The sequence below is a fragment of the Schistocerca gregaria genome, chromosome 1 (assembly GCF_023897955.1).
Source record: "Schistocerca gregaria isolate iqSchGreg1 chromosome 1, iqSchGreg1.2, whole genome shotgun sequence".
Taxonomy (NCBI): Eukaryota; Metazoa; Arthropoda; class Insecta; order Orthoptera; family Acrididae; genus Schistocerca; species Schistocerca gregaria.
The window spans coordinates 795,094,141-795,670,856 of record NC_064920.1 but is presented as its reverse complement, the minus strand read 5'-3'; the positions used below and the strand labels follow the sequence as shown (position 1 = coordinate 795,670,856).

General features: G+C 42.3%; 1 pseudogene; it reads right to left on the bottom strand.

Moving 5' to 3' along the window:
- Nucleotides 1-567,491: 567,491 nt before the first annotated feature.
- LOC126288622 (5S ribosomal RNA) lies at nucleotides 567,492-567,609 on the bottom strand (annotated as a pseudogene).
- Between the last annotated feature and the right edge of the window lie 9,107 nt (nucleotides 567,610-576,716).

Genomic DNA, 576,716 nt, shown 5'->3' with positions numbered 1-576,716 from the left:
ATGGGATCTGGATAAACTAAAAGAACCAGAGGTTGTACGGAGTTTCAAGGAGAGCATAAAGGAGCAATTGACAGGAATGGGGGAAAGAAATACAATAGAAGAAGAATGGGTAGCTCTGAGGGATGAAGTCGTGAAGGCAGCAGAGGATAAAGTAGGTAAAAATACGAGGGCTGCTAGAAATCCTTGGGTAACAGAAGAAATATTGAATTTAATTGATGAAAGGAGAAAATATAAAAATGCAGTAAATGAAGCAGGCAGAAAGGAATCCAAACGTCTCAAAAATGACATCGACAGGAAGTGCAAAATGGCTAAGCAGGGATGGCTAGAGGACAAATGTAAGGATGTAGAATCTTATGTCACTAGGGGTAAGATAGATACTGCCTACAGGAAAATTAAAGAGACCGTTGGAGAGAAGAGAACCACGTGTATGAATATCAAGAGCTCAGATGGCAATCCAGTTCTAAGCAAAGAAGGGAAGGCAGAAATGTGGAAACAGTATATAGAAGGTTTATACAAGGGCGATGTACTTGAGGACAATATGATGGAAATGGAAGAGGATGTAGATGAAGACAAAATGGGAGATAAGATACTGCGTGAAGAGTTTGACAGAGCACTGAAAGACCTGAGTCGAAACAAGGACCCCGGAGTAGACAACATTCCATTAGAACTACTGACGGCCTTGGGAGAGCCAGTCATGACAAAACTCTACCAGCTGGTGAGCAAGATGTATGAGACAGGCGAAATACCCTCAGACTACTAGAAGAATATAATAATTCCAATCCAAAAGAAAGCAGATGCTGACAGATGTGAAAATTACCGAACTATCAGTTTAATTTGTCACAGCTGCAAAGTACTAATGCGAATTCTTTACAGACGAATGGAAAAACTGGTAGATGCGGACCTCGGGGAGGATCAGTTTGGATTCCGTAGAAATTTTGGAACACGTGAGGCGATACTAACCTTACGACTTATCTTAGAGCCGGCCGGGGTGGTCTCGCGGTTCTAGGCGCGCAGTCCGGAACCGTTCGACTGCGACGGTCGCAGGTTCGAATCCTGTCTCGGGCATGGATGTGAGTGATGTCCTTAGGTTAGTTAGGTTTATGTAGTTCTAAGTTCTAGGGGACTAATGACCACAGCAGTTAAGTCCCATAGTGCTCAGAGCCATTTGAACCATTTGAACTTATCTTAGAAGAAAGATTAAGAAAAGGCAAACCTACGTTTCTAGCATTTGTAGAGTTAGAGAAAGCTATTGACAATGTTGACTGGAATACTCTCTTTCAAATTCTGAAGGTGGCAGGGGTAAAATACAGGGAGCGAAAGGCTATTTACAATTTGAACAGAAACCAGATGGCAGTCATAAGAGTCGAGGGGCATGAAAGGGAACCAGTGGTTGGGAAAGGAGTGAAACGGGGTTGTAGCCTCTCCCCGATGTTATTCAATCTGTATATTGAGCAAGCAGTAAAGGAAACAAAAGAAAAATTTGAAGTAGGTATTAAAATTAATGGAGAAGAAGTAAAAACTTTTAGGTTCGCCGATGACATTGTAATTCTGTCAGAGACGGCAAAGGACTTGGAAGAGCAGTTGAACGGAATGGACAGTGTCTGGAAAGGAGGATATAAGATGAACTTCAACAAAAGCAAAGCGAGGATAATGGAAAGGAGTCAAATTAAATCGGGTGATGCTGAGGGAATTAGATTAGGAAATGAGACACTTCAAGTGGTAAAAGAGTTTTGCTATTTAGGAAGTAAAATAACTGATGATGGTCGAAGTAGAGAGGATATAAAATGTAGACTGACAATGGCAAGGAAAGCGTTTCTGAAGAAGAGAAAGTTGTTAACATCGAATATATACTCCTGGAAATGGAAAAAAGAACACATTGACACCGGTGTGTCAGACCCCCCATACTCGCTCTGGACACTGCGAGAGGGCTGTACAAGCAATGATCACACGCACGGCACAGCGGACACACCAGGAACCGCGGTGTTGGCCGTCGAATGGCGCTAGCTGCGCAGCATTTGTGCACCGCCGCCGTCAGTGTCAGCCAGTTTGCCGTGGCATACGGAGCTCCATTGCCGTCTTTAACACTGGTAGCATGCCGCGACAACAAGGACGTGAACCGTATGTGCAGTTGACGGACTTTGACCGAGGGCTTATAGTGGGCATGCGGGAGGCCGGGTGGACATACCGCCGAATTGCTCAGCACGTGGGGCGTGAGGTCTCCACAGTACATCGATGTTGTCGCCAGTGGTCGGCGGAAGGTGCACGTGCCCGTCGACCTGGGACTGGACCGCAGCGACGCACGGATGCACGCCAAGGCCGTAGGATCCTATTCAGTGCCTTAGGGGACCGCACCGCCACTTCCCAGCAAATTAGGGACACTGTTGCTCCTGGGGTATCGGCGAGGACCATTCGCAACCGTCTCCATGAAGCTGGGCTACGGTCCCGCACACCGTTAGGCCGTCTTCCGCTCACGCCCCAACATCGTGGAGCCCGCCTCCAGTGGTTTCGCGACAGGCGTGAATGGAGGGACGAATGGAGACGTGTCGTCTTCAGCGATGAGAGTCGCTTCAGCCTTGGTGCCAATGATGGTCGTATGCGTGTTTGGCGCCGTACAGGTGAGCGCCACAATCAGGACTGCATACGACCGAGGCACACAGGGCCAACACCTGGCATCATGGTGTGGGGAGCGATCTCCTACACTGGCCGTACACCTCTGGTGATCGTCGAGGGGACACTGAATAGTGCACGGTACATCCAAACCGTCATCGAACCCATCGTTCTACCATTCCTAGACCGGCAAGGGAACTTCTGTTCAAACAGGACAATGCACGTGCGCATGTATCCCGTGCCACCCAACGTGCTCTAGAAGGTGTAAGTCAACTACCCTGGCCAGCAAGATCTCCGGATCTGTCCCCCACTGAGCATGTTTGGGACTGGATGAAGCGTCGTCTCACGCGTTCTGCACGTCCAGCACGAACGCTGGTCCAGCTGAGGAGCAGGTGGAAATGGCATGGCAAGCCGTTCCACAGGACTACATCCAGTATCTCTACGATCGTCTCCATGGGACAATAGCAGCGTGCATTGCTGCGAAAGGCGGATATACACTGTACTAGTGCCGACATTGTGCATACTCTGTTGCCTGTGTCTATGTGCCTGTGGTTCTGTCAGTGTGATCATGTGATGTATCTGACCCCAGGAATGTGTCAATAAAGTTTCCCCTTCCTGGGACAAAGAATTCACGGTGTTATTATTTCAATTTCGAGGACTGTAGATATATGTATCAGGAAGTCGTTTCTGAAAGTATTTGTTTGGAGTGTAGCCATGTATGGAAGTGAAACATGGACGATAACTAGTTTGGACAAGAAGAGAATAGAAGGTTTCGAAATGTGGTGCTACAGAAGAATGCTGAAGATAAGGTGGGTAGACCACGTAACTAGTGAGGAGGTATTGAATAGGATTGGGGAGAAGAGAAGTTTGTATCACAACTTGACTAGAAGAAGGGATCGGTTGGTAGGAGATGCTTTGAGGCATCAAGGGATCACAAATTTAGCATTGGAGGGCAGCGTGGAGGGTAAAAATCGTAGATGGAGACCACGAGATAAATACACTAAGCAGATTCAGAAGGATGTAGGTTGCAGTAGGTACTGGGGGGTCAAGAAGCTTGGACAGGATAGAGTAGCATGGAGAGCTGCATCAAACCAGACTCAGGACTGAAGACAACAACAACAACAAATTTTAGGAATGCAGAACGTATTCGCGCCAATACTGTATCTTCTACCTTCCACAAATATGAAATTCGTCGACAGAAAATGTTTCGACTCCGGTGTGTATAATTTACGTCTTACAGAGCTCCACTTCACGAATAGTTTGCTTCCTCTGAAGTGGCTGTGGACGAAGTGCATTCTACTGAAAGAGAAATACGTCAGATAACCACCGGATTTTGACGTCAAGCATATAATATCTTTCTTAAGCCGAGAAAGTTTCACATTACTCTCTCCAGATATCCAAAATTTTCGTCAGCGAATGTGAAAGTGCCAAACAGATAAATGATTGGTAAACAAGTACTGGACTGTGCTTTTTTAGCTGTTTACGCAAGCAAAATAAATATTATATCAATGTAATCAGTGCGAGTTTCCAAATGAAGAATAAAATGTTGACAAACCTAAGTGCAAATTACACGACTTTGACGTTTATGTTTGTGATCTTTATGTGCAGATAGTCTCGGATTTATACCGACTGTGCGAGTGGAACGGGATCCAATCGAAGAAAGTTGCTGAACAGACGGACTTTAGTTTTAAGAAACGATTCATGTGTGATAGAATGACGGGTTTGCTACTAACAAAACGTTAAACTGTCACTGCACATATATTTATTTTCTAAGAACTGTGATTACACTGTGCACGGTATAAAAACTCCTCGTATGGAATAACGCGCAGAGCACTAACTTGCTAGGCAGGTAGGTACGTTAAATTCGTATCTAATTTGCTCAAGTTAATACTGGTCCACTATGTCATTGGAATTAATATGGTTTTCCATACTTGTCTAGATGAATTTCGAGATGCTTCACCACCTCGACCCCAGAAACACAAGCACACAAAAAAGCAATGTAAACTGTTGACAGACAAATGAAGCGCAGACCTACCTTCCATGAGGATAATTTGTGACTGCAGCGACAATCAGTTGATAGAACAGGAAACAATTATAAAAACTCCGATAAATCTTTACTTATCTTCAACATATTTTGCTATTACAGGACGAACCAAGTCACATTCTACAGTGAGATTTAATAACTACAGACGTATATGAGTAAAGAGAATCAGTTCCATTCATAGTAACAGTTCACCTTTTTTTTACAATTGTGTCATATATATCGTACCAGAATTATAAAAACATGAAAATAGAAAGTACATCTACATCCATACTCCGCAAGCCACCTGACGGTGTGTGGCGGAGGGTACCCTGAGTACCTCTATCGGTTCTCCCTTCTATTCCAGTCTCGTATTGTACGTGGAAAGAAGGATTGTCGGTATGCTTCTGTGTGGGCTCTAATCTCTCTGATTTTATCCTCATGGTCTCTTCGCGAGATATACGTAGGAGGTAGCAATATACTGCTTGTCTTATGCATGATTGTGAAAAATGTCGGGCGTTATCGTAGGTGGGGAACAGTTACAATTTAGATGCGCTTTCAGAAAAATTTAAAATGGCCAAAAAACTTTCAAGAGCACTGTGCAATAACTGATTCAGGCAAGAAATCTTTCCAAGGAATACCTTGCCATTACCTCGACAATATACTGTTATTATTTACAAATGTTGTACAGCGAAATTACGATTTTTTAAATTAAACTACTCCAATTTACTTCTAGCAAGTTATGGGTACAAAACATATTTATGCTTAGTTTCTACCTACTGAAGCACTTCCGTGTTTCGTTACTATTTAATCAGAAATAAACTTAAGGGCTTATATTCATCATCGAATGTGAAACCTCAGATTTTAGAGAACAATTTTAAATTGCTGGACACGATTCTTGGTCTTGCTAAATTGGCAGTCGCAAAAAGTTAAGCCTAAATCTAACGTCCGTATTATTTACTTGAATCAATAAAGAATCAGAAATTTCTTTTGTAAATCTGTCACTCATAGATAAAGTCTTGACCCGAGAATGTTCCATGTAACAGATCACCCAGCAGAGTTAAGAGAGGAAAATAATTGCTAACAGTAGCGCGAAACTCGCCCTCCGCGCTACGTACCGAAAGTTGTTCATTCTTCATATGGAACGATTTCCAGTCAGTGTTACTTTTGCGCACAAGTATTGTATTCACAGGCCAAAAACCGACCCCTGCGAATTACGGAGAGCCCAGATTGCTTTTATCGCAGACCTTACTCTTGGAGAGAAATGGGGCCACCGCCTGCGGTCAGCAGGAGTTGCGATGGATGTGTAGGTCCTTTACTCGAGATTCCGCCACGACTGACGCGAACTGAGTTCGGCAACAGCGCGTTTGTCCGTCACGTCCGTGGAGGGGAAACAAAAGGCAGCAAGTCTGAGGGTTTACTGGTCACAAGCCGGACGTGACCGGCGTCGCGATGTCAGAATCTCCGCATCAAGACGAGCCAGTAGCTATCGCAAATAGTCTAAAATACGGTCGGCGCCTGCAGCAAGTTTAAGCTACTGCGGCACAAGGAGCGCTTGGAATATTTAAACTCGTTCAAGGACGTTTATCTGATGTAGCATAAGTGAACTAGAGAGTTCGCAGTTCTTGAAGGAAACCTTTCGGCAACTATAGAACAGTGGTGAATGTCGCTTGTAAATCTGTACTATAATCACTTGTATATGTAAAAATAATGCATCCCCATTCTCAATGTGGGGAAAACTCACCATCAGGTAAACTAGACCAATGTCTAAGGAGAGTTCCTCATTATAATTGGCTTCAATGTGAGCATATCCATGGCACCCATAACTAGCTGGACGATCCGCTTCTCAAGACGCAGAAAGGCAAGAGTACCACCTCTAAAATAACTGCGATTAGTTAATCGCTACAGAGTTCCCAAATGCCTTAGCGTTGATAACATCTCTACCCAAAATTCCTATAAAGCAAGAGAACTTCGTATTGTGCAAGCGTAATTAATTTCTGTTAACAATGAAATACAAATGAAACGACGGTCGGACACCTCAGGTAAATGTTCAGCTGAAGAGAGAACACCGATATTGGGCCTGCCTTCTGTGTAACTACAGCTACACCCATACACCCACGTTAGAGATCAGTGGATCAATTAGATCGAACTTTCCTTCTAAAATTACAAATGACGTTAATTTAAATGGAAACACAGATTGTTCCTTTTATTATTTCAATTAAAAATCACTTACGCTACATATCGTAAGTCTCTTCCCAAATGTCTGATTGTCTTGATTGCTTCATTCATTATCTTGTATTTTCCTTTTTTAAATTATTAGTTTGCTCGCTCAAATTGAGTTAAGTAAAATTTTACTTCTTCATGCTGTAGCACGTGATTTGTAGGTATGACATACATTCTTTTATTCAGACATCTTTCTCGCATTTCGCAGACGCATTAAAATCTGAAAATCTAGAAAAGACAAAGATGAACAGTTACTGCTAAATACATAGTTATACAAATATAAAAAAATACAAATACAAGAAAAATGAAAATAAAACAGTTGCCTCGTTACAGAAGTAACAATCCACTGCGTGATCACGCAGACATTGCGGTCACTTAAGACAAAACAAAACAAAAAAGGCTCAAATGGCTCTGAGCACTATGGGACTTAGCATCTGAGGTCATCAGTCCCCTAGACTTAGAACTACTTAAACCTAACTAACCTAAGGACATCACACACATCCATGCCCGAGGCAGGATTCGAACCTGTGGCCGTAGCGGTCGCGCGGTTCCAGACTGTAGCGCCCGCCACCCCGGCCAGCCACTTAAAATCACGTCACTCCTAGTCACAGGTCGTACCTTAAAAATGGAACAAATATGTACCTTGACGGTACATACTCACATCGTGAGAACTATAACACTCTTTATTTTTCATATGTGCAGTCTGCAAAATGTTGACTATCTCGCTGAGGAAAAAGTAATTGACTAGATATAAACTCACTTTACTATTATAAAATTACGCGTTTCAAACATTGCCATCATCAGATATCATAGAACATGATATTTTACACAGATACAAAGGTTACTTGCAGTATTAGTAAAGATCATATGCAGACTTCATGTTGCAGCTGTGTCATTTTTCAATGTTTGTAAGATATGGCCAATTGTAAAATTGTAAATTTGTGGTAAGGTCTTATGGAAATGGTCATCGGTCGCTAAGCTTACACACTACGTAATGTAACTTAAACTAACATACGCTATAGGCAACACACACAACCATACCCGGGGGATGACTCGGGGTGGTCAATTACGATTTCGAGCCGGAATGAAATTTCCGCTGTGCGGGGAGTGTACGCTCTTATTAAAGTTCCTGGCAAATTGAAACTTTGTGGTCGGCTGAAATTCGAACTCGGGACCTTCGCCGTTCACAGGCAAGTGCTCTGCCAGCCGAGCTACCTTAGCACGACTGACGGCCTCTTGTCACAGCTTTACTTCAGCTAGTACCTCGTGCCCGACCTTTCAAATTTCACAGAAGTTCTGCTACGAAATTGCGGGTCTAGGACTCCTGTAAGAAAGGATACTCCGAAAACATGGCTTAGTAACAGCCTGGAGGATGTTTTCAGAAGAAAATTTTCAATCTGCAGTAGAGTGTACGCTAATATGAAACTTCCTGTCAGATGAAAACTGCGTGCGAAAGACAAAGGTCCCGGTTCGAGAAAAAAAAGGGGGGTACCGGAACAGTCGGCTAAAAAAACAAAACACGTATATTATTTCATTACAGTAATTAGTGAACTGATAAAATTAAAATTTAAAGTGTTAACAGACAAAGGAATCACGCATGAGCAAAAATAAAATGTTTTGGAAGATTTCATGACGCCTTCAGCTGCCACTCTTTTTATTTCATGTACGATTGTACAATATCAGCCTTAGGCCACTTTCGGGTATTATATAGCGTGGAGTCATAGGAGCAACGACATACATGGCATGGAACGTGCAGGCGAGTCGGAAATGCGCCGTCATCTCTTCAGCGGCATGGAAACTGCGTAATAATAACAACCAACTTCTTACGAGGAGCTACAACAGATTATCCAGCGAACACACTGGCCACAACACATAATCAGGAAACCAATTCTTAAAGAAATGTATATAAAATATAAGTAAAATTTAGAAATTTTATATTTCCTCTTAAATTTCTATTCCAGACTACAATACTTATCAGGACCTCCAAACTTCTTCTTCCGTGATAGCACAAACACTCAAGAATCAGAAAATTTTGTTGCAATCCCTTTTTGGAGTGGTGAATTGATCTCCGTAAAGATAGAAACAAGAATCATACGAAAAATAATAGGTCTAAGTAGGAACAGAGCTGTCTAATGGTTCATATGGCTCTGAACACTATGGGACTTAACATCTGAGGTCATCAGTCCCCCAAAACTTACAACTACTTAAACCTAACCAACGTAAGGACATCACATACATCCATTCCAAAGGCAGGATTCAAACCTGCAACCGTAGCAGCAGCGCTATGCCGGATTGAAGCGCCTCGAACCACTCGGCCACAGCTGCCTGCCAACAGAGCTGTCAATTATGTTTCAAGACCACATAAGGAAACACACTCATTCTATCACCAAATAACAGATGAGATCGAGAAAAGGCTCTATGGACATCTAGGGAAAAACAGACATAGGCAATAGTGGAATAGGTAAGACAAGAAATGACTTAGAAGAAATGCTAACTTAACAGGAGACCATACTCAACAGAGACTAATTCAAACAAGGCGCCAAAAAATTCAAAGATTTTCAGGGCTCTAAAAGAAAGAGAAAACTAACAGGTCTCGAATGGTCAGATAAGAGGAAAACAGTTCATTCTAGAAAACGAAAGTGTTTTGGAGTAACATGAAGGAAAAGAGAAAGTAATAGTCACCTTGCAATGGTTCTTTTTCGGCCTCTAACCAAATAAATAAATGTTTCCGTTCACTTTCCTCATTTAAGATCCGGTTCGCGTGTCGTTTTACACAACTGAAGATCAGTAGTTCCTCTAGCTAGTAAGAAATCTTCCTTTAGATTCATTGTGAACAGTTTGTATGTTTCTGGTTGTATTTTCCTCACGGACTAAAATCAAGGTAATTATCACTTCATGTCATTTATTTTCCGCAAGCATCTGGCAGTCAGGGACTTTATCGGTTTCATTCCAAATCCCTCACCCTTTCCATTCTAAGAGAATGTAGGGACGCGTCCATTTAAGGGTAGATAATTGAAATTTTGTTGCTGTAATCATTTGCCGACTTGCATATGGAAGAAATTGCGCTCCTTGGCTCCTGATGGAAATTCACTCTTGGAATATTAACGTCAAACCTTACAGCATCGTGATTTATATGACGCCGTTAAACTGTAAAAAAATTACTCATTTGTTGTCATCTTCGCTCAGATGATGTAATGGAACTCTTTTCGTGACACACACACACACACACACACACACACACACACACACACACGCCACTCTACAATACGGGCGCACACACACGAGCACGGAAATACACACACAGCATAGATGTGACGCAAAGAACGACACTGATCATCGAAAGTTGTTAAGAGCTGTGAAAATATTCCTCTGATTCTCCATCGTAGTGAAAATAGTCAACATACATTCAGACTTGGAGGATTTGTAGAACAGTGCACAAGAAATATTTTACTAAGCTTTTGCAGAGGTGGTGTTCCTGTAGTCGTAGAGAATGATGTGCATGTGAGACCAAAGGACGCAACGTTACTATAACAATGCTTTCAGACTGATAAGTACAATTTCTCTCATGGAAATGTTTTTGCCACACTATTAATTTAGCTGTACATGTCTTCCTGCTCTAACAGTGATGAGTGTGTAAAAACTGTGAATCAATTACAGTTGTATGCAGCGCCTAGCAGGCACTCGACGATACGGTGTTACTACACCACCGAAAATCGTTGACGGACCATACAGCTTCGTCCACATTGTTGGCAGAGTACTGGGGAACTACAATTCGTGTGGGCTAGTCTGCGTCAGGGGCTACAAAATGTTTTGTGGATTGGAGAAATCACCCTCAGGCCATTGCGCCGGCCCACTGTCCAGAAACCACAAATTTTGTAGTGGACAATAAGAGTCAATTGGCATGGCAAGTAGTGGTGACAGATGGCAACTCGCGGAGTGAGAGACAATTGTGAGTATGTTGGCATCTTCCAGAGCCTGGCCGATTGGGCGAGGCGCGCAGGTAAGCTGATGGCTGATCATTGCATGCAGTGTTTGTCCCGAAGCTGGAGAAGGTGCGCTTGGCTGAAGAGTACAGTCCATACAGTGGCTGCTAGAATGGTTGAAATAAAATATGAGTATAATATATTCAAAGAAGCTGCGTTACAGATTCTACAGACAAGAGCTCATCCCAGGTTCCAATATGGTTCTGGCATAAATATTAAGAAACCTAAATTTTTTAAATCATAATAAATTATGGAACTACTAGCAACTGAACGACTGGAGCAATATGATCATATGAAGCATAAAATGAACACTGGTAGTGCCACAACACATCACAGCAAGGTACTTTTCAAATGAGGAAAGTGAATAAAGAATTACAAATGAAGATTAAGAATTACATTACTAAATGTATGTTATGCAAACCCAGGTTATGTTAGAGATGTGTATACAGCTGATAATTGTTATTCTAATTGCGTAAATGCGTAGCTGAGAAAATGTTTAGGTCGGATGATGAACTAATCCTAGAGCGAAATCCATCTTCTTTAATAAAATACACTAATACAGCTGTGTATTTCAGAATGCAGTTGTTAAAGTGCTTCATTACAGTTGTAAAACGCCACCGACACAAAACTACACTAAAAATTAAAGATTAGTTTATTAAACTGATATGTAAATGGGGCAATACCATAATACCTCCAAAGTTACACGTAATATCAAAGCAGTATGTATTTCCCAGATCCTCATCTGATCTCTGTTATGGATGAGGACACACAATTTACTGTTTCATATTTATTTAGAATATTAAGTAAGTTTCATCACGTTGTAATACCTGATGTAGGCATACTTAATGAGCATCGTAAATAGCTTGCTTAATAGTGTGTCACTTTTTTAATCTGAGGTTATAAAATGCCCACAACGATTTTCATAGTTTTATAATGTATTATATTTATGTGCTATTCGCTTTCAATTAGAATGGTGGTCATATTAAGGTGTATGACTTGTATTCACTAGTGTTCGACATCAGAGTAAATACACTCCTGGAAATTCAAATAAGAACACCGTGAATTCATTGTCCCAGGAAGGGGAAACTTTATTGACACATTCCTGGGGTCAGATACATCACATGATCACACTGACAGAACCACAGGCACATAGACACAGGCAACAGAGCATGCACAATGTCGGCACTAGTACAGTGTATATCCACCTTTCGCAGCAATGCACGCTGCTATTCTCCCATGCAGACGATAGTAGAGATGCTGGATGTAGTCCTGTGAAACGGCTTGCCATGCCATTTCCACCTGGCGCCTCAGTTGGACCAGCGTTCGTGCTGGACGTGCAGAACGCGTGAGACGACGCTTCATCCAGTCCCAAACATGCTCAATGGGGGACAGATCCGGAGATCTTGCTGGCCAGGGTAGTTGACTTACACCTTCTAGAGCACGTTGGGTGGCACGGGATACATGCGGACGTGCATTGTCCTGTTGGAACAGCAAGTTCCCTTGCCGGTCTAGGAATGGTAGAACGATGGGTTCAATGACGGTTTGGATGTACTGTGCACTATTCAGTGTCCCCTCGACGATCACCAGAGGTGTACGGCCAGTGTAGGAGATCGCTCCCCACACCATGATGCCGGGTGTTGGCCCTGTGTGCCTTGGTCGTATGCAGTCCTGATGGTGGCGCTCACCTGCACGGCGCCAAACACGCATACGGCCATCATTGGCACCAAGGCAGAAGCGACTCTCATCGCTGAAGACGACACGTCTCCATTCGTCCCTCCATTCACGCCTGTCGCGACACCACTGGAGGCGGGATGCACGATGTTGGGGCGTGAGCGGAAGACGGCCTAACGGTGTGCGGGACCGTCATGGAGACGGTTGCGAATGGTCCTCGCCGATACCCCAGGAGCAACAGTGTCCCTAATTTGCTGGGAAGTGGCGGTGCGGTGCCCTACGGCACTGCGTAGAATCCTACGGTCTTGGCGTGCATCCGTGCGTCGCTGCGGTTCGGTCCCAGGTCGACGGGCACGTGCACCTTCCGCCGACCACTGGCGACAACATCGATGTACTGTGGAAACCTCACGCCCCACGTGTTGAGCAATTCGGCCGTACGTCCACCCGGCCTCCCGCATGCCCACTATACGCCCTCGCTCAAAGTCCGTCAACTGCACATACGGTTCACGTCCACGCTGTCGTGGCATGCTACCAGTGTTAAAGACTGCGATGGAGCTCCGTATGCCACGGCAAACTGGCTGACACTGATGGCGGCGGTGCACAAATGCTGCGCAGCTATCGCCATTCGACGGCCAACACAGCGATTCCTGGTGTGTCCGCTGTGCCGTGCGTGTGATCATTGCTTGTACAGCCCTCTCGCAGTGTCCGGAGCAAGTATGGTGGGTCTGACACACCGGTGTCAATGTGTTCTTTTTTCCATTTCCAGGAGTGTAGTTAAGGCCGAGCTGCAGGGCGTGTGTGTTCTTCGGATGGAATCTTTGTGCATTGTTTTATCATTGTTGGCTGTTCTTTCGTGTGTGGTGTGTGGTGTGTGTACGTGCGCAGCAGACGAGCAGTCACATGGGTTATGGACTAACTTTTCGTCTGACTTGGAACAATATTGTGAACGCAAGTTAAGTCAACTTTTTGTTGGACTTAGAATAATTAAGAGGGGACGGGTTAAATACTTCGTTTTCGTGGAACTTGGATTACGTGACTGTGTTTTTTGTTCAGTGATGCTACCTAACTACGCAAACTATCATTTTGCTTACAAGATTTCAGGCAGTTGTGAACTCTCAGCATTTGTTGCAATTGTTGACTTGCCCTTTACACTTCGTGCGGGGTGGCCTGAGGCGCCTTGCCACAGTTCGTACAGCTTCCCCGGTCGGAGGTTAGAGTCCTCCCTCGGGTATGTGTGTGTGTGTGTGTGTTGTCACTATCATAAATTAGATTTAGTTAGATTAAAGCCTAAGGACCGACGACCTCAGCAGTTTCGTCCCATAGGATCTTACCACAAATTTTACCCTCACAATACAAATGGGGTGAGGGGTACTTTATGTCCACCTTTTCGCAGTATTGTAATCTATCACTTACCTTATATTTTAAAATTCAGAAAAAATTATTGTTTTTAATTAATTATTCTACCAGATTCCATATATGTTTTAAATTTTGCAGTTAAACGTAACGCAAAATTTAAGTCTTTGTAGTAGACTTCACTTTTGCCAGTGAATGTCGTGTTCAGTGTTTTCAAGTTCATTGCTTTACTTACACATCATTATCTCTTTAATAAGTACGCTGAGAGCAAAAGCTAACAGCAATAACGAAATTTCCATTTTCCAACACTTTTTTTTGGTAGCGGTCATAATGTCGGTAGTACACGCTACTGAAAGTTCGTTGACACTGCTAAGAGCGTACTAAAAGGTACTGGACTCTACTTATACATCAGTTTAAGACGTATGTTGTTGATGTAAATCAATAACAATTAATGAATTTTTTGTAGGGTGGACATATAGTTGTATTATCGCAAGCGCTCTGTCATGCGTGTCATGGAAAAGAATTAGGTATCCTGGGATTAAAGCTCGTTACCTCAGTTTTTATTCGGGACACCGAACGTTGGTTTACGATGAGATGGATTGTGGAAACCTGGTCTTTCGGTTTTTGAATGTTTTGCTGTAGATTTTCGTTAATTACTGAACTTGGTTCACATGTATTGCTTAGTCGATGCTCTGACCGTAATACGTACATTAATTATTGTTTAATTATTATCCTACTATTTATGTGATGTCACCAGTCTGATATGTGTGAATATTATTTAAAAAAGGGTATTTGTTTGGTTTATAATATAGCACCTGGTATATTCAAGATTACTAATCCTATAACATACATCCGACCGTTTTATTTATTTATGTACATTATTCGTTGACTTGTCTGTTCAATTAAAACAGTTAAGGATTAATTATGTATTAAATATATGGGCTTTAAAGCGACGGAGTACGACCTATCCCCGTAATGCTAGCGAAACAAGCAAATAAATTAGACAGTCCCTTGATTACATCGACATCGGCATATAAAGCAGTTGACGCGCTCGTAATGTTTACGAACGAACTGCGCCTCAGTCCTGGCGTGTTAGATACTTCCAAGTGATGGTAATCTGGCAGTCTGTAATATTTGAGCGGAGGAATGCAAAGTGCGTTAATTTTTAGTAATATGTGCGACAAGCCATCTCGACTGGAACATATGGAAGACGATTTAAACAACAAACGTAATATACGAGAAAGTAGGGGAGACTTACATCTGTTGCAGGAGACGAGTTGTGATGAGGTCACAGGTGGAGAGGGACGCTGTCTACCCGTGGGCCGTCTGCTAACAGATCTACTACTTCTCTCAAAGTCCATACTGCGAATCTGCATCAGGCATTGATTACCTCATACCAGCTCCTAACACTGAAGCGTCCTCCTCTCTACCACGAGAGGCGAAGAAGGGCGTGATTCTTTGTTCTCCTGCTCCTCCACCATGTGAACCCTCCAAAACTGTCATTATTGGCCAATGCGAGATCAAGCACTTTATTCCTCCAATCTGAGGACTACCAACCGTTTTATTTGGGAAGGTTTGACCTAACTTTCAGAACACTGTGAGAGTGGACCCATCACAATTCCTCGCTCCAAAAATTTGCGGGTACCGCCCTATGGCAAATCATTGCACGCAAAGATTGTGAGCGCTGACATATCAAAAGTCATCCCATCAATTTTCTACAACTTTGTCTTCTTAATGTTCACGTGAGGGGTCCGGCGGCCCGGTGGGACGAGACAAAAGACTCACCATGTTTCGGCACCCTATCGCTTGTTCGCAGTGCTCAGATATTATCTTACAGAACATAGTTTTGTGCATGAGTTGCCTTGTTGCTTCTGAGAACACTCTGTATTCACATTCGCCACTGCGGCGAGGGCTGGAGTATTTCACTGAACTTAGCATACAAGCGTTTCAGCCCCGAGCGTTGCTAATCCTGTCAAAGATGCACACCGCTCTCTGCCACAGTGAATGAGACAGAAGTGGCTGGTCCCAGGAATTAGGAAGGCCGGTGATTACCCCTCCCACCCCAACCCCCCCCCCCTCCCCCCTTCACCGCCCACGGCCCACCCACCATCGCGAGCAGCTGGTCCCTCACCTCTCCCGCTGAAGTGAAGCTTTCACTTCCTGCTAACTAGCAGAGGGATGGATTCGACACGCATTTTAGAATTAAAAGAAATTAAAGAAAATCTTCTACATTTGCACTCACTCCCGACTACAATAGCACTCACTTGCATATAAATCAGAAATTATCGATCAGTTATATCTACCATATTAAGTACGCTGAGTGGAAAGTAATGAAACTTGAGATCGACCACAATCTGACGCATTTCATACCTATGAACACTACTGAACTGTGCCAAGGATGTTCGTATACAGGCATGTCAAAGTACGGTAAACTGAAATAAATCTTAAATTTAGGTGTGACCACGTCCCCAACGTATTCTAGAAGGTTCGGTGCGATGGGAAGTGTGGAAATGTGCATTACGTCTTGATTTTCTTTATTATTTTTGAACCTTCGGGACTGGTCACATATTCTGTCATTCGTTGGCAGGTACAATTCTAAGTTTACAAACATGTTTGAGCAAAGTACCAATGCAGCCACGTCCCTGGTGCTGGATTCCCAAAAGTCGCAACTATGGGACACATACTCAAGACCAGTGAGGGAACAAAACCTCACGAATTTGCCCTGGCTCACATTAATGAAAACTAGCGATGGCTTTGTCAATTAAACACTCAATTCTCACTCTCTCACTCATATCAGAACATAGCATTAACGGGAAACATCATCAAAACTTGTACGTATAATTTCACACCTTTACATCAACGACGCAGTTGGATGTCGAAATTAGTGGAAAGTGCACAAACAGATGTAAGATATCCAATAATCGTCACATTAGAAGAAAAGACACTAAATTATCCAAAGTCATTCTCAGAAGGCGACGACAAAAATTTCTGAGTTAACTTTAAGAAGAGCAATGGAGGGACTCATATAAAACGTAAAGATCTTTAAATGGTTCAAATGTCACTGAGCACTATGGGACATAACATCTGTGGTCATCAGTCCCCTAGAACGTAGAACTACTTAAACCTAACTAACCTAAGGACATGACACACATCTATGCCCATGGCAGGATTCGAACCTACGGTCGTAGCAGTCGCGCGGATCCTGACTGAGCGCCTAGAACCGCTAGACCACCGCGGCCGGCAGTAAAGATCTTTAATTTAGATATTGCACACAATACAGTAAGGCACCTAATCAGCGTCCGTAACTTGAGGATAAACCGTACTGTTGTTAAAACTACAAAATAACATTCAGAATTTTTCTAGTCAATAGAGAAGTAACGTCAACATGATTAAAACGAAATTCGCCTTGTAACACTTGCTAAGCGACCATATGTTGAGAAAATAACGATCTTTCAAGACAGGTAAAGTAGAATACTAAGCTTAATTAGATTACAGACAACAACAACACATTACATAACGAATACAAAATTGACACCATATAAACGTATCGGAGGTCTATGCGGAAGGAATTACATAAAGATCATATGGCGTCGCTATGTTCAAACGGCACTGTACTCAACATAGGCACTTGGCGGGTTGCAGAGGCCGGACAATTCGTTCGGCGGAAGGACGCATGGCCTCTTCTGTCAATGACTGCATCCGCTGCCTCTCAAAGCAAGCAAGGTCATATCCATCAACCACTACGCGATCCTCTCAGATGCGGCCCTCTACTTTTCATGTAGTTTGACATGTCACAGGCTACCTCAGGAACAAGAATGGAAGCTCCTCTTCCATTGCACCCACCTCCATTCATGAGGTATTGCATATTTTACTCCACCAACGGCTCACCGAACTGTTGGGTCTGACAACTGAATATAGACCAGGTAGCCACGGAATATCATGATAAAGGGGTTTAGAACAGCACAGGGCCTCAACGTGGCGCCTTTTTCAGGAAGCAGAGTGTTATTTGGGAGAGGAGACGCCTGTTGTGGTGTTACTTCGAAGAATAAATTAAGAATAGCCTTCGTTTGCACCAAATTGCGTTGGCAGAGGATAGTTATGGTTTCTTACACTGAGGCGAAAGGTGAGTTGAGCATTGTCCTCAGTCATGTCTTATTCCACTGAACAAATGGTAGAAGGTGTATATTACTGTTGAGAAATGGACATATACTATTGTGCATGCTGCACCAAATTCACCTGACGAATATTGGCTGGGTGACCAGTCGCCTGCCACCAGCACTGAATCACCTAGCTTGTCTATGACACGTGGCGTAGCGGCACTGGCTCTCGACGACCACAGACACTTACTATGTAGGATCATCAGGCGCTAAAAAGCTGCCAATGAGTGATATAGAAGCTGGCTGGTTCTGAACAACCGCAGTCGGTCACCTGCATAGGATCAGCGAACACTGTGACAGCCAGCTGGCACTTGACATAGAGCCTAGCAGTCCTGGATGGCCGCACCTAGGAATGTCACCATCTGACATAATCGATTTCAGGTCACACTTGGAGAATGAGTCATCGCTGACCGCTGGCACAAAGCCCACACATCTGATCGCCTCAGCACGCTCCTGCTTGTCACCAAGTGCCGCCACTGCATGTCCCAAAGTCGGGAGATTCTCACTGACCTCCTGACCGATTACATCAGCTTCACATATATTTTACAGAACTCTCAGTAAGCGTTTCTTACACACTGGTATTACAATATTACTTCATACAACTTAACAGATTAATACAACGAAGTCCACGTCTACACTGACATGAGTAAACCCACATCCAAGATCGATGGATTCACCAGTTTAGACGCCGAATGAACTCAATGCCGGCTCAGTGGCAGTCAGCAAAGCTGGCTTTACATCTCGGGTAAGACGTACTGGAAATATGATTAATGGCATCTTTGTGAGTTGACTGCTGTTTCACTAAGGGACTCCCTTGTTGGATGGGCAGCAGCGTAACACAGTAGACATTTCTGCCTTCCCGCCTTTCGCATCATATGGGGTGCGCTGTTACCACAATCTGGAAAAATTATGTTTATTTAACTTCGTGGTCGCTTTCCCTTCCTGTCACCACAATCGTCAGATAACTCAAGAGAGTGGCATCTGTCTGCGAATACGTGAACTTGCTTATGAGTGTTGTGATAGTTTAACCGTTTATGTATCGTGTTTTAGCCAACGGCCTTGCGGCAGTGGTAACACGGGTTCCCGTCAGATCACCGTAGTTACGCGCTGTCGGGCTGTGCAAGCACTTGGATGCTGTTGGCAAGCATGGTGCACTCAGCCCTTGTGAGGCAAACTGAGGAGCTACGTCACTGAGAAGTAGCGGCTCCGGTCTTGTAAACTCACATGCGCCGGGAGAGCTGTGTGCTGACCACGTACCCCTCCATATCCGCATCCAGTGACGTCTGTGGGCTGAAGATGATACGATGGCCGGTCGGTACCGCTGGGCCTTCCAAGACCTGTTCGGGCGGAATTATCGTGTTTTCAGAGTCTGAGAATCAGTGCAATAATTGCCTAAAAAGTTGAAAGAACCATCTGAAAGCAACACGCAGATTGGCTAGAGTATCAGACATTGGTCATTAATCTGCCTCGTATATTTGGTCCAGGTTTCACATATGTATTAGTTTAGCAAACCAGCTTACTGTGCATTAATCATCATCAAAATAAAATGAACATATCTACCAAAATTAGTACTAGAATGGATCATATTCAGACACAGACATACTACGACAATCTCAATTCCAGTATATTATGACCTCTGATTAACCCTTTGTTTAAACAGGGGCAAAACTCGATCTCCTTTCCGAGATTGACACCTACCAGCGGCTGGGGAAGGAATGAATCATACTTTTTCTGCTATCTGTCCTACCTTATTTTCTTCTCAACATCTTAACACTTAGTGGGATTCTCGTAACTCTTAAAAGGCATGTTCAGTTGTTGGCATCGCATTTTCACACAATGCCGCTCTCGTCTCTGAAGGCATCTGTGAAATGTTTCAGACACCTCCAGATGACCTCTTAAAACTTGACCAGACCATACAGTTCACTGCAGCAGTGCGAGTAGACTTCACTTTTAAGATGTTCCGAAGAAGAAAAATCCAGACGAATGAGGTGAGGTGATCTTTAAGGATAGGATACAGGACCTTCTTGGTCTGTGCACTCACCTTCCGGTGGAACATCTTCAAACAATCCTAGGAGATTACGCCGAAGAAACTGAAATCCTTGTCCACCAAGTTTCCTTGGAGGACGATGTGATCCAGTGAGACGTAGTAGCCCTCTACACACTTTCAACAGGAAAGGCTACTGATATGTCGATCTTGAATGACGTGAGAGTTCACATCAAATTTGAACCCAATTAGATGGGAAATTAATCGAAACGATTACATTTAAAGTACATTTGTGCTAACTAGCACATAATTTCAAACTGAAATACATACATTTTCAGTTACCTCGGAAACGTCTTTTAGCTAACCAATTTGTACTACAACGTCTTTGTCTCTGCTATAATACACTTTCACCATGTCAGCGTTCACTATTAATTATGAAACAGCTTGTATATTTCTTAACTCACAATCTAACTTAGCCGCAGCAACATGGAGTATAAAGGGGAATACAGCAATAAATAAATAACACTATCAAAATAGCAGTTGGTATTGTACGATAACGTGAGTTGTCTGGTCCTTCGTGTGGTTATTTGAGACTAATCTGTGTCCCTCGTATTACGATGTCGTGCCAGATTTGAAACAAGTGGTCTAAATTTAATTGCTACCGAAAGTAGAACTGAATCATAATTTTTAACTGTTATAACACGTATAACAGTTTGTGGAAAGTCAATGGATTCCACTTCTAATGATCTTTCGAAAGCAGAGACTGGTTCAGAATTTCCACAAATGGCCCGATACTGTACTATACGTTTCGCCATAAAATGTTGTACAGAAGTATGCGATACGATACACAGAACTGTAGTTTCTGGGGATCGATGTTAGAGGCGACAAGAAAGCCCCAAACTTGTCAGGGTAAGTAATCGCATAAATACTAGATTGTGCAGACAAGTAATACCTCCAATGTTTTATGTGCCTACTTTTAGAGCTTTAAAAATGAACCAAACGTTATTAACATTCCACATTTTTGTCCTTCATTTTTGTGTATTTATTTCTTATCATAGTCTCTATAGCACGAAAACATTTCTCCCAATAACAGATCTGTCTGGTAATATCGTTTGAGTTTCTTGATGGAGGCACAATCTCATCTGTGCTTGGACGGCTTCATCACTATCCTCGAAGCTGTTCTCTAAGTTTTGGAAACAGCTGAAAATTGGATGGGCTCAAGTATGGATTGTACGGAGGATGCTCGATAATAGCGAACTCTAGGCCTCGGATCATTGCAGATGTCGCAGCGTTCGTGTGTGACCTGGCATTTAATATGGTAGGGAGCAGGTGAAGTGAGTGGTAAGTTACGGAACACGTTAAATAAAAAAGTAATTAAACACCATTTATTAACACATTATGTAAAGTACACTTAGCGCAAAACTACGCAGGGTAAACTGAGATGGAAAACTTAAAACATGTGCCTGTATCCATATTGAAATCTTTAAAGCAGTTATTATAGAACTGTAGAAACACATCCCTGAGGCATCAAGTGTGCAAATACATCTTTATACGCAGCCGGTTTCGTTAAATAACAATCTCCAAATACTTTCAAAATCTGTACTTAAGGAATTTACTTTATTTACTACCGATTCATCAAGAACATTAACACATTTAATCACACTATGTGAGCGTGGAAGTAGTTTCCCGTAGGTACCTGATGAAAACAAGTTAAATTTTCTTCAATAAATGGAAATTTTATACCTAGAAGCCCCTTTTTTTTAAAAAAAGGATTTAAAATTATAATCAGAAAGCACCCTGTAAATATGAAGTTACAATTTATTCAGAGGAATATATATATATATATATATATATATATATATATATATATATATATATATATATTTGACAGTATGAGCTTTCGGGCTGAGAACCCCACCACTGCCTTTAAACACGGCCGTAGTCACGACCGCCCACAACAACCTCTTAAAGACTCCACTGGTGCCAATCTTCAACAAACCAGATTACCTTAAACTAAAAATTTTAACAACTCATACAAACACATAACGTATGCACCCCGTAAGAGGTATGGAAATGGTACAAAACACTCACATTAAAAATTATTTCTCACCGAAAGTGCAACTTGTTTTTAAAAGAACTCTTACTTTGGAAGGGTGGGAACTTTATGTACTAAAATGAGCATTTAAACAAAAACCCGTGAAATGCAATCTTACATATAATATGCCAAAATGCTCTACATTACACATATACCACCTCTTAAGATGATAGGCAAAATAGAAACATACTTCAGGAATTCGACCTTTACACCTTAAGCAATATATTCGTTAACATCGAATCCGAGAAACATGACAGAGGCAACGATTAACATACGGCAGACCGACCGACAGACAGACACTAACTGCCTAACAAGTGCGGACCGGAGACAAACGAGCAAGCTGGGGACGAGAAACTGACCAAGAAAACAAGCAGAATTTAACAAGTCAATGAAACAATACATTAAGAATCACTTAACAATAAACTGCGATGTCTGGCGAAGACCTGGCGCAGCACCCCCAAAACGGTCTCCCAAACCGTCCGCTGCCAGCTGCTTCAACGGACGCAGGAAGGCGCGCCGATCTCCTGTCTCACGGCAACGCAGCTCGTAGCGGCCAGACTGATGTTGTGGGTTGACTCCTGTTGCTCTCGTGTCGGCCGTGAAGCCACTACCCCTCGCTGTACTGCGCGGGAAACTGGACTCACGTGGCGACGTCACGTGCGCCGACGCTCAAGACGGACAAGTCATTCGATGTCCCAGTGCATGACCGACCAACCGATCGATCCAAGCGCCAATGGCCATTGCCTGAACAAACTCGAGCAGACTAGCGGCCTAACACATACTAGCACTCTAGTCAGACACTGACTGACCCGGCTGACCAACTGACCAGACTCGCCCCGCCTCACCAACTACCACTGACGCACTCATGCCTCCCCTTAAATGCACGTGAACAGGCAACCTTTCCCCTTTCCAGCAGAGGGAGACACCAAAGCTGCGATTGCCACAGCGGCGCCACCGCCAGTAGTGGAGGGCGACTGCTTCACACAAGGCGCTGCGGCGCTCTCTTCAAAACAGCAATTTTTTCCACGGCTCACACAGTACTGTGCTTTCAGTAATTTTGTTTCATCTGTATTTATGGAGCAACGGTCCTTAATTCAAGCCTCAGATCCACAACAGATTTGTTTTGGTTTAGGTCATGTGAGTTTATGGAGCAACGATCGCTAATTATAACCTGAATCCTCAACAGACCGCGCAGTTCCCAGTCTCGGCTGCCGCCATCGGCACAGCTCAGCCGAACATAAACATCATTTGGCAAGGTATCCGACCTGCGGTCACGCACCGTCTCAGCGGAGTACACTCACAGTGTACCTCCCATCGAACATCAGCTGCCCTCACACACTATTCACGGCCAGGTCGCCAATTTTCTTCCCTGGGGTACTCGGTGTCGTGTCGTCATTACAGTCGCGAAAGTCGCCTCAAATACGGTGTCGTATCGTCGTCCATTTTTGTGTGGCTGCATAAGCACGAACTGAAAGACAGCAGACTCAAATAATAAAAGAAAAAACAGAGAAAGCTGCCCTCACTCTGCCCGAACAGCCAAACTTAAAATCTCCTTTTTCCGCCAACTGTCTTGACCTCTTGCGGCAGGCCATCCGCAACAGATATGCCACCTTGACGCTAAATCACTAACCTCCAAAGACATCGATACAGCTGGCGCACGGCACAGTACTGTCATAACGAAGGAGAGGGTTCTCCATGTGTTGACGAACTCTTCGAATTCGGGCTTACAGTCATCTCACGCACCCATGTGATTGCGTTACACAACGCCCCGTTACACTAGAATTCGGAGCCCTCTAACAGCAGAGGGCTCCAGCTGGCGTCAGCTAAATGGCAAAGTCGACTGACAAATATTCATGACATGTAATAGGTCAGCTGATACTCAGAACAGCATATGCATTACGCTTTAGTATGTTTATACGTTTCAAAGATGATGACCATTCAAATTTCACGCCAGTCTCATATGACTGATGCTACTAGCGCCACTACGAAGTTGCAAATCTGGTTCGCTTTAAAAACATGCTGTGAGCATTAGTTCAGACTGAGAGTGATGAGTTTATGTTATTCAATAATGCCTTCCAGGCTGCGCTGTTATCAGCACCTGGCGGACTTTAAGCGAGGTCGTGTAATAGGGCTACAAGCAGCTGTATGTTCCTCCCGCGATATTGCAATCCTGGCAGGGATACAGCTACTGCATGTGACTGCTGGCAGCGGTGGTCACACGAATGTACGCTCGCACTAGCGAGAAGTAAATGCATCCTGCTTGGTGTATTGCTTTGGCACATCGTACTGCATCTGTAGCAGCAATCTGAGTAGAGTTGGCACCACAGTGACACCACAAATGGAGCAAGATGCACTGTAACGTGCGTACCACAGCCCCCAAACAACCGCTATTTGCGACTTCAGTGGTGTCAAGCGAGAGCTCATTGGAGGTCAGGTTGGAAATCTGTTGTGTTTTCTGAGGAAAGCGGGTTCTGCCTTGGTGCCAGTGATGGCCGTTTGTTGGTAAGGGGACCTGTAACCAAACTCTCTGCGTGTTAGGCATAGGCCTACTGGACTTATACCTGCAGTTATAGTCTAGAGTGCGATTTCATATGAGAGCAGGACCACTCTCGTCCCAGGCACCATGACTGACAGTTTCTACGTCAGTCTGGTGTTCGACCCATTGTGCTGCCGTTCTGACGCTTAAACCGGTTATTAATTTACAAACATTTCAAATTTGGAATGCCTTATCTCTCACTTACACTAACCTGTGCTCTAGCAATGACAATCACTTAAATACCTAGACAAATATCATTACTCTACATTAACTGCTTTTTGATGCTGCTTCTCTGCGACGTGCGTGGGCGAACGTGACATTAACGTGGCGTGACAAAACTTACACTACTGACCATTAAAATTGATACACCACGAATATGACGTGCTACAGACGCGAATTTTAAACGACAGGAAGAAGATGCTGTGGTGTGCAAAAGATGAGCTTTTCAGAACATTCACACAAGGTTGGCGCCGGTGGCGACACCTACAACGTGTTGACATGGGGAAAGTTTCCAACCGATTACTCATACACAAATAGCTGTTGACCGGCGTTGCCTGGTGAAACGTTGTTGTGATGCCTTGTGTAAGGAGGAGAAATGCGTACCATCTCGTTTCCGACTTTGACAAAAATCGGATTGTAGAGTATCGCGATTGCGGTTTATCGAATCGCGACATTGCTGCTCGCGTTGGTCGAGATCCAATAACTGTTAGCACCATATGGAATCAGTGGATTCAGGAGGGTAATACCGAACGCTGTGCTGGATCCCAACGGCCTCGTATCACTAGCAGTAAAGATGACAGGCATCTTATGCGCATGGCTGTAACGGATCGTGCAGCCACGTCTCAATCCCTGAGTCAACAGATGGGGATATTTGCAAGATAAAAACCATCTGTACGAGCAGTTCGACGGAATTTGCAGCAGCATGCACTATCAGCTCGGAGACCATGGCTGCGGTTACCCTTGCGCTGCATCACAGATGTGAGCGCCTGCGATGGTGTACTCAACGACGAACATGGGTGCACAAATCGCAAAACGTCATTTTTTCGGATTAATCCAGGTCTTGTTTGCAGCATCATCATGGTCGCATCCGTGTTTGGCGACATCGCGTTTAAACGCACATTGGAAGCGTATATTCGTTATCGCCATACTGGCGTATCACCCGGCATGATGGTTTGGGGTGCCTTGGTTACACGTCACGGTCACCTCTCGTTTGCATTCGCGGAACTTTGACCAGTGGATGTTGCCCTTCATTCAATCCCTGCGAAACCCTGCATTTCAACTGGATCATGCACGACCGCATGTTACACGTCCTGTATGGGCTTTTCTGGATACAGAAAATGTTCGACTGCTACCCTGGCGAGCACATTCTCGAAATCTCTCACCAACTGAAAACGTTCTGTCAATGGTGGCCGAGCAACTGGCTCGTCACAATAGACCAGTCACTACTCTGGATACCGTGGTATCGTTTGTAGCTGCATGGGCAGCTGTACCTGCACACGGCATCCAAGCACTGTTTGACTCAATGTCCAGGTGTACCAAGGCCGTTATTACGGCCAGAGGTGGTTCGTCTGGGTAGTGATTTATCAGGATCTCTGCACCCAAACTGCGTGAAAATGTAATCCCATGTCAGTTCTATTATAATATATGTGTCCAATGAATACCTGTCTATCATCTGAATTTCATAGAAAGAGATTTTCACTCTGCAGCGGAGTGTGCGCTGATACGAAACATTCCTGGCAGATTAAAACTGTGTGCCCGACCGAGACTCGAACTCGGGACCTTTGCTTTTCGCGGGCAAGTGCTCTCCCAACTGAGCTACCGAAGCACGACTCACGTCCGGTACTCACAGCTTTACTTCTGCCAGTATCCGTCTCCTACCTTCCAAACTTTACAGAAGCTCTTATGCGAAACTTGCAGAACTAGCACTCCTGAAAGAAAGGATATTGCGGAGACATGGCTTAGCCACAGCCTGGGGGATGTTTCTAGAATGAGATTTTCACTCTGCAGCGGAGTGTGCGCTGATATGAAACTTTCCTGGCAGATTAAAACTGTGTGCCCGACCGAGACACGAACTCGGGACTCACAGTTTGGAAGGTAGGAGACGGATACTGGCAGAAGTAAAAACGTACCGGACGTGAGTCGTGCTTCGGTAGCTCAGTTGGTAGTCGCCTTTCGGCACGCTAGCGGCACGGACGTCTTGTTTACGTCCTCGCCGCGCAGCTCGCTCGCGGAGTTGTTTACGTGATTCTGCCGTCTTAGCGCGCTATATTTCATTCGACAGAGAATGGCTTATGCCCACCGAAAATCGACACTGAAGATTAGCTTTGCACCTGAATATGCCCGACCAAAAGCACTGGAAATCGAACAGTTTATCAGAGATGAAGTCAAGATTGACTGCAACGATCTTGTTGGCATCCACCTTTCTATAGTGAGCAGTGTGGTATACGTGAAATTGGTCAACGAAGACATATGTGAAAAAATTCTAGATGCAACTCGAAGTGGTCTTAAGTTCCGTCACTCTGATGGACACATCGGTGACGTAACTGTGGAACATGCGGGACTTGGACTGCGCACGATACGTGTTTTTGAACTCCCTTTCGAGGTGCCTTCAGAGGTAGTGGTATCTGCATTCCATCCATATGGAAAAGTGATTAGCCACACAGCTGAGAAGTGGGTTCAGTTCACTACATACCCGGTTCTCAATGGAGTACGGCAGATCCGCATAGAACTAACCAAACATGTGCCGTCCTACTTATATATTGGTGGCTGCCGTGCAATTATTATTTATGATGGACAGCCGAAGACATGCTCGGGATGTGGCAAAGAAGGACACCTCCGTTCCAGCTGTATGCAGCGCAGAATCACACAGTTACCGCCTGGGGACCTGCCGGCCACGACCGCTCCGACGTCGCTACCGCTGACGTTTGTCGAAGCTCTCCATAGCGACCCCCGACCGCGAACACCACTGGCTCCTACTACTGATACATCATCGTCTCCGGTACTGCCTCAGGCTGTTGCGGACGGACCGACGCCCTTGCCTCCTCCTCCCGACGTGTGCAGTGGTGAGCAATCTCAAGGACAGGGGATGGCCCTTGACTCCATGATTGTGCCTACCGATGCTTTTGTGCCTGAACATCCGGATCCCCAGGCGTCTTCGGACACTGAAGATCACGTGCGCAAGCAACGGTCGCCGAAGAGACGTCGGAAACGGCGGATCGCCCCGTCTGACACCTGCAGGACGCAGTCTCAAGACGATGAAGATCAAAATTATCAAGTTGTTCCCCCGAAGGACGAATCTGTGGTGGAAGCACCAACTTGCACTCCGTCGGACGTACAACCATCCTTGCATGCACCAGGCGCTGTACCTATGGACGTTGAACAACAGCTGAGCCAGGACAACTCTTTCACCACCGACGTGACACTGCCTTCGGACTCTGCTGGTACTCCACTGGACGCACACCATCCACGCACCCTTGCGTGGTCTGACGATGTAGCCGACGAAACACCAACTAGTGAGACAGCCGCGAATGCCGCTGCTCCAGCCCACGACTCCTAATCGACAGGGTTACAGGATGGGGATGTGCAGCCTACTGGGACAACATTCTTGTTCGCTGCTGCTCTTCGTGCCTCCATGAGCGTCCCTGTAGTCCCAATTCTACGACAAGCTTACAGGATTGGCTCCATCAATGTCAACACCATTGGCACCCCTGTCCAACTACAATTGCTCCGTGATATGTTGAGGGCGTCGGACCTAGATGTTGCCCTTTTGCAGGAAGTTCGCCTGGCGACGTTTCCTAATGTCTATGGCTATGTTTCCTACCTCACGCCGTGTGCCGACGGTGGCAGTGGGACAGCTATTCTTTTAAAGGAAGGCATTGATGTAGATGACGTGATTTACCTACCATCGGCTAGGGGTCTTGCTGTGACTTTCCACGGTGTTCGAGTCATCAATGTTTACCCTCCCTCGGGCACGGCCAAGCGACGGGAGCGGTCGCGATTCTATTCAGAACAGATCGCTCCTTTGTTTGTCGGACGCTACGACCATATTGTTCTTGGCGGCGACTTCAATTGTGTGTTATCCCAAAAGGACCAACATCCCCATTTCACCACATGCCAGGAACTCAAGCTGCTTGTGCATGAACTGAAACTCACCGATACTTGGGACCGAGTGCATGGCGATCGGCCTGGGTATACGTACGTCACCAGCCATTCAGCAAGTCGTCTTGATCGTGTCTACGTGTCCCCAGGACTCGTAACTGCCACGCTTGACGCTGAGTTATGGCCTACCGCCTTTTCCGACCATATCGCCTACATTTGCACTGTTTCGCTCCAGAGGCAGAAGGTGTGGCGCGGTCGAGGCCTGTGGAAGCTGAATGTGGCCTATCTCAAGGATCCGGAATGTAGGCAGGTCGTAGAGACGACGTGGAACAACTGTGTGAGACGCCTTCCAGCGTATCCTTCAACACTTCGGTGGTGGATCGACTGCGCCAAGCCTGCTTTACGTCGTTCTATGATGAATTACGGTCGCGATAAAATGTTATGGCACCGACATACCATGGAATACTATTTCACAATTCTCCGGGAACTCTCAAACCTTGCCCCCTCAGTTCAACGACAGGTTGAAATTCAACGTATTAAGGCGAAGATAATTTCTCTTATGCGTCACCGCCTTGAAGGCACAGTAGTACGCGCAAGATGTCACGAATGTGTACCAGGAGAGCTCCCGTCCATGCATCATGTTATCCGAGAGAAGCAGCGGTGTCGTAGAAAGTTGATCAACGCCCTCGACATGCCAGATGGTCGTCGATTGACGTCCCAGAATGACATCGTAAGAGCCTTTGTGGATCACTACAACGAGTTCTATGCAGCAGAGGACCGGAACGTGGCGGTAATGTCTGATGTCCTCCGTTCCTTGACAGATACCCTGGACGAGTCTGCTGCGGAGATTCTCACGGCGACAATTACGGCTGATGACGTCGCCGATGCTCTTCATAAGGGTGCGGCAAACAAAGCCCCAGGTCCAGATGGGTTCCCGCTGGAGTTTTACCACACATTTCATGACATCATGGGCTCACGCTGGACTGCGATGTATGAAGAACTGATGAACCCTGACTTTCCTCTCCCACCCGAATTCGTAGAAGGCTTGCTTATCCCGGTCCCCAAGCCATCGGGAGATCGAGGAGTGGAACATTATCGGCCGCTGACCATGTTAAATTGTGACTTCAAGATTTTTACCCGGATTCTTGGCGCTCGCATTAGGCGCGTCGTCCCTCAAGTTATCTCTCTGGATCAAACGTGCTTTGGAGGTGATAGTAACATTCAGACGGCACTCAGCGATTACCGTGACGTTATAGCCCTGACCATGACCTGTCGCAGTCGTGGTGCCTTAGTGACAGTGGACTTCGACCACGCCTTTGATAGAGTGAGTCATGACTTTCTCGAAAACGTACTCCCACGGATGGCCTTTCCCCACAGGTTTATACACCTCGTCTTGCGGCTTCTCCGAGGTGCCACGTCGCGGGTGCTGGTCAATGGCCGTGTGGCGGGCCCTATTAACGTCATGCGGTCGGTCCGTCAAGGATGTCCGCTGTCGATGCCGCTTTTCGCCATTGCTCTTGAGCCACTATTACACGGTTTGAGGAGCCGGTTGACAGGCATAACAATGAGAGGGACTTCTTTCATCTGCCGCGCCTATGCAGATGACTTGGTGTTCTTGGTTCTATCGGAGGATGAAGTGCGAGAGGCACTGGCGTGGATCAACCAGTACGGGGCTGCTGCGGGCAGCCGTGTGAACCTGACGAAATCTAGTGCTATGTCCGTCGGTAGAGGCCTTCCAGCTGAGAGTGTGGCACCATTGCCATTAGTGGACAAGCTCAAATGTTTGGGGATCACCTTCACGCGTGATATACAGCACACGATCTCATTTAACTACAAACGCCTGCTTCAAGCTATCCGCACGAACGTTCGTTGCAACCTCCTGAGAGCATTGGACATGTTACAAAGGGTGGATTTTGTTAACACTCATCTAGTCTCGCGACTACCCCATTTAGCACAGATTTTACCGATGCCAAAGGCAATGGCACACAGACTTCAGGCGGCGTTCGGCTACTTTGTTAGCGCGGGTCTTATCTTCAAAGTCCGCTATGACACGCTGACACTTCCTCCTCGAGATGGCGGCCTCGGCCTTGTCAACGTCCGAGCGAGAGCAGCTGCCCTTTATGTAAGTACGATGGTTAAATCGTGGATCCGCCGCCGAAACGGATTATCGGGAAGCCTGATTGATGAAGTGGCCCCTCCCTCTCGAGTGGCACCCGTTGCAGTAGCCCATATTTCTTCCCCTCTCTCACATATCCGGACCTTTTTCATCGAATACAGTTATGTCCATGCCGACTTGCCTAGTACCAGACCCCCTATGGCACGTGATGTTTACCGAATCATGATGAGAAATCACACTCGGAATGTTGTGGAAAGGCGATATCCTACGATCGCATGGCCCGTGGTATGGCGTTCTGTACACCATATATACCTAGACACGAGCGCACGTGCGACCTGGTATTTGGTCGTTAATGGAAAATACATGACACAACTTCGTCTACATGCCATAAAAATGACAGATTCGCCGCTGTGTCCTCGCTGTCAAACGCTTGATACGGACGAACATCGACTGATGTGTGGATCTTCTGCAGAGGTGTGGCAGCTGATTCAGAAGATGCTTGCCTTTCTTCTACGTACGGCTCCCCATGCCATTACACCGAAATCTCTTCTGTTCCCAGATGAGACATACTTCCCAAGTACGAAGACCAACGCTGTGATCTGGATAAAAGGTCTCTCGATCTCTTATTTGTTCCATGAAGGTGATAAGAGTGTTCTTGATTTTTGGACATTCCTGCAAGATCGCTTTACTTTTCTCATGCACCATCCGCGATACCGTCAGTACTATGCCAACTTTTTGGGTAGTGCCTTCTTCGATCCCCCCTGCAGCTGGGGTGTCCCAGGTATGAGAAGATGACTTCAATGAGAGTGTGTAATACCAGGACTCAGTCCCATGTACCGGAAAATGCAATTTCTTCGTGAAGACGTGCCTGGAACATGCCTGACTGCCTTGGGATTCGGTGTGCGTCTACCCACAAGTTGGCGGGACGCGGATGCTGCTTTGTCTGTTCTGCCAGGAGGGCGTTTTCTTTAATTCCTATAATTCCCTTTCTATTTTATATGTTACTGATGGTAATTCCACATATTTTTTTTTTTCGCCTGGAGGGCGTCCTAATAAAAAAAAAAAAAAAAAAGTTGGTAGAGCACTTGCCCGCGAAAAGCAAAGGTCCCGAGTTCGAGTCTCGGTCGGGCACATAGTTTTAATCTGCCAGGAAAGTTTCATCTGAATTGCATCTTGGTGTAGCAATTTTAATGGCCAGTAGTGTATATTCTATATAAGAAAGGGAGCATTCAAAATGCCTAACTGCGAAGCAGAAGTTGGTGCTCGTGTTCATCGAACCCGCGTTTTTGAAGTTGGCGGCCTGTGCAGTAGTTACGAGTACTGGCGAGTGCGCGGTCCAATTACGGGGGACGACTGGCCCTTTCAGGTGACTAATGGCGCTCCACCAACTCTGATGAACGAGCAGCGCCCGGCCCGCCTGGCCGGGATTTAACTCCGGTGCGCGCCACACATTGACACGCGGCCGGCGTCATTCCGCGTCGTGCATGACGCCCATGCAGACTTGTTTGCCGTTTGTTACTTGTCAGCAAGTTAACGAGGCCCTTGTATAGGTGACGGTCGCTCAGCCGTCGTCAGCGGCGACATGTATCGCACTGGCACGACGAGGGAAATACATCACGGCGAGACCTTTCGCGTCGGAGAGGAACGGTACATTAATGGCTAGGAAAAATGTTTGTCTTGATATTGTCAAGAAAATAGACTCCCATTAGTATGTTTGGCAAATCGTGACAATGTGAACACAGTAACACAGCATGGTATCTTTTAATATTGTACTTGACCTAATATTTTCAGTACTTTAGTTCTTCTCCGTACTCCAGTTATAAATACAGTGTTATTTGTACAGTTGTGTGATACGAATAATTTTTAGTACTACAGAAAGTTACTAAAAACTATGTTATGCAGATCGTGCCCTATGTACTCCTTCATCACTCAACTACTTATGTACTTTTTCTTCCACCTTTATTTTATCGCACGTGCTATTAGTGTTAGACGACTCCGGCTTCTCGTAAATCAGGTCTGTTTTACTTCTTCGCTTTGCAGAATATTCATGTTTTCCAAAACACTGAAATTCGTAGCATATACCCACCGAGAAAGGCACTGACGCCCCGCTTCCGGGATTATGTGGGATGAGCCCGGCCCCGATCGAATCTGCCTCGCCGATTAACGATGAGGGCTGGTGAGCCAGCCAGCCTGGTGTCGGTTATATGCTATTTCTCAAAGCCACGTAGGTGAATACCAGACTGATACGCAATCCCTCCATGAAATACAATTTTTGACAAACATTCAAAAAACGTTCTAGCCTTTGAACTTGGGATTTACCGTAATTCGGATATTGGGGTACACAGATACCATCGCAGGTGATGGATGTGGGTGGCTGGGCCGGCCGGAGTGGCAGCGCGGTTCTGGGCGCTACAGTCTGCAACCGAGGGACCGCTAAGCTCGCAGGTTCGAATCCTGCCTCGGGCATGAATGTGTGTTACGTCCTTAGGTTAGTTAGGTTTAATTAATTCTAAGTTCTAAGCGACTGATCACCTCAGAAGTTAAGTCGCATAGTGCTCAGAGCCATTTTCTTTGAGTGGCTGGGATGAGGATGGGGAGGGGAGTGGGGGATTGACAATTGTGGGTATTACCAGCAAGTGTCACTAACATCAGAAAAACACACATCACAATGCGACCCTGCACAAACAAGGGAAAGGGAAGGAAGGAGAGAAAGAAATTCTTTGCCAATAAAACATTAAAATTCCGCACGAAGATTTTCAGGGAAATCGTCATTCATCTCACAATCAGGATATCTCACTAGGATATCTCATATAGTTGCCTTAATATGTCTTGTTGAACTTACTATTCGTATATGTTATGGGTTGCTCTTTTTTGTAGCTCATTTTATTTTACTACAGCTTCATAACGTCCATAAATTATCGTTTTTATATAAACATTCCAATTACTTAATTCGACAGAGAAACTTATTGCATCTTGTTTTTGTTTGCATTTGTCTTGATTCGACTGCTACGGTCACAGGTTCGAACCATGGATGTGTGTAATGTCCTTAGGTAAGTTAGATTTAAGTAGTTCTAAGTTCTAGGCGACTGATGACCACAGACGTTAAGTCCCATAGTGCTCAGAGCCATTTTTTTGTCTTCATTCTAACTACTTTTTTTCTATTTTGTTCTTTCTCCAGAAGGTCTCACTGCTGTTGCTTAAACAGCGAAGAAATGTGAAAGAAAACTCCGTAACAATAAGAAAAATGCAGGGCAAAATAATAATTGCAGGCCGCCTAGCCCTTCAAACTGGCTGTGGCGAAGAGACACAAGACCTGTTCGAAGGAATGAACAGCACGTTTAGTACAGAACACGGCTTAAGGGAAGCGCAGCTCAGGCAGAAGCGATGAAGAGTAGTAGAAAAGAATAACGACTTGAATAACGTGCTTGGAACACATCAGAAATAGATTTGCAGTAGCGACAAGAGCTTCCCTCATGATAAGAGCTCTACTAGTATGAGATGTGGAAATTAGAATGAGGAAGAAGTTTCTAAACGCATTCGTGTGGAGCACAGCAATGTTTGGAGGTGAAATTCAGACCAAGGGGAGAAACAAACTGGAAGGATGTGAAGTATGGTGCTATCGAGCAGTATTAAATGTTAAGTTGGTAAACCAAATATGAACCGAAAAACAACTGAAAACAGGCGAGGAAGAGCAAACCTATAGTCGTCCCGTATCAAAAGACTGGATCGTTTGAGATTCACTTGCTGGGGGAACCGTGAATGGTTAACGCAACTCTAGAAGGAGCAACAGGATGGAAAATGTGGGAGCATACAAAGACTGCAGTATCCCAAAATAGATATACGGTATGTCAGCTGTGTGTGTATTTGCTAATGGTTAGTGTTAGTTACGTAAAGATGAAGAGACCGGCACGAGATAAAAAAGAAAAAAGATGAAGGACTACATGAAACCAGTCAAAAGATGCCCACGTAAATAAACTGTTCGGACAGTAGACGCCCCTCTTCAGCTTTGACTAACAATATCGCAAACAACAACGAACGGCTTTGGATGTGCTCTGTGGACAATATTAGTGATTTAAAAACATCCTCCACTTCTGTTAGGGTACCTTTGGCACGTGAAATATTTTTGCCTGTTTCCTCTTTCATTTCTAAATTTACCCGTGAATCACATGAACTCTCAGGGAAGCTATAGCGCCGATGTTTATTTTCTTCACTATAACTAAATCAGTTGCTAGATTCAGAAGAGCTGTCAGTAGAGTGTTTACCCTATTGAGTCTTATACTTACTCGAACTCTATGAATCCCGAACTGCGTTGTGGTTCATACTCACAGTGTTGTTCTTTGTTATCGTCTATGACTTATGATTGGTTCATTTCGTTGTACCTGCTTATTGTTTTGCCTCGTCAAAATCAAATGTTTTTCTACGTGCTTGGATATGAGTGTAGTTAGTAACTTGTACTTTGAAGAATGGACTCCGATCTTACAGAGTAGAAAAATTAATTTGAGGTTACACCACAAACACCCAGTCATAATATCTTGCTTATGTATCAGTGTTATACTTTAACGCATCAAACAAATAGACTGCAAGGAAGTGCCAGATTTATACAACAGCAATATGTGAACAAAGAGAAGCACATTAGCACACCATAGAGCAGAAATATCTTTGCACAGAATTTTGTGTTATCACATACATTGCTACCGTTGTCAGGTAATCTCGGGAGGACGTATGTTTCTCCGTAATGCGCCCTGTAAATATTGAATTTTATTAGATTGCCAGTACAGCCAGATTCTCGTCACTTAGTACAGGTGTTCTGTAGATTCCGTAAAAAATTGCATTTGATACCTGGAACAAACTCTTAGCTTTCAAGAATAAAGGGACGGGCGTTTTGATTTTTTGCGACGTGTTACACCTCAGATGTACCTAATTTTTTATTTCTGTCATATCTACAGCTAGTTTTGGGTTTTCAACGGCACTTTATCCTATTCAGGAGTCTGTAGAAATATTTTTTCTGTGATGGAATTGCAAAAAAGCTTAGAATGGAGTCAGCGTCTTAGAAAGTGTTCGAAAAACACCGAATTTGCCGCACATTGTAGACAATAGACCCAGCTTCTTCATTGGTAGTGTTTCTCAATTTTTTGTTGTATTTTTGTCTCTTACACATGATGGCACATACGTTTTCCTACTGCTTGACGTACATATTTAGCTCAGTCTATGTACAAGCTCCCACTAATTGATAGAATAAGTAACAAAAGTCAAGCTCCAACTAATTGATAGAATAAGTAACAAAAGTGAAAATCAAATATTTCACTCTCCAGCGGACTTATACAGATGCGAGCTTGCACACACACACACACACACACACACACACACAGAGAGAGAGAGAGAGAGAGAGAGAGAGAGAGAGAGAGAGAGAGGGAGAGAGAGAGAGAGAGAGAGAGAGAGAGAACAGAAGAGAGAGAGTTGGAGAGAGAATTGTAACAGCGTGAAGGTAAATTGACAATATGATATAGATGAAGAACTTAGATATGTTATGTGCTATAATTTTGTGGTTGTTAATCAACGCTCTTGAGCACAATAAGCAGAAGGCAAAACCCAACGAAGTTGCAGAATGTGTACTAAGATGCTGATACTGCATGTTTGTGTGTTGTTTGTCTCCTTTCTGTTTCCCATTATTATGACACACATTTCATCTATTTATTTCCTACTAACTTACCTGCCAAATAGACTGTACGACTGTGGATATCAGTGTTGTAATAAAAGCAAACAAATGATCACTACCAGTATTTAAGGTACATGATAGTATCAGAACTACAGTCCATATTTCCATATCTCTTTTCACGAAGCAATTACAACGTATTTAGCTTCAAATACTTCTCTGTACTGTAAAAAAACGCTTATGGAGATATACCATTATTTTGCACGTTGTGCGAAACGTCCTTTCAGACAGTAGTGAAACATTCGCTTTTGCATGAAACACAGAACAGGTTCTTTGCGCTACAGACCACCATCTGGTGTGAATATTCCGGTTTCAAACAAACAAGCTCACCACACATGATGAAGGTGTGAGCTATCAGAAAAGTATCGGCAGGAAAAATGTCTATCTCCGACACAGAACATTTTCAAGTTCTGGATTTCAACTGCCTCTCACGTGTGTGAACACATAAGCAGGAATTCGCTATAACAAATGACTGCAGTAGATGGCACATTTTGTACTCACAACAAGAGATTTAAAGCATTAATCTAAAAAGCAACGAAAACAGCACAGGACTTCAAAGTATTCATACAACGCATTGTTGTTTTCCTCTAGTGTATCTCTCTTGCCGCCCGTAGCAAGACCAGTAATTCACCACTGCAGTTACAAGCTTCGAAGCTCTACAGAAATCATGAAGGCCAATTCACATTTGCCATAATATAACGTCACTTTCAGGTCAGCGTGTATTGACGCTGTCAGTGATAGGACCGCCACAGTGTGCTAAATTTTCCACGCGGCCCGTGTGCCGGCCAAGCTGCGACCTGTCCTTCGGCTTTGCTCGGTTCTTCTCGGAAGTACCCGGAACAGTGTGACATTTCATTTAGCATTATGGGACGGCATTTTTCGGTCGGTGAAACTCTCTGAGTTAGGCAGAATCGCTATGTCAGCGTTGTTTACCCTTTGCTATTCTTACGTGTTATGGAGGACGATCACTGATCCATTGGATGTTTACATAAAAACAAGCAGACAAGCGATCTATCGTCTAGTCCTTTAAAACGAATCGGAATGACACAAGAGAAGGATGAGTCATCTCAGTTCGCATAACCGACAGGTACTTGTTATTTGCTACGAAACGACATTACAATACTATGAAGAAAGGATTTGAAGATTTAGTTGACAGTGAAAGAACAAAAAATTACAACGATCGACAAGCGAGTTTTATTGTTCTGCACATCAAGAAGCACACTGTGCTAAATTTACAGGCATGGAGCACTTGAAGAAATTCGAGGTACAAATAGTACTATTTCTGAAGTCGCACCATTTATACCAATTTCAGTTGGAACAAATTTCAATGGAAATGAACGAAGAATATGGAGATTTCATATGTTACTGCAAAAGTACGTTGGTTAAGTCAAGGGGCGTGCCTGGGACGATTTTTGGATTTAAATGTCGCTACTGTTAAATTGATGAACGAAAATGGAGTGCAGAAACGAAAATTAGAACATCGTGAATGTGCTGTAGACTTCACATTTAAAGTGGACTTGACTGTGCACTTCCCACAGTAAAATATTGCGAGGTAACTTGATTTGGTGGAGATGCATTTAAAAAGAAAATGGCGTTGTCAAAGGGATACATTCCCACAAAGAAAATCCAGTTCCCTAAGCTAACTGGTGTTTTAAAGACAGCGGGAGGTCTGAAGATTCCAGTGTGCCCTTGCAAGAATTGCAACGACAGTTGTATAAACCCTTCGACGACACTGTCAATCTCACATCTGTTTTAGACAGCGAAGGTCTTTCCAGTTGAAAATGCTCCTGTGAATGTGCAAATGTAACTGATTGACCTGAAAACTGTCCAGGATGTTTACATTGCTTTTTTAAGGTAGATTTTCCAAGTCTCCATAATCGGCTTACAAAGGTACTACAGTATTTCAATCGAAGTATTTTCGTGAAGACACTTTTTTATTATGAAACTAAATAAGTAAAGATTACTTGGAAACTTGATGCCGAATCTCTGTAATATTGACTGCGTCTGACCGTATGATCAGCTTGTACCAGATAAAAATTATATTATGCCTTCAGCCTCTCAAGAAAATTAATTAATGCTGAAAACTTGTTATGTTTGTGATGTTGTTCAGAAATGTGAAGTATAAAACCAAACCGTATGCAATACGACAGTACTGCAATGTAACAGCGGCATGTTCTCAGTGTTCCCCCCAAACCCGTCCTCGTGCTAGGACAGCGCGGCTTGGCGGGGGGAAAATGTGAAGCGATTCTGAGCGCTTTGGCACTTTGGCCCGACAAGGTTCGCAAGTCAAAATCTTCGCCACTCCTGGTCCATAAAGTCACGGTACTATCACGACATGTCCTGTCAGTTAACTCTATCCCAATGCCGCACAGTGAAAGTGGGGTTTTGAGACACCTCGAATGATACAAGCAGAGTACAGGAACAAACCACGACATAGTTTATTAATGGACAAAGGAGGCTTCATAACTTATGTTCTTGATACGTTATGGTAGTTAAGGTGCTGAGAAATGGAAGAACATTTAAGAGCAACGACATTCATTTTCGAGGGAAATTTATACTCACTAAAACACATCAAAGAATAGCTATAAAGTAATGGCTGGATCCTTTTTGATTTCTCTATTATGTTTTTCCTACATAACGTATACCATAATAACCAATTGTATTTTCTTCCTTTATTCCTTTGCACTTAAAATGTTATTTCATGAATATTGCTTCGTCAACTTATATTATTTGTATACATTGTGGATGTCAGCTCTGTTGTGTTCTTGTAAAAACTAAATAGTTTTTCGCCTTCATATATTTGACCTCGTTTGTGTTCGAACAATTAATGGGAAAATAGTTAAGTCGACTAATGGAACATTTCCACTTTGACACGATAACAAAGTAAAAATTAAGAAGAGAGAAAAGCATGAAATCCACTATACATCGGTGAGTACGGTGAAAAACGGATTAACTTACGACATTACCTGACGATGATACCATCAAAACTTTCTTCCAGAAAAACCTTGACATGATGTGACACATGCGTGACAGCCTATGTTCCTTGTGCATTGACCGTAAATAGTTAGCGTCGTCCCGAAATCACTTAACAATTCCACCTTTATGTTGACAAGCACATTCTCATTACCGAGATACTTCTACTCACTGGACGAATTTACGTTTGTTCTTCTTCCACATAGACTGTATCAGAGATTGCAGAAGTCATCCCAAACACGCTCTCCATGAATAAATCATCTCCGGTGTCAACAAAATATTCGATAAGTGGAGTGTCCACGATTAATGTGATTTTCACCTCTCACCTAAATAACCATTTTCAGGAAACAAAACTTATACTAGCGACATTGTTTAGCTTCTTATTCATCAACTGGGATCCAATAGGGAATTCAATTTTTCTTTATTTTCTTTATTACTCCTACATATTGTACCTTCGTTGCCATTTTCTTTCTTCTGCGCATGTCTCCGAATTTCTCTTGAGCTGACCAACTTGTCTGTGTTAAGCACACACATACATATAAAAGTACTTATTTGAGCACTTTGATACCGAATTTTAATTCTGAATGTCTGGAAATTCACTTAGTGTTATAAATGTATATGTTTAAACAGCATGTTCTTTTAATTTGATTGATTCTTACGTCTATAGCAGATTTTTCTAATCTATTTTTTGCAGTCTTTGCCCAACTGACTTAAATTAGCTAACCCATTCTATTTTACCTATTTATGTCTCTTCACATTTTGGTATATTTATGTGCTTGCATGAAATTAGGCTCTTTCCACTGAAATTTTCAGACAAGTTCTATTTACTATTGTTTGTTAACATGTAAGTAATTACTTTCCTACGAATGATGTCTCAATTTCGTAATTTTCTGGTTCCGAATACCAGATCCTTATATTCGTTTTTTCGAAAACACAAATAGTGAAGGTGAAAACTCAGCCCTATTATACAGTCTTCATTTCAAATAGCTAAGATCTTCCACACGTTTCTACGCATTGTGTGTATTCCTTTCCTCGTTTTTATGTTTGTTTTCATCTTTTCAAATATTAGTGGAATTATTGGATCGCCATAGCTGTCACGGTGAAAGTATGACCACTGCAATGGAGCGAGAACATTGTTAAACAATATGTTACACCTTGTTAGCGAACGAGTAAAGCAGCAGTTTATTTTATTTCTCTACTTTTACTCAACTAGTGTTTTCAGAAAATTACTGGCCTCACCTACTCTCTCTTATCTCCCAGAAGTGCTTAAAGTTTGTCATGTTATCCTGGAAAATTTTGGAATGTTCTTCAGAGCCCATGACAAATTAGTAAAGATATCAATGACAAAATTCCATAATTTCATCACTGATTTCATTTTAGGAAACAAGGTCAAGTGTGCGGTCTAGGGATCAGTGTCGCTCAAAGAGGACAGATATCTGATGTATGCTATAAAAGACAAATTTGAGCTGATAGGCCCGTTGTCAATAGGCTGGGTGTTTTTTTCCAAATATTCTCGTGCAACTCCTTCAAAACGCTTTTATTGCAGTGATGTGAGACTAGCTGGCTTTGAACACAAAATGTTGAAATTCCCTATTGTACTCAAGTAAAGCTTTTTTTTTTCTTTCCCGGTGGTGAGATGATCTCTGACAGTGCAGAATATTACTGTTTTTGTATTCAACACTGATATATAATCTTATTGCCTTACGACAAAGACTTTTTTCGTGTTTTATTTGGTACATAATTTACTTCATGTGTTTTCACAGAAGTATTGAAAATATACGAAAGACACTTTAAGTTCCATTCACTATCATGATGATTTATCTGCTCAATCTGAATAGATTTTTAATTCAATTAGTGTAAAATGAATGTTACTTTATTAGAATTTTTTAATTATTGAAACTGAAACTGAAGCCAAAATCATAAATGTATCGCACCAAAGTGTTTAATGTTCTAGAGTGAAAATAAAAATAGAGAACGGGATTGTTCCTCAAAATGGAAAAGATATAGGTTTTCCACTCTAAAATGAAACGTTTTATATTAAAAAAACATCTTTTGTGCCATCAAATATTCAACTATCATATTTCCTTTATCTGGGCTCAGCGAGTCCTTCAATCTGCAATAGTTGTCTACGACTATGCGTATTGTTTTTCCCTCCAGGTAATTTCTGCAGTATCTTTCTACTGATTTCTTAGATGAAGGTCATGTTTCAGTATCATTTTTTTTGGTCATCAGTCTACTTACTGGTTTGATGCGGCCCGCCACGAATTCCTTTCCTGTGCTAACCTCTTCATCTCAGCGTAGCACTTGCAACCTACGTCCTCAATTATTTGCTGGACGTAATCCAGTCTCTGACTTCCTCTACAGTTTTTGCCCTCTACAGCTCTCTCTAGTACCATGGAAGTCATTCCCTCTTGTCTTAGCAGATGTCCTAACATCCTGTCCCTTCTCCTTATCAGTGTTTTCCACATATTCCTTTCCTCTCCGATTCTGCGTAGAACCTTCTCATTCCTTACCTTATCAGTCCACCTAATTTTCAACATTCGTCTATAGCAACACATCTCAAATGCTTCGACTCTCTTCTGTTCCGGTTTTCCCACAGTCCATGTTTCACTACCATACAATGCTGTATTCCAGACGTACATCCTCAGAAATTTCTTCCTCAAATTAAGGCCGGTCTTTGATATTACTAGACTTCTCTTGGCCAGAAATACCTTTTTTGAAATAGCGAGTCTGCTTTTGATGTCTTCCTTGCTCCGTCCGTCATTGGTTATTTTACTGCCTAGGTAGCAGAATTCCTTAACTTCATTGACTTCGTGACCATCAATCCTGATGTTAAGTTTCTCGTTGTTCTCATTTCTACTACTTCTCATTGCCTTCGTCTTTCTCCGTTTTACTCTCAAACCATACTGTGTACTCATTAGACTGTTCATTCCATTCAGCAGATCATTTAATTCTTTTCACTTTCACTCAGGATAGCAATGTCATCAGCGAATCGTATCATTGATATCCTTTGACCTTGTATTTCAATTCCACTCCTGAACTTTTGTTTTATTTCCATCATTGCTTCCTCGATGTACAGATTGAAGATTAGGGGCGAAAGGCTACAGCCTTGTCTTACACCCTTCTTAATACGAGCACTTCGTTTTTGATCGTCCACTCCTATTATTCCTTCTTCGTTGTTGTACATATTGTATATGACCCGTCTCTCCCTATAGTTTACCCCTACTTATTTCAGTACCTCGAACAGCTTGCATAATTTTATATTGTCGAACGCTTTTTCCAGGTCGACAAATCGTTTGAACGTGTCGTGATTTTTCTTTAGCCTTGCTTCCATTATTAGCCGTAACGTCAGAATTGCCCCTCTCGTGCCTTTACTTTTCCTAAAGCCAAACAGGTCGTCACATAGCGCATTCTCAATTTTCTATTCCATTCTTCTGTTTATTATTCTTGTAAGCAGCTTCGATGCATGAGCTGTTAAACTGATTGTGTGATTATTCTCGCACTTGTCAGCTCTTGCGCGTCTTCAGAATTGTGTGTATGATGCTTTTTCGAAAGTCAGATGGCATGTCTCCAGATTCTAATACTGGATCTTCAATCTCTTCTAAATTGACTCCTGTTTCTTCTTCTATCACATCACACAAATCTTCACCCTCATAGAGGCTTTCAATGTATTCTTTCCACCTATCTGCTCTCTCCTCTGCATTTAATAGTGGAATTCCCGTTGCACTCTTAATGTTACCACCGTTGCTTTTAATGTCACCAAAGGTTGTTTTTACTTTCCTGTATGCTGAGTCTGTCCTTCCGACAATCATATCTTTTTCGATGTCTTCACATTTTTCCTGCAGCCATTTCGTCTTAGCTTCCCTGCACTTCCTATTTATTTCACTCCACAGGGACTTGTATTTCTGTAATCCTGATTTTCCCGGAACATGTTTGTACTTCCTCCTTTCATCAATCAACAGAAGTATTTCTTCTGTTACCCATGGTTTCTTCGCAGCTACCTTCTTTGTACCTATGTTTTCCTTCCCAACTTCTGTGATGGCGCATTTTAGAGACGTCCATTGCTCTTCAACTGTGTTGCCTACTGCGCTATTCCTTATTGCTGTTTCTATAGCGGTAGAGAACTTCAAACGTATCTCGTCATTCCTTAGAACTTCCGTATCCCACTTCTTAGCGTAATGATTTTTCCTGATTAATGTCTTGAACTTCAGCCTACTCTTCATCACTACTATATTGTGATCTGAGTCTATATCTGCTCCTGGGTACGTCTTACACTCCAGTATCTGATTTCGGAATCTCTGTCTGACCGTTATGCAATCTAATTGAAATCTTCCCGTATCTCCCGGCCTTTTCCAAGTATACCTCCTCCTCTTGTGATTCTTGAACAGGGTATTCGCTATTACTAGCTGAAACTTGTTACAGAACTCAATTAGTCTTTCTCCTCTTTCATTCCTTGTCCCAAGGCCATATTCTCCTGTAAAGTTTTCTTCTACTCCTTCCCCTACAACTGCATTCCAGTCGCCCATGACTATTAGATTTTCGTCCCCCTTTACCCGTTCAATATCCTGATACACTTTCTCTATCTGTTCATCTTCAGCTTGCGACGTCGGCATGTATACCTGAACTATCGTTGTCGGTGTTGTCCTGCTGTCGATTCTGATTAGAACAACCCGGTCACTGAACTGTTCACAGTAACACACCCTCTGCCCTACCTTCCTACTCATAACGAATCCTACACCTGTTATACCATTTTCTGCTGCTGTTGATATTACCCGATACTAATCTGACCAGAAATCCTTGTCTTCCTTCCACTTCATTTCACTGACCCCTACTATATCTAGATTGAGCCTTTGCATTTCCCTTTTCAGAATTTCTAGCTTCCCTACCACGTTCAAGCTTCTGACATTCCATGCCCCGACTCGTAGAACATTATCCTTTCGTTGATTATTCAATCTTTTTCTCATGGTAACCTCCCCCTTGGCAGTCCCCTCCCGGAGATCCGAATGGGGGACTATTCCGGAATCTTTTGCCAATGGAGAGATCATCATGACACTTCTTCAACTACAGGCCACATGTCCTGTGGATACACGTTACGTGCCTTAATGCAGTGGTTTCCATTGCCTTCTGAATCCTCATGTCGTTGGTCATTGCTGATTCTTCCGCCTTTAAGGGCAATTTCCCATCACTAGGACAAGAGAGTGCCCTGAACCTCTATCCGCTCCTCCGCCCTCTTTGACAAGGCCGTTGGCAGAATGAGGCTGACTTCTTATGCCGGAAGTCTTCGGCCGCCAATGCTGATTATTTATCAAAATTTAGGCAGTGGCGGGTATCGAACCCGGGGCCGAAGACGTTTTGATTATGAATCAAAGACGCTACCCCTTCTTTATATTGATCATCAGTCCCTTTTCTTCGTTTTTTTGTTTGTTTTTTTAACCCCCTTTTTTGTTTTTTTATTTTCTTTTTTCTCTTTTCGGTTTTTTTGTTTTTACCCCCTTTTTTTAGACGCTACCCCTTTCTTATTTTTATTTTTTTAACCACTTTTTTTAAATTTCCCTTAAAAAGCCCCTTAGGAAAATGGAACTAAAGAAACCCCAAAGTGCCACCGCGACTCTTCATCATATAACAAAAAAATCTGATCCACTTCAGGCGTTGGCTCCTGAGTAAACCCACCCCAGAGAGCTGCCTATATATCAGTGGAAATATGGGAAATCAAGGTTAGGGCTATCCTTTGCCACTTTTTTTTTGTTACATGATTACATTTAGGGAACGTGTACAAATGAGAATTCTAGTAACTAAGTGTTACAAGTAAGTGTTACAACAACAAAGATGCCATAAAAGAGTAATCCAGAAATAAAAACATAAATCACTGATGTAATTCCAACTAAAAGGTTCTTCAATAATGTAACTGGTTCCACTTGGAGCCTCATCATCGTTATCTGATGTCTCCAATTGCGCCTTTGAAGGGCATCTGCAACGGAGGCATTCAGCTTCGCTAGTGCCTCAAGGAAAACAGCATCCTTGCAGCAGCTTGTCTCTCCCTTCACACATGACTGACAAGGCAGAACGTTCAGCCGTTTATGTGACTCGGCACAGAACATTAACCGCAGCTTGGCACTCCCCAGCTGAGTGGGGGGTTAACGAAAACGCTGCGTAAATAATTTGCGAAGAGCGTACGGTATTTCGGTGTGTATTCGAGGGCATTGTGAGCATTTTGCAGGAACCACCAGTAATCAAGCTGCTCTTTCTCTCCGTCGCTAAAGATGTAGGCGACGGTAAGTCCTTTGAACCATGTAAGCGCATGATATTTTGCAGTCGGAAAGTAAGTTCCATCGGGACAGAGTAGGGTCTGGGGGTCAATCATATCAGGTGTGACCCGGAGGTAACAAGCCAATATGTTCTGTGTTAGTCGCCAAACTCCGGACGATGATGCGCAAGTAAAACGATGTTCATCAGTATCCAAAAGGTGACAATCTGGGCAATAAGGGGAGTCTGCCAGTCTAATAGTGTGAAGTCGCTGTAGTGTGGCATATTTTTTGTTGGCGATCTGATACACTTCGAACGCACCGTGGAAGACAGAAAGTTGTGGTGTATCGTTTTCCACACTCTTGACCAGTGAACCGTAGGGTACTTGTTTTCCACCACGTTATGGGAAACAACACGCAGAAGGTTGGTATAAAAATCTTTCGCCTTTGGTGGACGCGTGTTGGAGAGGTTCGAGCTGACATAGCTGTAATCAAGAATGAAGGTCGACATATGGGAGAGCTGTGGTGCGACGTGCGCAACCGACACCGGCGGGACGTTAGAGACTGGCATCAGACCCTGTAGTAAACGACCCGTGAGAGAGGTATATTGACTTTTCCATCGTTTCCTCATGTTGCTCATGTTGCACTGGGAGCATAAGAGCGTCGTATCGTACTTTAAAGATATGACGTGCGGAAACGTAGTAACTGAAGGCCGCCTGAAGCCGGCGACCTATCTGCATCGGTAGTGGGAGGACTTGTGCCACGTGGTTGAGTTTTGATGCCACGTAGAGGTTCAGGTATTCAACACGTTGTAGCTGATTCAAGTCCCGGAGCAGGTTCTGTCGCACTATTGTGCGTATGGTCTGTAATAACCGTCGGTAGTTTGCTGCAGCTATTTTACGTACATCTTTCTTGAACGTGATTCCCAAATATCGCAGATCAGAAACTGGTGGGTGGGGAGCGAGGGCTTCCGGTCCGAGACCACGCCCAATATCCAACGCCATCGACTTGTTGATGTTCAGAAGACTGCCTGCGGCCTGTCCTTATCGCTCAATCCAGGTTAGTACGCTTTGAACTTCGTCACTGGAACGAACCAGCAGTAGCAGATCGTCAGCGTATGTCCTATAGCGAAAGGTGACGTCCCACAGCGTGATGCCAGATAGGCGGCGGTTAAGGCCCCCTAGGAGTGGCTCGAGTGCGATGGCATAAAGGTAGGTAGAAAGGGGACAACCTTGTCGTAGAGACCTCTTAATGGGTACTGGTCCTACCGTCCTTCCATTGACCTGGACGTGTGAGCTGGCTGCGGTCCAAAGACGCCGCAGGGTGTCGATGAGGCCCAGGGGAAATCCCAAACAGTCCATCACTCGTAGGTGGAAGTTGTGGTGCACTCTATCAAAGGCGCGGTTGAAATCTACGGAGACGATCGCCGCTCTCAGACGGCACGCAGAAGCCATCGCTATCAAGTCCCTGCAGTCACCGGTGGCCATGTGTATGTTGGCTTCTCCCCCCTGCGACGTCTGTTCAGGAGCGAGGATCATCGGCAAAGTCGTCTCAATACGGCTCGCCATAGTTCTGGTGAAAATCTTGTAATCGGCGTTCAACATTGTAAGCGGCCGATAGTCGTTAATCGATAGCCCTCCACCTGGCTTGTGTACCGGTATGAGAAGACCTTCTACAAACGCTGGCGGCACAACACACTCTGGAGACATAAGTTTGCGGAACATTATAACCCAGCGAGGCATCATGATGTCACGGGAAGTCCGGTATAATTCGATGGGCAATCCATCAGGTCCAGGAGACTTATTGGCCCCACCTTTGTCCACGGCGTCGTCGACTTCTCCGAGTGAGATTTCTTGTGTTAGTGCATTCACGGTAGCCTCGTCGATAGTACGTGTTACCTGCTGTAACACTTCAGCAGTGGCCTCGTCATCGACGATTCTTTCCTTGTAAAGATGACGAAAATTATCCTCCACCGCTTTTACTATGGTTGCTTGGGTCGTACATAAGCGACCGTCGTGTGTCCTGAGTTGTGTGATTAAATGTTGGCGTCGTCGGCGCTTATCCGCCACAACGTGGTGCATAGTGGGTTCCTCTGCAAACGTTCGGTCGTGCCGTCGCGAGCAGACGACTGCACCTTCTAGTCGGCGCTTCGTCCATGATAGTATGTGAGCCTTGATTCTGCTTTGATCATGTTGTCTCTCCGGGGAAGGGGGTAAGGCGTCGAGGTCCCTGAGTGCCGCGTAGTAAAAATCGAGGGTCTGTCGATGCCACGCAGTCACGTCCTTGCCATATTGCATAAGTGTCCAACGGATTATTGGTTTGGCACAGAGGAGCCACCACTCCAGGGTCGAGGTGTATCGAGGGTGGCGGCGTTCACAGTCAGTCCACGTTGCTGCAACTTGCCGACGGCAATCCAGGTTCTGGAGATGAGTATGTTGAGCTCCCAAAAGCCATTGCTGCGCCAGACTTGTTGGGGGCGTAGGTGTATAGTGCTGATATAGGCACTGTGATCAGAATAGGCTTGAGGCTATAGTTCGGCGTCCACCACACCTTGTGTGAGATCTTGTGACACATATATGCGGTCGTCGGCTGGCCGAATGACTGGTAAGATGAGTGTGTCCAGAGCGGTTACCGTGGACTTTTTCTCACGTGTCGCACAAGTGAAGCTCTTGCATCATCGCACCCAGTTCCGGACAAGGCATGTAATGTGGGATTTGGTCCTTGGGGTGACGTACGCAATTAAAATCGCCGGCGAAGACGCTGTGGTCGTATCGTCCAAGGAAAAGGGGAGCGACGTCTGTGGAGTAGAATCTGGCACGGTCGTGACGTCTTATGGTACCCGACGCCTGGTAAACATTAATGAATCGGGTGTTGAGTGCCGTAAATGCTATTCCTCGCGCGGAGGGAAGAAACGTGACGTCGGTAACTTCAATACCTTCACGCACTAATATTGCCACTCCGGTATCTGCAGGGCTACCGGGCATCACATGCGTGGTGTACCCGTAAAAGTGCGGGAGTGCAGTCGTTTTCACTTCTTGTAAGAAAGCAAAGTCAACCCCCATGGCTCGTATGGTTTCTTTCAAAAGTTGGATCTTGACAGGAGAACTGATCATGTTGATATTCATTGTCGCCAGGCGGTAAGCCTGGCAACGAGTTGTTTGTGTGAGGTTATCCATGGTGAAGGTGGAGAGAAGCGAACATCGGAAGTGATGTCACCCCCCGCCGAACGCGGTCCTCCTTGTGCTGCTTATGCTGCATGATCCGGCGGCGCCTCAGCTGGCCGCGGGTCGGAATCTTGTGTCTCGACATCCTCGGCCCACGAAGCGGGCGCGGATGTCTGTTCATGGTCCATAGCCTCGGAATGTTTGGTAGTAAGGGACCGGGCGACTTCGCTGCCTGCACTGGTACCTTCCCGCTGCTCACTGTTTCTGTCAATGGGCTGATGGTCGAAAGCTGCATGTTTTTCTGTCTATTCTGCAAGGTTGGAGTCAGTGGAAACAGCCTCAGCTTCGCGGCTGGCTTCTTGAGTGGTCAGTTGTTCTTCCCCGGCCGAATGCGAACCGCTGTGTTCCGACAAGGTCCGACGACGCCGCTTTCGGCGTTTCGGTGATCGCTGTTTCCGTACGTGGCCTTCATTGTCAGAAAACGGCACTGACTCACGCTCCGCCGGAACAAACGCTTCGGTCGGTACAATAAGGGATCAATTGCCACCTTACTGGCGTCAATGTCTGTCGCGTTCGGTAGCTCCAGAGTCGTAGTACTATTTTCCACCACTGGCCAGGTCGGCGGATCATCCAGGTTTTTGTCCGTGGAAAGTGATTCTTATACGGCTGAAGCGGTCGGCCGTAGAATAGTCTTCGTCGTTGGTGGTGCAACGTCCTTCGGTGGGAGTTGTGTGATCCGACACTGGAGGCACTCGGAACGAAGGTGACCTTCCTTACCGCATCCGGAACACGTCTGCGGTTGGCCGTCATAAATAACTATGGCCCGGCATCCACCTATCTGTAGATAGGATGGCACGTGCCGCTGGAGATCTATGCGCACTTGGCGTACTCCATTGAGTACTGGATACGTCTTAAACTGGGTCCATTTTTCAGCCACGTGTTCGTGTACCGTGCCGTAGGGGCGGAGCGCCGCTACAACTTCTGCTGCCGGGAGTTGATATGGAAGTTCGAAGATGCGTATAGTCCGCAGTCCCATTGCGGCATGGCCGACCTCGACGTTGCCAACATAGCCATCTGCGTGGCAGAAGCGGAGTTCTCGTTTCATCTCTCGAAGCACCTCGTCGCAAGTAGTTTCGTTTATGAGCTTTACATAGACCGTGCTACTGACGATCGAAAAGTGAATGCCGACAATGTCGGCAGCCGGGATCTTGGCTTTCTCTTTTAAAAAACGTTCGACTTCGAGCGCCTTTGGTCCGGTAAAGTCGTTCCGAAATGTGAATTTCAAGGTTGATCTGTATTGGTTTGCCGTGGTCTTGTAGCGCTACGGCGTCACGTTAGTGTCGGCCGAAGAAAGTAAACAAGGCGCGCGGGCACTCTCTGTCAGTGGAGAGAACGCACTGCACGTCTGCTTCGCTCGGCTGTGAGAGCCGCACTAAATTTAGGCAGTGGCGGGGATCAAACACGGGATCGAAGACGTTTTGATTATATCCCCTAGACCACGGGTACTAATCTTCAGTATCACTGAGTTACATTAATGCTTGATATAAACACATGGAATAGTAACGGAAAACGCAAGCTAACTGAGAATTCATCCATTGCGATCTGCTTCCAATACTGCATACGCAGGTACTGCAGTGCAATATTTGTCGTGCCCAAAGCATACCTAAGTTCTCAGCCTTATGCCAGTTGCCGAAGGCATGTAAAAGTGTTGAGTCTCATTAGGACAATCAGGAGATAAAGAATAGTTTATGTATTACGACAAAATAATGACGTGTCAGACTCTAGTCGGCAACCTTACACCGCTAAAGGACGGTCAAACCCGTATAGTTGGTAAAAGCAGGGTGGAGCAGCAAACATAGCTGTTAAGTCACTCATTGTTAAGTACCGTGTGGTTCGTTACCGAGTCCTGTAAACTCTCTAATTGTATTTAACGCAGTCTTCTTATCACTAAGGGAGTGTTCAAATTGACCTGTGAATCAGATTGTTCATGTGAGCATAAGATGATTAGACAACGGTACCCTATTAAAGAAACTATTTCAGCATTCAAGCTGATTATTTGGAGAAAACTAGTCTGTTTTGAATATTCAATGGAAGCAACAGTATAGATAAACCGTTATAAGAAGATTCAAAGCAAAACAAAAATAATTTTGTTATTTTCATTTGGCTGAACGCATCCACATATGTTCACATTTGTACCTATGAGCCATGGATAGATATATTTACAGAACATTGTTTATATATTGCAGAAGTGCAGTTCGTTAATCCAGTGCTTCTCTGTCTCGCGGAGCACCTGATACGTTTAGTGCCAGTGTTAGAGTTAGTACGACACTCTCGGTTTCAGACGCAGAAACCACTGCACTTGGCACTGTTTCGGGCACAAGACTTGTAAAGCGCTGTTAATTATACGGACTGAGCTACTTGCGATAAAGCCACCCCGTAGATAGCGGGGCTCGCATTTCACGGACAAAGCCACGGCGCAGCGGGCTTTACATTCCAGAGAACACACCACACCGTCCTCACAAGTTATCTCGCCTTCTGCATTAAATACCAGTGGCCTAAAGTAGCCAACAAAGGCGACTCCGGGATTACACTGAACGCTTCTGGTTTCCGAAGGACATTTTTTACCGATTTTCTCCCTAATTGTTCTTAGCGCAGTGGCAGGAAGTCAGTTTTATCTTCTTTGTTACTTTGCTAGACTCACATACTTTCCTGTCAGTTTATTAACCTGTCTGCCTACATTTGTAGAGACCTGCATTCCCATCTTTACTCAAATCCTTCCGTCTCTCATTATTTCGGTGTCGATGGGACGTTAAACTCGAATCGTACTTCCTTTCTTTCTTCCTTCTAACACTCATTTTTCCGTATCCTCCCATGTATGTTTCCCGACATACAGAAGATGGATTCCTTACAGAAGATAGATAACGCATCGAAATCTCCTTAGAACTCGGTTAATTGACTGAAAATCTTCTTAGGCCTCAGTTAGTTGACCAACATGTCTATACCACATACGTCGTTATTGTCATATATCCTCTGGAGGCATCCCCTTTGCCGCCACTGTTTTCTGCCTCATGTAATCCGACCCAGTCCCTTGGCGCAGTGAAAGATTTCCTGACACTCGTTTTATTTCTGGTTGTTCATTTACTTCGTTCACTGTAGCCAAGACGCTAAGTACACTACTGACCATTAATATTGCTACACCAAGAAGAAATGCAGATGATAAACGGATATTCATTGGATAAATATATTATACTAGAACTGACATGTGATTACATTTACACGCAATTTCGCTGCATATATACTGAGAAATCTGTTCCCAGAACAACCACCTCTGGCCGTAATAACGGCCATGATACGCCTGGGAATTGAGTCAGAGCTTGGATGGCGTGTACTGATACAGCTGCCCATGCAGATTCAACACGATACCACATTTCATCAAGAGTAGTGACCGGCGTATTGTTACGAGCCAGTTGCTCGGCCACCATTGACCAGACGTTTTCAATTGGTGAGATATCTGGAGAATGTGCTGACCAGGGCAGCATTCGAACATTTTCTGTATCCAAAAAGGCCCTTACAGGAACTGCAACATGCAGTCGTGCATTATCCTGCTGAAGTGTAGGGTTTCGCAGGGATCGAATGAAGGGTAAAGCGACGGATCGTAACACATCTGAAATGTATCGTCCACTGTTCAAAGTGCTGTCAGTGCGAACAAGAGGTGACCTAGACGTGTAACCAATGGCACCCCATACGACCACGCCGTGTGATGCGCCAGTATGGCAATGACGAATACATGCTTCCAATGTGCGTTTAACCGCGATATCGCCAAACACGGATGCGACCATGATGATGCTGCAAACAGGACCTGGATTAATCCGAAAAAATGACGTTTTGCGATTTGTGCACCCGGGTTCGCCGATGAGTACACCATCGCAGGCGCTCCTATCTGTGATGCAGCGTCAAGGGTAACCGCAGCCGTGGGCTCCGAGCTGATAGTTCATGCTGCTGCAAACGTCGTCGAACTGTTCGTGCAGATGGTTGTTGTCTTGCAAACGTCCCCATCTTTGGACTCAGGAATCGAGACGTGGCTGCACGATCCGTTACAGCCATGCGGATAAGAGGCCTGTCATCTCGGCTGCTAGTGATACGAGGCCGCTGGGATCCAGCACGTCGTTACGTATTACCCTCCTAAACCCACTGATTCCATATGGTGCTAACAGTTACTGGATCTCGACCAACGCGAGCAGCAATGTCGCGATACGATAAACCGCAATCGCGATAGTCTACAATCCGATTTTTATCAAAGTCGGAAACGTGATGGTGCGCGTTTCTCCTTCTTACACGAGGCATCACAATAACGTTTCACCAGGCAACGCCGGTCAACTGCTGTTTGTGTATGAGAAATCAGATGGAAACTTTCCCCATGTCAGCACGTTGTAGGTGTCGCCACCGGCGCCAACATTGTGTGAATTCTCTGAAAAGCTAGTCATTTGCATATGACAGCATTTTCTTCCTGTCGGTTAAATTTCGCGTCTGTAGCATGGCATCTTCGTGGTGTAGCAATTTTAATGTCCAGTAGTGTACTTTAACCAACTAACTATTCTGACTTCTTCATTTGAGACTTTCTCTATGGATATTCATCTATCTCAGGTACAGCACTGATCTATTTTTGAATTTATACTTTGGAACCTTTAGTTAGCTTAAAAGGAAAAGTTCTCTTACTATTTCGGATCGCGGGATCCTTCGGAATTCGTTCTTAAGCCCATGTCTCCAAAGCATTTTCCTAATAAAGTCACGCTGTGTTGCAACATCAACAATACCTTTTTTTACTGGATACGTGATTGCCGTTAATTTCATTTTGTTATTCTAGGATATTGCTGGTGGTTTCATAAACTTGGGCTTGTTGTCGCATCCATTCTGACGTGGCACAGTTCGCACACTATGATTTTAAGCAAAAGACTGTATTACCTGTATTTCCTTGAATTTATTATAATCTACAAGTGCCAGATGATGGTTTCTGGCGGGTACCGTAATAAATATTTTTTAAGAGTAGCTTACGGTAACGTGATAAATCTTATTTCTAATATAGTTAATTCGTCACTCTTCATGCAGCCATCTAACCAGTGGGAGGTGGTGGAACATAAGGTTGTTATTTAATCAATCCAGAAGATGGTGAAGTATAGTATTAAGTCAAGATTTACACGCTTACGGAACACGACCTAAACAGAAATTAGCTTATTGTTGACGGAGTGAAACTGAACAAATGTGTTCGTTTAGTGACGGACGAGGATTGCGCCGCTCAATAGAATCACCATTATTCTGTGGATTAAACACAGATTGTTATTTTTCATTATTTATTTTATCTAAAAATATTCAGAGAAAGGTACCTGCGTACTTCGCACAACGCATTCGTTTACGCAAATGGGTCGTTACTGTGATTTGGTCGTGACTCTACCCGCTTTTCTTAACCTAAATTTAATCACCGTCCTTAACGGTCTGGTCGTTGATAGGTTATTAACTCTAATCATGCTTCAGTTATTCCTCATAACAGCGACGGCCCCCAAAGTAAAGCTTACCCGACTAACGACAGTTTAACTGCGCTGTGGCAATCAGATTGAAAGTTCTGGGTTTGGCAAATGCCTAGAGAGTGTTACTAGCCATCGTGTGTAGTGCCAAGGTGTGTGTGTGTGTGTGTGTGTGTGTGTGTGTGTGTGTGTGTGGTTTGTGTGCGTGTGTGTGTGTGTATTCCGTGGTAAGGTAGTGACCCGCTTATTGTGTTTAATGAAAGGCTAAATGTGGAAAGATATGAAGACATTTAAATCTTACAGTGTTGTGTGATGCCAATAGGAAAAGGTTGGAGATGATGAGTATCATCGTGACTGTGCACCCTGTCCTAAACCACCGTCTGTGACGCAATTTTTATGGACAATAACACCCGTAAAATAGAATGGCATGTCCGTAGACCCGATCTGAATCCAATGGAATATTCTTGAGATGAGTTAGAACGTCGACTTTGCTCCAGATCGTCGTATACATAACTATCTTCTCAGGTTTCGGTGTCTTGAGGAAGAATGGGCTGCCACTTCTCCACAGACATTTAGATTTTCAACCAGCAGAGTTGTAACCGTCGTAAAAACGAAGAGTGGACACTCCCCATATTAATGGTCAGGTGCAGGTGTTAGATAGTTTTGACCAGGTGGGGTACGCCTGCAGTAATTTGCGGATATTACCGAAGACCAGTGTTGAACTGCCAAAAGGCGAGCTGCACCCACATGTTCAAGAGCAGTGTTCTATAAGGATGAGACATGAGTCGTGTTGTAACGTGGATATGATTCGAAATTTCATCTGCTAATAAAACAAAATAAGTTTCTCGTCTTTGATATTTTTCTTATTTCGTAACCCGATTCGTAACAGCGCTTATACTTAAATGTGGACCGTAGTATGGAAATGTTAGAGAATATTAGGTTATTTTATATGTGTCAGAGAGAAGTCTGTGACAGCATCTTTGGTTGTTTTGTTAGGTCAGAATGAGCGCGCTCGGCACTTCAGTACTAGCTTTGATTTCGAGTGGGTGTGAGAGTCATATGAAAAAGCACCTCAATGTCTAAGCCTGTTCACGTCACATTAGCTTAAACGTTCTGTAAGGCGCACGCAGGGAATTTAATTCAGAACTGAATTATAGAGCTAATCATGCAAAATTCTGACTCCTCGAGGTTAGCTACTGTTACGTAGAGCAGTATCGCACACCTCTCCCATTGCAATAGAATACTTAGTCTGTCAGTTAATGAAATATTTGAAAACCATATGCTGGTTTTGTTTTGAAGGAAAACGATCTAAATTATTCCGTAACAATATTTCAGTCAGTCAGTCACTAAGTCTTTTGGTTCAATATGACAATCAAAAACAGTTTAAATCATTATAATTTCAAGGAAAGTGCTGTTACAGTAATTTAAATGTGGCAATAACGGCACACTAAACCTATATTTATTAAATCAAAAATAAAGTTTGTACAAATCTTGTTGTGCATAGACCGCAGTTCTCAGTATACAATTGTAGCACGATGATTGATTTCGGTTGTTTCCTACCACTATGTTCAGATACAGGGAGTATCAAAAATGACCGGTTTATTTGAAACGGCAATAAAAACTAAACGAGCAGCGATAGAAATACACCGTTTGTTGCAATATGCTTGGGACAACAGTACATTTTCAGGCGGACAAACTTTCGAAATTACAGTAGTTACAATTTTCAACAACAGATGGCGCTGCAAGTGATGTGAAAGATATAGAAGACAACGCAGTCTGTCGGTGCGCCATTCTGTACGTCGTCTTTCTGCTGTAAGCGTGTGCTGTTCACAACGTGCAAGTGTGCTGTGGACAACATGGTTTATTCCTTAGAACAGAGGATTTTTCTGGTGTTGGAATTCCACCGCCTAGAACACAGTGTTGTTGCAACAAGCCGAAGTTTTCAACGGAGGTTTAATGTAACCAAAGGATCGATAAGCGATACAATAAAGGATCTGTTTGAAAAATTTCAAAGGACTAGGAACGTGACGGATGAACGTGCTGGAAAGGTAGGGCGACCGCGTACGGGAACCACAGAGGGCAACGCGCAGCTAGTGCAGCAGGTGATCCAACAGCGGCCTCGGGTTTCCGTTCGCCATTTTGCAGCTGCGGTCCAAATGACGCTAACGTGCACGTATCGTCTCATGCGCCAGAATTTACACCTCTATCCATATAAAATTCAAACGCGGCAACCCCTCAGCGCCGCTACCATTGCTGGACGAGAGGTATTCGCTAACGATATAGTGCAGAGGATTGATGACGGCGATATGCATGTGGGCAGCATTTGGTTTACTGACGAAGCTTATTTTTACCTGGACGGCTTCGTCAATAAAAAGAACTGGTGCATATGGGGAACCGAAAAGCCCCATGTTGCAGTCCCATCGTCCCTGGTCTGGGCCGTCATTTCTTCCAAAGGAATCATTGGCCCATTTTTCAGATCCGAAACGATTCCTGCATCACGCTATCTGGGCATTCTTAGTGAATTTGTGGCAGTACAAACTGCCTTAGACGACACTGCGAACTCCTCGTGGTTTATGCAAGATGGTGCCCGGCCACATCGCACGGCCGACGTCTTTAATTTCCTGAATGAATATTTCGATGATCGTGTGATTGCTTTGGGCTATCCGAAACATACAGGAGGCGGCGTGGATTGGCCTTCCTATTCGCCAGACATGAACCACTGTGACCTCTTTCTGTGGGACATTTGAAAGACCTGGTGTACCGCCAGAATCAAGAAACAATTGAACAGCTGAAGCAGTACATCTCATCTGCATGTGAAGCCATTCCGCCAGACACGTTGCCATATTATTGCTACGCATGGTGGATATGTGGAAAATATCGTACTATAGAGTTTCCCAGACCGCAGCGCCATCTGTTGTTGACAATTGTAACTACGGTAATTTCGAAAGTTTGTCTGCCTGAAAATGTACTGTTGTCCCAAGCATATTGCAACGAACGGTGTATTTCTATCGCTGCTCGTTTAGTTTGTATTGCCGTTTCAAATATACCGGTCATTTTTTAAACACCCTGTAGTCCCAATCGTAAAAAAGCGGAGAAATCGTCAATAACTGCATTCGTGTAATGAAATGTGTTTGTAGTGCGGACCAGCAAGACTGTGGCAGTACGGAATTAAAAACGTCATCATGACCCAGGCTCGTCGTCTCCTCCCTGACGATGTCAGGCGTGACTAAAGGCATACTTTTTCAAACTTTTTGTTTTGTGATTGGTTTTGTGAAACTTTTTGTTGTTTGCTTGGTGTTTCGTACTTTGACTTTGCAAGTGCTTTGAGTAACGATTACTTTTTTTTTATGGGATGCATATAGTTAGAAATTATTTTATAAATTATTTAGTATAGTACAATCCAATGAACCTTATTTGTGAAGATTATTAGTTTGCAGTATAGCTTCATAACAGAGAGAGAGCGCACCATTTGGGTATTTCCAGAACGATTATTTTATTCTTTTTCAAAATTACAACGTTTGATTTTCTTTAATAATTTGAATCATTGTTATTATGCCTCTCCTGTTTAGTAGAGTGATTCTATTCTTTTAATAACGAGCTATTGAGTTAGTACACGTTTGTTCAATTGATTTTGTAAGGCGATTCTGACAAATCGCTTAGCGACTTTGCTTGAGTACTGTTACTATTTCGTGACAAATGCCTGTGTGCGCTTGGTGCACTCACTGCGAGTGGAAAATCTTCGATTTCTCGCGAAAAGCGGTGTGTCTGAAAACCTCGGCGTGCTGCAAGATCGTCAAAAAAGCTTTTCACCGTGTCTCAATAGCAGCGAACGACAGCCCCTTGGTTGGGAGCCAGTTAATTCGGAAACTGGTATTTCTTTTTCTTCTTTCATCGTGGTCTACTCCATAGACCTGTTCCGTCTTCCAAGTATCGAGCTATCTTTTTCTATAGATCTTGTATCTAAAGGTTTAAAATTTAGGGCTTGTTTTGGTAATCTTTTCTCAGGTATTCTTTGTAGATGGTCTAGCCAGTTTCGTCGATTAGGCTTCACCTCTTCATTTATAGCATCTTTTCGAAGTTCTGCTCTCATACCTTCCTTTCTTAGCTTGTATAATCTTGCACAGCCCTTAACACCTCTTATAAATTTCGTTTCAGCCGCTTGGATTCTACTTTCCTGCTTTTTAATTGTCGTCCAGATTTCGCTTCTAAATAGCAGTTTGGATGTGGCAATTGCGTTATAGAAGACGATATTTGTGTCTTTTCTAACTTCATTTCTCAATTTTCTATTGAGAGTTCCGCATATCATTTCATATTTCTGCAGTTTGCCGTCAACGTCGAGTTCACTCTGGTGGCTTATAATATTTCGAGGGTAACTGAAATGAAGTGACTAATTTAGTCATTGGATTTGTTTCCAGTTCTCAGCGGTTTTCTCCCTCCGAAGCCATCACATTTGTTTTTGGAATGGAAATTTTCACGTTATATTCTTTAGAAATCTGGCTCGGTCTACAGATGGATCTTTGTAACGATGTTCCTATTTCCCGTACAACTTCAATGACGGCTGCGAAAAGCATCGTGTTATAAAAGACGTTATGTGATAATCTCAAGCCCGGATCAATTTGTTGTTACCGTATTTCAATCATTTCGTGAATGTATGTATTGAAGCGTGTGGGCCATATACTACACCCTTGTCGAACCCCTTGGTTTAACGGTGTATCTTCTGATACAGCATGGTCTGCCTTTATTCTTATTTTTGCACTTTTATGTAGGCTTTCTATCGCTTTATTATTTACTGAGGATATCCATTCCTGTTTCATGACATTTTCCATTGTACACGATAGAATGCTGTGAAGCTAATCCGCTTGCTACAGGCTCAATATCGCTGGCCGCCAGTGCTTTCCGCAGAGGGTGCTTGAGGTTGTAATTTGCCTCTCTGTCCACATCGAAGAGGCGCCTGCTACAGCGCCTATAGGCGCTCCCCCTCCCCCCCCACCCCACCACTCCCCAAAATTACTGAGTACTAAATCCAAAGTAATGCTCTTGCCATCAGACGTTATACAGACGGTGCTGACCTATGGAGAGCAACTGTTCGAAACCATCATAATGACGATTTCTGCAAGGATTGAGGTGAAAATGTTTGCTACTTTCCCTGTTTTTAAGTAGAAAAGGGAACATATTCGTTCGTCAGGCTGACAGGCGCATTCAGTCTGTCCTCCAAGCGAAGCTTATAAACTGAGATAGTTGAGGAGAGTACTTGGACTTAGGTTAGAAGGCCTCGGGAAAGTGCGGGATGGGCTGCAATATCAAAGGGTGCTTGGCAATTACAGGACGTGCTTGGATCAAGGAACAGTCGGAATTATAGTTGTAAATTGTTGTAGCTGCGCTGGAAAAGTCCCTGAGCTTCAAGCGCTAATAGAAAGCACAGAAGCTGATATCGTTATAGGTACAGAAAGCTGGCTAAAGCCTGAAATAAGTTCTGCAGAAATTTTTACGAAGTCTCAGACGGTGTTCAGGAAAGATAGATTAGGCAGAAATGGTGGTGGAGTGTTTGTGTCTGTCAGTAGTGGTTTATCTTGTAGTGAAGTCGAAGTAGATACTCCGTGCGCATTGATGTGGGTGGAGGTTATGCTTAACAGCCGAATTAAGTTAATAATTGGCTCCTTCTACCGACCCCCAGACTCCGATGATACAGTTGCGGAACAGTTCAGAGAAAGTTTGAGTCTCGTAACAAATAAATACCCCACTCATACGGTTACAGTTGGTGGGGACTTCAACCTACCCTCGGTATGTTGGCAAAAATACTTGTTCAAAACCGGTGGTAGGCAGAAAACGTCTTCCGAGATTGTCCTAAATGCATTCTCCGAAAATTATTTCGAGCAGTTAGTCCACGAACCCACGCGAATTGTAAATGGTTGCGAAAACACACTTGACCTCTAGGCCACAAACAATCCAGAGCTGATAGAGAGCATCATGACTGATACAGGGATTAGTGATCACAAGGTCATTGTAGCTAGGCTCAAAACCATTTCTTCCAAATCCATCAGAAACAAACGCAAAATAATTTTATTTAAAAAAGCGCATAAAGTGCCACTAGAAGCCTTCCTAAAAGACAATTTCCATTCCTTCCGAACTGACTATGCGAATATAGACGAGATATGGCTCAAATTCAGAGATATAGTAGCAACAGCAATTGAGAGATTCATACCTCATAAATTGGTAAGAGATGGAACGGATCCCCCGTGGTACACAAAAAAGGTCCGAACGCTGTTGCAGAGGCAACGGAAAAAGCATGCGAAGTTCAGAAGAACTCGAAATCCCGAAGATGGGCTAAAATTTACAGACGCGCGAAATCTGGCACGTACTTCGATGCGAGATGCCTTTAATAGGTTCCACAACGAAACATTGTCTCGAAATTTGGTAGAAAATCCGAAGAAATTCTGGTCGTATGTAAGCGGCAAGACGCAGTCAATACCTTCGCTGCGCAGTGCCGATGGTACTGTTATCGACGACTGTGCCGCTAAAGCGGAGTTATTGAACGCAGTTTTCCGAAATTCCTTCACCAGGGAAGACGAATGGAATATTCCAGAATTTGAAAGACGAACATCTGCTAGCATGAGTTTCTTAGAAGTAGATACCTTAGGGGTTGCGAAGCAACTCAAATCGCTTGATACGGGCAAGTCTTCAGGTCCAGATTGTATACCGATTAGGTTCCTTTCAGATTATGCTGATACTATAGCTTCCTACTTAGCACTCATATACAACCGCTCGCTCACCGATAGATCTGTACCTACAGATTGGAAAATTGCGCAGGTCGCACCAGTGTTCAAGAAGGGTAGTAGGAGTAATCCATTTAACTACAGACCTATATCATTGACGTCGGTTTGCAGTAGGGTTTTGGAGCATATACTATACTCAAACATTATGAACCACCTCGAAGGGAACGATCTATTGACACGTAATCAGCATGGCTTCAGAAAACATCGCTCTTGTACAACGCAGCTAGCTCTTTATTCGCACGAAGTAATGGCCGCTATCGACAGGGGATCTCAAGTTGATTCCGTATTTCTAGATTTCCGGAAAGCTTTTGACACCGTTCCTCACAAGCGACTTCTAATCAAGTTGTGGAGCTATGGGGTATCGTCTCAGTTGTGCGACTGGATTCGTGATTTCCTGTCAGGAAGGTCGCAGTTCGTAGTAATAGACGGCAAATCATCGAGTAAAACTGAAGTGATATCAGGTGTTCCCCAGGAAAGCGTCCTGGGACCTCTACTGTTCCTGATCTATATAAATGACCTGGGTGACAATCTGAGCAGTTCTCTTAGACTGTTCGCAGATGATGCTGTAATTTACCGTCTAGTAAGGTCATCCGAAGACCAGTATCAGCTGCAAAGCGATTTAGAAAAGATTGCTGTATGGTGTGTCAGGTGGCAGTTGACGCTAAATAACGAAAAGTGTGAGATGATCCATATGAGTTCCAAAAGAACTCCGTTGGAATTCGATTACTCGATAAATAGTACAATTCTCAAGGCTGTCAATTCAACTAACTACCTGGGTGTTAAAATTACGAACAACTTCAGTTGGAAGGACCACGTAGATAATATTGTCGGGAAGGCGAGCCAATGGTTGCGTTTCATTGGCAGGACACTTAGCAGATGCAACAAGTCCACTAAAGAGACAGCTTACACTACACTCGTTCGTCCTCTGTTAGAATATTGCTGCGCGGTGTGGGATCCTTACCAGGTGGGATTGACGGAGGACATCGAAAGGGTGCAAAAAAGGGCAGCTCGTTTTGTATTATCGCGTTATAGGGGAGAGAGTGTGGCAGATATGATACACGAGTTGGGATGGAAGTCATTACAGCATACACGTTTGTCGTCGCGGCGAGACCTTTTTACGAAATTTCAGTCACCAACTTTCTCTTCCGAATGCGAAAATATTTTGTTGAGCCCAACCTACATAGGTAGGAATGATCATCAAAATAAAATAAGAAAAATCAGAGCTCGAACAGAAAGGTTTAGGTGTTCGTTTTTCCCGCTCGCTGTTCGGGAGTGGAATAGTAGAGAGATAGTATGATTGTGGTTCGATGAACCCTCTGCCAAGCACTTAAATGTGAATTGCAGAGTAGTCATGTAGATGAGAGAATTTACTTCGCGACTCTCGTCTGCTGCTGATTGGCGTCTTCTTGTTGTACTTTAAAAATAATAGCTTCGCTCAGGCAGTTACGTAATCCATCTTCTGAGAGCTCGCATTTAACTCACCTGGTTGTGCATCTTCAATGCTAAATAATCTGTGTCAAATATTCCTCTATAAATTTTGTTTTGCGAGATGTGGAAGTCTTATTAATTTTTGCTTCCTGTAGTCTTCTAATTAAACACGAGTCCCACGGAGAACACAGTGATTCGATTTTAGCGTACTACAGTTTTCAGAACTTAGATCTGTATTGTTCGTTCTCAATTGTTCGTTTGATTAGATTAAATAAAAGCTCTCGATCTGACTTACTTTTAGAAATCACTAATGTGCTGCTGCTTTCTTAAATTGTAAATACAGCCAGCTGCATTTCTAGGACGTTTGTTTTATTGTTCATTGTGACCAGAGTCCTTTACCATCGTGTAGTGGCCGATCAGTATTGTTAAAAATATAAGACACCCAGAGATGGTGATGAGTGCCAAGTGCGCACATGATTTATAGCAGGAGTTGGTGGTGCAAAAGCAATTGAAATCTTACAAGTTTGTTAAGTATGTTCCTATTCACGCTATTTGTATCATGAGTCCCACGTGGGAAAATTTAATATATCTCACATTTATTTTCCGAAGGTACTGAAACAGCTTATTACACCCAGATATATGTCTTCTTATATGAGGCATCTGATTTTCAAGTTACTGTTAAGTATGTTCCTATTCACGCTATTTGTATCATGAGTCCCACGTGGGAAAATTTTATATATCTCACATTTATTTTCCGAAGGTACTGAAACAGCTCATTACACCCAGATATATGTCTTTTTACATGAGGCATCTGATTTTCAAGTTACTGTTCTGATGATCAGATGATTAATGAGCACAGTTTGGCCGTTTGGACAGCGACCGAATTAAGAATTATTTCACTATTCTGCTATGGGTTACCAAAATTTTCGAGCTGCTTTCCGTTGCCCTTAATGTGTATGCTTTGCACTACTTTATAACGACCAAAGACATAGGAAGAAATTGGAATTAGTTACTTGTGAAAGCAACTTTTTGTATACTTTCTCAGTTAATCCGTTAATACTTTGGAGGCGGTTGGCTCAATTTTCTGGCACAACTAAGCTCACGCCATCACGATCATTTGTGTAGCCTATTACACAGTGTGCAGATTAGTGTCTTGTGATGGCGCTGTGCTTAAGAGTATTGAGCACACAGGGCGAGGTTGCAGGTTAGAATCCTGGTTCGACACACAGTTTTTAATTTTCTAAGATGTTTGAAATATCGGTCGCATTATAGAAACATTGGGAATAATTATCGTCCTTTATATTTCACAGCGAATGGAAAAAGTAGCGGTGCGAAGTTGAAAACTTCTTGTCCGGTAATCGACTTTTAAGGTTTCCATGCTTTCCCTAGATCATTTCTGAGTGCCAGGATAGATGTTTGAAAATACACTGGTAGATTTCCTTTAGTATAAGTGGTGAAACAGAGCATGAAGTAGATTATCTACTTCAGCTACGTTTATTTTTACTAATGATGATCCTTTGGCTTCCCTAATGAATACAGGTAGAAATTGTGGCGTTAGTTTACATTTTGTGCCCCTAATTTTTTTTAACTTCGTAGGTCCAACTGCAATAGACCTAGTGGATACATTTTGCGATCTATAAACAACACTTGCTACTTTTCGCGTGAAATTGTCGAGAAGACGCAGTTTGTTAAAGTATATTACTTATTTAGTAGGCTCCAGCACCTCATAACGGTTCATCGGCGCTGCGGGTTGTCTGATCCCGTTTCCAATTAATGTGAGTGGTGCTGCGGCTGGTGGACTTTGGCATCGGTTGTGTGTCTCTTGCGGGTCTCAGAGAGAGCAGAGGGATCAGCAGGAAACGCTTTCCTCTGATGAGCACACATACGCCACCACAGATCTCCTGTACGATTCACGGGTCGTGATTTTACACGCCTTAATGTTTAATTGGAAATTAGTCAAATGAAACATTCTCTACGTCCTACTTCGCAGGGTGATTCAGATCACAGCCAACAGTCGTTTAGAGGCTGATTGAGTTGTCAGCTGTTTACTTATGGGGATGATGGGTAAGTATTAGCCTGTTGTTAAGTAATTAACTTTGTCTCTTGCGCAGGCTATCGCTGTGACTGTATTTCAATGAGGATACCGATACACCAGTACAGGTGCTTTGTAATGTGTAGGGTGATTTTGCTGAGTGCTTAAAAACTGCAGGATGTAATCCCTGTGAGAATAAGTAACAATTAATGCCGTATGGACATACGGCCGGTAAAGTGCTCCTAGACATGTACAAAAAAAATGGTTCAAATGGCTCTGAGCACTATGGGACTTGACTTCTGAGGTCATCAGTCATCAGTCCCCTAGAGCTTAGAACTAATTAAACCTAACTAACCTAAGGACATCACACACATCCATGTCCGAGGCAGGATTCGAACCTGCGACCGTAGCGGTCGCGCGGTTCCAGACTGTAGCGCCTAGAACCGCTCGGCCACCCCTACCGGCAATGCATGTACACTTGACAGCAAAATAAGTCGGTCACTGACGAATACAAGCAACATAACGTAGCTGTGTTGCAGGTCCTCTAAATACCAAAACCTCGTGGGGTACAGTCGTTTGACTACACACAATGGGTACTGCAAGAGACAACTAGAGAGCAAAGGTCTTTATCGCAGTCAGTCTAAGGGTCAACTAATATCGTCATACAAAACATATAAGAAATCACGTTCTTAGCGATGAGACACCTCATAATACTCATAAAATAACATTAATTACAACAAGTGACGTTCCAAAAGTTCTGAGTGAAAGTTTAATTTTACACATATCGTACAGTAATCCTTAGTCAAAATTAAATACTTGGGACAATATATGGAGTTACAAAGCTGTACGGCAATTGGAAAAGTTTTTCGCTCTCGAAATGCTTTCCATCCACGTGCTGAACGTCGCTCAGCGGCGAGTGGCTCTGGAAACTGGATATTGGACGAACCAGTAAAAAAACGCGATTAACGGCAACAAGCACTCTATGGAAATCTCAACATTAACAGCGAATCACCAGTAATATCATTGTTTTCGTAACACATCAACAGCTACGTGTACACAAATTTGTGCTTTAAATGACATGACCAACGTCGTAGTTCTGAACCTGGATTCAAACCCAGCACCTATAGCCATTGCTAACTAAGCTAAGCTTTGTTTGTGCCTTATTGAGCCCCGATCACTAGGCATAAAGAGTCGTGAAGTATAGACGTTTGCACCAGTATCAGATATCAATTCAGATCCTGAAAAAAAATGACGAAAATGTTTGTACTGAACTGGAAATCCTGTCATAACAGTTACCTTCCTGGGAGCCACCCCAAACGACGTTTAATAAGGTGTCATTCATAAGGAACGAGGTATGCTTATGTTTAAAATTGAAATGCCATTATATAAAGCTTGTGACAAGAATACGAACCCAGCACCTAATCTGATTGTAAACGAAGTACGTAAAATCAGAAGTTAAATATCAAATGTTTTAACCGACAGCGAGATTTCGGAACCTTAAATGACGATGGAATTGTTTTTGCCTGACTGGGATTTGAACCTAGCATCTGGAGCTGTCGTTTTCTAGCCAGGAACAGACGATAAATAGCTATTATTGGTTATCCAGTGGGGAAATGTGCGCATGTGTATATAGACATCAGGCGAAGAAAACTTCTGTGCTGAATGGAATTCAAACCCTGCACACGTGGACATGAAAACACTATAACTATCAAATTCTTTTCCAATAATAGCTTTTAGTGACATGTTTGTACTTTCAATGACGTAATGGAAAATACTCCGCTGGCTAGAAGTTGAATCCACAACATATCGCCGGCCGTGGTGGAAGAGCGGTTCTAGGCGCTTCAGTCTGGAACCGCGCGATCGCTACGGCCGCAGGCTCGAATCCTGCCTCGGGCATGGATGTGTGTGATGTCCTTAGGTTAGGTTGGTTTAAGTAGTTTTAAGTTCCAGGGGACTGATGACTTTACGTGTTAAGTCCTATAGTGCTCAGAGCCATTTGAGCCACAACATATCGTCGTTGGTGATCACAACGAACACAACTTCAAACCCGAATCCTTTTTCGCCAGTAGGATGGAGAGGAATATTTGAACTTGAAAAGATGTAACGAAACGTTTGATCTTATAATGTTGTGGTTAAAACCTCATCACGTGGCTGTGAGTTGCAACGAACACGTTACAGCTGACAACGCACGAAGAGACGTAGAAAATGCAACTGTTTTTCACTAGTAGTTCGGAGTGCACATGCTAGCGCTGGAAATGAAATAATTTTGTGCTGATCAGAATTCGAAACAAGGTAGATGCCCTTCGAGGAGGCCTAGAAGAGGTTTCTCTCTTGGGGAACACAATGAAATCGGATTCGAATCCCAGTCCAGCACCACAATTTTCAAAGTCTCAGTTTCAAATAAAGATAGAGGCTTGTGAACTTACATGGCCATTGGTTCATTAAATGAAATACGTTTTCTAGTTTACGACGGCTTGCTGGTGACAGAGTCTCTGCCTTCCGGGGTTTCTCCATCTGTCACTGTTCAAACGAATGCCGCTCTGCCCCAGTCAGCAGCGAAGGGATGTTATCTTTACTGGGGTTATTGAACTACGGAGCTTACTGGCGTTCTGCACTTGGCGTTACTAGTGAAGGAGAGTTACTTATGTGTGTTAAAAATCTACACGTGACGTGAGATGTGAACCTACACGTTTTACACATCAATACAAGATTAATCCACCAGAGCACAGAATCCCCTGCCAAGCTCCCAATGAGGAAAAATGACGAAAGAGAAGACTTAACAAAACATTTTAGGGACTCTAACATTTTATCCAGAATCTTTCATACTTCTTATCATACGTCTTGGCATAGACTGTATAAGGAGGCGGACGTAACAGCCTGAAGAAGAAACTTCCTACCAGGCTTCCAGGACGCATTCCCAAAGAGCGTCCTCAGTAGTTGGTTGGTTTCGTGGCCAGTTCTCTGTTAATGTTCTGGCGACCTGAGCCCACATGTTTTCCATGGGGTTCATATCAGTCACCCGTGGCGGCCAGTCCATGACGTTGACGCCAATCGTGGAGAGCCGTCGCTGAACAAATGCACACTTGTGAGTCGGAGAATGGTCTTCTTGCAACGTGATGTCCCCTTCTGCGTACGACATTCGCTCTGACGGAGGCATCACACTTTCCAATGTGTTGGCATACTGCACACTGTCCAGAGTTCCTTCTACCCTGTGAAGAATTCCCACCCCTCTCGCAGAATTCCAACCCCAGCAGGTAACAGATAGCAGGCCACTTCTCGTCATGGTTACATATTCGCGTCGATGGCGAGTCCCTTACGGCCTGTAAACGATTCGTGGACGGTCGTTACTGGTGGAAAACACCTTTTCATCAGTGAAAATAACGTTGTCCCACGACGCCCTCAGATGGAGCTCCGCAAATGCTAGCCGTTGTGTTCGCTGAGCTCTTGTTTCTCGGCAGACCGTCGTGCCTGTAGTCCAGCGTCCCTCGGCCTTCGGCGAATCGTGTCACTGGAGCCGGGGAAGTTGGTCTCCCGCCGCAACTGCTTTGCGTTCAGAAAGGGATTTTCTCTGCTCCTAGACACTAGGTTCCTGTGTTCCTGCTGTGAGATCACTCTCTTCCTGCCTGAGCCAGGAGCCCTGTTGGTGGTGCCTCTATCAAGGCCATCTGGTTGCAGTGGTATGTGGTACGCCATACCGTCTGCCAGCTTCTCTGATGGAACATACTCCTTCCTCAATGAGAGCGACGACTCTACCTTTGCCAGCCGGAGTGGCCGAGCCGTTCTAGGCGCTTCAGCCTGGAACCGCGCGACCGCTACGGTCGCAGGTTCGAATCCTTCCTCGGGCATGGATGTGTGTGATGTCCTTAGGTTAGTTAGGTTTTAAGTAGTTCTAAGTTCTAGGGGACTGATGACCTAAGATGTTAAGTCTTGTAGTGCTCAGAGCCATTTGAATCATTAGAACCTAGCGATATACGCCTCTACATCCTTACATTTGTCCTCTAGTCATCCCTGCTAAGCCAAACCCCGCACACGTGGTCATGAAAACACTATAACTATCAAATTCTTTTCCAATAATAGCTTTTAGTGACGTGTTTGTACTTTCAGTGACGTGTTGGAAAATACTCTGCTGGCTAGAAGTTGAATCCACAACATATCGCCGGCCGTGGTGGCAGAGCGGTTCTAGGCGCTTCAGCCTGGAACCGCGTTACCGCTACGGTCGCAGGTTCGAATCCTTCCTCGGTCATGGATGTGTGTGATGTTCTTAGGTTAGTTAGGTTTTAAGTAGTTCTAAGTTCTAGGGGACTGATGACCTCAGATGTTAAGTCCCATAGTGCTCAGAGTCATTTGAACCATTTTTTGACTCTACATCGCATAGACCTCTCCCAGTGAGCCATTACGGCAGATAGCCTGATGTATATATATATTTTTCTTTATTGTTATTTTATACCTATACATAGGTAGGCCAGCAGCGGCGTAACTAAGCCGCTCTTTGGCCACAGACATGAACATAGTACAAGCAGTAGGAGATACAAAGAGACATGGAGGTTAAAAAACAGTAGACAAACAGAGTAAAATAACAGAAGCCGTTCACTGTGGAGCAGTCAAGTTAAAAGTGATTCACACAGCACATAACGGAGAGATACAAAGTAGCATACGTGAACGATGGAGCACAGAACAAGAGACACGGATGCACTAACGAGACGACAAAACACATAAGCACTGCGGCGACAATCTCCGGCGGTTGGTGATGCACTTGTCACACGAGTAAGGCTGGGGACCTGCCAGAGGGAAGGGGCGAGGGTAGGAGGGAATGGGGGAGGGTTTGATGCCAATGGGGAGAGGATGGGAGAGGGAGGGGTGGTGTGTGGAAGCCCAGGGAGAGGGGGAGGGGAGGGAAGGAGTGAGGGAGAGAAGGGAGAGAGGGTGCCCACAGGATAAGGAGAGGAGAGGGAAGGAAAGGCTCAAAGTTGGTAGGAGGGGTAGATGGAGGGGAGGAGGGCATCATCCTTGAGGGGGAGTTGGCGGAAGCCACCTTGGGAGAGGGTGTGGAGAGTGTGAAGATGGAGAGCAGGTGGGATACAGGAGTACAGGCGCGGCAGTGGGTTGGGGTGGGAGAGGATGGGAGAGACAAGCGGGTGGGGAGGATCAAGCTTGCGGGAGGTGTAGAGGATCCGTATGCGTTCGAGGAAGAAGAGGAGGTGTGGGAAGGGGATGAGGTCATAGAGGATCCGCGTGGGGGAAGGGAGGCGGATGCGATAGGCGAGGCGGAGTGCATGGCGTTCAAGGATTTGAAGGGATTGATAAAAGGTAGGAGGGGCGGAGATCCAGGCGGGATAGGCATAACAAAGGATAGGACTCTGATGTATATTTCTGCTTGCCGCTCTTATACTGATTCCAGGAGAGGAGGTAAACATATTTACGTCAAACGGAGTGGCAGAGGCAGAGGCATGCTGCGCAGCCCTGCTGGCTCGTCCCGGGCTGTTGGCCCAACAACGCCACGGCGAGCTCGCTCACTTCCGTTTCGCCTCGGCCAGCCTGGCTGGCCCGTAGCTCGCGAGCCGCGGCTAGTACAGACCCGGGCCGCAAGGCCACGATCATTTCTTGAAAGATCAAAAGTTACACCTATCCTACCCAAATCTGTAGTATAAACTAACGCAGCTACAGCTATTATGCTATGGCATGCGCAGGCACACCTACAGTTGACGATTCACTCAAGTATTTGACGAACAATATGTTCAAAAATACATTGATTCTAAACATTGCTAGCACAAAATATTTCACCTAGCTAGCAATAAAATTACACAGGAAACTATTCTTTCTTATAAGCGCTCTGCATTAGATGTAGCATTAAGAAAACGTGTATTCAACCACAACAACTAAGCGGAATGTAAAAGTAAACAGGTTTGGCGGCAGCTTCTCCAAATAATAGTATACACGTAGTATACAATACACGTTTTGTGCACTTGTAACATGTACTCAGTATCTCTGGAACATCTCAATGATATAAGACTACTAGAGAACATTGCTCTTTATGGCAGTCAATCCACTTATAAATTAACACCATGATATCGAAGATATTAGGCAACACGTTACTAGGAATGAGAAAGCCCTTAAGGTTTGCAGCTAAAAATGCTACTCCTAACTACTACTGAATAAGAATTTGATTATTAACGTGTCTTCATAACCATGCTTGCGACTCTCAGTCAGCATAGACGTTTTCGTCGACTTATTTCTAGTTAAACTAAAACGTCCCCTTAGAAATATTAATGAATTACTGTCCTGCTAAACCCCTTCCGTTATTGGCTTTTCAAGCAGCTGAGCAAAACTGAACGTACTCATATATTACTCTCTTTACTTATTCTGATCAACACTAAACTGACACACAATATTTTTAGCGCAACGCAGTCTCACTTTCAATAATACATACAAAAGAATGGCCCTGACTGACAATAACCTATACCTTTCTTTAATCACTTACAAAAATCTTTGTTACTCCAACTACTGCAATACAGAGAGCGTCAATACTGCCAGCTAAATAAAAGATTCTAACTACTTAAGGCACTAACTACTGATAGGCATAGTTAGCAAATGAAAGATTTTGATAGAGAACAAAGAATCTATTTACTTTAATAATGTTCCAAAGTCATCATATCATGATACCCAATATTACAAATTAACTCTTTCTGATGGACACATGTCCAGATCGTCCGCTCTCAAGATTCTGCCATCTCTCTCTCCACATCCACCACTGCTGGCGGCTCACCTTCAACTGCGCAACGCTACGCGCTGTTGACATCCAACTGCCCAACACTACAATGGCGAGTATTCCAACAATGCCAACCAGCCACAGTCTGCACGCAGAACAGCCAACATAAAAGCCTAAACAGCCTACTTACAAAACGTGCGCACATCTCGCTAATGGTGGACCAACACTGGGCATTTCGCGCCTGTCCCTGGTTAGACAACGACGGCGGTAGGCGCCGTGTTCGAATCCCGGCAGGCAATACAACTTCAGTCGTCATTTAAGGTTCCAGCCGCACTGCTGGTGGCAAACTGTGATATCTACATTCTGATTTTACGTACTTATTCAACAATCTGATTTGGGCTGGGTTCCCATCCTTGTCACCAGCATTACATGATTGCGTTTCAATTTTAAACATGTACATCCTTTCCAGAATGAGAATTTCCACTCTGCACCGGAGTGTGCGCTGATATGAAACTTCCTGGCAGATTAAAACTGTGTGCCCGACCGAGACTCGAACTTGAGACCTTTGCCTTTCTCGGGCAAGTGCTCTACCTGCGCAGGAGAGCTTCTGTAAAGTTTGGAAGGTAGGAGACGAGATACTGGCAGAAGTAAAGCTGTGCGTACCGGGCGTGAGCCGTGCTTTGGTAGCTCAGATGTTAGAGCACTTGCCCGCCACAGGCAAAGGTCTCTAGTGCGAGTCTCGGTCGGGCACACAGCTTTAATCTGCCAGGAAGTTTCATGTAGATCCTTTGTTCCTTGACAATACAACAATATACAACGTCTTTCGAGGTTAATTACCAAGAAGGTAATTGTCATGTTAGGGTGGCTGCTTTTGTACAGATATTATCGTCATTTACGTGCAAGTTGAGAAATGATAACTGATACTCATGCAAACGTCAATATCTGCCGAGTGATCGAGTCTCGATAAGGCACAAAGCTTTGCTTGGTTAACAATGGCTTTACGTTCAGGGTTTGCATCCGGATCCAGAACGAAGACGTTGGTCATGTCTTTTAAAGTACAACTTTGCCTACAAGTAACTATTGATGAGTAATGTGAACAATGATATTACTTGTGATTCGCTGTTAATGTTGGGACTTACGTAGAGTGCTTGCCGCCGTTAATCACGTTTTCTTTTAACTGCTTAGTATTACGTAAAGCGGATGCGAAACCACTCAGAACGTTGAACGACTTTCAGCATGTGTTGAGTAAACCTTTTAGACAGCTAAGAAATTGTTTCCAATTGCCATACAACTTTATTAATCCATATACTGTCTCAAATATTTAATTGTTCCTAAGTATTAATGAACGATTTATGTGACAAAATTAGTTGTCCCATAGTTTAGTTTACAAATGTTAAGGACTGTCTGATGTCTTCTGTACTATCGTGGTGTTACTTAACATTTGGACGGACTGTCATAAAGACCGGTGTTCTCTAGTAGTCTCTAGCGGTACCCATTGTGTATCTTACAACGATTGTACTGTGGAGGATTGCGATGATGTGCAACACAGATATGCTGTGTTGGTTGCATACATTCTGGTGCAGCCTACACGTTGGAATTTAGGCGTGACCTACTTTTTTTTTGCTGTCGAGCGTACATCCACTTGAAGGTGGGCATATAAGATCGATGATCCCGGTATCAGTACGATGAAGATAACCCTCCAGCATGATGTAAGCCAGACGAGCGTGCGTAACATTTGCCATGACAACTGCAACCGTCGGTATCACTTACAACGCGTGCACGCCTTGTTACACGGTGGCTTGCTTCCGCTGTTGATTCGTCATACAAGTCACTATGGTGCTGGGAGACATGTCACCCACCCTATTCAAAGATGGGTTTAACTTTTCGAGGGACAGTATCGTCATCCTTCACGATACCTATCTGTGAGGTACAGAGAATCCCCATGGTATGATGGTAGCTAACCACCAACACTGAATCTGTGTGGACAGGTATTATTTACGATTGCTTCGTGGGACCAGTTCTGCCCCCACAATGTCTCACAGGCGAGCCACATCATGTACTTCCTGCGGCTGACGATGTTTCGTTTGCGGAAATCGTGCCTTTGGTAATACGGCGATGAGTAATTTCGCTACTGCCTGATGGTACTCCAGGTCTCTGATATCTTCAATATAGACCTGAAATACTACTACAGATATAACAATGTGCACTTACCAGGTGTGATCTTTGAAATGCTTTCAATCTACACTGTTCAAGATCTTTTACTTCCACTTCAAATTGGGTGTACCTCCTTTGGAACGCATATCCTGTCGTATGTCCATGTGAAGTTTTTCTTCCGTAGTGTCTAGGGGATCATTTCCTGCTGTTTGTTCCGTTTAGCCAAATCACTCTGTATATAAAAACATCCAGCAAAAATGCCTGAAAAATCTGTGAATAGAGCTCGAATTAAAACGCGTATGTAATAACCTTTTAATAGCCTTTTAGGTCTGTGGTTTTCTTAGACCGAACATTCTCGTAGTTCGAGCTACGTCAATTCTTTTACTGTATCCTAAGTTGCTTCAAAGTTTTTAACTCTTATAATCTGGAATCAAAATAACTGAAGATAAGATAACCATTGCGGATATAAAAATCAGACAGGTAATTTGAAAGCAGCGTTTCTGAGGAAGAAAAATATTTTGACATTTAATATAAATTTCAGCTCTGGATAGCCGTTTATAAAGGTATTGGTCTTTCGAATGTAAGTGCAAAAGAAGAATGCTGAGGAATACATGACAGAATCGGATGACTAATGAATTGGTACAGAGATGTCGTCAATCTGGTAATGGAAGGAAGCATGTCAATTGGGAAGATGGGGGCAGGCGTGGGGGTGGGGGGTTCCGAGAGGAAAGAGCAGTAAGCAGGTTCAAATAGATGTAAGTTTCAGCAGTCAATAGACACATACTGATAGACTAATCTGGAGGCCTACATGTTTGGAGTGAAGACTGCTCAGTAAAACGAACTGGCTCCACTTCCGTGTTACGTCGGACCCGTTCATGACGTCACTTGCCCACAATACACGCAATGTTAAAAAAAAGAAAATGTCCTATATTCGTACACAAATAATCAAACGTATAAAGGTCGATTAATTTATCGGCAATAACCAACAGCATGACGTTTCTATTATCTGACTTTAGTCTACGAGGTTATTTGGAGCCAGTGGTTCGAGTTTGTTGTTAGTGTGACCACATTTTTGGTAATCATATTTGTTCCAACAAGTACATGTCCTTTGAGACGAAGATCTAAACTATGTCTAAGAATGGGAACATCCCCAATAGCGGTAACAGTCTTCATACGGTCGATAAAAATATATCTCGACGTCACTTCGTTTCGGAACACAAGTTGAGGTCACAAACGACGGGGTTAAAGCCGAAGTGATGTAAGTCACGTTTTTAAAATTATTGACTTCAGTGCTGCAATACAATTTTGAAATATAGATCTGTTAAATGGAAGAATGGTGTAACTCACAGTTTTGTTCTCACCCCCATAGATGGCGTTAGTAGTTTCAGTTGTGAATGAAACGGCCGCTTTGTTTACAGGCGTTGCGGTGCAAGTCTGAATTACGCCATTATTCCTTTAAGTGCTTCTAAAGTGTGCTTTCGTACTGTGTAGTTTACGTGTTTTGGTGAAGATGGATCCTCAATTTGATGAAGACACAAGTAGTGAACCCAGTATACTGCAAAATGCAGGATCTAGTGATGATTATGATCCTCCAGAGAATGAAATGTTTGGTTCTTCAGGTAAGTTTAACTTACGTAGTCTATCATTTGGCCAATTACGTTAGTAACACATTATCATGTCTTTGAAGTTTAACAATGACTGGCCTATAAACGTAATTTCACTGAAAATAATAGCTAACGTGGTGCGCGAGCTAAACGAAGTAGCATCATTTCTGCAATTCGTAAAAATAATAACAGTCTTGATACACAACCTCAAAAAGTCGTAGCATAGCATTCGGAAAATAATTATGCGTGTTTGGTTCCTCAAAAGACGTTCTCAAACATATATTGTAACTGCAGATTAAAATGTATAGATAAGATATCAGAAGTGGCACGCAGAAGTTCATTCGAAACATTTTGGAACATAGGTTCTTTTTCCTGTCAGAATGCTTTTCTACGTGGGTTAATTAAGCAAATAAGTCCTCAACACAGGCGTCCTAGAGACGGGTCAAGATTGTCAAAGTCAACCATCAGTCAGTTTTATATTCAAGTTGATGGAACTAGTGTTAAAGTATACAAAAAGTATTTCCTTCAAACATTCCAAATATCAGATGGGCAGATGACCAGAGCTGTACAAAAGTTGAAAATGGGAGAGCAACCAGGATCGGACAAACGAGGAAGTGGGATACCCGTGAACAAAATCTCTGATGAAAGAATGGATATTGTCCGGAAGCATATTTCATCATTCCCCTCATACCAGTCTCATTATACAAGAGCTCAAAATCCAAACAGAAAATATTTATCACCTGACGTTAATGTACGTCATATGTATAACTAATACAGAGAATACTTCAAAGAGGAGAAAATCTCACCTGTTAAAGAGTCCATTTATCGCAGATGTTTCAGTCATGACTTCAACTTGCACTTTCATGCTCCACCTAAAGATACCTGTGTGAAGTGTGACAAGTACAAAATACGGATGTCCCCTTTAGAAGATGCAATAGAAAGAAAGAACGTGGAAGAACAACACAAAATTCATCTTCGAAAGGCGGAGGCTGCTAGAACATCCATGAAATTAGATAAAGAAAAGCCACTGAAAGATAAATTGTATTATGCCTTCACTTTTGACTTGCAGAAAGCTCTACCATTCCCCAAACTGACCACTTCTGTGGCCTATTATAAAAGAAGCATCTATTTATACAATCTTGGCTGTCATGAGCTGTCAACTGATATTGGCTTTATGTACACATGGGATGAGACAATGGCATCACGTGGGTCACAAGAAATAGGTCCTTGTGTTACAAAACATATTACTACAAGAGCTTCAGCTTCAAAACATGTTGTTATGTATAGTGGCACTTGTACGGGGCAATATAGGAATTTGAAATTTGCCTTGTGTCTCATGAAATTCCTTCACACCATTGTTAACGTCAACATTATGGACCATACAATTATGGTTAGTGGCCACTCCTATCTCCCTAATGATTCAGATTTTGGATCTATAGAGTCCTATGCAAGAGGTAAAACAGTTTAATTTCCTGCTGATTGGTGCTCCGTAATCGCAATATCAAGGAGAAAGAAAGTTTTTATTGTTATGTAAATGTCACGTGAAGACTTCATGTCCACGAAGAATCTTGAACAAGCTATTACAAGGAGAAAACAAAATGTCGCTAAAAAACCAGTGTCGTGGCTTAATATGCATTGGATTCGTTTACTGAAGAACGAACCTTTTATGCTCTATTACAAGGAGACTCTTAATGAGGATTTTCCATTCTCCGCTCTATGTCTAAAGCCAGCCAAACCAGGAAGGCCAGTTTCACTTGGACGTATTGCTATGGAAAACCTATACCGTAGACCAAGACCTGTAACCAAGGAAAAGAGAAGGGACATGCTAGACTTCTACCATACATTCCACCCATCAACCATGCTTTCTTCCAGGGACTTACAACAGCTGAAGCAACAGTAGATGATGCACGCCCGCTGGATGCTGTTGATACTGAACGTGACTGAACATTGTCAGAGCTAAGAAAGGATATTTCGTTGCACTGCCCTTAGTTATTTCTGAAATATATCATTTGTCATTAAAAATACCTTTTGTTTTTATTTAAATTTACTGCAAATACACGATTGGTTAAAGGCAAAATGGTGTAAGTCATTTCGGCCCTTCAAAAGACACAAAATTTTGTATTACACCGTTTTCAACTATGACACCTTACTGTGATGTAAAACACAAAAAAGCAGTATTGATCTGTTGTGGAATTTATTATAATGCTTCTCACAGAACCTCGTGTTTCTCAAAATGCATGAAACATTACTTACACCACTTTGGCTTTAACCACCTCAAACATTGATAAGACATAACTGTATGACCATTGCACATCGCGAGGCTGGATGCCGCCTCGTGGCGTTGAGGGCACTTGACGTGGGAACAGAGCCTGTGAAGGAGTATCTCGAAAACGGAAAATCTGGTCGAATATTAGGGTGCAACTGTCGTGAGCATCTACGGAAAGAGGTAGAAGAACAGTGAAACTGCCACTAGGTGCTAAATGATTGGACGTCCACTACTCTTCACAAACTTGTGACTAGAAGGCCTGTCTGCTCTGTAAAGTTGGACAGATGGTGATATGTGGCATCTCTGCAGAAAGAGTACAATGCTGTGTTTCAGGCACACCGCTCATCGTCCATTGCTGAACATGGAGGTCTGCAGCAGACCACCCCACGTGTTCGCAAGTTGACCCAACGACATCGTCAGTTGCGATTGCAGTGGGCAAGGGAACGTCGGGATTCGACCGTCGGCCAATGGAAACGTGTCGGCTCTTCGTGTGAAGCACAGCTTTGATACACTACGTCGATGGTTATGTCCACAAGTGCAGTCATCGAGGTAAAAGGCGTCTCGAAAAGTGCAACGAACCACGCATGGCGTCCGGTGGGAGCTGAATTATGTTACAGGGGACATTCTCCTACGCTTTCATTGGGTCTGTGGCAGTAATCGAAGACACGCAGACAGATGCGAATCACCTGCACATCTTCATCCTTGTTGATGCCTATCCCGGCAATGATGCCATCTTTCTGCCCGTGTCTCGGTGGAAGAATCTTGCTACAGTGGCTTGAGGAGCATTGTAGTGAACTCACGTTGACGTCTCGGCGACCAAAGTCACGTGACATAAGTGCTACGGAACCCATCTGGGCCCGTTATTTACACGAACACATGACCTGTGCGTAGACATCCAATACCACAAACATACCAACAAACTATTCGATCCGTCATAAGCAGAATCAGTGATGTGTTTCGTTCCAAGGATGGAAAATAAGCTTTTAAGTAGATGGTCATAATGTTTTGGCTCACTAGCGTACTTTACATCTTACAAGAACGTGACCGTGGTAGCAGTAATTGATCATTTAGGATTCACCACAGCAAATTCTCGTACACTGCTTAATGAAATTCGTCAGGTCTGATAGAGGGATTTCATTCGGTACGATTCGTTTACACATATTACAACATTTTCCCAGGTAGTATAAATTCTTTCGTAAACCATGTTTCTTCTCAAACGTGATTATTATAGAAACAGTTCTCCGCTAAACTCGAGTTCTCAGAACACTGCAGGTTGACAGCAGTTTCCTTTCTTCCTTCATAATAATTCCACTATGCGTAGTTCTAAACATTCATGGTGGTGTGTGTTTGTACTATATCGTGTCTCCCTACCACTTTCGCGCAACGACGCTCTGAGCGTGTTTTTTAGGGATTTGACTAGTTTGAACCTGGGACCTGTAGCTGGTAACGAGACGCCAGACCACACATGACATGTAGAATTCTGAAGAGTTCAGTGAGACTAGCGATGATATAACCAAATACTAAATGATCTCAGCGTCAGCTCCACTGCACTCCCTGTAAAAGAATCTTAATACAAACTAAATTTAGTGGAAGGGGTTCAAGGCTTTCCTATTTTTAGTTAGCTGGTAAAATAACGTCGAAAAAGCAGTTACGTTTACCATTGGAAATTCTATTCTACTCACAAAACATTGTTCATGAATTGCGCTATTGATGAAAGGAAGTGTTTTAATACAGGATGGTAAAAACCAACTACGTTCAACAAAAATGTGAATCAATATTCCCTGAATGGATTTCCAAGTTCTACAATGGATCGAAGGAGGACCTATGCCATATCACATCTATAATCTAGGTTTACATTAAGTTTCACAAAAGAGAAAAACTATCAAAATGGTCTACAGTGACCCTCAATTATCTTTAATAACTTATCTAACTTGTCGTAAATTACAGTGGCTGATGTGGCTTCTCAATAACTATATGACAGAAAAATCATAGCGTTTCAGATTTTTTCTTCAAGTGGCAAATGTGAACACCATGAGCTTTAATTGACGATCGACACTAGTATTACGCAAAAAAGGGGTGTAACAGATGAGACTTCTGCAGTTCTGAGTGAAGCCTTATGAGCTCAAAAATGCGGCATCGCGTGCGTTCATTACCTTGTCGGTGTTAGGCAGCTTCAGGGGGGCAGCGGCCGGCGCACAGCTCCGCTAACCTCGCCATCTCGGAAGCAACTCTCTCCTAACTTCTCCTTACTACATTTACCGAAGTTGGTTTAAAAAAACTATCTGGCTGTGTTTTCATCTGACCAATCAGCGTCTCAATGTTAACCTTAAGCTCCGCCTACAAATATTCTGTCTATCCAATGAAAATCGTTATACTTTTCGTGGTGGGGCAATGTTTTTAAAGTTTGCAACGTAACAGAGACGCTAAAAAGTCTCACGCTAAAACCTGCAGCTGGTGTGGTCCTTTTAGCGTTATTGTAAGATCTATACTGTTCTTCCGGAGGGCTCTATCTTTTAACATGGGCTGCGGGGTGGTCCTTTACGTAGAGAGACGCGAAAAAGTCTCAAGCTAAAACGTGCAGGTGGTGTAGTCTTAGCGGTAGGCTGGCGACGTGGGTGTCCAGTCCGTCCCTTATCGCAGGGCCGTCTAGCTTAACATGGTTCTTCTCTCGGCTTCTGTTCTCGTTTCTCCCCTCGGAACTGCGTCGGCCTCACGGTGGGAAGGTACGACATGCGTTTAGGCAATCTTGTGTCAGTTTGTGGTACTCCAATTGCTCACTCGTTACTCGCATTACTTTGGTTAATTTAATGTCACGATTTATTCGGAGCTATGTGACATACTACTGGATTTGCTTATCATATAAGGGTTTTCATGGAAGGTGTTGGATTTGCCTGACACGTTACATAGTGTTTGCCGGAATAAGCCGTATTCTTCTGATTCCATAAGCAAAACTCGGAACGATCTCTGCGATATATCGAAAGAGCTGCCTTACAATCATTAGATAGACATTATATCTGATTTTTCTTGAGGCAGAGTTATGTGTAAGACCTGGCATCGTGAGGTGAGAATCACGCAGCAATCTATTTCATTTATTATAAATCGTAATGGTCTTGGACGCAATATAGTGTAATAACAGCGCGATATGATAACAGAGCCTGCGAACAATATTATAATAATAAATTTTTAATAGCTACATCTATATTTTCTATAAATATGACACGAAAGGCAAAGAATGCGCATACACTATTATGTTTATCACTTGCAGACTTCGTCACTTGGCGACATGTAGGTGATCTTAACGTTAATTTATCACTTCGTTCTCAGCAGATGACTAGCGCCGAAGCTGAACATGTGTATTTCGAGCATATGTGGTGACGCTGAGGGTAAACAGTTCCAATAATATGATGAGGACGGCATGTTTTACTAAAGAGTCAGTGCACGAAAGAACTCTGTGCGGAACTGTGGTCGTTTTGAAGTACTGGACGTGGTTTGGATGCCAGAGACATTTCATAAATTACAGCCCTTGCAAGATTGTAAATTAGTATCCGTTTGTATTTTTACAGTCGTGTTACAGTAGTATGATCCATGTTTATTACTCTTATTTTCATCCTCATCCAATGACAACCGATTAATTCATCTTTGCAATACGGTTTTCTTTCGAATATGTGTGACAAGTTAGACGATTCTCGAATCTACCCCAAAACCTTCAGTGAAACATGTTCGTGCACTGAGTTATTTGACCACGTACCAAAATTGCAGTTTGCCGTAAAGTCATCTTCTTAATTTTCAGACAATTTAAATCCTTTTACACTGTGCTCTGGCCTAGCATCCTTCATCACCTAGCCTCTGCATGTTTCTTTGGTGAAGTATTTCTGCACTTTACCAGAGTATTTGTGATCATTATTTACACCAAATAGAGTTTCGCGTTGAAAACTGAAGGCGGACACCCAGTCGTTGCGCAGTAGTAAGTCTCTGAATATCGAAGGAAAGGGAGGGATGGGGCGCGACCATCCAAAATGGCAATATGATGACGAAAGGTTAATACTCCGATCAGAAGGATGGATTACCACGTGTTGTGGCACACTCCTTTACTAGGCATTTCGTTAGGCTGTTTGGAATTGACATGTTACTTAAAAACTGTACTTGAGTGCATATCCTCCCTCTGACCCACTGACGGCCAAGTACTGGCGACGATCAACTCTCCTACATACCAGTGTGTTAGTGCCACAGCTACGCATTCATTTTCTTAGTCTGTTGGATAGGGAAAAAATGGCCTCTTATAGCTTACAGCGTGGTTTCGGCGTTCGATTTGAGGGCTATTCAGCAGCTTGTCATTTCATTCGGTTATCGACACAATAAAGTAGTCATTTGACCTCATTAAACCGAGCTGCTGCTTTTGAGTACCTTCCTACTAAGTAAATACGGACAAAATCGATATCTCATTGTATTTAACAGTGCGTTTTCTTTACAGAGAGTGTTAATAATTCATTTCACCTGAAGATGATAATGCATGATACATGACATTGGCTTCAAATAATTGGTGTGCTAAGTTGTAGTTCCTGGAACCGATGTAAATATTTCTGATTGCCTTCCAGAAAGTAGAAATAATCAGCTTTGTTGACTCATGATATCAGAGTGCAATGTTTTTGAAGTTAGTAACAAAGTCTAATGCTGGCTCACAATGAGGGTCTTGCTCTTGACGTAACACTTCCACATCTTTTAATGGAATTTTTTCTGTTACTTAAGTGACAATATCATGGTCTTAACAACTGACCATCTCTGTAAATTATCCTACCGGATGAACAGCATGTCTTCTGTAGCTGAGAGGTTAATTTGTAGGCTGCATTGCTGGAGATTCCACAAGCTGATAATTATCCACATCCAAGTTGAAAACAAATACACAGGCCATCGTATCTAACAGAAACTGTAATTTCGAGGTATTAAGATCAACATTAACATTGTGGGTGCATTCTTTCCGTGGTAATGCATTGTAAATGTCTGTGATTCTAGGTCGGCTTTGGTAGTGGAAGCCAAACAAGTCGCTTTAGAAGGAAAGAAACTACTTGGTCCATGCGTCTTAACGCAAATTCCACATAAATGAATAACGTAACGGATGCATCATACTAGATCTTATCGCTCAGAAGGTGGATTGGAATTCTATTTCCATTGTTGTGACTGGTGCTGTGACGTATCGAGTGATGAGTAAGACACAAATCTCGTGTTCTTTGATGAACACAGGGCTGACGTTCACATTAAATTCAACAGCCATCGGTGGTAGCGCACAAAAGTTTTCCTGAGCAGTTGCGACACTCAATTCCTTTCTAATGACGGCATACTCAACTTAGAACCCTAAACTTGTAACTCATGATCCAGATGTGAGCCAATCATCAATGCATGTTGGATGAAGTCCGTTAGCGACTGCTTACACCCCTATAGATAACTGTGAACCCGCTTTCTGAATGCAAGAAATTCCACATCTACTATAGTGTACGGCTGAATGCAGGTATTTTCTAAGGGGCTGCGCGGTTAGAGGCACCATGTCACTGACTGCGCGACCCCTCCCGTCGTTAGTTCGAGTCCTCCCTCGGGCATGGGTGTGTGTATTGTTCTTAGCATAAGTTAGTTTAAGTAGTATGTAAGTCTAAGGACCGATGACCTCAGCGGTTTGGTCCCTTAGAAATTCACACACACAACGATTTTTCTAACGTTAAACAAATGTCTTCTTGCAAAATACCAATAGGTCCTGCTTGGGATTGAGTCTCCAAAGCATACGGTAGAAGGTCTGAAAGTGGTGGTTCAAATGACTCCCAGACACCTCTTGCTTCATGAAATATCGGTAAATGCAATAGGTTGTTGGTTGTCTGTTGTCATAGAGTAGTGATTGACTATTGCTGTCTGCGTACCAAAGGCACTCGCAATTACTTCTCTGATTACTGTCGCAAATTTTCCTGAGCTGTGTCTGTAATTTCTGATTTTACTATCAAAGTTTCCAAAGTTCTTGCCTGTAAGCAGGTACACATGTTTCGCACTTTTCACTTGGGAAACCACGTCGCCATTTCTGTGTTGACTGTAACAGAAATTTTATGATAGACTTCAGTGGTTTTGTGGACCAGTCTTTACATTTCAGTTAAGTACAAAAAACTTCAACTGCTCTGTGGTCTTAGACCAGGGCACAAGGTGAAGAGTTAAAGGGTTGAGGATATTCAAGTCTTTGCCAAAAGATTCACAGTGTGCAATAATCTTTGCATTTACTGAAGCCTGGGTGCTTGGCGTCAGATGAGCAAACGAGTAACCACGTCAGCTAACAGCTCTGCACAACGGTGGTGAGGACCACCGTTGCTGTCCCCTTCATTCAGGAGATGTCACTAGCAGCGTTATCCATCATACAACAAGCAAGAAATAGTTTTTGTGGGCTAGTGACTGTCTCCATGGTCACTCGATTGTAATCACACATAAATAATATTACTTGTGTTATATCAAACTGTTTCTTAGGACCGAAATCTCAAATATCTCAACTTTGGAAATTTTATCTCACGATTCTGTAAAACAATGCCGGAGTTTTGGGAAGTTTTAATTATTCTTATATCTCTAAAAACTTCCGTTATGCCATGTTAAACAGCGTATGTTGGTAACTACTTTACAGATGAACTTCAGCTGAGGTATGATCAGTATTGTGAGCTCTAAGTCTATAGCTTCACATACAGGTTGATTCAGCTGCCCCTACGTATGGGTTTTATGCAACCTGCAACGCCTCCAAATACCAAGAGCAAGATTTTCGTATTCCCTCACTCTCTAGGCACCAACTATTAGACACAGAAAAAATGAACAGGACCTTTTTTGTAGGAAATTTAATGTAGCTGAATTTTTACTGAGTTACATTTTCTCTAGAGGCCACAGTTTTAAAATTATTCTATAAAAACGTACAAAAGTGACATACAAATGCGTTTTTCTAGAATAACTTGAAGCCGTCGCCTCCAATGATAACGTGTTCCAGTACAAAATTCAACTATATTAAATTTCCTACAAAAAGGTCCTGTTCATTATTTTCTCTAGGACAAATAGTTTGCACACCTCGCATGTGACTTTTGAAGGCGTTGTGTGTTGCATTAACCCCATAGGTTGGGCAGCTGAGTCACCCTGCACACCCACACACTGCAAACTCCTGTTCCATGCACATATGCAGTGCAGTACCAAAGACTGCTTAAATGCTTGTGTGCCCGCTGTAATTAGTACTAGACTTCGCTCTTCCCATGGCTGTGATACATAGGCGGCTACAGTATTATGTATTCACAGATTCCTCACCTAATATTGGTTCTTGAAAGTAACTGAGACTTCACGGGATAGCTAATGTACATCATTAACTGCCTACCAGTTGAGGTTTTTTCCGCACTTCCGGGATGTTTCCCCATGGGTCAGACAAATTTGTGACCATTCGTGTTGTCTTTCTTTGAATGATGATGATGATGATAATGGGTTATCACTCTCTGATAAGTTTATAAGGAATGTTAAGTGACTGTAGGACCATTCCTGGAGTTGCAGAGTTTTCCACATTGTTGACACACGTTATTCTGGAGGCGAATGGCTGCAAAGCGTTATTTATCTTCAGGAATTGACGTTGCGTTCCCAAATACTGCGACACTATACTGGACGGTTAAGTGCAGTAGTTGTCGAGTTATCGGTTTCAGTAGGACACCACGCGGCTGCTACGGTCGAAGGTTCGAATCCTGCCTCGGGCATGCATGTTTGATATGTCCTTAGTTTAGGTGTAAGAAGTTGTAAGTTTAGGGGACTGGTGACTTCAGATGTTAAGTCCCAAAGTGCTTAGAGCCATTTGAACTATCAGTTTGACATCTTTAGATGTTGAATGAAATTAAAATGAAATCCAGACCATAAGCTGCTTACAGGCGTTGATACGTATCAACGAGGACAGTTGAAAATGCGTGCCCAGACCGTGACTCGAACCCGGGATCTCCTGCTTACATGGCAGACACACTATCGGAGTGAGTCATCGTGGAAACAGAGCATAATGCGACTTTAGGTACTTATTCTGGCACTTTCCCAGTTCGACGCACATTTCCAACTTACTGTCCACAAAATACATTTGTAGTGTCCGTGCTCACTATACTCATTACTTGCGATAGTCAATCTATCGAGACAAGTAACAGTTTGAGTATTGTGAATGCACTGGCTGAAGAAGATCATTGGCCGGTAATCCTCATCTATATGAAAATCAGGTACCATTAGTGGAAAATTTGTGCTCCGACAGAAACTGGAACATTGCTCAAACTCTTACGTGAATCGGTAGATTGACTGCCGCGAGTAATGAGTGTAGTAGGCAGGTGCACTACAAATGTAGTGTCTGGATAGTAAGTTGGACATGTGCGTCTCATGGGGTGCGCGCCAGAGATAAGTCCCTGCAGTTGCCCTATCCTCTGTATCTTCAATGACCCAGTCGGCTACAGCGTGCGCCATATAAGTAGGAGTTCCTGGGTTCGAGTCCCGATCAGGGCACAAATTTTCAACTGCCCCTGTTAATATTTATCAACGCCTGTAAGCAGCTTATGATCTGGATTTCACTGTAATTTTATTCTTCGAGAACTACAAGGTCACCAGTGTTATCTGTTCTTCCACACCATTTCCATATATCTTTCCATGATGTGCTTTAATAAATCTTTGCTGCATTTCTGTGGTCTTCCTAGGTCCCTTTGACCATACTTTATCTGGGAATACATAATTTGTTTTGGTTTACGGGACTGAACAATGTGACCATTTGACGGAGCTGATGCTTGATGATGGTAGTAGAGTTCGCTTCTTACAGAAGTTAGTGTGCTGATTTTTCTCTCTAACTCTTAGGATCATTCTCAGGCAGCTCTGACGGTACATTTCCAGACATCGTATGTGCCTTCTGTAAGTAGTCCATGCTTCGCACTCAGATGTGCGACATGGTATAACAGTGGCTAGGGATACATAGGGTTTAAATGGTGATGTTATGATTATCAAAGACGACCGAAAGCTGTTTTGGCATGTTTTAGGTGACGTTATATATCAGAATCAATATTTGAATTTTTCGAAAAATGGCTGTCAAGTCATGGGAAGTGTTCTCTGTTCTGCATGACATTGCCTTGGACTGTGATTCTTGAAGGTATGGCGACAGCGTTGGGTGCAGGTTGATATAGGATCTGCGTCTTCTGGATGTCAAGGTTTGTTAAAATGCTCGAATATGTTTCATCAAACACATTTAGGATAGATTGGTAAGAATGACATTATCATCTGTATAACGGAGTTCAATGATGTTTGTAGCCGATATTTTTGTCTTGACCCGTAATCTACTGAGATTGAACATGCCACCATCGCTCTTGTATTCTACTTTTTTGCCCTTTGGCGGCTTTCTGTCGACATGATGAAATATAGTTCTAACGAACATTGAAAACAAAGAGCGAGTTATCCCACAACCTTGCTTCACGTGCGTCGCGATTTCGAAATTCTCTTCAGCGCTATTGTTGACAAGTACCATGCCATTCATATTATAGTGCAGCAGTCTAACGATATAGTTATTCTAACGTCTTCTTGTAGTCCTACTCTGAACGAGTCCCATGCATTTGGAGGGCGGCAACAGCATTTTTCAGCCTTCTTTGTGGGCTGCATTCTCCGGTATCTCCACTTCTTTCAGTCACTACTGCGCCTGTGTGATCATTCAGTGTCATATCTCTTCAAATTGGTACTTGCACATACTTGTAACAGTTGACTGATTCCAATTTTTATTCATATGTAGTATATGTGTGTGAAATCTTATGAGACTTAACTGCTAAGGTCATCAGTCTTTAAGCTTACACACTACTTAACCTAAATTATCCTAAGGAAAACACGCAAACCCATGCCCGAGGGAGGACTCGAACCTCCGCCGGGATCAGCCGCACAGTCTATGACTGCAGTGCCCGAGAACGCTCGGTTAATCCCGTGCGGCTGTTCAAATGTGTGTGAAATCTTATGGGACTTAATTGCCAAGGACATCAATCCTAGGGTTACACACTGCTTAACTAAATTATCCTGAGGACAAAGAGACACACCCATGCCCGAGGGAGGACTCAAACCTCCACCGGGACCAGCCGCACAGTCCATGAGTGCAGCGCCTGAGCCGTTCGGCTAATCCCGCGCACGTGTAGTATAATCATACGGTAATACGTTTTTGCGTTTTGTAAGGTTTAAAATTTTTCCATTCTGGACATCTACGGAAAATGGATAACTTTGCACCTTTGACCACTTTGGAATCTTTTCAATTACTGACCGTATATTTTCGCATGTGAAAAAGCTTGAGGTCACCTATTTAGACTGCCAAGTTATTAATGTACAATCCTCTTCTTTGAGCACGGTTGATGTTAGTCCTTCGATTAACCGCCACCCAAATTAAGATGCAGCTACACAATTTAACGGCTTAAAAAATCAGTTCAGTAACCGGCAGGAGAAGCTGTGAGTGCTAGGTGATTTTATACGATGATGGTGGGCCTCCACGACAGTTTACCTGCAGGTTACCTAGAAAAACCTTCGGTGAATCGCTGCGCCCTGCCGGGGAAACTTGGAGCGGTGGCTGGTGGTGCGTGAGATGAGCTCGGTGAATCGCCCTGCAGGCAGATTAAGTTTATCTGTGCGACGCAGGATGGCTGGGGAATCGAACGGCGCCGAGGTACTGCACGCTTCCGTGGCTTCTGGGGCTTCGGCTGAAGCCAGCAGAAACCTTTCTGAAAAGAGATCGGTGCTAGGCTTCCCAACTTGGAAGGGTCTTTACTTACAGTGAATTTGGTCGCAGAGTAGTGACTCTGTTTGACAAATACTATTCTGGAGAAAACATTTATTTATTACGTGTCAAGTATCCTGACGGGACTTCAGTAGTTCTCGATTATGTGAGATAGCGTAGTGATCAAGGCGCTGGTCTAACATTAGGAAGGAGCACGTTATAACTTCAGTCGGACCATCTGTAAGAGGGTTTCGTTCTATATCGTTTAAATTAAATCTGCAAGTTGTTTTTCAACCTTCATAGGCCCCACATAATTGGTTTCTGCTCATTTCCTTGAGGTAGTAGTGCCTAAACAATTAAAAATTATCGTTTATAAGGGCCAGTTTCCCTATATTTACGTACTGACATCTCAAAACTAAAACGTAGGCACATAATACATTCCATTGATTGTGTATGGACCAAACAATGGGCGCATGAAACCAACAATGAATTTGAAAACCGCACCTACCGGCTACTACTAAGTGCGTGCTCTTGTTATAACCTGCCTATTTCTTGGATCTATCGGTCGATTTACAGGAATCTCACTAAGCTTCTTTGTTCAGAGCTGGAAGCAAGATCTGTCTATCCGACGTGTTTTCCGCTATCTCGTAAGACAATCGAGAGAATCTATGTGATGTACACGGTGACAGCGGCCCGGTAATTTGACTGTTAAGAGATTAACTTATGATGCGTAATTAACTATGTGGATGTTCAATTAAGACCACGTTGAGAATACAGGTGACGGGGGACCTCAGCTCGTGATCAGTGCAGCTGCCAAATTCGAAATTTTGACAGCTAAGCTTACTTTAATACTCTGTATTGTCATAACAGAAGATCGTATTACTCACTCTTTTGGGGGCCCTCAAAGGGATTAGAAAAGGGATGCGCAAGTGGGGTTCGTCGAGTGATTATCCATTACAAGGTTCAGTAATTACGAGACTGATTTACTATCTAACATACTTGAACACAGTCCTTCTAGTGGCACACAGTCTCGTGAAACCGCAAACCCAAATGACATCTCCTATGCTAAAATATGTCTGTTCATTACCCATCTCTCTATTGTAACAATGATATATGATGTATAAAATCTAATTTTCAATCTGTTTTACGGGGATCTGAGGGTTGACAAAGATACTAGTGTGATTGCTTGTACGAATCGTTCACATCAGACGCATGCAGACGTTCATCTAATCGATGCTAAATAATTGAATGTTTGATGGAACCTCGAGAGCACGGAGTACAACTCGGATGGTTGGCCTTCGTGGACTGTCAGAATCCACCACCAACGCATATCAAGGTAAATAATGTAAAAATTGTTAACTGGAGGAAATCTTCCACATGTGACCGCCTTAATTAGGGATCAGAAAGTTAGGGGACAGCTTCAGACGAAGATACACTTGGTGGCCTTCTTGACAAAAACCCACCAGTTTTACAAAACATCGAGCACTGCAAAATAATTCACAAAAACTGGGCGTACTTCTATTAGTTTATTCCTGAGGAAAACGATCTATGCATTAAACACGATGACAAAATGATATCTTTAAAATAAAACTCACCTGGTAGCTTGATGGTTAAAAATAAATCAGTTTACGAAAATTCAAGAAGCGCAGAGTGATTCACTAAATATAGAATTCAGGAGGAAACGATTAGTGCATTAAACACCGTCTTGAAATTATATCTTTGAACCAAAACACGTGTGATGGGCTAACGGCCAACATTCAGTCAATTTACGCAAATAGAAGTCGCTAAAAATTTGGAGAAAATAAATTGCAAGACCTAGCTTTAATAGGCATTTTCACTACCCAAAATGTAACTCTCTCAATTGCAGTGCACTCTGAACCAGAATTATTCTTATTCCAATAGCTGATGGGCAAGATGGCCAACGAAAAGGAGCATTAGTTAAATCTATATCTAGTTGTGTTCCTGAATTCATCCTTTTGGGTAACACTGATATGTTTGGAATGTGGTGGAGAGTTAGCAAATAAACTTCGTACTCTCCGAATTGTGTCTATCACGTCGAATTCACCTTACTTCTCAGAACCCTTGTCCACTAAACAAAGCACTCAGACCAACGTATGGCACACGAACTACTAATTAAAAGCTCAGTTTTCGTGCACAAAGTCAAACAGTATAGTTTTCTTATTCACCTCATATTAGCATTAGCCATTAGCGTATACGAATTGTAATTGAAATTGGTAAAGTCTGTTCATCCATGAGGTAACCTTTGTCTTTCTTACGTCTGATTTTATGTGTTAATATGGCAGATATACGCCGCAGTACAATTTTAAAAATAAATCTTACCTGTTGACTGAATAATATGGATCCCTTAAGTCATTTCAGTTACATTCCGGTGCTTCGGCTACGTATGAATGCTTCAGCGTTTTCATATTTTAGCCCCATCATTTTTAATTCAATTTGTACTTCATAGTATATATGATTATAGCTATCAGCTGCAGTAAAGGCCACTTGTAGAAAACGTTAACGTTTCAACCACTTACTGCAGTATTTGAAAACAGAAGCGCTAATGTCACGTGACTACTTTCAGTGTAACTGCGGGAACTACAGCTTCATCCTGAGTGTCAGCTTTACAATTTAATTAATTAAATTTACCTAGCATAAGCATTAAGCAGTATTGTGCTAGTCGATTATTACTATAGCTTCTACGATTTGTTACCTTTTTTATTAAGGTGTACTCTTACTCGTTCCATGTTCCTGGAACTCGTTCTTCTTAATATGGTCTTCTGAACATGATGACTGAATCAACGAATTACTTATTCAGTTAACAAAAAAGTGTTAGTCAACAATACTGGGAAGCAAACAAATTGCATAAACATAAACACGAATGGCCAACTGCAACGAAAGTGGTTGAAGACATTATGTGATATAAAGAATTTACCTCTGTCATGTTTCCCGCCCATTTACACAGCTATTCTAAAACTTCCTTTATACAGCAGGGTGCAAAGTGTTTGGGACAAACATCAAGACATGGTGGAGAACTTCATGGGGAACAATTTGTATTAGAGGCAAAATATTCACAGGAGCTGGCTCTGTCATACGGACAATTGCTCTTAGGGTAGAGGCCAACACCGTAGGGGATGTACGAAGGTATGTAGGCAGTCCACAATAATCTTCACATGGTCCACAGCTCTCATGTTCCCGTTGATTACTACCAAAGGTCCCTTGGAATCCGTGGTGGCCGGCCGGTGTGGCCATGCGGTTCTACGCGCTTCATTCTAGGGGACTGATGACCACAGATGTTAAGTCCCATAGTGCTCAGAGCCATTTGAACCAATCCGTGGTGAATATCCGCCTAGCTTAATACTGCCTCTTCCAGCCAGCGACTGTGGCATGGTACATGTATCCAGCAGACGTTCGTCTTGATGACACCGTAGCCAGACGCAACTTCAATGCCCACTGAAATTGTAATTGACGATCTCGTTGGCTCATCATAACAACGCGTAAGGCGTCGTCTGCTGCGCAGTCCTTTTCATAAACGTGCGCTGAACAGGGTGCTTAGAAACTACTGAGCGTGCACAGCAAAGGACTATGTCATTAAACCCGCCAGACTTCAACCAGATACCGATGCTGAGTGATCAGCTACATGGTAACCGGAGCACATCAGCCCCGTAGGCCCTGACCAGCGGAATCGAGTTCAGTTCAGTGGCAAAGAGTGCACCTTTCTTTCGTGGGTCCGGTCCTCTGACCTTTATGTGGTGGTGCAGCTAGATGGTTTTACCATATCAAACACTCCAACACCCAGTTCAGACCCAGATTGTCGCCTATACCGCTTTAGGGAGCCACCAGATCTCCGGCCGTCACGTTATATTATGTCGACGTCCAATACATCATTGGCTCCAGAATGCGGTAGGAGACGAGGCACTGGCAGAAGCAAAGCTGTGAAGACGGGGCGTGAGTCGTGCTTGGGTAGCAGAGTTGGTAGAGCACTTGTCCGCAAAAGGCAAAGGTCGCGAGTTCGAGTTTTGGTCCGGCACACAGTTTTAATCTGCCAGGAAGTTTCACATCATCGACTATTTGAGGCTTCACCGCCCTTTCAGTCTCTTTCTACAGATGACCACGACAGTATATAGGAACTGCAAACCAACTTCTTGGTTTCCTAAATGCTTGTTCAAGCATAACGCCGTTATGCTTACTACCTGAGCCCCCACCTTACTCTGTTACTCGCTCCTGTGAACAAGAACGTGTATGCAGATCTTGGTGCCTGTCGCGTCCATCTAGAAAAGATAACCTGAAGATGCCTAAATAAGATGAAACGCCTCGTTGAAAAATAAAAAAAGAACTGAAATTGCTACTAAGACTGTTTTTAACCAATACTGTTAAGTACTTGTTTGCTGTATACCACATATGGATTGGAAGAATTTCTAACTAGTTCTACGTCTAGGGGACTGATGACCTCAGACTTTAAGTCCCATAGTGCTTAGAGCAATTTGAACCATTTTTCTATGGAGCTGATGACCTCAGATATTAAGTCCCATAGTGGTTAGAGCTATTTCATCCCTTTTTCAGGGTCAGAACCGTGCTCCAGAGGGGATGAGAAACATTATAGGAAACCCACATTGAGGTCTCAGAGACCATATTCGCCTGATGGAAATCCTGTGGACCCATCTGGGTCTCTATCGGGCGCCATCACCGTATAAGCTAATCAAAGGTCCGTTACTTACGCGTCTTACATAACCTGTGCGAGGTCATTTTATCCCACGTAGCCCCAAAAACCTACCAACGAACTGTCGGATCCCTGATACGCAGGTCAGTGGAGTATTTCGTTCAAAAGGCGGACAAATAAGCTTTTAAGCTGGTGGACATATTATTTTAGCTCATCAGTGTATTTGAATACAGACAGACAAACAGGTGATTAGCGTATCTACTTCTTTATGCTACTTGTACAACTACTTTTCGACACAGCGGTGATTTAAATATATGTAGTAAAGTGCTTCGGTTTTGGCACGAAATGTTTCAGCTAAACGTAGTATAATATGGCGTCGACAGACACAAACTAGGCAAACTTCGAAGCTTAATTTCTACTGCTGTTAACTTTCTACCAAAGATGCAGCTATGTAATAAATGATACATGATTAATAATTAAGGTGCATTGATTTGGTTTACTCCTATGCAAAATATTCTATTTCTGTAGCATAACGATGGTGATGAAATTTAAAGCAATACAGTAAAACCCTTCAATGTTGTCAGCTGAGGAATGGGTAATAAAAGCAGAAGTATTTACTCACTCAGTTTCATATATAATACATTTTCAATAACTCTAGAGTGTTACGTACCATTACGTAATTTGGTTTCACAGGACCAATGACTGAACTGACTATAGTAAGTTTCTTGTATATGATCCAAACGTATGTTTCTTGTGTATGTTCCAAATATTTGACCCTTTCATTTCCTCCAGGTGCGCAGTCCTTGGAACTGCAATAAAAATATGAATCCGACTTGACGACAAGCCTAGTGTTTATTTCGAGGTACTCCCGACGACACTTAATATTTTGACGCAGAATGGCGTATTTAGTATCCTTCACACTTTTTTGGATCCGACTTGACGACAATCCTAGTGTACCTTTCGAGGTTCTCCCGACGACATTTAATCCTTTGACGCAGAATGGCGTATTTAGTATCCTTCACAAGTTTCACTGTGCTTATCATACCGCACTGCAGACAGTCTTTCCTGCGTTGCATATAGAAGATGTAAAATATCAATGTTAAGCAAACGAGCAGTGAAACTATCACGCTGAGATCATAAACTAAAATCGCACAGAAGCTTCGTCAGGAACTTCCCATTTTAAGTCCCAAAGCAAACAAGCTTCAATATCATTTGTGGGAAAAAATATGAAGTCCTGAACTGTAGTATGAGTTGATTCTAAAAGGAATTCCGAGAACCACTTGATTGAAGAACTGCCAATTTCGATAAAGAAACTAAAAATCACAAAAAAAATAGAATTTGTTAACATTGTACATCACTAGTAACAGTTGATTACGATTTTGTTGGCTAATTTGCAGATTCATTGACTCGAGACACCAGAGTTTCAAGACAGCTTTATTGAACTAGCAACACTGGTGTAAAAATAAAACAGACTCTCTTGGCGCAGGAATAGAAAAGAAACAAATAAAATAACAAGGCGGGAACAATTTAGATATCATGTCCTTTCAATTTTTACATGTATGACATTAATGAAGAATAAAGTCTTCAGATCAGGATTTTAGACTCGAAGACCAAATCCTTCAATGCATTTACCATTCTTGGGTGCAGCAAGAGGTTTGATTAACACATTGCCACCCATAACATACATTGACAATAAATGAGCCTTATTGGGCTGAATAATACTTATCAATCGCCCTTACCTTGTGCATTTCGGAGAATATATTTAAGTAATAGTTAAACTATTACGTTACACCGTGTATACGATATATGCTGTGTCGTTTTATTGTTTCATTATCATTCTACTAAATTAATTGTATTGTATTGCATCTGTTGTTCTCTGTCTAGTAAAGACTTAATTTCTGGGTCCTAAAACAGCCATTTTAAGACCAGCAGATTGTAATTATTCACCATCAAAAATGATTCGAAAAATCCTTACAGCCGCAACCCTTCTGGTGAGAACTGATGAGTTTTCTACATATTAATTTGGTAATTAGAAATTACCTGATCACTCATCATCTATGATTTTTACTTCAAGCATTTGTGAATGGAAGTCCAGTGGAATCGTTATCTGCTCATGGTAGTACCCACCGTGACCTGTAATTTCGGATCGAGTTTTAAATTATACTATTTGCTTAAATAAAAATTTAATTATTTTTTTTACTGCGGACCATCAGCTGAAAACGATCGCTACGTATAGCGCTACTGCGTACGTTCCACCAGTATTTGATAATTTTGTGTGAAATATTTAAACTCAGTATTATTAATCACTACTTGATTCGCTAAGATAAACATATTCAAAACAAATAATAATTATTATTATTATAACAACTTCAATATTGAAATCTCACAAACGTGATCGAGGGAAATGTAACAAAATTCTTATCGCGAACGACCATTGGATCAAACACTTTGTCCTCCGTCGCGTGATATTGCAGTTTCAGTAGATTCTCTCGAAAGGCGTAACGTACAAAACGAAACTTTATATGAAAGTGTTTTATCTTTTACTCGAACATAGTATATCAGCTAATTACAGGCCGATGTACTTCTTTCTCTTTACGATAAGAGAACTAATTTCGGAAGTTTATACCAACATAAGGAAAGGACTCTGCTTCTTCAGTCCCTTCCCTCAGAGAGGGTTCATTAATAACTCTGTGACAGCATGTATATTAAATAGTGATCGATGTCACATTTAATTTAACATCTCGTATCTAACTTGTTTATGTGTTTCATGACGAAATATCTCAATGAAAATGGAACGAATTATAGGTGAAAGCCTATGTTCATGTTAATGTGTTTCTTGTCACCGAAGATTTTTCTGACGAGACGTGTTGCGAGAACAAGGAAAATAGCATACATACGCTTGCCATGTCGCATGCAAGGATATTGACAAAGTTTCCTAAATACCTTTACATATACAGGGCGTCCCACGAGGAATGGCTAACATTCAGATATTTGACAAGAACGATCATTGGAAGAAAAAAAAAATCTAGTAAACACAGGTTCTTAAATGCACATCTTAAGATATATGAGAACTACTTCCTAATCTTCGGTTCTGTGTACTTTAGTTGAACAAGTGACCGTACGTCTTAAGATGTGAACTGTGCCCATGTTTACCATCTTTTCTTGCTTTGGTCCAAATTACCTCCTCACAAAATGCGGAATGCAAAGTGTCGGCAGTGTAGAGGTTCGTTTCACATTACAGAAGATGAAATGCTCATAGCCTCTAACGTATGTACTTTAGAGTCGATGTTTACTCGACTTTTCTGCTCCCAACGGTTGTTCCTGTCATATCCCTGAATACTGACCGTTCTTCCTGGGACACCTGTGCAGGTCTCTGAGTACATCAAGGTTTGAATAGGTTATCATATCCACACTACAAGCAGAATCACGATAGATGAAGTGTTCCTTATCTGTTCGCCAATAACTACTGAAGGCACTAATTACTGATAAGCATAGTTAGCAAATGAAAGATTTTAATAGAGAACAAACAATGTATTTATCTTAATAGTCATAATATATATATATATATATATATATATATATATATCAGTTCGAGACACCAATTCTTACAAATTTCAAAACTCCGCCATCTCTCTACCCACGTCCACCACTGCTGGCGGCTCACCTCCAACTGCGCAACGCTATGCGCTGTTAGCATCCAGCTGCCACTGCCCAACATTACAATGGCAGACAACAATGCAAACCAGCCACAGACTGCACACGGCACAGCCAGTGATTTTTTCATACAGAGCGCTATGTGGCGTTACCAATAAGAAAACCTAAACAGCCTACTTACATAGCCCCCATGCTCCCCACAAGAAAAAATTACAAATTGTTTTGGGCAGTGGCCAATACAGATTTGAAACATTTTTTTCATAATTATGATTACAATAGCAAAGAAATCAAATGCACACACTTATTGATACAATGTTGGTCAAAAGCTAAAATTTCTCACAGTCCATATAGACAGTCCTGATCATTCATCACAGAATAGTAGTCTTTTTCTCAAAGACTAAGCAATATAAGAAAATGCACACAGAAGTAGTGGATTTCCATGCAGTCTTGAAGAAGTAGTGTTGTCCTTCCAACGGAAAGACAGTGCTGACTCTTGACATGCAGACAGGTAATGGACCACAACAGAGCAAACCCACAGCAGAGTCAGTCGAAGTTTTGAAGAGTATTGGTAGGTAGGTCAACACAGAGTAGACCCATTGTAGTCCTGGTAGAGATTACGGTATTGGTGGGCCATCAGAGGTGCAGACCCACTGCAGTCCTTGTAGAAATATTGGTATTGGGGAGTCATCAAAGGTGTACACCCACTTCAGTCCTTGTAGAGATAGCCAGCAGCCATCTGTTTGACTGTGCAGGCGCACAATCACCATTGAAGAGTCTTGCGGATAATATAGCAAGTCCATAACCCACCACTTGTCCACTCACAAAGTTTTTGGAATTGTCCTTAGAACCAGCAATGCTGTTAACCAGTCCCTTGTTGAATTATCAATACACCTGCAAACACTGTCAGTCCTTACTTCTCACATATTGTCCATATACTATGACCAACAGAAACGTGTGCAGTGAAATGTAATTTACCAGTTACTTAATTTGATGTACTGGTGTCAATTACCATTTTATAACATAAGAATACAATAACAAAGGTACAAAACACATCATTAAAGAACATAACAATACAGATACCATTTACAGTAATACAGGCTTTACAAAAGAATCGAAAAAACAAATACATCATTGTTACAAAAATTACGACATAAGTACATACATAAAAAAACCAGAATAACTTTTGAAACATCAACTTCACACATGAGCATTAAAACAAAACAGAATATATAATGTGTAAACATCTTTACAAAGTAAATAACATGTTATTAATGCAAATTATATTTGAGGATAACAGTATTCCTCATCATAGTGAATGTAGCTTAGTATTAGAAGAGAAAAAATTCTGTGAACAGTACACAGAGACAGGAAGAAAAGCAAATACACAAGGGTACACAAACACATAGTGGGATAACACAAAGAAAGGACAGGGTTTGTTTTACTGCAGTATTTTGCAAACAAAACTTTCTTTACTTCTCGGAGATCTCCATTCATTCTTCATTATTTCCAAAAAGTCATATCGAAGCCTGCTTTCTGTGTTATGCTCACATCCTCTTTCAAAAATAGTTTTTCTCCACTATACACTACCTTTTTCTTGGCCAAACCATTTTCTAATAGCTTCTCAATGCATTTCTTCCAATTCATCATAGTTATTTTCTTACATAGTCTACCCCTTCTTAAGCTAACTTAAAATCTACTGAGCTCAGATGCTAAACTAAGGGACGAGGCAATGCAGCAGCACAAAACAATTAATACAAACAACAATGAAAAAAATTGAAGTTGTCAAAGCAAGCAGCAATATTAAAACTAATATAAGGCAATGCGCAGCAAACAAGAAAAACAAATCAGTCGTAAAACTAGCTTAACAGAGGAATACAAAGTGAAATTTAGTAGCACTATGCCTGGCAAAACAGCAGCAGCAAATGCGGTAAATTATATCTAAACAAGACAAAGCTGAAGCAGAAAAAATATTACAGTAAAAATGTTTAATACCTATGTCACATCTTAACACTAGAGTGATGCATCACGAGAACATACGCTAGCAGATAAGTTGCCAAGTCGTGAAAAAAATTATTTATGCAGTTCCTGTGTAGGGAAATGTCTATATTCCCTCATTTTCTTGGAAGTAGATAATAATTTTTTTACTGGATCTGTAGGCATAAAACAACTAGATTAGTACATGTATTAAATTTTATTTTAACCAATGTTGCAGTGCAGCTAGAAACTAGATATTAAACAAAATAGGCAAAGCAAGGCGTGAAACGTCATTCGCTAGCCATAAGGCATTTCATAATGCAGTAAACAATCTTCCAACTAGCAAGACAATAGACATGAAGCGTTGCTCATCATTTCATTTCAGTAAATATCATAAATTAAGAACTCTACAGTGTAATCATGTTTTCAAGTTTGTGGGTGTCGTATTTACTATGCTTTCTACAAAGGAATGTCAATAGCGAGGATAATGGCCTTTTTTTCTCTTGCCTCTGAAAGGCACACACTAATGGCCTGTTTCCAGGTGGCTGTCGCCCAGCTGGGTGCCCAAGACGTATTACGTGCAGGTAGTCACTTAACTTTCTTACCGAAATATTTACGACACTAGTTTCCGCTACAGTGGCAGTCTCATATAAAAAATTTCACAGGTCAAGAATTTGCGTTACACATCTGTAGAAACAAAATATAACAGTGTCCAAAAAGTTTTCGTCGGCATTGTAATACATTCACGCATTTACATACATTTCATAACTCTTAAAGTACGATTCTCGGTTTCCGACATCCTTTTTCACAAACCAGAGTCCCTAACCACTACTCTTTATTCCTTACCTTATTCGTCGACACTTCTTCAATATTTCATCATAACAGATACATAGCATAATCAAATAACTCATATAGCATCAGCTTATTGACCATAAACATACCACAACAGCATAATACACATAGTTCTCGTAATAATAACATCATAACACCTCAGTCAAATCTCAAAATCGTCGTAGCTTCCTCCAATAATTTCAAAACCTAAAAAAAATTCTCTGCTCATGTCAAAAGTGTCATCCGCCTCAAACGTACTTTAAAAATCATGATCCCATACCAAATACATCATTCAAAGCTCTCATAGTATCACAATGGTTCTGAAACCACATGAACAGTTCACAAAGTAGAGACAAAATACAGTTTCGTAATTGTGAAGTTATCCAACTGTGTAATTATGTAAACATCTGTCACTGATGTAGTATAATAAATGTTTGTTTCTTTCAGTTAAATGATCAGATAGCTGTGTAATTTATGTGTTAGAGAAATATGGTACCGATGTGTAAAGTTATATAAGCAAATACCATATTAGCTAGGGCTCCTTGTGCTTGCCATACACATGGTACACAAAGTAGGCGTGTACCTCCCTGAGGATTAATGTAATTATACCTTCAGGTGTTGCAGATTACAGGAATGGAGTGAAATGTATCAGGGAAAACTTTATATATAATTTAAAATCTTGAAAAATAAATGGTTCAAGTACAAAGTTAATCACTCAAATGTGTGTCCTGTAGCGCTGAATGTGCGTCTTCCTATAAGATAATTACGTTTCAGTGTCGTAGTTATCGTACTCCGAAAGCAAAGTTCTGAAGAAGTCAATGTACTTACCTCATGATAAACAAAAGTGAAATGCTTTGCGTATAAATATCTTAGCTATTACGCTTATTGCCGTGATGAGGAAAGTACTGTGCTGTAACGTATATTGTTGTGCTACGGAAAAGGCTGTCTCCTTGTAGCTATACCACAAAAGTTACTACTTAAACATGTTTTACTTTCCAGAATAATTCAGAAAAACTGTGCAGATATAAAATAGATAAACCGCAAAAGCAACATTGTAAATTGTCACTCATTAGCAGCGTCGTGATAAAATCGTGTAGCTTTCACATTTACCACTGTTTCATCTGGTATCTCACAGAAAGTACTTTAAATCCAGAATGTATTTTCAAGTAAACCAAAATGTTGCCTTAAAATCTCTTTAGGAGTACTGGTAAATGTTATAAGTATGTGAGCCTTATGGTCGTTACGTAATCGTGCCACTAACAAGCAAGAATGAACACACACACAACAACACTGTGTCGTTTGTTCACAATAACAATGCACTCGTAAATGCTGTCTAAATATGTTCCGTAGGTTCTAGACTGGATGTTTAACTTCAAATATTGTTGCATATTAACAGATTCCAAGTGTGACAAAGCATACTACACTCCTGGAAATGGAAATGGAAAAAAGATCACATTGACACCGGTGTGTCAGACCCACCATACTTGCTCCGGACACTGCCAGAGGGCTGTACAAGCAATGATCACACGCACGGAACAGCGGACACACCAGGAACCGCGGTGTTGGCCGTCGAATGGCGCTAGCTGCGCAGCATTTGTGCACCGCCGCCGTCAGTGTCAGCCAGTTTGCCGTGGCATACGGAGCTCCATCGCAGTCTTTAACACTGGTGGCATACCGCGACAGCGCGGACGTGAACCGTATGTGCAGTTGACGGACTTTGAGCGAGAGCGTATAGTGGGCATGCGGGAGGCCGGGTGGACGTTCCACCGAATTGCTCAACATGTGGGGCATGAGGTCTCCACAGTACATCGATGTTGTCGCCAGTGGTCGGCGGAAGGTGCACGTGTTCGTCGACCTGGAACCGGACCCCAACGACGCACGGATGCACGCCAAGACCGTAGGATCCTACGCAGTGCCGTAGGGGACCGCACCGCCACTTCCCAGCAAATTAGGGACACTGTTGCTCCTGGGGTATCGGCGAGGACCATTCGCAACCGTCTCCATGAAGCTGGGCTACGGTCCTGCACACCGTTAGGCCGTCGTCCGCTCACGCCCCAACATCGTGCAGACCGCCTCCAGTGGTGTCGCGACAGGCGTGAATGGAGGGACGAATTGAGACGTGTCGTCTTCAGCGATGAGATTCGCTTCTGCCTTGGTGCCAATGATGGTCGTATGCGTGTTTGGCGCCGTGCAGGTGAGCACCACAATCAGGACTGCATACGACCGAGGCACACAGGGCCAACACCCGGCACCATGGTGTGGGGAGCGATCTCCTACACTGGCCGTACACCTCTGGTGATCGTCGAGGGTACACTGAATAGTGCACGGTACATCCAAACCGTCATCGAACCCATCGTTCTACCATTCCTAGACCGGCAAGGGAACAGGACAATGTACGTCCGCATGTATCCCGTGCCACCCAACGTGCTCTAGAAGGTGTAAGTCAACTACCCTGGCCAGCAAGATCTCCGGATCTGTCCCCCATTGAGCATGTTTGGGACTGGATGAAGCGTCGTCTCACGTGGTCTGTATATCCAGCACGAACGCTGTTCCAACGGAGGCGCCAGGTGGAAATGGCGTGGCAAGCCGTTCCACAGGACTTCATCCAGCATCTCTACGATCGTCTCCATGGGAGAATAGCAGCCTGCCTTGCTGCGAAAGGTGGATATACACTGTACTAGTGCCGACATTGTGCATGCTCTGTTGCCTGTGTCTATGTACCTGTGGTTCTGTCAGTGTGATCATGTGATGTATATGACCCCAGGAATGTGTCAATAAAGTTTCCCCTTCCTGGGACAATGAATTCACGGTGTTCTTATTTCAATTTCCAGGAGAGTATTTTTATAATTAGGCCTGATATTGTAAATGGCCTGAGTGCTGGATTCCTCACTTCTGAGCTGAGAAAATCTGGAAGACTTCAGGCTGCCACTTACAACATCACAACCACAGTAACAACAACAGTAATAACGGTAATCAGTGATAAAAATAATAATAACCATCTTCACAGTCATACAGTGTAGGCTCTACAACAGTGTGGTAGCCATTACATGGTGCCGTTGTGTCCTGCTGTCAGTTAGGTGTGAGGTGTTGCGACATGTATAATGAAACAATTTCTGAGCTGTTGCGGGAACTGCCTACAACTCGGAAAAAGCATTTTTATGATATATTTAAGCATATGGTAATCATTTTACTGTCATAGACGCATAGTACAAAATGAAAAGCATATTTGTAGTGGGTGATCCGCGTGAGGAAGATATTATTCAAACATTCGATTCACAAGCCGTGTCGTCCATTAATGCTAGTACTTATGTAACTATTGGTAACTTATTTAAGAGGGGTCTGTAAGTAGGCTGTTTACGTTTTCTTATTGGTAACGGCACGTAGCGCTCTGTATGAAAAATCACTGGCTGTGTCGTGTGCAGTCTGTGGCTGGTTTGCATTGTTGTCTGCCATTGTAGTGTTGGGCAGCGGCAGCTGGATGCTAACAGCGCGTAGCGTTGCGCAGTTGGAGGTGAGCCGCCAGCAGTGGACTTGGAAGAACAGTTGAATGGAATGGACGGTGTCTTGAAAGGTGGGTATAAGATGAACATCAACAAAAGCAAAACGAGGATAATGGAATGTAGTCGAATTAAGTCGGGTGATGCAGATGGAATTAGATTACGAAATGAGACACTTAAAGTAGTAAAGGAACTTTGCTATTTCGGGAACAAAATAACTGATGATTGTCGAATTAGAGAGGATATAAAATGTAGACTGGCAATGGCAAGCAAAGCGTTTCTGAATAAGAAAAATATGTTAACATCGAGTGTAGATTTAAGTGTCAGGAATTCGTTTCTGAAAATATTTGTATGGAGTGTAGCCATGTATGGAAGTGAAACATGAACAATAAATAGTTTAGACAAGAAGAGGATAGAAGATTTCGAAATGTGGTGCTACAGGAGAATGCTGAAGATTAGATGGGTAGATCACATAACTAATGAGAAGGTATTGAATGGGATTGGGGAGACGTTTGTGGCACAACTCGACTAGAAGAAGGGATTGGTTGGTAGTAGATGTTCTGAGACATCGAGGGATCACCAATTTAGTATTGGAGGGCATCGTGGAGGGTAAAAATTGTAGAGGGAGACCAAGAGATGAATACACTAAGCATATTCATAAGGATGTAGGCTGCAGTGGGTACTGGGAGATGATGAAGCTTGCACAGGATAGAGTAGCATGGAGAGCTGCATCAAACCAGTCTCAGGACTGAAGACCACAACAACAACAACATCTATATATAGTTTTAGAAGTCTCTCAATAGTTACCCTGTATAAAATTTCATCTGTTTTAAAATTAATATTAGGCTTTTTGAACGAATAAATTTGTTAAAATACTTTTTAAACTGTACTAACTCAAAGGAATTTCGATCGTTTCTCCATCAGAGTATAATTTTTTATTTTTCGATTTAATATTTGGAATTAAAAACGTTGAATATAAACCAACAAGTGCCATATTACTATAGCTGTCTTCTGTATATGCTGTTCACTATTTTCTAGAACAGATGATTTACTACTCACTTGAAATAGACACCTCATGTATTAATAATTTGTTTGCTTAGTTACATGAAACCCGATAGGGAACCAATAAGAATTCCCAAGAAGCCAATCTATGAGCACTGTTAACTTTTATTGACTTCTATTTAATGTGCAATCATAGGACCAAGAAGTTGTGGAAGAAAACACTATCAATCGATAATTGTATTTTAGCACCTGGGTGGTTGAATTGGAGAAAGTTAATTATTTATTCTAAAAGCTTAGATCAGCAAAAAAACTCGGAATTCGTGAAAGTGTGTGACGAAATGAAAGATAAAATTACTGAAAAAATCACTACTTTCATTGGAAATAATGAAGAATTATAGTGTTTGACAGTTTCATTCTTGAAATTCAAGATATACTTCAAAGGTATTTTAGTAGAATTAGACTTAAGGGAACAGTTTTTACTTCACTCATGTAAAACCAATGAGTCAGAGATAATCTTGATTTTTTGAATATTTACAGACAAGATGACACAATGCAAATCATATATATTGTAAGTTCACTGGAAGTGATTTTGAAATTGATGATTTAAAAAAATGTATAGTAAATGTTGGAATGGTCAGTTTGGACTTTTTGCAAAAGAAATGACTCAAAATCCAAATGAAGATAAATTCAGAAGTAAAACATCTTTTCATAAACTTAGAACAAGATGCTTGAACATCATAAACGATAATCTACAATAATAAACACTGAAACATACTTTATTAATATTTATTGATCACTATTAAATATTTTGTTTCAAAGATCAACAGATCATCATAAAAAGCTAAACTAAGTTGAAACAAAGCTGAAAAATTGAAAGGACAATTCAACTTTGGGAGAACCAATCAAGAACAGAACATTAAAAAAATATTAACCCATTATTGACACAATCGAATAAGTAAAAGAAGAAACTGAAAGTTTGCTTGATAACATTATGAAAGCTATCGAAGAAAATAGAGAGGTTGAAAAACAATTGATTCCCTAATTTCATTACACAGAAGATTTTGGAGATTTGTGTCTAATTAGGTAACTACATGATTGGTTCAAATGGTTCAAATGGCTCTGAGCAGTATGAGACTTAACTTCTAAGGCCATCAGTCCCCTAGAACATAGAATTACTTAAACCTAACTAACCTAAGGACATCACACACATTCATGCCCGAGGCAAGTTTCGAACTTGCGGCCGTAGCGGTCGCGTATTTCCAGACTGTAGTGCCTAGAACCACTAGGCCACCCAAGCTGGCTACATGATTGGTCTGAAGATGATAGTTGTAAGTATTATTATACATTAAGTGAATCAAAAATACAAGATGCATCGGATAAATATGAAGAAGAGAGAGAGAAAATGATATCTCAAGCTAAGAACGCAGTTTAAGTAATAAAGGATGTCGCTCCTATCTACAGCCTCTGAATCGGGTGTGCACAGTAGCAGGTGGTCTGAAACAGATTCAGTCGGTATGTAATTCAAATTTTCATCTGCTAGAGGACAGCAGTACCTGCGACATTCAAGAAACATGCCAAGATAATGTTTTTGTAAATGTTATCTTTATTTCTTAAAGCCTTTTTGTTTATTTATGTTTTTACAGTTTTGTATATGCTTTTAGTAGTGTGAATGATGTGTGGCATTTCTGAAATATTTTTATGAATTTCTTGTTTTTTATGTGTATTGCTGCATGTAAAAATTATCTCCTGCCTCTTGCTACTTTCAGTACGATGCCTGAAGAGGACTGTATAAGAGCCCAAAACAGGTCATGTGATAATAAAAGAACTTTACAACTGTAGTTTTATTTTCAGCCCCTGGTATAATACTCAACTGCCGATGTTCCTCAGACAGGATTATTTGTATCAGTAGGCCATTTCCAGGTTTACCTACTGCATTAAAGGCTTCATTCAGATATTTTAGTGAATTATTGCATGTTTCAAAGGTGAACTTTTTATGAATATAATGAATTCCCAAAAAATTTGTTAAAGGTGGTTCGACTAATTTATTTTTATTTGGCAAAGACTGTAATAAACCATCAGAATTAACGTCTGAGTTAATAAATATATTGAAAGATACGTTACAAAAATCAAAACATTTTATAAAAATCTAATAAATTTTTTATGGAAATGTAAGCTCTTAAATATAAATTGTGTAAATATTGTAAGACTGACCGGACCACTGATAATTTTACTTCACAAAAATTCACACAATATGATTACACTACTAAGCCGTGCTGGCCCTGGCTTATGGGTTGGTTTAAACCTTGACTGTTACTCTGCATTTCGTTTCCTGTGGTTATTGCAGTTATGCTGTGGTTCTTCCTCTTTCTACGTGTGGCAGCAGCGGTGTGCATCGATATTCGCACATTGTACGAACTTTGGTCTGCTGCTTATAGTTTCCGGCTAGGCGGTGTACGGCAGTGGGTCGGTTGTTGTGGATCAGCCAGGAAATGTCCGTGCGGTGCTGTGGGCAAGGCCCGCTGGAAGTCTCTACGCAGTCTCAGAGTGTGCGGGAGTTGATCCGATTCGTACGAGGTTCGTGGCTCACAGACCCAGAACATCAAAGTTGAGTGATGATTTCATTATTGAAGCCAGTCCGTTCACATTGTGCGTTTGGTTTTCATTCTTGGCTGTTGGGGGATTCCCATGAGCAACAGTGAGTGTTCGAGTTGGCGAAAGTTTGGCCACCAACCGGTGGAGCTTAACTGTATTTTGGTTATTTGAAGTCCAATTGCACCAGCGGAATTTTCTTTGTAGCCGTTAGCGTTCCGTTTACCTGCCCTGGCCACTGACATAAGTTTCAGGCAGTGTTCTTTCATCACTGTGTTATCGCTGTCAAACACATGTGTGCAGTTTTGACAGCTTATGAATACTTCGTTGTGGGTGACTATGCCTTGTACGTTGTAGCATTGGACTTCCTTGAGCACTGGTGCAGTGGAAAGAAAGTCGTCTTGTCGGTGGATCCGTTGACTGTCTCTTGGTTGGCTTGCGAGCGGATCAGATATAGTTGAGCGGACTACCTGTCTCCCCTAAGCGAACGTTAATATTTCAAGTGCAGACTGACCCCCAGAAACTTCTGAATGCCGCTGACTGTACTACCTTTTCTTATTGGTGTTTGATTGTGTATTTTAATGGCTCCTAGCCGATGTTTGTACTTTGTATACTTTTAGTTGGGTTTTAGTAATGGGCCTTGAGCCGTTTTAAAATTGAATGTTCATTACTTGTGAAGCCTTGTATTGTTTGGGCCTTCAGCCTCATTTAAAATATTATTTTAAGATAAAACCTTGCACTTTCTGCAATTTGAAAATTTCTTGTAGTTGTGTTTTAAAGCATGGGCCTTCAGCCACTTTAAAATTAAGCCATTGGATTGTGTGACGTTTTAAGTCGATAGATAAGGTCGGAAACTTGCGCTGTAATATGTGGGCAACTAAATAGAGTTATATGTGTTCGTGTGTAACTGACAGCCACTCATTTTTGGCCACTTTCCACAATTCCAACTACCTGATCTGTTCTGCAGATTTAACCAGCCGTTTCAACAACAATGTGTAGACAATGAATGAATGAATACAATGTAAATGTGTACAGTGAAAAAGGAATTCCTTATGGATGTGGACAAAGATTTCTAAATATTATTATCAAAAATCATTTACAATGGATTCCTAGTGAACAAAATTCTAAAGTATCAGTTTCTATTGATAATGATGAAAAAAGTAACTGATTAATCTACAAAGAAATGTAAAATTAGTAAAGAAATTAAAGATTAAAATTGTTTTTACAGAAAACCAACACACAAAAATAAACATAATAGTCAATATAAAAATGTTCGAGGCTCGTGGTCTTGCGGTAGTGTTCACGCTTCCTACCCACGGGGTCCCGGGTTCGATTCCCAGCGGCTTCAGGGATTTTCTCTGCCTCGAGATGATTGGGTGTTGTGTGTCTTTCATCATCATTTCATCCCCATTCACTCGCAAGTCGCCGTAGTGGCGTTAAAGAACTTATGGGGCGGCGGCCAAACCGCCCCGCGAGGGCCTCCCGGTACCAATGCCATGTTTGTTGTTGTTGTCTTCAGTCCTGAGACTGGTTTGATGCAGCTCTCCATGCTACTCTATCCTGTGCAAGCTGCTTCATCTCCCAGTACCTACTGCAACCTACATCCTTCTGAATCTGCTTAGTGTACTGATCTCTCGGTCTCCCTCTACGATTTTTACCCTCCACGCTGCCCTCCAATGCTAAATTTGTGATCCCTTGATGCCTCAAAACATGTCCTACCAACCGATCCCTTCTTCTAGTCAAGTTGTGCCACAAACGTCTCTTCTCCCCAATCCTATTCAATACCTCCTCATTAGTTACGTGATCTATCCACCTTATCTTCAGTATTCTTCTGTAGCACCACATTTCGAAAGCTTCTATTCTCTTCTTGTCCAAACTAGTTATCGTCCATGTTTCACTTCCATACATGGCTACACTCCAAACAAATACTTTCAGAAACGACTTCCTGATACATAAATCTATATTTGATGTTAACAAATTTCTCTTCTTCAGAAACGCTTTCCTTGCCATTGCCAGTCTACATTTTATATCCTCTCTACTTCAACCATCATCAGTTATTTTACTTCCTAAATAGCAAAACTCCTTTACTACTTTAAGTGTCTCATTTCCTAATCTAATTCCCTCAGCATCACCCGATTTAATTTGACTACATTCCATTATCCTCGTTTTGCTTTTGTTAATGTTCATCTTATATCCTCCTTTCAAGACACTGTCCATTCCGTTCAACTGCTCTTCCAAGTCCTTTGCCGTCTCTGACAGAATTACAATGTCATTGGCGAACCTCAAAGTTTTTACTTCGTCTCCATGAATTTTAATACCTACTCCAAATTTTTCTTTTGTTTCCTTTACTGCTTGCTCAATATACAGATTGAATAACATTGGGGAGAGGCTACAACCCTGTCTCACTCCTTTCCCAACCACTGCTTCCCTTTCATGCCCCTCGACTCTTATTACTGCCATCTGGTTTCTGTACAAATTATAAATAGCCTTTCGCTCCCTGTATTTTACCCCTGCCACCTTTAGAATTTGAAAAAGAGTATTCCAGTCAACATTGTCAAAAGCTTTCTCTAAGTCTACAAATGCTAGAAACGTAGGTTTGCCTTTTCTTAATCTTTCTTCTAAGATAAGTCGTAAGGTCAGTATTGCCTCACGTGTTCCAACATTTCGACGGAATCCAAACTGATCCTCCCCGAGGTCTGCATCTACCAGTTTTTCCATTCGTCTGTAAAGAATTCTTGTTAGTATTTTGCAGCCGTGGCTTATTAAACTGATAGTTCGGTAATTTTCACATCTGTCAGCACCTGCTTTCTTTGGGATTGGAATTATTATATTCTTCTTGAAGTCTGAGGGTATTTCGCCTGTCTCATACATCTTGCTCACCAGCTGGTAGAGTTTTGTCATGACTGGCTCTCCCAAGGCCGTCAGTAGTTCTAATGGAATGTTGTCTACTCCGGGGGCCTTGTTTCGACTCAGGTCTTTCAGTGCTCTGTCAAACTCTTCACGCAGTATCGTATCTCCCATTTCGTCTTCATCTATATCCTCTTCTATTTCTATAATATTGTCCTTAAGTACATCGCCCTTGTATAAACCTTCTATATACTCCTTCCACCTTTCTGCCTTCCCTTCTTTGCTTAGAACTGGGCTGCCATCTGAGCTCTTGATATTCATACACGTGGTTCTCTTCTCTCCAAAGGTCTCTTTAATTTTCCTGTAGGCAGTATCTATCTTACCCCTAGTGAGATAAGCTTCTACATCCTTACATTTGTCCTCTAGCCATCCCTGTTTAGCCTTTTTGCACTTCCTGTCGATCTCATTTTTGAGACGTTTGTATTCCTTTTTGCCTGCTTCATTTACTGCATTTTTATATTTTCTCCTTTCATCAATTAAATTCAATATTTCTTCTGTTACCCAAGGATTTCTAGCAGCCCTCGTCTTTGTACCTACTTTATCCTCTGCTGCCTTCACTACTACATCCCTCAGAGCTACCCATTCTTCTTCTACTGTATTTCTTTCCCCTATTCCTGTCAATTGTTCCCTTATGCTCTCTCTGAAACTCTGTACAACCTCTGGTTCTTTCAGTTTATCCAGGTCCCATCTCTTTAATTTCTCACATTTTTGCAGTTTCTTCAGTTTTAATCTACAGGTCATAACCAATAGATTGTGGTCAGAGTCCACATCTGCCCCTGGAAATGTCTTACAACTTAAAACCTGGTTCCTAAATCTCTGTCTTACCATTATATAATCTATCTGATACCTTTTAGTATCTCCAGGGTTCTTCCACGTATACAACCTTTTTTCATGATTCTTAAACCAAGTGTTAGCTATGGTTAAGTTGTGCTCTATGCAAAATTCTACTAGGCGGCTTCCTCTTTCATTTCTTAGCCCCAATCCATATTCACCTACTATGTTCCCTTCTCTCCCTTTTCCTACAATCGAATTCCAGTCACCCATTACTATTAAATTTTCGTCTCCCTTCACTATCTGAATAATTTCTTTTATTTCATCGTACATTTCTTCAATTTCTTCATCATCTGCAGAGCTAGTTGGCATATAAACTTGTACTACTGTAGTAGGTGTGGGCTTCGTATCTATCTTGGCCACAATAATGCGTTCACTATGATGTTTGTAGTAGCTTACCCGCATTCCTATTTTCCTATTCATAATTAAACCTACTCCTGCATTACCCCTATTTGATTTTGTGTTTATAACCCTGTAGTCACCTGACCAGAAGTCTTGTTCCTCCTGCCACCGAACTTCACTAATTCCCACTATATCTAACTTTAACCTATCCATTTCCCTTTTTAAATTTTCTAACCTACCTGCCCGATTAAGGGATCTGACATTCCACGCTCCGATCCGTAGAACGCCAGTTTTCTTTCTCCTGATAACGACATCCTCCTGAGTAGTCCCCGCCCAGAGATCCGAATGGGGGACTATTTTACCTCCGGAATATTTTACCCAAGAGGATGCCATCATCATTTAATCATACAGTAAAGCTGCATGTCCTCGGGAAAAATTACGGCTGTAGTTTCCCCTTGCTTTCAGCCGTTCGCAGTACCAGCACAGCAAGGCCATTTTGGTTAATGTTGCAAGGCCAGATCAGTCAATCATCCAGACTGTTGCCCCTGCAACTACTGAAAAGGCTGCTGCCCCTCTTCAGGAACCACACGTTTGTCTGGCCTCTCAACAGATACCCCTCCATTGTGGTTGCACCTACGGTACGGCCATCTGTATCGCTGAGGCACGCAAGCCTCCCCACCAACGGCAAGGTCCATGGTTCATGGGGGGGACCAATGCCATACGCTCATTAATTAATATAAAAATGTGTTTTAGAATATATGGATAGAGTATATGGATAGTGTCTTGAAAGGAGGGTATAAGATGAACATCAATAAAAGCAAAACGAGGATAATGGAATGTAGTCGAATCAAGTCGGGTGATACTGAGGGAATCAGATTAGGGGATTAGACACTTAAAGTAGTGAAGGAATTTTGCTGTTTGGGGATAAGTGATGTTGATCAAAGTAGAGTGGATACAAAACGTAGACTGGCAATGGCAAGGAAAGCTTTTCTGAAGAAGAGAAATCTGTTAACGTCAAGTGTAAATTTAAGTTTCAGGAAGCCGTTTCTGAAAGTATTTGTAGGGAGTGTATCCATGTATGGAAGTGAAACATGGACAATAAACAGTTTGGTAAAGAAGAGAATAGAAGCTTTCGCAATTTGGTGCTACAGAAGAACGATGAAGATTTGATGGATAGATCACATAGCTAATGAGGAGATATTGAATAGAAATGGAGAGAAGGGATATTTGTGGCACAACTTGACTAGAAGAAGGGATCGGTTGGTAAGGCATATTCTGAGGCATCAAGGGATCATCAATTTAGTACTGGAGTGCAGCGTGGAGGGTAAAATTCGTAAAGGGAGACCAAGAGATGAGTACTCTAAGCAGATTCAGAAGAATGTAGGTTGCAGTAAGTACTGGGAGACGAAGAAGCTTGCACAGGATAGAATAGCATGGAGAGCAGCATCAAACCAGTCTCAGGACTGAAGACCACAATAGCAACAACAGAATATATGAAGAGTAAGTAACGCCAATCATCACACATTTTATTTTTAAAAACGTGTTAAATAAGCACTCGTCCACTCGATTTTTGATATATTAGTAGGTTACAAATCTAATAGTTTTTATTTTTAATAGTTATAAGACTAAAATGGGTAAACTCAAAGTTGTTCACCTTTGTGACAAATGTAAAAGGAATAATTTAAGAGGATATAGTAAATTAAATAAATATAAAAACAATGTGAATGTAACAAGAAAATAATATTCATTCCTCTTAATTTTCGATTTATTTTGAAGAAAATGTGCGTTTTTTAATGAAAATAATTGAGTTTGACCTGAAAATTGGACAATAATATGATCAATCAGCAGTTTCAGGGTACATTTTTAAAGAAAACCAGCGAGCGAGCGAAATGAGGGAACGAATGATCTCCAAACTAATTGAGCTAGAACCTGCTGAATGTTACTACTTCCAGCGATGTCTTGTAGAACTTACAGTACCTTACAATCCGCATAAATGCCTCTAGTTGCAGTTCTTTCACAGAACGTACTTGATACCTGCATTTTTTATGGCAGGTGTACTATGGTGTAACTGTGTTCACCCTTCCTTTCTCTATAGCCAGTTCCCAAAATTTAACACTGGCTAGACTAAACTAAACTCCTTCCAAACAGGCCTTGGAAGTCCCAATGGTACTGACCGGCCACTCTGTCATTTTCAGCCTTCAGAAGTCACTGGAAGCGGTTATGGAGGCTCATGTAGTCAGCACACTGCTCTCTCCACAACTGTCGGTCTAAGAGGCCAGAGACGCTACTTCTCAGTCAAATAGCTCCCACTTCACTACAGCTGTTTGGACACTGATTTCCATAGTTCCAACCTATAGTGCCACTTATCGTTGCTATTAACTTTTATTTATTTTTAGGTTTTTTTTTCACTGAAGAGCCAATATCGTGTAGTGCCCCCTCAACATATCATGGACCCAACTAATGTCTGAAATAGTGCTGGAGTGAATGGACACCATGAATCCAGTAGGGTTGCCCATCAACCATATGAGTATGATGGATTTGAGATCTCTTCTGAACAGCACATTGCAAGCATCCCATATGTGCTCAATAATGTTCATGTCTGGGGTGTTTGGTGGCCAGCAGAAGTGTTGAAACTAAGAGGAATGTTCCTGGAGACACTCTGTTGCAGTTATGGACTTGTGAGGTATCGCATTGTCGTACTGGAATTACCCACGTCCGTCGCAATGTATGTTGCCTTACATAGGCGTTGCCGACGGCAGCGCCATATTCTCCCTGTTTATAAATCTCTGTATTTGAATATGCGTGCCGGTACCAGTTTCTTTAGCACTTCAGTGAATAATTCTTATTACGATGCTTATGTGCACTTACATTTTTGTTTATGACTAGTGATAACTGTAGCTGTGTATGGTTTTGTTTTATTGTATTTTACCCCCTGAGACTAACATCAAGATATCCATTTCATTAGCTAGTTAGCTCCAGTTCTGGAATGATTTCTGCACTTGTTTTGATTTTTATACCATTTTCTTACAAGCATATGATCCACTTGTAAGCATTTACGAGCTCTTATTGTATTAATGGATTCGTTATTACATTACTTATCGCTCTTGTATTTTTTTCAGTACCACAGCGATATGCTGCATACATCTTATTGTTGACACTCCCAAATAATGGGATACTTATAAGAATGTACCATTTTATTTTTAGATTACATTTTTTTTAAGCTTTTCGTCTTTAACTTTGATGTTCTTTTATAATGTCTAAGCCAACGGGCTTGCCGCTGTGGTAACCCCAATTCCCGTCAGATCACCGAAATTAAGCGCTTTCGGGCTTGCATAGCTCTTGGATGGGTCACAGTCTGGGTCTGCCAAGTGTTGTTGGCAGGCAGGGTGCACTCAGTCCTTGTGCGGCAAACTGAGGAGCTACTTCAGTCACGAAACCTAACAATGCCCGGGAGGGCGGTATGCTGACCACATGCCCCTCTGTACTCGCTTCCGGTGATGCCTAAGGTTTGAGGAAGATACGGCGGCCAGTCGGTGCTGTTGAGTTCTGAAGGCCTGTTCTGACGGTGTTTGTTTGTTTCTAACTAACTTCTACTCATTTGCGGTACATTTTCTGTACAGCTTTATGCAGAAGGGCACTTAGTTCCTCAAATCGATTAACAATTAAATTTCTCTTCAGCAACTGGGTGCTGATTATTTCGATATAAAACTATAACTGTATTCTAGAGAAACTATCGTTTGAATTTTTGTATTGTGTGGCGCATTGAACTGTTACATGTGAGACACTCACAGTTTTTGACTTGCAGCTCCAATACACAAAACTCGAGAACAAAAAAACTTACATACAAATCAAAATCGCATTTTGAGAGAATAATTGAGCAGAATGGTTCTGTGAAAATGTCTTTAAATTTACGTATGAAAACTGAATAAATAAGTATCTAACCATTGAACGACATTGACATGCACATAATTCAGCTCTGTAAGAAAAAGAGTGCTTTTCAAACACATAATTTGCGTGTTAGCAAGCAATGCAGCGACATTGCCTGAATATCTCTGCAATTCTCAAATTAATTTTCCCCAAATCATACTTCGAAAATTCGACATCATTTGCATTTGTATTCTGTGCTCTATCGCTGTGCTCCGTTAGCAATTTGCAGGTCGTTTACTAGGTTGACCAACATCCGACTCTGTCACTCACTTCACTCTGAATGTTCCCGGCAAAAACAATGCAGCTGAAAACAAAATATCACATTCCTTACACAGATAACCTCTTTGGCGTATCACATCGACTATTGAAGACTACGTTTGAAAAATAGCCAGTGTACAGATATGAAGAATGATACATCGAATGAAAACAGAGCTCTTATGACTTTCACTATGCAACAAAAATAAGCTAGAAACTCGAATGACGTTCAACTTACAAACACAAAAATATCTATTAGCCAATTGGTTACTGAACACCTGCTTCATATTAAAGAACTAAGGCATTACCTTCATAGACGAATGCAGACCAGATCATCAGACCAAAGAAGTGGTCATGGGACACAATCATCTATTCTAAAGCTTAGTTCCAGTTAGATGTACTGGAACGATATGAGCACAAGGCAGGAATGAGAACGAACGACAGTCACTCACCAGTGGTATTTATTTCAGTTCTGGGCTGAATAATCCCGAATTGCGTCTAAAATGCCTGAAACCATAGCTGACATGTGTCTCTCATACAATCTGATCACAGATTCCTTAGTCTTCGTTGCTAATACAGTAACCGCGTTTCAGAGAGAAGATCAGCGTAAAATGGTGCTGCTAAGTTACATAAATTAGCCGAAGTAGCAGGCATAAAAATTTTATAAGGAAGCACACTATTGTCAAGAACGTGACAACAGACTAGAAAACACCACATGGAATGATACTTCGTGGTAGATTTAAACTGTGTGCCGGCGAAGACTCGATTTCAGGACCTTTGCATTTCAAGCGAAAGTGCTTACCAACTGAGCTACCCAAGCACTACAAAGATCTGACAACCGTAACACACATGGGAAACTGTATACTATGTGACAGGACAGATTTTTTATCCTGTCGTACTAACTACCATGCATGTCACTGTTAACAGAGGTACATATGTAAGTAGACATACTCGCATATAACAGCTGCCATATACACAGTTGTAATTCTGTAGAAATCGAAATACGGAAAGTAGTTTGTTCCACTATATCAGATGCCGTTGATGATGGGTTGTAAATCCGAAAACTGCTTTTTTCCAATAAATATTTCTAGTGCACCTCATGCTGTATAAAAAATGTCCTTTAGGAGACACAACATATAGTCTTGCACAGCACCTTAACACTGTTGTAGTGGGTAATCACAATGTTTCATCCCATTTATTCTGTGTATGTACAGATGCTTTTCAGAAATGTGTAATTATTACTAAAGTACAACAGGAGAGTTTACTATACAATGCACTATCAACGAGGGGATATACTGACTGTTAATGGAACTTTGGAAATGTAGGTTATGAATTTTATCTGATTTGGTACTTAGTTGACAGGGATAGATCGGCGGTGTGAGGTGTTAACTGTATAAACTTGTGTGGTGGCCACTATCGGGTGCGATGCGTTTTGGTCTGTTAGAGTGACACATATTCCTCGTGTTTTAATGTCTCTGTTAATACTAATCGATCAAACCAATGTAGCAATAAACTAATTTGGTGAAGCGCATTAATATAATTTTGTTCCTTATAAGTGGGACAAACTGACGATTCCCATCAACAGTTGACGTTGTGGTATAGATGTGATGAGTGGTAATTATTTGGTATCACTACAGCAGTAACGAAACTGCAAATATGCACATCAAAAAAGGTTTTGCATGACCCGGTTCCAAGAACTCCAGAAATTAGACGTTGACTGTGGATACTGTCTCACATACACACTCCCTTTGACGGTTCGGAGATGTCAATAAATCCGCCCAATGATGTAAACAACCATGCATGAGCAGCGCCTATTAAACGGAGAGGGTCCGACAGCCGATCAGTTCCAGTCATTCCACAAGGAAGGAGGTACAAGGCTCGTGTTGCCTGTAGTTCAGTCACGCCTAGACGGTCCATACCGCGGTTCGTTCGCGTCCGGATTGTTACTTTGTGCCAGGAAGTGATGTTGTTCGGACGTGGAGGAGATACACAGAGAGAGGAACTGTCGATGACATGCCTCGCTCAGAACGCCCAAGGGCTACTACTGCAGTGGATGACCGCTACCTACGGATTATGGCTCGGAGGAACGCTGAAGGCAACGCCTCCATGTTGAATAATGCTTGTATTTCAGCCACAGGACGTAATGTTATCGTGTTACGACTCAAACTGTGCCCAGTAGGCTGCATGATGCGCAACTTCACTCCCGACGTCCATGGCGAGGTCCATCTTTGCAAACACGACACCATGCAGCACGGTATAGATGGACCGAATGGATCGCACAGGATTGGCGTCACGTTCTCCTTACCGATGAGTATCGCATATGCCTTCAACCAAACATTCGTCGGAGACGTATTTGGAGGCAATCCGGTCAGGATGAGTCTCAGAGACATTTTCAAGCGAGTGGAGCAAGGTGGAGTTTCCCTGCTGTTTTGGGGTGGCATTTGCGGGGCCGACGTACGCCACTGGTGGTCATAGAAGGCGCCGTAACGGCTGTACTATATGTGAATACCGTTCTCCGACCGATGCCACTACGAATACTCGCATGTAACAATGTAAGAGGACATGCTACTCAGAGAAACCGGTGTGTACAGAAATCTGAATCACCACATCTGAAGGTCTCGCTGTATGGCGGTACAACATGCAATTTGTGGTTTTCATGAGCAATAAAACTGGCGGCTATGATGTTTATGTTCATCTCTATTCGAACATTCTGTACAGGTTCCGGATCTCTCGGAACCGAGGTGATGCAATTTTTTTATGTGTATATATACCAAACAACGAGAGAAAATGCACGTGAAGACTCTTAGGAGGGCTACTGTGTACCTACGATTACTATAATATTGTTAACATTCTGTTAATTAAGTGACGGATAACTATGTGCTGTAACGGAAACGTAAGTTCTCGAAGTCAAATGTAATGTATAAATGTAACACAAAGCTGTGCAAGCACAAGCTGTCAAATGCACTCCAATGTAAGTGGGAAACAAACAATATCTGTAAGTAGAGAGGTCCTATGATCATTGTACTATGTATGTATATGCGGGCTGAGTCACCTAAATCTTGCAGCGGAAATATTGCAGGAATGGAAAATGCTATTGTTGTGCAGTTTCCACAGACGGACTGGTAGTGAGAGGTGCGACTGTTAGCCAGTGAACGGATTGTAAAAATGCTTAGAAGTACTTTTGTGCAAACATACATTTTTAAAATGTAATACTGCCTGATGACATTAACGACCTAAAAGTACTGTAAATTAGAATGTCAGCCGTGTTTGTTGCATGACTCAAGTGCAGACCGTTTAGGAGATAGCGTATTTTGAAAAATTCCTACATCGACTCTGTGGCAGCAGACACTAAAGAACAACACAAGGTCCATACACTAGTTATGTGGATCATGACCAGTAACGAGACAGCTCACGATCACAGCTATGTTGAATATGACCACCGGCAGCGGCCGTACACGCTGCCAGTCTGGTATGGAACGATTGCTGCACGCGTGCTAGCATTTCAGAGAAGATGTCCGAGCAGGTTGCAGTAGTATGTTGTTTCATATCATCGGTAGTAGATGGTATGTCCTTGTAGACAGCGTCTTTCAAATTTCCCCTTCAAAAAAATGTCTACAGGCGTCAAATCCAGGGAACGGGATGCCCAAGGCAAAATTCCTCTGTTGGAAACAATTCGTGAAGCCATGTTGTTGTACTTCATGCACTATGGGCTTGGCAGCCATCATGTTGGTACTAGCCGGCCGCTGTGGTCGAGCGGTTCTAGGCGCTTCAGTCCGGAACCGCGCTGCCACTACGGTCGCAGATTCGAATCCTGCCTCGGGCATGGATGTTTGTGATGTCCTTAGGTTAGTTAGGTTTAAGTAGTTCGAAGTCTAAGGGACTGATGACCTCACATGTTAAGTCCCATTGTGCTTAGAGCCATATGAACCATTTGCTGGTGCCACAGGTTCCTCCTCGTTTGCAGAGGAACTACAGGAGTGGGGGAGGGAAGGTGGTGATTTTGAGTCATAAACTATTGTAACTAAGAAAAGGCTAAAAGCATCTGGTCGTAAGTTAGACTTGCATAAACATAACTTACGAGCACAAGTGAGTAGGTTTTCTAAATTAGGATAAGAGTGCATATGGGCTATTTAGAAACGAGATAGACAAGGCCATTTTTTGTTTTAAATTTTGGTGACATAGGATTAAAACATATGGCCCTAAAATATCCTTGCATAAACATAATTTAAGAGCACAAATGAGGAATTTGTTTAGATATGAAAACTAGACTAAGTGGCCGATTTGTTTGCGTAACGAGAATAATGGGTTATTTTTCCTGGACCCAGATGACACATGGGTAGGTGAAAAGTGGAGACATATGCTTATAGACCTGAAACTAAATCATATATTGGACTTGTTGAAGTCTGTGTTGGTCACTATCTTCATTAATTGGGAACGCGGGAAATATTAGATTGTGATGATTTTTCGAGGAACGTCATTATTAATCCATAGGTTATGACACAAAATTATCTGACGGACATTGATGTGTGAGTGTGGTATTCCTCTTTCACTTATATCAAACGAGATAAGTGTTGCAGAAATTTGGCGACTGGCATGCAACAGTGTTTCAGAAATTTCCGTTGCTGCCTGAATCTAATTTTGGTATGCGCTATTTCCATCGAGAATCACTCGCGAACGGACGCTATCGCTGTGCTGGTGGTAAGCAGGCAGCGTGCCGGTGTAATGATATTATCCCCGACATAAAACGACGTCTGCTTAAAAGCACTACGAACACGATACGTAGCATTATACGGTTTGGTCACCAAAGAGGCAGTTAGGCCGTGAAAGCATGTTACGGACAAATCCGCGCTGAGAGCAGCAATACGCCGCACGCACAAATTGGCGCTGCCGACATTTCCAATAAACGGGAATATCCCGTAGCGGACGCGAGGTATCAACAGCTCTTTAGAACGCAGCTAAACAGGTGGAACGTGATTGGTTTTTCGTAACGGATTACGTTCGTGCGTATTGAACTAATACGTAGATACATGTCAGTCACTAGTTCGAGTGATTTGACGATATAACAGAGACTCACTTCACAGAGTTATACTGATCTTGTTTCACATAAACTGATCAAACTGATAACCCAATATGTCTGCATTGTACTTGCTATTCCGAAGCAACAATTGCTTGATTTCGGAGCGAGTGAAGTGCCTGAAGTAACATGTACTGCACATCCCACGTGGTAGCATTTAATGTAGGGCACTATGTGACAGACACTTGCACTTTCGCATGATTTTCGGCTCAACGTTTGATGGGTCTTACTGCTGATAGTCGTCAAATATTTGTACGCACACTGGACCCACCATGTTTCTCCAGAATACTCGTATTAACGGTTACAAGAGAAGGTTTGGCGCGATTCTACATCTGCAGATCACATCTTGTCTCTGCCATAGACAGCGACAGCGCAACACAGGTAACACTTGCAACTTACTGCTCAACTTACAACATAAAATCATATTTTTTAAATAATATTTAAGTCGAAACAAGGTCCTAGAATAGAAGACACTCCCTCAGAATTGTTCAGATTTTTATTGAGAACCAACCATAACCATGACACCTGGCATGTTAGCTATATGAGACAAGCTAAATTCGTCAGGCTTCGTGCAGAAATTGAGAATTTCACGTACAACTAATGTTTCTATCAATATTAAATACCATCAGTTTATCGTGGTTGGAAACTTGTTACACGCGTTACTTGCAAAATAATGGAAGGACTGGTATATGCCGACCACGGAGGTGACTGAGTTCCACAGATATGCCTGTGTATGACCACTCGAAGAAATATTGATCCTCTTCCTTTTACAACATAGCTTCAGTAATAGGCAAACCTACGTTTATAGCACTTGTAGCTTTCGAGAAAGCCATTAGGCCAGTGTATATATGTCACAGTGGTTGTATAGTTCGATGCACGCATTTCCAAAGGAACGCTGCATCAAAATTTAGAGACACTGCAAAATACAGACACTATTCTATGGCATTTTACCTCAAAGAAAAGCGATCTGACGATCTAAAACCACATATCTCCCTCTGCGGGAATCGTAATATCTGTCTGCGATCTCTAAGGGACGTAGACACTAGGACATATAAAAGTTTAGGGCTGGCCCTGAATCGTGCATGGATAGAAAACGTGGTTAAGGCGAGCGCTGGTGTAAAGCGGGAAACCCGGATTCGAGCCCGTTCCGGCACATATTTTCTTATGTATTAGTAACCGTATAGCAGGCGTACAATAGTGTTCACAATCTCCGAATACATTTCACGTTTTAGAGAAAGCTTTGGCAATGTTGAACGGAATACGCTCTTCGAACATCTGAAAGTAACATGTATAAAATAATGAGATTGTGTTCACCTCATGCAGGAACAATACCGCAGCTATAAGAATCAGAGGTAATGAACTATTTGCAGTAGTTTATGCGCACAAGGCTAAAATTATAATAGTAGATAAAGACTCGATTACAATAGGCAGGTCGAAGTGGATGCGGGCTGCCACAACTATACAGAGATGACGAGAATTGCGGAGGACCCACTGACATGCGGAATTCAACCAAGCAACTCTTCAGACCGGAGAAGACCACAGCGACAGTAGAAGAATGCCGTATTTGTGAAGACCCTAAGCGGAAGCACTTAGTTACCGTATATAACAAGTAGATTTCGTATTGAATATACGTACAAAGTATTTGATAAATCCTAAAATTTTGAAATTTAATGATCAAATTTTATACAAAGATAAAACTCTTCTGTGCAAGATGCCCATTTTTCTTTTGGATGGTAAGTTCATACGTAGAATAGTTTCCAGATATTGCTGCTGTGAGTGGTTTTTTATTTCACAACTTAATGATCAGAAATTGTAACTGCAGTTAATAATCCATACAGGAGACGCTTCACCTTATTAGTGAGTACAATTCTCTTGAAAAAGTTCTTCGCCTTTTAAAACGACGATTAATTGCATTACTCAGTATAATTCATTGCAATAGCAGGAAGGGAAGGAAGGTATTCAGCATAAATCCAAATTCTGCCGAAAACGTTTAAGTGATGTTTAGGGTTATTTTCTGAGTTTTTGGTCTGGGAAACCCAGGGGCTCCAATATCTCGTTACAGGGTAATTATATTTCACGTTATTTGTTACTCCCATTTAGCTTTTTACATGTATTCCACTGAAAATGGGTCCACTAAATGCAACGGAATAGCCCCACGACGACACCAAGCGTAGCTATTCCGGTAATAATGGAGACCACATCACAGTACTTTTGCATATGTTGAGACACACCTACGAGAAACCGGTTCGAGTCATACATAATCAACAACTGCAAATGCGCTACTCTCAGAAGGTGCAGCCGCTCCAAGTGGAGTGGAATTTGAAAATTGATTCTTAGATCAATGTGATGAAAGCCACTATTTAACTGCGTTCGTGTTGTTTACAGACTAGTCCATGTTTACAAGAGAGACATTTTTATCAGTAGAAATAGACAAGTACCAAAAGACAAAAGTTCTCACGCACTGGTTTATGGATCCTGTTATAAAAGTTTACTGTAAATGTACGAGGGGGTATCGGCAACGATTATGTGACAGGATTTTACGTACTTTCGCATAATCTGATCGGAGTCGTGTACTGAACCTTCCTTCAATACCTTCTCCAATAGCACAAGTTCTGCTGCTGGAAATGATGCACAGCTCGGAAAACTGTTCGGTGAGGTGCCCTCCTGTGGCCAGCTTGAATGGTGGACGTCTATGATTCCGCTTTGTGCTTATACAAACTCTGAGTCTGAGATACTATTATCGCGAGTAACAGCGAGTGGACAGTTGTCGAAGGCAGTCGGATGTGGTCGGGAGCAGAGTGCCGTGGAGAGAAGCCGCACGACATGAGCGGTCGCAGCCTGCCGTGGTCGTGCTAGTAGCGTCGTAGGAGACTTTTGTATTACGTGTCGATTTTTTGGTTATTTGCCTTTTCGCTGCACGTAGTTGTTGGTTACTTTCGCACTGGAGCAATTTTGTCAGATTTGTGTATGCATATCTTTTTGTGGCCATAAACGTGTTTTTTGAGTATAGACGTTATGGAATATTTAAAAGTCTGTGTAATGTTTGTCAGAGTGTACATAATATATACAGCTAAAATAGACTATAGACTTTATTTGTTTCTATCATTTTTTGCACCGTTTCCGGACGGTGTGGCCGAGCGGTTCTACGCGCTTTAGTCTGGAACCGCGCGACCGCTACGGTCGCAGGTTCGAATCGTGCCTCGGGCATGCGTGTGTGTGATGTCCTTAGCTTCGTTCGGTTTAAGTAGTTCTAAGTTATAGGGGACTGATGACCTCGGATGTTAAGTACCATAGTGCTCAGAGCCATTTCAACCACTATTAACTTTTTTTTTTTTTTTTGCGCCGTTTGAGACTAGTTGACGAAACCCCTCTTAATCATTCAGTTTCTATGTATAAAAATTTGGCAGTAATTGTCGCAATCAATTCATGCACTGCGCTCTGCATGGATGGCAATATTGATTTTGAAATATTTTTGCATGTAGCTGATAATGCAATCGCAGCGGCAGGGTGAGGTAAGTTGTCTGTTGCGTTCAGAAGCATTGCAGAACAGTTGTTAGGATACGTTAGTGAATTAATTTTCGTAACTAGCAATCAAATAGTGATGATGATGGGTCAAATAGTTGACCATCGTTTTCCTTATAATTTGTAGCAGGAGTAATTAATTATTTTCTTTTTTTTGTGTTCTCAATCAGAACTGCATTATTGTCAGAGACGGTACTCCACATATGTCTTTTAAAATAATTACGAACCCTCTTCCAGGTTGGTCACCCTTTATGAGGTAGCTGACTTTCTCTGTTAGCATTTGAAGAGCATTGTGTACGACATTCCGCACGATGAGATTTTCACTCTGCAGCGGAGTGTGCGCTGATATGTGCGGCACACAGTTTTAATCTGCCAGGAAGTTTCATATCAGCGCACACTCTGCTGTAGAATGAAAATCTCATTCTGGAAATATCCCCCAGGCTGTGCCTAAGCCACGTCTCCGCACTATCCTTTCTTTCAGGAGTGGTAGTTCTGCAAGGTTCGCAGGAGAGCTTCTGTAAAGTTTGGGAGGTAGAGGACGAGATACTGGCAGAAGTAAATCTGTGAGGACTGGGCGTGTGTCGTGCTTGGGTAGCTCAGTTGGTAGAGCAATTGCCTGCGAAAAGCATAGGTCCCGAGTTCGAGTCTCGATCCGGCACACAGTTTTAATCTGCCAGGAACTTTCATTCCGCACGATATTAACATAGAACTCGTTGAAATGACTGTCACATGCATGGGAATAGTGTGCCAATCTCCTGGGTCATATGTACACTCTCTCGCGATTATGGCGGTCAAAATTTTGAACAATACCAGTGAGAGAATATTTCATAATTTGTTACGTACCGTGCTATACATTGACAACACACTGAACGCACTGTCGTAAAGGAGAAGAAGTTTACTCCGAGGGTTGTAGCATCACTCTATATTTCGTTGTGTCCGTTTCTTAGTAGCGTATTAGAGGCTGTATCGCTTCTGTGGAGGTATTTTCGCAGAAACATTAGTATTTTAGACAACAAACCAAATTACTACTATCTAACGAGCTAAGTGGACGACACCATGACGAAATGATGGGAGATATATTTCCATGGGTCTCTATATATTGTCCGCAGCTCGTGGTCTTACGGTAGCGTTCTCGCTTCCTGCGCAGGGGTCCCAGTTTCGATTCCCGGCGGGGTCAGGGATTTTCCCTGCCTCGAGCTGAGTGGGTGTTGTTGTGTCGCCACTATCATCATTCATCCCTATTACGGTCGGAGGAAGGCAATGGCAAACCACCTCCGCTAGGAACTTGCCTAGTCGGCGGTGCAGGTCTCCTGCATCGTTCCCCACGCTCCACGGAGTATGGGAGATGTTCATCACTCTGTAATGCAGTGCTTATTGAACAATACCAATGAGAGAGTATTTCATATTTTGTTACGTACCGTGCTAAACACTGACAACACACTGAGCGCACTGTCGTAATGGAGAAGAAGTTTACTCCGAGGGTTGTAGCATTACTCTATATTTCGTTGTGTCCGTTTCTTAGTTGCGTATTAGAGGTTGTATCGCTTCTGTGGCGGAATTTTCACAGAAACATGTGTGTTGTAAGGTGAAGCAGTAGCAATAAACTGTAGAATGAATTTATTGTGGAGCATGCTCAAATAACTCGCCTTGTTCACAGTTTCTTCAAAGGAAAAAGGTCTAGTAAATCCGTAACGGAATTGTTATCCAAACTGTAATCCTAAAAGCATGACGTCGTCGTTCATGAAGCACTTGTGGATTTTCGGAGGCCAAAAGAATACATTTTGATTGTCAATCTCATCGACCAAATGAAAATCCACCTCGTCCGGAAACTAAACGTTGTTGAGGGCTAGTTCACTATCCGCCGCCCAGTGTACAAGCAGTAGTATCTGCAGCTTGTGTTCGGCATGGAGCATCTAAGGAGAGGTTCATCTTGTACGGGTATATCGGAAGGTCGCTTTTAAGAATCCGTCGAAGGGAGCGTTTGGATATGTCCAGTTGCACTGCTACCTTTCGCCGGGGCTACTCTTTATAGCAACTCTCGCGTGGTCGCTTTGTTTCCAATATTGAAGCTGCCCGTACAAATCGATCTTACAGACTGGGAATGGTTCTGTTGAAAGCAGTCCTCCGCGTGTTAAACTATTGTCGAAGCCGATTCTGAGTCGGAAGAAGACTTTTCGTTTCGTGGAAAAGTAATACAACAGTCGATACCTGCTGCCTTTTAGTAGTTGGACATGTTGCAAACATTAGTCTCCTAGCGACCGAATCGTGATTTAAGCGTCATTTCGCAACTTATTGCTTTGTCCTAGCTCTATCGCTACTGATGTTGATATGCTCACCGGGATATCTAGTGCGACTCATAAATTAGGCACGAAACAAATGACGACACATTTCGTGCGCCACCCACCGCGTCGTATCGTTCAAATATTTCTTTCGTTCTAAGTCGACCCTATATATCCTTTTTTCATGAATTCCAACGCGCTTCTCGGTACCATATTCTTACTTGGAAGTCAATGCTGTGGTTTCACTGTCAAGGAATGAATTCGAATAAGGAAGACGTACAATTGTCATCACATACGTTGGGAAGGAAAACATAGGTACAAAGAAGGTAGCTGCGAAGAAACCATGGGTAACAGAAGAAATACTTCAGTTGATTGATGAAAGGAGGTAGTACAAACATGTTCCGGGAAAATCATGAATACAGAAATACAAGTCGCTGAGGAATGAAATAAATGGGAAGTGCAGGGAAGCTAAGACGAAATGTCTGCAGGAAAAATGTGAAGACATCGAAAAAGGTATGATTGTCGGAAGGGCAGACTCAGCGTACAGGAAAGTCAAAACAACCTTTGGTGACATTAAAAGCAACGGTGGTAACATTAAGAGTGGAACGGGAATTCCACTGTTAAATGCAGAGGAGAGAGCAGACAGGTGGAAAGAATACATTGAAAGCCTCTATGAGGGTGAAGATTTGTCTGATGTGATAGGAGAAGAAACAGGAGTCGATTTAGAAGAGATAGGGGATCCAGTATTAGAATCGGAATTTAAAAGAGCTTTAGAGGACTTACGGTCAAATAAGGCAGAAGGGATTGATAACATTCCATCAGAATTTCTAAAATCATTAGGGGAAGAGGCAACAAAACGACTATTCACGTTCGTGTGTAAAATATACGAGTCTGGCGACATACCATCTGACTTTCAGAAAAGCATCATCCACACAATTCCGAAGACGGCAAGAGCTGACAGGTGCGAGAATTATCGCACACTCAGCTTAACAGCTAATGCATCGAAGCTGCTTACAAGAATAATATATAGAAGAATGGAAAAGAAAATTGAGAATGCGCTAGGTGACGATCAGTTTGCCTTAAGGAAAAGTAAAGGCACGAGAGAGGAAATTCTGACGTTACGGCTAATAATGGAAACAAGGATGAAGAAAAATCAAGACACGTTCATAGGATTTGTCGATCTGAAAAAAGCGTTCGACAATATAAAATGTTGCAAGCTGTTAGAGATTCTGAAAAAAAGTAGGGGTAAGCTATAGGGAGAGACGGGTCATATACAATATCTACTACAACCAAGAGAGAATAATAAGAGTGGACGATCAAGAACGAAGTGCTCGTATTAAGAAGGGTGTAAGACAAGGCTGTAGCCTTTCGCCCCTACTCTTCAATCTGTACATCGAGGAAGCAATGATGGAAATAAAGGAAAGGTTCAGGAGCGGAATTAAAATACAAGGTGAAAGGATATCAATGATACGATTCGCTGATGACATTGCTATCCTGAGTGAAAGTGAAGAAGAATTAAATTATCTGCTGAACGGAATGAACAGTCTAATGAGTTCACAGTATGGTTTGAGAGTAAATCGGAGACAGACGAAAGTAATGAGAAGTAGTAGAAATGAGAACAGCGAGAAACTTAACATCAGGATTGATGGTACGAAGTCAATGAAGATAAGGAATTCTGCTACCTAGGCAGACTCGCTATGGCAAAAGAGGCTTTTCTGGCCAAGAGAAGTCTACTAATATCAAATACCGGCCTTAATTTGAGGAAGAAATTTCTGAGGATGTACGTCTGGAGTACAGCATTGTATGGTAGTAAAACATGGACTGTGGGAAAACCGGAACAGAAGAGAATCGAAGCATTTGAGATGTGCTGCTATAGACGAATGTTGAAAGTTTGGAGGACTGATAAGGTAAGGAATGAGGAGGTTCTACGCAGAATCGGAGAGGAAAGGAATATGTGGAAAACGCTGATAAGGAGAAGGGACGGGATGATAGGACATCTGCTAAGTCATGAGGGAATGACTTCCATGGTACTAGAGGGAGCTGTAGAGGGTAAAAACTGTAGAGGAAGATAGAGATAGGAATACGTCAAGCAAATAATTGAGGACGTAGGTTGCAAGTGTTACTCTGAGATGAAGAGGTTAGCACAGGGGAGGAATTCGTGGCGGGCCGCATCAGACCAGTGAGTAGACTGATGACCCAAAAAAAAAAAAAAGACAAAAAAACAATTGCCATAGAGCTTCATGCATAGGAACAAGAATGAAAATGTTATTGCATTTGACTTCTAAGGATAAGTCGAGGAAAACTGTAGTAGAAACTGTGTCAGACATAGTGTGTGGATTGTTTCCATGGAATATAAGCTGGAATGGTGCTTCTTGATAAAAAAGTGTACATGAGAGCTGGCGCACCGTCTGTACACTAGGACAGTAGACCCTGTATGAATAAGTTGTCCGCGGCTCGTGGTCTTCCGGTAGTGTTCTCGCTTCCAGCGCACGGGGTCTCGGGTTCGATTCCCTGCGGGGTCTCCCGGCCAGCAATGCCATATGCTCATTATCGTCATGAATAAGTTTCATGTGGGTGGGGTGGAGAGGTTGGGGTTATGAACAAACGGAAGGAGGACTGTGAGATGTAGCCCGACAGCTCAACGGGGTAGAGAGAGACAGGCACACACCTGACAATCCCAGTCCCCCTTGACTTTTAAGATTTACCACTGCGTCGGTCTTTGCGTTTACTCCATTTTTCATTGCATTACTTTATCTGTTCTTTAAATGTCAAAAACCTATAAATATAAAAAAGAATTGTAATTAAAGAATTTTAATACGAACTATTCTAGAGAAATAAAGCATGATAAGTTTATGAACTGGGAATTTCTTAGTGCGCTCGCGGCAGAACAGTAGCATATTCCCTCAAAGCGTAACCGCTAATTGCGAACCGACGTTGCTCTCTGCTGCAGCGTTACGCCTCATTTGCTCAGATAACTGACCAGTCTAATTAAGCTCCTCCGTAAATCAGATTATGACATCCAGTCCCGCAGGGCTTCCTAATTACTCCTGCAGATATAACGTTCGATAGCACAGGGGGTCATCATATTGCCCGAGAGCTATTGCGATCACTTGCATGCGAGAGTTACTGAACATGTCCTAAAACCAGAATTATGATTAAGGATCAAGTCTGTGACGTTGAAATTCACACCGAAGTTAAGAGAAATGTGTACCTTCATGCCTGTTGGCGATTAGTTCCTAAGATACACTTGAGCAACCAAGTTCGGCGTTTATCTAGTGATTCGTGTATTTCCTTTTCATAGCATTCGAGTGTCCAGACACCGAGAGAACTGAATAAATATTGTGTTTATATATAAAATGTGCCACGTAAAATTGTGTATATACGAAGAGGTAGAAAAGATACCGTTTGACGGAGCCTTGTGCTAGCATAAGGTCCGCCTTCGGTTACTTGCTGTAGAGCGAGAGATTATCTCACACAAGTTTTAACTAGCACAATCGAGAGGTAATGGAACTTTGAAAGGTGCAGGTCAACTCAGAACAACAACGAATTTCTTAGGAAACATGATGCTTACAAAGGAGTAGCAGAAGTTTCGAGAGAACCCAATTGATGGCCACAACACGTCCAGTGGATGCAAATCAGTTAAACTTCCCTTCTGCGTAATAGATAGGGTTGATAGAAGAGGTAGAGAAGATCCAACGGAGAGCAGCGTGCTTCGTTACAGGATCATTTAGTAATCGCGAAAGCGTTACAGGGATGATAGATAAACTCCAGTAGAAGACTCTGCAGGAGAGACGCTCAGTAGCTCGGTACGGGCTTTTGTTAAAGTTTCGAGAACATACCTTCAACGAAGAGTCAAGCAGTATATTGCTCCCTCCTACGTATATCTCGCGAAGAGACCATGAGGATAAAATCAGAGAGATTAGAGCCAACACTGAAGCATACCGACAATCCATCTTTCCACGAACAATACGAGATTAGAATTGAAGGGAGAACCGATAGAGGTACTCAGGGTACCCTCCGCCACACACCGTCAGATGGCTCGCGGAGTATGGATGTAGATGTAGATAAATGCATCTACCTCCTGATTCTCAGCAAGGGAGCACCATGTATTTCCTCACATTGAGCAAATAGAACATTTTGTTGACGATTAGGGGCCACTAGATACATTAGTATTACGTATGATTTGAGATGTTCTTCTGGAAAGGATATTAAGTCACTCTTAACTGCAATATATCATTTCGTGAATAGATTTCCAGTAGTGTAGGCAATTCTACTTTCATACTTACATTTACCGTGATGAGATGTGGTTGGCACCAACTGATATATTTTTCTCCCAGCTGCAGAACATAGAGCTGCAGTGAACTAAATACTTGGCCAACCGACGAAGGCGCCATGGATACGAAATATCTGTTATTCGGTAAGTTCCATATATCTGGTGTGGAAGGAAAGTGATGAGAATTGGTTCTATTCCTAGACTGCGACTGATAAAATTAGCTGCTGGCCGGAACAAGGAATTTACGTAATTTGGTTTAATAAAATACGTAATGATCCTATGACACGAAAAAACAACATACTTCAGTAATCATCTAAAGATACATCCTGAAATATAGGGTACGTGACTTAGAAAGTAGGAACCCATCCGTTTCATGAACGGTTCGATATATAGAAATGACTTTTTCGGTACCTGATGTACATAGAGAGCCATGTAATTTTGTTATGTTGTTTATACTTGCACCTGCGGTGATCAAAGAGGATACTGAAATACGTAAACGGAACAGTATTTTCTTAACGGATTTTGAAAACATTCAAAACGAGGAGTACATTGATGTAATACTGGTTAATGCTTGCGTTCAGTGATTCCGGAAATGTATGTAAGCTATGTTATGGAACTGAGGAAATAGGTGACGTGAATATGATACAGGGAAGTAAACACCTCTAATCTTCTTGTTTCAAACAACGCATAGTCTAGCATGACCATCCCACATGGTGAAGTCTACACACGAATTACTTCTCTCGTAGATTTTCTCTCTGTGGAATCAGTGATTTAATGTACAGTCATATACCCACAGACATACAGACCGATTTCTTGGAGACGTTACACACTCCTAGAAATAATGGAGGAGGAAACGATCGAGTAGAAAGTACAAACAAGAAACGTTCTGATACGTCTGACGGTGGAATTCATGTAACTGTACTGTTGTTGCTAAGATTATATGATGGGCAACGTTCGGAGGTGGGACGACTATGGATCGAAACAAATAAATAATGTCTAGTAATCATGGACTCTAAAACGCATTCCTTAAGAGCTATGAGCTCTTGTTCATCTTTGGTAGAACGAAACACACGTTGAGCGCCCATAAGCCCCAACACACCACCACCACGAAACACATCTCCTGCTGCAAGTTCTTTGGTCCATACCACCTCCTCCAAAAATATGGAAACCAAAAAGTTTGCAGTAGAGGAGATGTGTGTCACAGTATTGCTGTCGAACAACTGCTCATAGCTCTTAAACTATGCAGTTTAGAGCTCATGCGCACTAGGCTTTTATTGTTTCGGTCCTTACTACCATCTGTGAAATTTTCTCATCCTACAATCCTAGGTACAATATAAGCATTTTTCTGTCTGATGTATCACAACGATTTTCGCTTGTAATTTTTTACTGGATCGTTTCCGGTCCAAGGTCCCTTACCTCTGACTAATACATTTACGCCTTCCGTGGAGACCGATCGGTTCTAGGCGCTTCAGTCAGGAACCGCGCCACCGCTACGGTCGTAGGCTCGAATCCTGCCTCGGGCAGAGATATGTGTGATGTCCTTAGGTAGGTTAGGTTTAAGTAGTTTGAAGTTTTAGTGGACTGATGACCGCAGATGTTGAGTCCCATAGTGCTCAGAGCCATTTGAACGAATTTGAATACATTTATTTACCCATCATCTTCCTTGAAATTTTATACTATCATCACTGAATCACCCTGTTTATCTAGTCACAAAGGTCACATGCAACGAACTGGGTTCTGTACTAGTGGAAAGACGCCTGCACTTTACCAACAGTTGGGCCTGTTGGACTAGCGAAAAAGCGCTTGACTTGCAACCAAGAGATCGAGGAATCGAATCCCGGTTGGAAGCTGGATCTTTGAGTATGCGTTTTAACCTAGCCTTCACCACCCAACGATGTGAGGAGTCGACAGATATGGGAAGTGGTTAGGCTTCTTTGATAAACTGTAACTCCCCTTTCAGAGGTTGGTTAACTGGTGTTGGCTAGGGACACGCAAGTCGCCGAAGTGGCATCCAGTTGAAAGACTTGGACCAGGTCAGTGAGGCAGATGAAATTATTGTTGTTTATTCAGAAATATTGAACGAGTAAATCAAAATACGTGAATGCTGAACTACTTGTGGTTATTTATTTATTTGTTTTACTTCATGTTACTTCATGTAAATTACGTCATGAGCGAGGGACACGTTGATCTGATGTCGCGAATGGAGACGATAGCTGAGTTTTCAGCTACCGGTACGCATTTTATATTATGCCTAAGAGCAATCCGGACTTCCTCGAAATCCCGCAACGAGCGTTCGTGGAAGTTTCAGCTACGGACCAGTGGATTTTCCTGTGACTACAAATTGTTTTCTGATTTTTTTTTTGGAAAGACCGAGTTAGGTGCCACAGTGGTTAGCACACTGGACTCGCCTTCGAGAAGACGACTGTTCAAACCGGCATCTGACCATACTGATTTAGGTTTTGCGTGATTTCCCTAAATCGCTTCAAAGAAACACCGGGTTGGTTCCTTTGAAAGATTACGGCCGATTTCCTTCTCCATCCTTCCCTAAGGCGATGGCACCAATGGCCTCGCTGTTTGGTCCCCTCCCACAAATCAGTCAACCAACCTTCTAGGATTAATTGATTAGGTCGTATTTGTTAGACAAGCTTTCATGTACAGTGTTCCGGACGAACAACGATATTCAGTACCTGCAAGCACTCATAATTACGAATAAAAACGTACTTTAAACGGCAACACAGTATTACCTGGCATTCTGAATGCTATAACCACTTTTTCGTCAGTTTGTCTCCCTCCCGCTCATACGAGTGAAACGATCTGCATCACTTTCGAATATGCAATGTCTTTGAGGCTGATAGGCTTTGTCTTACCCATTTCTGTGGAGACTCAATGCTGTCAACGCTTTGCATGCTCCTGAAAAACGCTGAAATAAGTAACTAGCAGCAAACGATAAGGACTTCACATATTTACAGAGAGCTGAACGTAGCACGTGTAGGTGTCCAGATGCTTGAAGCTACACAGAGGAGAAGCCTACAAGTTTTTCCAGACGGATACGTACAACTAACATGTTTCTAACAGAATCATCTATTTTACTACTGACTGTCGCAGTAACTCAAACCTGGAACCCAGTTTCAATTGCAGGTTGCCTGTCTAACGGCTTCCAAGGGAAAAATGAATTTTATTTCAAGTATTTCACGTATCATTAGACAGATTCAAAATGACGGCATAACTTCATCATTAAGAGTCAACACCCTATGTTAAATGTTTAACAAAATAATACTGGTGTTAAAACCAAAATATATTTGTATTGAGGAAGCACAATTAACGGCGTGCAGATAGCCGGACTATATTCATCAAATGAGAACGAGTGCACTTAGTGACTTCCAACACACCTTACACGTCATTTCGAATATATTAGAAACTTTATCCCACTTACATCCCGCAGCCTCTCTGCCTCCGCCTCCCACAAACCGATGAATGAAAAAGTTTATCGCTTACTATGTTTTCGTCTTTAATTTGATGAATCTTAAGCATCAGATATGGCGTTTTCATTTATTACCTTTTAGTGGCATATCTATTAACAACACGATTTACTGACATTACTAATACACTCCTCGAAATGGAAAAAAGAACACATTGACACCGGTGTGTCAGACCCACCATACTTGCTTCGGACACTGCGAGAGGGCTGTACAAGCAATGATCACACGCACGGCAGAGCGGACACACCAGGAGCCGCAGTGTTGGCCGTCGAATGGCGCTAGCTGCGCAGCATTTGTGCACCGCCGCCGTCAGTGTCAGCCAGTTAGCCGTGGCATACGGAGCTCCATCGCAGTCTTTAACACTGGTAGCATGCCGCGACAGCGTGGACGTGAACCGTATGTGCAGTTGACGGACTTTGAGCGAGGGCGTATAGTGGGCATGCGGGAGGCCGGGTGGACGTACCGCCGAATTGCTCAACGCGTAGGGCGTGAGGTCTCCACAGTACATCGATGTTGTCGCCAGTGGTCGGCGGAAGGTGCATGTGCCCGTCGACCTGGGACCGGACCGCAGCGACGCACGGATGCACGCCAAGACCGTAGGATCCTACGCAGTGCCGTAGGGGACCGCACCGCCACTTCCCAGCAAATTAGGGACACTGTTGCTCCTGGGGTATCGGCGAGGACCATTCGCAAAAGTCTCCATGAAGCTGGGCTACGGTCCCGCTCACCGTTAGGCCGTCTTCCGCTCACGCCCCAACATCGTGCAGCCCGCCTCCAGTGGCGTCGCGACAGGCGTGAATGGAGGGACGAATGGAGACGTGTCGTCTTCAGCGATGAGAGTCGCTTCTGCCTTGGTGCCAATGATGGTCGTATGCGTGTTTGGCGCCGTGCAGGTGAGCGCCACAATCAGGACTGCATACGACCGAGGCACACAGGGCCGAAACCCGGCATCATGGTGTGGGGAGCGATCTCCTACACTGGCCATACATCTCTGGTGATCGTCGAGGGGACACTGAATAATGCACGGTACATCCAAACCGTCATCGAACCCATCGGTCTACCATTCCTAGACCGGCAAGGGAACTTGCTGTTCCAACAGGACAATGCACGTCCGCATGTATTCCGTGCCACCCAACGTGCTCTAGAAGGTGTAAGTCAACTACCCTGGCCAGCAAGATCTCCGGATCTGTCCCCCATTGAGCATGTTTGGGACTGGATGAAGCGTCGTCTCACGCGGTCTTCACGTCCAGCATGAACGCTGGTCCTACTGAGGCGCCAGGTGGAAATGGCATGGCAAGCCGTTCCACAGGACTACATCCAGCATCCCTCCGATCGTCTCCATGGGAGAATGCATTGCTGCGAAAGGTGGATATACACTGTACTAGTGCCGACATTGTGCATGCTCTGTTGCCTGTGTCTATGTGCCTGTGGTTCTGTCAGTGTGATCATGTGATGTATCTGAACCCAGGAATGTGTCAATAAAGTTTCCCCTTCCTGGGACAATGAATTCACGGTGTTCTTATTTCAATTTCCAGGAGTGTAGAAGTACATCATTGTACTAGACACAGCACAGTATACAGGGTGGCCCATCTGATGTTTCTGATTAGGTTACATCAAAAACTATACATCAGGTAAACATAGTGGGTAAGACAAGTTCGTAAGCTCAAAGCGGGACATCAAATGATTTGAAACGTGACCTCCAACCCTCGCCTCCTTGAGTGGAGTGGGGGCAACTTTTAAATCTTAAATGGAAACACCCATTTTTATTGCAAACTGCGAAGTATGGCTCAGCATAAAGGCCGGGGCAATGCGATCAGACGTCACTTTACTTCCCGATTACGAAACTACTTTAAGCATAATTTGAAACCTTTTCTAAAGTTTTTCTGGCATACATGCTTCACACCAAATATTTAACACATTAGCACGTTTGTAAAGTAATGACAAGTTTGATGCTGTGTTGTACATTGGGACCGAATTTTTAAGGAACCGGAGAGGGGGAGCGGGGTGAGGTTACTGTATTACATAAAATGACGCATTGAAACTTTCGCTGTCAAGTTTGGCGGACTGTTCATCTCTCTACGTATTAGTACGTATTTGAGGTTTTATCCTATCTTATTTCATTAGACGCATATTTTAAAAAGCAAGTGGCTCTGACGCCTACAATGTGCGCCGTTAATGCACAGTAGGCAGTAGCGAATCCAGGGGGAGGGTGGGGGGAAACGGTTTCTTACATTCCCCTCCTCCTCCTCCTCTTCCTCCTCCTTCTCCGTACCCCTATCACTACGAACCACGAATCACAAATGTAATTTGGTGCCATCACAATTTCTGCATAGTATTTTAATAACAAAAACAATAAACTGTTTCAAAAGTTGTATTTTAAAAACAATATTAATAATGGTTTCTCTGGCCGCCAGCAACGTCAAGTGGTTTAAAATCCACGAGCTTTCGGCCGAGTACTCCTCGGCCGTTGTCAAGTGGTGACTGTCTCCTGGTTGCTGCTGCCGTTCTTACATAGCCGCTCTGACTTCCGTGGCATCACTGGTATCCGCTCTGGCACCATATATGGTTATGTTTGTTTTTTTGCGGCTGCCGCGCCCGTTTCAATCTTCCGATGGCCGGGTCCCACGTTGTGCTTAGCTGCTGGCAGCCGTCTTTTATTATGCTGTCTCAAAAACTAATAGTCCGTGTGATAATAGATGCCTCGTCGAATGCGATACTATGACCGTTTACTATTCTTGGACCACATCAACAACATCCATGACAACATCAAGTTCACGATGGAGATAAAGACAGGTTTTTTATCACTCTTGGCGTTCTGAGGCCTACGTTGTCTTTCGCAGGCCTCAAGAGTTGTCGAATTTTTGCTGGAGCCCTGAAGACCGTATCGATTTGACGCCTCCTTACGAGTCAGCTTTTCTTCCCTGTTACTGAGACAGAGAACGGCAAGAACGCAAACTTCTTCGAGTCTTCCTTGGAGTCTTTCTGCTTACTTATTTTCCGAAAGATAGCTTGCGAAATCTGGTGGTTGTTGTACCCGTTTTCCTTGAATACTTTCTGAAGTGGCTCTGTTTCTTCTTCAATTTTTCAGAACATGAAACGGTTTCGGCTCGATACACTAAGGTCCACAGAACAGTACCTTTCTGCGACAGATGTTGATAGCTGTTAGCGTACAGATATCGGTCTGTGTGGGTGGGTTTCTGGTAAAAGTTGTGGTTGAGGCAACCATTTACTTTGAGGCGGACAAGGACATCAAGGAACGCAAAGGTACCATCTGTCTTTAACTCCATCGTGGACTTGATGTTGTCATGGGTATTTTCTAATGCATGTTCTGTTACCGCTGATTTCTCTGGGTACTGTAGATGAAAACATCTGTCGTGTTCTACACAGCGCTGTTCAGTGGTACGCACTGTCTGTCCGATATAGAAACGTCCACACCCACATGGTATTTTATACACTCATGGCGTTCTGAGGCCTACGTCGTCTTTCACAGGCCTCTATATCGGACAGTGCGTACCATTGAACACCGCTATGTAGAACACGACAGTTGTTTTCGTTTACAATACCCAGAGAAATCAGTGGTAACAGAACATGCATTAGGAAACGGTCATCGTATTGCATTCGACGAGACATCTGTTATCAGACTTACTAACAGTTTTTGGGAGAGCATAATAAAATAAGCAATCTAAATAAAATTTTGTGAGAAGTGGCTCAATAAAGACGGAGGCCTGCAACTAATAAGGGAACCTCCACATCGGAGCCCCCTCAGATTTTGTTATAAGCTAGCACAGTGGATAGGCCTCAGTTGGTATACTTTGCTTATTTTTCATAGTTCCACATAACTCCTTCCTGTTTTCTCGATTGATCTGTGTTCTGTTTTTGTAGGCCTATCCACTGTGCCAACTTATAACTAAATCTGAGGGGCGTGCGATGGGGAGGTCCCCTTGTAAGCACAGCGGTGGACCCTGCCATCTGGAGGTTGTGGCGGGCGCGGCGGCCACACAAAACAAACATTACCATATATATGGTGCCAGAGCGCGTACCTGACTTAATTTCCTGGTGAGCACTTGAAACGTCAATTGCTTTAAATTTGCAATGTTGCACGAAGTCTTACCATTTTTCAACCTCTTAGCTGTTGTGCTACCTCATTTTTCGAAAGTTATCTGAGAAACTTTGAAGCTGATATAAGTAAAAAGATAAATATGTTGAGTACATGTTCTTTGGTAGGTCAAGGGCTGAACGAAAGGGGACCGTGAATTCCGTATCATACTTTCAGCCTTTCGACCGGGTGTTGTTATGTAACTGCAAAGTGCTAAATTCATCACGAATTTTCGAGGACAATATTCAAGAAGATAAGAATGGGTGAATATTCAGCAGATCATTTTACGAGCTGTAAACGGAGATCGACAGAGAGCCTACAGTAGTCAGTGGTGCTGAGTGTTTTGCTAGGCTTAATGTGCGGAATCGGTGAACGCTATGACGCCGGCAGTTTCAGTGTTCTTAAATAGTAATTACATGATGGACTAAAGCACTCAAGTAGGTAACGCAGGCTAGGAAAATTACCATAAATCATGTATTTAGTTTTTGGCTCTAGTAACATTGCTACCTCTACCAGAGCCGCCCGGGGTGGCCGTGCGTTCTAGGCGCTTCAGTCTGGAACCGCGTGCCCGCTACGGTCGCAGGTTCGAATCCTGCCTCGGGCATGGATGTGTGTGATGTCCTTAGGTTAGTTAGGTTTAGGTAATTCTAAGTTTTAGGCGACTGATGACGTCAGAAGTTAAGTCACATAGTGCTCAGAGCCATCTGAGTCACCTCTATCAGATTGACTGTGAATAAGGTACGAACAGTTTCTGTTTTAAGAGTTATTACAGTAAATAATGATCACGGATTTTCTTTCTGATTCGAAGGTACAATCCCATCTAGTTATCGTATAATATATAAATCGCGCGGATATGGAACCAAACTAGAAATTTAGCAATTTGTGGTGCATATATGCTTTTTTAAAACAGTTGTCTTTAACGGAGATTCTGTTTAAAACGGGTATCACTTTTAGTTTAGAAAGAGTATAATCTGGTAATCCGTGCAATCAACTACTCGGGAATAAAAGTTAGCTAATACGTCAAGTGCAGACTGAAAGGTCCAGGGTTTTAGCGTGCGTCCTTAAAGCCCTCTGACCACTAACTGTGTATGAAAGCCGTAAGCACACCCGCTGGTCTGAGGCTGCAGAAGGTATGAGGCGGCTCTTCGCTCGTGCGTCAGAGGGCGGTAACCGCCACACGTCTGCCCATAGTGATTTGCCGACAGACATGGCTGTCAGAGCAGCAGGTTAGCAGTGGCCGAGTTCCACAGAGAACGTGATGTCCGCTCCTTTGTGTGCGTGCCGGCTAAATTAAGCCGTCTGACGGATGATCTGAAACCACAATCATAACTGGAAGTTGGTGTTGTACGAAAGCTTGATAAGAGATACAGGCATCAAGTTAACGCTCTGCCAATCTATACCTCATGAGATAATTGGGTTAACAATTACAGAATGACAAATACGAGCCTCATTTCAAATTTAGAATAATTACTACTTTTACTGCGGTAGCTCTATGAAGCTGAGCGGCGGCGTAATGAAAAATAATTCGGTGTAGAACACAAATTGAATAACAACCCGCGACAAGTGATGTTTATTTACATGTTATAAATCTTTTCCATGTGCTGCACATAGTTCTAGTAAAAATGTTGTAAATTCCAGTCGCAGGTAACAAACCCATTGCAATATGATAGCCGTGCGCAGTGCCAGCTCGGTTTGAGGCGCCATGTCACGCATTACGCGGCCCCTCTCGCCGGAGGTACGAGTCCACCCTTGGGCCTGCGTGTGTGTGTTGTTCTTAGCATAAGTTAGTTTAAGTTAGTTTGTGCGTAACTCTATGGACCGATGACCTCAGCAGTTTGGTCCCTTAGGAATTCACACACATTTCAACATTTTTGAGCAGTATGATAAAGCAGATCTTGAGTTAAAGGATACGCCAGCTCACTCTCACTCTGAAACGCGAACGCAGTTCAGCATGGTTCAAATGGCTCTGAGCACTATGAGACTTAACAGCTATAGTCATCAGTCCCCTAGAACTTAGAACTACTTAAACCTAACTAACCTAAGGACATCACACAACACCCAGTCATCACGAGGCAGAGAAAATCCCTGACCCCGCCGGGACTCGAACCCGGGCGCGGGAAGCGAGAACGCTACCGCACGACCACGAGCTGCGGACGCGAACGCAGTTGCGTCTTGTCTAAAATAGCACAAAAAATAGTAACATAGAGGTTTGTGGGCTACCATTTCTTAGAATGTGACAATTTAATAATTTGGCACTAGTTGTAAGAAAACTATCGCAGTTAGAAAATGTAAGCTCCTATCAGTTAATTTAGTATTTCAGAGGCTCTAGAAGAAGTAGTAATTGCAGAACATTTGGATACACATACCATGTAGTGCCCTGGGAAGGTGCATCGTCTGTATAACATGCAGGGGAAAATAAGATAGAGAGACCATTGTAATAGAAGTTGAATTTTCACCAAACCAAGGGTAGTGACAGAAACTTTCCGCTTACGCATTTTGAACCGACATGTAATAAGGTATTACACCAAATAATTTTATGTGAAATACAGAATAAAATATACCACCCTATTTAAGGTAGTAATGTGGCCAGTGCTATTCTATGTCTGTTGTTTTGATTTCTGGACATATTTTCTAGGCATCTTATTGCCTTGCCAATTGACCAGTTTGGCGTCAACTGAAAATACTTCCAACTTCGCGGCCGAATTTCCTCATGTGGGGACTCCCGGCCTTCAGTGCCATACGATCATTCTATTTCATTTTGTTCTTGTTGGGACCAAGAACTCGGCCACTTTCCCCGATGAGTAGTGTGGCCACTTCCCCAGGTCGGCACTATATCGACATCAGCGGTCCTTATATGATATTATCGAACTATCAGGAACAGCAAGGAGTAACATTTGTTGGGCCGAAGTTATTGATTAAACCTGATAAAAATTTGTATATTATGTATGTATGTATGTATGAGTGAGTGAGTGAGACAGATAAAAATTGGTATATTATTCATTTTTAAGAGGTACTAGATCTGTTACACACTTCAAAGTTCTGTAAGACATTTGAATTACTGTATATTTATTTACAGCATGGCAAAAGCGCTATTCAGCATGTTATCAGCATGATTAAAATAGAAATGAAAAGGCCTTAACAATAAGAAAGGAACTATCTCACACGCAACATCAGTCTTCGTATAGATAACTTAAATCTGTTACTCAAGGTGTCTTTGAGGGTAAACTTTTCTTCCCGCGAATAAATGTACTGAATCAAAGACATTACAGAAATGAAAATTATGTACATCAGAAACCACAAACTTTTAAGAAGGCTACCAAGTAGTGATATGGCATACAATATTCCAAATCCTAATTTGAGAGAAAATTTTATGATGTAAATATTTTATAAGAGCTTAGAATATTTAATCAGATGAAACAAATTCGTGGTTGGGCCATTTTCAGCTAAAATAGCCCTACGCCTAGTAAAACAACTCACATTACATACTTCAAAGTTCTTCCTGGGAACACCAAAAGCTCATCAGTTTCTCATGCATCCCTTTTTATTGCAACATTGGCACTTAAGAAAGCAATTATATAAATAAGCTTTTTTGAGATTTTATCAGGATACACCCATGAACTAAAGCGTGTACATAAGCCCATTAAGGCGCACCATACACAGCAAACACAAAAAGAACGGAAGCCTTGTTCCATTTGACTAAGCAGGAGGAAGTACGTAATATTCATACTTTGAACCTATACTGTAGTACTGCGACACCAAGCCAATCCTTCTCTTGGGTAAACGAATGGTCCCTAGCTAGCGCAAGGTCCATCCAAAACACTTTAGCCTAACTTTTGATCACCAATAGAACTTCATGTATCAATCCCGGAAAAATCCCGTTTTTATGCAAGACGTTTTGGAAAGTAGACAGCGCACGATGTCGCATGCGTGCCTACAGTAGAATAAAATATGATACTTGTGCAAAGATAGTCAACTGCCTCTTAAAGTAAACTAATGCAGAGTTGTGCTGTTTCAAAAGCGTACTGTCTTTTGACATGAGTCAGTCATGACATACAAGTATCTAGCACCCGCTATGTGTACAGACGTGAATTGTGTTATGGGTAGAAAAAAATTGTTTAATCTGAGATTGGTACAGAAATTAGTAATCAATTACTTCAACGTAATGTTTACTTGCGTTACATAGGGAATGAGTACCAACGTGAACAGACCTGTTACTACTATTGGTATATTGTTTAGCACGTATAGGGTGATTTTTCCCCTGTGCACTAACTCTGATGACTGATAAATGACAGGATACGGAACAAAAAAGGACTAATGAACTTGTGTAGGGAAATGCATCGTTTCCACGCTAGTGACCGCTTACCCAGTCGTACATATGTTGTTACAGATACTGCGGTCCAATAGGAACTGTACTACGAAGCCACAGTTACAGTGTGTGTTGCAAACGGTTTCCATGTGCCTCAACGCATGCGTGTAAGCTCCGTCGCATATTCCGTCTCACACGTTCACACCGACCAGGCTGCATCCTGACAGTGTCAAAGGCATCATGAATACACTAATACACTGCTCCACTGTTTCCACATCTGGAATGGGTTCTGCGTACACGATACTTTTGAAGTGGGCCCGTAACCAGAAATCGCACGGGTTGAGATCCAGTGAACGACCAGGCGTTGGAGGTGAACTTCCTCGTCCGATCCTCCAACCGGGCAAGACGCGGTTGGGATGTATCCCGACGTTAACTGCGAAGTGGACTGGACCACCATCTTACAGCAGCGATATAAGCCTTCGAATCATCACAGGCAGTTCTTCCTGCAGGGGAGGCCAAGTCATCAGCAAGAAATGCCGATAGTCCCGGCCTGTTAAGCGACTTGGAAGGAAAACTGGTCAGAAAATACGTAGCTAATTATTCGAGCCCCCACGTTATGGTTGCAACGAAGTTTATGATTCGCTCTCACCATGCCATGCGGGTTCTGCTTACTATCCCACAGATGACTGCTATGAAAGTAAACGATACCACTTCTCGTAAAGGTGGATGGATGACACAAATCCCGGAATCGTGGTTACCTCGTGAAGAAACCAATGACAAAACTGCTACCGAAGTAGAAAGTCTGTCGCCAGTAAGCCCTGCATACGTTGTAAGTGATACGAGTAGTAACAATTGTCATGGAGAATGTTCCACGCGATCGTCTGGTTTAACCTGTACTGCGGGGCCAACTGCTGGTACAAACACGGCGGCCACCTTCCACAGTGTTAATCAAAGTTTCCTCCGAGTATGGTGTCCTAACATTTCAGGTAGGTCCTTCATGATTGCCTTCTTCCTAAGACTAACCTGTCTCAGGCAAGCGGCGAAACACTATTGCAAACATTGTATGTTGTGGTTGTTGTCGGCGGCAATAGGTCTCTTGATGCAACCTTGCTGCCCGCCGCCCGTTGCCATTTACTTTCGCTATGTAAAAACCATGTCGGCAAGCTCTCAATTTGAGTACGGAACCGCTGTGTACAGCTCTGTGTCACATCCACTACAAGGTGCGTCAGCTAGGGAAGTGAACCGGACACTATATTACCAGTTACTATGGCAGGAGAGGGTGCTAGACATGACCTATGAAGAACATTACCACCCTCTAGGACTGTAACTGTCGCTACGTGGTACAGCAAGTATTAGACCGAAGTGTGTGTAACAATGTATGATTGAATAAATGGTCTCTTGCATGGAAACCACGCATTTCTGGACATACCTTCATTGCTCCGTTCCCATCGATCAATTTCTAGCGTTTGAACTCGATGGTACAAATCACCATAATAGCAGAGCGTAATGCGATAATATGCAACAGATAACTGGGAGGGTATCTCAAATGCACCCGTCACCGAATTACAAGACAAGTGAAGCATTTTCCTTTTATGACAGTCATTTAATCACAAGTAAAACAGACAAATAACATGCCTAATATTAGAAAAGTAACTCTACTTAGACTGACGTCAAGATCAGTGTACTAACAGTTAACTCAAAAATAGTACCATAGGAGAAAGTGATCAACAAGCAACTACCTTACGAAAGTAGGACATTAAAAGTTTTAGCTAACTACTCTGAATTGTCGCAGTATTGTGCCTAGGAAGAAGAAGCCACGGACGGAGTCAGCGGAGTCGTAAATTTAAAAGTATTTATTTTGTCCACAAAAAAGTTCTCAAGTTACCAGTCTCGTTTGTATCCAGTTAACCTTGCATCCTAAGAGATGCCGCTTTATCGCTCTTGCTTTATCTTTTGCAATCATGCGAAAGGGAATAGCTGTGACGGTTTAACTGCTTGAAATTCTGTACACGTTAAGACGTACACCATCCTGAAATTGATATTTTCTTCAAACTATTTGGAGGAACACATCACAAGTTAATCTTAGTAAGTGTTTTCTGTATCATTTGGTTAATAATATTTACTGATACATCTGCATCCAATACGTAGAAAGCACATAAATAAGATGTATATTTCATAACTTTGCTACTGCCTGTACTCGGAACTGCGAACCTAGAGTCCAGAAGCAATGGCGTTATTCTTTGACCACAGGTTTCAGTTGTTGGATGGAGAAATTTGCAGTTTGAAAAAGGGTTATTTTGTGGGAATGTGTTATTGGTAACGATGAAAGAAGATTTTCCAGGCAATTAATAAGCTATGAAAAGAAATTAGTACGTTCATCATGTGGCTCTACTGTTATCTTGCGTAGTTCCGTCGTATTATTGAGACAAGAGTTAATTTCTAACTTTACTAATTATCCTGATGAAATGTTAGGTAAGTGTCGGTAAGTTACATGTTTCAACAGTGCATCAGGAGTGAGAGGATAAATGTTGCTCATAATGTAGCTTAAAACCCTCCTGAACTACAAAGCAAAAATAGCGTTTACAAAATTGCGAAGGCCTGCTTATCTTCTAATTTTACTTTGACTTTTTTCATCACTTGAAGAAACATTCCCGGCTGTGCACTCGTTATATGGTCGAAATATTTTTTTAAGGTGCAAAATAGTAATTTGCCGGAAACGCGACACCCAAAGAGCCCCGTCGGAGTTTCGAGTCTTCCCTCAGGTATTGTCGTGTGTGTTGTACTTAGCGTAAGTTAGTGTTAGATTAAGTAGTGTGTAAGCATAGGGACCGATGGCCTCAGCAGTTTGGTCTCATAGGAACTTACCACCGCCAAAATGTTTCAAATGACTCTAAGCAGTATAGTATTTAACATCTGAGGTCATCAGTCCCCTAGACTTAGAACTATTTAAACCTAACTAAACTAAGGACATCACAGACATCCATGCCCGAGGCAGGATTCGAACCTGCGACCGTAGCAGCAGGACGGTTCAGGACTGAAGCGCCTAGAACCTCTCGGCCACAGAAGCCGGCACCGCCATCACCCAAAAAAATAATCGAAGTATTCATCATGTTTATGATAGCAGTTAGCCTTTGTCCGCAATTTAAATAATAGATAATTAATTAAAACTCTCAGCTGCCGACAGGTTTTGTTGATACACCTCGATTAGGACAGCTGAAAATGTGTGCCCCGTCCGGGACTAGAACACGGGATCTCCTGCTTACATAGCAGACGCTCTATTCATCTGACCCGCCTAAGATACAGATGAATAGCACGACTGCAGGGACTGATCTCTTGCACGCTTCCCGTGAGACCCACATTCCCAACTGTCCACAATCTACATACGTAATGTCCCTAATAGATATTCCTATCTAGGTTTATGAACAACACCTGTGGGAAGCGGAGGGTTTCAATTAATTATCATCTATTCTAGAGAAGCTGCACGGTCATCAATGGTATCTGTTCTTTCTAGAACAGTTACTATATTCATATTCAAATATAAGGTGGTATGCATTCACCGTGTATGTTTCTCACTGTGCAGAGCAAATATTATGTACTTTAATTTTTTGGCAAACACCAACTTTACATTCTAATTTTCGATATTCTTACAGGCTTATGTGCGTATGGACAAGGAAAGTATTTTGTCATTTCTTTCTAATAGTGTGGGAACATTAATGTGAGTAAAAGAATTTCAACAGGACTCCTCGTTGTATACGGAGAGATGAAGATGTGCTGTCAATATTTACCAGAGACAGATAAATATTGGTATCTTTTTCAGGGGTACTGGATCTGCTACGTACTTAAATGTTTTGTAAAACATCTGACGTAAAAATGGTTCAAATGGCTCTGAGCACTATGTGAGTTAACAGCTGAGGTCATCTGTCCCCTGGAACGTAGAACAACTTAAACCTAACTAACCTAAGGACATCACACACATCAATGCCCGACGCAGGATTCGAACCTGCGTCCTTAGAGGTCGCGTGGTTCCACACTGAAGAGCCTAGAACCGCTCGACCACAGCGGCCGGCTGTTTGACGTAATGTATTTCATTTCTGGCATAGTAAAATCACTGTTACTCATATTCTGGACATGATTCAGGTTGAAATGAAAAAGACTTAACAATAAGAAAGGAACTAGCTAACACGCAACATCGGTCTTCATATATATAACGTTAAGCTGCTACACAAGGTGTCGATGAGATTTAACTTTTCTTCCCGCCAATAAATGTGCTGAATCAAAGACATTATAGAAATGAAAGTTAAGTAACGCTGAAACCTCAAATTTTTATGAAGGCTACAAAGTAGTCCTGATTTGAGAGAAAAATTTTTGACGTAAATATTTTAAAACCTCGAATATTTATTCACCAGAACCAAGTCCGTGGTTGGGCATTATGCAGCTTACATAGTCAAGCGCCTAGTAAAACAACTCATAAAGTCTTCGTGAGAACGTCCAAACGCTCATCATTTACCCTTGCATCCCTTCTCGTAGACAACACTGGCAAGTCGGTTGGACTGTCCATTCTTCTATAGAAGGATTCGTCTACTCTACCACTTTTCAGATGTCTCCCTTATTTCATCATTTGTCTCCATTTCTCTTGTCAACTCATGTTTCTCCGGTTTGACGCACTAAGAAGGAAGGACAGGATAATTATGATTTAACGTCCCGTCCACGACTAGGTCATTCGATAAGGAGAAGAGCAGACTCAGGAAATAGATCGGCTGTATTCTTTTCAAAGAAATTATCCTGGAATTTACCTTCAACGAACCGACTGAATGACCCGACATGGCCAGACGGGGACATGTACCATCATTTTCCAAAAAGCGAGTCCACTTCCTTCGGTGATGCTATGGTAGAAGGTGTCGTTATTTCCTTCCACAGCCTCTACTACTGGTTAGCGGTTACCCTTAGGCGTTGTGAAGCCAACGGGAAACAAGAGCTCTTGCTACTATTTACGTGAATGTTTAAAAACTGCCTCTGTTTTAGCTCATGATTCTGAGTACAATCAAAACAAAAGACAGACGTTCTGATCTAAACCTGCAAAGATACCTCATCCCGTAAACGGACAAGGGGTAATGAAGCACATCTGAATGACGTGTGACAACATAAATATGGCCACACCATGGCGGAAAAAAACAATGGCGGAAACAAGCCATTAGCTCTTTACGAAATGTTCAAAGGCGTGTGAATTCCTATGGGAGCGAAATGCTGAGGTCATCGGGCCCTAGACTTACACACTACTTGAGCTATCTTAAATTAACTTATGCTAAGAACACCCATGCAACAGGGAGGACTCGAATCTTCGGCGGGGGTAGTGGAGGGGGAGACGCAGTCTCTGACATGGTGCCTCAGACCGCGAGACAGCTCTTTCCAAGAAACGGATAACAAACTAGGCAAAGATGAAGCGTAGCACAGTGTGGACTCGTTACACACTCCTGGAAATGGAAAAAAGAACACATTGACACCGGTGTGTCAGACCCACCATACTTGCTCCGGATACTGCGAGAGGGCTGTACAAGCAATGATCACACGCACGGCACAGCGGACACACCAGGAACCGCGGTGTTGGCCGTCGAATGGCGCTAGCTGCGCAGCATTTGTGCACCGCCGCCGTCAATGTCAGCCAGTATGCCGTGGCATACGGAGCTCCATCGCAGTCTTTAACACTGGTAGCATGCCGCGACAGCGTGGACGTGAACCGTATGTGCAGTTGACGGACTTTGAGCGAGGGCGTATAGTGGGCATGCGGGAGGCCGGGTGGACGTACCACCGAATTGCTCAACACGTAGGGCGTGAGGTCTCCACAGTACATCGATGTTGTCGCCAGTGGTCGGCGGAAGGTGCACGTGCCCGTCAACCTGGGACCGGACCGCAGCGACGCACGGATGCACGCCAAGACCGTAGGATCCTACGCAGTGCCGTAGGGGACCGCACCGCCACTTTCCAGCAAATTAGGGACACTGTTGCTCCTGGGGTATCGGCGAGGACCATTCGCAACCGTCTCCATGAAGCTCGGCTACGGTCCCGCACACCGTTAGGCCGTCTTCCGCTCACGCCCCAACATCGTGCAGCCCGCCTCCAGTGGTGTCGCGACAGGCGTGAATGGAGGGACGAATGGAGACGTGTCTTCTTCAGCGATGAGAGTCGCTTCGGCCTTGGTCCCAATGATGATCGTATGCGTGTTTGGCGCCGTGCAGCTGAGCGCCACAATCAGGACTGCATACGACCGAGGCACACAGGGCCAACACCCGGCATAATGGTGTGGGGAGCGATCTCCTACACTGGCCCTACACCTCTGGTGATCGTCGAGGGGACACTGAATAGTGCACGGTACATCCAAACCGTCATCGAACCCATCGTTCTACCATTGCTAGACCGGCAAGGGAACTTGCTGTTCCAACAGGACAATGCACGTCCGCATGTATCCCGTGCCACCCAACGTGCTCTAGAAGGTGTAAGTCAACTACCCTGGCCAGCAGGATCTCCGGATCTGTCCCCCATTGAGCATGTTTGGGACTGGATGAAGCGTCGTCTCACGCGGTCTGCACGTCCAGCACGAACGCTGGTCCAACTGAGGCGCCAGGTGGAAATGGCATGGCAAGCCGTTCCACAGGACTACATCCAGCATCTCTACGATCGTCTCCATGGGACTATAGTAGCCTGCATTGCTGCGAAAGGTGGATATACACTGTACTAGTGCCGACATTGTGCATGCTCTGTTGCCTGTGTCTATGTGCCTGTGGTTCTGTCAGTGTGATCATGTGATGTATCTGACACCAGGAATGTGTCAATAAAGTTTCCCCTTCCTGGGACAATGAATTCACGGTGTTCTTATTTCAATTTCCAGGAGTGTACTTCTCCTTCATTTACTTTAATCTGCTAATGTCATTACATGACTATAGCATATCGCTGAATGATATTTGATTATTTTTCTGTTCTCTCCTTTTACTATTTTTGAGGTGAGTACAAGGCTTGCTACGTCAGGAAGAAGGTTTCATATTACTTTGTTAAGAAACGAGTAGGGCCAGGTGTTCGTCTCATGGCGTGGCTTGACCTCATGGGGTCAGCCACAGAGGCTCTAAAGACGGGAAATGGGGCGCCATGGGACTTCAGTTCACAAAAGCGTTGTGATAAGCCCTTGTTCGGGCAAATGTGGATTCCTCCTTTGAAGGCAGCTGCAGCTAAGCCACTAGAAGTCTCTAGAGTATAGGTGTGCGGGACGAATTCACCTTCCTCTAGGCAGATTTAACAATAAGCCGCCAGTGTGACCAAATTACCTTTCCCTCCAAATCTGGTTAACTAAACAACTGAATCTTGCGCGCCACCGTCCTTAGGGCGAAAGGCTCGACCAAAGAGCGAAGCGTAGCTGGCAGCCGATACCGGCCTCTTGCATGCTAAGACATTTTCTGAAATCATAGAATAAAGACTGAATAAACCGATATTCCTGCTGATCATTGGGGCACTGGCTGATATTTCTCACCTCTCCGTAGGTTTCTTCAAATAAAAGGGAGGAGTAGGATTAAAGCAGGACAACTTTCTGCTCTTGCCGTGGGAAGCCGGCTCGGGTCCTTACTGTCTTGGAACGGAGGAACAGAGAGACTTTCAGTGCTGCTGTAGAGGGTCAGAGACTTGATAGTGGCAAAGAGTTGGGCAAAGGTTTGCCGAGTGTTTAGCTAGTATCGCATTTTCCATAGTGCCATCTACTTTCTGAGCAGCTCACAATCTGTTGTATTTGCCATGCAATTTGATTTAACTGATTAATTATATCGTGTCGTGGGTCATTGACTTGTTTACCTTGCATTTACGAGTTGCACAGAGTGGAAAGCTTGCAGCATTTGCCAAACATTATCCTGTGTATATGAGGTACCGACCAACAGTGTTAACGGGACATTCATGATTTAATTGAACTTCATGCAATTTCTACGTTCCAGTTTTTAAATGACATTGTGCACGTTGAACTGGAGCAATTTCTCAGTCTATAGCATGAGACTTCGTGTTCATTACACAGTAAAGTTACTGGTATCTGTTGTAATCTTACAGAAAATAAACGAATTATTGAACTCAGGTTTGGTTTGAATCTCAGAACCAAACCATTGTCATACAAATAATCTTGGTTCGGCATCAATCTAAAAACAGATACAACCCTTGCATTTCTAATTTGTATGCTTCATTGTGATGGTGTTTCAATGTAAAGTAGGTGCCATTCTTTCTGTTTGAATATTAAAGTTGAGAGTATTTGGATCTGTGGTTATGACTTATGATTTATCAGCATTTTGCTAAGACTGTCGGAGATATGTTAAAGATTGACCTTACAGAGACCGGGAAAGATAGGCATGCCTGATTCTGTTCATGGCGACACCGATCCAGTATAATCATGAATGTTCCAGATCATGTCGATCCTGATCTAGGAGAATCATAACAAGAAAAATTTATGGATAGCCTGTCAGGATTTTTCTTCTGGAAACGCTTGAAATTTTCCAGTCAGACATGAACAGTGAGGGACACCTTGGTGTGAAAACTCAGCTGTAGCGACCACTTCCCGTCCAAGTTTTGTCTCCCTTGAGCATTGGTCAGCAGCTAAAGCATTACTAGCGTGAAGTGTATATTATTTTCTTGTATGTGATTGTACTTTGTGGGACTTGATTGCGATATGTTGTGTGTGAATTTAGTCTTTCTTGCATGTGAAGACCTTTTTGTGAGTTTGGGATTGTTTATTTGTGTCTGATGTGTGTTAGTGAAGATTTTATAAATGCAGAGCTTAATATGGGTAGGTCTAGTAGACCGGTTTCTGGAGAGGCTACAAAAACCACTAGGCAGGAAGATGTAATAGATTCGTTGCACGTTGTCTCATAACTTTTGGCTGAGAGTTGTCGGCGGAACTTGGATTACCTGAAACATAGGAAATTGCGGCAACAACTGAGCAGAACTATAGTAACGCTGCTTGTAAAACAGAGTCAAACAAAGCGCTTAGCAGCTCAAGCTTAGGAATAATGTGGAACATTGCACTCTCGCGCTAATAATAATAATAATAATAATAATAATAATAGAAAGAGCTGTATCAGGTAGTGAGAAAGCAAATGAGAGAAATGGGAAAGCAGGACTAGACAGGAACCAAGCACAGATGATACACGGAAAAGAGAAAGCAGACAGAAATAGAACTTAAGCAGACGGGTTGGATGCACGTGGGAAAGAAAGCAATTTTGTAAAGAAATGACAGAGTTAGAAAGAAAATTTCAATGGCATTTGAGATCAGTAGACAGAAGAGATGTGCAAGTGGTGTGCCAGAGTGGTCGAGGCAGAATCTAGAAGGGAAAACATTAAGGAAACTAACTCCTCTCATTTATAAAGTGTGCGGAGGGTAGACGTATTAATACATCATTAAGTCAAACATCGAGGAAACTAACTCCTCACTTTTCCAAAGTGTGCGGAGGGTAGAAGTACTATACATCATTAAGTCATAAGACTGTGGAGGAGCAAACAGCATCGGAGGTGACATAACCGGTAAAATATGCACACATCGTAGAGTTTGGCTTCTCAAAGGTGACGTAAGACAATCAATAAACGAAAATGAACTACTGCGAGTCACTGTGCCACTAACACCGGTAGCAGAGAATAGAATGAAGAACATTAATGATTTTTAAATCTCCGAGAGTTCGCAATCAAATAGCATAACTTTGTTGTTACCAGATAAGGCTGTTATGAGAGAATTAAGGGCGCTAACGGAATCGGTGTCCTATAATGGACAAAGTTTTTATGAGAAACACTACCTGTTGTAGACGCAATTTCTTACTAACACTTTGGTGGAGACCTATATGTTGAAAGACAGACGGCTCAATTAGAAGAAGGTTTACTGAACTCCTGGCCAATCGAGGGGAAGTTAGAATTCATTAGTTTGTGAAATACTTGCGAAGGTGTTGGCAGTGATAAGAAAGTGCGCAGCTTCCGAAGAATTTGAATCAAAGCTCATGAAAGTGTATTGCCCTGCTGCAGAACAAAGTAGCGTGCGCGTGAGCATCACAAGGGCTCCGTCACTCGCTGCAGCACGGTTTAATCAACATATTTCAACGGGATTTTAGAAAGGAATCGGCATCTTGACCACCTACATAAAAATGGGGGGCTGATCATATTATTTTTAAACACCATTCCGAGACAGCATAATAGATACATCATTTGCTTTGAGAGGAATGACGTGGAGGCACTTAAATTAACTTTAATTGGTCTTGATGAGCATGTTCCAGAAGAGAACCGTGTAGGTGTTGTAATGGAAAGAAGACAGTGCAGAAATTCATGGGAATAAGAGCGAACGAATGGAAATCTAGAAGAGAGAACAATGGAAGTTAGCCTTAGAATAAGCGAACGAACTAAAGTGATCGAAGGAGTAGACATTCCAGGGAAGGAGTACTGCAAGGGAGTAGAGTACAAGAGCAGCCTAGAAAGAGAGAGAGAAACTGGAGCCTTGTAATTGTTGAAGTGTGGAAACCTGCTCCAGATTGCGGCCAAAAAGCCTGGCAAAAAGGAGACGTTTCGTACAGCAGGATTTCCACTAGCTGTTATTTGTATTTAGTTATAAGAGTTTGAGTGTTTTTTTTGTACGTTTTAATGTGTTTTGTACATGAATGTTCCTTTTGGTGCTCGATAGGTTTAATTTTAACAGGGTCTGCCTGCCTCGCGATAGTTATTCGTGTCCGTCAAGGAGCGCACAATATGTCAGTTTACAGTCACACAGGATTAGAATCATTAAGAGTTTTCTAGATAAATATGCACATCTGCAAGCACGGAGAATCATCAGCGAGTTCTGTCGAAATGTGTTTACGTTGTTCTCTTTCAGCAGCGTCAGCAGATCTACACAAGGTACACTGAAGTGTAATGTGTCGTTCCTCAAGAGATGTAACGTCTTTTGTGTTTCTTACTGTATATCACCTTTTCATTGTCATCTGGTCCGTAAGTCATAGAATACATGTTTTATGCTCTAAGACTTTCGATTCGGTTTTTGTAGAAGGAAACCTTTTGCCTCTACTACTTATTTGTGAATATGTGAACAGTAAGCATTACCATTCTGTAAGGTGAGAGTTGATTAAATGTGACTGACTTGAAGAGGACTCTTGTTTTGTGTGCTCTACCTGGTAATGATACATAATGTAGATGTCTTAGGGAGATATGACCTGCTGCCGACTGCGAGTGACTCCCACGGGTACTTTTGTTGATTTTGTTTCATGATTTGTCAATGACCAGCCTTAGCCAGCTGAGAGTTGGGCGATCTTGGCGGCATTCTTGTTACGGATTTTATCTTGGTGTACGTTACCTTTCTACGCACTGCAGTTTATTTTGTTAGTAAATACTGTTCTATTTGGATTACGCCACGCGTAGTGAACTTGTTGTCCAGTTGCTGAAAGTGAACAAAATTATAAACGACGAGGTTTTTCTTAGCTGTGGATTGAGATGTGTGAGGGGAAATACTAACGCAAACGGCGCTTGGTGATACTAACAGGAACTGCAACTTTTAACTTCACCACACAATTTTGACACTACAGCTGTCAGGTCGCTGGCGTTTTCGGAAACTAAAAAAACTGGAAATCTACATCAAGTGTACCGGATAAATCCGATACGTAAGGAAACTGAAGGAGGGACCCATCGGACACCTTGTATTGTGAATCTTACATGTAGTTCACATTCTTAGCAAAGTTGTTATTTCCAAGCGTGAAGGTGCATCGTTTTCCTTTCAGTTTTTTCTCCAAGGGGGATAAACAGGCTTCTAGATTGTTGATGTACAGAATATCTCATAATAAATGAATACTTAAGTATAAATCTCTAAAACAGGCAGTATATTTACAATGTGAAGCCGATACTATTATAGACCGGAACGTCTATATTTTTCCATATATGTATCGCCAGCTGGTCCCGGTGTTTCTCCTGTTGTCATGTATGAGAACAGGAAGATAGTCATAGAGGCTCTAGAAAAGGGAAATGTATCCACGAAGCACTGCAGTCGGCGGAAGCGTTTACAATAAGCTGCTACTCCATGATGTGTAAGCAGATGTAAGAACAGGCCACCACAACGCTTCTCGAACACTGTGAGAATAGCCGTTGCCTTTCCATCGAGGTCTTGTTACCCAACTAATGAGGTCCTGCCTGGCACCGTTCATAGGCTCGAAGAGCTCATCCAGTGAACAGATCCTGATCAGCACACGATGCCAATCTCTTGCTTGTTAAGATGCATTTTGTGAGCCAAGAATGGGATATTTCTGCGGGCCTCCACTGTACTGACATAAACGAAGCGATAATATCTCTGGCCACTGTGGTAACCGCTGCGAAGCCTCCCCTTCGTGCAGAATCTTTCAAGAAGGTCGTGAGTTGCACTTTGAGGAGGACGATTTCGGGCACTTGTCGTGGGAAGTCTGGGTGGGGCAATTTTCTGCCACGGATGGAAAGAGAGCTGCTGTCCAGCAGCAACGGAGAGAGACTTTCGATCCTGGCGCTGACTGAGGCGCAAGTGTGCTGAGTTTTGAGGAAGTGTTTCGCATTATCCACTTTCTGAGCAGCTCACATTTTGTGTGATTTGCTAGGTAACTGAAGTAACTTGATTAATTGAACACATTTCGTGTGTCTTGCTTTGCATTTGCGAGCTACGAAGATTAGGGAAGCTACTGTTCTTTACAAAGTAGTCTTCCTCGTAGAGGAGGTACTTCCCCTCAGTGTTAACAGGGCATTAATGATTTGTCTGCGCTTAAAGAGAGTTTTGTGTTACAGTATCATAGAAGACTTGGTGTTCGTTGCGTTGGAGTAATTTCTCAGTCATGTGTTTGCCTGAATCTTAAAATAAATAAACGACTTATTTAATTCGGACTTTATCCGAATGTGAGAACCAAACTATCATCCTACAACAGATCCTGGTTCGGCGACCCTCCAGAGACAAATACAACCCCTGCATTCCTAATCTTTTGTGTCATCGTGACGATGTACAATTGAAAATCAGGTGCCAGCCCTTTTGTTTTAATATTAAATATGAGTGTATTTTGATCTGTGATTATGACTTATGATTTACGAGCTTGGTACAAAACTCACTGCAGAGAAACTAAGAAAGACAGGCACTTCTGATTCAGTTCGTATCAATCCTAACCAAGGATAAGCGTAACAGTTGCAGTTTACGTCGACCTAGACATAAGAGAATAATTCAAGAATTGAATGCATATAAATTTACTCTATGCTTGTCTTTGATACATTAGCGTTCGCTGCTTGTTGTCTGTTAATGCTTGACAATCTCTGTAATGAAGGTTGAAAAGGTCGCTTATAGTTAAACAAATTATTCGCTAAAGAAGTTGTTTCCTTCTCTGTTGTTATTCTACGGTTGCGGACTCAACCCCTCATTGTGGGAGAAACAGGATTTTGCTTTTCAGCTAGATTTTTTGTGAAGACGAACATAGGTCCATAAACTTATTCACAGTACATACTGACGAGTGTACCAAAGATGAAGATATGCGACCATAATGAATACTTAGGTAAATATGAGTGCATTATTTTATTGATACACCAAGTACTGTACGGTGTACCTCGAGGATACATAACAGGGCCTCTAATGTTTGCACTATACATAAAAGATAAATTTGACAGGATTAGAACAGCATAAAATTGGTCGTTCTAGTGCTGTAGTCCATAGGAAAGTATTGTCATTGGACGACTGTAATGTATTCAAGAAAAGTTTTCATAAAATTTATACGGGGTGCGATGAATGACAGCTGTCTTAGCGTGTGTAATTGTAAAACAATGATCATAACTATGAGGAAAACATCTGATAGTACCTGATAACAAAATTAGTGGTGAACAGTCTGAGAGATTCACCACGTAAATGCAGTTATGAGTTACACTAAGGCTTTATAATAAGTGGGATGCTTACGTAAAATCGGTATTAGATTAGGGGAGTGGAGTACATAGATTTGTTAGAAGGACTCTGGGAGAATTCAATGTATCTGTAAAGGAAGTGCCATAGAAGATGCTAGTGCTAGTTAGTTAATTAGTAACATGTCCCATAGGCATTATGGACGATTCTTTCCTGGGAATGAAAGAATTGTAGAGCAGAAATGATTTTAGGTTAGATTTAAAACTTGATTTGTTACGTGACACACTATTTTTGTTATTGGGGAAATGATGAAAATTTGTTTTGCTGCATACTGCATTTTTTTCTGTGTCACTAACGGCTTTAGTAACGGGTAATGAAGGTCAATTTTTCGCTAGCTTTATTGGTATGGACGTCACTATTCTTATGAAAGTGGATTATTTATGGTGGACTTCATTAGGGAATACAGTGTCCCGCGTGTGCCTTGATATTTATTCTGGTGTTTTATGAACTTCTTTGGTTGCTGTTTCTACGTCAGGGTTTCTCTGGGGCCCGCACTGATGTCGTTTCTGCAGCAATACGAAGAAGATTTACGCACGCACGCAGATCACCTGCTCAGAGGGCGGTGGCTGGAAGTAGGTGGGGAGTTGGCCGTTGATCGGGGCCATGCTTGCGATGGTGGCTTGTGCCGAAGTATCATGGTGGGCTGCTCGCCGTGTTTGGATCACTGGTGTTCACGTCCCGGATATCGCCTTCGCCAACTGGAAAGTTGAGGCCTTACTCTGTCTGCGAGGTGACGAGGCCACTGGCTGCAGTTCGTTTTGGCGGTCCCCTGCTGTCTCGGTTGGTGGACGGGGCAATCCACTTCGTCCAGACTGACTTCGACCTAATGCAGGAATCATCTTGATTTCCGTATGTGGCGGCCGTTAATGGGTTAAGTGGTGAGTCCCTTGACTATCTTCTTCCCTGTCATTTGTTGTCCTCACCCGATCATTGTACTGGCTGTAGTTTGGCCGATGCATTAACATTCATTCAATTGTAATCCGCGCTTTGCGCTGTTGGTGCGTGTGTTTATAAATTTAAGTATTCTGTATTCCTGAATATAACTCTTTCTCTCAAGTTTAACACTTGTGCTCTATTTTCGTTTTGTTTTGTTGGTGGCCTGTGCGATCTCTAACTTCCTATCTGGTTTGCGTTCTGAGTGAATGTTTTAGAATACATACTGGTTCTGCACTGTGTCAACGATAGCAGGCAGTAACGCCTCTTCATAATTTGTAAGTTGTAACCCAGTGTAACTGTCTCTTCTGTCTATATAAAGTAAGTCAAAATTTATTAAATTGCAATTTGCGCTAATGAAGCGTGTATTTGCCAATCTTAAAGTCAGCTTCACTAAATTGAAGCACTTATTTTCGTTAATATTTTTGAGAAAGAAAAGACAAAGATTCTACTTATGTTCACATGCCACTATCATTCGCTTACTGTGTATATCTAATTAGTACTATATGTTATAGAATCTGTTCTGCGTCGAGCAACCGCCTGGACCCCTAAAAGTAAAGCTATTATTAATAATTGATGAATTTTTGTTCAGTTACCGCATTCCGCTCCGTCTGCTGCATGGACATGTTTTTCAAATAATTTTATTAACACCCTACTCTGTCTGCTTGCAGACGTGTATAGCATGTTCCATTTTTAAACATCTAGTTCTTTTACCTGTTTGTTTTATTACTGACCAAAAAAATTCCACTTTTTCAACCTCAGAAACGTGTAAAAAGTTCTCTCTCAAAAAATTTGGTTTATTTTCCCGCTCTGTGCTTGTTGTTCCTCTCAAACTTTGCACATTACGGGAATCACTCATATCCTTTCATAAGTTTTCAACGAACAGCCATGTATAACTTGTTTTTAAAAATTATTTTGCGTTCATGGTTTCAATATTTGATTCACAGATGCGTATAGCTACTGTCAGTTGTCATTGCATAGTACAGGAACTGTTGTTACAATCTATGTTACATTCTTGTACTTTTATCAGAACCTAAAGATTTGTTTTCAATTTGCTGATGGTTGCAATCAAATGTTGGCTCGTCGTGGCTATTCAGTTATACTCGTTTCGATACATATATAATAGGACACTGTTGTACACAAATAACTTTTTTTTAACTTAAAGTAGTGACTCTCGCCGTCTTACTTTTTCCAAATCCTAACACCTTACCACTTCAAATATATGTACTGTGATGGTGCAGTTAAAACTCTTAACTCCAAGAATTACGTAGATGACGACAGTGCATGAACGAACCATATCACCCATATGCACGCTTTTGTAAAATCACTAGTTTTTTAGGTGCAACCTACCACAGAAAATTATTCCTTAACGGTTTATTGAGCCGAAATATACAGAAAATGTCAGGGGGTTGATCTGAATTTAGTTAGTTGGGAAGCTTAATAATACGCTTCTTCCAGGGCACGTTTTCATCAATAAGTACACCCATAAATTTGTAACATTCTGCTTTGTTCATTGACTCTCGCGAATAATTCTGCTGCGTTATGCCAGAATTCTAAATCCTTATCCAGTGGGCAATATAGACACCTAACGCAGAGATGTCAAAGTGTGATAGCAACACGTCAGTATAGTCCTCACAAATACGCAACAGATGTGTTCGGAGAACTTACATGGCAATCTGAAGAAGAAATGTGAAGTAAGTTTCCGTGTAACTCTGTTGGGTAGTTTCAGAGAACCTGTGTCCGAAGATGATTCTACGACTATTAGGCTACAGCTCTCCCATATCTCACGTAGGAATCATGAGAAGAGGGTAAGAGAGACTAGGGCACATCTATAGGCATATACTGTAGACACTAATATTTCTCTAGCTCAGTATACGAATGGAATGGGAAAGAAAGCCGATAACATTGATACAATGTACCCTCTGACATGCACTGTGGAGTGGCCTGAGGGAATGTCTTACGTAAGTGTTGATGTAAATTTATTAACATATGAACATATACAGAAAGTAGACTCCGTTTATCCAGACCTATATGATCAATGGCAGTGGTAAAAGTTTCATACGGCTGGGGCTATATACAGCTAAACACTACTAACGATATTATTGGATGATTTGCAATGGCATATACAGTAAGGGACGGTAGATGAGGTATGTCGGACGTAAACCTGGGATGAAGGTCGTGTATCATGCTTGGGTAACTCTTTGGGTAGAGCACAAGACCACGAAAGGCAGAGGTCATGCGATTGGGTCCCTGTTCTTCACACAGTTTTGACCCGACAGAAAGTTTTATAACAGAACACACTTCTCTACAGAGTGAAGAACTCATTCTGGAATAAAATTCTGTTAGATGCTCCGGGATATTTAAACGTCTTTGTTAACAGCCTGAGGCGGCAGGAAGCTGTGGCAGAAGGTCGGACGAAGTGAACGCTAGCCACGTCGTGACTTGCGTCGTATATATTGCATGCCTGCAACCAGCAAACTCTGGCCACACTTCCGCGGCGATGTGACGTAACGTACCGGATGGGGCTTCCCCCATTCCACCCCCCACCCCCCCCCCCCCCCCCCCGCCCCCCAGGCAGGCTACCTGCCGCTGAATTATGAAACAACTGGTCCCGGCGGGTTTTAGCAGATTACGCTGCTTTGTCGTTCGCTCTGCTGTTCACAAAATATTAATTGCTTGGCATATTCGCATTCAGCGCTAATTTCCTGCAATCAGCGGACCTCTCTAAATGGCTCAGTGAGTCGTTATGCCGCTAGTTGTCGACCAGGCCAACGACACTCGCACGACTAACGAGCGGGCTTACGCTGTGGCATTCATTAAGTTGAAAGCTCGCCTAGAGCGACATTCATTTTATAGCTTTAACACTAGATTAATGACCTGAAAATTTGTTGGAAGTTACTGTTACTCTTTTCAAATCAGTGAAATTAGTCTTGATTTTTGGAATATTTTCCATTTGATCCGCCTTACAGCTTTCGCAATGTAAACAATTACTTGTAAATACATACTCGGGAAGTCAGTGTACGGTGCATAGTGAAAGATCCATCGTTCCAATATTACTTCTGCCCTCTATCATTCGCATACAGAGTGAGGGAAATTACTGTGTGTCTAATTCCTCACGTTCCTCAAGTGTGATATAAATACGTGACACCAGAATGCTTCTACAATCTACCTGGAATAAGGGTTTTCTAAAGTTAAGCAACAAGATTTTACGACAACAACGTCGCTGTTTTTTAAAAATCACCACCGAAATTACACGCGTATTTCTGTTACATTCTTATATGGTTCGACCTTTTTTTTTTAACCAGTTTGTAGGTAGATTAGAAGTACTTTCGTCGAGTAAACGCGTTTTCCACCAAGTTACTTCGGATGTGAGCTCACCAGTAAATTTTATGTCCATAAGCTGTACACTTGAAATCAGTTAGAGATACTTAATCAGCATAAAAGAAGTGATTTACGTAACGGCACAATACTATTAATTCGACGGTTTATGATGTAAAGAGACTAATACTAATTACCTGCTGCAACATTTTTATCGCAGCTATATTGAATTTATTTTATGAGGGTGGAGTATCCAAGAGCATATTCGCGACATAGCTATTGTACTTGATCGATGCTGAGAGCGAAATTATTACCTCCATGAAGTCAGTTTGACAATGTTAACTATATCATCACATAGTATCAGACTTCCACAGGTAGATCACTCGCTACAGCTTACCAGAGACTACAATGCGAGAACTTTTCTTCACTGTCCACGCTTATGTGCCACCAATCCATTTAGATGGTATGCCCTAAAGCCATGTAGGGAATTTCTCTCTCCTGGAGACATGATCGACATGAAATAAATGTTTCAGTAAGTATGAACTGCATCTTGTTCAGCGAACTGCACAAGAAAATAAAAAGTGCGATGTAAAGCTAATCGGAAACGTGTTACACTGTTATACACTTCTAAATCACGTTAAAATCTAAAAATTTCACACAACTATAGCGGCAATGAAAGACGCGTACGAGGTGTAAACACGAATTTTGGACTATAGTAACTTGGCAAATGCTGTAATGTACCTACGTCGTTAACTCTAATTTTTTCCCAGTCTGATATAATGATTCAAAAATAACTTTTCACAAAAGGCGAGCAATATGTTGTTTAACAAGATTAAATTTTTTGTGAGAAAGTGTACTCTTTTAGGTGCTAGTGTGTACTGTCTATTGAACATTTGAACCGTGGTGTTTTCAAATTGGGGACTTATTGTTGTTTGCAGTGAAACTTTCCGTGTGGTGCAACGCTGCTCATATAGTACATAACTAAGAAGTGAAGAGTTCTGGCATTTCCTTTGCCATTTAATCATCATGTAATATACTTTTCAAGGCAATTTAGAACACACAAATTCCTATAATATTCTGGTAGAAACCAACTACTCAGCCTCATCCCCTTCATACCAGCGGTATTTGCCTCTCTACGCACTGCCACTTGCAGAAAAAACTGTGTCGACGTCGTCCTTGGACCCCTTGGACCAGTTGGAATTACTGTCCTTGAAAGCTTGCTTCGTTATTAGATACTAAACTGGCATGAATAGATCGTAAGCAGTAAATAAAATAAAAAATACTTATACATTGTAAGGCCAGAGCTTGGCTCAGACTTAAAACGAGTTATTGAACTATGAACTGAGAACCCTCTAATGGGGAAGACATGAAACCTGGCATATAGGCCAACGACAACAATACTCATTACAACACAACATGGCGTTGAAGTTGTTGCAAGCCTTCATTACATGGGATTATAATCCTGAAATTGCATAGAGCTGTATAATCTTTGACTTAAAATAAATTTACTCGAGGTGTTTGGAAGCAATATGCAAAAAATGTCTATAAATATAGATCGGTTTCACAGTGAATGTTAACTCAGAAATCGCCTGGTTTTAGGTAGAAGCTAACAGGAAAATATCCGCTTCCGTAGCTGACACACAGAGGTAAACTTGTCTGACTACCATGCGGAGAGCCATTGTATAATTCTCGTTACTGCCAACGAATTTCCTTGGTGGGAGGACTGGAAAGTGGTGCACTCTGCCTCATGATGACAACGGAGCAGTTGCTCGAGTGAGAAGTACAGGCTATGTGATCCGCGAACCGACAACCACCAGGAGGGCGGTATGTTGACATCACACCATACCATACCGCATCATAATGATACCATTGGCTGAGGATGACATGGCGGTCAGTCAGTCTCCTCTGGTCCGTGTGAGCCTAGAACGGCGCTTTACTTTACTTCATTCCCGTGCATGCCTTGTAGACGCAGCGTAGGGATGGCGGTGGTGGTGATTTTGGGAGGGGACCAAACAGCGAGGTCATCGGTCCCATCGGATTAGGCAAGGATGCGGAAGGAAGTCGTCCCTGCCCTTCTAAAGGAACCGTCGTAGCATTTGCCGGAAGCGATTTAGAGAAATCACGGAAAACCTAAATCAGGATGGCCGAACGCGGGTTTGAACCGTCGTCCCGAAAGCAAGTCCACTGTGTTAACTACTGTGCCACCTCGCTCGGTGGGAATAGAGAATTTGTTGAAGCTTACAGGAATGTTAGATACATGTGCAGACAAAGGAGAATCTTCAGAAATTGTAAGAGAAAGGCGGCAGTGCTTTTCACGTGTTGCCACTAAGGGGAAGTAATTAACCAGCAATATGTCACTGATTCCCTTCAAACGACACGTGGCTAGCTTTCGAGAACTGTAAACTGTGTTGAACAGGTATCTAGTAACGTAAACCGCCAACTTTGATCTAAGTAATAGGCGTAAAGCGGTTTATAGGTTCCTGCAGGTTGTGTAGAATTAGCATATTAATATGCATCAACGGCAAACGTGACAAAGTGTCCAAGATCACAACGCCAACGGAGATACCAGACTCTTTTTATGTATCAACATATCTGCAAGGAATGGTGTACAACTATCTGCCATGTAGCATGTCCTAAAAACAGTGATCGTAACCAGAACCTATAAGAGCATCCTACAAGGCCCGAACATTAAAGTAACGCCTTTTCAATGACAGCTGATATCAAACCCTATAGGAATTGCTGTGGTCAGTGAAGGTAGGCCCATCTCAACCAGTTTCCGAGCGAAAATTGCGAAGAGACCATGTTAATAGAGGTATATAAATCTGCAATCGTCATTTGGCCAGACAACACAGACATCAAATTCATAGATAGACAGCTCGTTCTGTATAACTGCGGAAAAGGTGAGCATTTCTAGAATATTATGCACGAATTGGGTGACAGTCATTAAAAAAAAAAAAAGCATTTTTCGGTCCGTGGAGATCTTTTCACGAAACTTCAATCAGCAGTTTTCTTCTCCGAATGAAAAAGTGCTTTGTTAACACCCACGTGTATAGAGAGAAACGAACATCGTGCTAAAATAAGAGAATTTAGTGTTCGCACGCAAAGTTTTTGCGTTTTGGTTTTTCCCGTGTACTACTAGAGATACGAAAGGTAGAGAAATTGCGCGAAAGTGGTCCGATGAATCCTCTGACAGCCACTTAAGGCCACTTACGTAGCTGTACGTAGAAGTAGACGTAGAATTGGACAGCAGGTAATTGTGGGTGTGGAATGCGGTCTCATGATTCGCGTTTATTCTTAAAAAAAATGATGCAACGCGTCGAGTTCACCAACGGCACAGTGAGACGTTTAACACGCCCTTGTATTGGCCAGATGTCGTACAAAATAGCAAATGTCTTCCTTAATACACATTTTGATATTAGTTTCCCAATTAATAATACATTGCACGTGGAAATGGTCATACTGCCAACCGCGTAGACCATAATTGAGTCGTGTCGACTGGTATCGATTTCTCTCCCAAGCGACTTCCTCTACCTGTTTTCCTCTCTTGTCGCCCGATGGCTTCTCCACCGTGCCACGGCCTGTGAGCAGAATTTTCGCAGCCTACGAATCTTGTCTGGACAGCTCAGGTAGGAAGCTGGGGCTCCGAGATGATGTCTGGACGACGGTTGGCCTATTGGGAGGCAAGTGACGAAAAGCTCTGTTCCGCGAGAGGCCAATGACTATTGGTTTCCCATCGAAAGCGTGTTGTCGCCGCCGCCCATTGTGTTGCCGTCCGTCGAAGTGACCACTTGATAACAAGCTGTCAGTTGGCGATTTACATGCAACCTTTTCCCTTCCTCGTGATTTCATGTGGAACGACTGTTAGTTGGTCGATCGGTCGTCTGAGCGGACGACGGGTACTTTTTTTTTTTTAAGGCGACTTCTGGGTTATTTGTGCCCCTGATTGCTAGAAATTCGTCCCTTTTTCTGCACAGTGACTGGTTTTTGTATTGTCTGAGTCGCTCGTGGTATAGTTTGTTGATGAACCTGTAAAGGAGTTCGGTTAATAGGAGTCCTACTGGGATAGAGATGAAATTATTGCACCGAGTTGTTAAACCCAATTTTTTTTTCAATTATATTTCAGAATTACTTTGGCCATCCAATGGGGTGTCCGTTAGCCCTAGCCGCACGGGGAGACGGCTGTCACGTAGCGGACACTGTGAACTGTTGATGAATTCCCTAGATTGGTAATGTGTAGTATTGGTATCTGGTGAAACTTTTGTGTGAGCAGTCAGTCTTAACGCTGTTTGTGTACTGGATTTCTGGAGGCAAGTTGCCGTAATTACCTTGGCTTAATCTTGCGTATAAATATAACCCTCTTGTTTAAATATTTGTCAGTATATATACATATTTTCAGAGTCCTTGGGACAAATAATAGTTTTATAGCAGTTACCTTTGAGTAGTTATTGGGATAAAGTGTTATAATCTTATGTAAGTGTTTACCAGTTTTTTTAAAAAAAGGGAACAAATTTGCAGAAGGTTGAGGTGGTCAATTATTCTTCTGTTTTATATGGTTACTGTTTAAGTTGATCTAATATCAGGTTGTCAGTTTTCAGACTAGGCTAGTTAGCGATGTTGCACGCTGACCCGCTCTTGGTTGCCCGACCGGCCAACGAATTGTTCCGGTGTGCCTCACAAGCCGGCCGACTTGATGATGGGAAGAAGCGGGCACAGTTCACGGGTGGAGGCCGGTACTACGACCTCATTTGGACCGATATTCCGTGTAGAGCTGCGATTGTGGGTCGTCGGTCACTAAAGTTCGCATGCATATTGCGATGCTGTGTCCTGCGAATTTCTGAATTTTCCATTCCTCGTTAAATTTGCCCTCCCGGAGTCAAGCCTAAAAATTGTGCAAAAAGGAAGGTTTCGAAAATAAATGGTACAAATGGCTCTGAGCACTATGGGACTTAAATCCGGAGGTCATCAATCCCCTAGAACTTAGAACTACTTAAACCTAACGGTCGCACGAGTCCAGACTAAAGCGCCTAGAACCGCTCGGCCACCTCGGCCGGCAGGAAGGTATCAAGCCACCAGACAGCTGTTAAACCTCACAACGTTAATTAAGCCCCTACAGGCCTGATTGATGTCAGTGGTCTTAAGAGGTTAATCCCAACAGTAAGGCCTCCTATATTTTTTATAGGAACATAGACCTGTTTATGTCTACAATGGTTTACATGAGTTTACAGCTTGAGCAATTAGCTATTTTTCGACGTTATCACCATTTCTGTCGATGCATTTGTGTAGACGCTGTGGCAGTTTTTGTGTGCCCATGGCATACCAGCTCGCCGCCATGCTGTTCAGAAAGATGCAAACTGGCGTGATTGTTGCTTGGTCTCAGGTCCAAAGTGGAATTCCCAGGTTTCGTCAACCGTGACAATTAAGTCCAAAAAGTTGTCCTGTTCGGCTGCAAGGCGGTGAAGAATTGCGCGGGAAGCATAAACTCATTGCCGCATATGATCTTCAGTCAGCATGTCTGGCACCCATCTTGCGCACACTTTCCTTCAATATTTCCGTTAAAATTCTGTGAGCGGTGCTTCGGGAAACCTCAGGAACCAACGTGCGGAGATCATCCAGCGTTATCAGCCGGTCTTCACGCATGCTCTGCTCAACCTTCAACAATGTCTCCTCAGAAAATGATGGTCTCCTACTGCTTTGTTCGCAGTGAATTTCGGTGCGGCCAGCTGAAAACTCTCTACACCACTTACGAACATTTTTACATGCATGCACGACTCACCATACACTTCCGTCGATTGGCGATGGATTTCAATCGGCGCAGAACCCCTTACGTTCAAAAACCGAATAACTGCGCGCAATTCGCACTTTGCGGTAACATCCCTCGGGAGCTCCATTCTCAGCGGCTGCCAAGTTAAGACTGAGCGCCTCAGCGCGGCGTGCGCATGTTTACACACAGCGCGCGAAGCACCCTTCGTAACAGTGTGACCGTCTGAAACACCAACAGAGTACTTTTGGCATTACTCCTGTATATCTGTTGAATCTCTGGTAGCCACCGCCGTGACCTAGTTCTTTTCGAGCGTGGCGTTTACTCTCTGAAATTGTTTTGGAAGTATTCTAGAATGTTTTGATCTATTTCTGTTAAATTAAAAATAAATATTGTTAAAAGGGAATATATCTAAGCTCTCTGGAGCTCTGTATTGATCTTGACCTTGTTGTAATACTTAAAACATTTCAAGGCATTTCTAAACCTTCTGACGCTTGGTGATTATTGATTTTGATCTTGCTGTAAATTTTTTAAGAATGAGTTTTAAAGTAAATTCTAAGCCTTGTGGCGCTCTATGATTAATGATGTTAATCTTGTTTCAATTTTTTTTAAAAAAAGGTTAAATTTCGAAGCTAAATTGTAAGTTCTTCTAGAGGTCTGTGAGTACTTGTTTAATGCATTTTCGCTTCCTTCCACTGTAAAGGAAAATTTTAAATGTTTTCGAGTAATACATATGGATGTTAACTACAAGCTATGTTGAAACTGGGGCTGGGCCCTTCCATAAACTCTTGCCGCCTCCATTGAAAAAACATTTCCATGATCTTGGCATTCTCCATAGAGTTGAAGGCGGTAGCTGTATGAATATATTGCGAGAGCTAGGAATGCACATATACCTAGAGAGAGAGCCAGTACGTGTTTTGGATGGGACGAGTTGTGTAACATACGGTCCAATGACAATGTTAAAGATATCGTTAGGTATTTATAACATTCGCTTTGTACCGTAGACTATAAGTCAGCTAACATTTCATTCCTGCATTGCACATGACTTTTGCTTTACACTTTTTTTCGTGTGTTATTATTGCATTAGGAGATACTGATTTTGTTTCGGCATAATTCTGATCTCCTATGATGTTGATTCTACAAATTTTATAGTATATTTTCTTTATACGGAATTGTTCAGATTCTAATCTATTTCTAGTTGCATTGTAAGTGCTCCCACTGTTGACTTCACTGTCTTCTTATTTTAATAATTCAAGAATCTTATTTACGCAGATTAAGCACTGATCGGAACTGGAATTTTACACAACAAATAACAATAGCCCGCATCTCGTGGTCGTGTGGAAGCGTTCTCGCGTCCCGCTCCCGGGTTCCCGGGTTCGATTCCCGGCGGGGTCAGGGATTTTCTCTGCCTCGTGATGGCTGGGTGTTGTGTGTTGTCCTTAGGTTAGTTAGGTTTAAGTAGTTCTAAGTTCTAGGGGACTGATGACCATAGATGTTAAGTCCCATAGAGCTCAGAGCCAAATAACAATATTTTCTTGTGTAGTGACGATGTGAGGCTTGTCATTTACTATTATAGTTTAACATCCAACAGACACGGTATTGTCTTGGGGTTTCTTCTGTCAGTGTTAACGTCAGTTACTGGCACTTCTACATCGTATACTTACAATCCATGCAGTGTCTTTGACTGGTAATCAAAACGTCCAGGGTCCCTGACTCGAACCCAGCCACTGCTTCAGTTCTGAATAAAAAGCATCAGCAATGGCGTCCGAAAACTTCCAGTGGAAGAAGTCGCCCTCATTATGCCAACGACCTTGTCATAAAGTGTGGTGAAGCGAATAAAGGCTCAGGGCACTCTCTCCTGGGTTTGGGTTGGGAAACTGTCCCTAAATGGTGGTTGAATCAGCAATGATCAATGGCATAAGGCAATGAAAACCACGGAATTAAAGACACATGATGTATACCCGCAGGATATGTGGACTGTAATTTAAAAAGTGTCATAATGATGTCTTCATTGCAAAAGACTTAAGATTCCGACCTCCGGGAGATGATTGCGAACGGGGAAGTGACCATATGAAAAACAAGGAAATAATAACATTCTACAAGGCCGAGCATGGAATGTCGGAAGTCTGAACGTAGTAGGGAAGCTAAAAGATCTGAAAGTGGTAGTGGAGAGGCTTGGTCTAGAAATAGTGGGGAGGAGAGAGAGAGAGAGAGAGAGAGAGATAGTTAGTGGTAGGATTGTTCCCATCCGATACAACTGCAAACCATCACGGACAGCAATAATACAGGTCTATATGCTGACGTCGCAAGCAGAAGATGAAGAGCTAGAGAAAATGTATGAACATATAGAATAGGTAAACCAGTATGTAAAAGGAGATGAAAATCTAATAATCATGGTTGGTTGGAACGTGGTAGTAGGAGAAAGAATAGCACAAAGGGTTATGGGAGAATATGAGCTTGGCAGTAGCATGAGTGAAGAGAAAGACTGGGTCCTGCAATAAATCTCAGATGGCAATAGCGAATACTCTGTTAAAGAGTCACATGAAGAGGACGTATACATGGAAAAGACCCGGAGATAGAGGGAAATTCCAGCTGTATTACATCATGATCAGACAGAGATTCCGAAATCAGCTATTGGTTTTAAGGAGTAGGCAGGAGCAGACATAGACTCCTGCCACAATTTAGTAATTGTGAATAGTAGACTGAAGTTTAAGCAAAACGTCCGGAAGGATCAGTGTGGATGGGAGAGCGATACTGAAGTACTGAAGAATGATGACTCTCGTTTGAAGTTCGTTAAGAATGTGGATACTGCGAAAAGGATTACCAGTGTAGGCAAATTAGCTGAAGAAGAGCTGACTTTTCTCAAATGGTCAGTCACAAATGTTGGACAGACAAACATAGGTACAAGATAATTGCGAAGAGATTTTGGGTAACAGGAAAAGTACTTTAATAATTTAACTACTAAAGAAGTAAGTACAAAAGTGTTCAGAGAAAGACAGGAACACAGCAATATAAAGCCCTTAGGAATGAAATAACACGTCCAAAGCGAAATGGTTGCAGGGTAAATGTGAAGAAATTCAGACGGAAGTGATCGCCGGAAGGAAAAACCCAGCATAAAGCAGAGACATAAAAACTCCAGTGAATTAAAAGGAAGTTCGTAACAATAATAACGTAATGGAAATTCCATTGTTAAATACAGAGATAGCGAACAGCTAAAAAGAGAACACTAAAGGCCTCTATGAAGGGGAGGATATGTATGATGACGTGGTAGAAGACGAAGCTGGAATCGATCTGATCACAGACGGGATCCAGTGTCAGCCAGAAAATAAATCTGGAAGACTAGATATTATAAGCCAGAAGGGATGGATAACATTCCATCGGAATTTCTAAAATTATTGGGAGAAGTGGCAACAAATCGACTATTCACGCCGGTGTCTATAATGTATGAGTCTGGCAACATACCGTATGAGTTTGGAAAAATATCATCCGCATTATTCTGAAGACTGCAAGAGCTGACAAATGCGAGAATTACCCCACAATCAGCTTAACATCTCATTTATCCAATTCTCTGAAAAGAATGATATACAGAAGAATGCAAAAAAAAATGGGGATGTTCTAGATGACGATCAGTTTGGCTTTACAAATGGTAAAGGCATCAGAGAGGCAGTTCTGACGGTCGGGTTGACAATGGAAGCAAGACTGAAGAAAAATCGAGATACGTTAATAGCGTTCGACGATGTAAAATGGTGCAAGATGCTTGAAATTCTGAGAAAAAGAGGGATAAGTTATAGGGAGAGACGGCTAATATACAATATGTATAAAAGCGAAGAGGAAATAATAATAGTGGTCGAGCAAGAACGAAGAGCTCGGATTAAGAAGTGTACAGGAAACGTGCCTATTATGCGATAGTTCCCTAATATGGGACACCACAACTGTGCTCATGTTAGGGGTTGCACTCTGGTGGAGAATTTATTATATACGTCCGTTGCGTGCCAGACGACGACACAGGTAGTAGGTCGCCATAGTTGAGCCGGACACAGTACGTAGAGGTTGATACAAAATTTCTTGTGTTTGGAGCTTTTGCGACACCGGAGTTAAGACAATATTTCAGCTTAAAGGTGAGTGGATATTACTGTACTCTTTTATTGTTGTTATTTGTGTCGGTATTATCTATAACTTTTGACAATTAAGTTCATTTTCCAACGAACGTTGTTAACAAGTGCGTGATTCCTTGTGTAAGATTGCGAAATTCGTAATATGCGTTAGTATGGGGATCCAAATACGCGACAGTGTCGCATATAACGATACCTATCGAATATTGGGGGAAATTGCTCTCTCACGATTTGTTATAGGTAATTTACGCAATACTATCATGAGATAACAATATTTTATCATTTATTGAAGTAACATTTTGGCAACTGCGTTTATTATAATTCGATTAAATTTTTATAAACAGGCGTTGCCGTGACCAGTATTATGATCAGAAATTGGAATGTTTTCTGGAACTTTCTTTCAAGGCAGTATTTTGCTTAGAAGTTGATCAATATTACTCCGTTCACTGTAATAATAAAAAATAATCTAACAAATAAAATCATAGAAGTTGACGTCCTTTAAGAAGTATGTCTGATTATTGAATTTATTCTTTGTAGATGGCGTTGGCACCTAAAAGGAAAACGTGGGATAAAGACGCCATGGTTCGTGCCATTATGTGTGTGAGAAACGGCGAGATAGGGTACTTAAAAGCGTCAAAAGTTTTTGCTGTATCAAAACGTAGTTTGGAAAGGTATGTGAAGGATAAAACTCGTACACCCGAGAAGCTGGTTGCTGTTAATCTTGGCAGAAGGAGTGTTCTCTCATCTCAACTGGAAGATGAACTGTTGAAATACTGCCTTGCAATGGAAGAGCGATTATATGCTCTTAAATGTAAGGACAAACGAAGCATGACCTTACAGTTAGCTGTCGGGAATAGGCTCAAGAATCCCTTCAATTCAGAAAAGGCTTCACCAGGAAAGAAGTGGCTCCGACCTTCCTTTAAGAGACATCCCATTTTATCAATGGGAACTCCTCAGGGTCTTGCAGCAGCAAGAGTGAAAGCCTTCACACCAGAAGACGTGGGAAATTTTTTTGACATTTACGAATCTGTGCTATCTAAAGTGAATCACAGCCCGCATCGAGTCTTCAATGTTGGCGAAACTGGGGTGACGTCTGTGCAGCAAAAACACAGCAATTTTATTGCTATGAAAGGGAAGAGACAAGTTGCTGCATTGACTTCAGCAGAAAGGGGAAATCTCATCACAGTTGTAGCGTGTATGAACTTATGTTCCACCACTAATCGTCTTCTCAAGGAGGAATATGAAGCAGGAATTGATGGACGGTGCACCTGCAGGATCAATATCAGCTTATCATTCAAGTGGCCGGATACAAACTTACATTTTTACTGAGTGGTTTGCTCATTTTGTGAGTCATGTAAAGCCACCTCCAATGACACTGTCATTTTGATTCTTGATGGGTATTATTCCACACAAAGATTCTCCATGTGTTAGATAAAGCAAGTGAAAACAATGTTCATATTGTATGTTTGCCACCTCATTCAACGCATAAAATGCAGCCACTTGACGGAGTTATGCGGCCTTTGCAAACCTACTATGATAGAAACGTGGTTGGCGAGTAACCCAGGTTGTGTTATCGCACCATTATTAATAGCCGTGTTATTTGGGGCAGCTTACAACCGAGCAGCAACAATGGAAGCATCTGTGAATGCCTTCAGAAAAACAGATCTCATCCAGAGTAACAGAAAAATCTTTATGGAACATGAATTTTCAATCTCTGCAAGAAAGAGATGCCAAAAACGAAAATGTAACTCAAGCTGTCAGCCCGACAGACATCAGACATCTCCCACAAATCGCAAAACCACCTGGAGATAGTAAAGTAGGTGAAACATCGCGTTCGTGCTCTGTTGCGTTGCTACCTTCAACTCCTTATGCAAAGCAATTGCAAGAATCTAAACAGAAGAAATCAGAAGCTAAGAAAGCAGCCAGAAAATTATTTGGGGAGAAGAGTGGAAAATCTTCAAATCGTAGACCTAAAGCAGAAGAATCGTCTAGTGTCTCGGCATCCGATGTCCATCTTGATGTCAGTAGGGATTCAGACAGCAGTGTGACGATGACGCAGAGTGTCTGTTCTGTACTGGGCGCTTTTCTGAAGACAAACACGGGGAGAAATGGGCACAGTGCACGGAATGTGGTATCACAGAAGTCAATTTAGTTTGCCCCGGATGTTGTAAATATAAACCTAAGTAGTGTCAAATGGGTGAAGGACAACAAAAATGTATGAACATGTTGTTGTTGTTGTTGTTGGTGGTGGTGGTGGTGGTGTGGACTTCAATCCTGAGACTGGTTTGATGCAGCTCTCCATGCTACTCTATCTTGTGCAAGCTTCTTCATCTCCCAGAACCTACAGCAACCTACATCCTTCTGAATCTGCTTAGTGTATTGGTCACTTGGTCTCCCTCCACGAATTTTACCCTCCACACTGCCATCCAAGATGGTGATACCTTGATGCCTCAGAACATGTCCTACCAACAGGTCCCTTCTTCTAGTCAAGTTGTGCCAAAAACTACTCTTCTCCCCAATCCTATTCAACACTTCCTCATTAGTTATGTGATCTACCAATCTAATCTTCAGCAATCTTCTGTAGCACTACATTTCGAAAGACTCTATTCTCTTCTTGTCCAAATTATTAATCGTCCATCTTTCACTTCCATACATGGCTACACTCCATACAAATACTTTCGGAAACGACTTCCTGACTCTTAAATTTATCCTCAATGTAAACAAATTTCTCTTCAGAAACGCTTTCCTTCCATTGCCAGTCTACATTTTATATCTTCTCTACTTCGACCATCATCAGCAAAACTCCTTTACTACTTTAAGTGTCACATTTCCTAATCTGCACTCCTGGAAATTGAAATAAGAACACCGTGAATTCATTGTCCCAGGAAGGGGAAACTTTATTGACACATTCCTGGGGTCAGATACATCACATGATCACACTGACAGAACCACAGGCACATAGACACAGGCAACAGAGCATGCACAATGTCGGCACTAGTACAGTGTATATCCACCTTTCGCAGCAATGCAGGCTGCTATTCTCCCATGGAGGCGATCGTAGAGATGCTGGATGTAGTCCTGTGGAACAGCTTGCCATGCCATTTCCACCTGGCGCGAGACGACGCTTCATCCAGTCCCAAACATGCTCAATGGGGGACAGATCCGGAGATCTTGCTGGCCAGGGTAGTTGACTTACACCTTCTAGAGCACGTTGGGTGGCACGGGATACATGCGGACGTGCATTGTCCTGTTGGAACAGCAAGTTCCCTTGCCGGTCTACGAATGGTAGAACGATGGGTTCGATGACGGTTTGGATGTACCGTGCACTATTCAGCGTCCCCTCGGCGATCACCAGAGGTGTAGGGCCAGTGTAGGAGATCGCTCCCCACACCATGATGCCGGGTGTTGGCCCTGTGTACCTCGGTCGTATGCAGTCCTGATTGTGGCGCTCACCTGCACGGCGCCAAACACGCATACGACCATCATAGGCACCAAGGCAGAAGCGACTCTCATCGCTGAAGACGACACGTCTCCATTCGTCCCTCCATTCACGCCTGTCGCGACACCACTGGAGTCGGGCTGCACGATGTTGGGGCGTGAGCGGAAGACGGCCTAACGGTGTGCGGGACCGTAGCCCAGCTTCATGGGGACGGTTGCGAATGGTCCTTGCCGATACCCCAGGAGAAACAGTGTCCCTAATTTGCTGGGAAGTGGCGGTGCGGGACCCTACGGCACTGCGTAGGATCCTACGGTCTTGGCGTGCATCCGTGCGTCGCTGCGGTCCGGTCCCAGGTCGACGGGAACGTAAACCTTCGGCCGACCACTGGCGACAACATCGATGTACTGTGGAGACCTCACGCCCCACGTGTTGAGCAATTCGGCGGTACGTCCACCCGGCCTCCCGCATGCCCACTATACACCCTCGCTCAAAGTCCGTCAATTGCACATACGGTTCACGTCCACACTGTCGCGGCATCCTACCACTTTTAAAGACTGCGATGGAGCTCCGTATGCCACGGCAAACTGGCTGACACTGACGGCGGAGGTCCACAAATGCTGCGCAGCTAGCGCCATTCGACGGCCAACACCGCGGTTCCTGGTGTGTCCGCTGTGCCGTGCGTGTGATCATTGCTTGTACAGCCTTCTCGCAGTGTCCGGAGCTAGTATGATGGGTCTGACAAACCGGTGTCAATGTGTTCTTTTTTTCCATTTCCAGGAGTGTAGTTACCTCAGCATCACCAGACTTAAGTCGACTACATTCCATTATCCTCGTTTAGCTTTTGTTGATGCACATCTTATATCCTCCTTTCAAGACACTATCCATTCCGTTCAACTGCTCTTCAAAGTCCTTTGTTGTCTCTGACACAATTACAATTTCATCGGCGAACCTCAAAGTATTTATTTCGTCTTCATGGATTTTAATACCTACTCCTAATTTTTACTTTGTTTCCCTCACTGCTTGCTCAATATACAGATTGAATAACATCGGGGAGAGGCTACAACCCCGTCTCATTCCCTTCCCAACCATTGCTTCCCTTTCATGTCCCTCGACTCTTATAACTGCCGTCTGGTTTCTGTACAAATTGTAAATAGCTTTTCGCTCCCTGTATTTTACCCCTGCCACCCTCAGAATTTGAAAGAGAGTATTCCAATCAATATTGTCAAAAGCTTTCTCTAAGTCTACAAATGCAAGAAACGTAGGTTTGCCTTTCCTTAATCTAACTTCTAAGATAAGTCGTAGGGTCAGTGTTGCATCATGTGTTCCGATATTTCTACGCAATCTGAACTGACCTTCCCCGAGGTCGGCTTCTATCAGTTTTTCCAATCGTCTGTATAGAATTCGCTTTAGTATTTTGCAGCCGTGACTTATTAGACTGATAGTTCGGTAATTTTCACATCTGTCAGCATCTGCTTTCTTTGGGATTTGAATTTTTATATTTTTCTTGAAGTCTGAGGATATTTCGCCTGTCTCATACATCTTGCTCACCAGATGGTAGAGTTTTGTCAGGACTGGCTCTCCCAAGGCTGTCAGTAGTTCTAATGGAATTTTGTCTAATCCCAGGGCTTTTTTCCGACTCAAATCTTTCAGTGTTCTGTCGAACTCTTCACGCAGTATCATATCTCCCATTTCATCTTCATCTACATCCTCTTCCAATTCCAAAATATTGTCCAGAAGTACATCGCCCTTGTATAGGCCCTCTATATACTCCTTCCACCTTTCTGATTTCCCTTCTTTGCTTAGAACTGGGTTTCCATCTGAGCTTTTGATATTCATACAAGTGGTTCTCTTTTCTCCAAAGGACTCTTTAATTTTCCTGTAGGCAGTATCTATCTGACCCCTAGTGAGAGAAGCCTCCTCATCCGTACATTTTACCTCTAGCCATCCCTGCTTAGCCATTTTGCACTTCCTGTCGATCTCATTTTTGAGACGTTTGTATTCCCTTTAGCCTACTTCACTTACTGCTTTTTAATATTTTCTCCATTCATCAATTAAATGTAATATTTCTTCCGTTAACCAAGGGTTTCAACTAGCCCTCGTCTTTTTACCTACTTGATCCTCTGCTGCCTTCACTACTTCATCCCTCAGAGCTACCCATTCTTCTTCTACTGTATTTCGTTCCCCCATTCCTGTCAATTGTTCCCTTATGCTCTTCCTGAAACTCTCTATAACCTCTCGTTCTTTCAGTTTATCCAGATCCCATCTCCTGAAATTCCCACCTTTTTGCAGTTTCTTCAGTTTTAATCTACAGTGCATAACCAATAGATTGTGGTCAGAGTCCACATCTGCAGCGGGAAAGCTCTCACAATTTAAAACCTGGTTCCTAAATCTCTGTCTTACCATTATATAATCTATCTTAAACCTGTCAGTATCTCCAGGCTTGTTCCATGCATACAGTCTTCTTTTATGATTCTTGAACCAAGTGTTAGCTATGGTTAAGTTATGCTCTTTGCAAAATTCTACCAGACGGCTTCCTCTTTCATTTCTCTCCCCCAATCCATATTCACCCACTATGTTTCCTTCTCTCCCTTTTCCTACTACCGAATACCAGTCACCCTTCACTACCTCAATAATTTCTTTTATTTCATCATACATTTCTTCAATTTCTTCGTCATCTGCAGAGCTAGTTGGCATATAAACTTGTACCGCTGTGGTAGGCGTGGGCTTCGTATCTATCTCGTCCGTAATAATTCGTTCACTATGCTGTTTGTAGTAGCTTATCCGCATTCCTATTTTCCTATTCGTTATTAAACCTACTCCTGCATTACCACTATTTGATTTTGTGTTTATAACCCTGTAGTCACCTGACCAGAAGTCTTGTTAAACCTGCCACCGATCTTCACTAATTCCCACTATATCTTGCTTTAACCTATCCATTTCCCTTTTTAAATTTTCTAACCTACCTGCCCGATTAAGGGATCTGACATTCCACGCTCCGATCCGTAGAACGCCAGTTTCTTTTTTCTCCTGATAATGACATCCTCTTGAGTAGTCCCCGCCCGGAGATCCGAATGGGGGACTATTTTACCTTCGGAATATTTTATTCAAGAGGACGCCATCATCATATAATCATACAGTAAAGCTGCATGCCCTCGGGAAAAATTACGGCCGTAGTTTCCCCTTGCTTTCAGCCGTTCGCAGTGCCAGCACAAGAAGGCCGTTTTGGTTAATGTTACAAGGCCTGATCAGTCAATTATCCAGACTGTTGCCACAGCAACTACTGAATAGGCTGCTGCCCCTCTTCAGGAACCATACGTTTGTCTGGCCTCTCAACAGATACCACTCCGTTGTGGTTGCACCTACGGTACGGCTATCTCTATCGCTGAGGCACGTAAGCCTCCCCATCAACGGCAAGGTACATGGTTCTTGGGGGGGGGGGGGGGGGGGAATGTACATGTAAAAATTGTATATTCATATGTCATTATTCTGTAATAAAATAATTAGAGCAAAATATTATTACTGTCTCATATTAGGAAACCTTGATCTCATTTCTACGAAATGCCTTGTTTGTGAAGATTTGATTACTCTCTGAAAGATTGTTTAGTATTGCAAATATTATTACCATCACAAAAAATACTATTGCACTTACTTTTAGGTCTTTCAAAGGGATTTACAAAAGTGTGTCTCATATTAGGCACCTTTCCTCTATAAGATAGGGATGTAATCCCCCCCTACGGTTCAATCTGTATATCGAAGAGGCAATGATGGAAATATAAGAAAGGTTCAAGGGTGGAGGTAAAATTTAGGGTGAAAGGATATTAATGATAAGTGTTTTTGATGACATTATTATCCTTAGCAAAAGTGAAGAATAATTACAGTATCTGTCAATAAAGTTCTTCTAGGTTTGTGGCCGCATTGCCATCAATAAAATTCCGACGTTTCGGCGACTATTGCAAGACGCCTTCCTCAGGGTGTATTGCTAACTGCTGAATGGGCGCTAGTTTAATTACTTATGCAGGGTGTTACAAAAAGATACGGCCAAACTTTTAGGAAACATTCCTCACATACAAAGAAAGAAAATATGTTAAGTGGACATGTGTCCGCAAACGCTTACTTTCCATGTTAGAGCTCATTTTATTACTTCTCTTCAAAACACATTAATCATGGAATGGAAACACACAGCAACAGAACGTACCAGCGTGCCTTCAAACACTTTGTTACAGGAAATGTTCAAAATGCCCTCCGTTAGCGAGGATACATACATCCACCCTCCATCGCGAGGAATCCCTGATGCGTTGATGCAGTCCTGGAGAATAGCGTCTTGTATCACAGCCGTCCACAATACGAGCACGAAGAGTCTCTACATTTGGTACCGATGTCGCTTACAGAAGAGCTTTCAAATGCCCCCATTAATGAAAGTCGAGAGGGTTGAGGTCAGGAGAGCGTGGAGGCCATGGAATTGGTCCGCCTCTTCCAATCCATCGGTCACCGAATCTGTTGTTGAGAAGCGTACGAACACTTCGACTGAAATGTGCAGGAGCTCCATCGTGCATGAACCGCATGCTGTGTCGTACTTATAAAAGGCACATGTTCTAGCAGCACAGGTAGATTATCCCGTATGAAATCATGGTAACGTGCTCCATTGAGCGTAGGTGGAAGAACATGGGGCCCAATCAAGACATCACCAACAATGCCTGCCCAAAAGTTCACAGAAAATCTGTGTTGATGACGTGATTGCACAATTGCGTGCAAATATGTTGATTGTGAAAATTTACAATTTGATCAAGTGCGAATGAAGCCTCACCCGTAAAGAGAACATTTGCACTGAAATGAGGATGGACACATTGTTGGATGAACCATTCGCAGAAGTGTACCCGTGAGGGCCAATCAGCTGCTGATAGTGCCTGTACACGCTGTACATGGTACGGAAACAACTGGTTCTTCCGTAGCACTCTCCATACAGTGACGTGGTCAACGTTACCGTGTACAGCAGCAACTTCTCTGACGCTGCCATTAGCTTTATCGTCAACAGCAGGAAGAATTGCCTCGTCCATTGCAGGTGTCCACGTCGTTCTAGGTCTTCCCCAGTCGCGAGTCATAGACTGGAATTTTCCGTGCTCCCTAAGACGCCGAGCAATTGCTTCGAACGTCTTCCTGTCGGGACACCTTCGTTCTGGAAATCTGTCTCGATACAAACGTACCGCGCCACGGATGTCGCCCCGTGCTAATCCATACATCTAATGGGCATCTGCCAACTCCGCATTTGTAAACATTGCACTGACTGCAAAACCACGTTCGTGATGAACACTAACCTGTTGATGCTACGTACTGATGTGCTTGATGCTAGTACTGTAGAGCAATGAGTCGCATGTCAACACAAGCACCGAAGCCAACATTACCTTCCTTCAATTGGGCCAACTGGCGGTGAATCGAGGAAGTACAGTACATACTGACGAAACTAAAATGAGCTCTAACATGTAAATTAAGCGTTTCCGGACCCATGTCCACATAAAATCTTTTTCTTTATTTATGTGTGAGGAATGTTTCCTGAAAGTCTGGCCGTACCTTTTTGTAACACCCTGTATACTATGGAGGACTGCGGTCATCGGATATGAGGGTGAGGAGGAAGGGCATTAGGTGTTCTTTTATTGGTCTTTGCATTGCGTGTTCTCATTGGCAGAAATAAAAGATTCTATAGGAGATTGCTTTATTGCTTGCCAGTGGTGGAAATCGGCGTATAGGAAACTGAGCGGCGACTGCAGCGTGACACTGTTGTCCTCTATTTTGTAGCACAGCATTGTATGGCACTCAAACATGGGCTGTGATAAAACAGGAAAAGAAGAGAATCGAAGCATTTGAAGTGTGGTGCCACAGAATCTTGAAAATTAGATCGACTGAAAAGATAACGAAGTTCTCCATAGAATCAATGAGGAAAGGAGTATGTGGGAAATAGTGACAGAAAAAAGAGACAAACTGCTTTGTCTTTTTAGTGTACTTTCACGCATTTAGCATACCTCATCGTAGATTAACAACAGACGACTGAATTAATCCGATTTAGTGATTTGTTTCTCAAGTGTAATGGCGACATACTTTTTTTTAATCATATTTATTTATCAGTCACGATCAGTTGGAGTGACCAGTTACAGTTACCATTATAATTTTACATAATTGTTTCTGATCTACTTTTGTAGATCTAATTGGATAATTCATATGATTTACATATGTAATGACTCAATGATTTCTTGTAACCTCCGTTTTCAATACCTGTGAGTCACGATTGATTCGTATAATCACAGTTACTTACCGTTTGTATATGTAATGACCATTTTACCTTGGGTAAACATTGGCTTTTGTTCTTTTTCTATTGCTCTTAATACTTCTGTTCCAACAGTTGTTTGTATGCAGTTCCGTATACTGTAGAATAACCGTATGGTGTCTTTTACACGTGACTGTCATCTCCGCAATTCGTTTATGTAAAAAGCTGAAAACTGAAATGAGATTATAGAGGTTCCACAGAACGAAAATGAAGTTGAAGGAAATATTACAGAAAGCAAAAAAGACCTAGATGCTGATGTGATGGAAGATACGATAATGCGAGAGGAATATGACAGAGCGCTGAAACATTAAAGTCAAGCCGGCGCCGGTGTGGCCGAGCAGTTCTAGGCGCTTCAGTTTGGAACCCCTACGGTCGCAGGTTCCAATCCTGCCTCGGGCATGGATGTGTGTGATGTCCTTACGTTAGTTAGGTTGAAGTAGTTCTAAGTTCTAAGGGACTGATGACCTTAGATGCTGAGTCCCATAGTGCTCAGAGCCATTTGAACCATCTGAACCAAAGGCGAAAAAAAGGCTCTTAGAACAAACGACATACCGTCAGATTTACTTATAACTTAGGGAGACCCAGCCATGACAGAACTATTCCATCTATTGTGTAAGACGTGTGGAAGAGGTGAAATACCCATAGACTTCAAGAACAAGATAATATTTCCAATTCGGAAGAAAGCAGGTCCTGGCAGTTGTTGGTATTACCGAACTATCTATTTAAAAAGTCATGGTTGCAAAATACTAAAACAAATTCGTTACAGAAAAATGGATAAACTGATAGAAGCTGACCTCCGCGAAGATCAGTTTGGATTTCGGAGAAATGTAGAAACACGCGACATAGTACCGACCCTACGACTTCTCTTAGAAGACAGGTTAAGGAAAGGCAGACCCACGTTTGGAGCTCTTGTAGACATAGCTGTTGACAATGTTGACTGGGGTACTCCCTTTGAAATTCTGGAGATAGCAGGTATAAAATGTAGGGAGTGGAAGGCTATTTACAATTCGTACAGAAAACAGAAACGGAGCACGAAAGGAATGATTGATTGAGAATGGAGTGAGACATTGTTGTAGCCTATAACAGTCGTTATTTAATATGTACGGTGAACAAACAGTAAAGGAAAATTAAGAATAATTTGAAGTAGAAATTAAAATTCAGCGAGAAGAATAAAAGCTTTGTGATTTGCCGATGACAATGTTGGTGTAAAGAACATGGAGGAGCTGTTGCATGTTTCTTTAAATGGCGATGTAAGACGAACTTCAGCAAAATCAAACCAAGTATGATGGAATGTGGTGATGCTGAGGGAATTAGATTACGAAGCGAGAAAACTGAAGTCTTAGGTGAGTTTTGCTATTTGGGCAGCAAAGTAACTGATGATAGCCGAAGTCGGCAGGATATAAAATGTAGACAGGCAATCTCAACAAAAGCGTTTCTGAAGAAGAGAGAAATTTGTGAACATCGAATATAGTTTTAAGTGTTAGTAAGACGTTTATGGAAGTACTTTTGTCGAGAATAGCCATGTATGGAAATGAAACATGAACGATAAACAGTTTAGATAAGAAGTGAATAGAAGCTTTGGAAATGCTGAAGATTATGTATGTGTCGAGGTAGCGTAACTGATAATGAGTTATTGGACAGGATTGGGGAGAAACGAATTCGTGGCACAACTTGACTAAAAGATACGAACTGTTCATATAATACGCTCTGAGATCTAAAGGTATCATCAATTTGCTATTAGAGGGAAGTGTGGGGCGTAAGAATCTTTGAGGAAACAACGGAAGGGTGAAGGTTGCAGTAATTATTAGGAGACGAGGAGGCCTTCACAGACTGGAATAGTGTGGTGAAATGCCTCGAAATCTTCTTTGGGCTGAAGACAACAACAACGATAACAACAACAAAAATTTAGTTTACTTTTTCATGGCATAAAAACTGTCTTCAAGTTATTTTACATTTTACTTTCAAACTGAATTTGTGTTTATATGCATTTATTATGTTATACTCCTGCATTTAAGGGAATTACTTTTATTCGAAGCAATTATGGTATTCTATGAGGCTCACTTCAAAAGAAAAGCACACTAGTCTTGTAAAAGACCGTTTTCATTCTGCAAGTGTGAAAGTTTTACAGTGTGTAGATACACCCTTCCCGCTTGTTTTCAAACTTAGTTCAACCTGTTCTCGTGAGTGGCGCCACCACAGCACGTCTTCAAGATGGCTGCTACACTTGACTTTCGTCAGAAGCAACGTGCTGTCATAGAATTCCTGTGCTGTGAAAACGAGATAGTGGAAAACATCCATAAGAGTTTGAAAAAGGTGTATGGAGATGCTGATGTCGATCGCAGTACAGTTAGTTGGTGGGCAAGCAGGTTACGTGATGAAAGCGGGCACAGCCATATTGAGGATTGTCCTCCTACTGCACACACTCCAGACAATGTGCAGAGAGTTAACGAATTGGTTACTGCTGACAAACGCATCACAGTGAACGAATTGTCACGCTACGTTGGGATAGAGGAAGGAAGTGTTTGCTGTATACTGAAAGCGTTGGCGTTAAAACAGGTTTGTGCCAGGAGGGTGCCCAGGATGTTGATAGTGGCTCACAAAGCAACAAGAAAAACGGTGTGCAGCAAACATTTGGAAATGTACGAGAATGATGGAGATGAATTTCTTAGGATCATTGTGACATGTGATGAAATATGGCTCCATCATTTTTCACCAGAGATGAAGAGGCAATCAATGGAGTGGCACCATGCAAATTCACCCAAGAAAAAAAACTCAAAACCACACCTTCTGCTGGAAAAGTTATGGCTACGGTGTTTTTCGATTCCGAAGGACTCCTGCTTGTGGACATCATGCCAAGTGGAACCACCATCAATTCTGATGCATATGTGATGACACTGAAGAAACATCAAGCACGACTGAGTCGTGTTCGAGTGCATCGGCAAAAGCAGGATGTTTTGCTGTTGCACGACAATGCACGGCCACATGACAGAACAATGGAAGTGATCATAAAACTCGGATGGACAACATTGAAACACCCGCCTTAAGTCCTGACCTGGCTGAAAGACTCTCTACGTGGAACAAGGTTTGAAGATGATAACTCCCTTGTGCACGCTGCCAAACAGTGGCTCCAACAGGTTGGTCCATAATTTTACCGTGTGGGTAAACAGGCGCTGGTTCCAAGAGGGCGTAAGGCAGTTGAGAGGGATGGAAATTATGTGGAGAAATGAAAATATTGTTCCTAAAGGATGCATCTACACACTGTAAAACTTTCAAACATGTAGAATAAAAGATGGATTTTTTTAATAGTGCGCATTTCTTTTGGAGTGACCCTTGTGTAACCGCTCTGTCGTACTCAATAGATGCCAGGCGGACGCTTGCAGGTTTAGTTTATTTTCGCTCAGCAGCCCTGCCTGGCCATATCAATGCAGAGCAGCATGATTGCTGTGTTCCGTACACGTGGGCCTACTCTACTGCTGGCTATGCTTACACCAGGCTGTTGGTGAAGTTAATCAGCGTTCTCACCCTGTTCCAGAGCGTGGCTGTTTCTTAGTCATTCACACATTTGCCTAACTTCATGAAAATTAGTTAAAAAGATCTTTGGTGCTTTTTCGTTTGAGTTACATAACACACAGTATGTTCATGTTTTAGCATCATTGCTCTAATCTTTTTCTTGTTTAATTCCAGGTCAACAGAAGACACTCAATTACAACCCAGTTGTGGTGTACTAAACACAGAAGTACCAACAGCTGTACCTGTTTTATTGACATGCACATCATTCAACTGCGTAGGCATAAATTTTTAATGTTTAGCCCACAGGTTGTGGAGGATTTAGTTTAGGCTGCCGGTCGTTCTGCGATGTTTTGGTAGCGTATCTACTCTCGTGACGTGGGGCAGGATGTCTGTTTCAGCATTCTCAATGACCAAGTGTTCCCCATTTCTCTACGTCATTTTGGTAAGTACACTATTAGACCGAAAGTGCTCTTTATTATGAGGAGTGTCTACACCCCGCCTTTATGACGGCAGGAAGGCTGCTGGGGACACTTTCAATGAGGTGTCTGAAGGTTTGAGGAAGAATAGAAGCTAAGTCGTTGCTGGCTCAGCCCAGTCGTGTTCAGGTCGGGACTCTGGGCGACAGAGTCCATATCAGGAAAGTTATTGTTCAAAAATGATTGTCTCACAGATGCTGCTTTATTACAGTGTGCTGGTACAGTCTGTTCCACTACTGCACGCAGCACCCAAGACAGAGAAACGTCTTCATATCCTTCCACATTTAGCGCTCTCTTAAGTGCATTAGCTCTTACTATGAAAAATACTGTCATATCCTAGCACCACCACTTACGTATGTCACACATGTTTGCAGGAAATATTCTAGGAGCGTTCGTCAAACCTAACACTTCCATTGCGCTGCAACATGATACGTCAAGCGTCATTTGGTATTGACTATAGAAACGTGGATCTGATATGGAGCTGCTCGACCGTTGTATCCCATCGTTTTAACCGTCTACGGACAGCAACAGTGCTATCTAGACTGCCGAGGGCACTCAGAAATTGACTACCGTGGATTTCGTGCGAATTATTACAAGCACCAGCCGGAATGCTCGTGGTCCTGCAAGCCAGTAAATGAGGCCAACCTGCTCTTCGTTTAGCTCTGGTTATACTTTCGCGTTTCCGTTTCAGTGTCATGTTACCATTAGTGGACTTGGAGAGCTTTAGAAAAGCTTAAATCCCCTTGATGGATTTGTTATGTGGCATCCAATGACTAGTTTACGTTCGAAGTCGTTGAGTTGCCATTGCTTCTCTGCTTTGGTGTACTTCTTCTATACCGGCTGGTCCGTCTTTTGTGATATCTGGCGCTCGGTTGCGCGTTACATGGCAGTTGCAAGATCCCCTCGCTTCTAAACTGATACTGTTATTAACTCAGCTTAGCCGCTAGTTCGTAGAGGGTCGTATATGTGACGTACAGTATAACTGGTCAGCATTTCCACCCGGAATTTGCGAGTGTAAGTCGGACCATCCTTGATCCGCATTGGTGGGTCGTGTCGTCGGATTTTCTCCTACCTGTGCGCTGTGCAGCTCTCGTAACTGTCGTCCCGTGCAGATTCTTCATTGGCGCATTGGATGTCTCTGTCGGTGGAAGCTAATTATCTGAAATTGCTTTCGATTAATTTTGGGGTACCTATGTACTCGAAATTAACGTTCAGAATGCCGTAATATCACTTTTATTCCTGTTAGATCAATAATGAAACACTCATGTCACAAACTACTTGTAACCGAGAGCATGGCTACCATCGAACAAGACGCCAAGAGCTCTTAACGCCGACTGCTGATTTTGGCGCGCAGTCCGTGTCTCTTACTAATTTCGTCACAGTTCGTGGATTTCCGATCATGTGCGTACTTACTAAGATGTACATTTGTTAATGAACGGGTATGAATTGTAACGAGGCAAAATTATGATAAATAGTTTTAAACATCCAGAACCTCTTTCTAGTATTCATGTTATCATAAATGACTTTAATTATTAAATATAAATAAACAAAATAGGTGACTTTGACGACAAGATGGCGGTACGTCCCGTCATGTAACTTTCCCAGGGTGATGCTTGTTGCTACGGTCCAGCGCCGAGCCCCACCCCACTACGCGCGACACATGGTCGCTTCGTCCCCTAGCCAGCCAGCGTGGGAAAAGCTCTCCGACTCGTGGCCGGCTACGGACTACAGCACTTCCTAACTATCGTGAATACATCAATAAGAGACAATAATTTATTAAAACTGGTAAAAATGTCTTCCTCACGTAACAGGCACCTTACACAGTGTCCAAATACTTCTGATCACACAGTGTACGCTATGGACTCTGTCCTCTTAGAAGATGGTAACAGCCGTAATCACAAGACTGGAAGTGTACGTTCGTAGTTTCACGAACCGTCAGCAATCGTATCGCACCTCGAATGACCCGCTAAGTCACTCTATATCAGTCCCATAGAAAATGTGAGGGACTGTCTGGTTCAGCAGGTGAAACATAGCAGTCTACCTAGCCGCAATGAGGAAGCCGTGTAGTACCTAACCATCAATGAGTACCTAAAATTCTATACGACACGCCCTTAAAACTCGTCCTCATACAATATGAGGTCGTTATCTGGGTTTGAGAGGTGTTACACGACGTTCGCGCACTCTTTTTGCGGAACCAGTGTCACAGTGTAAGGAAGGTAGGGGAACAGCATGTACCGAAAGTCCTCTGACACAGTTTTTATTCAAAGTGTGAGTAGTGGCAACGAATGAACAAGGAGACATTAGATTGCGGAAATGATAATCGCCGCTGGGCCTGTGGCCGAGCGGTTCTAACCGCTTCCCGCTTCAGTCTGGAACCGCACCACCGCTACGGTCGCCGGTTCGAACCCTGCCTCGGGCATGGATGTGTGTGATGTCCTTGGGTTACTTAGGTTTAAGTAGTTGTAAGTTCTAGGGGACTGATGACCTCGTATGTTAAGTCCCATAGTGCTCAGAGCCATTTGAACCATTTTCTGATAATCGCTAAACGACGGTAGATACGAAAGTTGTAAACAACGCATCAATGAAGCATTGAAGAAAATCTTAGCTAGTGACCAACAAGACAGAATTTTGAGATGTACATGTGATGGGTAGCACAAGGTTTCTGATAGTGGTGCCTGCTAATCGTTACGGTGAACTTGATTTGTCCAATGGCAAATTGACTCAGAAGTGACAAATACGTTCAGCACGTTGCGCTCAGCGATTCGCAGTGTGACAATTACATGTAGTTACATACATGCTTTCGCTTATCGCACTGATTTGAAACATCAATTTGGGTTGGTTTATTTAATCGATTACAAAATATTCGATGTCAGTTACGACGTATTTGTAGACAATCTGGAGTTTGAAGTTTTCCACATTTATGTAGTTCACATGATTAGTAATTTCGTACCGTTTGTCTACCCCCCAGCCGTCTATCCCGCTCCCCCCCCCCCTCCCCGACCCATCATTCCACTCGTTTCTAAACGATAGCGGGACAGAGATTTTCCGGTGCATAGAAGAAGATAATAAGCCTCCGAACAACAGCTAACTTAGTCCTGTCACTAATCAAATTTCGGGTAGCTGGAATCAATTGTTGCGTGACGTGGTACGCCCACTAGTAGTAATTCTGATACGCTGATAACACAGGTAACTCAAACACACACACACACACACACACACGTACACTTAACCATTTAACCAGGCAGTTTGTCTTATTCTTAAAGTACACTGTCTTTACTATACATTGGAAAGAACTGTACTACCATCTATGACGTAACAAGAACCATATTATTATTTCACGACATTTATAATGTGTCATTATTCACAGAAGCTTCTGAACAGTTGTAGTCAAAGGGAACTCACCTACTTTTCGAACTTTATTTGAATCCTTATGATTCTCTCGAGATTTTATAGCTAAAAATAGTTGGCTGAATACTGCACAGAATCACTACTATTGCAGGAACGTGTAGAATACTTGGACATTTCGCGTTTTCCTGAATTGGGAGTGGCTGGATTTAGCAGATACGTAATAATTTTTCTCCTGTTGTAAGGTTTGGCCAAAATTTACGGCTGACCGTAAACAATGGCTACAGTGAGTCACGAAGTACTTTTGGAGGTGGTGCAGCTGTGTAAGGACTAATCTGAAATAATGTGGCGAATATTGCAAATATTGTTGTGTGTAGGTGCACTATTTTGTAAAATATTATTCAAGTTAAAGTAATTTCAAAGAAAAGAATGTGCTGTTAATGAAGGTATATCTTCCAGCATTCTGGCCGAGGAGGAAGAGCTGTCATCGAGCGGCCGAACTCGTAAATGAGTCCACAGATTACAGTTGCCGCCTACTTGGATTTCGCTTGTCCGCCAACAGGTGGCAGCAGCAGGCTGCTCCATAGCTTCTCAACCGTAGCCTACAGCTAACGCTTTAATTCTCTGGTATGGATAGACGATGTCGTGTTAACACAAGTAGTGTCTCACAAATAATTATGAATTGTTTACAGAGTTTATCCCCTCTCTTAAAAGCACATTTGTAAATATGCAGATAACATCGTAAAACAGTGTACAGAGTCATCCAGCTCCATAAATTACCGGCATTTGTCAAGTCTGCGAAAGCCAGTGGTTGAGAAGGAAACAAACTGTAGTACAGTTAGAAATAAATTCTTGTTACTGACGTTAATATCAAGCTTCTTAGAATGAATCTTAGGTCAGCAAAGACGTCGTTGTTTTCTGCGCAAATGGGTTGTTTCCGTATATGTGAACTGCTGTAATTTATAACGTGAATTGTGTCTGATATTTATTGAAGAGAAAACTAAATTCATTACTTAGCTGAATCATTCGTAGAATTACAATATTTTAAATATTCCTCGCCAGAATCAACATCTGTAATACATTGTTTTATCGCACCCGGAAAGAAAAGTGACATAACTAAAAAAAAAGTCACTTCTTGGTTTATATCAGTGAAAAATGTGTATGAAGTGCTCTAACGTCTGTGAAAAATGTCACATCTCTGTCTCGCAATTTGTCCACTTCAGGGTAATTCGATCATTTTTGATTCGCCACAGCAAGAAGAGTGACACTTCAGCTTTGCTATTGGCAGATGTGCATGGATCATTGAAGAAGAGCTGCACGTTCTAAGACGTGAAACTTTTCATCTATCAGGTAACGTGAATGTAATTTTTTATCCTAACTCATTATTACAATGTCTGTGTTCATACAGTACCTGTATCTTAAATTACAATCTCACCGTTTTCACGATTACAGTTGTAAATATTACGAAATTTCGTGCTTTGCAGCGTACACGAAGAATATAGAAAATTCTGCTATAAAGAAAGTTCATATTGAATTCCTTTTCTCGGTGAAAAGTGTTCCTACATTACATAAGCATATATCATTCCGTTTGTTCGTAAATTGTGTTCCTTAAATTGTACCTAATTGATGTTCCTTATTAAACTGTATGAGTTTTTGGCATAACAGTTTCTACATGTTTTTGTTATTTTGTTTTAACTTAAGTACTAGTTTAGCCTGATTGACTTTCGAATGTCATATTATATTACAATAAGTGAAAAAATATTATCTTGGGTGTAAAAGTGGCAAAAGCATTAGTGAAGGAAACAAAAATGTCTTTAGAAATGAAAAGTGACACAATTCACAGAAATAATTAATAATTACGTGATAATACCTCATATTAGAGAAGTTCAGGACTACAATGTTTTATACACATTAGTGTGATTGAATTTAAATGCGATTGCAGCCTTTCTCGGCGTATTTCAGCTATGAAATCTTCACAGGTTATCAGCCGAGTGGCGTTGTCTTCTAGTTGAAACGTTTCAATGGACTGCGTATACATCATCTTTGCCTGAAAACGATGGATACGCAATCCATTGAAACATTGCGACTATAATGGAATTTGCTGCCAAAATTACATACTTGAAATTTAAAGTACCACTAGTTTCATAGGATTCTTTCAAAAATGGTTCAAATGGCTCTGAGCACTATGGGACTTGACTTCTGAGGTCATCAGTTCCCTAGAATTTAGAACTACTTAAACGTAACTAACCTAAGGACATCACACACATCCATGCCCGAGGCAGGATTCGAACCTGCGACCGTAGCGGTCGCGCGGTTCTAGACTGTAGCGCTTTTTTTTTTTTAATCTCATTTTGTTCGCTTTTGTTCGTTGCATCTGTTCGGGGCGGACGTCGTAAGACATCCATTTATGTTCGTTTTTGATCGATTGACTCAGTTTTTTATTACAGAGGACAGACAACCCTCTGATCGAGCACGCTGAGCTACCGTGGCGGCGCACCTAGAACCGCTCGGCCACTTTGGCCGGCTCATAGGATTCTTTAGTCGATTTCTCTCTAGTACTGCATTTTTGAGTTGTATCACTGTTCTTGCCAGAGTGCGATATTATACCGTACACATTAATAAACCAAAAAGTTACGACCAGGGCCCGCGACGTTATTGATTGCCGCCTGGTGAGGTCTTGGACATGTGAGATGGTGAGTAAAGTATAGGGGCCCGCGGCGTGCGTCACAACACGTGATACTACGGGTCTGCCGCGCGGGATTAGCCGAACGGTTTAAGGCGCTGCAGTCATGGACTGTGCGGCTGGTCCCAGCGGAGGTTCGAGTGCTCTCTAGCGCATTGGTGTGTGTGTTTGTCCTTAGGATAATTTAGGTTAAATAGTGTGTAAGCTTAGGGACTGATGACCTTAGTAGTTAAGCCCCGTAAGATTTCACATGCATTTGGACATTTTGAACTACAAGTCTCAGGAGCCCAAATGCTCCGCCAGTGAGCAAGTTAGTGTTTCAGACTGGTTTAGTAATTATCGATAATACACGAAAAGGTTATGACTTTTAGTGGATTCCTTTCACTGATATATTGATTTCCCGTGGGTCCCGCTCGGAGGCGAACTTTCTCGATGTATTGCAGACAAGGCGACTAGTCTGATGTCACTGGTTCACTGCAGGGCCTGTGTTTCTTGCTGGCCGTGGAAAGTACGGAGGTGAAGCAGAGACGAATAGTGAATCATTCTAACGACAATGCGGGCCACAAATGGGAATATCGTTTGATATAAGTGATTCTGACGAGGAGTAGATTTTTGTAGACCATCGCCTGTGAACGGGTATCTTGAAGAGTGAAGCTCTTTGGCTGTTCGTGTTGTGGTTGAAGGACAATGAAACCACAAGTACGCATCAAGGTGCTGGACTTCAGAAAGTGGAGGTCGGATACTCGCCCGATCTGTAAAGCAAGATAGGCGGCAATCTGTGTAGACGAAGTATTTGGAGGACTTCGTTCAGGTTACATCGATTTACATGGGGCTCAGCAGTGAGGATCCCACACTTGTTCCCATGTAGACCCAAAGAATCATCCGTAGAAGTAGAGAATTTAAAATTGTGATCACAGTGGGTATGGGATCGAATTAGATCTTGTACCAATGAAAATGTTACCTCGTCGTATGACCAGGCCGATGGTCGTAAGCAGATACACCTTTTCTCAGGTGAAGATCTTCTCGAAACATGCACCGCACCACAATGGCAGTATTATGCTATGTGCGCATTCATGTAGGCTTTCGTATTAGTTTTGGTAGGAACTGAGGGATCACAAAAATGAACTTACGCTGATGTCTTGCATACCGTCTTCGCCTGATATGAACACTTCGTGGATGCCGTCGTGCACCAGAAACGCGTCCATAAATCACCGGCTCGTGGTTAATGGGAATAGCCTCATCTATGCGTCACAATCCGGCCACCTTCCGAAACCTATCAACCACTGTCGACGCCATCCCACGCAGAATGGCTGCTGTAATGTGTTCCAAAGGGAGACCAACACGGTATTAAGTACGTGGTTAAACAATGTCGCTCAAATGCCTTTGAACATCACTGATTTTGAGCAAAAAAATGTAGATTGGAACTGGAAATGTTAGTAATACTCATGTCAGTTTTAGAATAATCGTTAATGGAAACTAAATGCATGCAGTCAAGTTTTACCCTCCTCATAATATCCACTTTTGGCTTTAATCACTACTTTGCACACGCGAAGCATTCTGGGTATCAGCTTCATCAGGGTTTCCTTGGGGACATGCCGCCATTCCTCTTGTAGTCTGGTCCACAATTGATGAACGTTGGTAGCAGCATTTGATTTAACTGCTCTATCCAAGTGATCTCAGAGCAGCTCAATAGGATTACAGATGGGGGATTGCGGATGCCAGATAATATTCTTCAGTTCCTTTCTTTTTTTCTAAATGTGCCAAGTACGCTTTACAGTTTTGAAGTGTGTTTAGGGTCGTCATCTTGCTGTGCGACGAATCCCTTGCCAATCTAACGTCATCCGCATGGCTTTGCATGATACTGTAGAATGCGATGGTAACCGTCTTTCTTCAGTGTTTCGTTTATTTGTACGAGATCAGCAGTTTTATCGCCTCCAAAACATCCCCAGATCATAAGGTAACAACCTCCGTGCTTTAATGGTGGAGATACACATTGGTGTAACATTCATTCACCTGGTCACCGGCGAACAAACTTGCGTCGCTTTGTGTCAAAGAATTCAAATTTGAATTCGTTAGTGAAAAGTACTTTTTCCTCTGATTTACTATCAATTTTTCATGTTGTGTTGCCCATTGTAGACTCTTATGCCTATTAGTAGCCTTCGGTAATGGTTCTTTAGTCGTCACAGGCCAGTTAAGTTTCACTGTCTGAAGATCTCTTTTCACAGTAGCCACATTCACCGTATTTTCCATGTAGTGGTTGAGCTCTGCTGCCTAAAATGGCTCTGTTTTTAACCTATTACGTTTACTTGTGACTACTATGTATTTGTCATAACTTTTTGATGTGACTTTTGGCCCACCCTTTCGAGGTTTGTCCAAATTATCGCCTGTATTCGCATGCCTCTGCAAGATATAATAGACGCATCCCACGGAAATATGTTCTTGAGGTGCTATTTGTCGCATAATATGACTGGATGCAAGTAAAGACACAATTGCAGAACGCTTCTCTCTTGAAAGCCCCTTTCTTCGTCCAATTATAGAAGTTTACACTGAGCATTCACTGAAGTTCAATCTTTGATATCTCGTGCATAGCTACATGCCACTTTCTTACCTGTAACCGTGTTTGCATATTAGTTGACTTCCTATGAACGCCATCTAGTGAGGAAAGGTTATGCTGTGTCACCTCAATATAAAATTAGCGATTTGCAATGCTTGGAACCTGTACAGCATAACAACGAAAAGTTATGTTTCGAACGATTTCATCTTTCAAAAACGTGGCACACTGCTCTTACACATGCCTATTAGTAGCCTTCGGTAATGGTTCTTTAGTCGTCACAGGCCAGTTAAGTTTCACTGTCTGAAGATCTCTTTTCACAGTAGCCACATTCACCGTATTTTCCATGTAGTGGCTGAGCTCTGATATAATAGACGCATCCCACGGAAATATGTTCTTGAGGTGCTATTTGTCGCATGACACTGAGGAAACAATATAGCTAACTTGTATTTTAATCTGATAACTAGCATTTTTATTTTACTTTCAGAGCATTTGAAATCTCCTGAGCAATAGTGTAACTTGTTGGATCATCAGCATACCAGAATACAAGGTGCCCCCCACGTCCTACCGACGACGATTTGCAACCTACGACGTTATGTTTTGCCTTAAAAAATTAAGTGCGAGATTTTCATATTTTCTCGTTCGCTATCCGCAAACCATTAGTCCCACAGAAAAAAAATCATGAGGGCCATTTTGTGGAAAATTTGATGCGGTTAAAGTTTGTACCGGGATACGTTTTTGCTAGAGGTCATAGTTTTCGTGTGATTCAAGTAAAACGTACAAAAGTTACATTCAGACGCACCCACACTTCCACACTCAGCCCCTGCCGGTCAGGGTTTCTAGAGTGTTGTTCACGGCACTCCCAACTACCTACAAAAATTACGACCTGCACAAATTATTTCCCACATTAGACCGTTTTTAGTCTTCTTTTACTGGCCTTATTACGCCACCGGCTTAGTCGAACACTTACAAATTGTAAAACTGACCTTTGTGTAAACTTTACCAAACAGTCTTGCGAGTTTTAACAGCATAAAATAAACTATTACATGGTCTTATTCGTCAGACCTTCTGACTAAGAAACTGCTGTGCTTGTAAGTGTTTAGTTTGAATCGTATATTGTCAACGTAATTAGTTTCAGCGTAAGATTTAACAAAGTCGCTTTTCTTTCATCGTCCACGGGCACCTGTAAATTAATAATGTTAAAAGAAATAGTCGACAATGCTGGTGGCCTACGGCGCAAACAATAGAGACCAAAAATGGTAGAATATCGGAAATAGTTCGTGCTGTCGGAAATTATTGTTCAGTTCTAGGAAGGAGTGCCATTAACAACTTACTGGAATTCCTCACTGGTGAGGGATGGACATGCGTTTGAAGGTTACTTTTGTACCTATTCCCTGAATAACTTGAAAAGCGTGGCTTCCACCGAAAACGTATCCCGGAACAAAATTTAACTGTATAAAATTTCCTGCAAAAAGTTTCTTTTCATTTTTTCTGCAGGAAAAATAGTTTCCGCTTAGCGAGCAACAGAATATGAGTATTTAGCGCGAGGTTTTTGCAAGCCAGATGTAGAAGTGCCGGTTGCATGAAACGACACCAGCAGGGGCACAAGAATCAGCAGGTATGCTGTATAGTCAATACATAGATTCAATCGATGAATACAGGTGCAACTGCTTAAAATAAAACGCACAGTAATTTCTAGTTAGAAAATTCTTGAAAAATAACTGGAATGCAAACAGGATACCTTGTTATCAGATTGATAAAGTGCACTTAAGAGATAAAGGAAACGATTGTGTACATGGCTGCAAATGAAATATAAACAAGTAGACGCACGGTAAAGCACGGTAAAACACGTTTCTATTGTCTGGTACATGGAACGTAAGTGGGGATATGTGTTGAGGCAAGCTGGCAGCACGATATTAGTCACTGAGGATGTTTCGTGTCTCCCTTTTTATCATCCGATGGGCGAGTGCTATTGCTGGAGAACGTTATGCTGTTAATTTCAGAGGTCCTTCAATACCTATCGTGCCACGAAAACACAGTTTCCAGTTGAGAACGAACGGTAGATCAAAAGGTGAAGTATGAGTAAAGCAATCATCGGATAACAGTCACTTAAGCATTGTACAGAAAGGTGTGCACAACTAAAAAAGATTATTTTCGTGTTGTAGTTTTCTTGTGAAAACTAATTCACTTGCGAAGAGCGCTATGTTAACACAATCAAATGGTTCAAATGGCTCTCAGCACTATGGGACTTAACATCTGTGGGCATCAGTCCCCTAGAACTTAGAACTACTAAAACCTAACTAACCTAAGGACAGCACACACATCCATGTCCGAGACAGGATTCGAACCTGCGACCGTAGCAGTCGCGCGGTTCCGGACTGAGCGCCTTAACCGCGAGACTACCGCGGCCGGCTGTTAACACAATCCAGAAATTGTGTTACCATAGCGGTCATGGCAGATAAATTGGTTTTCGAAAGAAGATTTTAGGATACTTTTATAGATCGCCTCCTGCACTTAATTACCAAGTCAGGTAGCCACTTTTAATTTCAGCAGGCGTTCAGCACATTTGAAAAACAATTACATATTCACATGTTATATGAAAAATTTTCCTGTGACTCACTCTTCCTGTTCTGTGTGGGAGTTCCTGGAAACCGTTCTGACACTTCTCTGTATTGTGTTATTTATTCGTACACTCTCCATTTCTTTTATGTTTTATTAATTCTTTATTTATTTCGTTTATAAATTTTCTTGAGAGCATCCTGTAAACCATGTACAAATTCGTTCGTTGACTAAGTATCTCTGGTGTGCGTGGTCTAATGGAATCATATAAATAAATTAAAAACTGACAGTAGCTGCTACAATGACATGCATGGAAGTATTTCTCAGGTTGATCATTTCGACATTCTGGAAATGTCCTCTGTAGTTCAAAGTGCTGGAAACGCCGCTAATCTACCCTTGAAGCAGTGCTGCCTTAACAGCAGGCTTGTGTTCCTGTTGATGGGAGAGAGGCTAGCTACAAGCTCGCTAGCCGCAAAGTTCTTGCTGGAGTCAACCAAGTAACAGGTGTTGGAGCCAAGGGCAAATGCAAATTGCACGACCGAGGTACATAAGCGACGACAGTGCAGCGGCTTTGCGGTCGCCTCTGCCCCGTTATTAAGTGCTGCAGCGTAGACTGCAAGGCGCCCCACCGTAGGATGCCGGTATACTGAGAACGGTCTACGGCTTCAGGACGAGGAACGTAAGAATACCATTCGACTTCATTCACACTGCAGTGGGAGGTACTTATTCGATGCATTCTATAGCTAGACACGATGAGACGGACTGCATTAGTTGTTGAAAGAGAAATAGCACAAGCAATATAGTATATTGTCGTGATTTTACTTTGGCTCACTTTCATAATAACGATAACATTTATTTTGTGCCCCCAGGATCTAGTACCTTTAAAGTGTGTACAAATGATATTGTCGAAAACGTGCGAAGAGGAACGAGTTAGAAAGGTGAAATCCCATAATCCATGGAGTGTAAGGTCCGGTGTGTAAGCACATACAACACAATCTCTCTCTCTCTCTCTCTCTCTCTCTCTCGCTCTCTCTCTCCCTCTCTCTTTCTCTCTGTCTCACACTCACTCACACACTCTCTCTCTCTCGCTCTCTCTCTCTCTCTCTCTCTCTCTCTCTCTCTCTCTCACACACACACACACACACACACACACACATATATATATATATATATATATATATATATATATATATATATATATATATATAAACTATTAAATGCCACAAATGTTTAAAATATTTCATCTGCATATAACATCTGGGCCTATGCCGAAAGAAATAAACTAGTAGAGAAATACACGCAAGGAAAGGGGCCCGTGTACGCGACGGAAAGAATAATCTTCCCTACAGGCGACTGAACCCATCCTCTGGGGTATTCTAGTCAACAATGCCATACTACATTTACGTTTTATTGACGCAACAATAAATCAGCTTCATGTAGCTGGCTATTCGTTGGGAAAAAAGGACGACACTGAAATCCACTTCCTCTCCGGATAACAGCTATTAAGTTTATTTCATTCGTTTCCGACACAGATTGCTTAATATCCTTACAATAAAAGTAATGTGCCCACTGAAGTTGCCTACCAATAACATGGTGACTATGAACAATAGATGGTAGCCATTCTTCCGCAATCCTTTCACTGAAACCTAAAACTGTTAATAGATTAATATATGGACTGATTAGTTATCTGAAGCATATGTAACCCAGGAGTAGTGTTTTAGTACGCCTGAATACCACTTAAGTATGCTTGAAGGACTACTTGCTGTCACTATAAATAACAAGCACTTGAGATATCACATCTAACCTGTTACCGTTTCGCCAAAGTAACCCATTGCTAACCAAATGCTTTCGTCAAAACCCGTACGTGGCTAGTCTATATCTTATCTTGCATAATTATGACTGGTAACGAAGTTCCACCATACATATGGACATTCGCCGTTACATACAACAGGTATCTGTGACGTCTAGTTAGCTCGCGATGAGCGGGAGCAGAGCCACCTTGCACCATTGAAACCTCGGACTACCCATGTTTACGTGGGAAAGGAAATAAAAGGATGCTGAAGAGAATGCAGGCATATAAATTGGCACCATATATTCAAGTCCAGCGTTGCCGTCGGTGTCTAATCATCGCCACAGTGCCGGCCTCATCATCCTAATCACTGCCACACTGCGGTGGGTTGTTAACCACGGCAATTAAGAATCTGTAATTTCCAACTGTTAGTCTGGATCCACATTTTCAGCGGGTTCACAGCCTGCCAACCCTTTGATTAAATTACACGAGTGGTCCTTCTCATTGTCAAAATCTTCAGTTTCTGTGTTAGGCATATTTTCCCGTAGAATTTGTCTCCAAACTTAGAAATTGTATCTCACTTTAACTGGCTTCAAGACTCAATGATTCAGTACACCACGTTCTTCTCAGTCAGCTTCTTTAAAGCTCCTATAATGCTTTTAGAGTCTTCCGAATCCTAGGTTGACTGCAATAGTCGCCGATGATTCATTTCCATCAGCGTTTCAGAACGCCCTGATCCACCGGTTGAATCAAACTGGTGACGTTTGGTGGGAAAAACAAGATAAACATTCCATCACACTGCAGTTCTTCCACACTTGGGTGTGAGGAAACATTACTCATTTACGAAATAGATTTGCAAGGCAGTAGCTTTTCTTTTAAAACCTTTTTGCACTAAGGTTACAAACGTGTTGAAGAATCAACTCTTGAAGATTTCCTGATTCATCCAAGCATTATTCTTCACGCTTGTAAATAACTTGGGAAGAGCTTGCATGATTTCTTTCTTGGCTTAGCTAACTTCGCAGTCAAGACCAGTTTTAGTTTTTGGTACCTAGTAGGATTTGAAACTGCCATAAAAGTGAGCTGCTCTTCACTTTTCTTCTCGCAGCAGCACATTTTTTCACAAGAAACAAGTGTTTTTGCCGCCGGCATTTTGAAATGTAAAGCAGTTTTGTCGGAGTCGTTATCCTGTTTGTAGATACGATTTCTTCAGTTAAGATTTTCTTAAATTTTACAATAAATTAATGAGAGTCACCATAGAGCCCCCCCCCCCAATTCATCTAGTTGACGTATTCTGCACATCTTCTTACACTGGCAGATCCATTCCACACTAGATGCCAAACTGTCATCTCCCTTCCGAAGCAGTTTTGTAAAAAGGATGGCTTCCTCCTGAAACAATGGGCCAGGAATTGGAGCCTCCTTCTGCCTAGGTTCCATAAACCACACGAACAACAACTTACTTATTTTTTCTGATTCCGACTTCTTTTAGTTTTCCGGTGAAGAGATATTTCACAGCATTTCTTTGAAAATAACTGCCCCAGTTTAAGACGGATTCTTCGCCAGTTACCGACAGTAACATCGCTGACATCGTTTTCGAGAGCAGTTTTATTTTGTTGCTTCTCCTTTGTGAAGTCGTTTCGGTGGTACCAACTTAACAATGAAAAGCATAAAGTTCCTTTTCCTTGTTGCTGCATTAGGTTTAGAAACTGCACAAACAAAAATAGTGAAAAAGCGAAAAACAACATTGTACCGTTCCAACAACGACAAACCTAAATCACAACCTTCTATAAAAGTTTTGCTTGTGAAACAATAAAAGACCTGGCGAAGCTTATAATTGGGCTCACGGTCACAGGCAAACTAAGGGGGCGTGAATGGTTCGATAGGTGGTGTACTGTTGTACTGTGGGTGGGGGGGGACATGGATCTAGAGCCGATAGACTGTACTGTTTTTTCATTATTGTTATTTTTCTAAGTTTCTCTTCTTTATGGGTAACTCAAATTTCAGAGAGTCGAAATATCGAGAATACTGTACAAATATAAAATGACAATAGCATTTGCACAGCTGTTTCCACAGGTAAGTTGCTTCTTACTTTTAAAAAGTGGTCGTGCATTCAAGTAACTAGCAATTTCTTACATAAAATTACGGGCGTACAAATTGATACGAATTATTGAATCGGTTGAACAGTCAGTATGCAAAATTGTAGATGGGAAAAAAACGGCAACATATGACATCTATTATGAAATTTTTAACTGGAATACTGTCTATCAAGTTTATTTTCATCAATATATGTTAACGTGAAATGCTATTGATGAGCGTATTCTTACTCAGTTACTAATAACAGTTGAAGTACATAACATTTCACTTACTACGCTACTGTCAAATGAACATGGTTTCGATGTATCAGTAATTCTATGATTTCGCTAGGCACTTTATTATACATATTTGTAAATTTCTTTGATTTGTTTGGTTGGTTGCTATAGCTTCACACAAATTTTTTGTAGCTTCAACACCACACATGTAGTAACTTCCCTCGTTCTAACACTGCAAGAAAGAGTAAATCGTAAATTGCATCCCATCGTTATTTTTACACTCAGGGCACATTTTATGTATTGCATAGCTTGAAAATAGCAAGATGTTGCGCTGCTCTAATTCAGTACGTGACTATCACCACAAAAGAAAGACATAATAATGAAATGTAAAATAAACCTTCGTAGATACCAGAGTAATAGTCTAGGTATCGTTACGTTAATTAATCGTTTCGCAGTTTTTGTATTTCGCAGTTTTTAAAAAAGTGAAGCCTGCGCTAAAGGACTATAACAAACCGGTCCACCCCAGGCATCTGTGAAAAAAAGTGGAGAACCAATTAATGGACTGCAACGGCTGTCAGATATTTGCTGATACCTGCAGATATATCGCACATTTGTACAGCTATGGAATAAATTCCTGATGATTGATGACGGAACTTGTATTTTCAGAGCTGTTTTTAACATGTAAACATTGCAGGGCAGCTAGGAATTCATTTGCATGTAATTTACAGGGCCCAGTTCGTTTCCGCTGCGTAATAAATGAGCATCCGCCACTTCTGCGTTTGCAACAATTCATTACAATATTTCTCTGATAACGTCTTCATTGAACCCTTCTGCATAGCTGATCTGTCATACTTAATTTAGTTTCAATGAATTTCTTCTTAGTCTCCTGGTAGAATGAAACATTCTATAGCCTATTTTTCACCACACAATTTGCCATGCTATATACAGTATTTTTACTTTGTTAATTCATGTCAAAAAAGTAAACTGCGTTGACAATTAAGTGCATTAAAGCGATCTTCACAGCGTCGAAACCATCTCGCTGATTAACGGCGAGGGCTGGTGACCTCGTAAGTCCGTATGTTGTCCTGAAACGGTGCCCCACATCCAATTGCGTAAATACCGAACTGGTAACTACGTCTCGCCTCCGATAAACGCTAAGTTAACACTTCGAAGACGTTCTCACACTTGAATATGATATTTACAGTAGACACAAACAGATGGGGTGAGTGGTGGAGTGAGGAAGTGCATCCGGCCCTCATTAGCCACCAAAATTGACAAAACCCAGAAATCTGTACCTACACTACAGTAGAAACGGGACAAGCCATAATATAAGGAAGAAGAAGAAAGAGGAGAACAAGAAGAAGTTAATGGCAACAAATTCTTGGTTACTACATTTTACCAGGTATCAATTGAACGTATTGGGTTGGATATTACCGAGCACAGATTTATTTTAACCGCTTCTGAAATTCCGAAAATATTCGCAGGATTGAAATAGCATTTTTTAGGTCAGGTATTCCAAACGTGTTTCGCGAAAAGTGAAATAGTGCTATGCGAAGAGCCATTAATAACGTGGCGTTTTTATCGTCATTTTAACGACAATAATTTAATAGTTGTAAATTTCATAACCGACTACTGTTGGCGCTTCAAGACGTCATCTTCCCGTGATTACCAATAACATTAGGCATTTATTCCACTTTATATTCCATGTGAAAATACACCGAAGGAAAAAATCGCGAAACCAAAAAAAAAAAAAAATTATTAATGTAGAGTAATGAAGTTTCGGGAACACATTTGTCTAGGTAACTCAGGTAAGTTATTAATGTTGCAAGATCACAAGTTATTGCAAGCGCGAAGAAAGCCATTGCAAATGTGAATTGCTGGTACATTAACAACTGGCGAAACTGCCAGAATGATAAATGGAAGCATGCAAACATGCATGAAATGTATTGTACAGGTGGCTGATGTCAGTTCGTGGGATGCCCGTTGCACTTAGTCGAGCAATACACTGACGGTTACTGCTACCTGTTAATGACACTGAAATTTTCGTCCGATGATGTCCCATATGTGTTGAACTGGAGACAGGTATAGTAGTCGAGCAAGCCAAGGCATCATCTCGACACTATGTAGAGAACGTTGGGCTACAACAGCGGTATGGAACAAACCGCCTGGAAGGTTTTTCATGAATGGCAGCACAACAGGTAGACTCACTATAATGACGAATAAATTAGTAATTAGGGTTATTGGGAAAACGATGACAGAGCTCAGGCTGTCATACAAACTCGCTTCTCAGAACGTAACTCCAGGAGTAGCTCCAATATGTGCTTGGAGACAAGTTGGCTGCAGGCCCTGAACTGGCCTCCTCCTGAGAAACACATGGCAATCACTGATTCCAAGGCAGTAACGGATTTCATCAGGAAACGCAACGGACCTCCACCGTGCCCTCCAATGATCTCTCGTTTGACTTCACTGAAATCGCAAATGGCGGTGCTTTGACGTCAGTGTAATGCACTTCTTCAGGGCGTCTGGGTCTGAGCTGTCCTTGTAGTAAGCGACTTGTAGCACTTCGTTGTGTCACTGTGGTGCCAACTGGTGCTCAAATTGCTGTTGGAGATGCAGTGCCATGCACCAGAGCCATACGCCTTCCCTGTCCGTTGTGCCACTTTGCTATCCGATGTCCAGTCTTCTTCCAACCGCACATTTTCCTGACTACCGCTGCCAGTAATAATGTACAGAGGCCACATTCCTGCCCAGTATTTCTGCAGTATCTCGGAAGGAACATCCACCTTCTCGCAGGCCTATTACATGACCTCGTTCCAATTCAGTGAGATGTTAATAATGACGCCTTTGTCATCTTCAGCGGGAATGTAATGGATTTTGGTCCGAAAAATGGATTTTTAAAAATATTATTTTCTTGATCTACTTAGTTTCATGTATGTTGTGCGTGAATTTTATCGTGATAATAGCTTTAAAATGCCTTCAAATTGTTAAACTGACTAACTCTGCACTGGCGGCCTCTCCCACCTTTTCCGACATTTGGGGATCTGCTTGCTTCAGCGGAATTTTTGTCAATGTGAAAGCTATTTTATTTCAATATGTTTGGCTGACATCTATATCACTGGCTACTGGTAGGCTTGTTGGTAGGCTTCGTCGCTTGCTGAAAGAAAAGGAAGGCGAAGTACTTGAGGATGGAATACCGCTATGAGGAAAAGGGAGGCTTACTCTGAAATAAATTAATTTTCTTCAGTTATTTTATGGGAGAGCTATAAGGAAACACACAAATAATGTAAAAGCTATAAGGCGTGCTGCATGGGCAGCTTTTTTTCCACAAACTAACCACTGACCAGTTATCAATACACGATATGTGTCCAAAAGACGATTGGTGTAATTTCAACAACAGAAACGAGACCTATTCTCATAAACACTCGTTACCAGAACCTGGTTGGTTGATTGGTTTGTTGGGGGAAAGAGACCAAACTGTGCGGTCGTCGGTCTCATCGGTTTCGGGAGGACGGGGAAGGAAGTCGGCCGTGCCCTTTCAAAGGAACCATCACGGCATTTGCCTGGAGCGATTTAGGAAAATCACGGAAAACCTAAACCAGTATGGCCGGACCAGAACCTGTCATGAATGCAATTAAGCCAACATTCAAGTTTCTTGAAAAACTCTGATTTATTGAGAATGTGTCTTCACGGGAAAACACAAAATTTAAATGAAAGCCTCAATAATTTATTTAGGATTAGATGGTCAAAAAGGACATTCTGTGGACTTGAAGTACTCAAGTTGGGTGTGTGATGCAGTTTTATGTTACAATAATGCAAATACTGATAGAATTGAAGTACTGAAGGAAGATCGTGGAGTGTTGACAGCAAAAGCATCTTACACCATCGACGTGAGCACGGTCAAAAAAGCTAACAGATCAGTGTCTTACCTCCAAATACAGCCCAGGAAGATTCGAAGAGGACAAAAGAGAAAGGATAAGGAGTATCAGTATGGAGGGTTTTAAAGTTAAGGTAAGCTTATTACATGTAGAAGTATGATAAGAAAATCTTTGAACCATATGTTCTCTGTTTTACATTTTTATCATCTACATCTACATCCATGAGATTACTCTGCTATTCACAATAAAGTGCCTTGCAGAGGGTTCAATGAACCACATTCAACCTGTCTCTCTACGGTTCCACTGTCGAAATGCGTACGGGAAAAACGAGCACTTGAATTTTTCTGTGCGAGCCCTGATTTCTCTTATTTTATCGTGATGATTATTTCTCCCAATGCAGGTGGGTACCAACAGAATGATTCGACAATCGGAATAGAAAACTGATGATTGAAATTTCATAAGAAGATATGATCGCAACGATAAGCGCCTTTGTTTTAATGATTGTCACTCCAATTTACGAATGATGTCAGTGCACTATTTGCTCTAATTTGCGACAGCAGAAAAAAAGCTCCCCTTCTTTGTACTTTTTCGATGACATAGTCAGTCCCACCTGATGCGGATCCCACACTGCATAGCAATTCTCCAGAATAGAGCGGAATAGCTTGATTTAAGCAATCTCTTTAGTTGACCTGTTGCACCTTCTAAGTGTTCTGCCAATGAATCGAAGTCTTTGGTTTGCTCTACCTACAACATTATCCATGTGATTGTTCCTGTCTAGGTTATTTGTAATTGTAATCCCTAAGTAATTAGCTGAATTTACAGCCTTAAGATTTTTGTGACTCATGTCGTAATCGAAATTTAGCCGATTTCTTTTGGTACTCGTGTGAATAACCTCACACTTTTCTTTATTAAGGGCCAATTGCCACTTTTCGCACCGCACAGGTGTCTTATCTAAATCATTTTGCATTTCGTTTTGGTCGTCTGATGACTTTACAAGGCGGTAAATGACAGCATCATCTGAAAGAAATCTAAGACGGCTACTCAGATTGTCTCCTATGTCGTTAATACATATCAGGAACAACAGAGGGCCTATAACACTTTGCCGCGCGGGGTAGCCGTGTGGTCCTGGACGCCTTGCCACGGTTCGCATGGCTACTCCCATCGGTGGTTCGACTCCTCCATGTGTGTGAGTGTTGTCTTTAGCGTGAGTTAGTTTAAGTTAGATTAAATAGTGTGTAAGCCTAGGGACCGATGACCTTAGCAGTTTGGTCCCATAGGAAGTTACCACAAATTTAATCTTTTTAAAACATTTCCTTGGAGAACGCAGGGATTACTTCTGTTTTACTCGACGACTTTCCGTCCATTACTATGAACTATGACTTTTCTGAAAGGAAATCATGAACTCAATCGCACAATTGTGGCGGTACTCCATAGGCATGCAGTTTGGTTTGAAGACGATTGTGAGGAACGGTGTCGAAAGCCTTAAGGAAATATAAAAATATGGAGTCAATTGGACATCTCCTGCCCGTATCACTTAATACTTCGTGAGTATAAAGAACTATGTGTCAATAAATCGTTTTCTTCGAGCTAATTCATAATGTCCGAACACAGTAAATGTCCCAAAAGCCTACTGTAAATCGACGTTATTCGCCGGATTATTCCTACTTCCCTTTTTGGGTATTGATATGACTTGAGCAATTTTCCAGTCGTTAGGTAAGGATCATCCTGTGAGCGAGCGGTTGTCTATAATTGCTAAATATGACGCTATTGTATCAGCATACCCTGAAAGGAACCTGACTGGAATACAATCTGGACCGGAGGCCTTGCCTTTAATAAGTGATTTAAGCTGCTTAGATACCTCGAGAATATCTACTTCTATGTTTGTCACCTTGGCAGTTGTTCTTGATTGACATTCAGGAATATTTACTTAGTCTTCTTTGGTGAATGAGTTTCGAAAAACTGTGTTTAATAATTCTGCTTTAGTGGCACTCCCATCAGTAACTTCCCCATTGTTATCGCGCTGTGAAGGTTTTCTGCCAGATTTTGAGACAGAGATTCGTTGTGGAAATTGTTAAAAGCGTCTCGCATTGAAGTACACTTTATCTTTCGAAATCCTGCAAATGTTTGCCAATCTTGGCGATTTTGCTTTCTTTTTAATTTGACATGCTTTTCTCGTTGTTGTTCCAACAGCGATCTGACTCATTTTGTGTACCATGGGGGATCAGTACCATCGCTTATTAATTTATGTGGTATATCTCTCAATTGCCGTCGATACTATCTCTTTAAAATCATTCCACATCCTTTATACGCCTATATAATCAAATCGGAAGGAGTGAAGACTGTCTCTAAAAAAAAGGCGTTAAGAGTCTTTCTATCAGCCTTTTTAAAAATATATACTTTGCGTTTCTCTTTGATGGTTGCAGGTATTCAGCCTAACAGCATCTGTCTTGTGATCGCTAATCACTGTATTCGTCACAATATTCCCTATTTGTTCAGGATTTTTTGTTGCTAGGAGGTCAAGTGTGGTTTCGCAACAATTTACGCTTCGAGTCGGCTCATGATCTAACTGTTCAACAAAATTTTCTGAGAAACCATTCAGTACAATTTCGGATCACGTTTTGTGCCTGCAACCAGCTTTAAACGCATAATATTTCCATAGACGAATTTCTACTCAATTTCTGGTAGCCAGCCAAAAATTTAAAAAAAATGTGTAGCTATACACCAACACCAAAACTAATAATATGTTCACCAATGCGAACACTGAGCATTTATACATGTCCTGTAAATTGACTCATTCCACATTATTTCAGTAAAAGAATCGTTCAAATGGTCTGTGGGACAGCTAATTAACATTCTTCAGGAAGAGCAGTTTTCCCAATGATGGCCGGTGCTTCCAACAATCGTTGCAGACAATGATTTTAACTATTTTCGAGAAAGCATCACGTTGCAGAAGAGATGACACCAGGAGCAAGAAATGACCTATGAGAATGCCTACATTGTTCCTTCCGAATCGTTTTTGCTAGAGGGCCTGAATGTAAAATAATTTCTTCGAGCTTTCTGGACTTGGACGAAATCGAAGAAGCAGCTAGCAGGGATTGTGAGAGTCATAGGGGCAAGTCGTGGGCTCTCTGAGCTTCAGAATGCTTACCGTTTCACATATCTGGAGTTCGTAATCCTCAGTCACCAACGAAATTACTTTCATCTGTACAAAGAGGCTACAAAGCGGGCGTACAGTTCTGCTTTGGCAGTTTCCCGCTTTTGCCTTCGAGTGTGGCGGATTAGTGAGCGTGCACGTGTTGGGGAAAGGGGCCACAGAACACACGGACCCATTAGCTAGCTGGAGGTGGTGGTGGATGAAAGACACGGACTGGCTAGAGTGAACTGCAGCAAGTAAATACCGTTAGCTTCTTTTGCAGATTGTCTTTGAACTGTAGTCCTGTTTTGCTGTTGCTGCAAGTAGTGGCGCCGGTTACTAGGAGCCATTTGAAGTCGGTGTACTGAAGCTTTAGCGGCGAAAATATTCCAGTCCAGTGGTCTGATCTTGGACCAATTTCTAATAATTGTTATATAATTAGATGGCTTTCAAGTTGAAGTTAGAAGTTATGAAAGATACGAGAGTTGGAGCTTTAATAGTGGCAACTATTTACTTACAGCTCGTACAAAATAGATACCTGTTAAACAGTTTTACTGACCTTCAGAGTAGTCACCAGCATTGTGTATAACCCGTTGCTAGTGTTGTGGAAGTCGTAGGATACTGTTAGCAGTGCCAGTTGTGTTGACAGCTCGGGCGGCGCGGTCTGTTGACCGACCAATTTGTAGCAGTTCTGAAGCGAATGCCGTGAAGTGTTTCCTTCAGTTTAGAAATCGAGTTGAACTCACGAGCGCTGAAGTCATGGGAGTGCAGTAGGTGGTATAGCACGCAGCAGCTCCATCAGTCAAACAAATCAGTAGCAGCTTGCACAGTACGTGCTTGAGCATTGTCCTGCAAAATGATGGTCAGGTCCTGCAGAAAGTGTCATCACTTCTGTCTCTGCCCTGTTCAGTTTGGGAACACAACCTACGACCACCTTAGAGACAAAAGTGATGATACTATTTGCAGAACCTAACCATCACTTTGCAGGACAATGCTCAAGCACCTACAGTGCATGCTGCTACTGATTTGTTTGACTGATGGAGCTGCTGCGTGCGATACCACCTACTGCACTCCCATGACTTAAGCGCTCTTGAGTTGGACTTGATTTCCAAACTGAAAGAAACACTTCACGGCATTCGCTTCAGAACTGCTACAAATTCGTCGGCCAACGGACCGCGCCGCTCGAACTGTCAACACAACTGGCACTGCTAACAGTATCTTACTACTTCCACAACGCTGGCAACGGGTTATAAACAATACTGCTGACTGCTTTGAAGGTCAGTAAAACTTTGAAACACGTATGTGTTTTGTACGAGCTGTAAAGAAATAGTTGACACTATTAAAGTTCTAACCCTCGTATCAAGCATTTTCGCAGGTCGATATGAGGCTGGCGACCCTTACTTGGACTAATTGTAAGTGTCTAGTAGCGCAGAGAATTAATTAGAGTCCGCCTGTAAACGTTTCCGATTAAATTCGTGGAGCAGTTCTTCGCATAATGTGTGTGCTTCACCGCTGATCGCCTACAGTGCCATGACTCATGCCGCGACCGCGAGTCTGGCTTCACGCAACGCCACGAAAGCTCCGAGCTGCGGACTAAAAGAAAGTTTTCAAACTTTATCACGCTTCCACAGCTAAAATCAGCAACTGCACGTAGAGGGAAATGTTGCTGAACTCAAGCAATTGAGAAGCTATACAGTAGGCAATAGCCAATTGAATTTACGATCAATATGCAGAGACAGAAATTTTGACCAATCAGATTTTATATGTTACCTTAACATCGTGTTGCGTTGTTACGGATGATGAGCTCCATCATCTCTAAGAGATAAACCACTTACCAAGAACCAATCAGCAACATCTTGGAATACTTACTATTTTGGCATTTCTGTTCGTATAGCCCTGTTTGGCTTGATTGTGATGATTCTTAGCAGATCGCCTCAGTACAAGCTCTAATTTCTCTTATCTTTGTATGTGATCATTGCTGGATTAGAAAGTTGGTGGTAATAATATATGCTTTACATCCACTTCATACTTTCTATGACATTTGTAACGCTCTCGCGATGGCTAAATGTACCAGTCACGAATCTGGTCGCTCTTCTTTGGGCCTTCTCAATCTCTTGAATCAGACCAAACTGGCAAGGTTCGCATACAGACGAACAGAACTGTAAGACTGGACGAATTAAATTATTGTAAGCAATTGCTTTTGTTGAAGGACTGCATTTCTTCAAGATTCTATCAATAAAACACAATCTACAATTTGCCTTACCCGTTATTTGTGTAATCTGATCATTCCACATGAGATCATTTACAATGTCACACCCAGATACTTGATGGATGTTACCGCTTCCAAAGACTGGGCATTTATTTTGTACTCGTACATTAATGGGGATTTTCGCTTTGTTATACGCAGTAGGTTACACTTACTAATATAGAGAGATAACAGCCAGTCATCACACCACGCATTTATTTGCTGCAAATCCTCATTGATTTGTTCACAACTTCCGTGTGATACTACTTTCCTGTTGACTACAACGTCTTCGGCAAACAGTCTAATGCCGCTGTAAAAAAAAATAAAAAAAAATAAAAAAAACGTTCAAATGGCTCTGAGCACTATGACACTATGAGAATTAACTGCTGTGGTCATCAGTCCCCTAGAACGGAGAACTACTTAGACCTAACTAACCTAAGGACATCACACACATCCATGGCCGAGGCCGGATTCGAACCTGCGACCGCGGTTACAGATTGTAGCGCCTAGAACCGCACGGCCACTCCGGCCGGCAATCCCGCTGTCAATACCAATGATTACATCATCACCAAAGAGCTTCCGTCAGCTTTATCAGTGTAATATGGAAGGATATTTATACATAACAAGGAAAGGAATGGTCCCAAAATTCAATTCAGAGGAAAGTCTGTATAAATTTCTCTTCATTCATAAGAAAATTCATCTTGAAAGACGTCTGAGCAGTTAAATACCATTAGTTTATTAATACCTTCCTGAAATACGGTCACTGGGACGCCATTATATTTCCATGAAACTCCCTTAGGAGGTTCCTGTCGAAAACAAAAGGACATGAAAGCCGCTGAAATAGCGATTCAACTGTAGCGGCGCGTTTCGTCACAGGGTTATTTGGTAACCGTGATAGTGTTACGGAGATGTCTAGCAAACTCAAGTGGCAGACTCTGCAAGAGAGGCGCTCTGCATCGCGGTGTAGCTTGCTCGCCAGGTTTCGCGAGGGTGCGTTTCTGGATGAGGTATCGAATATTTTGCTTCCCCCTACTTATACCTCCCGAGGAGATCACGAATGTAAAATTAGAGATATTTGAGCGCGCACGGAGGCTTTCAGACAGTCGTTCTTCCCGCTAACCATATGCGACTGGAACAAAAAAGGGAGGTAAAGACAGTGGCACGTAAAGTGCCTTCCGCCACACACCTTTGGGTGGCTTGCGGAGTATAAATGTAGATGAAGATGTAGATGTAGATGTATTTAGATAACACCGATAATGGAAAAGCGATGGATTTAGGCGGTCGAATGCCTTAAAAGTCGTCTTCTGCCGATAAGGTGATAACAGCTGGGGTAGTTCCAGACACTGCGTAATCAGAAAGGTGCAGGAACCTGCCACGCTAGAGGCAGCACCTTCACTGGAAGACGACAGACAGATACCTGTTGCGTTTAAATGTTGGTAAGTTTCAGCGTCCATGGCAGACTCAGTGTCCGAAGGCAAAAGCAGGAACTTCACCACTGTTTTTACTAACAGTACAGGGGAAGAAATAATAGTAGTCTAGTTTTTCCCATTTCCCGTGATTTGAAATGGCGTGTTCTCAATTTACAGAACAATTGCTACTCTCGTCCTAGCTAATAAGTCTACCTAAAATCCTTCAAAACGTTTGATTTATTTGTGAGAAACCACAACAATCCATTAATGTGTGGTAATGCATTAATGCTGTCAGTCTGCACGTGAACTATGCTTTGTTTAAAATTACGTTAGGATGATTAACTTTAGGAGGAACAAGTAGAATACTGGAACTGGGTTGCCACGTCCCGGAGAGATATGCATATCATCATACATTGCATTCAGCTCGCTCAAACTCATAACCTATTCCGTTTACAAATTGAGAACTGGCAACAGTTTCTTCTGGAAGAGATAAATTATTTTTTTATTCTCGTCTCAGTTTGAAGGTACCCATTTGGTAAAAAATTGTGTCCTGCTCCCAGTAGAAATGCGTAACCAACAGCTGCTCATCCTCGTCCGACTGGAACTGTCGAGTCTCCAAGGCCTTATATGGCACATATGTGCTTTACAAAGCAATAGAAATAACATATACATCAGAGTAACAGGAATTATGACATAAGTAAATAAATAAAAAAATGAGAATAGTTTTCGAAACATTAATTCCACACATCAGCGTTAAAAGAGAACAGAATAAATAATGTGTAAACATCTTTTCAAAGTAAATAACATACTATTAGAAAAATTCTACAACTCTTATCAGATAAACACATAAAGACAGGAAGAACACAAATACACTAGGGTACACAAAAACATAGCGGAATAACACAAAAGGAAAGGACAGAGTTTGTTTTACTACAGTATCTATCGTATTTGATTTGCAAACAAAACTTTCTTTACTTCTTGGAGATTTCCCTTGGTTCATCATTGTTCCTAAAATGTCCTATCTATACCTGTTGCCCCTAGACCCTAATGTTTTGTTCCTATCATCTTTCAAAATAATTATTCTTCATTGTACACTACTTTTTTGTCAAACTTTTTTTATATAACTTTTCAATTAATTTCTTCCAATTCATCGCAGCTCATTCTCTTATGTAGCCTACCGCCTCTTAAGCTAACTTAAATCTGCTGAGCTCAGATATATATGCTAAGGGACGAGGCAATGCAGCAGCACAAATAATTAATACAAACAGCAATGACAAAAATATACAAATTGGCAAAACAAGCAGCAGTATATCTATATTATCAAAGCAAATGCAACATTACAACTAACATGAGCCAATGTGCAGCAACAAGAAATGTAAATCCTCTTAGGCTAACTTAAATATACTGAGCTCACATATACAGGGTGTTACAAAAAGGTACGGCCAAACTTTCATGAAACATTCCTCACACACAAATAAAGAAAAGATGTTATATGGGCATGTGTCCGGAAACGATTAATTTCCATGTTAGAGCTCATTTTAGTTTCGACATCCACCTACGCTCTATGGAGCACGTTATCATGATTTCATACGGTATACTCTACCTGTGCTGCTAGAACATGTGCCTTCACAAACACGACACAACATGTGGTTCATGCACGATGGAGTTCCTGCACATTTCAGTCGAAGTGTTCGTACGCTTCTCAACAACAGATTCGGTGACCGATGGATTCGTAGAGGTGGATCAATTCCATGGCCTCCACGATCTCGTGACCTCAACTCTCTTGACTTTCATTTATGGGGGTGTTTGAAAGCTCTTGTCTACGCAACCACGGTAGCAAATGTACAGACTTTTTGTGCTCGTATTGTGGACGGCTATGATACAATACGCCATTCTCCAAGGCTGCATCAGCGCATCAGGGATTCCATGCGACAGAGGGTGGATGCATGTATCCTCGCTAACGGAGGACATTTTGAACATTTCCTGGTATAAAGTGTTTGAAGTCACGCTGGTACGTTCTGTTGCTGAGTGTTTCCATTCCGTGATTAATGTGATTTGAAGAGAAGTAATAAAATGAGCTCTAACATGGAAAGTAAGCGTTTCCGGACACATGTCCACATAACATATTTTCTTTCTTTGTGTGTGACGAATGTTTCCTGAAAGTTTGGCCGTACCTTTTTGTAACACCATGTATATTTACTAAGGGACGAGGCAATGCAGCAGCACAAAACAATTAACACAAACAGCAATGACAAAAAAATGCAAACTGTCCAAGAATGCAGCAGTATATTTAAATTAGCAAATCAAATGCTACATTACAACTAGTATGAGCCAATATTCAGCAACAAGAAAAATAACTCGGTAGGAAAATTCACTTAATACAATGCAAAATTCAGTAGAACTATGCTTGGCAAACAGCAGCAACAAATGCAATAACTTATACCTAAACATATGAACCATCCCCTTAGAAAAATTATGAATTATTGTGCTGGTAAACCTTCGCGTTATTTGACTTTCAAACAGCTGAGCAAAACTGAACGTACTCAGACATTTCTCTCTTTACTTATTCTGATCAACACTGAACGTACACACAATATTTTTAGCGCAACGCAATCTGACTATCAATAAACTCTGACTAACAATAACCTATACCTTTCATGAATCACTTATTTCCGAAGAATCTTCGTTACTCGAACTACTGCAATACAGCGAGTGCCAATACTGCCAGCTAAATAAGAGATTCTAACAACTGAAGGGACTAAATACTGATAGGCGTAGTTATAAAATGAAAGATTTTGATAGAGAACAAACAATGTATTTACCTTAATAATGTTCAAATGGCTCAAATGGCTCTGAGCACTATGGGACTCAACATTGAGATCATCAGTCCTGTAGAACATAGAACCACCTAAACCTAACTAACCTAAGGACATCACACACATCCATGCCCGAGGCAGGGTTCGAACCTGCGACCGTAGCGGTCACGCGGTTCCAGACTGAAGCGCCATTCTGTTGAATAAACAACTCCATTTTTCTGAAATTTTACTCATCCGTCTATCTGTGCATGTACATCATATCTCCTGATTCACGTCTCTTTCTGATAATTCCTCCGGGATGCGTCTTTATTTTCATTTTCTTGTCTCAGTGTACTTGGATCTTCTTTTTGTATATTTTAAAACTTCTATTAAACATGTAAAACCATTGACTGACGAGCGGTTTTATGCGCCGAGAACCCGCCCTTTCGTTGGGTTTGAAATACCAATGAAAAATTAAGAAATTCTAAAGCATTCGTTGGCTCACTAGAAGAAGACCGACAGGTGTCTAGTCCGAGCGTAGCAAACGATGGTCGGCAAGAAGCCCAAGAACTGATTGAATTTTTTTTTTTTGTCATTAGTCTACTGACTGGTTTGATGCGGCCCGCCACGAATTCCTTTCCTGTGCTAACCTCTTCATCTCAGAGTAGCACTTGCAACCTACGTCCTCAATTATTTGCTTGACGTATTCCAATCTCTGTCTTCCTCTACAGTTTTTACCCTCTACAGCTCCATCTAGTACCACGGAAGTCATTCCCTCATGTTTTAGCAGATGTCCTATCATCCTGACCCTTCTCCTTATCAGTGTTTTCCACATATTCTTTTCCTCTCCGATTCTGCGTAGAATCTCCTCATTCCTTACCTTAACAGTCCACCAAATTTTCACCATTCGTCTATAGCACCACATCTCAAATGCTTCGGTTCTCTTCTATTCCAGTTTTCCCACAGTCCATGTTTCACCACCATACAATGCTGTACTCCAGACGTACATCCTCAGACATTTCTTCCTCAAATTAAGGCCGGTATTTGATATTAGCAGACTTCTCTTAGCCAGAAATGCCTTTTTTGATATAGCGAGTCTGCTTTTGATGTCCTCCTTGCTCCATCCGTCATTGGTTATTTTACTGCCTAGGTAGCAGAATTCCTTAACTTCATTGACTTTGTGACCATCAATCCTGATGGTTCTCATTTCTACTACTTCTCATTATTTTCATCTTTCTTCGATTTACTCTCAAACCATACTGTGTACTCATTAGACTGTTCATTCCGTTCAGCAGATCATTTAATTCTTCTTCACTTTCACTCAGGATAGCAATGTCATCAGCGAATCGTATCATTGATATCCTTTCATCTTGTATTTTAATTCCACTCCTGAACCTTCCATCATTGCTTCCTCGATGTACAGATTGAAGAGTAGGGGCGAAAGGCTACAGCCTTGTCTTACACCCTTCTTAATACGAGCACTTCGTTCTTGTTCGTCCACTCTTATTATTCCCTCTTGGTTGTTGTACATATTGTATTTGACCCGTCTCTCCCTATAGCTTACCCCTACCTTTTTCATAATCTTGAACAGCTTGCACCATTTTATATAGTCGAACGCTTTTCCCAGGTCGACAAATTCTATGAACGTGTCTTGATTTTTCTTTAGCCTTGCTTCCATTATTAGCCGTAACGTCAGAATTGCCTCTCTCGTGCCTTTACTTTTCCTAATGCCAAACTAATCGTCACCTAGCGCATTCTCAATTTTGTTTTCCATTCTTCTATATATTATTCTTGTAAGCAGCTTCGATGCATGAGCTGTTAAGCTGATTGTACGATAATTCTCGTACTTGTCAGCTCTTGCCGTCTTCGGAATTGTGTGGATGATGCTTTCCAGAAAGTCAGATGGTATGTCGCCAGACTCATATATTCTACGCACCAACGTGAAAAGTCGTTTTGTTGCTACTTCCCCTAATGATTTTAGAAATTCTGATGGAATGTTATCTATCCCTTCAGCCTTATTTGACCGTAAGTCCTGCAAAGCTCTTCTATATTCCGATTCTAATACTGGATCCCCTATCTCTTTTAAATCGACTCTTGCTTCTTCTTCTATCACATCAGACAAATCTTCACTCTCATAGAGGCTTTCAATGTATTCTTTCCACCTATCTGCTCTCTCCTCTGCATTTAACAGTGGAATTCCCGTTGCACTCTTAATGTTACCACCGTTGCTTTTAATGTCACCAAAGGTTGTTTTGACTTTCCTGTATGCTGAGTCTTTCCTTCCGACAATCATATCTTTTTCGATGTCTTCACATTTATTCTGCAGCCATTTCGTCTTAGCTTCCCTGCACTTCCCATTTGTTTCACTCCTCAGCTACTTGTATTTCTGTATTCCTGATTTTCCCGGAACATGTTTGTACTTCCTCTTTTCATCAATCAACTGAAGTATTTCTTTTGTTACCCATGGTTTCTCCGCAGCTACCTTCTTTGTACCTATGTTTTCCTTCCCAACTTCTGTGATGGCCCTTTTTAGAGATGTCCATTCCTTTCATCTGTGCTGCCTACTGCGCTATTCCTTATTGCTGTATCTATAGCGTTAGAGAACCTCAAACGTATCTCGTCATTCCTTAGAACTTCCGTATCCCACTTCTTAGCGTATTGATCCTTCCTGACTAATGTCTTGAACTTCAGCCTACTCTTCATCACTACTATATTGTGATCTGAGTCTATATCTGCTCCTGCGTACGCCTTACAATCCGGTATCTGATTTCAGAATCTCTGTCTGACCATGATGTAATCTATTTGAAATCTTCCTGTATCTCCAGGCGTTTTCCAAGTATACCTCCTCCTCTTGTGATTCTTAAACAGGGTATTCGCTATTACTAGCTGAAACTTGTTACAGAACTCTCCTCTTCCATTCCTTGTCCCAAGCCCATATTCTCCTGTAACGTTTTCTTCTGATCCTTCCACTACAACTGCATTCCAGTCGCCCATGACTATTAGATTTTCGTCCTCCTTTACATACTGCATTACCCTTTCAATATCCTCATACACTTTCTCTATCTGTTCATCTTCAGCTTGCGACGTCGGCATGTATACCTGAACTATCGTTGTCGGTTTGGTCTGCTGTCGAATCTGATTAGAACAACCCGGTCACTGAACTGTTCACAGTAACACACCCTCTGCCCTACCTTCCTATTCATAACGAATCCTTCACCTGTTATACCATTTTCTGCTGCTGTTGATATTACCTGATACTCATCTGACCAGAAATAAATCCTTGTCTTCCTTCCACTTCACTTCACTGACCCCTACTATATCTAGATTGAGCCTTTGGATTTCCATTTTCAGAATTTCTAGCTTCCCTACGACGTTCAAACTTCTAACATTCCACGCCCCGACTCGTAGAACATTATCCTTTCGTTGATTATTCATTTTTTTTCACATGGTAACCTCCCCCTTGGCAGTCCCCTCCCGGAGATCCGAATGGGGGACTATTCCGGAATCTTTTGCCAATGGAGAGATCATCATGACACTTCTTCAACTACAGGCCACATGTCCTGTGGATACACGTTACGTGTCTTTAATGCAGTGGTTTCTATTGCCTTCTGCATCCTCATGTCGTTGATCATTTCTGATTCTTCCGCCTTTAGGACCAATTTCCCACCCCTAGGACAAGAGAGTGCCCTGAACCTCCATCCGCTCCTCCACCCTCTTTGACAAGGCCGTTGGCAGAATGAGGCTGACTTCTTATGCCGGAAGTCTTCGGCCGCCAATGCTGATTATTTATATAAATTTAGGCAGTGGCGGGGATCGAACACGGGACCGAAGAAGTTTTGGTTATGAATCAAAGACGCTACCCCTTTTTTGTTTATATTTTTTATTACTATACATGAAATAAAATTTTCGCAGTCGGTAGGACTCGAACCTACGCTCCCAGAGGGAATCTAATTTCTAGTCAGACGCATTAACCACTTTTTTTGTTTTTTGTTTTTCTTTTCTTCTGCACAAAAAAAGAAAAAAATCATTTTAAAACAAATCGCAAATTTAAAGGAACAGGGATGTGGTTTTTATTTATTTATTTATTTATTTTCAATAAAGATCACTCTGTTAAAAGGAACATGTAGATAATTTCATCGTATAGTATGTGCATTACATATTGAGTGGTGAGAGAAGCGTGAGGTTTATTATCAGCTGTCAAATGTGCACACCGACTGCACCCGGCACATCCCAACTGCGTGGGGGGTCAAGGAAGACTGCCTGAAGATAGTTGGCAAAGGTATTCCGATAGTGTGACCATCTATGAAACTCGTTGTGGGCTTGCTGCAAGAAACACCAAAAGTCAAGTCGCGACTTGGCAGCATCCCCATAGAGGTACGCGATCGTCCAACCTTTGACCCAGATGATCGACTGTGATTTAGTCGCCGGAAAGTAGTCACTCTCCGCATGTAAGAAGGAAGCAGGGGTAATATGTTACGGGGTCACACGGAGGTAGCAAGCCACCATCTGTCTTCCTAGGAGCCAGACGTCCTCCACCGCAACACAAGTTAAGCGGTGATGGTCGTCATCCACTTGGTGACCTTTCGTGCAGAGTGGAGTGTGCACTAGTCCAATTGCATGGAGCCGTTGGTTGGTGTTGAACTTGCCACAGGCGACAGAGAACCACAGTGCCCGAACGAAGGTAGGAAGGAATTTTTGGTGCACATGTCTCCAAATCTTCGGCCAATGCAACCTGGGGTGTTTGAGATCAATGACATTACGGCATATCCGTCGCAGCAGCCAAACATAAAAATCCTTCGCGCATGGCGGTCTCGTGCGCGGAAGCTCGTCTCTGACATAACTAAGTTCCACGATAAATGTTGAGACATGCGCAAAATATGGCGTAATGTTGCCCACCGCCACCGGAGGTGTGAGGGACGCTGGAACCAGGAGATCCAGTAGACGGGATGTAAGGGAATCACGTCCGCTACGCCATTGCTTGTACATCGTGGCTAGAAGGAGCGCCGTCGCTCGGCAGTGAACATTTGTAAGTCCGAGTCCCCCCTTGTCCGTAGGGAGTGTGAGCGTTTCGTATCGCACCTTGAGGGGCGATGCAATCATCACAAAATAGCCTAGTGCTGATTGAAGTCGACGTCCGAGCGTGAGTGGTAGGGGCAGGATCTGCGAAATATGCACCATTAGAGAAACCACGGAAGTGTTCAGATACTCGACTCGCTGCAAAGGATCAAGGCCGTAGGAGATGTTGTCGGACCATGGTACGTGTTGTCTGTAAAATACGTCGGTAGTTAACTGCCGCAGTATGTTTTACAGTTGGGGTGAAGTCTATGCCGAGATAGCGGAATCGTTGCACATAAGGAAACGGACTGATTTCTTCCGGCGTAAGGCCCCTTCCAACCGGCATTGCCGCCGACTTGTTCATGTTCACTGCACTACCCGCCGTTACACTGTGGTCCAACAACAGTTCAAGAACCGTCTTCACCTCTTCCTCAGAACGAACGAGCAGCAGGAGGTCGTCCGCATAGGCACGACATTTGAAGGTGTAGCCCCGTAGTTCTATCCCAGAAAGAGAATTGGTTAGCCTCCCAATTAATGGTTCCAACGTTATCGCGAACAGCAGCATCGAAAGAGGGCAATTCTGGCGAATGGATCGTCGAAGTTGAATGGGCCCTGCTATACGTCCATTAACCTGTACCAAGGATTGTGCGCCCCCATAAAACCTTCTAATCAGACCAGTAAAACGGTCTGGAAATCCCATTTGTTCCACTACAGCGTACAGATAGTTGTGGCGCATCTTATCAAAAGCACTGTCAAAATCAACCGGCACTCCTCCGCCAGCGCTATCACATCACGGCATTCACCAGTAGCTGTTTGCACATTCACCGATCCACCCGGTGTCGTCTGTTCTGGAGGAAGAACGCTACGAATTAACTTACGACATCGGGACGCTAACAACCGTGCAGAGATCTTATAGTCGGCATTAAGCAGGGTGATGGGGCGATAATGTCTGACCGTAATTCCTAGCTTCGGTTTATGCACTGGCACCCCCTAGACCACGGCTACACCCCTGATTGAATACTGAATTTTAAAATTTGTGAAGTTAAAATGAAATAAACTTGCAAATCATGAAACAGTTGACGCTGTACGCCAGTACAAACGCTACGAAGAGGAGAGAGGTAGCATCGTTTCGTTTTAAGTGTTCCGAGTAATGTTGGTAGGACGGGTGTATTTGTTCCAGTCACAACTTGGTCATTAAGAAAAGAGCACAAGCACAGATAGAACAAAGCAAATGGATTTAACTGTGTTCTTTCTAATGAAAGTGTCCAGGCAAACATCTAATCCATTTAGAGATACCACGGATAACCTTAATCGAAAGGAAATCTTAAGTCTTAACAGCTTTTATACTCGTTGTTATCGCTGATCAGAATTGGTTCAAATAGCTCTGAGCACTATGCGAGTTACCTTCTGAGGTCATCAGTCGCCTAGAACTTAGAACTAATTAAACCTAACTAATATAAGAACATCACACATATCCATGCCCGAGGCAGGATTCGAACCTGCGACCGTACCGGTCACCCGGTTCTGGACTGTAGCGCCTAGAATCGCACGGCCACTCCGGCCGGCCAATTATCGCTGTATTTGGACTCTAACAGATCAATAAATCGCTCACAATCATGCTAAATATGTTCTAGTTTCATACATAATTTTTTTCGTACCGTTCTGTGCATCCCATAACTTACTGTCATTTTGCGAAATTTCCATGATATACAGGCTGAGTCGCGTAAAACGTAACAGCCCCTTTATTCCGTAGGCGATTGCACTTATCCGCATGCGGTTTTCGGCGAATAATAGCGGACTATGGAACACATACGTTAGTACATGCACAATAATCACAACGTTTATATTGGCCGAGATAATGAGGCAAGTACATGTGTTTTGCCCGCTTCTCGTGGTCGTGCGGTAGCGTTCTCGCTTCCCACGCCCGTGTTCCCGGTTTCGATTCCCGGCGGGGTAAGGGATTTTCTCTGCCTCGCGATGGCTGGGTGTCGTGTGATGTCCTTAGGTTAGTTAGGTTTAAGTAGTTCTAAGTTCTAGGGGACTGATGACCTAAGATGTTAAGTCCCATAGTGCTCAGAGCCATTTGAACCATTTTTGAACATGTGTTTTAAATTGGACGCTGTACTTTTTTTCCATCATCCGAAGGCTCTGTAAAAGACACGTATAGTGATGCAACGCATGTTGCTATTGTCATTCAAACTTTGCTTAAAAGCGGACGGATGAGGATTTACCCACGTAGCGTAGGCCGTGCTTGCTGCATAGACCACGGCAACTCGGCCTGCGGGTCGCGCGAGGCGTGTTTACAGTCTGCAGCCGCTTCCGACCGCCTCGACCTTCAATCGTAAAATATTTCCCAGCGTCTTTTAAGCGAAGTTTGAATCACAATAGCAACATGAGTTACTTCACTGTACGTGTCTTTTACAGAGCCTTCGGATGATGGAAAAAAGTACAGCGTCCCATTTAAAAAACATGTACTTGCCTCATTATCTCGGTGAATATAAACGTTGTGATTATTGTGCATGTACCAAAGTATGTTCCCGATAGTCCGCCATGATTCGCTGATAACCGCATGCCGATACGTGCAATCGCCCGCGGAATAAAGGGGGTGTTACGTCTTACGCGACTCACCCTGTATGAGAAATGTGTTAGCACTATGGTAGCGATAACAGTCTGTAATTTAATTCGTCATTATTTATGTTACATTATGGGCTCTACTTTAGTCATATTTCATCTACGATTGAAGGAAATAAAGCCTTGATCGCTGAGCGAGAGTTTACTCGCATCGGAAAACGGCAGTTACATGACGTGTGGTCAGAACGGAATGAGTTTTTGACATGTCACAAAATTAATTTTCCATTCGATGTCATTCCGACAAAGCGCTTGCAGTAGCTGTGCACACACAGAGCAGACCTCTCGACAGGAACAGCGTGCAGCGGCCGCTGGCGTGGGGCGGCTCATCGCTGTCACTGCATGTGCCCCGCGATAACGGCTGCCATCGCGCCCGCCACAATTGCTTTCACTCGCTGCCGAGGGTGCGGGCACACCCGCTGTTACTGCGGCACACAACGTTACTGTTACTGCCCTATAACAAACGTGGCGCGCGGTCCACTCAACAAGCGCCGGATGCGTCGATGTTCTACCGAGCGCCGCTCCAACGCCACGATCAGCGGGAATTCGGCAGTGAACAATTTTACGATTAAATCGATACTCTGCGGACTGAAAGGCAAGTTGTTTGAAGTTCGCTGTGTACTATTTAATGTACTAACACACTAATGGCAATAGGTAGCATCGTTCCTTGAATCCTTAATTATTCACTTTGCTAATCTATTCTCAGTTCTTTGTTCTGTTGCTTGATGTACGATTAAAGCTACTCGCTGGCTCCATGTAACTTTTCTGAAAGGCCTAATTAACTGAGAAAGTGTAAGGGAAGGAGTTTCACGAAGGAAAGAAGTGAACATTTACTTCGCTAATCGTCAAACAAAACTAGCAGTTTCTGTTCATTCCGGAAGTAGAAGTTATGAGTTTGACAAAGGAAGTACTTCACGTACTTTAGAAGAAAAACATCATAATATGGCGATTGCGATTGAACCTTTTCATCAAAAAGAAAAAAAAATTTAAATTTGGTGTTCACCCTGAACACGTTTTCTGATACGAATTTGGGATACCGTTGAGATAGATACTGGTAATTGTTAACGCAATTCTCAACTACTGACGTACTTAACTTCTGATGTGACATTAAAGTTTTTTGGAACGACATAGCATTCAATTTAAATACCAAGAAAATGCTCATCCGTCCGTCTATCAACAAGCACGAATACACAGCTCAGTTCAGGCTTTATCACCCGGTTCATAATATGCATGCATATCGTTCCCAATGTCACTGTGGCCGCAGAGGCCGTGAATCGGTTTTGAAGTCGACTGGAAAGATATCGGCATCTGATAGGATAAAGAATAAGAAATGAAAAGAGGTAGCAAACAGTATTTCTTTTTCCTGTATGAATATTATGATGGAAGTAGGGCCTAAAGCTTGCCATAAAATGGTGGGCAGATCACATAGCGGTTAATGCCAGATAGGTTATGGACCTAGTCAATTTCCTGTAAATACATTTTGATATTTTAAGTACTTCCCTCTGTTTAGGTAGATATGGAACTATAAAGCATGACTGAAATTGTTCAGAGGCACCATTTTTTATAATCAACTGGTGATGGTTTTCATTTATATGCCAAGATCTCCTTCTGCAAGGTGAAAATTTTATAACTGTGGAGTCAGATAGGGAAGGTGTTCAGCCTTTTGTGCATTTGTCTTTGCTACCTTGTTTCCATTAAACGTGTGGCCTCTGGTCTAACATGAGACAGGAAACGTGAATTTGTGGTAAATGTACGAACTTTCGAATTTTACAAGGCTGTAGAGTTCGCTTATCGAGCAATCCAACAAATTACCATGTCACATCGCAAACAATGAGATTAAAGTGAGACCATGTCTCTGTAATATCAAAAATTTAAGCGGCAAATTACGGGATTACAGTTCAGTAAACAGCCGTCACGAAATTAGGAAGACCTCCCCATTTTGAAATTCACGAAAAAAACTATATGTACAAATAGATTTTATTACTCAAATTTACAAATATACGTACAGAAGAAACAGACATCTTTTCCGTGTATAGGCAACGAATACGACTAAGCAGAGTGCATAAAAGTCGCACACTATGTGTGTGGAGACATGGGAGGTGCTTCAGGGTGGTCGTCGTGTAAGAATGGTAGCTATTGACGTATTACAAGCCTTGAAACGCCGTCTTTGCGACACACACGTGCAGTTTGGTGCGTTTTCGAAAGCATTCAAGAAAATTATAAAAGTACGACACTGTGTGTATAATTCCGTTGTTTGGGGAGCAGACTCCTAACCTGAGAAAGAAAAAAAAAATTCATTCAAATAGCACGGTTCGCTGGAACTGGGACTCAGCCCTTCTGCCACTGATGGTGCTCTGGGTAAGTGACGTAATGAGGTGGTGACGATATTGCAGATAATATCTAAAATACCAGATTTCTCCGGGAAATGTCGCTACTCCAACTGGAACCCACGGTGGGAATACCCTTGTAGAGAACTGCTGAAAATTTTAAGTGAAGAAAACTTGCTAATATCCGTCATATTCGATATTCTCGGCACCTATAAATGAAAATTCAATCATGACCTACACTCACTTGCGGCGTTATGTAAGTGGGGACGGTAATCCAGCGTTATGGCTTACCTGGTACCAGTTAGTTTAGGCTAAGTAAAGTAAATTTTGAAAGAGAACAAACGTACAGCTACTTCTGGGTTGTACGAGAAAGCTTCGCAAACACAGCAAATTGAAATTCGCATTTTTAGCATAGTTAGTAAGTAAATATTGTCATTAAAAGCTGTGACGTTTTAGTGTCTGTAATTTGTCTATATTTTATAAGCTAATTGGTTTTTTTTCTGACAGTGAAACTTTTGTGGTGTTATGCGAAAGTCTTATCATGTGCAGTTGATATCGATGGTCATTAACACTTACGTCACCCAGTTCTAAATTGTGTAACATCTTCTGCAGCTTTTCCAGCATTACGTAAGGTAAGCTACTACTTTCGCCGCCACGAACTCTGTACTTTTATGTAGTAGAGGAAAGCTAGTTACACCGCTTCTTATTAACACAGACATAGCTCACTTAGATCAGTTCTTTCCATATATTATGGTATCTGCACGTCCAACTGAGGTAGCCAAAGCATAACGGAACTGTATTTTACCCACTCTGTTCCAATGGCATAACAAATTGGCTTGGTTATCCATTCATTATTATCGATGGACTATCCTCCATTTATCTATCGTATACACGATGACAGGCGCAAAGATTAGAGATCAGTAAATGAATGGAAAGCAGCCAACCAGCTGGAGCAAAAGGAGGGTTTATTCAGCCTTCCAACGTGGTGTCGACGGTTGTAAATATGTCTTCTTAAGAGATAAGTGTAATTTAGATTACACATTGGAGATAAACCAAATAATGCAGCGATCTGATATTTGCCCAATGAAAATATGCTGTTAGCGCACATCATTGTATAAATTATTGAAAATGCTGGTTCTTATGGACAAATGTTGTCAAAGATGAATACTTAAAATCCATAAAAAACATGAAATGAAATCTTAGATCATTTTGCGAATTTTACTTCTGAATTTTAGCCCTGATTATAGGGGACAGCACATTTAATAACCTATGCAGGGATGTGTCGCGAGAGCATCTTTTCGTTGGGCGTATGATGGATCGCTTCAGTAGTTGATGTTTTTCCAACATGAAATTTTAATTACATGTATCGCTGAGGAAGTTGATTTATGTCTGTCGAAATCACGGACGTAGTTTAAATAAAACCACCGTTGTTGGTAACTGGTTGGCTGCTTTCATTTTCTGATGTTCTGTGTTATGTAATATTAAAATTATAATATATCGTAAAACAGTGACAGGGGAAGGGTACTATTTTCCAATTCTGTAGAACTTCTGGAGTGATGAAGATAATTTTTTCTTTGCGTGCGCGCAATTGGCAGTTTCGTGTTGTGACGAATCACTTGGGAACTTTTTTTCAGAGTTGCAGGGAAAGGTAGTAATCGCTCCTGGTGGCACTTGTGTGGAACAGCGGATAATACCAATGTAGAATGGTCTTTGTGTGATGGCTACTCACGCAAAATGGTCACCAACATTAATTACAGCAGCTACCGCTAGCGAGCTCTGGTTGCTAAGCGACGTTGGCTGGCACTGGAGTACGCTGAGCACTATTACCTGCAATCTCCGCTGTAATTGTGGAGAACGGGGGTGGAGTGGATCCTGCTACGTTTGATCATCCACGAGTGACAGAGATCTCCATTTAGCGGACGGTTAATTAAATCTTTGTGCTGCAATTAGCAGGAGCTGTTCGAACGTTAACTAATATGACGTCTCGCAAAGACAAGCGCTGTCCTGTGATTGCATAAATTTCCGACAAGGCTCCTGGGCCTGGGTCGAATTATCCAGTCCTGAGTGCACGTCTAATATTTTATAAGTTCCTAATGTCCACACAGAATCGTAAAATTTTCCTTTTTTGACGTCTGCTAATGCGTTCTTCATCAGTTTACGGTAATAACTGTAGTAGGTTAGATCAGACTCGCATTTCTTTCGGGTAAACGATAGTTGATTATGGAACACGATGCCATGCTAACGCGAGATCTATTTTAGTATTAAAACAATTTTATAATTAATTTGTTAATGTCATTGTATCTTCTATAACAGGGGCTATGCATAATTAACTTTAGAAATTTTGGGGAGCTCTTACGGTGGTAGAAGCAATTAAACGTTAGACGACAATAATGAAAGAAAAGAGATAATCCGATATTATTGTAAGCGAATATATATCCACACCATCCCTCTGCCTAAAGGATAAATAGTTCCATTCAGTTGTACTGATTAACGATACAGTATTTTTAGTTATTCTTTATTGGAATTTGCTGTAGTAAAACCTTACTGCTATTATCATAACAACCGATCATAGTAATGCTCTACTCCAACTTTCTTCGATCAAGGCCCCCTTTCCAATAACGATTTCTGTTGCTAACTTCACTCAACACAAAATTCATAACATTATGGAACATACACGTTTACTCTAATCACGTCTGTCCTGAATACTCTATTCTGTTCCTTCGTACTGTAATGCTATTAAGTTGTTTTACAAGTTTCTACTCCGCACAGGCCATTGCGATGAATAGACCTCTGCTACTGAAACGGTCAAAAGTTACTCCTCTTTGCTTTTACTGTTTCCAGTAACCTCCGTTGTTAGATTAACCCTAGCACCACTAAGCTCAGATCTGTCACATTGATGTCTGAGGGGGGAAAAATTGCCCTCACTTTCTTTTCTCTTTTTAACATCTTCTTTTTTGTTTTGTTTTGATTATTTTATGAACTAGGAATTTCTTTACTGGGTGGCAACACACTTTCCATAGTCATTAGTAACATTATAACCTATACAAATACAATAAATAAAGTAATGAATATGAGAAATATTATTATATTTTTATCATGAAACTAACACTTTCATTCACATCAGACTTATAATAAGAAATAAAAGAATGTACAATAGCAAACCACAAATAAGAGAACAGAATATCCAGAAATTACAACTGAGCTTTCCCTTCCTACTCACATTCACTTTAAATTTCACAACCTTTGCATGTGATTGTTTTTGTAGGATGAGTGGAACACACATACTTCGAACACCTGCAACAAACTGTAGACACTTTTGTCATCTTGTCTTCTTCCTCTTTAGAGTTTTTACTCTTCAAACAGATGTGACATTTTCCTCTTGAATGAAATTCGATTGAACAGTTGCAGTAATGCTGGGCAGAGTTTTCCCTAGAACACTTTCCATTGCAGAGATGATAGGCTTTTGTAAACTCATGATACTCTTTGCTCTCTCTTCCACAGTTGGCCTAACGAGCTGTTGACCTCATTCTAGCTTCTCGTCCCTCGTTTCACTGAATGATGTCGCGTCATTGGATCAATGCTGTCTATGCCCCCTTTGCTTTCATTGTAGTGTAGATAGATGTTTACCTTTTTTTCTCTGTCTACTCGTCCAGCTTTTTATCATTGTATTGTGTTCAAAGAAGTAGGAGATTCTTAGTAGGCTTCAGTTTGCAGATTTATGAAACCAATGTAACTGGCGCAGTGCTTGTTTTCGGATCTGTGAATAAGAACTTAGGGTAATATAGCTCTCTATCCTTTCTTTAGCTGTTCTGGTATGTGTTTTGACTCTCCAATGTTCCGACCAAAGTTAACTTGTCATAACTGCAAAACTCCTCGGTTAGGTCTATGGATGTATAATAACGATCTGTTATTATATTTCTTCCACTTCCAGCCAGCGGATTCACTAGGCGTCTAACAACTGTCTTTGCTCTCCGTTCCTCGGCAGGTCGTTCATCCATCCCTGCATTGACCTCCGTTTTTGGAACATACCGGTTTTGTGCACCTGATAACATCCTAATCAGTATGGCGTATCTCCAAGGCTTGTCTTTCATAAATACGGAGAGCATTAAATCGATCGTTAGATCTCCATTTGGTATCTACTATTTCACAAAAATTTCGCCAATTTTGTCGAAAACTTCACGAAGTGGGCAAAACTTATCCTGCTTTCGTCTTTCGGTTCTTGTTTCTTTACCAATAAATCTAATCAGGGACAGAAGTTCTCCAAATCGAATACGACTCATTGTAACTATGTGGATATACTTTCCCAGTAAGTCCTCATTATTTGTGCCCTTGAGTATCAAAATACCAATGAAGGCTTCAATTCTTTCTATGGTTGTACGTTTTAAGTTCTTATTACGAGATTCTTGGTTTGTATAGTACACCATAATTTACATTATTTCGGAAGTTATAAACTTTTTGAATGATTCTGACATACTACAGGTCAAGGCTTCATCAGTCAAACATTCATGAAAATTCAGTATATTTTGTAGTGACCTGCGAACTTGGCTTGGAGGCACAGTAAGATATTCCCTATCACTTTTTGCTGTAACAGTGATGCTGGAGGCATCTGCATGCTGTTCATCAGGGGATGAACTTCGTGAAATTGACTCATTTTCACTTGCCGTGTCACTATCGTATGCCACAACGGTATCATCTTCTTCTGGATCACTTTCATCGCCTTCACTTGTTTCATTTATTATAGCTGACACCTCTTCATCTGCGAGAAACCTGTGATACAGGCGAGACGTTTTATTAGAACTGCGAGTAATGTACAGCTACTCGAACAACAAAGAAGATTTATTTCGAAAACAACAATTGCAACACAATACAGCGGTATCAACAGTCAGAAACAGCATATCTTTCTGCCATGTTGAGAAATATTTTAATGAGAAAAGTTGTCACACCGATGTTTAAGAGTGGGGTGGAGGGGCAGGAGCAAGAACTGCCCGCACTTAAATTAAATATAATAGGCAGATGTAAATAATTCACAAAATTATAAAACCATGACAGCAGATACTCAAGATATTTCTCCATAACTACCTAAAATCATGCTTCTTCACTCCTACAAATAGATGTTTTACGCAAATAAAACAAATACTGCGGGCAACGTTTGACCCCCCTTCCCCTGCCCCCCCCCCCCCCCCCTTAGTAATTCTATGGTTAAGAATGTTCTGAAATGATTTCCACAGTGTTCTACAAGTAAATAAGCAACTGATAAATTCCCCTACGTTGTCAATTACATTGAAATGTTTGAAAGTTCCTTAGTGCACACAACCCGTAAACAGTCTGTGATAAAACGCTCACAAAACACTTCGTAAATCGTTACGATTAAAGCGCCATATACCTGTTCATTTCATCCACCTGTAAGCGGGCTATTTGTATTCTGTACTAATGTGTCCTTAATATTTTCTAGTACATAACATCTGTCTCAAAGAAAAACTGGCTGCGATCGCTGATACGGCTATCACCACACTTCAATCACATACAAAATAAATATGTATAAGTAAGACACATAAACAGAAGAAATATACCGAAATATTAATTACGACAGCAATATTAATTACGAAGTGCTGCTGTAATAATAAATAACTCTGGGTTACTGTTTGCTAATGAAGTTGGATATGTGGGTAGATATTCCCATTTTGTTATCAGAAAATATCCCTCACTACCCTAGTAAATTTGATGTGTATTGGTTTAGTAATGTTAGCAAATCAGATCCGTTGGTATTCAGAACGTCTTTGGTTGAAAACTAATTATTAAGTATTACTGTCAACAAACAAGTAAATGATCACTGATTGGAATAAAGCTAATGTCACAACCAAGGAATAAGTGTTGACATGGGTTGAAATGACGCAGCTGTAAACAGTTTAGACTCCATTTCGTTATTAACTGATTGTAAGTGTGTCTATTGCTTCACAACACAAATTTTAATAAAATAAATTTTTGCAGTATCACGAGAGCAAAAGTGTTCAATCCTTATACCAAGTGTCTTCAAAATATGTTGGTTAAGTTATGTCTTGGTATTACCATGAATTAACAGATAATCTAGTGTCCCCGTTGTTGTGGTCTTCAGTCCAGAGACTGATTTGATGCAGCTATCCATGCTACTCTATCCTGTGCAGGCGTCTTCATCTTTCATTACCTACTGCAACCTATATTTTTCTGAATCTGTTTAGTGTATCCATCCCTTTGTCTCCCTGTACGATTTTTACCCTCCACGTTGCCCTCCAATACTAAATTGGTGATCCCTTGGTGCCTCGGAATATGCCCTACCAGCAGATATCTTCTTCTAGTCAAGTTGTGCCACAAACTCCTCTTCTCCCCAATTCTCTTCAACACCTTCTCATTAGTTATGTGATCTACCCATCTAATCTTCATCATTCGTCTGTAGCACTAAATTTCGAAAGCTTCTATTCTCTTCGTTTCTAAACTACTTATCGTCCATGTTTCACTTCCATACATGGCTACACTCCATACAAATACTTTCTGAAACGACTTCCTGAGACTTAAATCTATACTCGATGTTAACAAATTTCTCTTCTTCAGAGACGCTTTCCTTGCCATTGCCAGTCTACATTTTATATCATCTCTACTTCGGCCAACATCAGTTATATCCCTCCCCAAATAGCAAAACTCCTTTACTACTTTAAGCGTCTCACTTCCTAATCTAATTCCGGCAGCACCACCCGATATATTCGACTACATTCCATTATACTCGTTTTGCTTTTGTTGATGTTCATCTTACACCCTCCTTTCAAGACACTGTCCATTCCGTTCAGCTGCTCTTCCAAGTCGTTTGCTGTCTCTGACACAATTACAATGTCATCGGCGAACCTGAAAGTCTTTATTTCTTCTCCATGGATTACAATTCCTACTCCGAATTTTTCTTTTGTTTCCTTTACTGCTTGCTCAATATACAGATTGAATAACATCGGGGATAAGCTACAATCCTGTCTCACTCCCTTCCCAACCACTGCTTCCCTTTCATGTCCCTCGACTCTTATAACTGCAATCTGGTTCCTGTAAAAATTGTAAATAGCCTTTCGCTCCCTGTATTTTACCTCTGCCACTCTCAGAATTTGGAAGAGAGTATTCCAGTCAAAAATGTCAAAAGCTTTCTCTAAGTCTACAACTGCTAGAATCGTAGGTTTGTCTTTCCTTAATCTGTTTTCTAAGATAAGTCGTAGGGTCAGTATTGCCTCACGTGTTCCAATATTCCTACGGAATCCAAACTGATCTTCCCCGAGGTCGGCTTCTACCAGTTTTTCCATTCGTCTGTAAAGAATTCGTGTTAGGATTTTGCAGCAGTGGCTTATTAAAACGATAGTTTGGTAATTTTCACATCTGTCACCACCTGCTTTCTTTGGGATTATAATTATTATATTTTTCTTGATATCTAGGGGTATTTCGCCTGTCTCATACATCTTGCTGACTAGATGGTAGAGTTTTGTTAGGTCTGGCTCTCCCAAGACTATCGTTAGTTCTAATGGGATGTTGTCTACTCCCGGGGCACGGTTACGACTTAGGTCTTTCAGTGCCCTATCAAACTCTTCACGCAGTATCATATATCCTATTTCATCTTCATTTACATTCTCTTCCATTTCTATAATATTGTCCTCAAGAACATCGATCTTGTATAGAGCCTCTATATACTCCTTCCACCTTTCTGCTTTCCCATGTTTGCTTAGTACTTGGTTTCCATCTGAGCTCTTGATATTCCTGCAAGTGGTTCTCTTTTCTCCAAAGGTCTCTTTATTATCCTGTACGCAGTATCTATCTTACCCCTAGTGAGATAAGCCTCTACATCCTTACATTTGCCCTCTATCCATCGCTGCTTAGCCATTTTTCACTTCCTGTCGATGTCATTTTTGAGACTTTGTATTCCTTTTTGACTGCTTCATTTACTGCATTTTTGTATTTTCTCCTTTAATCAATTAAATTCAATACCTCTTTTGTTACCCAAGGATTTCTATCCTTGTTAATCGTTTCCTAATGCTCTCCCTGAAGCTTCGTGGTACTTTCAATTTATCCAGCGCCCATCTCCTCAATTTCCCACTTTTTTCCAGTTTCTTCAGTTTTAATCTATAGTTCATAATCAATAGATTATGGTCAGTGTCTACATCTGCACCAGGAAATGTCTTACAATTTAAAACCTGGTTCCTGAATCTCTGTCTTACCATTATATAATCTATCTGATATCTTCCAGTATCTCTAGCATTCTTCCATGTGTACAACCTTATTTCATGATTCTTGAACCAAGTGTTAGCTATGAGTAAGTTATGCTCTGTGCAAAATTCTACCAGGTGGTTTCCTTTTTCATTCCTTACTTCCATTCCATATTCACCTACTACGTTTCCTTCTCTTCCTTTTACTCCTGGCGAGTTCCAGTCAATCATGACTATTAAATTTTCATCTCCCTTCACTATCTGAATAATTTCTTTTGTCTCATAATACATTTCATCAATCTTTTCGTCATCTGCGGAGGTAGATGGCATATAAACGTGTACTACTGTCGTGGGCGTGGGCTTCGTATTTATCGTGGCCACAATAATGCGTTCACTATGCTGTTTGTAGTATCTTACCCGCATTCCTATTTTCCTATTCATTATGAAACCTACTCCTGCATTACGCCTATTTGATTTTGTATTTATTACCCTGTATTCACCTGACCAGAAGTCTTGTTCCTCCTGCCACCGAACTTCGCTAGTTCCCACTAAATGTAACTTTAAACTATCCATTTACCTTTTTAAATTTTCTGACCTAGGTGCCCGATTAAGGAATCTGACATTCCACACTCCGAACCGTAGAACGCCAGTTTCTTTCTCCTAATAACGACGTCCTACTGAGTAGTTCCTGCCCGGAGATACGAATGGGGGACTATTTTACCTCCGGAATATTTTACCCAAGAGGACGCCATCATCATTTAACCATACAGTAAAGCTAAATGTCCTCGGGAAAAATTACGGCTGTGGTTTCCCCTTGCTTCCAGCCGTTCGCAGTACCAGCACAGCAAAGCCGTTTCGGTTATTGTTACAAGGCCAGATCAGTCAGTCATCCAGACTGTGGCCCCTGCTACTACTGAATATGCTGCTGTCCTTCTTCAGGAACCACACGTTTGTCTGGCCTCTCAACAGATACCCCTCCGTTGTGGTTGCACCTACGGTACGGCTATCTGTATCGCTGAGCCGCGCAAGCCTCCCTACCAATGGCAAGGTCCATGGTTCATGGGGGTTGGTAGGGGTGGGGGGGCGGAGGGTACTATGTATCTCTACATATCGTTTCCTTTGCTGTTACACTCGTAGTCAGAGGGAGGGACATCGACTGTATATGCGTCTCCGTATGAGCCCTCGTATCTTATATTCGTGGCCCCGACGCGAAATGTATGTTGGTGGCACTAGGATCGTTCTACAGTCAGCCTCAAATGCCATTCTCTAAATTATCTTAGTAGTGTTCTTCGAAATGAATCTCTTCTTCAATCCAGAAATTCCCACTTGAGCTGCCGAAACATATACGGAGTGCCCGCATGCTGATCGAACGTACCGGTAACAAATCTAGCGTCTCGCCTCTGAATTGCTTCGATAGCTTCCTTTAATTCGACCTAGTGTGAATCCCAAACACTCGATCAATACCCAAGAATAGGTCGCACTAAAATCCCACATCCGGTGTTCTTTACAGATGAACCACACTTTCCTAAACTTCTGCCAATTAACCGACGTCGACCATTCGCCTTCCCTATCTTCATATGCTCTTTCCATTTCATATCGCTTCACAACGTTACGACCAGATATCGAAACAATGTGATAGGGTGTAGCTGGAAACTACTAATGCTTTATCCGAACATTACGGATTTGTTTTTCCTACACATGCGCATTGATTTACAGTTTACTACATTAAGACCCAGCTGCCATTCACCATTCTACCTAGAAATTTGGTCTGGGTCATCTTGTATCAACATGCAGTCACTTTTCTTCCACACCTTCTTGTAAAAATACCATCATCAGCGAACAGCCGCAGATTGCTGCCCACCGTGTCCGCCGGATCATTTATGTATATAGAAAATAACACCGGTCCCATCATAATTCCCTGGGGCACTCCTGATGTTACCCTTGTCTCCATCGAATACTCGCCATGGAGGGTCACATTCTGTGTTCTATTACTTAAGAGGTCTTCGAACCACTCACATATGTGGGAGCCTATTCCGTATACACGTACCTTCATTAACAGTCTGCAGTTGACTCAGGAGTCGAATGCTTTCCGGAAATCTGGAAATGGAGATTCAGCCTCCTTTCCTGCATCAACAGTTCGCACCATATAATCTGAGACGAGAGCAAACCTGGTTTCGCATCAGCGGTGCTTTTTAAACTGTGCTGATTCGTGAATATGAGATTTTCCATCTCCAGGAAATATATCATATTCGAACACAGAAGTTGCTCTAGAATTCTGCAGCAAACCGATGTTAAGGATATTGGTCTGTAATTTTTTGGATCCGTTCTTTTATCCCTCTTATATACGGGAGTCACCTATGCTTTTGCCCAGCTGCTTGGCACTTTCGTCGGCAGAAAGATTCGCGATAAATGCTAACTAGTTAAGTGGCCAATGACGTAAAACCGAATAGTGATTCCATCCGGAACTGGCGACTTTGTTTTTTTCAACTCTTTCAGTAGTTTTTCTTCGCCAGGTATGCTTATTACTATGTCATCCATACGGGACTGTGCGGTAGTGAAACGACGGTGCTTTTGTGCGCTTCTCCTGCGTGAACGATTACTTAAACAATGAATTTAAATTTAAGCCTTCATTTTGCTATCTTCTACTGCCAAACCAGACGGGTGAACGCTTAATGATTTCACATAAGTCAAGAAGTTTTTAGGATGCTCCTCCAGATGTTTATCCAAGGTATGAGGGTGGTAGCTGTTGTATGCTTCGCGCAGAGATCTTTCCAGAAACGCACGAATCTCTACTAATCTTTGCCTGTCATCATTTGCGCCTCCACTTTTGAACAGAGAGTGCAACAGACTTTGCTTCCTCAACATTTTGCGAATTTCGTTGTTAAACCACGGTGGGTGTTTCCCGTCCTTAATTCAGTTACTAGGTGCATGTTTGTCCAGGTTATAATTTGTAATCTGTTTAAACTTTGCCCTTAATGCCTCTATGACCATCATTCTGAAACTAAATGATTACAGTTCACTGTCTAAGATGCTAACAACCGCTTATCTGCTTTTTCTAACAGAAACACTATCGTAGCCCTCTTGACTGACTTATTAACTTACGTATAGTCGCTATGATGACGTAATGATCAGTAATCCCCGTCTCTATATTGACGCCGTTAAGGTCCAAGATACTGCCATTGCTTGTTGGCCCCCGAATCAGCTGCTCAATATAGTTCTCGGAAAACGTGTTCAAAAGTATTTCACAAGACTATCTGTCTGTACCCCATCCAGTGAATCCGTATACGTCCCAGTCTATACTCGTTAGGTTAAAGTCACCATCAACTAGTACTAGATGATATGGGTATTTACGCACAAATGACCATATACTTTCATTGAATCATGTCAACTGTAGAACAAAAGCAAATTGGTGCTTTTCATTTATTACTTTCTTTGAATGTCGCAGCGTTGTCGTTAAAAACACCCAACAGTTAACGTGGCTTCACCTAGACCGGTTATGAGGGACCAGATATCTTCACTATCACACTCAGTTTCACTCTGAGTAGAGACAGTACTTTTGTCGACTGTAGTGAACACTCTCCCTCGTACGGTGTCTAATCTGTCTTTCCGACGAACATTCCAAGACTCGCTAAATACCTCAGAGCTTCTTTCTTCGGGTTTTAGCCAGACCTCAGTCCCAGTAAATTCGGGAACTCTGTTACGGGTACTTCAACAGTTTACTGATAAATTGTCTTTACCCCTAAAGAGGTCTGATTTCCCTGTATGTGTACCGAATGGTAAGTGTTCATGAGATTACCTCGAACTATCACGTAGCCTAAAAAAACCATGTGCACTCCAGAAGGTCTCTGTCACCCGAGTAGCTGCTTCCTTTCTGTAGTGCACCCTTGACCTATCAACGGGAGTCCCAGGAATTACCATCCCATTACGCACGTCCAGAAATCTCACAGTCACAGAGACGATGAAGCATTTGGCTGGGATCCTCAACTCGACTCCAAACCTAAGGACCTCTGTCAACTCTGGGAACGATGCTGCAAATTGCGGGCTCTGTTTGAACCCAGCGTGGGAGTCCAGGAGTCTTTGCGAACTCCGCCAGCCGCCTGTAAGAACTGAGGATGGCCTCAGAGACCACTTCGCTGGTGCCGACGTGAGCCACAAGTTGCAGACGACTGAATTCTGCACTCTCAACAGCAGCAGGCAAGGCCGACTCCACATCTGAGATGCGCCCCCCCCCCCCTCCCCGCCCCCGGTAGACATGCCGAATGCACATTGGCTTTCTTTGCGGTCGTGAACGTTCCGTCCTAAGGGGCTCCATAACGCACCTAATGTTGGAGCCATTTCTCACTTCGTAACGTTATTCACATATATTCATTCTCTAACGGGCCAACGCTCTTTACATGGAAATACAGAAAACAGCAACCAGTCACTTTTTTGAGATAGTTATCTATTCCATGAACCTGTTTTCTAATCATTTCAGGCTCATCTTCAGATGGTGTACTGGAGGTTACATAGCTATTACAGTGCATATTGCTGGTGCTAACTCTGTGACAAGGAGATGGAACATGCTTTATTTCATCGCCGTGAGTTCTATTTATGTACCGATTGGCATCCAAAATTTGATTTTGTACTTCTACGATAGTATGGGCCGCTCTTGTTGTTAATATTCGTCTGTCTGCAGACAGAAGTGTTTCTCCTATTACCCCAAGTTTATTTCAGTTATGTACCTATGTTTCTGTGTCCAGTATCTGGAACTACTCGTTGTATAGATGTCTACCCTTCTAGAACTGAACTGCCTGCCCGTACTTAGTGAACTTCAAATGCTTCCCATCAGTGCTCAGTGTTCCTTCCCCACTCATTCTTCCTGATGATTGTCTTAAACTTCAGTCCACTTCGTCTGTATTCGAACCATTTTCACGCTCTGATTCATAAATCTTCATTTCACGAGCCCATCTCGGAAACCAGTTGCCTCTCATACCTTTCGTGCAGAAGCCAGAAACTCGCCTCACGACGTAACCGAGAACGACTTAACCCCAGCCGTGAGCTTGGGTGCAACAAATGGGTAAAGTTAATATTAGGTATATCGTAGTTGTATCGATACCTGCATCCCCACAACGTCAAAGATACGCAAGCATATAGGGAGCCGAAAACGCGTAACAAGGTGAAGTGACAGGATGGGTGAGACCAACGTCCTTTTGTATTCTACAACAACAGTTTTATTTATTTATGAAACTGGGATGGTAGGTTCCAGGTCAGTGTTCCGTTCATCAAAGAATTCCCCTCTCTAGTAGTGAAGGATCAGGATTCATGATTTTCTACTTGAGATATTGTTACTTTCCACTCAGCCAGGATTAATTACAACAAATAGGCTTGCTGGCGTCTAATACGACTTTGTTTTCTAACTAGGATGGAGGCTTTCATGGTCTTAATGAACCTGTATACAGCTACAGCTGCTAAGCTTTGAGACGAAGAGAATAGTTTTCAACAATAAATCCCTGCCACCTACTCTCGGATAATTTCACCAATTTGTGGACGGTTTCTGAACAATAAATCCACTGAGAAAGTGTTGTTTGTTCAGAAAAGTAAATTCTGTATCTCATTGTGCACTGGAAAATAAAGCAGTGAAAGCTACTGACAAGCAGTATATTTCCTTTTCGGGATACAGTAACAAAATTCTAACACTCTAGGTTAATGGTCTCATACGAATGATGCCTCATTTTATTTAAGCCCTATCAAGATATGATTGAAGTTATTTTCCTCTTATCTTAGTTACAGGAACATTAATGTACGAACATACTGTCTTGGGAAACAACTCTTCAGACCTTAGTGGAACTCAGCTCCTCTCGAAAATTCTGCTCGCTGGAATCGTCTTGGCACTAGGATCCTGTACCTTTACATTGCTGCACCGAGTTTTATTTTTTTCTTATTTTCAACAGCTCTATAACAATATCATTCATTTTAAAAAAGTTTTGAAAATTGAGTGTGTGGAATACATGCCTAAACTTCACTCTGTCGTTTGTTAATTGCTATATGTTTGTTCTACACTTCAGGCCTGGGATCCCAAACCGAATGACTTACGCTCTTTGACAAATAACTGCTGCGTTTTCATGCGAAATAGTTTCAAATACTGCCACCGAGTCCTTATTACACAACAACTCCACTTTTTACAAATACAGTTCTTGCATAAATGTTATTTCTTAACAATTCATTTTTCATTGCTTTCACCCAAACTACACACTCACTGTCAGTCGACATCCATATTGAATTAACGACCTTCCGAATGGAAACTGAAAAAATAATCAGCCTTCAATAGCCCATATATTCAAATTCAAACGGTATTAAATTATTAGGTGTGCTTCCCGAAATATTACAAAGTTTCATACTTCTCAGCGAACAATTGTCACTACATACGGGCCGAGGACTGCATCGCGTCGTGATACGACTTGAAGTAGCTAAGACAGGTTTTAAAGTAACAAGCGAGGTCTCAATAAAATAATTATCCAAATTCAGTACTAGTTATCATGTCCGCTTTTACTGTGCTTCAATACTGAACACTATACAAGAAAAATTTAAGGCAGCTGGAAGTATATCTTTCCTGTATGAGGACCAGACCCCACTTCCCGAAAACTAATCTGTGAAGTCAGTCTACCGTTTCCAGAACGTGGCTGAAACAAACAACGGCTGATGAAAGCCGTTGCTGTCATCGTATAGAAATGTATGCCTTTTACCGTACTAGACTAACCATAAGCCCTTAAATAACTTCCGACTTCTTCAAAATTATAGACATCCAGAATGTCTGAGATACATTAAGTAACAATATATTTCCGCCTCCGTAGCACTGAAGTGAAGACTGTACTTCCTCGATGTAAATATCTGCTGCTGTACAAAATGCCTTTCGTACAGCGCACGTGGACCATTACGTGTTTGTGCAACGTTATGCACAAGCGTACTCGCAATTACTTAGAGATTTGGGATTCATTCCTCATGTACTGTCCTCGTTTACTCCTCCATGCAATATGACAGCATATCAACTTGCCACAGTGATAATACCGGCTCCCGTCACATATTCGAAGTTAAGCGCTGTCGGGCTCGGCTACCACTTGGATGGATGACCGTTAGTGTCTCCCGAGCGCTGCTGGCAAGCGGGGTGCACTCAGCCCGTGTCAGGCCTACAGAATAGCTATTTCACTGAGAAGTAGCTGCTCCGGTCACGAAATGTGATGATGGCCGATAGAGCGGTGTGCTGACCACATGCCCTTCCCATGCAGTGACGCCTATGGGCTGGGGATGACACGGCGTTCGGTCGGTACTGTTGGGCCTTCAAGGCCTGTTCGAATGGGTAGAGAGCCACTACATAATGGTAACCAAAATGAACTTGAAATGAAAAAGGAAGTTCCAAAATAAATCTGGTAGATAATAACCAGCTTTTCTTCCAAAATAAATCCTGTAGCTATTCACTATCTTTTCTTGTTGAAGCCATTTTCTTGTGTATTTGGAAACTGTAGTCTTGAACTGCGCGACCGCTACGGTCGCAGGTTCCAATTCTGCCTCGGGCATGGATATGTGTTATCTCCTTAGGTTAGTTAGGTTTAAGTACGAGGGTAATTAAAAAAAAATGCACACTATTTTATTTTTTAAATCCATCTTTTATTCTACATGTTTGAAAGTTTTACAGTGTGTACATACATCCTTTAGGAACAATATTCTCGTTTCTCCACATTCCCATCCCTCTCAACTGCCGTACGCCATCTTGAACCAGCGCCTGTATACTCTCACGGTAAAATTCTGGACCAACCGGCAGGAGCCACTGTTTGGCAGCGTGCACAAAGGAGTCGTCATCTTCAAACCTTGTTCCACGAAGAGAGTCTTTCAGTTTCCCAAAGAGATGATAGTCACATGGAGGCAGGTCAGGACTGTAAGGCAAGTGTTTCAGTGTTGTCCATCCGAGGTTTGTGATCGCTTCCATGGTTTTGTGACTCACATGTGACCGTGCATTGTCGTGCAACAGCAAAACATCTTGCTTTGAGTCGAACACGGCTCAGTCGAGCATGAAGTTTCTTCAGTGTCGTCACATATGCATCAGAGTTTATGGTGGTTCCACTTGGCATGATGTCCACAAGCAAGAGTAGCCATAACTTTTACAGCAGAAGGTGTGGTTTTGAATATATCTTTTCTTGGGTGAATTTGCATGATGCCACTCTATTGATTGTTTCTTCGTCTCTGGTGAAAAATGATGGCGCCATGTTTCATCACCTGTCACAATTCTTCCAAGAAATTCAACTCCACCATTCTCGTACTGTTCCAAAAGTTCGCTGCATACCGTTTTTCTTGTCTCTTTGTGAGCCACTGTCAACATCCTGGGAACCCACGTGGCACAAACCTTTTTTAACTCCAACACTTTCAGTATTCTGCAAGAACTTCCTTCCCCTATCCCAACATAGCATGACAATTCGTTCGTTGTGTTGCGTCTGTCAGCAGTAACCAATTCGTTAACTCTCTGTACATTGTCTGGAGTGTGTGCAGTACGAGGCCTGCCGCTGCGAGGACAATCCTCAATATGGCCGTGCCCGCTTTCATCACGTAACCTGCTTGCCCACCGACTAACTGTACTGCGAACGACAGCAGCATCTTCATACACCTTTCTCAGCCTTTTGTGGATGTTTCTCACTGTCTCGTTTTCACAGCACAGGACTTCTATGACAGCACGTTGCTTCTGACGAACTTCAAGTGTAGCAGCCACCTTGAACACATGCTGTGACGGCGCCACTCACGAGAACAGGTTGAACTAACTCTGAAAACATGCTGGAAGGCTGTATCTACACACTGTAAAACTTTCACACATGCAGAATGAATACTGTATTTTTTTTAAAAAAATAGTGTGCGTTTCTTTTTGAGTGATCCTCGTATTTCTACGTTCTAGGGGACTGATGACCTCAGATGTTAAGTCCCATAGTGCCCAGAGCCATTTGAACCATTCTGGACTAGGCACCTGCAGCGTACGCCCACATGCAGCGACGTTCGCTGTACTGTCGTTGAGGAGACAATGTTGGTCGTCTCTTGGTTCATTTAGGCGGTCAGCTGCTGGACAGTTGTACGTGTCTTCATCAGAACACATCTCTGCAGCCTTCGTTCACCCCTGTCATCTATGGCACACGGTGCACCACAGTTACGTCGGCGCCGGTTCTGGTTAGCGCCATTCTACCATAAATAGTATAACTGCAGCGGCTGGCGAACGGCTTAGAAAATTGACCGTGTCGAAAACGCTCCCACCTTTGGCCCGAAAGCCAATGATCAAGCCCATTAAGACGTCAGATAAATAGCTCCGTCCCTGCATTACGACAGGGACTCCACTGTTCTCCGCATTTCTCCGACACACTTTATATACCCTCCACTGGTGGTGCTGACACCTGCAGACTGCGTGTGGTTATTGCACGTTGACGTCGAACTCAGGTGGTGGTTACATAAATGTGGGTGGACAGTGTATTTGCAGTTATACCCATGTTACGGCAAAGGTAACTTTATTGGGCAGAAATTCCAAGTGGTTAAACGTAACTATCACTAATTACTTTTGCCAGCAAAATATATTTCTAGTGATCTCCTGCTGATGCGCCATTCAAGTTGCCGCAAGAAAAACGGAAGAACTGTAATTTAGTTCTTTCTCTGTGTGTTCATGTCGTATCTACGTAATAGTTAAAAATAGTGGTTAAATACAATAATATAGTTATTAATTAATAAAAATATTAAAGTTTAAAAATATCTAACGTTTTCCATTAAGAACTTTGATTCTGAATGAGACCATTCGTATTAATTTTTGAAAACAAAAATGTCAAATCGTTGGCACAAAAAGAAAGAAAAACTGGGGTTTAACGTCTCATCGGCAATGAGGTCGTTAGAGACGGAGCATGGGACAGAACTGGGAAAGGGAGGGGAAATCGGCCATGTCGTTTTATTTGTGACGATTTGGGAATATAGAAAATTAACCTTTTCAAAAACTGTATTCTCAAGTCAAATGCCATGTACTGACATTTGAAACAAAAAAGGATAAAAAAAGGTTTCGCGCTAGTATTGGGATGAAATGAGAGTGTCAGTGAGAAGCAGAAAAGAGAAAGGGGATTAGTCTGAGCGAGGTGCTGTATATAGAATTTATAACTTAATCGAACGTGGAACTTTCGAAACTTATCTACTTGACAAAAACGGTGTAGTAAAATATTATCTTATGATTTGTGTCCACACACCGTGAATATGATATTAAATCTCCTGTACGGTTTACTATCGACACATGAAAATTTGTGCCGGCCTGCGACTCGAGCCCGGATTTACGCCTTACTGCGAGAAATCGGCTTAACAGTTTTGGCTATCCGTTCACACCTCGCACATTGACCCAAACCTCCATGTGTCATGGTGTATACGTACCTTAGCGCTCGCACGCCGTTCGTGTGATTCCCACACAGGAAAAGAGAATTTCTTTTCTATTCAGTTTGCTTTCTTTGGCATGAAATGTTAGAAGTGCAATGTCTCGATTTGTCAGGGTCTGTCAGGTTCGATGCAAACATTCATCAGACATGCATGCATGTTAGAAGAACACTGCCATTGAGATATAGAGACTGTCAAATACAGACACTGCACTAACTGAGTGAATATGCATTGCCAAATTCTACTCAAGCTGTTGGGCATTCATTTTACACCTTACAGAAGCTGTAGACATGAGGCAAACATGCAATATAAACTATTTAGATGTGCACAAATACCAGCATGTGCGCAAATAACACCAATTGACAGATGAAATTATACAGGAAACAGTAAAATGCAAAACCGTATCGAAGTCGTAGAAGAACAAGTAGTGATGGAATCTCTGGTATCTCCTAGAGTGCCTTACTGGAGGAAACAGAGTGCCAGTACCAAAAAACTGAAATATAGTCCAAATTTTGAAGATGTGGTCACAAATACTACACTTTTGTGACAGCCGTGTCAGTTATCTTATTCTATGAGACTATGTACATTTTTGAAAGTTCATGACGGATTCTATCTGTGTTGCCATCAGCTGCACAATTTCAGTGGATTCCACGACACAGTGTGTGTTTATTCTTGAAACAACCCCCAGGCGGTAGCTACGAAATTTCCCCTTTATTTATCTCCTAGGGGTTCTAATCTTGAAATAAAGGCAAGAGAATGTTTATGAAGCTTTCGAAAGTAAGAGAGGGGCAGTGCTAGAGATGATTGCTGATCGTTTCCTGGATAGCTCAGTAGCAATGTGCTGCGTTTAGACAACGCTCTGCGTTTTATTCTCGGTGCAGCACACCGTTATTATCAAGTCTAAAGATTCTTGATAGCTCGCAATCCGAAGTAAAGTGACAGATGTATTCTGGTATTCATCGAAGCCAAGGGTGCTACCTCTTGTTACCATATGCTGTACCAGAAGGAGTGTCTTAGGTTGTGTCAGACATATCTATAAAAAGTAAATAAATAAAAATAAAAAGCAGCCTGTTTTACGAAGCAAGTGATTCATATGATTCTTTCTTTTGAAACTATACAGACGATGTTTAAACACAGGTTGTGACTGATTTACCATCTGATGAGAAGTTCAGTGGGTCAATAAAATAACGACACTGACGGAAGTGGAACAATAGAAGAAGGTTGTCATGTAAGTAATTCAGTTCTTATATACAGTATGTAACTAAACAACTGATAATCTGGCAATGACATGGTAAGATAAAAAAAATAATTTGATGTATTTCTTTAGGATACTTGATACGATATACGCAGCTCTGTTGGTAGTGAGCTTGTACAGAGTTACTCTGTGTTTACCACAAATAATCTTTAATTTTCAGAGAGAAATTACATGTAAAATTTCCTCGAGTCTCTTCTGTTTGTGATATGTATCACATATTTACGCGTAACACATTTACGGATCTGTAGACCAAAAAAACGTGTCGTTGGTCTCCAGTACTCAAGAAAAATAACAGATGTATAGAAAAATTATAACATTATAAAGTATTTAGTCGAATACCTCTGATAGACTATTAAGTTTCACTGAAGGCCAACACACACACACACACACACACACACACATATATATATATATATATATATATATATATATATATATATATATATATATAGTCCATGTCATTCAGAAATTCACGTTTGAGTTGCAGTCTCTCCTGTTGCTTGCAATTAAACACAAAAACTGAAACGTACATAAAGAAAATATCTGATACATTCCGGTGGAACACGGTGCAACAGTTAACGGCCAGGTTACAAAACTGCTTGCTCGTGCCGATGTATTTAGTTGCGCTGCCTGCCGTGTGACTGCGCCACCGAACAGCACTGCTAGCACCTGTGGCAACTCCCGATTCTCGTTATAGATTCCATTCGCAGGCAGCTATAAAGAAGGGTCGCTGCGCTATTCATACCTAATAGCATAAATCTGCTTCATGCGTGTGTATCTGCACAACATGCGGTAAGCGAACATCAGAGATAGGAGGTATGTGAGCAGTGTAGAGCATCCGAATGCATGGACTATACCTTTCAACTTTGTATGCGTTTTAAACCTTTATAACAGTATTTCGGCCATTTTGTACAGTTTACGACCTTAACTAATCACTTCTTACGCTAAACTGCCTTTTGCAGTAACTTTCTGGTATTCAATAGAGTCCCCAATTTTTCCTATTATCTAATAATTGTCGACGTTAAATGGAAACGTTTCCACGTATTGGTACCTTTGTAAGGTTTACATCTTTACAAAATTTCCTCAATACAGAACATAATTTCTACTGCATCATGTGATATTAGTCCTAGTTTCTGGTGTTATGTACCCACCGATATTTAATCCTATTTTCTCGACTCTTATACTTGTGAACCAAGCGAAAATAAAAAAAGACTATCTTATTTTACTACAATACAGCTCATGTACCTACTAATAGTGCTGGATTGGGAAACAAGGGAACTGTCTCACTACAGACGGTCGGTTCTGTCCCAACAACAAATCAAATACATATAATTGCATAGGTTTCCGAGACCAGTGTCAGTTTCCTGGGTATGGCACCGCGTCATAATGTAAAAAACTACTGCTGCAAGAGAAAAACCAACGTTTCAGCCACGGTTGCAGCTCCCTTCTTCTGGGTCTAAGGGTGTGTTCTAGCTATGCAGTGTCCCTTACATTCTGTTGTTACTGTTCGCTGCGCATGCCATTACGTCGTAATTTTAAAAAGATAGTCACTTTCATTGGTCACTTAAGGAAGAAGGCGAGGGAAGTTTATTTTAATAGGTTATTGTGGTGGAAAGAGAACGTAACTTATGTTGTCTACTGGCTCTTGTGTTGTGTGCCATGACTGGTGGCCACCGTCGAATGAGAAGTTGTCTGCTGTTTGCCAACTGCTGGACGTCGGCCGCGCGGCGGCAGCTACTCGCCGGTGGTGCTCGTGCCTCGTGTTCACAGTGCGTCTGTTGGGCTCTGGTTGCTGGCAGCCAAGATGGGGCAAGCCTCAGTCCATCCTCCCTGCTCCTGTTATTCGGGTGTTTAACTATTTCGATGGCCTCTCTGACGAAACGCATTCTTTAATTAAACTGGTTAACTTTGTGTATGTTAGATTTCGTATGACTGCAGAGTTCTCTTTAGATTTGTTTTCATGTAAGTGTGGGAACAGTTCTTTTTTTACTGTTTTCCTTCCCGTACTGTCTGTCAGGTACATTTTGATCATATTCATTATCGTTAACATTTCGGAAATGGACTACCACAGGACAGAATTGTAACAAGCCTCAGAACTGTGAAGTTGTAATGACAGTAAATCATGATACCGAGGAAAGTGCTAAAATATCAGCACACTGTCACAAGAGATGTGTCACTGTATGTTAATATCATTTCCTTTCTAACCTGTGTTCCTTGTTAATGGGAGACCTTCATATTACTTCGACATCGTTTTGATCACTGGATGTAATTTGAAACTACTTTCAAGAGTTGGCAATATGTACTTTGCTACTTCCTAAGTGAATTTGCTCTTATATAGACTATGTCCTTAAGATCATTTTTTTTACATTTAAACTACTATGTCCTTAAGATCATTTTTTTTACATTTAAACAACAGTTTTATAGTTTTTTTGCGATACTTTTATGGAAGTAAGTAGCTCCATAATTTCACAGAATGGTATTTTCCTATGTTTATGGACGTACTCTACGTGTTACTTCGTATAATAAATCGATTCAGAAAAAATTTACTCGCCCTCACGAAAATGGGAACTTAGCGTACGTGGGGCATGCAACAGTTTATTTTATGTAATTAAAAATGACGAAGTGGGAATAGGACTCGCGCGCTGGGGGGGGGGGGGGGGGGGGTCTATAAAAAGTTAGCTACATACATTCCATCCATTCTGGGAGTTCAGAATCTCAACGATTTTTGTCTGTTATCGATGTAAGTACTGGCAAGATATCGGTCCCGGCATTTTCAACACCGTATCGGAATCTCTATAGTAGGTCCTTAGACTAGCCTGGACATATGAAAAGAAGGGAGTAAGGGGTTTCAGTTCATACACATGTGGAGAGAGACGGTTTGATAAAAAAAAATTATTTACTTACTAAATCATGACTGAAATTGAAATTTTGCATTTGCATGTAATAATGTTCGTCTATTAAGCTTTTGAGGGATGATGTATGTAATTTATATTCAAATGACAAAAATATGTTTTACAAGTGAGATAATGTTTAACAAGTTCCATATTTTTTATCGTGCATGCACTGTGGAATCTTGTTTCTTGTCGTATTATATGATTCTAGGTCAAAGGGAAGTATGGTGACTAAGTGTACGAATATTGGTATATCTCACATAAATACACGATTTTTGTGATTGCAATGAATTAGAAACTTCAATTTTTTACTCTGTCCATAGACTTTAGCATGCGACATAAATTTGAACTTGATACGCTAACCTGTTGCCGATAAAAATGTGTCTTCATAGGTGGGCAAGCGAAAAAACAGATTAATAAAAAAGGACAGGAAATACTTTTTTCGTTAAATATAACAACAAATTCGCAATTTGTCGGACTTTTTCCCTTACTTGTTTTGTGAAAGCTTGGTTCTTGCCAAATTTTATGATCCTAAGTCAATGGGAAGCACGCTATAGGTTTTGATGAGTGAGTTTTCGAGTATCAAAATATGACGCAAATGTCTACGCCTTTTTATTGAATTGACTTACAAGCTTAAAATTTCTACAACACCAAGGACCCATAACCTTAATATGTGACACCAAGTTCAAGTTGATACGTCCACCCATTCCTGAAAGACAGACACAGACGAACAACAAAGCGATCGTATAACGGTTCTGTTTTTATGGTTTGAGGCAAGGAATCCTAAAAATAGTAAAACATACGTAATTCTCAATAATAGTGTTCAGGATGGACAGTGTTTTGTTACAGCATCTGAGATTTTTCTAAGTTTAGGTCATTTCGTAACCTCACTCAGGCTGAATACGGGTACTTTATTCGAATTGTATTTTTGCACATAAAATGCTATATTTTATCCCGTGAGTTTATAGTATATAAAATGGTACACATACAGCTCGATAATTTGCTGTAATGTTTTATCTGATATTTACTTGTATCTAAGACTTATTTCGTCTAGCAACATCTCAGACAGATATTTTTGGTTGCAGTACAATGAAGCGTCTGTTTTACAAGTGATCTGTTTTAATCATGTACTTGGCATCTGTAACACAGATGAAAAATCAGACACAATGAATCTTTGTCCCTAAAAGAGTCACCCGGGAGTGGCAGCTTATAATATGTATGAGACTTAAACAAGTGTTTACTACGAGGACTAAAGGAGAGACAGGCAAACATTAATAACTAAGCGTTTATAAATTCAGTCATTCACACTACTAACCCAGTGTCTGACCACACACAAACAAACTAGACATATAGGAATGAGCACGAATAAGACAAACAATAAAGCCTGTTCGAAATGAACTACCCACCATGTCCTAACAGTATTTTTACTTTTCGCCGAATGAACTGCGAAGTTAGTCTTTTTGCTTCTTTCCTAGCTTACCTATCATGTACGTCTCAACACAGGGAATGTGAAACAGCCGACGTCGATCGTGGGTTTTGTACAGTATCTAACAATACCTAAGTGAAGTGTTAGAGGCCACATTTCTAAATTTAGTAAAGACGCTCGACGCTGTATTACGTTGTCTATTTATAACCATTTCACGATCATACGTAATGTCACCACCGATTCACGATTACCTTGAAGATTTGTTAACTGTTAGTTCTCAGCAAGTTATACTATGTGACAGACACATAAACGACAAACCTCTGCTGCGATGTCAGATTGTTTGCAAACGATGCTGTCTGTAGGAGAGAATATTTGTTCGATGTTGGTAAGGATGTATAGAGTGACTCGAAAGTAATTTTCAGTTTATGTGGCATTTTAACTGCATATGCCAGCTAGATCATTCCATAAGAGAGATACATTACCCGGTAGGACCCAGTTATGAAATTAATTGAAAACTTTTGGAGTATACAACCTCACTTAAAATAATAAATATACTAAGGGAAATGAATTGGATGAATTCACAAATTAATGAGGAAGCAACTGGATTACAGATTTGTTTGAAGCGTTTTGGAAAGGGAGGCGTACCTGTGACCCGAAGAAAAGACTCTGGTGCGACTATTCTAGAGTACAACTGCAATATTTGGAACCCGTGTCAAGTAGGTTTGGTCGTAGACATTGAAAGAAAGGCAAAATGGGAAGTGATAGGACCAGAGTGGCTGATACGGAAGTGTAACAGAGATGAATAGGGAACTTACATGACAAACTCTGAAATCAAGGAGACTGTACCCTCTTGAAAAACTGCTGGTAATATTTCAGAAACTGATATTCGAAAAATATTGTGTATCAGTCTTGCTCCCACCACCTTAGTAAGCTTGTGCGGGTTATGGAATAGAAGAGATACTGCAGCACTACCGAGGGAAACCGTTTTATCACGCTTCATATGTGAAATCTATTGTTCAGTAAGTACGTAATATTGGTACCATACTTACGATGATTTTTGGTCGACGACACGACGATTTACGATAGATGTGAAACAGTTTCATAATTCTTTGCCGTTGCTTTCCAGGCATAGTATTCCTTCAGATGTTTTGATGGCCCATCCTAGGGAATTCCGAAGCACTGAATACCGTATGACAGCTCCAGGAATTCGTAGTATGATATCCTACTAGAGATATCATATGTAGAGATCTGTATTTTTCTGCAGGATAACTACATGAAATTTTAGTTGCTTAGAGAGTTATTGCAGGGTCTGTGATATTTATTCAGTACCATAGTATACTTTTATAACGGCAGTCGATAGACCATTGCATAGGCCACTCCAAAGCTCCGAGGACACTGTGTGAAAAGGTAGCTGTGGAACGTACGTTTCGGGAGACTGTCATATGCAGTCATACTACGTTTCTTCTTCTTCAGTATATGCTGTGTACACTGCAGTAGGTACGAGAGAGGCTCGCAACTCTCAAGCACGAGATACATTACGCTGCTAAACAGTGGGTGGCTAAACGACTGAGTGACAAAATTGAGTATGAAGTATTAAATATTTAATTAATCAAGATCTTATTGAAAGGGAATATAGAGTGTACAGCGTACTGAAAAAAATGTGTGTTCCCCGCTGTTTCTGGTAGGGCTTTAAGAACTCTCCTGCGGTAGGTGGCAGTGTGGGTGTCGCCACAGGCCGCCAGTACTACCACGTGTCCGCGCTTACGTACTCAGCCTTCTCCCAACCCATGTTTAAAAATAGGCTGCTTGTGGGCGGATCGAAGCGGAGATAGGGGGAGCTACTGATCACTTTATAACGAGTACTCTCTGGTCAGGGAGCGTGGTCCCGCCGCAAGTTCTGCTGTGTTCAGTCGCTTAGCAATGATGGGTAAGTAGCGACATCCCTCAAATGTGCTGCACTAACGTACATTCTTATAAACACCATCCACCAAACACCTCATCTTTTGTCATGGTGTTTTTAGAACATGAAGTGAAAATTTCTGAAAAAGTCTCTACAAGATAAACATTGCACCTTCTGATCTCACCATGAGGATTGTACACGCATTTGTCGTCTCCTCTCCAGTTTTATGAAAATATCTTCTGAAATATCCACAATGAGGATGATTTCCACGCACGGTTCCATTGTAAGTTTGAATTTACAACTCCACGAGTGCAAGGATTTTAGAGACACGCAGGTCGTCAAAGTTGTGTCTTTAAGCAACACTAAGTTATTACTATTACTGGGTGAAGTGAATTGATTTTAATGCATATTTAAAAATAGTATATTGTATCAACCTTCGTCATCGTTATCAGCTGGGTAAATGTTTAATATCTCTTAGTCCAACTTTAAGAGAAAAATTTGCAATCTTTCTAGTATTCTGCAGCACACAATTTTATGAATAAAAGACCGTGGGCTGAGGTTAAATCATGTTTGATTCAATGTATCAAGGAAAAACTTCATCAAGAGCGCCACCGATTCTTTGATTAAACGACTCGTCGCAATTCGTTACGACCTTAAGGAAATGCGCTACCGTGTAGAATCGTAAAGATTTGCTTAGTAATTCGTGGCCCGTCAGGGAAATGTTCGACTGGACGGAAGCGAGCAATTCCTTTTTCAGATGTACTGCTGTCCCTTCATGCTAGAGGTGTACTTATTCCCCTTTAAACCTGTCCATGCTTTCCTGGCGCCCAGGTACGCAATATGCCGAACCTTATTGGCAGAACGTGCAGGTTGCTGGACTCTCGTCCAGGCCAAGTTGCGCCCGACCGTGGAGTCTTCCTTGACTATCCATCTTCCCGCTGTACTATGCTACATAGTAATTCGCTCTGTACGCATCCGTTGTAGCAATAGGAGTAGGACTCGGAATTTGATAAAACTTCATTTTTTACCCAAGTATCATTAAAGTTGTTACAAAAAAAAAAACAAAAAACACCGGAACATTACCGACAGAATTGTTTGAAATTTTTACTCGATGATCTAATAAACATTCTATGGACATAGGCTATATATTTTTAAAATGCGTAATATATATCTATATAAATAACATGGATGATGTCTCTCGCATATTCTGCATGCTAATCATCCTACTGAATTTACTCACCCATTTTAAGGGATATCACTTCCCAATCAAGATTTTCCTTGCTTTAGCGATAACCAGGCCTTAAGGACGGAGAGATGGGGAAGAGGAGACGGAGAAATGGGAGGAGGAAATGAATATAGAGAGGGGGAAGCAGGATATGGAAGACGAGAGAGAGAGAGGAGGAGAGAAAGAAGTTTGAGAGGAGAAATACGAGATGGATAGGGGGGTGCAGGAGGTGATGAACAGAGAGGGAGTGAAAAGGAGGAGATGAATGAAGAAAAGAGGGAGAAGAAGATTAGGACAGTCCCAATACATTTTTATCAATTGCGAAAAATCGACGGTTTCACTAATATACTACATATTTATTTTGAGCTATTGTAGGACAAAAAATTGTTGATTTTATTTGTGCTCTTTTTTCCGTTTCTGTGATTTTACTGGCTAATTTATCCAATATTGAGTTTTTACTGCGACATCACTTTCTCTCGACTAGTTCTGGCTATTCTGAATTGTAAACACCTTCAAGGTCACCTCTAGCAAATGTTCTCTGTAGTAGGCAGAACCATCTGTGGAAATCGAGATCCTTTGCAATATCTTTTAAACTCTTAGCTGCTTATGTTTTTATACTTTTTACTCACGAATATCTTAACGGTCCCAGTTTGTGGGCAGTGCCTCCCTACATGAAATATGATGACTTTGTCCTAGGCTAAGTAAAGAACGCTATTTTACTTCAGTTCCTATTTATTCCCGTTTAATTCTGCAAATAATATTTGTACCTTCATGCTTATTACTATTTTATGGACTTTTCGTGACTGTAAACACTACGATCGCAGTAACTCTTAACTTTTGACTGCTTATGCGTTTGTTTTACGTTTATGACCGCTTAGATGGATCAATGATGTATCGTAGTGTTGTAACTATATTGTTGTACATCTGACATTTTGTATCCCGATTTTATGGAACGACTGTAAACAACTATGTTCACAGTTCTTTCAAACTTCAGTTTCCTTAAGCTCGTTGTTTTATGTCTCTGACTAGCTCGATGCGTCAATGAGATTTTGTGTCACCGTTCTGTAGATATATACTTTTTCCTTTCTCATGCTTCAGGTATTATTATTTTGTTAATTACTCGGTCAATATCATCTGGCGGATCTGACACGTATTACGACAGTTGTCTTACTTGCATGCTAGTAGTCTGTTAAAACTCTGAAATCGGATCCTGGAATATCGTCACCCCCACGCCGGTTAGATGTTAAATAACGGCGTCGGTCAAGATGTATTTTCACTGGCACGACGAACTAAGAGCAATATGCAGTTACTTGCAAGCATTTCTATGTGTCAACGTGCTTCCATGCCAGTACGCAGTTGACACCCAGCCGCTGCTGCAGCTCTGAAATCCTCTTCTGCTGGATGGCGCACATGGATATGGCCACGACGTCGTCACCTATCCACCATCTTTGCTGCCATATAATTTATGAGCTTGCGATAAATCTTGACAGATACCTATCGGTGGTCTAAAAACCGATTGGGATTGGTTATATATACTTCGAGAGCCTGTTTATAGCAGTTCCTTGATATAATATAAGGCATGTATATCTACATTTGTTATTAGTTCTCGTGCAACCATTCTATGTATGATTTATTATGACAACTGTTTTTACGTCTTGTGTGCCTGATTGGCTGTCTCTGATATAATTCGGTGTGCAGTGGGCGGAGCATCGCGTATTTAAGCGACAGCTGCTTTGCTCTCCTTAGCAGTGAGCGTTCGTGGAGTCGTAGCGCCTGCTCCGTTCACCGCCACCACAGAAACTATCATCCCGGCAACGGAGCCTTTCTCAGGTAATTTGTTTTGCCAATGTAACTCTGCTTTCCTTTAAAGGACGGAAGTGCGCTTTCTACCTTGGATCTTGTGTAAGACGAGGAAGTATAGGATAAGGAATGAAACAATACGAAACATCCTTCACACCAGTTCCCTAAAAGAAATTATGGAGAGAGATAAACTTAAATTGTTTGACTAAAATAAAAAATTTGACAAGAAAGACTTACAAGTAGAGCTCTGGAATGGGCAGAATCTGAAAGGAGACCAGTTGGAGGACCGCGAACAAAATGAAGATATCAGGAGAAGAATGATTTGAACGAAAGAGGACTCCAGTTGAAGGAAATGCTTAGCGACAGGCTCTGGGAGGAAAGGCAAGTTTGGAGGCTGTGAATAATGGCATAAACAGAAAATTTTCAGAAAGAAAGAGAAGGAGAAGACGTGCATTGTTCTAGTACACATGATAGAACAGCTTCAGTATTGTTCTTGTCTCTCAACATTTCGACCCTTTTGTGATGCCGTATAAAAGTTATGCGATTGTGTTTTTTGCTTAGAAGCATTTTTATGCCCTATTCATGCACACATTTATTGTTCTGTATGTACTAAATCCATATAGTACGGTTTTGGTACAATATATGTCACATTTAAACACTTCTTTGCACATAATCCATAACATAGCATAGGCCCATGTTCTTGTTCAGTGGAGTGCTGTGAGATGCAAGTGTGGGGACGCAGGGAGGGACGGAGGTGGGGCACTATCTGTATGCGTTACTTTGTATGGTAAGCTATAGGTTAGTCTGAATAATGTTCTTCTGTAATAGCTCATTGCACCACTGAGAGCACTTTCACTTTTATTTATGGCCTTCTGTATGAAGTATTACTCTTGTAGAGTGAACAATCACTTACTTTTGTTGTTATAGCGTGAAATCTCATGTCTGTGTTCAGCCCAGTATGATGGTAATCTCTTTTCATGAGACATTTTGCATATGTAGCGGGTTAATTAATGCTTCTGTGACCTAACGTGTTCATTGTACACTGTGCTGAAATCTCTTCCAGGCTTCAGAATATAGAGTTGCTCCTGGTACATGTTATTTGAATGTATGGTGTCTGTTCCTTCGAAAGAACAGACACCACACAGATCCCACAGCTGTGAAACACTACATGTGAACAAGAAGGATGACTGATATCAGCTGCAGCGGGCTATTAAGCGAAATCAGCATCGACGAGCGAAAATGTCTACCAGACCAGATTCGTATCCCTGCCCGGTACGCATTTTCGTTCGTCGCCACTGTTTCCGCTTAATGTCCGGCTAATGGAGAGAGCAGTGATCCCCCTTCAATTTACATATAGTGTTAAATGTTACTTCATGTAGTCCTGAACTATTGTACCTATCTTTGTCTTCTGTTACACATTCTAGTTTCTTTAGTGATGTGCTATTTGCCTTGAAGGGTATAGTTTGAAGATGTTACTAACCTTGCCTGTGCGTTGGTTATTGGATGTTGAGGTACACCATTTTATTGACTGTAGTAGCGGCTGGAGGACACTCCCCACCGCGCCCTTGTGTAGCCGATGTAACTGTCCAAATCGACTTCAAGAAACCTCCAAGATCAAATAGTTGGTCAGTAATTATTCGCTTTCTGTCTTGAGCTTACTGAAGTTTAATTAAAGAGAAGTACGACAGAAGCGTTTCGCTTTTATTGTAAGATCGAAACGTCTCTGTTGTAATTCTCTGCCGACCGAAGTGGCCTAGCGGTTCTGGGTGCTACAGTCTGAAACCGAGCGACCGCTACGGTTGCAGGTTCGAATCCTGCCTCGGGCACGAATGGGTGTGATGTCCGTAGGTTAGTTAGGTTTAAGTAGTTCTAAGTTCTACGGGGCTGATAACCTCAGAAGTGAAGTCACAAAGCGCTCAAAGCCATTTGAACCATTTTTTGTTTTGTTTTCACTGCTGTATTGCTTTGTGATTAGCATTTTTATGTATTACATGTAGAGTCATTTGAAGGCATTCGTAACAAAAACTGTTTTTGAGACAATAACATTAAAAAAAACATGTATTTACTCATAACGTTTATAGTGTCTATTGATTCTAAAAAAAGTAAATCACATGGGGATAATGGGCTTTTTATTTACTTTTTATTTAGTTTGCAGTATGCTGAAGATACGAAAACAAAATAGCTACGACAGCTACTGAAGAAGATGACCACCCGAATAATTCCCCCAGCTCTTTATTTATGAAGATTGGGTTGCAGTCGGTGGATCTGGATGTTATTCGTACATTCACAATAGATGCAAATCATAATTACGCAAATGGTAAAAAAATCATTAACCTATATTTTAAGTACAGGGAGTCCCACTCAGACCTCACTGATTTCATAGACCCGGGAAGAAAAAAACAACAGTAGATACGACAATGAAATATGCAGCTCATTTAAGAGCACCTCAAAGAATTTATTCATTTATCATCAATACAACTCTACATGTGAACCATTTGTGCGACGAAGAATATCGAGACAATATTCAATTTCTTGCCAAGTTCTTTGTAACATTTCCTCTGTTATTGTTGCAGTCGCATTAGTGATACGATGTCGCAACATAGGAACTTCGTCCACTTTGGTCGCATATATGCGGTCCTTCAAGAATACCCACATGAACAAATCAGTCGGGGTAATTTCGGGTGAACGTGGTGGCCAGGCAAAGGGTCCTCCGCGTCCGATACGACCACTGGGAAATTTCCTTTCCAGGAACTTGCGAACAGCCTTTGACCAATGCGGCGGGGATCCATCTTGTTGAAAAATGATGTTGGGTTGCAAGACTTCTATCTGAGGGTCACAAACTGCTCCAACATGTCCAGATACACTGACCCATTCAATGTTTGTTCTGCAAAGAACAACGGTCCTACTATCCTGTCTTGCATTAGCCCACACCAGAAGTTTAGCTTAGGGCTATTACGAACATGTTAAATAACAACGTGCAGATTTTGCGAACCACAAGTCCCAACGTTACGCCTATTAACCCTTCCTGATAGATGAAAGGTTGCCTCATCTGAGAATAAACATCTTTCCAGGAAGTTGGCATCCATATAACTACGCTGCAGCATATCGACAGCAAATTGTTGTTGGCCTGGTTTGTCGTCAGATGTTGCAGCATTTGCACTTTGTAAGCACATATACGAAGACGCTGGTGAATTACAAGATGCAATATTGATCGAGGTACATCAAGTTACCTAGATGCTTGATGAATAGACTTACGTGGGCTTCTGAGAAACGTATGTCTGATGTCGTCCACTGCCTCTTCTGAAACTCCGTAACGTGCACCATCACAATGTTTCAGAACGCTTCCTGTTGCCAGAAACTTCCTGTACCATTCCTTAATTGTTTTCACGTCAGGTGGGTCACATTCATGCACACGACGATAATTTCTTTGCGCAGTAATCGGCGATCTTGTTTCTGCCAGCCACACTACTGTTTGCGGGCACTCCTGTGGAGTCGCCATTTTCACTTAATGTGACCATGCTGCACTCAGGCGACGATACTTGCCACGTCTGACGCGGGAATATATATTCTTTGAGATGCTCTACAATGTCGTATCTACTGTGGTTTTTCTCTCCTGGGCCCTTGAAATCAGGGAGGTTTGAGTGGGACACCCTGTAGTTTGGTTTCCAGTCAAAGTAGTGGCAGTTGGCTGTGCTGCGTCTTCAAAGCATCAGCTTCCCAAGTGCAAGCCAGCCCAGTAATCACGTCAGCTGCGGCTGGTATAATGTAGACATAGCAACACTGTGCAATTCGTTTGACATCTATGTGATCATCGCTTCCTGGAGTGGTACAACATTTTGGTGACCATTCAGTTCAAAGACTGAACTGATGCAGTGTGCAAGCTAGTCTGTGTAATTTTGTTCACCTTTTAATAACTACTATAACCTATACCAGTTTCACTGCGCATACTGTGTGCATCCCTTGGTTCATTGTACATTCATCTCTTGTTCTCCCTCTCCCATACTTCCCCAGTTACATTACAGACAATGCCTCCAATAATGCCCTATCAACCAAAACATTAATTCAGAATAAATTTCTTTTCTCCCCCTTTCGGTTCAGAAGCTCATTGGTTAAGTGATCCATCCATCTAAATTTCAGCATTTCTCCACCCCAATACATTTCGGAAGTTTTCGTCCTCTTCTTGCCTAAGCGCTTTATCGTCCGTCCTTCACTACCACACGATACTCCAGAAAAATACCTTTAGAATAAACAAGCTAAATTGAAACTTTGATTTGATGTCAACAAATTTTTCTTTCTACACACTCCTTTCCCTACTTCCGCCACTCTGCATTTTATATCCTCTGTACTCTGGAAAACATCAGTCTTTTGCTGATGAAATAGCAGAACTGTTCTAATAATTTTAATCTCCCATTTGTTAATCTAATTGTCTCTGCATTAACTATGTTAAGTCGACTACATTTCATTACCCTTCTTTTACAATTGTTGATTCTGGTACATAATTTTCCATTTCCATTAAATATTGGTTCATATTTTGTATTGTATATACTGTTGTATTATAAGGATATGTCGTAATTTAACTTTGTTACCAAAACACATATTTGCCATATTAATGTAATCATACTATTTAGAGAAAACGATGTTTATCGCAAAATCAAATTTTTAAACGTTGTTTTAATAAACATTTGGACAAACATAAACAAATTGTTTTCGAACAGCATTGTTCCGGTTTTCTGTTAAAACTAACAGTGAGATAGAAAAGCTCTGGCGTGCTGTGCTGAAAACAGGTGCGGTTTAATTTTTTCTCCCACAGTCAGTTTTAAATATGATAGCAGGGCAATTAAACCATTAGATAATTGGTTCTCCAATAACTGTGTTTTCTTTTTTCTTAAATAAAACTTGTATTCACAACAAAGTGTTCTTTTGTTTTCTTCCTCATAGTAATTTTTAACAGAAAACAGGAATGTGGTGTTTATTGCTTATCGAATAATGGTAACAATATTACTGTGGTGTGATTCTTCAATTTCTCCAGACATATTTTATGACGAAATAAATCTCGGGTGAACAGCCAGGTATGAGTGAGCATAGGTCACAATATTTCGGCAATCTACCAAGTTGCCATCATCAGGTGCGCTGATGTACTGACCGACGGTGGGCCGGCTCCATGTATATATCGGGAAATCCCCCTCCCGCTCCTCCCTCAGGCGCTTCCTATGAGTCGGTGCGGTCCGCGCCCCACGCGTGGCCCACATACAGCGTCCGTTCTCCCGCCGCCTGGGCGCTGCGTCCTAGGTCTTCTCGTTCAGGAGGGTCTGCCGGCACCGCTCTCGTTATTCTTCCCTCAAGTCGGTACACTCTGGGAAATATCCTTTTTCTTCTTAATCCGAGTGATCGTGGGTTCTCACGCCTTGCTAGGGATGTAACCGCTGTCACGATTTAATCGTGGCTCCCTTGCTCTCATCTCTATGGCTTCTTTGATGACACAGTCAGCTCGTCTTCTAATCAAAACATCTAGGAAAGGGAGAATCCCATTCGTTTCGATCTCCACGGTGAAGTTAATATTCTCGTGTCTGGAGTTGAGATGTGTGAGGAATTCTGCCAGTTTATCTCTTTCATGTGGCCAGATAACGAAGAGAAACAGGTGGGTTTTAGACGTGCTCATTCAAGAGCTTCGTCCTCGAAATGTCCCATGTACATATTTGCGACAACGGGTGAGAGTGGACTCACCATGTCTACTCCTTCTGTCTGCTCGTAGTATTCACCGTCAAATACACTCCTGGAAATGGAAAAAAGAACACATTAACACCGGTGTGTCAGACCAACCATACTTGCTCCGGACACTGCGAGAGGGCTGTACAAGCAATGATCACACGCACGGCACAGCGGACACACCAGAAACCGCGGTGTTGGCCGTCGAATGGCGCTAGCTGCGCAGCATTTGTGCACCGCCGCCGTCAGTGTCAGCCAGTTTGCCGTGGCATACGGAACTCCATCGCAGTCTTTAACACTGGTAGCATGCCGCGACAGCGTGGACGTGAACCGTATGTGCAGTTGACGGACTTTGAGCGAGGGCGTATAGTGGGCATGCGGGAGGCCGGGTGGACGTACCGCCGAATTGCTCAACACGTGGGGCGTGAGGTCTCCACAGTACATCGATGTTGTCGCCAGTGTTCAGCGGAAGGTGCACGTGCCCGTCGACCTGGGACCGGACCGCAGCGACGCACGGATGCACGCCAGGACCGTAGTATTCTACACAGTGCCGAGGGGACCGCACCGCCACTTCCCAGCAAATTAGGGACACTGTTGTTCCTGGGGTAACGGCGAGGACCATTCGCAACCGTCTCCATGAAGCTGGGCTATGGTCCCGCACACCGTTAGGCCGTCTTCCGCTCACGCCCCAACATCGTGCAGCCCGCCTCCAGTGGTGTCGCGACAGGCGTGAATGGAGGGACGAATGGAGACGTGTCGTCTTCAGCGATGAGAGTCGCTTCTGCCTTGGTGCCAATGATGGTCGTATGCGTGTTTGGCGCCGTGCAGGTGAGCGCCACAATCAGGAATGCATACGACCGAGGCACACAGGCCCAACACCCGGAATCATGGTGTGGGGAGCGACCTCTTACACTGGCCGTACACCTCTGGTGATCGTCGAGGGGACACTGAATAGTGCACGGTACATCCAAACCGTCATCGAACCCATCGTTCTACCATTCCTAGACCGGCAAAGGAACTTGCTGTTCCAACAGGACAATGCACGTCCGCATGTATCCCGTGCCACCCAACGTGCTCTAGAAGGTGTAAGTCAACTACCCTGGCCAGCAAGATCTCCGGATCTGTCCCCCATTGAGCATGTTTGGGACTGGATGAAGCGTCGTCTCACGCGATCTGCACGTCCAGCACGAACGCTGGTCCAACTGAGGCGCCAGGTTGAAATGGCATGGCAAGCCGTTCCACAGGACTATATCCAGCATCTCTACGATCGTCTCCATGGGAGAATAGCAGCCTGCATTGCTGCGAAAGGTGGATATACACTGTACTAGTGCCGACATTGTGCATGCTCTGTTGCCTTTGTCTATGTGCCTGTGGTTCTGCCAGTGTGATCATGTGATGTATCTGACCCCAGAAATGTGTCAATAAAGTTTCCTCTTCCTGGGACAATGAATTCACGGTGTTCTTATTTCAATTTCCAGGAGTGTATGAAGTAAGTTGATGTCAGAATATGTCTGAAAAGTTTGGTGGTCTCCACGTCAAATTTCTGGCTTATGAGTTCCAAGGATTCTTGTAACGTAAGTTTAGTGAATAGAGATACTACGTCGAAGCTCACCAGTATGTCAAATTCGTTAAGCGCAAGGATGTAGATGCGTCCCAGCAAATCCTCGGAGTTGCGGATATGGTGTGTACATCTCCCAACGTAAGGGCTAAGCAGTTGTTTCAGGTGCTTGGCGAGAAGGTACATTGGGGCACCAATATTGCTGACAATGGGACGTTACGGAATCGATTCCTTGTGCACCTTCGGCACTCCGCAAATTCTGGGAGGAACAGCAGCCCTCGGGCGTAGCTTCTTAGTAGTCTCGTCAGGGAAGCTGGAATGCTTGAGAAGTGCCGGAGTCTTCCTCTCGACCCTCTTGGTAGGATCGGTGTCGATATTGCGGTATGCGCTGTCACCAAGTAGGCCCCGCATCTTCTCAGCATCCTGTCGGGATAGGATCCCTGTTGCGTTGCCCTTGTCTGTAGGTAATATAACTATGTCTGGATTTTCTCTTAGCTCTCGTATGGCTTCCTGTGGCAGATTTTCGGTTTCATCAGCTTTGTTTTGCTTAGAGCTCTGTAGATTTCGCGACGAACTTCTTCAGCAGCTTCAGGTGGAAGTCGAGCAGCTGCTTGTTCCACTGTGCTAATGATGTCAACAGTGGGTACATCTTCAGGAGCCGGAGCAAAATTCAATCCTTTCTTAAGAACCGAAATAGCGTCATCATCCAGTTCCTTGTTAGTGAGATTGATGATGGTCTTTCCGCTTTCATCAGAAGGTTGTTTCTCCGATATCGGTTCAAACTTGGATACCTGTCGTTCGGCTGACTTCCTCTGGGTTGGGTCTACTGTGGCCCATGGAACACCATCAATCCAATCCCACGTCCAGGGTTGAACCGGTTGGCCAGTTGTAGATGTAACTGTAGGAGATATTTGTTGGTAGAGTCTAAGCGCCACCGCGTGAAGCGAACTCTCTCTCGTGCCAAATCTAGGCTGGCGGGTATCTTGATTTTTCTGGCCGCCGCTGAGTCGATGTGATGCTTGACCTTAGCAAAATTCGGTACCACAAGTTCTTCTCAGCACTTCATAAGAAAAACAAAAGAACTCAGTAGACGATTTCTCCGATGACGCAGCTTGTCGATCCTTTTCATTTTGCGATACATATCCTCCCCGTAGAGGTATGTGATGTGATTCTCCAGTTTCTCCAGGCGTATTTTATGACGTAATAAATCTCGGGTGAACAGTCTGGTATGAGTGTACATAGGTCACAATATTTCGACAATAGACCACGTTCTGGGTGTTCACAAATTTTTAAATTCAGATAAATATGAGAGTGCGAAATTAATGGCATCTGGTGGATAACAGTTATGCTCACCAACATATTTTTGGAACTTCAGCCAAGGTCAATAACATCACTAACAAGAATAGTAATAATATTAGTAATTTACGAAAATGGTCTGAAAAAAGAAGAGCTGTTTTTGTGGAATGTTATTGTTTTGCACATAATTAAGTACTGTTTATGGCAAGAACGAAATAATATTCAAGCTTTCGCTAATCTCCGTTTCGAGTTTTTGTGTGAGTATTCGTGCTATTTTCTTTTCGCCGGCCGCAGTGGCCGTGTGGTTCTAGGCGCTACAGTCTGGAGCCAAGCGACCACTACGGTCGCAGGTTCGAATCCTGCCTCGGGCATGGATGTGTGTGATGTCCTTAGGTTAGTTAGGTTTAATTAGTTCTAAGTTCTAGGCGACTGATGACCTCAGACGTTAAGTCGCGTAGTGCTCAGAGCCATTTGAACCATATTTTGTTTTGAGTGTTGATATATATGTACAATGTGGGCCTACAGCAGATGTCAGAAGCACGAATGACCGCTACAGTCTCACAATCGACGATGATGTGCTCTATGGTTCTCAGCGCCTCAAATGGTTTACTCTACGACAAAATCCAAGTCCCTGTGTACCATATCTCATTCATAATCCCACAAAATAGGTTTTTCTCTTAGTATAACATATAGTGATGTCCGATCTAATTTTAGAATATAGTATGTGAATTCACGTATCTGTGGAGTGAGCTACCACCTTGCGAGATTTATGCCGAACGTAGATAAAAGTCTGCTGGGGTGTGCCACTATCTGGTGGCACTGACGTAACAAGAAGTTGAGTGGTTCGGGCTAGCAGTGCACGCCATGACCCACGAATCGTGCACATTGTTTATCAAATCCATACGAATTTCGTCCGAAAGGAAATTTCGTCATGACAGTAGCGCATACGAAGAAGCTTCGTCAAACGTGCACAAGTAAGTGTGTCTTCACGACCATGATGGCAAGTTTCACTGAGTGTAGTGGAGCAATAGGTAGCCAGTGCGGTATATTTAGTGCCGTGTATTTCAGACTACCGCGTCTACATTACGTTTAACAGCATTCAAAGAAAAACAACCAATAAATCCGCAAGGTGTCGAAAGTTAGGTTGTTCATGTACTTATGTGTTCTTACACAGCAGCCGCCAGTGCTCATTAGGTCTCGTTATGTCAGTGTGCCTATTGCAGCTTTCTACTGTTGAATTTCAAACAGTATGACAAGTTCAACAGGCAGAGATGAATCAACAGTTCAAACGTTTTTGAAGTTTACCTTCTATCGGAACTGTGCCAGACCTGATTACTTTGAATTTGAAATCTTTCATGGAGGAGCTATGCCTTCATGACATTGCAGTAACATGTAGATTGTTAGATGTGTCGTTCTTTTCTAACTTAAGAAAGGCGTTGCACTCATTCTATAGGAGGTGCTTTGAAATACAACCACTATGATGGAAATATTAGCGATGTATTCGTTACACACGCCGGCTTCTCCATCAGAATAGTACAGATGTTTGAATTACCATCTGCGGTTCCAGCTGAAAAGATAAATGGAGAAGTGTCGTCGCACGGTGAAGTCATTAGCAAAACTCCATCTCACGTAAGTTGCTCTTTAGGTTAGCTAAACTAGTATTCATTTTAAACGTTGGGTCTTAATTTACATAAAGAAAGGAACAGTTCATCATACGCTGAATAACTTAGGTATTCAGTGTCACTTGGTGTTAAACAAAAATGTACCTATGGTTGGTTCGTCGCTTTGGTGGATGGGACCGAATAGCAAGATCATAGGTCCCATAGAATTAGGGTTTGGGGACTGTTTTGGGGGAGACCAGACAGCGAGGCCATCGGTCTCATCCGATTAGGGAAGAACGGAGAAGGAAGTCGGCCGTGCCCTTTCAAAGGAACCGCCCCGGCATTTGCCTGGAGCGATTTAAGGAAATCACGGAAAACCTAAATAATAATGCCTGGACGCGGGATTGAACCGTCGTTCTCCCGAATGCGAATCCAGTATGCTAACCACTGCGCCGCCTCGCTCGGTCGAATTGGGGAAAGATGAGGAAGAAAGTCAGCCGTGCCCTTTCAAAGAAACTATCTCGGCATTTGCCTGAAGCGATTTAGGGAAATCACGGAAAACATAAACCGGACACGGGTTTGAACCGTTGTACTTCCCAACGTACATACTGAGTCATTACTATAAAGCGCAGGTGACCACTTTGTATAATAAGAGGACTATATCCAAGAGAGATCAGAGGACTTACAAAAATGTGAGTTGCTTGGGCTGCATGAAAATCGGGCGGAACACAGTTTGGGTCGTCTGGATACTTCTGGGTTATACAGCAGATACGGTTGGGACAAAAAAGTAGAACTGTTTCTAGCTATGTGGTATATTAATTTAGTTATTGTATATTTTTACATTATGTAACGATTCATGTTTACAAATATATCGTTATTTTTTGTATTGTTATCTGGCTCCCTTCTTATACATTCGTCAGTTCAACTAAAGCCGATTTACTGATATATGCAGTGTTCTTCCTTTATAGAATGACATTTTCACTCTGCAGCGGAGTATGCGCTGATATGAAACTTCCTGGCAGATTAATACTGTGTGCCCGACCGAGACTCGAACTCGGGACCGAGTTCGAGTCTCGGTCGGGCACACAGTTTTAATCTGCCAGGAAGATTATTTCTTTATATTTCCTTGGTACCCATATCTCGCGTCCATATTGTAAATTAGTCACAGCCACAATTTTTTAACTTACGTTACAAATTCTCTTTTCAAATTTGTCTGAGTCTGAGTACAGCGTGTCACAAATCCAGTTTATTTTATTTTCATTAGCCGGTTCTTGGAATAAAGAAAATTCTCGATGCTTAGTTTCTGTGTATAAATTCCAATGTCTGCTTTCTACTACCATAAATTTCACTATGTTCAGAAGTACTGACGAATTAATGTGCATCTGAAATTTTGGCTCTCCTACATAAGAGCTCAAAATTAACGGCCAGTAAATTTATAAAGCCTAATGGCTGTGCGGTCTACCGCTAGTATTCACCGCTTAAACACGTGAGCAGGTCATTTTGCTCAGATTTATGGCGTCATAAAATGGATGTGATCTGCTCTTAGCGACCAAATAGTAAAAATCGTGATGCTCGCCTAAATTTACTGCGGTGTCTCTAGCGCCCCTTTATCTACACTAGGGGTCTGCAGCACAAAGCATTGTGTTGTGCCAGGAGCTAATGGAACTGTTTGATAGCGCCTTGCTAGCTGTGTTTGAACAATGAATGGAACTCACTCAGTCGAACATTCAAAATACGTACTTCACACCTTTATAGATTGCAGTGGAAGACTTTTATGCAGACAACAGTACTAACGGACAGTCTTCATTGACTTGAAACGAGCGAATATTCTATAGTAAATAATTAGCGAGAGGATCTTGTGTTTGCGACACAATTGCCAAATATCCACACTGTCCTTAGCAACTTCATGCGAAAATTTTGAGTTATGTAGGCTACAGAGATAGCATACAAATTCGGTATAATACTTCCGGCAGTAAAATACACCTACTCAACATTTCAGTTACATTTCCGCAGTTGAAGAATAACCACAGCTTACGACTGGGAATGTTTTTATTTATTCGTGGTTGTCATGAGTATGTTACAAAGTTCTTTCCAACATTTAAGCCCGTGTACGAACAATATATGTAAAAGGGAAAACACTACAATAAAAAAATTGGCAGCTGATGATAGGATCGAGCTACAACTTCAGATCAACAGTTGAGGCTGATTCAGCTGTGGTGTCGACATGTATAGTATGCACGAACATAAGAACGGCAAATCATCATCTGAAATATTTTTGATGGGGTAGTATTATGTAGAAAAGATGTATACAAATGTTAGAAGACATTCTCATTGGGTTTTGCAGAAGTCCTGAAAAATTAGCACCTACGTAACAACTGAAGGGTAGGAGGAAGTGGCTGGGGTCTGGTTTCCATGTACAATATTAGCGTTATAATATCATAAAGTAGAAATATATTTTGTCAGAATAGTGATAAAATAAATGTAGTAACTTCAAACGTCACTAATCGTAATGTCACTAGAAAAATACTGTTTATCAGAGTAGGCAATGTAATCGTAAACTAAATGTGAAAGATGGTCTGAACAGAGGAGAGGAAATTCTACTGAATTGAAAACGATGAACAAGAAATTACTTTTAACACAATAGCATGCAATTATAAGGACCTTGCATCGTATTATTGCCGGTGTATTTTTGTGTCAGTAAACACGCACAACCCTCTAGTAAGTTTTACGTCTGGATACTTTTCGAAAGTACAACATACAATAAAAGTATTTAAGCTCGTTCTTCTTCGCAGATAATTTTAGGACAAGTGCGTGGATGGTATGGAATGAACTACATTGCTGCTCATTACACAGAAAGTTCAGACTCATTTTAAGGTTTAAACGAATAAGACGACTGACATTTTAGAAAATAATGAAATGTCGTTTCCATTGATGGCGTTTCTGTAAAAGGCATAGTGATTATGCTCTGACGTAAATAATGCTGCATCTGGCAAGTAGCGGATGGATATGTTTTGCATGAGAGTCGGCTCCTAGGTAGTGTGGCCAGGAAGAGGCGGTAAGCCCGAATCAAGAGAAAACGTGTGCATGGCACATTATTTCAATCGGTTAGAGGTGGTTGCTGAATGTTACAAAATGTGTGAGCAAATGTTTTTAGCTGGAACAGGAAGCGATAGATGTTGGCCTGTCTACGCTGGCTGTTGGTAGGGGACCTAAGACAATGGTTCATGGCACTAATGCATTATATTGCAGTGTTCTGGGTTAGGAAGAGAGTATGTGTGAATGTTTTTTTACTGTTTTTGTGAAAGGGGATGAAGAGAGGATAAGGTAATCGACGGGCAGCAGTATGTAATGTCAACGCCAATGTTTTGTGTCACCAGTATATGCGACAGTGCTAGAGATTTATGAACTGATGAATATTTTCCAGATCTGACTTTTATGGGTTGGTTGGGTTGTTTGGGGAAGGAGACCAGACAGTAAGGTCATCGGTCTCATCGGATTAGGGAAGGATGGGGAAGGAGTTCGGCAGTGCCCTTTCAGAGGAGCCATCCCGGCATTGGCCTGGAGTGATTGAGGGAAATCACGGATAACCTAAATAAGGATGGCCGGACGCAGGATTGAACCGTCGTCCTCCCGAATGTGAGTCCGTTGTCTAACCACTGCACCACCTCGCTCGTTTGACTTTCATGCCTATATGTGAAATCTAAGAAAGGTTTTATTATTATATTGTGACTTATTACTATATTATGAAATGTAAATAATTTCGAACAACAATATTTTTTATTATTTTTGTAACCAGTTTTCTACAAAGATAATAACACTAAAAGAATGCATTGGCATTGTGTTGTATTTGAAATTGTTCCTTTTTCTATTGTCTTCTACGATGTGTGAAGCGCATGAGATCGAAGACAAACTGAGATGTGTGAAAGGTGATCAAAAGAAAAATATGACGTACAATTTACTAAATGGAATTTTAGTGCACGAATTTTTATTTGTCACTAGATAACCAACTATTAATGTTTTAAGTTTTGTGCCCGCAGCAGTCAAGACTGTGCATTGTCTGCTACCATTATGTGAGCGTATGGAGCGGTAGTTTCAAACAGCAGAAATCATCAGACATTAATTCTTTCGATGGATATTACAATATTTGAACTCCGAGGGCAAGAACCCACAGGAACTTACTATTTTTCTATCCTAACAGTGAAAATAACATTCAGTAGAACTATCTCAGACTTTACGTAAATGAAGAAAAAAAATTGTGGCTGATGCATAAGGTTAATTTTTCTCGGAGTAATTTATCAGAGACGTTAAATAAAAATATTTACACCACCAATATTGTGATGGGAAGAGGTTGTGGTGTGAAAAGTTAAATACTTAGTGCATACATTTTAATGTAATTTACTGAATTAGTGAATCAGCATTTCAATATGAATTTCTAGTGATGAGGAGTGATAAAATAGTTCATTATAGTCGGGTTCAGCAGCACATATTTCTTTCAAATAGTACTGTAATTCTTGCTACTACATTTTCATGCATTTTACAATAACACGTACACAATACAACAACAAATTTATACAGAACAAAACCCATTACAAGTAGCAAGGGTTTGGAAAGAACTGAAGGGATAATGAGATTTTGGACAGAACTTAGAAGACATGGGCAGTTATGCCTCAGAGTTAAGTATTTGCCAATTTGTTCTAGGAATGGGAACAGAATAGTGGATGTGATATAATGAAAATGTCAGTCAATGTGGAGGTGAACCGCTTAATGTTCTCAGACATATAAGGACTGGCAGAATTTGGAGGGCGCTTAGAGACAGGCTATGTTAGCCTAGGTCCGGATGAATCAGCAATTCCTTTTTTTGGAGTGGATAATAGTGGAAGGAGGTAGTCACCAAGTACGGCTACTTAGCAGTATTTTTCCATTGTGGACTTGTTCTTGTATGATTATTGCATTGGGATGAAATATAAGTTTGTGGCCAAGTGCTAGCCAAACTTGTTTTAATATTTTAGTGTGTAGAACTAGATGGTTAAGCATGATGAGGTCGAAATACATTAAAAACAAAAAAAATTGCGATTAGATTTTTTTTAGGCATAAGATTTAGCGCCACGACGTGAAGACTTTGAGGTACATCTAGAGAGATTATTTGGAAGATTGTATAAACAGAATCTAATGGGGCGTTGTCAGCATGCAGGGGAGTTGGTGGGATACCAATATCAACTATAAATAGTTGGTAGAATGGTGACGCAATCAATTCTGAGGCCACAATTATTGACGTATAGACAAATGCTTTCTTCGATCGATACAGACGAAGAACGGTGACAGAGAGAAATATGCAAGGAAACTGATAATTTTACAATCTGGACAAGGTTTATTTTTTATTTTGTGTGTACTGCATTTCTTACGTTAGATCGAGGTACTTACACGCAAATGATTAACAGGTCGCTGCTTTCCCTTCACGCATATTCCAAAATATTTAATTTTCTTCATTTTGCCGATATCGATTTGCTCGAATAATGATGTGTTTGTTAATTTCAAAAGTTCTTTGAATATTAATTTACTTCATCGTCAGTTAATGATAAGTAGCATCAGCTCAATAACTATAGTAACCAAGCAGCTGACGATGAGAACATAAACTACGAAACGTAGCTGTATTTGCCGAAACATTGTTCTCTCATGAAATAATCCTTCACAAGAGTCAGTTTGGATGCCCAAACGCTGGTGTTTGTGACGGCGTTGCTTTTGGCTACAAATAACCGCTGTAATACAATAGTCCGCTGCAAACTTTTCAAATAAATTCGCAGAAATGGCGAAATGAGAAACGCATATCGCTTCGCTCTGCGCTTCTTGGAATGGTACTCGTGGAAATTTCCCGTTCGCTGCAGCGTTCCTCTAATTAACTAACTTTATTCTCATCACTGCTTATTCATAGATGACAGTAGATGGATCGTAGTTGTGAAACTTTAGTCCCGTGCATAAGCTAAAGCTAAAAAGTTTAGCGTTTGCGGTTATAGATACGCTGTCGCTTGCTGTTTCTGTTTATGAACAGGGAAATGTTCGGCTATTTGCTGAACTACTTTCATTTGTTACAAAAGCCTGTGGCTTCATTGTGTTCATCGCCATTTTTCATACTGTTTTAGGACGCGTGCACGGAACTATCATCGCGCGCGCGCACACACACACACACACACACACACACACATTTAAGGTTTCAGATTAAAACGTTTTAATTATTCTACCGTGAATGTTACGAAAATCAACTGAAATTGTTACCTTAAACAGTCACCATTTACTTTTATTTCATCTACGGGTTGCGGAGGCTTAAACTTCCATCTTCAGGTGGATTTATATCGTTGACGAGACTGGTATGCATCCTGTGAAGTACTTTTGGGTAATCTTCGAGCCTGCCTCTATTGATCACAAACTCCTTCCCCTCTCGTGTTTACTTCAGAACGGCATCACATGTATTTTCTATACAGCAGACATAGATTTAGTACAGTGTATACTAAGTGCATCATTTTTCAATGCGACGGGAGATCACTGCAGATAAGGCCAAAACTAACACAAACACTGTATACAGAACGCATAAATGTCTTTTTAATGACATATGTGCATCTAATACCGGAGGTTTCAACCTTCAAACAGTGTAATGGAATTTATTACAAATTTTGACTGGTAACAGTAACAGCTACATCTACATCTAGATGAATACTCTGCAAATCACACTTAAGCGCCTGGCAGAGGGTTCATCGAACCACCTTCACAATTCTGTATTGTTCCAATCTCGTATAGTGCACGAAAAGAACGGACACTTATATCTTTCCCTACGAGCACTGATTGCCCTCATTTTATCTTGGTGATCGTTCCTCGTCAGTCAAATATTTTCACATTCGGATGACGAAGTTGGTTATTGGAATTTCGGGGAAGATTCCGCCGCAACGCAAACGCCTTTGTTTTTATGATTTCCAAATACTGTATCATTTCAGTGACACTCTCTCCCCTAATTCGCGATAACACAAAACGTGCTGCCTTTCTTTGAACTTTTTCGATGTACTCCGCCAATCCTATCTGGTAAGGATCCCACATCGTGCAGCAGAATTGTAAAAGTGGATGGACAAGTGTAGAGTAGGCAGTCTCCTTAGTAGACTTGTCACATTTTCAAAGTCCCCTGCCAGTAAAACGCAGTCTTTAGTTAGCCTTCCCCACAACATGTGTGTTCCTTCCAATTTACGTTGTTCGGGATTGTAATTCCTAGGTATTTGGTTGAATTTACGGCCTTTATAGTTGACTGATTTATCGTGTAACGGAAGTTTAACGGATTCCTTTTAGCAGTCATGTGGATGACCACACGCTTTTCGATATTTAGGTCCAACTTCCAATTTTTGCACCATACAGATATCTCTTTTAAATCGTTTTGCAATTTGTTTTCATCTTCTGATGACTTTATTACTCGCTAAACGACAGCGTCTTCTGCAGACAACCTAAGACGACTGCTGAGATTATCTCCCAAATCGAATACATAGATAAGGAACAGCAAAGGGCCTATAACACTACCTTCGGGAACGCCAGAAATCACTTCTGTTTTATTGATGGCTTTCCGTCAGTTACTACGAACTGTGACCTCTCTGACAGGAAATAACGAATCCAGTCACATCACTGAGACGATACTCCATAAGCACTCAATTTCACTACCGGTAGTTTCAACTGAAAACTGTGGCTGGTTTTGCGTTAAGCTTGAAAAGAACTTACAAACAAAACTGAAACAAATAAATGCGTGAATAACTCAAATATAGAGTTACAACAACATAAGTTCTTTCGTTTCGAGATAATATTTGTCCATTGGGTCGGTTTTAGCTGATGGGTTGCATTTTTAGTGTTTCACTGGCCCCAATAATCATCACTGTACAAAAGGATATGACGTGCCCTTTCTCAATAATCCCACCGGCTATCTATCATTCATCCCGCTGCCAGAGATTATAAAACACAAGGGAACAGTTGTTAGTGTGTTAGTTTATCGCGGAATATATATATTCAAATGTACCACCTAGACATTGGTTATTTGAAGGCTGTCTCCTTCCCCGTAGAAAATGTTTCATGTTTATTAAATTTTAATGATCAGGACAAACGAGTGAGTGGACCTCGACTGCGATCATCAATCAAGGGCATACGGTATAAACGCAAATGAGGTATAGCATGTCTTTTCTACCCTAGGGTGGAAGCTGCAAACGACAAATGCTTTAATATATTATATTATACCCACAAGCCACTAAAGAGGTCTCCTACAAGCAAACGCTAGTAATGTTTTTTGTAAATGCAGTAAACGCTGATCAGTAAATCTTCCTTTCAGATTTCAAATTACAGCCAATGACTTGATGACTTGTAGGGGTGTCATTCAAACAACGATTTATTGTATTTCGTTTGGTTGTACATGATCCACACAACAAAATTTCACGTTTTCATCTTTTACCTGTTACATTGGTTATACAAACATCTATGTTCCATTGGCATTTATCCCTTTACTCTTACGCTGAAATATTACAACTGAAATGATGCTGGAATGAGGGTCCAGATTATTTGTTTTTCGGTTTCTTCGTTTTATCACTTCGCCTTATATGCCATACACTCACTCAGATACTACAAGATTTCTTAAAAAGCAATGTTTTACGTGTTATTCTTTTCATGCTAGTACTTCTATCCTGCTTAAATTATTAAATTACTCGTACTATTACTCAAAAATTTATTTGATATTTTATGGTCGCAATTAGTCGATAGTACAAAATTTCTGATGAGGTGAACATCCGCAATTGACTTTCTTCAGTTGTCAGTAAATTTCTTAATTTTTTCCACTCTCCGTTTTGAATCTTAAAGCTTCATCTTCATGGGCCACCAAATAAATATGAGAACATAAATGTGTGGCGGTCGGGCCAATTAGTCATGGGGAATCACACAAATGTCAAACAAATTCGTGGAAGCGCAGGACTAAATACCAAAGCGCCCTCTTGGACAGCACGACATGATAGCGACCGGTTCAGATGGCTCAGAAGTCAACTGTCTTCAAAGAAACAATTTTTAAGCTTGTTGTAGAGCTTACCTTGTACTCCAGACAGTGTTTTGAAAAACTTACTTTCTTCAATTTTAAGATCGTATGTGGATTTTATCAGGCGACCAGAACTGCGTTTCGCTTGATTTACTTGCAGACCACATAACATAGCTGCGTTACAAGTTCTCTAATCTATTTGCAGTACAGTCGTTAGACTATAGAAAATACACACTACAAGAGATCACTAGAGAACACTATTCTTTCAGGTAATCACTCCAGCTGTAAATCAAACCAAGATATTGTAATAGCAGGGAATGCGTCGTTACGGATGAAACAGTGCCCAACGATTCTAAACTCAATTTTATTACAGTAAGCGATATTTCGAAATCACTAATACATTCATAAGAATATGAGTTAATTAACTGGGTGATATGGGTCATTCCACCAAACTTTAGGTGAAATTAAATATTTTTATGAACAAGATATTTTGAAGCAACATTTGTACTCTTGAATTTTTATGACAATTCAAGGTACTTTATCTCCTTAAAAGGTTTTTCCCCGACCTGTTATATGTCGACCCTGATACGACTGGTTTGTCATAAACTCGATGTTGAACTAACCAGTTAGTAGCACCGCGATTAACAGCACAGGTGCTCTATTGACACTTCAAAATTAAGATCTTATCACCAGCGATTTCTTTGTACTCATTACTGAGCAATTATTTACGCACCTGTCTGAACTGAAAACGACTGGACGAACTTGTTTGTTCTGGATGTGGACTGAAACCAAGCTCCTACAGCCACTATAAACAAGCAAAGCTTTCGTGCCTGACCGAGACTCGATCACAGAAATGTCAGTCGCTAGTGACAAGATATAAAGAGTAGCAAAATATCCATGTTTTCAGCAATATCAGTTAGCAAATATAAACACGAAAATTTCTGTGCTCTGCCTAGAATCCCGTCAAGACCATAATCTCCCAGTTATTCTATCACGAAGAAAGTTTAAAATAATATCAAGTAATAGATTTTACATGAGTGTAAAACAAGGTGCCATGATGTAAAGTTTTGTGACGGGGATTGGAACCCAGCAAGTAATCGGATTGTTAACTAAGTTAAATCTGACCTTAGGTAGCGAATATTTTCACCAACAGCAAGATACTTGAATTTGAAAGAAGGATACAGTTTTTTTGTCTGACTGGAAATCGAACCCTTCACCTACCCCCGTAGGTTTGTCTAGGTGTGTATGTTTGACTAGAAACAACGACACCTATTATTATTGTTGACAATGCATAAAAAAGAATAAAAATAAATTATCTGTCACTGGTAGTTCGGCGTGTATATGCTAGGGTTTGAAATGAAACTAGGAATAGTTTTGTGCTGTAAGCAGTATATGTGACTTTCGAAGAGACCTAGAGGAGATTCCAATCATGGGGAAAACAACGAGATGATCGAATTTATATCGTTCCGTGTGGGTTATATACCACGAAATATGCGAATTCGAATCCTAGTCCGGCACCAAATTTTCCAACATCTCAAGTTAAAATAAAATAAAAGCCAAGTGACCTTAAGTGACCATTGCCTCATTAAATAAATTTCTAGTGTGAGGAAGCTCACTGGCGACAGAGTTTCTGTTTATCGTAACTTCCTTCTCTGCTATAGTCCAAACTAAACAGAATCTGTCAAAGTTGGTAGCGAAGGAATGTGACGTTCTTCACTTGGCGCCGCTGGATGTGAAGCAGATTTGTTCTGTGTGTTTAAGACACGTGCTGGAAGTGAGAATACCTCACAAATAAGACCCCAAGATCAACCTGCCAAACAACTGAAATCCACATTCACCACATTCGTGATTGTTTCGTAACGTAGGATAGGCTTAACTTACAAATTAGACACGGTCGAAAAAATTCGGTTCTCTATTAACTAGCTAATTATCAGCAGGCTTCTGAAACGGAAAATATGCTAGTCAAAAAGTGGTCTATATTTGGTCCACAGCAAATGGTTGCGTCATTCTGTGGCAAGTGGAACGTAGCGAGTAGTTATTTAGTTCTTTCCATGTGTAGGAAATACAAGGAGCGTTTCAAAAGTCTCTGCAACAATAAAAACTGTTTATGTGTTTAAGGTAAACCTTTTTCATTTTTCGACATATTCTTCTTTTAGACTTATACACTTCGTCCAAGGCTGTTCTAATTTGTTGATCCCTTCCGAAAAATATGAATTGTCAAAGTCTGCAAAATAACTATTAGTTGCTACATTCACTTCCTCGTTTGAATAAAATCTCTGTCCCGCCAGCCATTTATTCATATTGTGGAATAAATAGTAGTCCGAGGGAGCCACGTTTGGTGAACAGAGGTGATGTGTAACGAGTTGGAATCCCATTTCCATTAATCTTGTGACCACAACTGCTGAGGCGCGTACTGGTGCTGTGCCATGATGGAGAAGGACTTTTTTGTGGTCCAATCGCCGGCGTTTCTCTTGCAGCTCGGTTTTCAGACGGTCCAAGAACGATGAGTAATATGCACCTGTAATAGTTTCACACTTTTCCAGATAGTTTATGAGGATTATCCCTTGCGAATCCCAAAAGGAAGTCGGCATAACCATTCCGGCCGATGGACTTCCTTCACCTTTTATGATGCAAATTCTCCCTTGGTAACATATTGTTTAGATTGTTGTTTCGTCTCAGGAGTATAGAAATGTATCCATGTTTCATCCACAATGACGAAATGACGCTTAAAGTCCTATAGATTCTTCCCGAACAGCTGTAAACCATCCATGCAACACTTCACACGATTCAGTTTTTGGTCAAGAGTGAGCAATCGCGGAACCCATCTTGCGGATAGCTTTCTCATGTCCAAATGTTTACGCAAAATATTATGTACCCGTTCATTCGAGATGCCCACAGCACTAGCAATCTCACGCACCTTAATGCTTCTGCCATCCATTACCATATCATGTTTTCTATCAATGATTTCTGGAGTCGTAAACTGTACATGGTGTCCAGAACGTTCAGCGTCACTTGTGCCCATATGGCCACTCGGAAAATTTTGAAACCACTTATAAACTGTTCTAATCGAAGGTGCAGAGGCACCGTAATGTTTATCGAGCTTCTCTTTAGTCTCCTGACTCGTTTTGCCTTTCATAAAGTAATTTTTAATCACCACACGAAATTCTTCTTCGTCCATTTTCTGACAATCACTTGACTACCTTGATTCACACGAATGCCAAACACAAAGAAATAGACCAGTATGGCTGAAAATTGGTGTGCGTTCTTTCCAAAGATGCTACTAACTAAACATGTCCTCGATACTCGCCGATGGTGCCATATCTCGGACTTTGCAACGACTTTTCAAACGCTCATCGTCCCCTCGTACTTTTCAAGTTAATGTCGGACATCTCCACTTCTTCGTAAATTACATTAAAACAAAATTAGCAGATGAAGACGTTTGCGTTTCATTACTTCATTTACTTGTGATTAGCTACGATTCTTGTAAAATACTAGATCTGGTGGTAAACAGCACTTTCAAAGTCAGGCGATGTTAGTGTCGTCTGTTAAATGTCACGATCATTCTCTCCAGGTGACCTGGTCGACGTCACCTCTTTCAAGTAGCACAAGGTAGAAAATATTGCAGAAGACCAACTGTTTTCCTTTGAAATAAATTCATTCAACGCGGTCCAAGTGCATAGTTTCGCGGAATTCCTCTAACTGTAGCATCTATTTCAACATTTAGAAAAATTTGTCAACGTTTCAAAACATACTTCCGACTTAAAAGCAAATCAGAAGTTCTAATCCTGTGGAACACCAGGTTTAGTAAACTCATGTAGCGCACATTGTCACTGGAAATTACGCAGTCGACTTCTTGGGCTCTATAACTGTACTGCAACAATAATTTCGCGATCAAGAAATGCAAACGAATTGGAGAATTTAATGGTGCCTTTGGCTTCAAGTCCTCTGTGTCCCTCACCTAAACTTTCTCAGCATCATTTCAGGCTGCTGGTACTGCAAAGTCATACCGACACCAACAGTGTACTCGTACTACCAGATTCATTGTTCGTTTCACTGGATTTTATAATCACATGACCTTCCAACATGGAAGGTTCCATTTAATTCCTCGTTTCCTTCTGGCAGATTACTTTTCTGCTCAATATGGTTTTCCGCTTCTAACGACCGAAATACGGCCAGAAATGCTTCAAAAACCGCTATTTAATGTTGTTAAGAAGATTTCTTTTAAAACTCTCGTAGATGAACCAATTTAATCTAAGTCTGCACAGTCTGGGCCAAGTCGATTGTTTCGTCTGATAACACTGCATACTTGTTTGCCTAAGAGTTATCACATGTTGTGTTCCTGTAACTGTCTTAATCATTAATTGAAACAGAATTTAACATCTAAGGGTATGGCACTGCAAGAAACACGAAACAGTTAACAACCGAAGGCTGAGTTGATTCTCAAACAAAGATGTGTTTGTAATAGGGAAACCAGGAGAGATGGTTTGCCCTTGGCTTCCTCTAACGAGCATTGGAAGCCACATTCAGAAATGTTAACGATACTGCGAGTACTTTGAACTTTACAACTGACGCTGTGCTAATAAACTAGCAATTTTTTGTTCACAACGCATTAAAATTTGTACGAGCGGCATGAATCGAACCTCATTACAAAAGATTCAGACTCAGCTCTTTTGCTACATCACTATCCTACCTCATGTATAAACCGCTGTTATAAACAGCCGTTGTGCAGTATGACGGTTCCAAAATGATTAAAAGACGACATTCAGAGCAATATGAGCTGAATCGCAACGTAAATATAAACATTGCATTTAGTCTCGGAAAACGATGTCGTTATTATCACTAAGTATGACGTTTAGAGACAACATACATTTGCACGATAAGGTTAAAAACACTAACAAGGAACTAATTTACAAAATTTTTTTGAAATAATATAATCTGGAATGAATTTGACTTCTGGAGCGAAGGAAGTATTGTCCACCTTGGGTCACACATCGTTTCCCTCCAGGAGGTTCTTACCAGTGAAAGGTCACAGCTCATGGAATTTGATAATGCTCCCATTCTTGCCCCTTACGACGATCGTACTGTATCAGCACCATTTCCCGTGCTCTGTAATACAGAAAATCTACGATACATCTCTGTGACAGAGAATGGTGGAGGAAGGTCACGTTAACCATGTTTGTCGCCCTGGACGTCCATGGACTACCACGGAGAATCAAGACAACAGCGTACTCCACTGCAGTGGTGAAGACCCGTTCTGCACTAGCAGAGAAATTAGGAACGTCCTTCAGCTAAGTGTCAACAGGTCGAAAAAAATAGGCGGTTAAGGAAATGTTGAAGGAGAAACATAAGGCTGCTAGACTGAACTTCACACTGCTGTACTGAAGGAAACCGCTCTCACACTGGGAGCAAGTTATATTTGGGGACGAAAAGATGTTTTCTATTGCTGTATGCGAATATCGATCAAATGGAGCGATATACGACAGCAAATATCTCCATCAGAGTCAAAGGTGTGGCCGAACTAATGTCACAGTTTTGGGATGAGTAACAGCAATTGGTTGTGGTGTTCTGTGACAACTGGGTCATCCATTACTACTGAGAAATACACACGTCTATATTTGCATTTTTGCTCTTGCACTATTTTCTCTCTTTATGAATTGTGACTCCTACTAGGTATTAAAAGAAAATATTTCCTTTGTGCTTTCGTCGGTTTCCGTAATGTCTGCATGGAAATAAAGAGAACAGAGATTAGTTCGATATTTTTTCTCGACGTAAAAACGCTTTCTTCTCTTGGTCTAGACTTTTAAAAGCCAGTATAATCTACCAACATGACCGTTCTCCTCTGCACGCGGCTCTTTTCAGACGTTCAGTAGACACTTGATTTTAAATTGTTTTACGGCCATTTATCAAATAGACTAAGTGAAAGGTGAAAGAAGTTTTCTTTTGTTATATGGCGCATGACGTCAATGCCGACGATGGAATCAAAGACAAAGTATTTAGTGCTTGTAGGTCGAGAGAAAATATGTGTATTCTCTTAATTTTTATGCAGGATGTCTGCATGACATGTCGTCAAACCGAAGAAAGCACCAAGCATTTGTCATTTTGTTTAACGCCAAGCAGAAATCACAAGTAGGTCAAGAGTGACAGTGTGGGTATAAAGAGGAGTGTTTGAGTCCACTATATCCTCAATTAAATACTAGCGAATATTTTGAGATTATGAATACTTAGTAATTCTCGTGGAGCTTTTAAAGAAAGCTCGTGCACGAATTAAAATTTATGTATGTTCTAGCATTCCAACCCCCAGTTTGTAGATTACGAACTGACACCATTCTACCCATCACATACACTATATTTACGAAATGTTAAGATGTGCTCTGTGGTGTCACACCTTGTCGGTGAAAAAGAAGCGATATACCGAGAGAATGTGGCGCTGTTCGTCTTCGATGGAAATTCAAGCAGTCCATCAGACTCTGAATTCCACGAAAGCAGCTATGAAGAAAATTAGCTAACCGAAAGTGACACAGTAGGCATTCTGCTAGGTTTTATCAGACCCACTTGTTTTGCAGATTCAGGGAGTGGGAGAATGTGAGAACTTAATAGATGCTAATGCAAGAATCATCAAATTTCGACACATTGAAGAGAAAGATACACATGTGGCTTTTGTCCACGCAGAAAATGACTCGGCTGAGGCGTGGCGGCATTACGTTACTAGACTGTTCTGTCTGGCACCACTACCTCAAGGGTAGGATCGACTATCCCTCTTGCGGCCCAGTTGCTCATATCTATGAGGGAGACTTGGTGTCTGTGGGTTGTGTCCTCAGAAGCTGTTTAGCTCTTTGCTTGCCGATTCGCTTACAGAAGGGTACCTCCCCCGAGTTCTTTTGCTTTCCCTTCCACTGCCCTCCCTGCCTTTTCTGAGTCTTCTCCCTCCTTCGGCTCCCCCTCTCCTGTCCGGGACCTCCCCCCCCCCCCCCAAACCACTCATATCTTCCTTCGTGTTTCCTTTAAAGAGCAGTGCTTAAGTGATGTATCAGAGTTATGCGTCCCGTTTTTGTACGGAATGTGAACAGACACCATCCTGTCACGATGTGTGTTTTTTGTTTTAACTGCTGAACAGAAACAAGACTTTCACCATGTCTTTTAATTGTGCCTACCTAATTACTATGTGTTTTAATCAGCATCACTAACCCTTTATTTTTATATTTTAACTTTCGCAACTTTTCGCCCTGTTACAGTACTAACCAGTCACCGTTTCATCGCCAGCTTTTATTGTTTGTTCTCTGTTCATTATGTGTATAAACTCTTCCGTAGGCTGCAGAGAGGCATATTACGCTGCTGCCAGTCCCCCCCACCCCCCACCTCTCTTGTGGGGCATCGAGGAAAACGAAAAAGTACCAGAGTGTGCAAGCACCAAGTTTGGGGATTGGCGGTAGCGTCGCGACAAGAGGCGGTGACGAGGTCCGAGCGACCGAAGCCACGAGCTACGCAAGGAGAACCTGCGCAGAGTAAAAATACCGGAGTTCTTCACCGGGGTCAGCGTCGACTACAAGCAGTAGGCCGACATTACGTCGGTTGGTTGGCAACTTTTGTGTCGGAAGGCCGCTCGTGGTCTGGCTGCCGCCTTCTACCTGGCTGTCATCGGCACCACTCAGTAACCGCAGCGACGCACAGTGGATTCATAGATCTGCTTTCTGATAAATGGGAGTAACATTCTGTAATCCTCGTAGTGATAAGGGTTCTTGTTTACGCGACCCGGTAATTGTGTTCTGGTTTGTACCTGACCCTCAGAGTTCCACTCAGTCGGTTCTTTGGTCATAAATATACACTGTAGTATTCTACACTCCTGGAAATTGAAATAAGAACACCGTGAATTCATTGTCCAAGGAAGGGGAAACTTTATTGACACATTCCTGGGGTCAGATACATCACATGATCACATTGACAGCACCACAGGCACATAGACACAGGCAACAGAGCATGCACAATGTCGGCACTAGTACAGTGTATATGCACCTTTCGCAGCAATGCAGGCTGCTATTCTCCCATGGAGACGATCGTAGAGATGCTGGATGTAGTCCTGTGGAACGGCTTGCCATGCCATTTCCACCTGGAGCCTCAGTTGGACCAGCGTTCATGCTGGACGTGCAGACCGCGTGAGACGACGCTTCATCCAGTCCCAAACATGCTCAATGGGGGACAGATCCGGAGATCTTGCTGGCCAGGGTAGTTGACTTACACCTTCTAGAGCACGTTGGGTGGCACGGGATACATGCGGACGTGCATTGTCCTGTTGGAACAGCAAGTTCCCTTTCCGGTCAAGGAATGGTAGAACGATGGGTTCGATGACGGTTTGGATGTACCGTGCACTATTCAGTGTCCCCTCGACGATAACTAGAGGTGAACGGCCAGTGTAGGAGATCGCTCCCCACACCATGATGCCGGGTGTTGGCCCTGTTTGCCTCGGTCGTATGCAGTCCTGATTGTGGCGCTCACCTGCACGGCGCCAAAAACGCATACGACCATCATTGGCACCAAGCCAGAAGCGACTCTCATCGCTGAAGACGACACGTCTCCATTCGTTCCTCCATTCACGCCTGTCGCGACACCACTGGAGGCGGGCTGCACGATGTTGGGGCGTGAGCGGAAGACGGCCTAACAGTGTGCGGGACCGTAGCCCAGCTTCATGGAGACGGTTGCGAATGGTCCTCGCCGTTACCCCAGGAGCAACAGTGTCCCTAATTTGCTGGGAAGTGGCGGTGCGGTCCCCTACGGCACTGCGTAGGATCCTTCGGTCTTGGCGTGCATCCGTGCGTCGCTGCGGTCCGGTCCCAGGTCGACGGGCACGAGAACCTTCCGCCGACAACTGGCGACAACATCTATGTACTGTGGAGACCTCACGCCCCACGTGTTGAGCAATTCGGCGGTACGTCCACCCGGCCTCCCGCATGCCCACTATACGCCCTCGCTCAATGTCCGTCAACTGTACATACGGTTCACGTCCAAGCTGTCGCGGCATGCTACCAGTGTTAAAGACTGCGATGGAGCTCCGTATGCCACGGCATACTGGCTGACACTGACGGCGGCGGTGCACAAATGCTGCGCAGCTAGCGCCATTCGACGGCCAACACCGCGGTTCCTGGTGTGTCCACTGTGCCGTGCGTGTGATCATTGCTTGTACAGCCTTCTCGCAGTGTCCGGAGCAAGTATGGTGGGTTTGACACACCGGTGTCAATGTGTTCTTTTTTCCATTTCCAGGCGTGTATTAGACACTAGATGTCGTTGGAAAACTTGTTCAGATATTATATTGCCCTTGTTTTCTAGTTTATACCCGATCATTAATGTTTTAATGAATCAGCTCCTGGTCGGAAAAACAGTCGGAACAACTGTACCAAGACACAGGTTGCCGTAAAACAGACCGCGGTCTAGAGGTTAGATTTAGATGACAGCTGGTTCAATTCCTTGATTGTAATTGCGTTTAAGATAAACGAGCTACCTGTTGCACTAAGCTGTGCGTTCCTGCCTTTGACACACCAGGTCATTACTGGTCTATTTTAATAGGATCTTGTGGTTCCACCGAGTGAGATCTCTTGCAATAATTGCTCATACGTATTGTTTTAAAACGTTCCTTCAGAGCGGCCTTCATAACTGACAAGCAGACAAGTTAACAGCCAACTGTCACCAGTGCTTTAGTCAAAATAAGGTTGTCAAAAGGAACGGGTTGTGATCCATTCGCACCTTGGTTGCTGATTGAAATGACAAGATTCCTCGCTTTGTAGCAAGCCTTATCACTGTCGTAATCCTTTCCTGATTTGCTTAACCTTTAAACATTAGTGACCATGTTAACCCCTAAAATTTAGTGTAAAAATTTTAAAAGAAGTCAACTATTTGATTAATTGAAGCACTCTTGTCATCAATGGTGCTTATATAGTTGTCATGTGTTGCAGAAGGGCATCTAATAAGAGAAACTGTGTCCAGCGCGGTAACAAACACCACTGTTTCACCCAGTGAAGGGCGGCCTGCGGGTCCGGGCCTTGTAATTATTGTAATGTTGTTCATGTTCTGATTTCTCTTGGGCGCGCGGGATTAGCCGAGTGGTTTGAGGCGCTGCATACATGGACTGCGCGGCTGGTCTCGGCGGAAGTTCGAGTCTTCTGTGGGGCATGGGTGTGTATGTGTTTGTCCTTAGGATAATTAATGTTAAGTAGTGTGTAAGCTTAGGGACTAATTATCTTAGCAGTTAAGTCCCATAAGATTTCACACACCTTTGAACTTTTTTGATTTCTGTTGCAAAGCTTATTAATTTCATGTATTTGTTAATTTTTAAAGAAAACACTTTTATGATAATATATTGTTAAAGAAACAGGTTTTGTGGAAAGAAAGCTACTTTGGCGGGTCCTTCCTTCCCCGTGATCCTTAATACCAGTAAATACACTTGTAATTCGTTGCAGAGCGTGATTGTCGATCCGTTAGCGGGGGGCTGTCACACGTTTCATTCCACTCAAACTGCTTCAGTTTAACTTTTGTACTTTATTCTTCTGGGACATTGTCTAATTATTCTCTTTTGTCCGCAGCCGCACGATAGATCTACGTCAGTGTCCCGGTATTTCGTACCTAAAACTGGATCATCTCGAGTATGAACTGATTGTTAGGCAACAAAAAGTTCACGGAACGGTGGGGGAACTGGCAACAAGGCTACGGGCGGCGTTGTCGGAGCCACTCTCCGTTTCTGTCAGCACGGTCGACGAGGTCAGCCAAAATTTACTCACGATCACAGTAGAATTGAGTTGGTCACAGGAAATCTCTCCTTTCTCCAAAGTATTCAACCAACCGTGGGGCAGGTGAAGCGCATTCATGCACAGTTAGTCCACCTCGGCAATAGAGTAAAGGATCTTAAACTCTTAGAACCGAGCCCTGAGCAGTTAGCACGTGTCATTCAGTTAAATACTCTTTCGTTTGATTTACAAATACAAACGGCAGCTTTAGCATTTGAAAGTGCGGTTAATACAAATAATATATAATGTTTCTCACAATCCAACAGCCGAATGTGGAGCCAACACCCGAGGTCTAAGTGATCGGTCTGAGGAATATTTTGCCCACCTCCCTAACCCGATGATGTGTTTCTTAAATAGTATTTTGGAACGGTCCAGTAAAACCTTAAAAAGTATACAACAGATATTGTGGCTTCTAGTTGAGTTTGAGTCGCATGCTGGTGAATTAAGGTTACCCATCACATAGTATTTATGGCACTCTACCTGATAGCATACGGTAGCCTAAATAATGTGCTGTTCGAAACGTTACAGCTGTGTAAGACGATTTGGCAACTGAGGCAATCGATCGTGTAGGGGAAGTTATCAGATCGTATGTGCAGTGAGCTAGTGTGTATATATTATTGGTGCGTGCTGGATTCCCACGAATTGTTGTTAGAATATGTATAGCAGGTTCGGGAGGTAGTATCGGCACTGCATATGGATGTTTCCGAGGCGAATTTAGTTGCTAATTTCTTGGAAGGGATCCAGCGTGAAGATAGTTCTCGGATCGCACTCTTTACTCGTACGGCCACTCTTCGTGAGTTAGACAATCTTGTTAACTCAGTTACGAAATTGTCCTTTGCCGACAACCAAGGTAATGAGTTAACTGGGTACAACAAAACTTATCAAACTCCGGTCCAGAGGGTAGTATGATAGGTAGAGTGCGCTGTTCAGTGATATCTGGGGCTTTCTTTAGATACGGAGCATGTGACCGTTTAGTACGAGGATGCCCGGCTCCAAGGACGCCTCGCACTGAGAAACGACGCTACGCGGGGGTAGGGTCTCATCCTCGGAGGCAAGGGTGGTGTATTCGTATACAGGCACCCACAAGCCGTACCTTACCATTCGTTTGTGTGTCTGTAGGGCATGAACCGTTGTGTGAGTTACTAGATTCATACAGCTCTATGTCACTCCTTAATTACGAGTGGTTTATTGAATATGTACACTTATGTATATTATCTCCAGTACGTCCCTCGATTGAGAGACGCCAGGTGGCCAGTGACCAAGAGTTAGCTATGTGCGGGGAAATCTTTCAGTGTGTGAATTTTCACGGCCTGTCAAGTTTCTATTAGTTAAGGGACTGGTGCCTGACTTAATTCTAGGGCATGATTTTATCCCTAAGTCCGGTATGGTGTTACATTTTGGTACCCGGACCTTTTATTTCAATTTTCCCCTCAACCATTCAATAGCCTTTTGTTCATGTGCTCATGTGTGGATGGGACGTGACTCCAGTAGTAACACTTGCCTGCTTGGGGTAGACCACCTTTCTAGCGAGAAAAGGAAACTGTTAAGTGAACTTTTGGGAGAATTTCTTGACATACTTTCTGACTGGTTGGGAATTACAGGCACCGGCCGCTGCTGGCCGAGCGGTTCTGGCGCTACGGTCGTAGGTTCGAATCCTGCCTCGGGCGTGGATGTGTGTGTTGTCCTTAGGTTAGTTAGGTTTAAGTAGTTCTACGTTCGAGAGGACTTATGACCTCAGAAGCGAAGTCCCATAGTGCTCAGAGCCATTTGAACCATTTTTTTGGAGTTACTGGCGTCATGAAATACCATATTCGTTTCATGGATGACGTGCCTGTTCGCCAGTCTCCATACCGCTTGTCACCCCCAAAGATATTGCGGTACAAAATTGAGGGCTTGTTAAAAGAGGGAGCCGTAAGAACATCTACCTCCCCCTTAGCTTACCCCATTTCCTTAGTACCTAAAGATCAGGGGAAGGATTTCCGACATGTGGATGAATACAGGGTTCTCAATAAAAAGGTGATCTTGTAATCGGGGCCCCTGCCTCATCTGCAAAACTGTTTCATCTCGTTTTCTGGAGCATCTTTGTTTACAGTGTTAGATCTTAATCAGACTTATTACCAGATACTCTTGACGGAGGAGTCGAAGCATCTCACCACCTTCGCCACAAATTGGAATTTGAGCTCAACCGAGCTCCGTTTGTTTTGTCAACTGGTGCAGCGGTTTTATCCTGTTTATTGGATAAAATTTTAGGTGATTTAAAGTTTGTGTCTTTGGACGATGCCGTAATATTTAGTACCTCCTTTGAAGAGCATTTATAGCACGTCCCAAAGGTACTATCCAGGCTCAGGATGCTGTGAAACCCTTAAAGATCACCTTGGCTAAGTGCCAAGTGCCACTTTTGGGTCACTTCGTGGCCGGGGACGGAACTAGCATTGATCAGGAATGCACTAAGGCGTTAAGATACTCTCCGCGGCCACGAAATAAGAGGAAAGTTGCCCGATTTGTAGGAATGACAAATTACTTCCGCACATATGTCCCAAAAGTTGCGCAACTTACAGTTCCGTTAAATTTGCTACAGAGAAATAATGAGAAATTCGTTTGGGCTGAAAGTTAGCAGGCAGCCTTTAAAGGAATTAAAACTGCGATTGCCAACCCACCGGTTTCAGCAGTACCTGACTTTGTGAAAAGATCTGTGGTCCAGACTGATGGATTCAAGACAGGTTTGGCAGCAGTTCTTTTATAGGAAGCTCAAGAAATCAGGCGTCCGTTAGCATTTGCTTCCCGACGTCTGGAAGGACCTGAGCTCAATTACTCGGTATATGAGTGCGAAGCGCTAGCTGTGTTATTTGCCCTCCAAAGATTTCGGTTCTATCTCGAACATCGTGAATTTGAGCTAGAGACGCATAATCAGGCCCTTAGTTCAGTCGTAGCTCGTCGTACGAAGACAGGGCGTATAGCGAGATAGGCGGTCCGTCTTTCGGCTATCCATTTTAAGGTTCGGCACGTTAAGGGATCTGATAATCACGTTGCTGACGCCCTTAGCAGAATGTTTCAACAGCACGAGCCTGATTAGGAAATGCGGGACAGTTACTTTGTAATTGAGGGGCTCAGGAAGCAAATACTAGATGAAATCCAATGACTATTTACTGAAGAACGGCATTCTGTGTAACCGCAGGGTAGGGCAGGGGAAGCTAGAATTTGTCTCCCATGAACCCTAGTGACTCCGGTCTTCCGGTACTTCAGTGACTCTCCAGTAGGAGGGCATTTAAGCAGATATAAAACCTTGGAGAAGGTCAAGGAGGAGCTGACCTGGCCGGCACTTTAAAATGATATTAGAGGTTCAGTGAAAGGAAACCGAAATTGTAATAAGGGAAAACCTTGCACGTTTGCCTTAATAGCACTAAATACCACGTCTCATTGAGAATCTTTGGATGCTATATCACCATGACTGAAAGGTGTCAACAAATGCAGTTGAGTTGTATACATATCAAATCTGTCTTACGTCGCAACTGCGATGTAAAGAAAGCAAACTGTCTGTTACAGTCACAGCTATGAAATGATTCAGGTATATCAAACAGTGATGCAAATGTGTATTTACAAAGAAAATGTGCCATTTCAGATGCAGCTACAAAGTGAAAGTCAATAAAACTTGTGAAATCTGCTATGAAGTACTTTTTTCATATCCAGAAGCACCACAGTTTGTTCACTGCACTGTTTTAGTCTTGGGTATTTGAGACCCGAAATGTAGTCGCTTCCTAGACTGTTCAAGGAGGGTATTCAGCCGACTAGAAGTATAACTAATTCCTAGCATCTACGCATATGTTTGGCAACACTGTGGCCGACGAGTAACTTCCTGGATGACATAGAATTAGCCTACAAACTTCCCATGATATAATAGAAGCATTTCCCTTAAACAGTCTGAGTGGTTTTCACCTAAGGTGTGAAATAAAGTTATCATTTTATGGTTTTGAGACCGCGAAAGTTTTAGTCGTCGAAATTTCAATTAATATCGTCCTGTCTGCCCAGACAGCAATGGAGAACAAGGGAGAGAACGGGGTTGTAGTTTTCCTCTGGTTATGAGGTAATGAGCTCTCCTGTAAAGTCAGAGCTTTTTTACTTGCCGGTTCCAGTGTAATTGAAGGATATATTTTTACCCGCTCTATGACGCTGTTACAAGCTATCAGATCGGAAATCAACAAGTAAATTTTATTTATGAAAAGCTTCATTTACATACTACTTCATTGTGACAAAGCACAGCAACTAAATACAGACCCTTTCGAAGACAAGAATGGGTAATCTCTTCCTGTTTCATGTATAAATAGGCACGCTTCAGTTACAGATCCTTTGTGTTATTAAACTAGACTGCCATCGTAAGGATATCGAGGTAATCTGAATTTCATTAGAATTAATACAGTGCGTACTCTAAGAGCGTTTTCCGTTATGTAATTGAACACAACAGTAAACATCAGAGAGAAATTAATCTTCAACCGTATTATCTAAAACAGGATCACGCCTGTTGAAACCTATTAGATGTGAGTTACAGGCCGAACCAAATTTGAAATGCATTTTCGTCCAGAGAGGAATTTTCTTGACAGTTTTTGGATAAGGAGCTTGAAAGGTAAGACTTATGTCCAGAGGAATATGTGCATGAGGGACGACTTTTCAAAGCCCTGAACAATTCTGTTAGTGAAATCGGTAGACTGTGTTATCGTGTAGTATCACCACACATGAAGCTTTCGTAGGTCGTTTTTCTTACACTGCGACCTATATGTGTCTTATCCGTTGTCAAAAAATAACAGCTGCCGTATACTCCCCCCTGCGGCAGTTTTCGTAATGCACAACACCCTTTTTGAGCCACCAGAGGCAAAATCTTTTGTTAACGCTCCTCTTCCTCGAGTGTATGTCTTTTGTTATGGCTCAGTCATTACTTCTTCTTTAGAAGTTACTATGAAGACTGCATAATTACTCATCAGTTGCAGTACTACGTTGGACTTCCCAATGAGCCAGCTAATGACGATCAAGCGAAGCTGCATGCAGTAGAGTATTACAGCTCCCAACCTCTGAACTTTGCGAACGGAATGCAAATGTCGCATGACGCTTCAATTGTCGCATTTCATCACATATGTCTGTTATTGAGGCTTCCTGCATGGGCAAAATCACTCATGCCAGAACAATCTTTCCTGAAGCAATAAACGTTTCTTTTTGACCTGTGTTTCCCAATAGCATTCGCTCCACACACAATACAAATATTCAGAGCTGCCTCTGCTGCCTCCACTTCTCTACTAAACCCAGAGTGTCGCAAACGTTAGAATATTTTCCGCTTGCGACTATATTTTATCACACTTTAACAAGTTTCATATGTTACAGGTATGTAAAATCCAAATCGTAACTGCGACATAAATACGAGAACTTCAAATAAGAAATACGATCATTGCGCAGCGCTGCGTTTAACTGATCAGAGGCGTCTGAAGTTGGCGTTGTGCGGCTTATAGTGGGTAGCCGGTAACTGCTGCGTGGCGACGAAACTCTCGTGCGTAAACTCACTAACCTGACGCAGTCACGAGCTCCTTGCCAGATATAGTTCTGGAAGTTTTTGCTATTTCAAGCAGATTAGAAAAGGAAATGAGTTGTGTTTGAGGTTCCAACAGACTGATAAATTCAGGAGACATCCAATATGCAGTTTAAAGAAACTATAGAATGTAGTGTAATCGAACGCGCGTCTTTATGTTTACAGAGCACGAAGCTTACCCACAGACCACGAGCAGATACGCATCGAGAATAGCTCGAGAAGGCTGCCAAAATGTCCTCCATACATTTCCGCATCCTACAATGTTGCCAGCTAGCGACTTAAACCAGTGCGGGGCAGCCGGGAATATTGGCCGCCGTAAGTGAATGTCTCTGACTTTATCACCGAGGTGGCAGGCCGACAAACAGGATTTTTTTTTATAATACTGTACTTTCTCCTAATCTCAATGAAATATTCCTAATGGGTGCCATTAAAGATTTAACGCTGAGTGAGTAAAATTCATTATTTGAACTGACTTGACGTTTGGCACTCAACCGCATTAGGGGACATGGAGGTCATGGAAAAAGCTGTACCGCAGCAGTATCATGTTGACTTAGTAGTAACATTCTCGATTTCCAATACACTGGCTGGTACACAATTCATGACACTTGCGTTAGAACGTATTACGTTCTCACATTCACACACTCCTGGCATCAGATGAAACATAGTATAAAACCTACTGCGTCACTTTTAGTTACCTAATGTTGTGCATAACACCACTCATGGAATTCAAAGTCTGTATTCACTCGGCATGTCGTTTCTTTTTAATGAAAATGGTGTGACATCACATACCATTTCGTAAGAACAGTGTGAGTGATTGGTAAAATAGCGTAGTGGTTAGGTGGTCACTTTCAAATTAACAGGCTGGGGATTGAAATACTATCATATCTATCAGTTTTAATTCGGGGTGTAAGTTATTTGTATTGGAGGTCCACAATAATTATTAAGTATTCGTAACGTTAAAGTATTCATAAGTTTATAAGTGATGATGTAGTGGACTTTAACACTTGGCTTTACATCAACACCGCCGGTCTTGCAATTGTTCTGTTTATATATTGTGATTTATACTTGGCATTAAAAGAAAATATTTCCTTTGTGTTTTCGCGGTATTGGCGTCCTGTCTGCGTGTAAGAAAACTTATTTGTGTGACACTTTTTTTGTCACAAACAAATTTTTCTCTTTAACTATACAAGAAGTCAGTAGTGTGTCCAGTTTCCGACCTTCTGTAAAAGTGCATTTAGTCGCCCTGGCAATCGAGGCATTTTGGGTGAATCATTCTGTGATAACCTTTCCGTGCTGACTTTGTAGTCGGTGTTGCGCTTGTACACCTAATAATTTTGTCCATCTCTGCCCATACTTATTCTATTGGACTAAGGTCAGTATCAGTGGTAGGCTAGTCAATAACTCAACCTCTCTGTTCATTTCGAACCAGTGTTTCACACAGTTCGCTGTGTGGAGAGTAGAACGATCATCATGGAAAACTGTTGTGCTTTCCAGAAATCTCTGGCGACTAGAAGGAAGCATTACGTCCCCAGTATTTGGCAGTGACAATGACTAGTAAACGGACGATCCAGTTGGTACAGAACGCCGCAACCACTTGCTGATATCCATCCTCCAACTGTGGTAGCAGTATGAAGGGCGGATCTACGCATAAGAGGAGGCTCTCAGTATCAGCGATGACGAACACTTGAAGCTGGAACTAAGATGCCTCAGACTCATATTTGGAATCCATTATTATGGAAAGAATGTGACGTATAAAACGATGACGACAAAGGATTAATGCAATAGGGAAGAGCAGAACGAAGCACAGAACGTTGCCCTATTACCGTGTGTACAAACGTCTACGCGGACTCGGCATCAGACCAATATTTGGGAGCAATAACAAAATAAAAGATGTTCTTGGCTCAATGAAAGTTGCGGCTACAAGCTATTCACCACAGGAGTCTACGAAATCGGTTTTCAGAATGTGGGCTGGTGTATGTAGGGGGGGGGGGGGGGGGGCAGATCACTACACGAATTGCTGGCCATGAAAGTATATCCGTCTGGGACAATCCACAAAGTTAGCGGTGGCGGGACATCTAAATGAGCTCGATAAAGAGATGACATTCCGTGAAGCCCGCGTACAGTCATTTCCATCGAGAAGGAAGATTAGAGAGGCGATAGAAATAGTCTGGCGACCCGACGACAAGAACAGAGAGGCAGGTGCAGGTTTCCGACGCCCTGGCTGTCAGCAGCGACAGCGCTATGGGAGGACAGCCCACACAAAGCAACTCACACAGGAGCGCTGAAGACCACGGTGGTCGGACGTACGGAGCGCAGGCACTCCGCAGCCCACACCTGGCAACCACTAACTACGCAATGTCACAGCTACCGCGCGTTTCTAATTTGCCTGTTTCCATCAACGCCAAGAAGCGATGTAAACACCGATCAAGCACCTCTTTATTCACCAGTGAGAAGGAATAATATGAAGACCAATAACGAACGTCCATCACCCCTCCTCCTATCCTCAAGTACCCTACCAAATTACGTAAAAAGCTTCCTCCGCTACTATATAAGGTGTGAAGTCTCTCTTATTCAGCAGTCACCTCAGTACAAAGCCTTTGAGGAAGACCGACTGCCATAGTGGCTGCAACGTCAGACAGTTGGTAAATGTTTACACTGTGCTAAACATCTCAGAAGAATTTTATTGACAGTGACAACGATTGCGGAAACCTACGCTTACGTTTAACTGCTGGATTGTTGTTTGGTTTAATGATTAAAGAGATGATACTACGAGGCAATCAGTCACTCGTACTTGGAACAGCAAGTCAGTTAAACTATACACCAAGGTCTACCGAAGACCAACAAAACCTAGCGAAAGGAACAAGTAAGAGTAAGAAGAAGAAGAAGAAGAAGAATAAGAAGAAGATGATGATGATAGATTTGGTGGGCGATCAACCGCGCTCATCAGCGACCATGCGAAGTCCCAGTTGGTACTCAGTACAGTTGAGCGACTGTCACGAATTATGACGAGGACATAAACACCCAGTCCCTGGCAGAGAAAATAACCAATCCAATCCGGGAATCGAACATGAGACCCCGTCACCCAGAGGCAGCAACCTAACCACTAGACCACGAGCTGCGGACTAAACAAGGAAGAAGAGAAAGGGCGAAAGGGAGTAGTCGTATGGGGAACATACTCTTCGCCACGTACCCAAGGAACGCCATCCATACGCAGAAACGACTATTGGAACAGACAGTGCGAGATAGACACAGGAAAAGAGAGGAGGAACACCAAACCAAAGCCGGCCGGAGTAACCGTGCGGTTCTGGGCGCTACAGTCTGGGACCGAGCGACCGCTACTGTCGCAGGTTCGAATCCTGCCTCGGGCATGGACGTGTGTGATGTCCTTAGGTTAGTTAGGTTTAATTAGTTCTATGTTCTAGGCGACTGGTGACCTCAGAAGTTAAGTTGCATAGTGCTCAGAGCCATTTGAACCATTTTGAACCAAACCAAAGATCACCAAATCAAAGAGAACACACCAGAAAGGTGAAAAAGAAGAATAGAGAAGGTTGGGTGAGGGCTAGGTCGGATCACCAAGCCCAGTCAGTTCTGCCCATTCAAGGCAGGACTGGAAGGTACAAATAATACACAATAAGTGTCCGCAGAATACCATTGATCTCTACTAAACTGCCATTCCAACTTAAAAGAATGTAATTTCCAATCAGATTACAACTAACAACGGCAGGTCATGGCATTTTGAATGTATTCGTGCATGTGCCTCGGACTTCCTATGTATAATGAGGACAGTCGTCAATGTTTCCCTCATTTGCGACTGCATCTCGAAGGCAGATGTATTGTTACATGCATAGTTTCTTCTGATTCAGGCTTACGAAAAGCATCCGTTCCACTTCTGTTTCTGTATACATATACACCAGTAATTATTGGATAAACGGCGAATGCTGAGAATGTCGTATTTTTCATTGTATCTGATCATTAAGAGGTCACCATAGAACTTTCTGGAAGTAATTTTTTGTTTCTGCTCTTGTTTCAGGTTGGATTTATTTCACGTTAAGTGATGTCCGTCCTCTCCTCGGAGAGATGTTAATGGAATTGGAGGGAATCATAAGTATGGTGAGTGTCTGTAATGATTTGTAGTCCTTCTCGTCTTCATTGTACAGGTACGTCACGGCTTGTGTTCTTGCTGTCCACAATTACGATGGCGACTTCGTTTATCTGACGTGCATTAAATGGACATTCATTTTCTCCAGGTAGCCTTTTATCGCCTTGAATTATGTAACATTATTGTCATAAGAAATCATCCAGTCAAGGGCCGTTTCGAATAGGCGAGTCATCTGTTTGTATTTGTGTAATACGTCTGGTCATCTTGGACCACTTCTTTTCTCAATCCACTGATATTTATGCATTGATAATCAATTTTTGTTTCTTCAACTCCGATAAAATGTACTTGCAGAAATTTATGGTGTTCGTTGGGTATTGATCGTATGATTCCATGTTGCGACAGTCGCCGGACGGAGTGGCCGAGCGGTTATAGGCACTACAGTCTGGAACCGCGTGACCGCTACGGTCGCAGGTTTGAATCCTGCCTTGGTCATGCATGTGTGTGAAGTCTTCAGCTTAGCTAGGTTTCAGTAGTTCTAAGTTCTAGGCGACTGATGACCATAGATGTTAAGTTCCACAGTGCTCAGAGCCATTTGAACCATTTTTGTGACAGTCAGGATGTTTTGTTTTGGTGCATGGCTTATGGCTCCGGAAAACTTTACAATTTATTTCGGGAAGATAGTTCATGTTTTTTATGTCATTTCTTCAATTTGTTTATAGCGTATCTTCTTCAAGGAAGTTCCTTTCTGTACTGTGGTTTTTATTAGCTAGAGATTCGTTTCACGTGTCTGAAATCGTTGATTTTTGATACGTGCCGTAATTTTTTGTCTCATATACAGTTATCAAACATTCTCTCATTTTTAAAGCTAGACATTCTAAAGCATACTACCATTCGGGTCGTCATTTCTTTCCGAACAATTACACTACTTCGTTGAGCAGTTTACCACATTTTCATCTTTCCACTGCCAGCTTCGACAGCAAATTTGCACGTACCACTAATGTGTCGGTCTGGAACTTGGCACATTAAAGCTCCTCCGACATAGCGGAAGTTTGAGGCGCTCGCTCCGTAGGGCTCACATGCTGCATCACTAATGAGGCCACGCCTTCCATCACGCCCCACTTGAATTACGGGAGGCCTCCTGGAACTTCGGCTCCTTTGACGTTAACGCAATAACTACATTGGGCCGTCTGAGAACGTGAAAGCGCAAATTTCATTGGACGTGTATATCGAATTGATTGAAATCTATGAAGATGTAAAATAGATTGTATAAGAAAATAATGCTTTTACGGAAGAAACAATAGTCGCATCATATCCATCGAGTAGAGCAATATGTTTTGAACGACGAGGAATCTACCAGCAAGGTATCTGAGAATATACTTTAATATGTTATTAAACAGTGTGTACCATTCGTCTTTATAGCAATAATTTTGTTGAGCTCTCGGAAAAATAAACGAATTCTAGTTAAGAACACGTATTTCTCTTTACTTTTGTATGTACAAAACCAAAACAGCAAAAGCTACCTACTTCGCTACATTTGCATTAACGCCCTTGCAAAGTCTGAAGATTTTTATCCTCGTATTCACATAAATGCCGTGGATTTGTACGCAAATTAATATTTGATGCTGTCTGCTTTACGTTTCATATTATTGTTCACTGATATGGCGACAGTCATGGGATACCTCGTAATATTTTGTCGGACTCCCTTTTGCCCGACATAGTGGAGCACCTCGACGTGGCGTGAACTCAAAAATTCGTTGCGGTAGGTCTCTGTAGAGATGCTGAACAATTTTGCCTCCATAGCCTTCCTTAAGTGTAGCCGGTGCAGGATTTTGTGTACGAAATGACCTCGCTACTGCACAAACTGACCTCTCGATTATGCCCAATAAGTGTTCCAGGGAATTCACGTCGGGCGATGTGGGTGGCCAAATGATTCTCTCGAATTGTCCAAACTGTTCTCCAGCCGAATCGCAATCAAATTGTGGCCCGGCAACATGGTGCATAACCATCCATAAAAGCCTCGTCGTTGTTTGGGAATGTGGAGTAGATGGATGGCAGGAAAGGGTCTCCAAGTAGCCGAACATAACCTTTTCCAGTCAATGATCTGTTCAGATGGATCGGAGGATCCAGTCCACTCCACGTGAACACAGTCACCAACATTATGGAGACACCACCAGATTGCATAGTGCCTTGTAGACAGCCTTAATCTATAGCTTTGTGGTGAACTGCACCCCGCTCGAACCATACTATTAACTCTTACCAACTGAAGTCGAGACTAGTCTAAGTCCCCGTTTGTCAGTCTTCTAGGTTGCAATCGATAAAGTCCCGAGCCCAGGAGAGGCCAAGAGATGTTGTTCTGTTAGAAAATACACTTACGTTGGTCGTCTGCTTCCGTAGGCCATGAACGACAATTTTCGTCGAACGACCTAACCAATACGTTTGCCGTATGTCCCACATTGATTTCTGCGGTTATTTCACGCAGTGTTACTTGCCTGTTATCACTGACATTACGCAAGCGCCGCTGCTCTTTGTCGTTACGTGAGAACTGTCGGCCACTGCGTTGGCCACATTGAGAGTTGATGCCTGAAATTTGGAATTCTCGAAGACACTTTACACTGCCGATCTTGAAACATTGAATTTCGTAACTATTTCCGTAATGGAGTGTCCCATGCGTCTATCTCCAACTAGAGTTCCGCGTTCAGAGTCTGTTGATTCTTCTTTTGCGGCCATAATCACGTCGAAAAACATTATACATGAATCCCTTGAGTACAAATGACAGCTCTGCCAATGCACTTCCCTTTCATACCTCATGAACGCAATACTGCCGCCAACAGTAAATGTGCATATCACTATGACGTTTGTCCCTCAGTGAAAATTAACTATGTCCTGCACGTGCTTCAAGCTCTGCCACTGAAATGATACCTAACAAGCAATTGCTAAGCCTCCAATGTGCCACAAGCAGCAAGCGGGCAACACACAAATATGTTTGGATTTGTTTACGTAATCTGGGTGTTTAATTTCCTTTCCTGGAGTACGTAAGTACAATTCTTACCATTCTCTGTATGATGCGTCGCACACAAATATTCTGTTTCAGAATGAAACGTCAGTACCAAACGAAAACGTGCTGTGGCCAAGACACTAGAGTCGCATTCGGAATGAGCGGGAACGAAATTTCCGTCGGGCTATCGAGATTTAGATTGTCCGTAACATCCGTTGTTTCCTGTGAAAAGAACACGGACGATTTCTTTCCAAAATCTGAGACTACGTTCCGTCTTTAATAGTCACTTCGCGGATGGGATGGTAAACGTGTATTTTCCTTTCTGCTGTCATTGAGTCACAAGGAAGACGAATTACTGCATACAGTAAGTACATCCACCTGAAAATAAGGGTACAGACTCAGGAAATGTGTTATGGGATTGATAAAAAGTGAGGATGAAGCAGGTAACGTTTCGTGAAGTATAAAGCCGTATCATTCCAAATAATAGTTGACTCGCAGAAAAGTATTTCTGCTTTGGTTGGACGTTATTAGCGTTATAACTCAAAAATATATCGTTAACCTCAAGAACTAGAGCTAGATTTATATCTACTTGTAGATGCATAGCCTGCAATTAACATGTATGTGTGGATGTCAGAGGGTTCATCGAACCACTTTCACACCATTTCTCTGCCGTTCCATTCACAAACAGCGCACTGGAAAAATGAAAATTTCTACTTTTCCTGCGGTCTCCGATTTCTCTCATTTTATTATGACGATCATTTGTCTCTATGCGCCAGCCGGAGTGGCCGAGCGGTTCTAGGCGCTACAGTCTGGAACCGCGTGACCACTATGGTTGCAGGTTCGAATCCTGCCTCGGGCATGGATGTGTGTGATCTCCTTAGGTTAGTTTAAGTAGTTCTAAGATCTAGGGGACTGATGACCTCAGAATTAAGTCCCATAGAATTGAGAGCCATTTCTCTCTTTGCATGTGTCTGCGAACAACACAATACTTCCGCATTTGGAGGAGACAGTTATAGGTTGAAACTTTTTGAAAACGGATCCCCGAAATAAGAAAAGCCTTTCTTTTAATAATGCCACTCCAACTCGCACATCATATCCGCGACACTCTCTCCGCTATAAAACGAGTTGCCCCTATTTGAAATTTTTTTCCTCCGTTAGTACTGTCTGGTAACGATCCCATACCCCACAGGACTACTCTAGCAGAGAAGAGGCAAGCGTAGTGTACGCAATCCCTTTAGTGGATTTGTCGCATCTTCCAAGTGTTTTACCAAGAACGCAACATGGGATCGGCCTCCTCATAACTTTATCTATGTGATCATTCCAGTTTCATTTCCTTAAAATTGTTGTCCCTAGGTATGTAGCTGAATTGACAGTTCTTAGGTTTTTATGATTTATCAAGTAATATTTAAAGGATTCCTTTTAGTACTCATTTGGATAACCTCAGATTTTTCGTCATTTGTGGTCAACTGCCGCTTTTCACGCCATACAGATATCCTGTCTAAATCATTATGATGACTTTACTAAACGGCAAAGGACGGCATCATCTGCAAACAATCCATGTCTATAGTGGATGTTTTTGATATTGCGGCATCCGCGAATATGACACTTCCGAGTCTGTCTCACTGTGTTATACAGGATTTATAACTTTGTCAATCAGTAATACAGGTTCATGAGAGTAGCATACTGCTGCAAAACGTATACCCAATGTCATGCTGTGTTTGCGTATTATGACTGTTCTCTATGAAACACCTATTTGGTTGTAATAGTAGAGTCTTTTGTCTCAAATTCTGATTAACCAGGTGATCCAGTAGTAACCATATACAATGAAATAATAATAATAATTTGATAGGTATGGGCATGTGTATGAAGTTCATTAATATATAACTGCATTTTTAATAGCGTATTTTTATAAAATATTCGTTCATGGGCAGGGAACGTTGTAGCTGTACCAGTCCTACCTCTTTATCTGCATTCGATAAGATTTCTGTTTCGTAGAAACGGAATTAACAGTGGGTGATTCGGTGTGTGGGGGAAGGAGTTGACAATAAAAATAAAATGGATAAAAATTGACTCTGCTATCACACAATTCTCGGAGGTCTAGGAATTAGTGTAAGTTACTGTTATGGCTCTGAGCACTATGGGACATCTGAGGTCATCAGACCACTAGAATTTAGAACTACTTAAACCCAACTAACCTAAGGACATCACACACATCCATACCCGAGGCAGGATTCGAACCTGTGACCGTGGCGGTCGCGCGGTTCCAGTCTGAAGCGCTTAGAACCACTCGGCCACATCGACCGGGGTTACGGCTATGTTTCACCCTTTTGACTGAAATGTGATGCTAAGTGTGGGAAGACGTGATGTATAAATAACAGAAAACGATGCATTCTTATTTCGAGTGTATGGTGTTCGGGATTGGTAGCCTGACTGAGTTTGCTTGAAACGGGTTCGCAGTTGCGGATATGGGCTACCATGAGCTGTATAATGTAATAATGTAAATGAAAGCCTGTACCGGGTTGGAACCCGTATTTCCCGCTATCGCGAGCAGTCGCCTTACTATTTGGCCAGAGCTAACCTTTCATGTTTTGTCAAACGTGTGTCTACATCATGTACTCGTACAGCCATTATAAAGGGTGTAAATTTTAAGTAGACAAACCAGATTAATTCGTAAAATAAGGGATAAGTGTCATGCAAAAAAAATGTGTAGAATCCAGAGATCCAATGTTGATTATTTTCGACGAGCGAGAGCCCCCCCTGGGGTGCGGCGGGAGGCAACTTTTGACCCAAATATTAATATCTTCCGCAGATTCGGATAAGTTTTGTCTGTTTCCTCCTTCTCATACCCCACACTATGGGGAGAGAAGAAGAGTTTTAGTTTTAGCGAATCAAAATTTATGAAGTAAATATTTTTTGTCTATCCGTAACAATTTTCCACGCAAAAATAAGAACATGGATTTTCTTGTAGTACTGCGTCAACCACCAAGAATCAAAACAAATGTTTAATACAAAATGTACGTGGTTTTTTTATGTAGAATCCGATTCTGCAATAAAAAATGACGGTTTCCATTTGAAATTTTAAAGTTGCCTCACACTCCACCCCAGGGGGCTTCGTGGCGGGCTAACTTTAGCACCAGCAGATCTCCATCTCGAAAATAATCAACTTTGGATTCTACACGTTTTCTCGTGTGAAGCTTAGTTTTCGAGTTATTCTGTTATGTCAACTTAAAATTTACACCCTATATATTCCCGTACAGGTGAGACATTTTACTTGAAATATATTAAGTGTATTCGCAATTGCTAATAAGAACAACGATCAGCTGTAGAAAGAAATGACGACACAGAAAATCTGTGCCGGACCGGGATTCAAACCCGGATTTCCCTCTTGCCGCGAGCGGCCGCCTTAGCACGACTCACCGCCAAACTCAAACTTCCATATGTCGTCAACGACCTGTACTCGTACATTCATTGTATACAGGGTGTTACAAAAAGGTACGGCCAAACTGTCAGGAAACATTCCTCACACACAAATAAAGAAAAGATATTATGTGGAATGTGTCCGGTAACGCTTAATTTCCATGTTAGAGCTCATTTTAGTTTCGTTAGTATGTACTGTACTTCCTCGATTCACTGCCAGTTGGCCCAATTGAAGGAAGGTAATGTTGACTTCTGTGCTTGTGTTGACATTCGACTCATTGCTTTACAGTACTAGCATCAAGCACATCAGTACGTAGCATCAACAGGTTAGTGTTCATCATGAACGTGGTTTTGCAGTCAGTGCAATGTTGACAAATGCGGAGTTGGCAGATTCCAATTTGATGTATGGATTAGCACGGGGCAATAGCCGTGGCGCGGTACGTTTGTATCGAGACAGATTTCCAGAACGAAGGTGTCCCGACACGAAGACGTACGAAGCAATTGATCGGCGTCTTAGGGAGCACGGAACATTCCAGCCAATGACTCGCGACTGGGGAGGACCTATAACGACGAGGACACCTGCAATGGACGAGGTAATTCTTCGTGCAGTTGACGATAACCCTAATGTCAGCGTCAGAGAAGTTGCCGCTGTACAAGGTAACGTTGACCACGTCACTGTATGAAGAGTGCTACGGGAGAACCAGTTGTTTCCGTACCATGTACAGCGTGTGCAGGCACTATTAGCAGCTGATTGTCCTCCATGGGTACACTTCTGCGAATGGTTCATACAACAATGTGTCAATCCTCATTTCAGTGCAAATGTTCTCTTTACGGATGAGGCTTCATTCCAACGTGATCAAATTGCATATTTTCGCAATCAACATGTGTGGGCTGACGAGAATCCGCACGCAATTGTGTAATCACGTCATCAACACAGATTTTGTGTGAAAGTTTGGGCCGGCATTGTTGGTGATGACTTGATTGGGCCCCATGTTCTTCCACCTACGCTCAATGGAGCACGTTATCATGATTTCATACGGGATACTCTAACTGTGCTGCTATGTGCCTTTACAATTACGACACAACATGTGGTTCTTGCACGATGGAGCTCCTGCACATTTCAGTCGAAGTGTTCGTACGCCTCTCAACAACAGATTCGGTGACCGACGGATTGGTAGAGGCGGACCAATTCCATAGCCTCCACGCTCTCCTGACCTCGACCCTCTTGACTTTTATTTATGGGGGCATTTGAAAGCTCTTGTCTACCCAACCCCGGTACCAAATGTAGAGACTCTTCGTGCTCGTATTGTGGACGGCTGCGATACAATACGCCATTCTCCAGGGCTGCATCAGCGCATCAGGGATTCCATGCGACGGAGGGTTGATGCATGTATCCTCGCTAACATTTTGAACATTTTGAACATTTCCTGTAACAAAGTGTTTGACGTCACGCTGGTACGTTCTGTTGCTGTGAGTTTCCATTCCATGATAAGTGTAATTTGAAGAGAAGTAATAAAATGAGCTTTAACATGGAAAGTAAGCGTTTCTGGACACATGTTCACATAACATACTTTCTTTATTTGTCTGCGAGGAATGTTTCCTGAAAGTTTGGCTGTACCTTTTTGTAACATCCTGTATATTTCCGTACAGGTCAGATGTTGTGCTTGAAAGTCGCTTGCCGGTATCGGCCTATAAGTACAATATTACAGTGCCGGTATTATTTGGAATTACGATGCAGTATTCCTTTGGATTCGCTTTGTCGTCATTCCATTATACAGCTGATGATTGTCCATATTCGCAATTGCGTGCACTTTTCATGCCTTTCATAATGGCTGTAGTCGCCACAGTGTATGTTCCTTCAGGCATGCATGCATAACCGAAGGAACTTTACCTCGTAATTCGGAATAACGCAGGCAGTGCAATATCGTGACGTGTCTGGTTTTGATTTCTAAAAGCAACTGATACGTGTGGTGCTTGTAGAGGATGAGATTTAGAGGGAGAATGACATGTAACATCAGCTTCGGTACTCATAACAATTTTTATTAGGAAAAACACGGGGGCGGGGGAAGGGGGATAGCGAGATTCCTAGAGACTCTGCATGTAAGAGTGGGGATGGGAAAGCAGTTATATGGAAATGTTGAAAGGTAACCATATGGGGCTATACAAATGATTGAGAATGTAGGCCAAAAATGGGTGTTATCACAACATTAATTTTTTTTACAAAAAACAGACATAAATTATACAAAACAAATTATTTATTGAATACTGTAAACCACTAACATTTCTTGTAAGAGTACAACGGACAAGGATAGTAAGTGGCAGAAGTGAGTCAAGTACACTGGCTTCACAGATGTGAATAACACTATCTGAATTAATCGGACCCTGAGCAGCCTTTGATTGATCACATGTGTTATATTTTCATTACATAGGTGCAGCTGAGAGCTAGTGGCGACTGAGATCTGTGCACCCTGACAATGGCGGAGCGGTAGTACGTTACCCTGTTGCTTCGTGCGGCGATATAAATTGTAGCTGGTGAGATGGGTGCGCAGGAGGTGAGACGGGAGGCGGCACCTATGAATCGATCGCGGCCACGAAAGAAGTGCAAAAATCTCACAGGCTAGCGATCAGACAGATGGATCGAAATATACTCTCTACCAGAGCGATGAAATCACGGTAGATTTCAGTGTGTGACACACCAGTTCGCTGGTAGTACAAAGGACTAATCTGGCGCACTTATACAACAGAGGGCACAAAGAAGCCAAACATCAAGACTGGTAAACCAAAAACGAATATTAATGTTAAAATATATATCCGCTTAACCACTTGCTTATAGTGTAAAACACTAAGATTGACGCGTTTCGGAAGTCAAGCTTCCAACATCAGAATAATAAAAAGTAAAAGAATCTGTTAAAACTAGCTAAAATGTAACATGCACCAGGCACAATAAAATTGATAATAAAATTAAAATATCGTTGCTACTTCCCTTGTAGAAGCCGTGTCTTCCAAGGTGCATCTCCACACAGTCGGGTTTCAGTGTCGTGTTTGGCTACGTGGTGTGTGGTATCAACGAAGACGCACGGGCGATTTACGACGGTAGAGGAGAGAGCCATGTGGTTAGGTGTTGAACACCATAGGCGACACCATTTTAGAGTTTTTTATATTTTGACGACTATGTGGAGATGCACCTTGGAAGACACGGCTGCAACAAGGGAAGTAGCCACGATATTGTAATTTTATTATCAATTTTATTGTGCCTGGTGCATGTTCCATTTTAGCGAGTTTTGGGGGTTCTTTTACTTTTTATTATTCTGATGATGGAAGCTTGACTTCCGAAACGCTCCCGCGCCAGGGTTCCCGGGTTCGATCCCCGGCGGGGTCAGGGATTTTCTCTGCCTCGTGATGACTGGGTGTTGTGCGATGTCCTTAGGTTAGTTAGGTTTAAGTAGTTCTAAGTTCTAGGGGACTGATGACCATAGATGTTAAGTCCCATAGTGCTCAGAGCCATTTGAATCATTTTTTCAGAATCGCGTCAATCTTAGTGTTTTACACTATAAGCAAGTGGTTGAGCCGATATATTTTTTAACATTGACATTCACAACCACGACCTCTGATCCAGTGTGGATAAAATCAAAAACGAATAAGTGTGTCTTTGGCAAACGAGTAGTTAGAAACATTTGAAGTCACACTGTGTGTACAGAGAACCTCACCACAGGGTCCCAAGTCTAAACTACTCGCAAGTGAATTCAGTCTTATGGCAGGTCCCAAGTACCAACCACACATGTCAGAGCATCGACCAGAAGTGCTCAAGAGACGTTAAATCTCCCCTCCCACATGACAGCACAAACTCGAGTTAAGAAACCTGCGTCTTTGAAAAAAAAATCGACGATTACTGGCTTCTTAAGTTTTCTCAGAGGAGAAAGATTTTCTCCAAAGTCATGTCGCTTCCCACACCAACAAGTGAACAAATTCAGTCTCAAAGATCCTTATCTAAATTTACTTTGCCTTCGAGCTTGTTAGTCCTAGCTATGTGTGTAAAGAAATCGTTTCTCATATGGCGGAGTTTCTTATGCAACTGAGGCAGTCTATTTCCCGTAACAGCAAACACGAAAACTTGTGAATTCTTATTATGCGTGGCTCTGCACACAATGCCCGGTTTATGACTCCACTGTGTAGACGCACTGTGTAGACGCGTCCCTGTAGTCCGTCGCCCCCAGCTCGGCCTTCTGCTGGTGTCACTACAGGTAGTTCGGCATTGTTCTGCTGGAGACCTGTTTCATGGAGGGGCTGCCCTGTCTGCCCTGTAGGGCTGTGGGCCTGTCTAGCAAGATTTACTAAGGGATGGGCTCACCACCAATTGCTTTCAACTCCCAACGTGCCGTTTCTACGAGCAAAGACCCATAAATATACCCCAGGCATTTAGCGCCCTACCGCAACACCTGCTCAGGTCATTAACTTTCTACAGTCTAGCTAAAGGTGCCTCAGGTTGTAATGAAATCTTTCATAAATTTATATAAGAGGAAAATAGGTCAGAGGGTAACTTGTCCTCTCTCCATGTAATCGAATATAGCCACGAAAGAGAACAATCACGTAGTTGCCATGTTACACAATATAAGCCTACGTATATAATATTCCAATGGAGTCATCCTTTTCGTAATGGTCTAATAGTGTTGCGATGGGCATAGTATGAGAGTGGGCCTCTGCTGGAGGTAGGATGGAGTCATAGATGATTAAGGCAGTCAGATGTTGTCAGTGTCATCTAGTCCTCATCATTGACAAACACCGATATGACGCTTTTGGAGAACGAAAATCTCCACTATGAAAATCAGTATGGGTCCACGAACAGAGATTTTCCTAAACTCAGTTCGCTAGGTTGCTCTATAAGATCCATATCACTGTAGACAACGGCTCTCAGGCTCATGGCATGTTCCTTAATTTCAGTAAGGCATTTGACACTGTCCATTAGTCTAAAAAATACAGGCTTATCCAGTATCGGACCAGATTTGGAACTGAATTCAAGACTTCCTTGAAGGTAGAACTCAAAAATTCGTTCTTAATGGAACAAAATTGTCAGATGTTAAGGTAATTTCTGGAGTATCCGCAGGAAGTGTGATAGGACAGTTACTGTCTACAGTGTGTATAAATGATCTAGCAGAAAGCGTCGAAAGTTCGTTAAGATTATTCACAGATTATGCTGTTGTTTATAAGAACGTAGAAACACCAGAAGACAATACCGATTTGCACAATAACAAACGCAAAGCTGATAAATGGTGCAGGTTGTGACAATTGACATAATTTAAGTAAGTGTATCTTTTGCGCATACATAGAAAAAGAAATCCCCTCTACATAGGTACACTATTAATGAAAAATGGCTGGAAACAATATCTACCCTAAAGTATGCACGAGTAACTATCAGAAACGACCTTAAGAGGATTGATAGTATAAAACAAATAGTAGGAAAAGTAGACGCCAAAGTGTAAGGAAGAATATTAAGGAAATGTAGTTCACCCACGAAAGAAGTGGCTTACAAGGCGCTTGTTCGACCGTTTCTGGAGTACTCGCCATCAATCAAATACTTACCCGGTAGAAGTGATACAAGAAGTAGATAAGAGCCAACGAAGAGCGGCGCGTTTCGTCAAGGGGTCGTTTGGTCAAAGCGGGAGCGTTGCAGAGATGCTCAGCAAACTCCATTGGTAGACACTGAAAGGGAGACGTGGTGTATGATGTAAATGTTTACTGTTGAAATTTCGAGAGAGGACATTCCGGGAAGAGTCGCGAAATGATTAAGACGAAAAAAAATCGAAAAATTAGAGCAAATACAGAGGCTCACCAATAATTCATCTTCCCTCGCTCCACTCGCTAATGCAACAGGGAAAGAGATCAGTTCTACGTCTGCATCAAAACCCAGGAAGTCACCTGACTGTGCGGAGGATGGTACCAGAAGTAGCCTCCGCCATACAGCATCAGTTTGTTTACGAAGTACTGTATAGATGAAGTGCAGCGCCCTTGCAGTAAGCCGAAGGCAGATGACGAGCATTAAAGCGTTAAACCCTGCACCCGGAGGCCCCGGCGTGCATGCGTCGCAGTAATTGTGTCTTGCAGAAGCGACCTAGTGACAAACGTCCTTAGTATGTCTACATTCCCACGGGTCGATGTTAACGTGTGAGGATAGAGTGACACTGTCCCATCTTAGACTAGCCGGAGAGAGAACCGCTGGTGGCCAGTCTAACGGGAGACAGACTGGTTTTAACCGTGGATTGCTGGCTGCTGCATCGTGTCTGGCCGCGTCAGATCCGAGTAGCAGGCAGCTAGGAGGAACCTCAGTTCCTACCTCGGATCACGAGACGGCGGTAGTGTTCCCAGAACGCGGTATCGCAGACACAGCAGATGACAGAAGGGCGTGCCGATGACCTCCACGGATATCCTTGGGGTATGTACAGGATGCTTCACAATGTCTTGACGATTCCAGAGTATATAACACGCCAACAAATGGTACTGTTATCGACGACTGTACCGCTAAAGCGGAGTTATTGAACGCAGTTTTCCGAAATTCCTTCACCAGGGAAGACGAATGGAATATTCCAGAATTTGAAACACGAACATCTGCTAGCATGAGTTTCTTAGAAGTAGATGCCTTAGGGGTTGCGAAGCAACTCAAATCGCTTGATACGGGTAAGTCTTCAGGTCCAGATTGTATACCGATTAGGTTCCTTTCAGATTACGCTGATACTATAGCTCCCTACTTAGCACTCATATACAACCGCTCGCTCACCGATAGATCTGTACCTACAGATTGGAAAATTGCGCAGGTCGCACCAGTGTTCAAGAAGGGTAATAGGAGTAATCCATTTAACTACGGACCTATATCATTGACGTCGGTTTGCAGTAGGGTTTTGGAGCATATACTGTATTCAAACAGTATGAATCACCTCGAAGGGAACGATCTATTGACACGTAATCAGCATGGCTTCAGAAAACATCGCTCTTGTGAAACGCAGCTAGCTCTTTATTCGCACGAAGTAATGGCCGCTATCGACAGGGGATCTCAAGTTGATTCCGTATTTCTAGATTTCCGGAAACCTTTTGACACCGTTCCTCACAAGCGACTTCTAATCAAGCTGCGGAGCTATGGGGTATCATCTCAGTTGTGCGACTCGATTCGTGATTTCCTATCAGGAAGGTCGCAGTTCGTAGTAATAGACGGCAAATCATCGAGTAAAACTGAAGTGATATCAGGTGTTCCCCAGGGAAGCGTCCTGGGACCTCTACTGTTCCTGATCTATATAAATGACCTGGGTGACAATCTGAGCAGTTCTCTTAGACTGTTCGCAGATGATGCTGTAATTTACCGTCTAGTAAGGTCATCCGAAGACCAGTATCAGTTGCAAAGCGATTTAGAAAAGATTGCTGTATGGTGTGTCAGGTGGCAGTTAATGCTAAATAACGAAAAGTGTGAGATGATCCACATGAGTTCCAAAAGAAATCCGTTGGAATTCGATTACTCGATAAATAGTACAATTCTCAAGGCTGTCAATTCAACTAAGTACCTGGGTGTTAAATTTACGAACAACTTCAGTTGGAAAGACCACATAGATAATATTGTCGGGAAGGCGAGCCAAAGGTTGCGTTTCGTTGGCAGGACACTTAGAAGATGCAACAAGTCCACTAAAGAGACAGCTTACACTACACTCGTTCGTCCTCTGTTAGAATATTGCTGCGCGGTGTGGGATCCCTACCAGGTGGGATTGACGGAGGACATCGAAAGGGTGCAAAAAAGGTCAGCTCGTTTTGTATTATCACGTAATAGGTGAGTGTGGCAGATATGATACACGAGTTGGGATGGAAGTCATTACAGCATAGACGTTTTTCGTCGCGGCGAGACCTTTTTACGAAATTTCAGTCACCAACTTTCTCTTCCGAATGCGAAAATATTTTGTTGAGCCCAACCTACATAGGTAGGAATGATCATCAAAATAAAATAAGAGAAATCAGAGCTCAAACAGAAAGGTTTAGGTGTTCGTTTTTCCCGCTCGCTGTTCGGGAGTGGAATAGTAGAGAGATAGTATGATTGTGGTTCGATGAATCCTCTGCCAAGCACTTAAATGTGAATTGCAGAGTAGTCATGTAGATGTAGAAAGCTACAAGATACAGCGACGGTGGCGTCGTGTGTAAATAGTGCGGAGCATCAACTCTCGTCCCATATACATGTCAGTTATCATGTCGGAATGGTAGAGGCAACTTTGAGCTATAGCGGTAGAGTGCTATTATGCTTTTTTGCGCTTACAACGTGCCTTTCATAAGCATTTCAAGATTCAGCCAAGATATCAAATTCCTGCTCCTGGAAAAGTATTGAATTGGGTAAGAAACTTGCGTACGACTTACAGTGTATGAAATAGAAAGTCAAGCGGACCTCGGAAAACCGTCCAAACTTCCGGGACCATCGAACTTCTGCTAACAGTTTGCAGGGAAGCCCACGTCGTTCGTTATGAAAACTTAATGGAAAGTTTTCCTTGAACTTTTGGTAACAGAATAATTTCCAAATGCCCTTGTGTCGAAAAGCCGCCTGTCTCGCTTGTTTAAACGATGCCTGGCTTAAACCTGTGGGGTAATTTGAAGACTAAAGTGTTTTCCGATGGGCCAAGAAACTTGCAACAGTTAAAATGGTTCAAATGGCTCTGAGCACTATGGGACTCAAATGCTGTGGTCATTAGTCCCCTAGAACTTAGAACTACTTAAACCTAACTAACCTAAGGACATCACACACATCCATTCCCGAGGCAGGATTCGAACCTGCGACCGTAGCAAACAGTTAAAAGATCGAATTCATGACGAAATATATAAAATTTCTGCTGTAGTTACCAAAGATGTATTAAAAAACTGGGTGAAGCGTCTCGAGTATTGTTAACCGCGAAGGTGTCGTCATTTGCTGTACGTACTATTTCTTAAGTAAACTTGAGTGAATGTTTTACTTGTGTAAAATGTTCAACTAAATTTCATGATTAGTTTTTGTGTTATTCAAATTTGAAATCGTCAGAACATTGTGAAACACACTGTATGTGGGCTTCCTAGCGCGGAACACAAGTACTAAAGTACCATCGGAACCACCTTAAGGCTCTTCGCTGCCCAGAAATATGGGTCGCTACTGTCGACGCCGTCGGTATGGTGAAATGCTGCATTGGCTGACTGCGACTCGTGCCCACAATACGACACCGGGCTCCTGTCTTGTGTCATTAGGTACCATCCTTCCTAGAAAAATTCGGACCCAGCGCATTCTTCCTTGGGAAACTGGTTGTAAGAGAGGTACCACTATGTTTACAGGTATATACTCCTTGAAGTCGCCTTCTCGAGTCGGGAGTAAATAATTGCATAGCCTACACCTTTTAGTGTCCTCCTTCCCTTTTGTATCTTTACACTACGTTCATTACCTGACACATACGGTTTTTAGCTCCTGATTTGCATTAACTTACTTCAACTCTTGCAGATTTTAGCTGGTGATTTCCATTGCCTTACTTCAACTCTTTCTTTTCAGCCCTGTAAGCAGCTGTGCATTCCACGTAGCAGCAAGGGAAATGAATATCATGGAGACCATTTTTGCAATGTCTTCCTCGTCGTCAATAATTCAGAATAATCAGTAAAAATACACGAGTAATATATACTTCGCGCAGGGCCATGCCTTGTTGTATCCTAATCAAACAAATCTAAGCTAAGGCACGTCTTAACCTCCACGAACTTACCTATAGCCATACTTCGGTATCGTCTTCCACTTTTTTTTTGTCATCAGTCTCCTGACTGGACCGATGCTGCCCGCCACGAATTCCTCTTGTGTGGTTCCAACCTCTTCATCTCAGACTAGCACTTGCAACAAACGTCCTCAATTATTTGCTGAATATATTCCAATCTCTGTCTTCCTCTACAATTTTTGTCCTCTATAGTTCCACTCTAGTAACATGGAAGTCATTCATTCATGTCTTAACAGATGTACTATCATCCTGCCCCTTCTCCTTATCAGTGTTTTCCACATATTCCTTTCCTCTCCCATTCTGTGTACATCCTCCTCATTCCTACTTTATCAGTCCACCTAATTTTCAACATTCGTCTGTAGTACCACATCTCAAATGCTTCGATTCTGTTCTGCTCCGGTTTTCCCATAATCCATGATTCAGTCCCATACAATGCTGTAATCCAAATGCATATTCTCAGAAATTTCTTCCTTAAATCAAGGCAGACATTTGATATTTGTAGACTTCTCTTGGGCAGGAATGCCTTTTTCTGCCATAGTTAGTCTGCTTGTGATGCCCTCCTTGCTCCATCCGTCATTGGTTATTTTATTGCCTAGATAGTAGAATTCCTTAACTTTGCAGCCTTTCAAAGAAAATGGTGAAAGGATGTGAGATGGTGACCCTCAACTACGTTCCTCCGACAGTGTTGAAATATTAAAAGTTTTGGCTTGTTTCGTTGTCTACGGGCTGGGATACGTAGTTGCCGCATTACAGGCCAAATAATGCTGAGTTTACAGTATACAATATGAATATACACATGAATCAAATTGTCGAAGGTTCCTATCACTCGGCAATTACGAATATGACGTAGAAATTTATAAATGAAAGATTGCAATAATATAAAATCTGTACGTACTATCTTAACGACTTTAAATGATGAGTACGATAGTAGCAGTACTTTTGAGAATGCGGTATATTACTGCAACATACTTATTCGTGTACATGGTCCAGCAATTAAATAAAATATCTGTTGATTAACAGGGAACAATAGATTCCTTCTGCACGTAAATAGCTATGAACAAAAACATAGCTCGCGAGATATTCACTTCTGAACGCGCACACTACGTCTTCACTGTATAAACCACGGAAATCACACAAGAGCACAAGTCGGCACTCCGAAATATTTCTATCTCCCGCGACCACGCGCAAACCGCTCTACACTCTCCCAATCTTTCCTGCGACTCTGCGTCCGTCGCGCCGTACTCTCTGTCATGTCCTGTACTGTCAACTCTCTGTGTCCTCTCTCGAAACGATGCTCTTCTCCTACTTCCATCCAGTCTCCCCATTCACGAGTGCTGTGATTGGCTTGAGCGCTCCCTCCATATCTCCAAGCAAATGCATATTCACATACATATTCAAACACATATGAAATGCAGGATTTACATTTAAACAACTTGAGATTAAATAAATATTCCTACGGCTGGACCACAGACACGCTGTAACATACATTATTAATTACATAAGCAAATTAAATAGACATATATAAAAGGAAGAGTAAGCAAAAGTAGGGCAGTAGCCTAACGTCTCTGTGCTATCAAAAACTCAATAAATAATTGAATAGCGTATATCGGATATAAACAAAGACATAGATGAATAAATGTATTTATAAGCATGCTACTACTGTTTTTTTCGTGTAATTGTGGAGTACTTAAGGCCACTTTGACCTCCAGTAACTCATGTACTATGCAAATTACATGCTTGTAATTTATGCCAGATTAGGTTTACGCTAATAGCTTTCTAAAGACACGGTGATCGACGAAATCGGATGAAGCGTTTTGATTTTGGAAATCCGTTGCTGCGTGTTACTTGTATAATTTACAGTCGGATACTAAACTTTAAACTAATAAAGATATTGAAAATCTGATTACACCATCAGATTAGTCGTGCAAGTAATGGTAATGTCCATGTTTCTATTTGAAGTATCATCATTCATCTGGCTACTGTTAATTTCTATACGAACTGTGAAATGTCTGCCATGAAGGTTTAACAAAGTCCGCCATCTTTGGCACTCCCGGCATAGAAATCTCCTTCATCAACACAAAGCACCGTCCTTGTCACAGCGTCGACATGGAACTCCCAGCCACGCGATCCGCCTGGGCCCCTCTTGCTCAGCTAACGTTCGGCACCACGTGGCCGCTGCCGGACTCAAGCTTGCCGAGCGGCCCGTGCGCCACAACTCGCCCGTTAGCTCACAACTTCAACTACTTCATGACCATCAATCCTGATGTTAAGTTTCTCACTGTTCTCATTTCTGATGCTTTCTTTTATTTCCATAATTCCTTCTTCGATATACAATAGTACAGTGAGGGCGGGAGACTACATCCTTGTCTTACACTCTTTTAAATCAGAGCACTTCGTCCTTGTCGTCCACATTTGTTACACCCTCTTGCATATATAGTATATTACCCGTCTCTCGCTATAGCTTACCCCTCTTTTTATCAGAATTTCGAACATCTTGCACCATTTTATATTGTTGTTGTTGTTGTTGTCTTCAGTCCTGAGACTGGTTTGATGCAGCTCTCCATGCTACTCTATCCTGTGCAAGCTTCTTCATCTCCCAGTACCTACTGCAACCTACATCCTTCTGAATCTGCTTAGTGTATTCATATCTTGGTCTCCCTCTACGATTTTTACCCTCCACGCTACCCTCCAATGCTAAATTTGTGATCCCTTGATGCCTCAAAACATGTCCTACTAACCGATCCCTTCTTCTAGTCAAGATGTGCCACAAGCTTCTCTTCTCCCCAATTCTGTTCAGTACCTCCTCATTATTTACGTGGTCTATCCAAACAAATACTTTCAGAAATGACTTCCTGATACGTAAATCTATATTCGATGTTAACAAATTTCTCTTCTTCAGAAACGCTTTCCTGGCCATTGCCAGTCTACATTTTATATTCTCTCTACATCGACCATCATCAGTTATTTTGCTCCCCAAATAGCAAAACTCCTTTACTGCTTTAAGTGTCTCAATGCCTAATCTAATTCCCTCAGCATCAACCGATTTAATTTGACTACATTCCATTATCCTCGTTTTGCTTTTGTTGTTGTTCATCTTATATCCTCCTTTCAAGACACTGTCCATTCCGTTCAACTGCTCTTCCAAGTCCTTTGCCGTCTCTGACAGAATTACAATGTCATCGGCGAATGAATTTTAATACCCACTCCAAATTTTTCTTTTGTTTCCTTTACTGCTTGCTCAATATACAGATTGAATAACATCGGGGAGAGGCTACAACCCTGTCTCACTCCTTTCCTCTGCTCCCCTTTCATGTCCCTCGACTCTTATAACTGCCATCTGGTTTCTGTACAAATTGTAAATAGCCTTTCGCTCCCTGTATTTTACCCCTGCCACTTTCAGAATTTGAAAGAGAGTATTCCAGTCAACATTGTCAAAAGCTTTCTCTAAGTCTACAAATGCTAGAAACGTAGGTTTGCCTTTTCTTAATCTTTCTTCTAAGATAAGTCGTAAGGTCAGTATTGCCTCACGTGTTCCAACATTTCTACGGAATCTAAACTGATCCTCCCCGAGGTTCGCATCTACCAGTTTTTCCATTCGTCTGTAAAGAATTTGCGTTAGTATTTTGCAGCTGTGACTTATTAAACTGATAGTTCGGTAATTTTCACATCTTTCAGCACCTGCTTTCTTTGGGATTGGAATTATTATATTCTTCTTGAAGTCTGAGGGTATTTCGCCTGTCTCATTCATCTTGCTTACCAGCTGGTAGAGTTTTCTCACGACTGGCTCTCCCAAGGCCGTCAGTGGTTCCAATGGAATGTTGTCTACTCCGGGGGCCTTGTTTCGTCTCAGGTCTTTCGGTGCTCTGTCAAACTCTTCACGCAGTACCTTATCTCCCATTTCGTCTTCATCTAAATCCTCTTCCATTTCCATAATATTGTCCTCAAGTACATCGCCCTTGTATCAACCTTCTATATACTCCTTCCACCTTTCTGCCTTCCCTTCTTTGCTTAGAACTGGGTTGCCATCTGAGCTCTTGATATTCATACACGTGGTTCTCTTCTCTCCAAAGGTCTCTTTAATTTTCCTGTAGGCAGTATCTATCTTACCCCTAGTGAGATAAGCTTCTACATCCTCACATTTGTCCTCTAGCCATCCCTGCATAGCCATTTTGCACTTCCTGTCGATCTCATTTTTGAGACGTTTGTAGTCCTTTTTGGCTGCTTCATTTACTGCATTTTTATATTTTCTCCTTTCATCAATTTAATTCAGTATTTACATTTTACATTATCGAAGGCTTTTTCCAGGTCAAAAAAACCTATGAACGTGACTTGAATTTTCTTTAGTCTTTCTTCCATTATCACCTGCAACGGCAGAATTGCCTCTCTTGTGCCTTTACCTTTTCTAAACCCAAAGAGACCGTCATCAAGCACATCCTTAATTTTCTTTTCCATTCTTCTACATATTATTCTTGTCAGCAATTTGGATGCACGAGCTCTTAAGCTGACTGTGCGATAACTCTGGCACTTGTCAGCTCTTGTAGTCTTCGAAATTGTATGGATGATATTTCTTCGAAAGTCAGATGGTATGTCGCCAAGCTCATACATAGTCGTTTTGTTGGCACTTCCCGCAGTGACAGAATGTTATCCATCACTTCTGCCTTATTTGACCTTAAGTCCTCTAAATCTTTTTTAAATTGTGATTCTAATAGTGGGTTATCTATCTCTTCTAAATCGATTCCAGATTCCTCTTCTATCACAGCAGACAAATTTCCTCCCTAATAAAGGCTTCCACTGTATTCTTTCAACCTATCCGCTCTCTCCTCTGCAATTAACATTGGAATTCCCGTTTTACACTTAATGTTACCACACTTGCTTTTATTGTCACCGAAGGTTGTTTTGACTTTCGTATATGGAGTCTGTCAATCCGACAATCATTTCTTTTTCAATTTCTTCACATTTGCATGCAGCCGTATCAGTTTCTCTGCATTTCTTATTTATTTCATTCCTCAGAAACTGTATTCCTGAGTTTCCCGGAACATTTTTGTACTTCCTGCTTTCATCGATGAAATGAAGTATTTCTTCTGTTACCCATGGTTTCTTCACAGTTACCTTCTTTGTACCTACTTCTGTGATGGCCCTTTTTGGAGATGTCCACTCCACTTCAGCTGTATTGCCTGCTGAGCTATTCCTTATTGCTGCATGTATAGCCTTAGAGAACTTCAACACGATCTCGTCATGCCTTAGTACTACCGTATCCCACCTCTTTGGGTATAGATTGTTCTTGACTAATGTCTTAAACTTCAGCCTACTCTTCATCACTACTATATTGTGATCTGAGACTGTATCTGCTCCTGGGTATCAGTATCTGATTTCAGAATTTCTGTCTGACTATGATGTAATCTAACTGTAATCTTCCTGCATCACCCGGCTCAGAACTCAGTTCGTCTTTCTCCTCTCTCATTCCTTGTCCCAACCCAATACTCTCCTGCAACCTTTTCTACTGCTCTTTCCCTACAACTGCGTTCCTGACTACCTTGAATATTAGATTTTCGTCTCCCTTTACTTACTGTATTACCCTTTCAATGTGCTCATATACTTTATCTCTTCATCTTCAGCTTGTCAGGCCGGTATATACAGCTGAACTATCGTTGTCTTTTCGATGTTGGTTTGCTGTCGATTCTAATGAGAACAATCCTATCTCTGAACTGCTCACAGTAACACACTCTCTGCCCTACCTTCCTATTGATAACGAATCCTACTCCCGTTATTCCATTTTCTGCTTCTGTTGATATTATACTGTACTCATCTCACCAGAAATCCTTGTGTTCTTTCCATTTCACTTCACTGACTCTTACTATATCTAGATTGAGCTTTTTCATTTCCCTTTACAGATTTTTTAGTTTCCCTACCACGTTGAAGCTTCTGACATTCCACGCCCCGAGTCGTAGAACATTATCCTTTCGTTGATTATTCAATCCTTTTCTCATGGTACCCTCCCCCTGGGAGTTCCCTTCCGGAGATCCGAATGGGGGACTGTTCCAGAATCTCTGGCCAATGGTGAGATCATCGTGACGCATTAAAGTACAGGCAATATGTCCTGTGGATAAACGTTATGTGCCTTTAATGCATTCGTTTCCATTGCCTTCTGCATCCTAATACCGTTGATCACTGCCAAATATTCCGCCTTCAGGGGCAGTTTCCCACCTCTAGGGCAAACAGTGCCCTGAACCTCTGTCCGCTCTCTTTTTGACAAGGCTGTTGGCAGAACGTGGGGGACTTCTTCTGCCGGAAGTATTCGGTTGCCAATGTTGATTTTGAATCAGAATTTAAGCAGTGGCGGGATTCTATCGCCATCCGATGTGGCCGTGCGGCTCTAGGCGCTTCAGTTTGGAATCACGTGACCGCTACGGGCGCAGGTTCGAATCCTGCCTCGGGCATGGGTGTGTGTGATGTCCTTAGGATAGTTAGATTTAAGTAGTTCTAAGTTCTAGGGGACTGATGACCTCAGAAGTTAAGTCCCATAGTGCTCAGAGCCATTTGAACCTTTTGATTCTATCCCGGAACCGAGAACCTTTTGATTGCTAGTCAAAGGCGCTACTTTTTTTCTTTTCTTTAATGTGAAAGGTAGAGTGATTAGTTATGAGTTGGTGACACAGGGTGGGCAGAGGTCAGCTTGCGAGACCTGGCCACTGTGTCCCCTGCACTGCTACTGGGAAGAAGCACACGAAAGCAGGGTAGAAGCAAAAGAAGAGGGGACAGCAGAGTTGGCGCAATGACCAGCGTGGTCTCGTAGAGTGTATAAAAGAAAGGAGGTGCTTATCGATACGCCTACTCTTCTGTGGGGTACGATATAGAAAGTGGCGCGGAGAGTCACAAATTTCAGCAGGATGGAGAGGGGGAGGGAGGGCGGTAGTGTCGTCTGAATGTGGCGCCATCCATCTGACCGAGGTTGACGTAGAGATCGCGTGTAGGTAATTAGCGAAGAAGGCGCAGTAGCGCGGTCGGTGCTGCACTTCACTGTGGCCCGTCTGTAAGTACTGCCGGAGGTCAAGGCGAGATTTGCCGCCATCATTATTCATATAGGTGATCGTCCACCCATACAATCGCAAGATTTTGGGGCGGGGAAATAAGTATCCTCAGGATGGAAAAAAGTCCATGGATTAACCGAATCCAGCGGAACGCGGAGGTAACAGGCAACGAACTGTCGCCCAAGTTTCCAGACGTCACTGGTGGCAGGAGAAGTCAGCTGGTGGACATCGTCATCCATGAGATACCAAATTAAACAAAGAGCAGAGTCGGTTAGTCCTATGGCGTGAATATGTTGATTTGTGGCAAATTTTCCACATGCGATGTGGAAGCATGTTATCAGGATGTTGCAGGGAATGAAACCTTGTGGATATGACGCAAAACTGTGGGCCACCGCGTCGATGGATGTCTGAGTTTGATGTTGTTGATGCATATGTAACGAAGCAGTGGGATGTAAAAGTCTTTAGTTCGAGGATAACGCGTGTTCTGTAAGTGTGTGTGAGCATAACTGAAGTCGACGATGAAATCAGAAATGTGCGTCAGATGGTGCTTGATATGTCCGACTGGTACTGGAGGCGTCATGGTCGCGGGCATAAGAATTCCCAGCAAGCTGCGCGCAAGGGTGAGGCCCCAGTTCCACTGCTTGTGCACGGTAGACATGTACAAGGACACCGCTCGGAGTCGCACATTGACAAGGCCGAGGCCTCCCACTCCCGGGGCAGGGTGAGCATTTCGTAACTGACCTTAAAGAGTGTACCGGCCGTAAGAAAGTATTCGAAAGTATCCTGGAGGCTGCGTCCAATAGTTGATGGCAGCGGGAGGACCTGTGCGATGTGGACCATTCTAGACACCACACGTTGATTGAGGTATTGGACACGTTGTAAAGAATCGAGTCGGCAGAGGAGATTTTGTTTCGCCGTCGTGCAGATAATTTGGACTGCACGCCGAAAATTGATGGTAGCGGAGCTCCGCACGGTGGAGGTGAAAATGATATCGTGGTATCGTATTTATTTTCTGTACACACTGCAGAGGTGCTAAGTCGTCGTGAGAGAGGCGCGTCCAATGGACATCACTGTGGATTTAGTCTCATTCATGTTACTGCCCGCTGCATTTCCATATGTCGATATCAAATCAAACACCGTTTGTTTTTCATTTCGCGAGCGGACCAAGAGGGGAAGGTCGTCCACGTACGCACGACACCGAAAACTGTACTGTTGCAAAGTGAGTCGCGAACTCCCGATGAGTGGCTCCTGGTTTATGGCATAGAGTAGGGTCGAAAGCTGGCAACCTTGCTTATGGAACGCTGGATCGTCACTGCATCCGCCACACGGCCATTGACCTGAATCAGCGATTCGGCAGTGCCGTGCAGGCTCCGGATGACATCGATAAAGGCGGGTGGGAAACCGATTCGTCTCATTACTGAGAACAGAGTAAGATGCTGCACGTTGTCGAAAGCGCTGTCAAAATCAATAGCAACCACCGCGGCGCGGAGTCTGCTCTCCGCTGCCGATGCAATGTGGCCGTTTGTATATTAACTGAGCCAATCGGAATTATCTGTTCCGGGGACAGAATGTTAGGCAGGATCTTGTGGCATCACATCGCCAGAAGACGTGTAAATATTTTATAGTCTGCGTTAAGCAGTCAGGGGACGGTTATGTGCTGTCGTCGCTCCTCGTTTTGGTCTGTGGATGGGTATAGTAATTCCTGTGACAAAGGACGGCTGTACGGCGTTCTCCATCGTCATCGGTTCATGAAACATCGTCATCCCCCATGAAGCCATTAGCGCGAGGAGAGAGCGATAAAATTCTATCGGCAACCCGTCGACACCAGGTGATTTATTCAGAGCACCTTTGTTGATTGCATCGTGGACTTCGTAGCGAGTAACTGGCTCCATCAGCTCGTCCGCTTCGTCGCTGGGCGCGACTGATGGAGATATCGGTGATGAGTTGTTGTCGCCGGTGTTTCCTATCGGTGGTGATATGATGCATGGTGGGGAGTTCTGGTTCCGCTGAATCTCGGCGGCCGGCTGCTGTGGCCGAGTGGTTCTAGGCGCTTCATTCTGGAACCGCGCTACCGCTGCGGTCGCAGGTTCGAATCCTGCCTCGGGCATGGATGTGTGTGATGCCCTTAGGTTGGTTAGGTTTATTACAGTTCAAAGTTCTTGGGGACTGATGACATGAGATGTTAAATCCCATAGTGCTCAAGCCATTTGAACCCTTTTTTTTATCTTGGCGTCTAGTCCGCACCTTAGCACCCTGGAGTCGAGGGGCTGTCAATTTTACAATTTGTGCCTTAATCCAGCTGTGTTCCCTCTGGGTTTCAGGGGTGGGCAGCTGGGCGTCCAGGCCGTGAAGAATGGCGTAGAAATAGTCAGTAGTGTGCCGGCGCCACACAGCTACTTCCTTGCCATAATCAAGGTATGACGAATGGCAGGTTTGGCACAATGCAGCCACCACGTCAAGGTTGTGCAATACATAGATAAGCAACGTTCACAGGTGGGCCATATCCCCGTAACACGTTGAGAAGGCATTCGGTTTCATGAAGATGGGAGGAGTTTAGCTTCCACCAGGCCACTTGTTGCGGAAGGAGATGTTGCAGATGTTGGCACATTGATCCGAAAAGGCCAAGGGTCTAAGTTCTGCACCTTGGACTGCATGTGTGACATCCCGAGAGTCATAAATCCTATCAAGGCGGCTCGTGCGAGTGACTCGTCTGGTAAGTATGTCCAGGTGCGACGCCGTGCCGAACGTCCCTAGTGTCGCGGAGCAACACATCACGGACGACGAGGTACAGTGCTTGGCACATATTGTAGTGGGGCATTTGATCCTTAGCGTGTAGGAAACAGTTAAAGTCTCCACCAAGGAAGTAATGGTCGCAGTGTCCAAGAAACAAAGGGGCGGTTTCTTCCGAATATAAGTATGCCCTTTCGCTTCTGCGGGTGGAGCCAGAAGGAGTGTAAATGTCTACAATACGTGTCCCCAAGACGGTGATGACCATGACTCTGGCGGACGGAAGGTATGTGATATCAGCCACCGGAATGCCTTGTCGGGCGCAGATGGTTCCGCCACTTCCCAGGTGGTCTCCAGAAGGAGGATAAGTGTTATATCCGGCGACGTCTCGAAGTGTGGCCAAGTGTACTTCCTGTAGCAGTGCGATGTCGACGTCGACTACCGATGCCCATATCATCTCTCGCAGCAGGTGAATTTTCACGGGCATTAGTGTTGATCGTCGCTGCTCGGTAGGTTTGGAGGCGTACCCCGCCGTGGAGGGGAGCTCTATCAGCGGAGGGTGAAGAGGGGCGTGGTAACGGCGCGTTATGCCGTACGCCACCAAACGGTGTTATCGGCGGCGTAATTAGGCTTCCATCTGAAGGAACTTCGTCTCCTGTGGTTCGAGCCTTCATCGACGTCGTCACTCCACGCCATTGAAGGCGCTGTTGTTATAATGTTCTTACAATCCACGTCGTTCGCAACGGTGGGGTCCATTGATTCAGGTTCAGCTGGGCGAGCCAGTAGAGGAGGCGCCGGCACAGCCATAGCCGACGTCATGTTGTCATAAGTGTCGTCGTGCAGGTTCTTCGAGGCCTCGTCGGGCAGGACGACCTCTGGGGCCTCACGGGGAGGTGATCTGTCTCGTTCTGAGACCCTACGGCGCCTTCTCTTGCGCTTTTTAGTTGTACGTCGTTTGCGTGTTCGATCCTCTGTGTCGAGAGACCGGAGGGAATTGTGGCGGTCTGGGAGGAAGGCCGTCGATGGAACGATATGGGAAGGGGCGTCCATATCATTGGTAGGGTGGGGACCGGAAGTCACCGGTACATGGTCCGACGAACGGCGACCAGTGGGAGGAGAAAAGAGCGGTGATGAGTAGGTGAAAGGTAAAGCCGTCGTCGGAGTCGGAGAAGCTACGGTAGCGGCTGGCAATTGGGTAATTCGTCGCTGAAGACGCTCAGAACTGAGATGGCCTTCTTTGCCGCACCTGGAACAGGCCGTGAGTTAGCCGTCATATATGATGACCGCACCACACCCGGTGATTTGCAGGTAAAATATCACGTGGCGATGGAAAACGATGGTGATTTGTAGTACACCGTTAAGAACAGGGTACGTTTGGAATTATGTCATGTACATTGCTATAGGGACGGAAAACCACGACAACGTCTTCCGCCCGGAGCTCGAACGGGAGTTCGAAAACTCGTACGGTGCGCATTCCCAAACCTGGGTGGTCGACAGTAACCGCGCCAATATTTCTGTAGGCGTGTCAAAAGCGTAGTCTGTGTTCGGCGTAACGAAGTATTCTCTCGCACACCGCGTCACTGACGACTTTGACGTACGCCGTACTGCTTTATATGGCCAAATGGATGCCTAAGATGACGGAAGATGGTAAGTTATCACCATTGCGTAGGAAGCGTTCATCAAAGGGCTTTGGTCGAACGTAGTCGTTGCAGAAGCTGAATCGTAGTGATGATTTTCTAAAGCGGTTGGCTATGGTTCTATTATTTACAAATGAATGAATCAGTGATAACACTGCAATGATTGCCTTCTCATACTGACCGGTGAACTATCAAAACTCCACTGTCTTACTACTCAGTGAACACAATTTACAAAGTTTTCACGACAATTAATCCCCTAACACATCATCATATACCACACACTAGTTCAATAATATACGTAATACGTCACAATCGTGCATAATGCAACATAATCATAACCGTAATACATCACTATAGAAGTATCATCTCCGGCCGCGGTGGGCGAGCGGTTCTAGACGCTTCATTCCGGAACCGCGTGACTGCTACGATCGCAGGTTCGAATCCTGCCTCGGGCATGGATGTGTGTGATGTCCGTAGGTTAGTTAGGTTTAAGTAGTTCTAAGTTCTAGGGAACTGATGACCTCAGATGTTAAGTCCCATAGTGCTCAGAGCCATTTGAACCATTTTTGAAGTATCATCTCTTAATAAATCCTCAGTGCGTCGTAATAAATCACAGTACTTCAACTTACAGTTATTTGTCAAGCATATTGCGCTTTGTGATCTGCTCCTTATCGCCGACCGACTTCCTGGATCACAGTCACTTTTCAGCTGTCACTCTCTACTCTTAGTACACCAACGATACTTCATATTACTATCCTTATTACACCCCTGAGACGTTCTTCCTTGATGTCAAATCCTTAGGCGGGTTTTGGTGCTGTCATGCTCACTGTGCGTCGAGGCACCTGAAGCGGTTTAATAATGACGTCACGACCAATGATTATTTCACATCCGTGCGGTACCTCTGCACCTTTCTGCTCTGAGTCAGTGACGCATAATGCAAGGACAGAAAATCCTAATCAATGGATGCTGTTGCACTTAGTCCATGTTCTTACTCAGAACTGCACCACTGTTTACATCTGTCTTATCACCCACCTCACATCTGGTAACCATACAATATTTGCGAAGTGTTGCACCGGGACTAGTCATTCTAATTGATTATACTTTTTTCGTCAGCTGATAGTTATCCGATTACCTAGTACATACTTCAACTATTTACAATAATGTACTTCGTAAACACTAACAAAGAATACTCAATTCTTGCTAGTCTAGTTATAACAACTCACGTTTGTAGTTGCCTTATAATTTACATTGATCTACATTTTCTCGGTATCCATGGCTTTCCCTGCCTTAGGCACACGTTTTCTCGGCGCTGTCTGGCATAATGGCCCTTCTGACGGTGTACTCAGCAAACTACATAGTGCGATTTACCGCACGGAGCTGTTTTCCCAGGAAAATAATACTAGATGCACACAAATAGAGCCACCGGTTCTCCCCTTCGCGTCCCTTCCAGGTTGCCTAACAGTCTATCGCTGAGACAATGGGGATGGGACTTGCAGGAACCTTACGACTGGCAAAACACATCTGCTTGCTGCTACTAACATTTGCAGCTGTCACACACGTAGATTCACCACTGCAATTTCCATAATTCTTCTATCAGCGCCATTCCACTACTGTTGAACCCCTGCCGTTATTGACATCCTCCAGTCAACCAGTTCAGATACCAACAGATCTTCTAGTAGCAAACTTAAAAGCGTCGCGTCTCTCTACCCCTCTTCTGACACCATTTAAAATAGTGTCCAAACCACTTAATCCATCTTAATTGTCACCACATCATCTTACACTTGAATGGCAGTGCGCTCTCATTCTACTGCACCAAAACTTTGCAGTGGCACAAGATTGTGTGTAAGAAACAAACAGTTTCCGTTTAAGCGACGAAGTTAAGAAGAAAGTGACAGAGTGAGGCAGTCTTTATCCAACGAACACCGTTGATTTCGGAGAAGAAGTCTTTTAGCTATAAAACATTGGAATATTCGGTCAGACTTGCGTCTCTATCAAATGAGTGACATCAGCAACATAATACGTAGGGATGATTGAATCGGAGATCACTGTCTCCCCCCCCCCCCCCCCTTGGACAGCTTGATGTCGCGCCAAAAGATGGGCTCATTATTGAGTTTACTTATTCTAATACATTACCTAAAACGGAACTATACTATAGTACATAGTCAGGTGTTCTGTTAAATTAATATTGCAATGACTTTGTTGGAGATTTTACTTTCTACTTTACTCACAGTATTTATACTTTTAGAAATACGTAGAGTTTCACCTATCTGCTATAAGACTGATAAGACAGTAAATAAAAAAAATGAGTATCACAATCATCTTCCCCCCCCCCCCTCACCACCACCACCTTCCCACCCTCCTTCCTTCCTTACTGTGTTGTGAGTTTGGCTTATACAAATGACATGAAAACAAGCTAAGTACTCATATGAAGGTATGAAACAAAATAGCTGTGCTACGACACTAACATTCTGATATATTTTTCCACGCGGAGTGCATGGATATAGATGTTTGTAAACAGAACTTTAAAAATTCATTTAAAAAAATTCATTTTCTAAATACGACACATTCATAAATACTACACGTTGCGAAATTACAAGGGGTTTAGAAATGACAATCAAATGAAAGGGAAACCAAGTACAACAAATAACGTACGTATTGCTGTACATAGGGCAACGACATTTCATTCATTTCATATATAGAACAGTTAGGGTTTAACGTTCGGTCATCGACGATAAAATTATTGCTGAAGCACAACCTTCATTCTCCATATTGTCTGTTCTCTCCATTTTCCCACACACACAAAACACACACAACCACACACTGTGTCTCAATGTTAAGTTTGAATAATTTTTTTGGTTTGTCCGTTTTACATCTGTTTAATGTTTTACTTTATCAGAAATGTTCAAATGTGCATGAATTACTATGAGGCCAAACTGCTGAAGTCATCGTCCCTAGACTTGCACACTACTTAAACTATCTTATGCTACGAACTACAGACACACACCCACGTCCGAGGGAGGAATCGAGCGTCCGGCGACATAACGCCTCAAATCGCGCGGTCCTTCTGCGCGGCTTTACTTTATCATCTAGAGTTACAGCACTATCGCACGGCGAAACATGACATTTGGTCAGAGTCTGCACCATGCTCTCCAGTGTCTTTCACCAGCGCTGTATCCTCAGCGATGACGGCAGCTTAAGTCTGATGATGGCTTTTTAAGCTGAGTGCCGAAAAGGAAATAAATTAATACTGTAGAACATCCACAGTTTGTATTTTTCATTTATATAACGACATAAACTGCATAGAAATTTGCTTATTCCACTTAACGGAAAGGATTTTCAGATATATGGAAGTTTCATCTGGAAAAATTACATGCATTGCGTATTATAACCCGTTAAAGTTCTGTTTTAGCTGCTATTGAGACTGCAGTAAATTTTGTTTATTATAACTTACGATATTTATGTGTACAGGAGGATTGTTTCTAGCAGAGCTTACGCCAGTAATCTTGAGAGTGGAATGAAGAAACTTAAAAGTTTTCCGCCAGCCTACAATATTCATCAACAGCCACGTGAAGCCCGCTTTGATCTAAAGGAAAGGGGTACTTGAGGTCGTCAGACTTTATCAATAATGGTGAAGTTAAGTGCTACTTCCCTCCGGATAAAATCTAGAGTAAATTATTCTTTTAAGGAACATAAAAACCATTTCTTAGAACTCTGTGCACTTAGGTAATGTCCAATTTAATTTTTAATAAGAAAGGAGACTACAATGTCACTTCTTTCCAACCGTCCAAACAGAATTTTTGCTCTTTCATTAGAGATAGTAGGGTGAAAATGAAGCGTCACTGAATAAGAACGGCGTTATGAAGAAACTGGAAATAGAGGACGCACGAGAATCACAGATTCCTTTTGGAGAGAAATTAGGGTCAAAAACATTTAAATAAACATAGAAACAACATTTCACAGTTTACTCACATTTTTCTGTATTTATAGAATCGCTGCACTAAATTTCTCCAACTATTGAGAATGAATTACGTTTTACTTAAAATTTGTGACTCTTTTCAGCTTTTGCTACACCTCAGTAAAATTAATATTCAGTTTAGACACATAATTTTATACTTCATTACGCACTCGTTAGAGTTTAATAATAGAGTAGGAGTAATTAAATATCTTTTTTTCTTCACATTTGCCTTTATTTTAATTTTCACTTGCTTTCTCTCTTTCTCCTTCCTGCGTCAGTACTTTGTGTCACAGCACCTGTGGAGTATAGTGGCATTAAATCCTGTTTCTCTTTCGTATCGCAAGCTACGAAATCCAGCGACACGTTTTCTTGAAGCAATGAAAATTGCACTACTTGCTATGTTTGGAGTTGTACCTTTGATACATTTCGAGCATTTGTGTTTTTGTGTTAGCGTTCTGCTCTCGCGCCTCGTCTGAATGCTAAACACAGTCAACTAAATTGAGGCGCACTGTGACAGGCAAGTACATAGCACCACATAGTGAAGAGCCATCTTGCCGGAGGAAATATCCGTACGACATACGGCTGTGTCCTAAACGAAGATTGGTAAGAATGACCTTATCACGACTGGTTGGCTGAAGGGATGAACACAAAGGCTGAGTTGCAGAGTCTTATTGTCCGTCGCTTCCAGCTACTCTTCTCCACTTCGACGTATGATTCAGAACATCAACAGCGAGGCGATAGAGGATGACACCTTGAAGTATATGACTATCACGACACAGCTCCTTGGCTGCTACATCCGTCATTTCGTTTCCCGCAGTATCCTTGTACCCACTCAGCAGAAAAACACCTCCCTCCACAGCCTTCTCAAGTAGGTAGGGGCGCTCTGGATATCCTGTACTACTTTATCTGCTGAGTAAAAGTGTTATAGAGAGTGAAGGCCACCCAGGTAGTCAGAAAGGACAAGAAATTTTTCGATCGCAACACAAATTAACTGCTGCAGTGCCCTCAAGATCGTGCGTAATTGCGCATTTAAAACAGTGAAATCTTGAGGGAGGACACAGTCAGGGGAATCAGAGTAGCCAACGCAGTCCCCCATGCTTGGGCCCATCCATGAATACAAATGTACAGTTGTGCTGACCATTTAAAATGTCAGTAAATGATTTAAAACAAATGCAAGAGTTGCAGCCTCTCCTGCACCTGAATAAATCTAAAATCGCTCCGTTCCTCTGCAGTAATCGCGTTAGTAGTCTCTTAAAATTCTGGATTTAGGCTTTTACTTGTCAGACAAGAAGTGACTGCAGCACACGCTTCACACCGGTCCCATTCTGCCAATTTCATCGTTCACGATGGGTGAAAAGGCGTTCCACAGCTGGACGAACAACAGTACAGTATGTCGGTGAAGTGGGAGCACTGAACAACATGCTTGACGTACTATAAGGAGTCGTCACCAGATGGTGTGTGGTGGTTCCCCAACTACAGCACAGAGACTGTGTACGGGACTGGTCCTGTAAGCAGCTGTGTCCAGATAGCGTTAATGATTCTCAGTTAAGGAGGTCTCGCAGATCAATATACTGTGCACTCATAGTGCTGCCGCGATCGACGGAAGGCCTTTGAAACTGGAGCAGATGGGGCATCTCCGCTCACCAGTATCTCTGGCAAAGTCGTTTTAAGACACTGGGCGCTTCCTGTGGCCTTGCCTTCAAGCGATTTAAGTGTAGCAACCCCGAGAGTTCTTCTTCATCTTCTTTTTCTTCTTCCTCTTCTTTCATCACGGTCAAGGCCTTTTTTGCAAGTATCAATCCATCCATCTCTCGATCTTCCTACGTACCTAGTTCCTAGGTCGGAAGTTTAAGGCTTGTGTTGGTAGTCTCGAAGTTGGTATTCTACGTAGACGAATGAAATTTCACACACCCAGCCATCTTTTCGATGCTATTTATTATATACCTAACAGCAACCAGGTCTTAATCTTCAGGCCTTAACTGACACTGAATAGTTGAACGCCAGTTGTATACACGATCCCATCAGTGGCTAACATCTATGAATTGGTTTTCGTAGGTTATAGCAGCAATGTTGTGCCTGCAACAATCAATCAGCAAGTAGCTGATAGTTTCAGACACAACATAGCTGATATAGTGTACCGAAACCAGTTTATAGATGTTGGCAACTAGTGGAACCGTGTATACGACTGGAGTTCACACCTTCAGCATCACTTAAGGCATGGTGTACTGAATCACCGGAACTGGTAGCTATATAACAAACATCGAAAAGACGGCTGCGAGTGTTCCAGTTTATTACATAAGTGAATGGTCGAAGACTCTCAAACTTACAGTTAAAGGGATGGATATACAAATTCTTTGTAGTTGCTCGTTTCAGGGCTATACTTGATCTTCTCATTTATGTTATTTATTCCACTTTCTGTTCTTTCTTTCGTTTCTTAGTCTTGTCTTAGTATTCTGCACCCTCACTTAGAATTTTTATCACTTGGATTCTCGTTTCTGTAGTTTTAGTAGCTGTTCAAGTTCCCTATAGCAATGTGGGGATGGTGTCTATTTTGCTAAACTAGATTTTTGTATCTTTCCTGATTTTATTTCTCGATGTTTTATTGATTGTTCCTCATATCATTTGATACTCCTCTAGTTTGCTGTCAGTGTCGAACTCATTGCGCTAGCTTATAATATTCCCCAGGCAACTGGACAAACTTGTTCCATTCTCATCTTATACTTTCTATAAATTTATGTCTCAACATGGTCGAGGACTTTTCTAAACTGTGTGTGTGTGTGTGTGTGTGTGTGTGTGTGTGCGCGCGTTTGTGTTTTCCTACTGATCTTTCTTATTTCTCTTCTTTAGATATTGTGTTCAATTCTGCTCACAAAATTATTCCGTGATTCTTCATTTATTTTCCTGACACTTGTTTTTGCATTATTTCTTGTCACGTTGTATTGTTGTTCAGCAGATTCTGGTTTCGCCTGTAAATATATATAGTATGTTCATTTATTTTCCTTAAGTGTTGTTCCGGTATCTTCGGTTCAGTATGGTCAATCAGCTCTTATTTTTCCCTTATTCTTTTGTCAGTGATTCATTTGTGGTCTGTTGAGTACATAGGTTTACATTTTGTCATTCAGTTTCCAAACTATCATTTGAACCTGACTGGTTAAAGAAAAGGTACAGTCTTTTTTGTTATAGATGTTTACGCCTTAATCCTATAATAAGTAGTCCTTAAGACATTGCCTTGTTGTCGCAGCCCTCTTAATTTTCTTCCGTCTAACGAGAATTGCAATTTTTACAGTTACTCGGTAGCGGTCCGCGTAAATGTTACGACCTCTGAAAACATTAACATCCTCAACTTGTTTGGAAATTTTTCAGTTGGCAATTATTGATGTATTATTAATCCCTACTACACCAAGTGTATTTGTTTTCATCTCTATTCCTGAAATTAATCACTAATTTTCGGCCCATTATTTGATGCAAAATGTGTAAGAGAATGTCCATTATCATTTGCGTGCTGTTCGCCGAAAGTCTCCTCTATTAGAAGCACTGGGCTATTTAGTATTCTGGCATTTAAACTCCCTCAGGTTAATAGACGATTCATTTCATTGTATTAATTTACTTCACTTTTTAGGGTTTCATGAAAAGCTTCAGGCTCGTTTTCTCCTATCATCAGGAGCGTACACTCCAACCACTGTTACATTCCCTCAACCTATTCTGAAACTCGATGTTATGATTCAGTCGTTTCGCTTGCAGATTTCCAATTATTGTCTGTCAGTAGAGAAACTCCACTGAACTTCATTACTAGCTCTTTTGACATTTCCAACACCGCCGTAAATCATTGGATATCCGTCCACATTGGCAGTTCCTTTTATCTTTTTCTTTGTTTCGGTAACTGACACAAAATTATCGGTTTTTTTGTTTGTTTTTTTTCATTTTTGTAGAAAGCTCTTTATCTTCTGTGTTGAGGCGTCTCACATTCCAAGTCCCAATTTTGAACTTTTCCACTATTTCAGGCCGTTTATCCTTTTCTTGCTTGACTTGTCTTCTGTTTAATCCATTACATACAACGACTGGTACAGCCGTCATAGCAGCTACGGCGCATTGACGGCTACACACGCCACAGAGCTGTAGACGCTGCATAGGACTTTTCCTTAGCTCACTGTCTTCAGAGATAGTTCTGCAGACGTACTTTTAGATGACACTAGGTGTAAGTAAGGGAAACTGAGGCATGAACTCAACATTACATGCATTTAGTCTATGTTTTGTGAGCTCATTGAATGATAACATGCCTTGATCCTATGAAGCAGAAGCCGCGGGAATTCGGTGTTTTTGGAAGAAAGTGATGTTAGTGTATCAAGTGATGGTTCAGACTAGGAAAAAGCAAGCAATATGTCATTGGGCGATGAAAACAGTAACGGTTTGGTTGATAGGAAAAAAATGTAAACTCACAAGAATGTAGACGCACAAAAAATAAATGTCGGAGCGACAACAAAACACGCTGCGGACTATTCAAAGACGATATGTTGGATGTTTTTCAGTCTGGACAATGTAGCTAATCATCGTACAACTAGTATTTGCAATGTCACATATGACATATACGCATCGGCTCATCGGTGCCTGTGACAAAATCTTCCAAAACTTGATGACGTAAAAGAATTTCTGCCAAATCGGTTTATTAATTAATTCACTAATATATTTATTTCTGAGTAGGCTAAAAGAGAAGCGAACACTTGTGCAGCAAAAAGCCAGAAACTGGTGACTGTTCCAGCGCAAACAAGTCCGACTCAGAAGAAAACTGGTGCCTCGAGAAAGTGTAACGTTTATGTTCGTGGGCTTCGTGGGGAAACATGTTTCGAATGTACACTACTGGCCATTAAAATTGCTACACCACGAAGATGACGTGCTACAGACGCGAAATTTAACCGACAGGAAGAAGATACTGTGATATGCAAATGATTAGCTTTTCAGAGCATTCACACACAGTTGGTGTCGGTGGCGACACCTACAACGTGCTGACATGAGGAAAGTTTCCAACCGATTTCTCATACGCAAACAGCAGTTGACTGGCGTTGCCTGCTGAAACGTTGTTGTGATGCCTCGTGTAAGGAGGAGAAATGCGTACCATCACTTTTCGACTTCGATACAGGTCGGATTGTAGCCTTTCGCGATTGCGGTTTATCGTATCTCGACATTGCTGCTCGCGTTGGTGGAGATCCAATGGCTGTTAGCAGAATATGGAATCGATGGGTTCAGAAGGGTAATACCGAACGCCGTGTTGGATCCCAACGGCCTCGTATCACTAGCAGTCGATATGACAGGTATCTTATTCGCATGGCTGTAACGGATCGTGCAGCCACGTCTGGATCCGTCAATCAACAGATGGGGACGTTTGCAAGACAACAACAGTTCGAAAACGTTTGCAGCAGTATGGACTATCAGCTCGGATACCATGGCTGCGGTTACATTTGACATTGCACCAAAGACAGGAGCGCCTGTGATGGTGTTCTCATCGAGGAACCTAGGTACACGAATGCCAAAAGTCATTATTTCGGATGAATCGAGGTTTCGTTTACAGAATCATGATGGGCGCATCCGTGTTTGGCGACATCGTGGTGAACGCACATTGGAAGCGTGTATTCGTCATCGCCATATTGGCGTGTCACCTGGCGTGATTGTATGGTTACACGTCTCGGTCACCTCTTGTACGCATTGACGGCACTTTGAACAGTGGACGTTACGTTTCAGATTCGATTTCTGTGATACCCTACGTTTCAGCAGGATAAAGCACGACCGCATTTTGCGGGTCCTGTACTGGCCTTTCTGGATACGGAAAATATTCGACTGCTGCCCTGGCCAGCACATTCTCCAGATCTCTCACCAATTGAAAACGTCTGGTCCATGATGGCCGAGCAACTGGCTCGTCACAATACGCCAGTCACTACTCTTGATGAACTGTGGTATCGTGTTGAAGTTGCATTGGCAGCTGTACCTTTACACGCCGTCCAAGCACTGTTTGACTCAATGCCCAGGCAGATCAAGGCCGTTATTACGGCCAGACGTGGTTGTTCTGGGCGCTGATTTCTCAGGATCTATGCACGCAAATTGTATGAAAATGTAATCACATGTCAGTTCTAGTATTATATATTTGTCCAATGAATACTCGCTTATCATCTGCATTTCTTCTTGGTGTACGAATTTTAATGGCCAGTAGTGTAACATAATTACTTAAAGTTGCACGTAAACTGATGACAGATAGGGAAAGGAAAGGAAATGGAAGGTAAGGAGTGCCGTCAGCTGCATCAGGACATAATGAGGAATCAGCGTCGACGAGTGAAACTGTGTGCTGGACCAGGATTCGGACCAGAGATCTGCTTACTAAGGCAGGTGCGTTAACTTCTGCCTCGCCACAATGTCCCGTTCCCACCCTCGTGGAACCAAGGAAGGCGTAGGGAACGTGGAGTAGAGATACAGTGAATAACGTTTATTTATTTATTTTTCTTTTATTAATTTTTATTTTCATTGATTTATTTAGTTTTGCCATTAATACCACCGAGAATATCAGGAAACCGGCTGCACGTGAGGAGACGGAGGACGCAGCAAGACGACAGACTAAGAACAACATTCCGATCGACAGGATAACTCTAGCTTTGGTGTGGCTGAAGGAAGTCACTGCAGAGGAATTTGGAGAAAAAATTTCTGTATTTTGGATTGGAGACAACTGCGTAGTGGTGTTTATTAAGAAGCTGCCAAAAGTCAAGGATACATTTCTCGCCATCAGCAAACAGGAAGTGTGCTGTGTGTCCACAAATCCACCTCACAGAGTTCGTCTTCGCTAGCGGGAAGTATGCCGCGTCCGGAAAGAGGAGCAGTTGAGTAGGTGTTTTATAAGGAGTCAACATCTGTCGCCCATCTGTCCATAACATCACAGTCGACACAACGGGGTGTCTGCGAGATGAATCCTGCAAAGGCGTGAATGGCATACTTGCGTCCCATTGACAGTAAGGTACCTTGCAGACTGGACTTCAGCGTCAAGATAAGGAGCGCACGCCAGTCGATGAGAGGAAGCTTCCCTTCAGTCACATTCGGTGACGTGCACTGCTGTATGAAACTATAGATAGCCTTCGTGGATGTCAATTGCACCAGTAGTATCACAGTGCAGACGTAGCTCAGTTCAAGGAATAACTGGCTGAAGTAAAAGAAGGGCAGAAGTGAGATAGGTGCTGAGAGAGAGTATGGTGCAAGGGCCTCCAGCAATTTGCTGGTAAGGCACGTAGGACTACGGCGCCACAGTGTCATGTGTGAGCCAATGAAAAGGGCCGCTCTGTCAGGCACATGATACAGACCTAAACCTCCCTGCACCGTGGGAGATTGAGGGTTTGGTACCTTATCTTAAACCGCAAGCTGTAGCAAACAAACGAACCCAATGCCACTAGCATGCGGCAGGCCATGAATGGCGGAATAGGAAGTTTCTGTGCCATGTGAAGGATGCATTTTCGTATCGTGTGAGTTGCAGAAGATCGAGTGCTCACAAACGCTAATCTAAGGGCCAGATCGTAGTTGAGAAAGTATACGTCGGCAGTTGAGGGCAATTTGGTGACGTTGTTCAGAGTACAGCGTAACATAATGTGTGTGGAGGACAGATCACTTGCGAAATCGAGTCCTAAGCATCGTAGAGTATCAGATACATGCAAAGGAGCAGTACTGTCCCGCCCCTATAACCATGGCTCTCGGAAGCTTCGCCGTAGGTGGTGACCCATGCCACTAACGCCCTAACTTCAGCACCACTACGAAAAACGGTGACAAGATCGTCTGCACATGCAGTGCAGCTTATTACATGGCCACCGTGAGACATCCCAGAGTGGCGTTGACGGAGGCCGCATTGCAACGGTTCCATGGTGAATGCATACAACAGAGCAGAGAGCGGGCAGCCATGACGCTCTGATCGATGGATCGAGATGGGAGGAATAAGATGGCCATTATAGAGTACACGAGATGTACCTCCATGTAGGAGACGCATTACGACGTCGATGATAGTAGCAGGGAAGCCCTCATTGCGGAGCACCCCATCCAGGAAGTCGTGATCAACTCGATCGAACATCTGGTCAAGAGTTGCATACGCTGAGCGTGAGCAAGAGCAATTATGTCGCGACACCGGCAGAAAGCATTGTGGATGTTATTGGTACCTCCCAAAGAAATTTCAGCAGAGGAAACCACCTGCCGAATTGTACGTTTAAGCCGCACAGGCAACAGCCGGATAAAGATATTTGTATCGCTGTTGAGTAACTTCAATGGGCGGTAATCGCATATCCGTAAGGTACCCCGAGGCTTGTGGATGCGAATGAGGAAACCATCGAGGGATCCGTCGGGAATCGGCACGAAAGGTGACATAAGGTCTTGACAAGTTTCCGTCCACAATGGTACCAGAAGGGTACGAAATGTCCATTAAAACTCCATCACCAGGCGACCTGCTCGTAAAACCCACCTGTACAGCGTCATAGACTTCGTCCTCTGTGACCTTAGATCCATCGTCGCATCCACGGGAACCGAGCCAAAGGAGAGTCTGCAAACCGTCGTACTGTTAGCAGGAAGGTGACGTTGTTGAGAGTACATCGTAACATAATGTGCAAGGAGGGCAGACCCGATATCCCGTTGGGTTCCAATCGCTGCATGTCATCAGTCGCAGAACATTAATTAAATTCGTCCGACAGTGGCGTCGTTCCGCTATGACATGATACTTAGATGGACGCTCTTGCACTAACCCATTGTGTGTGTGCGCCTTGGCCATAGCTCCTTCAAAGTTGTGGCGAAAGAGGGACGTGAGCTGTGCCGTGGCTCGATTTGCCATCGCATGGCGCTCTGGTGAATACGGCATCCTGGAACATTGCTCTATATCAATATGAAATTTGAGTGACTGACTGACGTTTCTGTTTCGTCTTTTACAAGAAGCAGTAAACGAGAGGGAAACCATAACACATTTGAAATAGTATCCCTAAGCCCCATCTGATGCCCCAGAAGCTAGCATTCGCCGTAGTTCTATACACAAAAATCATAGCTGACCCTGTATAGACGTATAGGAAATGAGATTTCATGTCAGTAGTGTAGGTCTGTCTTGCTGCATGTAACTATGGAGCCTCGCATGAGAGCTGTGCTTGGCGGTGTTTACACCGCAGTAGCAGACTGTAGTAACATTGCTTCCAAATATTAATACATTTCTCGGATTATTTTGATAACATTTTCAACCTCAACATTAACAACCATTATATCAGTGGCCTCATCTCTTCAGGCGCTTTAGGAAGTCGTCAACAAAATATATCATTCATACAAAAACATCATATATCTATCGATACCAGAGATAAAATGTCATGTGGATTTACTAATCATTCTATTGCTATCCTTCGTTTTCTCCTACGTTAAACAATTTGTTCAATAACGCAGATTTTGCTACAGTAAACGCTAGAATACGCTGTTATGATACTAATACATACAAAAGAATTAAGCTAAATACATTTAGACATCAATATTTATGTTTACTTCTCCGTGATGCTGATACTATCATCATTTTATTATTTAATTTTGTGAAAATTTATGTTTGCATCCACGCAATGATTATTTTGACCTGTAATGTAAAATATATAATGTTCAAAACAAATCTGCTTTATATTCTGGTAGTACTCAATGCGTCCTTTCTGTGGACGCTTAGTTTAGGTAAATTGCAGGAGACGTTATCGAGATATCTTTCAAATTTCATTTTAGTTACAAAACTTTTGGCATTACATGACTGAAGAACTTGTTTTCTGATCAGAAACACGTTTTCACCCACACACTCATCTTATTTATTTTCTTTATAACGACGTTACTGGCTTATCTGTGACTACCGTAAATACGCAGTTCTAATTGAATTTGTCTTATTAACATCTATGCTGGCCACTCAAGTCAGACCTGGTGATTATCCTCTCTGTGTCTTTCGCCACGGTCGTTGTTTACGGTGTTTCTCCAGTTCAAGCGTCAAAGCATGCGTCTTCCTGCTCTCATTCTTGCAAACATGTTATTCCTCATTCTCACAGATTCCACCCATTACTGAGACTCGAAGTTGCCGACACTTTGTAGGGAAGCAGCCTACTCACGCCGTATAAAATTCACATCAGTCTTTCCATTGTGTGCCAGCCAGTCCGCCGTAACTAACTCTGACGTCATAAATGCTGCGCAATAACCTGAAACGCTTCTAGCATGTCAGGAGTAATACTAAATCAGTATGTGTTGAATATCAGTTCAATAACTGTAACCACTTTCGAAATTTGGACGTTTTTCTGTAAAAATCACTGGCGCAACATAAAAGAGCTAGAAACTTAAAAATTTATTTTTATATTCCTTTTCCATAATAATTTAGTAGGAACAGTATTCTGGATCTCATAAATTAGAATTTTAGTTGAAATTCATGATTTTCTGTTTTCTGTCTTAAAAATTAAGGAAGCAAGATAGATTAAGTAGGCGAATAAATAAGGCTAGGATGTTTACATTTAAGTAGAAGTGAGATCCGGTATAATCATAGAGATGTGAGAAGTTTCAAATGAATAACTATAAAACTATAGCGATAGCGTATCTCCAAAGAGCAAGTTCAGAGCTCGTCTACTGCGTATAGTGTAATTAAATTAATTCTCTCGCCCAAAATATTTGACTTAGCCACGTCAGATAAAAACCCAGCTACTGAGCAACCCAAAGATACTGGGGCTATTGATTTAAATGTTATAGTACAAGCAATAGCTGCCAGTAATGCAAAATTACTTACCTGTGTGCTGATTGCACATTTAAATTGAGAGCTTCATCGGCCATCAGCAAAGGAAGCAATGATTATTAGATAACTTGAAGTGGTGCATTACTAGCCCAGCGGCTTGTCGGGGGATCAGATTAGATCAGACGTTCCCTTAGCTGTCCACACCGCGGCTTTATATATAAGAACGCTGCGCGAGCGAGAAAGGCCCCAATTCTCCCCAGAAACTGAGGTTAAACTTAAATCGGAACCTATGTCTGTTGAGGGAACTGCAAGTCCAGACAACGTTTCAGGTATAAATATGCATGAAAATAGTAATGTTAAAGTGAAATATGAAATATTGTCCCCTGACAGTAGTGTGAAAAGGGGTAATGTTTCAATAATAGAGACCCCTGTAGAAAGCAGAAATCAGATGTTGTTAATTTATTGGATGATAGTTTCTCTGATGAATTAAAAATGAAACAGTCGTCAGAGAAGGTAGAGTTTAAAAAGGAGAAGTTAGATATGACTGATCGATCAGAAGTTTCATTTAGTTTTTATGATTCTGGTGTTGGAGCTAGTTTTTCGTCACCAGAGTGTGATAAAAAGCCAGCTACTGAGCAACCCAAAGATACTGGGGCTATTGATTTAAATGTTATAGTACAAGCAATAGCTGCCAGTAATGCAAAATTATCAGCCAGTAATGCTGAATTAAAGTATGAGATTGTGGCCAGCCAAACTAATTTTAATAAACGGTTTGAGGCAATGGACAATACCTTCAAGGCTGGTTGCAATAAGTTGAAAGAGGATCTGGACAATTTGAATTATAAAACTGATTACAACCATGAGGATATTAAGAAAAATAGTTGCTCAACAATTTCCTGAAATGTATAAAACAGTAAAATCTGTTCTGAAGTTCGGAAAGACTTCCGAATGGAAGATGCGAAGTTGGAGCACAAGTTAAAAGAAAAGATCGAGGCGGAATCTGCATTGTGCTTAGGTAGGTTTAAAGATGTTAATATAAAAGTAAACATATATCAAGCAGAAGTAGATGCAATCAAAACTGATACCACTCATATTGTGCAAAGAGTAGATAATGTTGAAATGAGAGTAGAAAATATTAGTACTAACATTGCTAATATTGAGTGTAAAGTAGCTTCAGTAACTTCTGGTAATGGTTGTTGTTGTTGTTGTCTTCAGTCCTAAGACTGGTTTGATGCAGCTCTCCATGCTACTCTATCCTGTGCAAGCTTCTTCATCTCCCAGTACCTACTGCAACCTACATCCTTCTGAATCTGCTTAGTGTACTCATCTCTCGGTCTCCCTCTACGATTTTTACCCTCCACGCTGCCCTCCAATGCTAAATTTGTGATCCCTTGATGCCTCAAAACATGTCAAACCAACCGATCCCTTCTTCTAGTCAAGTTGTGCCACAAACTTCTCCCCAATCCTATTCAATACCTCCTCATTAGTTACGTGATCTATCCACCTTATCTTCAGTATTCTTCTGTAGCACCACATTTCGAAAGCTTCTATTCTCTTCTTGTCCAAACTAGTTATCGTCCATGTTTCACTTCCATACATGGCTACACTCCAAAAAAATACTTTCAGAAACGACTTCCTGATACATAAATCTATATTCGATGTTAACAAATTTCTCTTCTTCAGAAACGCTAACCTTGCCATTGCCAGTCTACATTTTATATCCTCTCTACTTCGACCATCATCAGTTATTTTACTTCCTAAATAGCAAAACTCTTTTACTACTTTAAGTGTCTCATTTCCTAATCTAATTCCCTCAGCATCACCCGATTTAATTTGACTACATTCCATTATCCTCGTTTTGATTTTGTTGATGTTCATCTTATATCCTCGTTTCAAGACACTGTCTGGTAATGGTAGTATGCAACAAATTGTAGCAGCAAACGCCGCTTTTATCGGATGTCGGCAGTTCTTGCGGTTCGATCCAGATGAAAATATCCACCCGCTAGATTTCTGGAATGATTTTGAAGATGTGATTCTACCAACTTGGTCTGAACGAGAGAAAATCTCATTTATTAGATGCCATTTAGCAGGTGACGCCATTCATTGGTCAGCAGATGTTATGTTGAAGTGTAAAACATTAGCGGAATTTAAAACAGCTTTCATTAATGAGTATTGATCTAGCAATAAGCAAAATGAAGTCTTGAGAGAATTTTGGAGTGGAAAACGCTTCAATGTAGGCAAGGATTCTATTAAAGAGATTGCCAGGTCATGGATCTCACGTTTGTCAATTTGGCCGAAAAGCTAAAACCTGAAATGATAATACAAGGTCTTGAAGCCAAACTGCCATGGTATTGGCAAACTAGAATTATATCTGCCCCTAGAGACAATCTGGATCGTTTCATTGAATATTTGGAACGTGTAGAACGTGTTGTTGCCAATGAGGAGCAAGCACCCAATAACAGAAATGGTAATAACACTAGTAGTAATTTTAAGAACGAGCAGAATGGCAATGTAAACGTCAGAACAGTAGGTGTTCGCCATCCTAAGAGAGGTAGGAGTTGGAGAAATAATTACCAGAACCAACAATGGCAACCAAATGATGTTAATTTTGTTCCGAACAAAATTATGCAGGTAAGCAACAGTGCCGAAAGCAGTGCTGTGCCATTTAACTATAATGGAAATAAAGGAAACAGTAGTAGGCCGAGGCAGGAAAACTGGTTCCCGTCTATGATAACACTGGCGCTCACCAGGCGGTTACTTTTCCTAAGCCAGTAATTACAGTAATTAGTAAGACAGATCAGAATACTCAGACTGAACATGTGAATGAAGGGTCGGTAGCGTCTAAGGATACAACAGAAATATTAGATCACTCACAGTATTTGATAGATACCGTGTTAAAGACGCTTTATAAGTGGGAAGAGAAAGAGAAGGCGCAGCAGTGTAACGATAGGGAAGAGCTACAAAATACTGAAGTGTCAGGTGAAGAAGCAGAAGAAATTCATGCTTATATTTACGATGAGGATGATGTGCTCTTATCTAAAGTGCCTGTGCAGGATGTTGATATAGCAAACTAAATGTAATGAAGTCGTGCGGTGTTTCGATTTGAAATTAATAGACCGACTGGAAAAGGCAGCTGAAAATGTAATTCAGGAAACCCTTACACACTTTGACCTAAATGTAATGACGACAGATGTCGATCGCTTTAGTTGGAGATAAATCCAAAAGACACTATTGGATGAGTTTCAGGAACCACCTGTACAAACTAGAATAAGCCACCCTATAATAATAGTGAATATGTTGGTTATCAATGCAGGTTGTCTCTTATACAGTGGAAGTGAGATGAGTGCGATATCTCAGTCCTTCTTTGATGCGTTACCTGGTAAAGACAAGCTTACAGTAATGAGGATGGACTAAGAATAATTGGTGATACTGGCAAGGTGTCGCAAACGGTAAAACAAGAAGCTTTGCTTCCCTTTGACATTATTGGTAATTTATTTGATCATGCATGCGTAATTGCAAACAATCTCAGTATTGGGGTTTTGATTGGAATAGATTTCTTGTCAAAACATCAGTGTTTTTGACTTTGAAAGAAGCTAGTTAAAAATGGTCCTGCCGATAACCGGAGTAATTACGGTACCTTTAATTGATAAACATGTAGTAACTAATGATGAAACTTGGGAGCTGCCTATACGAGTTCTGAAAAATAGGAGATATTGGGACGAAGGTGTTAATCTTAGTAAATACCAAGGACCTTTCAGGATCATAGGAAAACCACATGCCAATGCATATAGGCTAGAGACCCCTAAGAGTAAAAAGATATTAGGTCTCAGGAACGTGATCGACCTAAAGAAGTTCATAGGTAGTGAATGAATTCTGTAGGGAGGATGTTGTTCTGTAACCTCTACAGTCTACACGGTGTGGCAGCTGTGTGAGATCTTCTTTCCTTTCAGGTCTCACTCACTCTTCATCTTTCCTATCTACAAAAATTTCGACCCCTTCTTTCCAATACGAATATTTTCTGAAACTAATGAATTCTGTAGGGAGGAGGTTGTTCTGTAACCTCTACACAGTGTGGCAGCTGTCCAATCCCAGCTGTGTGAGATCTTCTTTCCTTTCAGGTCTCACTCACTCTTCATCTTTTCTATCCATCTAAAATTTCGACTTCTTCTTTCCAACAGATTAAATTTTCCATCATGGCTATCAGGCCATGAGTTCTGTAACCATTCTATCCACCGATTAGTGAAGAAAATACCAAATGTGACAATCCTAGCAGTGACATAAACAATAGAGAAGTAATATTGTATTTGAGTAACAAATATATGTATAACCCTGGTAATATTGTAAGTACAAAGTGTTGATTTATTGGAAATGGTCCACCAACAGTAATTTAAAAAGATCTACAAATTCGTGTACAAGTAGGATCTGAAGTGGCTATGAAACCTATTGTATGCTGTAGAGCTAACTAATTAATACTAAAAGAGATTGCTTAGTGCTATGAAAAATATGCAAATAAGTTGTAAGAATGAACTCACCTTGTGTAGCAAGGAATGGCAATGTAATAGAATTGAACTGTGTTTGTGGTTGAGACGTGAAGGACACGTCCTTGAAATATTTATGAGGTTGGAGCTGGCCGTTATTTGGTGCAGTGTGTGACAGGACACACCTATGCGTATTGAGGCTATGAGTTGGAGGCGTGAATGCGTCCATAGGTACCCTTATGTTAGATGAGACAGAGCAGCTCATGGTGTCCTATAGGTTTAAGGAATTTAGCATTACGTTCGGCCATAATTACTTAATGCACTTTAGTGGTAGGTCGAGAGAGACTACCTGTGGTATCAGCATCCAATCACGTAGAAATGGGTTGCCACGTGAGCAAACTGATCAGCTGCAGTACACTATAGATATGAAATAAATCTGCTATCCTATACTTTAAATGTTAATAGAGTAAGTGCTAAATAAATACATACACTAGAACATAATTGAGTAACATAATGGCAGACGTGAAACATTATTTATAGCTCAGCATAAATACACTTCGATGAAGTAAGTGCATAATTGCAGATGTGGAACTGACAGAGCAGCAGAGGACCAATAAGTAGATTTAGTAGTAAACTAAACGTAGTGTGTTTTGAACACTCAGAACTGTACTATTACTACAAGTTACTCACATTTACAAAGAATCTGAAAAGACAACTAGTAATCAAATATACTCATACTATCTCTAAGAATAAGGTAATCCAAGATGAGTCATCTAAGTAAATAAAATATACACTCCTGGAAATGGAAAAAAGAACACATTGACACCGGTGTGTCAGACCCACCATACTTGCTCCGGACTCTGCGAGAGGGCTGTACAAGCAACGATCACACGCACGGCACAGTGGACACACCAGGAACCGCGGTTTTGGCCGTCGAATGGCGCTAGCTGCGCAGCATTTGGGCACCGCCGCCGTCAGTGTCAGCCAGTTTGCCGTGGCATACGGAGCTCCATCGCAGTCTTTAACACTGGTAGCATGCCGCGACAGCGTGGACGTGAACGCAGTTGACGGACTTTGCGCGAGGGCGTATAGTGGGCATGCGGGAGGCCGGGTGGACGTACCGCCGAATTGCTCAACACGTGGGGCGTGAGGTCTCCACAGTACATCTATGTTGTCGCCAGTGGTCGGCGGAAGGTGCACGCGCCCGTCGACCTGGGACCAGATCGCAGCGACGCACGGATGCACGCCAAGACCGTAGGATCCTACGCAGTGCCGTAGGGGACCGCACACCCACTTCCCAGCAAATTGGGGACACTGTTGCTCCTGGGGTATCGGCGAGGACCATTCGCAACCGTTTCCATGAAGATGGGCTACGGTTCCGTACACCGTTAGGCCGTCTTCCGCTCACGCCCCAACATCGTGCAGCCCGCCTCCAGTGGTGTCGCGACAGGCGTGAATGGAGGGACGAATGGAGACGTGTCGTCTTGAGCGATGAGAGTCGCTTCTGCCTTGATGCCAATGATGGTCGTATGCGTGTTTGGCGCCGTGCAGCTGAGCGCCACAATCAGGACTGCATACGACCGAGGCACACAGGGCCAACACCCGGCATGATGGTGTGGGGAGCGATCTCCTACACTGGCCGTACACCTCTGGTGATCGTCGAGGGGACACTGAATAGTGCACGGTACATCCAAACCATCATCGAACCCATCGTTCTACTATTCCTAGACCGGCAAGGGAACTTGCTGTTCCAACAGGACAATGCACTTCCGCATGTATCCCGTGCCACCCAACGTGCTCTAGAAGGTGTAAGTCAACTACCCTGGCCAGCAAGATCTCCGGATCTGTCCCCCATTGAGCATGTTTGGGACTGGATGAAGCGTCGTCTCACGCGGTCTGCACGTCCAGCACGAACGCTGGTCCAACTGAGGCGCCAGGTGGAAATGGCATGGCAAGCCGTTCCACAGGACTACATCCAGCATCTCTACGATCGTCTCCATGGGAGAATAGCAGCCTGCATTGCTGCGAAAGGTGGATATACACTGTACTAGTGCCGACATTGTGCATGCTCTGTTGCCTGTGTCTATGTGCCTGTGGTTCTGTCAGTGTGATCATGAGATGTATCTGACCCCAGGAATGTGTCAATAAAGTTTCCCCTTCCTGGCACAATGAATTCACGATGTTCTTATTTCAATTTCCAGGAGTGTAGATTTGTCAGGAATGTACCGAGCATTGGTTGAGTGTTCTGGCCCAGAAATAATAAATTGAAATTAAATGGGATTTATGATTGTATGCCTTGAGCATAAATTTTATCTAGTAAGTGAGCCATTTGTTTATCGATTTTATGAGAGTTAAGTAACCAAGCGAGTAAAATTGAAAAAGTTCTGTTAACTTTTTCCAGCAACATATTGAAAAATAAAATGTATAAATCCCCATTTCATTGTGACCCACCCTTAGATATTAAGTGAACAGAGTCTGAGGCACTCTTTGTGTTTGTTCTACAGGACAAACTAGATAATGGCAGTCTCATAGCTGCGTGAAAGCGTGGAGTGACTTGGACACAACTCACAGTGACCCCTCCCCTTTCCCCATGTAATTTAGAGTGAACGTTAAGGACACACACCATAGCATCTTCCCCTCCTCTACCCTTGTGAATGAAAGTGTAGAACATCAACCAAAACGGCTACAATCACTTGTCTTAAAATGAAATTGTCATGATTTGTGAAATTGTCTTTCAGGTTTAGAAAAGACTGCTAAGCTATAATTATCTGTTTATGTATCATGAATAACAGTGTTATTTTCTTTGAATTTGTGAATGTAAAAATGTATTTAAGACTTTCGTAATTTTACATATTTTATGAGTTTGTCTGTCTAAGTCAATATGTATGCCAAAGTGTTTAATTGATTTTGCTTAAATATTAAGTAATAATGTTGCTTATTAAGCAGTGAACATTCCAGTAATTTAAATAATTGAAGTAGGTAATAAGTTTTTTAAAAATATTTCTATATGTTTACATTTAAATTTTAAATCTTCATAGGGAGTTAAGCTGTACTCTTGCTTCCCTTTTTGTAATTAATTTTTTTTATTTTTCATTAAAAAAATTAAGTAGAGGGTGATATAGGGAAGCAGCCTACTCACGCCGTATAAAATTCACATCAGTCTTTCCATTGTGTGCCAGCCAGTCCGTTGTAACTAACTCTGACGTCATAAATGTTGCGCAATACTTTAAAAATCAAGTAAATAACCTGAAACGTTTCTAGCATGTCAGGAGTAATACTAAATCAGTATGTGTTGAATATCAGTTCAATAACGGTAACCACTTTCGAAATTTGGACGTTCTTCTGTAAAAATCATCGGCGCAACACAAAAGAGCTAGAAACTTAAAAATTTATATTTATATTCCTTTTGCATAATAATTTAGTAGAAACAGTATTCTGGATCTCATAAATTAGAATTTTAGTTGAAATTCATGATTTTCTGTTTACTGTCTTAAAAATTAAGGAAGCAAGATAGATTAAGTAGGCTAATAAATAAGGCTAGGATGTTTAAATTTAAGTAGAATTGAGATCCGCTATAATCATAAAGATGAGAGAAGTTTCAACTGAATAACTATAAAACTATAGCGATAGCGTATCTTCAAAGGGCAAGTTGAGAGCTAGTCTACTGCGTATAGTGTAATTAAATTAATTCTCTCGCCCAAAATATTTGAGTTAGCGACGTCAGACTTTTATTATGATTACTTACCTGTGTGCTGATTGCACATTTAAATTGAGAGCTTCATCGGCCATCAACAAAGGAAGCAATGATTTATTCGATAACTTGAAGTGGTGCGTTACAAGCCCAGCGGCTTGTCGGGAGAGCAGATTAGATCAGGCGTTCCCTTAGCCGTCCGCACCGCGGCTTTATATATAAGAATGCTGCGCGAGAGAGAAAGGGACGCACGCACTATGCACGCACAGTCGCTGAGATGTGCAGCCTCGAGAAGGACGTACCTGCGCTTGCTAGCGACGCGAAGTGTGTGGCAGATCGCCGTCCTGTCGCGCTTGCGCCGTCGGCGGCCCCATCTGGCCCCCCACTTATGACGACCAGTGCTATGGCTATGGATTTGATGGGCACAGCTCCGGAAACTTTGAAGACAGCGCTGTCTGTTCCACTCCCCGATTCTGAAGATGAGAGCTCCACCGCCCCTCAGCCACGCGGAGGAAGTGGGAAACAGAAGAGGAGGGCAACAGCCACGACGTCCGCTATTCGCAGCTCGCCGATCGAGAAGAGGGCGAAGCTAGATTTCGCCCCTGACGCTGATGGTTTTATCCCGACCCGGCGCACTGCAAGACGCATGCAGTCATCGACGACGCTTCCAACTGCCGTCGCCAACTCATTCGACGTGCTCGCTCACGCGCCGGACCAGCTGCCGCGCGATCCTGCGCCGAAGAAAGACTCCCATCTTCCGCCGGTGGTCCTCCAGTTTCGGCCGCCCTATGGGGAACTGCAGAAGTTGTTGCGCAGCTGGGCAACGGCCGGACGAGACCTGTACAGGGTCACACTCCGAACTGCTGACGACTATCGCCGGGTCACTCAGGAGGCGTCTGAGCGTGGTATCCCGTTCTATACCCACGCTTCCGCACCTGACAAAGTCTTGAAGGTTGTAATCCGGGACCTCCCATTCAACATGGAAGCCGATCACCTGCATCGCGAACTCGCTGACCTGGGCTTCTACATACGGGCAGTCGTGAAGATGAAGTCGCCTAAATCGCGCGATGATATGCCGCTCTTCCTGGTCGTCTGCTCCGACACCGTGGAGAACCGCAAACTATACCAATTGACGCGGGTCGCCGACGTTCCGGTTCAGACCGAAGATCTTCGCTCCAGGAGAAGCCCTGTGGTGTGCTTTCGCTGCCAGGGGATCAATCACGTCGCGCGCCACTGCTCTATGCCGGACAGATGTGTTAAATGCGCCGGCGCCCACGCAGGAAGTGCGTGCCCCCGTCCGCCCATAGAGAAGCCGACATCTGCACTCTGTGGCGGTGCTCACGTGGCCAGCTATCGTGGGTGTGAGGTGTGGAAGCGTGCCATCGCTCGCCAACGTGGCCAAACACCAGCGCCACATCCGAAGAAGCCAGCAAAGAGACGGCCCGGCATCTCTTTCGCGGCGGCAACGTCAGGGCGCCCTCCGTCGTCCCGGCTGCGTCGGCTGCTCCTGCTCCTGCCACGTCCGATGCCGTGCCGACACCTGAGGCTCCTGCGCCTGCACCACAGCTGCTAGTGCAGACCCGGGTACTGCCTCTCGTGGGCCCTCGGCCAGACCGCGCCCCGCCAATCGCCTGTGCAGGGGTCAGCGCCCCGTGGGTACCCAGCGCTCAGCACCGTCAGTCGAGCAGCCCCAGGTGGACTCTCCAAGTGAGTCAGCCACGACTCCCCATTCAAGCGACAGGGCTGCGCCAGCTGCCTCCACCTCTGACCTGGCCAACCTCGTCGCGCAGCTCACTGCCTTGGTGACCAGTGCCACGAAATTGATTGAAGTCCTGTCGCAGCAATTCACCGCTGCAGTGCTGCTCACCTCTCCAGCCCCAACCGCTGTCAACACTCACCAGCTGCACCATGGGCAGTGTTAGAGGGCTCACGGTCGTCGCGTGGAATGCCAACGGCGTCCGCACTCAAGCTGGTGAACTTCGCCAATTTCTTCAAGATGAAGCTGTCGACGTCTGCCTTATCAACGAAACCCACCTGAAGCTTGGGGTCGACGTCAGGGTGGCGAACTACTCCAGCTATCGCACCGATCGACTGATGGCGGGTGGTGGGACAGCCGTTTACGTCCGCAATGCCATTCGTCATCACGTGATACAACTTCCACCACTGGCAACCCTGGAGGCCACTGGTGTCGTCGTTCACACCTCGGCGGGCGCCATCACGTTCGTCGCTGCCTGTCGTCCGCCGTCTCGTCCACTGGACCCTGCTGACATCAATGCTCTGCTCTCCTTGAGGGGGCAGGTGTTCGTCGCCGTGGACTTCAATAGTAAACATGTCTCCTGGAACTCCAGGATCACCAATGCCGCTGGCAGCTGCCTGCTCCGGGTAGAAGAATGCCACCATGCGCCTGTGGTGGGGCCGTACGATCCGATAATCTTCCCTGCCCGTGGCCTCCCGGATATCATCGACATCGCAGTCGTCAAGGGCATCCCTCATCAGATCACCGCCACGACGAGGACGACTCTGTCTTCTGATCATGTCCCAGTGGTTTTCGATATCGACTTAGACGCCCTGCAACAGCCCAGGCGAGGCATCTCACTTGCTGGAATCGACTGCGGCAGGTTTCAAGCAGCCGTGACGGACTCACTCGCCGCCGCGCCGCCCCCTGCGGAAGCTGGAGCGGACGCAGCACTTCTGCACTTTGCGGCAACCACGATCGACGCTGCCAACATAGCAACGCCGCCCCGACCTCGCACTCCGCCTCACTACTCCCACCAGCTGCCGCCGGACATCCTTGCGGCCATCACTGAGAAGAACCGGATCTACCGAGAGTGGCAGCGGACAAGAAATGCCGACACCAAGCTGCTCCTCAACAGGATGCGGCGGGATATCCGGGTCGCCATTGACAACCATCGCAATCGCGACTGGTATAACAAGGTCGCCACCCTCTGTCTTGACGACGGCACGGCCTGGCAGACGACGAAGCGTTTGCTACGCCGCACGCAACGTATCCCTCGACTGTTGGTCAATGGTCAGGCAGTCTGCGAACCAGCTGCGAAGGCTGATGCCCTCGCAGACGTCTTTGAGGCTGCGTTTACGCCGATCGAAGACCCGACCGACGGTGTCCACGACGACCTGGTTGCTGACCGGCTCCCACGCTACTTGGAGGCACGCGACGACGATGACGTCATTGAAGAGACGACGGCGGAGGAGGTGTCGTCCATCCTGCGTGCCCTGAACCCCAGGAAAGCTGCGGGCCCAGACGAGGTTTCCAACGCCCTACTCCAGAAGTTGCCGCCGGTGGCTGTCACTCATCTCGCCGCCGTCTTTAATGTAATCCTCCGGTCCTGCAGTTTTCCTCAGTCCTGGAAGCATGCAGAGATCGTGGCGATTCCGAAGATGGGGAAGGATCTGCGTCAGCCCGCGAACTAGAGACCTATTAGTTTCCTGCCGGCCGTCTCCAAGATCTTTGAAAGGGTGTACATCAGGTGGCTGCAGCGCCTCGTTGACGAGGAAGGCCTCCTGCCCGAAGAGCATTTCGGCTTTCGCAGTGGCCACGGCAGTTCACCAACTCCTACGGCTAGTGGAAGATGCGTTCGTCGCCCTCGAGCAGCGCGAGTTCTTCGGCGCGGTGTCCCTGGACGTGTCGCCTGCTTTCGACAGTGTGTGGCACCGCTGCCTCTTGTTCAAACTTTTTGAACTTGGGGTCCCGACGTCGCACGTCCGTCTCCTCCATTCCTATCTTGCCGATAGGACCTTCCATGTGCGGGCCGCGCATGGCTTGTCCTCTGTCCGCCGTATCAACGCCGGTGTGCCACAGGGCTCGGTCTTGGGACCACTCCTGTATTCGCTGTACACTTCTGATGCGCCGAAGATCGACCGTGTGCGGCTCTCCCTGTACGCGGATGACACGGCTCTATATACGAGGAGCCTCAATGCCGCCGTCTGCAGCTCGCCGTTGACACCCTGGCAGCCTGGGCCGCCAAGTGGCGTCTACAATTCAATGGGGCCAAGACGCAGTTCTTGATCGTCACCAGGCGACTCGTTCCTGCGGGTCTACAACCGCTCACCGTCGGTGGCAGCCCTGTCCCGTGGCGTCCCACGGCGCATTACCTCGGCGTCACCATCGACCGCTGGCTCACGTGGGTTCCTCACATCCGCGAAGTGAATGCCAAAGTGCGGAACCGGCTTCGCTTCCTGTACCCGGTGCTGAACCCCGGCTCCCGACTACCACCGCGTCTGGGCATCACTCTCTACAAGGCGCTGTTCCGTCCTGTAATCCAATACGCCGCCATCGTCTGGGGGAACGCCGCCGACACGAACCTGAAGAAGCTGGAGACACTGCAGAATCGCATCCTTCGGCTGGCCTTGCACCTGCCTTACGATTTCCCCACCGCTCATCTTCACGACATCGCGGAAGTACCTCTGCTCCGTGACCTCTTCCAGGCGGCCGCCCGCATCTTTTACGAACGTGCTGGCCGGTCACACAACACCCAAATCCGGACGCTGGGCCGCAAGCTGCCGCGCAGCGTCAACACCCGCTGGCCACACCTGCTCGCTGCATAGCTAGCACTGCAGAACTGTGCTGAGGAGACACCCAAGAAGACGTTCTACATGTGAAGACGCATTACATCGGCATGCATGGGAGGCAAAGCACTAACTGCTGCGAACTTCATCACACATCGGAGGAAAAGTTATCTCCGTGCAGATCCATGTGAGAGAGAAAAGCCCCAGTTCTCTCCAGACGCTGATTAGCGCACCATCTGTGCCGGGAGTCGCGTCGCATCGGTATCGTTGCTACAAACAGCCTCGGATGCCGTAATAAGTTACTCGGGGTACGCTTAACCATGAGATCGTTTTCGAGTGAAGTGTTAATTCTGGGATGACTTTCATGATCTATTTTCAGTTTGCGTATGTCGTATTTTCACGTGCCGCCGCGGGACAGACATTCTACCATTATTTAGCGAGGCGTTTGATGAACATTATCATCAAATTATGGCGAGCATTCACTTAAACATTTAATTGGAACAGTTATAGTTGCATCATTAGACTCTGAACTGCTCTGGTAGTTGGATTGTGTGGATTCTTTTTGGTCTGTGACTTTCAGAATATAGTGAACATTTTACAGTGAATCGTTCTTGATTGTGAATCCCAATCTCCTAATTACTCAGAGCTGTAAGCTGTAACTATAAATGTATTTCTCAGATGAAGTGGGCAATAGGAATTCTAATTACAGGCTCACGTTTTGCTAATCACTTTCTGGTTGCCAATATTGTAGTTAGAGAGTCAGCGTTGAGAATCGCAAACAACAGAATTAAATAAATCATAGGAACATTCCACATTCAATAAAAAATATTTCCACCCGCCGCGCCCACATATGGTGCATGTGCCGGGAAATACATTCCCCATTTATCGTTACTCAATTATAATTCCACCCGCCGCCACACAACTTGAATACGACGCTGCAACATTCGCGTTGGCCCTCTGAGCTCAACCAGCACGACCGGTACTCCTTCTCAGCTGCCAAAATATGGACGATTGCCCAGCTGCCTGCTTTGCCCCTCAAACTAAGATGAACGCATAGCTGTGTCGCCTTTTCGCGGTCATTCTGATAGGGATGTACCCTCATAATACACCTGATTGGTACTCTATATACACTATGACTGGTGCCACAAGTCGCACCAAACATTTTCATACTTTAACAAAATCGTTTCCACATCTGTAAACACAAAACATTCAAATAAGTTAGCCGATAAGTTTGGCAGTAGCATTTTCGACCCTATATGTTATCCTAAACATATATATTGAAGACCCAAAGAAACTGGTACACTTGCCTAATATCATGTAGGGCCCCTACGAGCACGCAGAAGTGCCGCAACACGACGTGGCATGTACTCTACTAATATATGAAGTAGTGCTGGAGGGAACTGACACCATGAATCCGGCAGGGCTGTCCATAAACCCGCAAGAGTACAGGGGGGGGGGGGGGTGAAAATATTTCCTGAAAATCAAGTTGAGAGGCATCCCAGATATGCTGGGTAATGTTGTTTTCTAGGGAGTTTGGTGGCCAGCAAAAGTGTTTAAACGCAGTGGAGAGTTCCTGGAGCTACTCTGTAGCAATTCTGGACGTGTAGGGTGTCTCATAGTACGCTGGAATCGCCAAAGTTCGTCGGAATGCATAGCGGACATGAATGAAAGCAGGTGATCAGACAGGACGCTTACGTATGTGTCACCTGTCAAGAGTTGTATCTAGATGTGTCAGCGGTCCCATATGTCGAACTGCACACGACCCGCGCCATTAAAGAGCCTCCACTAGCTTTAGCAGTCCCGTACTGTCATGTAGGGTCCGTAGGATTTTATCCACATTTGACGCGGCCAGTAAACCGTTAATTTTTTATGCAAGGACTCCGTCGTGACAGACTTCGTAGTCATATCACTTAAATCGCTAACCTTCGAGTGTAGCAGCAATAATCGATCTAACATCTGCGCCAGACACGTGTTGTCTTATTACAGACGTTGGCGTCCGCAGCGCCGTGTACTGCCTATTTACATATTTCTGTATTTTAATACGTATACCAAGACCACTTTCTCAGGCGCTTTAGTGTATAAACGCCTGTGTCTCTGTGTGTACAAATAGTTAGTAAACACTCCTGTAAACAAAAACATAAATAATAAAATCGACCCTAATAAACTAATGATTCCTTACCTCAACTGCTTAGTGTGTATGAAAATGTACAACTTAGCCGGCAAACAAAATAACGAAATGAATATCAAACTTACAAGAGTACAGTATCACAATCAGTTTCTTACAGTTCTGTAAGTATTGTCTAAATGTTTGTAATAATTTGTCAATTGAACTATTTACACTATTGACCATTAAAATTACTACACCACGAAGATGATGTGCTACAGACGCGAAATTTAACCAAAAGGAAGAAGATGCTGTGATATGCAAATAATTAGCTTTTCAGAGCATTCACACAAGGCTGGCGCCGGTGGCGACACATATAACGTGCTGACATGAGGAACCGATTTCTCATACACAACACAGCAGTTCGTGGAGCCATCATACGCCAAACAGCATAGGACCGCCCTACGTGTACAACAGAAAAACAGAGGGTAGGAGGACACCTAATCCAAGTAATAAAACAAGCTGTTCGTAGCAATGTTATCAGGACTACAAACCAGTGCGTGGGAATAGTGAGGGTGTGAAGGTGATGTAAGATCACGCTTGACTGACTCAGAGTGTCAAGGAAGTAGACAGGATTTTGTCAAAGTGGGGAAGGGGGGGGGGGTGTCCCCGATGTGTTAAAGAGGATCTTAAATGGCTCTTGTTTTCATTATATTCTGAAAACACATTTAATTATTTATTAATTTTATGTACATAATTTGTTTTCGGAAACCTTTGTACAAATAGTATAAAAAAATAACCTTTACTGTGAAACACCCAATTGCAGAATCAAACACTTTTTTCGTAAAATAAAGGACAACCGTCTTCAGTTATAATCGTGATTTCATTTCAATTTTTAGTATTTCAGTTTTCTCATGCTTTAACAGTTTTCATCTATTTCTCTTCTTCTTGCCAGATTTAAGTTAATTCTGCTTCTGGTAAGATTACAAGGGTATATTACAAAGTGACACATTGTGAATACAAATTTAAAAAATTAAGAATGTTCAAATGTGTAAGAATTTCTAAGCGACCAAACTGTGAGGTCATTGGTTCCTACACTTACGCACTACTGAAACTAACTTATGCTAAGAACACGCACTCATCTACATTCGAGGGGGGAATTCCGTGGCATGGTGCCTCAAACCGTAAGGCCACTCCGCGAGGCAAAACTAAGAAATATTTGGACGTATGGTTTTGAAGCACAGTGTGAGTAAGCATGTTCATGTGCATTTTTACATGTATGTCTATATGTGATAGAGTGGATACATGGTCTTGAAGCATATACGAAAAACCATGTTTATGTGCATATACAGGGTGGTCCATTGATAGTGACCGAGCCAAATATCTCACGAAATAAGCATCAAACGAAAAAACTACAAAGAACTAAACTCGTCTAGCTTGAAAGGGGAAACCAGAAGCCGCTATGGTCGGCCTGCTAGATGGAGCTGCCATAGATCAAACGGATATCAACTGTGTTTTTTTTAAAATAGAACCCACCCATTTTTATTACATATTCGTGTAGTACGCAAGGAAATTGAATGTTTTAGTTGGACCACTTTTTTCGCTTTGTGATAGATGACGCTGTAATAGTCACAAACGTATAAGTGTGTGGTATCACGTAACATTCCGCCAGTGCTATGTGATACATTACTCGTGTTAAAATGGACCGTTTACCAATTGCGGAAAAGATCGATATCGTGTTGATGTATGGCTATTGTGATCAAATTGCACAACGGGTGTGTGCTATGTATGCTGCTCGATATCCTGGACGACATCATCGAAGCCGCGCGGGATTAGCCGAGCGGTCTCAGGCGCTGCAGTCGTGGACAGTGCGGCTGGCCCCGGCGGAGGTTTGAGTCCTCCCTCGGGCATGGGTGTGTGTCTTTGTTCTTAGGATAATTTAGATTAAGTAGTGTGTAAGCTTAGGGACTGATGACCTTAGCAGTTTTCCATAAGATTACACACACATTTGAACATTTTTGACAACATCCAAGTGTCCGCACCGTTCGCCGGATAGTTACGTTATTTAGGGAAACGTGAAGTGTTCAGCCACATGTGAAACGGCAACCACAACCTGCAACAAATGATGATGCCCAAGTAGCTGATTTAGCTGCTGTCACGGCTAATCCGCACATCACTAGCAGACAAACTGCGGGAGATTCGGGAATCTGAAAAACGACAGTGTTGAGACTGCTACATCAACATCGATTGCACACGTACCATATTTCTATGCACAAGGAATTGCATGGCGACGAATTTGAACGTCGTGTACAGTTCTACCACAGGGCACAAGACAAATTACGGGACGATGACAGATTTTTTGCACACGTTCTGTTTAGCGACGACGCGTCATTCACCAACAGCGGTAACATAAATCGGCATAATATGCACTATTGGACAACGGAAAATCCATGATGGCTGCGACAAGTGGAACATCAGCGACCTTGACGGGTTAATGTATGGTGCGGCAATATGGAAGGAAGGATAATTGGCCTCCATTTTATGGATGGCAATATAAACGGTGCAATATATGCTGATTTCCTACGTAATGTTTTACCGACGTTACTACAAGATGTTTCACTGCATGACAGGATATGCTTCCAACATGATGGATGTCCGGCACATAGCTAGCGTGCGGTTTAAGTGGTGCTGAATAGCAAATTTAATGACAGATGGATTGGTCGCCGAAGCTCGCGCTTTCAGATCCTGAAGTCGCCGGATTTCTTTCTGTGGGGAAAATTGAAGGATATTTGCTATCGTGATCCACCGACAACGCCTGATAACATGCATCAGCGCATTGTAAATGCATGTGCGATCATTACGGAAGGCGAACTACTCGCTGTTGAGAGAAATGTCGTTACATGTATTGCCAAATGCGTTGAAGTTGACGGACATAATTTTGAGAATTTATTGCATTAATGTGGTATTTACGGGTAATCACGCTGTAACAGCATACGTTCTCAGATATGATAAGTTCACACAAGTACATGTATCACATTGGAACAACCGAAATAAAATGTTCAAATGTACCTACGTTCTGTATTTTAATTTAAAAGACCTACCTGTTACCAACTGTTTGTGACTATCACAAAGCGAAGAAAGTGGTCCAACTAAAACATTCAAATTTCCTTACGTACTACACGAATATGAAATAAAAAATGGGGGTTCCTATTTTAAAAATCGCAGTTGATATCCGTTTGACCTGTGGCAGTGCCTCCTAGCGGGCCAACCATAGCGCCATCTGGTTTCACCTTTCAAGTTAGACAAGTTTCGTGCTTTGTAGTTTTTTCGTTTGACGCTTATTTCGTGAGATATTTCGCCCGGTCACGATCAATGGACCACGCTGTATACATAAGTGTATTATTGCATATAAAAATGTTCACTCATATTCTATTCAAACTACGTATCCACTAGCGGAATCTTATTTTTAGATACGTCAACTGTAAATTTATATCCATAATCTGCCACTTTAAGTAGACCATTGTAGTCTTACCAGGACCAGTGGCAGACATGCACCCGTTTAAATGCTACCCTGCCTGTAAACTCGTCCAAGTTCTGGTCAGCCTTCCTTCGCCTTACCGGAACTAAACCCTCCCCCTACTATCCTCTTCACCATGATGATCACACCTTCCCTGACACCCGTATCAAGGCCAATCACTTTGCCTCCTACCTCTCCAATGTGTTTTCCGTCCCCGATGATCCCCAGTTCGATTACTCGCTCTTCCCGGATATCCGCGATCGAACTGACACCTCTGTCCCTCCCCTCTCACCTGGTTTCCAGTACTTGGACAACATTGCACACACGGAACTCAATGCCCCTATCATTATACAGGATTTCATTGCTACACTCCGCACAAAACGCAACACCGCTCCTGGTCACGATCGTGTCACCTACCGTCACCTTCGTGAAGCTCCTGTGTCTTTCCTCTCCACCCTGGCCAGGCTCTACAATGTAGTCCTGTACACCGGCTACAAACCCGACCTGTGGTAAACCTCCAGTATCCTGATGTTCCTTAAACCTGGTAAACCGCCGACCGCCGTCTCCTCCTACCGTCCCATCAGCCTCACCTCGGTCTTAGGCAAGGTCCTGGAATCTATCCTCACCCGACACATCCACCAGCATCTCCGCCAGTACCGCCTTCTTCCCATTACCCAGTGTGGCTTTCAGCCGTCCTTCTCGTCCGACGACCTTCACCTTCAAATCACACATCTCCTTTCCGAACAGCTCAATTCCCGTCGCTCCAGAATCTTCCTCGCCCTGGACCTCGTACGTTCTTATGACCGCGTATGGCATTCCGGTCTCCTCTTCAAGCTTCAAACCTTCGCCCTTCCCATTAACTGCGTTCGTATGATCGGCTCCTTTCTCTCCCACCGTCCTTCCTACGTCACCATCCATAACACTGATTTCGACACCTTTTTTCCCTCCGCCGATGTACCCCAAGGCTCCGTCCTCTCCCCCCGTATGTACCTTTTGTATATGGTGGACATGCCACCGCCGTCACCCCCCGTCCACCTTCTCTAGTTTGCCGATGACACCGCCTTCCTTGCCCTTGCCCCCACCCTGCAGCGCTCCCAACATCTTCTCGAGTCCCATCTTGACCGGTTCACTGCTAGGTGCAACCAGTGGTTGCTCAAAGTCAATCCCTCCAAAACCCAGGCGATCATTATAGGCAAAACCACTCCTTCCTTCCACCTCCTTGATTTCTATCTCACAGTCTATGGCCGTCCTATCACCCTCACCCCCGCCCTTAAGTACCTTGGCGTCACCCTAGACCTTCGCCTCTCCTGGATTCCCCATCTCCAGACAATCCAAGCCAAGGCACTCTCCCGATTCTGTCTCCTCAAGCTCCTTTCCGGCCGTAAGGGGGATATGGACCCCTTCACTACACTCCACACCTATAAATCCCTCATCTGCCCTATCCTTTGTTACGCCCATCCAGCCTGGATCTCCGACCCCCTACCATTTATAAATCCCTTCAAATTCTTGAACGCCATGCTCTCCGCCTTGTGTATCGCATCCATCTCCCCTCCCCCATGGGGATCCTGTACGATCTATTTCCATTCCCCCACCTCCTCCTTTTCTGGGAAGGATAAGGATCCTGTACACTTCCCGTAAAGTCGATCCTCCTCACCCGCTTGTCTCGCCCATCCTCTCCCACCCCTACCCACTGCCGCGCCTGTATTCCCACGTCCCACCTGTCTCCATCTCTCCACCCTCCTTACCCTCTCCCAAGGTGGCTTGCGCCAGCTCCCCCTCCCTGATGATGTCCTACTCCCCTCCATCTACCCCTCCTATCAACTTTGATTCTCCCCCCCAATTCCTGTGTCTTTTCCTTTGGGCACCCTCCCTCATTTCTCTCTTCTTTTCCCCCATCCTCCTTCCTCCACCCCTCTTCCCCCGGGGTTCCCCTCCCGCTTCCTCCCTGCCCCATATCTCCCCTGCCCATGGCATCTCTGCTCTCCCCTCTCCCTCTCCCACCCCGCCTCTTCCTTTCTTGGCAGGTCCCCGGACTCGCACACCCTCAGTTAACATTCGCGCGCCGGAGATCAGCGCCATCAGTGTCTCGTGTGTGTGCCTTCGTTTTGTGTTTAGTGTTCTTTCGCCGTCACGCCACCACTGTTCACGTGTGCCGTCGCCGTCATCCATGTTATGTGCGCCGTGTCAACTAGTGTTAGTGCTTTTTCTCGTCCAGAGTGAACGGATCCATGTTTTTGTTTTTGCTCGCCGTGTTTATTGTATTATGTGTGCCACCTATATGTAATGCTTATTGTACCAACTCAAGGCTGAAGAGCGGCGTAATATGCTGCTGACAGCCCGCCTTTGTATAAGGTGATCAAAATAACAATAAAGAAAAAAAATCTTACCAGGACCAGAATTAACATAAATCTGAGAAAAGAAAGAAATTTTGTAGACTGCTGAAGAAACTGAAAATTAGTTCCCAGGGCTCTAAATGCTTCGTGCATTGAAATAAAATCACGATTAATAAAATATTCTCGGTTTTCATGCCATGCCAACTGTTAAGTACCCAAGAGCCTGCGCCAGAGACCTCACGTGGTACTGCCAACTGGCTCACCGTCGTGTGGTGCCGAAGCCATACTTATACAGGATGAACAGTAATAAAACCAGCAAACTGCAGGGACAGATTCCTGACTCAAAATGGAAATAAAAGATTCTATAAACATGTGTGCGGAAACGGACGGTAACAAAACATCCCGGAACACAGTACAGATCTGCATCGCATCCACGTCACAACAGATGTTCAAAGTGGCGTCCGTGGGATTTCAGGTGATACGAATAGTAGCGGTTGTCATGCAGGATACAAATAATTGTACTTTGGCTTACACCGGATTGGCGGGCCACTTACCTGGAGCTTGTTCTAGGCTTCGTTTCAATATCCTGTAGACCTGGCCCTCCGAATCTGGTACACGCACAGTCCGGCGTGTTCCTACACGTTCATCTGTATGGAAGGACCCATGGTCACACAACCGGCCGGAAAGGTCTCTAAATGTTGTATGATGTCACTGGTGTCTGTGAGGGTGCTTGTTTTACTATAGCGATGCTGCCTCTCGACTGTTTGCATCTGCTTGGCTGTACGCAAACCCCATTTCTACTTGTTCCTGGCGAATACCGGATCATTCTGCTGCTAATAGTACGCTGCGCCAATCTCACAGCCTGTAACACATGAGGAACGCACTGCATGTGGGCAGAGGAAATTTCATTTTCAGCGTCATCTACCATGGCAAAGGTGCATTTCCGGTCACTTGTTCATACCGTCTTTTCTCCTCGTTTTACATTCAGGAACCCGTCCCTGCAGTTGGTCGGTTTTATTAATGATCACCTTGTTCACACTGTATAACTGAACTGCCGACAGTGGTACCCACCCCCCGCACTTGCATGTTTTGTTGTCGCGAACGCAGCGCTCGCTCCAGCTCCCTAGTTACAGGGTCCCAGGCCGTTCTCAGCTGCTATCAACCTTCAACGTGTATGTTTGAGGGTGTTGTCTCATATTTTGATCTCTGTTGCTTCGTTTATTACGCTGCCCCTGTGGCCATTGCGCGTTTAGTAACAGAAGTCTCGTGGAATGTAATTAGGTGTCCCTTTGGAAGATCCCCTCGCTTCTAAATTGACACTGTTACTACTCCGCTGAGCCGCGAGTCCGTAGAGGGTGGTATATGTGACGTACAGTATAACTGGTTAGAATTTCCACCCGAAATTTGCGAGTGTAAGTCGGACCATCCTTGTTCAGCTTTGGTGGGTCGTGTCATCGGATTTCCTCCTACCCGTGTGCGGTGCAGCTCTTGTAAATGTCGTCATGTGCAGATTCTTCATTGGCGCATTGGATGTCTCTGTTGGTGGAAGCTAATTATCTGAAATTGCTGTCGATTAACTTTGGGGTATCTATTTGTTCGAAATAAACATTCAGAATGCCGTAATAGCACATCTATTCCTATTAGATCAATAATGAAACACTCACGTCACAAACTACTCGTAACTGAGAGCATGGCTACCATCGAACAAGACAGGAAGAGCTCTTAACGCCGACTGCCGACTTTAGCGCGCAGTCCGTATCTCTTACTAGTTTCGTCACAGTTCATGGATTTCCCATGAAGTTCATACGTACTAAGATATGCATTTGTTAACGAACGGGTGTGAATTTTAACGACTCAAAATTATGATAAAAAGATTTAAACATCCAGAACCTCTTTCTAGTATTCATGTTGTCATAAACGACTTTAATTATTAAATATAATTAAAGAAAATCGGTGACTTTGCTGCCAAGATGGCGGTACTGCCCGTCATGTGTATTTCCCAGGGTGATGCTTGTTGCTACGGTCCATCGCCGAGCCCCACCCCACTACACGCGACGTATGGTCGCTTCGTCACCTAGCCAGCCAGCGTGGGAAATACTCTCCGACTCGTGGCCGGCTACGGACTACGGCACTTCCTAACTATCGTCAATACATCAATAAGAGGCAATAATTTATTAAAACTGCTAAAAATGTCTTCCTCACGTAAGAGGCACCTTACACGTTTTCCAGTCCGCATTCTGCTACAGCTGAGTTTTCGGGATAGAGTAGGGGAAACACCTAGTATGTTGTATACGGCACTGGGCAATACTGAAAACAGTCTGTCCAACGCAAAACTGCTCACACGCACGTAGTATTTTGTATATTCCAGATGTTTTGAAACCTGCATCATCTGTCACGCTCTTCATTAGTTGCCAGATCTTTCTTAGGGGCCTGAAGACTGTGGCGATTTTATGTCTCTTCAGGAGTCCACTAATTTTCATTCTCATTGAGAAACAAAACGGTAAAAACGCACTTTCTTCGTTTCTTCTTCGCAGGCCTTCTGCTTTTGTGGCTGAGACGAAACTGCTTGCGAAATTTGTCTATTGTAACCGTTTTCCTTGAAAACCTCATGTAAGGTGCTCAGTCTCCTCTGCAGGTTGTGGGGTTTGAGAGTCTTCGGTTTGAGACGGTTTCAGCTCGATGTACGAAAGTCCCCAGAACAGACCGTTTCTGTGCTGGTTGGTGGTAGCTGACAGCGTTCAGATACCGTTCCGCGTGGGTGGACTTGCGGTAATCGCTAACACCCATTGGGTTTACGACGGACAAGGACATCTGTAAACGCCAAGTAACCATCCTGCTTTACTTTCATCGTGAACTTCATGTAATCGTGGATATCGTGGATGTGTTCCAGGAAGTCTTCCAGCTTTTGTTGTCCACGAGGCCTTATGCCGAAGGTATCTTCAACGTAGCTGCAAAAACAACTTGGTATTGCAGTTGCCGTTTCCAAGGCAATATCCTCGAAACACTCCATAAAGTGTCTGCCAATAACTAGAACTACATTGCGACGCCGTCCGTTTGGCTGAAATATTGTCCTCCATGTAAAAAGTACGATGACGTCAGGGTATGGTTAAGTAAGTCTAAGATGAGGTCACCAGAGCGCCGGGACAGCACGTCTATCGAGTCTGTGATGGGCACACAATTGAATAAGGAAACCACATCGAAACTAACCATAATATCTCCTTCATGGAGGCGTAGACGTTTAACTCAGTCGATGAAGTCCTCCCTGTCCTTGATATAGTGCATAGTGACCAACGTGCTTCGTGAGGAGGCTGGCCAATTGTTTTGCAAGTCTTTACGTGTGCTTTCCGATGGCGCTCAGTATAGGCCTTAAAGGCTTATCCTTCTTGTGTACCTTTGGCAGAACGTGGGTGGTCTGTGTGCCAATGGGTGGGAGTTCTGAATAACACTCTCTTGCAGCGATGAACGTTTGACAAGCTTTGAAATGGTCCTCACTATTTTGGATGTAGGGTCCCGAGGCAGTTTTTGGGACGTATTATTTTCCTCCAGCATCCATCGAATTTTAGCGTCATAGTCGTCTCGTTCCATTAGGACGGCAGCATTGTTCTCTTCAGCTGGCTCTTTTCAACTGCAGGACGACGGTGAGAGGATAGTTGCGGAGAAAACGGAGGACATCGCACTCAGCTCTAGTCATAGAGTTGGCGGCTTGGATTTTAAAAGAATGCGGATCGTTTCTCCACGAATTTCTTCTGCCGTTTCACTGGGAAACTTACGAACTGCATGTTCAGCACCACTTAATATTAGCAAAAGGATTAATGCATGGTGAAGGCAAAAACTTAAGTTCCTCCGTAAGTGCTGACATGACATCCACGTCCACGTTTCTTGTAACGCTGATCACGGTACGAACCTCAGTTATCCATGTTGTCGTTGTTGTGAAAGCCGACTGGTTTACCCTTTATGCTTCTTCGTGGCTCTCTGCCTCGATGAAATTAGTTGTGCCACCTTTGCTGCGTCGATCCAGTCCATATCTGATGCCGAAAGTGACCGCATCATTACTAGATGAACAGCCAAAACTTTGGAAATTTGTAGTAAGTACCTACAGGACGAAATTGCCTTACTTTAACTTACGCTAAGGACAACACACGCACCCATGCCCGAGGAAGGACTCGAACCCCCGACGGCAGAAGCTGCGCGAACTGTGGCACGGCGCTTTAGAACGAGTGGCTACCCCACGCGGCGAAAGCCAAACGTTCATTGTCGTTTGCGTCCAGCTGTTTTCTGGTGAAGAGTATCCTCTTCCGCAGCATGTGGCACGGTGAAATACACTTCTGTTTACTTCAGCCATGGAAATAGAAACTTACTATTGCAACTTGCAGTTTCGATAACTGCTCCACTTAAAATTTTTACGGAGAAAAATTGTATGGTGATGGCTAAAAATGTGTTTTCTCGTCGTCTACAGAATTTGCCGATGCTAGGTAACTGAGAATTTCCCTACGACCCTCTCTTGCATAGTCTGTCCTCCATTCCTGTGAGAGTGTAAGTAAAAGTCGCAAGTCATACATCTACTATAAATGATCCAGAGTCTCCATTATTTTAATTTAAGGCTATTGCCACCGTTTCGAAACTTGTAAATTTCCTGTACAGGGCTATTTAGTTCTGTCGGAGGTCGGTCTGTTCTTTCGTTCTCCTGTGGTGAATTTCTGAAACTGGTTTGTGGAAATCGGTCAATGCCTCTTTGTTTGACGGCTGAGAGGCGCTACGGGGAATTAATGCCGGTTCGGTGGAATTCCACGTCTAAACTGCTCAAAAGGATTCTGTTGCTGAAGGGTCATCAGTACCACTCTCCCGATGCGCAGTAAATTCAGTTAGCTGCATATTACTGTTTCCCAGAACTGTAATTGCGCTGCATACCAGCAAAACATACCACAGCAATTCAACTATACTCCTCAGCCACGGAATCAGCCAGTGAAAATTAGTTGAGAACAGACCGTACTGCTCTTAATTAAATGGTTGTGGGCGTTGAGAGGGCTCCGTTTCCAAGCAGTGACTGTTTGTCTGTGGCAGCTTGGCGCTGTATGTGTTACCGTGAACTAGGAATGCTTCACGTGTTAAATGGTAGATTCGATGCTGTGCAATAATCCACCTATGTTTTGAGTAGCGCTCTCATAACAAGCTATACCTGTGTAATAATTATAACCGTTTCCATGGATGACTTTATTCCATATTTTCTGCTATTTGACTTCAGCTTTATACCCCATAATATATGTTTAGAAGTTGTCTTCTAACTAATGAAAGTACCAGTTTTATCCATGTATTTCATTTCAGTGTTACAATGTTTTAAGTGTTTTAAGTGTTTTAGGCATTTACTTTATAACAACTTTATATCATTATAGGCGACTTTAATTCTGAAGAAGGTGCCCTTAGTGTTACTGAAACCAGGACAAAGTTTTTAGAATATACTTATGCAACCGGTTGGCTGTATTACTTCCTTTACAGAAAATTATGACAAACATTACAGTCCTCTCAACACAACAACTGCTCCTACATAATGTTGCATGTTTTTTCCTTACAAATTCCTAACTCCCTTCCGCTATCACTTAAGAATAGCTTTAATGAGTTCTGAAATAATGTGTGATTATCGTGTTGAATTTATTTATTTATTTTTTTATTTTATTTTGTTTTATTTTATTTTTTTTTGCTCTGTGCCAATGCAGGATGCGATATTCAATGGGACTGATTCAGTGCCCTCAAGTCTGGACTGAATATGTGGCACACAATTTTAACTGTAACGATATTATTGCACTCTTTTTCTTTCTGTGCTAAGCTGACTCAGATGACTGTCAGAGCTGCATCGTAAGGAAGCTAATGTTGTACACACCACTCTGTCAAGGATACGCATGACTCAGAACTGACTCTCGATATGTTTCCAACACATTTTTTTGTGTATAATTGAAATATTTCTCTAGATTTATTAATATTTCAGTGATACTCTACCTACCTATATGGTAAGGTCCACTGTACATATTCCAGGTTTTATGGCTTTAGTAGCACGTTTCTCTGTTACAGGCATTTGTATTCCTGATGAGTGGTTTTGTAACTTCTGCTCACCCTGCCATACGCTGCCTATGTAGGTCTCTTCGTGTTGTTTTGGTGCTGATAGGGTTCGTGAGTGCGACATTTAGTTCTGCTGTGACTTTTTCACTTGTCGCTCTCTTATGTTTCTTCAAGGTTTTGTTCAGTGAGCGTCTATCACCATTTCTGAACACATACTTTCGTCCGCGTTGTGACTTAGAGAATGATGTTTTCTCTACTATCCGTATAAGCGGGCCGGCCGGAGTGGCCGAGCGGTTCTAGGCGCTACAGTCTGGAACCGCGCGACCGCTACGGTTAGTTAGGTTTAACTAGTTCTAAGTTCTAGGGGACTGATGACCTCAAGAGTTAGGTCCCATAGTGCTCAGAGCCATTTTGTATAAGCAGTATAAATCTTTCACATGGTGTCACTTTTAACACCAAACACTTCGGGTATCTTCGTTACTGGTCTATACTGTAGGTCAATGAGAGTGCTAGAGAATTATCTCTCTCAAATCAACATAAAATGTGAGAATTATTCAAACAGTCTCGCTGATGCTTAACGGTAACAGACTGACAGTCCGTCCTGAAGAGTTAAGACTGGTAATGCACCATTCGTTCTACAGGGTAGCTCCATCACGATGTCACAAGCTTTCAGGGATGATAGAGAAGGGTAAATATATCAGATTTACCCTAGATCGCGAACGACCAAGTCGAAACTCTAAGTGAAACTCGTTTTGATACCTCACACAGTGGAACACATTTACCGGTACCTCAATTACTGAGACTGTACGGTAGGCAACTTTCAGAGGTGGTAATATGCACCAAAACAAGAAAAAGAATCTACCAAAGCTGGGCCCCAAAATGCAAAGCTTCAGCCCTATTAACACTTGTTCATTTCCGATACCGTGAAACTCATCTCTCAGAAAAAATGTGCAGTAAACAAGGGCTCTAAAGTGAATATCTTAAGAGCTGTGGGAACTTTTTCACCTTCGCTGCTTTGAAATGCTTCTCTTCTACTGAGCAAGTGGTCATAGTTCTTAAGGTATGCATTTTATAATCGATTTTTTGGTATTTTTTTTCTTCTTTTTGCCCATACTGCCTTCTCAAAAAACTTCAAAGAGTTTGTGGCAGAAGAGATGTGTTTCACAGTATAGATTATGAACAACTGCTCATAGCTCTTAAGTTATGCATTTTAGATCCGTGTTTACTACACTTTTTTATTCTTTTGTTTCATGTTACATCTCTGAAAGTTGCCCACCCTACAATCTTAGCAACAACAGTACCGGTAAATGTATTCCACTGCCAGAGGTATCCGAACGATTTTCACTTCTATCTTTCGATCCAGTTGTTTCCTATTAGGCTTCCTTGCCTCAAATCTATACCTTTACCCTTCTACACCATCTGTGACAACTTGTAACTTCATCACGAAATCGCCCTGTATAATAACCAATGACAGTACATAAGCAAGGCTACAGTCATGCAACACATCGCTTCCAGTCGAGTCACATTCTTCATGCTACTATTCGTAACTCCGTAATTATTCTTGTAGAGGAAGGGAATTTGACACTGTCAAAGGCCGGGGCATTGTGTGGCGTTCATGAGCACTCTGCACGACGATCGATATAACGTTACCGAGGTAAGAAAGACTCTAGTAGAGGTGTAGGAACTGGTTTTTGGCGTATAACAGTAGCTGTCCAGGACAATGAACTTGTCAGCACCTCAACGAAAAATTGTTTTTTAATCGCAGTTCACTTGAAAGACACTACTGTTTTCCCACGTCGGTGAATACGATTCGGCGCCATCTTTGGTTGGCTGGATAAAATAGAAAACGCATGACCATCAAGCAGAGGCTCCGTAATGATTGTCAACTCTCCTGACTGGCATTTGCCTACAACAATGACAGACGTGATATTTTTCGACAAGTCAGTCTTTTTCATGGTCAAATACGAGTATACAGGACAGAAAGTGCCATATCGGCCCCAAGTGCATCGATGAATCATCTCGCACTGGCCGTGTTTTTGGCAGTTTGGTGCTGGATGTTATCTCGTCGACTTTGAATGCTTCACGTGATATGTGGTCAACTCGACGCTGCTCAGTATGCTCACAGTATAAGTAATATTACATCCTTTAAATGCGAGAACTTTATCCTGAGGGAGTAATCGGTCTCCAACAGCGATTATGCAAGAATGGTTTACATAACGGAAAGAGATTCCTCTTCTCGTTAGGTCTCCTCCTGCACCAGATCCAAACCCTATTGGAAACGCATGTGCCGAGACGAAATGGAAACTAGGCTGACTTAGTGCCAAGAAACTGTGATGGCGTTTGGAACGTCACCCTAGTTCCCTAGCAGGAGCAGGCAGAAAACGTGAAACTTACTATCCATCTCGCAGATTCCCTTCCTCGCAGACTGCAGGATTGAAGTTTAAGACTTTTGGATGCGATATTAAGTGGTGAAGAAGCCACATGCTGGGCCCTTTAAGGGCCGAAAATATATTAATGAGAACCGTAAACCATAAATTTTGTAATTTTCTATGATAAAAAATTAACGGAGCAATGCAAAAGTGGCACTAAGCCGGATGTGAACAAAGTCTTCTCGTCGGGCAGTTGCCTGCTAGATCACAAACCATGCCACTGAGTGCGAATACGCTATGTTAGTGTAGCTAACATATAGATAGCCTACTTTTGACTACTTTTGACTCCACATCGCGAAATAAAAGTAGCTGTACAAGGTCTGCAGTACTACAAAAATGCGGTGCAATACGTTTTCGTAGTTTTAGAGGTTGCATCCTTATTCTAAGAGCCGTCAAGGTTTAATCCTTCTTGCACACTCACAATAACCAGTTTTTATTACTTTTATCAGAAGATCAGTACATCCCTGAGCCGTGAGTGGCTCGTGTTCGTACCGTTTATTGCTTGACACCTTGTCTTAGTGGTACTATTGAAACGTCCCCTTTGAACAATTATACATAACTGTGCTTAAACTGACACACAATATTTTTAGCGCAACGCGCTACAAAAGAATGCCCCAGACTAACATTAAGCTATACCCTTCACAAATCACTTACCTCACCAAAAATCTTCGTTACTCGAACTACTGCAATACAGCGAGCGCCAGTACTGCCAACTAAATAAAAGATTCAAACTACTGAAGGCACTAACTACTGATAGGCATAGTTAGCAAATGAAAGATTTTGATAGAGAACAAACAATGTATTTGCCTCAATAGTGATCAGAAGTCATAATGTATATAGCAGTTCATGACATCCAGTCTTATAAATTTCAAAACTCCGCCATTCTCTCCCCACGTCCACCACTGCTGGCGGCTCACCTCCAACTGCGCAACTCTACGCGCTGTTAGCACCCAGCTGCCGCTGCCCAACACTACAATGGCAGACAACAACGCAAACCAGCCACAGACTGCACACAGCACAGCCAGTGATTTTCATACAGAGCGCTACGTGGCGGCGGCGTTACGAATGAAAAAATCTAAACAGCCTACTTACATAGCCCCCATGCTCCCCACAAAAAAACTTTACAAATTGTTTTGGGCACTGGCCAATACAGATATGAAAAAAATTTTCATAATTATAATTACAATAACAAAGAAATCACATACACACACTTATTGATACAATGTTGGTCAAAAGCTAAAATTTTCTCACAGTCCATATAGACAGTCCTGATCATTCATCACAGTAAATTAACAGTGTTTTTCTCAAAAGCAGTAAAAGAAAATGCACACGGAAATAGTGGATTTCCATGCAGTCTTGAAGAAGTAGTGTTGTCCTTCCAGCGGAAAGACAGTGCTGACTCTTGAAATGCAGATAGGTAATGGGCCACAACAGAGCAAACCCACAGCAGAGTCAGTCGAAGTTTTGAAGAATATTGGTAGGTAGGTCAACGCAGAGTAGCCCTATTGTAGTCCTGGTAGAGATTACGGTATTGGTGGGCCAACAGAGGAGCAGACCCACTGCAGTCCTTGTAGAAATGATGGTATTGGTGAGTCATCAAAGGTGTAGACCCACTTCAGTCCTTGTAGAGATAGCCAGCAGCCATCTGTTGCGACTGTGCAGGTGCACAATCACCATCGAAGAGTCTTGTGGACAATGTAGCAAGTCCACAAACCACCACTTGTCCACTCGCAAAGAATTTGTTTGAAATGTCCTTAGAACCACCAATGCTGTTATCCAGTCCCTTACTGAATTATTAACACACGTGCAAACACTATCAGTCCCTACTTCTCACATATTGTTCATATACTATGACCAACAGAAACGTGTGCAGTGAAATGTAATTTAAAATTTACTTAATTTGATGAACTGGTGTCAATTACAATTTTATAACATGAGAATTCAATAACAAAGGTACAAAATACATCATTAAAGAACATAACAATACAGATAACATTTGTAGTAATACAGGCTTTACAAAACAATAGAAATTAACATATACATCAGTGTTACAGGAATTATGACATAAGTAAATACATAAACGATCAGAATAACTTTTGAAACATCAACTTCACACATGAGCATTAAAACAAAAAATAATAAATAAGGTCTAAGCATATTTACGAAGTAAATAACATGTTGTTAATGCAAATTATATTTGAGGATAACAGTATTCCTCATCATAGTGAATGTAGCTTAGTATTAGAAGAGAAAAAATTCTATGAAACAGTACACAGAGGCAGGAAGAAAATAAATACACAAACACATAAAGGGATAACACAAAAGGAAAGGACAGGGTTTGTTTTCAGGGTAACATTTGGTACTGCAGTCCAACCCAAAAGTTCATTCCATAGATCTGTCATCTTATTTCAACATTTGTTTCCACCAAAAAAATCCTACCAAAGCATGCTTTTTGTATTTATATGTTCACATATTTCTTACCTCATTATTTATTTTCCAGTATCTTACCTCATCATTTATTTCCAAGAAAATCCTACCTATACCTGTTTTCTGTACATTTTTTGTATAACCTCTCAGTGCATTTCTTCCAATTCATGGCAACTCATTCTTTTATATATGCTACCCCCTCTGAAGCTAACTTAAATCTACTGAGCTCAGATGCTAAACTAAGGGACGAGGCAATGCAGCAGCACAAAACAAATTAACACAAACAGAAATGACCCAAAAAATGGAAATTGGTAAAGCAATTGCAATATTACAACTAATATAAGGTGCTGTGCAGCAAACAAGAAAAATAAATCCCCAGTAAAACTGGCTTAACAGAGTAATACAAAGTGAAATTCAGTAGCACTATGCATGCCACACAGCAGCAGCAAATGCAATAACTTATACCTAAACATGACAAAGGTCAAGCAGAAAAAATATTACACTAAAGACAACAATGCAGATAATGGAGATGTCTATTTACATCTTAATGTCTATATAATTAAAGTGGTGCACCACAAAAGCTAATTCTATAAAAAAATTACAAAGTAGTTTAAAAGAAAATTAAGTGTGCAGTGACTGTTATTAATCCCTTCTTATTGTTCTTTCCATTCAAAGTGCTCCTTTTCCGAAGAATATGGATCATAAAATTATTATTTAATAGATCTGTTGGCAGAAAGTGTTCACATTAGCAAATGCATTTAATTTTATTTTATAAAATCAATGATGCAACACAGCTGGAAGACAGATATTAAATGAAATAAGCAACCATGAAAAGCAAAGCACAAAAATATCATTCAATAGTCATGTGACATTTCATAAGTTAGTAGAAATTCTCTCAACTCTCATAGAAAGACGCTTGTCATAATCAAGTGTGCAGATGTAAGTATCTTTCCAAGTAATGAGCGTGTCGTATTTACAATGCTTTCTACAAAGGACTGTCTATAGCGAGGATAATGGCCTCTTTTTTTTTTCACCGAATGGCTTTCTTTTGTCAAGTGGCTGTCGAGCAACTGGGTGCCCAGGACGTATTACGTTCAGGTGGTCACTTAACTACCTTACCGAAATATTTACGACACCAGTTTCAGCTACAGTGGCAGTCTCATATAAAAAATTTCACTGCTCAAGAATTTGCGTTACACATCTGTAGAAACAAAATCCTGTTGATATAACAGTTTCCAAAAAAATTTTGTCGGCATTGTAATACATTCACGCATTTACATACATTTCATATCTCTTAAAGTACTATTCTTGGTTTCCAACAACCTTTCTCACAAACCAGAGTCCCTAACCACTTCTCTTTATTCCTTACCTTATTCGTCTACACTTCTTCAATATTTCATCATAACAGATACATTTCATAATCAAATAACTCATATAGCATCAGCTTATTGATCATAAACATACCGCAACAGCGTAATACATATCGTCATCATAACATAAAATCTCAGCCAAATCTCAAAATCATCGTAGCTTCCTCCAATAATTTAAAAACCTAAAAAAAAATTCTCTGCTCAAGTAAAAAGTGTCATCTACCTCAAACGTACTTTAAAGATCATGATCCCATACAAAATACATCATTCAAAGCTCTCATAGTATCACAATGGTTCCGAAAAAATATGAACATTTCACAAAGTACAGACAAAATACAATTTCATAAGTGTGAAGTTATCCACCTGTGTAATTATTTAAACATCTGTCACTGATGTAGTAAAATAAATATTTGTCTCTCTCAGTTAAATGATCAGATAGCTGTGTAATTCTGTGTTAGAGAAATATGGTACCGATGTGTAAAGTTGTATAAGCAAATACCATATTAGCTAGGGCTCCTTGTGCTTGCCACACACATGGTACACAAAGTAAGCGTGTACCCCCCTGAGGATTAATTTAATTATATCCTCAGGTGTTACAGATTACAGCAATGGAATGAAATGTATCACGGAAAACCTTTGTATCATTGTACTTCAAATATCTTTAAAAATAAATGTTTTAAGTACACAATTAGTTACTCAAATACGCGTACTGTAGCGCTAAACTGTGCGTCATGTTGTAAACTAATCTCTGTGGATGTGTTGTAGTTATCGTCCTCCGAAAGCTAAGTTCTGCAGAAGTCAATGTACTTACCTCATGATAAACAAAAGTGAAATGCTTTGAGTATAGATATCGTAGTTACTACGCTTACTGCTGAGACGAAGTAAGTACGGTACTGTAACGTATTGTTGTGCTACAGAAAATTCTGTCTCATTGTAGCTATACCATAAAGTTACTACTAAAACATGTATTCCTTTCCAGAAGAATTCAGAAAAACTGTGCAGATATAAAACGGATACACCGCAAAAGCACAATTTAAATTGTGTCACACATTAGTAGCGTCGTGATATAATCGTGTAGCTATCAAAGAAACCAAATGCTAAGTCATCTTTAATCTCACAGAAAGTACTTCAAATAAAGAATGTCTTTACAACTAAACCAAAATGTTGCATTAAAATCTCATTAACAGTTTATGTTCTAAGTATGTAAGCCTTATAGTCGTTACGTAATCGTGCAACTAACAAGCAAGAATGTACAAATAACAACACTGTGTCGTCTGTTTACTATAACAATGCATTCGTAATTTCTGTTTAAAAGTTTTCCCTAGGTTTCTAGACTTGATATTTAACTTCAAATATGGTTGCATGTTAACAGATTGTAAGTCTGACAAATTGTACTAGTAGTGTGAAGTGAAAAATTTTATGGCAAAGACTAAGTTAAAAGGCAGATTATCTTTCAATAAACTATTTTAATGTGAACAGTGGTGTAAACCTTTCCTCTTCCTACTATGCAGAGCTCCAGCTTCAACGGAATTATCATGTGGTATATGGTACATCGGTAAGGAATGCTCAAATTTTTCTCAAGGTTAGCGTCTATTTTATTTTTCTCTGAGCCAGCCGGCGTACGTGGCTGCCTGCGGTGTGAGTCATTGTCTGCTATCTCTTTGTTGGCGTGCGTCGTTATTGGGATTTGGAGACCTAACTTGCCGAGAGGGCTGAGCCCTGTTTGAATCCTTCCAGTTCTGATGAAATTCCGGTCTGTCGTTATGATTATATTGTCTGTCGTCATGTCGGTAGTTCCTGTAATTTCTTTGTTGTCGGTTAAGTGGCGGAGAATTTCTCCCTGAATTATCACTGCGCGGTGGACCCTTGCGTCTGAAATTATTCTGTCTCCCGTGATAATAATAGTTCTGATTGCCAAACTGTGTGTTTCTATGATTGTCTCTGTCATATTCATTACTACGGAAATGCGATCTTTCCCTGTAACTATTACTACTCGGCCAACGGTTGTCATACAGGTGGTGTCCGTTTTGGTCACGATTTGAGTTGTGAGAATATCCTTGTCGTCTCCAGTTATTATTTCGTTCATCACGGAATTGCAACGGATGTGACTTGTAATTGTTGTGTTTCTCTTTTTGCGTTCCGCGATTGTCAATGTCAATATCTAGTTCTTGTAACAGTCCCTGAAAAGCTTCAATGTCGTCTTTGCAACGCCCAGCCAAAATAATATTCCTTAAATGTTCCGGCAATTTCATTAAGCAAATGCGGATGAGTTCTGAAGGGCTGTATGGGTTTGAAAGGTATTGATTCTTATGTAACATGTCTTCAAAATATTTCACAAGACTGGAAAATTCAAATTTTTCGAAATGTTTCATCATTATGATGCCATGTTTTACTCGGTCTTGTGTGGCTTGAGACCAATATGCTGAGAGGAAGGCATGGTAAAATTCTCCTTCGCGTGGCAATCGTGAATGACCGATCGCATTCTTACAGCTGGTTCATTCTCTAAATAGCCACACATAAATTCTAATCTGTGCTCTAATATGACCAGTTGGGGGGGGGGGGGGGACAATGAGAGAATTGATGAAACCGCGCTTGTGGATGAATGTCGTTGCCAGAATTTTTAAATGTTTTGAATTTACGTCTAGTAATCAACAGCTTATAGTCAAAATCATCATGTCGGCGAGTCGCATGTCGGTCATTGTTACGTCGTTTCGGCGGTTCCATCTCAAAATTCGGTGTACCTTGCCAATTTCTTTCATAATCTCCGAAGTGCCCTGTGTTATTATTTTGTGGCAGTTCCATATTTTTATGTCCCTCTTCCCATATTGGAGTGCGAGTGTCCTCTGAAATACGTAATTCTTGTATTACCTGTGTCAGCTGATCTTGTACTTCCAGGATTTCTCTTTGGTGTTGCGTATTAATTCGATTCTGATTTTGTTTGAATTTCCTAATTTGTTCGAACTCTTCTGTGTCATTAAAGACTACCGGTTTTGTGTCATTCAGATTATCATCGTAGATAAATTATTTAGCTGATCCGAAAGTTCAACTACTTTCAATGATATTGAACTAATTTCCTCCATGTGTCTTTCTGAACCAATTTTCAGAGTATCTACTGTGTCCTTTAAATTTTCTTGAGTTTTTGCAAGTAGCGTAACTGAATCGGTAGATGCAACTGAGTCAATTTTAGCTTGCAAGGTCTCATGATTTTCATGAACAATAGTTTGCAGTTCTTTTATGGCTGCTTCGTGATCTGTAATGCATTTTCATGCCGTGAAAAAATAGGTTGCAAATGCTCACAAATTTGTGTTTTTACGTCATTACAGACTTTTTGACATTTCGATTTGATTTTATGTAATTCAGTAGTTAAATCTTCACGTGTTTGTTCAAGCTTTTGTTCCATTGTGTCTAGCTTTTGCTGTGTTTGTCTCTGATTTTGTTCCACTGTGTCTAACTTTTGAAGATTTTGTTCCATTGTGTCTAACTTTTGAAGATTTTGTTCCATTGTGTCTAACTTTTGAAGATTTTGTCCCATTTGTTTCTGATTTTGTTCGAGCATTGTGTCTAACTTTTGTAGCCTTTGTCACATTTGTTTCATTAACTGTAATAACAGTGCACTGGTGTCTGAAACATGTTCCTCAGTGCTTTTCGGCAGTGAAGTTGCACCGGCAACATTCACATTTTGACAAGAAGAAAATGTGTCTTGACTTATTTTAGAAAACAGTGAGGACCCAAAACCTGAATCTGCAGTATTTGCAAGATTTTGTCCTGTCATTCCCGATTCCTGAGGAGAGCTGTTGCCGACCGATCGATCGATAATGCTTCCCTGTGCACTACCTGTTTCACTGTCTACACCATTATTTGACGCCCGCTCCATTTTCCTATAAATAGTTACCAAATTACTACTTAGAATGTCTGTTAATTCATTACACTGTGGTGCTGGTAAGCTACGCTCGTCGTCACTATTATTTCTCAGTTTACTTTGTAGCCTAGTGTTACGTTTTTCACACGCCATTATTGTCACAATATTTCACACGATAACATAGAAAGCCACAATTTGAAGAGCAAAAATAAGAGAGCACATTAACATAGCACTGAAAATAATATCTACTTAATTATAAGCGCAGCTGCGAAATACTTCGTGCAAAACTACATGCATGCCACAACTGTTTTACTGTACAACAATGAAAGACTGAAACTACAAAGGAAATTCTCTCTATGATTACGCGCTAGCAATAAACAAAAGCAACACTAGTTACACAAACTACAAGGGAAAAAATCAGAAGATTCCAGTGAGGTATCCTTGGCTAAGGGTCGACATATCAAACGTCCCCTTATAACAATTATACACAACTGTGCTTAAACTGACACACAATGTTTTTAGCGCAACGCAATCTGACTTTCAAAAATACCTACAAAAGAATGCCCCAGACTAACATTAACCTATACCCTTCACAAATCACTTACCTCACCAAAAATCTTCGTTACTCTAACTACTGCAATACAGCGAGCGCCAGTACTGCCTACTAAATAAAAGATTCAAACTACTGAAGGCACTAACTATTGATAGGCATAGTTAGCAAATGAAAGATTTTGATAGAGAACAAACAATGTATTTGCCTCAATAGTGATCAGAAGTCATAATGTATATAGCAGTTCATGACATCCAGTCTTACAAATTTCAAAACTCCACCATCTCTCTCCCCACGTCCACCACTGCTGGCGGCTCACCTCCAACTGCGCAATGCTACGCGCTGTTAGCACCCAGCTGCCGCTGCCCAACACTACACTGGCAGACAACAATGCAAACCAGCCACAGACTGCACACAGCACAGCCAGTGATTTGCATACAGAGCGCTACGTGGCGGCGGCGTTGCCAATGAAAAACCTGAACAGCCTACTTACACTATGTAATATATTGCGAATACATAGAAAGAAGGATCCTTTATTGTATGATTATATGATAGTGGAACAAACGCTGGTGGCAGTTCCTTCTGTAAAATATCAGGGAGTATGCGTACGGAACGATTTGAATTAATTGTTGGTAAGGCGGGTGCGAGGTTGAGATTCATTGGGAGAATCCTTAGAAAATGTAGTGCATCAACAAAGGAGATGGCTTACGAAACACTCGTTCGACCTATACTTGAGTATTGCTCATCAGTGTGTGATCCGTACCAGGTGGGGTTGACGGAGGAGATAGAGAAGATCCAAAGAAGAACGGCGCTTTTTGTCACAAGGTTATTTGGTAAGCGTGATAGCGTTACGGAGATATTTAGCAAACTCAAGTGGCAGACTCTGCAAGAGAGGCGCTGTGCATCGTGGTGTAGCTTGCTGTCCAGGTTTCGAGAGGCTGCGTTTCTGGATGAGGTATCGAGTATACTGCTTCCAGGACATCACGAATGTAAAATTAGAGAGATTCGAGCGCGCACGGAGGCTTTCCGGCAGTCGTTCTTCCCGCGAACCATGCGCCACTGGAACAGGAAAGGGAAGTAATGACAGTGGCAAATAAAGTGCCCACCGCCACATACCGTTTTGGGTGGCTTGCGGAGTATAAATGTTGATGTAGAAGGCGGCGATTGACCGCTAGTTGATATGTGCTTCTCACGTCTGATAGAAATCTGACAAATGTCTACAGACGTCCCGGCTTTCCTTGTTTCACCTCTATGCTGGCTTGGTCGGACATTGCATTGTATTCCTCCTCCGCATCGTCAGATACGTCATGCACATGAGTTCAGTATGCTGTGCGAACTGCGGTCGTCGTAGGTCTCCTTGAAGCACTGGCCTTCTGCTTGGTCGTTGATCTGTCGAAGTGCTGACAGCCGCTTTGCAAGCTCCGCTGCTCATCGGCCTCCTTGTAGGATTGCTGCCACTTCCGAATATAGTGGCTTAACCTGTAATAGGCCTTTACTTATTTTTCTGCCGGATCTCTGCTTTGAACAACCGTAAACCATACATAATTATTAGAAATAGTTATAATATACCCTACACACGCGACGTGCGTCTGTGTTCGCGCCGCCTGCCGCTACCAATTATTAAGCGAGCCTACCGGGCTTGCCCCGGACCAATTTAACTCTTCCCCACTTCTCGAGATACGCGCCGGACAGCCGGAGCCCCCAAAAGCCACAACTTTCGAGTCAGCCAATTGACTTTGCAGGCCCCACTAAACCAACCTCACACACACACCTCGACCAAAGCTCGCGACATGCCATCTAATCGATATCGGCAAAGTAATTAGAGGCGTCAGTGGAATGCCATACAGCCAAGATTACAGCTGCCACGGCTTATACTTCTATTATTGAATTGTATCGTATTTGTGAAAACGCTTTTATAGTTCAATATGTCCTAAATAATATGACTCAACGTAATGAATGCAATGCTTATACAGTTCACAAAGTGTTTAATCCATCCTTCGATACAAGCCCGTTGTATTTCAGTGCCAGGCGTATCTTACAGCTTCTCCAGTGCCCCTTGTCTCTAAAATTTTGTACGAGAGAGAGACGTCGTGCTGTTTCTTGTAGAACGGGTTGGGCGTATCCGCTAGTAACACACACACGTGAGGGCAGGTAGACATTGTTGCAAGTACAAATATTATATAATTTGTGCTACATCGAAATGGAAATTGCTTACTTGCCTTCTTCGATATTTAGTGTGTTTGTTACACTTTCACTGGAACTGCTGGACGGATATGGATTAAATGAGGATGGGAGAAAGTCTATATCCTAAATTAACACATAGGCTATCTTTTATTCCGAAAATAGTCACTGTTCCCATGGGATGGTCTACATATTGTGGTAGATTTCTGGTTCTCCATACATGCCAAGACAAGTATCATGTTTTCTGTGGTAGCAAGTTGCAGACAGCTGTGAAATTAATTACTCCCTTTCCTGACAAATTTTGTGATTCAGTGCTCGGTCACATAAAGACTTTTTCCCAGAAGTAAACGAGTGAGGTGTGAGCGACATGTATTCTATTAGACTGTCCGACTGTCTTTTTTTCCCCAGTGTCGTGCAGTTTGTTGGGCCGCAAGTAGCCCTCGACTCAGTACCTCCAAGAGATAATTTTGTGATGACGCATACGCCTGGATAGTGAATTTTGTTACTAACGTTTGTTTGTGACTGTTTAACCGTGGATAAGTCCAAGGGGCTCAGTTAGTGCCCAAATCAAGTTCAATTCCGTTTGTAAGTCAACCACAGCTTGTTACATAAGTATATGTAGCATGTTCTTATACATTGTGTCATAACTATTTATTTTTGCCCTAAACTTCTGTTCATATCTTTTACTTTTATTATTTTAATCTCCTTTTTTGGAACATCTTTGAGACATAAACACACTGGATTAAAAGTTAATTACCCTAAGTGCCCTTATGTTAACACACAGTCACACTGTCCGTATTCTTAATAATGGCCTATATCCAACGACGAAGATGGTCCATAGGTTTCTTCAGATATACCACATGAAGCTGAAGCTAGTGATTGACGATTAGATACCGTAGAACTACGAAATTGCGGTGATACTGATAGCTATGTTTGTATCACTGTTCTGATTTGTTCCTGGAATTCTGAATGGTATTAAGATCGGATGCTTTAGGGGGTTCTCGAGGTGCGATAGCGTTCCTAAGTGTTCACCAAATGTTCGAATGTGTGTGAATTCCTAAGGGACCAAAATGCTGAGGTCGCTACTTAAACTAACTTAGCTAACTATGCTAAGAACAACAAACACACCCAGGCCCGAGGGAGGATTCGATCCTCCGGCGTGAGCTGCCACGCAGTCCCTGACACGGCGCCTCAAAAAGCGCGCAACTCCGAGCGGCAAAGTGTTCATCAAACCAATAACGTAAGCGTGCACCTCATTGAACACATCTATCTTGAAAGGTGAAAGCATCCACGGTATGTTTATAACGCTAATGTAGTGGTGATGTAAAAGAAAGGGCAATGATAGTTGAGCAACAATGATGAAATACATCTGAATGTTCATATTTATGGGAAGTCGAATGATTCTAACCTAGACCTGGTATGAAACATACTACACAGATGTCAGAGAATTCCTATGTCTTCTCTACACCTTCCACACACAGCAGGTTAAAAGCGTCATTGGGCCGATGGTGCACTCGCCGTCTTTCATCTTTCGAAAATATGCTAAATCTCGACTCTTGGACCAGTCGAAACGTCTTTAGTCAGTCACTGTCCAATTTCTATTTTGTTTGCCCCACTGAAGACATTCAGCTTTATGTTCCACAACGAGGTCTCCGACTGCAGATCTGTGTATCACGCTTCCTCGACTTGCACCATAGGATGGTGAGGTTTCGTGTTCCGCTAGATAGGTCAGGAGTCCACCACACACAGCAGGAGGCTATAAGGGTAGCAGGGGTTGTGTGGCGTGGACTGGGTGTTTTTTTTTAGGTTAGATGGCCTCGGGCAAGTACTGAAAGGACAACAGCCTTAAAGGAAGCAGGGCAAAGTCAGGACATGCGGGGACCAAGCAGCAATCCGTATTGTGATTGTAAACTGTCGAAGCTGCGTTGGTAAAGTACCGGAACGAAATGTTCCAAATGATTGGAAAAGGACACAGGTAGTCCCAGTCTTCAAGAAGGGTCGTCGAGCAGATGCGAAAAACTATAGACCTATATCTCTGACATCGATCTGTTGTAGAATTTTAGAACATGTTTTCTGCTCGCGTATCATGTCGTTTATGGAAACCCAGAATTTACTCTGTAGGGATCAACATGGGTTCCGGAAACTGCGATCGTGTGAGACCCAACTCGCTTTATTTGATCATGAGACCCAGAAAATATTAGATACAGGCTCCTAGGTAGATGACATTTTCCTTGACTTCCGGAAGGCGTTCGATACAGTTCCGCACTGTCGCGTGGTAAACAAAGTAAGAGCCTACGGAATATCAGACCAGCTGTGTTTCTGGATTGAAGAGTTTTTAGCAAACAGAACACAGCATGTTGTTGTCAATGTAGGGACGTTTACAGACGTTAAAATAACCTCTGGTGTGACACAGGGGAGTGTTATGGGACCATTGCTTTTCACAATATATATAACTGACCTAGTAGATAGTGTCGGAAGTTCCATGCGGCATTTCACGGATGATGCTATAGTATACAGAGAAGTTGCAGCATTAGAAAATTGCAGGGAAATGCTGGAATATCTGCAGCGGACAGGCCCTTGGTGCCGGGAGTGGCAACTGACCCTTAACATAGACAAATGTAATGTATTGCGCATACATAGAAATAAGGATCCTTTATTGTATGATTATATGATAGCGGAAAAAACACTGGTAGCAGTTACTTCTGTAAAATATCTGGGTGTATGCGTTCGGAACGATTTGAAGCGGAATGATCATATGAAATTAATTGTTGGTAAGGCGGGTGCCAGGTCGAGATTCATTGAGAGAGTCCTTAGAAAATGTAGTTCATCAACGAAGAAGGTGGCTTACAAAACACTCATTCGGGATATACTTGCGTATTGCTCATCAGTGTGGGATCCATACCAGGTGGGATTGACAGAGGAGATAGAGAAGATCCAAGGAAGACCGGAGCGTTTCGTCACAGGGTCTTTTCGTAATCGTGATAGCGTTACGGAGATGTTTAGCAAACTCAAGTGGCAGGCTCTGCAAGAGAAGCGCTCTGCATCGCGGTTTGGCTTACTACCCAAGTTTCCAGTGGGGCGTTTCTGGATGAGGTATCGAATATATTGCTTCTCCCTACTTATACCTCCAGAGGAGATCACGAATGTAAAATTAGAGAGATTAGAGCGCGCACGGAGGGTTTGCGGCAGTCGTTCTTCCCACGAACCATACCGCGAAGCATACGCGACTGGAACAGGAAAGGGAGGTAATGACTGTGGCACGTAAAGTGCCCTCCGCCACACAACGTTGGGTGGCTTGCGGAGTATAAATGTAGATGTAAATGTTTCCTTCACTAAGCTCGCTCAGAAACTGTTTGAGATAGAACTGCATTCACTGACAGCATCAGTTCCTGTCGGGTCTGCATAATATTGTTATTGGCAAAGCGTGACACTCGTCTCCACTCTCTGCATGTGTGATTTCTTTACGACGACTGTTCTTGCACCATGTTACATGATTGCAGATGGTACACAATTCTTAGTAGACATATTGGGCAGTCTGTGTGGATTAATCAATACACAGGACAACTTCAATCAAAATAGATTCTTTTTGCCATTTTTACGTTTCTACTCCAATCAGTATCACTTATTTGATTTCGTACAACCTACTGACATATACACAGCTCTACACCGCCTTGGACTGCGTCAGCAATGGAGGATCTAATGACCGCCCGATAGCAGTTCCATATTATCTGTAGGAGTGACCACTATCCTCTCTCAACGGAGTGATTACTTTTCTGGTATACTTACGTTAATTCATTTCATAGAGAACAGAACCCCATTACGAAGGATCTTAGCAGGCTCATAATGTATTGGCTAATATTCTTGCAGAGCTGATAGTCACCTTGATTAGGATCGAAGAACTGGACGCTGTTACGATTGTGCTAGGCGAACTATGCTGAGGTGTCATAATACCCAATGTATCTAAAGTATTGTCTGATCTTATTAGTGCTGTTTCCTATCCAGAAAAGACTGCTGTGCAACCTGCCCATTGCGAAATGACACACTACGGGGATCCTCATATAAAGTATTCAGTACCACGCTTTTCCGTATTAAACGATTCACAATATAAAAAAATGTTAAAATACACTGTTGTGCTGCGTATTATACCAAGTAGCACTTTAAACGAGTTGCATATAATCTAAGGCCCATATTTAGTCAACTACAGCTCATTTAAATACAAATAACAATTGTGTACTGTGACTGATACTTCAGCTGAGGGGGAGCAGTCCCGTTGAGGGACAGAATGGAAGACATCCATTCCTCCTGAGCAACTTGTGTGAATAACTGTCTTAAACTGACACTAAAGCCGAGTTTGCTGTTCGGAAAACATCTACAAACCGGCTCAGTTCAAAGAATGTTGAGAGATGGGCAGCTATACTAACAGTTGTGAGTTCAATAATGATACCCCTTGAAGAATTGGGGGACAAGAGATGGGAAAAGGTATTGGGTGGTCTCAGTGTGCATACATGTTGAGATTACTCGTCACGCTAAAGAGGCCAGGTGAACAGCAGGCAGCAACTCGTTAAGTACGGTGGCACTTCATTTGTGACGTCTTACTTGTTTCCTTTTAATGACTGGCAGAGAAGGTGAATACAAGCAGCCATGATAGTGATTTTTGGACTACGACCATAAGCTTTAGCAATGTTCCCAGAATAAAGGCGGACCACCTCACCCCCAAACCGATAAAAGAGGTGTGTAGGGGAGCAAGGAGAATTACGTAACAATGTAGCTGACTTCGTTTGTGGAATGAATGGAAGTGTTGACGCTACTAAGAGTATCAGTGACACAAAAGTCACATTCCAGGCACTCGCGGACGAGTGAAGAATCAAAATAGAAATTAGGAAACAAAAGATCAGAAGTTGTACTGTATTTTACTTTTTTCTGTCTTAAACATACCGCAGTTTAAGAAAGAGTTTCACTAAAAACATTTATCTTCAATGACACAACTTCATAAGTTATGATTAGCGTCTTTTAAATTCAGTTTTCCTTTAGCGGCGTTTTGTTTCTCCGTGTATAGGCACTTAGTGATATTAGAAAACGTTTGCTTCACTGAATAAATATCAGAATTAATATCTCAGTTTCTGTTTTGAGCTCTCGGATTCTCGTTGAAAGCTTCGTGATTATCATGTAATTGTGTGAGAGGTCTGCTGTAGAACAATAAAAAGTCTCTTTTTTCCTCTCTAAACGTCGAAAACGTGTAGTAACAGCTTTAATGTAATCAATAGTCTCGACGAAGCCTTTCCATTTTTAAATCCCGTTCTCTGATGCTTTTATTTAATGCACGCGATTGTATCGTAAATGGGAACAGCATGCAGTATTACTTCAGGGTGATACGTGTTTGTATTAGAACCTGTTGGTAGGAGAATTAGCTAGATTACAGTTCACATGAAGAAAACGGAACGAAGGTACGCAGTAACCGAATATGCGGCTTACTGTAGTTTTTATGTCGTTACTTCGGTCTCTGCTACGCATAGAAAGAAGACTGAATGAGAAAGAACAATGTACAGTCGCTAATAACATTACAACGGATTGTGAATGGCAGTTTTATTCGGACAAGTCAAGTTAAGGTACTAATTATCGTTCGATATTTTCTATAGCTGTATCGATCAGTACTGAAATCTGTATATCAAGTACGAATGGAAAGTCCATATGTTCGTTTACGATGGACATGTAAATAATTAATATTACTTCACTATTACTCGTGGTTCTATGGGGCATTAATGACAGTTACAGGATTTGGGGATAACATACATTTAGTGACAAGTCATGGGATAACGTTATGCACAATGCTAATGATGATTGTATCACGTACATTACGTATGACAAGGCAGTGCATTGGCGGATCCGACTTTTGTACTCAGGTGATTCATGTGAAAAGGTTACCGACGTGATGATGGCCGTGCGACGTGGATGAACAGACTCTGAACGCGGAATGGTAGTTAGAGCTAGACGCATGGGACATTCCATTTCGGAAGACGTTACCGAATGCAACATTCTGAGATCCATAGCATCAAGAGTGTACCGAGACTATCAAATTTCAGGCATTCCCTCTCACCACGGACAACGACATGGCCGCTAGCCTTCAGTTAACCACCGAAAGCAGCGACGTTTGCGTAGTGTTGTCGTTGCTAACATAAAAGCAACACTGCATGACAACCACAGAAATCAATGTGGGACCTACGCCGAACTTATTCATTAGGACAGAATAGCGCAATTTGGCGTTAAAGGGATATGGCAACAGACGACCGATGCGAGTGCATTTGCTAAAAGGACATAGCCTTCAGCGCCTCTCCTGTTCTCGTGACCATATCGATTGGGAAATAGACGACGGGAAAACCGAGGCGTAGGCAGATGAGTCCGTATTTCAGTTGCTAAGATTTGATGGCAGGGTTCCAGTAGGACACAGACCCCATGAAGCCATAAACTCAGGTAGTTCAAAATGGTTCAAATGGCTCTGAGCACTATGGGACTTCTGAGGTCATCAGTCCCCTTGAACTTAGAACTACTTAAACCTAACTAACCTAAGGACATTACACACATCCATGCCGGAAGCAGGACTCGTACCTGCGACCGTAGCGGTCGCGCGGTTCCAGACTGTAGCGCCTAGAACCGCTCGGCCAAAACACAGGTTGTCAGTGGGGCAGTGACAAACAGGTGGTGGCTCCATGATGGTGTGGGCTGTGTTTACATCGAACGGACTGGGTCCTCTGATCCATCTTAACCAAACATTGATTGGAAATGATTATGTTCGGCTATTTAGACACCATTCACAGGCATTCATGGAATTCATGTTTATAAACAATGAAGGAATTTTCATGTATGACAGTGTGTTATATCACAGGGCCATTATAGTTCGCGATTTGTCTGAAACACATTCTGAACAATTCGAGCGAATGATTTGGTCACTCAGACCGTCCAGCATCAGTCTCATCGAACGTTTGTGCGACATAATCAAGAGATTATTTCGTGCACGTAATGCTCCACAGGCAATATTTTTGGAGTTATGGACGGCTGTTGTGGCAGAAAGGCTCAATATTTCAGCAGTGGACTTCCAACGACTTGTCCATGCGAGATCTAACTGCTACAATACGCTGGACAAAAGCCGGTCAACTACGTATTAGGAGGCATTCCATGACTTTTGTCACCTTGAGTGTAAGATCTGTTAACGGTCTTTTGTAATTTTAGGTTGGCGACAGATGACCATCATAAATTTAGAACAACTTCGACACTTTTTATCTCTCCCTCTCTTTTTCTCTTTCTTTCTCTCTTCCTGTGTGTCTCTCTTTCCACCCCCTCCCCCTTCCGACGTCATCTCTCTGCCTGTTTCCGCTACTTTTCATTCTACACTTCCGTTCGCCGTCGAGGCGAATAATATTTATCACAGCTCATCTACATGGTATACACTGATGGTTAGTGGGTTTTCTTTACTAAGACAGGGAAAGTTTAAAACATCAAGAACGCATCACACCTCTCATGTAAACATACTGAAAGGTACATGGAAAATGTACGAAACGAAGAAAATTAGATGGTTAATAAATAATGATCTCGGAGTTTCATGAAATTTTGGCTTAGTCTGTGAAACAACATAACAAAAATAATCTCATTAAGTAACATTTACTACATGGCTAACGTCTTTACATTAAACGTCACTGTATTTCTGTGATATACGCTATATTTCTGATAGTGGTAACGGTTTTTGTAGTACTACACTCATAAGCAATTTACTTTTGGTCGTGTTTCGAGGTGATGAAAGAAGCTTTTCGATTAAGTACTCATCCACATGTACCATATATTTGTCTGCAGAGATTCAAGTACTATCCAATTTATTATATAGGATGACAATTATTGAACTATATGAAAAAAACGTAAAATACACTCCTGGAAATTGAAATAAGAACACCGTGAATTCATTGTCACAGGAAGGGGAAACTTTATTGACACATTCCTGGGGTCAGATACATCACATGATCACACTGACAGAACCACAGGCACATAGACACAGGCAACAGAGCATGCACAATGTCGGCACTAGTACAGTGTATATCCACCTTTCGCAGCAATGCAGGCTGCTATTCTCCCATGGAGACGATCGTAGAGATGCTGGATGTAGTCCTGTGGAACGGCTTGCCATGCCATTTCCACCTGGTGCCTCAGTTGGACCAGCGTTGGTGCTGGACGTGCAGACCGCGTGAGACGACGCTTCATCCAGTCCCAAACATGCTCAATGGGGGACAGATCCGGAGATCTTGCTGGCCAGGGTAGTTGACTTACACCTTCTAGAGCACGTTGGGGATACATGCGGAAGTGCATTGTCCTGTTGGAACAGCAACTTCCCTTGCCGGTCCAGGAATGGTAGAACGATGGGTTCGATGACGGTTTGGATGTACCGTGCACTATTCAGTGTCCCATCGACGATCACCAGAGGTGTACGGCCAGTGTAGGAGATCGCTCCCCACACCATGATGCCGGGTGTTGGCCCTGTGTGCCTCGGTCGTATGCAGTCCTGATTGTGGCGCTCACCTGCACGGCGCCAAACACGAATACGACCATCATTGGCACCAAGGCAGAAGCGACTCTCATCGCTGAAGACGACACGTCTCCATTCGTCCCTCCATTCACGCCTGTCGCGACACCACTGGAGCGGGCTGCACGATGTTGGGGCGTGAGCGGAAGACGGCCTAACGGTGTGCGGGACCGTAGCCCAGCTTCATGGAGACGGTTGCGAATGGTCCTCGCCGATGCCCCAGGAGCAACAGTGTTCCTAATTTGCTGGGAAGTGGCGGTGCGGTCCCCTACGGCACTGCGTAGGATCCTACGGTCTTGGCGTGCATCCGTGCGTCTCTGCGGTCCGGTTCCAGGTCGACGGACACGTGCACCTTCCGCCGACCACTGGCGACAACATCGATGTACTGTGGAGACCTCACGCCCCACGTGTTGAGCAATTCGGCGGTACGTCCACTCGGCCTCCCGCATGCCCACTATACGCCCTCGCTCAAAGTTCGTCAACTGCACATACGGTTCACGTCCACGCTGTCGCCGCATGCTGCCAGTGTTAAAGACTGCGATGGAGCTCCGTATGCCATGGCAAACTGGCTGACACTGACGGCGGCGGTGCACAAATGCTGCGCAGCTAGCGCCATTCGACGGCCAACACCGCGGTTCCTGGTGTGTCCGCTGTGCCGTGCGTGTGATCATTGCTTGTACAGCCCTCTCGCAGTGTCCGGAGCAAGTATGGTGGGTCTGACACACCGGTGTCAATGTGTTCTTTTTTCCATTTCCAGGAGTGTAGTTACAATCTACAGCGTGCACACACATTTTTTTCAACAGATAAATGGCACTGCAGATATTCGGCTTAAGGTTATGACATGTTCGATGTGCTGCCATTATTGGCGATGGTGTGGCGCAAATGAATAGCGGAATTCTGCATAACCTGCTGAAGTGTTGGACCATCGATGTTGTTGGTGACCTGTTTTCAGCTCAGCAATGGTTTTGGGGTTATTGCTGTACACCTCGTTTTTAATATAGCTCCACCAAAAGGGATCACGTATGTTCAGATGCGGAGAATACAGCGGCGAATCGAGAACTATGCCTGTGGCCTCTGGGTACCCGAGAGACAATATGCGGCCTCTAAAGTCCTCTTCCAGAACGTCAAACACTCTCCTACTTCGATGGGATCGTGTTATGTCTTTCGTGAACCATATTTTGTCAAAATAAAGGTAAACGTGGATAATGGTGATGATATCTTGCAACACCTTCACGTACCATTCAATAGTCACCGTGCCATCAAGGAATATTGCACCGGTTATTCGAGACTGGACATTGCACACTACACAGTCACACGCTGTGGGTGAAGAGACTTCTCGATAACGAAATACGCTTTCCCAGTCCCCGAAATGTGCCAATTTTGCTTATTGGCGAACCCATCCAAATGAAAGTGGGCTCTGTCGCTAAACTAAATCATACATGCACATACTAATTCCCAACATGCCACGCGCCAACCGTGCAGTTTTGAACGCCCTAATGCAAAACGTTCGGACGTTTTGACGATTTTATTGTATATGTAGTTCAATAATTGTCACCCTGTAAGTAAGTATGAGCCAGTCGATATTTGTGCGACAGAAGACCTGTTAAAATTTTCTCAAATCGATTTCAGTATTTTATTTTGTTATTTTCCTGATATCGAAAAAAAGGTTTCATATCTACCTGGATCTACAAATATATTGTAATTCATTGTTAACTGGTACACCTTTATGCTGTTTAAAGTTAACCACTGTTCATGTGGGGTATGGTATTACCGAAAACTTTATTACGGTTGCTCCGCTATAAGTCAGAAGGGGCCAGTGGTGCACCGTCACTTTTAACGCCAATTTTTTAACATATAGATAGTGATCGAACCTTTAAGTAGTAGATATAACGAGTTATTGAATTCAAATGAGATAATAAATATGAAAATATAACTAAAATACATGCAATGAACGCGTAAAACGCCGTAGAATAATCATATACGAGGCGTGATGGGAAAATTTCAAGAATGGATCCGCTGCTGTTTACTGGTTTGGCGGGCGCGTACACAGAGGGTGGGGAGTGAGTCATGTCCTTGAAATCCCTCTCACAGGAAAGTGCGTTTCCTGTGTTCAGTTCGTTGTGGTACCTGGTCGAGTGCGGGTCTGTTAGGGCTTGTTGCCGGATCCTGTCTGCGTGAAAATGGATGTAAAAACTGAGCAACGAGTTTGTGCGAAATTTTGTTTTAAAGCAGGGAAATCAGCTTCTGAGACTTACGAACTATTAAAAACAGCTTTTGGAGATAATTGTATGAACCAGTCAAATGTTTTTGTCTGGTTCAACATTTAAAAATGGCCGTGAATCATTTGAAGATGAACCACGGTCCGGCCGTCCTTCCTCCTAAAACCGTATGAAAATATTGTGAAATTTCGCGACTTATTGCGCTCTGATCGTAGACTTACAATTAGGGAGATGACTGACGAACTTAATTTACGTTCCTGTGCAGTTCAGTCTATTTTAACTGAAGATTTGAACATGCATATAGTGTCTGCAAAATTCATTCCAAAAGTGTTGCCAAGTGACCAGAGACAATACTGACTTGGTGTGTGTAAAGAACTGATAAATCGGACTAAAATGACCCACATTTGTAAAGTAGGGTAATTACAGGTGATGAATCCTGGGTATATGGATATAATCCTGAAACCAAAGAGCAGTCTTCGCTGTGGAATGCTCCAGGTTCACCACGACCGAAGAAAGCACGGCAAAGTCGGTCGAAGGTCAAGACCATGTTGGTGATTTTTCCGATTCTACCAGTATTGTGCATCACGAATTTACCCGTGGAGGACAGGCAATTAACCAGGAATACTACAAATGTGTCCTTGAGCGTTTGCGCGAAAATGTGCGGGAGAAAATAACTGCGTTGTGGAAAGACAGGAGTTGGGTGCTACACTATGACAATGCTCCGGCTCATAGTGCCTTCTCCATCTTTGAATTTTTGACCAAATTCAAAATTCCTGTGCTTCCACAACCGCCATATCCTCCTGATTTGCCCCTTGTGGACTTCTACCTGTCTCTTAAACTGAAATTTTCACTGAAGTGGAAGCAATTTGACTCGACTGAAGACATCCAGGCAAATATTGAGAGCATCCTTAACACATTTCAGGAAAAAAAAGAAATCAGGAAATTTTTTGAAGTGGAAACACAGTTGGAGTCGGTGTGTTCAGTCAGAAGAGGACTATTTTGAAGGAGATGCATCACAGTAGCATGTATCACCATTGTACAATTACAAGAACATTCTTAATACTTTCCAATTACACCTCGTAGGCTGGAACAAAAAGCGTAAAAATCAGTTCCAAGGAAAGATTATTAAATTGGTTTGTGCACATATGCTACCGTTTGTGGAATTGCAACACCTAGAAAAAACGCATGAATTCAGTTTATTTAACACCACAGGTTACGTACATGACAACTTTGTAATTTAATGTCTTTTTTTGGGGGGGGGGGGGGGGAGCGGAAATTAAATAAAACGCTTTTTCTTATTTTCAGCCTTCGTCGTTTGTCTCCACTGTCAAACTTATGATCTCCAATGAACAATAGAATTAAACATGTCTGTCCAACGGCATGTAGCGGTACGTTTCGCCGGCGGCGCCACATCTTTGCAAGGGTCAAAACAGTACCTAGTGACAAGTGGGTTGCGTCGTCTCATGTGCTTTCCGGCATATTCTAACCCTGGCATCGGTACGAGGATCGTGACTGTACTGGAAACATCAAACTGCGGTGTTTCTGTGCACCTGAAAATTTCTGTGCGCGATGAGTGGAGATTCCCGTGTTAATGGTGGCTTCTATACATCATAGCGAGGAAATGGGAACGAATGACATGTCTGCTCTGCAGAATTTGCCTCACAATACTGAAATAGCGGCTGACCTGCAGTTCATCCCTTCCGTCCGACGCTAAAATACGATATAGTAGATATAGATCTCTGTCGTCAACACGTTGCTGCCCAAAGCAGTATAGTCTGGCAAAATCGTTTCGTCCAGGATTGCGGTACTCGCGGAACACGGCACATGCAGCGGCATGTGAAGAGCCAAATGGCTGTACGGCGTTGGGAGATGGGGCGTCGCATGCGTCGGGCACCCCGGCAATTGCCTCGGCTATATGCGCCGCTATCGAGCGCTCTGTCCATCCTGGTCTCCACCGGCTCGCAGACAGCCAGTACAAAATCTGATGCCATTTCAGTCGCATGACATGCCGAACTCCATATTCACCACTGCCTATGCGCCGTGGTGACACGAGCGCTATCTCTCGAACGCTACTGCTGTCACCACATCACTTTGTTACGAGACAGTAATAAACCAAGCATTGACGTAATTTCTGTCACTACTGAATTATCTCTATAATGTGTTCCCTGTGAACACTTTGGTGGCTTATACACACATAAACATTACCTGCAGTCGCCCCTAAACGTGTCCTTTGTCAGAAAATATGTTACATAAAATCAAGTAATGGTACAAGATTGTGAATCTCCTCCGTTGAAAACTTTTCTTTTATAAACCCTCGTCGGCGCAGTACACCGCTAAGAAAATTTCTGCCTCTCACTCTTACACAGCTATGCTTCAGGGACAGATGACAGGATAGGAGAAAGAAGGTTCTACAACACTCCAACCAAATAGCAACTAATTACAATTGTATACTAATAACTTGCGTGGAAATGTTGGAGCACGTGAGGCGATACTGACCCTACGACTTACCTTACAAAATAGATTAAGAAAAGGCAAACCTACGTTTGTAACATTTGCAGACTTGAACAAAGCTTTTCACAGTGTTGACTGGAGCGCTCTCTTTCAAATTCTGAAGGTGCAATGGGTAAAATACAGGGAGCGAAAGGCTATTTACAATTTGTAGAGAAATCAGATGGCAGTTATAAGAATCGAGGGACATAAGAGGGAAGCAATGGTTGGGAAGGGAGTCAGACAGGGTTGTAGCCTCTCACCGAATTTATTCAATCTGTATATTGAGCAAGCAGTAAAAGAAACAAAAGAAAAATTTGGAGTAGGTATTAAAATCCATGGAGAAGAAATAAAAACTTTGAGCTTCGCCGATGATACTGTAATTCTCTCAGAGACAGCAAAGGAATTGGAAGAGCAGTTTGAACGGAATGGACAGTGTCTTGAAGCGAGGATATAAGATGAACATCAACAAAAGCAAAACGAGGATAATGGAATGTAGTCAAATTAAGTCGGGGGACGATGAGGGAATTAGATCAGGAAATGAGACACTTAAAGTAGCAAAGGAGTTTCGCTATTTGGGGAGCAAAATAACTGATGATGGACAAAGTAGAGAGGATATAAAACGTAGACTGGCAATGGCAAGGAAAGCGTTCCTGAAGAAGAGAAATTTGTTAACATTGAGTATAGATTTAAGTGTCAGGAAGTCGTTTCTGGAAGTATTTGTATGGAGCGTAGCCATGTATGGAAGTGAAACATGGACGATAACTATTTTGGACAAGAAGAGAATAGAAGCTTTCGAAATGTGGTGCTGAAGATTAGATGGGTAGATCATAGAACTAATGAAGAGGTATTGAATAGGATTGGGGAGAAGAGGAGTTTATGGCACAATTTGACTAGAAGAAGGGATCGGTTGGTAGGACATGTTCTGAGACATCTAGGGATCACAAATTTAGTATTGGAGGGCAGCGTGGAGGGTAAAAATCGTAGAGGGGGACCAAGAGATGGATACACTAAGCAGATTCAGAAGGCTGTAGGCTGTAGGCTGCAGTACTTACTGCGCGATGAAGAAACTTGCATAGGATAGAACAGGATGGAAAGCTGCATCAAACCAGTCTCAGGACTGAAGACCACAACAATACCATCAGATGCTGACTGGCGTTGAAATATGTCAACGGCGACAGGTGGAAATGTGTGCACCGACCGGGACTCGAATCCGGTATCTCCGCTGGCCGGACAGATAGGCATAGCGCGACCGCTATGGTCGCAGGTTCGAATCCTGCCTCGGGCATGGATGTTTGTGATGTCCTTAGGTTAGTCAGGTTTAGGTAGTTCTAAGTTCTAGGGGACTGATGACCTCAGAAGTTAAGTCCCATAGTGCCCAGAGCCATTTGAACCATTTGAACCGGGATCTCCTGCTTACATAGCAGACGCTGCTTACATGGCTTTGTTGAGCAGCCAAAGGCACAGAAGATAGTGTGACTGCAGGGACCATCTCGCTCACACCACCCGCGAGACCCACATTCTCACCTTATACGTCCACACACTACATTCGTAGTGTCACTACTCAAACACAATCATTACTCGTGGAAGACATTCTGACCAAATCCCGTAAGAGTGCGGGCAGTATGTGTTCATCCGCACAGAAGAAAGCGGTCATGCCCGGTATTTCCAGAACCACATACTTATGTGGACATGGTGTGTGTTCTTTCTGACATGAAACGTAAAAACACACACTCAATGTAGCTGAATGACACACGAACTCACTAAAGAATCCTGAAATAAAAATTTAGTTAGTACAGAGGTGTATTATGTGTTAATGCAGAGACCGGACCATGTATTAATAATTCGCATTAAATTCATCAAAATATTTGAAAATTGATTCACAAAACACCTATCAGTACCACTGCTGATCTAACTTCAGGTGCACATGTCGACATGAATTAACAAGGTAAACAATGTTATTCCAAGTCCAAAATCATGAAAAACGTATTTCTTAAATCGATCTCATAGTCATACTGTTATAATAACGATCCTATGTTAGGGTATTAGCTTCATTTTATAGTTCAAAACGTCGTCTTTTTTGTCAGACAGTAGATTACATTACACTTATGGTGGAATAGCTTGCTGAATAACGGTTATTCACTATCAAACAGGTAAGTAGTGTGGGCTTATATGCTTTCACAGTAGCTCAAATATTATAGGGTCTCGATGTTAGTGTACCATTGCACCTAGCAATATGATACCTTTGCCATCTTCTGCTGGTAATGCTAAATCATGCTCTCAGGCAATGAAAACTACTTGTCACTTCGATGAAATGTGTACTGAACAGTGGCTGATAACTGCAATTGCCTCCTTGACCCCCCCCCCCCCCCCTCCGACAAACACACATGTAAGCACACTTTCTTGTTTCATCTCTGTAAAAATTTTGTACTGATTGGTCATGAAATTTTATGTCACAGTTGCTCTTACAAAATAAAAAAATCAGGTACACCACTTCCTCCTCCTCCTCCTCCTCCTCCTCCTCCTCCTCATCATCATCATCATCATCTCATATGTGTACTACTAGTCCAGTCAAATAGCAGATATACCTTGCAAAAGGTGGGGTAGAAGAGTTTATTTTTACAACTCGTTCATGTGGGTAGAAAGATTAGAAAACCGAGTTCTGCCAATAAAATTTCGCTCGGAAAAACTTTGTGCAGTCAAAAAACTTGGAAAATTTCTGCATTTTTCAGTTTTTTCAAAATCTCAGTTTTTTGCTCCTATCGCTTTAACGTATATTTTCTTTTTTAAAAAGCACAAAATTCTCTACAAATTTGGTTCTTGCCATTTTTTTCTACTCCCAATATCTAAGGCGGTACAGCGCCTCAAAAAATTCCAATTTTTCAAATTTTGAGTATAGTGGGAAGATACTTTATTTTTTAACACTATTTTTTCAGTTTCAGTTTCTGTTTGCGTAGTATAAATACATTATACACCATGTTATATGTTGGAATTTACCACCTCACTTTCAGGTATTCAATTTCTCTGTATGCAACATGAGAATTGCTGAGCTCCTAACTATTGTGATTCTTACATCACAACCTGAAGTTCACTATGGGCCACACCTCAGCCCTGGTATTTGTAAAACTATAAATATAAAAATACATCATTAAGACACACACACACACACACACACACACACACACACACACACACGCACATACATACATACATACATACATACATACACACGCACACAAAATAAATTGTCTCAGGAAACTGAACTATTATTAACTGCAATAGGCAACCTAATTAGGTAGGTAATTATTCTTGTGTATAAAAGCCACACAGTTGACAGTAAAAATAAATAGCTTTATTAGAATTAAAATGCATTCTCAGTTCCTAAAATATGTTGACAGTTCTGGGTGCGTAATACCCGTAATATCGCACTTTAGCGCACTTGAGACAGATATGAGCATCACTTCCAACGTTTTGATGGGCCAGGGTCCTCAGTGTCACCAGAAATACCTTGAGTTACGGATTCAGGGTCTGTACATAGAGTTTATCCCAGATTGACCTCTTCTTTAAACAGCGAGTCAGCCTCTGCGAGTTCGTTGATTTAGTCAGCGGTTTCCTCAACATCCTCCATAACATCTTCTTCACTGTCTTCATATAAAAATTTTAGCACGTTTTCACAGTTGACCCCGATACATTTCTTCCAAATTTAAAACATTTTAAACCAGCTTCTCTGCAGGAGCACGCTCCGCCACAGATCAGCTTGCATGAGCATGAAACAACATGAAGAAGTGCTTCAGGTGCTGGATCTTGGCTCATTATAACGGGTATTGGACCGTGGTCACTGTGATTCCAGCCCCATTTCTCAGGAGGTTCCCAGTTTCCCATCCAACTTTGGACTTGGTAAGTCCGCAATTAATGATGTTGCGCAGCATCTTGTGTAGGTGGCAGCCATGCCAGATTCAGTTTGCTTTTTGTGGCAGACTTGGCGAATAGCTGGTAACGCAAATGGTCTAGTGTGTGGGAACTGCTGACATGTCAACTATACAATGCGATAGTAACCTGCTCTGTTGCTGTTATTATTTATTCATGGGTAGCATGTGGTTTATTGAAAGCGCAAAGCGCTGAGGTTAGGTGTTCATTTTTCCTAACAATATTGCAGCACTTAATTGTAAATTTTCCTCCGCTAAAGGCGTGAGTGAACAGAATATATTCACTGTCAAACTTGTAAGATGCAGTGAAAAACCACTTGTCTTCTGCATTTCCTCTTCCTGGCTTTAAGAAAAATAACTTTTCAATGCCTTGCCCCAAACCGCAGTCAACATCTTCTCCTAAAATGACAACACTTCCAAAATCTTTGGTTCTTGAAATGACAGATGTTACAATCATAACGTCAGCGTCTTCTTGTGCCTGGTGTACTTCAACGCTACACTCCAGAAATTCCATTTTAAGAAGCGTGATCAAACGGTCTTGTTTCGTTCGTTGTGCAAGAAATTGTCCTGAGGGCCGTGGTTCACCATCTATGATTCAACCACAACGTCAACCGAAGAATGTTTTTTGGACCTACGATCCTCTCAGAACTCTTTGTGCTACATTTGTCTCCCTCACATGGAAACCCATGAAATACAATAGCAAATTAAGATCCAAATTGACGTTGCAGGTAACAAACATAGCTTTCGGCTATTGACTTAAAGCAAGGATAAGGTGCCCTCCATCAATGACAAAAAAATTACTTTGTCCACATGACTTCACACCTTCCACTGGAAAGAAGGCGTTGTAGAATGAAGATTTTGTTCCTTTTCGCTTGCGGTTTTCTGAGAATAGGGACACTGGGTAATGAGGAAGTTCATATTTCAGAAAGGCTTTTAACTCTTCTTAACTTTGTTTCATTAAACAAAACCTGTGGAAAAGAGTTAAAGGATCAACAGGAGTAATTTTAGTGCTCCCAGATTCTACAGAATTGTACGAAGAAAGGAGAGTCACAACTTTATCTTTTCTACGGAACTTTTGTCCGCTAAAGAACAGTTCCTACATACTTTTTCTTATAACTGATCATTAACTTCAATCAACTGTAGAAAATACACGGCACCTGCATGCAATCGTATTGAAATAACAGTGTTCAAAAATTAGGTAGTTTTCCACATTTTTTAACGCGCTGTAGCGCCTTAGGTATTGGGAGTAGAAAAAAATGGTATGAATCAGATTTGTAGAGCATTTTGTGCTCTTTAAGAAAGAAAATAGACGTCAAAGCGATAGGAGGAAATAAAACTGAGATATTTTGAAAAAACTGATAAAAGTCCGAAATTTTCCAAGTTTTTTGACTACACAAAGTTTTCCCGAGCGAAATTTTATTCGCAAAACTTGGTTTTCTAACCTTTCCAACAATATGAACGAGTTATAAAAATAAAAACTTCTACCCCACTTATTGCAAGGTAGAGGCATTTTATCCGACAGTTTCACTGGACTATACATTATAGTCGCCCTCTCTCTGTCTCTCTCTCTCTCTCTCTCTGTCTCTCTCTCTCTCTCTCTCTCTCAACGAAAGGGCTGCAGTTTCCTAAAGTAGCTAACTCCCCAATAGCAGACACTCACTCAGCTGTGAGAACAAAATTTGATAGTCTCAACCTGCTGACTGATCGCTTTGTGTTGTTGGAACAAATCGCAGCGTTCCAAAACAAATTCAACATACTTACTCAGTATCATAATTAGACACTGACATACGTGCATGTGCTTTGACGCCACCTTCAGGCCGGCCGATGTGACCGAGCGGTTCTAGGCGCTTCAGTCGGGAACCGCGTGACAGTTACGTTGGCAGGTTCGAATCCTGCCTCGGGCATGGATGTGTGTGATGTCCTTAGGTTAGTTAGGTTTAAGTAGTTCTAAGTTCTAGGGGACTGACAGCCTCAGATGCTAAGTCCCATAGTGCTCAGAACCATTTGAACCATTGTTTTGCCATCTTCAGGAGTTGTGTCTGAAGGTAATGGCGGTTAACATATTGCAGTTGCAAGGGTAAAGACAGTCTGCATATCAAGTGACCAATACCCCATTCAACAGAATCCGGGGATAGTGGGAGAAACCTATGATTTCGCTACAACAAGAAGATGATTTATTTTAACTTGTCAGAAGTAGTTGGAAATATTCAAAATTATTCGGAACTTCCTGAGGGGTACAAAAGAAGCTGTGCTAAGATGTGTATGAACAATTAAATGATAATGATAATCACTTTGCAAACTGACCATAAATGGTCGTGCAATAGAGCAGACACCTGACGTATAACAATCAGTGTCGAGAAGGTAACGATAAATTAAGTGCTGACGGACACTGTCCGTGCTCTTGTGGGAATCAAGTAAAGCTGTGAGCAGTTACGATAATGGACAGTGAACACTACATTTGTAGGCGACTGCTCGTATCAAGTGTAAATCCATGAAAAATTTCACTTATCTCCACTGAGTATAATTTACTTCCCAATTGGACCTGAGATCCGCATTTCTTCTAAATCACGTAAATGTCTTTATATTTGAAGCTTTTACACCCCCACTACTTCCGTACTAAGGCATGTGATCCGAAACAAAATTATTCTGCAGTATCGTAGTGAGTGATATAACCAATTCTTCACCAACCCACTTTCCTACTAATGATGATAAACGAAGTATCGCTTAACTGAAATGTTGTTCAGTGGTCTACATGAAGTTGCAGTAGTTAGTTGTTCTGATTTGCTGTTCATTAATATTCAGTTAACTGAAAAACTTATGGTCGCTAGCTCGCTGGACGAGCAACTCTGGTATATTGAAATATTGAAATAATTCTTAATAGCATACGACACTACTGAACATCTCAGTATATACTAACGCAGCTGTGAAATGGAAATGGTACAGTGAAAAGATGGGTTCTTTTCTGGCTGCTAAACAGAGTAGCTGCGCAAAGCACTGGCACTGCACAGTAAATTATTTGTAATAAAAGGGTTGTGCCCTGCAGAATGCAACGACGTTACTTACCTTAGCTTAATGTTGGCTGCCTTCATTATACGTGTATGGAAACTGTTTGCTTTTGGTCTTATATATTATCTTCGAAAATGGAACAATAACTGAATATATTTCCTGGTGTAGTGATTTTATCAATAAATGTAGCGTAATGCTCACTGCAATGAATAAGGCGTTAATTTCGTTAATCAGTAACAAATAATGTAAACTAGAAAATTTTCATTCATGTTCTGGCAGTTGAAACGTATTTAAAATTATTGTTTAATAAAAACCTGAAAGCCATCACTGGAAAATAATTTAAACTACACATGACCAGTTACTTTTGTTAACTGGATGCATCAAACACGTTGTCTTGCAAAACTTGAACGCGAAGAACATGATCCCCACAAAGTCTAGCCTCCGGTACCTTCGCACAGATACATCATTTACATAACTGACGCATAAAACCTCTCTTGCAATTTCTCGGATTGGCACAGTTGTGCACCTTACTACTAGCGTATTATGTTGTTTTAATGGCCTACTAAAGAAGTACAAAGTTTGAAGTAAAACCGTTGTGGCCTCCCTTTGTATGATCGTTCAGATATTATTGACCACAGCCAGGGTGAGCGACATCACAGTGACTGCATTCGCACAGGCTCCAGCTCACGGCCTTATTGCATGGGGTGCAATTGGGCACAACCACAAATCACAGTTGGTGAATGTTCAGGGCACTGCGACCAGAGTGAATGACATCCTGCAACCCATAGCCATCCTCTTTCTGCACAACACCCAAGACGTCATTTTTGAGCAAGACAATACACGACCACATGTTGCTGCACAAACACGGGTCTTCTTGGTGACACAGGATGTCAACCTTTTGACCTAGGCCACCAGGTCACCAGACATGTCGCCAATGCAAAATGTGTGGGATATGGTGAAACAACGAGTGCAGCGGTGTGTCCCAGTGCCAACACAACGGATGAACGTTGGAACCGGATGAATGCAGCATAGATGGCTGAACCACAGGACGGTATTCGTTCCCTATACGCGTTGATGCCATCATACATGGTGCAAGGTGTCAGGCGAATCCAACATCTTCCATGAAAACCCTGACATGATAACCAAATCCAGTAGTATGTCACATAGCTCCGAATAAATCGTGACATTAAATTAACCAAAGTAATACGAGTAACGAGTGAGCAAATGGAATACCACAGACTAACACAAGAATGCCTAAATGCATGTCATACCTTCCCACCGTGAGACAGACGCACTTCCAAGGGGAGAAACGAGAACAGAAGCCGAGAGCAGAACCCTGTTAAGCTAGAAGGCTCAATGATAAGGGACGGACTGGACACCCACGTCGCCAGTTAACCACTAGGACAACGCCAGCAGCAAGTTTTAGCGTGAGACTTTTTCGCGTCTTTGTTACTTCAAGGACCACCCCCCAGCCCATGTTAAAAGCTAGAGCCCTCCAGAAAAACAGTATAGATCTTACGATTACACAAAAAGGGCCACACCACCCGCAAGTGTTAGCGTGAGACTTTTTCGCGTCTCTGTTGCGTTAGTACCACCCCAGCGCATATTAAAAGGTAGAGCCCTCCAGAAGAACAGTATAGATCTTACGATAACGCTAAAACGACCACACCAGCTGCACGTTTTGCGTGAGACTTTTTTTCGCGTCTCTGGGGTACGTTGCAAACTTTAAAAACTTTGCCCCACCACGAAAAGTATAACGTTTCCCATTGGATGGAAAGAATTTTTGTACGAGGAGCTTAAGGTTAACATTGAGACCCTGATTGGTCAGATGAAAACACAGCCAGATAGTTTTTTTTAACCAACTTCGGTAAATGGTAGTAAGGAGAAGTTGGGAGAAGTTAGTTACTTCCGAGACGGCGAGGTGAGCGGAGCTGTTCTGATCGCCGCCCCCTGACGAACACCAACAAGGTAATGAACGCACGCGATGCCACATACAGGCATAAAGCTTCACTCAGAACTGCAGAAGTCTCATCTGTTACTCCCCCTTTTTGCTGGCTGCGGTGGTCTCGTGGTTCTAGGCGTGCAGTCCGGAACCGAGCGACTGCTGCGGTCGCAGGTTCGAATCCTGCCTCAGGCATGGATGTGTGTGATGTCTTAGGTTAGTTGGGTTTAAGTAGTTCTAAGTTCTAGGGTACTGATGACCACAGATGTTAAGTCCCGTAGTGCTCAGAGCCATTTGAACCATTTTTGAACACCCCCTTTTTGCGTAATACTAGTGTCGATCGTCAATTAAAGCTCATGGTGTGCACATTTGCCACTCGAAGTAAAGTTTATGAAACGCGATGATTTTTCTGTTATATAGTTATTGAGAAGCCACATCAGCCACTGTAATTTACGACATGTTAATTAAGCAATTGAAGAAAATTGAGGGTCACTGTAGACCATATTGATAGTTTTCTCCTTTGTGAAACTTAATTTAAACCTAGATTGTAAATGTGATATGGCATAGGTCATCCTTTGATCCATTGTAGAACTTGGAAACCCATTCAGGGAATATTCGTTCACATTTTTGTTGAACGCAGTTGGTTTTTACCATCTTGTATTAAAACATTTCCTTTTATCAATAGCGCAATTTATAAACGATGTTTTGTGAGCAGAATAAAATTTCCAATGGTAAACGTAACGGCTTTTTCGACGTTATTCTACCAGCTAACTAAAAATAGGAAAGCCTTGAACCCCTTCCACTAAATTTAGTTAGTATTAAGATTCTTTTACAGGGAGTGCAGTGAAGCTGACGCTGAAATCATTAAGTATTTGGTTATATCATCGCTAGTCTCACTGAACTCTTCTGAATTCTACATGTCATGTATGGTCTGGCGCCTCCTTACCAGCAACAGGTCCCAGGATCAAACTAGTCAATTCCCTAAAAAACACACTCACAGCGTCGTCGCGTGAATGAATGTTTGAAAATGGCGACCCTGCCAGGATGGTAAAATACCATGTTTGAAGGTCGACCACATGCCTAACTAGGTCAGAAAAATATCATGCAGAAAAATTTTCGTAGTAGAAATTCTTGAAGTTTTCATAGTCGAAAACAGTAGCTGCTGTGATAGATAGTAAGAAGGTATTCAATACAGACATTCTGGCACAGACAAAAGCATAATTAAGTCATGAATTTTAAAAATTGTTAGAATTATGTTTTCTCTCCAATGCAAGCGCACAGGTGGCGGATACATCGTTGGCAAGTTGGTTCTGACCCAACAAGTAAGTGAATGGATTGTCAATTCGTGTGTACAAAAGGTTTATGAAACGCGTGAGATCGTATGACGCGAAGTAGGGCCCGTGAATTGCTTTTAAAACAGAAAATAAGGGATTCAGAAAGATTAGCAATGGCAGATCGAGACCTTGACCGAATTGAGGTAGAGACCCAGCATGAAAATTTACAGAGAATAGAGGACAGTACAAAAAACGATGCAGTATCGCGAGAAATAGGACAGATAACGCACCATAACGAGGATAATGTACGTCAAGGCACAGAAAACCTAGGTCAGCATACGACAGTGGAGCAGGAAAGCAGAGAGACTGTCGATGAGGATTCTAACTTGCGTCTTGAATACGTAGAACCCATAGTACAAGTAATCAGCGCTCCCTCATCACAGAGTACAAGGAATGCGAGCAGAAACGTGTCACAGCAGAGTTCAATGCAATCGGTTGCGAACCAACATTTAGGCGAAAACACAGAGCGTACGTAGGACGCCGGAACAAAACGCAATAGGACCCACCAATCTGGCAGAATTATTACAACAAATCACGGAAACCATGACAAGGCAAAATAAAGATATAGCGAACCAAATTCAAATTCAGTATGCAGAAACCACGAGACAAATGCGTGAGATTAAAGAATAAAACAAAAGAAATTCGTTACACCTAAGACGTATTGAAGTCGAGGCAAAAGAATCTCGAGAAGTGATAGGAAACTTAATAACAGGTCACAATCAATTGAGATCGTACAAACATTGCGTAATGACATTCAGGACGAGATCAAAACATTACGTAATAACAACCACGGAGAAGTCAAGAAATTAGAGAAACAGAAAAACGAAACTACTAGACAAGCAGCAGGTACAGAGCGTGAAATTTTTGAAAACAGTGTGTTACACAAACGTATCACAAAAGCAGCGCTGAAAAGATATAATAATCTCATAGTCAAAATAGAAGCGCAAACGAAGCGACAAATTCAGAGATTGCGAACAGAGTTGTTGCAAACCATTGAAGAGCGTAGTGAACAAGATCGAACAAGCACTGAGTCTGCAGCCACATCCGTATCTGTAACAGCACCGGAAAAACAAGCAATTAACGAAGATATTACGCATTTGCGATTCCAATCACAGGCGGAAAGTAACATATGTGAAATCAGACAGCCTGCACCGCAACAGACACGTTTCGAAATTCTTGATGAACAAACGTCATCACAAACACATGCGGAACCACAAATGTATGTTTCAAGACAGTTTGGATCGTGCAATGAAGCAGCAAGGTTAACCGGACAATACCGAATCAATACCTAACAATGGAAAGCCAGGTCGCGAAGAGTACAACGCAATGCATTCAGATACACGTTCACAACCAATGGAAGAAAATTATTGCGTACCCCTACAACGATACTACGCAAGGGTAGGCGAAAGTTACAGTGGACATTATCCAATGGATCTAACACAACCGGAAAGAACGACGGGAGAAATTATCAGAAAGAAAAGTGGCAAAGAATCGTGAATTTCATATGGAACTATGACGAAGTACGACAACGATCATTTCCTCACAGTCAGAAAATTTCAACACTTTCGAGAAGGAAACTCATTACATCCATGAACATTTATTGATCAATTCCGAGTAGGATTACCGGAACACTGGACACTAGCACACAAATTAAACTTTATATGTGCACACATGTCAGGAACAATCGCAGAAACCTTGAAGAATGTTGCAGTGATATGCCGATCGTACGAAGATTTCAGAGAGACGTTTCTCACGATATTGGTCCAGCGAAGCACAGAACAGAGTGAAGTACGAATTATTACAGAACCCATATTTTGAAAATTCAGGAGAGAAGAGTCCCGTGAAATTTTCGAATTAATGGCAAAGAAAAATCAATGCTTAGATGTACCATACAGTGACGGAGAGTTGATTAAATTATGCGCGATGAAGCTACCATTGAAATACCAGCAATCATTAGTAGGTCACGGAGGCAATGACGTCGAAGCATTTAAAGGTATTCTAAGGGAACTAGAGTTCATATTTTCGGAAGTTGACGCAAGAAAAAGACGAAGCGCACGTGAAAACGAAAGCAAAAAGCAGTGGAATCCACAAGACACAGTACAAAGAAACAATAATTACGAACCACGTGATAACTTCGCACCAAGAAACGACTACAGATTTCAACAAAGAACCAGTTATAGATTTAGAAGAGAATATGGAAATTACTGTAATTCACCCAGGAACGGCAACAACTGGAACGGGTACTGGAGAACCAATAGACCGACAAATTATCAAAAAAGAAACAACTATCAACAATCTGAACAAGAAAAGCGAATACACATAGAAGAGGTGAAGGTAAGACCACCAAACCCCGATAAACGTTCGAATTGACAGCTAAGCGCCTATGCCAAAGAGAATGACATTCTGACCCAGGACAACTGCAGCACCTTGAACACAGAAGTAAAATTCTTATCACGAGAAGAGAAGAAGGAAGAAACAAATCCGCAGGGACCAGATGAAAACGAAGACAAGAAAATGACAATATCGTGTTGGGACGAAATTAATTGGGAGAATACTGACGAGGAAGATTTATTACCAGAGGCATGCACAACGAATGTAGGAGGAAAGGAGGAAGTAATGAGTATTGCAGAGCTATTTGAGATGGAAACCAGAGAAAGCGAATTCAATGAGGATAATTCGCAGTCGACAGAAGTTGAAAATAAGCTACAGGTGGGCACACAACCCAACGTATATAATGAATTACCAGAGGCATGCACAACGAATGTAGGAGGAAAGGAGGAAGTAGTGAGTATTGCAGAGCTATTTGAGATGGAAACCAGGGAAAGCGAATTCAATGAGGATAATCCGCAGTCGACAGAAGTTGAAAATAAGCTACAAGTGGGCACACAACCCAACGTATATAATGAAGGAAGTTATGAAGCGATAATTAGAGCATTTAGATAGGATTATGTGGAAGTAGCGACGAAGAAGAAGATAGACCAGGATGAGAAAAAGTAGAGGATGTAGAAGAAAGCGTAAATGGAGGAAGAAATAGAGAAGAGGAAATAAAAGAGAGAGAAGTAGCAGTCGAAGCTTATCCTACAGAAAGTTCGAATTCACAAGGGAAATTCCTAAAAAGACTCATGTATGATTCAGTGGAGGATTCGTTGATGCAAGAAGAAGAAGAATAGAACCAACCCTTTCAAATTCAAGCAATTGTGAAGGCCATAGTAAAGCATATCCCAGTCAGTATTGTAATTGATAGCGGAAGTGAACTGACTGTGATCTCAGAAAATTTATTCATGCAGTGTAATTCCAGTTACGTATTGCCAGTTCTGAAAACACGTAAGATTATTGCTCATAGGTGCAGATTTCTTAAATGAGAGACGAGCGATAATAGATATGGGGAAAGGTAGCGTAACGTTCGGGAATGTCACACTTCTCTTTGAGCAAAAGCTAAAATTAGAAGAAATACCAGTTATAAACAAACAATTAAGAATGACGCGAGATAAAGAGGATGAAGAATTAGAATGGTATGTACAAAAGAAGGAATCGCCTCAACTCATGTTAGAAGTGCGCAAAGAAATCGACAAAAAATTGCAAGAAGTTCAAGGTATTTCGGAACACAGTAAAAGACAATTAGAGGGTATTTTACGAAATAAAGCCTAGGTATTTTTACCTAAGACTGGCACTATTAAACACTTTCAGTACAAGTTTGAAGTAAAACACCACAAACCATTTAGAGTGCCACCCTATACAATCCCATTAAGCTACACGAATAAAGTATTCCAGGAGATATCTAAAATGTTAGATGACGATATTATTGAACCAGCTACCTCCACATATAACAGCCTGCTACATATTGCACAAAAACGAGATGGGAGCCTCAGGTTTGTGTGATTATAGCAGAACCCTCTTGGGAACATCACAACGATACATTAAATCAGTTTTTACAGCTCATGAAAGAGCATAGAGTCACAGTAAATATAACAAAATCCTAATCTGGAAGGCGAGAGGTCAAATTTCTAGGACACATAATTTTCGAGAAAGGGCCCAGAAAAACTAACGGCAATCAAAGAATTCTGTATTCCATATAATAAGAAAACTCTCAGAGGATTTCTAGGTCTCACCGGATTCTATAAAATATTTATTTGGATCGACTCTCTCGCAACACCACGCCTATGTGAAGTGACTGGAAGAAACACCCCATGGGTATGGGATCAACAAGCCAATGAAGAATTTTTAAAAGTGAAAAACGCACTAACAACATCACCGATTTCAGCACATCCTGATCTAACACAAAATTTTTGTATGCCCACTGATAGCGCGAAAACAGGTTTAGGAGTTGTTTTATTCCAAGACTACGAACAGGCAGGGCTAAGATCATATAGAATAATTTCCTTTGCCAGTCGGGTACTCACAAAAAGCGAGAAAAGCTATTCAGTCACGGAGTTGGAAGCATTGGCCATTGTATGGGGCTTCCAACGTTTTCGATACGTCCTGTTCGGAAGAAAAACAAAAGTATACACTGACCGCAAAGCCTTAGAATTTGTGTTATCCGCCAAACTAACTCATGGGAGGTTAGCCAGATGGATGTTAATACTACAAGTATTTGACTTCACTATTACACACATACTAGGACCAGCGAATGTATTAGCAGATGTTTTATAACGATGTCCACAGGGTGAATCCAATAACATAGGTTTGGAAGCAGCAGAAGAGCAGTTTACAATGTACTGTATGAAACAAGTACCTTCCGAAAACTACATTACAACAGCATTGAAAAACATAGGCAAAGACCTGGACAATTATCCTGAAATACTAGGAATCAAACACAAGTGGAGAAGTAAGGATTTTCCAGACATTCGACAGCACTATCTCGTAAAAAAACGACGTTTTATTTTTTACATGAAATGTTGCAACGAATGAATGGTTAATTTATATCCCAGATGAACTAATTAATAAGTACAGGTATGGTACACACATTTAATTAATGGCCACTTTGGACCAAATAAATGCTTTTTAAAAATAAAACAAACAAGCCACTTTTCTAGTATGGAAAGAGGGCTAAACACGTCACTTTCCAAACCAAACCACCTATGTTTCCAATAATCCCTAAAAGATTAAAACAAATAGCTGCAACAGATTTGATGGGGCCTCTCCCACACACAAGAAATGGATATATTTTCATATTTGTCGATTTGTAACTTACTTCTAAATATGTTAACTCGGCACTATTAAAACGGGCAACAGGTCTTACTATAAGTAAAGCATTTAGACAAGATTATCTCAGACAAGTAGGTCGAGTGGAACGAATAATTTCTGATAATGGCCCACAATAAAAATCAATGCAATGGCAGAACACGTTAAAAAAATCCAAAACAAAACCCATCTACATATCTAAGTACAAACCTAGCGTAAATCCAGCAGAACGATCAATGAAGGACATAGGCACTTTATGCCGATTATATGCAGGCAAAAGACACAACACTTTGGATATATACCTTACAGATTTTCAAGAAGTAATAAATGAAATGCCACATAGCATTACAATACTACCTCCAGTTACTCTACTTAAAAATATTCAACCCCCAAACATAACCAGAGAAAATTTTACATTTCCTATTGTACCACGTAGACAGCACAAACAAGTCATAGCAACAGCACTCTCCAACATCAGAAAGGCAGCCATTAAAAGAAAAGAAAGAGGAGATAGAACAGCAATTAAAAGAATATTCTCAGTAGGCCAGAAAGTACTGTATTTGTAAGAACACACCATCTCTCCAGCAAACAGAAACACAAAATACATAAGTTTTATGCTGCATACAAAGGACCTGTCATAATTAGCCAAATTGCTAATGATAATGCTGTGGAACTAATGAACCCTAAAACAGGCAAAACCTTAGGACTTCACCATGTGAGCCATATCAAAAAAGTTTGAAGATTAATTTTATTACTGGTAAATAATCAGTACAATATTTCAATTTTATGTTGCAGATAAGATGGTCAGGAGAAAGAAGAATGAGGAGAGAGAAAGGTGGGAAAAGCATGAAATACTAAAATGCTATACACCACAACACTACACAAAAATAAAACACGAAATTGAGGATTCTTGAGTAGACATTAAGACTCCAAATATCTTAGAATCGTAACATGGAAAGGGCGCCGAAATTTGTAAAGCTTTTTAAGAAGGCTTAAAACAAATAGGTACTAGACATATGTTAGATGGTTATAAGTAAAACTTTTTGTAAGAACCATTTAAAAACTCCAGCGAGGAAGAGATGCAATGACCCACAAGTTGCAATGCGAGAAGTATCAAGAAAGAAAAGGACATAATTAGCAAGACACGATTCCTACAAGGTAGAAGCGTCGAGAGAAAGGAAAGAACAGCGAGACCAACAGAAGGCCCTTGTATAGAAAGTGTGCATAAATTTGCACGCTAGGTGGAACCCTTCTGGAAAGGAACACAGGGCTGCACAGTGACAGAGACCTGCAGAGATACAACAGGACGCCGAAAGCCGGAAGGGTATCCGAGCCCCGAAAGAATGGAGCAAGCAAAAAAACGGCCCAACGAGAAGACCGCTTGGGCAAGCCACTGGTGCCAAAAAAATGTGTAAAAGTCACCCTACTGCTACTAAACAGCGGTCTGATGCACAAGACTGAAGAAGAACTTCCACAAAGTAAAAATGACACGCCCAAACAATTTATCAAACTGTTATTAGGAGGAGAACTTCAAAGCGACTAGTTATCAATAAATATTTCCATATCCTGCCCAGAGAACAACCAAGAAGCAAGTAAGAAGCAGAGAAAAAGCAGGAAGAACAGAAGTTGAAGATTTGGAAGATTGATACCAAGAAAGAAGACGAAATACCTTCCCAAATCCCTATCCTATTATAAACTAGTCGTCTGCGAAGTATTACAACGAAAAACGACCGCTTTCAGTGACACATAACGATGACTTTCACGCACACAAAGCCAATAAACCAAGAGATTCTGCACTCACAGCGCCATTCCATTATGGGACATCCACAACAGCAACACACACTTGCAAATCCAACAAGGAACGACGAACAAAGCTGTACATCAAATACTTGCCCACATCCATCTCGCTCAAGTCCATCACCTTCTTGCAAAAAACATTCGCCAACCTCATGCTTAAACATTCATACAATTGTGTGAATGTGTGAAATCAAATTACGTGATGTAGGAATTTCGCAAAAGAAACGTGTGAAAAACTATATAAGTTAAGCACACCAGACAGCTAATAAGCTACAAAATAACAGTTTTTGACTATGGACTTAAGTAAAAAATAGACTATCGACAAAAATTAGTCATTAGTTCTGAAATGGACAGTACATAAAGAACAAAAGTAAGACATAATGAACACTAAAACAATATGCCACTCCTCATAAAAATTAAAGAATAACTATATTTTCCTTATCTTCTCCTTGTAAAAACAAAGATTAAAAAATTATTTTGTGGGATGTTTTCCCTTTTTTTAACATTTGTTCCATTTGTTAGGATTAATATCTCAATACTTGTGTATGTATATTTCTTTGTCAAAGCAGTTCTTGGAAATAATTCATATTTGTTAGTGTAACAAAGTTGAAATGAGGGTCTAGAAACAAAAACATTTTACCAGCCCATGATATTTAGAAAATATGTCAGGAATAGATTTTACTTAATTACTAAATTTATAAAAACAATATTTCTAAGATAATCGATATGAAAGACTCCTCACATTCGATAACAAACTTCTTAATACACAAACTACACACTTACGTAAAGAAAGAAAATAATTAAAAATTAATAATAGCATAAAAATATTCTTCTCTTGTCATTTTTTATTATAATGTGGAAGAATATAAAAATATAAATTAGTAATACAAACTAGAATAGAACAGAATAACATGGCTGAACAGTATGCAACAAAATTTAGATAAATTAGAAATTTTTTGACTGACTTAGACATAGATTCAATCATTGCCTAAATTCAGTGCAAAAATTAAGTTCGAAGGGTGGTGATATGGAAGGTGTCAGGCAAATCCAACACCTTCCATGAAAACCCTGACATGATAAGCAAATCCAGTAGTATGTCACATAGCTCCGAATAAATCATGACATTAAATTAACCAAAGTAATACGAGTAACTAGTGAGCAAATGGAATACCACAGACAAACACAAGAATGCCTAAATGCATGTCCTACCTTCTCACCTTGAGACAGACGCAGTTCCAATGGGAGAAACGAGAACAGAAGCTTAGAACAGAACCGTGTTAAGCTAGAAGGCCCTGCGATAAGGGACGGCTGGACACCCACGTGACCCGTTAACCACTAGGGCAACTCCAGCTGCAAGTTTTATGTGAAACTTTTTTGCGTCTTTGTTACGTCAAAGGCCACCCCACAGCCCATGATAAAAGCTAGAGCCCTCCAGAAAAACAATATAGATCTTACGATTACACAAAAAGGGCCACACCACCCACAAGTTATAGCGGTAGACTTTTTTGCATCTCTGTTACATTAGGACCACCCCCCAGCCCATGTTAAAAGATAGAGCCCCCAGAAAAACAGTATAGATCTTACGACATCGCTAAGAGGACCACACCAGCTGCAAGTTTTAGCGTGCGACTTTTTCGCATATCTGGGGTACGTTGCAAACTTTAAAAAATGCCCCACCATGAAAAGTATAACGTTTCTCGTTGGAGAGACAGAATTTCTGTAGGTGGAGCTTACGGTTAACATTGAGACCCTGATTGGTCAGATGAAAACACAGCCAGATAATTTTTTTTTAAAACCAACTGCTGTAAATGGTAGTAAGGAGAAGTTAGGAGAAGTTAGTTACTTCCGAGACGGCGAGGTGAGCGGAGCTGTGCTGATCGCCGCCCCCTGATGAACACCAACAAGGTAATGAACGCACGCGATGCCTCATAACAGCGCATAAAGCTTCCCTCAGAACTGCAGAAGTCTCATCTGTTACACTCCCTTTTTGCGTAATACCAGTGTCGATCGTCAATGAGAGCTCATGGTGTTCACATTTGCCACTTGAAGTAAAGTTTATGAAACGCGATGATTTTTCTGTTATATAGATATTGAGAAGCCACAGCAGCCACTGTATTTACGAGAAGTTAGATAAACAATTAAAGATAAGTGAGAGTCACTGTAGACCATTTTGATAGTTTTTCTCTTTTGTGAAACTTCATTTAAACCTATATTATAGATGTGATATGGCATAGGTCATCCTTCGATCCATTGTAGAACTAGGATACCCACTCAGGGAATATTCGTTCACATTTTTGTTGAGCGCAGTTGGTTTTTACCATCCTGTATTACAGCATTTCCTTTTACCAATAGTGCAATTTATAAACAATGTTTTGTGAGTAGAATAAAATTTCCAACCGTAAACGTAACTTCTTTTTCGACGTTTTTTTACCAGCTAACTAAAAATAGGAAATCCTTGAACCCCTTCCATTAAATTTAGTTAGTATCAAGATTCTTTTACAGGGAGTGCAGTGGTGCTGACGCTGAAATCATTAAGTATTTGGTTGTGTCATCTCTATTCTCACTGAACTCTTCTGGATTCTACATGTCATGTGTGGTCTGGCGTCTCCTTTTCAGCTACAGGTCCCAGGTTCAAACTAGTCAATTCCCTAGAAAAACACGCTTAGAGCGTCGATGCGCGAAAGTGGTAGGGAGACACGATATAGAACAAACAGACACCACCCAGAACGTTAGAATGGAACAAGCTGTCAGAGACATGGAGGACCCTGTGCCTACTGAGCAATAGGACACATGCTGAACCTAGGTGACTGAAATGCAAATCATTTCTGCAGAACATACTGGTGTACATGTCCTGTGAACATGAACGTCATATCCCTATGTTTTAAGGTGTTTTTTTCTTTCTTTCTGAACGTAACTCTAGATGACGCATAAGCTAATCGATGGAAAGAATGGTAACAATAAGAATAATAAAAGTTTGGAAGGGAAGTCAATACTGAGCAAAGGAGGGAAGGTTGAAAGTTTGATGAATTGTATATAACGGTAAAACTAGCAAAACAAAGCCAACATTATAGAAATGTAAAGCAGGTGATGAAGATGTTACAGAAAAAGTCTGAAGTCGATGCATTCTACCGGGAGCATACGACATTCCATCAGAGTTACTGAGATACTTGGGAGAACGTACCATAATAACACTGTTCCACATGGCATGTAAGATAAGGAAATGGACCACATATCCTCAGACTTCAAAAACATAGCAATAATTCCATTTCAAAAAAAAGACAAGTGATGACAAGTCAGAATATTATGCAACCATCGGATCGAAAGTCATATCTGAACAACACTGACATTGATTATTTACGGAACAACGGACAAAAATTGGTGAAAGCTGACTGGGTGAAGAATCATTTTACGCTCGAAGGAATTCTAGTAACAAGGCAATATCGATGCTGCGACATTCGTCAGAGAAGTCGTTGATTAACGCAAGAAAACACATCCATCAACCAAAAACGGGACACCATGACATATGACAACCAACTCACATACAAAATTAGTAACATATTCATAAAACATAAATTAATATAGCCTTCAACACAAATAGTACAACATATAAGAAATTAACCCGGTGGCAGAAGAGAAAGACAAATACAACAGCTCAGGAATATATTATTTGACACATAATAGCTGCAGTTCCTAATATATTAGGATGACTGCAAGAAATTTTAACATCAGGTACAAATAACATAACGGTACTGAAAAGCAAATGCACTCACTAAACGTATGTAGAACATTTAAGAAAAGAAAATCACCGTCTCATTGGAATAAACACATACATAATAATGTTAAGCTCTAACGACAACACAAACGGAATGCTCATTATACAGGAAGAATATTCCATACAGAAGGCCATAAACTAGAGTGAAAATATTCCCAATAAGCAAAACAGCAAGAATTGAAGACCAAAAATTCAAACTAATTGAAAGTCTGCCATAAAAATATAAAAAAATACACACACACTCACAAAGAGTGTCCCCCCACTCACATTTCTTCCATCACACCTCAACATTCCAGTAAGTAAAACTGTAACGGACGGGAAAAAGCCACCGTGGTTCAACAACAAAGTTAGGACAGTACTGCGAAAGCAAAGAGAGTTACTCTGCAAGTTTAAACGCAGGCAAAACCTCTTAGACAAACTGAAGCCAAACGATGTCAAAATTAGCGTAAGGAGGGCTATGCGTGAAGCGTTCAGTGAATTCGAAAGAAAAATTCTATGTACCGACATGACAGAAAATCCCAGGAAGTTCTGGTCTTACGTTAAATCAGGAAGCGGATCAAATCAGCATATCCAGACACTCTGGGATGATAATGGAATTGAAACAGAGGATGACACGCGTAAACCTGAAATACTAAACATCTTTTTCCAAAGCTGTTCCACAGAGAAAGGCGGCACTGCAGTTCCTTCTCTAAAACCTCGCACGAACGAAAAAATGGCTGTAATCGAAATAAATATCCAAGGACTAGAAAAGCAACTGAAATCACTCAAGAGAGGAAAGTCCACTGGACCTCATGGGATACCAATTCGATTCTACACAGAGTACGTGAAAGAACTTGCCTCCCTTCTAACAGCCGTGTACCGTAAGTCTGTAGCGGAACGGAAGGTTCCAAGTGATTGGAAAAAAGCACACGTAGTTCCAGTATTCTAGAAGGGTCGTCGAGCAGATGCGCAAAACTATAGACCTATATCTCTAACATGTATCTGTTGTAGAATTTTTGAACATGGTTCTTACTCGCGTATCATGTAATTTCTGGAAACCCAGAATCTAGTTTGTAGGAATCAGCATGGATTCCGGAAACAGCGATCGTGTGAGACCCAACTCGGTTCATTTGTTCATGAGACCCCGAAAATATTAGGTGCGGGCTCCCAGGTAGATGCCATTTTCCTTGACTTCCGGAAGGCGTTCGATATAGTTTCGCACTGTCGCCTGATAGACAAAGTAAGAGACAACGGAACATCAGACCTGCTGTGTGGCTGGATTGAAGAGTTTTTAGCAAACGGATCACTGCATGTTGTTCTCAATGGAGAGACGTCTACAGACGTTAAAGTAACCTCTGGGGTGCCACGGGGGAGTGTTATGGGAACATTGCTTTTCACAATATATATAAATGACCTAGTAGATAGTGTCGGAAGTTCCATGCAGCTTTTTGCGAATGATGCTGTAGTATACAGAGAAGTTGCAGCATTATAAAATTGCAGCAAAATGCAGGAAGATCTGCAGCGGATAGGCACTTGTTGCAGCGAGTGGCAACTGACCCTTAACATAGACAAATGTAATGTATTGCGAATACATAGAAAGTAGGATCCTTTATTGTATGATTATATGATGGCGGAACAAACACTGGTAGAAGTTACTTCTGTAAAATATCTGGGAGTATGCGTACGGAAGGATTTGAAGTGGAATGATCATATAAAATTAATTGTTGGTAAGGCAGGTGTGAGGTTGACATTCATTGGGAGAGTCCTTAGAAAATGTAGTCCATCAACAAAGGACGTGGCTTAAAAAACACTCGCTCGAGATATACTTGAGTATTGCTTATCATTGTGGGATCCGTACCAGGTTGGGGTGACAGAGGAGATAGAGAAGATCCAAAGAAGAACGGCACGTTTCGCCGGGGGTTATTTGGTAAGCGTGATAGCGTTACGGAGATGTTTAGCAAACTCAAGTGGCAGACTCTGCAAGAGAGGCGCTGTGCATAGCGGTGTAGCTTGCTGTCCAGGTTTCGAGAGGGTGCGTTTCTGTATGAGGTATCGAGTATAGTGCTTCTTCCTACTTATACCTCCCGAAGACATCACGAATGTAAAATTATTGAGATTCGAGCGCGCACAGAGGCTTTCCGGCAGTCGTTCTTCCCGCGAACCATACGCGACTGGAACAGGTAAGGGAAGTAATGACAGTGGCAGATGAACTGCCCTCCACGACACACCACTGGGTGGCTTGCGGAGTATGAATGCAGATGTAGATGTAGAGCTCCCACGGTCCTCCTGACAAGTCACTCCAAGCATGCGTAATATACTATAGTACACGTTATCCACAAAAAAATATTTACCGGAAGAAACCTGTCCAAGTGCGTTTAGCACATACAGAACATAAAATGGTTGCATGAACGAGAGAAAATATGAATATAAATAGAAACACAACCGTACAGTTTTAAATGCATATAGCTAGATTTAAAGGAATTGCCAAAGAATCACAGCAAATTTTACGTCAAAACATATGTGATTAAATAATTTTATTTGAATTATAGACCAGTGAGGATGCCTGACATGACTAGGCGAAAGATGTCTGGTACTCAAGAATAATTACAGTTTTAAACATTTCTGTTTCTCAGCAACCGTATATTAGTTTCAGTATAGGAATTATACAGCCGACCGGTTGGCTGTGTAATTCGTATGTTGACACAAGAATAAATTTCAGTAGCAAAAGATGGAAGTTTTCCTATCTTTATGATAAAACATTATAGAAGTCAGCCACCTAGGAATATGGCTGCAGATATTAACAACATTGACGAAAGTGTTTGACAACATTGAATGAAATACTTTTTGAAATTCTGAAGTCAGCAGAGATATAATACAAGGAGAGAAAATTTAACAGGTCGTTCAAAAACAGGATTGACATTATAATAGACAACTGACAATAAACAAACAGTAAACCGTAAAGATTAAAAAGTAGTAAAAAGGAAAGTCGTAAGGCCATGTCCAGGCTGACGGTATTAACATATAGTACAGGCTTTCATCGCCTCAGCAGATGGAGAGGAGGATGAGGGATTCTTCGCCGCAGCTGCATTTCACGCCCAGGAAAGATTACTGATACTCCTGATGGGAGGCTGTCTTCAGGACTGAAGCCTGGATCTCCGGGACCGAAATCTAGTTCTGTACGACGTAGGGCAGCACGGGCACTACAGACATGAATGAGAGGCAGTAATTGGAGTAGCGGTCTAGTATCTCCCCAACGTTATTCAACCTGTAATTTTAGAAATCGGTGATGAAAACCAATGAGAAATTTAGAAAGGCAAGTAAAGTTCATGCTAAAGAAGTAAAAACTTTTCAGTTCGTCGCTGACACATTTATCATGTCAGAAACTGGAATGGACTTGGAAGAGCAGTTGAACAGAATTGATAGTCTCTTGAAACTAGCTTATAAGATGAACATCAACAGAAGTGCTTCAAGGTTAATGGAACGTAGTCGAATTAAATCAGACGATGCTTACGGAATTTGATTGAGAAATACGACTCAGAAAGAAGTAGATAGAAGGTTGGAATTTCGGCAGCAAAATGAGTCATGTTGGCGGAGGTAGAGTGATATAAGATTTGACTGGTAATAGCAAGATAAACGATTCAGAAAATTTAAATATCTCGGCATCTAATAAAAGAAACGCTGTGACAGTATAATTGCTCTGATTTGTTTGGAGTGCAGTCTTGTTCAGAAGCGGAACTGTTAGAAAGGTCCGGAATCTGATTGGGGAGGGGAGAATTTGTAGCATTATCTGATCAAAAGGAAGGACTGATAAACAGGACACATCCTGGGATATCAGGGAATCGGTAGGTTGCTACAGTGTGGGGGGGAGGGGGGGGGGGGAGGCGAAGGAATTGTAGATGGAGACGGCGGCTTGAATACAGCAGGTTTGTTGAAACAAAGGATCTCATGTGCAGGGGGGTCATATAGTGTTTGTTTCCCTTTGTAACACACTACTAAGCGACAGCAGAATTACAAATGCCAGGATCATGTTTACGTGATGAGCCATTATATGTTTTAAAAATACGAAAGTAACAGAAAATAACTGATACGCTACATCATGGACGCATAGTTTTCTTGTTGTCGGATTTAATTATTAATGGCTCTTGTCGTAAATTATGACACAGTAACATTACAAAGGTTAACTTTCACACCACTTCATTTACTGATCAATTATGCATCTAATTTGAATTTTAATAATGACTACACTGCATGTAGCGAAAATAAAATTTACGACCAGTCAGCACAACATAAGTCTTCAGCGACAAGGCGTGCTATTCCAAATATGTGGTAACTACAGACAATGTCCCATTCAGGATGTTAATCAACATAATATTTTTACGGAAATACGCTTCCAGTTTCCCGATAGGCAAGAAAGCGAATAAAGACTGGCTAAGTAAGTGTTTAGTTGCAGATGAAGGTAATTAATATGTAAGACACTGGACAAAAGTATTATTTTCATAATTACTTTATCGTTCGTCTGTTTCATTATACACAGTTTATAGCAAATCCATCAACAATCAGACATTGCATAATACAGCTCAGAGTACACCACTGCCATGTTTCGAACTGGTGTGTGGATTAACAGGAAATGGACTGCCATTAGGCAGACTTAGCTGTTCCTAGGGGTTAAGGTTTCACTATTAAATACGTAGGCTCCTTATCTAGCCGAGGGAGGCGAGCTCGATACAGTTAGTTGCTATACTATCGCTTGCTCGGATTATGCTGCGTAATGCGTGCCGATATTAGCCGTGAAGTTGCAGGTTTAGCAGGGAGAGAAACTTTGGTCATCAGGGCGGGACGTTGTGGCTGTGGATATTGCCGCAGCTCCAGGCCTGACAGGTTGGAGAGGCAGCCCTGCGTTCACGTACGTTGTCGTCGATAATTATCTTCCCTCCAGCAAGTGCGGATCCGCAGTTAAAGCAAAGCTCACTGATGGGAAAGGCGATAAACAGGAGAAGTAAATGGAGACGCTGTAGAGCGCAGTGCTCTCCGTGTTGTTATGTACATTCTAACCGTATGCCTCAATACCTGTTGTGAATTGACAGTAACTCTACACAACCTTGTGGATCATTGTTTCCTGGAATAATTAATAACACTGACTAACGTACAATTCCTACTGCGTATTTAGGATTACTCCCACACTTACATATTAATTATAATTTAGCTGTCGCTACTACAAGTTACTTCAGAATCTAACAGTAGGTACACTATTAAACATTCAAGAACAAATAGATTCAAACTAATGGTAGAATATTATTTTCAAAGCATTGATTTAGTTGCTATTTTTCTTACAAGATTGCTGTAATTCGTAGAACACATTTCGGTCCACCCTACAGACAAGTTTCCAGATATAAGTATCTTAGTTAAAATCGATATGCAGTTGCGAGGAGTTAAATGTATTACATTTATATGTTTGACAAGAAATTGAGCATTTAAAAAAAAGTTCGTTTTCCGATAAATCTTCCCGGAGAGCAGATAAAAAGTTGATTAAACATACGTACGTAATTAGTCCTGTTAGTAAACCATCTGAGAAAACGCATAGTCAGTGGAACAAGAGACAGTAAAGACGTCCCGAAGGTAGCTTTCAGATGTAATTCAATGATTCGTATTACTAACTGGTGTCATCTAGTTCCTGGTAGACGCAGTACACAAGAAACTCGCATCGTCCCCCTGTACGAGACTCCATGTTTGGTGGCAACACCTGTTGTGGTGGATGACTATCACATGCCACTGCCACAGCATCGGCTACTACCAGTCAAGCACTCCGGGATAACTAGGCCCCCTACAAGTGGCGCACTTGGTTTTTAGCAACAAAACGTCTTTATACAGCAAACTTGGGAATAACACAATACAAGGTACCATGAATAAACTTCTTTGTTAGTGAAAACTAGGCTCTGTCCTTCATACGAGGGAATGGAGATTCGAGTCGATGAAAAATAATCATCTTAATCACCACTGATGTGAAAACGCTGGAACTTGACAGCAGACAGCAAACGTCTTCTAAGAAGTGATCCAAATAGAAAGAACCAAGATATCCTACCAGATTGGTGTTGGCACCAAGACTTGAGTCTCTTCAGCAATGTCGTGTCGAAAAGGTTTATTTATTTTTTTGAAGAAAAAACACTGGTTTCTAATTGCATTGAATCCGTTAGCAGATCTGTCAGCTAAGTTGCCATGTTGTGGAACATACATAGTCAAATAACGGTCATTCCATGTCAGTTCATTTAGTCTTTCCTATTCGATCATTTCAGACTTCGTTGAAATTTTAAGTAAACATTCACTCATGTCCCCGGTGAACATACAGTCACTTGTTTTGACTCCATACGTGACCATCCACTAAGGTCTGCGTGATTTTCTGGCTTTTTTTGAATCGTTATATCTCGTGAAATACTTCGCTGAAGGAAATGAAATTTGGCCATTTCTTGCAACTTTACGCATTCTCTTGAATTAATAAGGAAAAAAAGAATTTTACGAGCTATATTAGACCAGAAAACTGTAGGAAAGCTCGCCCCAAAAACTGAGGACACTACAAAATTTCAAAGTTAGGCTTCTTTTATCTCGAGGACTCGAAACATGAGGAAGGTGAAACTTCTCATGTAGTAACATAAAACACACGGTTCGCAGACGTAAAGTGTCATTTGTATACCACTTTCCAATACCGAATACATTAAGTACAAAGTTGAGTCAAATTTGGGAGCAAAAATCGCGGAACGAAAAAAATGTGAACTTCGGATTCTTAGACTTCGTAGAGTAACACATGATGAACATGAAACTGTTTTACGCAATATATCGGTAGCACACAGATGTGGAACACAAAATTTCATTCATCTACTCTTTTATAATCCACAAATTCGTTGAAAAGATGATGATTCTTGTAAAAAGGTGAAATGGGTTATATTCGATAATTCTTTCACAAATGCTGTTTTCTGTTAAAGCTACAAAACCAGTCACATTCGAAACACCGTAATATAAGTTACCCTACAACAATGGCTTCAGTTTACGACGTGGATTAGCCATTCCACATAAATTGAGGCAAAGTAGCGCAAAAATCGCGCTGCGAAAAAAGATTTAACTTTTTCTCTTTATATCTGGAAGACTAAAGGCAAACTGAAAATGTGGACACAACAAGATAACAACATAGGCTTTTCCAGTATAATAAATCATTTATGTATTGCTTCCCAAATTTCTACAAAATCATTTCAAACTTTATTTTCGTTGTAATTAAAAACAATTTGTTTTCCATAATTCATTACAAAATAATCGTACTTGGAAAGTGAATGTATTTAAGCAGCTCAAAAATCATGTTCGATTTTCTATTGTGCGCTAACAAATACCGGAAAATAACGGACAAATCTGAGGAAGTGTACCATGGAAAAGGCTACATTGCTGTAACCTGTTGGCCGTGGTACGTAGTATTTATTTATATACTGACAAGTAGTATCTCACTGCATTGCATGGAATTGCGCTTTTGTTGTGGTCTTCAGGCCAGAGACTGGTTTAATGCAGCTCTCCATGCGACTCTATCCTGCGCAAGCCTCTTCATCTCTGAATAAATACTGCAACCTACATCCTTCTGCATCGGCGTACTGTATTCATCTCTTGGTTTGCCTGCACGCTTACCTCCAATGCTAAATTGACGGTCTTTTGATGCCTCAGAACGTGTTCTACCAACCGATCGCTTCTTGTCAAGTTGTGCCACAAATTCCTTTTCTCCCCAGTTCAATTCATTACCTCCACATTAGTTACGTGATCTACTCATCTAATATTCAGCATTGTTCTGGAGCACCACATTTCGAAAGCTTCTGTTCTCCTCTGGTCTAAACCATTTATCGTCCAAGTTTCACTTCCATACATGGCAACACTCCACACAATACGATCAAAAAATACTTCCTGACACTTAAATCCATACTTGATCTTAATAAATTTCTCCTCTTCTCAGACACTTTCCTTGTTTCAGTCGATATCCTTATACTTCTTTTTTCTTCTGGTACTTTCTTATTTCACATAACATTTCATTAGCTATAGTTGTTACAGCTTGAATAACGTTATTGCAATACATATTGGTTAATTTCTCGTTTTTTTCAGGTAAGCAGATAACGTTCTTTGACATAAAGCTTTTACATCTTCTTATTGCAGTAGGTATGTTTTATAAACTTCTCCAGTCACTCTTTCATGGGGTTTTCATTTTGTTCTCTCATGTTAGGAGACGTATCTCTGTTATTAACAAATGGTTATCAGTTGATATATCAATTTCCGAACAGACAGTTTCATCTTTTCCTTGAGATACCAATTTTTTATTCTTAATGACATACTCAATTGGGAATCAACGTCCTCTTGTACACCAAGTAAACTTAAGATGATAATTTTTCTAGAGAACTTATTTGTTATCATAAATTTCACAAATGCTGCAAACTGTCTCAGTTTCTTTCCATTATAATTCCAAATATCTTCACCATATGTACATATAACAACTTCAAACGGTATTTTATACACTCATGAAATCAAATCTTCTGATAATATAGAGTATACTCATTTTATAAACGTAATCTATTTATTTACTTCTTTGTAGAAGCTTTCAATATCATTAGTTTTTCCTTCTTAAATGGTATATACTCCAATTATGGTAAAGTGACCTCTAGGTATTTTAAATCTATCAGATAGTATTCTGCCATTTACAAAAATGTAAGATTCTACTCATTATCCCGCTTTTAATCAATAATTACTGGAATTCAACTGGGTGCTCTTTGTTCTTTACTAACTCCACTGTAAGTCAAGGTATTGTCCTCTTAGTTTTCTTTTCGTTGATGCTTGAACCACAATATCATATTTTCTTCCCTTCAGTTCATTAATGAGTTCTTTTTCCTTACTAGCTACATCACGAACACACTGCTTTCTAAAGTCTTTATTCTTTTTCTTTCCTAGTAGTCTTAAGTGTTGTCCCTCCTGCTTTTTTATGAATCGTTTTAGTAAGACAATCTTGACTGACAGGATTACGGTGCCTATGCACGCACATTCTGATGATGAATCTTTCACGGTACTGTCTCCAGACTCGCAGAATTTTTAATCGAGGTTTACTCCCCTGTACTAATTGCCTTCACTGTGCTGTCATCGGTACCCTTTCACCCTGAATTTTAATCCCACTGGCGATCTTTTCTTTTATGTCTGCCATGGTGACAGTGAAGATTGATTTATAAGTTTTTCTATACCGTTTATGTAGCGTACACTCACGACCGCCATTTACTAGTTTCACACTTCTGGGCCACATCTGCAAGCGGGCTTCAACTATGCTCTCCCTAGTTAATGTCCAGATCATCTATATTAGCAGTTAGGTAGTTCTATATTAGTTCACTTTAGGAATCATTTGGATTACAATTAAATTTACAGTGTAAATAATGGAAATCCTAAATTTGCGATCTGGTTGTTAGCAGCTTTGTATTACTACATTGTTAACTGCGGTCATCGCAGAATCAGAGCCAATCTGCCGCGAGCGCTTCTTTAGTGTTCAGTTGTGGAGTCAGTATGTATCGCTCGTATACTGCTGTATAGGAGTTGCTATAATTTCTGTATTACTTTCGTACATTTTGAAAACCCCTTTTTATATCTTTGTAAAAGGTCGTCTGCTGACTTGATAATAATACGAAACAGGTAACGATAAGATTCCTTGGTGGGAAAAGGAAACAAAAATATACAAAAAAAAAATTGTGCAGTTTCACTAAGGCCATATGGCAAAAATCTGTAGTGAGAGATATAGCGTGCAATGAAGACTAATTACTTACAGGCAGATTAAAAATGTGTGCTGGACCGAGACTCGAAACGGAATCTTGGTCTTCGTGGGCCAGTGCACTGCCATTTTTTTGTTGTGTTTGGCCATAGCGGACGTCACATGACATCCGTTTGAATTCGTTGTTGTTCCCTTCACTCAGATTTTTACTACAGAGAATAGGCAGCTCTCTGACCGAACACGCAGAGCTACCCAAGCACGACTCACCACCCATCTTCACAGCTTTGCTTCGGCCAGTATCTCGTCTGCAACCCTTCAAACTACATAGAAGCTCTCCTGCGGAACTTGCAGAAGGACAAGACGCCGAGTTCCAGTCTCGATCCGGCACACAGTTTTATTCTGCCATGAAGTTTCAGAAAGAGCACACTCCGCTGCAGGGTGAAAATTTGATTCTGAAGACCAATAACATTTATTTTCTATACACTTGTCTGACCGGAGAATAGAACCTTAATCCGTCTGGCGCCTTAAAGGTTTTGACGTTTTGTCACGAGTTTGTTTCCTCCATGAACAAATCCATCAAAGACGAGCACCCGAGTAATCTACGCAGGGCGTTGTTCCGGCCGTACGTAATAGCGGCTGCCTCGGGCGTGAGTACGTTTAATTAACTCTCCCATCTGCTGCAGGCCGAGGCCGGGCGCACAGTCAGCGGCCAGCAGCGGCCAGAGAGCAGAGATGTATGCCGGCAGCCCGCCTGCTGCTGACACGCCCTCCACAGGCTATGTGGACATCTCCAATTGGACGTTCCGCGCAGTGTATTAGGCTGACGCTGGGAGTGCAAATACCATCTACTCCAGCATGCGGGGCGAAGTATTGTCACAGGCGTGCTGCCAGTACTGTAGAATGTGAACTGACGCCTCACCCGAAAAACTTTACATAGATCTTCGATAGACGGTATCTCTCCTCAGTACAGTGTCTGTTTACGTCATTACGTCGCCAGGTTAGGATAGCAACTTTGTTAGCTCATTACACCGGCCACACAAGTCTTTTGTTTTGTTAGAGACATGGCTTTGAAATAGTCCCGCGCGTGCCCAAGGGTACTGAAGAGGAATAATAACGTCCAGAGTACATCAAAAAACTTTCAAAAACATATTTCTGATGGGACTATTACATACTGATATTTGCTAATCGCGTGACAGGATATTTGGATTATACTAAATTTCATACTGGCTGTTGTTGAATAGAAATCTTTTGCCGTTAGATCAGAGGGTTAGTCATAAGTATCTCCGTGGTTTCATATCGATGGATAGGGAATCTCTTCAAGCTTCTGTTCATAACATGCGAAGTGGCGTGATTGCGCTAGGGGGCAATTGCGTCGGAACATGTAAACATATCATGTCGCATCGAATTAGTTTGTATCTACTGACGGGCAAGCTAATGAGCAGATTTTCGGTGCAAGCTGATATTTTACCTTCCCAGGCAGTTTCTGTTAGGGACTTCAGTGAGCGCCGCAGATATATACTCCTGGAAATGGAAAAAAGAACACATTGACAACGGTGTGTCAGACCCACCATACTTGCTCCAGACACTGCGAGAGGGCTGTACAAGCAATGATCACACGCACGGCACAGCGGACACACCAGGAACCGCGGTGTTGGCCGTCTAGTGGCGCTAGCTGCGCAGCATTTGTGCACCGCCGCCGTCAGTGTCGGCCAGTTTGCCGTGGCATACGGAGCTCCATCGCAGTCTTTAACATTGCTAGCATGCCGCGACAGCGTGGACGTGAACCGTATGTGCAGTTGACGGACTTTGAGCGAGGGCGTATAGTGGGCATGCGGGAGGCCGGGTGGACGTACCGCCGAATTGCTCAACACGTGGGGCGTGAGGTCTCCACAGTACATCGATGTTGTCGCCAGTGGTCGGCGGAAGGTGCACGTGCCCGTCGACCTGGGACTGGACCCCAGCGACGCACGGATGCACGCCAAGACCGTAGGATCCTACGCAGTGCCGTAGGGGACCGCACCGCCACTTCCCAGCAAATTAGGGACACTGTTGCTCCTGGGGTATCGACTCCATGAAGCTGGGCTACGGTCCCGCACACCGTTAGGCCGTCTTCCGCTCACGCCCCAACATCGTGCAGCCCGCCTCCAGTGGAGTCGCGACATGCGTGAATGGAGGGACGAATGGAGACGTGTTGTCTTCAGCGATAAGAGTCGCTTCTGCCTTGGTGCCAATGATGGTCGTATGCGTGTTTGGCGCCGTGCAGGTGAGCGCCACAATCAGGACTGCATACGACCGAGGCACACAGGGCCAACACCCGGCATCATGGTGTGGGGAGCGATCTGCTACACTGGCCGTACACCTCTGGTGATCGTCGAGGGGACACTGAATAGTGCACGGTACATCCAAACCGTCATCGAACCCATCGTTCTACCATTCCTAGACCGGCAAGGGAACTTGCTGTTCCACCAGGACAATGCACTTCCGCATGTATCCCGTGCTACCCAACGTGCTCTAGAAGGTGTAAGTCAACTACCCTGGCCAGCAAGATCTCCGGATCTGTCCCCCATTGAGCGTGTTTGGGACTGGATGAAGCGTCGTCTCACGCGGTCTGCACGTCCAGCACGAACGCTGCTCCAACTGAGGCGCCGGGTGGAAATGGCATGGCAAGCCGTTCTACAGGACTGCATCCAGCATCTCTACGATCGTCTCCATGGGAGAATAGCAGCCTGCATTGCTGCGAAAGGTGGATATACACTGTACTAGTGCCGACATTGTGCATGCTCTGTTGCCTGTGTGTATGTGCCTGTGGTTCTGTCAGTGTGATCATGTGATGTATCTGACCCCAGGAATGTGTCAATAAAGTTTCCCCTTTCTGGGACAATGAATTCACAGTGTTCTTATTTCAATTTCCAGGAGTGTATTAAGGATTCGCCACATCACGAATAGGGCCAATACTATGCAGGTGTAATGTCAGTTAATATTTTGGAGAAATTGTTCATCCACCTAGACGCGTCTATTCTGTGTAGGTCTATGCCTTGTAGTTCTTGTACATTCATATTCTGAAGCTTCGGAGTTAAAAAGGAATAACTGTGTATACTCCTCATTAAAATAGAATTTCTTGGCGATGAGCACTGACACGACGGTTCAGGTTTACAATTTCATGGTTTGTTACAATGTCGTCCCAAACAGAAGAAGTGTGTCACTACAGGAAAACTCCTCGACAGCTACCACAGAATTACAATATTCGATTCTATTGAAATTAAGAGAGTAATGGGTTTTATAGCAAGGCAAAGTACTGCAGTGTTCAAACACGGGTATGTACTGTTTTAGTGAACACGAGATCATGGATACACTTTTCTCTGTCAATGCATTCCGGTGAGCATGTGGAAAGGTTTGTGACGTTATTATGGCCTCACAATAGGACTTAACACACACTGAAAGCGGAGTGGTAGTTGGAGCTAAAGACATGGCACATTCCATTTCGAAAATCGTTCGGAGTTCAACAGTTTCAAGGGTGTACCCAGATTACCAAATTTGAGGTATTATCTCTCACCACAGGCAACACAGTGGCCGACTGCATTCATTTAACCATCGAGAGCAGCAGCGCTTGTGCAGATTTGTCAGTGCTAATAGACAAGCAATTCTGCGTGAAATAACCACAGGAATCAATGTGAGACCCACGAAGAAGGTATCTGTTACGACAGAGTAGTGCAATTTGACGTTAATGGCACATGGCAGCAGGCGACTGGCGCGAGTGGCTTTGCTAACAGAACAGCGCCTGCAGCGCCCCTCCTGGGCTCGTCACCATAGACGACTGGAATACCTTGGCCTGGTCAGATGGGTCCAAATTTCCTTTGGTAAGAGATGATGGCACGGTTCGAGAGTGGAGCAGACCGCACGACGCCATGGACCCAAGCTGTCCACAACGCACTGTGCAAACTGGTCATGGATCCATAATGGTGTGGCTGTATTTACATGGAGTGGACTGGATCATCTGGTCTCATTGAACCGATCGTTTTCGGCTACCTGGAGACCATTTGCAGCCATTTATGGACTTCATGATTCGGAGCAACGATGTCAGGTCTCAGGGCCACAAAAGTTCCGCGATTGATTTGAACATCATTCTGGACAATAACACTTAATGGTTTGGTCAGCCACATCGCTTGGCATGAATCCCATCGGACCTTTACGGGACGCAATTGAGAGACCCGTTCGTTCACATAATGTTGCACCGCAACATTTCTGCAGTTATGGACGGCTAAAGAAACTCCATGGCTCAATACTTCGGCAGGGGGGCATGCAACGACTTGTTGAGTCCACGGCACTTCGAGTTTCTGCTCTACTCAGGGCAAAAGGAGGTCCAGAACGATATTAGGATGTACCCCGTGAAATTTATCACCCCAGTGTGCTGGTATTATCTATATAGTGCCAGTTAGCTGGACAGATATAAGTACGAAATGTAGGAAATTATATTTTTTGTAATGAAAGAGGAAACAAAGACACGGCACTACTCCTGCATAAGAAAAGGGAACTTAAATTCAGACTGAAATTCTGAAAAGGAAACGCCACCATTATAAGCGTAAATGAAGCAGATCAAGAGAGAAAAAGATGAGTTTGCAACCTTCTATTAAGGACTTAAGAAGACTGAATAATTACAGTGCTACTGATCAGACTATTATTATTGTTGTTTTCAATATGATAATATAAAATATCTCAGTAACCTATATTATAGGGCCTTTTACAAGACCGATACGTAATTAATAGGCAAAGATATTAAGTAATTTAGCCACCTATGGTTATGTAACTGATCCACTTTTTAGGAAAAGAGGTATACATGAGTATACATTAGCTAGTGCATGTCTTGTAACGACAACTGAGTACATCTTAAGAAATTATAAGGTAGAGGGTATGGAATGGGATACTATAGAGAGCTATATGTGGGATCAGATCATGCTTTTAGAAATTTCCAGAATACATATTTTTTGAGGAATTGGAGAAAGTGACCAAATAAACATATAACCAACAACATTGAAGTGTTTATAAACTCTACTGTCTTGAAGAGGACAGCGTCAAACTTCATTACTAAAGCAGATTAAATAAAAAGATACCAAACTTTCATATCAGCGCACACTCCGCTGCAGAGTGAAAATCTCATTCTAGAAACATCCCCCAAGCTGTGGCTAAGCCATATCTCTGCAATATCCTTTCTTTCAGGAGTGCTAGTTCTGCAAGGTTCGCAGGAGAGCTTGTGTAAAGTTTGGAAGGTAGGAGACGAGGTACTGGCAGAAGTAAAGCTGTGAGGACGGGGCTTGAGTCGTGCTTGGGTAGCTCAGATTGTAGAGCACTTACCAGCGAAGGGCAAGGGTTCCGAGTTCGAGTCTCGGTTCGGCATACAGTTTGAATGTGCCAGAAAGTTTCATATCAGCGCACACTCCGCTGCAGAGAGATACGCTCATTCTGGAAGATACCAAACTTTCAAACTAAAGATAAAACAGAAGGAATATGTGGAGAGCCTAAGGAATGTTTCAATAAAAATAACAAAATGTAAGGAAAAGAAAGGCTTAAAATCTGAAATAAGGATATAACGAAAGCTTTAAGAAAACAACAAGATACGTATATAAGAAATTTAAACAACCCCACAGCCCAGGAGAAGCAATGCTGTAAGGAAAGGCGGAACGTCACAAAATATGTAATAAAGCACACTGTAAGTATTGGGACAGAATTATTTCAGTACCGAGGAGGATGCATACTAGACACAGTAATCTGCGTATAATGTTCTAAAAGCTTTTAAAACAACAGAAAAAGCATAAAAATAAAGAGCACAGTATTGAAAAAAATTAAGGGTAAATTATTACAAAGAAATGGTGAAATGGTACATGATAGAAAACTGAAATAGAACCATTGGATGAGAAGGGATTAGATGAAATACAGTCTGACGAAATAAAGTTACTGAAAAACAGGAAATCATTGAGAAGAGTGTATTAATGCTGAACTGCTGAAATATGAAGGAATGATGCTACATTTACTAAACGAATGTTGGGAGAGCAAGAGTAATTTCAAAGACGGGAAGGTCGCTAGCGTGACATCAGTTTTTAAAAGGGAGATAGGTATCCTATGCAGAAAGTGAACTCTGCATAAATGACATATGCAAAGATTTTAAACACAAGACCTACAAAACATGACAGAAGTATTACTGCATGATGAACTAATGGGTTTTAGTCAAGAACGCTCCAGCCTGTATTGTACAGCGGAAAATTATAAAGAAACATGCACTGAATTTATTTATTTTAGAAAAGATATTAGCAATATCAGCAGACAGAGGTTATGAAGATAATGAGGAATCGTAAATATCCCAAACAAGTGGCAAATGCATACAAAGTTCATATCAGAACACAACTATCGATCTGGATCCCAACAGAAAAATGACTAATCAGATATCAAGTAATAGATGAATATGCAAATCTGCTGTATCCCTGCAACCTCGTTCAGTATTTACGAAGATGAAAAATAGCATATATGTCAAACATAACTTCGAAACGGTATGCACCTAGGCAGGAGAACTCTTTTAAATAACTTGCTATATGTTTACGTAGCAATAATCCTAGTAGATAACGAAGAGGAGCTTCAGAAGTGAAATTACTTACTGAAAGAAATATGTGAGAAATAGAATATGTGTGAAATATTACCTGAAGATTTCAACAGAAAAAACCGAGACAATGGATTCCTTGGAGAAAAAACATTAGACCCAAAATATCGATAGGTCATAAAATCTTACAACAAGTAAACCTCTTCAGTTACTTAAGATGTGAAGTGATATGCGCCGACAGTAAGCACACAGATTTTTTTTTTTTTTTTTGGTCATCAGTCTCCTGCATTTTTTGATGCGGCCCGCCACAAATTCCTCTCCTGTACCAATCTCTTCATCACAGAGCAGCACTTGCAACCTACTTCCTCGGTGATTTGCTGGATGTATTCCTATCTGTGTGTTCCTCTACAGTTAGTTGTAGCCCTCCATAGCTCCCTCTAGTATTCTGGAAGTCATTCCCTTACGTCTTAACAGATGTCTTATCATCCTGCTCCTACTCCTTATCAGTGTTTTCCACATATTCCTTTCGTCTCCGATTCTGGGTAGAACCTCCCCATTCCTCGCCTCATCAGTCCATCTAATTTTCAAAATCCGTCTGTAGCACCACATCTCAAATGCCTTGATTCTCATCTGTTCCGATTTTCCCACAGTCCATGTTTCACTGTAATCCAGACGTAAATTCTCAAAAATTTCTTCCTCAAATTAAGGTAGGTATTTGATACACACGGACTTCTTTTGGTCAGGAAAACCTCTGTTGCCACAGCTAGTCTCCTTTTGATGTCCTCCTTGGTCCATCCGTCGTTGGTTATTTTACAGCCTAGGTAGAAGAATTCCTTAACTCCATCTACTTCGTGACCATCAATCCTGATGTTAATTTTCTCTCTGTTCTCATTTCTAATTCTTCTCATTGCGTTCGTCTTTCTTCGATTTACTCTCAATCCATACTGTGTACTCATTAGACCGTTCATTCCGTTCAGCAGATCATGTAATTCTTCTTCACTTTCACTCAGGATAGCAAAGTGATCCGCGAATAGTATCATTGATATTTTTTCTCCTTGAATTTTAATTCCACACGTGATACATTCTTTATTTTCATCATTGTTTCCTCTATGTACATATTGAACAGTAGGGGCGAAAGGCAGTATCCTTGTCTCACACCCTTTTTAATACGAGCACTTCGTTCTTGGTCGTCCACTCTTATTACTCTCTCTTGGCTGTTGTTCATATTGTGTATGACCCGTCTATCCTCATAGGTTACCCCTACTTTTTTCAGAATTTCGAACATCTTGCACCATTTTACACTGTCGAAGGCTTTTTCCAGGTCGACAAATCCTATGAACGTGTCTTGATTTTTCTTATTCTTCCCTCCATCATTAACTGCAACGTCAGAATTGCCTCTGTCGTGCCTTTACTTTTCCTAAAGCTAGATTGATCGTCATCTAGCACATCTTCCATTTTCTTTTCCATTCTTCTGTATATTATTTTTGTAAGCAATTTGGATGAATGAGCTTTAAGCTGATTGTGCAATAATTCTCGCACTTGTCAGCTCTTGCCGTCTTTGGAATTGTGTGGATGATTCTTTTCCGAAAGTCAGATGGCATGTTGCCAGACTAATACATTCTACACACCAACGTGAATAGTCGCTTTATTGCCACTTCTCCAATGATTTTTAGGAAGTCTATTGGAATGTTGTCTATCCCTTCTGCCTTATTTGACCTTAAGTCCTGCAAAGCCCTTTTAAATTCTGATTCTAATACTGGATCCCGTATCTCTTCTAAATCGATTCCTGTTTGTTGTTCAATCACATCAGACAAATCTTCCCCCTCATAGAGGCTATCAATGTAGGCTTTCCACCTATCCGCTCTCTCCTCTGCATTTCACAGTGGAATTCCCGGTGCACTCTTAATGTTACCGCCCTTGCTTTTAATGTCACCGAAGGTTGTTCTGTCTCTCCTGTATGAGGCAGTCGTTAGAGCTTGCTCTGGCGGAGGCCGCTTCCTGCCCTCTACCTACGACCGATCTGGACCTGGCAATGCTCCTAATGCGTCGGCAAGCCGTTATGCGGACTCGGCCTCGGTTGGCGAGGCGAGTGGAGCGGCGGGCTCGTCCCGCCTGCCACCTACGGCAAATCGGTGTACGAGGAGCGGCGCTAAGAATACGAGAAGGCGCGTACTGACTACCAACGACGGCCTACTGGCGCTGACCGTAGCGCGTGTCTTGGACTTGGGAGGCCCACAAACATCTTCATCCACCTCCACCAAGACTACAGAAGCAGCTGCCGGACGACCTGTGGCTGACACCAGCAAGGGCGCCCAGAGAGACCCCAAACATGGCGGCGACAAACACCCATTTCTGATGGGGCTCATCCCTAGAGCCCAAAAACCGGGAAACCACGAAGAAAACCCGGCCTGGAGCGCACCTGCCGGCAACGTCGCTCCGAAATGTAGCACGACGCGTCCGCAAAGCGCCCAGCCGCCGGCACCTCCAACAGCGCACCACGAGTACGCACCCAGCTGAAGGCGTCTCGGAAGGGGACCAGGGCCACGCCTGAGATCGACGAAGACGGACTTAAAAAGCCCACGAGGAAGCACACTGCTAGCAGCAGCAGCAGGCAGCTCAACCACCGCCAACCGCTACGGTAACCTCCCTGACGCAACAGCGGAGGCGACCGACACAGAGCAGCAGAAGAGGGCGCCACCTCACCCACCGGTCGTCATCCAGTGCGAAGCGACGCCAACGAGAATGACAGGCCGCGCCGCGTACGTCACACAGAGGATGTCACGTGACCGGCAGCGTCCTAACATCTTGTAGCTTCATAACAGATAGCACCTTCGTCTAAAATGCGTCCGTGAAAGTTTTAGATGAATTAAAGTTGTGCTGGGTACACATATACTGGATTTCTGAATACTGGTGTACTTCGATGCAATATATACTTAGAAACCTAACAATCAAGAAAACAGTTGTAGGCATACATATATAATACACTCCTGGAAATGGAAAAAAGAACACATTGACACCGGTGTGTCAGACCCACCATACTTGCTCCGGGCACTGCGAGAGGGCTGTACAAGCAATGATCACACGCACGACACAGTGGACACACCAGGAACCGCGGTGTTGGCCGTCGAATGGCGCTAGCTGCGCAGCATTTGTGCACTGCCGCCGTCAGTGTCAGCCAGTTTGCTGTGGCATACGGAGCTCCATCGCAGTCTTTTAACACTGGTAGCATGCCGCGACAGCGTGGACGTGAACCGTATGTGCAGTTGACGGACTTTGACCGATGGCGTATAGTGGGCATGCGGGAGGCCGGGTGGACGTACCGCCGAATTGCTCAACACGTGGGGCGTGAGGTCTCCACAGTACATCGATGTTGTCGCCAGTGGTCGGCGGAAGGTGCACGTGCCCGTCGACCTGGGACCGGACCGCAGCGACGCACGGATGCACGCCAAGACCGTAGGATTCTACGCAGTGCCGTAGGGGACCGCACCGCCACCTCCCAGCAAATTAGGGACACTGTTGCTCCTGGGATATCGGCGAGGACCATTCGCAACCGTCTCCATGAAGCTGGGCTACGGTCCCGCACACCGTTAGGCCGTCTTCCGCTCACGCCCCAACATCGCGCAGGCCGCCTCCAGTGGTGTCGCGACAGGCGTGAATGGAGGGACGAATGGAGACGTGTCGTCTTCAGCGAAGAGAGTCGCTTCTGCCTTGGTGCCAATGATGGTCGTATGCGTGTTTGGCGCCGTGCATGTGAGCGCCACAATCAGGACTGCATATGACCGAGGCACACAGGGCCAACACCCGGCATCATGGTATGGGGAGCGATCTCCTACACTGGCCGTACACCTCTGGTGATCGTCGAAGGGACACTGAATAGTGCACGGTACATCCAAACCGTCATCGAACCCATCGTTCTACCATTCCTAGACCGGCAAGGGAACTTGCTGTTCCAACAGGACAATGCACGTCCGCATGTATCCCGTGCCACCCAACGTGCTCTAGAAGGTGTAAGTCAACTACCCTGGCCAGCAAGATCTCCGGATCTGTCCCCCATTGAGCATGTTTGGGACTGGATGAAGCGTCGTCTCACGCGGTCTGCACGTCCAGCACGAACCCTGGTCCAGCTGAGGCGCCAGGTGGAAATGGCATGGCAAGCCGTTCCACAGGACTACATCCAGCATCTCTACGATCGTCTCCATGGGAGAATAGCAGCCTGCATTGCTGCGAAAGGTGGATATACACTGTACTAGTGCCGACATTGTGCATGCTCTGTTGCCTGTGTCTATGTGCCTGTGGTTCTGTCAGTGTGATCATGTGATGTATCTGACCCCAGTAATGTGTCAATAAAGTTTCCCCTTCCTGGGACAATGAATTCACAGTGTTCTTATTTCAATTTCCAGGAGTGTAGCTGAAAAACAGCAAGTGTGGCATGACAAATAAAACATATGCATCCCAGTTAAGAGTTTATTCAATTTGTTTGCTTACTGACCAAGCACAGTTTCCATCTAGATGTATGTGGTTTTAGACATTTTTTCCTTGTGGTTCATTTTTGTCTCCTGTAACCGGTAATGTAAGGACACCACACAATAATTGCATGAACAAAAGGAAAGAATGTGATCAGAATTTTTTCTAAATCTGCAGTTACAGACAACTAAGTTTCGGCAGTCTCTCACATAGAATTTCATTCATAACATTATTTGTAACTGTATGAACGTTTCTAACAGTCAGCGAAATATTCAAATCACAGATATAGAAACAAGTTAAAAGATAGACGTGCGTAGGCATTTCGTTCTAGATTACATTCACGCAAGGCGCAGAGAAATGTAGGAAGGCCGCCTTTGCTTTCAGTAGGTGTGTTTTCCGCACAGGAAAGAATTTGTCAGCAGGCGACATTTTTCCTCATATATTTCGCAAATTTTTCTCCAAGGTGTTTCATTTTTAATGAGTGAAAATTTAATTACAGAAGATGCTCATCTCTACAGAATGATTTCGACGAAGTTGTGCATTAGCACACAGTCTTGACAAGACTTATAGGGCGATCACCTGAACGTAAGAGATGTACCTTATTTCCTGTTTTGCACAAATGCCACTTTATTTCTAAGAGACATAATAAATTTGATTCTATTAAATACTTTAAGACAGCAATTATTACGTTCTCGGATTTGAATAAACCTGATGTATCGAATTGTCAGAAGCAAATTCTCACCTGTGTTTTTCTTGCATAGTTTTTCATTGCAATTAGAAAAAGGCACCTGATAATAAGGAAGAGGTTTCCACGAAACTGGTTGTGCAGAATAAAGTTACTTTTAACACATTTATGCAGTTTTTTGGCGGTCAGTTCTACCAAAAACAAAAATCTGAACTGTAGTTTGACAAGAACTGGTCACTTACCTGTCTCTTGAGGAAGTCGGTGTTGATGCAGATATTATGTTTATGGAATAAGGGCTATTAGTTTTTTGGAAGAGCTGCTACATCATTTCTGTGTTCTCCACAATGGAAAAATTTCTTCTTGGAGTACTGACTGTGTTATAATTTATAATATCTGTCAATATATATATATATATATATATATATATATATATATATATATATATATATATATATATTTTACCTGGCATACTCAGATTGAACGAGTTACAGTTTCTACAGAACATTAAGGACATATAATTGTATTATGCTGTATTGGTTAAAGAAAAAAATTGTGATTATAACAGTAGTACAATGATAACTATAACAGTAAAATATAATTATACTAATCAAGAGTAATAATGATAATAAAACAATAATAATAATAATAATTGTAATGGCTATGTATAAGAAAATAAACATACTTTTCTTTTGTGAATGTCAGTCCTATTGTTAGTTGGGAATTTTCTCGTTATGTTCTCACAGCTTGTGAGTTATTCTCATCGAGCAGAGACATAAGACGATAGAATGAGGTAAAAGAGACATATAAGAGGTAGATAGGTTAGAGGAAGAGAAATAGAATGGGAAAATTCGAAGCTGTGATGGAGAGGAGAAAGAAAGAGATGAGAGGGGCACAACAATGGTGGCTATACCGTCCCTAATATGTAAGTTTTAAGTTCCCTCTTGAATGTTGAGTAGTTCTGGATAAGACGCAGATCACAGGGGAGCGCGTTCCATAGTCGTATGGCTGAGATGGAGAATGACACGGAGAAAGATTTTATGTTATGTAAAGGTACAGCCAAGATGCTAGACGTATCCGATCTGGTATTGCGATTGTGGAATGATGATAGGTGTTTAATGTGAGAAGATAAGTATTGGGGGCACGAGTGGCTAAGAAATCGATGAAGTAAGCACATCGTGTGGAGATCGCGTGCCTTATGTGGGCGTATCCAACCTAGCTGGTATGAAGGACGGATATGATCATACAACCGAATATTGCACACGTATCTAATACAAGCATTCATCACTAGCTCGAGGCATCTAGAATTTTCACTATCTGTGCCCTGTTGAACTACATAACAGTAGTAAAGATTAAGCAAGACTAGTGTTTGGACTAATTTTTGTTTAACATGGGTTGGGAATATTTTTCTAAATTTTTTAATTGCATGTAGGGAGGAGAGTGATTTCCGGCAAGCTGCGACTGTTTGTTCTTCCCAGTTTAGGTGTTCATCCAAGATTATTCCAAGGTCTTTTACTGTTTTTTGGTATGGTAGTTGGGTACCATTGAGGAGTATTTGAGGGACTGTTTCGCGAAAGTACCGGCTGATTAACTTTGGATGAGATATAAGTATGACCTGGGATTTCTTGGGGTTTAGTTTCAGACCTAGGTTCTGTGCCCATCGAGAAACAGAGCAAATATCTTCGTTCATACTTGCTACTGCGTCAGCAACGTTTTTGGGGCTTGCGCTTATGTACAGTTGGATGTCGTCGGCATAGCGATGGCAGTTGCAGGAGTGAATCACTGAAGAAATATCATTAATGTACAGTGAGAAGAGAAGTGGACCAAGGACGGAGTCTTGGGGAACTCCAGAGAGCACGCTTTTCCATGATGACTTTTCCGACCCACAAATGACTTGTTGACTTCTGTTTTTGAGGTAGCTGTCGAACCAGTGTATTGCACTGTTCGAGAAATTCAGCTGTTTCATTTTAATTAGTAATATATCGAAGTCAACTGTGTCAAAAGCCTTGCTAAAGTCAAGCAGTGTTAGGATAATAGCTTCACATCTGTCCATAGCATGTTTAATGTCATCAGTTACTTTGATTAATGCAGTTGCTGTACTATGGTGCTTTCGAAAGCCTGACTGATATTCGTCATGGATGTTATGAGTTTTGAGGTAATCCGTCAGCTGTTCATGGACGATGTATTCTAGGGCTTTAGATATTGCAGGTAGTAGGCTGATCGGCCTGTAGTCACCTGGCGACTTAGGGTTGTCAGTCTTGGGTATAGGTGGAATTAAACTTTGCTTCCACGCAATAGGATATGTACTACTGACAAGAGACCGGTTGAAGATGTCTGTGATAACTGGAATAATAGTGTTTACGACGTTCTTAATCATGCCAATACTCACTCCATTATTTCCTACTGCCTCGGAAGAGATTCTCATAATTGCCTTGTGTACTGTGCCGGTAGTGACATGTTTTAGGAAAAACTTGTCTCTCGAGAGATTGATATCTTGGGGCTGGTAATTTGTCGGTGCGTGGCAGTTTGCAGCTGTTTGTGTCTGAAGATGACACTACAAAATGCATAATCTAAGTTCTGTATTTTTATCCATTTTTCCATTTTAGTAGTTCCAATATAAAATTGAACATTTACATCTTGGATTACCAGTTTACTTCTCTACTAGCCCCCTAACTGTCAAGCAGCACCTACATACACAAATAGAAGGAATTGATTGAGAAGGAATTGAATAAAAGGAAATGAATTTCCAAATTGAAAGGACAATTTCAATTTATAAGGGGCCCTGTATCCAGGACAGTAGTATTTAAAACTTTCTTGAATGTACCCATATGTGTTTGTTGGCTTACATCTGCAACACCTGAGATAAACTATCATCAAACAGTGTACTACAGGTAGTTTCCACCAATCAGCAACAAGCACTACTTGATAAATATTGAAATTTATTTCGCTTTATGCTTTCTGTACAACACGAATTTAGACCAAGGTCTCTCTGTCCTAATAACTTCCCCCCCTCCCCCGACACACAAACACACAGAGACATGAATATACCAAGAATAAACATCAGTAGATGTTTTTCACTTCACACTTTTCACTTCATTTCTAACTGAAGTCTAGTATAGCAAGAATCAGGTATAAAGACAATAATGAACAAGTACAAACATTTCACATACAAAATTTATTTTAACAAATTTGTAATGCTTTTAAAAACAGACATTTTCATTACTCATAACAGTTGATATTAATTGAGGTAAGATAATAGTGTGGTAGGTTAGTTCATAAACATTAGGCAGGCATGTGGCATGTTTTAAACTCACTACAGTAGTGTGATAAATTTGTAAATATAATTTTACATCTTACTATGAGCTTTCAAGTTCCCAATAACAGTGACCCTATTTGCCCTTTGGAAGGTTTTAATGAAACAAGATGTTCCAACTTATTGGTGCTACACATTTCATGGCAATATGATACTGCCTTAGGTCAATTTATTATTCATTTAATGATACTATTCTCAAAAATTTAGAGGCGGTTTACATTTCTAATAAATTATTTACAGGCGTTGTAGAAAATATGACAGAATTAGCCAAATGATCACAAAATCTGTTGCTGCCATGGATGTGACACCAAGATAAACAAAAACATATGCTTAAATCAGACTAAATGCCAGACCATATAAAAGAAATTAGACACAAAGTTCTCTGAAAATACTTTACAACCATATTTTCAGTATCACTACTTTATCAAACCATATTTGCAGTAGAATTTGCTTTCTCATGCTGTATATATATGGACATGCAATCTGAGGTATAGGTGCCAAGTGTGGAGACACAGGAGCATTTGTACCAAGATTTATTTTCTGCTCCACTCTATGTATGCTACCTCATAATGACACATCTGTGTTCAATGTAATTTTAATGTAGACAAACCAGCCACAGAAACAACATATGAATAAGCATTAATCCATTATGTATTTGTAGATTATCTGTGTAATGTATGCAGTCTGAACAAAAATAAAGAAAATGAAAACTCAAGCAATCGAGTGGGCTACTAGTGTGTCGTATTACACTTTTCACTATCAGTAAATCATGAATAGACATAAGAAATCTAACGGCAAGAATTGAATCTGTTACATTCTATTTCCTACTATGTGAAATGAACTGAATGGGAGGGTGGAGATGCAAGTATTTCGAAAGAAAAGAAATAAACATACGTCACAGAGGAAATAAACAAATTCCTGGCAATCCATGGTATGGTAATGGCATTATCTGTAAGTTACTGAAAACATAATCCTCAACAATATCAGAAGCTGCAGCATCACCATCAGCAGCAGTAGCAACATCAACAGCACTTTTGAAGGATGAGAAGTCACTGGAAGCAACATTGTGTAGTACTGTGAGGAAACGCAAAATCATGCCTGCTCTTCATCCAACGGAATTTTTAGTGAGGGACAAAAGAGAGAGAAACCTTCAAGGTAAGGTTTCTTAATCCAGCACCCAAATATTCTGTTCATGAGAAATAAAGTCCAGCAACTACAAGTACAGACAACTCACTCATTTTCATCACAGAAGATTGATGTAGCGCACTTTAAATAAGTTCTAATGGTTTTAACTCTTATAATATAGTATTTCAGTATAGCAGAACCGTTGTGTGGGATGGTGGGTCATGCATGTATGTTAAGGAAGGCATTATGTATGAAGTAAAAAGTGACATTATTTCATTAAGTGAAGAAAAACATAGAAATATCATCCATAAAAATATGGGACATATTACATAAACATCGTTCTACTAGCAGTGATGTGGAAATTTTCATCACAAAACTGAACCTTCTGGAAGGTAAATGGGCAGAATATAGGAACACTTACAACTACAACAAAGAGTTATACCTAATATATTAAACGGTAACTAGAGAGCTCACTGTTTAAAAACTTGGATATCCTGACAGTTCCAAGTGAATACAATTTTCAAACAGTGAGATACATAAAGAAAAATATTGACCAGTATCCAACCAACAGTTGCTTTCACAAACATGGAACCACATCTGGCCACTATCTACACCTCCACAGGAAAAACAAAGTGAAAACAAAATGTAGTGTGCTACATAATGAAATAAAATTGTACAATAAGAACAGTAAGATATCTCTGAAACTTGATAACATGAGAAAGTACAAAAAAAAAAAGAAATGGTATCTTTGTAGAGGGCTTCAAACTTATGTGTCAGTCATGAGCTTCTTCACTTTAATTCAATCTACTTTAGTCTTACTTGCCTTATCATTATGCATTTTCTCAAAATTGTTAATGAGTATCCTGTTGGCACAGAGAAATACATGTTCCAGTTTGCTTAACAATGTGTTGTGAAGCAAACAGATACATTCAGCATTATCCACTGCTTTTACTACTTCTGACATGCATACCTTCTGAGAAACGGAAAGCTGTTTGCCAGATGACATAAATTGCTGAATAAAGTCATTCACAAGTAGAGAGACTGTTTGCCACACTATTCCAACTGTGGTCACTACTGTCTCTGTAGGCAAAGTCAGTTCACCCCTGTCCAGTTCCTTCACAATCTCAACTTCTTTGTTCAGCAGCAATCATTCAGTACATTTGTCACACTTGGATTTCTGAAGGGCTTTCCTAGCTGCATAATCTCCTATGTATGTCAAAACAGGTAACATGTTAGGTGGACCATCATCCATACCAAAGGTGATGTCCATAATATCAGAAAAAATGCTAATGTCAATATCATAGGCTAGCTGCTGTTGGGCAGGAGTTATGTGTTTCAAGTGTACATTATCATTTTGAGCTGCAAACAGTACATCGTCTTTGAATGTTATTTTTCTTTCATTTTCTTAAACTTGGATGTAGGTATTGTAGTAATTTGCCCCACTCAACTGTTGGTAGCACCCAAAGCGGTCCTCTAAATCATCACTTTGAAATTTTCCTAGCAATATCCAGTCAATGTCATGTTTCTCTAATAAGTATGGAATTATCTGCAGAAAAGATTGAATTGTTAATATTAAAGACTAGAATGTCTATGATGTTAAAGCATCACTTATTGGTACAGATACTCTCCAAACTTTTAGCCAATGACACAGATTATTTAAAAATGTCACCTGATTGTCTGTTGTCTTCCTGATGGCTTCTCTGTAAGGATCATTGAATCTCTGGCCTTAAAATTCACTTCTAACATTCACATTCTTCCACCAGGTCACAATCACCTGAAGGAAAGTCACTGTCTGATTTATGTGCTCAGTAACATTAGGCATATCCTTTACTGCATGCTTCAAAGCTACTATGTTATTATCATTGAAAATTTTCAAAGCTAATTTCATATTTTGTTTCAGAGTACACGATGGATATAGAACTCTAGCTGATAGTGTGTGGCCATATTTGACTAAAGAGTTTCTTTCTTTCTCATATACCAACTCCAAATTCTTATACTGTGCTGTCAATATTTCTCAATGACCAGTCATGTCAGGAAACTGTAACATTTTATTAACACTTCTTTTTGTCTGCCAATTATTCCTGATACATTTCAGAAAGTGTACAGTGTCAAACAAAAAAGTTTCGTAGAAGAATCTAGAGGGTGTTCAATACTGGGTTAGAGAATTCTACTTTGGATGAACAGTTCATATGCCTTCCTGTTTACACTGTTGTCATCTGCTATCAGACTGACAACTTTGAAGCCCACTCTTTCCACCATGCATAGAAGATTAATGATCAAAGATTTCAGCTATTCACTTGTCATATTAGCTATTGCTATAATTGCTACAACATCATCATATTTAGACAAAAGAGAAGAGACTATAAAAACCTGTGCTGTTTTGGCACGTGTCTCAGGATGAAAAAAGCTACTCCCATATATTGAGCCAGATTTAAATGAAAGTTGTGGTTGCACATAAATCTCGTCTAACAACAGAGACACTAACAACTCATGTTTTTCTAAATATTTCACCCTGTTTTCTAAATAAGGACTTGTTTGAACTGATGAAGTGACTAACTGGTAATTACAAATTAGTTTCTGCAGGATTTGTGGGTGGGGTATAAACATTAAATCACATTTCCTCAAGGCATTGTATGCACTGAAAGAACGTACATACAAGCAGCATGCTACTGTCATGGTGCTGTTGCCATAGTGTCTGTTGTTTTTTGAAATTTGTGATACATGGAGTATTTCTACAATAAATTTCAGTTCTGCATTTTCATCATAATTTGGGATAGTCTGTAAGCAATTGACAGCACAGTTTAATTTATCTGTAACACTAGGCAAAATTTCCCCTTTCTCAACCATTGACATAACATTTTCTAAAACGTTTATGGATGTTAATTTCTTCACATCATTGATGGTTGCATTAATTGCAAAATGAATTCCTTCACTAACATTTACACTAAAGCTCAAATTACTATTAACAGTGATGAATGCAGTAACACAAGGTATTCCCCTGTCTAATCCTAAAAGACAGATATGCAACTTTCCATCATCTCTAATCGAAGACTACTTCTTGCTGCAAATTTTCTGGCCTTCTAGAAATACAGAAATATCATTGAGACAAGACAGTGAATTTTGTTGGAGGTGTAAGTTGTTTGTCTCAATGCTGTCTTGAATAGCTTTTTTTAAGATTGTCGTCTTCCACATTAACAAGACCTCTCACTTTTGTAGTTGATTTAGAACAGTATGAGGGAGTGTTGGGAAAAATAGTTGGTACAGCATTTTCTGTGAGTTTTGGGATTATTCTAGGAAATTCTTTCAGTTGTCCTCTGTCCATAATTATGTCCACTCGAATTACACATGATTCATCGAAGTGTTTTACACAAATATTTGGCCGTTTTAGTATGGTTAAGTCTTTTGGGATATTTCGAAGCCACAGTGCACGTCGACTCTCGTCAGATGGCAAAGAAAATGCAGTCGTTCTCTCTGTTTCGGAATCAATTCGACCGACAGCCGAACACACTACATCGACGTGGCATTTCAAGACTTCCAGATCTAAAATAAAATGAAACCGTATTTCAGTACATTACCTCGAAGTTACAGTGGGATGTAAGATCTCGAAATCACGTCATGTTAAACACACACAGACGGTTAGAATCTTCTAAAGTAGTAAACGCAGATGCATTTGAGGTTAACATACCTTACTTACAATTATCAATGTTTCGCACACAACACCATAAATATAACAAATTGTGGATGCATTACCACAACACATACACACGTATTCTGTTGATGCACTTAGTTAAACTCCACTTTTGTAGTACAAAAAACAAACGCAGAAAATAGCAATGCTCTTTCACACACGTTGCTTCCACTAGCAAAACAAGACGCCGAGTGTTACGTCACGTTGACACGCCGGGGCCTGTATTTCTCGTTGGCCTCGGTGGGAAGGCAGGTTCAAAGATTTCGAGACGAAGTTAAAAAGGGTGGTGAAGGATTCCTTCACGACGCGGACGGCAGGTCGAGACCTGTACCGCGTCACCACGCGCACCCCGGACGACTACCGCGGCATGACGGAACTGACAAAGACAACGGCGACATGCCGCTCTTCCTCGCTGTCCTGGATGACAACCCTGTTCACAGGAAGATTATCCAGGAAAAGTGGGTGGGCAGTTCTGAAGTCACTGTGAAGAAATTACGGCGCAGAAGAGGACCACCATAGTGCTTCAACTGGCAAGGCATCGACCACATCGCAAAATATTGCCAGATGAAGCCGCACTGTGTGAAATGCTCGGGAAACCACACCAGCAGGGAGTGTCCGCTCCGCAGGAAGGACGTCCCGACCTGTTGCAACTGCAACGAGGCTCATGTTGCCAACTACAGAGGCTGCAAAACCTTCAAGAGAGCAGCAACTAGGGGACGACTTCTGCTCTCCAGGCCTGTGCAAGCTGGCAAAAGTTTTGCGGCGGCTGCCGCTACCTCCGCGGACTGCGGAAAGAGCAGCCAGCGACGGCAGGCGCAGCACCAGCAGTAGAAACCACGCCAGCCAGGGCAGTAAATCGGCTTGGTAAACGCGGAGGAAGGCCAAACAACCCCCCTGCTGCTTCGACGCCCACCGAACAAGCCCTGCCTCCACCGAGGCAGACGACAGAGACGCCAGCTGCACCCAGTGAATATACAGAGCTGCGTGAAATGCCGCTCATACTGCAGCTTCCGCAGATGATAGTATCTGCCAGGTCTGTGGCCAACCAGGCCACCGCCACAAGGGCAGCCCCTGCCCCACATCATGGCTAATACGCCAGTACTAGGGCTCACCGTTTGCATTTGGAATGCAAACTGCATTTGTGACCAAGCGAGTTTCGACAGTTTCTGCGTGACAGGGCCTTGGACGTATGCCTCGTCACACCGAAACCTGGCTGAAACCAGGAATGCAAGTGCGGGCGCCGAACTTCCGGTGCTATCGCAAGGACCGAGAGACGGCGGGTCGCGGAACGGCGGTGTATGTGAAGACATCGATACGCTACCATCCGTTCCAGCTGCCTGAACTGACCACAGTGGAGGCTTCTGGTGCTGTGGTCAACACGTCAGCGGGTCAGGTGAAGTTTGTGGCCGCGCATCGAAAACCAGAACGGGTGGTGCAACCGCGAGACTTCCACCCGCTGTTGTCGATGTATGGCAACCTGTTCATCGGCGGCGACTTCAACGCCAAACACCCGGTGTGGAACTCCCGGGTGACGACGACCAATGGGAGGAGGCTACTGCGAGCTGCCCAGCAACACGACGCGATAGTGCTGGGGCCTTTTGACTCCACACATTATCCCAAACGGAGCCGCGCTGACGTCTTGGACGTCGCTATCGTCAAGGGTGCCGCACACGACGCCATCGCGACCACACGTTTCGCGTTATCGTCCGATCAGCTCCCTATAATCTTAGACTCGCCACTGACGGAGTCGCACCACCGGAGGGCCGAAAGCAGTACCGCAACGACGACTGGGACCACTTCCGGGACCACCTAGAAACACAGCCGCCGCCTTGCCTGAGGCCAAGAGGGCCGATGCGGCCCTTGCCGCCTTCACGCGTCTGACGCACGAAGCGGCAGCAGTAGTAGCCAGACCGCGTGAACGAAGACGTCCACGTGAAAATTCGAAGAAGCTCCCACCAGACATCCTCCAGGCCATTTGGGAGAATAACCGTCTGTTCTGAGAGTGGCAGATTACGCGAGAGCCGGCAACGAAGGCCACCATCAACTGCATGCGTCGTGAAATTAAGTACGCGATTGCAAACCACCGCAACCGCGACTGAGCTGCGAGAATTGTCACTCTCAGGATAAAGGATGGATCCGCCTGGAGGGTGGCCTGCAACAACGCCAGCGAGTGCCGCCTCTCCAGGTCGGAGGTAACGTCATCGCCTAGCCCGACGCCAAACCCGGTGCGTTAGCCGACGCATTCGCCGCCAATTTCACGCCGTTGGAGGACGTCGTGGACGAAGAACACGTCCGTTTGGTGTAACAGCGCCTCCCTGTGTACCTGGCGCAAAGAGAGGTGGACGATGTCATCGTGGAAGTGACGGAGGATGGGCTCGCTCTCCTGCACACAAGGAAGGCAGGAGGGTGCGACAACAACAGCGTTCTGCGGAAGATGCTGCCGCCGAGCGCCGTGCGGCAACTAACGAAGATCAAGTATGTGGTCGGGACCTGCAGCTTCCCGTCTGCATGGAAACGTGCGGAAGTTGTAGCCGTCTCCAAGGCCGGAAAAGACTTGCGGCTGCCGCAAGACCACAGGCCCATCAGCCTGTTGCCTCGCTGTCTCGGAAGTTTTCGAGAGACTGTATGACAGGAGGTTATGGCGACACGTCGGAGAGGAAGTACTGCTCCCTGACGAACAGTTCGGCTTCAGGAGGGGCCACTCAGCAGCAACTACTTCGACTGGTAGAGCAGGCCATGGGGGCGCTGGAACGTCGCGAGTATCTTCGGGCGGTACTCCTGGACGTTCCACAGCCTTCGACAGCGTGTGGCACGACGGTCTTGCGCATAAACTACTTACACAAGGCCTACCGTTGTCACACGCCCGCCTGCTCAAATCCTACTTGACTGGGTGCACCTTCCACGTAGCGCGCCGACAGCGTGTCCCATCGCAGCTGGAGTCCGCAAGGGTCCGTCATCGGCCTCTTGCTCTACTCACTGTACACCGCCGACGTCCCGAAGAGGCAGGGCGTGCATGTTGCGCTCTACGCGGACGATACGGCGCTCTACGGCAGAAGCATCGACGCAAGTGTGATGCGTCACTGCCTCCAATCGGCTTGCGACGTCCTGGGAGTTTGGGCCACCAAATGGGGGCTTAAGTTTAACGCAGCCAATCAACATCATGGGAGGCTCCATCCCGTGGTCGAACACCGGACGCTACCTAGGTGACAATCTGGACCATCGCCTGACGTAGAAGGCGCACATCAGGGAACTAAGGGGTAAAGCGCTTGGCAGATTGCTCTTGTTGTACCCCTTAGTCAACCCAGCGACGATCCTGCGCGCACACAGTGGCATAACTCTGTTCCTGGTACTAATCACACCAATGTTAGAGCACGCTGTTGTGTAGGGCAACGCGGTCGACTCGTCCATCGCAAACCTGCAAACGGTCCAGAACAAGGCGCTTAGGTTAGCGCTTCACCTGCCACGAGACTTCAGCACCTGAGAACTCCACAGGGTAGCACTAGTATCGCTGCTCTAACACCGGTTCCCGCAGGTGGCACATCGTTTTTATGCGGCCGTCCGGATGTTGGAAAACGAACTCGTCCGCAACTTGGGCAACGCAGTGCAGTGGCGACCGACCACAAGGTGGCCAGACCTGTTGCTGGAGTAGAGGCACGTCGCAACATGAGCCAGATGAACTAAAAGAAGCAACGCAACCGCGAGGAAGATTCAGACGAGGAGACCCAACAATCCCAGGAAGAAGTAGGAAAGGCGTGATCCGCTCACCCTACCACACCGGAGTAGAAGCACCGTAAATTTGCGTAGCGTAGGTGCTCAGTTGGTTAGCGCATCTGACGATGGCGACATGTCTGATCGCCGAAGTATTGTGCCTGTTGGATACTATGAACTGACAGTACACCGGTTGACTCTTCGATTAATACCCACATTAAAATTGTATAAAACTGTTGCAGTCCCGATACTGCTCTAAGGGAGGGAAACCAAGGTACTACCAAAATGTAAGAAGACCGTATTCAGGCAAAGGAAATAAAGGTCTGAGAAAAGTGGAAGATTGAAGAACAAAAAGCCGACTAGGGATCAAGATATTAGAGAGGAACTAAACATTTTTAGTGCAAATAATGAAGTTCTACATTACAGTGAAAATTAGAGCAAACACAAAGAAAAAATAGAGAGTGATAGACTTCCCTTAAATGTTAGAAATTATAAGTACCAAGGTTTGACTTGGCGACTTGCAAAACTAAGTTGTGGTACAGATACGTCGATGATACTTTCGTTGTGTGGAGCCATGTAGAAGAACAGCTCGGTGACTTCCTAAGACACTTGAACAGCCTCCACGCCAACATAAAATTTATCATGGGAGTCGTTAAGGACAAGAAACTGTCATTTCTAGATGCGCTGGTTTCAAGGGATGGCGAAAACCTGGGACACAGCGTGTATCGAAAAGCGACAACCGATACCAGCACAAACTATCAAACCACCACCCGAGCTAGAGAAGGGCATGATTAATACGCTCAGAGCGCGAGCAGGAAAAATTTGTGAGCCGCAGCACCTCAGACGTGAAATGCAGCACATGGAGAAGGTTATGAGGAGCAATGGGTACTCCACAAATTATATTAGAAGTGTAACGGAGCCCAACACTAGGAGAAGTAAGGAATCAGAAAAAGAAATATCCGGTACAGCCTTTCTGCCATACATTCCCAGAGTGACGGACAGAATCGGCCGTATATTACGCAAACACGGCGTAAAGACGATTTTCAATCGGACAATGAAGATGAAAGAGTGTCTTAGAACGGAAATGTCGGGAATATACCGCATACCATTATTATTATTTATCGTATGATGATACAGAGCTTGGATCAAATACATAATTTTAAGAGGGTACAGTGTAAGAAATGACAAGAAAAATACATGTACTGAATCAAATGTTCGAAGTATTATGCTAAATTATCTACACATTACGCAAGTTCATAGATTTCTAAGGCCAATCTGTTAATCCAGTTGAGCCTTTCAGGTGATGCACGGTGGACGTCATTTATTGATCCACCAAAAGCTCGTTTCGGCCATTCACCAACAATGTGATTAATTGTTTGCAGGGGAGCTCCGTAGTCACAATTTGGAGATGTTTGCCCAGCCCCGTTTGTGCTTTAGATATCCGCAGTTCCCTTGCCCTGTTCGTATGCGGTTAACGGTTCTCCACTGGTGTCTGGGGAGTGTGTAGCCTGGAACTCACATTGGCGGCTTTTAAATCAGATGACTGTTGAACACTGACGATTCTTCCCACTGACTTCTCCACCGTGTACCGTATACCATGCACATGCGGAAAAGTTAATGTCGAAATGACTGGACGATCAATCCACACCAGGATCAAAGAACATAAGCGACATTGTAGGTTGGATTAGGTGGAGAAATTGGCCGTGGCAGAGAACGCACTGAGTGAGACAGACCACGTAATAAAATTCGCCGACACGGAAGTTCTAGGTGTAGAGAAACACCATCACACCAGCTTGTTCAGAGAATCTGTAGAAATACAAAAACATCCGAACTTCTTCAACAAGAAAGAGGAAAGCCGTAAGGTAAACGGATCCGGGCTTCCGGTACTGCAGCGGACGACCGTCGCAGGTAGAAACAGGAGAACCGCACCGGAAATGACCGAGGAGAAGCCCTCGGACGTTGGCGCGCCAGGTACATGTTGCGGCCGCGAGCTCGGCTCCAGTTCACCACCGGCATTTGAGGGTGAAGCTTTGACAATGCCAGCCACTCGTGCTGGCGAAACGTCAGTAAAATCATCAGAGCCGCCCGGTGTGGCCGTGCGGTTTAGGAGCTTCAGTCTGGAACCGCGTGACCGCTACGGTCGCAGGTTCGAATCCTGCCTCGGGCATGGATGTGTGTGATGTCCTTAGGTTAGTTAGGTTTAAGTAGTTCTAAGTTCTAGGGGACTGATGACCACAGATGTTAAGTCCCATAGTGCTCAGAGCCATTTGAACCATTTTTGAAAATCATCAGATTAACGTCAGCCGAAGAACACGAGACAGAAGCCAATTGGCAATTTGTCAACAAATGGCCACGAAAGCCCTAACAACTTTGTATTCACAAGTCACCATACAGAGCATGACGGAGAGCTACTTCTGCTAATTCTGATCTTTGTCTTTTGTGTTACACTCGTACATGTGCAGCGAGCGAAAACAGCTAGCTGTATGCTTCTGTATGAGCTCTGGTTACTGTTATCTTGTCTTTTCGGTACTTACGCAAGATGTTTGCTGGTGGCAGAACCAAATTTATACTACAGTCTGTCGGAAATATAGGTTTTCAGTAGCGTTTCAGGAAAAGAATTTCTTCTTCCGTTCTAGGATTTCCTCATGAGTCATGTAATGCTCACCTCTTTATCGAACCAGCTGGTAAGGGATATGTTACCCCAAATTGCTTTGATGTCTTCCTCTTATCTGGTCTTCTGGGGATCCCAAATATTTGAGATGTACTTAGGAGTGTGTCGCACAAGTGTTCTGTACGTGTAGTGGGGAAGCAAGCACTTGTTGGTATGTCTAGTGACCGGTCAGCGGCACCTAATGCATGCCGTGAACATAGCAAAAAATGAGGTTACGTAATAAACTTACGAGAAATAACATGTTTATGTATTCCTATGAAACGGGACCTGATTATGTAAAACTATTCATTGTCAAAGGTTTGAGTCTCACCATGATCCGATAAGGAGTTTCTTCAAAATTTGAGATTTTTCAAAGTTTTAAAAAAGTGCGTGATGTTAACCTTACAAAGTTTTTTTCAGAATTAGATCCAGTTGGTTATAAAAACGTTCTGTGAAAATTTTCGTGAAGTTACCTGTTGTACATTTTGAATTATTCCACTACATTTCTAAATCTGAAAAGTGCATAATATTTAAGTTAGAGAGTTCTGATTTTGCAATTAGATTCAGTTCATCTCAAAACTATATGGTAGAAGTTTTCATGAGACTACCTCCTTCCGCTTTTCGAATTATTAAGTAAAAATCAATTTTGTGCTAAAAACTAAAAAAAAGTTTGATTTACCTTAGTATATAAGATACAGAGTTAAAATAATAGCAATGTATTTGATATAAGTAATAATGGGACTGTACCACCATTCATTATGATATTGTAATTTACCTCTTTCAGTCGCTCTCACTACATCTGCGTACCTTATTTTTTTATTGTTTCTTAGCTGTCACACAAGTATCTTTTCCCAGTGTAAAACTGAGGTATACATTAGTAAATGTTCAACCTGTTCATCAATTGCAAGTGCTGCTAACAATTGGCCACCACTACGAAAATAACAATAATTCAATGTATCAAAGCTCAGCAGCTCGTGACAACCAGAGTACACGGATATAGTTGGTTCGCTGTATTCCACTGTATAACTGAATATTGTTATTGTTATTTTGCATATTATTTATTGGATGATCCTTTCACTATTTATTACAATAGAGAATATTTAAAAATTATATATTTTAATCCAAAAAATGAAGACAAGTGTGCAAAATACGTTCTGAAAACAGCTACATATTTTTGTGCAAATATTGCATCTAATATCAGTACAAATCGTATAAGAGCGTTACCACATAAAGTAAAAGTTTCCTTCCATAAGAAAAAACTCAAATTTGGAAGGGTTAATAATAGTAGAGTAATAAGAAATGTGACATTTCAGAGCCCACTATCTACCCTCTGTTCCTCCAGGTGACGATCGAAGGGATCACTTTGTTAAAAGAAGTCTACAGCCTACTGACGACTTTATGCTGGTCCCTACTCTGATTGTGCAAGAGGTAGGATTCATCCTAAACGTAGGTCAGGCGGCCTGAAGATAGCATAACATAACTCTGGAACTGTTAGCAAAAATTGAATTAAAACTAGAATTTGAAATTGCAGATGGTGTTTTGATTTGACATTTTATGCTGAACGGCCGAGGTCCCACAACCATCCACTGTAAAGAAAAACTTACAGAAAAAAAACCGTTAGCGTCGGGATTGTTTTAATAAATTGTAATACTTTATACCAATCGCTGTTCATTCTCCACGAAAGAATGCATTCTAACATTTTAGAAGCCTGGTTGATGATCCAGACATATCAATAGAGGGTTTTAATCATTCTAGAAACGTATGGACTACCCTCAACGGCGAGAGGCTTGGGAAATGTGCGGGGACGATGACAACATGGGTTCTTTCGAATGATCTTGAACGTATCTGGGGGAAGGGGGGAGGGGGTAATCTGTCCCAGCAGCCATTTCAGAGGGCACCAAATTCACATTCTTGAAGAAAAAAACCTTGTTTTACAAATTGCCTAGCATCCAGTGCACATTGATCTATCGATTGTTCATATGATTTTGAAACGCATCCCTGCTGGTTTTTCAACGTCTTTGAACAAATTTTACGTTGATTTCTGAACTAATCATAAGTTTATTTTTGAATGCGTGCATCCAGAAACGAAATACTTTCTCGCAGACAAACGATACGGGGCTATAAGAGCTGAGCCGAATTAACCCAAACGCCTGAATACCAATCGCTGTTTGTTTCTGTGGTTGGCCGGAAAGAGTGGCCGAGCAGTTCTTAGCGCTACAGTCTGGAGCCGAGCGACCGCTACGGTCGCAGGTTCGAGTCCTGCCTCGGGCATGGATGTGTGTGATGTCCTTAGGTTAGTTAGGTTTAAGTAGTTATAAGTTCTAGGTGACTGATGACCTCAGACGTAAAGTCCCATAGTGCTCAGAGCCATTTGAACCATTTTTTCTGTGGCTGATTGAGTGTGCGAAGCATTGCTATAGTTCTTAGCGAAATCCATAGATGCAGGCTACCATGCAGGAAATAAACGACTAAGGGAAATAACAGGTAAGATAAATTACATGTTATCTTCTCGGTGTATCCAAGAAAATGAAATTCTGATAGAAAGTTTTTGCCACGTCGGTAAACTTATAAGGGCCAGTTGTATAGTCCCCGGTTAGTATCCGCTTAGCTCTATCCTCGGAATAGCTCGATAAACGCGGTATACGAACACATAACAACACCTCACCGGAGAATAAAAGCGGGATTACTAAACCGATGAAGTTAACCAAAGAATAAGCGTTTACAGTGTCGGGAGTAATTACACAATTAATGACGAGAAAATTGTTTATTAGAACGAGGAAGGAGCAGAAATGGGGACATCACACAAATTATATGGCAGAATATGACTATTCCAAATTTATACAAAGATTCGTGGTACCACTACTTTTCGATCTCATGCTTGAGAGACTAGAGCATAAGAATGAAACGTGAGACTATTTCGTAACATAAAACTTTTTGCTTGTAGTAGGCCTAATAGGCATTTGATATTGGTACTTCGTGAAATATATTGTGATGTGTTATTTATGTAAATGAGTTAGATAAAAAAACGACCTTTGTGCCAAGACAGTCCTTCTTACCAGGCGTATGCTAGAATTGCTGCAATATTAGAAGCGTCTATTTGGTTTTATCTAGCAGACATTGGCAAAACAGGCATAATCAAATCGTGAAACCATACCAGTCCTGGATACCATTCGTATTAGCAGGTTTCTCAGTATTGGATAACAACATTTTGATTTTTTTATGTAGCAAAGTGTGTGACGAACTTTGATGAGACAATAGATTCTTTCGCAGGAAGGAAAGCACTCCGTGAAAAGCTGTAGATTAGAGAGAAAAAAATACTGGGGCCAACGGATTGAGGAAATGTGTACTGTTCAAAAAAATGGTTCAAATGGCTCTGAGCACTATGGGACTTAACATCTGTGGTCATCAGTCACCTAGAACTTAGAACAACTTAAACCTAACTAACCTAAGGACATCATACACATCCATGCCCGAGGCAGGATTCGAACCTACGACCGTAGCGGTCACGCGGTTCCAGACTGAAGCGCCTAGAACTGCAGGGCCACAGATGTGTACTGTCTTTCTTGTCTCTTGTCTTTACTATTTTATGTTTCCATTATTTAATTTTATGTCACACCAAAGAGAAAGCTATTAGCTAATAGGCAATAAAGAGTGCAAATTTTGTGAAGAGTTCTTATACTCACGATCGCATACAATTGCACCCAGTATTAATTGTGAACTTTGTATGTGGGGTAGAATGTTAAAGTGGCCGACTGGAAGCAGGAGAGGGACCGCAGGACATTTTAATTTCCACTGTCCTGAATGTCGGTGTGATGGCTACCATTACAAAACATACGCGTTTGAATTCCACAGAGCGAAATACAGTGACTGCGATAGAAGAATGCTGTGTGAAGAGGCGTGGCACTGCACTTTCCCACACTTAAGACCACATAACGTGTCTCACATTTCCTCGAACATACACGTTTTATACATCAAGCTCTTCAGAAAGATGTGCGCTACAAAATGAAAATATTTTGGAAAAAATGAGTTTTAAAATTATTTACGTTCTATCTCAAACGAGGGGGTGGGAGGGCGGGGAGGGGCACCACAATCAAGTTTCTGCATCGGCGTGGAAATATTGTAGATCCGGGGCTGGCTTTCCGTGCGAGTGTGGACTAATTCAGTCGATGAGCCACTTGGTTGAGTGCACTGTGTATGGCTTTAGTAGTGAACCTGTGGACATACATAGGCACACGAACAGTGTCACTGACTGGCTTAAAAAGGTAGTCATTGATGAGTAAAATTGAATATTATGTAATGCTGAATGTGTGCGTAATCTCTTTAACATTCGCCTTGTAAGTGTCCAAAGAGTAAATAAAAAGAAATTTGTCGGAATATGCTACTCTTTTCGACAGTAGGCTTTCATTTCTCTCCATGGTTCCTGGCTCCTTTGCATTAGTCTTAGAGAGTTACAAAGTTTTATTTCATTGTGGAGAAATGAATGAGACCATTGTGAGTTGACGGTTATAAACAGTGTCTTCTCAATCGCATTACTGCTCTTCGCATAAAGAGTTTTCAGGCGCTTCTAAAATGGCTGTTATATTCAAAAATTGCTGAAGACAACCAAACATTTCAGCGTTCGAACAAGAACAAACAAACCGAATAATTCGTAACCGTTGCCCCACAGCGGTATCTTTTATACGTGAGCTACACTTTTGTAGAACTCTCAATAAAGCAAAGACGACTGTTCGCTTGTCCTACAACTGAACGTGTTCGTTCCATTTATTGTCGCTTTACAATGTTGTGCCCAGATACTGTATCGACCTGACTGTGTCACAATGTGTCAGTAATACCTTATTGGAAATTTATAGCAGTGTTTTTCTACTCAACTGCATTAATTTACATTTTACCATATTTAGGGCAAACTTCCATTCATCATACGAAACATAAATTGTATCCAAGTTTTCATGTATCCTCCTACCGTCACTCAAACAACAACACCCTTCCGTACACTATAGCATCATCAAAGAGTATCAGATTGCAATTCACCCTACTCGTCAGGTCTTTTGAGTATAGAGAGAACAACAGCGGTCCTAGCACACTTGCCGTGGCATTCTCCTGACAATCCGATGATCACTGGTCGTCGAGGACAACATACTAGGTTATACTAGTCAAAAGGTTTTATACTCACTCACATATGCGAGAGCCTTCTGGGCATGTTCGAACGTTTGAAAACAGTTTTAGTCAGGCGATGAGTCAAATGATTTCCGACAATCCAGGAATTTGGAATTCGTCTGTCACCCTTCATCCTCGATTCAAAAAATATCGCAAGATAAAAGGGAGAGATGGATTTCGCACTAGCAATGCTTTCTGCAGCGGTGTTGATTTATGGATAGAATTTTTTTTCTCTCAGGTACATTCAGTATGTTCCAACGTAGAATATGCTGAAGAATTCAGCTGCAAAGAAACATTATGGATATTAATCAGTAAAATTGCCGGCCCTTTCTTTTACCCTTCTTATATATGGGTGAACCTGCATTTTTTTCATATTACTTGGTAAACATTTGTTGAACGTTTCTCTACCTCTACATGATGTGAATGGTTTTGGCGCTCCTGCCTTCCAAGATGACAACAGCCGTGTATCATCGGGCCGCACGCACTCGTTGCCAGTATGGCAGTCACTCAGGCATCCGATCGCATCCCGATAGGCTTCGTAAATCACTCTCATTCCCTATAGAATGTTTTGGATATTTAGATCTGCAGATTAAACATAGCAAAAACTGTACACTAAATAAGGTTTAATGTCTCGCCGACAACGAGCTCATAAGAAGCGGATGAAACAGAAATTTGTTGGCTCTCTTCCTCACCAAGTTGCAACTATGATTTCCAGAGACGGAATTATTTTGATGTCTCCTAGTGTAACTAAATTATATCTGGATGCTTGCTAGATGGTAATTGTAGTTCTTGGGTTTGTAGCAATATTTACAGAATAATGAGCCTTTTCTGGGGACTAAAAACTTGCTGTTTTGCATACAGTTTTCTCTGCAGAATGAGATTTTCACTCTGCAGCGGAGTGTGCGCTGATATGAAACTTCCTGGCAGATTAAAACTGTGTGCCCGACCGAGACTCGAACTCGGGACCTTTGCCTTTCGCGGGCAAGTGCTCTACCATCTGAGATACCGAAGCACGACTTACGCTCGGTACTCACAGCTTTACTTTTGCCAGTATTAGTGCTAGTTCTGCAAGGTCGGGCACACAGTTTTCATCTGCCAGGAAGTTTCAGTTTTCTCTGATTTAACACTGAAGCACCAAAGAAACTGGTACAGGAAGACATACTCACAGAAATATGCAAACAGGCAGAATACGGCGCTGAGGTCAGCAACCCCTATATCAGATAACAAGTGTCTGGCGCAGTTGTTAGATAGGTTGCTGCTGCTACAATGGCAGGTTATCAAGATTTAAGTTAGTTCGAACGCGGCGTTATAGTCGGCATGAGGTGATCTGTTATATTCTTCACGCCTGCCGTCCCTTGGCAGTACATCAGCACACCTGATGATGGCAACAAGGTCGACTGCCGAAATATTGTGTCCTCTGCACACTCACAACAAGCTGTTGGCCTGAGATTTATTTCGTCATTAAATACGCCTGGAGAAATTGAAGAATCACTAAATGTAATGTAATCTGATACAGAGTCTGAAGACGAACCCACTGGTATTGAAATCTTTATGTATAGAAATAAAATCGATAATTAGTGAGTGAGGAAAATATTTTTTTTCTCTTTTACAAAAGTAATGTAGTCACAGTGACAATAAGGACAACATTTAACATCTGTTCCCATTTTGAAACAGCCAGACTAAACCTTAGTGTAACACGTGCAAGGTCTCCAGTATGCTGTTGCCGAAACATCTTCACGTGTGTGAAGGGTGCCTTTGAGATTCCGGTGAAAAAAAAATTCTGTTGTTGTCTAGTTATTACACTTTCTGGAAACGTAGCACCACATGTGACTTAAATGTAAAGAATGCCAAGCCAAAGAAGATGAAAAGAAATACAAATTCAAATAATGATCTATTTGAAAATGGAGAGAATGAATTTTTCTATTAGGAAACAAGGTCGAGGTAAAGAAACTTATCGAAACTGACTGGAGCAATCGAGGAAAACTTTCTTCAATAAAACTTGATTTATTAGTAGATAAAGGTCGGTAACTGAAGAGTTACTTTCAGAAAGAGTGTGTCTGGAGTACACCTATGCATGAAAGTGAAACGTGAACGATCACAAAGATGGACTCGAAGAAAGTGAAAACCTTTGGGGTGCGGTGCAATCGTAGAACGACAAAACGTGAAAGGTTATATAAAGTGTGAAATGGTGAAGTACTAGAAACATTAGGCGAAGAAAGATATCTAGCAAGGACGCTCACTATGAGAAGGGAAAAGTTAGTGCGACATCTGCTATGGCATCCAAGAATGGCTTACTTTGATTTGGAAGCAGCAAAGAGAGTAAAAATAGTGATAGCAGGCAAATAGTGGAAAATGCAAAACAGAGTATAGTGTGATAAATATTTTCATAATAGGAAATGATGTGAGATTACATCAATCCAGTCTAATCCCTAATTATTTAAAATGAAAAGAGTTCCAGACATAGCTTACTGGTTCGATCAGTGCGCTGACACACTGGTCCTAAAATAGCATTTATTGTGCACTGACAACAAAGCATCTCTACGATAAGGGAATCATTAGTCGTCAGGGAGTGTGTAAGCTGACAAAAATATTACCTATTAATATACCCTACACTATCTTGTGTTCGTAGTAGATATATATAGGGAATATATTAATCAAAGTACATTAGATTTTACTAAATGAAACAGGTGTAACTGATACAGGTATAGCTGATCCTTATGGTGGACGGGTAAGTTACAAGTCGGTAGGTATGAATAGTCTGTTCTCCCATAGGGACAGAAGAGGCTCGACATTTATTGTAAGCCATCGACTGTACCTACAGTGGCAAGCGGGGGGGGGGGGGGGGCGGGGGGTAAGAGGATGGATGTAAGTTTCTCCTCTTTCCTCGTTTATTCTCAGTATTTTGTATTTTTTATTTAGTCTATTGTCATGGTGTACAGATTCAGACACATGTACATATAACGTATCCAATAATACGTTTCTGTCATAATATGCTGTCACTAAACTGAAACATATTCACAAACCTTAATATTCAATACGTTGTCGCATATGACAGGATTAACAATACACAATCTAAATAAAATTAGCGGCAACTAAGTAAATACCAACAACGAGGTTATTACCGTCTATACACAGTAGTCTCTTGTTACTGTAGCATTTCTTTATCACATTATTCAAAGAATGTTCGTGAAGATTTGAAATATATGGAGATGTTAAAATGTTAAACTGGCGGTCTGCTGTGAATTAACATTCGACATGAATTTTCTTCGATAGCGCAACCTGTTACGAAAACTAGTGAGAAAGAGGGACATGGAGATAACATGGCAGCACGGGTTCTGCAGCACTGAGAGGTTTCAGGAAGCAACACACAGGGCGGCCGGCGGTCATTCTCTAAAATTCTCGACGTCGCGGTTTGGAGAGGTAAACATTTTACATCTGTCGATAGCAGGTTTAGTGAGAGGTAACATATTCCGCTCGCTCGAGGCGCAGTCGTGAGAGGTTCCATGCAACTGTCAGGCGGCGAGGTTGAGCTGAGCTATTCACTAGTTGATTTACTGTGCGCACCATTTCGACACTCAAAGCTCTTCGTAGGCTGCGCCATATATTACATGCGCCGCCTAACAGCTGTGAGTCCACTGGCGGCTCGAATGCATGTGGCAGTGCGGCGAACACATCCGTAGAAGTGTTTGTGGCTTGTTTGTAACTCGTGAAGTGCGCTATTTAATGTAGTTGGCATCCATGCACTGTTGTGCGACCCTTAATGCCTATATATTACCTGACAGAGGAACTGCATAATTATTTCATAATACATGGGAACGACAGTTTTAAATTAAATACTCTGTAACTGGTGAGACATTCAAACAATAACAAACGTAACGAGTTTGAGGTCATGATGCCTACTGCAACTTAGACTCACGAACAAAACACTCATGTTTGTCCTACATTGAAGGCCGCCTTCAAAAACTAACATTTCTTAACTGTAAATACCACTTGTCAGGGATCATATCATTCTGAAAATGGAAAATAGAAGAAAAGGCCGAGGAACTCAATTGGCATAGTATATTCTACAACTCTACAAATAATGCGTCGGGTAGAGTCCTTATGAAAAGTTGTACGCGCGATTTTTAGCGAATTCAATCTTTAGTAAGGCTCATTTGAAAATGTTGTCTTGACGATTACGACAGAAAAAATATTACCTGTTTATGAGTTAGCATGAGCATAAGGAGGGCGACAGTAATTGAGTGTCCGGGAGGTACAGATATCAACCTTCTACGGTATGTATAGATTATACTTCCCAATTCAAGAAACTATCTAAACTAACCATTAACTGGCACTATTAACACCAAATGGAAAATGGCTCGCCACATTGATGCTAAAGGTTCGCACGGTCCGCATCTAAGGCGAGCCCTTTGGAAGTTACAAACCGTGCAGGATGTTCAGCTAGGTATCCACTCTTAAAGATTATGTATAAAATCATGTTGGTGTGACGGGTTGAAGATATCTCAAAATGTGATAGAATGGGAAACAGTCTGTAGTGGAGCTTGTGGTGAAATTGGCCATCATTCAAGGCGTAGCTCCAGGTAGCGCGATACTATGTTTTATAGACACGGAAGAAACAAGCATCTAGAGGGTGAATTTTTCCAGTGCATCGAGGTGGTATGAACCACGACGTCACACAGTTTGCTGCAAAGGAATATGGTTTTTATATGCGGACCAGGATTCAATCGAAGCAAGTTATTTTGACCATCTGTTGGCCAAAATCAGTGTTCATACCATAGGTGTAGTTGTCTTAACCCCATTTTCCCACTCTTGCTTGCTGTGTCAGGAATGTTCCACACTGCCTGTGCTGTATCACGCACAGGAGAAAGAATCATAGGGTGCAGAACATCTCCAACATCTCGTAGCACAATAAATAGCTTTTCAGCTAATTTACCATCCAATTAAGAGTCGACAAATAGTATACGAATGCGCTGAGGCACTGGTCTCAGTTGATCTTGATATACACTCCTGGAAATGGAAAAAAGAACACATTGACACCGGTGTGTCAGACCCACCATACTTGCTCCGGACACTGCGAGAGGGCGGTACAAGCAATGATGACACGCAAGGCACAGCGGACACACCAGGAACCGCGGTGTTGGCCGTCGAATGGCGCTAGCTGCGCAGCATTTGTGCACCGCCGCCGTCAGTGTCAGCCATTTTGCCGTGGCATACGGAGCTCCATCGCAGTCTTTAACACTGGTGGCACGCCGCGACAGCGTGGACGTGAACCGTATGTGCAGTTGATGGACTTTGAGCGAGGGCGTACAGTGGGCATGCGGGAGGCCGGGTGGACGTACCGCCGAATTGCTCAACACGTGGGGCGTGAGGTCTCCACATTACATCGATGTTGTCGCCAGTGGTCGGCGGAAGGTGCACGTGCCCGTCGACCTGGGACCGTACCGCAGCGACGCACGGATGCACGCCAAGACCGTAGGATCCTACGCAGTGCCGTAGGGGACCGCACCGCCACTTCCCAGCAAATTAGGGACACTGTTGCTCCTGGGGTATCGGCGAGGACCATTCGCAACCGTCTCCATGAGGCTGGGCTACGGTCCCTCACACCGTTAGGCCGTCTTCCGCTCACGCCCCAACATCGTGCAGCCCGCCTCCAGTGGTGTCGCGACAGGCGTGAACGGAGGGACGAATGGAGACGTGTCGTCTTCAGCGATGAGAGTCGCTTCTGCCTTGGTGCCAATGATGATCGTATGCATGTTTGGCGCCGTGCAGGTGAACGCCAGAATCAGGACTGCATACGACCGAGGCACACAGGGCCAACACCCTGCATCATGGTGTGGGGAGCGATCTCCTACACTGGCCGTACACCTCTGGTGATCGTCGAGGGGACACTGAATAGTGCACGGTACATCCAGACCGTCATCGAACCCATCGTTCTACCATTCCTAGACCGGCAAGGGAACATGCTGTTCCAACAGGACAATGTACGTCCGCATGTATCCCGTGCCACCCAACGTGCTCTAGAAGGTGTAAGTCAATTACCCTAGCCAGCAAGATTCCGGATCTCTCCCCCATTGAGCATGTTTGGGACTGGATGAAGCGTCGTCTTACGCGGTCTGCACGTCCAGCACGAACGCAGGTCCAACTGAGGCGCCAGGTGGAAATGGCATGGTAAGCCGTTCAACAGGACTACATCCAGCATCTCTACGATCGTCTCCATGGGAGAATAGTAGCCTGCATTGCTGCGAAAGGTGGATATACACTGTACTAGTGCCGACATTGTGCATGCTCTGTTGCCTGTGTCTATGTGCCTGTGGTTCTGTCAGTGTGATCATGTGATGTATCTGACCCCAGGAATGTGTCAATAAAGTTTCTCCTTCCTGGGACAATTTATTCACGGTGTTCTTATTTCAATTTCCAGGAGTGTAACTCTTTTGGTACCTCTAACTTCCATGTTTTCCTTCATATGCAGCTCCTCTTCAAATCTCCGTTGGTGGGAGTTGAAAACAAATTCCTTACTGAACGATGGGACGAGCTTGTTAACAGTAACTAGTATTCATCTTTTGCATCTAAATATCTTCCGACCACAAACATTTCACCAATTTTTCCAGTCATCTTCAATTGTCTAAAAAGAAAGAAAATAATTATTTATTTAACTAAAACTGTTTCGTTATCATGTACTTAGTATTTCGTAATACCAATTTAGTATTAACTTAACACATGCATTAGTTACACTTCAAAGGTGCAGTAATTCTACTGTGTAGGCCATGTTTTATACGCGTGAAATACATTGGCTCTCTTGCAAACGATTCTGTATATCTGCGATAAAAGTTTTCGCCTAACTACTTTTCACAGTCCTGCTATCATCGCTACAACCTCCGACGAATAGATGCTACCTCGTGTTTTTTATGATGTATTTTCGGATGTAGAGTAAAGGATTCGGGCATTATGTGCCTTAATTGAAGCTTTGTGATTCGATGCCAATTCGTAGATCAGGCTTAAAGTCCTGATGCACTTATGCAGCCATAATCACAATAAATGTAAATATGACTCTAAAATTTCTGATTGGCCGCTGAAGTGAAGGACATCTAGATGGTAGTAAACCCTTTATTGTGCTAACACGTTTGGGGCAAAGCCCATCATGAGAGCGCCTGATAAAAAATACATAAAACAACAGAAATAATACATGCGTACAATGAGATAGCATTTCAACTTGTTGAATGCTAGTACAGCAACGAGAAAAAAGAAAAAAATACCACTTATTACAAAATAAATTAAAGTAGATGCACAATAACGTGCAATCAAAACGGACAAACAACATTTGTTGTCGAATACAGTAAGTGACATACATCAGCAGAAACCAAATCATGAAATGAGACTGGTTCACCACAGGGACGTAATGAAAGCACGTAGTACATAAGTTGACGGCCTTCTACATCGTATGATGCATCATAAGCTTAGTAAGTAAAATCAACGAAAATAATTCCTATGTTTTGTCATTTTTCATTAAAATTACTGAAATTCCTCATGTAGAAAGAGCTACCTGAAACTTTCTAGTTACTCTTGCAACAAATACGGTACAGTTGTCAGAGAAAACTTACGATACTCCCACTAGAGGAGCTGACGAGTGACTATTGCTTTGAATGCACAAAGCCTAAAGTTAACTTACACAGAATTTCACAATATTTAACTTGCGACCTTAATACAAAGTGGTATATAACAAAGCATCTGAAGGCTAACGTATAGTTATAAAAGTCCTTTTTTATTTTTTATCCACTATTGCAACGTGTAAGAAATCGAAAAACCATTTACGACAGCTCTCTACCTGCTCGTTTATCAGGAGATTCATGTCCTCTTGACAGCTCACCTGAATTTCATCCTCCTCCAAAATAACTATTCTTGTGCATTTACTAGCATAGTGCATGATAGACAGGTCGCTGTTAACGATTCTTAAGCAAAGCTTGAATATTCTTAGATTTTACCCTAATGCACTACCGTTACTAGCATATCCATGCTCACTATACCTGATCTGAAAATGCCTCCTAGTCTTGCGACGGCGCGGGGTCGGTCGTCTTCGTTCTCTCTTTGAATTATCTGAAGTCCGCCTACTTCGATATTCCTTCCTTCTGACGTCCCTTTACTCTGCAGTAGCAGATACGTGCTAGGCAGTGTAAATCAGCGTCGGAGAATCACTACCTAATACCTATCACGAAGAAGCCGCGTAACTGGAGTTGAAAGTCAGTTCCTGAAACTTCATATTTAAAAATCGGGCGTTCGGACGATGGAGTCTACTTGTAGAAAGCATTTAAAATTTAGATGAATCTGCTTTTTATTCATACGGAAACACAGGAAATGCCTATCAAGTCCGTATTTAATATGGTAAACTTTATCCTTCAAAATTCACTGTCTGTACAACACATTTTCACTCAAAAAGCAGTAAAAATTTTTGCAAGTTCTACCGGACTAATTTTCACTATCTAACAGTCACAGATCCATCACTCTTCGCGAGTTACACATTCGTTCCTTTCAGTGGTCTTCTTTGAAAAAGGTGCTGGACAAAGCGTTCCGTACAGAGCACGAAACTTGCCACACGTAATTGTTACTACGACCAGAAAGTTCACACACTCATAAATATCCAGCTGTTTATTTGCGAAACACCAAAATTCCATTAAAATGTTTGTAACTCCAGCCGCTTCTGTCACGACACGTTCTAACGGAAATGAACTCACTAGTTCTTTATCTTACAGACAGCTATCTAACATGGTGTCATCCGTAGACCGGTTAACAAGCGACTACGCCGAGCTCCTCAACTCTCTGCCCACCTCGCTATATTCGAACGGGAAACAACTTAATTCTGATTGCCTGTTGATATAAACCACCAATCAAAATGTTCCTTCCAGATCATTCTCGCGTCAAAACTTGTCTTATCTAATCACTAATCTGATAGTAATTAATGTCATTGAAACTTCTGTTTCTAGTATATTGTTTAATCAAAGTAAGCGAAGTTCCAAATATTCTCCAAGTTGATAAATAAACTTATTCCGCCTCTAGCTTTCATTCTGGCTGTTTTCATACAAAAGCAAGCCCACACGGACATACATCATCTGAATTGTGGTTGCACCATAACTTTCCCACGGTATGTTTGTAAAAGGTTTTACATAAGATGACATATTAAGTTTTAACGTACGTCCCACATACACTATCTCAATCATTCTAATGTACTTACACAGAAAAATTGTAAGTAAATAATAATTTTGAGCGATTTTTGTATTAAATAATTTTAAAAATCTAAAGTTTTGGAAAGAAATTTTAATTAATTGATTCTATGCACTGATAACATTGTAATGGCTTCAAATGATAATGAAAGTCAATTTGTTATTGTCCCTAACTGGGTTTTATAACGTAAGTGTTTGTTTTAGGACTTTCAGGTAATTTTCATTATCTACAGAACTACCACAGATAAAAATCTGAAATTTCGACAGCATCCTTTCGTTAATAACAAAACATTGTGTAACAGCTTTGTACAAAATCGGATAACTAATATGGATTATTTAGATTCGTAGAGGGTATGCATTTTCGTACCGACTGAATGTTACTCTATGCAGTTCTCACGGCAGGCAGCGTCAGCTGAGCTGTGAGAAAAGCGAAAAAATACGTAGCCATCCTGCAGCCAACGCACCAAACGGCTGCGCACCTTACTGCAAAGAATGTCATGTCGTAATAACTTGCTACGTCACAGACCGCCCAATGTAATGTTACACACAGGAGCCACAATCCATCTTGTAGACCTCTGCGCTGCTAAACTTATTAATCGCTGGCTCCAAGTTATGTCGCATTATTTTGTCCAACTTATTATTTGACTGAAAATCGACTATAACGCTGACTTTTCGGAACGCACTATCAATGTTTTCTGAGACAGATCCACAGTAAGAGTGTGATATATACTTTATCAACGGCTCTACACTTACCCCAGACGCCTTTCCAACTTTCCTATAAAACCGCTTTCTCTATTTTTCTTATTTCTGCTTTAGTGAAACCATTTTCTACACCTACTTTAACAAACACATTTGTTTCCTCAATAACCTCCTTAGTGGTGCCTAATTTTTCCATAGGATAAAACAGGGAAATAAAAAATGGGCGTTTTTGTACCGGCGGATGACGTGAAAACTTTGCAGTGATCAAGTTAGCGGCTGTCGGTTTGCGATAAATATCAATCTTCAATCTGTGTTTAACCCTAAGAATTCGGAGATCGAGGAAATTAATTTTAGCCTCCACTTCTATTTCCATCTTAAATTATAAACTTTTTTGTAATTTTCAACGCGTTTTAAAGCTCGTGAACATTAACCCAGTCACCTGTGAGGACCATAAAGATGTCGTTAAAGTATCTACGAAACAATTTTATCTTCTATGAAATTTTAGTGTAAGTAGTAAAGAATTTATTTTCCAGGCAATTAACAAAAATTTCTGAATGTATCACTGATAAACTTGATCCCATAACAAGCCCTTCCTTGCGGTAGTAAATTTTCTGATTGAGAGTAAAGTAATTAAATGATAGAGAAAGTTTAATCATTCCCAACAGTTCAGTAACACACCCGGGTCCATTTCTCCAAACCGCAAAACATTATTGTAAACAACTGGTAACGATTCATCAATTGGTATATTCGTGTAAAGATCCTTTATGTTAGATGAAAGAAATTTGGGTAATACAATAAGAACTGTTAAGATAATATTCAGGGTTACTGAGCCCGCGAACAAGAGGACGAATAGGTTAATTTCCCTTATGCAACGTAACTTGTGCGAGCAAGACTAGCCGTTTAGGATTCACCATTAATTGCTTTTTCTTTTACCATTTAGAGTAAAAAAACTGCGACGGAATCTTTAATAGCATGTCTAATGCGTTTCGGAAATGCGGAAAGTGGATTTTTATCAACCTGTTCAATTTCATTCTCTTGGAAGAACTTTTCATTTTTTAAATCCGGTGCAGAACTTTTGTCGGTTTCAGTAACCAACACGTTACTTTCTGTTAGTTAAACATTCGAGTTCTTAACCGAACGTGACAGACAATGCAAGGACCGACTACTGTTGTTGGCTTGCTTAACCACATTGGATATTTTAACCGCTATATGAGCCTGCTCAGGCTTGGATAATTTCAGTATCTCTCAAATACTTTTAACATCTGCAATAATTTCTTTAAAAATTCTACAATGAAGTATTGGAGGATCATTATAGCGGGGCCACAATCGAGTAGTCTTAACCCTTCACTAACAAAGAGAATATCCTTCAGATCTACTACTGTTGCAGCAAAACATTGTTTACTTACTTGGTTGGTGGTAGAGGCTCATCACCCTGTACCGTTCGAAATCAGCCGTTGCAGTTTCCAACATTGTCACCATTGTATAACACAGCGTTCCCAACACGCATAATCGTGAATTAAATTAGCCGAGGACTGGGGTTGCCTGGAAGTTAGTCAAGTGCGAAGACGACTATGTGAAGAATTGGCCAAAATGGCAGCCAGCGCTTTGTCTTATGTGCCACTCCAGTTTCACTTTTTACTAACGTCACTTCAAACTTAGCCTCAATACGGGTAGCAGTGTATGAAATACACTGTATTCTCATATTGGCGTACGTCGGTATCACTTCAATTTCCATGCAAGCGTTATTATACATCATTTTCAGTTGGCCTTGTATAACTGACCTTCTTGCTCGGTAATGTACTGTAGCCTCGTTGTTTGTCCAGCTTGGCGTCGTAAGCCGTAGATCAGATTTAAGGCCTTGATGGAGGTATGCATCCATAATCACAGTCAATATAAATATGACTCACAAACGCTGATAGGCTGCTGAAATGAAGGGGATGTAGATGGTAGTAGATCCTTCATTGTGCTGACGCGTTTTGTTTTTCAAAACCCACCATCAGAGCGCCTAGCAAGAAATATAAACAATAAAACAAGTTATAGTACATGCAGGGACATAGCGTACGCAATGCGTGCAACAAGATTTTGCCAGCACTTACAAGAGGTTGATGAACAATGTTTACTTGTCCGGGATTGAATGACTCCCTCTTTATCCCATTTTCCTGCGTTTAAGGATTGCTTCTGCACATATCTGGTGTCCAACAGGCACGAGAAGCAGCAAAATTTTTATATCTCTTTAAATCTACACATATCTATCATGAACAGTCGTCATGCCGCATACTGGTAACAACAGATTCGTGTTCTTGTAACTTTCCTTTCATAACAACTGCGTGAACTACAGGAATGAACGAAAAATTATTTCCGTTATGTAGTAACACCACTTTCCAGCAGTTTTTCGAAGAGTCAATGAATAAACACCAATCATCAGGTTTATGTTTAACAAACAGTGACTTCATCAAAGAATCAACATTATTACACAAAACCAAGTCTTCTTGTATAGAGAATAAATGCTCGAATTCCTTTTGGCATTGATGAAAACAACTTACTTTTGTGCTATCCAGCAGGATGTACCATAATGTGAATGTCTAAGCGGGGAACTCTGCTCAGACATCTCCTTTGTTAGAGACAGAGGTTCGTTTGTAGTAACTCCTTCCAGGAAACGTCGGTTAGTCTTGTTATAATTCGCTAATGCCATCAATACTGTCAAAATCTGCTGATTTGTATGTTTGGACTTAGAACTTTTCCAGATACATTTGTCAAGTACATGTAGCAGTTTGTTACAAGATCCCCCTTTTAAGCAGTCAGTTGATAATGTTACACGTTTTGCACAGATTTCTAGAGCCCTAAAGTTAGTCTAGGCTATTTTGTTGCCAGAATGATAATGAAACTATCTTAATTCGACTACTCAAATTTCACCTCAGCCCTTTTAATACGAATTCGCTACAAATAGAATTAAACCTGTTTCTATCGTTAACACGTTTGCGAAGAATGTTCTTTCTTTTAAAACCCAATAACTAAGAAAACACCCGATTGCTTATACTAAACAGTTCATAACTAGCGAACACACAGCATGGGCTTCTTTCATGAAATAAATGTACCACTCACCTGGATACTACGCAGCACGCTTTTTATCTGTAACAGATCTGCCTTATCTGTTGTTGTTGCAAACCTTGGCCTGTCCAGGAAAGCGATTATTGTGAGGAGAACTTCTCTTTTGAACATTGTTTTCATACTAAAGTCTCAGAAAATAACTGCCTTAAATAAACACGTAAACTGCAGATCAGATTAAAGAAAATTATATTTTTTAGTCACTGCGTTTTGCACTCTACGCTGAGAATGGCGAAAACGATTTTTTTTTCAGTTTTACATAAATTTGATGGGTGATAGAACATAAGAATCAACTGAAATTACTTATTTAACATTTTCGTTGTTGGACAGTGTCATTAGCTCATCGCATGTTGAATTTCATTTCGAAAGGTCTGAAATGTAAATTAAAACTATGTGATTCCAATCTATTGCAGTCAACTAATTTAACTTCTTTCAGGATGAATTCTTTAAACCCTTCCATTTTACAGCACCTAGATGCCTATTTGAACTGCCTGCTTAATGTCTATACCTACTGCTGTGTCGCAGTGCCAGGATGAAGTGCTGTGCGTTGTACTGAATAATAAACAAAAATAGAGGAGTGACAGAATAAAAACTATTTCGAAGAGTTTGTTGTTTGTGGCAATTTTTCTGTCGACCAGTCACGGACCGTATGTTGCTACTGATGTATGGAGTATGCGACGTGAGAGGGAGTGGTGCTGCTGGGTTCAAGACGTGTGCGTAACAACATTCCACAAACAACCATTTTTTTAAAAATAACACAAAAATGGAAGAATTAAAATGTGTACCCAATTAAAGGAATACAATTTTACAATGATCCTGAATAACCAACTCCAAAATGTAAAACCGTGTAAAACAGAAAAAAACCTCCCTCTGTAATTTTATAACGACCATATACAGGGTGGTACATTGCTCGAGACCGGGCCAAATATTTCACGAAATAAGCGTCAAATGAAAAAACTTCAAAGAACGAAACTTGTCTAGCTTGAAGGGGGAAACCAGATTAAATTATGGTCGGCCAGCTAGATGGCGATACCATAGGTCAAACTGCTATTAGCTACGTTTTTTTAAAAATATTATTACATATTCGTGTAGTACTTAAAGAAATATGAATGTTTTAGTTGGACCACTTTTTTCGCTTTGTGATAGATGACGCTGTAAAAGTCATAAACATATCGCTCACAATTTTAGACGAACAGTTGCTAGCAGGTAGCTTTTTTTTTAATTAAAATACAGAACGTATGTACTTTTGAACCTTTTATTTCGGTTGATCCAATGTGCGTTTGTGAACTTATCATTTCTGAGAACAAATGCTACTACAGCGTCATTATCTGTAAATACCACATTAATGCAATAAATGCTCAAAATGATGTCCGTCAATCTCAATGCATTTGGCAATACGTGTAACGACATTCCTCTCAACAGCGAGTTGTTCGCCTTCCTTAATGTTCCCACATGCACTGACAATGCGCTGAAGCATGTTGTCAGGCGTTGTCGGTGGATCACGATAGCAAATATCCTTCAACTTTCCCCACAGAAGGAAATCCAGGGACGGCCGATCCGGTGAACGTGCGGGCCATGGTATGGTGTTTCGACGACCAATCCACCTGTCATGAAATTAGCTATTCAAAACCACTTCAGCCGCACGCGAGCTATGTGCCGGACATCCATCATGTTGGAAGTACATTGCCATTCTGTCAGTCAGTGAAACATCCTGTAGTAACATCGGTAGAACATTACGTAGGAAATCAGCATACATTGCACCATTTCGATTGCCATCGATAAAATCGAGGCCAAATATCCTTCCTCCTATAATGTCGCACCATAAATTAACAAGCTCGCTGATGTTCCACTTGTCGCAGCCATCGTGGATTTTCCGTTGCACTATAGTGCATATTTTGCCGGTTTACGTTACAGCTGTTGGTGAATGAGGCTTCGTCGCTAAATAGAATGCGTGCAAAAAATCTGTCATTGTCCCGTAATTTCTCTTGTGCCCAGTGGCAGAACTGTACACGACGTTCAAAGTCGTCGCCATGCAACTCCTGGTCCATAGAAATATGGTACGGATGCAATCGATGTTGACGTAGCATTGTCAACACCGATGTTTCTGAGATTCCCGATTCTCGCGTAATGTGTCTGTTACTGACGTGCGGATTAGCCGCGTCAGCAGCTGAAACACCTACTTGAACATCACCATTTGTTGCAGGTCGTGGGTGACGTTTGATATGTGGCTGAACACTTCATGTTTCCTTAAATAACGAAACCGTCCAGGATACCGAGCAGCATACATAGCACACGCCCGTTGGGCTTTTTGGTCACAATAGCCATACATAAACACGATATCGACCTTTTCCGCAATTGGTAAACGGTCGATTTTAACACGGGTAATGTATCATGGACCAACTAGCATGTGCACTGGCGGAATGTTACGTGATACAACGTACTTATACGTTTGTGACTATTACAGCACCATATTTTTTTACGTACTACACGGATATGTAATGAAAATGGAGGTTCCTATTTTAAAAAAACGCAGTTGATATCCATTTGACCTATGGCAGCGCCATCTAGCAGGCCAACCTTAGCGCCATTTGGTTTACACCTTCAAGCTAGACGAGTTTTGTTATTTGTAGTTTTTTGGTTTGATGCTTATTTCTCGAAATATTTGGCGCGGTCACTATCAGTGGACCACCCTATATAATGGACCCCGACATGTACAATAAATTAAACTGTACAAAATAGCGGTAGTTAGAAAGTTGCTCGTCATCTTCAAAATTTGTTAAAGGAGATGAAAGCAAGAACTAAATTTCGAGGAGCGTTCAATAAGTAATGCAACAGATTTTTTTTTCTACCAGCAGGTTGTTTTTATCCAGGTTTTCAATACACCATATTATTATGCAATCTTCTGGCTACAAAACCTTATTTTTCATTATAATGTACGTTCAATTCGACGGCCTTACGCAAATTTACTGCGAGGGTTGGGGTGTGGGGAGGGGTCTCGTATGCTCGAATGGTACCATTCTACAGGTCGAAGTCGGAGTCAACGTCTTGCTGCATCATTAACCTCCCCATCATCCACATTCTGCTTCCTGCAGAATGCATCCTTCATTGCGGCAAAAGGATGGAAGTTGGAGGCTACTATATTCGGGCTGTTGGGCGGAAGACAAGTTGAATGAAGTTTTGTTAGCTCCTCCGTGCGCGTGGACATGTGTGAGGCCTGGAGTTGTCTATATGACCAGCGAGTTGTTTCACTGTGACCAGTGGATCACCTCGAATGAGAGAGTCCGCACGCTTCAACACTGCAGGGGCTACAGCTGTGTGCGCCCAGCCGGCACGCGAGAGATCGGACAGGCGTGCGCGACCTTGCTACGATGATGATAGACGTCTTTCCCAACGAGTCATCATGCTTTTCTTCACTGCTATATCCCCGTAGACATTCTGCATGCTATGGTTTTCCACCAAAGCAAACTGAAAGACTGCTAGGACCGCATTCCAAAGGCTATTTTCGTTTGGCGTCGCCACCTATCGGAATGTCATGAATCTAAAGAGGCTGAGGCAGGAACATCCCACAACAACTTTGTAAGTAGGCTGTTTAGGTTTTCTTATTGGTAACGCCACATAGCGCTCGGTATGAAAAAATCACTGGCTGTGCCGTGTGCAGTCTGTGTTTAGTCTGCATTGTTGTCTGCCATTGTAGTGTTGGGCAGCGGCAGCTGGATGCTAACAGCGCGTAGCGTTGCGCAGTTGGAGGTGAGCCGCCAGCAGTGGTGGACGTGGGTAGAGAGATGGCGGAGTTTTGAAATTTGTAAGAATTGGTGTCATAAAGTGATATATATATATACTGAGTACTAAGGTAAATACATTGTTTGTTCTCCATTAAAATCTTTCATTTGCTAACTATACCTATCAGTAGTTAGTGCCTTCCGTAGTTTAAATCTTTTATTTAGCTGGCAGTAGTGGCGCTCGCGGTATAGCAGTAGCTTGAGTAACGAAGATTCTTGTGAGGTAAGTGATTTGTGAAACGTATAGGTTAATGTTAGTCAGGCCCATTCTTTTGTAGGGATTTTTGAAAGTCAGATTGCGTTGCGCTGAAATTATTCTGTGTCAGTTTAAGCACAGTCTTGTATAAATTTTTCTAAGGGGACGTTTCATATGTCGACCCTTAGCCGAGGATACCTCACTGGAATCTTCTGATTTTTTCTTGTAGTTTGTGTAATTAATGTAGATTTTGTTTATTGCTAGCGCGTAATTGTAGAGAGAATCTCCTTTGTAGTTGTAGTCTTTCATTGTTGTACAGTACAACAGTTGTAGCATGCATGTAGAGTTGCACCAAGTATTTCGCAGCTGCACTTGCAATTAACTAGATATTATTTTCTATGTTAATGTATTCTCTTATTTTTTCTCTTCAAATAGTTTTTTTTTTCTGGGTTGTCGTGTGAAATATTGTGACAATAATGGCGTGTGAAAAACGTAATACTAGGCTCCAAAGTAAACTGAGAAATGACAGTGAAGACGAAAGCAGTGTGTTAGCGCCACCGAGTAATGAATTAACTAATTTTCAAAGTAGTAATTTGGTAATTGTACATAGGGAAATGGAGCGGGATGCAAACAGTGGTGTAGACAGTGAAATAAGTAGTGAACAGGGAACAATTATCGATCGATCAGTCGGCAACAGCTCGCCTCAGGATTCCGAAATGACAGGACACATTCTTGCAAATACTGTAGATTCAGGTTTTGCGTCCTCACCGCTTTCTCGAATAAGTCAAGACACATTTTCTGTTTTTCAAACTGCGAATATTTCCGGTTCAAATGCATTGCCGAATAGCACTAAGGAACATGTTTCAGACACCAGTGCATTGTTATTACAATTAATGCAACAAATGGGACAAAAGCTTCAAAAGTTAGACACAATAGGAACAAAATCTTCAAAAGTTAGACACAATGGAACAAAATCAGAGACAAATACAGCAAAAGCTTCTAAAGTTAGACACAATGGATCAAAATCTTCAAAAGTTACAATGGAACAAAATCAGAGACAAACACAGCAAAAGTTAGACGCAATTGAGCAAAAGCTTCAAAAGTTAGACTCAGAGGAACATACGCTTGAACAAACACGTGAAGATTTAACTACTGAATTACATAAAATCGAATCGAAATGTCAAAAAGTCTGTAATGACGTAAAAACACAAATTTGTGAGCATTTCCAACCTATTTTTTCGCGGCATGAAAATGCATTACAGAATCACGAAGCAGCCATAAAAGAACTGCAAACAATTGTTCATGAAAATCATGAGACCTTGCAAACTAAAATTGACTCAGTTGCATCTACCGATTCGGTTACGCAACTTGCAAAAACTCAAGAAAACTTAAAGGACACAGTAGATACTGTGAAAATTGGTTCAGAAAGACACATGGAGGACATTAGTTTATTATCAGAAAAAGTAGTTGAACTTTCAGATCAGCTAAATAATTTATCTACGAAGGTAGATGATAATCTGAATGACACAAAACCGGTAGTCTTTAATGACACAGAAGAGTTCGAACAAATTAGGAAATTCAAACAAAATCAGAATCAGATTAATACGCAACAGCAAAGAGAAATCCGGGAAGTACAAGATCAGCTGACACAGGTAATACAAGAATTACGTATTTCAGAGGACACTCGCACTCCAATACGGGAAGAGGGACATAAAAATACGTAACTGCCACAAAATAACAACACAGGGCACTTTGGAGATTACGAAAGAAATTGGCAAAGTACACCGAATTTTGGGATTGAACCGCCGAAACGACGTAACAATGACCGATATGCGACCCGCCGACACGATGATTTTGACTATAAGCTGTTCATTACTACACGTAAATTCTAAACATTTAAGAATTCTGGCAACGACATTCATCCACAAGCGTGGCTCCATCAATTCTCTCATTGTTTTCCTCCCAACTGGTCACTAGAGCACAGATTAGAATTTATGTGTGGCTACTTAGAGAATGAACCAGCTGTAAGAATGCGATCGGTCATTCACGATTGCCACAGCGAAGGAGAATTTTACCATGCCTTCCTCTCAGCATATTGGTCCCAATCCACACAAGACCGAGTAAAACATGGCATCATGATGATGAAACATTTCGAACAATCTGAATTTTCCAGTCTTGTGAAATATTTTGAAGACATGTTGCACAAGAATCAGTACCTGTCAAACCCATACAGCACGTCAGAACTCATCCGCATTTGCTTAATCAAATTGCCTGAACATTTACGGCATATTATTTTGGCAGGCCGTTGCAAAGACGACATTGAAGCTTTTCAGGGACTCTTACAATAATTAGAAATTGACACTGACAATCGCGGAACGCGAAAACAGGAACACAACAATTACAGGTCACATCCCTCGCAATTCCGCGATGAAAGAAATAATAACTGGACACGACAAGTCTATTCTCACAATACAAATCGTGACCAAGACAGACACCACCCGTATGACAACCGTTGGCAGAGTAGTAATAATTACAGGGAAAGGTCACCTCTCCGCGGTAGTGACTATCACAGAGACAATCAGAGAAACAGACAATATGGGAACCAAAATAATTACTATCAAGGGAGACAGAATAACTTTAGACGCAACGGTCCAGCGCGCAGTTACGATTCAGAGAAATTCTCCACCACGTGACCGACAAGAAAGAAACTATGGAATCTACCGACATGACGACAGACGATATGATCGTAACGACAGACCTGATTTGCAGCAGAACTGGCGGGAATCAAACAGAGCAGGGCCCTCTCGACAAGGTAAATTTGTAGAAGTTAGGTCTCCAAATCCCAATAACGACGCGCGCCAACAAAGACACAACAGGCAATGACTCATACCGCTGGCAGCCTCAAAACGTACTTATGAAACTGACGACGCAGCTGCTGTAGCTAGTAATTACGTTAAAATGGAAGACATTAGGGACATATTACTCCAGGAACACGACGTAAAACATAACAACATTGCATATCCTGTGATTCACATTACTGTAAATAACGTAAAGTCCCATTTCAGTAATTAGTGAAACAGCTTTTAGCAAATGCTACAAATCGAACGATTGCCCCACACTTCCGTTACGCAAGATTAAATTACAAGGTGCAGTCATTGGAAAAAGTGTAGATGTACGCCAACAAACCAACTTAGAATTCTTTTGTCAGAGCCACAGCTTCGCTATGAACTTTCTTATTGTTCCATTGTTGTCGACGGAAATTATACTGGGAGTAGACTTTTTGAATGAATACAAAGCAATCTTAAACTTTCACGATGCTGAAATAAGTTTAGAGAAAGAAGGTAAGTCAATACCTTTGAAATTTGAAGATTGGCTCTCAAACCATGACGAGGAAATTAATCGGCTTTACCTTCTGTTAGACAACAGTTCGTAATTTTCTACAGAACTAGACACTAACAGTCGCTCTGCAAGTACTGACAGGGATGATATCGACGGCACATTTGAAACTAATGAGTTAATTCAGAATAAAATTCAAACAATTGAGAATTGTAATGACACTGATAGGCAGGACCTTTTTGAGATTTTACAAGCACATTCCACAGTTTTTACTCACAAAACAGGAACAATCAAGGGATTTCAATACCAATTTCGTGTTCGTGAGCATACTAAATTTTGTGTTAGACCATACGTAATTCCAGCACATTATAGGGACAGTGTTAGAACAGAAATACAATCTATGCTTGACGAGGGCATTATTGAGTCTGCAGTAAGCTCATACAACAATCCATTACATGTTGTTGAGAAGAAAAATGGATCGATCAGGCTTGTCTTAGATTCGAGACAAATCAATACTATCATTATTCCTGAAACAGACAGGCCGCAAACGTTGGAAGAACTTCTTCAAAATTTTTATGGTGTAAAAGTGTTGTCTTCCATTGATCTCAGATCCAGCTTTTATCAGATCGAACTGCATCCAGAATGTAGAAAATACACAGCTTTCCTTTGTTTCGGCGTTTGTTATCAGTTTCGGAAACTTCCTTTTGGTTTGAACATTTCCTCGGCAGGATTCATTCGCGGGCTAAATTTCATATTACCTGAGCTCTTAAAACGTCACATCACCTTATATGTGGACGATATTCTGATAGCAGAAGCCTCATGGGAACAACATAATCGCATCCTCAACAGCGTGTTACATATTTTGCAGAATCTGGAATTACAGTTAACTTGGAAAAGTCTGAATTCGGTAGGACAAAAGTGAAGTTTTTGGGACATATTATTTCTTCTGAAGGCATCCAGCCAGATCCTGAAAAGTTAGAAGCAATCAGAGCCTTTCCAGTTCCATCCACAAAAAAAGTCCGCAGTTTTCTGGGTCTAGTAAATTTTTACCGTCGTTTTCTGAATATGAAAATTCTAGTTACACCAAAACTTTGTTCTCTCACTGGAAAAAAATACTATTAGGAACTGGGACGAACAAGCACAGTTGGAATTCAATTCTTTGAAAGAATCGTTACTTAACGCGCCAATACTAGCTCATCCAGATCTCTCACAAGATTTTTGCCTTAGCACGGATTCTTCTAAAGTCGGTCTTGGTGCCCATTTATTTCAAGAAGCCACAGAAAATGACATTACTGTTCAGAAAACCATTGCTTTTGCTAGCCGAGTGCTAACAAAATCTGAAAAAAATTATTCCGTTACTGAATTAGAAGCATTAGCTATCGTTTGGGCATTTAACAAATTCCGTTTCTTTTTTTATGGTAAGCACGTAAAAGTGTACAGTGACCATCGTGCATTACAATTTCTTATGTCTTCAAAATTAAATCCATGACAGGTTAAAACGTTGGGCATTGTTTCTGCAAGAATTCCACTTCACAATAGTCTACATTCCCGGCAAGGAGAACATTGTTGCGGACGCACTGTCACGCGCACCGGCTGGGCTTGAGAAAAGTAACACAGAAAGCAACCTCGAGAGAAATTTCAGTATTCTTTATATTCAGAAAGTCGCCTTTGAAAACTTCATCACCACATCTTTAAATAACATTGCTCATGAACAAGATAAAGATCCGATTTGGAAAGACATCAAAAGTAAATGGCATGAAAAGACACACACACAGATTCGGCATTATTATCTGGTTAGAAACAACATACTCTTCAAACGATGCACTGTTGATGACAAGCTATGGGTACTTTGCATTCCAGACGATTTTGTTAATAAGCTCATTTGGTACATTCATTTCAGCTATGCACATTTTGGTCCACGAAAATGTTATCATATTCTTCGAACGACTTGTTATTTTAACAATATGGATAAGAGAATTCGAAGAGGCTTGTCTATTTGTAAACTTTGTCAAAAGGCGAAACCATCTACTGTCTCTCAACGTGCTCCATTGTTTCCTATCATTCCTTCTAAATTAAAAGAATTTGCTGCTGTTGATCTCTTGGGACCGCTTGTCAGAACATCTAATGGATTTTCGTACGTTCTAGTCGCTGTTGAACTTACTTCAAAATTTGTTTCTTTCACTCCGTTACGTAAAGCCACTGGACGGTCTGTATCCAACGCCTTTGTTAGAAATTTCTTACGTGAAGTTGGACACGTTAGTAAAGTAATTTCAGATAACTGACCGCAATTCAGATCTGCTGTTTGGTCACGCATGCTTCGTAACCATAAAATCAAATCTGTTTTTATTTCATTGTACTCACCACATTGTAACCCGTCTGAACGGATTATGAAAGAAATCAATAAGCTTTGCAGACTTTATTGTCACAGAAAGCATCAGCATTTGGACAGATATTTACACTTATTTCAAAACGTGCTGAATGAAATGCCTCATGACTCCACTGCTTTACCACCTGTTCTTGTACTGAAGAATAAAGAACCACCAAACAGAATCATAGAGCTTGTACCTTTTCCGAATACACGTAAACTTCGACAAAAAGACATAACTGATTTGGCTATTAAAAATATAAATTCTGCTGCAGACAAAAGGAAAAAATTACACGGTAAAGCAAATGCAAAGAAATTATATATTGGTCAGAAAGTTCTCATTAAAGCTCATCCATTGTCACATAAGAAGAAACACTTGAGTCACAAATTCTTTCTAGTTTACAATGGACCTTACAGAATCCGACGTATACCACATGATAATTGCGTTGAAGTTGAAACTCTGCGTACTAGGAAGAGTAAAGGTTTACACCACATTTCACATGTAAAACCGTTTATTGAAAGATAATCTGCTTTTTAACTTGGTATTTGCCATATAACTTTTCACTTCACATTACTAGTATGCTTTGTCAGACTTATAATCTCTTAACATGCAGCAATATTTAAGTTAAATATCCAATCAAGAACCAAGAGAACTTATCTAAACAGAAATTACGAATGCATTGTTACAGTGAACAGATGACACAGTGTCATTGTGTGTGTGTACATTCTTGCTTGTTAGTCGCACAATTATGTAACGACCATAAGGCTGACATACTTAGAACATTTACCAGTACTACTAATGAGATTTTAATGCAACATTTTGGTTTACTTGCAAATACATTCTGGATTTAAAGTACTTTCTGTGAGATACCAGATGACACAGTGGTTAGTATATGTGACAGCTACACGATTATATCACGACGCTACTAATGAGTGACAATTTACAATGTTGCTTTTGCGGTGTATCTGTTTTATATCTGCAGTTTTTCTGAATAATTCTGGAAAGTAAAACATGTTTTACTAGTAACTTTTGTGATATAGCTACAATGAGACAGCCTTTTCTGTAGCACAACAATACGTTACAGTACAGTACTTACTTCATCACGGCAATAAGCGTAGTAACTACGATATCTATACGCAAAGCATTTCACTTTTGTTTATCATGAGGTAAGTACATTGACTTAGGCAGAACTTAGTTTTCGGAGGACGATAACTACGACACTTCCACAGAGATTATCTTACAACAAGACGCACAGTTTAGCGCTACCCTTACACGTATTTGAGTGATTAATTTTGTACTTAAACATTTATTCTTAAAGATATTTGAAGTACAATGATACAAAGGTTTTCCATGATACATTTCATTCCATTGCTGTAATCTGCAACACCTGAGGATATAATTACATTAATCCTCAGGGGGGTACACGCTTACTTTGTGTACCATGTGTTTGGCAAGCACAAGGAGCCCTAGGTAATATGGTATTTGTTTATACAACTTTACACATCGGTACCATATTTCTCTAACACATAAATTACACAGCTATCTGATCATTTAACTGAGAGAGACAAACATTTACTTTACTACATCAGTGACAGATGTTTACGTAATTACACCATTGGATAACTTCACACTTACGAAGTTGTATTTTGTCTGTACTTTGTTAACTGTTCATATTTTTTCGGAACCATTGTGATACTATGAGAGCTTTGAATGACATATTGGGTATGGGATCACGATTTTTAAAGTACATTTGAGGCAGATGACACTTTTGACATGAGCAGAGATTTTTTTTTTTAGGTTTTGAAATTATTGGAGGAAGCTACGGAGATTTTGAGAATTTGACTGTGGTGTTATGATGTTATTATTACGACGACGATGTGAATTATGCTACTGAGGTATGTTTAAACTGATGCTATATGAGTTATTTGGTTATGCTACGTATCTGTTATGATGAAATATTGAAGAAGTGTCGACGAATATATATATGTGTAATAAGGTAAGAAATAATTAGTAGTGGTTAGCGACTCTGATTTGTGAAAAAGGATGTTGGAAACCGAGAATCGTACTTTAAGAGTTATGAAATGAGTGTTTATGCGTGAATGTGTCACTATGCTGGCGAAAATTTTTGGACACAACTATGTTTAAATGATTTTATTTCTACAGATTTGTAACGCAAATTCTTGACCTGTGAATTTTTTTTATATGAGAATTCCACTGTAGCGGAAACTGGTGTCGTAAATATTTCGATAAGACAGTTAAGTGACCACCTGCATGTAATGCGTCGTGGGCACCCAGCTGCGCGACAACCACCTGACAAAAGAAAGCCATTAGTGCGTGCCTTTCAGAGGCACAGGCAAAAAAAAAAGGCCATTATCCTCGCTATTGACATTCCTTTGTAGAAAGCACCGCAAATACGACACGCTCATTACTGAGAAAGATACATGTGACACCTGATTATAACAAACGTCTTTCTACGAGAGTTGAGAGAATTCTACTAACTTATGAAATGTCACATGACTATTGAATGATATTTTTATGCTTTGTCCATAGTTGCTTATTTCATTTGATATCTGTTTTCCAGCTGTGTTTCAGCATTGGTTTTATAAAATTAAATGCATTTGCTAATGTGAACACTTTCTGTCGACAGATCTATTAAATAATTATTTTATGATCCACATTCTGCGAAAAAGGAGCTCTTGGAATGGAAAGAGCAATAAGAAGCGACTAATAACAGTAACTGTATATATAATTTTCTTTTCAAGTACTTGGTAATTTGTTGTAGCATTAGTTTTTGTGGTGCACCACTTTAATTGCATAGACATTAAGATGTGAATAGACATTGTCCTTATCTGCATTGTTGTCTTTAGTGTAACATTTTTTCTGATTGAGCTTTGTCATGTTTAGGTATAAGTTATAGCATTTGCTGCGGCTGTTTGCCATTCATAGTGCTACTGAATGTCACATTGTATTACTAGGTTAAGCCAATTTTATTACTGATTTATTTTTCTTGTTTGCTGCGCATTGCCTTATATTAGTTGTAATATTGCTGCCTTCATTGCCAATTTCCATTTTTTAACATTGCTGTTTGTGTAATTAGTTTTGTGCTGCTGCATTGCCTCATCCCTTACTTAAGCATCTGAGCTCGGTAGATTTAAGTTAGCTTAAGAGGGGGTAGCCTATATAAGAGAATGATTTGCGATATATTGGAAGAAATGCATTGAGAAGTTATACGAAAAAAGTACAGAAATCAGGTATAGATAGGACTTTTTGGAAATAATGAATAACGAAGGGAGATCTCCAAGAAGTAAAGAAAGTTTTGTTTGCAAAATACTGCAGTAAAACAAACCCTGTCCTTTCCTTGTGTTATCCCACTATGTGTTTGTGTACCCTTGTGTATTTATGTTCTTCCTGTCTTAAGATGTTTATCTGATAAGACTTATGTTGCAGAATTTTTCTAATACTAAGCTACATTCACTATGATGAGGAATACTGTTATCCTCAAATATAATTTGCATTAATAACATGTTATTTACTTTGTAAAGATGTTTACACATTATTTATTCTGTTTTGTTCTAATGCTCATGTGTGAAGTTGATGTTTCGAAATTTATTCTGATTTTTTATGTATATGCTCCGGTCATAATTCCTGTAACACTGATGTATATGTTATTTCGATTCTTTTGTAAAGCCTGTATTACTGCAAATGTTATCTGTACTATTATGTTCTTTAATGATATTTTTTGTTCCTTTGTTATTGTATTCTTATGTTATAAAATTGTAATTGACACCAGTTCATCAAATTAAGTAACTTGTAACTTACATTTCACTGCACACGTTTCTGTTGGTCATAGTATATGGACAATATGTGAGAAGTAGGGATTGATAGTGTTTGCAAGTGTATTGATAATTCAGCAAGGGACTGGTTAACAGCATTGCTGGTTCTAAGGACAATTCCAAAAACTTTGTGAGTGGACAAGTGGTGGGTTATGGACTTGCTATGTTATCCGCAAGACTCTTCAATGGTGATTGTGCACCTGCACAGTCAAACAGATGGCTGCTGGCCATCTCTACAAGGACTACAGTGGGTCTACACCTTTGATGACCCACCAATACCATTATTTCTACAAGGACTACAGTGGGTCTACACCTTTGATGACCCACCAATACCATTATTTCTACAAGGACTGCAGTGGTTCTGCACCTCTGGTGGCCCACCAATACCGTAATCTCTACCAGGACTACAAGGGGTCTACTCTGTGATGACCTACCTACCAATATTCTTCAAAACTTCGACTGACTCTGCTGTGGGTTTGCTCTGTTGTGGCCCATTACCTGTCTGCATGTCAAGAGTCAGCACTGTCTTTCGTTGGAAGGACAACACTACTTCTTCAAGACTGCTTAGAAATCCACTACTTCCAAGTGCAATTTCTTTTATTGCTCAGACTTTGAAAAAAACACTGCAATTTTACTGTGATGAACGATCAGGACTGTCTTTATGGACTGTGAGAAAATTTTAGCTTCTGACCAACATTGTATCAATAAGTGTGTGTATTTGATATCTTTGTTATAGTAATTATGAAAATTTTTATCAAATCATTATTGGCCACTGCCCAAAACAATTTGTAAAAAATTTTTGTGGGGAGCATGGGGGCTATGTAACTAGGCTGTTTAGGTTTTCTTATTGGTAACGCCACATAGCGCTCGGTATGAAGAAATCACTGGCTGTGCCGTATGCAGTCTGTGTTTAGTCTGCATTGTTGTCTGCCATTGTAGTGTTGGGCAGCGGCAGCTGGATGCTAACAGCGCGTAGCGTTGCGCAGTTGGAGGTGAGCTGCCAGCAGTGGTGGACGTGGGTAGAGAGATGGCGGAGTTTTGAAATTTGTATGAATTGGTGTCATAAAGTGATATATATATTCTGAGTACTAAGGTAAATGCATTGATTGTTCTCCATTAAAATCTTTCATTTGCTAACTATACCTATCAGTAGTTAGTGCCTTCCATAGTTTGAATCTTTTATTTAGCTGGCAGTAGTGGCGCTCGCGGTATAGCAGTAGCTTGAGTAACGAAGATTCTTGTGAGGTAAGTGATTTGTGAAACGTATAGGTTAATGTTAGTCAGGCCCATTCTTTTGTAGGGATTTTTGAAAGTCAGATTGCGTTGCGCTAAAATTATTCTGTGTCAGTTTAAACACAGTCTTGTATAAATTTTTCTAAGGGGACGTTTCAACTTCTACATTTCTTTCACTAAATGGATAGAAAACGAAAATTTTGTATAACTTGTTGACCCCCACTCGCAAAAGAAATAACCTAACGTCTATACTCCCTTAAAACAAGGACAGTAGACAACATTCTCACACAGCTCACATATCAAATTTACAACTCCACAGACAACTACAAATCGGCACCACGTTAAATGTGACTGAACATCAGTTTAAGTAAAAGGGCCCAACAATGTATACAGCGATCAAAATGAATCTTACAAGTAAATCAACTTCCCTAACAAACACTAAGTGACTATCATCGAAAAGCCAACACAAGGTAACACGAGTCTCCTTAAAGTCTACTAATGATAAACGGCTACATTCTGTGGTGTACACCTTCAACTTGTATAACTGAGCGACAGCGTAAGTAACATAGTACATCTTGCCACTCTAAAACCTTTCAGCAAGCCAAACAATGCACGTAGACAATTTAAACAGGGCGAGTCAATGTCGCAATGTCGCAATGTCGTCAGGTCGACAAATACATCAAGACGTGCCCAAGTATCCAAAGTTGTCTCTGCTGTTTCCAGTCGTTGGCCGCCACACAGGAAATGAGACCTAGCGATAAGACAGCAGCACCGAAGCAGCCGTGGAACGCCCTCTTGACAGTGTAGACACTTTTCTGGCAACGTGCACTGGCTGCGACGGCACGGTTGGGCGGGTTTTCACATCGGCTCGCAGAGAGTGACAGGTCTGAACCGTCGCATCCTCCCATAGCCTCATAGGTCCTGGGTGAGGAAGGAACTCTGAAACTTGTAGCTATGCACCAGGGACTAGCTTACAACCGGCTGACAACACTTACACTAGCTCAGCATGGAACAATGCTTGCTTCCCAGTAAAATGTCATTGCACCGCGTTGAAGCTATCCGCTCCCCGACCCCGTCCCTCCATAATGAACATACTTCCTCTCCATGAGATGACTGGTTACTTCAGACGCCAGGAACTCTAGATGAATATTCGATGCTGGCTTACAGCTCGATACAAGATCCATAATCTGTCTCTCCATGCCCTTTCAGATAAAATGCTCCCTAACCTTCATCTTGGTTTTAAAGAAGCCCCGTTGACCCACTTCAGGAACTTCGTCTTTGAACCTCTACTAGATATTAAGAGATGGTTTTCAGTATGTGATATAACTGATATATATACATCATTTTGTGCACCCTTAGTGGCATGGACTGTGTCTTGTCAGAATCAATTTCTCTCCTCGTACCACTCAAGATCTCCACGGCGACCTGCTGAAATGAATTACAAGTGCATGCCATCAAGTCCCGTAGATATACATGGATAATCTGCAAATCGCACTTAAATGTCTGGGAGACAGTTCATCGAACCACCTTCGCAATAATTCTGTATTATTCCAGTTTGATTGTTGTTGTTGTTGCATCTGGAGAGTGCTCACAATCTCGGACATCAGCGCACGTACGCTGTGTGAGACGACTGGGGCTACAGGACGCAAAATGACGATAGCCTAAAATACAACATAAGACCACATACTTTCCCTTGCACTCTTTTTTTTAACGAACACATACCGACTCCTCTGAACGGTACAATGGAGCAAGCGAATCGAGGCAGACCATTACAAACAATGATATCTGATCTGGACAGCCACTAAGAGCAAAGTCCCGAAAAGAAGATTGTCGTATCATACAAATAGTAATTGGATGAGCCAGTCGTTCTCTAACATTCTAAAAGCGTCGACCTAAAGGCTTAGGTAGAAGTGAAGACGAAACAAAAAATCGCAAAACACGTGCCACATTCAGTTCATTGAGAGCAGGTCTGTAGGTAAACCAGATTGAACACTCCCGTCATTGTATAAAATACAGTCGGTTAAAATGTGGCAAACCGTAATCAACACACCACATGCATCAAAAACTGGAGGCTCTTCACGTCTGAGAAGGAAGGCATGGATCAGGTGGATGTATCCTTTTCGAGGTCGCGTTAAACAGACTTCATCAATTCTAACTTGCTAAAAGGAAGTGCACCATGTCCTCACAGTCTCTATTATTGATCGCAACTTATTTTCCGTCACGCCCATCCGCTCTTCCTGCCAAAGATTCAGTCTTGATCAGCGCGTGGGTAAAACAACACATATAACTTTCAGTGCGAGCTCTGATTTCCCTTATTTCTTGTGATAATAGTTTCTCCCGATGTAGGTCGGCATCAACAAAATATTTTTGCATTCGGAGGAGACAGCTGGTGACTGAAATTTCGTGAGAAGATTCCTCCGCAACAAAAAACCTTTGATTTAATGAAGTCCACTAAAAATACTGTATTATATCGATTACGCTCTCTTCCCTATTTCTCGATAATATAAAAAGTGCTGTTCTTCTTTGACCTTTCTCGAATTTCTCCGTTAATCCTATCTGTAAGTATCCGACATCTCGCAGCAGTACTCCAAAAGAGGACGGACGAGGGACAAGCGTAGTGTAAGCTGTCTCTTTAGTAGATCTGTTGCATCTTCCAAGTGTTCTACCAATAAGACGCAGTCTTTGGTTAGCCTTCGCCAAAGCATTCTCTATGTGTTATCGCCAAATTAAGCTCTTCGTAATTGTAATTCCTAGGCATTTAGTTGAGTTTACGGCCTATTGATTTGATTGATTTATCGTGTAACCCAAGTTTACAGGATTCCTTTTAACACTCATGTGGTCGGCTGCGGTGGCCGAGCGGTTCTAGGCGCTTCAGTCCGGAACCACGTGCCTGCTACGGTCGCTATTTCGAATCCTGCATGGGGCATGGATGTGTGTGATGTCCTTAGGTTAGTTATGTTTAAGTAGTTCTAAGTCTAGGGGACTGATGGCCTCAGATGTTAAGCCCCGTAGTTCTTAGAGGCATTTGAAACATCTGAACACTCATGTGGATTACGTCACACTTTTCAGTATTTAGGGTCAAATGACTATTTTCGCACAGAAAAGATATAGCTTCTAAATCGTTTTGCAATTTATTTTGATCTTCTGATGACTTTAGTAGTCCATAAACGACAGCATCATTTGCAAACAACCTAAGGCGGCCGCTGAGAATGTCTTCTAAATCGCTTATGTGGATGAGGAACAGCAGGGGGCCTGAAACACTACATTGGGGAACCCTAGAAATCACATCTGCCTTACTCAGTGACTTTCCGTCAACTACTACGAACTGTGATCTCTCTGGAAGGAAATCACGAATCCAGTCCCATAACTGAGACGATATTTCATAAGCACGCAATTTGACTACAAACCGCTTGTGAGGTACAGTGTTAGAAGCCTTCTGGAATTCTAGAAGAACGGAATGAATTTGAAATCCCTTGTCAATAGCACGCAACACGTCGTGTGAGTAAAGAACTAGTTGTGTTTCACAAGAAATATGTTTTCCAAATCCATATTGACTGTGTGTCAACAGACCGTTCTATTCGATGTAATTAATAATGTTCGAACACAATATATGTTCCAAAATGCTGCAGCATATCGATATTAATATGGGCCTGTAATTTAGTGGATCACTCATACTGCCTTTCTTGAGTATTGGTATGACCTGTGCAACTTTCTAGTATATTCTGAAAGGAACCCAACTGGTATACAGTCTGGCCCGGAAGACTTCCTTTTATGAAGTGTTTTAAGTTGCTCCGGTACTCTGAGGAGATCTAATTTACTCATGCTGGCAGCTGTTTTTGATTCGAATTCTGGAATATTTACTCTGTCATGTTTGATGAAGCAATTTCAGAAGGCTGTATTAAGTAACTCGGCTTTAGTAGCTCTGTCGTCGATAGCATTTCAATTCCTATCGCGCAGAGAAGGCACTGATTGTGTCTTGTCGATAGTATACTTCACATACTATCAGAATCTCTTTGGATTTCGAGACAAAGTTTACATGTGCAAACTACTATAATCATTAGGCATTGAAGTCAGCACTAAATTTCGAGCTTCTGTAAAAGATCTCTATTCTTGGAGAGTTTGCTTTCGTATAAATTTGGCATGCTTTTGTCGTTGTTTCTGTAACAGAATTCTGACCCCTTTTATACACCAAGACTATTAGTTCCGTCGTTTTTAAATTTATTTAGTATGAACTTCTCAGTTGCCGTCAATACCATTTCTTTGAATTCAAGTCACATCTGGCTCACATTTATTGGTATATTTTTCATTTGCAAGGAGTAGAGATGGTGTCTCAGGGAGGCGCAAAGTGAATTTTTCCAGCTCCTTTGTATAGGTATATTTTTCTTTGATTTTTGGACGATTTGGGTGCTGCAATATTCAGTCTCAGAAAGACAATCCTGTGTTCACTAATCCCTGAAATATTTTGATGCTCGTTATTAGCTCAGATTTATTTATTGCTAAGAAGTCAAGTGTATTTTCACAACCGTTTACTATTCTAGTGGGCTCATGAACCAACAGCTCGAAATCAGTTTCAGAGAGTGTGTTTAGCACGATTTGAAATCACTACCAACTATTAAATTAAAAAGAAGGTCAGCGTTGGCCGTAATATTGATGTTTTATTGATTGCAGAATCGATTTTCGATCACATAGTGATCATCTTCAGTGTCTGAGTTTAATTTGTACAGCACTGAAGATGACCTTCATCCTTAGCGACTGAAGCCATTTTCGTGATACCCCGAGACCCCCTAACCTAAAAACGTGACCAGTCCACTCCACGAAGACCCTCCTACCCGTTTAGCCGCCTGCGGCGTGTAGTAAACTCCTGTCCTATTTCGAGGTCTCTAAGCTTCATTTGGTTCACCAGTACATTTAAAAAAAAAAAAAAAAATAGGGCTGAAGCAACTGCACCTTTACGTGATACAGCCGTAACCTATGCTGCTGATCGCGTCATTTCCAACTCTCCGGTCTCTATATACACCGATTTCGTCATATTCCTTGCAAAACCTTGCCAAATCTTGTCCACGTTGGCGTTTGAAACAGATGGCCGACCCGAATATACAGAGAACAATATACAGAGAACAGATCTGCGACCCGCATATATCGAGAACGCTATCTGTATCCAAAAATGATGTATGGCAAGCCTTATTAGTTGATCGGGGTGGTGGTTACCATCCATACCGTGTTCGAAAGTTTCGTTGCACTTGAGTATCGTACGTCGTCTGTATAAACCAAGCCACACACTAAGCTTGCTCCCGTGTCGTCCACATTTTATCAGGTTTCCAAGTTCAATTTTGCTTCAAAATTGCGTCACCTGGAAGGTACAAACAAAAACCAAAAAACAAAAAGAGAGTTGTCTTACCAGTTACTGAAAATCATTAGTGTTACGTTTGTTAACATCTAGTATAATATTAAAGTTATCAACGTCTTAAGATGTAAGGATATTTTATGGACAACTTGTACTTAAAAATCTGATGTAATAAATGCTTGGGTAAAACTATTTTATTTACACGACCTTCACAAACGGTGCAACACATAATCTTTTGCTTTATAAAATACGGCAGAACCGTTTCCTCCTTCCCTATTTTGTCCTTAGGCTCACTTAGTTCCAGGCCTGAATCCTGTTATTCTGCAACATCTTGAAAGACAAGAAGGCACTCACTTAATACGGAACAAAAAGATCTGGTGCACAGCGTGCTTTGGGTACACAGGCCCTTTCATTCAGGAAGAGATCTTGTTCCTCCTCGAACATAAAACTGAAGCCTTCCACGACAATATTCTCAGTACGCCGTATGCGCTTAACTCTGAATTGAAACGGAAAAATTCTCGCAGCCTATCTAGCAATACGTGTGGTTCGTTTAGATCTTGCCAGAACCAAGTGCAGGGCCAGATTGTTCGATTCTAATAACAGATGGTGTTCAAGATAGATTTTAAACCCCTCAAATGCAAACGCTGCTGGGACCTCAAGCTCCTACACAAACTATTTGCTTTCCAGCGCGGACAGGGCGCTCAAAGTCAAATTAGAAGGCCGCTTGCGTAACCCCCCGCCCTCCCCCACCCCCGCCGCCACCCCCACTCTCCTGCATCCTCCTGCGTAAGGACAGTACCAATATCCACTACTAACGCGTCAGTGTGGACTATAAACTCCTTATTAAATTTACGCATCTCCATCACTGGGGCACTAGCCAAAGGTGTCTTCAAGGCCCCAAATGCTGCTAGCTGGGATTCCGCTCAATCAAATTTCCTCCCCTTTTTCCCGAAATCATGTAGTGGCACCACAAGCTGAGCAAAGCTGGAAATAAATTTTCTACTAATTATTGATTACGCCCACGAAACAAGCCACTCCTCTCACATTCTGCAGGCGTGGAGACGAGCTAATCGCAGAATGACAGGAACTGACAAATGCGAAACACATTGACTTTAATTACCCAGAATTTTTTTTTAATTTGCACGTTAATGGGAAACTCCCCTAACAGTTGCATTTCTCCAAAGTTCCCTACCTTGCATAACTCAATCTTGCAAGAAAGCTGAGGAAACATTCTTATTGAATGGTGTATGCAATACCAGTCTTCGTTAAGCAAACGCAGAGAACACCCTGAATCCAAAAGTGCGCCTGCTGTTTTTTCGTTAACACTCCCACACACGAATAACACACTTTAACTAGGCCATCACGATCCTTTGGCAAAACGGTATTCTTGGCCGACCGTCTTTCCCTCTTTGAAATGAATCCTTGGCTCTGAACAATTCCTTGTCAAGGGATCCTTAACCTGACTCCATTAATACTTGATGGCAGGTAGATACCATCCATTACCGGCCACCTATTCTCGTTTAACTGTCCTCTCCTCCGCCCCCTCCCTGCACATGTGATATCAGCACCTATGAAATTAATCGATCCAATTGTTGGATCCTGGGTTGTTCACCGAATACAGCCAGAGATCAGTCACTGGAGCGCATCCCTTGTAAAATAATATGAACGACATCACACTCCCATGTCCTCGCTACTGATAACATTCCCTCTTCGTGCAGCAATTCTGCTTATGGATTAGATGGTTTGGTAAATGAGCTTCAGAGATTCGCACAAAATTCTAGGCCAATGCGTTCATCACCTTCTGATTCTGCGGATAATGATGGGGAGGGTCCAGGGTTTGTGGAGCTGGATAGACTAGGTGTTTTCAATCGTTAACCTTACTTAGACCACATGGGGCTGCATATAATATAATTAACACTGATAATAACTACTTATGAAAAGAAAAGGGGTTTGGGTAGGGGTGGAGCGACAATTGACTAAAGAGAGAATTGCATCGTGTTATGATGGGAATTTCAAAATAAAAGTATACGGATTTTTTAACGATCTTTTGACAGATGCTCACTTCTTGGGCCGCATTGATAATTCCGCTGGAACGCATCCGGCCTATGAGCAGCGAGTTAGACACCACTGAGATAGTCATTGCCGCAGCTGTGTGATCTCATCAGCAGCACCGTGCCTTTCTGCTGGATCACGTCAATCAAATTCCCTAATTTGCCCTGCGCACTTAAGGCTGCCCCCTCCACATCATAGTCACAGGTACCACTGCTTAGTTTTTGTATTGTCACGACCTAATCGTTAACTAGGTCTTGTAACTGTGTACCACATGTATCCTCCATATTGACGCTACGAAAATTTCAAACTCTCTTAGCCAAATGCACGTCCGATGCCCAAATTATACCGATGTGCAAGCGTGAAGACTCACCAGCTTCGAAAAAGGATACTAACGAAACAAGTTCCCGTAGCGCACAATAAATCCTGGGAACATTGTTACTCGCCTCGGCCGTTTCCGTGTTGGGCAGCTCGGTCGGCTACGTCCCTGAACCGATGCGCAAACTCGGCCGCGCTCTCGGAAACATGACACCTTCTAATTGCCAATTAGTACATAACTTCCTGCTTGAGGATTTCAGCGACGCCAAGCATCTTACTCACAGAAGTTCTGAAACACAATTAGCAAACAGTAATATCCAGAAGCCAAGACGGGTAACGCAGAAGACGACTTACTATAATCCAGCAAAAAGTACGTTTTTAGCTCAACGCCCCCCTCCCCACCCAAAATCATTCAAAATTTTAGTTACCCACACCTCACCGAAACCCAGAACCATGGTGCGCTGCCGAAATGTGATGGTAAAGGGGATGGTGGTGCTGGGCTCCAGAGGTGTGTTTGAAAAAATTCCATATATATATATATATATATATATATATATATATATATATATATATATATATATATATATATATATATATATATATAATTTTCTACAATTTCCTATTTATTTCCTCAAAAGCATGTAACATTAAAAATCTTTTTTACAAAGTGATGACCATTTTCGGTAGCTTATCTACCAACTTTATGTCACATGATGCATTATAAATTTACTGGTAGTTCTCAACGCTGTTAAGTGTCGACACAACTGCTGCGAGCCATTTATTAGCTATTATCAGTGGGACTACGAGCACGCACACCTCCAGCCCATCTTCCACTCACGTCACAGCACCGACTTGGACGGCAGGTCTCGAGCCGTCAGAGGATCACTTGGAAGATGAGATTGGGCGCCGCTAACTTCAGCGATGAAAGCAGATTCTGCATCCACGCAGCTGATGGCCGTTTGCGCGTACGACGTAGACCTGGTGAGAGCTGACTCATAGCGTGCATTCGTCCAAGAGAGACTGGTCTCACATTAGGGCTTATCGCCTAGTAAGCGATAAGTTACAATTCTCGTACATCTCCGGTGTTTCTGGAGGGGATGCTAACCAGCGGTGTGTACGTGAAGAATGTTGTAAGATCTGTTCTTTCACCAACCTTGCAGAAGTATGGTGATGTGTTGCTGTAAGAGGTTAATGTTCGCCCACTCACTGCCTGTGAAACTCAGTGTGCTCTGGAAGATGCGTAGCAACTTCCCTGGCCAGCACGATCTCCGGACTTGTCTCCAATCGAGTACATGTGGCATTCGACGGGACAAGACTTGTCAACCAATAACTCTTACAGAACTACGTGAACAGGTTGAGGAGGCGTGGCAAAACGTACGGTTTTCGCCACCTGTACGATCCACCGAATGCCAGAGTCAGTGCCAGCACTGCCGTCCGAGCAGCCTACATCATGTGCTAATATGGGTGTTTCAGCATGGGCCGATACATGGTACCTCCGAACCGCTGGTGCTATAGATGGTACTCCATATGCACTATCGCGACAATAAATCTTGAATGTTTTGGGGACCTCTGAAAGGGTATTCTAATTTCTTTCCGGCAGTCGCGCGACGTAACGAGTGGCCGGCCGATGTGGCCGAGCGGTTCTAGGCGGTTCAGTCTGGAACCGCGAGACCGCTACGGTCGCAGGTTCGACTCCTGCCTCGGGCAAGGATATGTCTGATGTCCTTAGGTTAGTTAGGTTTAAGTAGTTCTAAGTTCTAGGGGACTGATGACCTCAGATGTGAAGTCCCATAGTGCTCAGAGCCATTTGAACCATTTTTTTGACTTAACGAGTACACACATTACGTTACGCCTTTGACTTTATTTCAATAGTCTACACATGCCAGACAGGTCGACATTACCTACAAGCTGCGGCTCGAATGATGCATGTTTCCTAATTCAATGCAAAACAGCTACACCTGGGTGATAGGACATTTCACCTTCTATACACGCACCGCCAATTGTCCTGTGTTACTACACTTAAATTTATACCTTGACGACGAAAATCCACAGCTGTAAGACAGATACGAGCTAAGCTTAGGCCTTCCATCACTTAAATTGCCGACCCGGGACAAAAACTTCGATAACAGCGGACATTTGGGTTAAATCTGTTTGTTTCCCCGAACACAGACAGTCAGGTGACGGTACTGTATCGTATTGTATGGAACAGGGGACCTAGAAACGACGGAGAGGCTTGGTCCCCGCCGTATACCGCAGTGGTACACAACCCCACAACAGGCGCCGTTCACTCACCCCACCGCCGCCCCACATCAAACCCAGGGTTATTGTGGGGTTCGGGCCCCCAGTGGACGGTTCGCCCTCCCCCGAGAACATGTCACACCAGACGAGTGTAACCCCAGTGTTTGCGTGGCCGTGTAATTATGGTGTACGCGTACGTGGACAAAGTGTTTGCCCTACAATCGCCGACAAAGTATAACTGAGGCAGAATAAGGGGAACCAGCAGGCATTCGCCGAGTCAGATGGAAACCCGCCTTTAAAACCATCCACAGACTGGCGCGCACACCGGACCTCGTCACTAACCTGCCGGGCGAATTCGTGTCGGGAACTAGCACGCCTTCCCGCTCGGAAAGCAGTGCGTTAGACCGCACGGCTAACCGGGCGGGTCTGGTGACGGTAAGTTATCCGTTGTCCACAGTATGCAGTGGGTAGCGGATACAAGAGGCGGGTGTTGTTTCCTCGTTTGTCTTTCAGTGCTGACAATGCTAGCACGTGAGCGCCTCGTACCGGTCACCAGCTATAATACAAATATAACCACGAGTTACAAAATGTTAACACAAATGATACAAACTTCAGTAAGTCGATATACTGCAGTATCGAGATATTACGTTTGCGACACGGACGTGCAGAGTACAATCTTCACTTGGACAACTGGCTCACCTCTGCACTACTGTCCGGCGGTGTGTGAAGAGCGGTAGCAACGCGGTGCGTGCAATTGTGGATTATCGGCGCTTCTCATTGTTATCAGAAAAGAAGCATTAAAAATTACATTTGTAGGAGAGTGTAGAATCGTGCTTGACGCTGCTTTTTTAATATCAAACGAATGAAGCAACACCCACGTTCAGAAAAAGCAGTACACTCTGAATGACTAGAGGTAGGACGTTCGCACTCGACGGTTATGTACGTTACTATATTCTGTAGATTTGATTATCACTTCAGTCACCTCGGTTCAGCATGTGTCCTGTTGGCTAGTAGGCACACGGTCCGCCATGGGGCCTGATAACACTGTGCAAGAATGAAAACGTAAATCGAATGAAAATAACCAGTTCCTATCAATTCTAATGTGCTGATCGCGAATATCACAAAGACAACTCCAAATTAGCTCTAGTTTTCATTTTACACTGTTTTATTACGGTGAGATAATTATATACGATTTTCGATGTTAAGTTTAAAATCAAATATTATACTGGTTTGTCGAAGTCATAACAACTAGTAACAATGGATTATATTGTTGTCCCTGGTCTTAGTTGTGCGCAATGTCTTGGACATAAACACTTTATTACCAATATTAGTGATCTTTTTGCCTCTCTCCTCTTCAACTTCAGTGACTTTATTAATGCATGCAATAATTTTTGCACATTTGTTTCCAGATTAAATACCAGTTGCTCAAGTTGACTGCTAGTATAGTGAACAAAAATGCCACGAGGTTATGTTAACAGTGCTGACACATTTTGCTATGTGTGTGGAGAAGTGACATTTTCTGCAGAAAAGCAGCAAATAACTCCATTGATTAAAAAGCTTAAAGTCGTTATTTTGGGTGATAAATAGGTGATCAGGATAAAGAACCTTCAACATCACAGCGCGTCAGCCATGACCCGCCATAAATGGCCCATCGAACATAGGCCGGTGCGAGGTGGAGCGTACACTATTAAGTTAAGTAGTGGTTTTGACTTTGTACATATGCACTGTTTGTGTTTTCCTTTTCTTTTTCGTTTATAAATGTATAGCTATGTTGATCTTTTAATCATTTACAAAGGTCTTCTTAGGCACCTGTGGGTTCTATTGTTGTTCTGAAGAAGGTGTAGTTATCTACGCCGAAACCTGGGGTAACAATAGGTGCTTTTTCCGCAATTGGGGCGGGTTTTTAGTTCTTTAATAGTTAATTATAAAACCTGGGCTCCACATGTGATCTGCAACACTTGTGCCAGCCACCTCTGAAACTGGATGCGTGATAAAGGGCGTTCAATGCCCTTTGCAGTGCCCATGATCTGACGTGAACCAACTAACCATGTCAGTGACTGCTACTTTTGTATGGTTTCTCTTATCAAGAAGGTAATATCTAAGAAGACGAAGCGGACATTCATCTATCCCATCAATCCATCTGTCATACGTCCAGTTCTACATGGGGAAGGACTGCCAATACCTGAACCACCGACAGAGTTCAAGATTACTTCTGATGGGGATTCTGAATGTCCTGAACCATGCACGTGACGAGGTCTAGAGTTTCTCTCAAATATATCATCAAGTGATGATCCCCACAAAAACTGTCTCAAAATTAGTTAAGTGATCTCATTAGAGATTTAGAGCTCTCTAAAGCTACGTCTGAGATTTTAGTTTCAAGTTTACAGCAGTGCTATTTTCTGGAAAGCAATGTAAATGTTTCATTCTGCCGCAGAAGCGAGCAACAATCACTCCTTTTTTAAAGATGCAAGATAGTCTTGTGGCGTGTGTGGACATAAATGGTCTAATGAAGGCTCTCAGAATTAGTTACAACCTTGATGAGTGGAGAATCTTTATTGATTCCGCAAAGTTGAACTTAAAATAGCAGTGCTTTTACATATCGGTAATGAGCCTCCTTCTACTCCAGTTGGGCGCAGTGTGCATATGAAAGAGTCATACCAAAACATAAACATTTTACTAGAAGCCATCAAGTATAATGACTCTAAATGGCAGATCTGTAGTGAAAGTGGTTGCACTTCTAGTAGGTATGCAGTTAGGGTATACTGTAAGTATTACTTCTTTCTCTTGAATGGGATAGCCTAGCTCGTGCAGCTCATTACAGTAAACATGAATGATAGGCCAGAAAATCTCTCCAGCCAGTTACATATAACGTTAAGACCGAAAAGATTCTGCTCCCGCCCTTGCACATCAAGTTCACTCTCATGGAAAACTTTGATAAGGGAATGAACAAAGATGGTGACTCGATTAAGTACTTAAGGCAAAAATTCCCTTACTCAAGTGATGCCAAAGTAAAGGAGAGCATATTTGTAGGTCCTCAAATTCGAGAAGTTTTTGGAGGCCATACTTTTGATGAAATCACGCAAGGTTATGAGAAGCATGGATGGGAATGTTTAAAGACGTCTGTTTAAAGCTGTTAGGGGACAAACGAGCAATAAATTACATGGAAATTGTAGATAACATGTGGTCATCTTATGAAAAACTTGGTTGCCACATCATTGAAAATGCATTTCTTACATAGTTATCTTGACTTCTTCCCCAGAGATTGCGGTCCAGCAAGTAATGAACATGGGGACCGATTTCATCAAGATAATGCCACATTTGAGAAGTGGTATGCCGGAAAGTGGAGCCCTACAATTTTTGCAAATTACTGTCATCAGGGATGTTCCCGAGTATGTATATAAACGTCAAGCCAAGCGAAAACGGTCATCTTCTGAATTTATCTCTGAACAAAATATGTAATTGTAGATAATGTACATAAGAATATTTAAAATTTGTAGTCCTTTATATAAATTTTAGACCAGTTAGTTTATATATTTTCTTTTGTGCTTCACATAGTTCTGATACAATGAAGACTTACAAAGTATTTTCACTCATGTAATATTATCTTCATTTTTTCTTAATACTTTACTTTTGTACTTCCAGAATGGCACTGAAATTTATCAATGCATAACACATAACATAATTCAAGTAATTATTCACTAAAAATCTGTTATGCTGAATCATTGAACATGATTGCATATTTATTTAGTGCGTTGTTTGTACATCTACATCTACAACAATGTAGATTCCTTTAAAAAAAAACTAGAACTAAACATTTATGAAGATGGTGATTTTGCATCATTTCATACTGAAATAAGCATAACTAACTCAAAATCGTGCAATTTACCCACTTTCACTTCAAATTGGTTGTTCAGTGTAAAATGTTCCATACGTGATGGCATCGACTTGTATAAAGCGAAAATACCGTCCATGCTGCATTCACCTGGATCGAATTACATCTGTTCTGATTGGCACTGGGTCACAGGCTGCAAACGTCTTTCACCATATCCCAATCATTTTCCATTGGTGAAAAGTTTTGTGATCCGACGGGCCAGGGAAAAGGCTGACCTATTGTGACACCGAGAAAGTGCAGTGTGTGGTCGTGCATGGTGTTGCTGAAAAATGGCGTCTGGAGTGTTGTGCAGAAAGGGTATGGCTGCTGTCGTAGGATGTCATTCATGTAGGTCACAGTGCCCTGGACACGCAAGTAAGTGTGATTTATGGTCTTACCCAATAGCACCTCACCCCATTAGGCCTCGAGTTGTCATGATACGTCTTGTGCGAATGGAGTCACTGTGATGTCGTTCCCCTTCTCTGCTGCGAACCAAAATGTGGCCATCATTTTCAAACAAACAGAACGTGAATTCGTATGATGCTATTCTTGTCCCCAGTGATGTCGGTCCATACACCATTACCGTGTAGCAGTTTTCTGCACATAAGGAAGTGGACAATGTGCACGTAACCCATGGCGTGGTAAACGAGGACGGACAGTCATCCTTAACCGTGTACGACGTGTTACACTGTTCCGCTGTGGAGCCAGGGCCGAGGAGATAGCAGATCTGTCTTCCAATGCCATTCGGATGAGGTGTCGATCTTAACGGGAGTGGTCTGGGTGATGCGACCTCACCCATCTCGTCGTGCTCTACAGTCTTCCGTGAACCATTCTGTACTCACTCGTTTCACTTCCGAAACATCTCGTCCTGTACGTGCAGCAGTTTCCCGGATGGATGCGTCGTACTTTCTTATACCAATTATGCGTTCTCTTTCAAATTCACTGTTTTGACAATACGGTTGGCGCATACGTCTGCGTGGCATCCTGCACGTCTGCTCAAGTAACACTGATCCACTACGTTCAGTTTATAGCGACACCGAGGGCCGTAGGTGGTGTTGCACGGTAATATCGATGTTGATCTTGAATACGCGGGCCGACGTGGTTCAAATGATAATGGTTTCTGCAGAACATACGAATCTACACGTGCTGTGAATACGAACGTCCTATCTCTAGTCGTTCAAGGTGTTCTGTTTTTTTCTGAACATTAGTGTACTTGCGCTCGAATCTCGTTTACTGAATTTCAACAGTTATTTACTAAAACCTTTTTTTCCCGAACAACTAAGTTTCTTTGCGTTTACATTTGTAAAACTAAACAAGAAGAACGTAAATAGAATTAAAAAATAAGAATCCGCGGAAACCAAGGCGTATGGTAACCCTAGTTGGGTTCCAGGAAGCACTTTATGACGTTATCCATCACTGTTACTTGCTGAACAGCAGCACTTTAATTCCTTCACCAACACAGCTAACGAACGTGACTGTATTTACCACAAATTATTTGGAAATATGGAAATTTGTGGTACGTTCCTATGGGACCAAACTGCAGAGCTCATCTGTCCCTAGGCTTACTCACTATTCAATCTAACTTAAACTTACGCTAAGGACAACACACACACAGCCCATGCCCAATCTCCGACGGTGGCAATACGCCTTGGTCCGCGCGGCTACGAGGCGCGGCAGTAATAATTGTTAGACATCTTATTTAGGACCGGCATTATTTGTTTTCTTTAAATTTAAGGCCAGTCTTACAAATGTTGTAGTCTGAAGTTACTCACCATAAAGTTTCTAGCAACTTAGTATTTATTCAGAAAGTTCACCCCGTATATCAACAATCATTGGACCCTATCAGGTTAGCGAACCGCCTCTTATGTTACCGTATCGTACGCTACTACAGTCTCGTGAGACGCGCGCAGTGTTGTCGACTTACACTTCGTTGTTGTTACAAAAAGCTATGCCAGGCACTGCACGGCATACCGCTCACTAGCGATGTCAGTAACCGAAAAAACTAGAGCAAAAATTACACAAAAACTCTCATACAGCAACGTATGGGGGTACTGAAACCTCACACTTCCAGACTTTTCCAAATGTGATACTACATACCCACCGTGTTATTGCTAACTTAGTTTTCTTACTTAACTGGTCAAGCAGTACATTTCAAAAATGTGGGTAACGAGAAACACTGTATAGTTGACACACAGAAGGAGTTCATAATACGAACTTCATTGCAGTTACGCATACCTAAAATAAATTTTTTGGTTCTGTTCATTAAAACGACACACTGCACCTAGCCACTAGATCCCAGCTTCTTAAAGGAAATAAAAACTTCGTTCACGATAGCCGGAGATACCATCATGTCGAGCGAAAGGATGAACTATGAGGAGAGGTATGGAAGTCTTCAAATACCAAGCCCAAGATTTGGATGTTCGGTCATCCACAGGATTTTTTCTTTTAGCTGCTTATAGTTTAACCTCTGAAAATGAACTGTCATGCCTGACGCCGTGGTTTGGGGTCTCGAAATGGTTCAAATGGTTCTGAGCACTATGGGACTTCACATCTGTGGTCATCAGTCCCTTAGACATAGAACTACATAAACCTAACTAACCTAAGGACGTCGCACACATCCATGCCCGAGGCTGGACTCATCTATATCTACATCTACATGGATACTCTGTAAATCACATTTAAGTGCCTGCCAGAGGGTTCATCGAGCCACCTTCACACTGCTCTATTATTCCAATCTTGTATAGCCTGTATCTTTCCGTGCGAGCTCTGATTTCCCTTATTTTATCGTGGTGATCGTTCCGCCCTATGTAGGTCGGTGTCAACAAAATATTTTCTCATTCGGAGGAGAAAGTTGGTGATTGGAATTTCGTGAGAAGATTCCGTCGCAACGAAAAACGCCTATCTTTTAATGATTTCCAGCCCAAATCCTGTATTATTTCTGTGACACTTTCTACCATATTTCACGATAATACAAAACGTGCTGCCTTTCTTTGAACTTTTTCGATGTACTCCGTAAGTCCTACCTGGTAATGATCCCACACCGTGCAGCAGTATTCTAAAAGAGGACCGACAAGCGTAGTGTAGGCAGTCTCCTTAGTAGGTCTGTTACATTTGTAACAAGTGTCCTTCAAATGAAACGCAGTCTTTGGTTAGCCTTCCCCACAACATTTTCTATTTGTTATTTCCAATTTAAGTTCTTCGTAATTGTAATACCTAGGTACTTAGGTAAATTTGCGATTTTTAGATTGGACTGATACGAACCTTCGACCGTAGCGGTCGCGCGGTTCCCGAGTGAAGCGCCTAGAACCGCTCGGCCACACCGCACGGCGTTTGGGGTCTACATTAAACGATAGCTCCCTGTATAAAGGGCTCGTTCTCAATGGCACTTGACATTTGCGTCTATAAAGCACATATTAAGTGTGTTAATGAGCTGCACTATTTCCATACATTTCATTACGGCAAGGTCCATGGTTCATGGGGGGGAGTGCAAAGCACATATTAAGTGTATTAATGAGCTGCACTATTTCCATACATTTCATTACTGAGAAGAGTCTCTTGAGATATTTACACTTTATCCTCCTCAAATTCTCATCCAGTTTCGTAATGATTCCGTGAATACCGAATTTCGTTAGAGTGGTCTCTTCACGATAAGCGCAATATTTTACATACTGTCGCTGATTAATTGAATCATGGAGTGCTTGTTGTTCCATGTTCACATATTACAAGCAAAGCGTAATATCGAGTACTCGCTCGTTTAGATTTTGTTCTGATGACCATTAGCGGACCGGAGTAAAGTGGACCTTGTCGAAGTAGCATTACTCTGAAGCCTTTTGTCAATTTAATCGATGCAATGTGGTCGTATTTATTTCAGCGTTAACGCATTGTGTGCCATTGTGATTTAACTGTGGAATTTATTTGTCGATTAAATGCATGAGACCAATTCACAAGCAAAAGCCAGCAAATGTGAATGGCACTAGTCAATGTAATTTCAATCTGCGTAAATGTTCTGTTGTTACGTGTTCGTCTCCTACACTTTCATGATTAGGTTTATCATTTAGAGCCGCACTTGATTATTTATTTGGCGAAAATAAAGGGCCCAGTAGCTGAATTGCCTTCGTTCATTGCAGCAAGGAGAGGAAAAAGGACTTCACCTTCCTTTGTGTAGCAGGGACTGACTACAAAATCATAATGAAGAGATCGTTTTGGTGACCTCGAAAGAGACAAAAGTTTTACAGATTAAAACATAGGGAATTATGCTTTCCGTTAGAAATCAGAAGCGCAGAATGTCAAATGAACGTGAAGAATAATGGTGTGTTTTCTTGTGTGCAAGAGAGTTGTTGTTTTCATTTTTATTTTATTTACTACAAAAAATCGAATTATTTTCTGTTCTGTACGCCGAATTAACCATAGTGATCATACAGGTAAGGAAGTTACGACATTATTCGATGACAAAAATGTTGACATTTACAGTGCTGTACAAAAAACGGTAAGTCAATGTCGAATTCTATTCCGAACTTCAATATCAGCCATGTAATGACAGAAGAAAACAGTCGTCTCAAACTGCACTTTGACTTCATCAATACTTGCCTTTAGCAATGTTTACCGACATTCTTCAGAAGGAAGGACGACAACACGACAAAGTCTCATCTGACCAATTGTTTTAGGCATCGGGTCCTCGCCAAGCTTACCAGCAGTAGTGGCATCTTCAAATTAAAGCATGATACAACGAGTTTTATACGTGCTTCTGTTATCGTTTTCGTATGAATTCATCAATTAATCTTTATCCATCGCCCTATCAATATGACAGAAAAGGGCTGTACTATTCGTCCTTACATTCAACCACTATTTACTTGGTCACCACATAAAACGCGGAGGACAAGAGTTTTGAAATCCAATCCGTTTCATAGTTTCTATGTATCTGTATTGCTGTCAAATTAATACCGTTGTTGAGGATCTCAACCTCCGTTGTATCTACTATCGGCCAACATGTTCGAAAACGCCTGATGCCATTTCCGTCCGACACGCTGTCAGAATATCTCTCAACACATCAATTGTAATAAAAGCCGTGAAATAAATAAATTTTTTCTTTAAATTTTGTCCTGTAACCGATCCATAAAAAAGATACAGATCTGTAACGTTCATATCTCCAATTTATAGCATCATATAACTGTTTACATCTGCGCACCGACCTCTTGTGCTAACCCTAGTTTGTGTTCGCATTTCATGGCAGCATCTCTTCAACTCTTAAAGTAGCCTAGCGTCATCTGGAAATTTGTCTCAGCAATAATACACAGAGTAAATCTGACGCTTCTTAGAATTCAGGAAAGCCGTTTTGTCATACTTAGGTAAACTTCCTTTAGGGATAAAGGCACATGGCACACAATAAAGTAACCTAACTGATGTACTAGGTGTTCTCAAATATGAATTTTTTTCATTGTTTGTCAATAAATGCATAACTTTGATTAGCAGAAATTCTTTATTCTGAGGACTGCATTATAGATGTTGTTTAAATTATCCAGGAGCTAATGTACATCCATTGCATTTCCGACTAACCGTAAATGCTGCTTGCTTCCTCGTAAGTTGTATGAACATCGTAACTGAGGTCGAGAAGATTCCACTGGCGTGGACACATACATCTGCACTGAACAGCAATAAGAACGTTTAGTGGATTTACGATTGATTTTGCCTACTATCTCGTCAAACCTTTGCTAACAAGTTAATCGTTCTTAGTGTCCCCGATCGGGCATCCTGTTCTGTTTACTTGTTGCGTTCCTACAGAAACAGTGTGATTCACAAGACTGGCCACAGCTGAAATCACTGCTACCCACACTCTCCCATCCCACCGCAGACGTATCATCATGGTTCACCTCTGACGAGACCGCTCTCCTTGAGGTGTTGTGCAACAATGTTTTACTTTTAGACCGTATTTGAATTCTCTATCTATAGCAACTATTGGCATTGAACGTGACACCTGACACAGGAATCACATCAAAGATGAAAGGCATTGAAATGTCCATCTGATCTCTCGAATTTGGTTTTTTGTGCTTTCAATCTAAAATAATTTTGGTTATTAGGCCGCGTCATTGAAAAACACTAAAGCAACTAAATTGTCGACGTTTAGACCAAGTTGCTGCGGTCCTCTTCAGGGTTTTTAACTATTGGATACTGATGAATTCATAAGTATCCACCTGTATCCAATATCCAGCAGTTAACTGTCCTTAAGAGGACTGCAGCGAGTCGATCTAAATGCCGACAAGTTGCTTTGTTTTTTTTTTTTTATATTGGCGCAACCTAATACAAAAGATTATTTTATTAAAAATGACACAGGCCTTGGAAACATACGAAGTGTGAAAGAGGGTACTGTGAATGTCATAGTGGTTTTCCTTCCCCCTTCCATGTCGAGTCCAAACTTGTGCGCTTCTCTCGCCTCGCGTCATCGTGACTTTAAATCACCAATCTTAGCATTTATTTCACTTTTTGGGTTTCTTTCCTGTTTTATCTACATCTATGGGCATTGTCTCTGTGTTGACAGAGCCATAGACCAGGAACTTCGGAGAAGTGGAGGTAGTGGATCAGGAAAGGTAGTTGTTGGTGGTGAAGCTATTTGCGAAATTATCCGCAGTGGAGCGGTTGCACTTCTAAGATATTGTTAGTTGAAAGAACTGTGCGAACGAACTTTCATCATTCCTATCTCGTGAAACACTGTGACGTGGTTAGAAGAGAACGATGAGCAGTACATCAATCGACGAAGGTGGCGTCAAATATTTCTTCTAGTGTAAAGGTGAGCACTGTTTCTAAGCAAAACGCTGGAAAGACAACAATAGTTAAGCTGCAGACAAAAAGTATTACGACAGCCTAATATATCGTCAGCAAGATTCTCGCAGAAATCTGAAATCGAATCTCTACAGAACTCGCTCAGTATCAAAATTTTGAAACAATTTGCGCCACTGACATGGATGAGCCAAAACATGATAACAATCTGCTTAATGGCGTATTGGTCCACCTATGGATAGCATTAAGCACCGATTCCACGTGGCACGGATTTCAAGTCCTAGGTAGGCTTTCCTAGGCATGTACCATCAGATTTCTACGCACGGATCACGCAATTCCCTTTGTCTGTGGACGAGCAGATGGTACTCAATACCATTCCAGATGTGTCCCAGCTGGTTCCGAAGAGGCGAGTAATTTGGTGGCCAAGATATTGACGTGAGTTCACCATCACTCCCTTCAAATGACTGTAGCACGATTCTTGTCGCGTGAGATGGTCAGCTTTTCTGCTTGAGATGCCAATACCGTCAGGGAAGACATCAAGCTTGTAGGGAAGCAGATGGTCCTCGATATAGTTCACGTAGTGCACACCTGTCAAAGTACTTTCGATTAGTACCGCAGGCCGCACGAAAACCCGTGCGAATTTCCCCTGTAGCGTAATACTGCCCCCACTAATCTGAGTCTGTGGCGTGGTGTAGTTTTGAGCACCCGTTCGCCTGAGTAATGGCACATCTAGACACAACCAGCGAACTAGTGTAACAGGAAATGAGATTAATCTGATAGGATGACATGTATTTATTGATCTACGATCAAATCCTGAGAATCCCGTGCACGCTGCTATCGCAGTTGATTATGTCATTGAGTCTACATGAAATCTCGTCTGCCATTGTGCACTGAACAGGATGCTCCGAAAGGTTTGCGCTCCGAAACACTTGTGCCTGCTCCAGTAATGCCCTCTGTCTTTAGATCTTCCACTGACGGCCGCATATTGTGGCTTACAGAGTGACCAAGCCTTCGATCTCTACGATCTGTGGTAAGGTAATGTAGCATACTCGTCCTTCTTCCACTTCCCAGACATGCTCCCCACATTACCATGCGAGTATCCGACCAGTTACGTCGTTTCCGAGATGGTAGTTCTCAGGAACATATCCATAGGAATCTGCCCAAAGTCACTTACGTCACTGCATTTGTATCGTATCGTCGCTGGAATGATCCTCCATTTCCCTATTTGCCAAGCCGGCCGTGGTGGCCGAGCGTTTCTAGGCGCTTCAGTCCGGAACTACGCGGCCGCTACGGTCACAGGTTCAAATCCTACCTCGGGCATGGATGTGCATGATGTCCTTAGGTTTGTTAGATTTACGTAGTTCTAAGTCTAGGGGACTGATGACCTCAGATCTTAAGTCCTATAGTTCTCAGAGCCATTTCAACCATTTGAACTCTCTTCGCCTTTATGTAGCTTACGTACGATGGACTTTTAGTAAGTAAGACAACAAACTTTTTTACTCCTTAAATTTTCGGTGTAAACATACAGAATTTGCTGTGTGGCATCGTGCGATATTTCTGCTTCACCGTCTGTAGTTTCGTGTCACACCACTTCTCCTCCGAAGAATAAATTCAAAGCCGAACCCTCATTCTCTAAAGTAAAGGAAGACAGTCTTCAGGAACTCTGATGTGGTTATTCTCTTTGATGTCCTTCGCCATGGTGCAACGATCGACTCTGAAGTGTAGTGTGCTACCCTCAGGTAACTGGTGAAACACCATCAGAGTAATCGTTGTCACAAAAATGCAAACGAACTACTACTTCTCGATGACAACAGATTGCCCCATACGACTGCGCGCACGCGACAGGAGCTCGCTAAACTTCGTTGGGATATTATTTCCCATCCATCCTACAGCCCAGATGTCACACCTTCCGACTGCCATCCGTTTGACGCAACGAAGGATGCACTCGACGGGAAGGAGCAAGACGTTAGCTCCGACGTAGAATAGTAGAATGCTACGATGCGAGCAAACAAGCCCTCCCATATGGGAACGAATATTATGTAGAAAACGATTTTGTAGCCAAAGAGTGGGGAATACTTGGGTGTGTTGGAGTCCAGAATAAATCCAATCTGCTTTCAGAAAAACTGTGGTATATTACTTATTGAACGTCTCTCACACTTCCCTCACCATGCCATGTGCCCGCAGCGCGACCATACGACATCCAGTCTCGCGGTGTGCTCTTATCATAACGATTTGGCTCAAGAGTGCTATGAACAACGAGATTTGGCAACAGACCTCATCTTTCTCTTTAATGAACGTGCATAATACTTACCTTATTTGTTAGTCTGCGTTTCTTTCATTAAGTTCACGTTGGAGACATGCAAGATGTTAATAACATTGTAGCAGTGTACTTGCAAATAAGAAATCCGCTGTGCACAAGTGCCTTCTTTCAAGAAAGTATTTCACTACCTCCCTTGTCTGAGTTGTTCACTTCGAATAAGTAACGTGCGTGGACCCCCCTTGACAGGCTGACCCACCTGTCTCGAGGCATTGCTGTTTAACTCTGTCCTCTTTTTCAGCGGAGTCCCTCCTCAGGTTATCATGTGTGCGAGCAGAATTCCTGACGACGCACTGCAAGTATAAGTATTCCATCTAGGCTCAGTCGGGCCCGTGTCAACATATATCGCAGCCTGTTATGTTTGGTTTACCCATTCCTCCTGCAGGAGGGGGTTCACGAGATGACTAGGAGAATGTTAACTGCGGGACTAAGCAATAGATTGGACGATGCTGCCTTCACACTGCAAAGTCCACAAACCAATGCCGCTAACGATAGGTGTCGTAAATATCCGCAGATGATACAGACCCAAAAAATGACTGACGCACTGTACCATTTAACCTGTGCAATCGCTTAACTGATCGACAATCAGTTAGTTGGTGTTACCGGTTTCGGCTGATCACTACGAGGCAGATTTTTTTAAAGTGTCTTGAGACATGGCCGAGTGTCAAAAGCCGTCGCTGTAGTGTGCACTGCTTTGGTTGTCAGCCTTTCTTATTGACAAGCCCACGTGCCATGAAGTGACAGCGCGCACACTCTGTTAACTTAAAAATGTTCTTCAAGGCCGGTTGTGGACTATATTGAGTACAAGAGCCTCATCGTGCCATTCACGGTTGGAGACACACCGCTCGCTTCTTAAGTATTCTCAGAATACATCTTTTCTCTAAGCTCCGTCATACAGTGGTTTCCTGGGAAAGTGCTGTACGATCCAGTATCCTTATTCAGCAATTTTTGTCTTTATATTTCTGTTTTCTTGCCGTGATTTCGAGGAAAATACAAACGGATTCTTGTCTTGTATTGTCTTGGAATGGCAAGACTTTTATACATTGTTGTCCATTATCGTTAGATACCTACTCTTTCGCCTGGCCACCCGAAATTATACTGAAGATGCAATTTATTAAATTTGAAACAAACATTGTAACAACTCAAGGATAGATTTTCTTACGTATTTGCCTTTCGTACCATTCACCAATACCCTCCCATTGACGTTAAGGAGGGACGTTCGGTAACAACATCATAATAGGATATCTCTGAATGTGTTCTCTTCTTAATTAACACAATGTCCTTTTCCATTTCCGACTAAAGTAATTTTTGGTCGACGAAAGCTGGAACTTCAAATAGGAGTAAATGAACGATAAAACGCTTGTTATGGACCGCTACACTATTGTTTTTACCGTTGCTGTACACTTGTGTGTGTTTCAGGTAGCGATTGATGACGAGTCGCTGTGCTAAGCGTGAGGTGGCAGAAGCCCATCACACCAATCATGTTCAAATGTGTGTGAAATCTTATAGGACTTAACTGCTAAGGTCATCAGTCCCTAAGCGTACACACTGCTTAACCTAAATTATCGTAAGGACAAACACACACACCCATGCCCGAGGGAGGACTCGAACCTCCGCCGGGACCAGCCGCACAGTCCATGACTGCAGCGTCCCAGAGCGCTCAGCTAATCCCGCGCGGCACCAATCATGTCTCGGCAAAATACACCCAACTGACAGACACACATTTTATAGTGGCGGGTGATAAAGGAAGACGTTACTCTATATCAAGAGATATTTATTGCCTTTTTGGTGCAGGACTATGATTTGTGATCTGATCTTGATCTGATCTCTAACAGTTTTCAAGATATGAATGACTTGAATCCTATGCTTGCGAATCCCCAGCTATTAATACACATTAAATTATCATTGTTGAAGAATGAAAATTAATTAGAAGTATAGCTTTGCAGTTTCTTGAGTGAAATTTAGTAACAGGTTTTCAAAGGGATTGAAACTCAATTAGAATACTTCGTAAGAAAGTTAATTCAGATTTTAGAGGAATTCGATCAACTGCAACAAACGTAAGCTCACGAAGAAATGTGAGAACTCTGAAGTACTAAATTTCATTCAATAGGAGTTATATTAACATTAATTAAAAGACTGGACCAAAAGCACATACTACTAGCATATCTACTCTTATTGAATATAACATTTTATGACTACCATGCTCGACACGAAGCCTCTCAAGGGGGTGGACAAAAATATGGAAACTCCAAAAACGCTACACATTACCATACGTCGAATGGTGTAAGTAAACCATTTCCACTCAAAACAGCTTCCAGTTGTCTGTAAGTGCATAAGTACAGGATATTTATGGCTCTAAAGGTTATCTTCTGCCATTTTTCTTGCAAAATAGTGGAAAGTTCAGAGGTGGGCAGCACAGATGTTTTTCATGGTCAAAAACAACAGCGCAACCTGCACAGTTCGTTAAGATCTGAATTTATGTTTTAAAAAAATGGCTCTGAGCACTATGGGACGTAACATCTTACGTCATCAGTCCCCTAGAACTTAGAACTACTTAAACCTAACTAACCTAAGGACATCACACAACACCCAGCCATCACGAGGCAGAGAAAATCCCTGACCCCGCCGGGAATCGAGCCCGGCAACCCGGGCGTCGGAAGCGAGAACGCTACCGCACAACCACGAGATGAGGGCAATTTATGTACAAATAAGCATTTCTCCCTATGCGTATATGCACCATCTCAACTAAAATTGAAACATTATAAAATCCGGGAACCAGAGTTTTTTACCATTTTTCTTTTCACATAATATACTTGTAATATATAGTGTGTCCACAGTTAAAGTTCCACATTCAAAACGCTGAAAGAGATACCCTACATGTCTCCCTGAAGCATCGTGCGCTGCTGGTAAAGCTCTTTTACAGGAGTAGTGACTGTGAGCCATTAGGCCTGCAGAAGACCCGGGCACATAAGGAACTCCTCAGAATGTGTAGAAAATGTTTACAAAATTCGAAATTATAAGTCTTTTGAAATGCAGTGTGGCAGAGTGTGGAAAATAGTTGATCCGACGCTTATCGAGGATGGACGACAATATTGCAGAAGGAGTCGATCGGTGACGTGCGAACATGCAGTGCACAGGGAATTGCCCGAACGCTGGACATGCATGTGAGCACGTTTCATAAAGTCCTACGATTAGCCTGCATTGCTATCGATACAAAATCATCCTTGTTCAGGGGTTTCTCCCTGTTGACCTGCCTGCAAGACAAACATACGCTCTGGATTTTCTTGCACGCTTGGAAGCGAACAATGATTGACCATGGAGCCTTCTGTGGACAGAAGAAGCCCATGTCCATCTCCAAGGACCTGTCAGTAGGCAGAATTGCAGAATATGGACAATAGAAAACACACACGCACGTCACCCAATACCACTTCGTTCTGCAGGGCGACGGCATGATTTCTCGTATGGCTGTATATTTTCGAGGAGATCCGTCCTGGTGGTCCCTTTACCTGTACGACCACTGGTAAACCTTAAGACATTCTTTTGCACACAAATGTCATTCCAATCCTTAACAGCGTAGATGTGTGGGTAGGATTTCGGAAATCCTAGAATTATGAGCGTCCACATCACCCGATCGTAGCTTGTATGACTTCTGACTGTGGGGTTATCTGGAAGATGTACTCAATGTTCCAATTACGAAATAGCTGAACTGAAGATGTGCACAACGCATTTTTTTTTTTCACAACGCATTTTGAACGTGACCTCCGAGACACTCCGATCAGTTGTGGAACATGCTGTACCTCGCTTTCGGGCTGTGGGAGAAAACGGTGGACAACATACTGAACGTGTCTTTTGCCAGTCTCATTATGTCATTTTCGTTTTTGTGTCCCAGGGCAACCAAAAACTTGTGTTCATTTGCTCGTTGTACGGTTTGTGGACCCAGGACAGTTATCCACTGATGTCATTTGGCTTTCTATGCGGTTTACTGACATAGGATAATTAAAAACCGGTTTTTTCCATCAAAAATTGGACAACCTTGCCGTGGTGGATGGGCGTACCTAGCAAAGAGTTGTAAGATGGATATTTTCTGATGATGTTATTAGTTAACATTTGTAAAGGAAAATGATATATTTGAAGAATAGTGATCTGAGAAACAGTTGCTAGGCAACAGTGTCTGTGTCTGTGGTGGCAATACTGTGGAGTGCCGGCCACGGTGGTCTAGCGGTTCTAGGCCCACAGTCCGGAACCGCGCGACTGCTACGGTCGCAGGTGCGAATCCTGCCTCGGGCATGGATGTGTGTGATTTCCTTAGGTTAGTTAGGTTTAAGTAGTTCTAAGTTCTAGGGGACTGATGACCACAATAGTTAAGTCCCATAGTGCTCAGAGCCATTTGAACCATTTCACTGTGGAGTCGTGGAATCTTTGGATAGCTATGGTGTACACCACGTGTGGGGAGGGGGGGTTCGTTGAGTGTACACTGTAATGCATGGGCGCACTTTTGGAGTTTGTGAGTTGCAGACTTATTACGAGGAGGACTGATCATGATTTTCAGTAGCATTCCGCGTCAAGATTATGACCTTTATGAACTGAATTTCCATGGACCAACTGTAGTGTTTTTTTTTTTTTTTCGGAGGAGCTTGCAGTGTTGTTATTTGCACCAGTACGTCATTTTGCAGGTGAGATTCATAATGCGTCATTCTTTCCTTTCCTTTGCTCATTGTAGGTTCTATCGGTTTCTTTATTTTACCAGGGCATATACCAGTGCAGGAGTTTTCGTGTGTTTAAGATTACATTCCTATACAGGTCGACATTGCTGTTGGCTATATATATATATATATATATATATATATATATATATATATATATATATATATATATATATAAACAGTTACATTTTCTTCAAACAGTTCGCACTGAGAAAGTCTTGGTTTGCTGATTTATTTACTTATAAATGAGTTCGGTTTTCACACACAGAGGACTTTTTTCGATTTCATATAGGTGATAGGGCTCTGAGCTCAGTATCAAACTTAGGATGTCCGTTACCATTCTCAGGTTTATATTTACTATAATATGTGAGAAATAAAGGCTATTCACAAAGTGCCACAACCGCTGACTGCCGAACTTGTGTAGACATACGCACTGAACAGTAGGGATGTTGTAATTCGCAACTTAACCATATTCATCGTACTACTGCTAATCTGTCATTTGTAGCCCATCCCATTTACGTTAAAATGCTTACAGCACCAACTGTTGGTAAGATTTTCTTTAAATACTTTTTGTTCCATGACGTTTTCCATTGCGTCTATAATATGTTGTTCAAATTTGACTTCATTTTGAGAAGTGGTTCTCTTTCTACACCATTTTGAAATTGGAACTTTAACTATGAACATCCGGTACATTAGAAACAATTATCACGTAATTTACATTTTACGGAAACGGTGTCTGGTGCTCAATGTCAATGATGTTGACAACTTCTCGTAAGATTGGTAAAACTACTCATACGCTACCACGCTGGATGTCGGCTACTTATATATTATGTAATAATTATAGTCGATACAATGACGTGTCTTTTTCTCTGTGCCCTTAAAGAACGCTTCTTCCAGCTCACTAGCAAATCTGTTCTACACAGTGAACAGTAATATTACTACAGCTTCACAAAAGGTTATTAATCACGATTAATACACAAAATGTAAAGTGGAAGTAGGTGCCACGGAATAACTGGTGAAATTACACACAATTTTCAGTAACACTCTTTATTCAAATTTGATGCAAGACTTTACGATATTTAAAACAGAAACCAACATTCATTTAACGAGTAAGTGACAATTTACGATATGAAGGACTTTTAAATTATTAAATTATCATAAAAATTTTCACGGCAATAAAAGGCAAATATAGGCAAGCAGTTTAACGTATATAACGCGACGCTGTGTAATATTTCAAGACCAGCTAAATTACAGGTGAATTTAAACCTTAATAAATGAATACAGTTTGAATACATATGACTTCACTTTTGGGCAGACAAATTTCCCATTTGGTTACAACAGCCGCCCACAACAGCCTCACTCAGGCTCATTAAATAGCGCAGAATCTAACTTATTTGCAACATATAAAGACAATCCTGCTTACAATAGTTCTCAAAATAGAAAAACCAAAACGCATGAGTCATGCACTCCGGGGGGGAGGGGGGGGGGCACTCACAGTTTGATAACATTAACATTTCCAAATATAAAAAGAACAAATTTTACAAATTTCTGCCAGTTAACTTACGGCAAACTCACACGCTCGCAAGGTAGGACTTGCGAACTTCTACAACATCCTCCTTTCAAGTCAACAATTTCTACCAGCAATGAAATGGAAAACTTTTGCATGGCGAGAAAACACACTAATAACCAACTACCTGTATAAAACACATAAGCACGTTGAGTAAAAGTCTTAAAAGATATTGAATTGGAAAAAAACACAACAGTTTTTGCTGACTAGAAACAATATAAAAACATCGACTACGGCGTACATTAACCACCTTGCTTGATTATAGCTAAATATACATAAACACAAATTTACGTAAGTTACAGCTTCAAGATGAGCAGGAATTCGGTACGCAATTGACTAGTTCTTACCACGAGGCAAAAAAGAATTCTTCTTCTTTCTTAGAGTAACTTTTACACGTAAGACTAGTAATACTAGTTATAGCAGGCGAGTGAATGGATCAGGTCTTAGTACCTTGCATTTTAAACAGTACAGCCATTGGTGCCTTAGACTTTTACAGACATGCGAGAGGCTAACAGTCGAATAGCCCCTAGGTAAGGTGGGAGGGGAAAGAGATTTACTCTGACTCCCCCCCCCCCCCCTTTCACGTCCTCAAAAGGGGAACGGACCACCCTTTATCATATTACTCATATTACCATCTTCCCGCGCTCAGGAAGATTACTTTCGCGACGATCAGTTAACGCCCCATACCACGGAGCCGCTGCACGCGTCGCTTACACTGATGCTGCGGTCTGCGCGCTGTCCCCTTAGCACCGACAGAGAATTCACTTCTTGATGCCCCGACTGCCAACTCCCCCACAAGAGCCCATGCAGCCACTTCTTAAACCCTCGCAAACAGCCCACTTTTCCCCTTTCTTGCTAGAGGGAGACACCGAAGCCTTCAATTGCGACAACGGCCAACTTTACTATGGCTCACACAGATGGGCTGTCTTCTTGTATCTAAGTTCGAAGGATAGTAATTATATGACAAAAATAATTATCAGTTTGTAAGCTGCTTTGAGACTGTTGTGCGTAATATGTGACGTCTCATTATCCAGAATATTTTATAAAGGTCGTTTTTGTCTCAAAAAGCGAACGATGCCTCAGTTGGAGTTTTAAGATCTGTGGTAATTTAATGAGCTTCTGCGAATCCATGAAACAAACAGTTCCTGGAACTATAATTCCGCTCTCGTGAAGCTTCAAAGTTGCGTTGCCTTTCAGCAGTTTATCTCACTGACGACCGATATAGTACCTGGCTTATTTCTGAATTTTAAGCTATGCCTTCAGCTTTTGCGTAGTATGGCAAACAACATGCAATTTGTTCATTTCGCGAAAAGTGAAATGGTTTATCGAGAGTTTCGTTATCTTGGATTTTTACTGAGTTTCAGTTTCGGATTGAATACAGCATGCTATGAAGTACTTGCTGCTGTCAGATGACAGAAGGATTATTATATTGACGCATAACACATGGAACTTGGACCGTTGCTGAAAGTTTTGAATCTCGACAGGGTAGCTCAGTTCACGCGAAAGTTATGCATCAGACTTCGAGGCGTCGTTCATGTCACACTTTAAATCTTTCAGGAAATGTCACTCTTCATTTCCCTTATGATTTCTAGAACCAAGAGCTATTTGTTGTCATATTGTCATATTCATACACGTGGACTATGCTTAATAGGTTCCTTCCCTTTTTTAAAAGAGCTTCAACTTAGTTCTGGCCATTGTTAGTTACTGTATCCTTTCCTTTTCTTACCCTGAGCTACTCCATTTTAATATAACACCGCCAGTATTTTTTTAAACCGTACAGTAATTTGAACAATTTTGCGAAATCTCAGGCAAGTGGATGCCCAAGTTTTTATCTGCTGTCCTCTCTGTTTCTTTCCCTGTTGCCCGTTCCCGGTTCATTCGGTTCCTTGCAACCTGCACTGTCGATACCCCACACTACATGAAACTGTGTAACTACTAGCAAACTCGCTAAATACAAGATTGTGTAACACCTACATCTGGTATCGACGATGAGTCACTTATGTAACCTCTACATTTCCCGCAGATACTGCAATGTCTGGATTGCTATAGTCTTTGACTTGCAAAGTATGGAATTAATTTTTTATTCTGTAACTTTTTGTAACGACAAACCTTTTTTAAAGGTGCCGCGCGGTCTCAGGTTCCTTGTCACGGTCCGTGCGGCTCCCAACGTCTGAAGTTCGAGTCCTCCCTCGGGCATGGGTGTGTGTGTTGTCCGTAGCGTAAGTTAGTTCAAGTTAGACTAAGTAATGTGTAGGCTTAGAGACCGATGACCTCAGCAGTTTTGTCCCTTAAGACATTACCACAAATTTCCAATTTCCAGTTTGTAAAAGCAATTTTCAAACTTATGTTCTTTCATGGTAACTAGTTATAAAATTATTGTATAAATAACTGGTTCGTGCTTAGAGACTGTAGTGTCGTACACAATAAAAGCTGGGGGAAATCCCTTTCGGAACGAAAAGTCTTAGTCGAGGTGTAAAAGGTGGTTCGACGCTAAACGCCGTGAGAAACCTTTGTGACACCCACCCACCCACCCACCCACACACACACACACACACACACACACACACACACACACACAGTACGTGGCTGCCATCCGACGGGCTATCATCCCGAGTGCTTAACGAGGCAAGGATTCCAGTTAAAGTGGAAGAAATATGCCTCCGGTTCTGGGTTATTATTTGCTGTTACGTCGTAGTATTTACTGGTTTCCGCTAAAACGTGAAATTCCAACGCCAAGAAGATATTTTACATACCACATCACATCAGGAGTCATACTTGCAAACTACGGCTTTGTATTGATGGCAAGAAGAGAGCCACTGCAACCACCTTCAGGCAGAGTATACGTTATTTTTTTTATATTTTCATACATGTACCAGACGTCTGCCAAAATTACGAACAATAGATGGTCTAGTGTTTCGCGAACACTGATACATCCTTTACTATTTAATGGGTTTACTTTCCCGTTACCGAGATACTCTGAGTTTTTCTCAAATGTGATGAACTATATAACCAATAAAATTACTAATGTTGCTTAAGTTAGTAGAGCAATAATGTTCTTAAGTGGTTGATCAGTCTTTTCTCTGAAGTGTTCTACGTGATTATAAAAGTTATTATGTTCAAGTGCAGCAAAAGGATAAGTTACTTACTTGCATGCCTGAATGAACAGATATTACTGACAACCAAGAGCCGTACGAAATAACTTAGAAATGAATTGGCTGAGTGCGCATATACACTCCTGGAAATGGAAAAAAGAACACATTGACACCGGTGTGTCAGACCCACCATACTTTCTCCGGATACAGCGAGAGGGCTGTACAAGCAATGATCACACGCACGCCACAGCGGACACACCAGGAACCGCGGTGTTGGCCGTCGAATGGCGCTAGCTGCGCAGCATTTGAGCACCGCCGCCGTCAGTGTCAACCAGTTTGCCGTGGCATACGGAGCTCCATCGCAGTCTTTAACACTGGTAGCATGCCGCGACAGCGTGGACGTGAACCGTATGGGCAGTTGACGGACTTTGAGCGAGGGCGTATAGTGGGTATGCGGGAGGCCAGGTGGACGTACCGCCGAATTGCTCAACACGTGGGGCGTGAGGTCTCCACAGTACATCGATGTTGTCGCCAGTGCTCGGCGGAAGGTGCACGTGCCCATCGACCTGGGACTGGACCGCAGCGACGCACGGATGCATGCCAAGACCGTAGGATCCTACGCAGTGCCGTAGGGGACCACACCGCCACTTCCCAACAAATTAGGGACACTGTTGCTCCTGGGGTATCGGCGAGGACCATTCGCAACCTTCTCCATGAAGCTGGGCTACGGTCCCGCACACCGTTAGGCCGTCTTCCGCTCACGCCCCAACATCGTGCAGCCCGCTCCAGTGGTGTCGCGACAGGCGTGAATGGAGGGACGAATTGAGACGTGTTGTCTTTAGCGATGAGAGTCGCTTCTGCCTTGGTGCCAATGATGGTCGTATGCGTGTTTGGCGCCGTGCAGGTGAGTGCCACAATCAGGACTGCATACGACCGAGGCACACAGGGCCAACACCCGGCATCATGGTATGGGGAGCGATCTCCTACACTGGCCGTACACCTCTGGTGATCGTCGAGGGGACACTGAATAGTGCACGGTACATCCAAACCGTCATCGAACCCATCGTTCTACCATTCCTAGACCGGCAAGGGAACTTGCTGTTCCAACAGGACAATGCGCGTCCGCATGTATCCCGTGCTACCCAACGTGCTCTAGAAGGTGTAAGTCAACTACCCTGGCCAGCAAGATCTCCGGATCCGTCCCCCATTGAGCATGTTTGGGACTGGATGAAGCGTCGTCTCACGCGGTCTGCACATCCAGCACGAACGCTGGTCCAACTGAGGCGCCAGGTGGAAATGGCATGGCAAGCAGTTCCACAGGACTACAACCAGCATCTCTACGATCGTCTCCATGGGAGAATAGCAGCCTGCATTGCTGCCAAATGTGGATATACACTGTACTAGTGCCGACATTGTGCATGCTCTGTTGCCTGTGTCTACGTGCCTGTGGTTCTGTCATTGTGATCATGTGATGTATCTGACCCCAGGAATGTGTCAATAAAGTTTCCCCTTCCTGGGACAATGAATTCACGGTGTTCTTATTTCAATTTCCAGGAGTGTGTTTGCAAAGCCTATATGAGGTATGAGTATACTACCTATTAGTGACATTTGAAAATTTGTGCGGTACTCGAATCGGGTTTCACACTTATCGCGAATGATCGCGTCAACCACTTCGGCTACCTGTGCACCACTCTCGGACCAACAAAAATTTCCATGTGTGGCACTGTCTACTTACGTGTGTCTTAGTCCGTTACATTCATGACACGCTAGCTCTATTACTCTGGATTCCTACACGAGTCAGTGTGAGATTATGAAGAATCTTGACTAATGATGTTATTGTCTTTTGCCTGCCTTGGCACGTAGCATCTAGTTGCATGTCTGAAAGAACAAACTTTACTGACGATCGACAGCGCTAGAGTATTAGTTCGAAACCATTTGGAGTTGGTACAGGAGGAGTGCACGGATAGCCGAAGGTGACCACTTGGGATAAACTCGATAGTCAGGTTCGAGTCCCTGTTCGGCACTAACTTTCCTGTGTTACAAGTACACTATTACAGCCTACGCCATGATATAATCTCGTACGGCTGTCGATCGTCGAAAACCTCTAGTCTTTCAGACATGCAAGTTAGTAATACCTGCAAAGCCGGGCGAAAGGCGATAACACCAATGATCAGGATCCCTCGTAGTCTCGTTATCAACAGCACGGGAATCCTGAATAATACTGTGAACGTTAAGGCATGAATGTAGGGAGTAAGGCACAAATAAGTAGACAGTGTGACACATGGAAGTTTGAGTCAGTACGGAAGACATGTACGGGCCGAATTGGTTAAAGTGACCACTCGTGATAAGCGAGAAATCCGGGTTCGCGCCCCGATCCGGCACAAATTTTCATGTCACTGAATCGTAGTACATCTATAACTAACACACCCAATGCAAATACATTTCCATTCAGCGATTCGGTTCGAACTGAAATAAGACGTAATGTGTAACTGAAGTGACTAACTTCAATTATTATTAAAAGCACTTCACAGTACTTAAATTCCGCATAATAAAACAGACGTTACAAACAACCAAGTACATTTCATAACATTTCAAAGGCCTACATCTGACTTATTTATATTACAACTTGTAACAGTGCTTGTGCACTTGTGATTAAGCGTCTGTTTTGTTATGTGTGATGTTAGCCTGGTTACCAGACGAAACAGTTTCTCCCTCCTCCCTCCCACCTCCCGCCCCTCCCATTTTATGTCGTCTCAGTGATTTAATAATTTTACAGGAAAATTTTACCCAAGCCTCATTAACTATTATTGTAGGAAAGCTTGTGGTTTTGAATACATTACTGGTAGTAATGAGTAAAACTACAACAGGTTCAGGGACCCCGTAGAACACTCATTCTCTGCGTAAAACAAACGTTTGTACACATTTCATGAAAAGCTATTAGTGTTCATGTGATTTCGTAGGCTTTCCCGGCGTAACAACTTCTGCTACTCTTCACGTTTGGCCACTAAGTACGTTGTTGTGCTGTTGTCTCGTGTCTGATTCACGAAAGAGACTTCTAAGTAAAGTGAAGTTCAATCTAGTAAACATTTACTATATATGGTACAAAATTATAGGTCAGTATTGTTGGTGGGTAAATCTGCTGCAGAGTGACGGAACTCATTTTATTATATTAGCACCACCTTTATATTAGCACCACCTTTCAACAATAAGAAACTCAAAATCAATGATCTCGTGAAACCTGTTCGTTCTGTTCATCCACGAGAGCGAGAAAACCGTAGACGACAATACCCTTCTGAAGCCCTATCCCTTGACTTCCGGAATCCGATCGATACTATACTGCATAGTATGTATTGTATGTTTTTCGTAATGGCGATAACCATGACTGTAATAAGTACATCTGATTACTGCAAATTTCAAAAAACCATACGTCCAGTTCAGATAAATCACGTACGAATTTGTTCAGGAGAGAGCACATTTTCATAAACGAACAGTCATCTGCAGTAGGCAGCTATCCAGAGGCAGTTAGTAACCACTCGGACTATGGTGGACCCTATCCTTGTGGGCGATTCACTTGTGAGCGGCATATTCCGGGCTGATGGGCTGATGGCAGCTCTCTTCTGGCTGTTGTTTACGTGAGCTCCGGCCTGTGCCCTCTGACCGCAAACTAGTGAGAACTCTGATTGAAAACTGGTGAAAACAGACTCCTCGCAGCCGATAGTAAATTGCTTGTTGTCAAGGAATCTGGGACACTTGACTTCGCCAATGATTAACTCTGCCGAACTCACAACGAACTGTGCTGATGAACTCTTCTGACGGCTGTGTCACCACCACCACACACAGACATGTCGCTATGTAAGAGAGTGGACTACCCATCAGGGGTAGCAATGTGGGATACAGCAGCCTCTTAGTGAATAAAGTACAACTTTACGTAAACGTTAGTACAAATTACGTTGACTCTCAACAGGTGGCTTATAGGAGCGACTGTGGTGGCGAAATGCCTTTAGAGTCGTTCCAGTCAGTCAATGAGCCGAGTGTCAACTTAGCTTGTGAGGATAGTACATCGGACCAGCCTTGTTAACTATAAAAGTATTTTCATGAATACCCCGAAAGTGTGTTGTTAAACTGTTACTGTTAGCAAAACTAATATCTTACAACATATCTGTAGCATGATAAGGGGAACATTGAAGGGTAAGACGAGAACGAAAATTTCTATTGGAAATTGGTTACAGCGCAGACATTAATAATACCGCCAAACTGCAGGGACAGATAACTGGAAATGGAGGGCAAAACGTCCTATGAACGTGTTGCTAGAAATGGACGTTATACGTGCAATGACAACAAATCATGCTGGAACAACAGATGTTCAAAGTGGCCTCCATGGGATTGCAGGTGACAGGAATAGTAACGGTTGTCATACAGGCTACACATAACGCTACTTTCGCTTACATCATGTTGCCGGACAGCTTGCCTGGAGCTTGTACTACGGTTCGTCTCAATATCCTGTAGATCCTGGCCATCCAAATTTGGTACAGTCCATCACTTCGTCTGTCTGAAAGGACCGATGACCATATGAACACCCAAAAGGGCTTTAAGTGTTGTGTGACGTGGTTAGTGTCTGTGAGGGTAATTATTTTGGCATAGCCATGTTGTCTTTCGACCTTGTCCATCAGCTTGGCCGTACACGAACACCACTCCGCTTCTTCCCAACATGAAAACCGGATCATGCTGCTCTTGGCAGTGTGCTGCGTTAGTCACCCAGCCTGCAACACACGAGGAGCGCACTGCATATGGTGAGAGCAGCTGTCATTCGTAAGCGCCATCTACCGTGGCAACGATGCATTTGCGAATATTTGTTCGTAGGCTCTGTTTTCCTCAATTTCGAGTCAGGGCACTGTTCCAGAAATTTGTCAGTTGTTTTAATGTTCATCCTGTGTGGAACATAGAGTTGCACACTAAGATGAAAAGGCCTAAGGCAAACTGAAACATGAAAAATGATTTCAGTAGTTCAGTGAAAGACTGCAAAAGAGTCGAAAAAAAGATATGGATTGTGGTACAGCCATTAACGGAAAAGGAATCCAACAAAGGCAGGATGGGAAAGAACATGTAATGCATATGTAACGTCAGGGAATTCCGCGACAAGCTATAGATTAGAGTCGCAATTGAAGAAGGAGTGTTGAAGTCCAAGGAAGAGATGGTGAGACCAGGTGCGGCCATAGCACCTAATCTTGGACTGTTAGAAGAAGAATGAGAAGAATGTATGCAGAAAGGTACACCTAACTCTGACAACTGCAATACTTACGTGACTAGACTTACTTCACCAGCCCTTTCAGTTTACGCTGCCAGAAATAACTTGAACAAGATATTCTAAAATATTCAGCGTGTGCCTAGTATTTCTTCAAAGTTTGACAACATATTATTATGTTCACCATCTAACAGCTGATTCTCAGATGAATCCTACATACACCTTGCAAAATGACCACGTCAATGAAATCATAGAAGCAGACATATTGAGGCGCCACTCACTGTAAGTTTTATTGTGAACCTAATGATGACATTTGAGAAAATTGAATTTAAGTGCTTCAGAATTTAAAACATTCCTCCAGATGAGGGAGCCGACTGGAAGTTCTCTTATTTGATATATAAGTGATTTGAGTCGTACATAATTGTCTATGGGTATTTTTTGACATCAGTATGCCGAATGGCCCTACTTTGGACGCACAATATTCTCAGTCACCTATACCAACTGTTTTCGTGACCTCCCCCCCCCCCCCCCCCCTTCATTCTGTCCTTCCTCTCAGGACACCCTTTTAGGTATAGAGTTAGTAACGTGTCGTCACTTAGTTTTGTGCAGGAGTATGGTGGTCCTCAGGGCAACGTTTTACGTGTCAGCCTCTTAGCGATAGCCATTGACAGTATAACAACCACAGTATGGACTCTTGTCAATTGTTCCTTATTTGTGGATTGCTTTGCACACTTCTGTTCTTTTTCCAATATCGTAGCAGCAAGTCGTCAGTTGTGACATACAGCGAAGAAGTCTTACGTTTTCCGCAGGTAAGTGTGTGTGGTCATTATAGTCGTTCTCGTCGTATTTTTAATTTGTGTCAGTTGCGTATGTGGGACACCACTCTCCCGTTTAAAGAGTGTGAGATTCTTGTGCCTCTGTAGTGGTTACCACACCCCCAAGGACCTGAAGGAAAGGGCCCAGAAGGCACTGAACATCTTAAAGTGCCTTAGCCATAGGTCCTAAGGAGTGGACAGGGCGTGTCTGCTCCAGGTTTATAGATCGTTTGTATGATCGTGGCTGGATTATGGGTGTACAGTGTGCGGGACAGCAAAGCATTCTTACCTCAAGATCATTGACGGGTACACCATGAGTGCATCAAACTAAAGACAAGCGCTTAGAGGACCAGCCGCATATGCAGTCTGTGCTGAGGTTGGTGAACTACCACTTTCCATCCGGCTGCAACTTCTCATGGCGTGTCACGTGTGTAAGTTCCTCGCTACTCTCACTTCCCACGCGCACCATACCTTTGCTCATAGAGCTATGGATGAACTCTGTACCAATCGTCCATGGGCAACGATGCCGTTTGGGATCCGAGTGTAATGTGTTCTAAGAACATTGGTAAGGTTATGTGATGTATCCAACTTGCTTCCTAAAATTTTGGCGAAACTTTCTCAATGTCTCGAATATTAACAAAGCGCTTCAGCTGTATTTAGTCCTCAATTTTTAGGTAACAACAGATACCATGGCACTAAAACCAAATCCTCGGGTGAACATATGACTAAAATGTTACAAATAAAACGCTCAGTTCCGAGATTTTTAACTCTAATGTTCTAGTTAGGTATTCAGCTGAAGGTGTAGCTTTAGCTCCATGAAAGCGACAGTGATTTAGAAATAAAGTACTAAAGACAGCTGAAGCGGTTCACTAATACCCAAGATGATTACTCATAACTGTGGTTGTCCTACCTACAATGTTGTCTGCGCTCTTAAGGTATTGACGGACTGCCTTGTTCTCCTAAATTCTGTTTAAGTTTCAGCCAGTCACATTGGCCTGTACTACTATTTTAGTTCCTCTGTCGCTTAAATAATACCCGATGTCTTACTGCGTGTGACATACTCGTGGAGTGACTGTGTGGATGAGTGCTAGTTAGGTGGGAATAAGTGTGTCATTGTGTAAGTTTACTCCTCACTCTGTGACAACAATTTTAGCCATTTTCTAAACATTCTACTATTTGCAAGGGTGCTGATATCCTCGCTGTTGAGTTCTTGTAAATTCCAGAACACACACACACACACACACAGACACACACACACACACACACACACACACACACACACACACACACTGACACACACAGGACACAGCTATACCAGCCTTAGAACTGCCACTAATAGATTAATTAAGACAGGTAACCAAATTTTCCATTGCAAACACTGCAGGCAACCATTATAGTTTCTTAAACATAAATGCTCGATGCATCTAAGCTAGGGATCTGCTTTAATAGAGTGCATTTGATGTATCTACTGCCTACATGTTGCCAAGCTTGTTTGTTGCGGAAGTTATGCTAAGAAGCGCTTAAACATCTTCCATTAAGTCACTATCTTCTCTCGCGATCTCCCACTTGCGATTTCCATATTTTTGGAGACCTGAGGCCGTCGTTGTGTTTCAGACGACGAGTTGCGTGCCTGGGTACAATCATGGATCAGTAGACACAAGCAAAACATTTTTCCATGACGGTACTGACAATCTTTTCTCGCTGTTGGATTTTATAGGTATTGTTCTTGTTAATTGCCGATCATAGCAGACCGACAACGTTATAATGAAATGTGTTCACTGATATACACTTAGTGATGCAGTAAAGCAGAAGTCAAGGGGTAGCAGTGTCTAGGTTTCAGATTTCATGCAAGCCATTCAGATCTACATCTACCACAACGTACTCCATCTGTATGCCAAAATCGCACTTTTGGTACGATAAATTGCCGATTTGTTTCCCCTTCCTTGTCAAAATTGAGCTTACACATCATATCACTTTGACGTCGATGTGACAGTAAATACTAACGTCCGCTCATTTCATTAATGAATAACCGTTCAAGAGCTTGCCAGCGCTACAAGATAGGACGTAATTCCCTTACAACAGTTTAAAAATACGAACACCAGAGTCGTTCAGTAGCATCTTATATTGTCTTCAAAGAAAAATTTGTATATACGGAACTAAAATCTATACGATTAAACTCGACTAAAACAGAAGAAATATAGCAACACAGTTACTATAAAATTTATGCATCTTTCACGGACAGTTGACCTAGCGTAATGGGACAATAGTGAAAGAGTTTATAGCTGCAGAGCCGCGCGGGATTAACCGAGCGGTCTTGTGCGCTGCAGTCATGGAGTGTGCGGCTGGTCCCGGCGGAAGTTCGAGTCTTCCCTCGCGCATGGGTGTGTGTGTGTGTTTGTCCTTAGGATAATTTAGGTTAAGTAGTGTGTAAGCTTAGGAACTGATGACCTTAGCAGTTAAGTCCCATAAGAATTCACACAAATTTGAACATTTTTTTATAGCTGCAGGAAAATGAAAGTGTTTTGAATTAGACTAAAATTAAAAACATATACATATTTTAACAGGAATTAATTACGTTTACAGAGCAAACGAGAAAGAGGAACAGGAACTATTTCGAGAAAAGTGGCATAGTTGCTAGTGAAAAGAAACTATATTTAAAAGTATCAGCAGACACAATATATTTGGGCATTCATTTGGCAACAGGATACAAAAACCGGAAAAAGGACAGAAATAAAATATACGAATGTGGTTTAGGGTGCGCTCTACAAAGTTTCATTTTCAAGCCCTTACATATCGTTGATGCATTCCCGATCTCTCCTCGTGAGATTTCCATATTTTTGGAGCGCTGAAGAAAAAAAACACATCCACGTCCATGAGTTTGTTTCGAAAAGGTGTACGTCTGGGTACAATAACTGTACCGTAGGGAACCGCTAACATATCTCCATGAAGGCACTGACAATCTTGGCTAACAGTGGGATAAATGTATTACAGTCAGCGGAATACTTTTCAACTGATAAACAGTTTACTGAATCTTTTTGCATCTGTCTTCTTCTCATTTCACTGCCTCATGTACGCATCCACAGCTGCAACAGTAGGAAAACAAATTTCTACAGTTGTTAGTGGCTCAAAAAAAGATTCAGTAGACAGCACAAAATATATACGAGTGCATTTTTAAGTTGTAGTTACAATTTCTTATTCGGTACCTTACTCAACCCGTAAATGTGCAATTACAGTGTCTAAATCGCTGAAGCTGGCCCGAAGTTGGCTGAGAGTGAAACTAAACATTATTGTCACTTCTCGGTTATTAGCAGCTGTTACTTTCTCCTTAGCTGCTCCGAACTTCCATTTTGGTCTGTTGTGTGGAAAGGACAGGCACCTAACCAAAACATCGGTTGTTTTCACTTACCGCTATCACGAAGTGGTCACACACCCAAAAGAATCATATTGAACTTACAATATAATTACTTAAATATTAATGCAAAACTGACATAATTCCAGCGATTTAGTGTGTAACACGGTTTCAGTATAGTTAAGCGAACCAACTTTAACAAGTTTGTTGTTGTGTCAACTTACTAACCAAGAGAGATTCAAGAATAGCCTCATGTCTGCTAACGAAAAAAGTCGACATTTTGACTGAAGAAAGTAATTAAATAAACACACAAAATTCATAATGGTAAGATGTAAGTTATTTCCATGAAACGATACGAAACGTAATTAAAAAGAAAACATTTCATAAAAATTAAGTTTCATATACAGAGTCGTGAGTGTTTCATACTGTCTTATGCCAGTATTCGCTGTACCGAGATACATACTTAACATCACTTCTCAAGTGGTGATTCGATAAAAACTGATAACGATTTCTTGCGAAAGAGAATGATCAGTAGGGGCGTATCTGTTATTCTTGGGTAGTCCCTTCTTGAGTACAGATATTCTACGCAGGTGTTTCAGAAGTTCTCAAAGTAATACCCTGAGTCATTTTGAGGTACGGGCTCTGGAACCCTGAGACCTGGCACCGTGAGAAATGCGATGGCTGTCGTATCTGCTGAGAGTGAACGACCGCACTCTCTTTTCCCCCTCCCCTCACTAACCCCCTTTCAGCCGCCATCCGACTCCGTCCTTTCCACAAGAAGCAAAAGAAATGCATTATGACACTGACGGAACTACGTAGAAGCCACCTTCATTTCGACGGCTCGTACATATTCAGTGGAAAAGCTAAAGTTTCACGGTAAAAGCAATTCTTTTTCGCTATATTTTATCTTTATCAGCTCAGGGTTTCTCTTTACTTTTTTTGCCCTATCTGTAGCTTGGAGTTAATATTGTTGAGAGGACGTCAAATGTTATTTGAGATATCTCTGCAAGTTATCGGTAGCACAATTAAAATGACCAAAACATTATAATCTCTTCTCATAAAAATAACTGTCACTACATAGCAGGTAGAGGATTTTTATGATAATACAACTATTTCAGCCAGAAAAACCGTCCACCAAAAAAAAAATGCGAGTAATGTCAGAGTACATTAAGGCTGTAACTGACATTCAAATGCAAGAGAGAATACGAGCTAAAACAAAAAGAAGGAAGAATTCTAGGTCATCATGTGCAATTACAGTGTCTAAATCGCTGAAGCTGGCCCGAAGTTGGCTGAGAGTGAAACTAAACATTATTGTCACTTCTCGGTTATTAGCAGCTGTTACTTTCTCCTTAGCTGCTCCGAACTTCCATTTTGGTCTGTTGTGTGGAAAGGACAGGCACCTAACCAAAACATCGGTTGTTTTCACTTACCGCTATCACGAAGTGGTCACACACCCAAAAGAATCATATTGAACTTACAATATAATTACTTAAATATTAATGCAAAACTGACATAATTCCAGCGATTTAGTGTGTAACACGGTTTCAGTATAGTTAAGCGAACCAACTTTAACAAGTTTGTTGTTGTGTCAACTTACTAACCAAGAGAGATTCAAGAATAGCCTCATGTCTGCTAACGAAAAAAGTCGACATTTTGACTGAAGAAAGTAATTAAATAAACACACAAAATTCATAATGGTAAGATGTAAGTTATTTCCATGAAACGATACGAAACGTAATTAAAAAGAAAACATTTCATAAAAATTAAGTTTCATATACAGAGTCGTGAGTGTTTCATACTGTCTTATGCCAGTATTCGCTGTACCGAGATACATACTTAACATCACTTCTCAAGTGGTGATTCGATAAAAACTGATAACGATTTCTTGCGAAAGAGAATGATCAGTAGGGGCGTATCTGTTATTCTTGGGTAGTCCCTTCTTGAGTACAGATATTCTACGCAGGTGTTTCAGAAGTTCTCAAAGTAATACCCTGAGTCATTTTGAGGTACGGGCTCTGGAACCCTGAGACCTGGCACCGTGAGAAATGCGATGGCTGTCGTATCTGCTGAGAGTGAACGACCGCACTCTCTTTTCCCCCTCCCCTCACTAACCCCCTTTCAGCCGCCATCCGACTCCGTCCTTTCCACAAGAAGCAAAAGAAATGCATTATGACACTGACGGAACTACGTAGAAGCCACCTTCATTTCGACGGCTCGTACATATTCAGTGGAAAAGCTAAAGTTTCACGGTAAAAGCAATTCTTTTTCGCTATATTTTATCTTTATCAGCTCAGGGTTTCTCTTTACTTTTTTTGCCCTATCTGTAGCTTGGAGTTAATATTGTTGAGAGGACGTCAAATGTTATTTGAGATATCTCTGCAAGTTATCGGTAGCACAATTAAAATGACCAAAACATTATAATCTCTTCTCATAAAAATAACTGTCACTACATAGCAGGTAGAGGATTTTTATGATAATACAACTATTTCAGCCAGAAAAACCGTCCACCAAAAAAAAAATGCGAGTAATGTCAGAGTACATTAAGGCTGTAACTGACATTCAAATGCAAGAGAGAATACGAGCTAAAACAAAAAGAAGGAAGAATTCTAGGTCATCATGTGCAATTACAGTGTCTAAATCGCTGAAGCTGGCCCGAAGTTGGCTGAGAGTGAAACTAAACATTATTGTCACTTCTCGGTTATTAGCAGCTGTTACTTTCTCCTTAGCTGCTCCGAACTTCCATTTTGGTCTGTTGTGTGGAAAGGACAGGCACCTAACCAAAACATCGGTTGTTTTCACTTACCGCTATCACGAAGTGGTCACACACCCAAAAGAATCATATTGAACTTACAATATAATTACTTAAATATTAATGCAAAACTGACATAATTCCAGCGATTTAGTGTGTAACACGGTTTCAGTATAGTTAAGCGAACCAACTTTAACAAGTTTGTTGTTGTGTCAACTTACTAACCAAGAGAGATTCAAGAATAGCCTCATGTCTGCTAACGAAAAAAGTCGACATTTTGACTGAAGAAAGTAATTAAATAAACACACAAAATTCATAATGGTAAGATGTAAGTTATTTCCATGAAACGATACGAAACGTAATTAAAAAGAAAACATTTCATAAAAATTAAGTTTCATATACAGAGTCGTGAGTGTTTCATACTGTCTTATGCCAGTATTCGCTGTACCGAGATACATACTTAACATCACTTCTCAAGTGGTGATTCGATAAAAACTGATAACGATTTCTTGCGAAAGAGAATGATCAGTAGGGGCGTATCTGTTATTCTTGGGTAGTCCCTTCTTGAGTACAGATATTCTACGCAGGTGTTTCAGAAGTTCTCAAAGTAATACCCTGAGTCATTTTGAGGTACGGGCTCTGGAACCCTGAGACCTGGCACCGTGAGAAATGCGATGGCTGTCGTATCTGCTGAGAGTGAACGACCGCACTCTCTTTTCCCCCTCCCCTCACTAACCCCCTTTCAGCCGCCATCCGACTCCGTCCTTTCCACAAGAAGCAAAAGAAATGCATTATGACACTGACGGAACTACGTAGAAGCCACCTTCATTTCGACGGCTCGTACATATTCAGTGGAAAAGCTAAAGTTTCACGGTAAAAGCAATTCTTTTTCGCTATATTTTATCTTTATCAGCTCAGGGTTTCTCTTTACTTTTTTTGCCCTATCTGTAGCTTGGAGTTAATATTGTTGAGAGGACGTCAAATGTTATTTGAGATATCTCTGCAAGTTATCGGTAGCACAATTAAAATGACCAAAACATTATAATCTCTTCTCATAAAAATAACTGTCACTACATAGCAGGTAGAGGATTTTTATGATAATACAACTATTTTAGCCAGAAAAACCGTCCACCAAAAAAAAAATGCGAGTAATGTCAGAGTACATTAAGGCTGTAACTGACATTCAAATGCAAGAGAGAATACGAGCTAAAACAAAAAGAAGGAAGAATTCTAGGTCATCAGTCTTGAAACATTTTCCTCAAGTTCAATGAAGGTTTGTGTCACACACCCTTACATTCGAATACGGCATTAATTTCCTGCAACTAAATGACAAGCGTTAGAGTATGTCTACGAGTCACAGATATTTATCAATAAGATGAAATGTTTGAAGGTTCTAGAGAAGATTCATGTTAGAGATGAACTGCGCTAAACTCAATTATAACGAAAATAAAAATAATTTTGTCCTAATACGATGTGGAAGATGATATTACGTCCCCATTTTGAAGAGAAAACACTTTCTAGCCAATCACTGAGTGGATGAAGTCTTTGAATAACATCTAGATGTTGTATCGTCTGATTATGAATTTAATCAGGGCCTGTGATCATACTGTGTAATGAGTCAACAGCCGGAAGCCATTTCCTATTAGTGAAATGTGTGTAATTCGGTCTGACGGGGAATGAAGGATAGATAGACATCACAAACTTGGCTTTTAAGCATTCAAAAAGCGGCCAGGTAAGAAGAGGATGCCGACGTCGTCGCCAAGTGAGTGGCATGGTGTTCAGCAAGGAAGGCTAATTCAGTAGAAATACCACCATGTAAGGACACGCCTGGTGTTGTAGTTGCTCTATGGTGGTCCAGTTTAGGGTGAAACTTGGCCTACGCTTTGGATAAAGAGGCAAACATTCTAAAGGAGGAAACTAACGCTCCGAGCATTTCTCTTTGCTGTATTTATTTAGATAGCGAGAAGCTTAAAACTGGTTTGTGGAGGATGTCGCATGAGGAGTACAGGTCTACTATGGTAATGGCCGACAGCGTATGATGCCTGTAGAAAAATAGCAGTTCCAACGGTGTGTTTTATCGCCACAAGACGTCTCCCACAACCAGGTCCATGCTACCTGGCAGGGAATGAACGATGGTGAGGTATAAAGCTGCCAGCAGGCTCTTCTAAGAGCCCAACGTGGCAGTTAGTTCGTCGGGTGCAGAGAAGTGCTCATTGTCACGAAGACCATCATGTAGTGACGGCTGTGGCGGAGTTACCAGATTGTGCATAGAAATAGCAGAGAAAGTGAGATGGCTGGTAATGGATATGAGTATCGTTATTGAGGAAACACAGATCAAGATCGGGATAAAGCTGGAGAATCAGAGGTCTCCTACCAGACGACGTGGTCCTTCCCCTCAGGGGGTGCTGAAATCCCCAGTAGGAGAAAAGAGGGTATGAATGCTCGCAGTTCACCCATTGCCCTAGGAGGATGCCTTCCGCAGTCGAAGGCGAAACGTTAGGTGAGAGTTTTATGTATGGACCACGGCATCTTAGCCCGGAAGTGTTAAGTGATGAATAGTCATTTCATTGCCAAGATCGAATACTGGATCCCTTATTTGATACCCCTCGACCCCAGTTTCTTCTTGTAACGCGGAATCAGGAAAGTCCTCTGCATCTTAGAGGCCTTCAGTGTCCTCTTCCCATCTCTATTCTGCGTTTATTAGTGTAATTCCCTTTGAATTCTTAATATTGCTACCCTTGCTTTTCATTCTGTCGAATGTTGTTTTGACTTTTCTATATGTTGAATCAGCCCTCCTGATGACCATTCTTTTTCGATTTTTTCACTTCTAATTTAGCCTTGCCTGCCTGCCCTTTTCTATTTATTTCAATCCTATTGAATTTATATTGCTATATTCCTATATTACCTCGAACATTTTTGTGCTATCTTCTTTCGTCGATCAGTTAAAGTATTTCGTCTGTTACCAAGGTTTATTCGTTGTTACCTTTCTTCTACATATGTTTGTTTGTCCAGCATCTGTGAGATTCCTTTTCAGAGACATCCACTACTCATCAACTGAACTGCCTAATCTGTTGTTTATTGCAATTTCCACATCGTTAGTGAACATCAAACGCAGATCAGTAATTCAGTGTCCTACTTCCTTCACCTATTGATTCCTTTCGAACGATATTCTTGAACTTCTTCATCGTTGCTAAATTGTAATCTATATCTGCTCGCCTTACAATCCAACACCTGATTTCGCAATATCTGTATGATCACGATGTAATTCAGCTGGAACCTTCCGGCTGAAGTAAGATGCCTTAAAGAGGTCATCCAATGGATATTATTGTAAACTGCCAAAACTACAACAAAAAATTTCCTCCTGTTCTGCGAGCTATGTTGTCCTAAATGGAACACATTTTTTTGAAGATCACTCTCCAACTCACTGCGAGCAGTTCGCCCATTGTCATCTGAGGATGCATTCCGCAGTCCAAGGCGAAACGTCTGGGGAGAGTTTTATGTATGGACCAGGGTATCTCAGTCCGGAAGTGTTGAGTGATGAAAACGCTTGCCGTAAAAGCCTTTATTCTATGACCAAACGACTATTCAGTTTGGTATATAGAATGGACAGGGTGACAAGTATTGAACTATATGAAATAAAATCGTCATACCTTCTGAACCGTATGCGTTAGGACGTTCAAACTGTATGGTAGTTCGCGGGACATGATGGAAGTTTGTACGGTTCGACTTAGCGATGAAGCCCACTTTCATTTGGATGGGATCGTAAATAAGCAAACTTGGCGCGTTTGGGGGCCTGAGAATCCGCATTTCACTGTCGAGAAGTCTCTTCTCCCTCAGCGGGTGACTGTGTAGTTTGCAGTGTCCAGTCACGGAGTAATCGGTGCAATATTTCATGATGGCAAGGTGACTACCGAACGGTATGTGAAGGTTTTGGAACCTGATTTCATCACCATTGTCCAATGTGACTAGATGTGGTTCATGCAAAATGGAGCTCCCCGTCAAAGCAGGAAAGTGTTTGATGTCCTGGAGGAGTACGTATGGGACCGCGATCTGGTTATGGGGTACACAGAGGCCACTGGCATGGGCCTCAATTGGATCCGGATCTCAAGACATACGACAAATTTTTGTGGATCTGTATTAAAGACACGGTGTTCTGCAATAACCCCAAAATTATTGCTGTGCTGTAAACAGCGAAACAACAGGTCATTGACAGCATCGATGTTTCGACACTTACGCTAGTCACGCACAATTGTGCTATTCGTCTGCGCCGCATCATCGCCAATGAGGCACACATATCGTACATGTCACAAATTCGAAGATCTGCAGTGACGTTTACATGTTAAATAAAGTGTGTGCATGCCGTAGTTCGTCACCAATTTGCATTTTTTACATACAGTTCAATTATTGTGACACTCTATGAGTCTGGCATTATACCATCTGACTTCCGGAAAAATACCTTAACACAATGCCGGAGATACAAGGAGCCGACAACGCAAAAATTATTGCACAATCAGCTTAACAGCAGCGTTGGTGATCACAAAGTAGATGAGGTTTAGCAATTCTGCACCAAAATAACCGTCAACGGTCAGAAAAAGGAGAACATAAAAAGAAGTGTAGCACTGGGAAAGAGGATATTTCTGGTCAAGAGAAATCTAGTAGCATCAACATAGGCCTTAATTTGAGGAAAAAATTTATGTTTACCTTCTTTTGTAACATACAATTTTATGGTTCTGAAATATGGACTGTGGCAAAACCGGAAAAGGAAAAAATCGGAAAATTTTAGATTTGATGGTACAGATAAATGTTGAAAATTGGAAAAATTTGTTGATCTGTTTGGGGGGAGGAGGCCATATAGCCTGGTCATCGGTCCCATAGGCAAATTTATTTATGAGGTCCTCTGCCGAATCAGCGAGGGATGGAATACATGGAAAATACCGATAAGAAAAAGGCACACGTTGGTAGGACATCGGTTAAGACCTCCAAATGTTCACAGGATGTACACAGGCCACCGTATCCTGTAACACTACTAGTGATTTCCTTTCTTGTTCCACTCCCAAATAGAGCGAGGGAAAAATGTCTGTCTATATGCCTTCGTACGAGCCCTAATTTCTAGTATATCTTCATGGTCCTTTGGCGGAATATATGTTGGCGGCTGTAGAATCTTTCGGCAGTCAGCTTCAAATGCCGGTTCTCAAAATTTTCTCGATAGTGTTACTCGAAAAGAACTTCGCCCCTCCAGGGATCCTATTTAAGTTCCCGAAACATCTCCATAATACCTTCGTGTTCCTTGGACCTACCGGTAAAACCTAACAAGCGCCTCTGAATTGTTTCGATGTCTAACTTCAATCCGACCTCGTATGGATCCCAAACACTAGAGCAGTAAGCAAGAATAGGTAGCACCAGCGTACTATATGCGGTCCGCTTTATAGGTGAACCACACTTTCCTTAAATTTTTAAACTTTGTGTAATAAAATGAAATAAAAATGGGGGTTCCTACTTTAAAAAACGCAGTTGATATCCGTTTGATCTATGGCAGCGCCATCTAGCGGGCTAACCATAGCGCCATTCGGTTTCCTCCTTCAAGCTAGACAAGTTTTGTTCTTTGTTGTTTTTTCGTTTTGCGATTATTTTGTGAGATATTTGGTCCGGTCACGATCATTAAACCATCCTGTATATATTATTAAAATCTGCAACATGCCTCGTTGCACTAAGGTCTTTGTTCTTCTCGATGCCATAAACAGAACTTGAAAACTAGTTCAGTGATAAGCAATGAAGAGGTCTCTTCAAGTAAGTAAACAAATACGTAGAAGGTGAGAATTGATACAGCTGATGTTATTGCTACTGAACTGAAAAATCAGGTTAACCCAAGAAGATAAATCAAGGAAAACCTCCTTCAGGGTGAAAAGGAGTACGCTTATACACTCCTCGAAATTGAAATAAGAACACCGTGAATTCATTGTCCCAGGAAGAGGAAACTTTATTGACACATTCCTGGGGTCAGATACATCACATGATCACACTGAAAGAACCACAGGCACATAGACACAGGCAACAGAGCATGCACAATGTCGGCACTAGTACAGTGTATATCCACCTTTCGCAGCAATGCAGGCTGCTATTCTCCCATGCAGACGATCGTAGAGATGCTGGATGTAGTCCTGTGGAACGGCTTGCCATGCCATTTCCACCTGGCGCCTCAGTTGGACCAACGTTCGTGCTGGACGTGCAGACCGCGTGAGACGACGCTTCATCCAGTCCCAAACATGCTCAATGGGGGACAGATCCGGAGATCTTGCTGGCCTTCTAGAGCACGTTGAGTGGCACGGGATACATGCGAACGTGCATTGTCCTGTTGGAACAGCAAGTTCCCTTGCCGGTCTAGGAATGGTAGAACGATGGGTTCGATGACGGTTTGGATGTACCGTGCACTATTCAGTGTCCCCTCGACGATCACCAGAGGTGTACGGCCAGTGTAGGAGATCGCTCCCCATACCATGATGCCGGGTGTTGGCCCTGTGTGCCTCGGTCGTATGCAGTCCTGATTGTGGCACTCACCTGCACGGCGCCAAACACGCATACGACCATCATTGGCACCAAGGCAGAAGCGACTCTCATCGCTGAAGACGACACGTCTCCATTCGTCCCTCCATTCACTCCTGTCGCGACACCACTGGAGGCGTGCTGCACGATGTTGGGGCGTGAGCGGAAGACGGCCTAACGGTGTGTGGGGCCGTAGCCCAGCTTCATGGGGACGGTTGCGAATGGTCCTCGCCGATACCCCAGGAGCAACAGTGTCCCTAATTTGCTGGGAAGTGGCGGTGTGGTCCCCTACGGCACTGCGTAGGATCCTACGGTCTTGGCATGCATCCGTGCGTCGCTGCGGTCCGGTCCCAGGTCGACGGGCACGTGCACCTTCCGCCGACCACTGGCGACAACATCGATGTACTGTGGAGACCTCACGCCCCACGTGTTGAGCAATTCGGCGGTACGTCCACCCGGCCTCCCGCCTGCCCACTATACGCCCTTGCTCAAAGTCCGTCAACTGCACATACGGCTCACATCCACACTGTCGCGGCATGCTACCAGTGTTAAAGACTGCGATGGAGCTCCGTATGCCACGGCAAACTGGCTGACACTGACGGCGGCGGTGCACAAATGCTGCGCAGCTAGCGCCATTCGACGGCCAACACCGCGGTTCCTGGTGTGTCCGCTGTGCCGTGCGTGTGATCATTACTTGTACAGCGCTCTGGCACTGTCCGGAGCAAGTATGGTGGGTCTGACACACCGGTGTCAATGTGTTCTTTTTTCCATTTCCAGGAGTGTAGTTTGCACTAGTTCACCCACGTAAGATATGGAATAACACAATCACTGACAAACTTTGATTCAGATTCTCCGCAACGTACATTTTTGAAACTTTATGTACCTTTCCTCACCAACTACTGATGTTACAGTACTTGCATTTGGCGTGTAATTAGTCGATACTACAGCGAAATAATATGTGGAAGGGATTGAAATTTACTACAATATTGAGGCATTTATATATGAGAAAATAAAATTTTGTATATTTTTTCTGTCAGGATTCTTGAAGTGCGGTAAAAATCCAACGAAAGTGGATATCAAAATCCTGTTCTGCAGATATTTGGAATAAACTTACATCAATTGTACAAAAAGACATTAATTTAGTTCTGTCAGATTTGTCAAACTAGGAGCATTATTACTCATCTTGTTAGGAAAATTCATTTGTTTATAATTAAACCCTATAACATCAAGAACCATTAACACTTATATGTGGCTGCACATAACATTTCTTAACAACTGTGTAAAACTTAAATACATTGTCTTGAAAACTTTGGACTTGATAAGATTTTCTTCAAAGTATTGCAATGTTGCATACATCCCCCCTGTAAACCCACTTAGATGCATCTTACACGATACCATCCGAAACACATCACCATCAACTTCAGTTTTCTTCGCAATACCCCTGTCATTTTAACTGGCTACCACTTTGTTTGTATGTCTTAGAAACAAGGAAGAACATATTTCTACGTTAATTCAAGATATAAACTCCATGACGAAATCATCGATCCCTTCTCCATACTGCAATGAGAAGGGATACTCACTACCGTTCGTGTTGCATACACAGCAAACGATCTAAGCCACAGATTAACTTGCTATTCCAAAACGGCAACAGCTGTAAGCTCCACAGAGAACTATTCTGAGGATTTGTTAGGATTCGTTTTGCAATTATGGCCAGATGCCTGTCCTGCTGTGAAGTTCTTACACAATGCTGTGCTTTCGGAAATCCCGCCGTATTGTTCCTTGAATTTTATGCATAATCTTTCGATGACAGACGCAGCTATCTTCTTGTTATGTCTGCACGCTGCCAGGACCCCAGCAACATTGCGATTGAACCACCGTTGGCCTTACGCCGCTGTTACCAGTTCCAGTTCCCTACACCCACTACTCCTTTTTATGCTATTTTGTTTTTCAAAGACCGTGCTGATGTTCGATGCAACGGAAACTCGCTCAGCGTTTCCCAGCCTTGGTGGATGTGATGTTCGGCGAAATCTTAACCAAACCGAGTGCCCGACCGCAAGCCTTTTTTCAGTCGAAATCTCAGTCACTGTGCATCAGTTTTTCTGACATCGTTATTTAGATAGACACCTGAATTACGCTGTCCCAGAACCTCGATTCTGGTCTCACATGTGATTACAATGACGATAGTGCAGTGGCCTAAAACTGACATTTCCGTATCTGATAGGCGTCCTTTAAGTCTCGAAACAACGCTTTGTTGAAATACCAAAGGTATGGTCTGTGTTTCGCCTACCAAGGGGTTTGAGAGCCTTATATGGGCCAAATGGTGTTTTCGTCGGATTCTTTGTTGAACGTGCCTGGATACTAAATTGTAGTCTCAAAGAAGAAAGAAAGAGGCAACACGATTCTATGAGTCACTATGGATCTAACGTACTGTTGTAGCAAGTAGTACTCCTTAGACTATCGTGGGAAAAAAATTAGGACTTGTTACAGTAGTTTCCAACCTTTTTGCTTCGTACTTTTCTGTTTAGGAGCTACTAGGTTTGTGTTGATCAAATGAAAATAGTATTCTTGTTCCCATGGACAAAAGCGCTTATTTTGAGACAGTGAAAAACAGGTAATATCCAATTCATAATATATTTTCACCAGAAATGCCCTCAAAACCTTTAACGAAGAAATTAGAAATTTAACCAAAACCTGTAAAACATAATACTTGAACATGAAGCTAAGTATTTGATCAACATGAACCCAGTAGCTCACAGGCTCTGTTGACTTCCTAAACTACACAAAGAAGACCAGGTTTTACGACCTCTTGTGCCAACCTGCACCTCTTCAAACTATAAAATTACTAATGAATAAGTTTTTTTGTATCAAAACAAAGAAAAAATTCGTTGGTCGGAATTGAAAATTCAGGGATCTTATTAACAAAATTAAAATCTTTCTATTTCACATAATGCAAAATCCACATAATGCAAATTTTGATGTTAGCATCATCCTTACAAACATACCAGAAGAAAAATACCTCCATATTTTGATAAAACTGTTATACAGAACAAGTGTAAATGTTGTAGAGGTAGAAGACATAAAACTGGCCATACAGACATGACTCCAACAAAATTATTTCTAATTTTGAAGTACTCTATACAAACAGCTAGATGGCTTTGCAATGGGACCTTCCATCCGTCCTTAGCAGAAATCATCATGTATCATTTCGAAATGCAGTTCTTGCTTAATATAACTATCAGTGACAATATCAAATATTCTTTCAGATACGTAGATGATGTTCTGTGTCTGTGGACCGGTACCAAAATACAACTCAACTCATTCCCACAACATCTAAACTCAGAACACAAAATCATAGAGTTCACCATGGAGATAGGGAAAAATCCATTAACTGCTTCGACCTCAACACAGATATTCCTACAAACGCATATAGTTTCAAAATTTTTACAGAAAATGCATTACAGCAGATACAGTGATACCGTCATATTCACAACACACAAATATGATGCCTTCCATTCAATGGTGCATCGTCTTACATCCACACCAATGTCAAAACAGAATTTTGAGACAGAATTAGAAAACATTAAATGTGTAGCCTCACACAATGGATATACCTCTGAATTAAGTGACAGGATTCTACACACTAACCAAGAAGATAATTGTTGCCCCCAACTACAACAACGATCATACCTACAAGCCAATGGTGTACTGTCTCATATTTAGGAAGGCTATCTGAGAAATTATCCAAAATCCTCATATCCTGCAATTACGAAAGTTCATTTCATGTAAGAGGCACTTCAGTTTCTACCCAATTCAACAGCAAGAACAAAACAGATTAATTATATAATGCAATGACTGCATAAACCGTATATTGGTCAGAAATGCATGGACATAACAACTATGCTGATTGAACATGAATACAAATGAGAATTACATAAGTCCGACTCCATTTTTGCCGAACATGTGGTGAAGGAAGGGCACAGAAGTACTACATATAACCAACATATGAAGAAGCACTTGAGATAAACAAACATTTAGCTCAAAGTCCCCAGCTGGTTATAAATGACTAATTACTGTTCAGGACATTCCTACTTTTAAGCTTGACATAATGCAATCCACCAGCCATGTAACCATATACCGCCACATTGACGCATACTGCTACAAAAAATTAAAACACATTAGGATTTCCTATTCCTTATCTCCCCCCAAATTTCTGCAGTACAAACTGTAATACTTTAATAACACACTCAAGAGCCAACAAAGCTGGAACTCATGACTAATATCATTTAGGGCCAATGTCAGCACGCAGAAGTACCGCAACACGACGAAGCATGGACTCTAGTAATGTCTGAGGTAGCGTTGGAGGGAACTAACACCATGAATCTGTAAGAGTACAAGGGGTGGAGATCCGTTCTGAACAGCACGTTGCAGTGCATCACAGACATGCTCAACGTTGTTCATGTCTGGTACGCTTGGAGGCCAGTGGAAGTATTTTAAACTCGGAAGAGTGTTCCTGGAGCCACTCTGTAGTAATTCTGGACATGTGTCGAGCCTCATTGTCGTGATGCAAGTGCCCAAGTCAGTCGCAATGCAAAATGAACATGAATGGATGCAGGTGATAGACCAGAGTTACCATTCAGAGCCGCGTCTAGACCTATCAGGGGTCCCATATCACCATATCACTGCCACTGCACACGCCCCACACCGTTACAGAGCGTCTAGTAGCTTGAACAGTCCCCTGCTGACATGCATGGTCTATGGATTCATGGGGTTGTCTCCATATCCGTACACGTCCACCCGCTCCGTACGATTTGAAACGAGACTCGCACGACCATACAACATGGTTCCAGTCATCAACAGTCCAATGTCAGTGTTGACAGACCCAGGCGAGGCATAAAGCTTTGTGTCGTGCAGTCGTCAAGGGCATACGAGTGGGCCTTCGGCTCGGAAAGCTCATATTGATGATTTTTCGTTGAATGATTCGCAAGGTGACACTTTTTGATGGCCCAGCATTGAAATCTGCACAAGGATTGCATTTTGTCACGTTAAACGATTCTCTTTAGTCGTCGTTGGATCCGTTATTGCAGGACCTTTTTCCGGCTGCAGCGATATCGGACGTTTGATGTTATATCAGATTCCTGATATTCACGGCATACTCGTGAAGCTGTAGCAAGGGAAGTCTCCATTTAATAGCTACCCCAGAGATGCTGTCTCCCATCGCTCTTTTGCCGACTATAACACCACGTTCAAAATCACTTAAATCTTGATAACCTGCTATTGTAGCTGCAGTAACCGATCTAACAACGGTGCCAGACACGTGTTGTCTTTTATAGGCATTGCCGACCGCAGCTCCTATATGCCTATACCATTTTCTTTGGCGGTTTGAATGTATGTGTTTGACCCCGTAATGAGATTAGTTCTGCCAAATTCATAAGATGTAATGTATAATGCAAAACATATTTCACGCACAATATAAGTTTCTAGTGCCCGGTTAGAAAGTTCTCAATCAGTGTCACGACCTTGCAAACTATGCCATCATAACTATATAACTTTTAATACTGCAAAGATTGTGTATTTTAATTGTTGTGTGGTAGTATCGTCCACTGCGCAAAGTTTAATTTACAATGTTAAAAACAATTTTGTTGCACAACTTAAATGAGAAGCGCTCAGTTTAACAGATTCTCAGCCAACATCAAGACCTCAGAAAATTCAGCATTATAAACAGCTAGTTTATTTATTGTGCTTAATTTTTCCCGTTGGCTAAAGCGAATGTTAAGAAACAAGTTTGATGCAGAACAATCTATGCAAGTGGACAGTATCCTTGCCTATATTGTTGCCTAGGAGCTAGTGCCCCTTCCAGATAAAAGTCAGTTGTTTCCTGAAGATTGTCCAATAAGCCGAAAACCAGTTTAAAATAACATAAACCAGTGGAACAAAACCAGGATACTATTTATTCAACTTTTTTCTTGTACATAATGTACCCGCCCCCCCCTTCCTATCTTTCTCAGAATTTCGAACATCTTGCACCATTTTGCACTGTTGATCGGTTTTTCCGATCTACTAACCCTTTGAGTGCGTCTTGATTTTCCTTCAGTCTTGCTTCTATTATCGACTGCAACGTCATAATTGCCTCTCTGCTGCCTTTATTTTTACTACAGTTAAAGCGGACGTCGCCTGACAGATCCTCAGTTTTATTTTCGATTCCTCTGTATATTATTCTTGTCAGCACCTCGAAAATATGAACTGTAGTTCTTCCTATCTTGGGAATTGTTTGTGTGATCTTTTTCCGCAAGACTGATGTTATACCATGAGTCTCATAAGATCTACAGACCAACTTGAATGATTGTTTTGTTTCCGCTTACACCCATGGTTTTGGAAACCCCAATGAAATTTTTTCTATCCCTTCTGCCCTATTTGATTTTGAGTCGTCTAAAGTTTATTTCATTTCTGAATATAATACTGGATCCCCCAGCTCCTCACTGTCACGATATCAGACAAATCCTCATCCTTGATTCCTAATTGACTTGAGGCAACAGCCTTGCCACTGTGGATATACCGGTTCCATTGGGATCACCGAAGTTAAGCTCTGTCGGGCGTGGCCTGCACTTGGATGGGTGAACATCCGGGCCACCCTGCGCTGTTGCAATTTTTCGGGGTGCACTCAGCCCCGTGAAGCCGATTGAGGAGCTACTCGACCGAATAATAGCGGCTCCGGTTAAAGAAAACCATCCTAACGACCGGGAGACCACATGCCCCTCCAATCCCCATCCTCAACTGAGGATGACAGAGTGGTCGGATGGACCCTATGGGCCACTTGTGGCCTGAAGACGGAGTGCTTTTAATTGACTTGAATGTTTGTATTCCTATCATTACCTGAACATTTTTAAACTTATTAGTGTCGTGGAATCACATTTTCCTTGAGACATATGAGTCTCAGATTTATCTTCGTTATTGGTATAAGCTAATAAGTGAATTAAAATCTGTACCATGGCTCGGACATGAATCTGTACATCCTATTTACTAAGCAGACGTACAAATCATTACGTCAAGGTAGCAGTATGGCTGATACGGCTGCACGGACTGCTCTAGTCCAGTGTCCTCCCCAGCACAAACTTCACTTCACGCCTTCAACCCATTTTCCATTAAATCAATATCGTCGAGGCTTTTCGGTATTAGAATACTAGCCCAGGTTTGCACTTGATATGGAAATCCTTCCTGTACCTCAGGCATAGATGATTATCTGATGGAATTACATCTTCTTCGAAACATATGATACGATAATGATACAAGCTGAAGAAATGAATTAAAATTTTTGTGTAGCCAGGACTTGCAACCAGGTCTCCTGCTTCCTAGGTAGATGTGATGTGCGGAAGGTAGAAACTGATGTTAGTGTTAGGGGGGGGCACTGGACAAGGATAGTCCATACGGCTTATTATCCATACTATTATAGTCCTGTAATGGTTAACTTATCAGACTAGTAATCCGCAGACCTGGGTTTAACTTCCAGCTGTCGCATAAATATTAATTTGTTTCAGCAGTTGTTACCATATGATTTTCCCAGTATATTAACAGATCAAATTCTTGTCGGGTCTTCAACTGGATCGAACTGTCATCTCAATACAGTATTTGTTCTGTGCATCTAGCCACTATCATCAGGTGACCAAAGATAAGCCGCTCTCAACGATAACTGATTCAAACCGTGAATGACAGAACCGTTATATGCAAGGAGAATACAAATGCGTATGCGCTAAGGTAATGTGCAACAGCTTAAACGTTGTTGTTGCCCCCTGGCGCAAGAAGAGTAGCAGCGCCTACAGTGATGAGTGCTGTCCAAAATGATATATCGTTAAACACTGTTATTCGTAGTTGGCCAAATTAGGTGCCACCGTCTTCTTCATATCGGATAAAACAGCATTCCCAGTTTTACTTAATGGGTAACCATCATCAGGGTTAATGGTATTATCACTCAGTATGATTGCGATAGATTCTTTTAAAACACAATCCTAGCAAGGCGAGGCGTTTCTAACCACTTGTTTCTCAGTGTATACGTCCGTCTGTAACCTAGTGCTCCACCACGGCAAATTTGTCAGATTGTAATAATCATGTATGGCGATAATGTTCAGCACATCTTTCAAAGTATATGGTAAACGCTAGGCTTTCTCAAACCTAAATCTCTCTTGACAGAGCCAGGAAGTGCTCCAATCTTAGCTGGAGGACGGGATACACAATTGATTTCATTTTTCTTCAAGGCCCTACGTATCTTAGAAGACACTTTCCCAGCATGTGGAAGGAAAGCCACAGAACTAAAAGCTTCTTCAGTTGATTTAGGTTGTGGTCTAAACTCAAAAGAAAATTAAATCTGTCTGTCTGTACAGCCGTTATGTTTAAGCACTACCTTAAAATGTTGCAGCTCTTGTGGCAAATCCTCAGCATCATGAAAGATATCATCGATAAATCCCAAAACACAAGTAGGCTTCAAGACAGATGTTTTCTGGGCCACATCGTCAAAGTTCTCTACGAAAAGATTAGTGGCTGTGGGAGATAAAGGACACCTCACAGTCACACCGTCAGTCCCGATGCCAAATATTTGGCCAAGCTGTAAGTCGGTGCACCGAAATTACTAACAATCGCGTGTAACAGGACCAGGACGAAGGTTTTTAATAATATCCGCAGGTAATGAGCTCTTCTTCAGATGTGAAGCTGTTGTCCGATTTATGCGATACATGGGATCTTTCAGTAGTATATGATACAACGGATCCTTAAGTGGATACATATCTTATTCACATAATCGACCTTGGAGGTTACAGCGGTGGCGTTGCCTTTCTCTGCTACTAAAATGAATAATTCCGCGTATTCTCTAATAAACCGAGTTGATACCCGCTCAGCCGACGCAAAAAACGCTAGGCTCTTATCTCTCCCGCCCGTTCTTGTGCAAGACGTGATACTCCTTGCTCGGTTTGGGGGCAAAGTTTTTTCCAAACTGAAACCCTGACATTATCCAGATGTTTACTTGTAAGATTGATCATACTCCGTCGACAGATATATTCCGGTATCAAGGGTTAACGACAAAGTTGTTGAAATTTAGAAATCTGCCTACTAGCAACACTCCAATGCACCCAATATGATAAAGCTCAAGAAGAAATGTCAATCATTCCCAAGATATTGTAGACAGCAGTGACGAAATTTCTAAGTGAAAATAAATAAGTCTTCAGATATAATATCCAATAGTTCACGAGTAAACCGGACGCGTTGTCTAAGGCAAAACTAGCCGGCGTGTTAATACTATTGACCATTCCCATATTAATGTAATAGACAATTCTGGCAAACTCTGGTATAATAGATTCGTTGTGGCACCTCAGAAGAAGGTCGAGAGCACTCTGCAGCTTCCCTTTCTTCTAACGAACTTTATCAAATTTACTGACGCGTTGAACGGTCTATTCCCCGAAGAGGCACTTGTAAATATGTAGCACCTCCCGGCGTATTAGCAGATCGAATTCTAGTCAGGTGTTGAGGAAGGTTAAACTGCCAAGTGTACACAATATTTGCGCGATCCACCTGGACGCCATCATCAGGTGAAAAAGGTAAGCCGCTCTCGCCGATAACTAATTCAAACTGTGAGCGACGGAACCATTATATGAAGCGAAAATATAAAAGCGCGTGCGCTAAGATAATCCGCAAGCGCATAATCGTTGCTGCAGCCCTTTGGCGCAAGAATAGTTGCAGCGTCTCCAGTGGTGAATACTGTCGAAGGAGTGGGCTGATTTTTATTCCTGGGCATTATCGTACTGGGTGCATAGGAGTGCAGCCAGTAGATAGTTCTCTAAGTTTCAACAACTTTGTTGCGAGCCCGTGATACCAGGAAATGTTACCTATCAACGGACTACAGTCAATCTTACAAGTAAAGAACAGGAAGATGTCACAGTTTCAGTTTGGAGAGAGGTTTAAACCTTGCACCCATACCTAGAACTGATACCTCCATTGAAATCATTTCTTCTGTCGTGCAAGCCGTGTCACGTCTCCCAGAATTACGGGCGGGAGAGGTCAGACAGGTTTCTCACCTTTTGCGTCGGGCACGGCCTCCACAGATTAACATTTCCTCGGCTGAACGGGCAGCTATTCGGTCTATTAGAGAGGACACTCTATTATTAATTTTACCGCAGCCCGGGGTAACCGCGTGGTCTCGGTGCGTGCGGCTCGTCCCGCGCGGCTTCCCCCGTCGGAGGTTCGAGTCCTCCCTTGGGCATGGGTGTGTATGTGTTGTCCATAGCGTAAGTTAGTTTAAGTTATTACCAAATTTTTCTTAATTTTATTAGCAAACAAAGGCAACGCTACCGTTTTAATCTCCAAGGCTGATTATGCGACTATGATGTATGACGTACATACAGATCCGTCGTATCACATATTGCAGAAGTATGCCACGGATCGCATAAACTGGACGATGATATCACTTCTGAAGAAGAACTCATTACCTGCGGACATTATTAAAAAACTTCGTAATGGTTAGGCCGCTCCACCTAGATTATACGTATTGCCGAAGGCCCATGAAGATGGGGTCCCGTTCCGCGTGATTGTTAGTAATTTGGCTGCGCCACCTTACAACTTGGCAAATATTTAGCATCGGCCCTCAGCCCTCCTGTGGATTTATATGAATACCATATTTCCAATTCCCTGGACTTTATTCAGCGTTTAAAGTTGCCTCGTCTTCGTCCCTCTGATTTACATGTCAGTTTCGATGTGATCTCTCTTTGTACTTGGGAAACTTACGAAGAGTCATTGATTTTCACTAATTAAAAATTAGATATTTAAGCTACTAACGTCTGTCATCATGTACTGACGTCCACCTATTTTTCGTTTAATGACAAATATTTTGAACAGACAGACATTGTGACTGTAGCCGCTAATCTTTTCATAGAGAACTTTGGCGATATGGCGCTGAAAACATCTGTGTTGAAGCCCACTTGTGTTTTGGGATATATCGATGATATATTTTTCATGTTGGGCTAGACATGGAATAGATTCTTTGCACCGGTTATCGGACTACTTTAATTGTCTTCATCCTGACATCAGACTCACGATGGAAATTCGAAAGTAGGGTTAATTACACTTTGTGGATGTACTGGTCTTTAAAAAAGATGGCGGAACTCTAGGACACAGAGTTTATAGGAAACCGACAGATACTGATAGCTATTTGCACGCTACCAGCTTTCTTCCACCATTTTCCCTTTCAGGTGACCAACAGGCCTTGGTCAGAAGAGCATATGCTATCTTGGGTGCTGAGAATTTACCACAAGAGACGCAAAATCTTAAGAACGTGTTTAATCATAACGAACATACGAAAAGAGAAATTTGACGTCCTTTTGAGGTTGGACCACTACCTAAACCAACTGCAGAGAGTTTCAGTTCTGTGCCCTTTCTTCCACATCCTGGGAACGTGTCTACATAGATAGGTAGGTTATTGAAGAAACGCGAAATTAATTGTGTACACCGTTTGCCAGCTAAGATTACAGCTCCGTTAAGAACGATTTAGATTTGAGGAGACGGCCAGTGTGGCCGAGCGGTTCTAGGCGCTGCAGTCGGGAACCGCGCGACAGCTACGGTCGCAGGTTCGAATCCTGCCTCGGGCAAGGATGTGTGTGATGTCCTTAGGTTAGTTAGGTTTAAGTAGTTCTCAGTTCTAGGGGACTGATGACCTTAGCAGTTAAGTCCCATAGTGCTCAGAGCCATTTGAACCATTTCTTAGATGTGAGGAAGCCTGGTGTTTACAAGGTACCACTTGAGTGAGTTAAATATACATTGGCCATAATATTCATACCGTCTATGAAAGAAATGTTGATATCATCGCCACACACGATTATTACAACCTGCTGTGACCGACTCCTGTGCTGTAGAATGAAACACAAATGGTGCAAACGTCTCCTGTTACTGGGATTGTAAAAATCCATCGAAATTATACTAACAGGTAACATCATTAATCCTGATAATGAATACACACTACGTAAAACTGAGAATCCTATTTTATCAGATATGAAGAAACGGTGGCACCTGAATCGCATAACTACGAGTTTTTCGACAGTGTTCACCACTAGTGGCGCTGTTATTCTTCCTACCCCAGAGGGCTGCAGCAGTGATTAATCATTTGCGCGCTACCTCAGCCCATGCGCTTTTGTATTTGCGCTGCATAGAATGGTTCTCTGGTTCACGGTTTTAATCAGAGAGAGCGATTCGCTATTCTCACCTGATGAAGGCGGCCAGCTGGACCGTGCAAATATTGTGTGAATATGCCAATTTGACTCGGCTGAAAACGAGACAAGTATTTGATCATTTCATCAGATTTTAGAGTTATTTTTACCTCCTTTTTTTCGATCAGCTGAAGTATTCCTTTTGTTATCTACAGCTTCGTCGGAGTTACCTTCTTTGTATCTATGTTTTTCTTACCAGCATCTGTGATAGCCTCTTTTAGAGCTGTACGTTCCTATTCAACTAAACAGCGTACTGAGTTCTTCATTACTGCAGTATCTACACTCTCAAAGAACTTGAAGCGCATCTCTTCATTCCTTAGTACTTCCGTAATCCCCTTCTTTGTTCATTTATTCTTCCTGATTAATTTCTTCAGTACCAGCCCAGTCTTCATCATTACTAAATTGTGTTCAGAGTGGTTTTTGCACCTGGGTCCGCCTTGCAATTCAATATCTGCTTTTTGAATCTCTGCCTGACCATGATGTAATCTAACTGGAATTTTCCTGTATCTCATAGAGTTTTCCAAATATACATCGTCGTCCTGTAAGTGTTGAACAGAGTATTCGCTATTACTATGTGAAATTTATTGCAGGACTTAATTATTCGTATTCCTTTTTCATTCCTACGGTGATTCTCCAGAAACCTTTTCTTCTACTCCTCTTCCTACAACCCCATTCGAATGCTTCGCAACTACCTACTTACTGAATTAGCTTTGCATCTCCTGCATGCGATGTTGGTATTTATACATGCAGTTTAGTTACCGGTGTTGGTCTGAGGTCTATACTAATGAGATTATTTATATCACTTTACTGTTCACAGTAACTCACTCTCTCTCCAACCCTTCTATTCATAAACAATCCTACTCCAGTTATACCAATATCTGCTTAAGTCGATATTACCTGATATTCATCTGACCAGGTATCTTCGTCTTTGCATTTCACTTCACTGACCCCCACTGTATTTAGACTGAGCCTCTGCAATCTCCGTTTCATATTTTCTATCACTCCTACCACGTTTAAACTTCTGACATTACATGCTCCTACTGGTAGACCGTAATCTTACGTCGGTCAGTCTTTTTCTCTTGGTCATATCGCCCTTGGTATATGCCCCTCAGATATCCAAATGGGAGACTAGTCTAGAATATTTTGCCAGTAGAGAGGTCATCTTGACACTTTGTCAATTAGCGGTCACGTGTCCTGCGGATATCTTCAATGTAGAGATTTCTATTGCTTTGTGCATCCTCATGCCCAAAGGGCCAGAGACCGACCTGAACCTTTGTCTACTCCTACGCACTCTTTGCAGTGGCCACAGGCTGAACGAGAGTGACTTCTTACTCAGGAAGTTTTTGGACGCCATTGCTGATGAATTTTATTCAAAATTTAAACAGTTGGGAGGATCGAACCCTAGAGCAAGGACGTTTTGATCACCAGTCGTAGACCACATCACCTTTTCTCCCCTTCAGTGTTCTCGGCATTCTTCTGGGCTGACGTTATATGACACCGTTTCATGTGAATCGCTGAGTACTTCCACCATTTCTTTCTTCCTTAGTACTTCCGTAACCCCGTCTTTGCGCATACATTCTTCATGATTAATTTCTTCAGTAGCAGCCCAGTCATGCTGAGCTATACCATAAATGCCTGCAGGCTGTGTAAGGTGAAGACGTCACGTGTTATCAAATAGTTGGTCACTGGTGATGGAAGATCGAAGAACGACCGCCTAATGTGGGATCAGTATCGAAGTGAACATCCGTCTCTTCATTCACAAGAATGAAAAAACCTATCTAGAGTTGGGGGCGTGATTCCAGCGGACAGACGTTGTCAGAAGCGGTGTCCACGCTGCGTGTTGGTCGTGCTCCAGCCCTTCACACGATTCGATATGTGTTGGGTTACCAAATAATATATGTAAGATGGGTGCCGAGAAACCTGATCCCGGATCACAAGAGTGCAAGAATGGGAATCAGCTCCGATCACTTGATGTGGTACGCGCGCGAGAGAAGTGAGTTGCTTTTCAGAATCATCACAGACGATGAGGCATTGGTACACCATTTCAGCCTAGAATCCAAAGGAGCATCAATGACGTGGCAGTACACCAGTGAGGAAGAAATTCAAAATGTCATCCTCCGCAGGAAGGGTTATGGTCACAGTGTTCTGGGACACGAAATGTGTGATTATCCTCGATTTACTCCAACAATGGACCAGCAATGCGATATGCTAATGCGACACGCTGAACAAACTGAAGTCCGCTAATCGATGAAAAGGGCCAAGGATTAGGTTCGTCGCTTCAAAAGGCAGAGAGTGGATCACCCAGCCTACAGCCATGATTTTGCCCAATCGGACATTCGCCTGCTCCATGTACTGAAAGCCACACTATCGGGCCTTCACTACCATATCAGTGTTGAGATGGAGCCAGGATGCGCGGCAGTTCCTTGCATCGCAGGTAGCTGATTTTTACCACGTCGCTTTCTTAAAATTGACTGCATGGTGTATTTTCTTTTGACACTTAAGTTCCCGTGTGGGAGACAATGACGAAACCGACTTGACTTACAGTAAATACAAAATGGGGCAATAAAATGGATGGGTGTAATAAAGCAAGACCTGGAGGGAATCAGAGTAACACAACCTGATATCATAGGCAAAAAAAATTTTCGGCAGAAAGTTCACGGTTTGACAGTTAACCGTAGAAAAAAGTCTAGAATGTCGGAATCACTTGGTATGACAAGCGAGAAAGAGCCCCTACGATAGAATGGAAGTAATATGGGCACAAATTAAAGCTAAAACAAAAGTTTCAAAACGCCCTATGTTGGACATCGTAGGGAAAAGAACGTGAATAATAATAAAGGTTTACGAGCAAGGGGTGGAATACAACTGATAGTTTTTTTTAACTTGAACAACATAAGAAGATGCCTGAAGTCAACGCCTTTTAATGGAAACTTCGTAGTAGCCAGTTTGCTATTCGCTGAGGACGTATTAGATTTAACGGCCACTGAAGACGCATAGAGAAGAATGACATTTAATTACCGGCAACATTTAAGGAAATCATCCCCTTTACAAAAAGAAAAAAGTTTAACAAGAAGCTCGATTTAGACAAATTTGTTATGCAGTAAGTCTCACACTTCCGATGCATAGAGCTGCATTACACGAGGTGATTGATTTGAGACAACTAAATTTCTCTAAAACGAAGCATCGTACAAAAAAGGATGTGTTCGCAACGAAACTCCTCTGTTAATAAAGGGGACATCTGTCTGTGCTACAACTGGACGCCTCGTAACAACGTCTCCTGCATGGGTGGCTTGAATTTCACATTTTTAAGTGTGAACTCCCTCACCCACACCCCCCGCCCCCATTTTAATGCATATTCGACATGTACGTCAAACAATACGCACGGTTTACTCAAAACATTGTTTTCCATTAGTGGTAGATGCCACAGTGGTCGACAGATAATGAAATGTGACTGTTTTTGCAATTAAGAAAGGACACATTTGGTTCCACATTTCAGTTTCATTGTAAGCGTAAACTTTTGTGTTCTAAAGGCTGATATTTATGTTCGAAATTAACGTTAGTGTTGCGAATTTGGTTGTACAGTTCAGGATGATGAGCAGTTTATTAATGTCTGCTGAGAAACTACGTTTAGTGTGATCCAGGAACAACGCTGCACCCCTCATCTTTCACCATCGTGGTGCTTGATTTCGGTGAGTCGCCCGGCCTCTCCCTATTGGGATATTTGAATTCGGTGAGTTCCCTTGCCTCCCACCATTGGGATGCTCGATATCGGTGACTTCCCTTACCTCACACCATTAGAGTGCTTGATTTCGATGAGTATCCCAGACAGGTGCGCGTTTCTATATGACTTAATGGACATTTTAACTTCTTGCAACGGTTATGGATTGTATTTTGCAGGTAGGAGCGTAGAGCGATCAGTGCGATTGTTACGTCGGGGTGGAAACACACACGGAAATCAGTGAAACTGTAGGTGAGGAGGAAAGGGGGAGGGGTTGAAATTGAAGTCTGCCACAGATAACAGGCTGTCTGATGCATTGCGAACTCACCACAATCAACCCTATAAAGAAAAGAAAACTACCTTGCCGTAGAAGTAGCTTATTGGCCAGAAATTTCAGTGTCTAGCTATTTTATTTGTATCGTACAATTACATTTCCAAACCTTAAGTGACGTTTGGACATCAGTAACAACCTTTACAACTCAAAGAGTTACATTTATATGGTGAATGAAATGTAGAATCGAAAGTGTCGGCTCTTATTTGCAAAAAGGCGTACTTTATATTTGTGGATTACAGCACCACCTACTACGAGTGGGAAACAATCTTCAGAGTAAATAGCACTCCTTTTTGAGTACAATCTGAATATGCAATGAAATGGGTTGTTCCGATTTTAATATACTAATTTGACTCCGCCCACGCAGGAAATGTTGTTAGGAGGTGGCTGGTTGTAGTACAGACAGGTGTCCCATTCACAAATATTAACTTCTCACTTAGAAGACGTTTTTCTCACGACGCGCCGTTTTTGATATATTTAGCTGGCGCAAGTTAAACAAAACGCTTTATAAGACCGTTATAGAGGTCTCTAACGTCGATCAGTTGTAGACTTTTGGAACACGTGTTATGTTCAAGTATAATGACTTTTCTGGAGACTAGGAGGCTTCTCTGTAGGAATAAGCATAGGTTTCGAAAAAGACGGTTGTGTGAAACCCAGCTCGCGCTGTTCGTCCACGAGACTCAGAGGGCCATAGACACGGGTTCACAGGTAGATGCCGTGTTTCTTAATTTCCGCAAGGCGTTCGATACAGTTCCCCACAGTCGTTTAATGAACAAAGTAAGAGCATATGGACTATCAGACTAATTGTGTGATTGGATTGAAGAGTTCCTAGATAACAGAACGCAGCATGTCATTCTCAATCGAGAGAAGTCTTCCGAAGGAAGGGTGATTTCAGGTGTACCGCAGGGGAGTGTCGTAGGACCGTTGCTATTCACAATATACATAAAAGACCTTGTGGATGACATCGGAAGTTCACTGAGGCTTTATGCAGATGATGCTATGGTGTATCGAGAGGTTGTAACGATGGAAAATTGTACTGAAATGCAGGAGGATCTGCAGTGAATTGACGCATGGTGCAGGGAATGGCAATTGAATGTCAATGTGAACAAGTGTAATGTGCTGCGGATACATAGAAAGATAGATCCCTTATCATTTAGCTACAAAATAGCAGGTCAGCAACTGGAAGCAATTAATTCCTCAAATTATCTGGGAGTACGCATTAGGAAAGATTTAAAATGGAATGATCATATAAAGTTGATTGTCGGTAAAGCAGATGCCAGACTGAGATTCATTGGAAGAATCCTAAGGAAATGCAATACGAAAACAAAGGATGTAGGTTACAGTACACTTATTCGCCCACTGCTTGAATACTGCTCAGTAGTGTGGGATCCGTACCATATAGGTTTGATAGAAGAGATAGAGAAGATCCAACGGAGAGCAGCGCGCTTAGTTACAGGATCATTTAGTAATCGCGAAAGCGTTACGGAGATGATAGATAAACTCCAGTGGAAGACTCTGCAGGAGAGACGCTCATTAGCTCGGTACGGGGTTTTGTTGAAGTTTCGAGACATACCTTCATCGAGGAGGCAAGCAGTATATTGCTCCCTCCTACGTATATCACGCGAAGAGACCACGAGGATACAATCAGTGAGATTAGAGCCCACACAGAAGCATACTGACAATCCTTCTTTCCACGAACAATACGAGACTGGAATAGAAGGGAGAACCGATAGAGGTACTCAGGGTACCCTCCGCCACACACCGTAAGGTGGCTTGCGGAGTATGGATGTAGATGTACATGACAAATTGATCAAATAATAGTATGTATATTGAACAACAGGAAGAAGAGTATGAAAACATTCAATAAAGTGACTGCCGTTCCCGAGTTCATTTACAGAATAATAAATTGGGTGTTAAGGAAAACAGATAAAATAAATCAAGAATTCGGGGATTAAGTTACTGAGGAGAGTTAAACGAATTATATTACGGTATAAGTTACGGAACGAGTCCGAAAGTGAATATCTAATAATGATCGCGACAAATGAAGGCATTAGAGGAATAGAAGAAAATAGAAAACATATCCACATATAATATAACAGATGTAACTGGTATAAGCGCATGTATTTGTACTGGTGACTAAGCATAATGTACAGTACAACATTAGATCAGTATTTACACCTTCTGCAAACTTATAAGTACAAGTCGTAAATTTGTAGTTTAGTTAGTACCCTTAGGACGTAGATTGCAAGTGCTACTCTGAGATGAAGAGGTCGGCACAGGGAGGAATTCATGGCGGGCGAGCCGCATCAAACCAGTCAACAGTCAGAAGACTGATGGCAAAAATAAAAAAGAAAGACCGCCAATTATGTGTCGCAAGGCCAAGCCAATAATGTTTATATTCCCTGGGCAGCAAGCTCAGGTGCTGAATTGTGGATGCGTGGAAGCAAAAGTGATAGTCTATACCGATAGGCGTATTCCACTTAGTGATGCAGTTACATCCCAAACAGAAAACATCGGATCGTAAAGTTTGTGACGTGATTTTGTTCGACACAGAGACAAAACAACCAACACACTGATGTGTGAACATATAAGGTACCTCATATAAAAATATCTGCACTGGTTCCCTCTATATCCTGTATAATAGCAAACACTTGATTCAAATTCAAACAGAGGGCAGAAAGTAGGGTAGGCGTCGGCAGACCTACAGAAAGATCGCGAAATTTGAAAGTTGTGTAAATAAATGTAAATGTGTGACTAGGACCTCCCGTCGGGTAGACCGTTCGCCGGGTGTAAGTCTTTCGAACTGACGCCACTTCGGCGACTTGTGCGTCGCTGGGGATGAAATGATGATGATTAGGACAACACAACACCCAGTCCCGAGCGGAAAAAACATCCGACCCCGCCGGGAATCGAACCCGGGCCCTTAGGATTGACATTCTGTCAGGCTAATCACTTTTTTTTTCATTTTGTTCGTTATTGATCGTTATGTTTGGTCGTTGCGGACGTCGCAAGACATACTGTTAAAGTTCGGTGGTTGATCCACTGAGTTTTTTTTATTATTTTTTATTACAGAAGCCAACCAGCTCTCTGACCGAACACGCTGAGATACCGTACCGTCACCACTCAACTACTGGGGGGCGGACGAAAGATATGTGAAGGCGGAAGAGAGATTTAGTGAGGAGGAGGAGCCTCGCATCTGGCACGCAGGTTTAGGCCTCACCAGTGGGCGAGGAAGCGTGCTCCGCTGGAAGGCGCCGGCACTGCGGGACTGCGCCACGGCTGCGCCACCAGCGACCGCCTGCGGGTCACGTCCGTAGTGGTGGCATCCAGATGGCGGCAGGCGGGACTGCCCTCCGCTTATTGCTTTATCCCGGCGCCGCTCGTCCACTCGTCACGGACCCTTCACGGCTCGACAGTCTGCAGCCACAATCACCGTAACAGAGAGATTGCTCACTCGCAGAACAATCAGTCCTCTCAACCTCTCTCCTTGTTTCATGGTCAGCAGTATCTAGAGGGCGAGGACGGCTTCCAAGCAAGAAGGCAATACAACTCAACAATCTGCCATTTCATGAAATGCAGTGTCTGGCAGGAAGAATTTCACAATTTTCGGAGAGCAAAAGAAAGTACGTTAGACAGTCTAAATATTTAAATTATCACCTCGAAAAAATGAAGTCAGGTAATTAATTCTGTGTTTCCTTCCAGATGCAGCTCTGTATTCTTCGTGCAGATTGCGCTTCCCACCCAGAAAACCGTATTGCACCCTTAGATGATAACATTTAAAAATGGCCTAGACGATTGAAAATTTGAACTACGTAAGATCACACTTTTCTAAGTTTAAAAGTCAAATTAAAATCCAATTTCTTCACTTTCACTTCCAATATTTCAAGAAGCCTACCCCCATGAACCATGGACCTTGCCGTTGGTGGGGAGGCTTGCGTGCCTCCGCGATACAGATGGCAGTACCGTAGGTGCAACCACAACGGAGGGGTATCTGTTGAGAGGCCAGACAAACGTGTGGTTCCTGAAGAGGGGCAGCAGCTTTCTCAGTAGTTGGAGCGGCAACAGTCTGGATGATCTACTGATATGGCCTTGTAACACCAACCAAAACGGCCTTGCTGTGCTGGTACTGCGAACGGCTGAAAGAAAAGGGAAACTACAGCCGTAATTTTTCCCGAGGGAATGCAGCTTTACTGTATGATTAAATGATGATGGCGTCCTCTTGGGTAAAATATTCCGGAGGTAAAATAGTCCCCCATTCGGATCTCCGGGCGGGGAATACTGAAGAGGATGTCATTATCAAGCGAAAGAAAACTGGCGTTCTACGGATCGGAGCGTGGAATGTCAGATCCCTTAATCGGGCAGCTAGGTTAGAAAATTTAAAAAGGCAATTGGATAGGTTGAAGTGAGATATAGTGGTAATTAGTGAAGTTCGGTGGCAGGAGGAACAAGACTTCTGGTCAGGTGAATACAGGGTTATAAATGCAAAATCAAATAGGGGTAATGCAGGAGTAGTTTTAATAATGAATAAAAAAATTGGAGTGCGGGTAGTGAAGGGAGATGAAAATTTAATAGTTATGGCTGACTGGAATTCGAGAGTAGGAAAAGGGAGAGAAGGAAACATAGTGGGTGAATATGGATTGGGGGAGAGAAATGAAAGAGGAAGCCGCCTGGTAGAATTTTGCACAGAGCATAACTTAATCATAGCTAACACTTGGTTCAAGAATCATGAAAGAAGGTTGTATACATGGAAGAAGCCTGGAGATACTGACAGATTTCAGATAGATTATGTGATGGTACGACAGAGATTTTGGAACCAGGTTTTAAATTGTAAGACATTTCCAAGCGCAGATGTGGACTCTGACCACAATCAATTGGTTATGACCTGTAGAACAAAACTGAAGAAACTGCAAAAATCTGGGAATTTAAGGAGATGGGACCTAGATAAACTAAAAGAACCAGAGGTTGTACAGAGTTTCAGCGATAGCATAAAGGAACAATTGACAGGAATAGGGGAAAGAAATACAGTAGGAGAAGAATGGGTAGCTCTGAGGGATGAAGTAGTGAAGGCATCGGACGATCAAGTAGGTAAAAAGACGAGGGCTAGTTGAAATCCTTGGGTAACAGAAGAAATATTGCGTTTAATTGATGACACGAGAAAATATAAGAACGCAGTAAATGAAGCAGGCAAAAAGGAATACAAACGTCTCAAAAATGAGATCGACTGGAAGTGCAAAATGGCTAAGCAGGGATGGCTAGAGGACAAATGTAAGGATGTAGAGGCTTATCTCATGAGAGGTAAGATAGACACTGCCAATAGGAAAATTAAAGAGACCTTTGGAGAAAAGAGGGCCACTGGCATGAATATCAGGAGCTCAAATGGAAACCCAGTTCTAAGCAAGAAGAGAAAGCAGAAAGGTGGAAGGTGTAAATAGAGGGTCTATACAAGGGCGATGTACTTCAGGACAATTTTATTTAAATGGAAGAGGATGTAGATGAAGATGAAATGGGAGATACGGTACTGCGTGTGGAGTTCGACAGAGCATTTAAAGACCTAAGTCGAAACAAGGCCCTGGTAGTAGACAACATTTCATTGGAACTACTGACGGCCTTCGAAAAGCCAGTCCTGACAAAACTCTACCATCTAGTGAGCAGGATGTATGAGACAGGCGAAATACCCTAGAACTTCAAGAAGAATATAATATTTCCAATCCCAAAGAAAGCAGGTGTTGACAGATGGGAAAATTACCGAACTATCAGCTTAATAAGTCACAGCTGCAAAATACTAACGCGAATTCTTAACAGACGAATGGAAAAACTGGTAGAAGCCGACCTCGGCGAAGATCAGTTGAGATTCCACAGAAATGTTGGAACACGTGAGGCAATACTGACCCTACATTTCTAGCACTTGTAGATTTAGAGAAAGCTTTTGAGAATGTTGACTTTAATACTCTCTTTCAAATTCTAAAGGTTGCAGGAGTAAAATACCGGAAGCGAATGGCTATTTACAATTTGTACAGAAACCACATGGCAGTTATAAGAGTCGAGGGGCATGAAAGGGAAGCAGTGGTTGGGAAGGGAGTGAGACAGGGTTGTAGCCTGTCCCCGATGTTATTCAATCTGTATATGAGCAAGCAGTAAAGGAAACAAAAGAAAAATTCCGAGTAGGTATTCAAGTCCATGGAGAAGAAACAAAAACGTTGAGGTTCGCCAATGACATTGTAATTCTGTCAGAGACAGCAAAGGACTTGGAAGAGCAGTTGATCGGTATGGAGTGTCTTGAAAGGAGGGTATAAGTTAACATCAACAAAAGCAAAACGAAGATAATGGAACGTAGTCGAATTAAGTCGGGTGATGCTGAGGGAATTAGATTAGGAAATGAGAGACTTAAAGTAGTAAAGGAGTTCTGCTATTTGGGGAGCAAAATAACTGATGATGGTCGAAGTAGAGAGGATATAAAATGTAGACTGGCAATGGCAAGGAAAGCGTTTCTGAAGAAGAGAAATTTGTTAACATCGAGTATAGATTTAAGTGTCAGGAAGTCGTTTATGAAAGTATTTGTATGGAGTGCAGCTATGTATGGAAGTGAAACATGGACGATAAATAGTTTGGACAAGAAGAGAAAAGAAGCTTTCGAAATGTGGTGCTACAGAAGAGTGCTGAAGATTAGATGGGTAGATCACATAACTAATGAGTAGTTATTGAATAGAATTGGGGAGAAGAGGATTTTGTGACACAACTTGACAAGAAGATGGGACTGGTTGGTACGACATGTTCTAAGGCATCAAGAGATCACAAATTTAGCATTGCAGGGCAGTGTGGAGGGTAAAAATCGTAGAGGGAGACCAAGATGTTTCAAATGGCTCTGAACACTATGCGACGTTACTTCTGTGGTCATCAGTCGCCTAGAACTTAGAACTAATTAAACCTAACTAACCTAAGGACATCACGCACATCAACGCCCGAGGCAGGATTCGATCCTGCGACCATAGCGTTCGCTCGGTTCCAGACTGTAGCACCTAGAACTGCACGACCACCCCGGCCGGCCGGAGAACAAGAGATGAATACAGTAAGCAAATTCAGAAGGATGTAGTTTGCAGTAAATACTGGGAGATGAAGAAGCTTGCACAGGATAGAGTAGCATGGAGAGCTGCAACAAACCAGTCTCAGGACTGAAGACAACAACAACAACAACAACAACAAAATTTCAAGAATAATGAAACTTGAACATCATCACATCTAAACGACTCCGTTTTCTCTCGCGCACTCATTTTTACATTTGAAAACCTTTAATCCTTCGATTCATCAACTTTCACACAACTGCTATGGTTTCTAGCTCAGTGACGATCTTCACAACTTATACAACTTAACTTAGTCGAACGCAGTAAACTCTGTCTTTAACGTACGTATAGGTCACAAACGTTCAATGGAACTCCATCTCCAACAGAACTATTCCTGGTAAAGCACTATTGAAATCAAACAACCTTCAGAGCTCCTCCGAGATCTCGTCTTTTTTAACAATAGGCATATTACTGAATGTGATCATTAACTATTCCCCATTTAGATATGTACAGAAGGTAGGAATACACATGGGTAGACTTATTAGAGGCTGTTCAAATAAGTGACAGCAAAGGAGATTTGCAGTTCATGACAAGATCATACAGAAATATTGCAATGGAAGAAGGGTTGCAAATTAACGAAGAAAAAACTGGGTGCATAGTCGTGAGCAAAGTTTCAGGAAAACAGGTGAACAAGAATTGCTAGTCTCCCACACGAAGACGTCAAGAAAAATTTTTGACCCCAGGAGGAACAGCCAGTTGCAAATATGGGGGACATGAGAAACCCAGGAACTGACAGACTAACATTCGCAAGCTGCTCTTTTCCGAAGGATTGATGAAAATAAGACTGGTCTGGTCTGGACACCTAATTAGGATGGAAGAGGGAAGATGGAAGATTAGCACGAGTAGAATTCTCAGGATCCATGGAAGCAGAATGGGGCGAGGAAGGCCACGAACAAACTGGAAGCATGGTGTCGACAAGGACACAAAAGCGATGGCCTTTGAAAACGAAGAATGGACCAGTACAGTCACAAACAAAAATGACTGGTGGAGGAATGTGGAGAACTCATGTAGTCACCCAGGCTATAGCTTCCTTTAAGAAGAAGAAAACGTAGAAGGTAAGAAAGAGTTACGCGAAGATACGAAAGAACTGTTTTATTATGTGACTCAAATATCAAAGTTTCACCGTTTCTCTGATACAGGTATTTAAAGTATTTGACAGAGGATCACCCTTAGGGGAACGTCGCTGTTTTATGCCTGCTTTGCATGCAACATGTCAAGACTGCAACCTGTTTTTGCTACGCAATTACATCTTCCTGTGAAGTGAAGTAAGTTTTAATTACAGCTAGCCGTGTCCAAGTCCCTGGATAAATAATTACATTCTTACTGTTTATTTCATTTTGTGTTTTAATTAATTTATTTATTTATTCTCCCAGGGACAATCATACCATGATGTGGGACTTGAGAGTATAATAAAATGAAAATAAAAATACACATACATATAGAATATACACCGGTTTACAATACTCAAGGACGAATGTAACTTTCGGACGATGCCTCACAGCCAAGTAACATAGCCCTTTGAAATATGGACCATACATAGAAAGGACTTACACATGGTTCCTGAATGAGATTTTCACTGTGCAGCGAAATGTGCGCTAATATGGAACTTCCTCGCAGATTAAAACTGTTTGCCGGACAGAGACCCGAACTCAGGACCTTTGCCTTTCGCCTCTACCATCTGAGCTACCCAAGCACGACTCACGCTCCGTCCTCACAGCTTTACTTCTATCACTCCCCCGTCTCCTACCTTCCACACTTTACACAACCTCTCCTGCGAACCTCAGAATTCGGCCGCGGAGGCCGAGCGTTTCTAGGCGCTTCAGTCTGGAACCGCGTGACTGCTACTGTCGCAGGTTCGAATCCTGCCTCGGGCATGGATGTTTGTGATGTCCTTAGGTTAGTTAGGTTTAAGTAGTCCTAAGTTCTAGGGGACTGATGACCTCAAAAGTTAAGTCCCATAGTGCTCAGAGCCATTTGAACCATTTTATATAGCTCTTTCAAGATTACCTTCGATGCCTCTGTGAATTCACTAGGTTGGTTCATTGGCTTAAGGGAGAGGGGGTGAGGGGAGTGGGAAGGAATTTCACTAGGCATTACAGTACAATCCAGTGCAACAGCGTTTGAGATTGTGAGAAAAAGATTCACGGTGGACCACTCCTTAAGGATATTCATTTTAATAATCGACTGGCGTAGTTTAGATATCACACTGAATGATACTTGGCTTCAGCAGATCCGTGAACCAAATGACGGTGTGATAGTCGTAAAGCAGCTGACGGGATCATAAATATATGAAAGTATTTGCGTAATGACTGAAGACGGCGTTTGTTTCAGGCTCTTGGAAGCAGTTTGTTGTGGATTTCTCCCTAGAAGGCCCGTCAATCCACCTCCAAAAGGTGCGCGAGAAGCGTGTGTTGGGGCGATATCGTTACAGGGCTCACACAATGGCCGCTGCTCTGAAAGGGCGCTGTTAATGAAGTTTCTGTGCTAACATAATGAACCACCCTCCACAGGAGAGGTCAATAACGCAATTTCGTGTAGACGCTGTACCCAAAGGTAGATGCTGGAAGAAGTTTCCATCAGACGTATTTGGCCCATAACGGCAATTGAGGTGTTGGCACTAGCTTCTTGCCGCCAGGATGTACGCTTATGTCAAAGGTTAAACCGTAGTCTCCACGGCGCTTTACAAAGTGAGAGGATGTGCCTCGCTGCTGGCGCTAAATTCGGTAAAACCGCAAGTTCCATCAGATATGTGATGGCTACGTGGTTTCAGCTTCTTCCTTTCATTCATAATAAGAGAAGAACTTCACTGAAATGCACTATTTGCGGTTACATTCCTCGGATACTTGCAGTTGCCTCTAACTCGTCAACCAGTTTGAATAAAAGGTATTTCAAACCATCTACAGTAGAACTTTGTCGAGTCATATGGTTCACATGGCTCTGAGCACTATGCGACTTAACTTCTGAGGTCATCAGTCGCATAGAACTTAGAACTAATTAAACCTAACTAACCTTAGGACATCACACATATCCATGCCCGAGGCAGGATTCGAACCTGCGACCGTAGCGGGCGCTCGGTTCCAGACTGTAGCGCCTAGAACCGAGTCAGTAACTACCACAACGGTCTCCCGTAATTATTCCCATTGCTAGTATACTTTGTCGTACGGAAAGTAATCTTAGAGACTGGATTCACTACCGTTCTGGACACAAAAGTACCTCAGTTCGATCGAGTGAGATGCTGCTGCGGTTAGCACACTGATTTTGCATTCGAGAGGACGGCGATTCAAATTCTCATCAGGACATCAGTATTTCTTTTTTTTTTTTCATTTTTTCGCTAAATCACTCCAGACGAATGCAAGATTGTTTCTCTGAAAAGGGCAAGTTGATTACTTTCCCCATCCTTCCGTAAAGCGAATTTGTGCTCCGTTGAACGTACGGCGGAAAGGGTGTCAAACTCTAATCTTCCTTCCTTCACTCCCGAGTCAATAACTCTAAAAACATTTTTGTTCAATATGTGAACCATCTAAATACATCTTTTCAATAAGCTTTTTGAATAATTCACACAATGTTATAAGGACCCGCACAACTGTCAGTGAAAGGCAAATTCGATGCCCACAGTTATGTCTAACAATACTTCATGTATCACATATCATCAACCTCCGCACTGCCTTACCGTCATACAGACAAATATGACACCGCAAAATAAAAGAGCTCCGTCATAAATTAGCTGAAGATCTAGTAGCATGCTGTGTAATTTTTCCAAATTGCCCGCGCCACGTACAATCCATTAGATACAGTAAAGACTTTTTGTGTCTCCATTATCTTGCAGATTTCCGAAACATTTTATCTCGGAACTTAGTAAGCAGTTTTTAGTTACACACGCCTGTTAGGTTATTTTCGTGACACAGCACTGCCGATAACTATGTTATAGACTTTTGTGGGATGCTCTGTTCCATCCTGAGGCAACGTTCTGGTTTTTATATCGGGTGCATTGCTCCTAGAAAACCAACAATGCCGAAATGCGAGTGTCTGCAGTAATGTGCGTAATTCATTTGACCTCTTTTGCTTCAACGCTGCCACTAACAGTTGACGCTTTTATCATCGTGTTGATTTCAGCATCCAACAACAGTTATTCCTATTATAATTTTAGCTAACTTTTAGTTAATACAATTTCCAACAAGTATCAGTATTTTTCTTGCCGTTAGTTTTTTCGGGTGTATTAGGTTCGCTTAATTCGGCTAGGAAGAGATTCCGCGAGTTTATTGAGAAGTGCTATTTCCAGCTGAGGCTTCTCATTGGTGAAGAGATGCCGCACAGCTACTGAACTTGCATTGCGGAGGACAAATCAAATCCTGTCCTACCATCCGTATTTGGGTCTTCCTTTGAAAGTGCATAGCCAACACCCTTCCTCATCATTCCCTTACGAGCACCGTCTTTGATGATCTTTTTGTCGACGGAACGTTAAACCCTAATCTTCCTTCCTTCTGTACAATTGTGGTAATGTTCGGTGATGTGATTGACGTAGCCTAAACATTTTTATGGGATTTATATAGTGTGATATAGCTGGCCAGTACAAGTGCTATAGGGCGTCAGAGTTTTCATCAAATCGGGAACGTAAGTTTTCTGCCCAGTGGGCAGGACTGTACCACAAACGCATGTCGAAATATTATGCACACATTAACTTCACCAATTACTCAGGTCATAATTCTCACTTGCCTCTGCCAACCCCGGTAACATTCGAGAGCTACTTTTCACTCTTAATGATACCCGCTATATTTCTTTAAGTGAATTCTATTTCCTGAGTTATGTCCTATGGTGTTATGGGACTCAGTAGCGCTTTAATCGCTCTGTCCAATGATGGTTACTAGGTGTTTAATTTTAATATACCACGAACAAAAATTGTAGAGTACATACAACCTGCTGGTTACCTATAGCAAAAATAATAGTGACTCAAATAGCTTGATAGCGAAGTGGTATGTCCCCTGGATATTTACACGGCACATTCATATTAATATGAACACCGTCTTCGTTTCACGCTAAGGTGCAACAACTACTCACGTACGGCGGGTGGCATCACTACAGTGGAGGGCAGTGAAACATGTCGAGGGCGGCGCCGCCAACTGTGCAGTCGTTGTCGTAAGGCAGAAGCGGAGAGATTTATCTGCCACCGAAAAGAGCATAGTAGTTGGCTTTCCGGCCAAAGGTGGAAGTATTTCCGAAACGGTTAACTTTGTAAACCATTCGCGTGACGCCTTGGTTAAAGTACACTGATCAGCCAGAACATTATGACAACTTACCTACTACTGACATACGCCCGACCAGGGGACAGCAGCGTCACCTGGTTATGAATGGCTGCAAGTCAGACACAAGCACAGTCCATGCAGAACGGGAAAGTGCTATCTGTCTGAGGGCAGATTGTTGATCACCTGGAGGCTCGGCACGAGCGTTTCGGACAGTGCACGATTTGCCGGATGTTCGAGGAGTGCTGTAGTGAGTGCCTTCATCACGCGGCGAAACGACATGCAGACGTCGTCGTAAAGTTGGGTGGCCACTCCTCATTACATATGACTCACGTCGTAGGCTACACAGACTGAAAAACAACACAGGTGGCGAACTCTGGCGGAACTAGCAACAGACTTCAATGCTGGGCTGAATGCAAGTGTGTCTAAAAACACTCCTAAGGTGTACCTCTGCAAACGACGACGTATGCATGTGCCAATGTTAACATCACGACATCGGCAACTACGACTGATATAGGCACAAGATCATCGTCTCTGGACGCTGGCGCAGTGGCACAGGGTTGCATGCTGTGATGAATCCCCGTATGTCCCGCACCATGTCGATGGGAGGGCGCGAAAGACTCCTTGGCATCTGTACTACGAGACGGAAACAAGCTGTCGGAGGCTCCATTATGCTCTGGTAAACATTCACGTGGTAATTCATGTGTCCATTGGAGCTCGAGTAAAGCACCGTGACGGGCAAGGAGTATCGTACAGTGGTTGCAGACAATTTACGACCCTCCATGACGATCGTTTCCCGACGGCAGTACGTATTTTTCAGCAAGATAATGCGCCGTCTCACAAGGTTAGCAGTTTGATGTAGTGGTTCGAAAAACACAGTGTCGAGTTCCAAGTGATATTCTGGCTCTAGCAGGCCGGAGTGGCCGTGCGGTTCTGGGCGCTACAGTCTAGAGCCGCGCGATAGCTAATGTCGCAGGTTCGAATGCTGCCTCGGGCATGATTGTGTGTGATTTCATTAGGTTAGTTAGGTTTAAATAGTTCTACGTCTAGGGGACTGACGACCTCAGAAGTTAAGTCCCATAGTGCTCAAAGCCATTTGAACCAATTTTTGATGGCTCTATCAAGACCTAATTGTTTCCATTCCATGACGAGACATCGCTGTCACCCTTAACAAAGGATGTTAGATAGGCGGTCATAATGTTCTGGCTGACCAGTGCATATCGTTCATGACAAAATGGCGATATCCAAAACCGGCGCCGAGGTAACTGCGGTCCACCATGGGCCTTAGATGACGGGGATGAAGGACGACGGCGCAGAGCAGTGCGGGTGAATAGACGTGCAAACTCTTGGGCACTGACTGTGCAGATGAACCAAGGGGCTACCAACACTGCCTCCTCCACGGCCGCTCAGTGAAAATTGACACCGGCCGCTGCGGCCGAGCGGTTCTAGGCGCTTCAGCCCGGAACCCCGCTGCTTTTACGATCGCAGGCTCGAATCGTCCTCGGGCATGGATGTGTGTAATGTCCTTAGGTCAGTTATTATTAAGTAATTCTAACTCTAGGGACTGATAGCTCCGATGTTAAGTACCATAGTGCTTAGAACCACTTGAACCATTTTTTTAACGTTTCTGAGTATGGGTATGCGTAGCAGGCGCCTGGGTGATGCACTGTTGTTCATCGGGAACTAAGGGTGGAATTTGCACCAATACCATAACTGGGCATCCACTAAGTGGCGACAGATGGCCTTTACAGGTGAATCACGTTTCATGCTCCATCGGAGAGATGGCTGTTGGCGTTACGGCGTGAAACTTCTGAAAGAAACACAATGCAACAATCGTTGGAAGCGTACAGGCTGGAGGAGGGAGCGTTATGCTTTAAGAAATGTTTTCTTGGAATTCTCCAGGTCGTCTCGTCATTCTCGAAAGCACAATGGACCAACAAAAATATGCATCTATTCTATTTCTACCCCTGCATGCACTTTACTTTTCCTCGGTACGTCGTCATCTAGCAGAAGTACAATGCAACGTGTCATACAGCTCACAGTGTATGTGTGTAGTTTTAAGAGTTCTGGATGTCCGTTAAAATCCGAACATTTAAACCCAATCTAGAATCTGTGGAACCCACGATCGCGCTGTTCCACGGTGGATTCTCAACAGGGAGACCTAGAATCGACCTGGATTTATATCCCTCATCGGCTCTCTTGTTGCACGTCTCGCATCGTCTGTGCTGAGAAAGGCTGTTATTCAGGCCTTAACAGGTGACCACATTAGTGTGACTGGACAGGAACTGTAAGAGTGATCAAAAAGTTTCCCCTCCAAGGCAGTACAGTCTGCAGTCGGTATGACAATGACGCAAAAACCGCCGTGAGCATTGCGGCAATCATCCCTCTGACGCACAGGACTGAAGATATCTATTTGGTAGAACAACGTGTCCTGCTGCATGAAATCTGTAACTGCCTGCTGCACTTCCTCTTCCGACAGGAATCGTCGACCTTTCAGGGCCTTTTCTTAAGAGACCGAAGGCGTGAGAATCGCTTAGGCAGAGATCAGAGCTATAATGCTGGTGCTCGAGTATCTCCCGCTTCAGCGGGCATACAGTTTGCATCTACGACCAACATAGAACTTAGCGCATCATTCCAAAATCGTGGTTTTCATCACACCACTTACAAATTCTTCACTCTCTGATGGATGACTATCGACGTTTTTCCTTTAGCAGCCAGGAAATGACTAACATCACGTTGGTAATTTTTGGACAAATTTGGTAATAAAGTCGTCATAGTTCACTTTTTGTGCATTTACCTCAATACTTTCGGAAACAAATGACAGCCAGACTAATCTCTTGCCTACATATCGGTGCTTATTTGCTCCCATCGGAATCATGCTACGTTACATTTACGCTGCAGCAATGCCTTCAAACGGAAACTTTCTCATCGCCCCTTATACAATTAAGAATAATTTTCGTCGTTTAATGTCACAGTTACTCTAAAATGTCATTACATGAAAATTTCAGAAAATTAACATTTACAAGTTGTTTCCCTAATAAATACTATAACACAACGTCCCAACAAAATTTGAGTGTTTAGTACCATAATTTCTTACTGGTATTTCGCTTTTTTTTCATTTTGGTTACTTCCTAGGCTACACATGAAACCACAGTTATGTGAGCAATGTCAATAAGAATTAGCGTGGCCTTCTTGATAACGAGTTTAAAAATTGAGAATCCAATTAAAAAAAGAGTTTCCACTAGGCACGCCCTGAGTAGTTTATCAACAGACTCTCCAAACCCGGTAATCCCTTTGGACGCAGATTCACTGCGGTCGTTATAATAACCGGTGGAACATGAGCCAGCAGCAACGCATATTATCTGTACACATGAGCCGAACTGAATGCTTCACAATGTCAATTAACAGAAAACAATTTATTCGTAGCAGTGGGAACTTCCATGTGTGTAATAAATGCTGTAGCAGTAATTTCCATATAAATGAAAACGCAACGTGTGGGCAGGATGTACCTGTGAGTGATACTAATTTTGACTCACATTTCAACTGAATTGTGGAGACCTAAATTACATACCTTATCTGGTTACTGGTTGACAACTTACTTTTCTTCAGTTCAGGTGTGTTTCAAGTGAATTATTCCTGTACAGGCAAATCACCAAACATAGCTGGCACTAATACTAAGTATGAGACCCATCTATCTGATGACAGTGCAGATCCATTTGAGAAAAAATTTACTTCGTTTTCGTAGAAAAGGTAAAACTAGGTTATATTATTCGGTACGATGAGACATTAATTCAGTGGCCAGTATGAAATGTAAATTAAAATGCGTGCTAAAAGGACGATAAATATAACAACTTAGTTATTCAAGTGTCGTGATCACTAAGTTTTATTATTGAAGTCCACTATGTATCCGTCATATTGTTACAGGAGTCCACTAAACAATTGTTTCCTATATCGTTCAGTTTCATGACCTTCCATAATCTACTCTCTTTCATAATTTACTCTCAGCCGATGACACCAAGTGTTTTTAATGCTGTGGGTGCTAATTTTATATCAATATAGCTACTCAATGGATGGTACTTTTTCGAACAGGTATTTTTTTTCAGTTAAGCTGACGTTTAGTACCTGAACCGATTCCTTAAAGTGTCACAACTCATCATTGACAGTTTTCTGTTTCTTTTCGTTTCGGAAACTCTTTACGTGGGATTTAAATGGGCGTTTGTAATGCCACACGCTGGGCGAGAAACTCAAGCCAAAAATTGAAGTTGTTTTTGAGTATGTGTATGTCACTGACTGTCACATCTTTCAAAAAACTTGTTGTTACAGTTGTTACAGTTTGCCGCTCATTTTCTAACCTGTGATATACATAATTTATTTTATCGATGTTTAGTTCGCAGATTTAATGGTAAAATAAGTGATGTTGATTGTGCATGTATTGGTGTTTACCCAGACAAATCATGTAGAACGAAGCGTGGGAAACCTCCATTACATAGAATTAAGTCCCCCCCTCTTAATGAGTTGTTTAAAAGAACACCTATAGTCGAACTATTAATGCAAAAATGCTGGAGTAGAAAGCTTTATTCTGCAATGAAGCAAGAATTATGTGTAGAAGGACGGAAAGAAATACATCTCAGCTGACTTAACAGAAAATAAATTTACTAATGATTCTAATTCAGGAGCATTTGTGTTTAACACACCCGTTATTAGAATATTATGCCTTATTAACATTAACGAGAGAAAGGGTAAAATCCCCAGACGAGTCCGTACTTTTTTATAAGTTTTTATAAAACAGGTACCTCAAAATAACACAGAGTTGCATTTATTTTATGAAAACAGCACAGGCCAATATAAAAATGAGATATTTTCCCGCTTTCTTCTGTCACCCGCATACACAACTACATTTAAGAAAGTACAGGTTTTCCCTGTGAATCTCACAGCCTTTTACCTACTGACCGAGACTTGGGGATCATCACCAGGCACCTAAAGAAATAGCAAAATCTATTCAGTGAGTAGGCTTACTCGAATTATAGTGTTCTGCAGAAAGAAAACTTTGGTCAAAGAAGTGGCAATCATATATGATCTAGATTAAAAAAAGACGGAGAAAACTGCGCTATAAAAAGTGTACTATCTCTGAAGGGACAAAAATCAGAAACGAAACAATTGATTTTTCAATGACTATTATTTATTGATAAGTCTACTCCGTAGAAAGAAAGTGTTATCCCGTTAGGACATGCCATTTTCATTGGTCTTAGTTCAAAACTACCTGCACCACCATCATCATAGACTTCCGGAAATATTTCCTTTACGAGACCAACAGGAAAAGACTTGATGATAATCAAACTTGAATTCTCAGGCTTTCTTCTTTGTCATCTGAAAATAAAATAACATAAAAATGAGAACAATGAAAACGTTTAACATAGTTTATAACAGTATTGGTGCTGAATTACTTACTAGTTATTGCGATGTGAAATATGAACTGTAGTTTTTAATAATATTTTGCATTTCATTCAAAAACAATTTAGTATAGTTCAAAAAGTAAAGGAAAGATTAGTTATCAAATGAAACTACATGGTTACAGACACATTTTAAATTCTCAAACATCTTTGACTTGCATATGCTGACTGCAGTGACGAATGAAAATTTTTACCATGGCACTGAACTGACTAATCCCATTCTGCACATGTCATCAAACATAAGATCAAAGTCCACTTGATTCTGACTTTATTTGTTTAATTTAGCGTCTATTTTCTTAAATGGCGAAAATAATAAAGTCTGTAGATCAATGAAACAAAGCATAATGAAAATTATTTCTTTTATTCTCAATTTCCATCTTGATAGTCACATTAAAGCATAAAATTGCATACATATTTCCCACATTAATAATGACAGATTTTTGCGTTTCCTGAAAAATTTATTAGCATGACATACGCCTCTTTAAAAAAATCTATCATCGGTTTCGCCATTCCATACCTCACTCATTTGAGGTTCAATTAGAGATATTTGCTATGAAAGTTTTAATTTCTCTTAGAACTGTAAGCTCCATCGTCTTGTAAAACACTTTGTACGATTTTATATTGTGCTTGTGTTGCACTTCGAACAGTGACACATAATGATCTTGCTGTCTATTTCATGAAGCCATACTTGGCTCGTAGCGCTATGGGACTTAACTTCTGAGGTCATCAGTCCCCTAGAACTATTTAAACCTAACTAACCTAAGGACATCACACACATCCCTGCCCGAGCCGGATTCGAACCTGCGACCGTAGCGGTCACGCGGTTCCAGACTGTAGCGCCTAGAACCGCTCGGCCACCCTGGCAGGCACATACACCCCTCCCTCTCACCCATCATGAACCATGGATCTTGCAGAGGTAGGATGCCTTGTGTGCCTCAACGACACACAAAATTGTTCAGGCGGTGCAGTCACAATGGACGGACACTTGTGAAGACAGCAGAGAAATCTGTGGTTTCGTAAGCGGGGCTACAGCTTTTTCAGTAGCTAGAGAGGAAACAATCTGAATTATTGACTGAACTGGTCTAATAACAACAGCGAACGTGGCCAGACATTTGCTGGTAATGCGAACAGTTGAAAGCAGGCTGCTGTTATTTCTCCCAATAGCGTATATACCCGACTGTGTGACTTAATGATGGCGAGTCGTCATCAAGAAAAGAAGCTTCACAATTTACAGATCGGACCGTAGGAGGTTACATTCTTTAATCTGTTAGAAAAAAATTTAAAAAGGAAGATAGATATGTTAAATTTAAAATAGTGGGAGTTAGGGAGATGCTGTGCCAAGAAGAACAGGGCTTCCGATCACATGAGTATTGAGCTGTAAATACAGAATCAAATAGCGATAATGCATAAGTGTTGCGGTTGTGGTCTTCAGTCCTGAGACTGGTTTGATGCAGCTCTCCATGCTACTCTATCCTGTGCAAGATTCTTCATCTCCCAGTACCTACTGCAACCAACATACTTCTGAATCTGCTTAGTGTATTCATCTCTTGGTCTCCCTCTACGATTTTTACCCTCCACACTGCCCTCCAATACTAAATTGGTGATCCCTTGATGCCTCAGAACATGTCCTACCAACCGATCCCTTCTTCTGGTCAAGTTGTGCCACAAACTTCTCTTCTCCCCAACCCTGTTCAATACTTCCTCATTAGTTATGTGATCTATCCATCTAATCTTCAGCATTCTTCTGTAGCACCACATTTCGAAAGCTTCTATTCTCTTCTTGTCCAAACTATTTATCGTCCATGTTTCACTTCCATACATGGCTACACTCCATACAAATACTTTCAGAAATGACTTCCTGACACTTAAATCTATACTCGATGTTAACAAATTTCTCTCCTTCAGAAACGCTTTCCTTGACATTGTCAGTCTACATTTTATATCCTCTCTACTTCGACCATCATCAGTTATTTTTCTCCCTAAATAGCAAAACTCCTTTACTACTTTATGTGTCTCATTTCCTAATCTAATTCCCTCAGCATCACCTGATTTAATTCGACTACATTCCATTATCCTCGTTTTGCTTTTGTTGATGTTCATCTTACATCCTCCTTTCAAGACACTATCCATTCCATTCAACTGCTCTTCCAAGTCCTTTGCTGTCTCTGACAGAATTACGATGTTTTTATTTCTTCACCATGTATTTTAATACCTACCCCGAATCTTTCTTTTGTTTCCTTTATTGCTTGCTCAATATACAGATTGAATAACATCGGGGAGAAGACTCCCTTCCCAACAACTGCTTCCCTTTCATGTCCCTCGACTCTTATAACTGCCATCTGGTTTTTGTACAAATTGTAAATAGCCTTTCGCTCCCTGGATTTTACCCCTGTCACCTTTAGAATTTGAAAGAGAGTATTCCAGTCAACATTGTCAAAAGCTTTCTCTAAGTCTACGAAATACTAGAAACGTAGGTTAGCCTTTCCTTAATCTTTCTTCTAAGATAAGTCGTAAGGTCAGTATTGCCTCACGTGTTCCAACGTTTCTACGGAATCAAAACTGATCTTCCCCGAGGTCGGCTTCTACTAGTTTTTCCATTCGTCTGTAAAGAATTCGTGTTAGTATTTTGCAGCTGTGGCTTATTAAGTCGGTAATTTTCACATCTGTCAACACCTGCTTTCTTTGGGATTGGAATTATATTCTTCTTGAAGTCTGAGGGTATTTCGCCTGTTTCATATATCTTGTTCACCAGATGGTAGAGTTTTGACAGGACTGGCTCTCCCAAGGAAGTCAGTAGTTCCAATGGAATGTTGTCTACTCCCAGGGCCTAGTTTCGACTCAGGTCTTTCAGTGCTCTGTCAAACTCTTCACGCAGTGTCGTATCTCCCATTTCATCTTCATCCACATCCTCTTCCATTCCCATAATATTGTCCTCAAGTACATCGCCCTTGTATAGACCCTCTATATACTCCTTCCACCTTTTTGCTTTCCCTTCTTTGCTTAGAACTGGGTTTCCATCTGAGCTCTTGATGTTCATACAAATGGTTCTCTTATCTCCAAAAGTCTCTTTGATTTTCCTTTAGGCACTATCTATCTTACCCCTAGTGAAATAAGCCTCCACATTCTTACATTTGTCCTCTAGCCATTTTGCACTTCCTGTCGATCTCATTTTTGAGACGTTTGTATTCCTTTTTGCCTGCTTCATTTACTGCATTTTTATATTTTCTCCTTTCATCAATTAAATTCAGTATTTCTTCTGTTACCCAAGGATTTCCACTAGCCCTCGTCTTTTTACCTACATGATTATCTGCTGCCTTCACTACTTCATCCCTCAAAGCTACCCATTCTTTTTCTACTGTATTTGTTTCCCCCATTCCTGTCAATTGTTCCCTTACGCTCTCCCTGAAACTCTGTACAACCTCTGGTTCTTTCAGTTTATCCAGGTCATATCTACTTAAATTCCCACTTTTTTGCAGTTTCTTCAGTTTTAATCTACAGGTCATAACCAATAGATTATGGTCAGAGTCCACATCTGCCCCTGGAAATGTCTTACAATTTAAAACCTGGTTCCTAAATCTCTGTCTGACCACTAAATAATCTATCTGATACCTTTTAGTATCTACAGGGTTCTTCCATGTATCCAACCTTCTTTCATGATTCTTAAACCAAGTATTAGCTATGAATGCATAAGTAGGTGTAATAATTAATAAGTAAATAACAATGTGGGTGAGCTACTCTGAACAGCACAGTGAGCTCATTACCATAGCCTAGATAACAACCACTACAGGGTTAAAAGGTCAAACGACTGCTACCTCCGAAGATAATAAAGACCCTTTCGATATCCATGGATGACACGCGACATATTGAATATAATTCACAAAAGAGACATTATAAAATTGCAGGATATGAAGCATGCCAAAAGATGTCTAAAAAATAAAACAGACAGAAAATGCAAAATGCAAAAAAACGTTGGAGAACAATATAGGAGATCGCATGACTACAAGAGACATAGACGCATCCTATAGGAAAATTAAGAGACCTATGGAGAAAAGTACACTATATGAACATCTAAAACTTAGATGCCAAGCGAGTAATAAGCAAAGAAGGCAATGCTACTAGGCAAAGACAGGGAAGCTGAAAGGAGGAGGGAGTATACAGGGTGTCCCACCCAACTCTACCACCTACCATATTTTAGAAATAAAACAAATTGTGAAATATCTAACTAACAGGGGATGCACCTGTGAGGGACTCACACTAATGGCAGCAACGCATATAGTCCACCGAACATCATTGAGTTTGAACATGGTCGTGTATTAGGGCTACGAGAAGCTCGATGTTCCTTCTGCGATGACTGCTATCAGGAGTGTAAGGTCGCAAGGAGCAGGACTCTAGATAGCCACGTGGCACTACCGAGAGGGAAGACCATCGTGTTCTGCGTATGGCCCAGGCAACTCGTACTGCTCCTGAAGCACCAATTTGAGCAGAAGTTGACATCACAATGACACAAAGATCTGCTACAAATCTGTTACTTGAAGGACAGCTCCGACGCACTGTAGTGTGCATTCCACTGACCTCAAATCATCGGCATCTGCGACTTCAGTAGTGTCAAGCGAGAATTCAATGAGGGGCTCAATGGAGGCCTGTTGTGTTTTCTGACGAGATCTGGTTCTGTCTCGGTACCAATGATGGCCATGTGTTGGTGAGGAATAGGCCAGTTGAGAGCCTGCAGTCAACCTCACTGTGGGCTAAACACGTTGAACCTATACCTGGAGTTATGGTCTGGGGTGCGATTATTCCACGCACCCTGACTGGAAATTTGAAAGTCGATCTGGTAATTCGATCTGCTGTGCTGCCATTCATGAACAGCATTCCAGAGGGTGTTTCCAACAGGATAATTCTCGCCTACATACCGCTGTTGTAACTCAACATGTTCAACAGAGTGTGGATATGTTTTCTTGGCATGCTCGACCACTAGATCTGTCACCAATCGCGCACATATGGGACATCATCGGACGACAACTTCAGCGTAATCCACAAACAGCATTAACAGTCCCTGTACTGACTGACCTAGTGCAACAGGCCGGGAACTACATTTCAAATGGCCGGCCAGAGTGGCCGAGCGGTTCTAGGCGCTTCTGTCTGGTACCGCGTGACCGATGCAGTCGCAGGTTCGAATTCTGCCTCGGGCATGGATGTGTGTGATGCCCTTAGGTTAGTTAGGTTTAAGTAATTCTACGTTCCAGGGGACTGATGAACACAGATGTTAAGTCCCATAGTGCTCAGAGCCGTTACATTCCATAAACTAACATCTGGCATCTACTTAACACAATGCACATACGCTTGCGTATTAGCTTTCAACCTACTGGCGGTTAATTACACAGGTTATTAATGTACCAGCATTTCACATTAATTGCAATGGCTTATCACTCGCTTACATTAACTTGTGATCTTACAATGTTAATCACTTAAATTTGTTACGTACGTAAATGTATTCCCGAAATTTCATTACTTTACGTCAATTAATTTTAGTGATGTAATTTTTTCCGTCCGTTTATTTTGAAACATTGTGTCCATAACCTCTATGTGATCACGTGTGTAGTATGCAGGCTATCCATCATGCTGGAGCCACACTGATAAACGCGTTTCCAATTCCATGTCCTCCGTGAGAAGTGGCATAGTATCCTGCAGAAATGATTTATATTGCCGTTCTGTTAACGTTCCTTTATAAACACAGGGACCTAAAATATGGGTACCAATGACGCCGCGCCAAACATTGACACTCTACTGTCTTTGATGGGCAACCGCACTAAGCCTCTGATGGTTTAACACAGATCAGTAGTGCATTTTCCGCAGATTCACAAAACCATGATTTGCGAACGAGCTTTTATCCGTAAACCATGTATTACTCAGGAAGTTACCGAGCGAGGTGGTGCAGTGGTTAGCACATTGGACTCGCATTCGAGAGGACGACGGTTCAATCCCGCGTCCGGCTATCCTGATTTAGGTTTTCCGTGATTTCCCTAAATCGGTCCGGGCAAATGCTGGGATGGTTCCTTTGAAATGGCACGGCCGACATGCGATGAGACCGATGACCTCGTAGTTTGGTCTCTTCCCCCAAACAACCCAACCCCAACTTAGGAAGTCAGGATGACCTTGCAACCGGTGAAGTGAATAACGTCAGAATTCAGTGCGGGATTCAAATTCATTCCCGCACAGGTAAGGATGGAACGTGTGCCTATGCAAAGTTCTTCACACACCACTACGGATTATTCCAGAACCGCTCGCCATTTGTCGCACACTTGCCTAAGGATGGGACGCTACTGCAGCCTGAAGAGCAACTTCGTCGTCATTGTTAGTTGCTGTGCTTGCGCGTTGACGTTTTCTGAGTATCCAGCTGCCTATTTCCATGAGACTTGACAGATGTTGAAGATGGTACGACATGAAGGACGCCATCGGTCTGGGTGGTGTTCGACGTACACTTCTACAGCTGTAGTTACAGTTCTGTTGCATTCTAAACTAAACTAAACTCAGTCCGAACAGGCCTTGGAAGGCCCAACATTACCGACCGGCCGCCGTTTCATCCTCAGCCTATAGGCATCACTGGATGCGAATATGGAGGGGCAGGTGGTCAGCACACCGCTCTCCCGGCCGTGTGTCAGTTTGCAAGACCGGAGCCGCTACTTCTCAATCAAGTAGCTCCTCAGTTTCCCTCACAAGGGCCGTGTGCAACCCGCTTGCCAACAGCGCTCGGCAGACCGGATGGTCACCCATCCAAGTGCTAGCCCAGCCCGACAGTGCTTAACTTCGGTGATCTGACGGGAACCGGTGTTACCAATGCAGCAAGGCCGTTAGCAAAGTAAACAAATGACAGTAAACAGCGCATCAGGTACGCAAATTCGTTCAGTGAAACGTGTTGGGTAGTTTGGAGGAAGGAGACCAGACAGCGAGGTCATCGTTCTCAGCGGATTAGGGAAGGGGAGGAAGGGAGTCGGCCGTGCCCTTTCAAAGGAACCATTCCGGCATTTGTCTGGAGCGATTTAGGGAAATCACGGAAAACCTAAATCAGGATGGCCGGACGCTGGATTGAACCGTTGTCCTCCCGAATGCGAGTCCAGTGTGCTAACCACTGCACCAACTCACTCGGTTCTGTTACATACACCAAAAAATAATATCATATATAGTTTCTCTTCATTACTGAAGATCGGCATATCGACGAGACGACTAAAAATGTCACAAGCCACGCCAAAACAGGGCAAGCACAGTCGGAAACGTATCTGAAATTCGTCACAGTGTACTTTCCTGTTTGACGCCGACAGCAGTACAGCACGCCCGAGCGGGCGATGCTAGTAGATTGCACGCTGTAGGTAGAGCGCGCATAGTGATAGTGGTCTGTTTACAGCACGTTGCAGAACAGTGCGGGCAACACTTGCCCTGCGCAGAAACAGCGACGCCGTTGCCATCCTTTACAGCCTAATATTTCAAAATGAACGACGAGCAGAAAAGTGAAACCAAGTCTGCCATCATCAGTAAACACTTCCGGGTTAAATTGCGTGGTCGATCTGTAGAACTTCTTCTCCCTGACGTTTCGTTCTCAACTACAGAGAACATCTTCTGAGGTGTGTCGAAGACTGTATGCCACCACTAATTTTACCTCTGCTTTACATTTCTGTAGAAAAAAACATACATGTGCCATTTAAAAATAAACTCTGTGTTGAAAGTGGTCTTCGTTACCTTTATGGATTATAAATTCCTGCTCACTGTGTTTCTTACTAGGTAATATACCCGGTCAACAGCATTTTTCTCATTTTTTTTTTCATTTGAAATAGATAAAGTGGCAGCTGCAGGGAGCGCACTGGGTATTAAGGGGCTGTATGATTGGAATAAACGTTACGTTGCTGAAAGAGAAAAGGAAATAAATATTTAGATGGGGAATGTGGTAAGGGAGGTATGGTATTAAGAGAAAAAATTGTCACAGGACTAAAAGACGTAAAAGAAAACAAAATCCGTGAAGTAGACGACATTTCTTGAGGATCAGGGAGATCCTAGTGAGAGTCAACCGTATAAAGGGTATTCCACCGGGTGTGCAAGGTATATCAGACAGGCATAATACCCTCAGAAGTCGAGGAGAAGTTATACATGCAATAAAAGGTGCGAAAATTATCAAATAATCAGTTTTATAAGTAATAGATGCCAAATACTGAAACTAATTATATGCAAAGGAATGGAGAAACTGGCAGAGGCTCCGGGAAAGAGCAGTTATGGTCCCAGAGAAATAAAAAAAACTACGGAAACAATAGTGAGTCTTCGACTTAGTACAGTGAAGAAAGGAGATATGGATAGGGTATACGAAGTGAAAAGTTATCTACAGCTTGTACAGAAGTCAGACTGCAGTTGCAAGACTCGAAGGACATGAAAGGGAAGCAGCAGTTGAGAAAGGAGTGAGAGAGGGTTGTAGCTTACGCCCGATGTTATTCAATTCGTTCATTCACCAGGCAGGAAAGGAAAAGGAAGAGAAGTTTGGGAAGAGAGTTAAAGTCGAAGGAAAAAATAAAAACTTGAAGGTTTGGCGACATCGTTGTAATTCTGTCAAAGTCTGGAAAGAACTTGGAAGAGCAGAATGGAAAATGCCTCAAAAAGAGATCACAAGATGAAAATCAACAAAATTACAAATAAGGAAAATGAAAGCTAGTTGAATTAAATAAGGCGATGCTTAAGTGTGAGACACTTAAATTAGTAGAGCAATTCTCCTGTTCGAAAAGCAAAATAACTGATCATGCCTGAAGCAGGGAACACTTAGAAGGCAATCAGTTAACACTAAGAAAATAATTTCTGAAAAAGAGGAATTTATTAATATCTAGTACATATTCAACTGTTAGGGACCGTTTTTTGACGGTATTTGTCTATAGTGTAACCTTGTGTGGAAGTGGAACGTGGAAGATAAGCAATTCAGACAAAAAAAGGTATGTAGTGCTACAGAAAAATGCTGAGAATTAGATGGATAAATCGAGTAAGTAACGAGGAGGTACTAAAACGAATTTGGGGAGAAACGAATTTTGTGGTACAACTAGATTATAAGAAAGGATCGATTGTTATGGCGCATTCTGAGATATCAGAGATAGTTCATTTGGTTATGGAGGCAAATGTGTGTTTCGGATGGGGACTTACAAGTTGTAGAGGGAGTTCTAGGCATGAATACAGTACACAGATTCAAATGGATCTAGAGTGCAGTAGTTCTTACGTGCAAAGAGGCTTTCCTGGAGATCTGCATTGAACTAGTTTCGAACTGAAGACTCCATCAAAAATAACATTACTATAGAAGTTGAAGACATCTAACAGTTGATCAATATTCGAATCGGGAAACAATTGTAATTGGAATACATAAGACAACCATCTGAGTATGTTTAATTTATCTTACATACCAATTCGTACCGGGGATTCTGCTGATAACTACGTGGGATTTCATTTCTTCATGCATCCATTGCCTCGACGGAGGCAATTATACAGTCAACTCGTTTTTCGCGTGAATCGACGTACCGAAAAGTATGTAAGTAACATGAAGTGCTAACAGCAAAGAGCTGGGTCCGATGTAGTGAACACATTAACAGTGTGTTTCAAAAATGACCGTTATATTTGAAACGGGCAGCGATAGAAATACACCGTTTGTTGCAATATGCTTGGGACAACAGTATATTTTCAGGCGGACAAACTTTCGAAATTACAGTAGTTACAATTTTCAACAACAGATGGCGCTGCAAGTGATGTGAAAGATATAGAAGACAACGCAGTCTGTGGGTGCGCCATTCTGTACGTCGCCTTTCTGCTGTAAGCGTGTGCTGTTCACAACGTGCAAGTGTGCTGTGGACCACATGGTTTATTCCTTATAACAGAGGATTTTTCTGGTTTTGGAATTCCACCGCCTAGATCACAGTGTTGTTGAAACAAGACGAAGTTTTCAACGGAGGTTGAATGTAACCGAAGGACCGAAAAGCGATACAATAAAGGATCTGTTTGAAAAATTTCAACGGACTGGGAACGTGACAGGTGAACGTGCTGGAAAGGTAGGGCGACCGCGTACGGCAACCACAGAGGGCAACGCACAGCTAGTGCAGCAGGTGATCCAACAGCGGCCTCGTGTTTCCGTTCGCCGTGTTGCAGCTGCGGTCCAAATGACGCCAACGTCCACGTATCGTCTCATGCACCAGAGTTTACACCTCTATCCATACAAAATTCAAACGGGGCAACCCCTCAGCGCCGCTACCATTGCTGCACAAGAGACATTCGCTAACGATATAGTGCACAGGATTGATGACGGCGATATGCATGTGGGCAGCATTTGGTTTACTGACGAAGCTTATTTTTACCTGGATGGCTTCGTCAATAAATAGAACTGGCGCATATGGGGAACTGAAAAGCCCCATGTTGCAGTCCCATCGTCCCTGCATCCTCAAAAAGTACTGGTCTGGGCCGCCATTTCTTCCAAAGGAATCATTGGCCCATTTTTCAGATCTGAAACGATTATTGCATCACGCTATCTGGACATTCTTCGTGAATTTGTGGCCGTACAAACTGCCTTAAACGACACTGCGAGCACTTCGTGGTTTATGCAAAATGGTGCCCGGCCACATCGCATGGCCGACGTCTTTAATTTCCTGAATGAATATTTCGATGATCGTGTGATTGCTTTGGGCTATCTGAAAGATACAGGAGGCGGCGTGGATTGGCCTCCCTATTCGCCAGACATGAACCCCTGTGACTTCTTTCTGTGGGGACACTTGAAAGACCAGGTGTACCGCCAGAATCCAGAAACAATTGAACAGCTGAAGCAGTACATCTCATCTGCATGTGAAGCCATTCCGCCAGACACTTTCTCAAAGGTTTCGGGTAATTTCATTCAGAGACTACGCCATATTATTGCTACGCATGATGGATATGTGGAAAATATCGTACTATAGATTTTCCCAGACCGCAGGGGCATCTGTTGCTGACAATTGTAACTACTGTAATTTCGAAAGTTTGTCCGCCTGAAAATGTACTGTTGTCCCAAGCATATTGCAACAAACGGTGTATTTCTATCGCTGCTCGTTTAGTTTGTATTGCCTTTTCAAATATACCGGTCATTTTTGAAACACCCTCTATATACAAAGCGCTCTTGTTACCGATACTGCCAAACGAGAAAGGAACTTTAACAATTAAGCTCTTCTTCTGGACTATCAGCAGCATCATATTATTTATACGGAAAGTGGTATTCCACGTAACTAACTTTCAACGTGCAACCACAAATGAGGCGTCCAGAAGCAAACTGCCGTGAATCTATTTTTTTCTCGAAAACGAGTTGTTACCACCATTTTGTTGTCCACGATGCCGGCTACCGATTATGCCTTAAAATACGACCAGAACACCTTGTGCTGTGTCTGTCTAAAACGTCCTTGCAAAATAGGCTACTGGACCAAATGTCAGTGCATCCATTTCAGACTGCAAAGCAAATCTGAGTGAGAACTTGTTGTGTGCTTTGCAAGTGACATAATCTACGAAGGTTTAAAGACGCAAACCTCACTAGTACATGTTATGTATATTATCTGAATAATGCTGCTTTCCCAATTTATTACTTCCGGAATGTTGGTTTTGAGCCTGTGTGTGGCAGTTTCATCAAGTTATACCTACTGCACGCTGCCGTCAAACATAGAAAAACATTAGCACGCTGGCTCATACCAAGCCATATTGGCGCGATTTTCTTGACGTGGCATGTATGTGAGACCACGGAGAACGTTTATGGTATATTTATTGGATACAATATCAAGGGTGCTTTTCCATTTTCTCCATTGTTGTGGATGTTAATGATGAAGTAGGTGTACAGTCAGTTCAAAAGGGGAAAGGCTGTAAACTAACAGAAAATCCATCACAGTGGAGGAAGAACAAAGCAAAATGCATGTGGTAAGATTCGATCGTGAAGTCTCGTACTTTGTGCTATTTAGTGCATGGAAATAATATAAACTCCTCTATCAACATACATGTAGACAATAATTTAAGCTGTGATGTGGAGGGTTCCTCAGAAGTTTGTTTAAACATCGAGGTTTTTGAAATATAAATTATTGTGTACATTCACTTTATTACGATAATGATGGAAACTTAAGGAATGAATTAAAATCTGTGCCATGGCAGGGACTTGAAACCAGTTCTCCTTGCTAACTAGACAAGAATACTAATCATTACGGCACTGCTGTACTGTAACTGATACTCCTGCATGGACTACACAAATCCATTGCCATACCCCAACACAAACTTCAATTCACACCCTCAGCTTATTTTCCCCTCCTTAGATCGTCACTATTGGCAACACTCTCAGCGTTGTGTTTGGGAGGGTACAGGACTTGGTTAATCTGTGCAGCAAAAATAGCTGTAGTGCTGTGATGGTGTAATTGCTAGCATCCTTTCTAGTAAACAAGGAGACCCAGGTTCGAGCGGTGGACCTCGCGCATTTTAATTCATTTCTTTAGCTTCCATAATTATCGGAGATGAAAATGAGTCTCAATTTCTTTAGTCCTGCCTCTTCGTCAGTCTTGTTGTGTCTAGGAAGCCTACATACTCGGTTCACTGGACAGTCTATTAAACAACTCCTGTTAATTTGTTTCATTATAACTACATAAGATACAATACGTAACTTTGGCAATTACGCAGATGTGTCGCCAGCAAGGGGCAACATACGAAATAATCAGAATTTGCAGTGACTTCTGATCTATAACTGACTAACGTCTTTCCTGATCTACTATCCAAGTGCCAAACTCTGACGCTGCTATCCAACTGCCTAATCTTGAAGCTGCTATTGAACTGGGCCGTCACCAGTCAATCGCGACGCTCATGTCATCTTCACGTAGGGGCCGCTGCTGTCACGTAGTCGTCCTGGAAGTCGGTCAGCGTGGGATTGGATGACTTCTTCTCACAGCCTTCTCGTCCCTGTCGCTCCCGACCTACGTGCCTGCGCTTGGCTTTACGTCCTTACACAGAAGTCTGAAGGAAAATTTAATTATGAGATCTATACTCACTGAACCTTCAAAGATACTCGTAGCAGCTCCTGTGGTAGATTCTCAGCATCCAAGATATCAAACGCTCTCCTCAGCAAGGTCTGTAGGACTTCTGTACATAAAGCAATGCATGAACGGTGGTAGCATGTAAATACCTATCAGTATCAGTCGGTTTCCTCTAAAAATCATCGATATGTGCTTTCGGAGCCGAAGGCCCACTCGTGTACCCTTGATGACTACACGACACAGAGCTTTACGCCTCGTCAAAGCCTGTCAACACCGGCATTGGACTGTTGATGACTCGAAACATTTTGCCTGGTCCAAGGAGTCTCGTATCAAATTGTATCGAGCGGATGGACGTGTACTGTTATAGAGACAACCTCATGAATCCATGGATCCTGCATGTCACCAGGGGATTGTTCAAGATGTTGGAGGCTCTGTAATGGTGTGGGATGTGTGCAGCTGGAGTGATATGGAACCCCTGATACGTGAAGATACGATTCTGACAGGTGACACGGAGGTAAGCACCCGGTCTGATCATTTGCTTGCATTCATGTCCGTTGTGCATTCCGAGGGACTTGGGCAATTCCAGCAGGACAAAGGCGACGCCCCATAGGTCTCTAATTGCTACCGAGTGGCTCCAGGAGCACTCTTCTGAGTATCAACACGTCCGCTGGCCACCAAACTCCACAGATATGAACATTATGGAGCAAAATTGGGATGCCTTGCAACGTGCTGTTCAGAAGATGATAGGGGCCGCTTCTGTGGTCAGAACCTTTGGGCATAGAAAAGGTGTTCATATCTAACCTCATCGACGGAGCAGAATGTAGTCTTGAAGGATCATGTCGACAGTCGGTGCTGGGAGTCATTAAGCCGACAAGTCCATGTTATTTCACATTTTCCCTGTGAAAACATAATGATCGCTAGAGGTAATCTTGGAAATGCACTAATAAGAGGTGCAGTGCACTACAGAATCGACGCTGGTGAAGGAAGTATGTTAAGCAGACGGAACCAAATGTTTTTCGTACTGGAAGAGTCTGAAAGAAAGCAAAACGCATTTCAGGCAGACTTTGGAAGGAAACGAAAAAATGGTTCAAATTGCTCTGAGCACTATGAGACTTCTGAGGTCATCAGTCCCCCTAGAACTTAGAACTACTTAAACCTAACTAACCTAAGGACATCACACACATCCATGTCCGAGGCAGAATTCGAACCTGCGACCGTAGTGGTCGCGCCGTTACACACTGCAGCGCCTAGAACTGCTCGGCAACTCCGGCCGGCGGAAACGAAAATCTTGCTTGCTTCAAGAATATAATCGATTGTTAAACAGCTGTTAACATTGCATTGGAAGACCGAGACTTTGGAATTCATCCAGAGGGTAATGCGAGAGCAATGTGATTTTGATGGGACAAGACTAAACTTACAAGTTTGTTAGGTTTTTGCTACATTCAAACGTTTTTTTAATGTCACATACTTTATAACCACAGACAAATGCAGTTATTAAAAAATTTTCCTTTGTCTTTGGTTTCAGTAATAAGATGTCATTTTACTCCTATGTTATGATAATGTACATACATCTATCCCTACAGAAGCAAGACTCTGTAGTTCGTGTAAATAAATCCAGATTGTATTACGTTATAACTCGTAAAACAAAACATTAATATTTGAGAGATTTTGAGAAATATATTTATTTATTTATTTAACCTGGCAAGATTAGGGCCATCAGGCCCTCTCTTACATCTAACCAGGCATTCTACTTATTTTACATTCATATGTTTTAGTAGGCATGTTAAACTACATCTAATACAAAAAGTGAGATAAACAATTAGAAAGGTACACCTGGAAAAATACATTATTGAAGAGAAAGATTTTAGATAGGAGTGCTGGCAGCAGGGAGTACGAGGGAGACTCATGGTGAAGGGAGGAGAAGAATACAGAGACATAATGAAACGTAATTAAGGAAATATAAAGGAAAAGAAGACTGCGTGGCTAATAGAGATAGATGCAGAGGAAGGCATCTCAGAGGCAAGATAGGACACGCTAGCTTTGCTATTTGACAGATGAGAGGATTGGCCTTGCACATTGATTTTGTGGAGAATTTTATGAGGATGATAGTAGGAAGTGCTTCAACTTCTTCTTAAAAGCAACAGGAGATTGAATTTTCCTCAAGGTAAAGGGCAGTTTGTTCCAGAGGCGGACAGCGGAACTGAGAAGGAGTTTGCAAAAGTTTTTGTTTTGTGAGTTGGCACAGTTAGGATACCAGATAAGAGTGACCTCGTGTTTCGATTATGATGGCATGACAGGTTTTTAATCTCTGAAGCTAGGTACTGGGGTGCTTGCGCGACGAGGAGTCGGTGAAGTAAACATAGAGTGAGGTAGTCACGCAGTTTGTCCGGCCGCAGCCACCCTAGCTCGGAGTATGAAGCACTAACATGATCATATCGGCGAATGTTGCAGGTGTAGCGCACACAGGCATTCATGGTTAGCTCTAGCCGTCTTTATGTTTTCACTACTCATTCCTTGTTGAATCACATCACAATAGTGGAGGTTCGGTAGAACGAGTGGTTGCACGAGCTGGCGTTTCAAGTCCTGTGGAAATATGTTCCGAAACTTTTTGAGAGCATACAGACAAGCAGACATCTTTCGGCACATTGCGACTGTATTCTCCGCCCAGTTGAGATGCTCGTCCAAAGTTACACCCAAGTTCTTCACTGTTTTCTGATATGGTATTGGAGTACCGTCGAGCAGAATAGGAGGCAGCCGTTCACGGAAATCTGATCTTATTAATTTCTGATGAGCTATTAAGATTACTTGCGTCTTTTTTGCATTTAATTTAAGCCCCAGGTTTTTCGCCCATGTCACTACTGAAGACAGATCATCATTCATCAGAGCGATTGCAGTGTTTACATCTTCAGGTCTGACACTTAGGTAGAGCTGGAGG